The sequence below is a fragment of the Lissotriton vulgaris genome, chromosome 5 (assembly GCF_964263255.1).
Source record: "Lissotriton vulgaris chromosome 5, aLisVul1.2, whole genome shotgun sequence".
In the NCBI taxonomy this organism is placed as follows: Eukaryota; Metazoa; Chordata; class Amphibia; order Caudata; family Salamandridae; genus Lissotriton; species Lissotriton vulgaris.
Window position 1 is genome coordinate 1790145895 of NC_141693.1, and position 576716 is coordinate 1790722610.

The 576716-nt window shown below is 47.1% G+C and overlaps 1 protein-coding gene and 1 long non-coding RNA gene across 5 annotated transcripts; one reads left to right on the forward strand and one right to left on the reverse strand.

Moving 5' to 3' along the window:
- Positions 1 to 210120: 210120 nt before the first annotated feature.
- On the forward strand, positions 210121 to 450422 carry GHDC (GH3 domain containing). Of its 4 annotated transcripts, none has more exons than XM_086924132.1 (10): positions 210121 to 210261; positions 226682 to 226968; positions 227435 to 227494; positions 261779 to 261975; positions 274422 to 275031; positions 278937 to 279126; positions 284658 to 284729; positions 326529 to 326662; positions 360863 to 360951; positions 447053 to 450422. In XM_086924132.1, exons 2-10 carry the CDS (start codon positions 226692 to 226694, stop codon positions 447272 to 447274), a joined length of 1851 nt encoding a protein of 616 aa, XP_086780258.1. In that variant the 5' UTR covers positions 210121 to 210261; positions 226682 to 226691; the 3' UTR covers positions 447275 to 450422. The 4 variants fall into 4 exon arrangements, with proteins under 4 accessions (XP_086780258.1, XP_086780260.1, XP_086780259.1 ...); XM_086924131.1 differs by having other exon boundaries at positions 210155 to 210265; XM_086924134.1 differs by lacking the exon at positions 227435 to 227494.
- Positions 351608 to 353362, reverse strand: LOC147717183 (uncharacterized). Its single transcript, XR_015296066.1, has 6 exons — positions 353303 to 353362; positions 353097 to 353211; positions 352843 to 352974; positions 352589 to 352672; positions 352397 to 352506; positions 351608 to 351819 (listed from the first exon to the last, which is right to left on the reverse strand). It is a non-coding gene; the product is annotated as an uncharacterized LOC147717183 (long non-coding RNA).
- Positions 450423 to 576716: the final 126294 nt, after the last annotated feature.

Here is a 576716-nt window from a genome sequence, read left to right on the forward strand (position 1 = left end):
AGAGGCACCCTCCTCTACCGACCTCCAGGATCCCGCGCACAATTCAGCGACGACATCACTGACTTTATCACCCCACACGCCCTCCCCTCCGAGGAATACATTCTACTGGGAGACCTCAACTTTCACCTGGAAAAGAGCGATGACAGCAACGCCACCACCCTTCTGGACAATCTCGCCAACCTCGGACTCAAACAACTTGTCACTACCCCCACCCACATCGCAGGTCACACACTCGACCCTATCTTCACCTCCAGCAAACATGTCTCCTTCAGTCACACCACAACTCTACATTGGACGGACCACAGCTGCGTTCACTTTATCTACAATAAGACCACAACTCACAACCATCCTCAACCTTCTCTGCGAAGAAACTGGAACAAAATCACCACCGACCAGATCTCCTCATCGCTTCTTCAAAACCCGCCTGTCCACTCCTCGAACCCCGACCAAGCAGCCATTAACCTCACCCAATGGCTATCCAACAGCGCCAACATCCTAGCACCATTGAAAAAACGTCAAATCAAACTAGGCAGCAAAAACGCCTCCTGGTTCAACGATGATCTTAAGAAATCGAAGAAACTCTGTCGCTCCTTCGAGAAGGCCTGGAAAAAAGACCCAAACACCAGCACCAGGGACGCCTTCAAAAACACCACCCGCATACACCACCAACTAATCCGATCTGCCAAGAAAACCACATTCAAAGACCGACTAGAGAACAACGCCCACAACAGCAAGGAATTATTCAACATCGTCAAAGAATTCACCAACCCCTCAGCCAACTCCAACGACATCACCCCCCCTCAAGCCCTCTGCGACTCCCTAGCTTCGTTCTTCCACAACAAAATCGCAGACATCCACAACAGCTTCGACAACCAACCCGGAGACCAACCCACCCAACATTCTGTAGGACCTTCACCCCCCTTGAACATCCTTAATGACTGGAACCCAATCTCCACTGAGGACACCATCCACCTGATGAACTCCATCCACTCAGGATCCCCCACAGACCCATGCCCTCACCACATCTTCAACAAAGCTGACTCCATCATCGCACCACACCTCCGAGACGTCATCAACTGCTCCCTCAACTCCGCCACCTTCCCGGAAAGCTGGAAACACGCCGAACTTAGCGCCCTTCTGAAAAAACCCACAGCTGACCCCACCGAACTCAAAAACTACCGCCCCATCTCGCTCCTTCCATTCCCAGCCAAAGTCATCGAGAAAGCTGTCAACAACCAGCTCGCTGCCTTCCTCGAAACCAACAAATCCCTTGACCGCTCACAGTCTGGCTTCCGAGCCAAACACAGCACTGAGACCGCACCCATCGCAGCAACAGACGACATTCGAACTCTACTGGACAATGGAGACACAGTCGCCCTCATCCTCCTTGACCTCTCCGCAGCCTTCGACACAGTCTGCCATAGCACCCTTCTACAGCGCCTCAGAAACATCGGAATCCAAGGAAAAGCACTGGAATGGATCACCTCGTTCCTCACGGGAAGAACCCAGAGAGTCCGCCTCCCACCATTCAAATCTGAGGCCACTGAAGTCATTTGCGGCGTACCTCAAGGATCCTCACTCAGCCCCACCCTCTTCAACGTATACATGAGCCCCCTCGCGGCCATCGCACGCCAACACAACCTCAACATCATCTCCTACGCTGACAACACTCAACTGATCCTCTCACTCACCAAAGACCCTAACACCGCCAAAACCAACCTACATGAAGGAATGAAAGAAGTAGCCGAGTGGATGAGGCACAGCCGTCTGAAACTGAACTCAGACAAAACAGAAGTCCTTATCTTAGGTACCCCCCCTCCGCCTGGGATGACTCTTGGTGGCCAGAGGCCCTTGGAAAAGCACCCATCCCGACGGACCACGCACGGAGCCTGGGCGTCATCCTGGACTCCTCACTCTCTATGAACAGACAGGTCAGCGCCGTCTCATCATCCTGCTTCAACATTCTTCGCATGCTCAAAAAAACATTTCGCTGGATCCCCACCGAAACCAGAAAAACGGTCACCCATGCACTGGTTACAAGCCGCCTGGACTACGGAAACACCCTATACGCTGGTACCACTGCAAAACTCCAGAAAAAACTCCAACGCATCCAGAACGCATCAGCAAGACTCATACTAGACATCCCTCGTAAAGACCACATCTCCAGTCACCTGAAAAACCTCCACTGGCTCCCCGTCCATAAGAGGATTACTTTCCGCCTCCTAACCCACGCACACAAAGCACTCTACGAACTTGGACCCGAATGCCTCAACACACGACTTTCCTTCTACACCCCCCCCGCCAGCTACGATCCTCCAACCAAGCCCTTGCTACCGTACCTCGCATCAACAAAACCACCATGGGAGGCAGATCCTTCTCCTACCTGGCGGCTAAGACCTGGAACTCACTTCCCACTCACCTTCGTCTCACTCAGAATCACCTAGCATTCAGAAAACAACTTAAAACTTGGATATTCAACAAGTAATTCCCCACCCTTCTTCTAGCGCCTTGAGACCCTCTGGGTATGTAGCGCGCTATATAAATATTCTGACTTGACTTGACTTGACTCTTCCTTCACTCGCCTGCGCAGCCGCGCCTCCTTCTCTCTCGTTCCGACCTCCTCCAGCCATCTGCTCCTGATCATTCATTCCTGTCTCTAGTTCTTGTGGGCCTTCTCCACCCCCCCCAGGCATAGTCTCTAGGGGTTCCTGCTCGGCTGATTCAGTCCCTTCATCTTCGAAGTCTGTTGCACTTTGGTTCCAATTTAAGATCTTGTTGCATCTTGCCATGCGGTCCTGCGACCACACGTTCCCGTCGCTTAGTAAGGCTGCTCTGCCCAGAACTTCTTTCACTTGCATGGGCTTGCTATATTTGCTCTCTCCCTTCCTCTGCACAGTGGCTAACCTTACTCGTACCCACTCTCCTTTCTCTAGGCCGGTGCTCTTCACATTTCTTCTGTTGTCGTAGTGTTTGGTGTAGACTGCTTGAGCCTTCTCAGGGTTGGATCGCACTACAGCTGGGGACCATTCACTCGTAACTGGTTTTTCTTTCCACACTCTGTTGTCTTGGGTGAACAGTTCACGTCCTCTCAATATCTGGAACGGGCTATAACCCGTGCTTGTGGGAGTGATTCTATATGCCCAAACCATGTGCCAGATTTCCACTTCCCAGTCCTTGTCATCGGATATGGCAGCTTGGATCGACCCCATTACCACCCTATTAAACCGCTCCACTAGGCCGTTCCGGGCGGGGTGGTATATGGCTTTGTGTTTGGCTAGGATGCCGTTCCTGCGCATGAAGTTGTTCCACTTCTCCGACTTGAATTGGGGCCCGTTGTCACTGAGAACAGTCTTTGGAATACCTTCCCTCACAAACGTTTCAGCCAGGAATTTGATGATGGTTTCTGCGTCCATGGTCTCTCCTATCATTAGTCCTGGCCATTTAGAGTACCGGTCCACCATGACACACATATATTTTTGTATCTCCCGTATGTCCAGAATCGGGCCTAGTATGTCCACGCTCAACACTTCCCATGGGTTCCTCGGCAGATCAAATTGCCCCAGTTCTGGACGGAGGGGTTTGAGGGCTTTGTCGGCCCCCTGGCATCTATTGCAGTTCCTGACGTGCCTTTCCGCTCTTAAGTCCATTCCCGGCCACCAGTAGTCTTGTCTGGCCCTCAATCTCAGTTTGCAGATTCCCAGATGCCCTTCGTGGAGTAAGTCTAACAGCTTGTTAATGACGTTCGCTGGAGGGATCACCTTCTCCCCCCTGTGCACAAACACTCCCTTGTCGTCCATTGACAGTTCTTCTCTGATTTCAAAGTATGGTTTGAGTTCCCCCCCGATCAGCCTCTTCTCAGGCCATCCTTGGGTGATGAATTTCTTTACTTCCTTTAACGCCAGGTCCTCCTCATATGCCTGTCTCCACTCTTGGAGGCTGATGGACGCCTCCTGATCTTCTGTGAGCGCCACCCATTCTTCAGTTCCTGCGTTGTCTTCCTCACTTGGTTAAATGGCGGCCACCCTGCTTAGATAGTCTGCCACTCTATTCTTGTTTCCGGGTATGTGCTCCACGTCGTACCTGAACTCTAGTAGTTTCAGTGACATCTTGGAGGTCCGAGGCGTTGCATCGGCGTGCCCACTCGACGTTAGCACCTTCAGCAAGGGATTGTGATCCGTTCTTAATTGGAACCGTGTGCCCCACAGAAACTGTCTGAATCTCGATGTGGCCCACACCACTGCCAACATCTCCTTTTCTATCACGCTGTACCTCTTCTCCGTGTCAGTCAGCGTGTGGGACGCAAAGCTTATGGTGTCCATTTGTCCTCGTCCCCTGTCCTGCATGAGGACCGCCCCCAGTCCTTTATCGCTGGCGTCCGTGGTCAGCACTGTTCTTCCTTGGGGGTCGTACCCTTGGAGTGGAATGGCCTCAGCAATTGCCTTCTTGACTACTTCAAATTCACCTTGTGCCTCCTCTGACCAGTGGAACTCTGTGTTTTCTCGTGTCAGTTGCCTCATGTGGTGAGTCTTCGAGGCGAAATGTTGCACAAATTTGCTGTAATACTCTGCCATGCTGATAAACAATCTGACTTCATCTTTGTTGGCAGGTGGAGGTGCCTCGTATATCGCCTTCGCATTTTCAGCCTTTGGGGTCACTCCTTTCACTCCTATTTCGTGCCCCAGGTATGTCACTGATTCCATTCCTATGCGGCACTTGGACCATTCCGCCGTGAGGCCTTTCCCTTCCAAGATTTGTAGCACCTTCTCAAGTTTTGCGTCGTGGTCCAGCTTATCTCGGTCCATCACGAGGATGTCGTCCTGGAAGTATTGGACTCCGGTGGCTTTCTGAAAGAGTTGGTGCATTAACTTCTGAAAGACTGCTGCCGCTGAGGCCAGCCCAAATGGCATGCGGCGGAATTGGTAACATCCAAATGGGGTAATGAACGATGTGAGATGGCGGCTCTCCGGATGTAGGGCAATCTTTTGGTAGGCGGAGGTCAGATCGATGGTGGAGTACCATTTGATGCCCCAGGTGCTGGCCAGCATCTCCTCTATTCTGGGTAGAGGGAACCTTTCCACCACGATGTTCTTATTGAGCTCCCTAAGGTCGACGCACAGCCTGACCTTGCCGCTGGGTTTCTTAACTACCACCAAGGGCGCCAGCCACTCCGCACACGTGATGGGCTCGATGATCCCTTTCCTCTCCAGGTCCTGGAGTTCTTTCCGGACTGCCTCACGTACTGCTAGAGGGATATTCCTGGCCTTGTGTACCACCAGCACCGCCTTGTCCTTCAGGATTATTTTGTGTGAGAATTTTTCTAACCTCCCCACTGTGCCTCCGAATACCTTGGGAAATGCGTTCCTCCATTTGTCCAGGTCTGGCCATGTTCCTTGTTCCGTTAGCAAGATCTGTTCCTTGCCTCCTGGGTCCAACTTGATGCCTAGGTCGCCCTGGTCCAGCCACCCCAGCACAGAGGGACCTTTCTCCGACACATAGAGTTTGCAGTAGGCGGATCGGCCCCAGAACTCAAATCTCAACGGTCTAAAATCCGCCAGTGGTATGCGGTCCCCGTTGTACGTGACCGGGCAGATGTCTAGTCTTTCCAGTTCCGGGCCTAACTGTGGTGCGAATTTCTCCTCCCATACCGCTCTCTGGACGATGGTGTACGGTGAGCCAGTGTCGGCCACCACGCTGATCGTGATGCCTCCTATGGCCATCTCCAAGATGGGTTTCATGGTCCTTTTGCCGTCGATACTCATGATTTGTCCATCTACGCCCAGTACCTGGTCGTATATGCATAGTACCGTGACCACATCTTCCTCCGTCACCTCTTCTTGGGCTTCGTTGTCTTGGCCAATGAATCTTACCGTGCCTTTGGAGGCATTTTTTCTGCACACCTTCTCGTAGTGTCCGATTATTCCACAGTACATGCATTTGGCGCTGAACGCTGGACATTTTCTGTCCTGTGCTTCATGTGACCAGCTTCCTCACCTGTAACATGACTTCCTGTTGTTTCCCGCTTGCTTTCCTGGTGGGCCCCCATTGCTATTCCACCTGGTGTTTCCTTTGTCAGCTATCTTCTTGTTCTGGTGATCTTTACGGGGCTCCTCATCGTCCACTTTGTTTGTCATGGCGCTGGACGCTGTCTCTTTCTTTGTTGCATCAACACACCTCCTTGCCAGTTCTGCCCTCTTGACGATGACCATCATGTCTTTCAGAGTGGTGTCTCCGCTGGCCCACAGTTTGTCTTGCACGGATGTGCATGTGGTGTGCATTACCACCTGGTCCTTTATGAACTCTTCCTCCCAATTGTCGTACTTGCACGTGGCTGCGAGTCGTTTCAATGCTGCCACATACTCTTCTACTGTCTCTCCTGGGCGCTGCTTTCTTTGTTGAAAGTTAAATCTATCCACCGACACACACACAGCCGGTCTGAAATGTTCGTTGAGGTCGTCGATCGCATGGGCGTACATGTTATCGTCCGTGCTGGCTTTTTGATTTGGCACCAAACTTTTGTAAACCCTCAGCCCTTCGGGGCCTAAGTTCAATAGTAGGATGAGTTTCTTCCTCGATGGTTTAAATACCTCTTCATTCTCATCTTCTAAAACCCCAATGAAATTGTCTATATACTCTCTCCAGTCCTCCCACTTCATCAGTGGTTCTCCCGGTCTGGGTAGAAACTGCACCGGCGCCATCGCATATCCTGTTTGCGCGCTCATCCTTTCGCTCTTGACCGTGGGCTGGTGGCTCATTTGGCCCCTGGGGCTCCCCGGCGTGCGGTCTAGTTCTTACTTGTCTGCGTGGCTCTGGGGACTACCTGCGTCAGCCCCCTCGCTCTTTACTAAGGTATCCAGCTCGGTCCCTTGACTAGGTGGATGATGGCCTGGTTTGGCGCGCTTCTTGTGGGTTCTTCCCCGGGGTCTGTCTCCTCCCTAGGCGGTTGTTCGACCCCTTGGGATACTTAGGGCTACTTGGCTCTGCCGCGCTCTTTAGGGTACCTGTTTAGTAGCCGTTGTTCTTCTTAGCTCTCTGGTTCGCGGTGGTGCTGTTTAGCATCAAACGTCTCCTGCCGCCGGTGTATACCCACCCTCGTCGCCATTGTAATGTTCTCGTTGCCCCCAAATGAAGACGCTGCAACCTTAATGCTGGTTAACCTTTTATTAGCAATAACTGTCCCTAAAGAGCGCTGAGCCTCTACTGCCCGTACCGGCTCTTCGCGCCAATCGATAACGCAGCGCGCGCAGCCTTACGCCGGCGTTGGCACGTCACGTGGTTTACGTGACGTGCATACACTAGAGCGCGCTACTACATGTATTGCCACATAAAATAAACATTTCTGGATGCTGCACTTCTGATTAATCATTTCAGCCATTCAGGCTCCCCCTCCCCCGAAATGAATAGTGCAAACTGCATGTTTAACTGCTGCCTGTTCTGGGCTGTGTTATGACATTCCACATGCCCCTGGCAGGGAAGGACTATATTGCAGCTAATCTTCCACCTGCCTTGTAAACACACCAGATTTTCTCCCTGCACTTCAGCACAGCACTCATATTTTAAATGCTGTGGGCAACAAACGGTCTCTTAATTTTCCGTGGAGCAGTGCTGTGCAAGAGTATGCGCGTGTTGGGGAAAGACAGTTTGCACGCCCGCACAGTCGTGCATGCTACAGGCAACCATGCTTCTGACTACTGCTGCTGAGTCTTCTGTAAACACTGGTGAATTTGTGCTTTGACCATCATCAACAACTCAACGCACTGTGAACTGCTTTCTCCCTCTCGGGGTTCTTGACACTGGAATACTCAATGGAGCCTTTCCCTGGATGGATCAGAGACCATTTCTTCTTGCTGCAGCTCGTAACTTTGCAACAGCTCTTCAATCTGACCCTCAAATTGAAACTGGCTACTATTACCTTCACAGGATCCTTACTTACGCTTTCATCAGAAACGTGATCAGTTTCAAGGTTTTTTCACCCCCTACTGGATCAAGGTTGCAAACTTAACTTTCATTATGTGGATCAGTGGCAATGTTCCCTCTAATTTATTTCCTCCATGTGCAGCAGTGTAAGACCTCTGTACACTGCAGCCAAGGCTAGGTGCGCCAAGAAACCGACCATGCATGCAAGCAAAGCTACAAAAAAACTGGCAAATACTACTATAAATATCTGTTTACAATTTTAGTGAAAAGTGCATTCCACACATATACCTCAATGTAATAAGTTCTTGAGACAGATTTGCAATGTAGATACACATGCTATTACATGACTTGTTCACACAGGCACATACACTCCAGGTTTAGAAAAGGATAGGACTCCAAAGTAGCATTGTAAGATTACATACTAAATTGGAGCACTGTTTATTCTACTTTCCCTCCATCAGTATGCAGAGAGTGTTTAAATGTACGTGTATCTGTGGAGGAGTTGAGAAGAAGTGTACCCACTATGTTCTTAGCCCTTCGGTGAGGCTACAAATAACATGTAAGTAACATTCGTGCCAGTGCTAGTACTTTAAATGGAATGAAATTGGTGAGGAATCTCTAAAAGATGCACAGTCAAAGAAGTGTAACTAAGTATGCTTTCTGAAAGGTATGGTATGGTTGAAAACATGAACAAAAATTCTGTGCTTCAAAGAGCGCCTAACCTAAAAAATATTTGGGTGCCTCTGAGTTTTCGGTTACTACATTCACACATAACAATGACCGTCCCACGCCTATACTTTGGCAATACTTGTTAGTTATATCAAGTAGAGGAGTCACAATAATGTTTTAGTGATAACGAGAACTGAACATTTTTGCCCTTTGTACCAATTGTCTCTGCAGTCTGTCACTCTGTTAGACAACTAGGCCCCTTTACTCCCCTCTTCTTTGTCCTTCATATGCATACTTTGCACATTATCTCCTTCCTCTTCAGCACCATCTTTTCACTGTATTACACATACTTCCTTTTATCTCCTCTACTTTCAAATCCCCCACACATACACCACCCAACTGCTGTAAGCACTATATTCTGTTACCCTTTGGTGCTGTCTTGTTTTGAAAGTTGTGTAACTCCTCCAAGCACTTTCCCACAATTAGAATTTGCACATATGTAACCATCACTCTCTGTTGTCGGTAGAGAGGACAAAGATTGCAGGTGCATGTTGTCTGAACACCTTAGAACCCACTGACCAGCACTGTGAGAAACTGGCCCTGAATTCTGCCACAAATCTAGAGGTATCAATGACGTCTTATCATAATCATGCACCCTCAGTTTCTACTCAGTAGTATACCTGAATGTAGCCCAGTTCACAGGATATTCGAATTGTGGTTGGAGGTCTGAGCCCCTTAATCATGATATAATTTCCAGAATAATAATTTCCAAGAGTTATGTATTGTAGTTCTCATTAGGATGAGTGTAAAGATCCACCAAAAGGTAAAAGCAGAATATAGATTCTTTATTCAAGTAATAGGTTACACCTCAGCCTGCTAGTACCACCTTCAGAGCAGACAACACAGTAAATCTTCCACTGAATCAAAGATATACATTCCAAGCTCAAGCTTGGCACTTGACACATGTTTTCACACTTCTTTTAAGTACAATATCTTTTCCACCAATTTCCTTGTTACATTGTGAGCCATCATTAAGAGTAACATCAGCAGATACATTAGGAAGTTTTGCAACTCTATTAAGGTTCCATACTCTATGGTCTTCTGTTCTTATGGCATTCTTGAACACTTTGATGATTCTCATGGGACGTAAGAACTTAGACCCCCAGAAACAGATGTCTTACGAGGGCTGCACATTTTAACCAAATCTCCAACCCTCACAACAGTTTTTCTTACTGCTTTTCTTTTGTCAAAAATACCTTTATCATGTACATGTTCTTAATCTCTTTCTCGATCCGATCTTTGTCTTCATTTAAGCATACAGAATCAGACAAACCTCTGGGTATCCAAGAAGGAAACTACAAGGTGGAAGGTTTACGCTTACGAAACAGCTCAAAGGGTGTCCTATTTGTCGAAGAATGAGGAGTTAATTTGTAATTTTTTACTTTAATATGAATTTCTACTTCCCAAGGGTTATGATTAGAAAGAGCTCTCTGAATAGTCTATTTGAGAACCCTGTTGAAACTCTCGACGATACTGTTAGTTTCTGGATGATAAAGTGCTGACTTTTTGTGCACAATCCCTTTATCATCCAAGAAGCTAGCCATATCATTGGATGCGAACTGGACACCATTATCCGAAAGTAGAGTCGAAGGAAAACCCTCCCTTTCGAAAATGTCCTCAAGAAACCGTAGGACATCCTTGGTTTCTATTGAATTAGTAATCCTTATCTCAAGCCACCTGGAATAAACATCAAGAAGAACTATAACAAACTTATCTACACTTGTGTGTTTGATAGGCCCCAAGATGTCGATGACTACTTCCTCCCAGACATTTTTAGGAAGCGTTCTCAAAGACATAGGTTGCACACGTGGTTTTAAAATCTTGTGGCTTCTGTTACATTCATTACAATCTCTAACCACCCTCTCCACAAAAATGTCCATTCCATGCCACCAGTAGGCTTGTCTAAGAATCTCCTTTGTTTCAGAGATTCCAGGGTGGCTCTTGTGAGCAAAGTCCACAAGTTGCGGCCTTAAAGAGGTTGGTGGAATGAGTCTTGTGCCTCTCATCAAAATTTCATTCTGACATGCCAGTTTATCCTTAACGCGAAAGAAACCACTAAGAGCTTCGTCTACCTTTACATTCTTAACTCAACTTCCGGCAATGCCCTTACAAACAGATTGAAGAGACACATCATTTGAGAGCTCATGTTCCCACACTTCCTTCTTGATTACACTCTCATTGACAAGACAGACAGCAAAGTCTTCAAAATCATCGCTATCATGCTCAAAATCATCACTTTCATCCTCAAACTTACAATCCTTGTTATTTTCGGTGTTTACCAAACGTGAACAACAATCCGCTAAATTGTTCTTTGCACCAGGGACATAAACAACATTGAAGTTGAACTCTTGAAGAGCTATAACCCATTTTCTTATTCTGGAGGAGATGTTGTCAAGACCCTTTTTTGTGAAAATTTCCTTCAATGGTTTATAGTCTGTCTTTATAGTGAAATAAGTTCCCTAAAGAAATTTGCGCAGTTTCGTTATTGCCCAGAATATACCCAGGGCCTCCTTCTCACCACAGAATAGTTGTGTTCAGCTCCCCTTAAACCTCTGGAGTTCCAGAACTCTGAAGTATGACAGGCAGAAATACACTTACAATGGCTGACAATATCAATTAGGCGAAACACAGATACAATAGGTACAGAATATCACAATGAGGTTGCCATTTTTTTTTTGTTTCTTTTCGACATTGATATCACACGAAAAAAGCAACAACAACCAACATGTGTTTTGCCCGGTGGCCAGTTTAAATGGACTGGTAATAGTGTGACAGGAGTCATGCCAACGCGTACTACACCATTGCCTATGGTGTGCCACAGCACAATGAGCAAAAAAATGCAATGTGCTGAAGGAAAAAAGTGCTTATAGCTACTAAACCAAAATGTTTGGGTGATCCTATAAACCAAAATGTTTGCTGATTCTCTGTTACAATTCACATACATACACCGTTGTTCTTTTGCCTTAGTAAGTATGTAAGGTAGCTGAGGTAGTTAACACATCCTCTGCAGAGATCTGCAGCTTGCAGAGCACAGTCCTGAAGACAGATAGTGTAAATCTCTGTTTTAAAATACAACACAGCCTGGACCCTGCTTTTTTGTAAAAGCATCCTCTCCCTAGGCTGGAGAAACCTAATCAATATGTGGAGCATGGACAGTTTTTTTTAAGTGGTTGATGCAAGTGTGCGTGTGTGTGTGTTGCCAAAACAAATACCGTTATAATCATATGTACTGTTCAGTGATTTAAGCTATACTCACTAAAATCTAATATTACTGTTACATTTATAAGGCAAACTGCTTAAAAAAAAAAAACACAGGGGAAACAAATGCGAGTAGAAGGAAAGTCTGCATGAACCAAGAAGTGGTAGACGAAGGGTTCGCTCCTGCTCAGGCAGTGGCGCTGCAGTACCTCATAATAATGATCACCTTATCTGTGCAAAGTGCTGAGCAAAGCCACTCTCCTGCCATAAAATACAACCCTCTATCAGTGCTTGCATTGACATGCAGCTTGGGTGTATGCATCTTTTTGGGAAGAACAAGATGTAGAGCAGTGATAGCCAGTTGCAAAGCAAGGAAGCCATGATCACTGGTGCAAGCAAAGAAAATTGACTGTTGTTGGGCTACTAAAACACACGAGTTTAAAAGGATCAATGGATTCCTTAGAGCCTTGGTATCACTGCACCTGTTGCACCAATGGTATCTATGCCTCCGTTAGTAGCATCAGATCAACGTGAAGACAACCTCTAAACGGAAAGGCTACAATTAGTGCTATGTGACAAAACATTCCTCCGACATTAAAAAATAATGGTAGCGACAAAATTGACAATAACGATAACAGTCTGAGGTATGTATCTGTTATCATTACAAACTGGTAAAAATGAGTTGGCAGAGGTAAGGAGAAGTTTAACAAGTTTGTCTCTCCAGTGCTTGATAAGCAATATAGACATTGTGTTTAAGTGCTGCCAAGCAAGGATTACCGGCTGTAATATGTACAATTTCAAGTGCAGAGACATCCACATTGGTCTGCGGGCTGGTCTCTATATTTTCAGTACCGCCGGCAGGAGTGTGTAAAGGCAGGACCATCTGCTGTCCACTTGCACAGTACGAACAATGCCAAGAGCATGGACTTGAACATCATCTCCACGCCTTAGGCTGCCTGATAAAAGACATACCCTCAGTCATGAGCAGCACAAACAAATGAGTGCTTGCAATGATGAATTTCTTAAAAGACTTAAAAGACACTTCCAGCACTAGTGGTGACATTTGTTAAGTGCCCTATTGGTAATTTGTTCTGCTGGGGGAGTGAATCATTGAGGGTCTGATTTAGATTTCATTACGGTGACGGGTATCCAGACTGCCAAATTATAAATCCTATTATGTCCTATGGGATTTATATTTGGGAAAACAGGATATCCATCACTGTTGTGATGGAGTAACCCGTTCGCCGAAATCTAAATCAGGCTGGAAGTCTTGTTTCAGTTTGCAGTCTTTACTTCTACATTTCTAAAAGCCAAAGCAAACAAAAATCAAACTGAAATGAAAATTGGGTCTGGACACAGTATTTACTCCTGAAAAGGAGTGAATTAGGTTATACCTGCCTGCACTCCTAGACAAGTGGCTGCAAAGTGGGTTAACTGCTCTCTGGTTGGCTTCAGCTGCACTCTTCACTATGAAGCCTTACCAATGCAGTTGTTCCAGAGTGGCAAAAGCTGTGTGCCCTCCAGAAGGGGCATTTAAACACACACACAATGATCTACTCGGGTGAACAGAATTTTAAAGCTAAAAACCTGTGACATTTCACAAAAATAGAAGAAGGACTATAATTTTACTACAAGCGAGCGCACAGAATGACAGCGCCTCTCCTCAGAGAGTTACAGAACAGGCAGTAAGAACATACACAACTACATATTTCAACCTAGTAGTTTGCCTTTTTTTTAATTTCTTTCTTGAAACAACTGCTAACTATCCCTGCCCTTTTCAGTCGACCCACTCTAAAAACCAGGACATGAGCTAAATTTCCTGAAATATGCGGGGACAGCTGGTGAAATACCGGGTCCGTCCTGGCAAATCCGGAACACGTGGTCACCCTATGATCTAATCCCTTGCAGCACACGGTGCTGCAGGAGTTTCTTTGGAAAAGATGTCTTTGTATCGGTCTTCAATAACCACAGCTCAACTACTAACTCTTGAACAAATATGATAAGAGGTGAGATGGGGCAGGAAAATGGCACCTGGACTCTCAGCAGCTCCGACTGCTATCACCCATCATACACAGCGAGATGCACCTAATGTGAAGATGGGGACCAGTCCCTTGCGGGAAGCAAGACCCCTCTGTGTGCCACAGTGCCGCTCCTTTGTGTGGTGGGAGGTGGTTGTTGGGTCATTGGCATCTGTTGCTGGGGAGCTGTGCTGAGAGCGCTTGCTATGAGATAAGAACATTGTAGTTGATGGGTAAGTGAGTAGTAGTTTAGTGTGTGCTTTGTAAGAGAGGGCTTGTGAGAGTTGAGGCTGTGCCCTGAAGTATTGGTGCGAGCAAAGTGGTATTTAAATCCTTTAATCCGTTGGCACGAAAGAATCAACATAATGATGTAGCATGCGAGGTCAGAAAGGACTTCTCCAAATAAATAAACCAAATATATAAATTTAAGCACTGAGTGCTTGATTTGAGGACAGATGCTGTTAGATTTGGGGGTCTCTGATTGGTAGATGTAGGTACCTTTGACCAAATAGGGACCCTTGCGTCTAGTCAGGGTAAGGGGTTACACTCCTAAAATAACCCCTCCTCACCCCCTTGGTAGCTTGGCATGAGCAGGCAGACTTATCTCAGAGGCATTAAGCATTGTGTTAAGCATTTGTGAACACATACAGTAGTACAGTGACACCACTACAGATTGACACTACACATGTTGTATTATAAAAATAAGTATTTTTATATAGACTTAACACATGACCAATGGACAAAAAACCACAATACTGTACTCAAAAATAAGCTTTAAAATGTTATCAAATAGCTCAGTTCTCTCACGTTGTAAATGCGACACTTTACTCTCAATCTACCTTGAATACGTAACGCAAAGAAAACAAAAGGGTAGCAGGGAAGGTGATGCAGTGGTTCCTTACACGCAGGGGAGTGGAAGCATCAATTCCTTACTGCTCTCCGGTATGATGCACCAAGATGGCACCTTGATGCGATACTCTTCTCCGGTGTGATCCGACAAAATTGTTTCTTGGTTGCGATGCGACAACGTTGGTTTGATGCGTGCACACCCGACAGCCGTGCAGTGACTTGATGATCTTTGGAGCAGTGACAGGCCCTGCGATGCGCTTCTCTGGTGATGCGACGGCAACCTCTGTGGCGGCGTCCCGCTTCTCTGGTGATGCATCGCGCTTCGGCCATGTGATGATGACAGCGGCAGCGGCGGCTCGATTCTTCGGCGATGCAACATCTGCTGCAGCGGAGTCACGCTTCTCGTTGTTGCGTCGCACTTCCATCTCCCAGCGACACGTCTCTCAGAAGGCCCAGCACAACAGCAGGCCCTTCAATTCCCAGCAAAGGAATCCAGTGGGGATCTGGTTGGTGAAGTCTTGTATCCCTGAGACTTCAGGCAGGAGGCAAGCTCTAGTGCAAGCCCTTGGAGATTCTTCTTCAAGTTGATAGAAAGCACTCTGAGTCCTTTTCTCCTTTCTTTAGCAATGAAGCAATCACTGCAGGCCAACCCCCAAACACACAGCATAAGGGTAGTCTCCTCCTTCAGCTTCCTGGTTCTTCGCCTCAGCAAAGGTTCGTCTTGATTCCGAGAAGTTCTTGGGCCTGGGTCCCAATATTTATACTCCTTTTCTCTTTGTTCTCTGAAGGCAGAGAGGCCTTTGCCTAGTCCAGAACAGTTCTGGTCAGTCCTGGAGCACTTTGTTGACATGACTCCTCCTTTCCTTTCACAGTGCAGGCCAGGGACATCATGCGCACCACAGGAGGAGGAGCCAGCATTGTGGAGGGAAGGCACAGTCCTATTCAGGTCCCAGGTGCAACTCCTCCCTCCCATCTGCATGCAGATCTCTCTATTCAGCCCTGTGCTGACTCACCCTGTCTCCTGGAATCCCCCAGCCCCTGTCACTCAGACTCCATACAAGGAATACACAACCTAGCAGAGGCAGGCTTGGATAGTTAGGCAAGAAAATACCTTCTTTCAAAAAGTGGTATTTTCAAACACAGAATGTTAAAACCAACGTTACTAAAAGATGTATTTCATCAGTCTGAGTTCAGGCATACTAAACTCGAATGTCTACCTAGTTCCCTGAGTCAGTTAGGATTATAAAATGTTATAATCTAACTGCCCATTGTAGCCTATGGGGAAGAGGTAGCCTTGCAATAGTGAAAAACTAAGATGGCTGTAATTCACTATTAGGACATGCCACACACATCAGGGCATGTCCTGCCATTTACCTACAATGCACCCTGCCGTTGGGCCTACCTTAGGGGTGACTAACAGGTATAAAAGGGATGGTTCAGGGACTGGCAAGTGGGTTAACTTGCCCAGTCAACATGGCAGTACCAGACTGCACGCAGGCTCTGCAATGGCAGACCTGAGACACACTTTACAAGCTGCTTCGGTGGGTGGCACAATCAGTGCTGCAAGCCCACCAGCAGCATTGGATTTACAAGCCCTGGGCACACACAGTGCACTGTACTAGGGTCTGACAAGTAAACTAATCAAGCCAATCATGGAGTCACTAATCCATACATCAATTTACCATAGGGAGCACTTGCACTGAACAGCAGTGGCACAGTGTCCAAAAGCATCTAAAACCAGCAAAAACATAAGAGGCAACAGCACAAAGTGGAAGGGAGACCCACGCTAATGGTGCCAGGTCTAACATATGAGCTTTAGCATGAACCTAAAACGTTACCAGCATGCTGCGTGCCATGCCATTAGGCGCTGAGCAATGCAGATTAGTGCACAGCTTTTGTACATTAATCAGCAAGGCTCGCGCCATGCCCTGAGAGACACTGTAGCATGTGAACCCTTGCACCAACCATCTCCTGTCTCCAAAACTATTGGGGGGAGCCACCCTGATACACTGCCGTTGGAGAGGCACATTGCTTGTGCTCACCTCTTCCATGGTGGTCTGCTCATTTGTTCAGCCACTGCTCCCTGTGCTCCTCCAAACATGGGAGCCTCTTGTTGCACCACTCGCTTTTCAAAAGCAGTGGCTGAAAAAGGTGACGTGTGAAGTGTGTGCACTTCACAATAGAGATAACACGCTCAGGCTAGTTAAGATGCTGCCGAGGTGCTCACCCTTCAGAGAACACTGATCAGTGGTTGTTGTCCCCACTTCTTCACCTTCCTCTTTGACTATCCTTGTGTGAGCAACATAGATCCACTGCAGGGCAATGGCACACTTCATAAAAGTGTTAGCCACAAGCTTCATATAAGGGCCTTTCTTCTAGGCAGTTTTGGTGGACACGTTTAGTTTCTTTTGAAGATGCCGTTGCCAAATTCACCTGATGAGAAACAGATTTCACCAAATCAGCCAGACCTTTGCAGTAATCTAGTAGGATGTCATCAGTTATTGACACAAGTGTTGCTGAAGGTGTGTAATTAAATCTCATTGCTCAGCTCATTAGCACTTCATGAGGCGAGAGACCACTTCTAATGCTCATCAGAAGAAGAGGAAAAGTGCCTGGCCATTTCAGACTAGTGTATGTACACCCTTTAGCAAGCTAATTTTTGATGCTTCCATTCATCTACACTATACTGGAAGGCTGAGGATGATCTCATTGAAGATCTGTACAGATCCTTTTGAAGATCTCATTTTTTAAAATTAGTTCAACAATGTGTATTAATAGAGGTTAGTTGGTCAAAACCTGTAATTAACTCCCTCAAAAATGTTTAGCAACTGTCATGCTGTCTGATCTGTGGTTAATATAGGCCTGTACCCATTTAGAAAACAAGCAGACAAACTTGAGAATATATTTAAGGCCATTGTAAAAAGTCTTGTAAATGGGTCCTCTCATTTGCAAATATGACTCAGAGGAATTCCATACTTTATATGCAATTGTAATATAGCGAAATAAAGAATCCTTGACTGACTGACTCAGAAACACCACAGTCATTTTTCCCTGATTATTTCTCTGGCATATTATACATCTGATACAGTTATTATGCCATATTTCTGAATTTAGTATTAAATCAGTATTTTCTCAAACAAAAAAACCTGTTCATGGAATTCCTCCCTTCATGGGTCTGTCCATGCAATAATGGACCACTGAACACAGCATCTTGTCAGGAAATATATATTTATATTTAGGAGAAGCACAAAAATCCTGATGATTTATTTTACAACCTGCTTGTTCCCATTTCTTGCTCTCATCCTCTGGTACCCTTTCCCGGAGTGCCCTCCGTTCACTCAATGAAGTCGGTATTGGGTTTAACAAGGAACAATTTACATTTTCTATATTTTCAATAGAACTTTCACTTAAATCGTTTGGGTTGCTTTCTTGCATTTCTGCCTGCTCATTTGATCTCATGGTTTAATTCTCAGGTGTGCAATATCTTGCCACCAGGTCTGCAGATTTGCCAGTGTAAACAATACCACACTATATAACCCGTAGTCTCATAAACCAAAACAAGACTTCTCTAAAAAAATGCAACAAATTTATATGGATTCCCATCCCTCACCATTCCAGGTGACATGCTTCATCATCTGGGTCTCCTTTTTCAGGGCTAACATTCCACCCTAATGATAGAGGAGCCCGATGATGTTTTTAAGGTATGGTACTGCAGATGTGCGCAGATATTGTGCCTGTAGTGTATGGGAACAAAAAGTGCAGTGCAAAAATTATATGTAAAGTGAATAATAAAATTGAAGCATTGTCAGACACCAAATGTTTTCTTGTCTGCAACGTACAATCATTAAAAACAGTGCAGGTGGATAGTTTTAAGAATTAGCCATCCCTAGATATATACTGGTCAACATGTTTCAGCACTAAGTGGTGAAAATGACACCAGTGCTTTCATCAGGACCCAAGCAATAATTAAGCTGCTACTGCAATTCGTGAAAAAATATAAATACTGTAAAAGGATACTCCGTGGAATAGACTTTCCACTGTGACAATTCCTTCAACCTCTTGGACGATCTAAAAAGAAAGTAAGAGGTATACAGAACAGAGAGTCTTGGAAGGAAAAACATAATTGACTTATCTTTAAGGTAGTCAAAATTAACCATCCCATCTACAACCTCGATAGGTTTGTAACAATACCCCCTTACCTCAAGAGTACGGAGGAAAGGCCTCACCCCACCTGGCAACAAGCTCAGGACAAAGGAGGCACCACTCTAGGGAGGAAACATAACACCAAACATACTTTGAGTTGGTGAGTTATTCTTCCTAAACATTAAAATCACAGCATAGCATGTCAATGCGGTCCACCAGAACCCATACCTCTCTTCACTCTATACTCTATATAATTCCTTATAGTTGTAATCAGGGAACATATATTCTTATTCTCTATGCTAATTCATTCGTTTATAAAAGAGTTTGTTCACAGTTGTCCGGTTACTCGCTTCTGACCAAGCTCCCAACACAATAAAGACGTTAAGAGTGGGTTTCACTTATCAAGTACATATAACTTAGATCTTTTTTGCTGTTGCAAACATAGCATCAGAAATGTATTAACTCAACACAAAAAAACGGAACAAGAAATGATTGTCCGTCCCACGTGTTAACCGTTTTTACAACTGGGCATTTATATGTGGCAGTTATACCCGCATTCAAAACATCAAGTCTGTCCTGCACGGAAATGTTATAAGAATGGCCATATGTTCGTAGTGAACATTTTTCGCACTCCCGCCACCTTCAGGAATCAAAAATCAAATAGGATGTTAGAATTCTAAACATGCTCGCGCACTTGCAATCGTTCTTAAAACGCTCATATTCGGCGTCGGCTTCCCTACCTTTCCGTCGGTACCTCAGGCTATCATCTGAGCCATTGGGGAGGTACCGACTACCGTAAGAATTGTTGTTTATAGAGACATTTTGGATTACAATGCGTTGTCTCGTGAGAATTCGATCTGTTCCCGCGTAATCACGCACCAAACTACTGAAACTCCCAAGGAATGGTGGGGAATGTAGTTAAACGGGCTGTGTTGATGTTTGTTAGCTATATGGGTGATGCGAGAAAGATATTTTGTTACAACTGGAATATATTCTACATCAATGTCGAGTGACATTTAACGTTATCAGAACACGATGCATATGCATGGTGTTAGTTGAATATGTAAAGTAACATAATGGTCTGCATCAGGGTATATACAATAAAGTTTACTCAATAAAGATTTAAATCTTGAATGGTGCCAAAGCAATTTCACATCGCAGTTAGAACGGAATCTCAGGATATTAGAGTCAGCCAGGCACTATCAGATCTAATGGATTCATAGGCAGTATTTCATGATCATTTACAGGAAAAAGGACACATAATGGCATATATGGTTGTATATGAACTTCACATTTCCATATATTTCTTTTTCTTTCAGTATAAGTAGTAGAAACATCTGAGATTATTCAAAGAGATACTAACCGATGTAGTCTATATCTCTCATAAGGTGGACCAACGAATTGAATCATTCAGCCCTAATGTGTCGCTCTTAAGTCTGAAATCCCACTTTTGTTCTTTCAATAAAAGGAACTTTGAAATGTCTGTAACATGTTGTGGGATAGATGGTTGTTCTAGTATGGTCCATTCCATATCTTCTGGACGTTGGTTTTTTTCAAGGTAGTGAGTAGTTAATTGTGTCACCTGATTTTTACATCTTATGGTACTCCTATGTTCCATAATCCGCAATTTAACTTTACGCAAAGTCATGCCCACGTACCTCATATTACAAGGACAGACAATCAAATAGACAACCCTTTCACTATTGCAATTTGTGAAACTTTTTTGGATCCAAGGTCTGTCTGTACCTATGTCCACTGTTTTAGATTTCTTTTTCAGAGGACAGACTTTACATAGTCCACAAGGAAAATGTCCCTGTACAGGTGGTAAATCCCACATGGCATTTTGGGTTTGTGAGAGAGGGCTGCGTTGTCTAGGTTGTGCCAGTTTATCACGTAGATTACTATTGCGCTTGAAGGCAAAAAGGGGTTCTGGCAACTTGTCTCCCCCAGCGTTCAGTATCTTCCAATGTCGGCGGATAGTCTGAGAGACAATAGCGATTGTTATTCACAGCACGGTGGCTGCCCGGCGTACCAATTTAGCTGGATAGTCCCTTTGTAACAGATTCAATGTTAATTTTTCCACATGTTTATAGAAGCTATCCTTCGTTGAGCAGTTCCTACGTAGTCGCAGAAACTGACCGAACGGTAGGTTCTCTTTCAGGGCTACTGGGTGATGGCTTTTAAAACTCAAAAGGGAGTTCCTGGCCATGGGTTTGGTTTATAGTTCTGTCTCCAGGCCATTAGATGATGCGACAATCAACAGATCCAAAAATGCTAATCTGTACCTATTTAAGTCGACAGTGAATCTGAGGAAATTGTTACGATTGTTAAGCCACTCCAAAAAGACAGACACTAGCTACATCCCCTTCCATAGACGTATCGATTCTCTGTAGGGATTATTTTCACTCAAAATGTGTTCTTGCTCAAATCCATGAACATAAAGGTTTGCTAAACTTGGGGCAAAAATACTTCCCATAATCATACCACTGGTTTGGAGATATATGGTGTCTTCAAATTTAAAAAAATTGTTCTTCATGGCGACCTGAGCAAGTGCCATGATGAAATGTACGGGCGTAATAGATTGTAAGTCCCGTTTCTCAAAGGTGGACTAACGTTAGGACAAAGGAACTAAAGCGTGCTTCCCATTAGGGATACCAGGGGGTGCAGGGATCACCGTGATGCGTGCCACGTACTCTAGTGTGCAGGGTGCCGGTATAAATATGCTAGCAGAACGTCGTGACTACGCATTGTCTGCCCGCCTCCCAAATCACCCAGTAACGCGCTGCCGTACCTGGCACGGTCGCGGGCTGGATCCTCTCTCCGTCGTCCTCCTCGGTGCCGAGTGCACCGCTTTCCACTTCAACTTCTTCTTTGTTCGTTTTCCCCTCTGTCCACTTCCACCTGACCTGTCCTCCTCTCTCCGACCGGCATTCGGTGACGTCACACGCCGACTTCTCTGCTTCCTCCCTTTTCAACAATCCTGTGGTGAATACGTCAGACTGGGGCGGGGCATCTTCCATCACTGACTCCCAGTTAAAGGAGCGGTCCCTGGTGTTGTCATCTGGCCAGAGATACCGAGATTCATTGTCCTGGTGTGGGGAACAAGAGGGAGGGTCACCTATGTCAGTAGTCCACCAGTCTATTATGTGAGTTCCTTCCAGTGGAGGTACGCTCTCCCCGCTACACACCTCCCCCTCTGGCTTCTCCCGATCGGGGAGAACACTAGCACGGGAAAGATAGTCAGCATTTCCATGGTCGTGTCCCTTTCTGTGTCTTACCTCAAAGGGGAAGGTTTGTAGGAACAGAAACCATCTAAGGACACGGGGTTTACTGTTTTGTTCCTATGCATCCACTGTAGTGGAGCATGATCTGTAAGAAGGATAAATTGGCGGCTCTCTAGGTAATATCTGAGTTTCTCTATTGCCCACCTTATGGCTAATCCCTCTCTTTCAACTGTAGGGTATTTTGTCTCTTGTGGGTGTAGTTTTCTGCTAATGAATAATACTGGATGTTCCATATCGTCTGTCCCTATTTGGGACAACACTGCTCCAATCCCTGTGTTTGAGGCATCTGTGGCTAAATAGAAAGTTTTAGTGAAGTCGGGGGCTATGAGAATTGGACTGGTGGTAATTGCTCTCTTTAAGTCTTCGAATGCTTGTTTTGCTGTATCAGAGTGTTTCTGTATTTGGTGGGGCCGAGTTTCCTTTTTCAGCAAGTCTGTCAGTGGAGATGCAGCTTCTGCAAAGCTTGGTATAAACCGGCGGTAATATCCTATCAGCCCTAGGAAAGCTCTAAGGTTTTTTTTGTTGGTAGGGAAGGGAGTATTCATTCTGGCTTTCACTTTATCCTCCTGGGGAGCTATTACGCCGTTTCCTAGCAGAAATCCCAAGTACTTTACTGTGGAGCATGGAGCCCTCGATTTTTTTTTGCATTGATGTGCAACCCTGCTGACTCCAGGGCTTGGAGTATTGTTTGGAAGTGTTTCAAGTGCTCCGGCCAGGTTTTGCTGAATATCACAATATCATCCAAATACACAGAGCAAAACGCTTTATGGGGGTGTAAAACATCATTCATCAAACGTTGAAACATGGCCGGGGCACCATGAAGCCCAAAAGGTAGCACATTGAATTCGAGCAGGCCCTCATCTGTAACAAAAGCTGTTTTGCATATGTCTTCCCCTCGTAACGGCGCCTGCCAATAACCCTTGGTTAAGTCCAGAGTGGTTATGTAGCGGGCTTCCCCAATTCTCTCCACTAATTCATCCACCCGAGGAATAGGGTAGGCATCAAAGGAGGATATTGCATTTAGAGCTCGAAACTCCATGCAAAACCGGGTTGAGCCGTCTGGTTTTGGGATCATCACTATAGGAGAAGACCAACTGCTCCTAGATGGTCGTATAACTCCAAGCCGTAGCATTTCTTTTAATTCTCTTTTTACATCCTGTCGCCTGGCCTCAGGTATTCTATAGGGTATTATTCTAATTTGTTTTCCTGATACAGTGTCTATTGTATGTTCAATCCTGTTGGGGAGCCCAGGAATGTCTGAAAAGCTGTTCTCGAAGGGTTTTAACATGGTCATCAACTCATCTTTCATGTTTTTTGACAGTTCGCTATTTATCGGTAACTGCTCCAAAGTCATGGGCAGGGGGCTGTGGGTACGCCAAAGGGATCATTTTTAGGGATGGGGCCTAGCCACTTTTTCAGGAGGTTTATATGGAAACATTGTTTCCTGGTGGGAGATACTTGTACTCGGTAGGTAGTGTTGCCTATTACTTCAGTGACTGGATAAGGACCCAACCATTCGCTTTGAAATTTATAGGTGGAAGAGGGCAAAAGCACTAAGGCCCAGTCACCTACTGCTAACTTCCTCCACTTCTTTCCCTTCTCGTATTGTCAGTGAAATTGCTCTCCCACCCTCGCAGCTCCACCATTAAGTGAGGTGCCCCTGCCCCTTCACTCTTGATTGTTAGTGATCGAGGCCCTCCTCCACCTGCAGGTTTCCCTGCGCCTCATCCCTGGTGGTCCAGTGGACCTCTGTCTCCTTTCTCTCACTCTGCTCCTTCACTCGTTTTTCTAGCCTTTCTATTTTTCACCCTTCTGCACCTTTCTGCATCTCTGCTCTTTTGTGCCTTATTTCTGCCCATTTTCCCTTTCTCTCCCTCTGCTCCTTCAATCGTTTTCACTCGTTTTTCTACCCTTTCTATCTTTCACCTTTCTGCACCTCTGCTCTTTTTTGCCTTATTCCTGCCCATTTTCCCTTTCTCTCCCTCTGCTCCTTCACTCGTTTTCACTCGTTTTTCTACCCTTTCCATCTTTCACCTTTCTGCCCTTTTCTGCATCTCTGCACTTTTGTGCCTTATTACTGCTTATTTTCACTTTATTCTATATCCCTTCTTTCCTCCCTTTACCTTTCCCCGCCGCTGCTGCCCCCGCGGCCCCTCCCCCCCAGCGCGACCGGCCCAATCCAGCTCCTCTCCCCGCTCCCGCCTCCCAGCTGTCCAGCCCTCCCTGACCCCTACTTAATGGTGGCCACTGTGTGGCCGCTGCGCGGACGCGGGCTGCGGGCGCGCCACTGGAGCATCGAAGGCGCGTCAAAGGCAAGCACGTCTGGGCCCGTCCGTGACCCGTCCGCGATAAGCACCAGGAACCCTGGACCTCCTCCCCGCCAACGCTACGACCCAGCAGCACTCCACACACTCAACCCAGGCTGCAACAACAACTGCAAGCTAGCATCACCAGCCGACACCCATGGACCCTTCAGCTGTCACCGCTGCCGGCACATCTGCAGCACCGCCAAGTACACGGATCCAGCACAACCCGCATCCAGCACAACCCGCCCACAAGAACACAACCAAACTGAAGACCCTGCAATGCATCCTCCTCAACGTCTGATCCCTCCACAAACACGCCACAGAAATCTGGGACCTCCTCAACAGCACCACCCCGGACATAGCATTCTTCACCGAAACCTGGACCAACGCCACCTCAGGACCGGACATCGCCATCGCCATCGCCATCCTCCAAGGATACAAGATCTACAGGAAGGACCGCCCCACCCACCCAGGAGGAGGAATCGCCATCGTCCACAAATCCAGCCTCCGCCTGAGCACACTCCCTGACGAGTCTACAGAACTGATGGAACACCTTCACTTCAAGATACTGGCCAGCCCCACTGCCGCCCTCCGAGGAACCCTCATCTACCGACCCCCTGGACCCCGCGGACCCTTCGCCAACTCCATCACGGACATTATCTCCCCGCAGGCCATCGCATCCACCAACTACACCCTGCTGGGAGACCTCAACTTCCACCTCGACAATCAACTGGACCCCAACACCACATGCCTCCTGGACAACCTCCACAACATTGGACTCTGCCAGATCGTGACCGAGCCCACACACTCAGCAGGACACACCCTCGACCCCCTCTTCACTACAGGAAACTCCATCACCTTCAGCCACACCACCGAACTCCCATGGACCTACCAGTGTTGTGTCCACTTCACCTTCAGAACACCCACCACCCACAGACACCAGCACCTGCTTCCACAAAGAAACTGGACCAAAATCACCGACGACCAACTCATCTCCTCACTCAACCATCGCGGAAAACGACGACCCCAACACCGCAGCCCGAACCCTGCATAGATGGATCTCGGACAGCACCAATACCATAGCCCCCCTCAAGAAAAACAACAATATCCATGCCAAGAAAGCCAGATGGTTTACCACCGAACTTTGAGAGTCCGGGCGCACATGCCGCCGCCTCGAAAAGGCCTGGAGAAACACCAAATCCACAGAAGCCCATAACAACTTCAGAGCCGCCCCCAACATTCGCCATCAACTCATCAGAGAAACGAGGAAAAAAGGGATTGAAGACGAATCTCCACCCACGCACACAACAGCAAGGAACTCTTCAGCATCATCAAGGAGTTCGCGCAACCCACCAGCGAGTCTACCGACATCCCTCCCTCACAAGACCTCTGCGACAAACTCAGCACCTTTTTCCACCACAAAATCAAGAGCATCTACGACAACTTAGACGAAGACAACCAACACACTGAACCCTCACCAAACACCCCCGACACCCGGAAACCAGCGATTGATGACTGGACAGCCCTCACCACCAAAGACACACTGAAGACAATAAAGTCAATCCACTCGGGGGCCCCCACGGACCCCTGCCCCCACCACATCTTCAACAGAGCCACTGACACCATCGCACCCATGCTTTGCCACACCATCAACCGCTCCCTGGCGAACGCCTCGTTCCCCGACGACTGGAAACACGCCGAGGTCAACCCCCTCCTGGAGAAACCCTCAGCGGACCCCACAGACCTCAAAAACTACAGACCCATCTCCCTGCTCCCTTTCCCAGCAAAAGTCATCGAGAAAGCCATCAACAGCCAACTCGCCACATTCATTGAAGAACACAACATCCTCAACTCCTCCCAATCCGGCTTCAGAAAAAACCACAGTACGGAAACCGCCCTCCTCGCCGTAACAGAAGACATCCGCACCCTACTGGACAAAGGAGAAACAGTATCCCTCATCCTCCTAGACCTATCAGCGGCGTTCGACACAGTCTCCCACCGCACCCTAATACGCAGACTCTACGACGCAGGAATCCAGGACAAGGCCCTCGACTGGATCTGCTCCTTCCTCTCCGGCAGGATGCAACGGGTCAGACTCCCCCCTTTCCTCTCAGACCCCACACCTACCACCTGCGGAGTCCCCCAGGGCTCCTCCCTCAGCCCGACGCTCTTCAACGTCTACATGGCTCCACTTGCCCCCATCGTCCGAACCTACGGACTCAACATAGTGTCATACGCAGACGACACCCAGCTCATCCTCTCCCTATCCAACGAGCCCAACACCGCCAGACGCAACTTTCGAGAAGGCATGGAAGCCGTCGCCAAATGGATGAAAAACAGCTGCCTACAACTAAACACCAACAAATAGAAGTACTCATCATGGGCCCAAACCCCGACGCCTGGAGAGACACCTGGTGGCCCACCGCCCTCGGAAACCCGCCAACCCCCACAGACCACGCACGCAACCTGGGAATCATCCTGGACTCCGAGCTCAAAATGGACCGCCAGATCAACTCTGTCTCATCTTCCTGCTTCCACACCCTCCGCCTCCTTCGTAAGACCTTCAAATGGATCCCCCTCGAACACCGAAAGACAGTCACTCACGCCCTGGTCACCAGCAGACTCGACTACGGCAACGAACTCTACACCGGAATAAACAAAAACCTCATCCGCAAGCTACAGAACATCCAGAACACCGCCGCAAGACTGGTCCTCAACCTGCCAAAACACTGCCACATCTCCCAGCACCTGCCCCATCTCCACTGGCTCCCCATCGAGGCGAGAATCACCTTTAAGATGCTCACCCACGCACACAAGGCCCTTCTCGGCACCGGACCAGCATACCTGAACAGCCGGCTCAAATTCCACGCACCCCAAAGGACCCTACGATCAGCCCAGCTCTCCTACGCCGAGGTCCCCCGCACCAGAAAGACCAGATCGGGAGGCCGCTCCTTCTCCTTCCTCGCGGCCAAAGCATGGAACGCCCTTCCGCTCCACCTCAGACAGACAACATCGCTCCCCATCTTCGCAAGAAACCTCAAAACCTGGCTCTTCGACAGACCCCCTCCTTGATGGAATGGAACCTGCACCCCACCCCCACCCCTAGCGCCTTTAGACCCTTACGGGTGAGTAGTTGCGCTTTAACAAACTCCTGATTGATTGATTGATTGATATATCGTACTGCACTTTTTGTCTCTGTTGACTCCTTTCTAAATTGGAGTATGCTGGTCCCGTAGCTTCCCTATCTTACTTTTCAATTGTTGTATGTATTCCAAGAGTGACTTAGTGGCATTCACCTCTTCTTTTTCCCAGGCCTCTCTCGTGATTTCCAGTAGCGACCTTGGCTGTCTCCCGTATAAGAGTTCAAAAACCGAGTATCCTGTGCTACTTTGAACCTGTGCTCTTAGAACATACAGAGATAAAGACAACAGGAGGTCCCATTCCTTATGCTCCACTAATAAAAATTTTCTTAAGGTGGCTTTTAGAGTACGGTTGTATCGTTCCACCAGCCCATCCATCTGAGGGTGGTAGGTGGAAGTGTGTATCTGGTGTACACCCAACATTTTACAGACTTCTTTTATAAGTCTGGACACAAAAGGGGTTGCTTGGTCTGTTAATATCTCTTTGGGGAACCCGACTCTTGAGAAGAGTTCCAAAAACATTTCCGCAATGACTTTCGACGTAGGTGCCCGGAGGGCGAAAGCCTCTGGAAACCTAGTCGTATAATCGACTATCACTAAGGCGTATGTGTTCCCTTTTGCTGTTTTGGGCAAATGTCCTATTAGATTCATACCCACCCTCTCGAATGGGTTACTGAATACTGGTAAAGGTTGTAGCGGAACAGCTGCGGGTTTATACAGGTTCTTTTTTTGGCACACATCACATGTCCGGCAGTAGTCAGTGGCCTCTTTATAAATGCCGGGCCAGTAGAACCACTTGAGAATATTTTGTAAGGTCTTTTCTGAACCCATATGTCCAGCTGTCAGTTGAGAGTGGGCATAAAAAAGAAACTGTTCTCTAAAGGACTGTGGCACCAATAATTGTTTTGGTTCTCCTGGTTTCCCTTCTCTATATAACAAATCGTTGTCAATAAGGAACCTAGGATACGGTGTATCTGACCTGTTGGCGGTTCTGTGGGCCGTCTCCTAAGCGTTAAAGAGGGTGGAGTCATTGGCTTGGGCGAAGTTAAAGTTTCTGTCCAGTTCCCATGGCTCTGAAGTGGTTAAGGCTGACTTGGGACTTCCCCTACCTTCTTTCCTAATTTCTGCCTCGAATAAAGCTAAGAAATCTGGGTTGTCCACCCCAATAATGAGGTCTTCTGGTAGTGATTCTATCACTCCTACTCTGACAGTGCAGGGAGATCTTCCTTCAGGATGTATGAGTATGTCTGCTATGGGGTAAGGTTTTACGTCCCCTTGAACACACCTTATGTATACTTCGCTATTGGGTAGCAACTGTTCAGGGCTTAGCAGGAATCGTTGTATTACTGACTGACGACACCCTGAGTCTAATAAGGCTCTAATCATCTTGCTGTTAAGCAATACACGTACATAGAAGGAGGGTCCCATCTCAGCTGTATACATCACAGTTCGGGGTATATACACCACTTCCATCGGTATTTCTGTCTGTTTTCTTTTTGGACCTAGGCGAGCAATATGGCCCCACTCCCCACAGCCGAAACATTGTGGTCCTTTCATTAGGGGAAACTTAAGTTCTTTGTCTGGAGGCCGTAGTTTTACCGGTTCAGGACCCTGCTTAAACCTTTTCTCAGTCTTTTGTCCAGCCGCCTGTCTAGGTTTCTCAGTATCCCAAGGAAACGTTTGAGGCTGAGCCCTGGAATAATTGACGGCCATTTATATGGCTTGTGCCGGCGTTAAACCGGAATGCTATTTCAGCCACCTTTGCGTTCCATAAGGTAATGCCTCTATGAACTGCTCTAAATAGATACACTCCATGATCTCTTGTTTGGTTTTGTTTTCTAGTTTTATCCATTTGTCTACAGCAGCTTTTAAGCGGAGGTTTAAAGTCTAGGGGGTTTTCCCCGGGGGTTCCTCTCTCTTTCCTAAATCTGACACTATATGCTTCCGCATCCATCCCTAGGTGGTCCAGAATTATCATTTTAATGCACTGATAGGGTGTTACCCCTTTATCGTTGGCTACTTGGTAAGCTGATTGAGCTTCCCCCGTGAGTAAAGGAGCCAGGAAAAATGGCCACTTGTCTTCTGGCCATCCACACGCCCTTGCTGCCCGTTCAAAGTTCGTTAAGAAGGCGTCCGGATCTTCTCCTGGGACTTATTTCTGTAGCGTTATTCCCGAGGGATGGGTCTTCTATCCGACACAGCTATGGCCCCTGGCTCTTTCATCGCTTTTTGTAATCCGTCTAACTGTGCTGCCATCGCGTTTTTGAACACTTCACAGTCTTCATGGGCCGAAGTCATCTGGCGCTCTACCGCCCACTCCAACTTCTCCTGTCCTTTTATTAGATGTTGTATTACTTGCTCCATCTCAGTTGCTGAGATAAGGGGAGGGGATCCCACTTCTGACACCAGTTGTGGCAGGGTTGAAGGGGGAGAATGAGGGGCACGGAGACTAGATCGTGGTATATAGGGCTTTATTTTTATAAAAGTTTTCTTTCTTCTCAGGGAAGTTCTTTCTCTTGCCAGAATCGCAGGGTTGACTCCTTTGCTTCCTGACTTGGGATGTGGAGTGCTGCTTTCTTGGTCTGGGTCCAGGTCGTCATCGGTTGCTCCACCGAAGTTCATGCGGGCCGTAAAGAAATGAAAAGGAGGACTAACGTTAGGACAAAGGAACTAAAGCGTGCTTCCCATTAGGGATACCAGGGGGTGCAGGGATCACCGTGATGCGTGCCACGTACTCTAGTGTGCAGGGTGCCGGTATAATTATGCTAGCAGAACGTCGTGACTATGCGTTGTCTGCCCGCCTCCCAAACCACCCAGTAACGTGCTGCCATACCTGGTGTAGCCACACTCCCTGGTGAGTGTGGCTGGCGGCTCGGGATGTCGTTGGCCTCCTGGCTTCTCTCCTCGCGCGGTCGCGGGCTGGATCCTCTCTCAGTCGTCCTCCTCGGTGCCGAGTGCACCGCTTTCCGCTTCAACTTCTTCTCTGTTAGTTTTCTCCTCTGTCCACTTCCACCCGAGCTGTCCTCCTCTCTCCGACCGGCATTCGGTGACTTCACATGCCGACTTCTCTGCTTCCTCCCTTTTCACCAATCCTGTGGTGAATACGTCAGACTGGGGCGGGGCCTCTTCCATCACTGACTCCCAGTTAAAGGAGCCGTCCCTGGCGTTGTCATCTGGCCAGAGATACCGCGATTCATTGTCCTGGTGTGGGGAACAAGAGGGAGGGTCACCTACGTCAGTAGTCCACCAGTCTATTATGTGAGTTCCTTCCAGTGGAGGTAGGCTCTCCCCGCTACAACCACGCAGCCCTCTCTCACAAACCCAAAATACCATGAGGGATTTACCACCTGTACAGGGACATTTTCCTTGTGGACTATGTCACTCGACATTGATGTATAATATATTCCATTTGTAACAAAATATCTTTCTCGCATCACCCATATAGCTAACAAACATCAACACAGCCCGTTTAAGTACATTCCCCACCATTCCTTGGGAGTTTCAGTAGTTTGGTGCGTGATTACGCGGGAACAGATCGCATTCCCCGAGACAACGCATTGTAATCCAAAATGTCTCTATAAACAACAACTCTTACGGTAGTCGGTACCTCCCCAATGGCTCAGATGATAGCCTGAGGTACCGACGGAAAGGTAGGGAAGCCGACGCCGAATATGAGCGTTTTAAGAACGATTGCAAGTGCGCGAGCATGTTTAGAATTCTAACATCCTATTTGATTTTTGATTCCTGAAGGTGTCGGGAGTGCGAAAAATGTTCACTACGAACATATGCCCATTCTTATAACATTTCCGTGCAGGACGGACTTGATGTTTTGAATGCGGGTATAACTGCCACATATAAATGCCCAGTTGTAAAAACGGTTAACACGTGGGACGGACAATCATTTCTTGTTCTGTTTTTTTGTGTTGAGTTAATACATTTCTGATGCTATGTTTGCAACAGCAAAAAAGATCTGAGTTATATGTACTTGATAAGTGAAACCCACTCTTAACATCTTTATTGAGGTGGGAGCTTGGTCAGAAGCGAGTAACCGGACAACTGTGAACAAACTCTTTTGTAAACGAACGAATTAGCATAGAGAATAAGAATATATGTTCCCTGATTACAACTATAAGGAATAATATAGAGTATAGAGTGAAGAGAGGTATGGTTTCTGGTGGACCGCATTGACATGCTATGCTGTGATATTAATGTTTAGGAAGAATAACTCACCAATTGAAAGTATGTTTGGTGTTATGTTTCCTTCCTAGAGCGGTGCCTCCTTTGTCCTGAGCTCGTTGCCAGGTGGGGTGAGGCCTTTCCTCCGTAGTCTTGAGGTAAGGGGGTATTGTTACAAACCTATCGAGGTTGTAGATGGGATGCTTAATTTTGACTACCTTAAAGATAAGGCACTTATGTTTTTCTTTCCAAGACTCTCTGTTCTGTATACCTCTTACTTTCTTTTTAGATCGTCCAAGAAGGAATTGTCACAGTGGAAAGTCTATTCCACGGAGTATCCTTTTACAGTATTTATATTTTTTCACGAATTGCAGTAGCAGCTTAATTATTGCTTGGGTCCTGATGAAAGCACTGGTGTCCTTTTCACCACTTAGTGCTGAAACATGTTGACCAGTATATATATCTAGGGATGGCTATTTATTAAAACTATCCACCTGTTTTTAATGATTGTACGTTGCAGACAAGAATAAATTTGGTGTCTGACAACGCTTCAATTTTATTATTCACTTTACATATAATTTTTGCACTGCACTTTTTGTTCCCATACACTACAGGAACAATATCTGCGCACATCTGTAGTAACATACCTTAAAAACATCATTGGGCTCCTCCGTCATTAGGGTGGAGTGTTAGCCCTGAAAAAGGAGACCCAGATGATGAGCATGTCACCTAGAATGGTGAGTGATGGGAATCCATACAAATTTGTTGTATTTTTTTGAGAGAAGTCTTGTTTTGGTTTTTTCATGTGTTGCCTATCTTTGAAACTACGGGCTATATAGTGTGGTATTGTTTTCAGTTTGTGGGGCTGCATATCCGGTTTAGTCTTTAAACTCTAGGCCTCTGAGTGTATTCTATTTGCCAGTGTAACCAAGTAATTTCCAGTCCTATAGGCAGGTCACTTAAAAATGGTAATTTCTTTTGGTTGTTGTATTGCTTCCAGCAAATCAAGAATATAGGAAACAGTCATGAGGGGTGTACCAGAGGACATCCTAAAGCCCCTTTGTAACCACAACTGCCTGAAATCATGGACCACTCCAAAACCATACTGGCTTTTGGTATAAATCACCACATTCAAATTATTTGCAAGGCAGCAAGCACTTGTCAGTGCAGTCAACACTTTTACTTGTGTTGAAGTTACGTTAGGCAGGTATGATGCCTAAAATAATTTCAAAAGTGGAACATAGTGCATAGACAGCCTTCAGTACTTCACAATGATATGCCAAACAGAAACCATCCACTAACAAAATAAAATCAGTCATTTTGAGAAGAATTTATTTGATGTGTGGTCTTGGTTTGGTGCGTAATTCCGTGACATTTACATATTCATATTCAGCTTCATCATCATTATTGTCACCATCATTTTTGTTCCCGATTTTCCCTGCTGTCTGAGTCAGGAAGAGGGCTTCAGGAAATGACATCTCCTGATGGAGATGCTTTCGGCTGCCAGTATGACTTGCTCATGCCTAACTATTTGTCATTTGCTGAGTCCTAGTATGGCTTAGCAAAATCTCAACTGAAGGAGGAACAAACACAATTAGTGTATGTCTCATTACAATCCCTTCACTTTGTTCAATGGCAATGCAAGCAGCAGCAACAGATTTCAAACAGCCTGGAAGATTTGCAGTTACTGGATCTAACATAGCTAGCTGACAAACAGGCAACCGGCCTCTTGTATTTGAGTTAGATCAAATAAAGCACACCGCCTCTTTCATGACAAGATAAATAAAAATCCATATCGTTATCAGGCATCCCAAGGGTGGCTGCATTGCATAATTTTAATCTTAAATCCTGGAAGGCCTTCTTACATTCATCATCAAATCATAATGGATCTCTGATATCACAGTAACTTACCCTTTCTGAAAGCTTTGCAGTCAGGGGAAAGTTTTGAATCCACTCAGGACAGTACCCAGCAATTCCCAGGAACATCCTCACCTCCCTCTGAGTATATGTAGGACCCATATTTAGAATTGCACACACACGTTATTTTGAGGCTTTCCTTTCTCCTTTTTCTTTTTTCTTTTTTTTTTGAAACAATTTTATTAAATTTGAAGAAATAAACATTGGGCATTTAAAAAGCATTCCATGCATACAGAGATAGCGGCAAATCAAGGAATCCAATACATCTTCACCGTTAAAGAATACAATACAATTGTGGCATTCTGGCATTTCCCCCCCCTCCCTGGATCTCCATCCCCCTCCACCCTACTCGGAGTCGCTGTCTCTATCTAGCCGTGGTGGCTCGCATATGAACCCTCTATACTTATTCCACGCACCCCAAATCTTGGCCCATTTTTGCGGACATTTCTGATTCAGATACACTGTCCTCTCAGCCACCATCGCTGAATCTAAATCTGAACACCATTCCCTGAGCGCCGGTACCAAAGGAGATCCCCAGAATCTGGCTATATTCCTTTTAGCATACATGATACTTAGCGTGGCCCAGTCCTGCATGGAGTGATTGAGATCATTAGGCTCCCAAATGTTTAATAAGCAACATCGCGGTTCTGGGACCAGTGACTCTTTCACCACTTGTGATATAGTCAACATAACCTTAGCTCAAAAGCTGGCAACCTGAGGGCATTCCCAGATAGTATGAAAGAATGTTCCTTCCTCTCCGCATCCCGGCAGACAGTACTTATGTGTGGCTTTCCTTATCTTATGAAGGGTGACTCTAGTGTAAGAAACACAGTGTAAAATTTTCAACTGTATTAATCGGAGCCTAGATGGTATGGCAACTTCCCGCGGTGAGGAGAGCGCAGTCTGCCAATCCAACTCATCAAATTCTCCCACCTCCGCAGTCCAGGCCGTCCTTAGCTTCAGAGTGGGGTCAGGCAGGTTATTAATGAGTTTACGATAAACAAATGAGGTCGCCTTTTTGGGCATATGCTCCGTGAGAAGCCTATCCTCTAATGGGGTAGATTCAGGTAAGTCATCGCCGGTTGGACTAGTGACTTCAGGGCATGACTAATCTACAAATATCGGAATCGCTCCGTTTGCGCTAGATCATATTGTTCCACAAGTTGTTCAAAGGAAAGGATGGCACCTCGCCTCTAGAGGTCTCCAACCCTGGAGATACCAATCAAGTCCCAGGCCTCAAAGCCCTTACTGTTGCAAAGACGGCCCAGTCGACGCAACAACCAGAGTGGCGTCATTTGCACAAGCATGTCTTTACATTTAAGGCGAGCCGAGACAAAATACCACAACCTCACCGTATGGGCCGTAGGGCCAAGCAAGGCCGCTGCACTTTTTGTGTCTTAGAGTGCGGCCAGCACACCACCGCTACCTAGGTAATACCTGTCCGCTTTATACGCTGGCTCAGTCTGTGGAGCGTGCAGCCACTGGTTTATGATCTTCAATTGGGCCGCCCAGTAATATAGTTGAAAATCAGGGAGTGCTATGCCTTTATCAAACCAACCCCTAACTAGTTTATGTCGGGAAATGGGCACTGGTTTGTCCCCCCAAAGGAGACCTGAGACCAGTGCATCTATAGACGCGAAATACCTAAGAGGCACGAGAAATTGAGTATTCTCAAGGATATAAAGCAGCCCGGGCAGAGTCATCATTTTAAATAACGCCGCTTTTCCCAGAAGGGTCAGTGGCAAGGTGTGCCAATGTTTTACATCACTTCGAAAGCGCTCAAGAGGAGGCGCCAAGTAATGTCGAAAGAAGGCCTCCTGGTTCGGCGTCACCCAGACCCCCAGATACTTAAAGGGGCTGTCAGTGATCACCAATTGACAGTCAGCCAGAAGCTGCGGTGGGGGTCCTTTAAGGACAAATAAAACAGACTTGGCCTAGTTGATAGTGTTCCCCGAGGCCCGCCCAAAGATTTCACATATGTTAAGGAGTACTATAATCGAGCGTCTGGGCAGGGCTAAATAGAGAAGGACATCATCAGCATCAGTGCTTGATTTGTAAAATATGAAGTCCAGGTGCTCAAATGTTTGTAAATGTAGTGTAAATGTAAATGTTGTACTATTTGTATAGCGTCCGAATCGACCCCCGAATGGGGTATCTCAGGCGCTTGTACGCATACCGCTGTGGAACCCTTCCTGGCTTTTCCCCGTGAAGTGCCCACTCCTGGGCACCCCCAAGGTGAAGCCAGGCATCCTAGCGTTGTTAGGGCCGTTGTGGAGATTAATCAAGCTATTGCCCAGAGTTGCAGAGTGGGACCCATGATTAGACTAGGCAAAGAGGCCAGAATTATCAGGTCCGCGGACATTGAGCCCAAGACCCGCCGAGGCGGGAATTGAACCCTGGTCCAGGGCTAGACCTCTGCATCAGGGTCTGCCGCTCTAACCATTGAGCCACACTTCTCCACACCTACTTTTCCCTGGCTCCACCCACTCCCTCCACTGGCTCTACGTGCTTTCTTTATTGGCTGCACCGGCCCCACATCCTCAACTGGCACTGCTAAAAGTCAGATGTATCTGGTCACCACAGTACTGCTGCCACATTCTGCTAACTGCACAAGCTGTAAACAAGTGAGCAAATACCGCCTCAAGCTACATGTGTATGAACTTCAGACACTTCAAACACAAGAATCCAGTTGCTGGACTCTGCGCTCAGTGGTGACAACTCATCATGACACGCCCCAGTGGTCTTAGAAACTGCCAGCTCACAGTTTCAAGATGTATTTCACCACATAATTCCATGAATTTTGCCATCACCCCACTCCTAGGTTTTGGGAATCCGCATCTGACTAAATTGTTTGATTTACAGAATGCTTAGCTATTTAGAAATACAAATTATTCTGAGTGTATAAGCGACGTTTTTAGTTACCTATAAATACATCATTGAGCAACATGAACAAGGCAGCAGAACTCTCATCCATTTTCACTGTCTGTGGCGACCTCCTAACAGGAAGGAAATGCAGGTAATGTGCATGCATGGTATAATATGTAGATTCCTGTGGTTGCCTATCCAGGCAGGACACAATGTTGTGAATCTGCATAATGCTGTTTGTGCAAATGTTGCTGCATCTTCTTCTATGCTGCCTGTGAAACAACTTTCAGAGACGGCAGGCCTTCCTTTCTGTAAGCCCTCCATCACCACCATGAGCTTTGAAAGGGCTCACTCATCTAGAAAACACTTCATGTTATCACTAATACAGCACGAGGGCCATTTGTTGATCAGGAACCCACCCCAGTGTTTCACCCTGCATCTAATGAGTAATTCAAAGACAAAACCTTTTCCGGGCAAGGGAGCATTACTTAACACAAAACTCTCTTTACACTTATTGTAATGTTCGCATTAACAATCAGTCCCGTATGGTATCATCATTTAATGGTTCATGCACAAATGGCTGAGGCCGCCGAGCCAAAGATATTGTAAGACTGCTGGCCTGGACTGGGCGCCAGATCAGGAAGCGAAAGTCAGAGTAACTTGCCCGGCTATTGTACTTGCTTGAAGGCCGGAGCCTTGTAATGCTCCCCGGCACCGAAGGCACGATTGCTCAGCCTCAGGGCAGGCCTCGGACGCGTCACTCAGTCCGTTCACTCCTAACAGTGGCGTCACTAGGGTTGGTGTCACCCGGTGCGGGTAACTCATGGTGTCACCCCCTCACAACTTACCGGATGGACCAACTCACCCTCGGCCTGCACCATGTCCCCTCTGCCTGCACCACCTCTCCCTCTGTCCGCACCATCTCCCCTCTGTCCGCACCATCTCCCCTCTGCCTGCACCATCTCACCCCCTACTCGCATCATCTCTCCCTCAGCCTGCACCATCTCACTGTCTGCCTGCACCATCTCACTGTCTGCCTGCAACATCTCCCCTCTGCCTGCACTATCTCCCCTCTGCCTGCACATCTCTCCCTTTGTCCACACCATCTCCTCTCCGCCTACACCATCTCTCCCTCTGTCTGCGCCATCTCCCCTCCGCCTGCACCATCTCTCCCTCTGCCTGCACCATCTCCCCTCCGCTTGCACCATCTCTCCCTCTGCCTGCACCATCTCTCCCTCTGCCTGCACCATCTCCCTCTCTGCCTGCACCATTCCTCCCCCTCCGCCTGCACCCCTCCTCGCCTGCTGCTTTTTTAATCCTTTTCTCGTCGCCTTCTCCATCCCTCCATCTCCCCCGCCTGCACCATCTCTCCCTTTGTCTGCACCATCTCCCATCTGCCTGCACCATCTCTCCTCCGCCTGCATCATCTCACCCCCTGCTTGTATCATTTCTCCCTCAGCCTGCACCATCTCACCCTCTGCCTGCACCATCTCCCCTCTGCCTGCACCATCTCTCCCTTTATCCACACCATCTCCCCTACACCTGCACCATCTCTCCCTCTGCCTGCACCATCTCTCCCTCTGCCTGTACCATCTCCTCCTGCACCATCTCTCCCTCTGCCTGCACCATCTCCCCTCTGCCTGCACCATCTCACCCTCTGCCTGCACAAACTCCCCTCCGCCTGCACCATCTCCCCCTCTGCCTGCACCATCTCCCCCTCTGCCTGCACCATCTCCCCCTCTGCCTGCACCATCTCCCCCTCTGCCTGCACCATCTCCCCCTCTGCCTGCAGCATCTCCCCTCTGCCTGCAGCATCTCCCCTCTGCCTGCAGCATCTCACCCTCTGCCTGCAGCATCTCACCCTCTGCCTGAACCATCTCACCCTCTGCCTGCACCATCTCCCCTCCGCCTGCACCATGTCACCCACTGCCTGCACCATCTCCCCTCCGCCTGCACCCTCTCACCCACTGCCTGCACCATCTCCCCTCCGCCTGCACCCTCTGCCTGCACTCTCTGCCTGCACTATCTCCCTCTCTGCCTGCAGTGTCAACAAACATCACCACACGCCGAGTACAACATGCGGCTTAATCATGGAACAGTGCAAACCCCGACAAGTCTCGACTTCCCCAGAAGAACAACGATTATTATATTTTTGAGGAGCATCTGGCCAGAAAAGTGACCAGAAGCGCAACTTTACTGATGCTCCTGAGGGTACCTAACAGTGACCTTTGCACATCTTCAACAGGGGGGGGGGGTGGGGGGGAAGGGGGGGATCTCTATCACCCGTGTCTCCAGGGGGCGCTCTAAACGCCACCACCCCAACCCGGTTCGGTCTGCGACTGACAATAGGCCCGCCCGGACATCGACAATAAAAGTGGCCCGCATTACCGACCCAGATAGGTAAATCAAGTGGCCCTCGTCTGCACATCTCATAGCAAATCCGGGCAGTGTGGGAATTGCAAACACAAGTTGTACAGGTGTTTTGTACGGCATGGGGGGCTGTATGCGTTAGCACTTCCTGCAGACCGTTTGTAGCACTATCTGGGATATCATTAGCATACACCAGCCCGCCAGACCACAAGACAGCATAACAAACAGCCCATACATCGTCTCACACACTGACCTGTCACACCAGCCTTTCTGGCCTTGTCAGACTGGCCTCTGAACCAGCCCGACCCAACCTATACACTACAAACCGAGCTCAGACCTGCTGTTTCCAGAATTTAGAATCCACCGATTTTGGCTGATCTCAGCAGAGGCAAACTACGGACAGATGTTTCCAATTTCTTAATAAACAAATACATTTTCCAGTCGCTTTGATCATAAGAAATATGGTTGGTTATTGTAAATTTCGAATAACATCCGAAAACTTGCATTCCAATGGACAATTCAGAAAATGAAAGTGAAACTTCAAAAAGTCCAACCAAGAGCTGGGTCCGAGCATTCAGAATCAGACCCCGCCCAGCTGCCCTTACCTGCCACGTGAGAAGCTCGATGCCGGGTACAGACCTCTCTCCCCTCCGGCTCAGAGTGCTGTGGGTACCAGACACCGAATGTGAAGACCTGAGATGGTAAACATATTCAGGGGGTAATGTTTTGCCCAGCAGTGTGCCACGTAACGGCCAGGTCTCTGTACACTGGCATGTGACAGCTGCTGCTCATTCAGGCCATTTTCGATGACGACAGCTGGCATGAACAATCTGAGGCATGGAGCGGGGCAGGAACGGAGACAGGGGGGGAACTGGCTCTTACCCGCCGAAAGCCACCGGCACACGAGTCTTTGGCAAGTGCTGGGGTAAAGTTAAGACAACAGAGGGCGCCCAGAGGCCCGAGGGGCCCACTGAACCTCGATTATTGTTCCATAATTCCATTTCACAGTTCAACCAGAGGCCGCAGCACGGGGCTCCCATGAAGAAATCCACTCACTTGTGAAATGTAACATAAGCAAAGCGGCCTTCTAAGGCCTAGTCGGGCAACTTCCTTTGACCCTGACCTGTGGCAGTGCGTACTGCGTGCTGGTGGCTGCAAGAACTGACTGCGGCTGCGCTAATCTAACCAGCAGAGAGGGGCGTGGGTGATACTCCCTGATGACGTCAAGGAGCCTGGGAGAGCAGCCTCTGCGCTTGTCAGAGAGGCACAACATTTCATTAGGCCCAGGGTTCCTCCTGATGATAAAGCAAATCAGAGCAGAGGCGAGGCTGCAGATCTCAGCTGTGTTACATACACAGCGTAACCAGATGGTGTCACCCCATGGAGGGTGTCACCCGGTGCGGTCCGCACCCCCCGCACCCCCCTAGTGACGCCACTGACTCCTAAAGCTCTTAATATATATATATATATAACTAACATGGTGACTGTCACCATGGCACGCTCAAGGAAAAAAAAGCAGCGTTGTTTTGGGCGACTGCCTACTTACAGTTAATGGTGTCTGGTTGGCGCCGGGCGGCACTGCCTTTATTATAATAGGCTCGCTGCTGCTGCCTGCCCTCAACTCGACGACTTCCAACTGCTGGTGATGTCTCGTGGGGTGCGGCCGGGTGTGTGCTAGGCGTGGCATTTTGAAAAAAAATATGCGCATGCGGCCGCAGCACAGCCCCTACCCTTACAGAAGCAAATCCAGTCCAATCAGTGTCAGACCCGCCGGCAACACTGATCTGAGGGCCGCTGCCGCCTACGTCAAATTCGAATCGGGTATATGGATGGGAATTCATGTTTTCTTTTTATTACTGACTCTCACAGCCACTCTTTAGGACTGCGGAGGACTCAGGAGACAAACTACACTGTCTGCAGCAGCGAGTCAGTAAATGAGGTGACTTTGCCATAATGCCAAATGACTTACAGACACATCGTGTAGACCCGGCCCTGATAAATAAGTGCCGGTGCTTAGCCCCGGAAAGCACCGGCACAAATTAAGCCCTGATCAGCATATAATGATATGCGGTCCTCCCACGTGTCGGTCCAGCTGAGTCCTCTAATCATGGGGTCCCACCGTATCCATGCTGCCAAAGGCTCAAGGATCATGACAAAAAGCAGGGGCGACCGAGTTGGAAATCCCTGGAGATATGGCCATTAGCCATTACATGCGCTAGAGGTTTAGTATAAAGTAGCTTCACCCACGCACAGAATTTGGGTCCGAAGCCAAGATGCCGAAGGACCGCAAAAAGATAAGGCCATTCAACCATGTCGAAAGCCATTTGGGCATCCAGTGAGAGGATCACCGCAGGTTCCAGAAGTCTAGGTATCTGTGCCATTACCGCGTGGACCCGTCGCAAATTAAGAGCGGTATTTCTGTTCGGCATAAACCCGGATTGGTCCGGGTAAATCAGCGTCTCTAAATGTGGGGTCAGCCGATGTGCTATCATTTTTGCCAATGTCTTTGCTTCTGCATTCAATAAGGAGATTGGACGATATGATGTGCACATGTCCGGGGGTTTGCCGGGTTTCGGTATAGCAATTATTGTACCTGTCCGCTGGTCCCGTGGTAATTCCCCCTACCTCAAGCTATCTAGAAACATCTCCAGAAGGTGCGGAGCCGTTAGGTCAGATACGCGCTTATAAAATTCTATAGGGATCCCGTTGGGACCCAGGGCCTTACCCGATTGTAAAGAATGAACCACTGCAAGGACCTCGTCCTTCGTGAAATCAGATTCCAGAAGTGAGGCCTCGTCCTCCGATAAGTAAGGCATTTTTATATCCTTGATATAGGTTTGCGCTTCTTTTGTGGACAGGTGTGAGGTGGGGGTATAGACTTTTTCGTAATAGTCAGCTAGCCTTTCTCCTTTTTCAATGTGATGACCCAGATAAATTACTTCTTTTTTTAAAGTACTGCATCTTCGTTTTGGGAAACCTTGTGACCATTGTCAGCTAAGTGATTCAGAAGAGTAATTGTGTCTAGTTTATAGTCCTCTTTTGTCTTTGATGCAACAAGAAGATCATGGCTATATTGCTCCCGGACTGGCTTACATGGCAACTGTAACTTCTTAAAATGTTTGTTAGAGCCAGATTAAAATTCAAAGTACTTTCAGTATACTGAAATTCAACACCAAAAGAAGACTTTATTTTGGAACCGGAACACAAAAAGAAATTGACTATCCTCATGCCCAGGAATGTAGACGAATGCTTGGCATAAGTCAATGTTTAATGCTCGCTATGGAAGAGTTGCAAGGACTATGAAGCACCTCTTGCAAAATCCCTTTGCCTATCATGTGTTCAGTAACGGGCTTCATTCACTCTTCAGCTTATTTTCAAAGACAAATGCAGGACTCCAACACTGGTTATTTCAGTTTGGCTGTGTTCTGGTTCTTAGTGCTGCTAAATATAGAGGCAGTGTTAGCACGTCTGAATTCATGGGTAACATCCATGGTCTGTATTGCCTAATTCTAGTGAAGACTGCATTGGGTTTTACATTAATCGTGACAGGTTTTGGACTTTTTATCAATCCTATCTCTTTACCTATGAAATTCCATACCTCCTTTTTGAGAGTATGTCACCTCTAATAAGAACTGGGAACAACTGAAATCTCAAATTATTTTGTTTAATTTTGAACACTGAGTCTTAATCTTGGTTTAAAATTGCAAGACCATCTGGTGTACAATGATTCATGCAGTTCATTTTGCAAAGCAAGTCTCTGCCCAACAAATTAACATGACTTAAATCAGATAATATAACTGATAATTGTTCTCCATTGTTCCTATTTCAACAGGACAATCTGCTATTATCTAGTTAACAATTGGTTTATTGCTAATGCCTAAAACTAGGACTTCTCTTCCACAGAGGGATAGGTATGGAACTTGCACAGAGCGAACCATAGAGCAGGAAGCACCTGTGTTAATTACACATGGGGGTCATTCGCCTCACCATCTAGATATGAGCCAATCTGGTCCACTTCCAGAATTGCACCAAGCATGCAATCCTCCTCCCCCTCAGGAACCAACATTGGCAATTAGTCTCTGCAAAAAACTGAGGAAAGACATTAATCAGAATTGATTAATTCTTTTAGTACTCTGGGCTCTAAAGCATTTTGTTTCTGATGTTTGCTGCATCACTGGAGCTTAAGCATGAGCGGATTTTGCGGATTGGCAATCCGCGAATTTTGCGGATTTGCGGATTCGCAATCCGCAAAATCCGCGAATTCCCGCGAATTTGCGGATTTTTTTTTTTTTTGTGTTCGCCCGTGTTTCTGCCAGTTCGCGAGGGTTTTTACAATTTCGCAATTTGCGAACTTACCTGTCGGGTCGCAAGTTTTGCGAACTTGTTGTTTCTACGTGTCCAGCCTGTTTGGGACACTCTTCTTCATCACTGCCACTCTCTGTCACCACTGCCACTCTCTGACTACTCATGCCACCCTCTGGCCCACCCATGCCACCCTCTGTTTCATCACTACACCCTCTGGTTGTCCAGTGTACATTATTTTCGGCAAAGCAAAGCACACCTTCCCTGCCTCAAGTGACCTGAATTAATTTGGGGCTGATTAATGTGTCACAGAATATTTTTTTAGCTGGCACCTGCTTCCTTAGTGCGCCCTGATTAGTGATCTTTTGCACTTGCTAAGTGCTTTCATTGTTGCAAAATTAGTTACAACACCTGCCCTGCCCCAACTGACAATAATGAATTAGGGGCTGATTAATGGATTTTAACTTCCAGCCTGGCTCCTGCTTGTCTCCCTTAGCTGTAATTCAGGACCTTTGTGGCATATGTGTAACTATTCTGAGGTTCAGAGCAGGGTCACATAATAGTTTCAACTGGCAACTGAACTCTGGAGGGGCCCCTCAGGAAGCCCTACAGGAAATGGCTACTAATGATGTGCCTGAACTTTTGAACCTGGTAAGTAGTTACTTTCAGTTTTGCCAAGATCGTATTTCTGCAATTTCGCACTTATTCGCGGGGCGCGAACTCACGCTAACAGTGCGAGCAGCGCGAGCAAAATCCGCTGCTCGCGGATTTGCGGATTTTGCGGGAAATTCGCAAATCTCGCGGATTGCGGATTTCCCGAAAATCCGCAAAATCCGCGAGCGGAACGGATTTTCCGCCCACACCTACTGGAGCTACAGGCATGTTTGTACAGAATTGCCCTTGACATTTTTACATTGTGTTTAGGAGCTGGTTGGGCTAGGGTGACTAACGGTCTGCATCTGATTCACATTTAGCTGCATCTGGGGAAAGAAAGAATTCTGAATTCTGTCTACACTACATCTTCCAGTGGCCAATTTTACTGCAGGAATGACCAGCGGTGCACTTCTTCAGCAAAATAGTGTTTGGATTCACAACTCCTCTTACATGACTTTGTATCTGCATCATCTCTTTCCTCATTCTCACACCTTGCATGGGATTCGCGCCATCCATTACAGAATTTTCAGGGGGCACAAAATCCAAATCAGAACTCATCATTTGATTCTTGTCACTGATGGAGGGCGATGGTGCTCTGTTATTTGTAGGAGTGCATCAGAATCACGGATAGTTCGCACCCGCGTGTATTCCTTTGTTATGTTAACATTTGGTCATTAGATGTGTTCAGTAATAACATGTGAAAATGTAAAATGGTAGGAAAAGTATCGTGCCATGTAAAAGAGACAACATAGCGTGCATGTTGTAACATTGTAATTCAAAGTATTTGATGTGATTTACCTAACAAATTTTTTTCAATGTGATGTAACGCATATGATTTAAAAGTGCATCATATTAAATTTGCATATAGAAGAGATTGATTTCATTTAACGTGTGGAGTATATAGGTTGTTTGTAATTAGAACAAATCTCATTTGCTTTTGCAATGTAGAAAGGCCTAAATTAAATGTTCACTCATGTGTGTATTTGAAAAGGCCTATATGTGTTTCGGTCTTATGTTGGCCGATTTCTGTAGGCCTGAATTGTATTTTCCCTGGGAACTCTCAAGTGGGGTTTCGTTAGTGAAATTTATGGGCATGTTGAGTTTGTTCTGTTCTAAAGTTTCTATTGCAGGTGGACAAAGTCATCTTTGTTAGTTAGAATAACGTCTTTTGTTCTAGGAGAGTTGGGCTCCGGGGGAGAAGATACATTTTCGGTGGACGTGTTGATAATTGGGATACGGGGTTCTTTCTCATTGAGGGAGGCCTGGGAATCAAGGTAATCGAGCCAGGAGCAGTGAGCATCGACACTGTGTGGAAAATCACCTATGAGAAGTGTCCGGCAAGATGAGGCAATCTGTGCGCGTGTTCTACATTCTTGTGTTTTGTATTAGGGACAGTGCCCCATGGTGGAGTCAGGAGAAGGGGTGAGGAGATCGAAGGAGACAGAAGGAGCATCTTAGAATGAGCTTTGTAGCTGTGACTACATGACCCTTACAACGTGAGTGTACTTCGTAGGAAGTCTTCACGAGCTGATACCTTTTCCTGACTATGCCTGGGAAATGCTAAATTGGGATGTGATGTTAGTGATAGTGTAGGGACAGACTAATGCATTTTATTCATACTCCACCAATGAAGAAGGATCATGATGGAGGGGCTATAATTGCTTGCGTTCTGCTTCTGGAGATTGTCATTATGTTTAAGATCCATTTCATAAAGTTAGCCTGTAGGTTTGGTTTTGTATCAGTTCCCATGTACTTCTACAACCTCGTAATGAGGTGCTTGCATATCCAGTTGTTTTTGGCTTTGTAATAAACCCACTAACTTGGAGGTCGAAGCCTGTGATTCTTCAGAGTCATGGTTTTACAATCTGTGGCCTTGTTTCAATCACTTATTTCTCCCTGCTACACTTCTCAGCAGGCAATAAAGGTCCATTGGCTGTGAGTCCCATTGTAATTTGGTAAGAAGAAACACAGCCATTTCAGTTGGTAGCAGAGTGAAGGTTGTCTCTGCAGTGAGGGGAGAAGCTAGGAATATTAGGGAACAGTTAGTCATAGAGCCCAAGAAATTCCAAAGGATGGAAGGTCGGAGGATTAAAAGCGGAGGATGACAGACGTTGGCGGAGACTGACAGAGCGTGACGGTGCAGCAGGACAGCAGTGGACGGTGGAGTGAGTATGAATAGGGATGTGTATGTTAGTTTGTGGTGATGAATTGATTGTGCGACGTCTTGCGGAGTTGGGTTGAGAGTCGAGTGATTATGGTTTCGGGCCGAATGTGCGCAGTCAATATGATACGGTTTGTTTTGATGTCAGGCTCGATGAGTAGCCTAAGATCCCGGGATAGATTTGTGGTAGTAGAAGACACAGCAGAGCGGTAATTGTATGACCAGTGATTGTGGGAGTCGTGAGGCGTCATCGACAAACGCACTGGGAGATAAGGAACATGTGTGAGAGAGCTTGAGAGAGTTGTGTGGGAAGCTAGTGTACAAGTGGGAACCATTTGAGTGGCCAACTAAGGTCGTGGATCACTGTGTGTGAGTGATCTTAAGCTAGTGGATCCTATCGATTAGTTATTTGACTGTCCGGCCATTTGTAGGCAGACGGTCTGCGGTTGTTGTCTGGTCATTTCGCGGACAGACAGATGACAGAGGTGAGGCAGAAAATTACTTGTGAAACTGTCTGGTAGTTTTGTGGACAGACAGTCGGTTAAGGGACTGTCTGGTCGTATGGTGGACAGACAGTTACTTGTTTCTATGAATGAGGTGCGTGAATGTGTAAGGAAGACTTTGAAAAGGAGGGTGAACTGCTGCGCTGAGCTGAGTGAGGAGGGAGACTGACATCGGAGGGTGCCGCTCTGCGATAAGTTGGTTGGTGTAAAGCCGCACTGGGATTGATGGGTTGTCATCAGGAAGTAACAAGCATTTGCAATGCAATAGGTTTCGCATTAGGAAAGTTTGAGCAATTGGTCATGTAAATGACACATTTTTTATTAATGTTTTTTATTTTTGAAAAAAAGCTGAATTAATAGCTTTGTCATTTACAATGCCAATACTTTTAACTTTTACAAATGTGACATGTTTTGTATTTACGTGACTTAGATGTATTGATATTACAAATAACAATGGCTTTTAATTTTTTTAAATAATTAATACTTAAATAAAAGTTATTGTAATTTATAATGGCAATAGCTTAAACTTTTTTAAATAACTTTTGTGAAGATTATTTTCAGTGTATTTTATTGTGACGAAAATCCAAGAAAAGAAGTGAAAAACATCTTTTTGTGACACTTGTAATAATGCTTGAAACATTGAAAGAACATATTTGAACCAGTGATGGAGGGTGGAGTTGGAGGGTGGAGTTGGAGGGTGGAGTTGGAGGGTGGAGTTGGAGGGTGGAGTTGGAGGGTGGAGTTGGAGGGTGGAGTTGGAGGGTGGAGTTGGAGGGTGGAGTTGGAGTTGGAGTTGGAGGGTGGATTTGGAGTTGGAGGGAGGAGTTGGAAGGTGGATTTGGAAGGTGGAGTTGGAGGGTGGAGTTGGAGGGTGGAGTTGGAGGGTGAAGTTGGAGTTGGAGTTGGAGGGTGGAGTTGGAGGGTGGAGTTGGAGGGTGGAGTTGGAGGGTGGAGTTGGAGGGTGGAGTTTGAGTTGGAGGGTGGAGTTTGAGTTGGAGGGTGGAGTTGGAGGGTGGAGTTGGAGGGTGGAGGGTGGAGTTGGAGGGTGGAGTTGGAGGGTGGAGTTGGAGGGTGGAGTTGGAGGGTGGAGTTGGAGGGTGGAGTTGGAGGGTGGAGTTGGAGGGTGGAGTTGAAGGGTGGAGTTGGAGGGTGGAGTTGAAGGGTGGAGTTTGAGTTGGAGGGTGGAGTTGGAAGGTGGATTTGGAGTTGGAGGGTGGAGTTGGGGGGTGGAGTTGGGGGGGTGGAGTTGGAGGGTGGAGTTGGAGGGTGGAGTTGGGGGGTGGAGTTGGGGGGTGGAGTTGGAGGGTGGAGTTGGAGGGTGGAGTTGGAGGGTGGAGTTGGAGTTGGAGGGTGGAGTTTGAGTTGGAGGGTGGAGTTGGAGGTGGAGTTGGAGGGTGGAGTTGGAGTTGGAGGGTGGAGTTGGAGTTGGAGGGTGGAGTTGGAGTTAGAGGGTGGAGTTGGAGGGTGGAGTTGGAGTTGGAGGGTGGAGTTGGAGGGTGGAGTTGGAGGGTGGAGTTGGAGGGTGGAGTTGGAGGGTGGAGTTGGAGTTGGAGGGTGGAGTTGGAGGGTGGAGTTGGAGTTGGAGGGTGGAGTTTGAGTTGGAGGGTGGAGTTTGAGTTGGAGGGTGGAGTTGGAGTTGGAGGGTGGAGTTGGAGGGTGGAGTTTGAGGGTGGAGTTGGAGGGTGGAGTTGGAGGGTGGAGTTTGAGTTGGAGGGTGGAGTTGGAGGGTGGAGTTGGAGGGTGGAGTTGGAGGGTTGAGTTGGAGGGATGAGTTGGAGTTGGAGGGTGGAGTTGGAGGGTGGAGTTGGAGGGTGTAGGGTGGAGTTGGAGGGTGGAGTTGGAGGGTGTAGGGTGGAGTTGGAGGGTGGAGTTGGAGGGTGGAGTTGGAGGGTGGAGTTGGAGGGTGGAGTTTGAGTTGGAGGGTGGAGTTTGAGTTGGAGGGTGGAGTTTGAGTTGGAGGGTGGAGTTTGAGTTGGAGGGTGGAGTTGGAGGGTGGAGTTGGAGGGTGGAGTTGAAGGGTGGAGTTGGAGGGTGGAGTTTGGGTTGGAGGGTGGAGTTTGAGTTGGAGGGTGGAGTTTGAGTTGGAGGGTGGAGTTTGAGTTGGAGGGTGGAGTTTGAGTTTGAGGGTGGAGTTTGAGGGTGGAGTTTGAGGGTGGAGTTTGAGGGTGGAGTTTGAGTTGGAGGGTGGAGTTTGAGTTGGAGGGTGGAGTTGGAGGGTGGAGTTGGAGGGTGGAGTTGGAGGGTGGAGTTTGGGTTGGAGGGTGGAGTTTAAGTTGGAGGGTGGAGTTTGAGTTTGAGGGTGGAGTTTGAGGGTGGAGTTTGAGGGTGGAGTTTGAGGGTGGAGTTTGAGGGTGGAGTTTGAGGGTGGAGTTGGAGGGTGGAGTTGGAGGGTGGAGTTTGGGTTGGAGGGTGGAGTTTGGGTTGGAGGGTGGAGTTTGGGTTGGAGGGTGGAGTTGGAGGGTGGAGTTTGAGGGTGGAGTTTGAGGGTGGAGTTTGAGGGTGGAGTTTGAGGGTGGAGTTTGAGGGTGGAGTTGGAGGGTGGAGTTGGAGGGTGGAGTTTGAGGGTGGAGTTGGAGGGTGGAGTTGGAGGGTGGAGTTGGAGGGTGGAGTTTGAGTTGGAGGGTGGAGTTTGAGTTGGAGGGTGGAGTTTGAGTTGGAGGGTGGAGTTTGAGTTGGAGGGTGGAGTTGGAGGGTGGAGTTGGATTTGGAGGGTGGAGTTGGAGGGTGAAGGGTGGAGGGTGGAGTTGGAGGGTGGAGTTGGAGGGTGGAGTTGGAGTTGGAGGGTGGAGTTGGAAGGTGGAGTTGGAGGGTGAAGGGTGGAGGGTGAAGGGTGGAGGGTGGAGTTGGAGGCTGGAGTTGGAGGGTGGAGTTGGAGGGTAGAGTTGGAGGGTGGAGTTGGAAGGTGGAGTTGGAGTTGGAGGGTGGAGTTGGAGTTGGAGTTGGAGGGTGGAGTTGGAGGGTGAAGGGTGGAGTTGGAGGGTGAAGTTGGAGTTGGAGGGTGGAGTTGGAGTTGGAGGGTGGAGTTGGAGGGTGGAGGTGGAGGGTGAAGGGTGGAGGGTGAAGGGTGGAGTTGGAGGGTGGAGTTGGAGGGTGGAGTTGGAGGGTGGAGTTTGAGTTGGAGGGTGGAGGTGGAGTTGGAGGGTGGAGGTGGAGTTGAAGGGTGGAGGAGGAGTTGGAGGGTGGAGGTGGAGTTGGAGGCTGGAGTTTGGAGTTGGAGATTGGAGTTGGAGGTTGGAGGGTGAAGTTGGAGGGTGGAGTTTGAGGGTGGAGTTGGAGGTACTAACTTTTAAATGGATGAAATGGTTTATGAGAGGCTGCACGAGCGCAGAGGTGATGCATGTAATTGTAGTTTAATGGAAGGCATGGCAGATGTAGACTACAGGGGTGCAGATTTTGCGCCTAAAAACAAACCACTGCGAACTGAATGTAATAGGTAAACACATACAGCAAATACGTATATAATACACTGGAGTACTGTATTATGACGACAGAATTAACAGAAGTTTAGCAAAGAAGCACGTGTTGCATTATGACAGAAGCAGTTGAAAAGTTAAGTGCACGGACATAATATATGTGTTTTCCTGTAAAGCAATATAATACGCAACAAACTATGCTTACTATTCAAATGAGCACGCAAATATGCAAATAAAAAGCATTCATAACAAGCATTGGCAAATGATGAGGGAGGTGTGCCTAGATTGAGTGACTACATAAGAAGGAGGAAAGAGGGAGGAACAGGAGAGGAGGGAGCAGCGACCAGATGTGGTGTAACAGCCAAAGCATCCGAACTTGAAGCTGGGGAACCAGGTTTGAATCTGGCGTTGGCTCAAGCATCCTGTGATTGTGTGCAAATCATGGGTGTGTTCCATTACTGGCGCTCTTTGACGTTTGGAGCTGCTCATTGTATTGTGTTCACTCACAATGCCAAGGGATTATTTCCCCAGAAGTAAAAGGATGATGGTCAATGTTATGGAGGGGAGCAGAACGTTCTACAGACACAAGTATTGAAAAGAGACTGTTGTGGTGAACTATGATGGCTTTTTAAACTCACTATTCCTTTTGGGCCCCCACTCACTTTAGAAAGTACATCCTTGTCGTCAGGTGCATGCCCGCCCTCCACCAAACGGGGTTTCTGGAGGGCGAGGACTGGCAGATGATGAAGCATGACACCTGGTGGTGTATGATGCCAGTCCATCACTTTTTGTGAGATGCCCCTGTCACTACTCGGTACCTCACATTAACTTGGTCATATCCTAGAAGTGGTCTCTATTTGTGATACATGGTTTGACTGGAGGCTGACCATCTTCTAGAGTCCTACTGCCTCTTGTTCCCCCCCGGTCATTACCTGAGATTTTTTGTGTTTTCTTATTTTAAATGCGCCCTTCAATCAAGAGAGACCTGCGGAAAATCACCTGCGGTTGAGGAACAGCAGAGACACAAACCACGACTCTTCGGCTGCGCTTGTCAAGAGCAACGACATCCCCCTGGGGCGAGGTTCGTCTGTTCGAGCCGGTTTTGCATTTTTTTGTGCAGTAGAACCCCTATACTTACCTATGCCCTTAACTTCATAAATAAATACGAAATACCATGACAAAGGGGTGTGCGCGCAGACAAAGAATGGAAAGTGAGAAAGGAAAATTATGAACAAACAGGAGAACACAGAGTGAAAGGGAAAGAGAACAAGCCTCGCGGGGCAGCAGGGGTGCGATGTCGGGAACCAGTTGAACCCTGAGCAGAGGAAAGGCAGCTCTGGGAGGGGAGCTGGGCACGAGCAGATGGTCCTGTTTATGACCTGCGGAGCGCGTGAAGTAGATGCTGGCACATGGTATTGATGTTTATGAATGAATGTGAGACTGAATTATGGCTGTCAGGGTAAGGTATGGTGGGAGGCTGCTTAGTGGCTGTTAACTTTCCTCTGTTTTGGTCCGAGTGAAGGAGTCTGGTTAATTTAACGATACAAGCGCACACAAAAAACAAGTATTTAATAGGAGCAAATAGGTCGCCGTGCTGAAATATGTTTGGTCCGACTGAAGGAGTCTGGTTAATTTAATGATGCAAGTGCACATAAAAAACAAGTATTTAATAGGAACAAATAGGTCGCCGTGCTGAAATATGTTCGGTCCGAGTGTGGGGGGCGGGGGAGCGGCAGCCTTTCTTTGAAGTCTGATGCGGCGGGCACGCGATTGGCTGGCAGCACTGTAAACAAGTCTTCGGAGGAGGGCTGATTCGGCTGAGCGCGTGAAGTGGCAAGCTCTGGCATTGCACAGAGGGGGGCGGGGGAGAGCATTCCTTTGAAATCTGAAGCTCTCGGCGGGTCTGCCGAGGCTCGGGCAGCAAATGGCAAGCGCGTGCATGGAGCACATGCACTGTGCGTAATCCGTCTGCCAAAGCCCTCTTGGTAAGCTTTCCTGATGCACCTCTATATGTCTCGAGCTGCAATGCGCAAGTGCATTGGCAGGTCGAGACCTAAAAACATCTTGTAGGGGAAAGGAGTTGATTCGATCATGCAATGTTTTAAGGTGCTATGCGACCTTAGTAAGGGAGATAGATGAGTAGTAACTTGAGTAGGTGAAGACGCACCACCCGAGGACACACCAGTACATAATATATGAAAGATGGAGATGCCCAAAAGAGAAAGGAAGAAGACGATGATATTGATATAGATGACAGCTTGTTGGATAGGTTACCAGCGGAGTGCCCACCTCTATACAACCAAACGTCCGAAGAGGTAAGACTACGCTTGCAGAAGGGACAGGAGAATCACAGACAAGTCCTAGTACAAGAGTAGTGGGAAAGATTTCAACAGGAATGGAGGGAATAGAAATACAGCAATTGAGAGATACAGAGATGAGTGGAGCTAATGCTGCTAACAAGTTACCGGATGCTCTTGTGGTGCTGGTTACTGTTGGTACCATTGTGTCAGTGTACGATCGAGATCAAGCAGGAAGCGGTAGTCCAACACAGTTATTGATAGCAGGAGAAGGGATTGGTTTTGGGGAAGGCAGTACAGTAAGTGGAATTGGTCCTCTCTTGCACGCTTTAGAGGCCAGCACTCCATTGCTAGCTACAGCAGATTCTTCAAGAGGGTCTAGTGTGGTAAGATCAGTATCGTTGGCAGATTCGCGTTCTGATTTGAGGATGTGGAAAACCCCAGTTAGAGGTCCCATGGGGAGAATAGGAGGAGGAATGGCTCAAGGAATTTCGGGGAATCAAAGTGTTTCACGGTCCATAGTTAAAGGGAGTCACTGAGGAAACCAGAGCAGTGACAGTGGAGAACAAAGCAGTACAACAAGTTGGGGAACAATTAACGCTGCCATGAGGCCCAAAGTGCTAGATGTGGTGAGGTTGAAGGCAGAAGCGGACGAGATTATAGGGGAGACTTGCCTTTGGAAAGAATGGAACTTTATGAACAAGATGAACTATTGTTTGTGGTGAAGGATATGACCTGTCAGGCAAGGAAGGCTCATGAGAAATTGACAGAGTTAGCACGGAGGTATGATGTAGATTTTTCCAAAACAAAGATGTTGCAGGGAAGTCATAGGTTAAATTACAGTGTTCCGGAATTGGAAGCGAAAAGAGTTATAGGACTGAAAACACACATTCAAGAATTGGTTGTAGGGATGCATGCATAGAGCATGCTTGACAAGTGGGAAGAGAGGTGGTCCAAGAAGAAGAGTGTTAAGAAGGGTATTGGTGATACGCTGTCTCCAGGAGGGGAAAACATCAGGAGTAGGGGCTTAGCCATTGCGAAACGTACAGAGTGGAGGGTATGTGAATGTGCCTTGGAGCAGGGGTGACTTGGCAGCGTTCACAAATGATTTTCCTCGACAGAGGGAAAAACCTGTTGAGTGGTACAAGCAGATTGATTGCTTTGTTAAAATCTCAAAGGTATTGTGGATTGATTTTAACACATTGTTTGACATTGTAGTACCAAGTGACTTATGGTCAGTTTGCAAAGTTGCAGTTGAATGGCCAACGTCAAAACCAGAAAGAGATCCTATTACCCATGGTCCTTCACCTGTGGTTATGAAAGGTTTGAGCAGGTAATCACATGGTTACGGTCAAAGATTTCACCCCAAGATATTGATTGGGTTAAGGTAGATTGAACTACCCAGGTACCCAAAGAATCTTATTATGAGAGGCTCTTGCAAGCCTTTAAGTAGTATAATGGATTGGACACAGGATATTCCAAAGACATGGGACAGTTTGTCTCCAAATTTGTGTTAAGTTTAAGACCAGAGATTAGATTCATGATCCAACAACATTTGATCTGTTGGCAGAACAAGTCAGTGGATGAGATTCTACGGTATTCCAGATGCTGTAGTGATGAAATAGACTCAAAGCATAAGAGACTCAAGGATACATTGATGCTGGTCCAAATGAGAAATGCAGAGAAGATAGACCAGGAACAGCCAAGTGAGGGAACACTGGTACGAAGACAGGGGAACAGCCAGAGGGGGCCCAACATTTATCAGGTATGGGGAAAGGGAAACCTGCAGACCCAAACACAGGAGTGGATGTGGGCACCTTGAAGAAGACCACAGCATGTCATATTTGTCACAAGATCAGGCATTGGAAGCGTGAGTGCAGGTTAAATCCCACCAATCAGGTCCAAGATGAGGATATAGTGCAGGTACCTTAGACGGTAAATACCACAGTAAGACCCAGGTCTATACAAGGAGGAGCTTAGGACCACAAGTGCAAGTTCCTCAACCGCCAAAAATCCCACAAGCAAGTAGGGCATATCAACAGATGCCGTTCATTGAGACCTTCGGTGAGTTCGATCCAGACCTGTTACACAGACTGTGTCTGAGGGGGGAGGAAGACTGTACTCTTGGAGCAATCTTAGAGGTAGACCACAGGGGACCATATGTAGAGATGAGGTTGATGGTCACCCCACCACCTTTCTGGTTGATACTGGTGCTACCCGTTCTACTGTAAGATCAGCAGTAGTCTCATACCTACCCCTCTCGGGACAATCGATTCAAGTTGTAAGAGTTGGAAATAAGAGAATGACCAATCTGTTGACAGATGGGATACCAGTGAGAAGGGGAACCGTTCACGATCGACACCAGTTTGGCGTGTGTGACTCGAGTCCAGTCTGTTTGTTGGGTTGTGATCTTTTGTGTAAATTGAACTGCACCATTTATTGCACGCCCAAAGGAGTGGAGTTGCAGACTAATGATGATGACATTGAATTTAAACTGGTGAACCAGAATCTCTGTATAGAGATGTTCCCTGTGTTGACAGTTCAATATTTACCATTTGATTTGAGAAATGGAAATATCACAGGGGAGGAAATATGATTGATCCAAGGGTTGAGCCAGTTAAGATTCAGGTAAAGCCAAACGCTGAGTTCCCATGAAAACCTCAATACAATCTGATGCCGGAAACGGTGGCAGGAATTAAGCCTGTAATTGAGTCCATGATTGAGAAGGGAATCCTGAAGGAGATAATGGGGAGCCCATGTAATTCCCCTATGATGGGATTGCAGAAACCAAGTGGGAAGTTTAGAATTGAGCAGGACCTGTGAAAGGTCAACACGATTGCCGTTCCATGTTGCTCTGTGATACCGAATCCATCCGTGATCCTATTTCAGATACCGTGTGAAGCTGAGTGGTTCACAGTGATTGATTTGTGCCAAGCATTTTTCTCAATACCTTTGCACGAAGAGAGACAATTTTTATTTGCTTTCCGTCTGCAGATCGTGTGTTAATATGATGTTGTGTCCCACAAGGGCATACAGAGAGTCCATCCATTTTTAATCAGAGCTTAAAGAAGAATCTTGAGAGTCTCGTAATGCCACAGAATTCAGATCTCATGCAGAATTTTGATGACCTCTCGATCGATAGCTTCAGCGTTGCCCGGATGTCTTAAATCCGTTGCTGCAACAGGTGTCAGCATTGAAAGATGTGAAAGCATAGTAATGGATCACCCCCTTACAGTCTACGTTCCACATTCCGTTGAGCTCCTGATGACAGAACCAAGGCACAACATTTAACCAATAACAGACTCACACGCTATGAGCAAGTCATACTTGCCTCAGAGAATGTGGCTTTGAAAATACGTTCTGTATTGAATCCTGCTACTTTGATGCCTTTGCCAAGTGCTGATGGTGAATATTGTGAGGACCATGACTGTCTTAATGTGACTGAGCTTTGCACCAAACCAAGACATGGCATTGTCATTGAACCACTGCCCGAATCTGATAACATTTTCTTTGTAGATTGTTCATGCTCAAGGGACAATGTGGGTCATTTGAGAGTAGCATTTGCTGCGTGTATCATTTCTGGAGTTATGGAAACTGCTTGCTTACAGGGAGTATACTCCACACAAGTGGTTGAGATTATTGCCTTGACACGTGCCTGCTTGGTTTCCGAGCAAATCTGAGTCACCATATACACTGATAGACAGTACGGTTTCGGTGTGGTTCATGACTTTGGACAGCTATGGTCACAGAGGGGATTTTTAACATCATCAGGATCTCTGATCAGCAAAGGGGAGTATGTGAGGCATTTGTTGGAGGCTTTGCAACGTACAAAAATTGATGTGGTTAAATGTGCCTCAAACGGGAGGGGGAGGAATTTGTCACGCTTGGAATCAGGAAACGGAAGAATTTGCCAGTTTCTGTGTTTAACAGGGGTGCATTTTTACAGGAGAGTATACTGGAGAGAGCCCAGAAAGAACTGAGCTCAGCATAATGTTAGCCATAGCAGACACTTGAGATGAGCTCAAGTGCCTGCAGGGAGAGGTATCAAGACAGGAAGAAGCTGGTTGGATCAAGGCAGGGTGTGAGAAAATAAATTATAGCATTTGGGTTTCAGCTGATGGTCGAGCAGTATTACCAGATGATTTACTGAGCCCTATGGCAAGACTGATTCATGGAGCAGTTCACATCGGAAGGGATGCCATGGTACGAGTGTTTAGGCAGACGTGGTTTAATCCACGATTCCGTGCATTTGCTGAAGCAGTGTGTCATAGATGTGTTACGTGTCAACAAATGAATGCTGGAAAGAAGACTGTGGAGTCAAATTGGGAGGTCAGGGGAACCTTCAATAGAATCCAACTTGACTTCGTAGAGATGCCTAGGTGCAATGGATTGAGGTACATCTTGCTGGTGGTGTGTGTTTTCTCATGGTGGGTGGAAGCTTATCCGACGGAGATGTGATAGTCTCACAGTAGCGAAGTTATTGCTTAGAGAGCTTATACCATGGTTCGGATTCCCAACCTCATTAGAGTCGGATAGAGGAATGCACTTCCACAGTGAGATCATGAAGATGCTTTGAGCCGCCTTACAGGTTGATCAGAGACTGCATTGTAGCTGCAGGCCTGAGGCATCTGGAAGTGTGGAAAGAATTAATGGAATTCTCAAGATGAGAATTGCGAAAGTCTGTTCTTCTACATCTTTGAAATGGCCTTATGCATTGCCTTCGGTGTTGATGAGTATCCGTAGTATCCCCGTCAGGAGGACAAGTCTCTTGCCTCACAAAATCTTGATGGGAAGGCGATGCACTTGCCAGCAGTACACTCTACAGCCAGATAAACATCACAGACGATTTGATACTTGATTATTGCAAAGGACTGGCTGAAGCAGTCCGAGCTGTGTCTAACCAAATTGAAGCTGCGACTGCCCCGACCTCAAAGGACCTGTGTCACGACCTGTGCCTGGGTGATTGGTGCTCGTTCGAAAGTATGTGAGGAAGAGCTGCCTTGTTGCTCGCTGGAAGCGACTATATCAAGTGATGCTAGTGACAAATACAGCTGTGTAGAGCGGAGGGTTGCCGAACTGGATATACGCCTCACACACCCACAGAGTCTCAGAACCCTTGGAAGAAACAGCTCCTCTCCAAGAAGAGAATCCAGCTGTGGTTGCAAGGCCACAGGAGAGGACAAGCCAAGCTGTGAGGGTTACTGACAAAGCTGGCTGCCCACCAGAGCAAGCTGCGTGGGGTCACGCTACACAAGGCCCAGACATTGACTCTGAGGGAGACCGTAGCATTGTGAGTGATATAGAGTCGAGCTCAGCTGAAGAACTGGAGCGCGGGGAGGTCGGGTGCAGAGAAGAAGGGCAGAACTTGCAGAGGAGTCATGGCCTGTGAGACAAAGGAGGTTAAATCTGAGATTGGCACCTGAAAAAGATCTTGCTCCTGTGTCTGAGACATCTGAATTAGAGCTAAGTGACACAGAACAAGAACAGGTGAGTCTGAGAAGGTCAATAAGGGCAAGAGTGCCTTGTCAGAGATATGCGGCCCTACAATGGACTTATCTGGCTAATGATGCCAGGAGCAGTGGGGACCGGGAGGCTGAGGTCTTCACAAGTGTTCAGCAGGACCCCTGAACTGAAAATTGATGTTGAGCTAATAGTTCCGGGACTGGAAATAGAGGAGGTGTTGACTTTCACAGTGCCAAGACCTCTGATATTGAGAAGAGTGCGAGTTTTGATTCTGCGAGATTTGTCTTTTTCAACCTTTGCATTTCAGCCACGAGCTCATGAAATTGCTGCTGTTCGTCTTGAGATTTTGCAATGGTTCCTAACTGAAATTGGTTCTGAGCTTATAAGAGACTCCTGAAATACTGTGAACTGTAAATAAGTTGCTTTAAAGAAGATAACCTAGGCCCGAGTAGAACAAAAACAAATTTAGGGACTTTCCGTAGAAGAATAAGGAGGGCTAAGAAAGTCTTTTGAACTGTGTAAATAAAAAGGTAACAAACTGTGTCCAAATTTCCAGGACTTCAACAAACTGTGTTTGAACTGATTGAATAGCAATCTGAGGCGAAGGAAAGAGACTTTGTGCAATACTCTTGCTGTGCAAATCGACAAGAGAAGATTGAGTCCGGAAATTCGAATCGTATGTCCAAATGTGTGATAGGTACACTTATAGTAAGAGTAAAAATAGCGATACCGGTAGTTATTATTGTGTCTGTAAAAATTTGCCACCGTCCATCCCGCACCCTTCGCTCAGCTACAGCCAACCAATTTGTGATCCCCAAAATCAGGCTGGCGAGAATGGGCGGCAAATCTTTTTCATACCTCGGACCCTCCCTCTGGAACACTCTTCCATTGACCCTTAGGCAGGAAACTAATCACTTGAAATTCAGGAAGGCCTTAAAAACCTGGCTGTTCAACATCTAAAAACCTGATTATCTCAATGCACTGAATCATCAGCGCCGGGAAACCCTTTGTTGGGTAGCTGTAGCGCTATAGAAGTGAAATAAATAAATAAATGATGCAGAAGTTGAAGGGGTGGAAGTGAAGGGGACAACTACACCTGTTTCTTCTAGCACAAAAGAGGGTATCGTAGGAGCTGCAAAGGCTATGCTAGGTCAGCATAGGCATATGCCACACCTAGATTTGTCTGAGGGAGATTATACGCTTAATGCTTATGCTAAATTATTACATGAGTATGTTAACACAATGGATGTGAGATATTGCTATGTGTGCATGTAGTTTATTGCTTAGTATGTTTTACGGTAAGGGTCATTATGAGTATTATTTCTCAAATTATGATGTGGTGCTTTCAGAAGTTCCAGCTTACAAGCACCTGAATAAGGATGATTATTCCAAGCAGGAAGATAGAGTGAGAAAGTATTTCATACTACCGTCACCTAGATACAGATTATGCACATCGTCACAATTTGACATTTATGTTAACTGACATAGAGAAGAAATGTGTATACCAAGTAGAAGATAGATATAGACAGGTATTAGTAAAGACTAACAGTAGAGAAGGGAAAACTGCATGGACCAAAGAGGAATTAGCTCATAAGGCTAGAGGGAGTTCTGGTCCAATAGCTTTGCGTTTTGAGCAGAGAGGAAAGCTTTGCATAAGACAGGTACATACTTATTATGATAATATCTATGTAGGATAGAGTGTGTGATCACATCTTCACGATCGAAGCAACCGCAAAGAACTTCTTGTAGAAGACGTGCAAGTGGTACCAAATGTGTATTTTATGTGTGAGAAAAACGTATATGTGTGACTTCCATTGAATTGGTGTAGTACATGTTATGTAGCTGTGATGTTTCCCAAGGAGACCTTTGACGGATGGGGTGCATCATAGAGATAAAAGAGGTACAAGTGCAGGAGAGATAGTTGGAGTGAGTTAGGAGCAGTGATGCCAAGCATAGGGGTGGTTCTCAATGACATTAAGATTAGGAGGTTGTCGACTATTGTGGAAAAGCTATCACCGAATACAACTCAGTCTTTGTTGCTTGTAGATAGAGAGATGGATGCATCATATTAGAGTTATTTAAACATGCATCATATTAAAGTTGCATGTAGACGTGATTAATTTCATTTAACGTGTGGAGTTTATAGGTTGTTTGTAATTAGAACAAATCTAATGTGTTTTTGCATTGTAATGATGTAGAAAGGCCTAAATGAAATGTTCACTTGTGTGTATTTGAAAAGGCCTATATGTGTTTTAGTCTTATGTTGGCCAATTTCTGTAGGCCAGAATTGTATTTTCCCTGGGAGATCTCAAGTAGGGTTTCATTAGAGAAATTCATGTGCACATTGAGTTTGTTCTGTTCTCATGTTTCTTTTGCAGGTGGAGAAAATCTTCTTTGTTAGAATAATGTCTTCTGCTCTAGGACAGTAAGGCTCGGGAGGAGAAGATACATTTTCGGTGGACACGTTGATAATTGTTAGACGGTGTTCTCTCTCATTGAGGGAGGCTTGGTAATCAAGGTCATCGAGCCAGGAGCTGTGAGCATTGACACAGTGTGGAAAATCATCTATGAGAAGTGTCTGGCGAGATGAGGCTATCTGTGGGCATGTTTTATATTCTTGTGCTTTGTATTAGGGACAGTGCCCCAGGGTGATGTCAGGAGAATTGGGTGAGGAGATCGAAGGAGACAGAAGGAGCATCTTAGAACGAGCTCTGTAGCTGTGGCTACTTGACCCATACAACGTGAGTGTACTTCTTAGGAAGTCTTTACGGGCTGACACCTTTTCCTGATATTGCTTGGGAAATGCTAAGTAGGGATGTCACTTAGTGGTTGTGTAGGGACAGGCTAATGCGTTTTATTCATACTCCACTAATGAAGAAGGATCTTGATGTAGGGGCTATAATTGCCTGTGTTCTGCTTCTGGAGATTGTCATTCTGTTTATGATCCATCGCATAAGGTTACCTCATAGGTTTGGATTTGTATTAGTTCCCATGTACTACAACAACCTTGTAAGGAGGTGCTTGTATATCCAGTTGTTTTTGGCTTTGTAATAAACCCACTAACTTGGAAGTCAGAGTTTGTGATTCTTCAGAGTGATGGTTTTCCAATCTGTGGCCTTGTTTCAATTACTTATTTCTCCCCTTTACTCTTCTCAGCAGGCAATAAAGTTCCATCGGCCGTGAGTTCCACTGTAATTTGGTAAGGAGGAACTCAGCCCTTTCAACACCCACTTCTCTGAGTTTGCTTTGTCTGCGCAACCATCAGTTTCTCTTTAATCTTTTTCTGCTTTGCATCAGACCAATCACTACTGTACTTGGCATACTTCAGAATCTCATTGATACTGTTAGTTTGCCAACACAACACACTCTGCTGAATATGTGAAATAAGCTCAGAAAGCAAAACAATAACAAAAGCCAATAAAAAAATGAACACCACCTGTCCCTGGATCTTTAACTCCACAGTGTATTTTTTTGTTTTTTAATAAATCTGAATAAGCCTCTCTTAGTAAGCATGCCCTAGCTCTTTTGGTTCTTGTATGTCTCTGAAGTGCCCAGTTCATCTCCTTCTCTGGCAACTTCTTTTCCCCATGTTCTATCACTGCTCTATATGTATCAACAACTATATCAGCTGGAACATTGTTAAAAGCAAATCTGACTGGGCCCTCAATTGACCAGGTAGTGGCAGCCTTACCCTCAGTCCACATATCACTAGGAACAACAATTTTCACATAGTGTTTCCAAATCAATCCAAAGCATTTTTTCAAAATCATCACTAATCTATAACCTTCCTAGTACCATCTATCTGGTTCCTTTTGCAGTTTTGGAAAAATTTCCATGAATGCACAAAGATCGCCTCTAGGCACATGATCATACCGCCAGAGGAAATTCTCTGTCTCCAATTTTTATTCACTGACAGACTGCTTAGTTTTCTTTCCTGCTTCCATTGCTTTCTGTTTAGTAGTAACTTTATTTTCCCACCTTTGCCGGTATTTTTCACATCCCTCCTGTCTTCAATTTTTTTTCACCTAGATTTCAATGTGAGCTTTCAAAGTCACCAAACCATCTATTTGTATTTCTTCTTCAATCAAATCCTGCTTATAGTTTCTCTTTATATTCATAATTCTGATAATCTTCACCTTGCATCCATCAGCTAATTCCTCAAGCTTAATGTGCTTCATTTGCACACCTCTCTGCTTATCTGATCAAGTATCTCATTTCATCTTCATTGTAAGACATCATTCTCTTAAAATCAACCGTCCCTTGAAAAACCTTTCCAAATGTACTCTTTATAAAAAACCTCACACAGCACACTACTTTTTCTGCTGACAAATTCAACAACAATAACTCAAGATCTTGATTTTCCATGCATCTTATTACCAAACCAACTAATAATAAAACCAAAACATTGTCGACACAATCGTAAATCAGATAAGTACATCAATATCACAGTGTTCAAACCACCAATTCAATAGACAATCAACATTGCATTACTACAAACCTCACATGCAACATAACAATTCATCACAAAACACAATTCACAATACTTCAATAACACATCTGAACACATTCAAACACAAGAATAATTCTGCCCTATTCATACTTTAAATCGTCTTTGCTCATGAACATCACTGCAAGTCAGGAGGTCAGCAAATAAGGCACTAGGACAATCCACAAAGGAAAGGAAAGGGTAAAAATGATCCCCTGAAGCCAAAAGGGGGTGCTCTTATCTCGCATCCTCTGCTAGCAAAACGGTGTGGGCAGGGGGAAACCCTTAAATTTGTACACGCCAAAGTATTACCTCAAACACTTGCCCATACATTGATGAATCAGAGATGGTGTTAAACTTTTAAGAGACAAAATGTCCCCAAGATAAGGCACCTCACAGTATATCAACATATAGTCAATTAACTAAGTGCCCACTCAATGAGTTCTAGATCAGGAATAAAATGTAAAAGATGAATTACAAAAATTCTATAGGTACGGCACAGAGATTATAAATGCAAGAAGTTAATACAATGAAGACTCTTCGAATAGGACATTACAGAATAATGTCTAAATCACCAAAAATGTTATGTCCCAAGGGTGCAGTAAAATCAAGGGAGAAACTAATAGCATCTCTAGGAGCATTCAGGAAAGCTGTGGCTCAACCCCAAGTTCAGGGATTTATATAAGATTGCCTTTCATAGAAAATCATTAGACCTGTAGATTCATCGTTGTGTGAGCAAATGAAATGCATTTTTAGCAAATTAGACCACATTTTTATGAAACATTACATTGCCTTAGTGTAGGACGCTGGCTCTCTATATAGTGTAATAAAGCAAAGTACACTGTGCAGAGAGTCCATTAGGTCCCCAATTGGTTTACAGAGGCTAAAGTAGATAATATGAACCATCTCTTTTGTGGTAGTGTGGGTGAGCAGTTAGGCTTATCAGAGGGTAGTGCAGCATTTGTTTTACTCACAGAGGCATTAAATGAGACACACACTCAAAGAATACATCTGAGACAAATTTAGAAAAATAACACTTCTTTTTATATGTTTCCAAACCAAGAACTAGGTAAGTACTGTTTTCAATAGCAATTCGTACAGGTAAGTAAAGCTTTAAAAGTTGTGTGCATTTACTCACAATGCAATCCTAGGGAAGGAAAAGTCAGAGAGACATCAAGGTAGGTGCAGTCAGTTTCAGGGGGTTCACCTTCAGAATTTAGAGTTGTAGTGGGCCGCAGGTCAAAGTATTACCAGCAGTTCTTTGAAATTGCCCGCGATCTACCGGGAGCAGGGTGTTGGTGAAGTTGGTAGTTGGTGCTGGTAGAAGGGGGCTACTCAAAAACAGGTTGCACAGGGGGATTTGTGGACAAGACCGAGAGCTCCCAAATGGGGCCATGGGTAATAAGGGGTGTTGGAGCAAGGGGCGTAGTTGGTTCATCGGGACCTGGGCTGGGTGGCTCGGGTGTAGAGTGGTTAAGTCAGCTGTGCTGGGTGCGCAAAGATGCTCCTCGCAGTCCGGGACAAACAGCTGGCAGGGGCAGAATCAAGGCTGCTGGGCCACTCACAAAATGGATCTCAGTTATGCTGACATCCCTCCACGGCTGCTTGGTCATGGGGCAGTGGAAATCCAGACAGGGCTCTCACTGTTGGTATTTAGTGCAGGGGGTCTGGTGTCTGGTGCCCCATGGGTTGGTGCTGCTCTGCTCTGGTTGGCCCTGGTTATTTCACACACGGTGGAGAGAGTGAGACAGATCTGACCTTACAGAGCATGAGTACCTTCTCCTGGTCATCTGTGTCATTAGTTGGGCCGGGTAGCTGCAAGGCAGTGGACCGGACTCTGCTTGTCGGCACATGCTGACTGCAAGGGAGTAGCTCCTCTTCTCTAAGGGAGACTGTAGGTGATTTTTCAGTGCTGGCAGGCTACCCAAGGCTTTAGTAGTTCTCTAACTTGAAGGACGAGTCACTCTGTTGGGATTGTCGAGAGAGGGCTGAGGACTGACAGAGTTTTGTGCCAAACTTCACAGTTCGGCTGCAATTCTCACCAGGCAGTGACTCTTCTTCATCCTTCTCTTGATCCGTCATTTTTGAGTTCATGGGTTCAGGTGTGCCACCTAAATACTCAATTTAAAGATGTTAAAAGGAGTGATAGTTAGTAGCCAATGGGCCACCTACCTTTAAAGTGTCTACACCCACTATATATTCTAACCCTGACTCTAGAATGCTAATTCTGGCCAAAGCAAGATGGAGGAGTCTGAAAAGTGGAGTCCACTTCAGCCGGCCCGTCCTAGGGGTGGTATTGGCTGAATGTGGGCACACATCTGAATCTTACAAATGTTCCCGCCTGTCTTGCCACCAAAAATGTGGGGTCAGGACAAGTGGGTGGGCATCTCCACTATCTGGAGAGGTCTGGGTCACATAGCAAAGGCGGCAATGCCCTTAAAGCTTACTGCCCTGAAATGCACATCCTGCGTGGCGGAGTGTGTGAGGCTTTGTTCTTGGCCTCTCAGAGTCAATGCTCTTACCTCAGGAGGTCAGAAACCTGTCTATGGTGCCTGACTCGTCGAGACCAATCAGCCAACACACTAGTAGTCAGTAGGTTTTCAGGGGGCACCTCTAAGGTGCCCTCTGAGTGCATTGTTTGAAAAATCAGCCACTGCCATTAGTGTGGATTTAGCAAGACAATGTGTTTGGTACCAAACACCTTGGAGAACAGTGGAGCCATCATGTAGCTGGGGAACTTGTATTCACGACAGTCAAGCCCATGTACTTGTCATGGCTTCCTTGCGCACTTGTAATATCTAAGGTTCTGTTTAGATATCACAGAGACACATCCACTTATGCAGATATGCCCACACGTGAGGTATAGTGCATCTTGCCTTAGGGCTTTAAGGCCTGCTGTAGGGGTTACTTACCTATACCACATGCAGTGTTTTACTAGCACGGCACACAGGGACCATTTTTCTTTGCACCAAGACACGCAGGCTGCAATGGCAGTTTGCATGAGCTTGATGAGGAGCCCCTTAGAGTGGCACAATTTGTGCTGCAGGCCTTTGGGACCCTCTTTAGTACCAAGGCCCAAGGTACCAGAGGTACCACTTACTAGGGACTTACAAGAAACTTAAAGTTGTGGGAATTGTGGAACAATGGTTCAGTTTAGGGAAAGAATACTGGTAGTGGGAGCCTGGTTAACAGGAACCCAGTACACTTTCAGTCAAAGTTGCACCAGATACCAGGCAAAAAGGGGGGAGGGGCCTGCAAAAGAGTCCAGTTTCCTACATTTGGCATTTAGGCACTGTGGTGAGTGGTATGAAAACGCAGGGACACTAGATGGGGTTAAACTGGGTTTTATTACTCTTAGGATTCTTTTCTTGCGAATAGCCAGTCTATAGTAAGGTAATGGTGGCTCGCTATCTTTCTCCGGTGAATCACGACCTCTGGGGGAGCTCTTTCTGCGTCTTTTCCAATCCAGGGTAGGGGTTCACAGCGGTCCAGCGTGAATTTAAAAAAAATGAGACTTGATTCAGTCCGGTGCCCAAAATGTGTAATGCGTGAGGGAAGGGTAGTGAAGAGACACACAGTACACGTACCTAAGAAATAGGTGACGGTGGTGCTTACGACAGGGAGTCGTGATTTTTCGGATCAAGGCAATTACGGATTCGTAAACCCCTTCCTGCCCGCCCAATCGCCATGTCGTTGGCCTCCTGGCTCCAGTAGAATGCGGGTTGGTCCTCTAGTCGAGTTTCCATCGGTCTTCTCCTTCTCGTTCCGCTTCACTGCTCTCTCTCTGCTCTCTAACTCTTCTCCTCTAGTGGTGGAACACCCCGGACTCCCTCCGCTTCCGGGATTTGAGCTTCCTGCATCCTCTGCATCATCTGAGGGGTGGGTGCTTGGTGAAAACTCGGCCCAGTTAAAGAAACACGGGCCAGTGTTGTCTTTCCCTGAATATGGTTGCGGCTCAGCAACCTTCCAGGCTTCCGGCTGCTGAAGAGAGAGATGGGAGATGGGTCGTTCATACACTCCCTTGCAGCAGGTACGTTAGTACAATCATCGGACTGACCCTCCTCGTCACACACCACCCCCCCTGGATTCTCCCGATCGGGGAGAGGAAACCATGAGAGGTAGTCTGCACTGCCGTTCTCCACTCCTTTTCGATGGCATACCTTAAAGTAGAACAGTTGGAGGGACAAAAACCACAGAAGGACCCTGGGATGTCTGGCTCATCCACTGGAGAGGGGCATGGTCCGTGTCAAGGGTGAATGGGTGGCCTTCGAGGTAATATCTCAGTTTATCTACAGCCCATTTTATCGCAGGGCACTCCTTCTCCATTGTGGGGTATTTCAACTCTCGTGGGAAAAGCTTTCTACTAATGTAGAGTATGGGATGTTCTATACCCTCTGGAGAGATTTGTGATAAAACCGCCCCTACCCCATAATCCGAGGCGCCAGTGTGGAGAATAAAAGGCCGGGAAAAGTCTGGTGAGGACAACACAGGACTGGTGGTTATAACCTTCTTTAGAGAGTTAAAGGCTTTCCACATGGGAGGGGTGGGATGTAGATAGATTTGAGGTTTGGATTCCTTTCTTAGGGTATCTGTTAAGGGGGCTGCTATCTCTGAAAACAAGGGAATGAAACGGCAATAGAACCCTATTAGTCCTAGAAAAGCTCTCATCTCTTTTTTGTTCTTGGGAAAATAGGTCTCTGCAATTGCCCTGACCTTCTCTATTTGAGGCTCGATGACTTCATGCCCTAATACATAACCTAAGTACTTCACTTTGTGGTATCCGCCTCTGGATTTCTTTGAGTTTACATGCAGGCCTGCCTGCTGTAGAGCTCCAAGTACGATTTGTAGGTGTTTGAGATGACTCTCCCAGCTGGGGCTGAATATTATGATATCATCCAGATAAGCCGATGTGAAAGATTGGTGTTCTCTTAGGTTTTCGTTCATTAGGCGTTGAAATGTTGCTGGAGCCCCATGTAGGCCAAAGGGCAGGATATTAAATTTGAACAAGCCATCTGGTGTTACAAATGCTGTTTTCTTGCAGTCTTACTCCCGTAGTGGTACTTGCCAATATCCTTTGGTCAAGTCCAATGTGCTAATGTATTTGGCTTCTCCGAGCTTCTCGATAAGTTTGTTGATTCGGGGAATCAGATAGCCGTCGAATGAAGAAAGATTATTCAGAGCGCGGAAGTCCACACATAACCTTGTGCTTCCATCAGGTTTTGGTACCATTACTATCGGTGAAGATCAATCGCTCTTATTACCCCTAGGCGCAACATTTCTTGAACTTCTTTTTGAACCGCCAGCCTTTTGACTGCGGGTATCCGGTATGGCCACTGCCTGACGATAGCCCCATTGGGGGTTTCAATCCTGTGCTCTATTATGGATGTCTTCCCAGGGGTGTAAGAAAAAAGTGATGAGAACAGTAACAGCGTCTCATGTAGGTTTTCTTTCTCTTAACACTAGGGCCCAGTCGTCAACTTCAAGTCTTCTCCATCTCTTCCCGTTGTCGTAGCAGGTCTTTTGTTTTTCCTGACTCTTTTCCAAATTGGAATAGGCCAACTCCCTTATTTTCCCCAGTTTGTCTTTTAGGGTCAGGGTGGGTGTATTCTAGGATACCAAGATCTTCCCCTGCCTCTTCTTTCTCCCATGCTTCTTTGGTCATCTCAAGTAGAGTTCTGGATTGGCGCCCATAAAGCATCTCAAAAGACGAACAACCGATGCTGCTCTGAGTCTGCCCCCGTATTACGTATAGCGCCAAAGGTAACATTAGATCCCATTCCCTCCCATTCACGGAGAGCACCTTCTTTAATGTCGACTTGAGAGTACCATTGTAGCGTCCGACGAGACCGTCCGTTTGGGGGTGGTATACTGAGGTTCTAATGTGTCGGAGATCCAACAGTCTACACACTTCCCGCATCAATCGAGATACAAAAGGCGTGCCTTGATCAGTTACGATCTCTTTTGGAATCCCACACGGGAGAACAGCTCAATGACTCTCTCAGCTATAATACGTGAAGTTGGGGCTTTCAGGGGAAAGGCTTCGGGGAATCTAGTGGCATAGTCCACTATAAAGAGAGCGTACTGGTTCCCTCTCCTGGTTTTGGGCAGGGGTCCTATTAAATCCATCCCTACTCTTTCAAAGGGAGTCCCTATAATTGGAAGAGGTTGCAAGGGTACTACTGGAGGGTGGTGATTGTTTTTCTTTTGACAGATCTCACAGGACTGACAATGATTCTTTATATCTTTATAGATACCTGGCCAATAAAAATGACTTATCACATTCTGTGTGGTTTTTTCACTTCCAATGTGGCCCACTAGTAAGTGAGAATGTGAATAGAACATAATCTGTTCACTAAAAGTGACAGGGACCAAGAGCTGGAGTGGGTCATCTTTATTCCCCTGCCTACATAGCAACCCATCCTGAATGAGAAAGCAGGGAAACCCTGTGTTAGGGGTATCCTGTGTGACGTGTGCCTGTTCCCATGCATTATAGAGGGTGGCGTTGTTGGCTTGGGCGAACTTAAAACTCCTATTGGACGCCCAGGATTCTGGAGTTATGAAAGTGGGGATTGGGTGTTTCTCTCTTGCTTCTAGGGTCTCTTTGGGAGCAGGGAGCTTCAGGGTATGTGCAAAATGTTCGAGGAACTTGGGGTTGTCTGTCCCAATGATTATTACTCCTGGTAGTGTCTCTAAGACTTCCACCCTTATGACATGTGTATTGCCCCCTGAAAGGTCTAAGGGTATGTTAGCTACCAGATAAGTCCTTACGTCCACATGAAAGCATCTAATGTAGACCATGCTATTGGGGATCACTTGACTAGGCTTTATAAACAGCCCTTGTATAACCGACTGCCTGCAACCTGAGTCTAGGAGGGCCTTGATCTTTCTCCCATTCACCCTTACACTTACATGGTATGCGCTTCCAAGTTCAGTGGAGTAAAGCACAGATTTGGGGACGTATCCCACCTCCATAGGCTCTTCGGTCGCCTTTCTTTGAGGAAAGAGGCGGGCAATGTGCCCCCATTCTCCACTACTTTTGGCGGTTGGGATAATAATGCAGGGACACTAGATGGGGTTAAACTGGGTTTGAATGGTCTTAGGATTCTTTTCTTGCGGATAGCCAGGCTATAGTAAGGTAATAGTGGCTCGGGTGCTTTCTACGGTAAATCACGCCCTCTGGGGGAGCTCTTTCCGCGTCTTTTCCACTACAGGGTGACGTCGTCGTAGGTAGGGGCTCACAGCGGTCAGGCGTGAATGAAAAAAAAATGAGAGACTTGATTCAGTCTGGTGCCCAAAATGTGTAATGCATGAGGGAAGGGTAGTGAGGAGGCACACGGTGCACGTTCCTAAGAAATAGGTGACGGTGGTGCTCAGGACAGGGAGTCGGGAGATGTCGGATCAAGGCAATTATGGCTTTGCAAACCCCTTCCTGCCTGCCCAACCCGAGAAACGCGATCGTACCAGTGTGAGCCACGCTTCTCCAGAAGCGTGGCTGGGCGAATCGTTGTGTCATTGGCCTCCTGGCTCCAGTAGAATGCGTGTTGGGCCTCTAGTCGAGTTTCCATCGGTCCTCTCCTTCTCGTTCCGCTTCACAGCTCCCTCTCTGCTCTCTAACTCTTCTCCTCCGGTGGTGGAACACCTCAGACTCTCTCCACTTCCCGGATTGGAGCTTCCTGCATCCTCTGCATCATCTGAGGGGGCGGGGCTTGGTGAAAACTCGGCCCAGTTAAAAAACAGGGACCAGTGTTGTCTTCCCCTGAATATGGTTGCGGCTCAGCAACCTTCCAGGCTTCCGGCTGCTGAAGAGAGAGAGGGGAGATGGGGTCATTCATACACTCCCTTGCAATAGGTATGTTAGTACAGTAATCGGTCCGACCATCCTCATCACAGGCACTATCCCACTACATTATTATTCTGTCCATTCTATGTTACTGTTATCTGGAGATGGCAGGACAAACTATTACATAAACAACAGCCACCTTTTATGAATGAATAGTATACAGTGGTCTAACTCATGCTCCTTGGAAAATAAATTATTGTGGCCATGCTGTAAAGTTTTCATTGAGCACAGAAAGAGCAATACCAATGGAAATAAACATGACTCTGCGTGACTGTGTGCTGCAGAAAAATACTTTGTGTACACGCAGGAGGAGATATCAATGTTGTACAAGATAGTGCCTGGGCCTAAATTCATGTCTAGTTAACAAAAGCCACGAAAATGCACTTCTTTATATCATAGTTTTTCAAATCCAATGTCATTGTGTCAGGGTGCATATATAAATCCCAGAGTATATCCACCTTCTACATAATGCAAGACTCCAACACTGGTTGTTTCAGGTTGTCTGTGTTCAGGTTCTCAATGCTGCTAAATATATTATAGAGGCAGTGTTAGCATGTCTGCATTCATGGGTAAGATCCATATGAAAAGCATTTATTTAATTGCTAATTACATAGGTCCCATTTGAAGAACATTCACTAAGCTCATTCACAGTTCAAGATTTTTTTGCAGGTTGATCATGAAGGTCAGAATTAATATTGGTGAGAGGGTGTAATATGTTTTAGGTGTATGTGTACAAATAACCATGTTACTGTTTGCTCTCCACTACAGCAAAACACTGTTGGAAAGATTAACACCAAGCTTGATAGGAAGATAGAGTTTGTACTAAAGTGTGACCTATCTGCTCAGCAGTTCAGAAAAACGTGTAAGATCAGCAACTTTATATATCTGTATCACTGGGTTTGCAAACCAGCTTCCAAACAATATTTAAACCCCAGAATGAAATATGATTGAAACGTTCTGTAATTTGTGAGCTGACACTGGTGGTTTATGAAGCAGAAGACTCCTGATTAGCCATGGAAGAGATGACATTTTCTGATGCGGCTGGCATTTACCCAAACTGGTTTGTTAAGCTCTGCTCTAAAAAACATAATTGAAGGGACAACGTGGGACCAAGCTGAGTAACGTTTAGTCCCAGGAGGCTGCAATACATCAAAGAGAAATGGAAAATGCTCTCATTTTTCAACTTTGTTATCCATAAAACAATGTCAAGTTTGCAAACTGAAAATGCCAGATGTGCAAATCACGTGGTATAGTGTCTGTGGCCAAAATAGTTTGCAAATCCACTGACACAGTTCATAAACTATAAATAAGTGTTGTGATCTTTCCTTTGCAAACTTTCTTTATGTACTCTTATTTGCTGTTCAAATATAAGCATAATCTGCCTCAATTTATATTTAACGTGAAAATCATAAACCGTTATCATGAACTTTTGTTTACAAACGTTTCACGAATTTACCTCTGATATAATTTTGTGCGATTCTTTCTCACAAATTCCCAAAGTGACTTCCTGGAAAGTTAAATCCAAATCAGCTTTTCCATGGAATCTCATTACAACTTAAAACCAAAACACACAGGATCCAAAGACAAGAACGTTTTTCTTTCAGGGAAGGTGCACTTCATCTAGTTTGTCCTATTGAGGCCAGGCAACTTCATTTAGTTCATTTATTTTTCAACTGGACGTCGTGGACAGTCACTGTTGGCACAAAGAGCAGGTTCCACTGGAGCTTTGCATTGTCTGTCATTGAGGTTGATCGGTTTTTGGCACAAAAGGTACACTTTGGGGTCACGAGGAATCCACAACCTCCGTAGCTTCATCTTTTCTTTAGGAAGAGTACACAATGATGCCAGAACCTGGGGGCACCTTTTGGGGACTAGAACTTACTCCAAAAGAGGCCAGCAGCATAGTTCCGGCAGGACCAGGTGGTGCTGGTCAGCTTGGCAGTTGCAGGGAGCCTTTGGAAGCTTGTTGTGTCCCTGTGTCTGAAACAGGATGTTAGCCAACTGCCCCTTGTAGTCACTTCTGAGGCGCCTGGGTTAAAGGCAAGCAGGTCCAATCTTTCTTCTTCAGACAGCATGGCAGTCCTTCTTCTTAATCTTCCACAGGTCTAGGAGTGTTCCGATGACAGGTTCTGAAGATCCTCCTTTTATACCGGGTGCCAGCCTTTGTGTGGTGAATCACTGGCCTACCCCCAAAACTGGTTCTGCTAAGTTTTTCCCTTTTTCTGGTTTTGGCTCCAGACTTTAGAGTGACAATGGCAATCAATCAATCAATCAATCAGGAGTTTGTTAAAGAGCGACTACTCACCTGTAAGGGTCTCAAGGCGCTAGGGGTGGGGAGGTGAGGGGGGGGGCTGCAGGTTCCATTCCATCAAGGAGGGGGTCTGTCGAAGAGCCAGGTTTTGAGGTTTCTTGCGAAGATGGGGAGCGATGTTGTCTGTCTTAGGTGGAGCGGAAGGGCGTTCCATGCTTTGGCCGCGAGGAAGGAGAAGGAGCGGCCTCCCGATCTGGTCTTTCTGGTGTGGGGGACCACGGCGTAGGAAAGCTGGGCTGATCGTAGGATCCTTTGGGGTGCGTGGAATTTGAGTCGGCTGTTCAGGTATGCTGGTCCGGTGCCGTGGAGGGCCTTGTGTGCGTGGGTGAGCATCTTAAAGGTGATTCTCGCCTCGACGGGGAGCCAGTGGAGTGTGCGCAGGTGCTGGGAGATGTGGCAGTGTTTTGGCAGGTTGAGGACCAGTCTTGCGGCAGCGTTCTGGATGTTCTGTAGCTTGTGGATGAGGTTTTTGTTTATTCTGGCGTAGAGTGCGTTGCCGTAGTCGAGTCTGCTGGTGACCAGGGCGTGAGTGACTGTCTTTCGGTGTTCGAGAGGGATCCATTTGAAGGTCTTACGAAGGAGGCGGAGGGTGTGGAAGCAGGAAGATGAGACAGAGTTGATCTGGTGGTCCATTTTGAGCTCGGAGTCCAGGATGATTCCCAGGTTGCGTGCGTGGCCTGTGGGGGTTGGCGGGTTTCCGAGGGCGGTGGGCCACCAGGTGTCGCTCCAGGCGTCTGGGTTTGGGCCCATGATGAGTACTTCTGTTTTGTTGGTGTTTAGTTGTAGGCAAGGGCAACCTGGTGCCAGGTTTATTTGTGTGCCGCAGGCAGGGCCATTTAAAGTGTAATCTGGGCATGGCACAACTCCTCCCCCAGCTTTCCTATCAGAAGACATTCTCCCTCCCTATCTAGGCCTCCATCATCTCAATATCTGGAAGCAATACACAACCCACAACAGGAGAGTCAATCAAAGTCATGTGACCCTGAACATAGGCATAAAAGTACATATGGTTTAGGGCAGACAAATAAAAGTGGTCATTTTCAAATAGTAACTTAGGGCCAGATGTAGGTAATCCCAATGTACCTATTCTTAAATACCGAATTTTACCGTTTCGGTATTTAAGAATAGGTAAATGGGATGTAGCTAAAATTTTGTTAAAAATTACCGAATTGGTAAGATTCGGTATTTACCGAATCGGAATTTACCGATTCGGTAATTGCCATTCATTCCTATGGGCCTGGAGGCCCATAGGAATGAATGGCAATTACCAAATCGGTAAATACCAATTCGGTAAAATGGGGGAAACATTCAAGGGTGCCAGGGTGTAACTTTGACACGCTGTTGCACCCCTGAATCATGCTTGTGTGCAGAAGTGACACACATACATGCCCAAAGGGAATGTATGTCTGCCACATGGCACGGTAGAAAATGCACAGATTTGCATTTTCAAAGGTATTCCTTATTTACCACCAACTTATAGTTGGTGGTAAATAACGAATCCTAAAATGGGAAAAGCACTCATTTGAGAGTGCTCCCTACATTGCAAATTCGGTAATTTACCGATTCGGTATTTTAAGGAATCAGTAATTTACCGATTCCTTAAAATACCAAATCAGTAAATTACCGAATTTGCAATTTAGGCCACCTACATCCAAAATGCCCAATACCGGGCGGTAACGGCCGAAATTCGGTAATTTCGGCCGTTACCGACCAGTATTGGGCCACCTACATCTGTCCCTTATAATTTAACTTTACCATTAAAGATGAGTTTAGACTACAATTCATTTGAGTGTAAACAACACTTCTCTATCTCAGCCCAAACTGATATTAGAATTTTATTAATGTAATAAGGCAATCCAGTGATAATCTATGGGAAAGATAGTATTACAGCTGTGAAAACGAACTTTAGAAGTTTTCTCCCTGCCAGGACTTAAACTTGAACTCACATGTCCTACTTTCTAAATACCATGCCTATGAGACTTTAGGACCTACCTTGGGGTGACTTATACATTTTTAAAAGGAAGTTTTAGGCCTGGCAAAGGATTTATTTTGCCATAGCAGTTTAAAACTCCAGTGGCAAGTCTGAGTCCTGTTTTTTCCTGATCTTGTTCTACCATCCTTTATATCTTATCAAGCTCACTGTTGCATTTGATGTTGCTTTGAATTCACATATTATTTTATAGCTGGTCCTGCAGACCCTGAAGTCTCGAATACCTACATCTGGCAAAGACAAATCCACTCTGGGGGTGATTCCAGTTCTTCTTTTTGATTCCTTCTTTTCCCTAATTTTATTCCTGTTTTCTGTGATGGACAATTGTTTTATCAATGTGTATGCATAGGGATTTGAGGACGGTAGGGGTTTTTGGGAGCATTAAACACCTGGTTGATGAATATGGAGTTTAGTAATTCCTAGAGGTTTCCCATGCAAATATGTATTTGGCTGTCTATGATGAAACTTCAAGGTTTTATCATGTGTTGCAGACAGGATACTGCTCTGTACACAGTACCTATTATGTTTAGCACTCTGGGTAGACATTGTTTTCCTTTAATGTATGTAATGTGTAATTGGCATGAAACTGTGTCATTATTACATGGTGCTGTCTGTAGTATGCAGAGGTAAGAATTATTTATTAAGAGATGCGGAGGCACTGAGCAGGAGTGGTGACAGTGCCGGCAGGACAGCAGCGATTGCTGCCAAAAGGGGCTGTGCATATTGATGCAGCGGGTCTAACATAAAAACCTTTTCTCGTGCCACTAACTTAGGAAAACTCTTACCATTTACTCATCGGTGGGGCCCATAACACCACAAACACACATATTCACACAGTTTTCTGGATCAGTGATGAGTAGATGAACTGCAAGACATGCGGCGTACCTTATTAACCTATACATTAACCATATACATTATATACATTTATTTTTAATACATGTCAGTTCCAAAAACATCAAGGTACTCCGCTATTTGGTTGATGGACCAACTAGTAGGAATCCGTTGATGGCGATTAAGTCTAACTCAATCACAATTTAAAACCTTCAACATTTATTTGTCATGACTTTAATTCTAATAACCACAGACTCGAGTTTCTATTTTCATAAAATTTTATCTAAATTTATTTCAAGAGAAATTGAAATTAAGTAAGTTTTACTAGGCAAATACATTTAAGCATTATTTCAATACATGTAAGCAAAGGAAATCAGAAAATGGAAATACTCATTACCCCTTGGTCATAGGGCGATGATGAGAATCATTCACCAGAACATGAACCGCAGATCAAAGGATAGGTCCCCAGGCTGACTGTCTGTCCCTCTAACTTCCTTGGACGTATCCCTCCCAAGATAGAATTCTCACGACGGTCGCGTTCCTTTTCCTCAATAGAGTTCAAAGTCCAAAATTTTCAAAGTCTCTTGCACCATAAAAAGAAAATCGTTTTAACTAACAGCATGTCGTGCTGAGCAAAGGTGCAAAATGTAAGCCACATACACACATAAAAGCACAGGATCTTTTATACCCTTTCACTAAATTTCTAGCCCCAAAATTGAATCTTTTTGGGGCTACATCCACTTCTGATTGGTCCATTGGAGGGGTGGTGATGGTCACCTCATTGTCCTCCTAGCTCAATCTAGTTTGCAAATTCCTGACTCATTCTGGGGTGCACATGATTGCATAAAATGTTCACATTTATACTTTGTTAAACTATTTGTAAAAAATTTCGCAGTCATGAATTTGCTCATCCTCTGGAGCTCAGTTCTCTCTTGCATTTCCAGGCTTTTAGAATAGTCTCTTCGGCATGACTCCTGCTGCAGGCTATGCTGGCCTTGACATCTATCACTCCGGGCATAGGCCATACACTTGTGACTGAAACTTTCATTCTCCACATGCGTGGGGGCCATCTTAATTTTTCTCTTGCGCCGTCGCATTTCACAGCAGCCATTTTTCAGATGAGGCCTAGCGGACCCGAATCGGAACTAATACGAAAGCAAACAACAGAAATTAGATATAGAAAATAAGCCCTTCTGTTTACCACCCAACATTCTAATGACCCATGATAGGTATTACCTAGCAAAAGCGACATTCAAAGCCATTTTACTTACCATCTGCATTCTATGCCACAATATAATTCTACTACAGACAAAAATACATGCAATTTACTCTTCTATGCAATCACAACCTATGTTAATTTTATTCACATTTTATGAATAAATTAGAATTTTGCAAATAGTAGTTAGTTTCCCACTTGTAGTGTCTAAATAAAAGGTGCATTTGTTGATTAGTTTACGTGCTTCACACAACTAATATTATTAAAGTTATGAGGTAATTAACTTCGAAGGGGGTACAACATTTTTTTTTATTTCCCCAACTCAATCAACTCCCCCTTTGGCGATTTTTAAACATCACCACAAAACCATCTCTACCAATTTTAGCAAAAACATGTTTCTTGCCCTTTTTCATTTTGTTTAGCTCAAACAATAGTATCTTTCACATTCTGGCTCTTAGATTTGTTGTACATATTTTCTTTAAACTCTTCTAGTTCAATTTCTCCCATTTCTCGTTCTCTTTGTTTGATTCTCTCAATTTGCATTTTTTGTTTTCGATTCTGCTTTTCTTTTTCTAATATATACACAGGCTTATCTTGGCATCAATGTCATTAATATTACTATTGTTGCTGGTATTAGTATCTTTCTCACTAATGAACTATCTATTTCTACAAACCATTTCTTTACCTCTGAAAAACTCTTACCAAGTTTCTCCAGGACACCATCAACCTCCAGTGGAGTAATTTCTTTATGCAATTCAGTAATATTCTAAATATATCTTTGTATATTTTAACTTTTAATCAGGAATGTAAGTACAACAATGTTGCACTTTCAACACTCCACAGACTCTTCCTTCTTTTGCCAAAAGAATGTCAAGTGCAAGTGGATTTTGCATCATCATAGCTCTCATGGCAATCATCGTTGATAAACGATCCACTATTGTTGGCAATTTCCGAATCTTATTTGCATTTCATGATATACCCACTGCTGGTATCAGTGCTCCAAAAATATCACCTATTATCTCTGAGAAACTTTCTCTTCTTCTAAGTGTTCGTGGTTTACCTATCTATGACCAGGCCTAGGTAGCATGTTCTGTACAAATGGTCCAGCAACCTGTACTAAGCTTTGTTTCCACAAATAAAATAGATCCCTGGAAATACTGGATCTTTTCCTCCTTTGAATACCCATCCCCCTATAATTCTGTATGTGTCTTTGCATTCACTGGCACCCACGAAATAGTTTTCATACATAGTATTATCTCTACGAATACACAATTTTCCTTGCTGTGGCAAGTCTAATCCTATTGCTACATTAGTATCACTCTTATCATAAGTTCCTACCTCAAAACCCCAAGGTGGTGTTTTAATCTTTTCTCCAGTTGCTTTTCTTTGGAATTTAACCCGTCTATCTTCCACCATGTCTAAAAATACTTTTTCTTCTTTCCTTAATTTACAAGTAAGATTGTATCTAAATGCATATTCTAAGGTTAATTCTTTTGGTCTAAGCAAAATTCTCCAAAAACGTTACCAGATTTTACTTTGTTTAGTCCTGGAACTATAGAGATTTTAGCAAAAACATCATGTATGTCAGAATAATAATATTCTAATGTGCGTGTTTTATAAAATAAACTGCAAGTTATTCCATACGTCAAAGGAAGGTGATGACATGTTACACCTTCTGACACAGACGCAGGTAACTGCATACATACATAACAATCTCTCATATCCATGGTTTCTACATATTCTTACAAAAGCTTTGTAAAAACATTTTTCGAAAAATCAATAATTGACCTATCTTAATGAATTTCAGTATTATCCACCACTGTTATAATTTTCTACATGTTATGTGCCCTATTAGTATTAGTGTTATTGTTCATTCCAGATGGTTTCTCTGCATTTAGTCTAAATGGAATAATTATTGCTAAAATGAACCAAATAAGCATGAGTAAACCTGTACAATAAAAACACATTCTACACCATTTGCGTAAAAACCTACACCTAGATCTTCTATTTTCATTCTCTGCCATAGTTAACTATTTGATTTAGAAATATATATATATATATATATATATATATATATATATATATATATATATATATATATATATATATATATATATATATATATATATATATATATATATAGATCTGGAACTCTGATTATTTCAGCCTATGCTTCAGATGCCGAACTGGTGTCTGATATTTCCAGATGTTGACTTACAGATCGAGCGTCCGAATCTGGAATTCTGTTTGTTTCATTTTCTGTATCAGATTCTGAACTGGTGTCTGTTATCTCCAGATGTTGACTTGCATGTCGATCTTCAGGTTCTAGAACTTTGATTGTATGGCTGACATGGATCCAATTTTTCACACCTGCACACTTTACTGCTGTGGTAGTGACCAGGATCACTTGGCGTAGTTTATCCCAGTGAGGAACCAGTCAATTCCTTCTTCTGTGTACTTTTATGCAAACCCAATCTCCAGGACTCAGATCATGAGCTGGGTGTCTTTTAAGTGTGTTCACATCCGTTTCAACCTGATGAAACACAGAATGTACCAAATCAGCCAATCCTTTGCAATAGTCCAGAATAAGATCATCAGTTATAGTCAGCAGTTTGTTGCCAGCTACGAATGCTAGTCTCATTACCCGTCCCTTTATTATTTTGTGAGGACTCAAACCTGTTTTTCTATCAGGTACATTCCTTAGGCTCATGAATACAAGTGGCAAGGCATCTGGCCACTTGAGTCCTGTGGCCAGACACATTTTTCCCAGTCTGGTTTTGATTGTGCCAATCACTTGTTCAACCACCCCAGAAACCTCTGGTCTGTAGGCACAATGCAATTTCTGTGGAATCTCCAATGCCTCACATATCAGTTGAATAATCTCATTCTGGAAGTTACTTCCTCTATCTGTTTCTATTGTTACTGGGAAACGATCCCTTGGAATGAATTCTCTCAGCAGGAGTTTGGCTACTATAACTCCATCATTCCTTCTTGTCGGATAGGCTTCCACCCAACGAGAGAACAAACAGACATTCACCAAAACATATCTCAATCTGTTACTCAGGGGCATTTCAATAAAATCGAGTTGCATCCTGGTAAAAGGACCTCCTTCTCGTCCTATTGTTCCTAGACTCATAACCGTCTTCCTTCCTCGATTCAACTGTTGACATATAAGACATCTTTGACAAAGGCTTTCAGCTATAATTCTAAACTTTGGGTTATACCAAGTTTGTTTGAAAAGTCTGATCATTGCATCCCTGCCAATGTGTTCCTGTCCATGGTCCATCCGTGCCATGTTAGAGATCATGCTATCAGACATAACTGGTCGTTCATCCGTGTAAACCCAAACTTCATCCTCCTCTCTTTGTCTGCAACCTGATTTTATCCATCTATCTTTTTCCGCATCATTCGCTTCTTCTTGCAATTGTCTCACTTTTCCCCGTTTCAACTACGTTAGTAAGCAATAAAGGACATTAAGCTGAAACCTTTCATCGATGCACCAGACTTAAAAACTGCAGTTCAAGCACTTGTCATCTCCAGACTGGAATACGACTGTTCTACCCTCACAGGATTACCTAAGACCTCCTTAGCACCTCTAAAAGCGTGCCTCAACGCGGCTGCCAGACTACTCACAGGTATCAGGAAGTTTGACAACATCTCTCCACACATGAAAGCGCTGAACTGGCTCCCCCTGGAGGCCAGAATCCAGTTGAAATTGGCTTGCACTGTACACAAGGCGCTTTACACAAACTCCCCTGCTTATCTGGCACAGAAATTAGTGATATCCGGAGGAAGCAGAAACTCCAGGTCTGCCAGAAACCTACTGCTTCAACCTGCCTCCTTCAAAAAAAAAAAGAACTTATAACAGGGCGTTCACCGGAGCAGCACCACAAATCTGGAACTCTCTTCCACCCTCCATCAGAAAAATCCCTCTTCTAGCACGCTTCAAAACTGAGACGAAAACCTTCCTCATGGGTAAATTCTTCACCTAAGGTCTGCCCAGAACCTCCTCATTGAGTGGGACTAATCTAAGACTACCGCCTCACATATCAAAAGCTACCCACGACAAATACATTTGGAACCTTGCTTTTGTTTCTGTCTATGACAATGAGTGCAACCATTAGTGTGGATCTGTTTGTCCCTGCACCTTAATCTTTTTGCTCAACATTGTATACCGTGTAACGTTTGATCTGTTTGTCCCTGCACCTTAATCTTTTGTTTGCTCAACAATGTATACCGTGTAAAGCGCTCTGATACCCTCACGGGTCATGTTCGCGCTCTATAAAACACAAAAATAATAATAATAATAATAATGTCTAGCACAATATTGAGCTATTGCATCCGCAAATTTATTTCCTTCTGTGATGTAATTATCTCCATTCTTGTGGGCTGCACATTTCAGAACTGCAATCATTTTAGGCAGCTGTATCTCCTCAAGCAACATTTTCACAAACTCACCATCCCTGATTGGAGATCCTGAAGAGGTCATGAATCCCCTCTGGGACCAGATCTGTCCGAAATCATGTACCACTCCAAAGCCATACTGGCTATCCGTGATCACAGTGATTCAGAAATTCTTTCAGAGTTTGCATGCTCGAATCAGAGCAATCAGCTCAGCAACGTGGGCTGAACGTATTCCTCTTAAACAAGATGCTTCCATTATGGCTGCTACTGTACATACAGCATATGCTGCACTCAAAACTCCTTCATCAGTCCTCAAACAAGATCCATCCACAAACATCACATAATCTGATTCTTCTAGAGGTCCATCTCTAATGTCAGGTCGGGGCTTTGTACAGAATTCAAGTACATCCAAATAATTTTGTTCAACATCATCTTTGACTTCTGCATGCACTGCATCAGGCAATAAGGTGGAAGGGATCACATGTATGCATTTTACAATCATTACATTGTCTGCACCCAGAATCACTTTCCCATTTTTTTTTGCAGAGTTTTATATAGCGCAAACTTGACCCGAATCGGGTATCAGAGCGCTTTACATAGCACCAGTTACATTACATGAGGACACACATTCATTTTTGTTCAACACGGAGAGATTAAGTGATGTGCCCAGAATCACAGGATGTTTTAGCGTCATTTCCGAGACTTGAACCCAGTTCCCCAGGTCCGAGGTCGAGCGCCCTAGCCGTTAGGCCAACTCCTCTCCCCAAATATCTGGTCAATCGACTGTTGGTCATAAATTGGGTCTTTGTTCTGGTTAGAAGAATTTCAACTGAATGTGGGGTATATACCTTTATAGGGTATCCCATCACAATGCCGTCACTCTGTTCCAGACTCACACAAGTAGCTGCTACAGCTTTCAGACATCCAGGCAATGCTTTTGCCACTGAATCCAAAACAGCTGAAAAATAGGCTATTGGTCGTCTCATTCTTCCATGCCTTTGTACTAGTACTGAAAGTGCACATCTGTCTCTTTCACTGCAATACAGTTCGAATTCTTTCTCATAATCAGGCATTCCTAATGCTGGAGCTTCACACAAACTGTTTCTCAATTGCTCAAAAGCTTCCATCTCTTTCTCATTCAACACAATTGGGTCCTTTACATCACCTTTTGTTAATCGCTGCAAAGGTTTGGCAATCAATGAAAATTCACGTATCCACTGTCAGCAATAACCAACCGTTCCAAGGAACATTCTCACCTCTTTCTGTGTCGTTGGGGGTCTCATTCCTTTGATAATCCTGATTCTTTCTGTTGTCACCTTTCTCATCCCTTTTCCAATCTTATGACCTAAATACTGTACTTCTTGTTGACAGAACTGTAGTTTAGATGGGGACACCTTATGTCTTCCTTCTGCCAAGTGGTTCAACAATGCAATTGTATCTGAAATACAAGCTTCTTTGGTTCTTGATGCCACTAAGAGGTCATCAATATATTGAACCAACACAGATTTCTCAGGCATTTTCAAGCTTTCTAGGGATTTCTTCAATATTTGATTAAAAATGGAAGGACTTTGAGTATACCCCTGAGGAATTTGGCACTATGCCAAAATACGCTCACCAAACCTGAAGGCAAAAATTGGTTGGCTATCAGGGTGTAATGGAATTAAAAAGAATGTTTTGCAGAAATCAGTGAATTTGCACCATTCTGCATTGTGCGGAATTTGATATAAAATTACAGTAGGATTTGGCACGATTGGACAACAGGGAACAACTATTTTATTCACCTTTCTCAAGTCTTGCACTATTCTGAATGTTCCAGTACGCGTTTTCAGTCCTATTATAGTGAATTACATTAACTACTCATTATTTCTTTTAGAATCCCTTGCTTAATAATTTTACCAATTACTGGTGTTGCTCCTTCAATAATTTCTGGTGTCAATTTTTAGTGTGGGGTATTCGGGTAAACTGCCTCTTCTTTTATGGTAATTTTTTTTACAGGATTTACTCCTTTCATGAAACCTATATCTTTGCCTGTAAAATCCCACTCCTCAGTCTTAACTGTTCCTTTCAATTCAATAGGAATTTTCTTTTTCTCAAACACAGGGAACGTGACACTTTTTTAAAATTCAATTACTGACATGGTCATTTTAAACAAAACATTGCCATCAGATGTCTGGAAAGCAATGCCATCTGGGGTACAGTAAATGGCACAATTCATTTTGCATAATATATCGCGTCCAAGCAGATTTACAGGACCGCTATTGCACACCACAAAATGGTGCATCTCTTTAAAGGGGCCAATTTCCACCTCTACTGGTTGTGTGAGATGGGCTTTAATTTGCCTGTGTGCCACACCTACAACTTGGATATATTCTCCTGAGAGAGGAAGGTTTGGAATTTCCACTGATCTAACAGTAGATTGGGTAGCACCAGTGTCCACAAGGAAAGTAACATTTACACCATTCACCTTTCCATCCACAAAGGGACTTGACTGATCTACCTCTAGAGTTGCGCCAAGCATGCACTTCTCTTCCTCTCCTAGGCACAGTCATAAACTTTCATCCTATTCATTTCCATCTGGTCGTAGCCAATACTGCGAAACAGCAGCTGCGCGCAGCAATTTCTTTACCTTCTCTCCACCGTAGAATCCTGTCTCTGCACTGTACCTTTCAAGATTTACACTCTGTGGGAGCGGTGTCTGTGGCACCTGACTCTGTTGAATATCTACCTGTTGATGTGGCTGTGATTGGTAACTCACCTCATTCTGCACCTGTGGATTCAATGATTTATTTTCGGTATTCATTTTTGGAGGTAATTTACACTCGTTCTTCCAATGCCCTAATTTTCCGCAATTATTACATGGCCATTTCTTTATAGCTTCCTCTGTATTCATCTGACCTTTTCCTTTACCAATGTTAGGTTTCATTTTTGTCTGCCCTGCTTCATTAATCTGATTAATTATCTGAGCTTGCTGTTCTGCAACTTTCACCTGTGCCCACATTGCCTTTTCTTTGAGCTTATGTTGCCTAGCGTCAATGCCATCACTACAATATGTTGCACATCTCAGTACCTCATCTACCATACTGGATTGCCAACACAACATATGCTGCTTAATCATTTCACTTATCTCGGGTCGCGGCCCATACACAAATCAATATACAAAGTGACTCATATCCTTTTTACTCAAGGTCCCATATCCACTATACTGTTTGAAAACTAGAAGTAGCCTTTCATAATAAGCGTGCACAGATTCTTTAGGTTCCTGAGTCGTTCTATCGATCTTTATCTAATCTGTTTCTTTTGGAGGAATTTTATTTTTCAAAAATGTTATGGCCTTCTCATATTCCCTCATTACTTCCGAACCTGGGGTTCCTGTTTTTGCATCGCTAGGATATTCTTCCTTTGGCCAGTCAATTGTAATTTTATTATTATTATTATTATTTGGACATTTATTAAGCGCCTGGTTACGCCACTGGCGTGTCCCCATTCTGTTCATAAATCAGCAGGTACAACAATCTCAAATAATCCATCCAAATCTTCCCACAAAATCTTTGAAACCTTTACAAACCTTTCTACTTGCCTTTACCATTCTCCAGGTTTTCCTCGCAATCTTGAAAAATCATTTGTAAATGACAATATATCTTGTCTGGACCATGGGACATCTACATAACCTCCTCCTGGAAATTCTCTCATTGGATATTCTACTACCACTGGCTCTTTTTCTTTTATAGGGAAAGCTAACGTTGCTTTATCAGTCGTTGTGTCTTTTTTCTTTATCCACCTACTTCTCCATCTGTCTACGCCTCCCCATTTTCTCAGCAAAACAATGAATTCTTTTATCTGAGTTAACTGTCCTAATGTGTTCAGATTTTCTATATCTTTCTCGTGAAATCTACTCTGTAGGGTTTCTAAAATCCTCTAATCTTTGCAAAATCTACTCCTAACTCATTTGCTGTTTCTTCCAATTTGTCATGTAAATTCTTGGCTCTCCAAGTAATACCTTTGCACATAAACATTAATTCATCATCCAGATATGTTTTTTGTCAATATGTACCAATTGTTTGGATAATCAGTTCTTCCATATCTATTTTTAATCTAACCACATCCAAAAGTTGCGGTTCTTTATCTTTCTTTTGCAAAGTCCTAATTCACTCATTTAATTCTTCTGCAGTTGGACCTACAGGGGTTTTAGTTAAATCTATCCTATCCACACTTCTCTCTGGTGTTTCTGTTGCTGATTCAGTTCCTATAGGAATGCTATTTATCGGACTCTGATTTATCGTTAAATACGTAGGTGGAGTTGATCTAACCAAATCTTTTGTCTCACTAAGGTCAGGATAAATCTTTTCTCGTAGTTACTGCATAACGGAATTTAAAGGAATCTTTAATGAATGTTCATCTATTTTTTGATTTTCAAATACCGGTATCACAGGACCTATAGTTACTGGCACAGTTACAGCTTCTACATTTCTAGTCAATTCTTTTATCTTTTCAGCTAATTCTTTAGTTGATTTTGCTAATTCTGAAGTATTAGGTTCTATAGCCTGTGATATCTTCTGTTTATTGGATGGACTATTTATTTCAGAAAATCGTTTTGGGGGTTCATTCATTTCAGTCTCCAATAGTGGTGCTTTCGTTATCACCACTGCAGAAGTCTGTTGATAAGGAGGGGTCTTTTATTTAATATGACTTCCAAAGACTTCATCCTCTGTATCACGAAGTCCATATTCACTTCTTTCTGGCAATACAGTTTCTTTTTCTTAATACACTTTCTTCCCACCATTTCATCAACTGTTCTAACAGGAAACATGCCATCCCACATATCAGCGTACCTCCATCGTCTCATCCTGTTTTCATGATTAGTATTCCATACTCTTCCTTGAATATATCTGTCCCCTTTTATATCTCTCTCTCTCTCTCTCTCTCTCTCTCTCTCTCTCTCTCTCTCTCTCTCTCATACATCTCATCATCCCATTCATTTAAAGTTTCAAATTGTTTCGGTCTAGGTCTCGATTCAAGTTTCATCATCTTATCTCTTACATTTCGTAATATGGCTGTACTAAATGAACCTGTTTCTGGAAATGCCAATACTCAATCATGTTTATTATATTTCACCCAATTCTCTAACCAAATAATAGTGTGATAACCATATTTCGTTATCATGTAAGATGCTAGTGTTTTCGGCGGCAGAAGTACTATTCCCATTCTTGTAATTATCTCTTTATCTTGCTAAAATAGCTTCTTGACTTTTGTAAACCATGAAGGTTTCTCTTTTTCTCGTCCATCATAATAATAGGCCATTCTTCATAATTATTCGCCAAAGCAAAGTCATACACTTTTCTCTAATCTGCTTGAGTATTCTGTCATATCCCAGCGCAAATCACACTAACGCACCAATCAGAACGTCTTACATTCTTCCGCAACTGTCCAATCCCAGCGCGGCTATTGCTGATGTCAGCTCTACTCCTGCCTCTGCTGACCTCTCCTTTACAAAACTATAGGCACTGGTTTTATACGCTTTTCCTCTACAAAATCGGTTAGTTTCACCATAAAAAATATTTCCATTGTTTATTTTTCCAAACCAAAGAGATAGTTTGTCCAAACATCCGTGATTACCATTTGTTTGATAATGTAGTACTTCCCTCTACCTTACCCTTCTCTCAAGCAAGAAGTAACCCCGTTTCTCTGGGTATAAAACACATACAGAGACAGTACTGCTTCTGAGAATTAAGGCCAGAGTTTCACAAGAATACCTGTCGCTATCTCACTGAACTCAATGCATACATGAATTCCCTATCATAACACAGTCCTGTGTTACACCAAATTGAAATCAGACAATGTACATTTCCATGGGACTTCTCTTGTCACATATATCCACTTCCTACTTCCCAGAAGTTTCAAAATTTAAACTACATATAACGTAATACAAACTCAACATGTAGTGTTAAACATACAACATTAATATTCAATAATCTCCAAACTGATCTATAGAAACCATAACTCTGCTACCAAGAAATCAGATGCAGCGGGTCTAACATAAAAACCTTTTCTCGTGTCACTAACCCAGGAAAACTCTTACCATGTACTCATCGGTGGGGCCCATAACACCGCAAACACACATATTCACACTGTTTTCTGGATCAGTGATAAGTAGATGAGCTGCAAGACATGCGGGGTACCTTATTAACCTATACATTAACCATTTACATTATATACATTTAATTTTAATAGCTGTCAGTTCCAAACACATCAAGGTACTCCGCTATTTAGTCGATGGACCAACTAGTAGGAATCAGTTGATGGCGATTAAGTCCAGCTCAATCACAATTTAAAACCTTCAACATTTATTTGTCATGACTTTTATTCTAATAACCACAGACTCAAGTTTCTATTTTCATAAGATTTTATCTAAATTCATTTTAAGAGAAATTTAAATTAAGTAAGTTTTATTGGGCAAATACATTTAAGCATTATTTCAATACATTTAAGCAAAGGAAATCAGAAATGGGTAAGAATGATTCACCAGAACATGAACCGCAGATAACATGATAAGTTCCCAAGCTGACTGTCTGTCCCTCTAACCTCCTCGGACTTATCCCTCCCTAGATAGAATTCCCACAACGGTCTTGTTCCTTTTCCCCATCAGAGTTCAAAGTCCTAAATTTTCAAAGTCTCTTGCACCATAAAAAGAAAATCGACTCAACTGACAGCATTTAATGCTGAGCAAACGTGCGAAAAGTTAGCCACATACACACATGTAAGCACAGGCTCTTTATACCCTTTCACTAACTTTCTATACCCAACATTGAAACTTTTAGGGGCAACATCCACTTCTAATTGGTCCATTGGAGGGGTGGTGATGGTCACCTCATTGTCCTCCTTGTTCAAACTAGTTCGCAAAGTCCTGACTCATTCCGGGGTTCACATGACTTCATAAAATGTTCACATTTATACTTTGTTAAACTATTTTTAACATTCTTTCACATTCATGAATTTGCTCATCCCTGGAGCTCAGTTCTCTCATCCGTTTCCAGGCCTTTAGAATAGTCTCTTTGGCACAACTCCTGTTGCAGGCCTGGCTGGCCTTGACATCTCTCACTCCGGGCATAGGCCATACACTTGTGACTGAAACTTCCATTCTGCACATGCTTGGGGGCCATCTTAAGTTTTCTTTTGTGCCATCGCATTTCACAGCAGCCATTTTTCAGGCAAGGCCGAGCAGAACCGAATCGGAACTAATACGAAAGCAAATATAACATAAATTAGATGTAGAAAATAAGCCCTTCTGTTTACCGCCCAACATTCGAACAACCTATTTTAGCAAAAGCGACATTCAAAGCCATTTTACTTACCATCAGCATTCTAAGCCACAATATAATTCTACTACAGACAAAAATACATGCAATTTACTCTTCATTTCTACGCAATCACAACCTATGTTAATTTAGTTCACATTTTGTTAATAAATTAGAATTTTGCGAACAGCAGTTATTTTCCCACGTGTAGTGTCTAAATAAAAGACGCATTTGTTGATTAGTTAACATGCTTTACACAATTAATATTATTAAAGTTATGAGGTCATTAACTTCGAAGGGGATACAAACATGTTTTTATTTCCCCTGCTTCATCAATATCAGTCCACTGCATACACTCCAGGGTGTACGTTCAAGATGTAGTACTTGGACAGCACATTAAAATATCTCGCCCTACCCAAAAGAAGCACACAAAACAGAGCGAAGCCAAAACGGCAAAGTAGTAAAACAAGAATATAGCAAATATATCCTGCGTAGTCACAATGCACACGTTAGGGTTAAACAGTAAAAATACTTGTACTTATCTAGCTGACATGTTTACCTACTACAACATGTTCAACATCACTTTATAATCCATCCATCATTTAACTGCCAACAATAGCATGACAGGATAGCCTATCACTTTCTTTATTGTTTTCAACTTCCGAAGAGGGTGTCTTATGTAAGTAATTTCTGTCCATCTTAGAATTTACACCATTTCTTAAATCATACTAAATTTCAAAAGTTTAATCTTCATTGTGATGTTTTTCTTGCTGAAAAAAGTATTACATTTAGGGGGCAATTTATCAAGGGCTTGCGTCGCGTTTGCATCACTCAACTTGATGCATGCGTGACGCAAACCTTAGAAATGCGATTCATCAAGTCAACCCAATACCACTTTATGTGGTCGTACGTGGCTTGATAAATCAGGAGTAATGCAATGCAGAGAAAATTCTGCAATGAGTTACTCTTTCCTGGGAAGGCATTCCATGGTCATTGAGTGGATGTTCCCAAGCCGCTCCCCTAGTTTTTGATGCATTCCCAGATTTACCATCACTGATAGACCTGGAAATTGTCAAAAAGATGCGCCTTCCCTGGGGAGGCATAATGAGGAGAAATACCTTAATATCCCCTCGTTACTTTCTCTTTCTATGTGTTCTGCATTCTGCAGTACACATATGGTACTAAAGTAGGATCTTTGTAGCATGGTGTGAGTGTGTTTTGACTCTAGGTTGCTGGGATCCTGCAAATCAGGACCCCATCAACTGTGCTTTCTCCCCTAAATTGGCTGTGGTAAGTACCTTGGTACATCCACAATTGGCTACCGGTGCACCCTTATAAGTCCGTAGTATATGGTAATAAGGTACCCAGGGCATAAGTACACAAGGGGTCTTCCATGGGCTGCAGCATGTATTGTGCCACCCATGGGGGTCCACTTAAGCTGTGACTACAGGCCAGCCATTGCAGCCTGTGTGAGATGATGCATGCACCCCTCACAACAGATATGTTTCCTTCTATCTGAGGTCACTGCACTTAAAACTTATTAGTCACATCTATGGAAGGCTCTTTAGTACTGAGGGCAGGGTGCTTGGTTACCACTGTGAGGGTGTCCATGCATGAGCACGACACCCCTACAAAACCCAGAGTTGATTCTCCATGCTTTGGAAGTGCTGTCAGCCATTTTAAGGTATATAGTGGACATCGGTGCTGGAAGTATGATCCCATGTACTGGGGGGCTCCCTAGGGGACCCTCCCTGTAATCCTCTTAACAACTTTTTAGGGCCTGCTAGCAAGACTAAGCTACTGCCACCCACAGACACGATTCGGCCCTCCTACTGCTAAGCTGAGCTTGAGCAGGGGAAGGTAAACAATAGGTTTCCTGTCACAGGGAGGTGTGACAACTTCCCCGACAGGACTTAGTGTATTGGACTGAGGTGGGGGCGCTTTCCAGTGCCACCAGACTGCTTTGAAGGGCGCATTTGGTGCCCCCTTGCAGCCTCCGGTTTGAGCCAGTTTAGGAACCATTGGTTCCCACTCTGGCACAAAACTGGACAAAGGACAGGGTAGTATCCTTCCCTCTGTCCAGCCCCACCACTGGTAGGAACCCGCGAGTCGTTCCAACGCTTTCCCTAGGGTGCTTGAAACCAAGACACTCTTCGACCGTCTGGACACTTCCTTCGACTGGAACCAACCCTGAATCAAGGAAGACTGACTCCTGCTGCTCCTGGTTTTACTGTTCTTCAAGTCTTCTGCGTTGTCTGTGTCCGTGCTTCATCCAGGTTCTCCAGGGAGCCTGTTGGCATCAAGGACATCTGAAGTAATCTCCCTTGGAGTAAAAGAGTCACTCCCTGCACCAGCAGGTACAGAAGTGAAGCTGACTGGTCTGCTGCTCCTGTCGTCCTATGGACAGCCCAACTCCCAGCAACACAGGTGGTGTTTCTGCAGCTCCATAGAGGTCTGACCTGTCTTCTCAGCAATTTTGATGACAGTATCCATCCTCAGAGCTGCTGGGACAAATCACTTGGGCACCGTGTCAACTTGCCATTGCCAAAGATTGTTGGTTCTGCACTCCAGAGATCTTCAAGCTAAAGGAAGCTCCAGCCCCAAGCACCTCATTCCTTGAAGATCAGTGTCCTCGCTGCATCCTCTGCACCGTGGGCCTCCATCTTTGGTGAGCTGCCTTAGGTTCTCTTGGGACTCCTGTGCCTTTGACCTGTGGGTCCTCTTATGGGTCTTCCTTTGCTTCAGTGGGCTCCCCCGCTTGCTTGGGGTCTGCTCTGACTCTCTTGCACTTGGTGAGTCCCTTGGACCTTGCTGGTCCTAACATTTGCCTTTTGTTGCTTTCCCCGCCATTTGCAGCTACCAAGACTTGTTGGTGCTCCTGCTACATACCGGCCACCTAGACACGGATATCCGATGTGGCACAGCTTATGAACAGCATCTGCTCATCCTCAGAATTATCTGTCCCTCATGGCTGCAGCAAAAAAAGTCACTGTCTTCACTCCTGCATCTATCAACATCAGTAGGCATTGTGCGTTGTGCCTCCCGGTCACCTCAGAGTGGCATAGACTCTGTCCCCTCGGTTTGCAGGTTCTCCTCTTTCATAATACACCCTTGGGTCTTCCATTTTTGTCTGCGGCAGGTTCGGACCTTACATTACCCCTATGCACTAAGCATGGGCGAATTTTGCGGATCTCGCGTTCGCGAATTTTGCAGATTTGCGAACTCGCAATCCGCAAAATCCGCGAATTCCCGCGAATTTGCGGATTTTTTTTTTTTTGTGTTCGCCCGTGTTTCTGCCAGTTCGCGAGGGTTTTTACAATTTCGCAATTTGCGAACTTACCTGTCGGGTCGCAAGTTTTGCGAACTTGTTGTTTCTACGTGTCCAGCCTGTTTGGGACACTCTTCTTCATCACTGCCACTCTCTGTCACCACTGCCACTCTCTGACTACTCATGCCACCCTCTGGCTCACCCATGCCACCCTCTGTTTCATCACCACACCCTCTGGTTGTCCAGTGTACATTATTTTCGGCAAAGCACACCTTCCCTGCCTCAAGTGACCTGAATTAATTTGGGGCTGATTAATGTGTCACAGAATATTTTTTTAGCTGGCACCTGCTTCCTTAGTGCGCCCTGATTAGTGATCTTTTGCACTTGCTAAGTGCTTTCATTGTTGCAAAATTAGTTACAACACCTGCCCTGCCCCAACTGACAATAATGAATTAGGGGCTGATTAATGGATTTTAACTTCCAGCCTGGCTCCTGCTTGTCTCCCTTAGCTGTAATTCAGGACCTTTGTGGCATATGTGTAACTATTCTGAGGTTCAGAGCAGGGTCACATAATAGTTTCAACTGGCAACTGAACTCTGGAGGGGCCCCTCAGGAAGCACTACAGGAAATGGCTACTAATGATGAGCCTGAACTTTTGAACCTGGTAAGTAGTTACTTTCAGTTTTGCTAAGATCGTATTTCTGCAATTTTGCACTTATTCGCGGGGCGCGAACTCACGCGAACAGTGCGAGCAGTGCGAGCAAAATCCGCTGCTCGCGGATTTGCGGATTTTGCGGGAGATTCGCAAATCTCGCGGATTGCGAATTTCTCGAAAATCCGCAAAATCCGCGAGCGGAACGGATTTTCCGCCCATACTTACTATGCACCTGGCTTCCCTGGTGCAGGTAACCTGGTTCCTGTGGCAATCACGGATGGGGTGGCTGACCAGCCTTCTGTCCTTCAAAGGATTTCTTCGGGGTCCTCTGGGAAGGATCCTTCTTCTTTAAAACTGCAACCGCAACTTTTCCGTTGACTTTGATTGGGCACATGTCTGGTTTTCCACTCTGCACACAGCCTCCGTGGGTTTCCTAAGTTCTTACCTTGGATGGTTCTTTGATTTCCACAGCACCTCTGAGTTTTCTGATCCAAGTCCTGTCCTCCTTTGCAGTTTGCAATCCACTTTCTTAGTATACGGTTTGGTTACCCCTTGGAGACCAATGTGCATTTATGCTACTTACCGGATTAATTTGAAGTATTTTTGTTTGTTTATTGATATCTCTCGATAGAAGATATAGCAATGTGTTAGTGATTGTGTTGTGTATTGAATAAATATATTTTTTATAAAACACCGTGTGGGTCTTTTTAATCTAATCTACACTGTCGATTAAATGTGGTAAAACACGCTGTTTTACACTCTTTCAAGATAAGCATGAAGGCTGCTCTCAACAGCTACCACATTGAGAGCTTTCTATGTTTATCAAAGACTACTAAAATCACATAAGGGTTGCCTGAATTATTGCATGGTGCATCATTCCTATGAGTATGCACCATATACTTATGCTTTAAAAACCAAAACATAAATAAAAGACATTGTCATTTATAATGCCAATAGGTCAAACTCGCATAAATGCAAGACCTATTGCATTGTTTACTTCTGAAGACACGCTTACAGGTGCTTTTCAATATATGGAAAGCAGGGGGGATTTAAGCTTGCACCAGGCAATGTTTATGGTAATAATTTTGATGACTAATGTTAATACTTTTGTACAACCCAAATGCGTTTTCAGCACATCTATATGGGAGTATTCCTCTATGGCCTTCAAAAGAATGATTATTACGCGGCCTCTAACTGTTAGTATTGAATCAATGGCCGCAGGTACTCTACATCCACCTTTGGGAAATATAAGTGATGAATGCGATGTAAAAAGCAACATATTGTATAAGAAAGACTATGATATGTTCAAATAATACCATAAATAGATTCTGCTTTGAGATGGTGGTCTTATATAGTCACAGTTTTAGCCCCCCAGCAGGGGTTATGAATGTGCCCTTCAGCCTATACACGGCATTGGTGATCGCATGCCCGTAAACAGGTAGGACGCCATGATAAGCTAACAGCTTTTGTATATAGAGATATGGGGAGTTGACCCCAATATGCTGAAAGGGCTTGAGTAATTGGCCTTTTACAAAAATACAAAATAAAAGATAAATCTCAATTGCACTATCTTACAAGGACAGTAATTACTCGAGTGGGACCCTATTCAAAGATGGCGGCACTCAGCGGACGCGGTGGCCTGGTCCCTCTTTTATGCTTACTAGTATGCTCTTTATAGCGCATACACGGAAGTGGCCAATGCATGCCTGTACACGTGCAGGACGCCGCGATGAGCGAAGAGACCTTGAATTTAAGGTAAGAACAATATCTCGACCTTAAACAGACCAAAGGAGGCTTGAGAATTTTGGTCTCTATATTAGATATTAGCCTTATCAAAACCTAGTATATAATTTGTTGTTGCATGGATAATACGATTTTGGACCGAATAACTAGTCCCATGGTCACTCCGACTGAAGTTATACACTTATACTACCGGAAGTTATATATGCCAAATTGATATATCAGAGGTAAGAGCCTTTATACTCTTACAAGGAACTTTGCTGTATAGTGAATTTTGATGTCTAATATGAAATCATATTGCGGTGGTATACTAATGGTCCACGATATGATTACAGGCGTGCTGCCCCATTATATATGGTCGAACAGCCAGGGCAACACGGCATTCTAAAATACTTTCTGACTATTGGGAAGAGTATACACATCAGAAGGGGAACATCGACGAGGTAGGAACATGTTCCACTTCCTTAAAATAATCTAGTATTTGGTTTTAGTCAGACTTTACTAGACTGAGTGGATGTTTAAATTTGGTTTCCTTTATTTTGGACTTTTAGTAGTGATCTTGACTTCATTCAGGTACTAGCATCATACTTGATGCTTAGGTTTACTTATCTTGAGCACCTGTGTTGTACAAAATAATGAATATTGAGGGAATAAGGGTCCAAAGAATGACAATTGGCACCTTAAATTAACCATGTATCATATCAAATATTGTTGTACTAATGTTTATGGAATATGTGACTTATATGCTTTGCTTCAAATAGTAGCCTGTTTGGCTACACATGCACCAATGTTTTTATAGTCCTGGCATGGTCTGCATGTTACTGGAGGACGGCTTTATGATTGTATGTAAGAAATTATTACAAATACATGTTCTCTGTATTATTTCCAGCCTTGACGAAGCCGTGGGTGTCTTGAACCTAGGCGAAACGCGTTAGCGCAAGGAGGGGATTTTGTGGAATAAAAAGATTTCTTTTGCACACAACGTTACCTTGGAGTGGAATTTTGGACTCACAATTGGCGATTGTATTGAATTTCTGTGTGCTCTTGTGTAATGTTTATGGTAATAATCTCTGGAAAATCAACAGTATAAACAGGCCCAGTAACAGCGAGAGCACCAGCCCCCTCACTGACTTGTCAGACCAGCCCCACCAGCCCACTCAATGAGGTGTGAGATCAGCATCTGGGGCACTGCCTGATTGATTGCCCAATATGCCAGTCTGACCCTGCTCCACCATTTTCTGGGGCCACCATTTAGCCCCTCAATGTATATGAGCGTGTCGTTCAGTCACATTCACAGCACAAGTTGGTGCTGCAGTTACAGGCATCAAGAGAACCACAGATATGTCCACCTACAAATGACAGTCACAGAACAGATTACGTCAGCACAGCCTGCATTACAGGGAGTTCAATGGGCAGGTGCTAGAAGCTGCACTTCGTTCATTTACAGGTACTGTGGTATGATGAGCACCTGAACTTATATATTGTGCTGTCAAACCAGCTTTGCACGGTCAGAGAACTACAGCGTTACCAGCAGCTGGACACAGCGTTATAGAAACAAGTATGCCCTGTTATTAGACACAGTCAAGCACAGATACCCGTGTGCAGGGGCCCCCTGGACTATTCAGTGTTTGCACAGCAAACACACACTAACAGAAGGGTGGTTACCAAGTACCCTGGCAACAGTACCACTCTGCACAAAATTCAGCGCATAGCATATCTTAAATGTCCTATTGCATGTGCCTGGCTTTCAGTCGGTGTTGTTTTTAAGCCTGGAGAAGTATGTTATACCTTTACTTTCAGTTTAGGCGCTATAAGTAAATACAAACCTGCTAGGGAGATCCAGAGCTGTTTGAAAGTCACCTTCATGTGCCGGAAACAGGTGGCCCGTGAGCTGTGGTAGTTACTCATCGCACACAGTCACCCACTCGGAAATGCCTTGTATCTGTTCTTCCACTGCTGCATGGATTCATCCTATATTAAGATTCACTTCGTCAAGGAAATGGGGGGATAGAGTCACGATTTGAAAGTACGGACTCACAAACACCAGCGTGAAAAGTGTTGTTGGCGCACATGTCACGTATAGCTGTAGCAACCATGGACCACTCGCCCAGTTCATGGTCACCCACTACCCAATCACTAGTACTCACCACTGATACAAAGCCACTGTGGAGCACTTATGCCAGCGACCCAGAGTACCCGAATCAACACACCTCAAACGCTACACTCTCAATATCCCGTTTACTAACCTCTACCCACCGTGTCCAACAACATGGACCAGCGCGGGTCTCACAATGGAGTACACGTCAGCAGGGCCGGACTGGCCGCAGCGGGCAGCGGGCACCGGGCAATCCCCCGGTGCCCCACACTGGTGGGGGCCATTTTTGTTACAGGGCCGTTTTTTGCAGCATCTGCCCTGTAACAAAATCGTTCGAAAACCGTCCCTGGCAAAGAGCTCGGGGCACCCCCAAACCCCCGGGGGGTGGAGGGGGCAGCACTTTGCCAGGGCCGGTCTTGGTTCCCAATCCAGCCCTGCACGTCAGTATGGGAAATAAAAGAACAAGGCCATTACTGACCAGTACTCACCATCACCAGGACAGGCGCCAGACCCCGAAATCCGCCCGAAGGCAGGGGGATGTGATAATGCACGGAGAACTGAGTGCAGCTGGGGGTTTGGGGGTGCGAAAGGCCACGAACAACAGAGTGCGGGAGGGGATGCGAAATGACATCTGCTTTAGGGAATGTAAAAAATATCATCGCCCTTCGCGGCCTAGGGAAACAAGTAAAAAAATTCAGGCAGACGTTGGAAATGTGGGCGAAATTTACGATATTTCAAATATCTGCAAGACAATTTAAATATGTCCAACATCTGTATGGATCTAGAAAGGTGGGCTTACAGCAGATTCGCAGTGTCTCCACAACCATTAAAACAAGACGTCAACGGTTGTTTTTTTATTTACTTGCTTCGCCGTGAAATGGAACCCAAAGAAAAAAAAAAAAGCCTGCGAGTGGTGCGCGCACGTGCCACTGCGAGGCATATGTCTTTAATTAACGCGCCCGTGTCTGGCCGCGATAATTGAAGACATATGGGCTTTGGTGCGCGTAACAGATACCAATAGGCCATAGGCAGAGCTACGCGACTGCCTATGGCCTATTGCGTGTTCTGTTCAATCAAACTGGACCTAGGAAATGCACACGCACGAACTGTGTGGAATTTCAAGGTCCATTTTTAAACCCCTACAAAAGGGCTTTTCGCTTCGTGAGCCCTAAAAACGGGAGACTGCAAATACAATTGGTTGAGTTGTGTTGGATATTAAGATACTTGAAGCAGAGCTATAATCTCAAACACCTAGATTACAGCAGGGGAATGAGAACGCGATTCGAATGGAAAAAGTTGCGTATGAGCGATTCGTACGGAGAGCCACACAATCACATACGCACCGTACCCCTGCAATCATGGGATGTAGGCACCGTACACCTGCAATCATGGGGTGTACACACCATACCCCTACGCATCGTACCCCTGCAATCATGGGGTGTACGCACCGTACCCCTGCAATCATGGGGTGTATGCACCATACCCCTACTCACCGTACCCCTGCAATCATGGGGTGTATGCACAGTACCCCTGCAATCATGGGGTGTACGCACCCTACCCCTGCAATCATGGGGTGTACGCTCTGTACCCCTACTCACTGTACCCCTGCAATTTTGGGGTGTACGCACCGTACCCGGGGGGGTCCGTTTCGTACGCGGTTCGAGACGAAATCTGCTTTTCTGGATGTTTTGAGCTCCCGTAGAAAAAGAGTTGTACAGAGTGTTGACGGGACGAATCGTACTTGCTGGGTTGGAAGATGCTGCTGCGATCCGTAAAGACGTCGCATACTGCGTGTTCCGAATGCGATTCGTACGGATTTTTAAGTCGTATGGTCTTTCGTATGATTCGTATGGAGATCTGCTTTGGGTCAGAATCGTACTTCATCGTACGTACGGGGACGTTTAAGGGTACGATTCGTACGGGAAATATGCTCCGTACGGCTATTTGTAAGGGATTTTACCAAATCAGAATCGGCCCCTAAGTGTATACCCTTGATATTCAAAGGTGCGAACCCTCTAAATGAAACACCATTTTAAACTGGATGCAACCGGGTTGAATGACATGGGTTTAAAACTATATATTTGGTCTTGCTGAGGTTGCTCCCCAGCCCTCGCTGTCAGCAGAAGACACCAAACTGGTACAGATTTTGGATGCCCAAGGGGGATTTCAAGATGGTGTAGTCCGTGAACTGGAGGGCGGGGACCTTCCTGTTGGTCAGACTCGGTCGCCATGGATGCATTGCTCCAAATGGATCACCCGATCGTTAATGTATAACAAAACCAAAGTCTGATCTAAAAAGTATCCCTGTCTTACACCCAGGGACACTGGAATAGTGTCTGGCAAATCCTCAGATGAACCACACCTAACCTGTGTGTAATTTCTCAGGTGAAGCCTCCTAAAGACATCGACTAGAGGTGCTGGAACACCCATATCAGAGGATTCGACTGAAGAGCCTCTGCGAGCAGTCGATGAGACTAATGGGCCAGTAGTTGGATGGTAGGGAGTTTAAACCTGTTTTTGTAGATTGGGCTGATCTCAGCCTCTACCATGTCTGCAGCATAGCCAGCCTATTCATAAAACAATTAAAATACAAGGCAATGTAGGGGCTCCACATCTCCTTCTTGGCTTTGAACAGGTCCCCTGGTATCTTATCCAACCCAGGTACTGTCCCTGGACTAATCCAGTCAATAGCATTTGAAAACTTGCTTACAGTTATGGGGCAAAAAGCACAGTCATCCTGCCTGGGCAAAATTGCCTCATGTTGGACACTCGATAAAGGAGTTTCCTCTGCCAAAGCATCTCAACCTGCCGTATGACCTGCAGGGTAGAACAGTATTGCACCCTCTGACACCCTACTGGCATAGCTCACTGCAAATCCAGTAACAATAGTATGCTTAGCTGATTCGGGCCTATATCGTACTCATGAAGTCCTGTTAAATTACCAACCCAGGTGGCAGCCGTAATGTTGCAAGAAGGGGGCAGCAGATTCTGGACCCTTTTCAGCCACTGTTTGCTAAAGGGGGCGGTGGTCTTTCTTTTTGGTTGCAAGTAATAGTGCCTCCTATTTGGCCATTTTATGATCTCGCTTGGCCTTGACTCGGGAGGGTTTGTAGGAGGCCCTGGCTTCCTGTATTGTGGCTCTAATTTCACCTTTAATGGCAGCCTTCAAGGCATGCCTTGCAACCCTGCAAACCTTAGTATACCATTGGGCCATGTTGGCTCATTTGAGAAGACACCTAGGGCCCCATTAGGATGGGGGCGGATCGCCCCCGCCACCCGTATCGGAATGACCCCCTGCCATATTATCATGGCTGGGTGGTGCGCGGCGGACGGAAAGACCGTCCGCCGCTTTTTCGCCCCGGTTGCCTTGCGACTGGGCAGAAAAGGGTTGTATATGGTAGCGGTGTCTATCAGACACCCCCAGCCATATTAGTATGGGCATTTTCCAATGCCTTTCCCTGGTGGCAAAGGCATGCAGAGTCTGCTTTGGGGGCCCGTTGCGGACCCCCATGGCCCCCAGGGGGGTGGGGGTTGCACATGGGGGGTACCTATGGTACCCCCCAGCATTTCAAAGAACAATGTGGCAGGCACCACGCGGTGCCTGTCACGTTGTGCTTTGAAATGCACTTCATGTATTTTTACCATTGCGGCGGGCGGTGCTTTCTGCACCGCCCGCCACAATGTTAAAAATACAGGATGCGCCCGCCACTGTGGCGGGCGCATTCTAATTTCCCCCAAGGGACCCACGCCCTTATGGCGGGCGGTCTCTTTCTACGATGGGATTGCGGGCGGGCAAAGTCCACCCGCCATCCTAATGGGGGCCCTAGCCTCCACCATAAACAGCTCCCTTAAGGAGCAGAACAGGGAATTATCGATCCATATTAAAATATCGATATCAAAAATAACGATGAAAAAAATATCGTTTTAAAAATATCGATAACAAAAATATTCTCTCCCTATACTTAAAAAGGTAAGTACAGTAATATTGACTCAAAAATATAGATGTAAAAAACATTGACTCTAAAAAATAACATAACTTAAATATTATTATTATGATTAACAAATGAAATTAATTTTAATATATATTTTATCTAATTATAACAAATAAACTACATTTAATTAATATAAACACAAAAAGTGTACATATACATATATTTACTTAAATACATTTTATTTACTATTATATTTAATTTATCAACGTTATTAATTCTATAAAAATAAAATAAAAACATATATAAATAATTAAAAATAAATAAAAATATTTAATATATTCTATATTTAATTAACACATTAAACTATTAAAAAATAATACATACATTTAATAAAATAAAAACATTAATAGGTAAAACATTAGATAGCGTAGGGGTGACAATTACTATTCCCACTCCAGTGAGTGCAACAGAAGGGAAAGCGCTGGATAGCGTAGGGGTAAAATGTACTATTCCCACTACAGAGAGTGCAACAGTAGGGAAAGCGCTGGATAGCGTAGGGTAAAATTACTATTTCCACTCCAATGAGTGCAACAGTAGGGAAAGCGCAAGATAGGGGAGGGGTAAAAATTACTATTCCCACTCCAGTGAGTGCAACAGTAAGGAAAGCACATGATCCCAAAACAATAAAAAATAAAAATATCAACATTTTAATAAATTTAATTTCTAATTTTAACATAATTATTATATAAAAATAAATATATTATTATTAACAAAGATTTAAAAAATCATTATTTAGCACTATAAAATCCACAACAAATACCTAGATTAATTACACAATTACATTTCATATTTACTAATTAATTATTTAAAAGGTATTTTTTATTTATTAATTAAACTATTAATTACTTACCAGCGTTCACACAATTTACACATATATACACCACAACACACACCTACAATTATTTACACAATTACAATTAATAATTAATTATTTAAATTAATTTTTTATTATGTATTAATTAAACAATTAATTACTTACCAGCTTTCACACCATTTACACATACATACACCACAACACACACCTAAAATTAATTACACAAGTACAAATAATAATTACTAAATAATTAATAGAAATTATTTTTAAACGATTTAATAATTAATCAATAAATAATTACATACCACCCTTCACACCATTTACAACACCACAATACACACCTAAAATAAATATAAAAATTAACATACTTAATTATTAATTAACTATTAATTAACTAATTGAAATTAATTAACAACGAATTATTAAACTCTAATTACTTAATAAATTAACACATTAATAAATTAATTTTACATAATTAAATTACTTCACACCCTATTTCCCTATAAACCCACAACCCTCTACAGAACTAATAACGCAAAATTAAACTTAAAATAAATTAATAAGTAAAAGAATTCTAAAACATATAATAAAATGACAGACAATTCTTATTAAAAACACTAAAATAGATAAGATTATTTAAAAAATCGATATTTTAGTAAACTATATTTTTGTAAACTATATTTGTTACAACAATATTTTTGTAATCGATATTACTTACCTGTCAATCGATATTCTTGTCATCTATATTTTTGTGGTCGATATTTCTGAGGCGATATTTTTGTTCCACGATATTTCCCCGTCGATATTCCTGCTCTGCTTCAGGAATTATGAATGGATGAAAGACCCTTCGAAGAAGCCTCGACAACAGAGTTCCCTCCCAATGCCAATACAGCTTCCAGGGAAGAGGCTAATGCCTCATGCAGTGGATCTGAATGGATAGAGTGGCAGCGATAATACTCCTTTTCCATTTACAATGGTTGCTAGTTGGTAGAAGCCTCCTGTCGAATGGTTGCTGGTCTTGGGAAGGGATACTAAGACCCAACAAACTTAGGGAGAGATCCAGGGCGTTATGGCCACTGTCCTGTTTATGGACCACCTACATATCAATTACTTGCGGTCACAGCTTGATGTTCATCAATATATAATATATACAACTGGTGCCTCCAAGATGATTAAAGGTGAGCTTCCCTCAACTGTCTGACGGGTTTTCCATTAGAGGCTCTCAACCTATTCTTAAGGGTGAAGGCATTTAACTGCAATGCTACAGCAGACCTTTTTCTTTACTTTTTTTAGCAAAATCTATGGGATAGCCCACACTTAATCTTCTTCCCCACTAATTGTGTCAAAAGCAATACTAAGGTGTTTGAAATTACAATTGAAATCACCGGCCACAAGCCTATAAACGTCTGCTGGTGTGGATGACAGATGGGCAGTAATTACATTATATGTAAGGGCGGGTGGAGAATTCCGCTCCGCCAGCGGTGTGTGCAGAGATTTTCCCACTCCGCGCTCCACTGAGAACACAGAGTATAGGGCAAATCTCTGACTCCGCAGTGGAGCGGAGTTAGCCAGCTCCCCCTAAATAGGATCCCCGCCTCCACTGCCTCCTAATTAAAAATAGGGGGAGAATAGGGCAAGAACTACGCATGCGCGCGAGTGCAAAATGTTCGAGAGAGATGGCAAGGAGGAGGAGGGCAGCTCGGGTACGCCGCAGTACAGGTAAGTGTGTTTATTTCTTTTTTTTATTAACTGCTAAATATTTTTTAATTGTTAAATATTTTTATGCTGTTGAGGTGGGTGGCGGAGCCGAGTTCCACTGAGTTTTTTCCCAATTCCATGGACCTCTGCGTAGTGTTACTACGCCAGCTCCGCCCGGGGTTAATTAAATGACGCTAAGTTGGATGACCTATCCTCATGCCTACAATAAACATTGAACAAGCATAATGAAACTCCAGCAGTAAAATGCAGGATTACACACAAAACATCGAGAGACCCCAGATCGATGACTTTAGATGAGCATATTAAGGGGCCGATTATGATCGCGGACGGACTTGCGTCCGTCCGCGATCACTGAGGAGGAGGGGACGTCCGCATGGGCTGCGGAGTCCCCTCCTGTGCGATTAGGATGTGACCGCCACCCTGGCGGTCACATTCTCTATTTTTAACCATTGTGGCGGGTGCGGCTTCAAGCTACACCCGCGGCAATGTTAAAAATACAGTCATTGCATTTGCCTGCAGAAAGAGGCAGGCACCTCGCGGTGCCTGCCGCTTTCTGCATACAAATGCAGGGGGGTACCATAGGTACCCCCCATGTGCACCCCCCAACCCCCACCTTCACCTAGGTGGTCCGCAACGGGCCCCCGCAGTGAAGTTATACATGCTTTTCCACGGCGGAAAAGCCGCCCCGGAAAAGCATGTTTTACATCCCATCCTAATCTGCCTGACGGTGTCTGAGAGACACCGTCACCAGATTAGAGCTTTTCCGCCGCGGTTGTAAGCCAGCCGCGGCGGAAAAGCTGCGGACAGAAACCAGGACCCACCAGCCATCCCAATGTGGCAGTGGGTCTTTGGTCAGTCCGCTTCGGTTTTTCGGCATCGCCGGCCCCGAGGATGCGGAAAAACCGCAATCCTAATGAGCCCCTAAGTTTGTTTTTACCCAAATTGCAAACCCACCAACAACTTGCCCTTTTCAGAAAAACAGGCAGGCTGTTTAAAACTAGCAAACCCAGACTGAAAGTAGGGTGTGACAGCCCAGGTCTCCTGGAACATACATATGTCAAACTGGTCCATAAACTCACATCAATCCTGACATGCCAGCTTACTTTTGAGGGCAGCCAAGTTCCAGGAGACGGCCTAATAGGGGCCTTAGGCAATGGATCACTGGTGAAAAAGGCATAAGGAGTGGAAGATCACCTGTTGGGTGAGAATGGACAGCACTTCAGGATATGAAGAACAAGTTCAAGCTTCCAAGTCACTCGGTTTGCCAGGCATCCTCTAATTTACCAGGGATTGGACATGTCAGTTTTTAGCATCCAGACCTCAGAGCGGCAGATATCTGTTGGAGGAGGGGATGGTAAAGACACCCAATAGTTCAAATTGATGGTAGGCAGTCTCCTCCTTGCCAGCTGGCCAAGAGATCTGTAGGGGCTAGGTTTGTATAAATAACCTGATGGTACAATGTCTGCGGGTGCTCTTACCTTATCAGGCATGTATCAAGATTTGATCAGGCCTAGGCTCCTGCAATTTATAACCACGCAATCACGCTCAATCAATTCAGGTGTTTAGCTTCAAAGGCATCATTATCTTCTTCCCAATCTATTCTGAGTTGTGGGAACGTGTCTGGGGTGTGGATGACTAGTGTTTTATATATTTGTAAATTTCTTTTATCTTGGAATGGTGAGGGGCATAGTGATTTTCGCCTCGAGGTTTGAACCTAGGAATTTCATGCAAAGAGTTCATTTATGATGTCAGTACAAGTCTCAGCAGGGGATTTAAAAAAAGGGACTTTTTTTGTTTCGTTTTTTAAATCTTTTTATTGAAGAAATAAACATAAAAAAACAAAAAACAAAAACGGTGCAGTTCCGAGACATAGAAAAGTTAATGAGGAAAACAAAAATTGTAATCAAAGCAAAACAATACATTGGATCAAAGTCAAGTTAATTGTATCTTCAGCCCATGCAACATAAGAAACTTATGGTGTTTCATTCTCTACAGTATCAGAAAACGCATCATTAAAGAGGGTACAGATAAAACCTCTACTCTCATTCCAGGGGCCCCATATTTTAGTCCATTTACCAGGGCATCCCCTGCTTTCATACACCGCCCTCCCCGCTTGCATGCACCAATCCATGTCTGATGCCCAATCGGTATGTCGCAATTCAACCCCACCCTTCCATGTTCTGGCAATATTACGTTTTTCTACCATTCAACCTAATGTGACCCAGATCCATTCAAACCTTGTTAAGTCTGTGGCCTCCCAAATATTTAATAGGCAAGGACATGGGGAGGCTTATATCGTTTTATGATATATTTGAGACATGGCTGGCACAACACTTCCCCAATATATCTGAAGGCTGGGGCATTTCCACCATTGATGTGAAAAAATTCCCCTTTGCCCACAGCCACAGGGACAGGCCGGGGAAGCTAAAAGGCCCATCTTAACAAGTGCTGAATTGGTGTAATATGCTCTGTGGAATATTTTGAGCTGTATGAGCTTGAAGCGGGAACCAATAGCCACCTCCCGGGGTGGTGCCAAGGCCGCTCTACAGTCCTCATCGTCAAGCTCTCCCACCTCGTCAGTCCATTTAGCACGTATTCTACCAAGGGAATCAGGCAAGTTATTCAGAATTTTTTGATACGTTAATGATACTGCTTTTTCTGGTAGATAGTCATCCAATAGCCTATCTTCTAATGGGGAGGAGGCTGGCAGATCAGAGCCTTTGGGTAGTGCTTTATGCAGAGCACTTCGTACCTGGAGGTATTGGAAAGTTTCCCCTGCCTGAAGTTTATATTGAATTTGTAACCCCCCCCCTCCCTTTATCTAAAGGTCACCCACTTTTGAAAGGCCAATTAGGTCCCATTTGTCAAACCCTGGGTGTTGTTAGAGCATACCTAGTTGACAAAACTCAAGCAGCGGGGTGGCCTGGGTAATTTTGACTTTCCAACCTAACGGGGCAGTTGCTATGTGCCACATAGAAACCGTGTTGGAAGTCTGGGTGTATTTAGGTGTATAGTTTTTTCCGCCTTAAAGTACCCTAAGGTAATTACCAGGAGACATGCTGTGTCTGTCTACTCTATAAGCCGGGTCAGTGATGGGTCGGTGCACCTAGCTGCTGAGGACCACCAATTATTAAGCCCAGTAGTAATATTTAATGGCTGCCAGAGCAATTCCACCACCTGGACTTGTTTTTAATTCTATGACAATTTCCTAATTTTACATCAATTGCTTTGCAACAATGCTTCTCACGGCAATATTTTCATATTGCTTCAATTCTTCTTTATTCTTTAAGAAGTGTTTTTTTATTCTCTTCGACAGTTTTCTCCACACAGGACATAAATTGGACAAGGTCTGCCTAACCTTAAGCGAGTAAAATAGAGTTTCATTTCTTACTAAATGTGGTGTAGTTCTAAGAGAGTCCTAGGGGTTAATGCTTTTACAAGTTCATTTTTCCTCTCCAAAGCCCACCCTATGCAATTTTTCAGACTCTTGTTCGTTTTGTATGTCTGCTCATTGATATAAGGCGGTGGTGACTTACGTCATATGTTTTTAGAAACTCTTCCATTTCAGAGATGTCATTTGAATCTCATTCTCGCTAATGAATTTAGCAGGAATGCGAATCCTAATAAATATTTATTTCAAAAAAGTAAATTCCAGGTTGTTTATTCAATTTAAATTCATGTTCACTTAGAAAAGCAACAGTAAGGGGCTCATTAGGATGGCGGACGGAAGTGCCTCCGCAGACCCAGAGTATGCGGAACAAGCCTATTTTCCGTGCGCTTGTCGCGGACACTCCGTCCGCCAAATCAGGATACGAAATACGTGTCAAAATCCTTCCGCGGCGGTAGAACACGGTCCGCCGCACCACCACACCCAACCACGCGGCGGACGTAACCTTTCCAGAGACTCCGCCGTACGGACTGACGACTAGGACCGTCCTCCAAATCAAGATGGCGGTAAACACACATAAAAGCGCGGCGGAAAAACAACCTGCCTGAACACGGCGGATGCTCCACAGCGACCATACCCACCATGAGCCGCACGCCGACATGGACCCTGCACTACAGGCATACCCGATACTCTACGCGATCCAGTACGTCCTCGTCTTGGCCCACCATCGACGACGACGCAGGTAGGCAACAAAGCATTCGCTGTCTGGAGAGGAGTACCGGCAAGGGCGGTGACGTAGGGAGGGGGGAGTGACATGTCCCGAAATGCACATATGCCTGTGTACGGCAACGCCTCCAAGGGCCGTGACCCAGGTAGGGGAGAGTGACACGTAGCAGAACCCACCGCCCCCAAGAAAATACCAATCCACACCAGCATCACACACGCAAGAATGACTCTGACAAAGCACGACACATTAATCCCAATTTTATTTACGCAGATTCGGAGCAAAGTCACAGTCTAGGATGGAGCATGGCCATAGTGGACACCAGAGCAGGAACATCAGATGCAGTACATCAGTATGAGGATAGCAACAGGGCAGTGTGGACACCAGAGCAGGTACATCAGAGGCAGTACATCAGTATCAGAACAGCAACAGGGCAGTGTGGACACCAGAGCAGGTACATCAGATGCAGTACATCAGTATGAGGATAGCAACAGGGCAGTGTGGACACCAGAGCAGGTACATCAGAGGCAGTACATCAGTATCAGAACAGCAACAGGGCAGCAACAGGGCAGTGTGGACACCAGAGCAGGTACATCAGAGGCAGTACATCAGTATGAGAACAGCAACAGGGCAGTGTGGACACCAGAGCAGGTACATCAGAGTCAGTACATCAGTATGAGAATAGCAACAGGGCAGTGTGGACACCAGAGCAGGTACATCAGAGGCAGTACATCAGTATCAGAACAGCAACAGGGTAGCAACAGGGCAGTGTGGACACCAGAGCAGGTACATCAAAGGAGTACATCAGTATGAGAACAGCAACAGGGCAGTGTGGACACCAGAGCAGGTACATCAGAGTCAGTACATCAGTATGAGAATAGCAACAGGGCAGTGTGGACACCAGAGCAGGTACATCAGAGCCAGTACATGAGAGGGGCAAAGTGCTCCAACAGTCCATTGCACTGAAAACGTCCATCAGAGGCAGCACATGAGAGGGGCTAAGGGCACCAACAGCCCTTTGCACTGAAAACGTCCATCAGAGGCAGCACATGAGAGGGGCTAAGGGCACCAACAGTCCTTTGCACTGAAAAACGTCCATCAGAGGCAGCACATGAGAGGGCACAATGCAGTTTCAGAACAGCAACAGGGCAGTGTGGACACCAGAGCAGGTACATCAGAGTCAGTACATCAGTATCAGAACAGCAACAGGGCAGCAACAGGGCAGTGTGGACACCAGAGCAGGTACATCAGATGCAGTACATCAGTATCAGAATAGCAACAGGGCAGTGTGGACACCAGAGCAGGTACATCAGAGTCAGTACATCAGTATGAGAATAGCAACAGGGCAGTGTGGACACCAGAGCAGGTACATCAGAGGCAGTACATCAGTATCAGAACAGCAACAGGGCAGCAACAGGGCAGTGTGGACACCAGAGCAGGTACATCAGATGCAGTACATCAGTATCAGAACAGCAACAGGGCAGCAACAGGGCAGTGTGGACACCAGAGCAGGTACATCAGAGGCAGGACATCAGAGGGCACAGTACAGCAACTTACAGCACACTATCAGGTGGATTGCGTGAAGTACCCGCATCGGACACACTGACAGCACCAGAAACCGGAGTGTGACACACAGCCACAGATGTAGTGACTGACACGTGAGCCACAGACCCAGATACACTGCCAGCACCTGATACATGAGTGTGAGACACAGCCACAGACCGAGTGACTGACACATGGCCCATAGACCCAGATACACTGCCAGCACCTGATACAGGAGTGTGAGACACAGCCACAGCCCGAGTGACTGACACATGGCCCATAGACCCAGATACACAGCCAGCCCCTTGATACAGGAGTGTGAGACACAGCCACAGCCCGAGTGACTGACACATGGCCCATAGACCCAGATACACTGCCAGCACCTGATACAGGAGTGTGAGACACAGCCACAGCCCGAGTGACTGACACATGGCCCATAGACCCAGATACACAGCCAGCACCTGATACAGGAGTGTGAGACACAGCCACAGCCCGAGTGACTGACACATGGCCCATAGACCCAGATACACTGCCAGCACCTGATACAGGAGTGTGAGACACAGCCACAGATGTAGTGACTGACACATGGCCCATAGACCCAGATACACTGCCAGCACCTGATACAATGAGTGTGAGACACAGCCACAGCCAGAGTGACTGACACATGGCCCATAGACCCAGATACACTGCCAGCACCTGATACAGGATAGGTCTCGACTGATACCCTGCCACTAACAGACACATGCGAGTCAACTGCACCAGCGCCACTGTGACCACTGAAATGATGAGCCACGGGGCTGTATGGTCCAGGAGGCAGGGTGGCTCTGGGAGGGGGGGATAGTTGCAATTGGCCGACATCGGATTGGGCATGTGTCAATGCTGTGTGTCTACGCTTCTTTTGGACATGTGCCTGCACTCTGGACAGGACAGGACTCACAAGTCGACCGGACTGAGAAGCAATTTCACCCACCATGGGAGGTGCTTGTGCTGGGGGGGGGAATGGTCTCTGGGGACGTGCTGGAGCCTGCTTGTCGTTTGCTGTGTGGCTGCCTTGTGGCCTCTGCAACATGTGTCATGGGGGATGCCACGACAGGGTCCACCTGCATCCGTCCCTGACGGGCCATGATGGGAGTGGAGGTAAGGGGTGACTCCACTGCGGAGTCTTCTGTATTCCGTTTCCCAGAAAACAGCTGTCTCAGAGCAACAATGGGTGATGTATGCCTGTCCCTGACAGCGCCACTGTCCATGGGAGATGCCTTGGGCCTTGAATGTTCCATTTCCGTTGGAGTACTGTAGTCTGTGGACTTGCCCTGTTCCCTGGATGGTGCCCTCTTCCAGGCAGCAGACTTGTCGTCTGTGGTGTACATATCACCAGGACACCCCTTCTGCCCGTGTGTGTCCTCGCCCCTGGGACTGTCCGTGCTCCTCTTAGGTGCGTTTGTCTTGTGACTATTCTTGTCCCTGCCCTTGGGAGTGGCTCCTTCCTTCGTAGTCTCCCTGCCCTTGGGAGTGCCTACATCCTTCCTGCTTTCCCTGCCCTTGGGAGTGGCACCTTCCTTCGTAGCCTCCCTGCCCTTGGGAGTGCCTACATCCTTCCTGCTTTCCCTGCCCTTGGGAGTGGCACCTTCCTTCGTAGCCTCCCTGCCCTTGGGAGTGCCTACATCCTTCCTGCTTTCCCTGCCCTTGGGAGTGGCACCTTCCTTCGTAGCCTCCCTGCCCTTGGGAGTGCCTACATCCTTCCTGCTTTCCCTGCCCTTGGGAGTGGCACCTTCCTTCGTAGCCTCCCTGCCCTTGGGAGTGCCTACATCCTTCCTGCTTTCCCTGCCCTTGGGAGTGGCACCTTCCTTCGTAGTCTCCCTGCCCTTGGAAGTGCCTACATCCTTCCTGCTGTCCCTGCCCTTGGGAGTGGCTCCTACCTGCCTAGTCTCCCTGCCCTTGGGAGTGCCTACTTCCTTCCTGCTTTCCCTGGCCTTGGGAGTGGCTCCTTCCTTCCTAGTGTCCCTGGCACTGGGAGTATGCGAGCCCTCAAGAGATGTATTCGTCTTCTCACTGTCCTCGTACAGGGTAGTATCAATGGAAGCGGGAGTGAGTCTTGGCCTGGTAGTACCTTGTGTGTGAGATGGCTGTGCAGCATGTGTAGCCATTACACCCAACCCCTCTTTTGCCTCACGTGTGTGTACTCCACTATATCTGACGTTGTCCTTGTGAACAGATTTACCTGACCTAGGGGATGGGGTCTGAGGCCTCCGTGCCTTGACGTGCTGGCTGACGCTGCTTCTAGTGCAATAACCTGTATTAGAGTCCAGGTCAGAAAATTCACTCCCCCCTGACACATCCAGAGTTGTAGATGGTGGAACAGAAGTACCACCCAGTCCATGCGACTGTGCAATGGCAGACGACACACTGTTAGACAATGACTGCAGTGTCCTGTGTACACCAGCCAGATCACCATGCATACCTTCCATGAATGCCACCACCTGCCCCAACTTCCTATCGTGGTCTTGGAAAGCATTAATCATATTGGTCTGGCCCACACACAGCTGTCGCAGCAGATCAACAGCCTCTGCACAAAGTGCATTTTGGGTCACCGAGGCTGGGGCAGCGGTGCCGACACCGAACGCAACTTTGCTCCCCCTACTCCTGCGTGCACGAACAGTACATGGTGCAGTTGGCGGCAGGGTGGGCCCTGTGTGCTGTGTCCCGACCGAAGGTGTTGGTTGCCCACTCCCAGTCTGTGACAACAGTGCTGACTCACCAACACTGTCGGAAGATGATGACGATGTTGTCTCCACATGCGAGTCCTCCGGGACGGTCCTGTCCCCCTCTCCGGCGCTGGCCCCTTCGGTGTCAGTCTGCGTGTGCGCGACGTCTGATCCGGATGCATTGCCTTCTGTAATCTCCGCCGTCTGTGGCTGAGTGCCCTCTGCCAAAGCTGAAATGCACAGGAAATGGGTGTAAGTAATGGGCACACACACGTACAGTACTGCTGCGGAATCCCTAAAGCCACTGATGACAATGTCCATCGATCCCCCAACCTGCACACGGCCCACCCCAAGCAGTCATCCTCACAGGAATTCAGTGGCGTTGGCCGTAATACATGTACAGCATGCACACTGGGCATGAGGAACTACATCAGCACACAAGTGTTGCCAAGGGGTGACGGAGCACTACAGCATGTGCATGACAACTGAACAGCTTAGCAGGTGGCGTCTCAACATGCCGCATCTGCAAGTGAAAAGTTAACTGTGGCAATCTCACCAACATGCCATTGGAAAGAGACTCACGAACGACGGAAGACCCTAATGTGTGTGGGCAACCATACATGCATTGCACTCACAAGCAACATACACTGACAGTATGCTTACCGCCACGTTGCTGTTCATCCACACGCAACCGCTCGGACAGGTCAGGATGCGTCACAGCTATGATACGGTGCATGAGAGGGGTCATTGAGCGTCGGGCCAGACGTGCCGTCCTTGGAATCATCCCTAGTGTCACTTCCGCTACATTCTTGCTCAGTCTGGAAATGTCGTCCCAGCGTTTGTGGCAGTGTGTATGTCGTCTATTGGACACCCCCGCTGCTCGTACTTCACGTGCAATGCTCCTCCACACGTCCTTGCGAAGGTGCAGCTTCACCTACCATGATGGGAGACAAAAGGGTGGAAGTCAGGGGACAGTTGGCCAGTCACACAGATAGGAGCAACACATTACTCTCAGCAGCCATGCACATATCGATTCTTTTGTTGTTCACACATCACACCGCCAAGTTTCCAGAGCCCAGGTGCCATATGACACCTCATGCACCACAACTCATCCCCCACAGCACTTACCACCTGTCCGGGTGCGCCGTACAGGCGTCCGTAGTTGCGTAGCACAGCGTCCACGAGGACATCCAGCTCCGCGGCGGTGAAGGGACGAGACCGGACCTCTTTGACTCCCGACATGGCAAGGTCACGGAGTATGGCACTAGAGCGGCAGTCGGTGGTCAGCTCCGCAGCAGCAGGTGGAGGTGATGGTCACAGGCAGCAGTCGGTGGTCAGCTCCGCAGCAGCAGGTGGAGGTGATGGTCACAGGCAGCAGTCGGTGGTCAGCTCCGCAGCAGCAGGTGGAGGTGATGGTCACAGGCAGCAGTCGGTGGTCATCGTAGAAAGTATGCTTTTGCACATCACACATATATAGGGCCCTGTGGCCATGTCAGTGGCATACGGCGCCAGCCATTGGTCCACCGTGAGAGCGTGTTTGGAATTGGGCCAATGATTGGCCCTGGTGTTGCGGTGAACAGCATACGGTACTTGCAATTGGCCAACCGTGGCCCATGTCCACACCTCCCATTGGCTGCACGTGCACAGACCGTCACGCTCACACACCGGCAAGTGCACGTGCTAGACACCGGGACGGATGCATCATTTGCAACAAAGTTGTAACAGTGGCGCCACCATGGCGGGGCACGTATTCGGCGGGGGAGGTGGAGGTCAAAACATCCATAAGCTGATGTCCATGCACATGGCAGTTCATGACCCCCCTTACAGTGACATTGCATCAGCCAGCCTACACCGGCCGGCCCAGCTCTACCCACTACCGCCGTGCCAGGCCCAGCCCATGACCGCCGTTGCGGCCGTGCCAACTACCGCCGCTTCAGGCCCCCTCCACTACCGCCGTGCCAGGCCCAGGCCATGACCGCCGTTGCGGCCGTGCCAACTACCGCCGCTTCAGGCCCCCTCCACTACCGCCGTGCCAGGCCCAGCCCATGACCGCCGTTGCGGCCGTGCCAACTACCGCCGCTTCAGGCCCCCTCCACTACCGCCGTGCCAGGCCCAGCCCATGACCGCCGTGCCAGGGCCGCCAGGGCACGGCGGTAGTGGAGGGGGCCTGAAGCGGCGGTAGTGGGCACGGCCGCAACGGCGGTCATGGGCTGGGCCTGGCACGGCGGTAGTGGAGGGGGCCTGAAGCGGCGGTAGTGGGCACGGCCGCAACGGCGGTCATGGGCTGGGCCTGGCACGGCGGTAGTGGAGGGGGCCTGAAGCGGCGGTAGTGGGCACGGCCGCAACGGCGGTCATGGTCTGGGCCTGGCACGGCGGTAGTGGAGGGGGCCTGAAGCGGCGGTAGTGGGCACGGCCGCAACGGCGGTCATGGCCTGGGCCTGGCACGGCGGTAGTGGAGGGGGCCTGAAGCGGCGGTAGTGGGCACGGCCGCAACGGCGGTCATGGACTGGGCCTGGCACGGCGGTAGTGGAGGGGGCCTGAAGCGGCGGTAGTTGGCACGGCCGCAACGGCTGTCATGGGCTGGGCCTGGCACGGCGGTAGTGGAGGGGGCCTGAAGCGGCGGTAGTTGGCACGGCCGCAACGGCGGTCATGGGCTGGGCCTGGCACGGCGGTAGTGGGTAGAGCTGGTCCGGCCGGTGTAGGCTGGCTGATGCAATGTCACTGTAAGGGGGGTCATGAACTACCATGTGCATGGACATCAGCTTATTGATGTTTTGACCTCCACCTCCCCCGCCGAATACGTGCCCCGCCATGGTGGCGCCACTGTTACAACTTTGTTGCAAATGATGCATCCGTCCCGGTGTCTAGCACGTGCACTTGCCGGTGTGTGAGCGTGACGGTCTGTGCACGTGCAGACAATTGGAATGTTGAATGCGGGCCGCGTATGGCCAGACGTCAACAGCGGAAGCAGTGCACCGCCATGGCGGCGTCAATGAGTGCATGTCAGCTGACGATGCACCTTGTTTAATTGTCTGCAGCTGCATGGTGAGGGTTGTGTGCGTGATTGCGTGACTACACACTTCATGCTCTATCCCATGTTTTTCCATACCATGCCCATCGGTGTGCCACTAATGACCGTCACGTTTGGGTCATGTCACATGTCTTGTTGGCAGTGATGTTGAGGTGAGACAGAGTGCATTGGACATGTTGCAACACATCATGTAGCTGGTGGGTGCACATTGCTACGTCAATCCATGTTGTTGTGACAATCAGAGGTGTCACACATATGCAAATTGTACACTGCCTATTACATGTTGGATAGAGTGCGGTGACATGTGAGTGAGTTGCACAGACATGCGTTGTATGTGGATTGAGTACCATTCCATTTACTCCCACACAGGAGGGCTCAGAATGTCCATCGCCCATACACTGTGCTGGAGGATATGGTGGACGAGGAGGTGATCCGGAAATTCAGGCTTGATCGACGTCGATTGCTGGAGCTTGTGAACAAGTTGTCTCCTCACCTGCAGCCACGGAGAACTTATCCAGGCTCAATTTCACCCACCCAAAAGGTGATGGCGGCACTCCATTTCTTTGCAACAGGCACATTCCAGTACACTATAGGACATGCCGGGGGTATGTCACAGGCCATGTTCAGCACGGTACTTAGGGATGTACTGACAGCCATGATGCTGTACAAGAATGACTAAATACATTTTCCACAGGCGGCAGAGTTGGCTGCGGTCAAAGCAGACTTTTATGCACTGGGTCGCATACCACACGTTGTGGGTTCAATTGATGGCACGCATATTGCGATCATTCCGCCACGGGCACGTGAGCAGGTGTTTCGGAATCGGAAGCACTTCCACTCCCTTAACGTGCAGGTGGTGTGCCAGGCCGACAACATTATCTCACATGTGTGTGCAAGATTTCCTGGCTCTGCACATGATGCCCACATCATGCGGAGCAGCATTGTCCCCCAACTGATGGCAAATCTGCGTCCGGCACAAGCCTGGCTTGTTGGTGAGTATGCTGTGGTGACTGGAGTGATATCTGGGTGGCTTGGTGTGGCCACATGTTCAGGTAGTGATGTTTCTCTCTCTCTCTAATTCCCACATACACAGGCGACTCGGCTTACCCAAACAGGCCTTGGCTTCTAAGTCCAATTCGCAATCCCACCACAGCAGGAGAAATGCGATACAACGATGCCCATGGTAGGACACGTCGAGTGGTGGAACGAACATTTGGCCAGCTTAAGTCTAGGTTTCGGTGCCTGGATAAGACTGGAGGGGCCCTGCCTTACGCACCAGGCAAAGTATGCAAGATTGTGATAGCCTGCTGCATGCTCCACAACCTGGCTGTGCGCAATAACATTGAACTGATCTTGGACCCAGATGAACAGCAAGTTCCTCGCCCTCCCGACCCACCCATGTCGACTGATGAGGATAGTGGTGAGGAGGAAGGTGTGGACCAGAGGCGCCAGCTCATTGAACGCTACTTCCCTTGATTGTGAGTGTGCCCCTCTTGTGCTGCTTGTGTATGCCCTGTGTAGGTTTGCTGCCCTTGTGTCATTGTGTTGTGCATCATCTATGTGTTTTGTTATGTGATGTATGCATGTGTGTGTGTGTCTTCATTTAGGAGTACATGCACTTCTCCATGATGTGTGTAGTGTCATCCATTCGTGTAGTGATGTGTGTGGTTTGTTGTAAGTTGCACTGCAGTGAGTTGGGATGAGTGTGATGCTGTTTCCTAACGTCTGTTTGCGATTTCTATGTTTCCCTAGGTCACTCCCTTGCGGCATGATTCTGTACCTGTTGGATCCCTGAACCTGGTTACGTCTGTTTCTGATGCAATCATGTGAATAAACATGGAGGCAACACATCATTGAGTGAGTAAGTGGTATTTATTTACAGATTGTGCATAGGTGTAGGTGCATATTTACAAAGGAGTGAAGGGGTGGGGGAGTGACAGTCCAAGGTAATGGAAGATGTGATGTCCGTACAGACACCACATAGGGTGGTGTGTGCCTAGTGCAGCAGGCCTGTGGCAGGTGGGACCGGATAGTTTCCAGGATGGATCGGAGGCTCAGGTACTCCAATGAGTCACTGTCGGCTCCTCTTGGAGCATGTGGCATGAGCTCCGACACTGCTCTCGCCCACTTCCTGCCTTGGACGGCCCCTCCGTCTTTGTGTCGGGACGGAGTCAGCTGGGGGCGCAGGCTGTTCCGGTACCACATCCGCCGCCAGGGGCGCAGGTGGCGGTGGCGGTGTTGTGGCCGGTGCCGTTGTTTGAGGGGGGGGGGGGGGTGTTGGCGGATGCCCTGGTGCTGAAAATGTCCACGAGTTGGCCAAGCCGCCTCTCGATGGCCCCCAACATGGCGGTGTTGTCCACAAAGTCCTGGTGGGCCCGGTCTGCATGTGCCTGGCTACGTGCATAGCCCGCCTCCACCCGGACTAGTGCTTCATGACACTGTTGCACAGCATTCAGTGTTGTGTCATCAGGCCTTCTTTCCGCCGTGCTCCTGCCTGCAGGATCTGCCCTTGCATTGGTGGTTTGCCTCACTGTCTCCCTGCGTGGCTGGGATGGCGCTGCCCCAGCGTTGGCCGGTGGGATGGGCAGGGTGGCAGGGGCAGAAGTGGTGGTAGTAGTGGTGGTGGAGGTGGTGCTGGAGGCAGCTGTGCAGGTCGGAGTAGCCGGTGTTGTCGTGATGCCAGAGCCCGTTGTCGTTGTAGGTGCAGGTGTGACCTGCGTGCCAGAGGTCCCTGGCTGGCTGCTTGATCCGGCACCATCCTCTGCCCCGGAGGTGGCTGGACATTCGTCCCCTGAATGCTCAGAGTTTGGGGATGCTGGAGGCCTGGTGTCAATAGCAGCAGTCAGATTAGGATCCCCTGCAAAACAATAATGTGAGGATGAGTCATGTTGCCTATACGTGTACATTTATTTATGTTTGACATTCAGTCGGCATTGGCACACACCCCACCCACCACCACCACCCTCTCTATGGACATGGGGGCCTGTTGGGAGTTGTAGTTCCGTCCCCTCACACACCCCACCCACCACCACCACCCTCTCTATGGACATGGGGGCCTGTTGGAAGTAGGACTAGTGACCCCTCACACACCCCACCCAGCCACCACCACCCTCTCTATGGACATGGGGGCCTGTTGGAAGTAGGACTAGTGACCCCTCACACACCCCACCCAGCCACCACCACCCTCTCTATGGACATGGGGGCCTGTTGGGAGTTGTAGTTCCGTCCCCTCACACACCCCACCCACCACCACCACCCTCTCTATGGACATGGGGGCCTGTTGGAAGTAGGACTAGTGACCCCTCACACACCCCACCCAGCCACCATCACCCTCTCTATGGACATGGGGGCCTGTTGGGAGTTGTAGTTCCGTCCCCTCACACACCCCACTCACCACCACCACACTCTCTATGGACATGGGGGCCTGTTGGAAGTAGGACTAGTGACCCCTCACACACCCCACCCACAACCACCACCCTCTCTATGGACATGGGGGCCTGTTGGAAGTAGGACTAGTGACCCCTCACACACCCCACCCAGCCACCACCACCCTCTCTATGGACATGGGGGCCTGTTGGAAGTAGGACTAGTGACCCCTCACACACACCACCCAGCCACCACCACCCTCTCTATGGACATGGGGGCCTGTTGGGAGTTGTAGTTCCGTCCCCTCACACACCCCACCCACCACCACCACCCTCTCTATGGACATGGGGGCCTGTTGGAAGTAGGACTAGTGACCCCTCACACACCCCACCCAGCCACCACCACCCTCTCTATGGACATGGGGCCTGTTGGGAGTTGTAGTTCCGTCCCCTCACACACCCCACCCACCACCACCACCCTCTCTATGGACATGGGGGCCTGTTGGAAGTAGGACTAGTGACCCCTCACACACCCCACCCACCACCACCACTCTCTCTATGGACATGGGGGCCTGTTGGAAGTAGGACTAGTGACCCCTCACACACCCCACCCAGCCACCACCACCCTCTCTATGGACATGGGGGCCTGTTGGAAGTAGGACTAGTGACCCCTCACACACCCCACCCAGCCACCACCACCCTCTCTATGGACATGGGGGCCTGTTGGGAGTTGTAGTTCTGTCCCCTCACACACCCCACCCACCACCACCACCCTCTCTATGGACATGGGGGCCTGTTGGAAGTAGGACTAGTGACCCCTCACACACCCCACCCAGCCACCACCACCCTCTCTATGGACATGGGGGCCTGTTGGGAGTTGTAGTTCCGTCCCCTCACACACCCCACCCACCACCACCACCCTCTCTATGGACATGGGGGCGTGTTGGAAGTAGGACTAGTGACCCCTCACACACCCCACCCACCACCACCACCCTCTCTATGGACATGGGGGCCTGTTGGAAGTAGGACTAGTGACCCCTCACACACCCCACCCAGCCACCACCACCCTCTCTATGGACATGGGGGCCTGTTGGAAGTAGGACTAGTGACCCCTCACACACCCCACCCAGCCACCACCACCCTCTCTATGGACATGGGGGCCTGTTGGGAGTTGTAGTTCCGTCCCCTCACACACCCCACCCACCACCACCACCCTCTCCATGGACATGGGGGCCTGTTGGAAGTAGGACTAGTGACCCCTCACACACCCCACCCAGCCACCACCACCCTCTCTATGGACTTGGGGGCCTGTTGGGAGTTGTAGTTCCGTCCCCTCAAACACCCCACCCACCACCACCACCCTCTCTATGGACATGGGGGCCTGTTGGAAGTAGGACTAGTGACCCCTCACGCACCCCACCCACCACCACCACCCTCTCTATGGACATGGGGGCCTGTAGGAGTGCTTTAGAGGTTGGTGAGTATGTGGACTGCATGCAAGGCTGGGGTATGTGGGATGTGTCTTCAGAGTTGTGTGAGGCACACCGTGTTGTTGTGTTTGTGGAGGTTGGTTGGTACTTACCAGCCTCTTCTCCATCAGGAAGTCCATCGAGGGTCTCAGGGTGCAGGATGGCCAGCACCTTCTCCTCCCACTCGGTGTATGGTAGGGGCTCCGGGGGGGTTCCACCGCCTGTGTGGTTGGCCCGGAGGAAGTTCCTGGCTCTAATGGACTTCACCCGGGTCTTTAGGTCGTGCCACCGCCTCTGGATGTCAGCCTTGGTCCTCGGGACGCTCCCGGAGGCATTGACCCTGGTGACGATACGGTCCCACAGGCTGTTCTTCCGAGCTATGCTCGTCTGCTGCACGAGGGATCCGAAGATGTGGGGTTCCACACGAATGATCTCATCCACCATTACCCTGAGCTCGGTGTCGGAGAATTTTGGATTCTTCTTGGGTGCCATGGTGCTCGGGGTGTGTGTTTGTGTGGAGTTCGGAGGTGCTGGTGTGTGGTGTTTGGGTATGGTGGGTGTTTGTGTGCAGGGTGTGTTTGGGTGTGGGTTATGTGTATGAATTAAATAGTTTGCTGTTGGTCAAGTCAAGTCAAGTGTTGTCTCCTGCTGGCAGCTATGCTATGATGTAGAGGATTTCGGGAGTGGGTGTGAGTTAATTTATAGTCTGTGTGTTGGCCCTGTGTGAATGTTGATTGGCAGTCAGGTGATAGGTGGGTGTGTTGTCAGGTGTGGTCTATGCAGTTCTTGGGGGTGGGTAATTGTGTCTTGTGTTTGGTTTAGATGTGTCAGGTGGGTGGTCGTCCATTTTGCTGTGTTTGGTGATGGATTCTGTCGGTATGTATGCCATTGGTTTGACTGTAGGGATGTTGGACTTCCGCTGTGGTGCCCCGTTTCTCATAGCATTGCTACCGCCGCGGACGTGGATCGCGGTGGCTACCGGGGTACTTACGGAGTTATCCTAATTGCGGACCCGGAAAGTTCGCAGGTATCGCGGGGGAGGTTGTTGTTCTCCTGGTCATGTGCGTACGCGGCGGTCGGTGTTTTGTAGGTTCCGTCCGCATGCCGCGGACTCAGGTGTACTTCGACCGCCGCGGACGGGGATTGTTGTGCTCCGTCCGCCGCGGTCGGCGTTTCGGTCACATTTGATCCTAATCGCTAATGCGGATTTTCCGCGGGCAGGTCCGGAGTATCTTGCCACCTTCCACGGCGGACAGAGCACGTTTCCGTCCGCGATCCTAATCGACCCCTAAGTTTGTACTTGTTCTCTGGCCTGGTCCATTAATGTCAATGCCTAGTGTGTGCCAAGCTAGAGTGGGTACCGTAAGATGTTCTAAATGTACATGTAAGTGGTCATTACTTTGTCAAATTACACCATCCTCTAATGAATATCCACCTCAGTATCCATTGGAGGCCACTGAAAATGATCAATTAATAGTCTTTCGAACACTGGTATTCCAAATACCATGGATGTGCCTAACAACTAGCTTGTCAAGTACATTGGATGGTGAAATAAGTTTGTAATCTCTACACAATAACCCATCCTCTACAGGTATTTCATCCATTATCGTCCAGAAGGGCTGAATATTCTTAAGCAAGCCAGTTACTTTTGGCCGCCATTACTATGCGTATTGTGAATTCAATGTCAAATATATGTAGTGCATGAATTAATTTGGCCAAACTTTTGTTATCTCCTTCCTCAACATCAATACTGGCCACTACATGGCCCTTATATATGGTGCAATGGAGGCGTGGCTTGAACGGCAATGAGGACGGGCGCCTAGGTCCGTTACCTCCATAACTCCGAGGCGTACAACAGCAAATTTTTACAGCGAAACGAGCTCGGTCCTGAAGCAAAAGATCTGCAAAAGACATCGGAACACCTGGGGCACACGCTGATCTCACGAGGACCCCCGCCAGCAATAAACCGCAGAAGTTGGCCAACATATTCTCCCAGAGAAAGGACGGGCGAAGTATCACCAAAACGGCACCCCAAACAAACAGGACAGCGGCATAGATGTGGATGGTGGCGCGTAGAAGCTGTGAGTGCCCCCAGTAGAACTGCAAGACGTGTAGGCTGCACAGAGAACGCGACTTGCAAAATTGAATCTAGGAAGGAAGCAAAAGTGCTGCTGGGGGCCGCCATTTTCAGACCACAACCCGTACTCCTCAGCCGCCAGCGGCGCGCAGAGGCTGGGAACAACAGAGAAACCAGTCACTCCGGAGCGGGAACAAGGTGGAAGAAAACCGCAAAAAGATACCACTCTAGTAACGGGCCTGAGGCTGCACAGGGAACGCAACTTGCATGATCGGTACTAGAAAGGAAGCGAATACGCTGCTGGGGGCCACCATTTTCAGCCGAAAAAATACCCTGCACTCCTTAACCGCGAACGGCGCTAGAAACTTGGAACAACAGAGCAACCAGTCACCCCGTAGAGGGAATAAGGCGGAATGAAATCGCCAAACGTCGCTACACCAGCAACAGCCAAGCCAGCGCAGAACGGCTAGAAGAAGAGGCAACAAACCCAAAACTGAAAGCACATTGCTGGGGGCCGCCATTTTGTACCCCGTCCGACGTCCGACAGACGGAGGCAGGGAAGGATCAGAGGCCCAGCGAAAGGCTGCGTCTAGCCACAATAATGGTCAGCAACACCCGCAACGCACCAATAAACAGCCAAGTAAGTCCCAGAACACACATCAAAGGAAGGCGGTGGCAGTTTCGCAGGATATGCGACAGGCAAAACGAAACCAAACTGTAACCGGAGACAGGCTGCTGGGGGGTCGCCATTTAGATCGGATCCGCATCTCACTCCCGCCGATCGACAATGGCGCGCCAGAAGCAAGCCCCGCCGATACTGAGGTCACCATAGAGGGATCCAGCACCCTGCCCATACCACAGAGCAATGGCCCAAACGGTGTGCTCCACGTTCGGCCACAAGCCGCACAGAGGAACTACTAACTTCGCATTGTTCTCCCTCTTTATTAATGGGGTGGCAGACCATTTGAGGGAGTGCAGTGCCGATGCCCCAGTCCTGGCAGGGGAGAAAACACCAACTCTCCTCTTTGCGGATGACACCCTCCTGCTGGCCAAAACCCCATCTGGTCTACAAAAACTATTGGATAGATTCAGTTTGTTCTGCCATGAACGTGGGTTGACTAATAATGCGACCAAAACCAAGCTAATGGTTCTGCCCCGCTCCAAAAAATCGAAGAAAATTAACATCACTCTTGATGGTTCATCTCTTGAGGTGGTTGAGGATTTTGACTACCTGGGGATCAGAAACAATAGCAGAATGAAGTAGGATTCCCATGTGGCTAAGATGCTGCTAAACCTCAAGAGAGTCACAGGTGCTATTCTTAGGAGCCAGCGGAAGTCAGTGAGTAGACCAATTGCTGTCTATGAGGGGAGGGCACTGCCCTCTGCGACCTATGAGGCGGAACTATGGGGATGTGAAAATGTCCCAGATTTGGTAAGAGCAGAAAATAAATTTTTAAGGGACTTAGTTTTCCTCCCTACCTCAACTCCGCTTAAACCCCTTTTCCATGACATGGGCAAACGTTCTATCCATGATATAGTTAACCTGCGACCCCTGCTGTTTTGGGTGCGCCTGAGGAGGACCACAGAACTAGCAAATTATGCTCTGGTTATGGATGAACTTATTGCTTTGAATAGTGCGAATAAAATACAGTGGGAAAATAAACTGAGACAATTGGTTATAAAATTGGGACTGGCTGAATTTTGGATCTCTCAGAAGCCCCCGCCTAAACAAATAATTAAGAACATTTACTGGGATTGTGTAGACGCAATGGAGCAGAAGAACCAGAAATGGGGATCACTGACCACCCAGTTCTTAGATCATAAGCCCACTAGGAAGTTGGAACCATTTTTGGATTTCATTAGAATACCACGAGATAGATCGATCTTCCTAAAAATGAGGTACGGGACATTACCCCTCACCAAATTTACAGAAAGATGGAAAGGATCAAGGGCCACAAATAGCACTTGCCCTTGTTGCCCTGCAAATCAGAAACATTACCCCATTTCCTGTTTGGCTGTATTGCTTATAAGAGGGCTAGGCTGAGATGGCTGAAACCAGTGTGTATAGAATTGGGGGTCAGAGATTTCCGGGTTGCTCTGCGTATCTTTACAACTGATACAACATCCCTTCTTACTGTATGTGGAGTGGCAACATTTCTATCATGTGCCTGGCTCATCAGTACTAGGATGTTAAATACTAACAAAGTATAGATTTTACTTTACATTGTTATCATTTCATATCTATTTTTATGCTGTTGTACTTTAGTATTGTCATCAAACTCTTTTTAAACTGTAAATAATATTTTATTGTCTTTTATTGTATGAATTACACACTCTTATTAATATGCTTTTATGATATGACAATATCAAATAAAGTATTACAACAACTAACTTCGCAGCTGAAGACACCCTCTCATCAACAAGTGAGGAGTGCCAACAACTGTAAGAAGGCCGGCACGGGCAGCGAAACCACCGGGCCACCAGCAAACAAGCAAGGCCACACGTGATCCTACTCAGGAATTGGGAAGCTAACAAGCCCATAGGGATAATCAACGAGGTCCTTGCATTTAAGCCTCCCAACAGCCGTCTCCATGGGAAGCAAGCGATCAGCCAAGCAAAGGGTGGTGACACAAGAGAGGAACTGGCAGGAGCAACGACCAGAACAAAGACCATCCGGGAGCCTAGCAGGTGCAGACGGGACCGCCAAGACACAGAGAGGAGAGAGCCAGCATTAAAAAGGGTGCCAACAAAACTCCTCATCACACAGCAGAAAGACAAAATACTAGTTAGCTACCAAGCCGGAAGGGGTTTTGCAACGATGGCAGGTCATGACAGTAAATTAGCCAACTAAATGAAGAAATACAGGAAAGATACTCCAGACTCACCACTAAAACAAAAAACAAGATAACCCTGGATATGATTCTCAAACAAATTAATGAAGGCAGTGAGCTGGGTAAATCAACTAAACAGACAATAAACAACATGCAACTGGAGCTAGCAGCTATAAGGGAGGATCAGCATAAAATGAACTGCAGGATCGACGCTACGGAGAAGCGCATCAGTGACATAGAGGATGATAACGTGCAATCAAATAAGTGCCTGCACTCCATCGCCAAGACCTCAACCACACTCCAGAAACAGCTAGCAGAACAAGACGACTGCAGCAGAAGGGGGAGCATAAGACTGCTAGGGATCCCCGAAGGAGAAGAGTACAGGCCTGGATCCTGCACAACCCTAATGGAAGAGCTGATACCACTACTAACAGGCATCAAATTTGACAGACAATTTGAAGTAGACAAAGCGTACAGAGTGCCAGCAGTCAAACTACCTCAAGGTCGCGGACCACGACCAATCATCTGCAAGCCCTTAAGAACAAACCAAACAGAGGCGATCTTTGCAACAGCACGGAAAAACCCTAATCTAAGATTGAACGGCCACAAAAAATAATTACGCAAGACTTCTCAAGGCAAACAGTGGAAACTAGGGAGGGATTCCTGGCGCTAAGGGAAAGGATGGTGAAAGATAATGTCACCTTTAGCTTTGCGGGGCCAGCGAGACTAAGAATCACAGACAAATGTCGAACTCAGGTCTTTGATGACCCTAGCGAACTGAGAAGATACCTCCAAGGCCCACCACCAGAAGACATGGAAGCCCAAAGCCCAGGTGCGGGGAAAAGGAGAGCATCGGCAGACAATACCGAGGCGGAAGGTGCTAGGGATAACTAACACAACCGAGGCCTTGGACACAGCGCCACACTTGATCGATAAGGAACCACAACGCAAGAGACAAGCACAGACTAATAGCAACTGAACTACCTCAAGACATAGCAATCTACCTCAACAATATATGACCAGAAAGTGTGGAGCTGCGGCCAGATGGAACAGCAGCGCAACAGGATCTCTTACATGTCCTTTAAGCTTAACTGGGCTCCCGGTTTAACCGTCAAGCTATTGACATTGGAGGCAAGGGAATCCTACACCGTTCACTACCTGGGTCAGATAGACGCCAGCCTTAAAGAAAGCTTGGACTTAGCTCAATACAAGCCTCGGGGGGAGGGAGGGGAGGAACTTTGCTGTTGCACGCTTGTAATGCAATCATTTGGGGGTGGGGGTGGGGCAGGAGGGGGGGGTCTCTGAGTACAGTTGTCTATGCTTGCTATGCTTTCCTTCCTTCATTTTTCCTTCTCTTCCTCTATCTTCTCCCTCTTCTTCACGGACAGACACAACCCTTTACTGAGCCATCAAACACGACAATGCATACACCACAAGGGAACAACAGCCGAAGGGAGTCGGGGGCACCATGCAGGGCAGTCAGGAACACATAAGGGCATCACAACAATAAGCAACACCCAATTTAAGGAATGACACAAAACACGCATAACCAAACTCTCCCAACCATAAAATCTGTGCGCCAAGCTCAACCTAAGGGACCCATGGCGACTACAACACCCAGATGACAGAGACTACTCCTTCTACTCTCACCCACACAACTCATACAGCAGAATTGATTACATCCTCATCTCCGCCTCCCACACACATCTCATTGATTTCACAGAAATCACACCAAGAACAATATCAGACCACTCACTCATCAGTCTAACACTCAGTGGGAGGCACAACAAACAGGCTAGCCGCAGGTGTAAATTCAACAGCGACATACTCAAAAACCTGAATAATGTTGCCGAAATAGAGGAGGCCATAAAGGAATACCTAGAGTTCAACGACAACCTGGGCACCGACAGAGGCACCCTTTGGGACGCCATGAAAGCCACAGTCAGGGGTAAAATACTTAGCATCAAGTCCAGAATGAACAAAGAGAGGAAAAAAAAAGTAACAGAGCTTGAAGTACAGATTAAAGATCTGGAAAGGTGCCACAGTACTAACCTAAAAGACAAAAACACCCTGACAGAACTAACCAGGAAGAAATACGAACTCAACAGGATCCTAAGTGAGAGGGCGGGTACGTGGATAAACAAATATAAGGTTATAAACCTTTGTAAAGCGAATAGAGCAGGGAAAGCACTAGCCTCATACCTTAAGAGCAAGCAGAGACAGCACACGATCACAGCGATAACTGACAGTAACAAGACATCACAAACGTCAAACAAAGATATCCTCTAGGTCTTTAAAGACTTCTATGAATGCCTGTACAAAGAGGACAAACAGCTTAAAGCAGACAAGGGAGCCAGCCTCCTAGACAAATTAAACCTACCCAAGCTAACGGAGATACAAAGATTAGCACTAGAGCAAGACATAACAGGGACAGAAATAGAGAAAGCAGTAGCAGCCCTCAAAGATAACAAGGCTCCCGGGCCAGATGGGTATACAGCAGGGTTCTATAAACAATTCCTCCGCCTAATCAAGCCCACAATGGAAGAGGTGTTCACACACTGCATCCATAAGGGGAAAATGACGAGCTCAATGGCAGAGGCCAACATAATAGTCATCCCAAAAGAAGGCAAAGATCCACAACACCGACAAAACTACCGTCCCATCTCCCTAATTAACGTAGACTGCAAGATCTATGCTAAGATCCTAGCGGCGAGGCTAAACGCGCAACTCCCAAACCTAATCCATAACTCACAGGTGGGCTACCTTAAAAACAAAATGTCTCAAGACAATATGAGACTCTTATGTCACTTAATAAACCACGTCTCCTCCAACAACAAACTAGCAGTTATGATCGCACTCGACGCTGAGAAAGCGTTCGATAGAGTGTCGTGGCCCTTCCTTGACCAATGCATGCAAAAGTTCGGACGAGGGGAAAACTACAGAAGTATGGTGATGGCACTATACAACGAACCAAAAGCCCGGGTGGTAGTCAATGGGGGCACCTCAGAGCCGCTACTCCTAGAAAGAGGCACGAGACAAGGATGCCCATTATCCCCAGCACTTTTCCTACTCCCCCTAGAACCACTGCTGTCCATGATCAGGGCCAACTCTGAAATAAAAGGAATCCAAATCAGGGGGAATATGGTTAAGCTAGCTGCATACGCGGACGACATTCTCATTACAACAGATAATTCGGGCCCCTCAATAGCAGCCCTAATGTCCACCATTGAGGAATACGCACAGGTATCGGGCTACAAACTCAACAGGGACAAATCGGAATGCAAACCTCTGGTTGGCTTGGCAAAAAAGAGCCCTGAAATACCTTGGGCTACACTTCGGTAGAGATCTCAAATCAACACTTGACCACAACAAAAGACAATTCTAAACAAAGTGAAAGAGAAACTTGACACGTGGTCACCAAAGTTTGTCAGTTGGTGGGGCAGAGTGTAAACAATAAAAATGATGATAGCACCCATGATTAACTACCTGCTCAGTATGCTCCCGCTCATAACCACAGAAGATTTCCACAAAAAACTAGATATCCTGACAAACAAATTCCTCTAGAGGGACAAAAAACCCAGGATAAGCCTACAGAAACTAAAACTAAGCAAAAACTTAGGAGCTCTCAACCTTACCAACTTCAAAACATTCCAGATGGCATGCCTAGCCACACAAGGGATACACTGGCTCTTGCCAGGGCAGGACTACACACCGGCATGGCTGGCGCTAGAAAGAGCAATCCTACAAGGTCTCGACCCCTTAGCTCTACTTACAGCTAATAGACACCCGGAAGACAACAACACCATACTTAAAAACACCAAGAACGCCCTTCTCAAAGTTGACAAAAGAATGGAGAGAAGCATAAAAAACACAAGATGGGAATACATTTGGTTCAACACTAAAATAAAGTACAAAGACAAAATACTTAACATGAACTCCTGGTACGAACGGGGCATCTCCACTCCCAACCAACTAGAAAAACTTAGCCCCCCTGCTCACATTCGACACCCTAAAACACCTGCACAATCTACCATACATAGAATTCTACAGCTTCCTAAAAATAAGGGCGGCGCTCACTAGGGCAGATCTTAACAAGGAGGTCCCATCAATTCTGCAGTACTGGGCAAACCGAAACAAAGTTGGCCACCAAATGTCGCACCTATACAAACTCCTATGCCCGGTATCGACAAGACTAAATGCCAAGACGCTAGAATACTGGGAAGGCCAACACAATAGACGCTTCAGCCAGAGGGAAAAAACTCGCTTTTGGACCTCATCAAACACAAACATAGTCACCCCAATCCTAGCGCAGACGAAATACTGGCTCCTCCACGAAGCGTACTGGACCCCGGCCTGACTGGCGACCGTCGGGCTCCGCTACAGCGATCTATGCTGGAACTGCCACAAACACAAAGGAGACCTAGCTCATCTTATCTTTTACTGCCCCAAGGTCAAGATATTCTGAAACAAAATAAGAGAATTCATAAATAGCGTAATGAAGTATTCACTGCAACCAGACTTTCTAGGGGTAGTCGCTGCCTCATGACTCCAGAAATTCAATATAAGAACCATAGTGAACTAATAAACCTCCTGCTCACAGCAGCAGTCAAAACTATCCTGGCAAACTGGAAAGACACAGGGAAACCATCCTTCAAAAGCTAGTTCAATTGGATCACCTTCCTAAGAGGGGCAGACAACATATCAAACCAGACACCCAACTCCACCACAAAGTGCGAGATGTGGCACACCTTGGACAACTATCTGGGCTCACACAAACAGCCATAAGCAAGTCACAGGGTTCGGGGTCCTCACGCATAACCCCCCCCCCCCCCCCCGCACACAGCAGCCCCCCACATAGCAGACTCCAGTAGTATGGCATCAAACAACATGCGCCATCCACCATGTCCTCTACTCCTTCTCTCTATCTTTACTTTCCTCCTCCCCTTTTGAGGGCAATATATACCGAAGCCAACTGCAAATACGCCTGGCTCGGGACACTATCTATCTAACGATCGCGTGACCAAGCATGACATCGTGACGCCTACTGTAACCTCACTGGCGTACACCGACACCAAAATTGCCTTCACCATATCTGTACTGTACTTCCAAAATTCTTCTAATAAAATCTTTTGAAATTAAAAAAAATAATAATAATTATATATGGTGCAATTACATTATTTCACTAATAGCAACTGGGACAAACAGTCTGCACAAATATTCTTTGCACCTGGTATATACTCTGTTTCATACTGATATTCATTAATGTCAGCTGCCAACCTCAACAATCTGGCTGAACATTTTACTTGCCTGACAAGACCTGTATTAGGGATAGTGACCAGTGCATAACAGAAAACTATTTACCCAAATTACTTGTCTACATTTTTCCACAGCCCATGTGCAAGTTTTAGTTGTGTTCAAAAAGTTATCAATGCATGTGGCACATTATCATACCCAATAGTACTTGCTTACGTTCTATTGACCTGCATTATTATGGGTTTATTTCCATAACTACTGGCATTGACAGGAATCACATGTTTTAATGTTGGGTTAAAATACTGTAAAGCTTTGCCACAAAGTATTTTATAATTAATTTCCTCAAACACCTATGTCTCTGATCATTCAACTCAAACACCACATCCTTTTAAAGTAACAGTCTAAACAATTCAATTTTGTCTGCAAAATTATGAATTATCTCGAAGTTAAATTCGCACAGTCCAAGAAAGAACATTACGTTCTCCTTGTTTTTGTGATGCATGTGCTATCTTAATTGCTTTCCTAAACTAATGTTTGGAAAAAACATGATCTCTTACAATGTACCCAAAAATATGAAACCTTTTTTTCTGACATTTGTTGTTTTTTTAGGTGAGGCCCTTTTCTTTCAGAATTTTTAGAACTTTTTCCAAAGCCTTGTCATATTTGTTTACGTATGTTAAACAAAAAGGATATTGTCCTATATATAATATTTGCCGCCCTTTCATGCCTGAAAAATATATGTAAAGTAAGGGCATGGGTGTGTAGACCCTACCTCAGTGTTGACCTTATAACTTATATGGATCACTGACAGAACATCGGCAGACAAAATATTGAGATGCCAAAATATCAAGGATAAAATATCGACTGACAAAATATCGACTTCCTATCTTTAAACAGGTAAGTACAAAAATATCGACTCCAAAATATCGAGTGTAAAAAATATAGAATGTCAAAATATCGAATTTTTTAAGTATGTTAAAAGTAACTTAAAAGTAATATAACAGTAAATTAAATTATTATATACATATTTAAAATACTTAAATAAACGAAAAATTAAGAAATAATTAATGTAACTTAAAAAAATGTATTAATAATTATATATATATCTACATATTATTAACAAAACATATACAATATTTTTACCGTAGGCTAGCGAGAGGGTTAAATGTACTCTAACAACTCCAGTGAGTGCAACAGTAGGGAAAGCGTAAGGGTAAAAATTACTATTCCAACTCCAATGAGTGTAACAGTAGGGTAAGCGTTGGATAGCGTAGGGGTAACATTTACTATTCCAACTCCAGAGAGTGTATCAGTAGGGAAAGCGTTGGATAGCGTAGTGGTATAAATTACTATTCCTACTCCAGAGAGTGTAACAGTAGGGAAAGCATTGGATAGTGTAGGGGTTAAAATTACTATTCCAACTCCAGCGAGTGCAACAGTAGGGAAAGCGTTGGATAGCGTAGGGGTTAAAATTACTATTCCAACTCCAGAGAGTGTAACAGTAGGGAAAGCGTTGGATAGCGTAGGGGTTAAAATTACTATTCCAACTCCAGTGAGTGAAACAGTAGGGAAAGCGTTGGATAGCGTAGAGATTTGAATTACTATTCCAACTCCAGTGAGTGAAACAGTAGGGAAAGCGTTGGATAGCGTAGGGGTTAAAATTACTATTCCAACTCCAGTGAGTGTAACAGTAGGGTAAGCGTTGGATAGCGTAGGGGTAAAATTTACTATTCCAACTCCAGAGAGTGTAACAGTAGGGAAAGCGTTGGATAGCGTAGGGGTTAAATTTACCATTCCAACTCCAGTGAGTGCAACAGTAGGGAAAGTAAATATTTCTTATATAAATATAAATAACATAAATAGTAAAATCTATTACAAAATATTTTAAATATTTTTGAATTGTGTAAATTATATTAATTAATCTATTAAATTGTAAAATACAAATTATTTAATAATATAAATTACCTACTAATACTAATAATTTAGCTATTAACAATCAATTATTTTACAATTTAAAATTATTTTACAAAATAAACTCAATATATTTTTTAAAACAATGTAATTACTTACAATTAAATTAATTCAAAAACTATTCCTCTATAAACACACAACCCACTACAAAATTAAATTAACATATTGATCAATTAATGATTTAAATGTATTTACCTATTATATTGTAATTAATTACCAATTAATAATTATTGAACAATTGATTCTAAATAAATAACTTTTAATTAATTTACATATTTAATTAATTATATTTAAATTACTTCCCACCCTATTCCCCTATAAACGCACAACCTGCTAAATTATAAATTAATCAATACAAATTGATTACCAATTATATTTTAATTACTTACCAATTAATAATTAATTAACAAATAATTTTAAATAAATAACAATTATTTAAATAACATTTTATTAATTATAATTAAATTACTTCCCACCCTATTCCCCTATAACACCAAAACCCACTACAGAAAATAAATTACAAAAAATATAATATATATCACTTAATCAATTAAAATTAATTACCAATTATATTTTAATTAATTACCATTTAATAATTAATTAACAATTATTTCTAAATAAATACCAATTAATTAAATAACATATTTAATTAATTATATTTAAATTACTTCCCACCCTATTCCCCGAAAAACCCACAACCCGCTACAGAAAATAAATTACTAAAATTAATATATGTATCAATTAATCAATTAAAATTAATCACCAATTATATTTTAATTAATTACCAATTAATAATTAATTAACAATTCATTTTAAATAAATAACAAGTATTTAATTAACATATTTAATTAATTATAATTAAATTACTTCCCACCTTATTCCCTTATAAACCCACAACCCGCTACAGAATTATATTACACAAAAATTAAACATTAATATTAACTTACCTTAAATTCGATTTTTTTGTTGTCTATATTCTGTCTAGTCGATATTATGTCCATTCTATATTTTTTATTCGATATTATTGCTATTCTAGTTGATATTTTTGTAGTCGATATTATGTCTAGTCGAAATAAAAAACTCGATATTATGTCTAGTCGAAATAAAAAACTCGATATTATGTCTACTTACCAACTCATATATAGAGTGAGCAGTCAGTAGAACTTGTGTCCTATTGAGCTCACCCTTACTGAAGATAAGTGTTATTATATATATTTTTTTTTAACTGGACTTGGTGCTGGGCGATTCAGAGTGTATCAAAAGTGAATAACTATTCAATTGAAAGTTCTGAAAGAAATCTAAAATTTTTTACATAGATATAGAGTACAAGTTATGTAATTAGTGTTTCAAATTAAAAAGAAATCCGGGTTTTGGTAGCTGAAGAACAAGTAACTTAACTTCAATAATGCTCTTTTTGGTGGATATCTATCAAATTGCAGATTCTTCATCTTAAGAATATCACCAGGCGCCAATCTGGGTAGAGAGCGGAAAAACAGATATTTTAAGTTGTCAATTGAATTCAACTGGAATAAGTTATTTTTTAGAGGTGAGAATGTGAAAACACGAGATACTTACATGTTTAGTTTGAGACAGGATGAGGTATGCCTTCTAAACTGAGTTGAGGGGGCGTGGCCAAGATGGCGGCGTGAGCGGATGTGCTTTCCTGAGCTCCCGCCGCCGGCCTTTCTTAGCACGGGCTATCGCTTTCTGGAGCCCTTCATCAGCCTTTTTTGCAGCCCGCCTGGTGTCCCTTGCATTCCCTGTATGGCCGCGATACCCGCCACCCCCTCTCAACACACTCCCCAAGGATGGGAAACCGGAAACAGTTCTGAACTTTTGGAAGACGGGAGGGTGTGACCCTCCCGGCCGTATTTATTAAAATATGAAACAAAATTAAACATTAAAATAACAGTTTCATATTATGTACAATTTCATTACCACATTGCGATGTTTTGGCTAACATTAACATATTCTCTAATACAAAGGTTCTCCTAGCCGAACTAACATCCTACAAAACATTAACTTGAAATTTTGAAATTGTACATCCTAGCGTTTAAGGGCCAACGGCAAGGTCGTAACCGGTGTCAAGATCCCTAAACCCGAAATATCCCCCTCACTTGTGAGGGGCGACCGCACAGAGGTGTACCTCAAGTGAAACTACCAATTTCCCTTGACTTGACGGGGGCCCCAATAAACTCGACGCCACTTAAAGGTCGTTCGAGGACTCGTGTGAGGTATCTAGAAGGTAGCGTAGACCCCCTCCCAAACCCCACACAACTTACCACATCTGCCGTCGCAGATATCCTGGCCCCGGGAAATTCCCCAGGAGGGGGCTGTAGCCCCTCCTACCCAGGAAGGGGCCTTGACCGCCTTTCCTTTCCTTTCGGCGTCCCATCCTTAGAAGGGACCGCCTACCCGTTGCGGGGCCAATGGCCACCTCCCTCGAGCGCTCCCATCCGTAATGGGTGACGCCCACTCATAGGGATCTACCAATTAGTGCTCACCGATCATGACCTTACCGCCCGACCAAAAATAAATACAACAATTTAACTAAATTACTCAATTACAAAACAACCATAAACCATTTCACGTATGATTACTGATCAATACTTAGTGCAGAGTTCCTTTATTTGAAAAACATATTGTAGCTGACCATTCTTTATTGCATACTAAGAATAACACGACAATCACCACAACCTGCAAGAAATAGAATTACCACATCAAAACTTTATTCAAAACAACTGGCTGTCCTCAGGGGCTGGTGGGTGGGTTCAAAATTGGGCTCTTCGTTCCGTCTCGAGCTCACGTGCAGCAAGGGGGTGCAGCTTCAGAGCACAGGAACAAGAGGATGCGTTCTTGGCTTGTTGCTCCTTTTATCCGTCTTCAGGGCGGGCGTAAACCCGCCCCTGCCTGCCCTTAGGGCGTGGCCAGCCGCGTCAGTGTCTAGGCCAGCCCACTCGAGGGCGGGAAACAGCGCGCCCCGGCTACGCCGCTTCGGGCATACCAGCCGAGGCTCGCCTCCCGCCCAAAAATGGCTTCCCGGGGGGCTCGTGGTACTCGGCCATACGTTCGGGGGGACCGAATGGTCGCCCCTTTCCATATGGCCGCGATACCCGCCACCCCCTCTCAACACACTCCCCAAGGATGGGAAACCGGAAACAGTTCTGAACTTTTGGAAGACGGGAGGGAGTGACCCTCCCGGCCGTATTTATTAAAATATGAAACAAAATTAAACATTAAAATAACAGTTTCATATTATGTACAATTTCATTACCACATTGCGATGTTTTGGCTAACCTTAACATATTCTCTAATACAAAGGTTCTCCTAGCCGAACTAACATCCTACAAAACATTAACTTGAAATTTTGAAATTGTACATCCTAGCGTTTAAGGGCCAACGGCAAGGTCGTAACCGGTGTCAAGATCCCTAAACCCGAAATATCCCCCTCACTTGTGAGGGGCGACCGCACAGAGGTGTACCTCAAGTGCAACTACCAATTTCCCTTGACTTGACGGGGGCCCCAATAAACTCGACGCCACTTAAAGGTCGTTCGAGGACTCGTGTGAGGTATCTAGAAGGTAGCGTAGACCCCCTCCCAAACCCCACACAACTTACCACATCTGCCGTCGCAGATATCCTGGCCCCGGGAAATTCCCCAGGAGAGGGCTGTAGCCCCTCCTACCCAGGAAGGGGCCTTGACCGCCTTTCCTTTCCTTTCGGCGTCCCATCCTTAGAAGGGACCGCCTACCCGTTGAGGGGCCAATGGCCACCTCCCTCGAGCGCTCCCATCCGTAATGGGTGACGCCCACTCATAGGGATCTACCAATTAGTGCTCACCGATCATGACCTTACCGCCACAGGCCGGATAGTTGACCAGCTATCCGGACCCCCCACACACTCCTACCTAAAGGTCATGTCTTAAAGTCCCCAGCCAAGCTATCAGGTCTCCTATGAGTAACTCGTTCCCCACCCGGGACAAATGAACACCATCACCCAAATACATACTGTCCCCTTTAATACAACCATGCGAAATAGAATGCAGTGTACTTGAACGGAACAATCGACTCACTTTATTATTAATCTTCCTTACTGAATGATTCAGAGCAGAAACTGAAAGAGCCCCCCGCCACACTTTTCGCGGTATCATATGGGACCATGCGATTGTGCACCCTGGAACTCTTCTCGCTAACCAACTTACAGTGGAAAGCATTGCCTCAAGAAGTAGTCGTCTACCAGTGGACACCAAATCGTTGACCCAAGATGTACTATGACTATAGCCGGCGGTGACCTCGTCCGCCCTAACAAACCCTCAAAAAATGATTGAAACTGGTCAATACAGAGCCCGCCCTTTCCGTAGAAGGACACACTGTACCCGTATTCCCCAGCCACGTGAATCATGTCACCTGCTTTGAATACGTCCGCGGCCCGCCTCACGTATGAGTGGCCCACGACCCACACCTCCTTTTTCACAGCCGGTGATGTCTGACCGCTGACCCGGTGTTGGGTCGACTGCACAGTCCGCCCCGCCTCGTAGGCTTGCGCAACTGAAAACCAAAGAAAACAAGAAGCGTGAGTACATCATTACAGCTTCACAACATGTGCAACCGCACATACCTTTTATAACAGTTCGAGGACCAACGCCCCACACGTTTAACTTGTTCGACATTCAGACCCCTGGCTGTAGCCTCTGTAGCAGCCCCTATCCGAAAGGAATGGGTCCCAAACTCGCCGGGGTTCAAGCCCGCAGCGGAGATTGACATCGCAAGCACCCGCTGAAACTGAAACCTCGTCAGTGGGGTGGTGTCAGCGTGTCGCAACAATGTCCCCCCCCATGATGCCACCCTTTGCGCTAAATATTCCTCTACGCAACTTACCGGGCACATGGAGGACCCGGGAATCCTTTGTATGATTATGCAGTCCCCCCATCGCACCCTGGTCGGTCTTGGACCTGACAAACGAGATGGACATTGTCTCCCCTCTGACCTGAACGTGCTCTCGGCACAGTCCCCCCGTCACATCCCGCTTGTTCCTCGCCACTAGTTCGCTTACCCGCATAGCCCCATGGAATGCCAGCGCAAAAGCGGCTCGGAATAACACTGTTTCATACTGGGATGAACACGTTGAAGGGAGTACAGATAATAACAGGGCCAGCCTATCCAGACCTATCGGGCGCCTTTCATCTACTCTGCGACCCTCAAGGCGTTGCCACCCACGTAGCGCTTTTTGTACAACGAAAGACGCTGTCGGGTCCTGGATCCCATAAGCCCTAGCCATAAAGGAAATGGCTGCCCGATGCCTCTGGGCAGTAGCCACAGATTTGCCTGCCTGATGTAAAGACAGCAGGAAATTTACTACCCACTCCTCCTGGCCCCAAAGCTCCCCTCCAGCAGTCCCCAAAAAGGCCAAATAGGAACGGAACGCCCCTTCATATGCCTTCCTTGTCCTGGGTGCTAAACTCTCTCCCACGAGGTTTCGTAGTTCGGGGCACCGAGAGACCAGAGAGCTTCGGGAAAGGGTGCCGCCACCGGGTCCGCTGTGGGCAGAAAACCCCAGAAGGCCTGCATACGGAAACGAGAAAGCGCATCAGCCGCTTGGTTCATCACCCCCGGCACATGTCTTGCCTTAAATAGGACATTCAATTGCATACACAACAAGACAATTTCTTTCAGCAGCCTCAGGATCCATTTGCATCGTGCCGCCTGGCTATTGATACACTCAACCACGGTCATGTTATCAGACCAGAATACCACAGAGTGGTCTCTAAACCCCTCAGGCCAAGTTTTCAGGGCCACCAGAATGGGGAACAGTTCAAGAAAAGCAATGTTACTCGTCAACCCATCCTCATGCCACCATGACGGCCATTTTTGAGCCGACCATTGTGTGCCAAAGATGGCACCAAAACCAATGCTCCCTGCCGAATCTGTCCACAGCCCCAGCTCCTCGGAGGACACCGCCGGTTTGTTCCAGACAACTCGACCATTGAAATCCGCCAGAAATGCCAACCAAATGCGCATGTCCTGGCGAACCTCGGCCGAGAGCCTCGTGCGATGGTGACCCTCCTTCAGGCCGACCATGGCCTGAGCGATCGAGCGGGAAAAGGGGCGGGCCATCGGTATTACTCTCAGGGCAAAATTCAGCTGTCCCACCAATTGTTGTAATTGCTGCAACTTAACCTTAGACTGACTAATACACGTCTCCAGGGATGCCCTGAACCTAAGCACTTTTTCTCTTGGTAAACGAAAACAACCCTCCTCCGAGTCGAGCTCGATCCCCAGAAACTCGAGGCAAGTCGAAGGACCCACCGTCTTACCGGATGCCAATGGCACACCAAAATGGTTCATTAAGACACAAAATTCATTCAAAGCCTGACCACATTCCGGATCCCCGGCTGCCCCTAGAAACAAAAAGTCATCGAGATAATGCATAACCTGATGAAACCCCGTCTTCCTTGTGAAGACCCATTGCAGGAAACAACTGAACTGCTCGAAATAGGAACAAGATATAGAGCACCCCATTGGCATACATCTATCCATGTAATAGTGTCCCTGAAACGTGAAACCAAGAAGACGCTGATCGTCTGGATGTACCGGGAGCAACCGGAACGCTGACTCGATATCAGATTTCGCCATCAGCGCACCGGGCCCTAGGCGATTCAAAATGGCTACGGCCTCATCGAAAGATGCATACCGTACTGAACACAGTGCCGGGTCTATCGCATCGTTTACGGAAAGACCACGTGGGGCTGATAAATTATGTATCAGCCGAAACTCAACCGGGTCCTTCTTGGGGACCACCCCTAAGGGGGAACAAACAAAGTTAGCAACCGGTGGCATATTAAACGGACCGGCGACTCGACCTCGAGCCACCTCTTCCCCAATCTTCTCCTGTACCACGGTCGTGTGCTGCAAGACTGATATTTGGTTTTTACATTTCGCTAAACCCTGAAACTCCCCCACTGGGATGCGGAAACCATATGAAAACCCGTTCCGCAACACCCCAGCGGAAGCGTGGTCCGGGTATTCGCTGAGCCAAGGAATCATTGCCATGGTATCAATCGGAGTAGGTAAAGGCGCCCCTCGGACTATTTCAGACCTGTTTGGCGCCTCCTCTACCCCCGTTATCACCCGTTTTGGCTCTGCACATGGACTCAGGATGGGACGCTTGCCCACACCCGCTACATTCGTGCCTAAATTTGCATGACCCCTGGGGCCTCGTACATTTACCCCTGTTAAAGTTCCAACAACTCCCCTTTTTACCTGTGGTGCCGTTCGGCCTGGACTGGTATTCGTTACTCGCGCCTGATCGAAAGGAGGTCCCCGAATATTGGCGGGAGGACTCCCCCACACTACTCCCTACTAATGGCAAATTCAACATACCAGTATCCGCCATTTTTGACCATGACACAGAATCGTAACAATCCCAAGTTAAGTTTTTATCATGTTCTTTCGCTTTTCTGAAAATATTATCGTAACAGAACCACTGATTGCCCCCATGTGACACGGAATACCCCATGATCCGTGACTGATAAATCGGCAATTCAGACAGTAATTCGGGCCTACGTTCGCCCAGGATGGATGTAAAAATCCCCCACGCCTTGCCCCAATTGCCAATGTTCTCATTTACCTTGAAGGCGGCCATCTTTGCGCGCCAAACACTGGGATGCATGAGCTCCTTTTGGCTCTTAACATATTCCATCTCATAATGATCGGTAAGCAACGAGAAGATGTTTACATACTCATCTGCCCATATCTTCTCCTTAATAGCTAGAGGGACATGTTGACCCAACTTTTCCCTTCTTGATGGGGCAGACTCATCCCTCGCAATCGGCAATGGCCGCTTACCTGAACCGGAAGCTGTATCTGCGGCAGAGCCTATCCCAGGTGGCTTTCCTCCTGCCGCGGCCGGCGTGATGACTGGCGATGCTGCCTTAGCCGCCTCCCTTGTTTCACGCAGTTGCCTCATCAAAACCCGTGCGTCGTCAGCCGTGGCGCCCTCGTTATTTTTACCCAACCACGCTGCTAGTTGTGCTGCCAGCTCGGGCGGCATATCCTCCCCGGACACGGGGGTGACCACCACGGGAATCGGATTCCCCTCCGCCGGCACCGGAGTTGGCTCTTCGAGTGGGGTACAGGGAACCGGGATGTCCCCTCCAGCTGCTCCCCTTCTGGGCCTCTTGCCTTTTCCTCCCGGAGCTGCTCCAGCCAACGGACGTTTCGGTCCCTCTTCCCCATCTTTCTCCGCCATTCGCTTCTTTAGGTCGGTCACCTCTTTCATAAGAACACGCAGCATCTGGTCGGTAGTCATTCGCTTTCCAACTTTCTTAGGCATTCCCCAACAGAGTATCTGTAAGACAAACAAGAAAGATTACCACATTCAAAATTGGGCTCTTCGTTCCGTCTCGAGCTCACGTGCAGCGAGGGGGTGCAGCTTCAGAGCACAGGAACAAGAGGATGCGTTCTTGGCTTGTTGCTCCTTTTATCCGTCTTCAGGGCGGGCGTAAACCCGCCCCTGCCTGCCCTTAGGGCGTGGCCAGCCGCGTCAGTGTCTAGGCCAGCCCACTCGAGGGCGGGAAACAGCGCGCCCCGGCTACGCCGCTTCGGGCATACCAGCCGAGGCTCGCCTCCCACCCAAAAATGGCTTCCCGGGGGGCTCGTGGTACTCGGCCATACGTTCGGGGGGACCGAATGGTCGCCCCTTTCCAATATTGGTGGTGGCCAGAGGAGAGCATAGCAGGCTGATAGGCGGCGGTGGATGGCGCGGCCTGCACGTCTTACCGGCATCGCAGAGGAGCGAGGGGGCGTGGGCAGAGTCTGGCCTGGAGCCTGCCGAGCCTGGTCGAGCCTGCCCCGGAGGAGCTCTACTCGAGGTGCGGTGCAGTGGTGGTGGATCCTGCCCGCGTGAGTGTTGCGCGAGGCTCCGGAGGCGGAACCTCCTGGAAGCTGCTGCAGACCCACCGACGGAGGTGATACCCGACCCACACAATTCCCCGCATGAGGCCGGGCAGACTTCCTTCTGACCGGAGCTCCTGAGGAAAGAGTGGAGGTGAGGCCCAGTGCATCGGCCCGGCGGGCGGACAGTGTAGGAGGTGGCTCAGGGCACACGGAGCACAGTGCCGGTTCTGACCGGCTGCGAGGGCGGGCGGTGTTTGGCCCGTCCCGCGCTTGAGACAGCGGCCTGTGGGGCTTCTTGGACTTGTCGGGAGTGATAAGGGGGCCGCTCTGTGCTCACTTGCACCATGAATAGACTGCGTCGGCACCTCGCATAGGCCGGGAGGCCTGAGATTTGCTTAAGCCTACGAAGTGTGCGGATACCCCCTGGTGGGGGGCTCTATTCAGTGGGGGCCTGAGGTCATCCGCTCCGTTGGGCCTAACAATTGAGGAGTCGCCCTAGGCTGTCGGCTGTGAGAGTGCAATACAGGCGGTGTGCACGGGTCTCCGGTGCCGGGGAGACCTGGTGACTATGAAGGGCCCCATTCTGCAGCTGGGTGTCGGGCCCGTGGGATAGGCGGCCCAAACTGGAGGTGGCCCCCTGGTCGCAGAGGGGCTTTGGCAGAGCCCGGTTGGAGGCAAGGGAGAACAGGACTGGCTGATTGGGGGCGAACACAACGGTGGAGGACTTTTGAGTGGACACCGTGCCAGGGCAGACAGGCAAAGATTGTGGGTCGGTGGTCGCCCTCTTGGGCCCGGCGGGGAGCTCAGTAGTACATTTGTTGATCAACCATATTGAGAGCTGGTGAGACTGTCCCGATCAGTGGAGACGCCCTCTGGAGACATATCTCTTTGGGCAGGGAAGGACTGGCGGGCTTCAAGCGGGAACCGCAGCTTGTTTGGCTTCGAAGGGGGCCACTTGTACTGCCCAGAGCCCGGGAGTGGACTGCCGCGGGCAATGTCCTCAGCATGAGGTCGGAGGGACAAGACCATCAAGGACCTGTTTTCTAAAGTTACGGCAGATAAGCAGTCTGAATCTGTGGCTATGGCTGCTGGTCTGCCAGCCTCAGACTAGTCGGCCGGTTCAGAGCGTATCACTAAGTCCTTTCTTGAATCCCTATTCAACACCCTACGAGATGACATCCATACTTTGAAGCAAGAACTCAAGGAGGAGATCAAGGAGGTCTGACGGGACACGGACGCTATAGGGGAGCGTGTGGCAGACCTGGAGGGCAAGGGTGAGGGCCGGAAATGGAGACATTACAGCAAGAAATCATTCATATACATGATCAGCAAGTGGACCTACAGACAAACGTAGAGGATTTAGAAAACCGTTCTCGACGCCATAACATCAAGATTAGGGGCCTGAAAGTGTCCGAGGACACTAAGGATCTCTTTCGTTTTGCTCAAAAACTGTTTAACCACATATTGGACCGCCCCTCTGATGCAGAGCTGCGTATCGACAGGGCACACAGGTTGGGGCCGCCGCGCTCGGCTTCCGCCCCAACTTAGTGAGCAAGTTTGCTCTGGAGCAGATAGATAGCTTACTCCATACTTACTCGTAAGACCCACAATAAATTAATTTCTGACCTATATAAGATGCTACCGAATAAATATACACACGTCTACAGCGCTGGTAGGGCTCGCTGGGTGAGGGAACTTGATAGGACTTTTACTCGTACAGAATAAGAAGGCATTTATTATAGGGCGCGTCATTCCGCCTACCACATGGGACTTACAGATACCCTTACAAAAATTGTAACATATTGGTATTACACCCCTGAGCAACTTCATGAAATGGATCACACAAAGGAGGCGCTATACTGGTGGGATTGTGGGCAGGTGGGGAATCTGGTGCATTTGCTCTGGGACTGCACACTTCTTCGGGGCTATTGGACACTGGTGTTGGATGAGGTGGATTCAGATTTTGATACGGAGATTCCCCGCCTCCCATCGTATGTCCTCCTGGGGCTTCCAAACCCTCTAATGCTCCCGCAGAAGTCACCTGATCGCGATTGCGCTGGGCTCAGCATTGCAGAACATTGTGGCTCATTGGCAGACAGCGACTGTGCCCACGATGCATGGATGGCTCCACCGTCTATGGATGGTGCTAGGCATGGAAAAACTTTCTTTAACAGCAGCGGGCGAGGGAGCGAAATATGCAGAATTATGGCAGCCCTTTTTGTCCCTGTTGTCTTCAGAGTTTCGCGAGGTCATCTGTCCACGATACCTTAGGCTGGTGCGTCTCTCTGACACAGACGATGGGAAATAGGATGAAAGAGGAAGGCTTGGCTCAAATTCGATGGACTGGGACCGTGGTGAAAGGTGGGTTGGGGGGGTCGGATAAGGGGTTAGGTTGGGGTAGGGGTTTGGGGTGGGAGTGTTTTCTCCCTTTCTTTTTGTTCTCCCCTCCTGCTTTTGGATGTGTTTATGAGGGGGTTATATGTTTTTACATATTGCATTGCTTTGGCTTGTGACTGATGATTGGATGCAACTTATCTAGTGTACTACGCTTTATTTTCGGGACCTCCAGTAATGTCACTGATATGTCTTTGTGTATGCTTATTCTGTAACGCTCCTTCAATAAAAATGATTTAATACTAAACTGAGTTTATTGGCAAGTTTGTAGTTTCAGAGGAGACTGTCATTTTTTTCTGTCACCTTGGTCAAAAGCCCTAAAAATTCAGCTGGACTGATTAGTAGTGACGTTTTTGTCACTGTATAAAGAAACCGGTAATTAGGTTTCCAAATATTCAATTTCATTTGAATTTTCATTGATTTTATTTGAAATTGGTACCTCAAAAACAAGGCAATTGCAAGCAATACAGTGAAAAATAAGAATTCTTGTGAATGGACTGGATTTCAGGTGATGAATAATGTACTAGAAAACTGTAAAATTGGCCTCTCAACTGAACGGCACTGATGCATTCTGATTTAACTGGACCCTTGCTGCTAATGTGACTGAAGGTTTTTCTTTTCAATAACCCTTTAGTGAAGGACCTAAGGTGCTTTGTTACTACCTTTGTGGTGTTGCAAAAGCCCCACTTATCTCTCAAATAAGTGTTAATTCCTTCCAAGACTTCCACAAATGTCAAAATAGGAAGAGAAGACGTGGATAGGACCAGAACGGAGTTTCTTTGTTCTTCCCCACTGAAGGCCATGGAGGTCACAATGGATGCAACAATTTACAAGCAGGAATCACGCATGAGCCTCATGCTAAAGATAGTCTGCACAACAGGTGTTTTAACTGTGAATTCACAGATTCGACCTAGAGTTTTGGCCCCTCTCTCCCTCAATTCAGATTGAGTGGCCATAAAATCAGCAGCATATGTAAAGTGCAACACTGTCACCGTTAGGGGTATCTGGGCGCTGTGTCTCCGTTGAAGAGGCAGGTCTAGAGTCTCTTTCTGAAGTCTACCAGTGAGGGGGCTACACAGAGTGGGAGAGGAAGGTTGTTCCAGGGCTTGGCAGCGCTGTAGGAGAAGGAGCAGCCACTGCTGCGGCTGCAAACGATGCAGGGTGTGTGTGCGAGGGCAAGTGAAGAGGAGCACAAGTGTTTGGAGGGTTGGTGGAAGTTAAGCCATTGGTTGACGTAGGCAGGTCCTAGGTTGTGGAGGGCTTGGTAGGGGTGGAAGAGGATCTTGAACTGGCATCTCTTCTGGATGGGGAGCCAGTGGAGTTCTCCCAGGTGGGGGTGATGTGGGTATGTTTGGGGAGTTCCAGGATGAGTCTTGCTACATGGTCTCGAGTCTTCTGAGGAGCCGAGTGGAGATGCCGGCATAGAGGGCGTTGTCTTAATCGAGGTGGCTTGTGACAAGGGCCTACGTGACGGTCTTTTTTGGTTTGGCTGGGATACATCTGAAGATTCTGTGGAGCATGCAGAGTGTGTGGAAGTTAGAGGAGGCAACTGTGTTGACTTGTCGTTTCATGGTCAGTTGGCTGTTGAGGATGATGCAGAGGTATGCCCAGATGTGGGTCCCTTGCTCACTTTGCCACTGGATTTTAGCTAGCGTGGCTAAGGGGTGTTACCTTAATACTGGTTCCAGCATGCTTGTTTCCAGTCCAGGGAAGACCTTGCTTGGCAGTTCAGACTGGACTGTTCCCTTAAGACCCAGGATCAAGACAGATTTGCATATAGCTGGGTCTGAACTAGGGGGGGGGAGGGTGGGGAAGTGAGCTAAAGAATGATGATGGATTCAACCCAGATCTGTGACTGGGGGTGAGTGTCTGAAAAGTTTCAGCACTCTGTACATCATCTCCTTGTGTTTGCTTTGTTTGCCTTTAGTTGGCAGGGTATGCCCAGATGTGGGTCCCATGCTTACTTTGCCACTGGATTTAAGCTAGCCTGGCTGATAAGGGGTGTTACCCTGAAACTGGTCCCAGGATGCTTGTTTCTGGTCTAGGGAAGACCTGACCTGGCAGTTCAGGCTGGACTGTTCCCATGAGGAACAGGGTCAAGGCTGATTTGCATATGCCTGGGTCTGAACTAGGATGGCGAAGAGAGCTAAAGAATGATGATGGATTCAACCCAGATCTGTGACTGGGGTTGAGGGTCTGAAAAGTTTTAGCGCTTCGTCCATCATCTCCTTGTGTTTGTCTTGCGAGGTTGCATGCATGGTCAGTTGGTGTGGGTGTAGGTCAGAGTTCTGCAGTCCACAAACTGTGGTCACAAGTGGAGGTGTTTTTCCCAAAGATCAGAACTTCAGTTTTGTCGCAGTTTATTTGGAGGCAGTTGTCTCCCATCTATTTAGCTACATTGGTCATAGCATTGCAGAAGTTAGTTTTGGTGTTGGAGGGGTCCTTGGTGAGTGAGGGAATCAGTTAAGTGTTGTCTGCATAGGAGATCATGTTGAGTCCGTGGAATCTGATGATGTGTGTGAGGGGGATCATGTAGATGTTGAACAGGGTGGGGCTGAGGGATGATCCTTGTAGGACGCAGCATACGATGTCTTTGGGTGCAGAGGTGAAGGGAGGCAGTCAGATGCTCTGTGAGCATTTTGTAGGGAAGGAGGCAACTCAATTGGTGCGTCTTGCTGTATGCCTATGTTGTAGTCTGTTGATGAGGGTGTTGTGAGAGACAGTGTTGATCGCTGCAGAGAGGTCAAGGAGTTTCAGGGCCACAGTTTCTCCACAGTTGAGGGGTGTTCTGATTTCATCTGTGGCATCAATCAGCACAGTCTCAGTGCTGTAATTGGCACAGAATCCATGGGCAATAACAACTATCGTTTTGCTCTGCAGTAAAAATGCCTGATGGATACAGAAATAACATAACTTCTTTAAAGAGATATCTTTCATCTGCCATCGTGCTTCCATTTGAAGGGGCCTTTGAGCAATTTTAATTTAGTCAAAAAGAGGGACACATGTTTCTAACCTGAGACCTAAACATTTGGATTCTGTACCACCACTACAAGAAGGATGGTATTCCTAGCCTGCGAAACATTTTCGGGCAAGAAGACTGGATAGGCAAGTAGACCTTAAAGATGCTTACTGGATCATTCCAGTGTCTTATGCTCAGTGGCGATATTTGCACTATATATGGTAATTGCAAACATTCAAGTTCACAGTCCTTCTTTTTAGTTTCTCTTTAGCATCCTGATCTTTCACCAGAGCATGTATTCAGTGGGGTTATCAGAGGACTCTGAGGGTTAGGCTAAGCATCATCATAAAGAACTTTATTTGGCAACAAGTACCATAAATGTTTTGGGCACAGTATATGATAAAAAAAGATGTTTGCAGTTTTATGTAGCACAAACTCAAACCCAAAGGTATCAGAGCACTTTACATGAGCACCAGTTGCATCACAGACGGACGCATTCATTTTTAGGCACGGGGAGATGAAGTGATTTGCCCAGAATCACAGAGGATGCTTGAGCCTTCGCCAGACTCAAACCTGGTTCCCCAGTTTCATAGTTAGCAGCTCTAGCCCTTACGCCACATCTTTTCCACTTTAAAAACAAGAAGAATATAGGACAGAACAAGATGACGGATAGTGTGCAAAAATGCAGAGGTTTCAAATACAGGTAAAACAACATTTAATTACGTGTGTGTGTGCAACATGAATCTTTAAAAAAAATTTTATTATATTTTCACATATCACGCCCCCCTGAGGAAGGGGGGTAAGGCACAGTGAAGAACAAGTTACACATTATCGCACCCTCCCTAGATTACATTACGATGAGTAGTAGTACCTGTTGTAGTCCATTAGTGCCACTTATTCACAAACCTCTCCAATTTTCCGTGAATGTCAGATCCAATTGTCTGTGTGACGGGGGCCTAGCAACCCTACACCTGGGCCCTCAACCCTACTTTTATGATCACGTGTGTCGGTAGAGGTATGTGTGTGAGCATTGTCTCTGTGTGTGTCTATGTAGTTTGCAATTCTCAGTCCCGTGATAAATACTGTTTAAGGAAACGAACCCGGGGCTCGGAACCGCCGGCTTGCAATACGAGGAAAACTTCAAGTCGTGGGGGGAAGTTTCCCCAGTGTTGTATTCGGTGCTGAACGTATGTGGTGGTTTAGTCTGGGTCAGTGGGCATCGTCTAACTGAGGAACTACGGGATGTCGGGGATAGTGCAGCTTGCCATCAAGAGGGGGTATTTAGTCGATATGTCTCGTTGTGTGTATGGGGACCTCATGTATTTGGTGATGGGTTGGGGTGATGCGGAGGGCTTTGAGTATGCGGTGGGGATGGATCCGGGATCTCCTCCGGGGAGGTTTCGTGCCGGAATTGTATGAGTAGGTGTGCCCATTCCAATGAGATGGGGTTCTTACGCATTTCTCTGACCTCCTCGTCTTGTAAAAGTTCCTCTTCGGCCGCACCCCATTTCTGCACCGCCCTATCCAGGCTGCCAATGGGGGGCCCTCCAGTGCATCGCAATAGCTCTTTTTGCTAGCAAAAGGGCAAACAATGCAAATTTCCATTGTACTTTCTCTGTCTTTTTCCTGTGATAGGTGCCTAGTGCCATAACTTCGCAGGATTCGACTTGTGGGAGGTTGACCAACGCGCAAAGCGCCTGAAAAATTGTGGCCCAGTATTGCCGGAGAGAGGGGCAGTCCCAAAATATGTGTTTAAAGTGCGCTGCAGCTAAATTGCATCGTGGGCACTGGAATGGCGTGTCTGGGTAGTAGCGTAGGAGTTTATCCGGTGTGAGGTAAGCTCGGTGTAGAATGTTAAATTGTATATTCTTAAATCTCGCTTTCTGGAGACTTTTTTGGTATATTCTAGGGCGCGTTTCCACTCCGAGTCGTGAAGTGCCCTGCCTATATCGTCCTCCCAGGTCTGTCTCAGGTTGTCTAGAGACACGTTAGTCAACTCCCGTATGGCTTTGTAGTGCCACGTCACCAGATGTCATCCAGACCCCATCCAAAGAATTGTATGGAGTACCGGATGTATCGGCGGTTCTCCGCCTCTTAGGTCCCAGTATCGTCGAGTATTTTCTAGGAGGTGTCTATATGTGAGGAATTGGCCCTGCGGTAGGTGGCAACTGTGGGGAGTAGAGTGGTGCATCTCGGGAAAGGCGGTGAATCTGCATCATACACATGCCACCAATACCTGGAGCGGGAGGGTACGGGATGGTCTAGTGCCCGCTAAGAGCATGCGTCTGATGACCGGTTGAGGTATCCTACCAGTGACTGTCGTGGTTTCCACTACATGGCGCTCCGCTGTCCAGTCAGACACCCATTGTAGTTGCGCTGCCAAAAAATATGACTTGAAGGACGGGGCTCCCAGGCCCCCCTCCGTAGTGGGTAGCTGAAGCTTATATGCCCCATATGAGGTTTGTGAGCAGCGTGTCCAGTCCACGGAAAAAGAATCTGGGAGGAATCACCGGGAGATTGGTAAAATGATAAAGCAGTCTGGGCAACATCACCATTTTTGCTAACGCCACTCGGCCTATAGGCGCTAGGGGTAAGGTTCCCCAGAATGCGACTGCTGATCGCAGGCTAGCTAGCACCTTTCGGTGGTTTCCCTCACATAGGTCAGATGGGGAGTGGTATAGTCGCACTCCCAGGTATCGGGGGGCTGCTCCATTCCAGTAGAGCGACTGTGTTCCTAGTGTCAACTCATGCGGCGGCAGGTTGGGGTGCAGCGGGTATGTATACTGTCGACTTTTCCCAATTGACCCGGAGTCCAGAGATGGTACCAACGGATTGCAGGGTGTCCCAAATTGGGGTAAGATCCTCCGTGACATCACGGACGTAGATCAGCAGGTCGTCTGCGCACAAGGAGACGCAGTGTGTCGTCTCAGCAATCGGTATCCCCCAGGCTGCACCCTCCCCACGCAGCCGTATGGCCAGTGGTTCGACTGCGAGCGCGAATAGAAGGGGGGAGAGCGGACAGCCCTGCCTGGTGCCTCGACCTATTGGAAAAGGGTCCGAAATCAACTTTCCGAGTCTCACCCGAGCGGTGAGGTCCCTGTATAATAATCGGGTATAAGCTAACAGAGTCTGACCATATTGTAGCGTCTGGAGAACCGCGAACAAATGCGTCCATAGCAGCTTATCAAATGCTTTTTCTATGTCGAATATCAGGCACGCTGCCCTGGGGTACCTGTCGCGCATGCTGTCTTAGATGTAGAAAAGTGTCCGTAATTTGTGGGAGGTGTTGCACCGGGGCACAAATCCGCTCTGATCGGGATGAATTAACGTGGGTATGAGTGGGCTGTATCGGTCAGCTAGTATTTTTCCTAGGATCTTACAATCCGCGTTGAGGAGTGTGATGGGCCTGTAAGAGGAGGGGCGTGTGGGGTCTCTGTGTGGTTTCAAAAAAGTGACCATAATGGATTCCCGAAACGAGGCAGGTAGAATCCCTACGGCCAGGGCTTCTTCAATTGCGAGAGCCAGCCGGGGCACTAGTTGAACACACAAAGAAGCGGAAGCTTGGGTATACATAATGAGAGAAGAGAGTTTCAAGCTGGCAGGCAGTATGGAAAATCCTTGTAAATATACAGGGCGTTAAGGGTGGCCTCTTTGAACATATGTGGACTGAATAACGGAGGGAAAAGGCAGAAGGCTGCAGCTATGCTAAGGATGTTAAAGTTGGACGTGATATGTCTCCAAGAGACTCATATTATGGGGAAGCATAAATTCATGCTGGAACAAATGGGGTATGATGTTCTTGCTAATACAAATCAGGATAGCAGGACAAGAGGAGTAGCTATCTTGGCTAAAAAAGGGGCTGTCAAAACTAAAAGAAAAAAGAGGACCAGGAGGGGAGATGGGTAATAGTGGAAGTGGAAACATCCGCTGGGCATTTCACGATTGCTTCTGTTTATGGCTCTACCAATGATGAACCAGATGTATTTGAATATTTGGATTTGGAATTCGCACTGTGGCCAGAGCCTGTAATATGTTGTGGGGATTTTAATATTAATGGGCTGCATGGGCTGGGAGTAACGGACGGGGGAGGATATGCTGGGCGAAAAAGGAAAACCTGTAACGCGATAAATAATTTAGTGCAACATAATGCATTGGCAGATGTGTGGGCCAACAAAAATCCGTTAGGGACAGGGAGTACTTATTATTCAGCGCCACACAGGATGGTTGCAATGCTCGATTATTTTTTTTTGTCAAGTTCTATGATAAATGGAGCCCAGATAGAACGGCTGTCAAGGATAATATCTGACCACAATCCGCTGGTGTTAAGCCTCCGGCTGGATAGCAGAGATAGGGTAAAACTGTATACCTGGTCGTTTGAGAGAAGGCTCTTAAAAGAAGATGGATTTGTTAGTCGGATGCAGGAATGGATTGAACAGTTTTGGGAGATTAATAGGGGCTCTGCTCCAGCTAATATGGTCTCGGATGCGTTCAAGGCTGGAATTAGGGGGGAAACTTTGAGCTACACATTACAGAGGAATAAGAAGGAGAAAATCAGGATGGATAGATGGTTGAAGGAATTGGAGAGACTAGAAGAACGCTTAACCCAGACATTGTTAAATCAAGGAGCAATAGAGGGGTTACTGTTGGAAATAGAATTAAATAAAGCAGAAGCAGGGGAAAGTTTGGTACAAAAGGCGGCAGGGAACTTTTTGGCCAAAAAAGAAGAGTGCTATGAATACAATGAGAGAGGAGGACATCTACTGGCAATTCGAACTAGACAAAAATTAGCAGCAGGAGAAATCAAGGAGATTAGGAATAGCACAGGCAATATTGTAGATAAGGTAGAAGAGGTACAGGAGGCATTTAAGGAATTTTACGGGAAATTATATACACAGAGTATAAACAACACAGGATTGGGGATTATGGAGTACTTGGCAGATATACCACATGACAGGCTAAATGAGGAGGAAAAAGAGAATTTAGATCTTCCTTTAACTCTACAGGAAATAAGAGAAGCAGTGACTAATCTCCCCGCTGGGAAAGCCACAGGGCCGGACCAAATACCGGCAGAGTGTACAAAACATTCTGGGATACAGTGGGGGAGGACATGTTGGAGACTTTCAGACAGGCACAGATGAGTAGGTTAGCCCCACAGTCTTGGGCAGGAGCGGATATGGTAGTTATATTGAAGAAAGATAAATCCCCATTAGAACCTGGGTCCTACAGACCAATTACCCTTCTAAATGCGGATGCAAAAATATTTTCTAAAGCTTTGGCACAGAGACTAAGTAGGGTTATAGAGGGGTTAGTCAGCAAAACACAGCATGGATTTATCCCTGGAAAGGGGACCAACCAACATACCAGACAACTGATTACCATTTAGGATGCTGCGGAGGTTGCAGGGGACCCTGTCGTTGCCATATTTCTTGATGCTGAGAAGGCATTCGACAGGGTCTCCTGGGACTATTTGTGGAAGGTTATGGAGTGGTTTGGTATAGGCGAGGGTTACATCAGGGCAATTCAGGTCCTATATGAGCAGCCGACAGCGAGGGTGAGAATTAATAAGAGTTATACAAGGGCAATACAGATAAGACGCGGGACAAGGCAGCGTTGTCCATCTTCACCCTTGCTGTTCGCTTTATATCTGGATCCTATGTTAAGAAGATTAGTTTGCAATAATAATATCCCCCCGGTTAGGATGCATGGAATGGAGTATAAATGATTTGCCTATGCAGACGATGTGGCACTAATAACTCCGGAACCAGGGAGGGCTATAACTGAGATAGAACAGGAGGCCATGAACTCTAGGGCAGTATCAGGATATCTAATAAAAAAAGGAAAGACTCAGATAGTCCAGAACAGATACACAATACACCAAGGTGCTAGAGTAGTCCCAGAGGCATTATACCTTGGGATTAGGGTGACAGCAGATTTAGACACTCTGGTGGGGGTGAACATGGAACCATTACTAGCTAAAGTCAAAAAGAATACTGAAAGGATTCAAAATCTACACTTGACATTAATGGGACGCATAAATGTGATCAAGATGGTCACATTTCCGAAATTTCTATATTTTTTTAGAGCCATCCCTCTTTTTTTCGATCAAAGCTGGTTTAGTAGGCTGGAAGCAATTCTTAATAGACTAATTTGGGCACAAGGGAAGACCAGAAGAGCTTATAGGTTCATGACACTGTCTAGGGAAAATGGGGAATGGGGGGCTCCAGATTTAAAATTCTATTACTGGGCTACGGCTATGCAATATTTTCAAGGGTTGATAGGTGGTAGGGGGTAAATACAAAGGGATGGCAGACCCGCCTTTACGAATGTATACAGAGCATTGATGGGGGGGAAGCCGAGAACGGTTTTCTAAACACGACTGATTTTAGCTATTACAAACACACCAAGACCCTAAGAGCGGCTTACAACATCTGGAAGGCGGCAACGAAAAAGTTTGGAATGGGGAGATACAGTAGATATACTCGACTGTTAAATAATCATTCACTTCCGGGGGACATCTTTAGAGATGCAACCATGAGGGTTTGGGACATTAAGGGTATCAATAAGATAGGAGACTTACTGGATACGGAGGGGGAAATATTACAATTCCAGGAGTTACAAAATAAATTCGAAATACATACTAATAGCTTCTTTAAGTGTCTACAGGTGAGAAGCTATCTGACAAAAAAAGGGGGGTCCTATAGGGTTTAAACACTGTAGAATATTGGATTATATAGAGCGGAGCAAGCAATGCACAATTCGTCAGCTATATGTAGAACTTTGTGCTTTTAAAAGCGACGACAGGGATAAACATGCTAGCAAGTGGGTGGAGAAAGTGGGGTCTAGCTTGGAGGATTTTCAGATGTGTTTGGATTTAGGAAGATCTGTTCTGTGTTCAGCAACGTTGCAATCACAGCATTATAAAACATTGTATTCTCTATATTATACCCCGGCTAGAATTGCACAGTGGGGAGGGATGACAGGAATAACCTGCCCACGTTGCGATGCAAGTAACGCCGACATAGTACACATGTCCAAACTACATACTTTGAAGGGAGCAATTGAGGAATTTCTGGAGGGCTCATTGGGTATCAAGATCAAAATGTCTGAGTCGAGGAGGAATCACATGTAGAATTTCTCTTTATGGCAGCTGCTGTCTTTCGGATTGGCATTGCAAGGGCATGGCTGGACAGGATACCACCAACATTTCAAAACTGGGTAGCAAGATTACTGTCCACGTACAACTTGGAGAAAGCGATATATGACAGGAAGGGCAGAAGGGTGAAAATAGGGGGGGGGGAGATATGGCAACCCATAGCTCGATGGAAAGCTAGGCAGAATAGGGAAGGGGATTTGGATGCGTGGCGAAAACTACCTGTATTATAGGAAAATGTAGCTTGTCTCTCTTTATTTATATATATAAATTCTCTTATTTGGCTTTACACAAAGGAAAATCATGGATGTACTGCTTAAAAGTCTTTTTGTATTTTGAGTTTTTTTTTTGTCCTGTTCATTTGTGCTGTAATATGTACTGGGGGGAAAAATACAAAATAATAAATAAAAAAAAAAAAAAAAAAGAGGAGTGTGATGGGCTTGTAAGAGGAGGGGCGTGTGGGGTCTCTGTGTGGTTTCAAAAAAGTGACCATAATGGATTCCCGAAACGAGGCAGGTAGAATCCCTACGGCCAGGGCTTCTTCAATTGCGAGAGCCAGCCAGGGCACTAGTTGAGCTTTAATTTACTATAATACTCTAGAGGGAACCCATCCATTCCCGGAGACTTCTTGCGAGCAAGAAACCCTATGGCATGTTTGATTTGTGAGGCCGTGATTTTCTTGTCCAGATCCCTGCGGTCCTCTGAGGATATGACAGGAAGCCTGTGCTCTCATAGGAATTGTTGCAAAGGATCGTTCGGCGCTGGCGCAGGGTTGTAGTAAATGTCTATGTAGTAGGTACGAAATATATTAAGGATACTAGTTTGTGTATAGTGCACCTGGCCTGTGTCATCTGCGAGCTCTGTGACTGGTTGTGGAGTCGTATCCTGTTTGGCCATCCATGCTAAGAGAGCGCCCGCCCTGTTACCCTCCCTGTGTGTGTTGGTTGCATATTTGCGGAAATTGTATTTCCGCAGGTCCCGAAGTGCCTCTGCGTATTTCAGTTTTGCTTCTCCTATTCGTTCTAGGGGGACCCCACCCCAGTCTGAGGCACGGGAGATCGATGCCAAAGCTTGTTCTGCCTCGCTTAGAGCAGATTTTAATGATCTCCTTACCCCCACTATTTGTTGAATACAGTGTCCTCGCGCCGTGGCTTTGTATGTGTCCCATTATAAGCCGCGTTGTCCCGGAAATGTGCCTCAATAAACTCCCCATGCGTGTGGCTAAACACTTGATCAGTAAGGCATTCTTGCGGAAGTCTCCATGTGGGAACCGGTGGGTGGGGCTGGCGCCAGCGCATTGTTACAACATGTGCGTCATGATCTGAAACAGTGCGGCCTAGGTAGTCGGTGTGCTGTACTGAGGCCTAAAGCACGGGGGAGCAGAGGAATCTGTCTAAGCACACCCTAAGATTATGCGGAATGGAGTGAAAAGAGTACAGTCTGGTCGCAGGATGTAGGGACCTCCAAACGTCAAGTAATGCCCAATATCCCACCCAGTTGCGGAAACTTTCTGTTTGTTTGTGGGCCTGGGAGCTCTGGGGGGCGAGGGGGGGTGATCTGTCGAGGAGTAGGTCCAACACACAGTTGTAGCCCCCTCCTAGCAGCCATGGGATCACAGTATAGCGGGTCAAGATTCCAGTTAGCTCTTTCCAGTATCGATCTTGGTCAGAGTTTGGGGCGTAGATGCTTCCTAGCAGGATCGGTTGTCCCTCTAGTAGGCCACTAATGAAGGCATAACGGCCATTATTGTCCACTACACTGGTGTGTTCCTTAAAGGGCACTCCGGGTCTAATCCACACCAATGCCCCTCTTGCAAAGGCTGAGTATTTCGTGGCACAGATGATGCCCCTCCACTTTCGTTGGAGAGGACCTACCTCTATGTTTGTCAGGTGGGTCTCCTGTAGGAGGGCCATTTGTGCCTGTTGTCATTTTATGTACGCATATATGGAATACCGTTTTGTGGCAGTGTGCATCCCTCTAACATTCAATGTTATGATTTTTAGATCCGAGTGAGTTGACATGGGTGTCATACTATATCTGTGTTGTGGACGGAGCGTATGGCCCCTCATGTCCCTCACTCAGCCCTGGCCTCCCCCTCGGTCTCCCCAGTTCCCACTGCTCCAAGGATCTCTGTGTAGACTGCGCTCCACTATTGCCATAAGAAGTACTGTTACTAGGAAAGTTATAACTATGGGGGAAAACTATGTTTAACCTCGGGAAACAATCCCAACAATGGGGACCTATTGCTTGGGGCAATATGTCCAAACTGCAGAACATGTAGGTGGTTAGTCTATTGCAGGGGGATGGCGATCAGAGTCCCTCCCCGGCGCCGCTGGCTCCACCATCAACTTGAATGTGGATTCATAAGTGTTTCCATGTGTAACGAGAGTGCCGCTGGATATCGTCGGAGGCTTGTGTAGTCAATCCGGTGCTCCTCGGGTACTGTCTATAGATCTGACCTCAAGGCTGTCATCCTGAGATGTCTTGGGACCATGGTGGCGGGCTGTCGTGGATGTGGTCCCTCTGGTGTGATTTGTCCATACACCCGTCCTTCGTTACATCAGTAAGTCTGAGGTCTGGGGCGTCACCCTTGGGGGTGTTTGCGACCCTTCGCGGGAGACCTGAGCATCGCTCGTGTCTTCTTCAGAGCTGAATAAGTGTGGGGCATTGTCAACATCTGACGCTTCCTCCTGTGGGCCCAGCGCAGCCACCGCTTTGAGTGCTTTTCTGCGTTCCGCCATGATCTGAGGTCTGGGAACCTCATGTTCTTGAGCCGGAGGGCTTTTTTACCGCCTGAAACGTGGCCCTCTGCTGTTGCACTGCCCGGGAATAGTCCGGGAAGAGCATGACTTGTTTGTCTTCCACCTGTAGTCTGCCATGCGTCCTGGCCGCTCTTAGGATCGCGTCCCTGTCCCCGTAGTGCAGGAGCTGCATCAGGAATGGTCTTTGGGTAGACCCGGCTTTAGTTTGCGTGCCGGGACTCTGTGCGCCCTTTCCACAGATAAGAAGGGGGTCAGTTCCGCGGATGGTGTGAAGGTGTTAATCCAGTCGTTGATGAACTGTATGGGGTCGGTCCCCTCCGCTCCCTCCGGTAAGTTCATGATGCAGATGTTACTTTTGCGAGAGCGCCCTTCCAAGTCGTCTGTTTTGTGTTCCAGGGTCTTGAGTCTTGCTTGGAGGTCAGCAATGTCGCTGTGATGTTGTTGTACCTGCGGGTGCAGCTCTTGAAGCTTCTGCTCTCCCTGGGACACTTTATCTGACAATTTCCTGTGGTCATCTCGCAGTAAATTGAAGTCTGTAGCCAAGGAGTCGAATTTCTGTTCCATGGTCACCCTGGAGCTTTCTATGGCTGCGAGCACCTGGTCCAGTTTTCTAGACAGGGGATCCCTTGCGTCTTGTTCGTCACTTTGCGCCGTCTGGGTTGGCGCTTGGATTTGTGATTTCTGCGTGTCTGTGACTGGCGCGTTTGGTGCAGTCTGGTGCCCCATCGCACCCGGTGAGGGGGAGCACGAGTGATGCTACTGGGGTGGTGGTCACTTAGGCTCCCCGAGTACCTGGGTGTTGTGATTCAAGTTTGCCACGCTACATCTCGATGTCCCCTCGATGCCTGATGTTGTAGTCCTGAAGCCAGAGGGAAAGGGGGGGGGGTGCCCCAGGGGCACCAATGCTCTGATCCCTGTTGGGCTAGCGATGGTCCGCTCCTGCGGTCAGGTGGTGGTAGTGACGGTTGGGACCCGATTGGGGTGGTCGTTGCTCCTTTGTCCCTTAGCACTCCCTTTGCTTGTCGGTCCTAAACAGGGACCTTTGGCGGTGTCCGCAGGTCACAGTATGTATGTTTGTGGGGGGGGAGGGAGAATTTGAAGCCACTGTCCTGGTACCCTCCCGAAGGCTCCCCGACCCTGAGGTGGCGCCAGGGGGGTGCAAGTCCTGCTGACAAAGTCCTGGCGGCCCAGAGAAAGCGTGGGGGCACTGGGGGGAGGGGAGGCGCCTCCGGACTGGAGTACCGGGTATTTTAGAGCCCGGCGGTGCCAGGGAACACACCTGAAAACTCCGAGTCAGGCTACAGACTACAGAAACACAGAGTCTTCTAGGTGAAGTCAAAGATCGTATTTATTGGCTGCAGCCAGTAACAGGTATCCTAGAAGTACAACAGCATGTATGTTCTCAGGAGACTGCTCAAAATTACAAAGCCAGACTTCTCCTTATATACAAAATAATATGCTTCAGGCAAACATTCCTTATTTTACGGTAAACCATTCACATATTTTCGCTACAAAGGAAAAGCAGAGTCATGATGACAAGCCCACATTTCAGTTTGTCCAGTCCATAATCAATTACCCGGCAAGGCCCAGAACTTTCATCAGATATTGGCGGACCCCTAATAAAAACGGGCACCTCCTCCTCGTAAAACAGGTCATAAAGAAGAAACAGGGACAGGTATGTGTGAGATTAGGCATGGTTTGTGTGCGATGATCGGTTTATGACATGTTGTGCCTTGATTCTGATCTCGCTCGGCCACTGGGAAAGAACCTGGCCGGACAGGTTTGGCTTCAGGCAGTGGAGTCAGCTTGCCCAGGTCCCAGCGGAGTCAGCAAAGGTGTACGTGTGCTTCAGGTTGGTTTTGGCCTTTAGTCATTGACTTATGTGAGGGCAATCACAAAATGGCTGCCGATCACAAAATGGAACCCGAGGGTTCTGGACGAAAAATCCGATTTCAGGGAGATTCCGTCACTCGAACATGACGGAAATGCTTGTGCATAGTATTCGAACCATTACCGGTCTGCTGATACCAAAATCGTCATGGTACGACGATGTTTATGACACGGGTCCAGAATTTTCAGTACCACAGGACCTTGTGTATGCTGGGCCTTCAGGGTGGTAGCGTATGTGGCACCCGCACACCTCCCCCCGCAGTGTCGCCCCTCACCTGGTGCTCTCTGCGTGAGTCTCGCCGGGGGTCCGCCGCTCTTGATCCAAGGAATTATTGCGTCTGTCTCCGGGGCCAGTGACCACCCTGCAGGGGAGGCAGTGCAGCGGTGTCGCTCCCCGTCTTCGGTCACGTCCGCACCGGGTCAGCCGGCCGCGCTGTCCTGGCGGCCGCGCCCCTCTCCAAAAGGACCGGGCAGGCCGCGGATTTCTCCGGCGGGGGTAAGGGCTTCACCCGCCTCTCAGATCGCTACCCTCTGTGGCTCCCGGTCCCGTCGCGCTGATTGGGGAGTCCCCCTTCACCTTACAGCTGGGCTTTCATGTGTCGGTGGAAGCGTCCACTTCTGTGTCGCCACCGCGGCGCCTGGTCTCCGTGCAGTTTTCGGTGCCCCGGGCTCACTAGCGTCTCCGACGCATCAGATGGCCGCCATGTTGCCGGGGAGCTCGCTGGCAGCGGGCGCGGCTTCCTGGGCCCGCCCTGGACCTCCGTTGTTAGGTGTGACCCCCGCCGATTCCTCACCGGGGTTCCAATGGTGATATCCGCCCATAGGACAGTCGTCATGACATGGATATGCTCGTATTAGGCCATTGAGGTGGGCCGGCTGCGGGAGCTTCAGAGAGTTTGGTCCGCCATCTTAGGCGGCTAGGCCACGCCCCCCCTGCAACATGAATCTTTAGTGCATTTTTCAAAGTTTTTGCAAATTACATACCAGTTTCATTGCTAGGTAATTTGCATCCCCAAATAGCGAAATTGCTATTTAAAAGTAATTCTTGCATTTAAGGAATCGCAATTTGATTGTGAGGGAGGGTGTGCAGCGGGCCGGAAAAGCAGGCGAGGAGGCCGTATATAGTGTGCTATAGTGGTTGTTTATTGCAGATAGTCACAGAGTTAGGACACAAGGAAAACAAGGAAGACTTCAGGGTATGGGATCCACTCCGGTTCTTCGTTGCAGCTCGTTGTCTTCGGGGGTTCCAACGGCGACTCCAGGGAGCAAAAGAGAAAACAAGGGACCGTTAGTCCTATCCTAGTCTTAGGATCTCTGCAACGCTCACCGTCACCCGGGACGTGTTGGGGAAGGGACTGAAAAGAGACAGTGAGGGAAGGAAGGTATCGGGAGGAAGGAACACGGGGCGGTAAGAAGAAAGGGTGTTCGGTCGGGACGTGAAGGAAATGGCGGGGCACGCAGTGCGGTGCTATATAACTATAATACAGTGCAGGGGACGTGATTCTAAAGAGAAGGGGAATATTGTACAGGGACTTTACAGGGGACTCCTAGCGAGCAGACAATAGTAAGGTTAAAGGCACTCACGCGGTCCGCCGTAACTCTCCCGTTGAGTTACGGCCGCTCTACAGCCACCTCCTGTGGACTCCACCACTCTTCGGTCCACACGTCTGCTTCGCCCGTCTGTTCTCCGTCTCCAGCTTCTTCTCCTTCACGACCACCAGTCCGAGGTTCCTGCCACAAATCTCCGACGGCTTTCACTTCCTGGTTCTCTCTTTTATCCTGTGCTGTCGCTGCCACAGGGGCGGAACTTCCGGGGTCCGCGAGATTTGAGTCCGTCTGACCCGGTGTTCTGGTTGGTCCCTGCGGGGAAAAGAAGGGCGTGACTCTCTGGGCTCTTGTTGGCGTTTTGAGTCTGGTCCTTATGGAGGCGTTATGAGGCCGGGGATACAGTCCCGGGGGTAGCGAAGGAGGTAGGTTCGGGGAAGGGCGGTGTTCAGGTTGGGGTTGCCGGGACGTCGTCTCACATTGATATTTTGGCTACGTTTGATTCTTTCGCTGAGAGGTAAAATGGTTGGTTTCATTAGAATCTTTCCCAATATGGGCCATCACATTTGCCCACAGACAGAGAATGGGTGAAACCCTTTGATACATCAGCCCCTTTTTCTAGTGACTCAGTATTGATAGTTGGACTATTGCCAAACACCCCAGGCTTTAAAAATTCAATGCAAGTTGAAGTGACAGGTATTTGTGAAAAGAGTGCTGTCACCAACCATCTGGGATAGTGGTGAAAACATGACACCAGATGTTTGGATAATTTTGAACTTGGAATGCTGCTGCAAAATGTTCTTACCATGTTCAACAAAGATTGGAGCTATATTGTTTGTATTTGGAGTAATTCAGCTATGTCCATGAAAAAGTTATGTGATGACCTGTCAAATCGATTTCTGTGCTAAAGTGCTTCCCTGTTGAATATTCTTGCCACTTGCTAGATGGTATTTTGAAAGCATCTTTACAATCTTCAAAGTTAATGAAGAATGCTATTGACTTTGTAGTTCATTCTGATGCACTGTTTTATATGAGTGAGAACTAAAATGCTAATATTTCTCATTTTGTGCTTTGTGTTGCATCAAAGAAAGAGTCATCCCAACTGTGTCATTTAGCTGGTGGTTCTCAGTCCTAGAGGAAATTAATGCTCTAATATCCATGTGGCAACCGTTTGCAGAATTTTTGCTTAGTGATGATGCAAAAGGCAAGAAATTTGAGGATCTTTGGTCGCACATTGATAGCGAAAGTACACGCTACTGCATTCTTAGATTTTTACAGGAAAACATGACTGCTGTAGTAGATATAATAAAAAAACAAGAGTCTAAACACACCCTTGTCTACCAAGTATTCAGCGTTATTGTAGTAGATGTGAAACGTCTCCTTGAGAGTAGTCTGTGGGATTCTTTTAGTGACTTTGGCACTGCAACATGTTTTATTTTAGAACTCTTGCCACTTAGTAAGCAGAGAAATCTTTGCTTACTAAAGAAATGTTGAGGAGCAATTCAGGACATTTTGTATTACTATGCATGAGAAATTGCTTGCACTGATGCATAGAAATGTCCCGTTTCCCAAACCATGGCATTTGAAGTCAATGTAGCCTCGCTGTGGTTCTATGCACAAGTTCTGGATCCCTTCCTTAAAAGAGAACTTTCTCCAGACTTTGAAAGGTACTGCTTTCTTTTTGACCACTTAAATATCTGAGGGTATATGCACCAAGTTCAATGAATATGTTCCATAACCTGTCCCAGAGAATCGCAATCTTCTGGTGCACCAGTATTGGCATGGAAAGCTATGTCAGTGGCCAAAGTTAGCAAATTGTGTACTGGCTGTTTTGGAGTTGCCTGTCTCAAGTCAAATAGTTGGGAAGGCCTTTTCACAGAAAAACGTTTACAAGGGAAGAAAAGAGTGAATAGATTCACTAAAGAAGTATTGTATGATATACTATAATAAGTTTGATTTGAAAAAAATTATTTGGACCTCCTATACCCTGTACACACACTGTGTATACACATGCAATAATCAGAGCAGAAAGTAAGCAATAATAAAAGCAGAATATTCCATAAATACCAGGAAAAAACTGTTTCTGTTGTTTTAAATGGCATGAAAATGTGTAACCACTGATCATGACTGAAAAACCCCACAAGAATTGACCAGAGTAGAAAATGAAAACAGGAAAGCCTATTCATAGTCTAAGGAATCATCAAGGTTCCAATAGTTCTGTCTAATGGTGTGGTGAAAATCTGAAGATGGCAGATGACAGGCCTGTCACTTACAGCTAACTTATATTTCCATCAGGCCTAGCTCCCCTACATTCAAACAACTTATAACCCAGCCTTAACTAGAAAGACGGGTTCTTATTTGGAATGACATATGGATCTGTAGGCATGGGTGTTGTAGATAATGCTAAATTCTTGTCAGAGTTTGCAAATCAGGGGTTAACATATAGGCCTGTCAATTCATATCATCCAACTATATTAATGTTAGACGGGGACCTGGAGGGTCGGCCAAGGACAGGGGAGAGGCCTCCGGTGAGGGCCGTCTCCAGCGGTCGTACAGACGAGTAACTTCCCCCCCACAGATGGACACCACACAAGGATGAGGTCAACACTCTTTATATACGATTCTTGAAGTAAGGTTATCAGCGATACAGTGAGATCAGGACACGAGGGTCCTCTTAATTCTAGTCTCTGAGGGGAAAAGGGTAGCGGGACAGTCTTGGTACCGGTCCGGTACGGGGTGGCAAGATGGGTAGCTCACAATCCTCGAGCTCGGAGTTCTGGAAGGTCGGGCCGCGGCAGCGCCAGCAGGCTAGGATGATAAGTCTCACTTGAGAAGGGCCGCGGCAGCGCCGGCAGGCAAAGGCGATGGTTCACACAAGGAGGGGCCGCGGCAGCGCCAGCAGGCAGGAACGATGTTTCACAAGGATGGGCCGCGGCAGCGCCAGCAGGTCCCGACGAAGGTGTAGGTTGAAGAGGGCCGCGGCAGCGCCAGCAGGCAGGACGAAGGTTCACAAGGATAGGCCGCGGCAGCGCCAGCAGGTCCCGACGAAGGTGTAGGTTGCAGAGGGCCGCGGCAGCGCCAGCAGGCAGGAACGATGTTTCACAAGGCACGGCTGCGGCAGCGCCAGCAGTCCGTCAAGGATGAGTTCTTCAAGGTGTCTCTCGACTCCAGGATACAACTGCCTTCCTGCTCTGGAGCTGCCCCAGTTATAGGTCTGGTCTCCTTTGATGTCCGGACCCTCGCACTTGGAGGTCGGGAGGTCCGGGATGAGGGTGTCCAGACACTCAGCAGGGGGGTGGAGCCAGCGCCCGGGGAGGCCGGGGGCGATCGGCACCTGGCGGGGGGGAGCCATCGACACTCCTTTCTCCCATTGACCTGCCAAGTGGTCTCTTCACCTCCCGGGTGGATGGTGGTGCCTCGATGTCGGGGCCTGGCCAGGCCCAGGGTTGGGGTCGAGCTGAGGCCACGCGGCCTCGTGGTGCAGTGTCCAAGATGGCGGCTGTGCCGGGGCAATGCTGCTGAAGGTGGCGCGGGCCGGCCGATGTCGTGGTGTTCGGGAGCAGGCGTCCCTTTGGGGACGGGTTGCGGGTTGCTTCTGTGGGTTGCCGGGGTGGTTCTTCTGGTGACACCGGGAGAGCCGGTGTTCGGGTCTTATTAGGCGGGGAGGGAGCGGCCCCTTCACGAGGCCTGTCCAACATGCGTCCCCCCCAGCTGAAGGCAGGGAGAGTCACCCATCTTCTTGGGTACTCTCCTCGCCGAGGCGGAAAAAGCGTGACAGGCCGTCTGCGTTGGCGTGGTCTTGGCCAGGGCGATGCTCCACAGTGAAGTCCATCCCCTGCAAGGAGATGGACCATCGCAACAGTTTTGGGTTCTCCCCGCATCTGCATCAGCCATTGCAGGGGTCTATGGTCTGTTTGTACCCTGAAATGGGTACCGAAGAGGTAGGGCCGGAGTTTCTTGAGGGCCCATACTAGTGCGAAGGCCTCCCGCTCGATGGTGCTCCAGCGCTGCTCTCGGGCCAGCAGGCGTCGGCTGATGAAGGCCACTGGTTGATCGACTCCCTCGGCGTTGAGTTGAGAGAGAACTGCCCCAACGCCATGATCTGAGGCTTCCGTCTGGACGATGAATTCCCGACTGTAGTCGGGGGCCTGGAGCACGGGGCGGTGCACATGGCGGCCTTCAGCTTCTCGAAGGCCGCTTGACAGTCCGGAGTCCAGTTGACGGTTTTGGGGTTTTTCTTGGAGGTGAGTTCTGTGAGGGGCCCCACAATGCTGCCATAGTCTTTTACAAACCGCCGGTAGTATCCGGTGAGCCCTAGGAAGGCTCGGACCTCGGTTTGGGTGACAGGAGGTTGCCAAGACTGGATGGCAGCGATCTTGAGCTAAAGGGGGGCCACCAGACCGCTCCCCACTTGGTGTCCGAGATAGGTCACGGACCCCTGGCCAATCTGACATTTGCTGGCTTTGATGGTGAGGCCGGCCTGCTGGAGGGCGTACAGGACTTCTCGGAGGTGGTGAAGGTGGTCTGCCCAGTGACGACTGTACACAGCGATATCGTCCAGGTAGGCGGCGCTGAAGTCTTCGAGGCCCGCCAATACCTGGTTCACGAGTCGTTGGAACGTAGCTGGAGCGTTTTTCATGCCGAATGGCATCACGTTGAAGTGGTAGTGGCCATCCGGGGTGGAGAAGGCGGATCGTTCTTGGGCCCTGGGGGTGAGGCCGATCTGCCAGTAGCCTGCTGTTAGATCAAAGATGCTCAGATAGCGGGCAGCCCCCAGGCGGTCAACCAGCTCATCTGCCCGGGGGATGGGGTGAGCGTCGGTGCGGGTAACAGCGTTCAGGCCCCGATAGTCTACACAGAACCGGAGCTCGGGGCGACGCCCGGGGCGGCAGCCTTGGGGACCAGTACGACTGGGCTGGCCCAGGGGCTGTCGGATGGCTCGATCACTCCTAGAGCCAGCATTTTGGAGACTTCGTCCTGGATGCAGGTGCGCACCGATCTGGCACTCGGTACGCCCTGTGTCGAATAGGTGGACTATCCCGAGTGTCCACGTCGTGAAGGCACCAGGGGGTGACCCCTGGGGTGAGGGAGAACAGATTCGCAAATTGTAGCAGGAGAGCCCGGCAGTCTTGGCGTTGTTCCGGGGACAAGGCCTCGGAGAGTCTGACCCCTTCCACGGAGCCATTTTTTTCACGGGTCCTCAGTAGGTCAGGGAGGGGCTCGGAGTCTTCTTCCATCCCACTATCTGTTGCCATTAGTAGGCTGAGCTCCGAGCGTACGAAGTGGGGTTTGAGTCTGTTGGCGTGGAGGACTCGGAGTGGGTTCCGGGGGGACCCCATGTCTATTAGGTAGGTGACAGGGCCCTTGCGCTCTATCACCTTGAAGGGTCCTGTCCATTTGTCCTGCATCACCCATACTTGCTGGCCTGGTTCGAACTCGATGGAGGAGGCATGTTGATCGTACCATTTCTTCATGTCCTCCTGACTGGCCTCCAGGTTGGCTTTGGCGAGTTCCCTGAATCACCGGGTCTGGTTGCGGAGGGTCAGGAGATATTTATACACGTCCGGAGGGGTCTTCTGGGGGGCCATCTCCCAGCCTTCCTTGACCAGGCTGAGGGGGCCCCGGACGGGGTGTCCGTACAGGAGTTCGAAGGGGCTGAAGCCGAGGGATTTCTGGGGAACTTCTCGATAGGCGAAGAGGAGGCACGGGAGCAGTACGTCCCATTGGCGACGTAGGGGTTCCTCCAGGCCCATGATCATTCCCTTGAGAGTACGGTTAAACCGCTCGACCAGTCCGTTTCCTTGTGGGTGATAAGGGGTCATGAACCGGTAGGTGACCCCGCACTGCTGCCAGAGAGACCTCATGTATTTTGAGATAAAGTTTGTGCCCCTGTCGCTGACGACCTCCCGGGGGAAGCCCACTCGAGAGAAGATCCCCATCAGGGCTCGGCCCACCACGGGTGCTGTCACGGTCCGAAGAGGAATGGCCTCGGGGTACCGGGTGGCGTGGTCCACCAGGACTAGGATGAACCGGTGCCCCTGGGCCGTTCGGGGGTCTAGGGGCCCCACGATGTCTATTCCCACCCGTTCGAACGGGGTGGTGACGACGGGAAAGGGTTGCAAGGGTGCTTTGATCTTTTGGCCGCTCTTCCCACTGGCCTGGCAGGTGGGGCAGGCCCAGCAGTGGTTGGAGACATCATTTCGCATTTTGGGCCAGTAAAAGTGTGTTACCAGGCGGTTGTATGTTTTGTCTTGTCCCAAGTGTCCAGCAAGGGGGACATCGTGCGCTAAGTTCAAAAGGAAGTCTCTGAAGCGGAGGGGCACCACCAGCACCCGACTGGCCCCTAGCTCAGCAATTCTTTGCTCGCTGTAGAGTAGGTCATTGTCCCAATAAATCCAGTGGGCCCCTGCGGTGTCTCCTGCGCTCTGGGCGAGGGCTTGCTGCCTGAGTCCCTCGAGGGAGGGACAGGTCTTCTGTTCTTGTCGGAATTGTTCCTGGGTGGGACCACCCTCTTGACGCCACTGGGCCAGTTCAGGAAGGTCCTGGAGTTGCACGGGCCCTTCTCCGTTTTGTTCTGGGGGATTGGCACTTAGGGCGTCTCCCTCCGGGACGATCGGGGGAGGAGGTTCTGGCCATTCGGGTTCTTCGGGACTGGAGATGGCATGGGCGGCCATGGACTGGGTCGTTATGCAGGCCCATTCAGGGAGGCCCAACATCCCCAGGTGCTCTCTTCTTTCAACGGCTGCCCAGGGGAAACTTTCGAGGTCGTTCCCCAGGAGGCAGTCCACCGGGGCATCATCACGGACAGTCACCTTCAGCATTCCGGACACTCCTCCCCACTCGAAGGGGACGCAGGCCATCCGACACAGGCTTTCTGAATTGTCGGCTGACCGGACGGGGCAAAGGACGTTCGGCAAGATCTGCTCCGGGGTCACCAGATGACAGCGGACTGCTGTCACACTGGCCCCGGTGTCGCGTAGGGCTTCAGCCTTGCGCCCATTTATGTTTACCCACTGGCTGTATTTTCTCGTATTGGCGGGTAGGGGAGCCCGCGGAATCATGTCTCTTTCCCCTAGGCAGGCCAGGGTCATGGCGGCTGGTTCCCACTCGGGCTGTTCCTGTTCGTATTCTTCATAATCCTCTGGGGCTTGCTCTTCTCCCAGGGCGGCGGCAGCGACCTGGCGGGGTATAGGATTCTGGTTCTTTGGGCAATTAGGGTCGTTGGCATAGTGGTCGGTCCGCTGGCACCGGTGGCAAGTAACGTTGGCTCGGAACCCCGGACGCATCGGGGGGTTTCCACTGCCGGGGGCGGGGTGTTGCTGGCGGGAGCCGCCGGGACGGCGTCTCTGCCCCGACCCTGGCCTCCTCCTCCTCGGGGGCGATGAGGACCTTGGTTGGTTCGGTTTGGCTCGCTGGGCCCGCTTCGGGCAACTCGAGTGCTTTCCCATCGGTCAGCTTCGGCGGCGAGCTGCCGAGGTTCAGTCAGTTTAATGTCGAGGAGGTGCTGCCTGAGCTCGACGAAGCAATTGTTGGAGAGGTGCTCCCACACAATGAGGTTAAAGAGTTGTTCGTAGGTGGTTACCTGGCTGCCCTTGATCCACCCCTCGAATGCTCTGCTGAAAAAGTTCACGTACTCCACCCAAGTTGTACCCGGGATCCGTTTGCAGTCACGGAACCGCTGGCGGTACATCTCGGGCGTGAGCCCGTATCGAGTGAGGAGGGTGGCCTTCATGTGGTCATAGGACGTCATCTGATGGTCCGGGAGTTGCAGCAGGGCGTCGCACCCTTCGTTGACGAACCTCCCTCATAACCCGGCTCCCCAGTCACTTCAGGAAATCCAGTGGGAGGTCATGGCTATCTCGTAGGCTTTGAACCATTGCTGGATATCGTCGTTCCGATAATATTCTCTGACGACATCCTTGGGGATGTGGACTTTAGGGTCTGTAGGGCCAGGAGTGTTTGGGCGCTCGGGCACCCCGAGGTCTTTATTCTGTTTCCGAAGCTCTATTTCTGCTAGATTGCGCTCATGTTCGTAGGCCAGTTTTTTCTCTTCTAACTCTCTCTGTTTTTGCTTCTCTTCCCGCTCCTCTCGGAGCCGCAAGTGTTCCAATGTTATCTTTTGTTCCGCCAATTTCAGTTCTCCGTCCAACCGAAGTCGTGCCAGCTCTAATTCATGGAGTCTGCTTTTTTCTCGTTCTCGGATCTCCTCCGGGGACAGACCCGATCTCCTTCCTTCTGTCGGAGTGGTGCTCGTTTCTGGCGCCTCGAGGTTTTGGTCTGGGGGTATGACCGTACCTGTCTCCGCCCAAGATTCTAGGGCCTTTTTGAAGTCGTCTTTCGTGCTCAGTCCTGTGGTAGCAATGCCTAGTTCTATGCAGAACTGCTTTAGTTCTCTGTGGTTATACTCTTCTAATTTCTCCATCTGGGATTTTTCTGTGGATCCGCTCTCTTTGGTTGTCATTGTGGTTGAGTCGTGGGGTGAGTTACTCTCTATACGATTACGCGTTGGTTCGGATCGCGCCGCTGGCCACCAATGTTAGACGGGGACCTGGAGGGTCGGCCAAGGATAGGGGAGAGGCCTCCGGTGAGGGCCGTCTCCAGCGGTCGTACAGACGAGTAACTTCCCCCCCACAGATGGACACCACACAAGAATGAGGTCAACACTCTTTATATACGATTCTTGAAGTAAGGTTATCAGCGATACAGTGAGATCAGGACACGAGGGTCCTCTTAATTCTAGTCTCTGAGGGGAAAAGGGTAGCGGGACAGTCTTGGTACCGGTCCGGTACGGGGTGGCAAGATGGGTAGCTCACAATCCTCGAGCTCGGAGTTCTGGAAGGTCGGGCCGCGGCAGCGCCAGCAGGCTAGGATGATAAGTCTCACTTGAGAAGGGCCGCGGCAGCGCCTGCAGGCAAAGGCGATGGTTCACACAAGGAGGGGCCGCAGCAGCGCCAGCAGGCAGGAACGATGTTTCACAAGGATGGGCCGCGGCAGCGCCAGCAGGTCCCGACGAAGGTGTAGATTGCAGAGGGCCGCGGCAGCGCCAGCAGGCAGGACGAAGGTTCACAAGGATGGGCTGCGGCAGCGCCAGCAGGTCCCGACGAAGGTGTAGGTTGCAGAGGGCCGCGGCAGCGCCAGCAGGCAGGAACGATGTTTCACAAGGCAGGGCTGCGGCAGCGCCAGCAGTCCGTCAAGGATGAGTTCTTCAAGGTGTCTCTCGACTCCAGGATACAACTGCCTTCCTGCTCTGGAGCTGCCCCAGTTATAGGTCTGGTCTCCTTTGATGTCCGGACCCTCGCACTTGGAGGTCGGGAGGTCCGGGATGAGGGTGTCCAGACACTCAGCAGGGGGGTGGGGCCAGCGCCCGGGGAGGCCGGGGGCGATCGGCACCTGGCGGGGGAGAGCCATCGACGCTCCTTTCTCCCATTGACCTGCCAAGTGGTCTCCCGGGTGGATGGTGGTGCCTCGATGTCGGGGCCTGGCCAGGCCCAGGGTTGGGGTCGAGCTGAGGCCACGCGGCCTCGTGGTGCAGTGTCCAAGATGGCGGCTGGGCCGGGGCAATGCTGCTGAAGGTGGCCCGGGCCGGCCGATGTCGTGGTGTTCAGGAGCAGGCGTCCCGTTGGGGACGGGTTGCGGGTTGCTTCTGTGGGTTGCCGGGGTGGTTCTTCTGGTGACACCGGGAGAGCCGGTGTTCGGGTCTTATTATGCGGGGAGGGAGCGGCCCCTTCACGAGGCCTGTCCAACAATTAACAAGTCACCATCTGGTTTCCAGTTTACCGGTGGGTGGCAATCCATTTGTCAAAAACCTATTGCATGGCATATGTTTAACTGTAACTCCTGATTCATGATAGTATTCCATGTGGGATGTCAACTTAGTGCTGAGGTTTTTACAGGTATGCCCATATAATTCAGATTTATCATGCAAGCAGCTTCCAGCTAAATTATCCAGTGCTGTGCCTGGTCTAAAGCCACAAGGCGTCAGACGTCAGGGCTTTTGACCTGGACAGTAGGTTGTTCATTCTTGATAGGATTACCTTTTTATAGCTAGAAGAAAAAAAAACATAGTCCAGGGGGTTATCTTCTCCTTTGTTTCCAGATAAACTAGAACTTTGCATAGTACAATCCCTAAAGGAGTAAGAAGACAGAGGGGAAACTCCTCTGAGGTGCTAGATAGCTTCTGATTTCCCTGAGGCCCTCTCCTCAGTGACGATGGGTAGCGTCACTGATTGCCTCACACCTGGGTGCTTCAGTTTTAAGCAAAACCAAAGAGGATGATGGACGGAGTGTTGAACATTGCAAGCACTCACCCCCAGTCAACTGATCATGGTTTAATCCATCATCATTCTTTAGTCTTGCTCACTTTGCCACTGGATTCAAGATAGCCTGGCTGATGAGGGTTATGAACCCGAAACCGGTCCCAGGATGCATGTTTCCGGTCCAGGGAAGACATGGCTTGGCTGTTCGGGCTGGACTGTTCCCACGAGGCACAGGGTCAGACTGATTTGCATATGGCCATGTCTGAAATGGGGTGGTGGAGTAAGCTAAAGAATGATGATGGATTAAACCAAGATCAGTTTCCTGGGGGTGAGTGTTTGATTTGCTCAAACTCTCCGTCCATCATCCCCTTTGGTATCGCTTTGTTAGCCCTAAGTTGGCAGGGTATGCCCAGACAGGGGTCCCTTGCTCACTTTGCCACTGGATTCAAGATAGCCTGGCTGTTGAGGGTTATGAACCCAAAACCGGTCCCAGGATGCTTGTTTCCAGTCCAGAGAAGACATGGTTTGGCAGTTCGGGCTGGACTGTTTCCATGAGGCACAGGGTCAGACTGATTTCCATACTGCCATGTCTGAACTGGGGTGGTAGAGTGAGCTAAAGAATGATGATGGATTAAACCCAGATCAGTTGACTGGGGGTGAGTGTTTGATTTGCTCAAACTCTCCGTCCATCATCCCCTTTGGTATCGCTTTGTTCGCCCTAAGTTGGTAGGGTATGCCCAGACTTGAACAATGAAATGAAATGAAAAATTGCATTTGTATAGCGCATAACCGCCCTGGGGCCTCGCAGCGCACAAGTTTGCACAAGTTTCCGCAGCGAAGCTATGTAGGTGTAATAGATGGTTCAGGAGATTGCAAAAAACGTGGACTGATTTGGAGTGGATTTTGTGAGAAGGGCTATTACAACCAAATCTTACTTGGTAGGTACATTTTTTAATAATATAATGAAAGTGGTGTACTAGTAGACTGATTCTACATTTAAAAATGTTTTTGTTAAATCTCCTACAACCATGGCTCCTAATGTGACAGAAGCGGCACCATAAATCCCCCACTTTAGCAGCTTGAACAGGAGTGGATGCCACTTGAATTGTGCCTGACATAAAACATATAACATTTTGTGTATGTTTACTTTTATTTTAATTGGTGACACTAGTGGGGCAAGCATGCTGGAGCAGTGGAGGGGAACAAATACAACAAGAGAGCACAAAAGACAGTGGGAAGTAAGGGATGAACGGTGCCGGGATAGAAAAGTACCTTGCATAGTTATCAAGAGCAGCCGCTCCATTGGGGCTGAGAGGCCACACCCCTCCACCTTTCGCCCCTCATGAACAGTGTTTGTCAGGCGGTTCAAAGGTCAGCCTGACAGACACTGTTCACTTTCAGTTCAAGCAGCCAGGAGCCAGACATGCATTTTTAGCTCAGGCTCCTGGCGGCCTGAGCTGAACTTTGCTGGGCTGAGGAAGTCACAGCTCCTGGGCATGATGTCTTTAGCTTAGCAAAGGTCCCTGAGGCCTTCCCCTCAGTGACGAGGGGTAGCGTCACTGATTGCCTCACACCTGGGTGCTTCAGTTTTAAGCAAAACCAAAGAGGATGATGGACGGAGTGTTGAACATTGCAAGCACTCACCCCCAGTCAACTGATCATGGTTTAATCCATCATCATTCTTTAGTCACTTGCTCACTTTGCCACTGGATTCAAGATAGCCTGTCTGATGAGGGTTACGAACCCAAAACCGGTCCCAGGATGCTTGTTTCCGGTCCAGGGAAGACATGGCTTGGCAGTTCGGGCTGGACTGTTCCCATGAGGCACAGGGTCAGACTGATTTGCATATGGCCATGTCTGAAATGGGGTGGTGGAGTGAGCTAAAGAATGATGATGGATTAAACCAAGATCAGTTTCCTGGGGGTGAGTGTTTGATTTGCTCAAACTCTCCGTCCATCATACCCTTTGGTATCACTTTGCTTCAGTTTTAAGCCCTGAAGTGCCCAGGGTCGAATATTAATCAGTAACACTTCATCATAGAATGGGGTGGGATCAGCTGTCTCACTGACCCCATCCCACTCTGTGATGATGTCACCATCCTCATGCCTCCTGGAACCTCCGAAGCAGAGCTGGCTCCAGGTAAGTGTTTGTTTTTCTTTTAAACTGTTTGGTGAAGAGTGTTGTGAATGGATGTGTTTGTGCATGTGTGTATGTATGAATGTTTGGTGAAGAGTGTTGTGAATGGATGTGTTTGTGTGTGTGCGTTAAATGTACGTTGTTACAACGCATGCTTTTACCATGCATGCCTTTACAACGCAGGTTTTTCAACGCAAGTCGTTACAACGACTTGCGTTGGGGGGTGCTGGATAGTGAATAGTTTAATTTAATATTCCAACTCCAGTCCCCGTGGATAGTAGGGAAGGTGTTGGATAGTAAATTAAACTATTACCTATCCTAGAGTGCCCCCCAGCGCAAGGCGTTGTAATGACTTGCGTTAAAAAACCTGCGTTGTAAAGGTACTGCGTGGTAAAGGTTGCGTCGTAAAGGATGTTTCCCGCATGCGTGTGTGTGCTTGTGTTTTAATACAGTGCTTTGAGTGTTATGTGCATGTGTCTGTGAGAGTGTGTCCCGTCCGCCCTCTCCCTCCAAAACTTACCGCCCGCCACTGGTAGTTATAGACGTGTGCCCCTGCCCTGAGTGCCCCAACTGCAAATATGTCTGAATCCATGGAGCTGAATTCTGTTGTCATGCGCAACAACAGATCATGCATCTGAATGACACAATACATGGAAGATGTAGAGCTATGCAATGCATATAAGTTATATGCTTGTTGTTAGATCTGGGGGTCTCTAGTTGGCAATGGTTTTCACCTTTGTCCAAATAGGGACCCTTACTTCTAAGTCAGGATAAGGGGATTACACTCCTTAACACCTTGGCTGATTAAGATATTCCCCTGCTGTGCTGGACCATAATATAAATGGGTGTGGTCATGACGAGCTCAGCTCGTCATGAGCACACGAGCACTGTGCCTCATGACGAGCTGAGCTCGTCATGAGCACCGAAGGGGTTAATAACCCCTGCTCACCCCCTTGGTAGCTTGGCACGTGCCGACAGGCTTATCTCAGAGGCAGTGTGTTAAGCATTTGTGAATATACACAGTAATACGGTGACAACACTACTGATGGACACAACACAGGTTTTAGAAAAAAATAAGTATTCTTTATATAGACTTAACACAAGACCACAAATGACAAAAATACACAATACTATACTTAAGGGTGACTTAAAGATGATAAAAGTTGCTTAGTTCAAGTTGATCATAAATGTGGCACAGTTCTCAACAAAGTACCTGGATGCGTAACGCAAAGTGAGAAAAAAGGCTTGCAAAAGGGGAGATGCGTTGGTTCCGTGATTCGGGGGAAAGGATGCGTCGTGCCTCAATGCTTGCGCAGAGTAGGGGATGTGTCGTGATCCTTACCGGTGCTGGCTTGATGCGTAGATTCTCGGCCTACGGGTCCATTGCGAAGTGCAAGATGGCGCCTTGATGCGATGCGATGATCCGGTTTTGATGCGAGAAGATGGCGCACTTTACGCAGCGATGCGATGACAATGCGTAGATGCCCTGGCAGCCTTGCGATGACTCTGTACTTCGGAGCCTCGACAGGCCCTGCGAGACGCTTCTTCGGTGATGCTTGGCAACTCTCTCGATGGCGTCACGCTTCTCCGGTGATGCGACAGCAGGCAGCTTTGATGAAGACACGCTTCCAGGGAGATGCTGCGAAGGCTCACTTCTCCGGCGATGCGACGATTTCAGCTGTGGCGGCGACACGCTTCCTCTCAATGCGTCACGCTTCCAGCTCCCAGCGTCATGTAAATGTCTGTAGATAGAATTCCCAGCAAGGAATTTCAGAGGGGAGCTAGAGATGAAGTCTTTTGTCCCTGAGACTTCAGCAGGAGGCAAGCACAGTTTCAAGCCCTTGGAGAATATTCTGTAGATGATGAAAAGTTCTTAAAAGTTCCTTCTCCTTTCCTTGGCAATGAAGCAACCAATGCAGGCCAACCCAGCAATCAGCACACTGGCAGAGGGGCAGTCAAACTCCTGCAGCTTTCTTGGTTCTCCTCCTTGGCAAAAGGTTTCTTGTTCCAGAAGTGATCTAAAGTTCTTGGGACTGGGTCCCAATATGTATACCGCAAAATCCGTTGTTCTTTGAAGGCAGAGAGGCCTCTGCCTACTCCAAACCAGTTCCTGAGCACTTTGTTTACAGGACTCCTTCCTTCCTTTCACAATGCAGGCAGTGATATCAGACGCCCCCCAGGAGGTGGAGCAAGCACAGTGGAGGGAAGGCACAGCTCTGGAGGACTTTGTTGACAAGATTCCTTCTCTCCTTTCACAGTGCAGGGCAGAGACATCAGACAAGCCACAGGAGGTGGAGCCAGCATTGTAGAGGGAAGGCCCAGCCCTATTCAGGTCCCAGGTGTAGATGCAGATCTCTCTATTCACCACTGGGCTGGCCCAGCCTGTCTCCTGGAATCCCTCAGCCCTGTCACTCACAAACTCCAGACAAGGAATACACAACCAGGCCTGGACAGTTAGGCAAGAAAATACCTACTTTCTAAAAGTGGTATTTTCAAACACAGAATATTAAAACCAACGTTACTAAAAAATGTATTTTATTATTCTGAGTTCAGGCATTTCAAATTTGAATTTCTACCATGTTCCCTGAGTCAGTTAGGATTATAAGAATGTAATAATCTAACTGCCCATTCTAGCCTATGGAGAAAAGGTAGCATTGCAATAGTGAAAAACGTAAATGGCTATAGTTCACTATTAGGACATGCTACACACACCAGAGCATGTCCTGCCTTATACTTACAATGCACCCTGCCATTGGGCCTACCATAGAGGTGTCTAATATGAAGCAAAAGGAAGGTTTAGGGTTTGGCAAGTGGGTGCACGTGCCAAGTCGACATGGCAGTAACAGACTGCACACAGTCCTTGCAATGGCAAGCCTGAGACACACTTTACAAGCTGCTTCTGTGGGTGGCACAACCAGTGCTGCAAGCCCACCAGCAGCATTTGATTTACCAGCCCTGGGCACACATGGTGCAGTGTACTAGGGTCTGACAAGTAAATCGAATAACCCAATCATAGAATCACTAATCAGTACATCAATTTAACATAGGGAGCACTTGCACTGTGCCACTGAAAAGCAGTGGCACAGTGCCCAAAGCATATAACCAGCAAAAACATATCAAAACAGAGGAGGCAATCAGAAAAAATGGAAGGGAGACTCACACCAATGATGCCAGGTCTAATACTTGTGCTGGGTGTATTTGTGCCTATGAAAGTTACAATACATGGAAGACTCTGGGTTCCATTTTAGGAGAGCAAGGACTAACCAGATGAGCATGAGGAGGTACAGGAATCCTCCAACCCCCAGTTAAATTTGTTTATGTCTGCATTCTTGTGAATTGGGTGTGAAACACTAGAGGAAGATCCTGGCTCTGCAGCATAGTTCAACAGGTGCTCTTTGATTCTGAGAGAGGTTACTGCAAAGGGGCCTGGGCACATCTCAGGGAGGAGAATCATAAAGGTAGGGATCAGACCCTGGGGTACCTTTTTAATACACATATCACTGTGGTTGACATCCAAGTGTGAACTTCCAGTGACTCCCATGGCCTGTGTTGTGGGGCAATCAGATTTGGAGTTGCTCTTGCTGTGACAGAATGCTTAGTGGAGGAAGGGCAGAGCAGAGGAGAGGGCACTTCAAAAGAAAGCAAACCCCTAACACAAACTTCAGACTTAGACCTTAATTCACATTTGGGGCAGATTTACAAGCCCCTGCACCACTTTTGCCTCACTTTTAACATGGGAAAAGTGACGCAAAAGTGGCGCAAGTGGCTTGTAAATTTGCCACCTGGTGTCTAGAAATGACTTACAAGAGGGGGAGTTTGAGGTCCACAAAATGGCCAAATGTCAAGCACCTAGTCGGGCTTTGCAAGGAGGAGAGGCTCTGCAGGACTTCTGCTTGAGAATAGGACTGGTGGGTATAGCCTGCCAGTCTCTCAGCTTGGTATGAGGACATCACCCAGGGAATCCAAGACCACCTGACCCTGGAGCACCAATCCCTGCCTGCTTGCCTAGACCAGTGTGCCCTATGTAGAAGAGGAGAGCATTAGAGGTAACGAAATCCAGTGGAACATCCATAGTAATTGTATCTCTAATGCATACATGCCAACATTTTAGGACAGGGACATGGGAGATTTAAAATAAGAAATCGGGAGAATGAATATTCCCCATTGATTTTGGTTGCAGAAAATGCAATTTCAGGTGGGAGACAGCTAAATTAAATCAATTGTAATTTTTGGCTTGAAAAATCAGTAGTCTCCCGCCTGAATAGGGTCTATTGGCATGTATGCTCTAAAGTGAGGTGTGAGGAAACTACTTCTGCACCAATTAGGTCGTAGCCCTGTGCACGGGTGAGTCAGTGACCCTGTATGCCCGGTGGGGCCACCGTGAAGATCACCTCAGTGTTGATTGGGCCATAGTCCATGTGCAGAGTGAAGTCAGCAACCCCATATGCCAGATGGGGGCGCCATAAAGATTACTGCTGTGCGGATTGGGCCGTAGCCCATGTGCTGAGTAAAAATGGTGACCCTGTTTGCCAGGTGGGACCACCGAAAAAAGGGCAGGCAGCATGGTCTGGTCAAAACCATCAAAGAGTGGTTACTCGTGTGACCCAGTACCAACTGATGATGCGCACCAGCTCAAATTCAGTCCTCCGTCACCTGTGGGGAGGATCCCATTGAACTTAACAGGGAGGTCAGGAAGGAAATACTCTTATTATGTTAAATTCAAGACCAATAGCAATAGGTTTCACAAGCCAGTCACAGGAATATCACAATATCATTACCGGACGTGCCTTTAGAATTGCATCTTTAACATTGTGAAAATAATCAGTATGTAAATGTCACAATACTCAGTTCTATAAATGAGCAAGTACTGAGTACATGTCCTTTTTAAGTCTTGCCTATGCTGCGCTCATGCGCTGCATAAGAGACCTTTAGCCGTCATGCAGCTCTTTTTCAAAGCACATTCTCGTGCTTGTGGCGGCATACGCCTTGCAGGAGTACGCAGCGGCGCGCCACAAGCACGAGTATGTGCTTTGAAAAAGAGCAGACAACTTTGCGCAGCGCGCGTGCAACACTCGCGGGTGCACCCCTCCGCCTCTCTCTTCCGCTGCAGCCTGCACGCCTTTTTTTTCCCTCTCCTTTATTTTTCAGCGAGCTTTTTTGCTCTTTAATTCTCTTCTATTCGTCGCTTTCTCTTTTTAATTATTTGATTCTCTACTCTTCCTCCACCTCCTCCTTCGTCGCATTCTTCTCTCCTTCTTTCGTCTCCTGTAGTTTTGTTTTTTTCCTTCTCTTTAAACTGCCTATTCTCAATCTGTCACCTTGCTTGTTTCTTGACCTGTTTTCCATACTTTCTTTGTCAATGAGTTTTCTTTCTTTGATGACTAGGGTGTATGCATAGTTCCGCGTCCCAGTATTTATTTTGCACCCATCTTTTCGCTTCTTCTCTTCTTCTTTCCCCTTTCCTGTCGTTGATTCAGTTTCTCACAATGTAGATCTCAGTTCAGAGTTCACCACACCTTGTGTGTTCAAATCTTTTTATCATGACGCATTTGTTTTTCATAAACAGATCCTCTCTTATTAAAAATGCAGTTCTTTTTCCAGTGCAATGTTTACAATGTAACATTATTCCCCGTGGAAATTCACGGACTTCACCTTAACATTTAAATGCCGGCTCCTGAGAACATTATGTAAACTTTGGTCAGTCTGCAAATTTAATTGTGTTTTTCATGATTGGTGTGACTCATGGTAGCTCTCTCCGTTTTCTTGGCTCTTTGAATTAAAATTTGTGTCATAATTCCTCAACATTGGGAGAAATGACAAGAGTGGTGATTTGCATCGTTTGTAAAAAGCACAATTGTTATCTCATAATTTGTAAGTACAATGGGGTCAAATTTGAAAATTCATTCAAGGTGTGTATTCCCGGGAGCATTAATAATAGCAATATAAAAGTAATAAAAGCAATAATAATTTGCTCAGGGACCTTTACTGCTTTCAATGTTGGCATAGCATAGGGAAAACCCCTATGCAACTAACTCCAGACTGCACAGCAGACAGAACATTGAGCCGACCTAGCGCCGTACATTTCCGCCTCACAGTGCGCAATCGCAGTTTAGAGCAGCTAGAGCCTCCAGTCTCAGCACCTCAACAGGAGGAACACCATCCAGCTCTAGCTTTTACCACAACTACAGCAATCATACAGACACGGGGCATAGGCCAACTCAGCCGCCCATCAGACCCCCTCAACACTCGGGCCTTCTGGGGCATTCAGACTCGCTCTATTCAGGGCTGGCTGTGGGCGATCAAAAACACAGTACGCAGCATGACAACCCTCTCCAGTTCTTGGCAGACCCAAAAACAGACTCCATAGCAGTCCCAGAAGAGGGGCCCATTGCTCCAATCTCCTCTCTAGGGGCCCTCATCGGAATCTCTCCGATCTACACCAGAGTCAGGGCCTGATGGCCGCGCTCAGCGCACCTCACGCTCTGACATCTACTCTGGCTCCCCATTGCATTGCCAACCGCCAAGCCCCTTACTCCAAGTGCACACGCCGCTTCACACGCAACTGATGTGCGGCCCACCTTACGCCATGGCAGCTGCTCTATCATACCATTCAGACAAACAAGACGGCCAAGTAGACATCTTGGTATCTCTAGTGACTCTCATCACGGACATCGATAACAAATTGGACACCTGGAATACCTTGATCAAACGTGAGCGATCAGCGGCTGGACTGGCTGACCCTCCAACAAGCCAGTGGGGCGCCTGTCTGTGTTCTCAGATCTTAAACAAGCTGGCCACCCTTCCGCAAGCCATGGAAACCCTGCTGCTGTGGAAATCAATAAACTTTAGGTATACATAAGCGGCGTTCATTTATGTTCGCCACAGCCACTGTTGAGAGCAAAGTGAAAATTGTGAAACATTTCCGGCACCATCTTGCATAGCAAGGGCCTCTGCGTGCGCGTAAGCAGCAACCATTTTAAATATTGCAGCCATTTCATTCACTGCAAGTCACCTATGATTCACCCTGACCTCGCAATCATCCCCAGCACCCTGACTAAGCATGACCAAACATACTGGGGTTATAAAACTTTGTCCTCGTGACAAAGCCCCGGAGCCACTTTCCGCCCTAAACCCATTTGTCCTTTCATCCTCTGCACATGAGCAAGGCCTCCTGATAACCCCCCTGACCACACCTGGCTGCTCAATCCAGTATCAGGTACTAACCGACCCCTGCAGACATAGTTTATTGCCCCCACACGGCAGGACTTGCAGCACTAACAAAGAAGTCTGATTTAATCAATAGCACGAACCCTCAGATCTGACCGATCCCACACACATTTAGATCCTGTCGGAATGTCCAGCTGCAAGATATCGATCATCTGTTAGACTTGGGAGGGGGCATGACAGCTGCTGGGTCTGTGTGGAAACCTGCTGGAGGCAGGAATTCCTAGGATGTTTGACCACCAATAAACCGACTGTATACTGTATAAAAGACTGAGCAGCGGAGAAGTTGTTAGAACACCTCCCAAAGACATTCTGCGTGTCCGAGTTGATGTGTTCTCCTCTGGAGTAATAAACCTGTTCTTGCCTTCCAGTTTCCAGCACCTGCCTCTTTATTTTGGTAACTATTATTAAAGGGAATCAGAGGCATCTTGCTCCGGGCAGCTTTGATATTTACAAGAGAAACTCTGTTTTTCTTCAATTGGCGTCCTGACATGGCGCCCATCACCGTCACGTGGGTCCTAACGATGGAGTGAACATCTAAACGATTGGAGTGCACCTGCCCGTAAAATACCCTCAACCTGATCAACCTGAACTTCACCGGTTCCGAACCGGTTCTCTCTCGAGTGACCTGCGGTCCTGACTGGGATCCCACAGGAGTGCGGCGGTAAAATTGGAGTAAGAGGACGATCGGGCGCTGGAAGGGGAAGGTGAAGAATTGTCCATATGGTCCGGGTAAGGTTGTGATACACAACAAAACTGATTGTCTGATTGTATTGAAATTGTTTGCTCGAATACTAGTATTCCGTTCTTGAAGTTATTGGTAGTAATTGAGACATTCCCTGCTTGCAAACAACGTAGAATAGGAATATTCCCTCTTTGCAGGCAGCGAAGGGCAGGTAGTGCGGACCTCTGTCCACGACCTATTGAGATATTTATATTGACCGCTTGTACGTCATGCCTGTCTTCTCAAAATTGTTTGATTGTTTTGGACCGGATCGTTTATTAGAGGTCAGTCATCCGGCTCCACCAGAGGGCACCCCTAATAAGGACATGTATGTGAAATACGCATTAATCGCTGTAGCTTATTTCAAACTATGGCATAAAACCCACTAGGAAAAATCGAGAAAATCAGTAAGCCACTGATGGGATCTTTCGACCGCTAAAATGGAAGCGCTAGGAATAGCCCTTTACAAGAAACATGGAATTAGCAAAGTAAATATTGATTGATTGGTAGTTTTGAACAATGGTTACTATTTGCAAATAGTAAAGGACAGGTAATGTAGACTTCTTGTCTGAATTTAAGATTAATTAAGAGCTTTGTTTTGACCGATATCCATCATGCCTGTCTTTTCTGAAGTTATTGTAAAATGGTTGTTTAAGCCTGAATCGTTTGTCGAATAAAAAGTATGGTATTTGTCCCATAATGTATGACTCATTGTGGGTCAAATACGCAAAGAAGAAACTCGAATTTAAATGGCCAGTAAAATGAGTAACTTGATTCTAAAAAGTTAAAAAGATACAGTACGCAGAAACAACGTCAAAAGAATAGTCAAGATCTGTTTTATTTTGCACTCCTACAACGTAAGCAATTGGTAAAGATCCTGACATTTAGATATATCAATGAAGAGCACAGTAGATCGAACCTCTTTTACTTAGCAGCTCCCTCGGAAGAGCAAAAGCACGCCTTTTTCACATTAGGAATTTTTTTGTTTATATTAAAGTTGTAAGGTTCCCAAGGAAGTACATTTGCCCGAATTTGGTTAGCTATGAACCCCAAGTGCATTCTGGTTCTTGGAGTCCTAAACATCGTAATCTTTGTTTTGCACACCACATGTTTCAGAGGAGTTTTTCAAACGCTCCTGAGCCTCACCAAGGGAATGCCATCCTGTCTAACATTAGGCAGAAGTGAGTTATAAACGTATTAAGTAAAAAGGAGAGAAAAATCTTCTCTAAACATATTTGCCCGCATGGCCAAAGCCAGGGTTCAAAAAACATCGTAAGAAAGCTCGTTTTAAATGTTAGCATTTGATGTCCTTGCACAAGTTATATGATTAGAATGAGCATTTTTAGGAAAGTCCTGCTCTGTTTTAACCTCTCGTAACCTCCTAAAGCAGCGGTCATCTGTTTAGATTATATATGGGGAAAACATTTCTAGGCACTGTATTTTAGCAGTCAGGCACAAATGCATATTGCCGGTTTTTAGAAAGGCACAGTTTCTTTTGTGTATTATAGATTGGTATGTCTTACACAAACATTTCAGGCGTGGCCTGGTCCATGTTTACGGACCCCATGAAACAGTTCTGCCAGCCTTGAAAATTACAAATCTGTGATTTTCTGGCACAGCTGTGTCCTTGCGTTATCGAACTAGAGCTGCGCTGTACCCCCGCGTTATCGAACTAGAGCTGCACTGTGCCCTCCACCCGCCCGAAAAACTGATCTCAATGCAGACATTAGAAAAGTCTGTTAGTGGTCTTACCGTGTAGCAAAAAGGCATACCGTTGGAAACCCGAATGTACCCAATGAAACTCGCCACCTTCTATAGTTTCCCTGCTTCGCGAATAGGAACAGCCCCAGGCCACTGTAGATTGTTTTCTTTAAGTAAAAGCACTGATCCATCACCCCCCCCCTCGCCTTATACTGAGTACCTTTGGCACTTGACCCCCTTTTCTCCACATGCGGTCCGTAATACCGCACTCGAATGATCTATGTAGTGAGCGTTCTACCATTAGTTATCTTTACCGCACTAACAATTCTTCTGGGCTTCAATGCCGAGAGCCAAGGACTGCATCCCAGAAAATAAGTCAGATACATGGTAAGTAAAAATATTTTCGTTATAACACGCGTTGATGTGCTTTAAATTTTGCCCCCTCCCCCTCTTTTCTTTTTCTTTAGGTTACATCGGAGTTTCAGCTGAAGATTGGAGAAGGCCTAGCGCATTGTATTCTACGCGGAAATAGGCTAGTACTGTGAGATAGTATGTTGTATGCAGAGGCTATCTCTGGGGGCGTGAAATATTTGTATAGTATGAATGCGTATGTGTCATGATTTGTATAGTATGAATGCGTATGTGTCATGTGCGCCTGGGTCGATATGAGAATGCTTTTTGTATGACTGAGGTGTTGATCGAGCGGTCAATGGGATGAGAAAAATAGGCCTGAACATGGTGCCTACATGTGAAAGACGAATAGCATTTTTTTCAAATAAAGCACATTCCTTACTTGGAAACAAGTCTCTCTCTGAAGCCAGTGAATGGGAGGGTAGCCTACATCAGGGGCTTGAAGGATTATTGCAGTGCAACGAGACGACTCCAACCGATATCCCAAGTGTGCGACCTTTTCTAGGAACACTTTCTATCCTGTTTAGACCAAATTAATGTGCACCAGTGAGCTGATTTATGTACTGACCAAATAGAGAAGTGAAGAGTACCCCCGATTTGGGGTTTATCCAAATCCTCCTCCACCCAGAAGTTAGGGATATTGTCATGTTTTAGATTTACCCCTTCTTCTTCCATCCAATTAAAAAGATAAGAATTGTACTGTTGCACGTCCGACTGGCATCCCTCCTTTACCTCAACTTGGACTGTTGTTGCTAGATGTTGGGGGACCCCACCGTGAGTTTCAGTACGACTGGGCTAGTGTCCTTTTGTAAAAAATAACTCTGTTTTTGTCTTCGGTTTTTGTACTTGGTGCATGTACTGTCACGTCCTATTCGGTATGTAAACTATCGGTATTTGTGTGTATGTAAACTATGCATTTATGTTTTTCCTTGGCTTGTGTGTTTAATATGAAAATCGTCCTGTAGTTTTCTATGTTGTACGTGTACTGAATAGCCTATTATTGTACATGCACACACTCTCCCTCTCTCTATGTTGTACGTGTACTGAATAGCCTATTGTGGTGCACACTCTCTCTCTCTGTGAGCTTACCTACACTGTCCAAGAATGACCATACTGGGACCCATTCCATAAAACAACTGGGTGGACTCACCCTTAGCAGTTCACTTCACAGAATGCTGTGAACTCCCTTTTGAATAAATGACAACACTGTACCTCACCGGTACACGTCCAATTAGCTTTAAACACGACAGTGTTTGAACAAAATGACAGAGACAAAATACCATATTTTGCCATATTACTACCCCTCCTTTCTGTAAAATGATGGAATTTAATTGGCTAAAAATGAAAGGATGGTAAGACGACAGATGTCCCCTAATCTGGCCCTTAAAAGGGAGAAATATGTCAATGGCTTTTGTTTTAGTGTCTTAGTGGAAAGCCGGGCCGAAGACGGCTGAAATGCCAGAAACTAGTCCCCCGAAGCTTGTTTCCTTCCCAGTATAAGAATTGGCTTGGTAGTTTGGTCTGCCCTGTTCCCATGATGCACTGGGCCAGGGTCAGACTAATTTGCATATAGCCAAGTTCTGAGCTGGGATGGTGCAGTGAGCTAAAAAACGTGATGGATCAAGCCCTGATCTTTGGACTAGGTAAGAGTGGTCTGCTTAATTCAGACACTCTGTTCATCACACCCCCTTTTCTGAATCACCCCCTTTTCTGAATCATTAGTGGCACAACCATCATCGTTCATGTTCATGTTACCACGCACATTGCACATAAGTAGAGTGACCAAAACGTCCCCGTTTTGCCAGAATGGTCCCAGTTTTGGACCAGCTGTCCCAGAAAATTTTAAGAAATATAGCTCATGTCCCGGTTTTTAAAGATAAATCGACAAAAATTGGTAGGAGTTTGCAGTTGTTTCAAGAAAAGATTTAATTAACAAGCAAGCTACCAGGTTTAAAAATCGAAATTTATGTAAGTTCTTGCTAACCGTTCTGCAACTCTCTGCTAAGGAACACGCTCATCGCTCGAAGTAAGATCGTAGTCCTTCTTCCAATTCTGTGAAATGTCCTCGATTGTTTTGACTTCAAGACTCTGGTCACCCTACATATAAGTTGTATGGACACCGCAAGTCCTTCATTAACTAATGAAGTAGCTAGGTTGTAAAGGATAATGCAAAAACAAAGAATAATGTTCATAAAAAATGATTTGAACTAAAGTGAAAGGAATGTTGTAGTAAGCCCTGCTGAATGGATACTGAAGTCAAAATGTTTAGCTAAAAGTAAGGAACATTGACAGGATGGAACAATGCTTAGCCTATGTACTTTATGGTAAACAATAGCTAGGAAGGGTACCTGTATGCCCATGATAATAGCACATCACACTTTTTTTTTTTTTTGGTAAACCTTTATTGACGTTTCACAGTTACATTCAAAGTCTACCAACCGTCACGGTTGAACAAGGGTACAGAGGTAATACAGTCAAACAATGTAGATCAGGATCAATGCAAAAGTACACCTCACAGTATCAATGCGCAACTCAGGAGAGCTTAATAGAACTTGGTCGCAGGATTATAAAGGTTTGTTTTTAAAATTAAGGGAAAGCAGGATCTGATGGCATACAGTTAAACCTCGCCAATACTAGGGTTACACTTGAGGCAGGATATTTACGGCAGGACCATCATAGGCAGGGTATTCGTAGCTGGATGTAAAATCAGGATATTCAATAAACATTACATATCCCCACCCAAACAGTACCTGTCCGCCACGTAATAAAAATTAGAACAGAAACCCTTTTACTGAACTAGAGAAACACACAGTAAGTTACCTCTAATCAGACCCACAGAAAGAAGAGGAAGAAAGAAGAAAGGAAAGAGAAGCCAAAGTATTAACATGAAAAATAAGGCCATAGAACTAAAAGTGAATCAAAAAACAATACCCCTCCCCCATCCCCCCACCCTGCCCCCTGCATACCGCCACGGCCTACCCCCCTAGCAGCGTGCCTGTCGCCCAATGTCCAAACCCGAAATATAGAGAGAAAAAGACGAAGAGGGGAGAAAGAGACAATATTCAACACGAAGTAAGGAAAGGAAAAGAAAAAGAAATTAACGAAAACCCCACGAAAGGGGAAGAAAAACTAGGGGGGTCCCCAATACAGGCACCCGACCCCCCCCACCCCGCCGCCCGCACCCCTGCAATAATACCGTGGTGGATGATGAAATGTAAAAGACATAAGCAGAGTCAAAATCACACGTACAGCCCACCCCAGCAAGCCACCCAGTCAAGATGGAAAACGCCCCGTCCTAAGGAAAGGAGCCGAGTGACATTGATGTACATACATTTCGCCGGCCCAAGTCAGAAACATAGCGCAAAATTATAAACAGGAGAGAACAAAGAGAGCAACACAGCGAGCGGGCAGGCCATCTCAAAAAGAAAAGGATGCCCTGCAATGTCCCAAGTAGCTGCACCGTCAGGGGCGTCCGCCGCCATTTTGCGTCTGCAATTCCAAGTACATAAGATAGGAGAACCAGGACGGCCATTTCGTAGTTGCAAAGCTCAACTTCAGGAAAAGGAAAATAAAAGGAAGATGTGTCAAATGTGCCCAGCGGACACCCCGAATAAATGGATAAAATGTCAAAGAAGCAGTCAATAAAGCGCATACAGAAAGTGTTACTTGCGTAAACATTCTCCCAGGTCGCCGAAGAAGTCTAAGCGGGGTCCCACCACAAAGCCTATTCAAGAAAGGCCAACCAAAGGCTACTTGGACAAAGTCTCACAACCAAGATGTCTGCGGCAATGTGTCTCCCCGTTCCGATGGCATCCGGCACCCTCCTGCAGTAAACCACTTCCAACTCCTTCCGTTCAGCGCACGGGGGACGTCCGCTCCACTCCCCTCCATCCACCGTGCGCACTTCCAACGCGTACCGTGGTCTCACCATTTTAAGTCACCACTCGCAGGGGGGGACCCCAACTCCCAACGCCGCTGAAGCAAGTGTCATGGCCGCCCGCCCCAAGTCCGATAAAGGGGGACTGGAGTCTTCAGTGCCCCCACGCCACTACCCATTAATGTCCGTGATCCACTGCGTGGTGAATTAGCAGTATCGTGCCCCCACAATCCAAAAGGCGCCTTGATAATACTGCGCCGCAGCCAGTCCCACGCAACGGAGATGTGAAGTAGGCAGCACATTGCAGGCCAAACAGCTCCCCATCCGAGCAGCCAGCAACAAGTAGCGGACGAATAAGTCCTTCAAGGGGAGAAGGGGGGGGATCACCAAACCGGTGCTGAAAGCAGCGTGCGTTCTGTCCTCCGAGTGTATGGGTAGGGCTGGAGCCAAGTCTACAGGGGCGGGCTGACCTGTTTAGTAGTATGGCCGTTCCTCCTGGAGCTCTGTGGCCATTGTGATCGCTCTCTCTGGTGGCGGCGTAATCACGCTAGGGTCCGTCTGGAAGTCGCGCGCAGGCCGAGAACACAAATGGCCGTATCTCCGCTTCCGAGGCACGGAGAGCGCTCGGGGTCAGACACATCCACTCGGCGCCCCCTCCGACACACGAGGCTCCGGAGCTGTGCGGGGTGGATGGGAGAATCATGTGGCGGGAGAGGAGAGCCGGCGGAGCCGGGCACCCGTGCGACCATCTTGGCCGCCGGCCCGGCTCCGCCCACATCACACCTTTTGTAGTTAGCAGACCTTGAAGAAAATATAGCTCAACAGGATTTAGTTTATAACGACAAGTCTCTGCCGGAGGAGCCGGTTCGAATTTGACAGACTATATAACCGATAGACATTAGATTTCTTGCCACATTCACGAACGTAAAAGGAATGGACAGCGAAGATAAAAATTATGGTGGAAATTCATAGAAATGCTTGCAGACCCGCACAAAAGTAATGGTTCATGAGTAAATAATATGCACAGATGTAAGGATTAAGAGTAAGCATTGTCTAAACCATGTTTTTCCTCCTGAAATCTAACTTAGGGATTACTGTGGCGTTTTCATTCAAAAATATGTGTGTCTTTGTCTTTGTGTATGTCCATGTCCTTTTTTCTTTACAGGGTTTTGGACCTCAATTGGTTCTACACTACCCTTCTTTATATTGAACAGGTCATTTTTCCTGATCAAAATCGACGTCCTATTGTGATGGTATGATTTATTATGTTTTTGTCTATTTACAGGTCCTGTTCTATTAACGCCAATTGGGCGCAACAGACTTTATTTCTAAAAAACACTATTAGGTACATTTCACCTATTTTAATTTTTTGTAGAGTTCACTTTTACATCTACATTTCATGTGAGTAAGGTGAGGATAGTTGTGCAAAACCTCGTCCTGAAGAAGGGAGTTTTTACACTCCGAAACATGTCGACGCACTTTCTGAGGTTGATGTACCCTAATATGCAGTAAACAACCTCACCCTGCACCCCTTTTAACGATACCAGCCGATGGCTTAATAAAATTTTTTTAATTATTTTTTCACCTACGAGCCAGGTATCGTTTAACCACCACTTTTCACCACCTCACCACTCACACTTATTTACCTCACACACACCAACACATAGTACACTTTCAGTGCTCCTACGTAGTTGTGAGCCGCAGCACACCGCATCCCGTAGAGGGGTGCGAAGACCCCAATGATGAAACATGACACCAAGGGGCATGTTGGTGTGTGAGGGGTATTTGAAACAACACTGTGTGCTCCCCACCATTGTAGGGATCACCACCACTACCAGAGTGGATTCCATTTTGTTTATGTAAATTGCCAGGGAACCCCGAATCCACTTTCCCTCTCCCTCCCTCCTTTTGTTATACTCTAGGATTAAGAGTATCCATGCTATTGTCATTTTGAGTAACCGATAAATGTTTCCCCAGCTACTTGGGGTTGGGAGAGATATTGAATTGCGTAAACGTCTTCCCCTGCCAGTTCTCTAAAATTGTTTTATACTTATTACTAGATTGAAAATATCATACAGTCTTAGAGGGGTCGGACGCAATATACAGCCTGGCTGCAGATCATGGGATACCTTTGACCACGACCAAGGTGGAGCCGCAGAGCAAAGAGATGCTGGACGAGGCACCATTCCCAACAAGGAAAATAAAATAAAGAAGGGCTGTCCAGAAGCCCCCAACCTGTTGATCCACCTGTGCCGGAAGTCCTAGCCCATTGAGCCTAATTGGTGGGCTCACTTGCGTGAAATTTCTGCCCCCCCTTGATCGATTTCAGATCTGACCCCACTCCACCCTCTCTTCCCTTGACCTCCCCAAACACCCCCCCCCCTTTTTCATATGGGGTTTTTAGGGCTCGGCCTACATCCCACGAAGTGGGTGTGGCTTAAGAGTCCTTTTCTGAGGACTTTGAAAATCTAACCTACGAATTCCAGAGAAGAGCGTGATTTTTGCTTGTTATGTATGGCAGCTGCATGGCAATTGGCCCTCGCATGGCTGTGTTTTTACAAGCCAGCACGCAATAGGCCATATGCTGTAGAGTTGCTCCGCTTCCTGCATATTCCGTGCGCACACGCGCAGCAGAAGGCTATATTTCATCAATTACCAGCTGCCAGGGGCCGTGGTAATTGAAGCCAGATGCCGGGCGCGCGTGCACCGTTCTCCTGTTTTTAGGGCTCGGGGCTACGGGCGCGCACCACTGCTCGTTTTTTTTAATTCTGACTTTTGCCCTCCCTCGTCAGTGCGATCCTTCAAGGTGCATTACTTATATTTCTTCACTGTCCCGCCCCTCAAACACCACTTGCGGCAATTGATGGCACTTCATGTGTATTTCCTGTGTGTTTTATCTTTAACACGGCGCCCGCATTTACACTCACACAACACGGGCGCACACAATGATGGCGCTGTGGCTCACAGCCCCTCATACCGTCCCGCCCTCTGGCGCTGTGCTTAATGTTTCAGCACTGCACCCGTGTACAATGGGTACCAGACACTATCAGCTCTTTTACTGTGTCTTCCTGAGCCTCGGTTCACTGCTCTACTCGGGCTACCCTGATGCACCCGTGTTACTTTCGTGACTCGAGCGTGGCGCCAATAATTGACCCCACGCTTTTTGTTTCAGAAACCCTCCTCGATTTACGGCCGTCCGCTGGTGCAATGAGCAAATTAGTTGTACACTGTCCTCTATTTGATGATAAGCCAGCCTTCTCATGGAGGTGGGTGGGTCAGGGATAACAAACAAGCTGAATACAAAAAAAGTCACATCTCACAATGTGGAGCTTCCAGTTCCATTGTAACATTTTCGGTCTATTTCCATGTACCAGGCAGGTCTGCGCACAGACCAGTGGTCACCTTGCCTCTTTCAAGGAGGCTGACCGTCGCAGCTCTGTAGAGTTACTGCCCGGGGGCTCCCGAGACAAGGGCTGAAGGCCGGGAGAATGGAGTGGAGATTAACTCAAAGGCACAGGCCATCTTTGCATCAGTTCATGCGCTTGAAATAGAAAGAAGGAATGGCACCTAGCCCACAGATGCCTACTAAATTAATCCTTACTGTTACTCGACCTGGAGTCAATCCTGAGGTCCTAACCTTTTCCCTCTTGTTGGCGCCCCGGAACTCTTCATAAATCACTTTGTCATTTCTATTGCTCGCTGCACTGTGCTGCCTCCAGGTCTAAAATATATAAATAAATACAAATCCTTAGCACTGCTGAAGGTTACAGGTGGTCTACAACTTCTGCTGCTGTGCCGGTCTGAAGTGAGAAATATGACAAACTAATTTTGCTTTTAACTCACACTTGTACAGCGCACAGTGATTTCAGAGGGCGGGCATCCCTGCAGCGCATGGTGTGACTGTCTCCAAATGCCTCCATCACAGACCGGAGCCTGATTAGGATTTGTGGAGGTTGTGCGGGCGCTAAAATGAGTGTGTGTGCTTAAATCCGTTTTAATTGCTGGTGGGTGGGAGAGAGGGGGTTGGTGTACTAAACTGCTTACAGGAGCCCATTAGCCGTCCAATGCATATGTGTGTTACGTTGTTGATGATAGCAAATGCTATTTAATGCCTTAATCACCAGTTAATTCAAATGCAGACACTCTTGGGTGTATGTTAACAACTATGTGGCTGTTTCGTCTCTGCAGCTTTTTACCATCTCTCTCTTCCCTCTCTGTCAGAAGGGGGAGGCACGACAACCTCTGGGAGACACTCTTTGATTGCATTGCGTTCTTGCTGCTGGCTTATGTTTTGGCCATTTCATCCTTTTGGCCATTTCATCCCAGCAGCTGCAAACAGAGGGACAGCAGTGTGTGACTTTGAACCTCGTTGGACTAGCCGGTGGCCTCCCCCTCCTCCAGCAAGAAGGGAGCGAGAAGGGCAAACAAGGCCAGAAATACCATAATGCAAGTCTGAATATTTACTGATTATTTTATTTTTATTTATTTATGTAGTTTGTAGAGCGCGCAGCTACCCCCAAGGGGGTGTCCCGGCGCTAGAACCTGAACCTCCGGGGGAGAAAGAAAAGAACAGGGAGGGAGTCAGCAGGGTGAAAATCAGAGTCCAGAAAAGAGCCAAGTTTTGAGTCTGGCCCGAAAGATGGATTCAGAAGGGCAGAATCTAAGAACGATTGGCAGAGCGTTCCACAGTTTTGCCGCGATAACACTGAACCCTCTGCCGCCCATTCTGGTGAGTCTAAAACGGGGAGAGATCAGAAGGCGGAGGTCGTTGGATCTCAGGGATCTGATGGAGTGGGATATTGAGACTCGTTTTTTCAAGTAATTGGGTCCGAGGTCATTGATAGCTCGGTAAGCGAGGGTAAGGATCTTGAACTGGATACGGCTGGCCACCGGAAGCCAGTGAAGCTCCTTACGATAGGCGGAGACTGACTGACGGTAAGGAATATTTCCAATCAGTCTGGCAGCCGCGTTCTGGACAATCTGAAGCCGGTCTATCAGATATTGAGGGGCACCAGCATAAAGGCTGTTGGCATAGTCCAGGTGAGACGTAATGAGAGCATGGGTAACTGTTCGACGGGAGTCCAGAGGGAGATAGGGAAGTATCTTTTTGATCATGCGCAACTTCAGGAAGCAGGCAGATGTAACTTTATTAACCTGAGTTTTGCATGAGAGGGAGTCGTCAAACTGAAATCCCAGGTTACGAGCAGAGTGAACGGGAGAGGGAGCAGGATCAAGTGCCGTGGGCCACCACCAAGAGGAAGGGATGGAAAATTTTCTGATTAAAAAACAGCACCTCTGTCTTGTCTGCGTTGAGTCTAAGATGGTTATCAGTCATCCAGACACTGATGTTGTTAAGACACTGGCGGAAGTTGGTGAACGCGGAGTCCGAGTGGTCTCTAAAGGAAAACATCAGCTGGGTATCATCAGCATAAGAGACCACCCTGACTCCGTAGGACTCCACAACGTCGGCCAGTGGGGCAAGATAGATGTTAAAAAATAGAGGGCTGAGGGCAGAGCCCTGTGGCACACCACATGACAAGGGTTTATCCTCAGAGTTGAACGGCCGCAGCAGAACCCTCTGACTTCTTCCTGAAAGGAAGGACTCGATCCAGCTGAAGGCGGTGCCGCCAATGCCTATCTGTTTGAGTCGGTCAAGGAGGATGGGGTGGGAGACAGTATCAAATGCAGCGGACAGGTCGAGGAGGACCAACATGGCCTCCTCGCCCCTGTCCACGCATTCCCGGATCGTCTCCGATACTTCCAGCAGGGCCGTCTCGGTGCTGAATCCCGCTCGAAATCCGGATTGTGAGTCGTGCAGCAAAGAGTTGCCTTCCAAATACTCCGTGAGTTGCAGCTGCACGGCTTTTTCCAGGACTTTAGCGGGTTTAGGGAGAAGGGAAATGGGGCGGTAGTTGGCGAAGATAGTGGGATCAGCATCCGACTTTTTCAGGATGGGAATCACCAAAGCCTCCTTCCAAGAGGTAGGGAAAAAGCCATGGTGGAGGGAGGCGTTCCAGATGGAAAGGAAGGAGCTGGCTAACGAAGGAGCCAGCTCTCCCATAAGTTTAGCAGGGACTGGGTCAGAGGGGGCACCAGATTTGCAGTGGGTGAGTAACCTAATAGCAGCGTCCAGGGTAAGTTTATTGAAGGAAAGGAAGGACGAAGAAGCTGGGGACCTTATGGAGGGAGGCCGGGAGGCTAGCCCTTTAGGGAAGGAGATACAGAGTTTGTTTATTTTTTCAAGGAAGTAGTCAGAGAGTCCATCGCATAGGGCCTGACTAGCAGAGTTCTGTGTGGCCCTAGCAGGAGGATTAATGAAGTCTTTGACAATGGTGAAAAGGGTTTTTGACGAGTTTTTGGCATTAGCAATTTGAAGAGAGAAATGGTCTTTCATAGTAGTTTTTTTTGTTTGAGGAATTTTTTCAAAGCAGATTTATAAGTAAGTTTAGCTTCAGGGTCATAGTTTTGTCTCCACTTACGTTCGAGTGCCTTGCATCTACTTTTTTCCTCACGGAGGGAGGTGGAGAACCAAGGGGCGGAGGGACGAGATCTAGTGGAGGCAATGATTTTCTGGGGAGCGATGGCATCAATAGCTTTGAGTAGAGCGGTATTCAGCCTTGAGACATTTCCATCAATATCAGTGGAGAGGTATTCCGCCTGGAAGTGGAATACTGGGTCCAAGGTGGCACATGTGACCTTATGCCACTTTCTTCCCAACTCTTTCCTGGGGACCGTGGGGGCAGGTTTCCGACCCAAAGCAAGAGAAAAGGGGACAAGATAGTGGTCAGACCAAGTAAGGGGAAGGGGGGGGAGGACTGTGATAGTCGAGAAGTTGGCGAAGATATGGTCCAAAGTGTGACCAGCAACATGAGTGGGACCAGTGACTAATTGTGTAAGATTCAGACTTTCCATGGTTTCCAACAGATTGTTGGCCTTCACGCAGAGAGAGTTGTCTACGTGGAGGTTAAAGTCACCTAAGACTAGAAAATGTTGGTGTTTAAGGGATAGGTCAGCCATCTGGTGAGTAAGTGCAGTAAGAGATGGGGAAGCGGCAGTTGGGGGGTTGTAAACTAAGGTACCAGCCAGTATAGCTGCCGCGGAGTCAGATACAGAGAAGTACATGGCTTCAATTATCCCGATGTTAGTAAGTTTGGTGGTGGTCAGTTGAAGATGGGATTTATGGATGACGGCTAATCCGCCTCCAGATTTTCCCCCAGCCCGATTGATGCACTTTATATCGTAGCCTGGGGGGATGGCAAGATAGATATCCGGAGAGGAGGAATCAGTGATCCAGGACTCAGTGAGAAATAAAATATCCCACTCGTCAGAGGAAATTGACATCCAGATATCGTTGGCATGACGGGGCAGTGACCGGCAGTTGACCAAGCCTGCTTTCAGCGTCCGGTGGTGAGACGGAGAGTGCTGCGGTTTAGGATAAGAAGGCCAACGAGGTAAATAGGGCGGGAGTGTGAAGTTACATTGAGGGCAGTGGAAGGGGACATTTTCCAAGTGGTCAGGATTGCAGAGGGTAGTGGCCGAACAGGGGGAGGGATTTAAGAGAAGTAGTTGGGTATTGGTCCAGCACGTGCGGGTAGAGTCAGCGGAACTGGCAAGGGGTCTGGCCCTGGGCACGGTCCAGGCGCGGACGGGCGCAGACGGGCTTGCCTTAGGCGCACCTTCGGCGCGCAAACGGCGCGCCCGCTGTGCCCGTCCGCTGCGCGTACGGAAATGACACATGATTTAAGTAGGAGTAGGGTGGGGCGTGGCCACCAAGGGGGCGTGGTTAAATCGCACGCCGGCAATGGCGCCGAGTTACCTTTCCTGAAATCGGCTGTCAGCGCTGAGGCGGCGCTGAGCCCACAGAGCGGTGGGGATGGCAGTCAAAGTTCCACAACAAAGGTAAAAGTGCTCATAAAATCGGCATTTTATCAATAAGTGACACAGAAAGGTTAAAAACAATGTAGCAAGCAGGCTCCCGGCTTTTCGCCTCAGGAGTATCAATGGTTCTGGCGGGTAGAGCTAGGTCTCAGCTTTAAATACCCAGTTAGAGGGGGCGTGGCCACCAAGGGGGCGTGGTTAAATCGCACGCCGGCAATGGCGCCGAGTTACCTTTCCTGAAATCGGCTGTCAGCGCTGAGGCGGCGCTGAGCCCACAGAGCGGTGGGGATGGCAGTCAAAGTTCCACAACAAAGGTAAAAGTGCTCATAAAATCGGCATTTTATCAATAAGTGACACAGAAAGGTTAAAAACAATGTAGCAAGCAGGCTCCCGGCTTTTCGCCTCAGGAGTATCAATGGTTCTGGCGGGTAGAGCTAGGTCTCAGCTTTAAATACCCAGTTAGAGGGGGCGTGGCCACCAAGGGGGCGTGGTTAAATCGCACGCCGGCAATGGCGCCGAGTTACCTTTCCTGAAATCGGCTGTCAGCGCTGAGGCGGCGCTGAGCCCACAGAGCGGTGGGGATGGCAGTCAAAGTTCCACAACAAAGGTAAAAGTGCTCATAAAATCGGCATTTTATCAATAAGTGACACAGAAAGGTTAAAAACAATGTAGCAAGCAGGCTCCCAGCTTTCGCCTCAGGAGTATCAATGGATTAGGGCATGAAAACACTGACCACACAGAAGCAGCAGGGCAGTGATACCCTACACTAATTGTTTATGGACGTGACTGAGCAGAAAGGCAAGACCAAGCCTATGCCAGGCCAGCCAAAAAGTATCAATATAATAAATACTACATCGCCAGCACTCAAAGGCCCATTACAAGGACGCTTTGCTCTTCTTTACTCGGATCGTGTTGTCATGGTAGCTCTCCCATTCCAGTGGAGAAGGTGTCATAGTGAATGCCTTCGCTTTTCCACTTAGTGCTGTCACTTTAGGTGTAATACTAGACAAGTCAAGTCAAGTCAAGTCAGAAAATTTATATAGCGCGCTACATACCCAGAGGGTCTCAAGGCGCTTGAAGAGGGGTGGGGAATTACTGGTCAAATATCCACGTTTTAAGTTGCTTTCTGAATGCTAGGTGGTGCTGAGTAAGGCGAAGGTGAGTGGGAAGTGAGTTCCAGGTTTTAGCTGCCAGGTAGGAAAAGGATCTACCTCCCATGGTGGTTTTGTTGATGCGAGGTACAGTGGCCAGGGCTTGGTTGGATGATCGTAGCTGGCGTGAGGGGGTGTAGAAGGACAGTCGTGTGTTGAGGCATTCTGGTCCGATTTCGTAGAGTGCTTTGTGTGCGTGGGTTAGGAGCCGGAAAGTGATCCTCTTATTGACGGGGAGCCAGTGGAGGTTTTTCAGGTGACCAGAGATGTGTTCTTTGCGCGGGATGTCTAATATGAGCCTGGCTGAAGCGTTCTGGATTCGTTGGAGTTTTTTCTGGAGTTTGGCGGAAGTACCGGCGTAGAGGGTGTTTCCGTAGTCCAGTCGGCTCGTGACCAGAGCGTGGGTGACCGTTTTCCTAGTTTCGGTGGGGATCCACCGAAATGTTTTTTTGAGCATGCGAAGAATGTTGAAGCAGGAAGAAGAGACGGCGTTGACTTGTCTATTCATTGAAAGTGAGGAATCCAGGATGACGCCCAAGTTCCGTGCGTGGTCCGTCGGGATGGGTGCTTTTCCAAGGGCTTCAGGCCACCAAGAGTCGTCCCAGGCAGAGGGGGAGGTGCCTAAGATAAGGACTTCTGTTTTATCTGAGTTCAGTTTCAGACGGCTGTGTTTCATCCATTCGGCAACTTCTTTCATTCCTTCGTGAAGGTTAGTTTTGGCGGTGCTAGGGTCATTGGTGAGTGAAAGGATCAGTTAAGTGTCATCCGCGTAGGAGATGATGTTAAGGTTGTGTTGGCGAGCGATGGCCGCGAGGGGGCTCATGTATACGTTGAAGAGGGTGGGACTGAGTGAGGACCCTTGGGGTACGCCGCAGATGACTTCAGTGGCCTCTGAGATGAATGGTGGGAGGCGGACTCTCTGGGTTCTTCCGGTGAGGAACGAGGTGATCCATTCCAATGCTTTTTCTTGTATTCCGATGTTTTTGAGGCGCTGTAGAAGGGTGCTATGGCAGACTGTGTCGAAGGCTGCGGAGAGGTCAAGGAGAATCAGGGCGACTGTGTCTCCATTGTCCAGGAGAGTTCGAATGTCGTCTGTTGCTGCGATGAGGGCGGTTTCAGTGCTGTGTTTGGCTTGGAAGCCGGATTGTGAGGAGTCGAGGGATTTGTTTGTTTCAAGGAAGGCGGCGAGCTGGTTGTTGACCGCTTTCTCGATGACTTTGGCCGGGAATGGAAGGAGCGAGATGGGGCGGTAGTTTTTGAGTTCGGTGGGGTCAGCTGTGGGTTTCTTCAGGAGGGCGCTGAGTTCGGCATGTTTCCAGCTTTCCGGGAAGGTGGCGGAGTTGAACGAGCAGTTGATGACATCTCGGAGGTGTGGTGCTATGATGGAGTCTGCTTTGTTGAAGATGTGGTGAGGGCATGGGTCAGTTGGGGATCCTGAGTGGATGGAGTTCATCAGGCGGATGGTGTCCTCAGTGGAGATTGGGTTCCAGTCGTTGAGGGTGTTCAAGGGAGGTGGGGGTCCTGCAAGGGGTTGGGTGGGTTGGTCTACGTGTTGGTTGTCGAAGCTGTTGTGGATGTCTGCGATTTTGTTGTGGAAGAATGAGGCTAGGGAGTCGCAGAGGGCTTGGGAGGGGGTGATGTCGTTGGAGTTGGCCATGGGATTGGTAAATTCCTTGACGATATTGAATAGTTCTTTGCTGTTGTGGGCGTTGTTATCTAGTCGGTCCTTGAAAGCGGCTTTCTTGGCTTTTCGGATCAGTTGGTGGTGTGAGCGGGTAGCGTTTTTGAAGGCTACCTTGGTGCTGGTGGTTGGATCTTTTTTCCAGGTCTTCTCAAGGGAGCGGCAGAGTTTCTTGGATTTCTTAAGATCATCGTTGAACCAGGAGGCCTTCTTGCTGCCGAGTTTGTTTTGTCGTTTTTTCAGTGGTGCTAGGAAGTTGGCGCTGTTGGATAACCATAGGGTGAGGTTGGAGGCGGCTTGATCGGGATTTGAGGAGTGGGCTGGGGGGTTAAGAAGAAGCGATGAGGAGATCTGGTTGATGGTGATTTTGTTCCAGTTTCTTTGCAGAGTTGGTTGGGGGTGGTTGTTGGGTTTGGGTTTGTTGTAGGTAAAGTGGACGCAGCTGTGGTCAGTCCAAAGGAGATTCGTGGTGTGACTGAAGGAGACATGCTTGCTGGAGGTGAAGATAGGGTCGAGTGTATGACCTGCGATGTGGGTGGGGGAAGTGACAAGTTGTTTAAGTCTGAGGTTGGCGAGGTTGTCCAAAAGGGTGGTGGAGTTGCGGTCGTTGTGCTTTTCAAGGTGAAAGTTGAGGTCTCCCAGAAGGATGTAATCTTTGGAGGGGAGCGCGTGTGGAGTGATGAAGTCCGTGATGTCCTCACTAAATTGAGCGCGGGGTCCTGGAGGTCTGTAAAGGAGGGTGCCTCTGAGTGTGGTCTTGGGGTCGATGTGGATCTGGAAGTGGAGGTGTTCGGAGTTGGCGAGATTGACGTCTGAGCTGGTTGAGATGCGGATTGATTTCTTATGGACGACAGCGATTCCTCCTCCTGTGTGGCCGGTGCGGTCCTTGCGTATGATCTTATAATCTTCAGGGATGGCAATGGTGATGTCTGGGGCAGAAGAGGCGTTCATCCATGTTTCTGTTAGGAAGGCGACATCCGGAGAGATGGTGTCTAGTAGATTCCATAGGTCAATGGCGTGCCTGTGGACCGAACGGGTGTTGAGCAAGATGCATTGTAGGTTGTTGGGGTCGGGTATCTGTGGTGTGATCGTAGCTGAGTTGTGGACGGTGCCGTAGAATTTGCAGGAGTTGCATGAGAAAGGTCCGTGGGTTTGTCCAGGAGCAGCTTGGATGCACTTGGGGGAGCGGCCGGAGTTAAGGGCTAGGAGGGTGGTGGCATTGTAAGTGATGCGGGAGGGGTGGAGGGTGCGGGGGCCAGGGGGTCTGGCGCTGGGCGCGGTCCAGGCGCGGACGGGCGTAGACGGGCTTACCTTTGGCGCACCTTCGGCGTGGCCGTAGCGCGTGGACGCTGCGCGTGGAGGCATTGGTCATAAATGGATGTTGAAGGGGGCGGAGCGTGGGAGGGGCAGCAGCTGGGAGGTGGTAGCGGGGAGGAGGGGCGGGCCAGGGAACTGCAACAAAGAAAATGGAGGGTGAAAGTGAAAGTGAGGCAGGGGCAGCAAATGGACCAGCAGGTCGGTTTACAATCTTCTCAAAGAACGAGCTGCCAAGCGGGCTAACACAGCGCTATACAGGGGGAACACAGTTAAAGAGCACAGCGCTAGTCAATTCCAGAATCTTTCAGCTGTTGGTGATCACGCACAGCGCTAGTCAATGTCAGACGCTCTTAGGAAATAAACACGGCGTCAGCACACAAGCGCAGCGCTAGCCAGAATCGGAAGCTTATGGGCAATAAACACAGCGTAAGCACACAAGCACAGCGCTAGTCAATATCGGACGCTTATGGGAAATAAACACAGCGTCAGTCGCTTTCAGAATCTTTCACTGCGCAAGTAACGATACCCAATTTAGAACTGCAGCGCCCACAGTGCGTGAGACCAGCGAGGGAGGGAGGGAGGGAGCGACCGTTCAGGAACAGGTCCAGGCGGTCACCTGGCCATCAGGTGTTCCCCTTACAATAGAATGGGCTGTCCCTCACCCTAGAGCGGCTACGTCAACATTCAGCCCTGCAGGGATATGCCATTGTAGAGAGTTACACTACTGAATATTGTAGAAGCATGAAATCCCGACCCAGTTCCAAATTGTTTCCACTGCATTGCAGCAGCCAGTCATTCCACTGCGGTTATTGAGGGGAGCAGCCATAAAAAATGCGGACAGTAAGTATTTAATTAAAAAATATATTTTTGGGCACTCTCCAAGAACATCCCTCTAGACCCTTTCATTCAATTTAAAATACAAGATTGACTGTGCTTTCAGCAGCAGATTGTAACATAAAAAGCATCAGAACATCTTCTGAATATGTTCATAATTGTACCACCAAAAGATCCACAGAGTCGCAGTGTTTGTCAAGTCCACTTAAACTGCTGTGCTGAGTGCTGTGTGCTGATGAGTGCTGTGTGCTGTTGAGGGCAGAGTGCTGTTGAGGGCAGAGTGCTGTTGAGGGCAGAGTGCTGTTGAGTGCAGAATGGTGTTCAGTGCAGAGTACTGTTGAGTGCAGAGTGCAGAATGCTGTTGCGTGCAGAGTGCTGTTGAGTATGGTTGAGGGAAGAGTGCTGTTGAGGGCAGAGTGCTGTTGAGGGCAGAGTGCTTATGAGGGCAGAGTGCTTATGAGGGCAGAGTGCTGTGTGCTGTTGAGGGCAGAGTGCTGTGTGCTGTTGAGTGCTGTGTGCTGTTGAGTGCTGTGTGCTGTTGTGTGCTGTTGAGTGCTGTGTGCTGTGTACTGCGAAAGCATGGCTTACATTGCAAACAAAGTCTTGCAGTTGCCCATTGTAAATGACAATGTCATTATTTTTTGTAATTGACTTGGTGAAGAAACACAAAATAAAGATAGAATAGGGTTAGTAGGGATGGACTTCGCGGATCAAGAATAGGGTACGGGTACCCTGGCTAAGGTACCTATGATAGATTAGTTAGGGAACTGGGCAAAAAGAACTGTGGTCCGAGAGCAAGAACGACCATGCCCTGCAACGCGGAATCTGGATCAGAGCTGGATGCATAGCTCCACCGCCAGTGCTCAACAGCGCCAACGAAAAAAGAAACCAATGGGAGCCTACCAGTGATGGCTCGCTGTAAAAGACACTGGAAAGAAGAGCCTTTTGAACATTATCCCTCCCTGACCATCACTTATATTAGGTTGAATTTCTCTCCCAATCACCTCGTATTGATTATGTCACAATTGGACAAGAAAAAGATTTTCCTTTGAAACCTTACATCGGTCGCTTTCACTGTGTCATATTGTGAATAAGGAACGTAGAAATATGGAAGAAAGAGTAAACTGTGCATCATGATAATTGTAGAACACCAGTTGTCCTCATGAACATGCTTATTAGTTTGGATCCCCATGAAGTCTAGACCTCAAATAATGCACTTAATGGTCCTTATCCTACCAGAACAACTTGTATGATAATTTTTTTTGTATTTGAATTAATTTACTGCATCATCTAAGAATGATGCTCATCTCCAGGTCTAAACGTATGGTACGACAAATGTCATTTTGTAAGCACTGTCTCCCCGCTTGTTACATTGACTGCATAGGTTATTGACGAAACTGTTTGTATTGACAGCAGAATTGTTTTCATCTGCCTGTAAAACATGTAGGCCACCAAAGACCACAATGGACAGCCCAACTGCATACTTAGCTTTTGTGTATAATAATGTCAACATGTACATCATCACAACAGATATGAACAGAAATGGACTAACTTATGATAAAAACTGGGGACTGTGGAAATCGATAAACTTTAGGTATACATAAGCGGCGTTCATTTATGTTCGCCACAGCCACTGTTGAGAGCAAAGTGAAGATCGTGAAACATTGGCGGCGCCATCTAGCGTAGCAAGGGCCTCTGCGTGCGCGTAAGCAGCAACCATTTTAGATATCGCTGCCATTTCATTCACTGCTAGTCACCTATGATTCACCCTGACCTCGCAATCATCCCCAGCACCCTGACTAAGCATGACCAAACATACTGGGGTTATAAAACATTGTCCTCGTGACAAAGCCCCAGAGCCACTTCCCGCCCTAAACCCATTTGTCCTTTCAGCCTCTGCACATGAGCAAGGCCTCCTGATAACCCCCCTGACAGCACCTGGCTGCTCAATCCCGTCTCAGGCATTAACCGACCCCTGCAGACATAGTTTATTGCCCCCACATGGCAGGACTTGTAGCACTGACAAAGAAGTCTGATTTAATCAATAGCACGAACCCTCAGATCTGACCGATCCCACACACATTTAGATCCTGTCGGAATGTCCAGCTGCTAGATATCGATCATCTGTTAGACTTGGGAGGGGGGACAACAGCTGCTGGGTCTGTGTGGAAACCTGCTGGAGGCAGGAATTCCTAGGATGTTTGACCACCAATAAACCGACTGTATACTGTATAAAAGACTGAGCAGCGGAGAAGTTGTTAGAACACCTCCCAAAGACATTCTGCGTGTCCGAGTTGATGTGTTCTCCTCTGGAGTAATAAACCTGTTCTTGCTTTCCAGTTTTTCAGCGCCTACCTCTTTATTTTGGTAACTATTATTAAAGGGAATCAGAGGCGTTGTGGAAAATAAATACAAACTTGGTGAACATTATCGGCGCCATCTTGCCCCTTTTCCAAGCCCATTCGTGCGCGTAAGCGGCAGCCATTTTGAGCACCATGGCCTCCCTGCCCCTCGCTGATAGCCAGCGCGTCTCTCTCTCTCTTAACCTCGCAAGCATTCCCCCACACACTGACAACCCCCGCTCTCTCATGCCTAGGGTCATAAACCCCCCCCTTCAGCGCAGCTTCACCACTGAATCCCATCCTGTTCCCAGCGCGACACCTCCCCTCATTCCTTTCATGGCCTCAAACCCTTTGATGCAAACCCCTTTTCCTGTGTCCCCGTTTGTCTTCCCTGTTCCCAGGCCGCCACCTGGCTCTGCGGATACTGTTTATTACCCCGTACAGTAGGAAGCTTCCCCTCCCCATCAAAAGACCCCCGAACCGATCAAAGCCCCCACCCCATGAGATCCGATCAACCCCATGCATTCCGTGAATCGGCGGAATGCCCTGCTGTGCGACAACCATCACCTGTTGTGACCGGGGTGGGGAATCCAACTGTAAATGTATGTGGGAACGGGTCTGAAGGGGAGATTCCGAGGATGTTCTTTCAAGTACTAAAGTATTGCGAGAATGTGTTATGTGCAATAAAGGTCGTAATCCCTAGTATAAGAGGCCAGGCCTCAGAGATGCGGTTAGAGCACCTCGTGACGATACTTGCTGTCTGAATTGATGTGTTCTCCTCCGGAGAGAATAAAATCCTCGTTTCCTGCCTTCCAGTCTCCAGCGCCTGCTTCTTCATTGATTAATATTGGTGGGTCATAGAGGCGATACCGCCGGGCAACATAAAAGGGTCTTTGGTTACCGGTTGTCTTTGGAACCCTTTTTAACAATTGGCGCCCAATGTGGGGCCCATCAGCGACTCGTGGATCCAGTGGGAGAGGTCCTGACGACAGAGTGAACGACTGCAACGATCGGAAGGTACCCTGTCCGATAGACCCTTGTCTGACAGCCGATCATCCGAACTTCACTGGTTCCGAACAGACCTCTCTCGAGTGATCTGCGGTCCTGACTGGGAACCATCAGGAGTGCCACGAGAAGTACGGAGAGAAGAGGACGATCGGGCGCTGGATTCGGAAGACAAGAAACTGTCCATGCGGTCCGGGTAAGGTCGTGTAAACACGACGAATTGCGAAAGTGATAGATAATTGAAAGTGATCGATAATTGTTGAGAAAATACTAGTATTACTTTTTGTTAATTTATTGGAGATTCACTGTCTACAAACGGAGAAACAACAGGCTCTCCCTTTATAAACAGCGAAGGATAGGTACGCACCCGTCGGACCTATTTTTCCCCCTCCCCATTGAACAATTGCCCCCCCCCCCCCATTGATTAACTGTTATAGATTGTTTTCTGGAGATTCTCTGTCTACAAACAGGGAAGATTAGGTCCCCTCTTTGCAGATAGTGAAAGGGTAGGTGACGCGAACTTTTGCGAGCCTACTTATTCTCCCCATTGACCATATTGATTTTTTATTTTTGACCTAAACATTGATTAACTATTATAGATTGTTTTCTGGAGATTCTCTGTCTGAAAACAGGGAAGATTAGGTCCCCTCTTTGCAGATAGTGAAAGGGTAGGTGACGCGAACTTTTGCGAGCCTACTTATTCTCCCCATTGACCATATTGATTTTTTATTTTTGACCTAACATTGATTGATCGAAATTGATTCATGAGGTATTCACTACGTGCAAACAACGTAGAATAGAAATATTCTGTCTAGTCTTTGCGCGCAGTGATAAGATAGGTAGTGCTGACTATTATCCCATTGTGATCCGTCATGCCTGTCTTCTCCCCACTGGTTAGTAGCCTGTTTAACCCGGACCGCTTATTAGAGATGAACCATCCGGCTCCGCTGGAAGGCACCCCTAATAAGGACATGTTCATGAAGCATGGATTAATTGCTATAACCTATAGTGAGCTGTGGCATAAATATACAAAAAGGGATCGAGAAAGACAGTGGCCACTGAGAGGATCCTTTGATCTCGACAAAATAGAAACGGTAGAAATAGCCCTTCGTAGGAATGAAACAACACCTATTATGCTCGATAGCCTCGGTATGTGGCGCAAAGAAGCTGCACGACGAAGGGAAGGCGACGAATTTAGAAAAGGTGAAGGGACACGACGGACAACCCTCCAAACGTCTAGTAGGCAAAGGGAAGGGCCAGCGATGGCACAGCCCCGAGGAGTAGACATGAAAAGCGAACGGTGTAAAGGGATGTGCCGACAAGCCAACCCCGGAACACAACGACCCGAAGGTAATCCCCCGACATTACGCACAGGACGGACAGATTTAAAACAAAACCAATGTGCTTTCTGTAAATGTCTTGGACACTGGAAAGCCCAATGCCCGACTCTGCAAAGCATAGGTAAGAATGGAGGGTTGACAGAAAGGACGGACCGACAGAAAGGAAAAAGACGTGAGATAAAAACCAATCAGACTAGTGCAGACAGAACAGACAGGACCACCCCGTTTGATTATGCTCGGTGGCACAGATTTCGTCAGGCCAATTTTAACGACATGTTAGAGTTCTGGGACTGATTGCTCTCTGTTGCTCCCCCACTCTGAAAACCAAACACAATTGCAGATCAGTGTAAACAACCCCCATTAGAGAAAGGACTCAAGGAAACCAAGCGTCTATTATATAACTTAGGATTTAATTACGGTAAAGAAAAACACACAACCAACAGTAAATAGAATAACTAGTAGAACCCTCTAAAAAGCAAACTTGACTAATAGGAAAAATTACAAAACGTTATGCTCACTCCGGAAGTTCTCGAAATGTAACAGTTCGATGGTCCCGCCCATCCGAAACACATAGCACGTGTGGGGCGGGGCCTGCCAGCAACCTTGGGCCAAAAAGAGATCGCTGGCGAGAAGGTCCTGGAGGCTCCACCAAGCAGGCAATGAAATGGTCTTTCCATACTACCCTTCCAGGGATGGCGTCCCCCGGGCCGCGAGTAGGGAGGGGGCGGCTGCAAATGACCCCCTCCCTCGTATCTTCTGGTCCGGCCATCACGAATTCCTCCATCGAACGGATGCAGGGTGGGCAGGGAGGAAGAGGCGACGCGGACGAGCCTCTTCCACCTCCACAGGTAGGAGGCTTCCCTGCCCTGGCCCGACGCCGATGTCCTCCAGCCGGGCGACGGCCATATACCTACGCTGCACAGGAAATATAATGCCCGGCTGGTATATTTCCGCAACACAGGACATACAATGCCCGACTGGTATACTTGCGTAGTACAGGACATACAATGCCCGACTGGTATACTTTCTCAGAACAGGACATACAATGTCCGACGGGCATATTTACGGAGCACCGGACGTACAGTGGTCCCCCAAGAGTCGGAATCAGGGGTGTAGGGTGGTCATCATGTGCGCCCCTGATTCCAAGGGACGGCGTAGGATGCGCCGGGAGAGGAAGGCGGCACGGACGAGCCTTTCTCACCTCCCCAGACGAAGGCTCCACTGCTGCACCCTGGCGCCCCGAACCAAAATGTCCTGCTCCAGCAGCATGATGCTCCGTCTTTCACCATCACAAGAAGTTTCTTCCTCTCCTGACAGAAACAACGAAGGGCGGTTGCCACAGGATCTCAAAATGGCGTCTGGGCCCTCGAAAGGCGGGTCTAGGCCGCTGGAGTAACTTTGTCCGAAATTGCAACTCGGGCACCTGCCCACCTGGGCGCAAGCCCCCACCATCGACAAACATCCCCTCGACTTTGAAGATTCTACCAAAGTCCCAAGAGCCCTCGGCCCCTTCAGGCTTCCGGTGAGGAACAGTTGCATTGATCTCAAATGAAATAACCACGGCACAGCAACAAGATGGCGGTGCTCTCGTGTCTGCATCAGCTTCCGTCTGAACCACCCAGGAACATTATGGACTAACGAACTTGAGTAAGTTCCGGCTGAGCATCAACGTGACCCGGTAAGAAAGACTCTATCCCCCTCCCTCTCTTGATTGATGGTCCACACCACCAGCCCCTCTGTTAGCACAGTTTTTTGAACTGCCGAAAGGGACTCTGGTCCAACCGCCAATTGTCGGGGACATTTTTTTCCTCTGATGCTACTTCCGGATTAAGCCGGCCTCGCCCAAAATGGCGCCGGTATCAATGGAAACTATCGGATGCCTCGTGGTATTCCTTAGCTAATGAAACTTGATGTACTAAGATATATATATATACATATACGAACCATTGCGCACTCAATGTTAGAGGGAGGAGGGTTCACTTGGCGAACATATGAGAAGGGTTCCGTAAAATGTTGATTTCAATGAACAATTTATTTCTGATGTTTGTTGTAACTGATACATAACGCCGCCTATGATGCATACCCACGGTTTACATCTAGAAAATGTGATTATGATGAGCTTGGCTGCGTTTCCATTTATGAACTGAAATGCCCCTGATTCCTTCGTCACGCAATGAAATGTTTTTGGTTACTTTCAAATAATTAATTAGACCTTTTTTCACATGTTCTTGTGTTACAAAATAACCCCCTACTGTATGTGCTTCCATCGACGACATATCAGGCCAAAATATGAATTGCGCTCTCACATTTTACGTACTGAATAATTCTACAAATAAAGGTCTTAAAAAAGCTATGGATAGGCATCGCATACTTTTGTGAATACGGGTATCGGTGGGAGGGTTTTTCTGTACGCAACTGTTCTGCTCTTTTTTTAAGGTTATCCGAGAAATGGTTGTTCGGCCCTGGGTTGATGGTCGAATCAAAGGTATGATACGCTGCCTCCAAGATATGCGACTAAGCTCAGGAACTGACGTATGAAGAAGGACCTTGACCTCTGAGAATGGGTAAAGTAAAACGGTGTAATTGATAAAATGATATAAGGATATGGTGGTCAAAGGTACTAAGGTACAGGGTTGAACGAAGAACTGATATGCCTTAGAACATCACAGCTTTGGGAATGATTTAGGGATCCCGATGGCCGGATACATCTACAAAACCGGGTACCTCACGCTAGGCACCTCTGATTCCTCTTTTTAGCGTTTTCACTACACACGATCCTTAATGCCATCCTCGAACCTCCCCATGAACAACCTATCACATTGCCTGCCCCCATGACTTTAGGAAACCAGAACCCTAAGGGATTATATCCCGAAGAGATAAATACGAGTATGTGGTAAGTAAAGGACTTTCGTGCCCATACATTTGATGTGTTCGAATGTTGTCCCCCTACCTCCCCTTTTTCCCCCTTTTTCCCTCTGCAGGTTACATTAGAATCCCGATTAGAGTACCATAAGGGATCTGGAACCACGTCACGCCCGATGCATGAAGACGGACTAGCGCTGCAAAACGACACAACAAGGACGCTCTACCCAATGCACGACCTTTTTACCTGATCTAATGCTCTTCTGTCCCCAAACTGCATGCTTTCTACATCCTAACACAGACCCAAAACGTCTAAACGTTAGGTAACGCACTGAATAGCCCTAACAATACACGGTCATTCCCCGTGTCACACGTGTACTGTTTGGCCTATTGTCTGTCTCTCTCTCTCTCTCTCTCTCTCTCTCTCTCTCTCTCTCTCTCTCTCTCTCTCTCTCTCTCTCACTCACTCTTCCACCCCTCCACACTTTCCCTCTTCCTAGCAACTGGCACCTAATTGGCGAACCTGGTGCACCTCCCGATTGGCCCCAAATACCACAAGTATTTGCACAAATTTGTCCTAAATAAAATTGTATCGGTACCACGTTACTACCTCTCCCTTTCTGCTAAAATATGGATGAAAATTAAATTGACCGATAGGAAAGGGACAGGTAAGATGACTAAGGTTCCCTAAATTTGACCCACCCTCAGGGAACTATTTGTCAGTGGCCTCTATGATAAAATGTGTCTGTGGTAATGCGACCATCCCCATTGCAAATTGTCTCCGTACCCCAAGCTGTAAGAAATGATCGAGACACCCCCATCTACCCAAAATGCCCCCAGTTTGTGTCAGCTGCCCTGAACGAGAGCCTGAAAAACGCCCCCTGCTCTAATTCACTGTGTCCCTAATTGTTGTCCATAAGATCCCTCCTTCCCCGAGGATAAGTTTAATAATTATTGCAAACCACCCCTCCCGAGTTTTTGTAGTAACCAGGTTTCGAGGATTTTTATAGAAAGTTAGAAAGATGTATGCAAAGTTAAAAATTAGATCGAAAATCGAAAGACCTTGTTGCTGTAAGCCTTGCTGAAAATAAGATGTTTTTTTGATGTAATGAAGACTTGTTTAGCCTATGTTCATCCCTCAGAAGGATGCCTATCAGACTATGGTGAATAGCACGTTGCACTTTTTGTAAAACACAAGGCCCTGAAGACCAGCCTAGCTTTTTCAAGACTTGTACTAGGGAAGTGGGTCTCTGCCAGAAGAACTGACATCTACTATAATAGACATATGACAAATGAACGTAATAATCATCAAAGCGTCAAAGAATTAGCCAACAAAAGGAAGTTGTAAGGAATCCAGCAAACCCATCATCAATTGTTTATACGTCAGTCGCAAGAATCTCCAATGTAGCGAGTGCTTACCCCAGTTGCTTGGTGTTGGGAGAGAAATAGACTTATGTAATTACCTTCTTCTGCAATATCTCTAAAGACTGTCTTTTCAAAACTCATTTAAGGGTATCACTGTCGGAGGAGAAAGAGACCGGATGTGGGAGCACGCGGCCTGACTGCGGATTGTGGAACATCAGCGACGGAGGCCGAGGCGAGACCACAGCAGTAAGGAGACGCCGGACGGGGCACTGTTTCAGACAAAGCTAAAGAAAGGGCTGACCTGAGGCCCCTGCTCTATGATCGACGTGTGCCAACAGCCCCCGCTCTCTGAACATGGTTACGGACTCGCCTGTCGCAAAAACTCTCCGCCTCCCCCTGATCTGTTCCCGACTTGGCCTTGCTCCATCCCCTCCTCCTCCGACCTACCATAAGGACTGTTCACACCCGCACCTTTCCATCCGAACTCCCAAGTTCCTCCAAATCCTACTGAGCTACCCAGAGAAGAGTACTCCTTGCGTCAGAAAGGAGGGAACTCCGACTAAGTAGACCACGAACTGTGTTAAATCCCAGAACGGTGACCTTGAACTCCACCAAGGGTCGCCCCCGAAGAAAAGATAAACAGAGTCTGTGGTTCTGCCCGCTACCAAGCACCTTGAAGATGATGGAAGCAACAGGAAATGCCCACCACAGGGACTCAAGAAACGAACAGATCTCACAATTCTGGAACAATTGCATTTTCCATTGCAAAATCTATGCTCTGCATTACGGAAGGAGATGCACCTGCTCCAAAACCGTAACGCATTCCTCCTACGAGGTCTGACGAAAACCAAGCAGAATGCACCTCTACCCGCAGACCCCCAACGACTCAATCCACATGAACATTTCTGTTGATAGGTAATCCAGGTGCTCAACAGTGCCGACAGAAGACGACAAAGGACAACGAGAACTCTGATATATATTTTTGCTGTATCTCATCTCTCTCCCAACCACCATTGGACTGACTATGCACCCGCCGTATACAAAAAGGACTTACTTATATGATAACTTACCAGTTCTTATTCTATGATCTGTACCCAACGCCCTCACTACGTAATTCTAGTCTGATATTGCATTACGATGACTTTTTCTGCAACCAACTTAACGATGAACCCGCCTACTAAATGATGAGATTTTTCAATATGATGTTGATAATGTGATGTTTATGTACAGTTCTTTCGCCTAAGTCCTCTCTCCCTTACTTATGATCGCTGCATATAGGTGTAGATAGGAAATAGGCCAGCAAGATGTCTTGGAAATGTTAAAGGGAGGACTGTGGAAAATAAATACAAACTTGGTGAACATTATCGGCGCCATCTTGCCCCTTTTCCAAGCCCATTCGTGCGCGTAAGCGGCAGCCATTTTGAGCACCATGGCCTCCCTGCCCCTCGCTGATAGCCAGCGCGTCTCTCTCTCTCTTAACCTCGCAAGCATTCCCCCACACACTGACAACCCCCGCTCTCTCATGCCTAGGGTCATAAACCCCCCCTTCAGCGCAGCTTCACCACTGAATCCCATCCTGTTCCCAGCGCGACACCTCCCCTCATTCCTTTCATGGCCTCAAACCCTTTGATGCAAACCCCTTTTCCTGTGTCCCCGTTTGTCTTCCCTGTTCCCAGGCCGCCACCTGGCTCTGCGGATACTGTTTATTACCCCGTACAGTAGGAAGCTTCCCCTCCCCATCAAAAGACCCCCGAACCGATCAAAGCCCCCACCCCATGAGATCCGATCAACCCCATGCATTCCGTGAATCGGCGGAATGCCCTGCTGTGCGACAACCATCACCTGTTGTGACCGGGGTGGGGAATCCAACTGTAAATGTATGTGGGAACGGGTCTGAAGGGGAGATTCCGAGGATGTTCTTTCAAGTACTAAAGTATTGCGAGAATGTGTTATGTGCAATAAAGGTCGTAATCCCTAGTATAAGAGGCCAGGCCTCAGAGATGCGGTTAGAGCACCTCGTGACGATACTTGCTGTCTGAATTGATGTGTTCTCCTCCGGAGAGAATAAAATCCTCGTTTCCTGCCTTCCAGTCTCCAGCGCCTGCTTCTTCATTGATTAATATTGGTGGGTCATAGAGGCGATACCGCCGGGCAACATAAAAGGGTCTTTGGTTACCGGTTGTCTTTGGAACCCTTTTTAACAGCGTTTTGCGCCGGGCAGCTTTGGTATTTACAAGAGAACCGCTGTTTTTCTACACTGCAGGGTCTCAAGACCCCTCCCTCCGTTCTCAGCAAAAAAAGTCGTCTCCCAGGGGAACGGAAAAGCCACAAGGCTCTTTACAATGCCAGCCTGCACACTCTGGCCCCGACAATAGCTCAAATGCTGGATGCACCAGATTCCAACATCAGGGAGTGACGCTCACTTTGCTGCCCAGGAGCCATCTCCACAGCCGCCCACAGCTCTATAGTCGCCCCAGCAGCCTATCGGCAACTCCCAACAGTCTAGTGCTTGTAGCTCCCAACATTCTAGCGCTACTAGCTACCAACAGTTTAGTGCCTCTAGTTCCCAACAATCTAGCGCCTGTTGCTCCCAACAGTCTAGCTTCTCTACCTCCCAACAGTCTAGCACCTCTAGCTCCCAACAGTCTAGCACCTCTAGCTCCCAACAGTTTAACGCCTCTAGCTCCCAACAGTCTAGCGCCTCTCCTCTACCAAGACTAAGCAAACTCTCCTGTAAACGACTAAGGAAGCAAAGGAACAAAATCCACAAGGTATTCCTAAAAGCAAAGCAGGAATTGATATATCCAATCTTTAACAAGACCAAACCCAAGAAACCCCCTCCCTCCTCGGACGCAATGGCGCCGTCTCCGGAACCCCGTTAAAGGCCGAACAACAAGCAGGTCAAACACGTCCGAGACAGCAGCAAGCACCAGTGCCACCTGGCCCGAAGGCAGGACTACAGTCAGGATCTGGATCAAGGCCCCATGACCTCCCAAGTAGGGTCGCCGCAAATCACCTCGTGCACCAGAACCTCCCATTCGGTCAAGCAACCAAAGCAGGCCGTCCAAGGTACACGTTGATCCTCAGCAATTTAAAAACCCAATCAAATCCACGCGCTGAGTCTTCTATCTGAGTACATCACAGCAATACATTACATACCAGGACTCTAACAAAGTATGCATCCCTCTGCTTCAAACGTGGAAGAAGCATTGGCATAGCCAATAGGTCTCACCTTTGGGACTTTATAAGTGTTTATAGTTAGTTATCCAGCACAATATCCTTGGCCCCATCAAGTGTTGCATGGCTAAACACTTATAAGGTCCCAAAGGCGAGACCTATTGGCTATGCCAATGCTTGTTTAATTTGAAATATGGAGTACTTGTACTTCTCAGCACTGCGGCAGTACTTGCATTTCTCAGGAGCAAATAGTATTCTAATTAGTGAGTACCTGCTTTACTTCTATATTTACATTCAAACCACTGCTCACACACTCATTGCGGTAATTCTCATGCTTGTATGTTACCACAATGTTCGCATGTTACCACAATGTTCGCACTATTGTATAGATGATTACATCGTCTATTTTGAAATATGTGACAAGTGACAGCAGGTAAATAGTCTTCTGGTGAAATCTTTATTTTGGCTCCGCGTTGGACTGAACCGTCAAGGTAATCTTCCAAGATGGCCGCCTCGTTCTCTCGAAGGGAAAAGGCACTTCCTGTAATGCTGAGCGTGCTTGTCTTTTATTTCTGACTGTGTTTTGAAGTAGTTGAGACGGGTATCCTGGGCACAAGGCAGCACCACAAGGCTATGTTTTGAAGTTTTAAGCAACGCAACGCAACGCAAAATCCACAGGCAAGTAAGTTTGGATTGAATGCAGTGTCCGTGGTTGCTGTGCTCGGGGGAGATCTTGTCCAGCGATACTCAAGCCGGGGAGGGAACAAAAATGAAAATTGTACACACCTCTTCCTCCCTCTAGGTATAAATGCTCCCAAACCCGTCAGGTATTGTCTCGGAGAGCAGCCCCGCTTTCACCCGGCGCTCAGTTAAGCTGAAGGCAGTTCAATGAATACTAGGCTTTAGCTTCTTTTATGTTAGGGAAGGAAACGGGCGCTGCCGCTATGTTGTGCCTGTCACTGTCTGAGGGAGGATTGCACTGTTGCTGCAGGGCTGTACATGTTTGTGAGAAGTGAAGCTGTAGTTGTTGTCAGTTAAGCTTGGGAAAGCCTTTTCATTTTACGACCTTTTCACTTTAAAACACATTTGACTTTGTCAGAGCTTTTACTTTGCTTTCTGGTGTACGCAGCCTTAATTGCCACAAGTGCTTCCTTTCTGTTTTTCTTTTACCTCACTGGACAGTAGGTCTTATCGGTTAGTAAATGAGGGTCGTCTGCAGGTTTGTAAAACACTGTGATTAATGATTTGCTTCAAGAAATGTCACTTGTCACTCCATGATTGCTTTTCATCAGGGCTATTTGTTTTGTTGCTCCAAGGACCTGTCATGTTTTTATGCCATAGGAGAGGAGACTCAAATGTGGCCTAAGCTGTCATACTTTGAACCCAACACTCCGGGGCAGATTTATGTTAACTGGCGCATCCCCAGGGATGCGCCAGTTAACATGCGCCACAGTGCGCCACAGCTCCGCCAGCCATGGTGCGCCGCATTTATAATGCGGCGCACCATGGTGCAAAAACGGCACAGATGCGTGACGCATCTGTGCCGGAAATGTGGCGCATTGCTGGAGTTGCGTCGCAAGCGCGACGCAGCTCCAGCAAGGCTCGGGGGTGCCCCATTTCAACAATGCTGCGTCAAGACCTAAGCCTGCTTCAAGCAGGCGCAGGCTTTTGACGCAGCATTGGCTTAAAAGTGACTGAGTGAAATCTCATAGATTTCACTCAGCCACTTTTGCGAGGCGCACCTGCCCCGGAACGCCCATCCTGCGCCGGAACGCCCACAAGCGGCGCAGGGCTTTACAACGTGACGCATCTGCCTAGATGCGTCACGTTGTAAATCGTTCATAGGGATGCGCCACGTTTACGCCGCCTTGCGTGACGCAACAGCGGCGTAAACGTGGCGCAAGGGCCTCATAAATCTGCCCCTCAGTGTTTGACTTGCCAGGGGTTATAAGCAGGGTTCAAGTTTATTTGACTGTGCAGACAGCAGTGGTCCGTTGGCCCACCCGCACAGTTCCATTAGCTTATCTTCCCCACAACGGTTCTAAAGAGTCTGATAACAAAGAGGGTATAGCGAGCATTTAGATAGATAGTTGTTACATTTAAAACATCCAGAGACGGGTGGGTTTTTGGAGGTCACAGCTACAAGAACTGTGAAAGGTTATGAATAGTGTAGTCAATGGAAGATACACAGTCCAGGAGTATAAACAGGATGTCTTTATTGAAGCTTGGTTCCAGGATAGATGAGTAGGAGAAGATGGGAAGATAAAGCGTTGCCCCATCAGGAGCAGCAACATTCCAGCTGAGCAGTAGGGAAGAAACGAGTAGTTTATAACACATCCTCTTTCCTTGGGAACTAAAACAGCAAAGGAGTGTAATAGTGGAAATGTCATTGTAAACGTTACATCAGAAAAGGGAAACAGAAACATTACAAAATGTACATGAATGAGAATAAACACACTAAATAAACAAGCATGAAATGTACAGGAATCATTAGGTAAGATACATCAGGAATAACATTAGCATGCAAAGAAACACTTCAAAGTGCATATAACAATAAATGTAATACATCATGAAAAATGGAAGAATAATTACGTGGAAGAATAACTAGGTGTAATACTTGAGGAGATCGTGTAATATTTGAGGAGAATGAACACCACGCCCCATCCCCCTACCTTGAGGAAGAACAAAATTGTGAGGGCATGACTTTGGGGGACACACCACCTCCACAACCTCCTAATAGAAAGGTACACTCTGTGTTTGAGAATATGACTGGAGCGCTAACCGCACCCACAACCTACATTTAACACATAATCGGAGCACTAACCGCTCCCACAACCTCCTCAAAAATGGGTACACTCTGTGTTTGAAAATTGAACAGTAACTGGAATTGTCAGAACCTGTACATGTCAGGGTACACTATACTCAACCTCCCCATATCAGGGTACACCATAGGATATGTCACCCTAGAAAACGGACCTCCCCATGGTAGGGTACAACCTCCCCGAACCAGGGTACACCGCAGAGTAAACTGAATAAGGGTGTAAAATGCCAACACAACAACTGACCTCCCCATAGTAGGGTACCTTGTAGAATAAACGTCACTCTAGACAACTGACTTGGGCACTATCCGCCCCATCAACCTCCCCTTAACAGGGAACACCACAGGGTATTAGTCACTCTATAAAACTGAACTGGGGCACCCACCGCCCCCATAACCTTCCCGTAAGTGGGTACACACTACACTTGAAATCTAAACTGGGGCACTAACCGCCCCCACAACCTCCCCGTAAAAGGGTACACAAAGGTAAAACTGCGACACAAGAAGCAGCAAGCTGGTACAGTAAATTAAGGATACATATACACATATAGTATACCGGCATAAATGAGGATGATGACGCATAGTACTGTTCCAAACCCATAGTCCAAACTGATAGAGACCTGGTGAATGACATCTCAACCGAACCCATGACAGGAGATGAAAGGTTGCAGGACCAAGTGGAGGCTCCAGGAGACTGTTGCGTCGTCGCAATGAAGAACCTTGCGCCCCAGATAAAATACATGTAGCAGAATCAATGGAGCAGGAAGACACACCCTACGGAACGGGAGCTAGTCCCCAAGTCCTCGGAGGAAGCCGCTTAGATGCCGCACTAGCAATGTAAGAACAAGCGCTAGGAACATGGTTGGCACACTGAAGAATTTGTACCACTTGTAGTATGAGCCACAACCAACCAAAAGATGGCGGGATGCTTTTGACATAGCATGGCACGTTAGCGCAGCATAGCGTCCATCAACAGCTAAAAGAATTCGGAGATGCAGCAACGTCAAAGAAGATGCCACGAAAGAGACCCAGGAGTCTATGGCGGAGGTAAGGGTGTGCACGCTAAAGTAGACTTGAAGATACTTTTGAAAGGGTGGCTCGCGCTCAGTTCAAAAATCAATTTGCTCAAACGGCTCCACAGCAATGCAACTCCCAATGGCTCTGGCAAAGTGCACCAAAAGTACTACAAAGTTACCTCTTCAAATTACCAGGGCTGGCAAATGGAGATCCGGAAGGCTTTGAACCAAATGTGCTGGCAAACTGGTTCTGCTAGAAGCACTTTCTCAAACACCGACCAGGAAGTGCTGGCAGGACCTCCTCTGTAAGGCTTGTGAGAACACATTAACAGTTGAGGATCCTCTTTAACACTCTTGGTTCCTCTCCAACACTCTTGGTTCCTCTCGAGCAGGTGTTAATTCTCACACTCTTGAACAGGAAAGGCTCCCCACAGGTAACCCAGAAGTCTTCCAGGTGACAGCAGAATGGCAGCAGGCTCCTAGAGTAGAAGAATGACTAATGGCCAGGGTGTAGGCTGTCCCGATAGTAAAGGACACTGGTGGGGCTTACCAGAGAGTTTCACACGTTTCAAGTTTCTTTTTTTAAACTTTTTTGGTCCTCATATGCGACAATCCAAAGGTGTTTGTTACAGTGCATGTTTGGTTTAGAGAACACAGTATACACACGAATCCTGCCGGATGTTCCCCTGTCTGGATCACCAACTATAAACCTTTATTATGAGGTAATGAGGGATCCCCCTCATACCTCCCTTTGGATTAGAATGTCTTAATCCTTGGACCGTTTTAATCCTCTATTAACTATGTGAATTTAAAGCATGACTAGCAAGCAGTTCCCATATACTAACCCTCTTCGCAGAAGCATTTATGCAGTCTAATCATTTATGCAGTCTAATCTACCATATCGTCTAGCAGTGTATAACCAAGATACGCAAGACGGTGGGTTGCTGGAAATCCAATTAATACAAATTTCACTACGAGCAGTAACAATCAGAATTCATACCAACTGTTCAAGTGCTTTCTTGTTCTTCCCACTAAAACCATGTTTGTCTAAAATCCCAAAAATAATCAAAGATAAGCTTACCTCTATGTTCGTTTTCAATATTTCTGTCAATATCTCACCCACTTCTAGCCAAAAAGCATTCATGCCAGGGCATTGCTGGAACATGTGAACATCATCTGCTTTTGTCAGCCGGCATTTCAGACAGCATTTTATTTCTCCTCCTAGTCTGGATAGCTTCTTTGGAGACCAATAGACCCTGTGCAGAGTGAATAAATGTTTTTTCCTTAAAGGTGCGTATTTAACAAACGAGCAAAGTGTGTTCATAGATACTTGCTACAGGGTTGTTAAATAGACGTCTGGAAGGGCCCCTTTCCACTTTTCATCCAGTGGGAACATATCGGAGTCTTCTTCTTTGACTAGCGTCCAGTACCATTTAGCAGTTTCCTTTTTCTTTGCAGGATTGTCGTGTAAAGCTGTTTCCCACCCATTCGAGGCTCCAACCGATAGATGGCTTTGGGCCCAGCTTGTTAATTGAAAGTATTTGAATCTTGACAATAAATTGTTCATCTTTTGTGATAAATAGTCCTACGAGATTTGCCTATGTTCGTCCATTAATTGGCCCCATTTTTCAATTCCGACATCCATTAGTGGGATAGATAAGGAGTCCTGTAAACACAAAGGGTTCCCAGGGGATTTCCAGATAGGAGCTATTTAGCTATAATAAGTTAATGTCAAGGTTCTCCTAACCTGAATCCAGAGTTCAGCACCTTCAAGCACATTTTCTTTTTAAATTTAGGATCCCCGTATTTAAGCAGGAAGTAGTTGCCTTGTTCTGCTAGATCACCAACTAATGCTCCTAAACAAGGTTGAAGTGACTGAACGAGTTTAGTTAAGAGTGCTTTGATGTTTTTTAACTGGAAAGTTCAGCAGTATAGCAGAAAGTCAGGTAGAGCAAGCCCCCCATCTATCTTTTTTATTTACAACGTTTTTTCCAAGCAATCCTTGGATTTTTATTATCCCAGATGAAGCTTGTCAGATCACCTTGTAATTTCTTGAACCATTTTAACTCGAAATATAATGGTAAAGCATTAAATACAAACGTAAACTTTGGCAAGATCATCATTTTTATCAGGTTCACCTTGCCAATGATCGATTAATTGCAGGGTAGACCAGGTTTGCAGCAGCTTTTTAGTTTCTTTCATCAGCTTAAAAATGTTTTATCTGTCTCATTTCTTCCAGGGATTTGACTGCCTGGATCCCCAGATATCTTATCTCTTTTTTCACCTTTTTCCTCAAAATAGAATCAAGAAGGGTATTCCAGGTCATTATCTCTGTTTTCCCTTCGTTTACTTGGTATCCAGCAATCTTGCCAAAATCTTTTAATAGGCCCATTATAATTAGAAAAGATTCTGTGGGATTTTGTGTATATATTATTAAATCGTCAGCGTAGAGCGCCTCTTTTTTAACCCAGTCTTGATTTTGAAAAGGCTGGATCAACGGTCCCTTGCTAATACTCCTTGCTAGGGGCTCTCTATATAAGTTAAACAACAGAGGGGATAAGGGACAACCCTGCCATGTACCTCTGCCTATTTTCAATTGTAGAGTAAGAGCGCCATTAATTACATTTCTTGCAAAGGGGCATGTATAAATGTTTTTTATAGCGTTAATGAAGTTGCGCCCCAACCCAATGTGTAATAAGACAGCGTGGAGAAAGGGCCAGCTGACCCTGTCAAATGCCTTGGCAGCGTCGATAGTCAGGATTGCTAAGGGGAGGTTTTTATCTGTGGCCAGATCTATAGCGCATACCAGATCGTGTGTAAGATCAATCAGCTGTCTACTTTTCATAAACCCTTTTTGTTAAGTTCCTATTTGGTCTCCCAATACTTTATTCAACCTTTTTGCCAATATACTCGTAAATATTTTATAGTCATTGTTGAGTAAAGATATAGGGAGATAAGACTCGCAATTGTTAGGATTTGTATGGGGTTTTAATGTAAGGGTTATTGTAGCCGCATTTCAGGATTCCGGTATGTGTTCTTTATTTATGTAGATAAAGTTAAACAATGAGGTTAATGGATGAGTCATTTCCTCAGCCAAGACCTTATATAGTTCGCTAGGAATCCCATCGGGTCCAGGTGCTTTCCCAGTCTTCAGGTTTTTTATTGCTATGGATACTTCTTCAGATGTGATAGGGTTATTAAGTAGAGATTCCTTATCTGGTGGCAATTTTGGGAGAGGTTTGCCTGAAAGCCAAGTGTTCAATTGCTCGTTAGACACTAGGATCTCTTCCTTAAATACATTTTGTAAAAAACTGGTAAAAGCGAACCCAATATCGATGAAGTCCGAACAGCTTACACTTAACCCTCCAATGTTATCTCTTTTATTGAGTTCGTAGCTAGGTCAGCCCTAGTTTTCCATTCCAGTAACCCCCCACATCCCTTGCCATACTCTTAGTGTGCCAATTTGATAGCAAACCACTTTTTTTTTAACTATGCCTTCCAGATGGTCCTCAAGTTCTTTCTTCCCCTCATTAATTTGCGACTGGAGCTCATAAGCTGCTGCTGAGTCTTGCGCTACTGTGAGGTCTTTTTTCCAGGAGATTATTTTCTTCTCTATGATTTCAATTTTTTGGCCATTTTACTTCTTTCTATGTGTAGCATAACTAATTTTTTTCCCTCTAATATAGACTTTGTATGCATCCCAAATGACCCGTAATGAGGTGGATACTGCATTTAGTTCAAAATGGTCTAACGTGTTTTGTTTCCGTTTATCCTGTATTTCCAGTTCTCCTAGTAAGGACCTATCCATTGTCCATCTAATTTCAGGCCCCTTTTGTTCCATAGTTATCTCTAAAATGACCTGATAAGTGAGCAGGGTGGTGGAAGACTGTTTTAACCTTATTACCTAATCTTGAATCAATAAGATAGTAGTCTATATGGGACGCATGACTATATTTATTATGATGAGTGAATTCTTTCTTTCTTCCAGCTCTCATCTTCCAGGGGTCTATTAGTCCTAAATTCTTCATCATGTTCTGTATAGAGGCTCGCATTTTAGGAGCATTAACTGTTGGTCTGTTTGTAGATTTATCTAGTACAGGATCCAATAGAGCGTTAAAATCCCCCGCCATTGTATTAGGATAGTCATCATTCAATATTTGTTAAAATAGGTCATGCAGTGGTGATGAATCGTCTACATTCAGGTCATAGTAGCTCATCATAGAGTAAGTTTGGCTATAAATCCTCACTGTTGCAATAACCCTTCTACCTTTAGGGTCTTAAATTACTTTAATTATTTTTGCATGAGAAGAGTTTTTAAACAGAATAGCAACCCCTTTAATATTAGTTCTGGTTGGTACATGCTAACTGGTGTATCCACGTATGACTTTTAAGTATTGATTCCCATTCTTTTAGTTGTAAATGCATTTCTTGCAATCTTATGGTATCGCATTCAAATTGTTTCAAGAATTGTAAGATTCGTCTTCTTCTATCTGCTACTCTAAACCCATTTATTTATTTAACAGTTGTGTCAATCCTGTTTCACCGCTGGTTATTAACTAAATTAAGATTTAACCAGATTCATTCTTTGTTAAATGACTCCAAGGTGTGGGCTAAGCCTGAGGATTTGCCACTTTGTAATTGTGATAGCTATTCATTGCAGGACACTTTACATTTTATGTTTTTCTGTAAATTTTATTCTCTGCCCAGGAAAAAATATATTACCCCGTTGCTCAAAAACAAGGGGTTTGTCCAAGTCAAACCAGCTCTCCTTTACTTAAAACAGTTAGACTCCCCACTCATAATCCCCACTCATAATGTTTGGTGTTGCAAATTTTTTGGTGGCTGCTTTTCGCCTCAAAAAATGTACCAGGTCTAGACAAACTAACAGCATCGGTGTTAACTTATGAAATCTTTAAAATACTCTTCTACTTTTTAAAAAAAATGTAAATATTTTAATTGCTCTTTTTTAAACAGTTCCATCAATTGAATGTATTTGTATCCCTCTGAACATGTATTTGTGCCTATTGTGTGCGTTTTATGATTTTTACTAATCGAAATAAAGTGGTTTTGAGACTCTAAACCCATTTATGTTCTAGCTAAGTATTCTCAAAATATGTTTGTCTGTATTGACCACATTCTAATAACGTTTCCTGTTTTCTTAAGAGATTTGCGCATATGAGGAATTTTTTTTCCCAAAGCTCCCAACCCTGTGTGAAAATTGCATAATATGTACAATGTGTTTTGACCCCATTCTTGTGGAGCCCCACCCACCTTCCTTCGGAAACACTACCTTTAACCAAAATGGGCATAAAATCTGCCCAGTGGTTCAAGTTTCAACTGACGTGTTTGAAAAGCTTGAGTAGAATCCTCTGCTTCTTAGATTCTTTGTCTTGGTTAGATCCCTCTGTTAGTTAGATCCTTTGTGGAGGCTCTTCCTTAGCATAGGTTCTTCAAGTTAGTCGCCAAATTGTCGCAAATGGAAGATGCACAGGTCAGGTGTATAAACAGGATATCTTTATTGAGGCTTGGTTCCAGGATAGATGAGTATGAGAAGATAGGAAGAAAAAGAGTAGCTCCACCAGGAGCAGCCTCCCTGCTGCTCAGCCTGCATTCGCCAACTGACGGTCCACACACAGGCAACCAAGCATTCTATGAGGTCATCGCACATTCCAGCTGAGCAGTAGGGAAGACGCAAGACAAATAGCAGCTGTGAGAGACTGGCTTAGTATACGGTGCTCACTTATGTAAGTGTAACATCCTGCACTAATCCAGACAACACTTACGGTGATTTGAGTGGTCTTCGACAACCTCTCTAAGTGGTAGCTGCGGAGAGCAGCCTCTAGACTTAGTCCAGGAGTGTAAAGCAAGGACCTCAAGAACTTCTGGCCCATCTCCCTGCTCCCGTTCCTGGCGAAGGTAATCGAGAAAATCGTCAACATGCAACTGGCCTGCCACCTGGAAGACAACAACATCTTGGACCTGTCCCAGTCCGGGTTCAGATGAAACCACAGCACCGAGACAGCCCTCATCGCCACCACAGATGACAACAGGCGCTAACTTGACAACGGCGAAACATCAGCTCTCATCCTCCTGGACCTGTCAGCCGCCTTCGACACAGTCTGCCATCGCATTCTAAAGACACGCCTCCTAGAAGCCGGAATCCAAGAGAAGGCCCTTGACTGGACCACGTCCTTCCTCTTCGGCAGAACCCAGAGCGTCCGCCTTCCGCCCTTCCGTTCCGAAGCCACCGACATCATCTGCGGTGTCCCCCATGGCTCATCCCTAAGCACGACGCTGTTCAATGTCTACATCACCCCCCTCGCACAAGTGGCCTGCCAACACGACCTCAACATCATCTCATACGCCAACGACACCCAGCTCATCCTCTCCCTCACCAAGGACCCGCACACTGCCAAAACCAACCTCCACGAGGGAATGAAGGCCGTCGCCCACTGGATGAGGAACAGCCGTCTGAAGCTAAATTCGTACAAGACGGAGGTACTCATCCTCGGACCCACCCCCTCAGCCTGGGATGACTCCTGGTGGCCGACCACACTGGGAACAGCACCAACACCCACCGACCATGCACGCAACCTAGGATTCATCCTCGACCCCTCCCTCTCCATGTCTAAACAGCTCAACGCGTCTCCTCCTCCTGTTACAACACCCTCCGCATGCTCCGTAGGATCTACAAGTGGATCCCGACCGAAACAAGAAGAACAGTGACACAAGCCCTCGTCAGCGGCAGACTGGACTACGGCAACACACTCTACGCAGGAATCCCAGCCAAACACCTACGATGACTACAACGCATCCAAAACGCCTCAGCCTGACTGATTGTCAACATCTCCCGCCGCAGCCACTTCACCCCTCACCTGAGAGCCCTACCCTGGCTCCCCGTCGACAAGAGGATCACCTGCAAGCCCCTCACCCACGCACACAAAGCACTCCACAACGCCGGACCAGCCTACCTGAACAACAGAATCAGCTTCTACACCCCCACCCGCCAGCTCCGCTCCTCCAGCCTCGCCCTCGCCACTGTCCCCTAGATACAACAAACAACCTCCGGCGGCAGATCCTTCTCCTATCTCGCCGCCAACACCTGGAACACCCTCCCTACCCACCGATGGCAGACCCAAGACCTACTCGCCTTCAGAAGACTCCTCAAGACCTGGCTCTTTGAGCAGTAGCAGCACCCCCCTCCCCTCAGCGCCTTGAGACCCTCACGGGTAAGTAGCGTGCTTTACAAGTACTCTGATTGATTGATTGATTTATTTTACCAGTACTTATTTTATGGTATGGGTTAAGTGAAAAATAATCACACAGTGTAGTTATAAAAATCTGTATTTTGTTACTAACACATAGGAAATAGAACATGTAAGTTGCACATATACCCAGTGTTCCCCAGGGGGAGACCAAACCATATACTAAAATAGTGCAATCCAAACCAAGACTCAAGTCAAGAATGGACCCAGAGACTTAGAAGAGCTGGGAACCCACAGGAACAACCCTAGGTGAGTGCTGATCTTGCTCGACCTATCGGCGGCATTTTACACCATTACCCTGGTGAGGTTGGTTCAGCGTTTGCAGGAGGTGGGAGTTATGGGCAAGCCTCTGCGGCTTCCCCACTCTTTCATGTCTGGGAGAACCAACACTGTCAGCTGCGGAGGCTTTAAAGCAAGGGTATTTAGTCTTCCTTGTGGGGCCCCCAGGGCTCTTCCTTGAGCCCCACCCTCTTTAATCTCTATATGAACTCTTAGCCCAGGGGTGAGATCATTTTGGTTCCAGGTGTTTTCCTATGCGGACAATAAACAAATCATTGTTTCCATCTCAAATGATTTGCAATTGGTCGCAGGAAAATTCAACCAGTGTATGGCCAGCATTATCTGTTGAATGAAGGGCAACTCACTAAAGATCAATGCTGACAAGACCGAAGTACTGGTATTTGGCTCACAGAATTCCATCTGGTCAAATGTCTGGTGACCCATGGATTGTGGTCCCCTCCCTGTCCTGGTAAGGGCAGCAAAAAATCTGGGGGTCGTTTTCGACGAGGATCTGGCCTTTGAGGCTCAGGTCAGCTGTACTCTGAGCAACTGTTTCTATATCTTAAGAACTCTCAGAAAGGTGCTGCCGTATATTCCTCCTGAACTGCATCAGTCCGCCATCATTGCACTTATTACCTCTCTGTTGGACTACTGCAATGCTCTGTACCTCAACATCAATGCTGCATCCCTGGACAAGCTTCAGGTTGTTAAGAACGCAGCGGCCAGGCTGATTCTTAACATACCTAAGCACAAACCAGTCAGGGAGGGAATTCGTACCTTGCATTGGCTCCTTATTTTCTAAGTGAATCCCCTTCAAGGTCCTGAGCATGGTCTATAAGGCCTTGCATAGCAAAGGCTCATCGTAATTGTAAACCATGTTCCAATGGTACATCCCCGGGAGGACCTTGAGATCCTCCACTCAGATAAAACTGGCCTCTCCGAGATTTCGCAAGGCCAGAGGGAGTGGTCGCTCTTTTTCGGCATTGGCCACCAAACTCTGGAATTCCCTACCTTTCTTCATCTGTAACGCGGAATCTCTTCTGGCTTTCAGAAAATTGCTGAAAAATGGCTATTCTCATCCTAGTTAGGGGTTCCGTGCTGCTTTTCCTATCCTCGGTCTGCCCAGCGCCTTGACACCCTCGGGTATAAGTGCACTCTACAAATTGTATCCTATCCAGGAACCCCAAGGAGGTTGTGTGCCGAGAGGGAACACAACCGCATGCACAATGTTAGGCAAATAGGTAAGTCGCAGTTGCAATTTTAAAGACGGACCCTTTCATTGGACCCTGAAGAAACCCAGTGGAAGATGGAAGGTTGGAGAGTCACTCCACCTGTGGATACCCCAGGAACCAGGATACCTACACCAGGGAAGCCGGGTGCATAGATTTCAAGGGATATCGGAAACTGCTGTAGACCCCAATGGAGGACTTCAGGAAGGAAGCCGCTGGAGAAGAAGAAGACAAAGGAGTCCGTTGGTACCCAAAGGCGTATTCAGGATGAGGGGTACCAGCAAGAAGAAGGGACTGTATATGCCACTCAGGAGTGTCCAGGAGGCACGGAAGACAAATGCCCACCGATGCCGGAGATGCAGGAGAGGTTGACAGTGCCCTTGAAGTTGCAGCTGTGCGGACCAGGCGATGCTGTAGAAGACCAGGAATAGTTCACAAGCTGTCCACCTCGTATGTCGTGCGCCAAGGGGTCAGTGTCCGGCAGGGGCACCAACAAGCCGTGACAGCAGCAACCAATGTAGTCGAGGAAAAAGGTGCAGTGTCGGGCCCAGCAAGGTCCAAGTAACTCACCACGAGCAGGTAATTCGGAGCATTCCCGAGCAAGCAGGGGAGCCCACTGAGGCCAAAGACTCACAAGAGAACTCACAGGCCAAAGGCACAGGAGTCGCAAGAGGACCTTGAGCTGTTCACCAATGAAGACATCCACTGTGCAAAGGATGCGATGCAAGCAAAAATCTTGGCTGCAGGAGATGCTTGAGGCTGGAGCTTTTTGGGGCCGGAAGATATCTGGAGGAGAGAGTCAACAAGACTTGGCAATGGGAAGTCGACGCAGTGCACACAGGTTTTGTTCCAGCAGTTCCGACGAGGGATACTGGCCTCAAACTCAGTGAGAAGACAGTGCAGGCCTTGAGGGAGTTGCAGAACCACCACCTGTGTTGCTGAGCCTTACGGAGTCCGTGAGAGCCCAGGATCAGCAGATTGGTCAGCTGCATTGTGGTGCCTGCAGATGCATGGGAGGGGTTCCTTCATTCCAAGAGAGATTCTTTCGGGTGCCTTTGATGTCCTCAGGCCCTTTGAAGATCCTGTATGGCCCAGAGGTACAGATTTTGCAGCAGACTTGCAGGACAACAAGATCAGGAGCAGCAGGAGTCTTCCCAGTTGCAGTCTCTGTTCCCAACACAAAGTCCAGCGAGGTCTAGAGTGCCTAGATGGTTGAAGTGGTATGTGATCTGAATCTTGTCCCACAATAAATCTAGGGACACACCCACAGGTAAGCCCTTAAGTACCCTTAGGAAAGGTTTGGGACGATTCAGGGGTCCCTCCCAGAGGAGGGGCTGTACAGTGGGGAGGAACAAATTATTACCCTAATAGGGATGGACTCATGTGCCTGTTGACATTGCTCTGTGACTCCCCCTTGCAGCTCGCCTGCATCTATCCATTACATTACCCTCCTGGGTGCAATTGTACTGCAATATGTGACCTTTCCTGTTTTTTTCTCCTCCCTCCTACTTGATATGAATATTGCATTTTGTCCTTCCTCCCATCTTACTCTGATATCCCTCGGGATCTTGTTTGCGCTATATAAAGCTTTATAAATAAATAAATAAATAAACTCCCATGTCCTTTGTCCAGTTTAGCACCAGAGCGGGAGCCAACGCCTCCTTGAACTGGTTTGAACTGGAGTATACAAGGAGGGAACCAAATGTGCCCTTCAAGCAGTCTCTGTGGTGTTGGCAAATGCCCCCACACTGCCCCAATACATTAAACCCTGTCTGGGAGGTGGTCACACCTCCCTGTGATAGAATATCAATTTTTCTGCCTTCCCCTGCTCGAGCTTGGCTTAGCAGCAGGAGGGCAGAATCGTGTCTCTGGTTGGCAGCTATCTGATTTTAGAAGACTGGTACGGTGAGCATTTAGGGACTCCCGGAGGTGCTTTATAGTGCAGGGAATCATACCTCCCTCACCCGTGGGGGTATTAATCCAGCATGTTTGATACCAAACATGAGCGGGTTCGTTACAGCCAGTTTAGAGATTGGCATTGCGTAGTGACGCATGGGCACTCTATATGTCATAATGGCTGATGCACTTACAACCCAGGAGAATGGACTCCAAAGGTTGTAGGGGTGCCCCGCTCATGCACTTACAACCCAGGAGAATGGACTCCAAAGGTTGTAGGGGTGCCCCGCTCATGCAGGGGCACCCTCACACTTTGAACCGAGCACCCTGCTTTCGGGTTGACTTGCTGGTTTTAAATGCAGTGACCTCAGATATAGGGAAACGTAGATCTGTCGTAAGTGGTGCTAGCACCAGCTCACACAGGCGGCAATGGCAGGCCTGTAGTCACAATTGAGTGGTTTCTCATGGGTAGCATAATACATGCTGCAGCCCATGGGAAACCCCTGATGTACCTAGGCCTTGGGTTCCTTAGTACAATATACTAGGGACATATATAGGGTACACCAGTAGCCAATCTGGAGAGTACTCACCATGTCCAGTTTAGGGAGGAAGCACAGACACTGAGTACCTAGTTAGCTGGACCAGTCAGAAAAACATAATGACACCAGCAAAAAGTGGGGGTGACCATGAAAGCAGATCCTACGTTCCTACAAGTATGGAACCTGTTGCTTTTCGATTTTGTAACATTATGTTCTTTTTTTTAACTTTATTCTGGAACTAAAGTTTAAAATAACAGATTTATACTCCCCAAATAGCTAAATAAAATGGTTTAAAATAACAGATTTATACTCCCTAAATAGCTCAATAAAATGGTTAACTACAAGCCTGAAATCTACTGTGGATCCCAATATGAGACTGCAGTCATTGCCAATTAGAAGCTTTAGATTTTATACTAGGGTCGGCAGGCAGGAGAGTGTCTAATGTAAACAAGACCTGTGAATTCTGTTAAAAAAGGAAACAAAATAAATGGTTTATGTACTGCCTCGAGTATTTTTTCTTTGTAGATGGTGTCACTGAGGCCTTGCAGTTTCAATTTAATGACCTGTTTAATTTACCCAGGATGTGAATGAGTGGACATTACTTAAATTTCAGTCTTGTGCTTCTTCATTCAGACGTACTGTGTTATGCTTCATGGTCTGGGAGGGAAGTTTACAAGGCAGGAAGTGAGGGCGACAAGGGGCCATCTCAAGGTGAAGCTCTCAAGTCCTGTGAGTGCGATACATGCAGCAGCCATAGCAAACCACATTGTGCACCCACTGACTCGGAAGTTGCCCAGAGAGAGACCATGACAAGCGCTGCTCGCTTCTCCGATATCGGTCACAATACAAACTGCTAAACTCTCGGAGCAACTGTGGAACTGGTGGAAATACGAGGCACAGAAAAATGTACATGCCGGAGTAACGTGTACAATACAGAGTTGTAACACGGATTGAAGAGGTACTCAGGGGCGCTGACAATGAAGTGAAAAAAACACAGTGGTTACACTAAATATGTTACTACAGTAGTCACAGCATCTGGGGAACTCCCTCTTGGCTCTAGTACATGGAAATTGTAAAGTGAGGAACATATCTGTTTAGATCTCCCGAGGTAGTGGCGGCAGTTGCTGGAAAAAGCTTTGGTATAGCTAGGAGGCGGCGTTGTAACAAGAGAGGAAGGGACGGGATGGAAGATGCAGTAAAATACGGGTAGGAAGGAAATGGAGAATTCTGTGCGTTGTTTAAAAAAAATAGAAAATGGGGTGGCACAGAAACAACAGTTTAGTGCCTTGTCAACGAAAAAAGATGGTGACAAACGGGCAGCTGTTTCAAAACTGCCGAACCCTCGGAGCGAAAGAAACAAATCTTCGTGGCTCGATGCTGTTTGGGAGGTGGGTGGGGAAGTAGGAGAGGGGGGAGTGATAAGGAAGAAAGAGCAAGCGGCCGCATGCCTGCAGAGAGCGTGAATAAGAAGAGCGGCCGTGGGAGGGGAAGTATGATGTGTGGGCGGGGGGGCGGGGAGCGGGGCGCGGCAGCCTTTGAAGTGTGATGACAGACATATTGTGTTTTGTCACGTAGCTGGTTTGTGCACGCGCATAGACACATGAACTGTGGCAAATCTACCGTTGGTTTCAGAGCTTATTTGGCCCTCAATACTCTCGTCTATTTATCACTTGCGTGATAAAATAGTCGAGACCTAAAAAAATAAGTGAAAGGAACAGAGCGGAAAAGGAATGTTATCTTTGTTCATGAAATGTGAGTACATTGTCATTCTTGAGACTGAAAGTTGTGCTTTGGATCCTTTTCATATTCTTTCAATATACAATACACAATAGTAGTACAATGGTATGTCGGCATCCCTGTTAAGCTGAGCATGACCGAGGCTCTACCAAAAAAAAGGAAAAAACTAAAAGTGATCAGACGATTACGGATGCTTTAAACATCGTGATTTATTAGTAAAAAGATGCAAAGTTTTTAACAATTCTGAAGCATTTACATTAACTCCTTGCCAATATCTCTTTGTCTTTAAACTAGGTATGTTTTGTGCTTCTCTTTATAGACTAAGAACAATGCTTACAGTGGCTTTCCTCATTGCCTTGCTCGGAGTAATTGTGACTTTCCTAGTCTGGAATCGTAGGTCATGGGATCCCACAAAGACCCTGGGTCTTCTTTTGCGGCATTGGATTGCCCTCCGAGTAATTGCCTGGCATGGTGCCAGGCAGGGCCGGCATCTGGAAGTTGATTCCCAAGACATCCATTGTGTCCAGGAGGAAATCCTGCTTCAAAGGCTCCAGATAAACCAGGACACTGAGTACGGCCTATTGCACCAGTTCAGTGATATTAAAGGTAATATGCCTAGAAAAGAAGGGTGATCCTGCAATGCTATTCATGAAAGTGTGTAGATCAATTCTCCAGAAACCAGCAGAAGTCTCCCTGATTTAGTTAGTAGTGTGTCTTATCCAGATATGTGAAAACTCCTTTCCATGAAATGTAATCAGTTACCCCCAAATATGTCTGACATTGATAGAATCGCAACACGTTTCCCAGAAATAATATGTAAATTAGTACTAAACTTTTGCATTTCCCTTATCACAGAAACTGTCTCCATAGCATAAGTTCAGCAATGGTGGACCATCTGGAAACAGGTAGATGTAAAAACAAAGATTTAGCACTAGTAATAAGTTATGTGCCTGTGCTAAGCAAGGACTCGTAGTAATCTGTTGGTAGTTGGAAGCAAAAATGTTTTAAATGTTATTTAAAACAAAATCCAGTACGACGGAGCTTTGAGACTCAATTTCAATTGTCGTTGCAGCACTTTGGAAGGATGGCGTGCCATACAGTGCTAGGCGAAATCACTTATCTACTCCTAAAAGTGAGATTGTGTTCTGAACCCAACAATTTCTCTGAAAATAATTTTGAGATTCTAAATGGGGCATATTGAATGTGAAATGAATGTCAAGAAAGAAGTCTGTGAGTGATAACAAAGTTGTCTCTTGTTGAATGCTCGCTGGCTAAAATAGAGTTGCCATAGTCGAAGTGAGACAGGATTAATATGCACTGTTATTTTCTGCTGTATACTTTTTAATGGTGCCAGAAAGTTTTTTTTAAACCAGCATTATGACCTTCAGCATGAATTTCACCTCTCCAAATGGGCTAGTATTACCTTTTGTTGTTCTGAAGCAAACTCTCCAGCGAACATGTTCAGTTCTATACTAGGAACATAACTGCAGCACAGGTTTTACTGAGGCCACAGGCACACGTGAAGCTGTTCTGGGTCTTTCAGGCACTTTTAGTGTCTTAAAAGCTAATGACACCCAGGTTCTTTGATGGAATGAAAATGGGCAAGTGAAAGATAACCTGGTTTTAGGATTGTATAATTTTTCTAAAATATGTACTTGCACAAGGGACGGAATGCTGAAGAAATATCCCTGTCCTATAAAAAACAGTCACATGTCCCTTTTGATGCCTTGCAGTGATTTGGCACATTATGGCAGCATTCCCATTATATCATAGCTCTGATAAAAGCCTCGCTGATTATAACTGGGATCATATTATACCACATATTACATATGGGATAAAGTACCCCCTACTGTACAATATAAGAATATTGTGAGCCACCAAGGAGTTCTGTGGCCATTTACAGGAACAAGATTGCAGGCTGGGGTACTTTGTAAGGGCATGGAACCCCGACGTGTAGGTTATTTTATTCCTTGGAATACATGGTTACACAACATGCTTCCCACAAAGCTCTGAAATCCTTGGTGTCTTATCCTTCCATGTTCCTTGCACACAAGCAGAAAAATAGCAGCATCTGTACTGCAAAATTAAACTCCCAAAAAAGCAATTGATAATTTCTGCAAAAGTATATTAGAATCTGTTTGATGTAAGCCAGATTAACCAAATGCTGTAGCTCAGAATCTGTAGAAGCATGCAGATATTCTATATTTCATGTCTTACAGTGTGGGGAAGTAAACATATTGCCATACATTGCTCCATTTTGTTTTTCCTTTTATAACAACATATCAGAACAAGCATTTACAATGCAATAGGTCTCGCATTATTAAAGTTTGAGCAATTGGCATTGTAAATGGCAATGCCTTTTATTCATTTGCTTTTAAAACCTGCAATCGGTGCATAGACACGCACTTTGAACTTATAGTCCTTGCTTACGATGAGCAAGGCTGGCAGTAAAAGAGACTGCCAGACTTGCTTCTCATAAGCATGGACTATAAGTACAAATCGCTTGTTTACGCATCAATGCAAATGAATAATAGGCATTGTCGTTTACAATGCCAATAGCTCAAACTTTAATTATACGAGACCTGGAACATGAGGGACTATTTTATTTCTGAAAAGTACATGCCACCCCATGTTAAAATCTCTCTCCTTAGTGCATTATATACACACAAAGGAATCCTTATTTTAATTGTTTTGCACTGCAGCAAGTATTTTGTATTGCTATCATCAGTGCTCAAGTGTGAGTGCCAAACCAATTGGCTTAACAAATGTTTGGTGCACAGTGAAAGCATGAGAGAGAGAATGAGGTAAAATTAGTGTGTGTCACAAATGTCTCACGAGTGTCTAGCTTGTAACGGTATCTGGCCGTATCAGAGGCTTAAAATTAAGGACTGTAAATTAAAGGCACAGGCCCTGTAGAGTCCCGGGGAAGTATGTAGTGATGCCTCCTCTACTTCGGACATCACGCTGCCCCTCCCTGTGATGCGAGGGGTCAGTGGGAGTCAGAGCTGGATTTACTAGCACTCTCAAATTCATTTCCCTAGGTGCTATGACGTCAGAGAGGGCAGAGGTGTATGGGTTCGAGGATGAGCTCCAACAAGCATGCTGAAAGCACTCCATCAGCACTCATCAAAGCTTAACATTCCACACCTGCTCTATGCGAAGCCATGTTCTATGCAAGAAAATCTCATGCATGTTCGCAGGTAAGGTGCAGACACATGCAAGCAGACCACGGGTACATACATACATACATTTGCAGCCAAGCAGACACTGCCGGTGGAAACTGCAATCTACCACGTCCACAATGGCGGTGGAGAATGGACCAATGGCAGGGTACCGTGCAGAACAACCATTGGCAGAGGTAGCGGTAGAAAGGGGTGGGACTAGACATGCAGCGCACCGGAGGCACCTGGCACCATAAGACAAGACTGAACCCCCCCACACCAACCTCCCTGCTTATATCGCCATGCCCACAGAGGTACTCAATATATATTTTTTAGCAATTTTATGGAGCAAAAACTTCACCCTAAGGTATTGGAGCGCTTTACCTGTGCACTAGTTAGTTACATTAGACAAGGTCACATTCATTTTCAGTAAGCAAAAGGAATAAAGCGATTTGCCCAAAATCACGGGATGGTGAACACCCGCCGAGACCCGAGCGTGGTCCCCAGCTCTGGCATGCACACCATAATGAGAGAGAATCGCACAAAGTTGCCACAGAGAAAGCTGCAAAGAGACACCGTGCAGGCACACAAAGTGGCACGCGCTCACGGAAAAGCAGCATGCACACGCACAGTATACAAGGAGAAGGGCGCATGCGCAGTGCTGCAGACACGTGAGCGGAAAGCAAATACTTGAAGCACGCTCTGCAACCCCTGACCTTAAATCATCCCAAATATGATCTCGGAGGTGGAGCAGTGCAGTCCTCGAGGCCGGGATTTCAAAGCGTGGCGGGAGGATGGGAAAGAAAGACAAAGCATGGAGGGAGAGCGAGCAGGAGGAAGACAGGGAGAGCAACGAGGAACCGAATCAACAGAGGAGGGACAACGAAGAGGGATTGAGGAGGATAGGAGCCAAGGACGGTCTGAAAGGGGTCTGAAAGAACGACGACAGAGCAAGCTGTCTTTACCAACGTTCAAGCGGCGTGAAAGAATGATGATGATACGCAAAAAGAAAAGGGAGGTCTCTGTATGCAGGGAGGGGTTCCTATGCCCACTGGGCAGCCGGCCAATCGCAGCGCGGCCCCAACAGGAAGTCCCGCCCCCATCGCGGCGCGAGAGGGAATCCACTGTCCGAGGAGCCCCGAGGGCTCCTGATCGAGTCCCGGTCCCGAGATGGGGGACCGGGTGAAGAGCGGCCGGGCGCAGGGGGAAGGCGGGACTCATGTGGTGAGAGAGCCCCGCAAAGCGCTACCGCCGCCCGAGAGGCAGAACCGCCGCCGAGCACCGCCAGAACAGGTGAGTGTGTTGAGGGAGAGGAGGGGTGAGTGGGGGTGGGGTGTACGCGCGTGTCTGTGCGTGCGTGCGTCTGTCTGCGCGTGTGTCTGTTTAAGGGGGGTGCGTGTGTGTGTGTGTATGTGCGCATGCGTGAGCCTTTCTTTGCATGGGAATATGAGGCACGGCGACGTGCGCGCTCACGAGCTACAATCTCCGGCAGGAGAAGCTCGTGACAGTCTGCTGTCCACATTCCCCCAAAAGTGATTTGCTTTCGTCTAGGCTCAACCTAAAAAGGAATAACCAGTTCCCCTTTTCCTTGTTTATACTGCAGTTGTAATTATGCTCTGTGACCTGCTTTCCACATTGAATGCTTGCTCTTGCAGCAGGCATTATGTGTTCATAACTCACCTGTAATAAGTATTTGTAGTTCAGCAGCTGCATCATTTTTTATTGCCAGTGAGTCTAGAGCCATCACAGCTGGAGTGTAATACGGAAATGTGAAACTCACATGGTTTGCAGGTTCGCATATATTATGTCCATTATGGCTGCATATAGGAGAAAAGTGATTGTTTTGTTGTGAGAGTGGCATGCTTAAGGGTATTGACCAGCTCCTCTCCAATCTTTTCCTACCCTGGGAAAGGTCATAAACTGACTCCTGACAACTGTAGGTATAAATCTTTTTTGCATGGTGTGACTAAAAGGGGTCATATGGAAAGTGAATTTGCAATCGCTCAGCAGATTTCTGCTTGAGAAATGTACATGAGTATATTAGCTCAATCCGATTTGACATTCAGAGATTTTCTACGAGTACAGCCTCTAGGCCTCATGTCAATTCCTGAAAGTCTTAAATCTGAACCAGTGCAATGACCTGTACTAATTTATATTTATGCTACCCACAATGGTTTTACACTGTTACTAAACTTTTTAAATCTTGACATGCATCTAACAAGTTTTTCTAATGATATGTCTCAGAAATGGTATCTAAAGTTGCGAAATAGTTTATCACAACTTTTTGTCAAGTTGCAATTTTTTGTGCTCATTTGATTTTTAAATTAAGCAATCAGCAATACTTTAAGGTTTATGCATGTATTTGCATATATGTTTAAACAAAGGGACCCACCCTCATACAGATGAGAAAGGATGTCCTTCCAGAAATCGTGTGTCTCCTACGTTCAAGGAAAGCACACAGCTTTGCTAAAATACCCCTCAGCCACCAAAAGGGTCCTTAGTGGCGTGCTTCATCATCAGAGTCTTTCCGCCTCGCTGCCGGACTGGGTGTGCTGTGACCTACGACTACGCTGGAGCACTGATTTTGAACAATACTATGTGTGGTGTAAGAGTGAGTGGAAGGGTGGAGAAGTGTGGCTCAGGGGTTAGAGGCGGCAGACCCGGAAGCTGAGATCGGCCCTGGACCAGGGTTCAATTCCCCGCCTCGACGGGGGTTGGGCTCAATAATTCCACGGACTCGATAATTCTCGCCCCGGTGCCTACTCGACTCACGGGTTCACACTCTGCGACTCTGGGCAATAGCTTGCTTAATCTCCACAACGGCCCCTCGCGGCGGGATGCCTGGCTTTCACCTTGTGGAGACCCTGCCGGGGTTATCTCACAGGGGAATACCAGGACGGGTTCCCTAAGCAAGCGCATAGATGCCTGCGATGTGGGTGATTTGCGCTATATAAATACATGTACATATAAATACATGTACATTTACAAGGGTCAGGAGTGGTCAAGTGAAGGTGATAAATGATTAAAAAATGCCTGGCTATGCAGAAAAATAAACTTTAATATGCCTATAAGCTGATATTATTAAAAGTGGGTAGAGAAGCGGAGGTACTATGCTTTAATGGGCAGTGCTTCCTTTGGTGACATGTTTCAAAGCCCTCTCCTGGCTTCTCATCAGGACCTAGACCGATCTCTTCAACACTCTAAATGCTGGTGATAGAAGATAAATACTATATCCGAAAAACACTAGTTAATGCACATAATATTATTCATGCACTTTGATACTGTACCCTAATAGGTATTATTCTCTTGTTATGGGTTTTTTTATTGCCCCATGAGCCTGTTGAATTGAAAGGGAGGAGCACCTGTAGTCAAACAGTCGTCAAGGTCACTCGCTCGCCTGGATACTACCTCACCGCGGCTTCCACCTCTTATGCTCTTAGAGCACCACCTCTTCACTCCCCCTTCTTGGTTTTCTGTATTTGCATGTAATCAGGGAGGAGTCTGGGAATAAGTGGCCTCAAATTGGCATTCACCCTAATGGTAAAGGTTTTGCGTTAATCAACTGTATGTGCGTTTGTACAACTTATACATATGAATATGGAAATGTTGCCTTCGTTTCAGACAATCCTCTTTCATAGATCCTTACCGTGTACCTGTAAACTGGCAGCTGAAGGAATAATGCTTCAGAGGGTTGGGTCTACTTCTCCAGTGGACGAGCTAAACATGAACACTTGTCCTTATCCCCAAACTATATGTGCTGGGCTTTGGGGAAAAGAAATTCTACAACCCACCTGTCTGAATGCACTATGCTAGTAAATATCAATTGGAGGGAAGGGATCTGTTCAATGTCTTAAAGTAGTCGCAAAAAACGGGTCACTCCTTTAATGTATTTTTGTTGTACCAAGTTAACACCATAAAGTGGAAGCATAGAAGTGTGAAACTTCTTCGCTGTACTGGTAAAAGTCAATGTTTATCTGATTTGTTAATCAGTGTCTTTTTGCCAAGACTTATCTGTCTTACACAGTACATGTGTCATTTGAGCATGTAAACAAATTGCATTGTCGATTGGGGTGAGTGACTACGTAGGATAATTTGTAAGGTATTTATGCGGTAATAAAAAGTTAAAAAAACATTGAATCGCAAAACAATAAATTCCCAAACCAAATATAGTAAAATATAATAAACAGCATTTAAAAAATGCAACAAGGGGAACCACACGTATGAGTTTTTAAAGTTTTAAATAGGAATAGCTTCAAGAAGCAAAAAAGAGGTAACGATAGTCATTTGTCAAGGTAGGCTGGAACCACGGCGCAGTTTGACACGGACTGCAATGGAGTGCGGGTCGGATACACTAACTAAGCTTAGCTTTTACCTTCTGACTTGAGTCATTTAAGTCCTAATCTGCCACAAGATTACACTTCTAATGTTCACCGTGATCTCAGGGGAGGCACTTCAAGACTTGCAAGGTGTCGAGTATTGGTCAACACCATGGCCCGGTCCAGGTCCAGCTGCCACTGTGCAGTTGAAGGAAAGGCCTCTTGCAGCTTGTTGTATTCTTCTCTCTTGAACAGGAGTTGAATCTTATTAACCTTTTTCGTCTACTTCTTTGTCCTGGGTACAGAAGGGCACATGTCCAGTCCTTCATGTATTCTTCCCGGACACAGACAGCAATTTCAAGCCATCTTCTATTCTAACTAAGGTCCAGGATTGTTCTTAAGTAGATGCTTGGAGATGCAACATTTATGCGTAGCACAAGCCTAGGGTGGGAATGACTCCTGGGCATGCCCCAGTCAAGGGGGTTCATGTTCTAGCACTAACCACTTTGGGCATTTCCAAGATGGCGAAAGTCTTTGGCCACACTAAGCTAGGTCTCTGAGGGCTGGGTTGTGTGCAGAAAGTGTACTATGATAATCCTAGTACCTTCCTACATCTAACACCAAAGTCCAGTTTGAAGTGGCCTTTGTACCCCCAATAAACCCAGAGACAGGAGTCTGTTAGAAAAAAAGCAGAGTTTTCCAGCAACTAGACAGTGGATACTTAAAAATTGTCTTTGCATCCTGTTTCCATCTGTAGCAAGCTGGCTCTCTATATTGTGTACTAAATAGAAGTACACTGTACAGAGAGTCCAGTGGGTCCCCAATTGCTTTACAGAGGCTAAAGTAGATAATAGTAACGCTCTCTTTTGTGGTAGTGTGGGCAAGCTGTTAGGCTTATCAGAGGGTAATTCTAAGCAGTAGTTGTACTCACAGAGGAAATAAATGAAACACACATTTGAGGAATAAATCCAAGACCAATTTAGAAAAATACCAAGTCTTTTTATATATTTTTTCGAACCAAGAACTTTGTTTAATGGTATGTACTTTTGAAATAAAAATTTACAAGATAATCAGGCGTATACAGTTGTGTGTCTTTATGCACAATGCCTTCCTATGGAAGGAAACGCAAAAATGCAATATAGGTGTAGATTCTGCCAGGAGCACGGTGCTTTTAAGGTTGGTAGCAGTGTGCTACGGGGAAGGGGGCCACCTGGAAACAGGTGGCACAAGGGGACTTGTGAGCAAGTCCTAGGTCTCACAAATGGGGGCTGAGGTTGCAAGGGTTCCGGGGCCAGAAGGAGGCTGTGGTTGCTATTCCTGAAATTTCTGGTCCCCAAAAAGTACAAGGGCCTGCATCCTATCCTAGACCTCCCCGCCTTCAACTTCTTCCTCAAAAAATAGAAATTCAAGGTGATCACGCTAGCTCAGATCTTGACTGCCCTGGACCCACGAGACTGGATGGTAGCGTTGGACTTGCAGGACACCTATTTCCACGTTCCCATCCTTCCTGCCCACCGACGCTCTCTGCGGTTCACAGTGGGGCGCAAGCACTTTCAGTTCACTGTGCTCCCTTTTGACCTTACCAGCACCCGCAGATGTTCACAAAGGTGATGGCAGTTGTTGCAGCTCATCTGAGAAGATTAGGGGTTTCAGTCTTCACCTGTCTCGACGACTGTTGAAAACCATTGATGACTGTTGAAGGCGGGCTCACCTCAGGCTCCCAGCTCCAGACTATGGGAACCTCCTGCACTCACTGGGGTTCACTATTAACATGCTGAAGTCGCACCTGACTCTCTCTCAAAAACACTCCCTTTCATCTGAGCTGTCCTGGACACTTCACAGTTTCAGGGCTTATTCTCAAGAGTGTTGAGTCCAGGATATAGAGGCTATAATACTAATGTTTCATCCTCTGTCCTGGATTTCAGTAAGGCAGACCCTGAGGCTGTTGGGTCTAATGGCCTCCTGCATCCTGTTGGTATCTCATCCCCGATGGCATATGTGGGCTCTGCATTGGGACTTGAAGTTTCAGCACAGCATCAGGGGAATCTCTCTGACATGGTCCAGATCTCGGAGGGAACTGTAAAAGCTCTGCAGTTGTAGCTAACAAACCATGATTGGATCAGCGGTAGACCCCTCTCTCTTCCCCAACTGGATCTCATAGTAGGGACAGATGTGGCACTCCAGGAATGCGGCGGCCATCCTAGAGAGGTGGAGATCAAAGGTCTCGGGTCTCCAGTGGAATATGGACTCCAGTCAACCTGTTTTAGCTCCATATGATCCGACTGGCATTTAAAGACTTTCTACTCGTCATCAAGGGAAGGCTAATGCAAAGGTTTACGCACAACTCCCCTGCCATGCGGCACTGCAACAAAAAGGGCAGGGTGGGGTTGTGGCCCTTTTGTCAAGAAGCCCTCCATCTCTGGATATGGCAGGGCATATTCCTTGTGGTTGAAACCTGGCAGGTTCACTGAATGCCAGGGTGGACAAACTCAGTCGTTGATGCCTATTGATTCACGAATGCTGTCTCCATCCGGAGGTGGCAGAAGTTTTCTTTCAACAGTGGAAAGAGCCTTGGTTAGATCTGTTCGGCTCTGTCGGGGACATTCAATGCCAGCAGTTTTGCGCACTGAAGTTTCCAAGGCGGATGTCGCTCAGAGACTCTTTTTGTCTCAAGTGGAGCTCAGGCCTCCTGTACGCCTTTCCACCCATACCACTCCTGCCCAGATTTCTCAAGAAGATCAGGAACGACCGAGCCCAAGTTCTCCTTGTGGCTCCGGACTAGGCATATAAAGTCTCGTATCCCAAGGTACTGAGCATGGCTATCAATCCTCCGATCAGGCTGCCCCTTCAGATGGATCATCTGTTGCAGGGGAGGCTTCTCCACCTGAACCTGTCTACTCTCCTCCTTCTTGTGTGGAAATTTGAGCAGTGGCAGTTTACAGCTTTCGACATTCCTCTCAAAGTCTGTAATGCGAGTCTGGCAGCCAGGCTTTCCTCCATCAAGACAGTGTACGCCTACCTTTGGAAAAATATTGTGGCATGGTGTGCAGAAAAGTCTGTTGATACCCTTTTTCTGAAGTTTAACTTTTTCTTCTTTCCCTTGCCCAGCAGGGTTCTGCACTGGGCACTATTAAAGGATATCTTTCTGCTCTGTCTTGCGGCTACCTGACTAACACTCTTTGTTTAAGTTCCTTATTGTACATAGGTTTTAAGAAGGTTTCGTCCACCTTTTTCCCCCTTCACCATTCTTAATGCCTCGGTGGGACCTCAATTGGGTTCTGACATTTTATTTTTTCAAAACTCTTTTTTTATTAAGTCATCAGGTAAGATATTCACGTTCTTTACAGAGGGAAAAGAAGATATATTGATCAACATAATAGCTTTCAAGCAGGTAACTTCAATATGACATTTATAATACAGAGAGATAAACTTTTCTGGTGTGTGAACATCAGCCCCTAACTTTACAAACGACTGTGTCTCCTCCTGCGTAGTAGTCCATATATCATACCCATCACGCCATACCTCATATATCATAGTCCTTTGTATCGTCGTTTTCTCTGTAATACGGCCTCAGAGAGTTCCCACATCAGTAGATGAAGGAGGTTCCAATATGAGACTGCTAAATTCTTCCCAAGGTTTCCAGATTTTGGGGTGCTTTTGCGGGTATCTCCGCGCTTTAAAAATAGGCTGTTACTGACCCAGAGTTCTGACATTTTTGATGTGTGCTCCTTTTGAGACTATACGCAACTGACCTTTTAGGCTCCTCATGTGCAAAACAGCCTTTCTGGTAGCCTACATCCCCCTGTAAAGTGAGTGAGCTGCAGGCATTGTAATCGAAGCTGCCTTATCTCACTCTCCACACTAACAAAGTGGTCCCACCATTCCAGGAAGGAGGGTCCATCACCCTACCTACCTTCTGCGCTCCTCTACATCCCTTTAAAGAAGAGGAGCGACCCCACCGTCTGGACCCAAACAGAGCATTGTTATTTGATCTTGACCACATATGGGAGTTCCGGGTGGATGACCAACTCTACATGGGGTATGTTGGTGCAAAGAAAGGTCAGGGGGTGCAAAAGTGAACTATCTCTCGTTGGGTCATACTTTGCATCAAAATCTGCTATGCATTGGCCAGGAATCAGCCTACTGAAGGCTTGCAAGCTCATTCCACCAGAGCTAAAGCTCTGCCCACTGCGTTAGCTTGCGAGTTCCCGTTCTGAATATCTGCCAGGCAGCAACATGGACTTCCCTGCACTCGTTCACCAAAATATTATGTCTAGACTGTCATGGTCCTTCGAGATGGGCACTTCCCCTATTCAGTCTTACAGGACTTCCTAGCCTGAAATTAGTCCGCAGACCCTCCTCCGGAGATTGTATTTCTTGGGTATCTATTCAAAGGTAAGGAATCTGTGTCTAGAAGTCTCTACCAGCTGAACAAGTTACTTGCCTCATAAAGCCTTATCTGGTAGAGACTATACCTAGCCACAGATTCCTTACCAACTCACCCTTCCTCCCCGCTCTGCAGGCTGATTTCCACGGCTTATCAATGTCAGGGCCCTAATTTGGACAAACCAGTGTCAGTCCACTTCATGGTTCCATGCTTCTAGTGTGAAAAGTAGTGTAAAGTAACTGACGTCAGCACGCCTGGGTGGCGCCTATATAGGTTCATCGGACGTCACTTCAGCGCAGCAGACTAACCACGCGGTGCTGAATGATGGCACCTACCGGTACGCAGGCATACTGTGCACAAAAAATGTTCCAGATCCAGTCTGACACCTGGGGAAAGTCAAAGGTAAGGAATCTGCTGCTAGATATAGTCTCTACCAGATAAGGCATTACCAAAAGTAAGTACCTTGTTCATCTCGGAGCTGTTCTTGGGAGATTACATTAAACTTTCTCAACATGGCAGAGAAGTTTGGTGCCAGTAGATTATAGTTTGCACGTTCATCTAGCCTCATTACCGATGGCGGAAATTCCTCAATCTGGAAATCTGTACCCCAAAATAGTAAGCTATTCGTATAACTCTTATGAAGCCGTTATTGCTAGCTTGCAGGCAGCTGGTTTAGTGAATTTGTTAAGTACTTTAAATAGTTATCTTGCAGAGATGCCAACCTGCTCAATCCTGCGATCGATTAATGTTCCTATCCAAGATTCACTAGTTGGAGTCTGCAGCTCAAACACACACATCTCTAATTACTCTGAAATGTGTCTATCCATAATTAAAGACATTCAGAGTGTCAGAGGAAGAAATTGCTACTCCACCTCTCCCTGTATATTCTCTGTCCAATCTAGCTACTTAGTATTTCCCTGGGAGGGCACTGGGGATACTAGGAAGGGTCTAGCCATAGAGCCATGTTTCCGTAATAAAACATATGGGATTGAGGGTGGACAGCATACCCTGTTATTCAAGTTCATGTTAGGGGATGGATATAGTATTACAATATAGCCAGCCAACTAATAGTCATAGATTTATCAAATCCTGTGGACTGCATCCCTACATATTCTATAAGTGTTTTCTCCTCCAACTCAGTCCTGTTAACAGTACAAGTATCAGCCACCACATTGCTTTTAAGCTCTTCACATTTCATTTCTGTGCACGAGAAATCGCGACGAAAGTAGGAAAACTAACCTTCCAAGGAAAGTGGAGTGTGATTAGTACAGGGTTTAATTGAAACCTGACTGCACCAAAATCGTGCCCGTAACTGTTTATTGAAGAGTAATGGCAGCTCTTGTTATAGGCGGCCTTACGTCCAATCTTGCGTAATTCCTCACTAGTATAACACTGCCTGTGCTTCAAGTTAGTGGAAAAAGAAAAAGATACAGGCATCCAGCTGACTGCCAAAACTCGGGCGTGGATAGTGTGATGATGTCCACAGTGACCGCAGTAGCAGGGCACTAGGACCAGCCTGAGGTGGGACGAGGGCAGGCGGAAAGGGAGGAGCTGGGGGCTAGGAACGGCAGTTAGCCGTTAGCCCAGGAAGGAGAAGGAAGCTAATAAAGGTCTCTACCCCTATCCCTGCATCCGTGTGTCTCTGTATTGCGGCGGACACGACATCTGGCGACGAGGGACCTCGAACACACACGTGTGTGAGGACGGCTGACTCGGTGCACACCCGGCGATTGACTAGCTCGCCCCACGTGTGGGGGTTGGAGCGTGTCACTGCGCCTGCCTACCGGGAGCCCACCCCGGCGGCGAAGAAAACCGAGCTTGCCCCGCGTGTGGAGGTTTGAGCGTTTATATACAGTGCCCACCGAGAGCCCACCTCGGGGGCAAAAGTGACCAAAAACGAAGGAAACACGAAGAAGAAGCGAAGATGCTCCCCTACCTGAAAGAGTGACTCCGGCGGTGAATCGTGGCTGAAACTGGCAAGCGGTGAGTGTGGAGTGAAAGCGCTAAGCAATAAAGTAAATCCGGTGAAAAAGCTGCCGAAATCTCGTTGAACACGAGATTAACGCGCGGCCATCTTGGAGTCAGGCAGATTTGTCCAATCCCCTGCGAGGAATCAACACGGCCATTTTGAAGTCAGGCAGAAGACATGAATGGCAAACAAGCACTGGCGAGTGCAAAAGGACTAACAAACAAGCACTGGTGAGTGCAACGAAGACAGCAAACAAGCACTGGCGAGTGCAACGAAAACAACAAACAAGCACTGGCGAGTGCAACGAAGATAGCAAACAAGCACTGGCAAGTGCAACGAAGATAGCAAACAAGCACTGGCGAGTGCAACGAAGACCGCGAACAAGCACTGGCGAGTGCAACCAAGATAGCAAACAAGCACTGGCGTGTGCAATGAAGACGGCAAACAAGCACTGGCGAGTGCAACGAAGACAGCAAACAAGCACTGACAAGTGCAACAAACAAGCAAGCACTGGCGAGTGCAACGAAGATAGCAAACGAGCACTGGCGAGTGCAACGGAAACAACAAACAAGCACTAGCGAGTGCAACGAAGACAAAAACAAGCACTGGCGAGTGCAACGAAGATAATAGACCAGCACTGGCGAGTGCAACGAACAAAGTAAACAAGCACTGGCGAGTGCGATAATAAAGAGCTCGCTAAATAAGATATATTGTGCAGTGTCCTTATTGGTAGCACGACGCTACAGCAAAGCAAAGCAGAGTTTGGAGACAAGCATTGGCAAATACAAGAAACAAGCATTGGCACATACAAATCAAGCATTGGCAACAATAAAGACAAACACAAGCTAAGGCAAGAGGTGAAACAAGTAAACAAGCGACTACAAGACACAACACAAACAAGCACAAGCAAATGCAAGTGGTGCAAGAAAACAAGCACAAGCAAATACAAGACATAAATGAAGGCAACGGTAAATAACGACACGACGGGAAGAAAAGGAAACAGTCCTGTGACGGTAGCAGATCAAAATCTTCCTCCCTCATGGTGGTGGGAAAAGCAACACAACGATCCAATCCCTGCATTGAAGTGCCATGCCACCCCCAGTGACACAGACTGACATTCAGGGTTTGGGTCCTAAATGGAACCGGTGGCTGGAATCACTGGATGATTTTCTTGACGCCACCGGTGAGCGAAGAGATGGAAAATGTCTGATACTACTCCTCCAGTTGGTGGGTCATGAGGGCTGATGCTTAATCAGAACATTTTCTGAAAAGGACACAGAGACTTATGAAAGACTCCAAGAGACAATACGCGCCCATTTCAACGCAAAGGAAGACGTGGATCATGAACGCATCACCTTCAACACAGCACGGCAGGAACGAGAAGAATCATTGCCAAACTTCATCACCCGGTTGCAAAGTCTGGTACAATGCTGCCACTTCAACACATTTCCAAATGAGGACGCAGTTCGACTCCGGGTAATCGTAAGCTGTTCAAGTTCTAATACCAAGCACAAGATTCTTCGAGGGCATTGGTCGCTAAAGAAAATAATCAGGAAGGCTGAAGTTGGAGAGCGGGTTAAAGCAAGAGAAATATCGAAATAATTGCACCTAAGTGCACGACACAAAGATACCAAGAAAGAGACATCTCTAAGGTCTGTGAATAAAGCCCAAGAAATAAACAAAACCAGAAACGGGGAGGGTGAAGACAGATCAGAGATAAGACAACGGGAGAGACAAAGTAACACGAAATACTCTGAGTCAACAACACAAAAGACCGGGATGATCCAGGATTGGACAGCTTCACTGATACAACCTCAAGGAGTTATTCAACCTCAAGGAGTCATTCAACATATGGTGCAAGCGATTCTGAAGCAGATGAAGTGTCAAGTGGGACAGATAGCACCAATGGACCAGATGACAGCTTGCCCAACAAATGTGCAAGAAAGGCAAACTATAGAAGACTGGACCAGTCACGTCAACACTGGAAATCGGTACATGATCACACCCGTAACACAGATGTCCGTGCACAAAACAAGCGGGAAAAAGAAGCAGACCGGATAAGACGGACTGATCCACTCAGACACCGGGAAGAGGAAGACAAACGCATCCACCACATCCGAGACAATGAAGAAACTGAGAGGAGGCCATTATCATCACACGAGAGAGGCAGAGACAAAATACCCAGGGATCAAACGCAAGAAATAAATATGTGGTTATCAAACAACCTCTCCAGTAAGATGACACCCTATCACTTCGAGACAGGCACCCGGAGAAATATCCCAAAGAGAACTCTGACTCTAGGAGCAGCTCGTCACGGCCTACCTGTTTCAGAAATCCTCCATTCAAGACACACTCAAAGGAACGGTATCAAAGGAAATAGACAAAAGACTCCTCTGATTTAGAAAGCTTGTCTGTTCGATCCCTCGAGTCGACCGAGTCATGGTCCCGACGACGGCCATGGCGTCAACCACATGAACACACCCCAGAACCAAAGGACATTCTTCCCATCAACAGTAACGTATCTCACATCAATGTTCCTGAGTACTCAATCACTCCACAAGATAACCTGTCATGTCAGTCGCAGGTACATCAAGATATAAACAATATACCTTCACCCCTGATAGGATCAGCGAGGCTGACCCAAAGGGCCTACAGAAAGAAAACAGAGATAGTGGACATTACCCACCGGATGGGAAAGGACCATCCAGTCACTCTGCAAGGAAAGCCAGACGTGTTAACAGCGACAGATCATCATCAGATGAGAGAGAAACATGCACATGCCCAGACAGTCAAAGAGTTCACCTGTCCCAAACGTGAGTGGGAGTGGGTGAGACAACCAGAGGCAGCGAATGAGTCCCCGAACCAAACCAAGATGGTCTCTTCAGATAGCGCCTTACCGTCTGGTATACATGACGTTGAACAGGAGGGCAGTGTTGCCCTCGACCGGACAAGACAACAAGAAGTAAAATCATATGTGGGTGCTCGGAAGAGAACCAGAACAACATCCCCTCATGAAGGAGATCGAGCGTCAATCAAACAAGAGCCACAAAGGAAGACAGACTGCCGACATCAAGCTGAGCTTTTCACAGTCACCTCAGAAACTGAAGATGAGTGGATCACCCAGAAGCTGATTGGAAATCACCACGAACCTGAGCACAAGAAGACCACGAGAGACGTCTCGCAATTTCAAAGATGCACTCCTGTAATAAAAGATGTTCTCGTCAAAGCGACAGAAAGCCACACAAAGGAAATGGAGATGCATCTCCATAGCTTAAACAGGCAGCATGCAGACCTGTGTGGCTGATTGAGGAACTACAAACATGTTGGACGCTAAGTTTATTTTGTTAACAAGGGGGAGAAGATGTAATATTGTGATGCAGTCTAGTGTTTCAACAAAACGGAACTATGAACACTGCAGAGGCTGACGGAAGACGACTCACCCGCAACGTGACGTACTTTAAGAAGTGCAACCCCAATGTTAAGGAACTACTGACTGAACCAAGAGTAGAGAGAGGAGAAGCAGAGACACTACCAAGTCGCAGTCCGGCATTGATAGAAATCACTGACGAGCGCGAGCCTGACAGTCAGGATCTTCAGGCGCGCCTCAGACGGGTCATCACAAATCCGTCTCGCCTGAGTGAAGAACTATAAGCAGAGACAGTTGACGACAAGAAAGAAGAGGGTGCGAACAGTTTGCTGTGTTTTGTTTGATTTTGTGTGTTTTGTTTACAGAGGGGGGAGATGTGATGATGTCCACAGTGACCGCAGTAGCAGGACACTAGGACCAGCCCGAGGTGGGACGAGGGCGGGCGGAAAGGGAGGAGCTGGAGGCTAGGAACGGCAGTTAGCCGTTAGCCCAGGAAGGAGAAGAAAGCTAATAAAAAGCTCTCTACCCCTATCCCTGCATCCGTGTGTCTCTGTATTGCGGCGAACACTACATATAGGAGCAGATGGGCTTGCCTTTGGCACGCCTGTGGCGTGCCCGCACTTCCTTAAGGTTAAATAGGCCCTGCTGACTCAAAGTACTGTGTGGAATGCTAGACCTCTGCCCGCATCAATATCTTGGCTGAAGAGTAATGGCAGCTCTTGCTCTCTCTGCGCAAATGGTAACAACCAGTGCGGACCAGAGAGTGGAGCAAGTAGACTAAGAGAGGTGTAGGGAGAAGCGTAAGAAAGCCCCTAAAACCCATTCCTGTGACCTGTTTTCAAACTCGAGCCTCCCGCTCCCCAATAACATTTCACTTAGATTTAAACACTGGTCCAAATGAAGTACAATGATCGCTAAATTGCACAAAAGAACCAGGAGTAAATCAGGATTTCACAAGGCAGTCATTGAAGTACATGGTACTGCTGTTACATTTTCAAGTACATTGCCTCTTTTTGCTGCATGTTCTCTCTTCCATGTGGTTTAAATAGGCCTTAATGACTCCTACAAGCCCGTAGGACGTTAGACCGCGGACCGCTTTTGCTCTCTCTGCGCAAACCATAACAACCAGGATAGACCTGAGAGCGGAGCAAGTAGATTAAGAGGTGTAGGGAGAAGAGTAAGAAAGCCCCCAACCCCTGTTTTCGTGCCACATTTCCAAACTCAAGCCTCCCACTCCCCAATAAAACTTTACTTAGAATTAAACATGGGTCCAAATTCTGTAAAATGAATGCAAAAATCACACAATAGACTCGGGAATAAATCAGGATTTCACAAGGAAGTCATCAAAGTACTCTGCACAAGGTACTGCTGTTTCGTTCTAAAGTATCTTGCATCTTTCTGCTTTCTTTTCTGTTTAAAATGTCTTTATTGAATTTGTGCTTTCAACAAATACAATCACCACAATGACAAAGTATGCATTGTTGCATTCCACAACGTGGGAGAGCGATAAATCCTGTTTACTGAACAACCTCAACATCTTCCCTCTCCCTTCATCCCTCCCCCTCCCCGTCTGTATAGCAGCCAAACCTGTTATGCCGCATCCTGAGGGACCGTCTGCATATTGGTCAGTAAGTCGCAGTAGTCTCAACTATTTAGGACAAGTGAGTTCTTTAAATTCAGAGGAGAGTAGCGATAAAAAGGTTTTCCAAAGGGCAGGGAATGAGGCACTCTTATCAGTGAGTGAAAGGGAAATCCGCTCCATGCAGAAATGTAACCTGTTAGACCGGACACCCTTGGCGTGGTTTTTTCCCCCATCTTTTTGCCTCTGACTCATGTATTTTTGATGTTGTGCTGGATTTCGTTTTTGCTGGTTTAGATGCTTTGGACACTCTGCCACTGCTGATCAGTGCCAGAGTGTAAGTGCTCCCTCTGTAAATTGTCATATTGATTGGGTATACCTGATTGGCATATTTGTATCACCATGAAGTCCCTAGTAAAGTGCACTGCGTGTGCCAGGGCTGGTGATGACAGATGCTACTAGTGGGCCTGCAGCGCAGATTGCGCCACCCCCACAAGTAGCCCTAAAATGGTGTCTCAGGCCTGCCAGCGCAGGGCCTGTGTGCAATAAGTGGACTGCCATGTCCGCCTGGCCAGTGTCCCCACTGGCTGGGCCTAACCCTTCCCTGTCTGTGCACATCAGTCACCCCTATGGAAGGCTCAAGGTACCCCCCTGGGCAGGGTGCAGCGCATGGGTAAGGTAGAGCATGTACTAGTGCAGGTAACATGCTCTGGTAGTGAGCAGCAGCCATTTTGTGTGCTCACTGCTGCAAGGTTATCTTGCTCTATAGATTAACATGGGGGAGGCTAGTCCCATTGGATCCCAGCCTATCTTCTCATAGGAACAAGATGGGACATAAGTGATTGATATCCCTGAACTCAGAATTTAATAACACATCTTTTAGGAAAGGTTGTTTTTAAATTCTGTGTTTGAGAATAGTACTTTTAGAAAGTGGCTGTTCTCTTGTCCAACCTTTCTGTGTGCCTGGGACTGTTTGTGGATTGACTGTCTGGGTTGAGGATGACCGGGTCTGCAGAGCCTCCAGGGTGATTATATGAGCCAGGCCTGGATGAAAGGCAGCATCTGCTGCCAGGGAAGTGGGAGGAGATAGCACCTGATAGTGAAGGGCTGTGCCTGCCAGACCACCATGCTGGCTTCACCTCCCGCTGAGCGACTGTCACCTCTGACCCTGATACTGAAAGAAGAAGGAAGCCAGGACACCCCCAGAGCCCCAGCAACACCCAGAACTGGTTTGGACCGGGCTCAGGGCCCCCCTTTGCACAAAGACTTCAAAAGACTTCAAAGGACTTCAAAGACTTTTTGGGGTATAAGAGAAGGACCCCTGACAACAGAAAGGCAGATTCTACAATCAAGAGGAACCTCTGCCAGAAGAAGGACTGCTGAAGGAGCTGATGGAAGATTGCCTTGCTGTGTGCTTTAAGGGCTGACCTATCCTGCTATCTAACTGAAGGAGAGGAGAAGAAAGGGACTTTGCTGTGTGCTGTGACCCTGCCTGCTTGAAACTGTCAAGACTTTCCTGTGTGCTGTGTTTACAAACTTGAATCTCCAAGGGCCTGAGAAGAGCTGGCCCCCTGTCTGCAACCCAGGGACATAAAGGTTGCCCAAGGATTACAAGACTCTGCTGTGCCCCCTGAAGCTGCTGTGTGGCGAAGAGATCGTGAAACCCGGTAGTTTGACTACGTAGCGCATTGGCTGCTCTCTCATTTGAGTGAGGGCGCCGCGCTGACCCAGCCTGCTGTGTGGCCGAGATCGACGTGTTCATCGACACGTGTGGGGTGCAGATCGGAGACTTGTGGGCCTCCCCAGTGTGAGAAACGCTGAGAGCAACTGTGTGCCGTGGCACCGTCGCAGCCTGGGGTCCGTGAACTCCCGTGGAAGTGCCCCGTACTTGGTCGGAGCCGACGCCACGAAGATCGAGCCCGCCGCGCTCTGATTGGGTGAGATAGCCGAGCCCCCTCACCAGAGCCGCGATGGGATTGGCCCATGGAGCGTAGCGTCATCAACGAGGCCGCGCTGCCATTGGTTGGCGGCCTCGCGTCAAGAGGGGCTCGTCGCAGGAGCCGCGACGTGATTGGCTGGTCCAGGCGAGGAGAGAAGGAGGAGAGGAGACGACCCGGCCTCGAGAGCCGACCTCGCCGAGGGAATCTAAGAGCGTCCCGCACCCCTGGCCTGCCATCCCCCCAAGGTGAGCAGCACCGCCTCCCCCGCCGCTCGTTGGATTGCCGAGAGCGGGCGGGAGAGGAAAGGGGACCAGCCGGGGCGGGGACGAGTGAGATCTGCTTGTCGTGGTGCGCCTGGGGCCCTCTAGAGAACGAGGCTGTGCCGGGGGAAAGAAAGAGTCCCTGGACCCTGCGGTAAAGCGCGTTGGCAGCGCTTGAAGGCCACATATAAAAACGTACGTGGGCATTGTGTTTACTGCTCGTTTTTGAGAGCACATTCTTTAAGTAAGTCAGTCATACTCATTTTTGAGTGCTGATCCCCAAGAGACTTGAGACTATCGTTTTGATAAGAGACTTCCTGAAAGTAACTGCAACCATTAAGATTAAGTACCCCATATTCTTGAAGACGTAATTATCGTGCAACTGCTTTTATTTTACTGCTGAAACTAGATAACGATAAATATTTTTATAAAATATACTTACCTGTGTGGTCTCAGTTTGTGGTGGATTGGGGATTATTGTTGTGTTGAGTGCAATTATTATACACATTGCCTTGAGGATAAGCCTGCCTGCTCGTGCCAAGCTACCTAGAGGGAGAGCGGAGGTTATCTACTGTGTGTATTCCTTCACCGTGACTAGAAGCAAGGGTCCCTACTTGGTCTAAGGTACTTACCTCTGCCAATTAGAGACCCCCAGTTCTAACATAACCCATTTGATGCAACCATCCCGTATGGGTGGGAAAACGGCTACTTCCCAAATGTGCAAGGATGTTTTGGAGAGACGCCCCCAGGGCCAGTGCTATTTGATGACCCCTGCGTGATTTAACAGGGAACATGAGGGAGTTCGGTAAGCCTAAGAAAATGTATGCTGGGAATTGCAGCAGTTCAGTGTCAAAGTGAGTATCTATCTTCCTGAGTACCTGAGCCCCATAGGACTTTAATAGAGGAAAATCACACAGTATGTAGGTCAGAGTGCCAGGTAGGCCGCATCCGCGCCAGCCCAAGGGGTCTTTTGTTGGGTTGCATTTGTGGAGTCTGGCAGGAGTGAAATACCAATACGTTGTTATTTTAGTGGCTGTTTCTACACTAGCCACGTTACGCACAGTATGCTTAGCTCTGTTGTAAATGTCCTCCCATTCACGCTAGGTAAGTGTAGTTCTAATTCTTGTTCCCATCTCTTTTGGCTCTGCGACTTATGAGGTCTTGAGGCCTGTCTTATTAAGCAATATAACTGTGATATGAGGTGGGCGTCGTTAGTTTTGGATAATAGCCACTTCTCAAATGCAGTAAGGTGGCGCTGCGTTAGCGGGCAGACACCAGAGTGCATGACCCTGTGTCTTATTTATTGGTAGTGAAATAGTTCTGATTCGGGGAGGCCATGTTGGTTTCGGAGATCCTCAAAAGAGAGCGGGCCCGCTTCATTGAAGAGATGTCTGATCTTTCTGCTCCACTCCCTTGTCCACCATGTAAAGGCCTTGGCATCCATCCCCGGTGAGAAGGAGGTATTTTCTACAATAGGGGTCAAGGGAAACAGGAAGGTGGTGAGATTCCTTTTCTGCACTATTTTATCCCAAGACTTTAGAGAGGCTTGCGTTACCAACCAGAAATAAATATTCTTAGTCCTGGACAATAGATAAAGGATTCTAACAGCTGCTGAAGCATACGTATTGTACCCGGGGGTGGTTCCAATCGAAGGGTCTGAAAGAGGAATAATATCTTTGGCAATATAGACATTTTAATGGACACTATCCGGCAAAACCCAAGACAGTGTGTGTGGTCCCCATCGGCGCAGATCACCCCTAACATGACAACGCAAAGTGATGTAGTTTAGCGTTCTGGTGTCGTGTAGTGACGCAAAAGTTGTATCCCTAAGTAGGGGATCGCAACTGGGGCCCATTCACTGGCGTGTGCGTTTCTCAAATCAATCAATCAATCAAGAAACTTGTATAGCTCGCTACTCACCCGGAGGGTCTCAAGGCGCTTGGGGGAGGGGGGGTCTGCTACTGCTCGAACAGCCAGGTCTTGAGTTGCTTCCTGAAGGAGAGGTGGTGTTGGGTCTGACGGAGATTGATGGGGAGGGAGTTCCATGTCTTGGCTGCCAGGTAGGAGAAGGATCTTCCTCCCATGGTGGCTCTTCGGATGCGTGGAACGGCAGCGAGGGCGTGGCTGGTCGATCGAAGCTGGCGGGTGGGAGAGTAGAAGGTCAGGCGGTTGTTGAGGTACCTGGGGCCCAGGTCGTGGAGAGCCTTGTGTGTGAGGAGTCGGAACGTGATTCTCCTCTCAGGTGTCCGGAGATGTGGCTGTGGCGGGGGATGTCCAGGATGAGTCGTGCAGAGGCGTTCTGGATGCGTTGGAGTCTTTTCTGTAGTTTGGCTGTGGTTCCGGTGTAGAGGGTGTTTCCGTAGTCCAGTCGGCTGGTGACGAGTGCCTGGGTGACCGTCTTCCTGGTTTCGGTGGGGATCCATCGGAAGATCTTACGGAGCATGCGTAGGATGTTGAAGCATGAAGATGAGACGGCGTTGACTTGTCTTGTCATCGAGAGGGAGGAGTCCAGGATGAAGCCCAGGTTGCGTGCGTGGTCCGTTGGTTTGGGTGTGCTGCCCAGGGGCCACCAGGAGTCGTCCCAGGCAGAGGGAGATGGTCCCAGGATGAGGACTTCCATCTTGTCTGAGTTCAGTTTCAGGCGGCTGTTCATCATCCACTCGGCTACGTCTTTCATCCCTTCGTGCAGGTTGGTTCTGGCGGTTGCTGGGTCGTTGGTGAGGGAGAGGATCAGCTGGGTGTCGTCGGCGTAGGAGATGATGTTGAGGTTGTGTTGGCGTGCGATGGCCGCGAGGGGGCTCATGTAGATGTTGAAGAGGGTGGGGCTGAGTGATGATCCTTGTGGTACGCCGCAGATGACTTCGGTGGCCTCAGATCTGAACGGGGGGAGGCGGACTCTCTGGGTTCTTCCGGCGAGGAACGAGATGATCCACTCCAGAGCCTTCTCTTGGATTCCGATGTTGCTGAGGCGTTGTACTAGGGTGCGGTGGCAGACAGTGTCGAACGCTGCGGAGAGGTCCAGGAGAATGAGGGCAGCTGTTTCCCCGTTGACGAGCAGGGCTCGGATGTCGTCAGTGGCTGCGATGAGGGCGGTCTCGGTGCTGTGGTTGGCTCGGAAGCCGGACTGCGAGTGGTTGAGGGATCCGTTTCTTCTCGAGGAAGAGTAGAGTGTAGAGGGTTTCAAGGTAAGGTTGAGAGCTTGTGATTTGTGAACATTTATTTTGAAACCTGCTGTTTGGGAGAATAGTTCCAATTCAGAAAACACAGCCGGGAGGGAAGCTTGAGGGTTGTCTAATGTCACTATTACATCATCTGCGTAGAGACTAAGCATGTGTGTATCCCCCAAAGTGAATGCCAGAGGCGAGGGGATTATTGCGGATATGCTGAGCTATTGGCTCCATATATAGGGCAAAGAGCAGGGTGGAGAGGGGGCAGCCCTGGCGTTTGCCTCTCTGTATGGGAAACGGGGAGGAGGTATGACCATTTACCCGGACAGTGGCATCTGGGTTAGTGTACCCACTGAAAACCCCAAGCTATGAATCTCTCAAGGAACCCAAAATGCTGCAGCGTCGCCTTTAAATATATCCAATTTACTCTGTCGAATGTTTTCTCAGCGTCCATTGACAATAGTATTAGTTCAGCGTCGAAACTTTGGGCTTTATCGTTTATGTGAAGTATGCGTGTGATGTTGTCTGAGCATTGGCGGTTGGAGACAAAACCTGCTTGGTCGGGGTCGATCAACCCAGGTAGCAGAGCCAGCAATCGAGATGTCAGGATGCCAGTGAAAAACTTAAAATCAACATTGAGGAGAGAGATGGGCCTATAGGAAGCACATTACTGCTTGTCTTTCCCATCTTTGGGCATTACAATCACTGAAGCCCCTAGCATCGATTTAGAGAGGGAAGATGATGTCCCTTTAGCATTGTATACTCTGGTGAGGATAGGGGCCAGAATGGGGCAGAAGGCTTTATAAAACAAGGCAAAGAATCCATCTGGACTTGGGGATTTCAGTGGTTTAAGCTTGGAAATGGCACAAACTACCTTCTGAATTCTAATAGGGAATTTAATGTCTTCCGGATGGTCAGGAATGATTGTGGAGGTTGAGACTCCCTGAAGGTACTGGGCTTGGGGGGAAAGACCTTGTGCTTTATAAAGTTCTGCATAATATTGATGAAATGTTTCGGTGATTCGCTGATCCGTAACCATCTCCTTTCCAGTGGAGGCGATCACAGAGGCAATAGTGGATGCCTGCCTCTGTGTTCATAGTCTATGTGTCAGCAACCTCCCTGCTCTGTCCCCGCCTTTTATCGAAATTGTGATGGAGTCTAAGCTCTGTGTACTCTGCTCTATTAATGTCCAGCGCTGCTAACTGGGAGCGCGCAACTCCTGTGTCTGTTGTGTCAAAAGCTCTCTCTTCTCCCTGCGTATCTTATTTTCTCAGACTGCAATTGCAATAAGTTCTCCTCTCACCTCTGGTTTAAACGCGTCCCAGAGGACAGCTATATAGGTTTCGGGAGTATCATAACTCCAAATAGTCTTGCAGTGCTTTAGAAATCTGTTGATCCACCTCGGGTGGTACAGCATCGTATTGCAGAGGCGCCTTGTCTGGGAGTGGGTTTGCCCACGTGGCAGTGAAAGGGCCAGGATGACTGCTGAGTGATCTGATAGAGTATGGGGCAATATATCTACAATTACAAGAGAAAATGCGGCCGACCAGAAGCCCAGCACCTCAGTTCCTTAAATCAACTAATTTGTATAATGTCCGTGCAAACACATCCGGAGTATGCCACTTTTACTCCACTGGAAGCCAGATAAACGTATTGAAAGAATGTGGACGGTGCACCAGGATGAAGTCAAAGGATTCCGTATATATTCCAATATAAATTCTTTATTTAATTTCAAGTAAAAACATGGACATCAGCCAACGCGTTTCGTTCCAGACATAACTTCGTCAGTGCTATTGTGTCTTTAAATTAGTCCAATAATCAAATAAATCCACGTTTGACAAATAATCCAAAACGCCAAAGTGAAGAAAAAAGATAATCAGCACATTCGTAATCCCAGTTTTCAGATAAAGGTATGCCTGTAGAGAACCCAAAGTGTCCTTCAAATAACTTTGATGTCTATAATGCATATAATTACTATATGTAAAAATGGAATCCAGGGGCCAAAATCACAGTCCATGTTCCTTGTGTAGCTCAAGTCGTGCGTTCTACACAGCGGTCCCTCATTCGGACTCCCTGCCTATGTAGCAATATATCTATTTGCTCGATAAAGGATTTTAAACTTGTCATGCCTAAAAAATAATCATTTCTTGCGTAGGTTTTGTGGGAGTGCAAGTAGGAGTACTCCTTAGACGCGGGGTACTTGTCTCTCCATATATCGGTTAGTCCTGCATCGATTAGCAGCTGCTTCCCCTCTTCTGAGAGGGCCCCAGTCTGTCCTTGTTTTTGGGCTGATCTATCTAGGGCGTTATCAAAAACTATATTTAGGTCTCCACCCAACAAGATTGTCACGTCTTGGGAAGCACCTCCTTCGTGCACTACCATCAACAAATATTCCTCTTGACCTTCGTTGGGAGCGTAGACTGACCCAATTGTGAGTGTTTGTGAGCCCATAGAAAAGGAGTGGGCCAGATACCGTCCCTTCAGTTCCACTTGTTTGGGTCCTATCTTACAGAGGATAGCCACTTCTGCTTTCTTTGTAGAGAGAGAGAGGAAAAGAGCTTGTGTGGGAAGGCCCTGGTTTCCTGGGGCAAGCATATCTGGACTACAGAGCATTCTAAATATGACACAATGTTGCAGCGTTTGATGGGGCTATTCAAACCTTTTACATTCAGGGTCAAAATCTTAAGGATGTGAGTTATTACAATAATCCCGAGAGGAAGCTAGAGTGTTGCGCTGTACATCACTGGGGTGGCAGCTGTTTGACGGCATCTCGTTGACGGACTGGCTAAGCCCTTGATTGGGTGACCTATGGGGTTGGAGGGTTGCGCAGGAGTGTCGGGGGAGGGGCCCAAACCAAATAACAATCATAATAACAAACTAACAACATAACACAAAACATATTGAATGTCCTGGGAGAGCATTCCCATAGGCCGGGGTGGAAGAGTACCGGATCTTAGGAACGCCCCACTCTCCCAAGACTATGACCTGGGTATGAAGACGTGAATGTACCGTTTTGACCTCTAGTACATGGAGTGCTTGTATACTCAGGTTCTGTAGCGGGCAGGCTCCTGCCGGGCTGGTGAAGTCCTCTCCAAAGGACACCAGGACAGCTTGCCTCTCCTTTGCTATGGTCTCTGGGTCTGGACGCAGCCTTGAAGAGCCTGCGCCAGTTGTCTCCCAGTTCCCTGTTTAACGCCCTCTGCCCAACCCAGCCGGTGAGGGCGGACCTGCCGCAGGTTCCTCTTGAATGTTCAACAGTTGACGAGCTTCCTTGACCGAGCAAATTTGTTGAATTTTCCCGTTAAGGTGGAAGAGGAGGCTGAACTGGTGGTTCCAAGAGTATGGGATTTTGCTGTCTCGGAGGTGCATCGTGGTGGGTCAGAAAGCTCTTCTCTTCTGCAGCGTTGATGCTGCTAGGTCTTGAAACAGGAGAGGTCGATGCCCCAGGTACTGTAGTGAGTTACAGTCTCTGGCCTTTTGTAGGATGAGCTCTTTCAATTGAGAATCATCCCCCTGAGATCAGGATATCCGGAGGTCGGGCCGGAGAGGGCCTTCCCCGGCCCACTTGATGTTTGCGGTCCAGTTTGATTGCCATTTCCTCTGGGGCTTCAAGGATCGAACTGAAGAGACTCTCTATAAATGCTTCAATGTTCTGACCTTCAGCCACACGCGGTATGTTGTGGATTCGAATGTTGTTGCGACTTGAGCGATTCTCTAGGTCCTCTGCATGGGTTTGAAGGTCTAAGTGTTGGTCCTTCAGGCAGATTACCTCCTGCTGAAGAAGTTCTATCTCTTCATCCCTGCTTCAACTCTGAGTCTCAAACGTATCCGCTCTGTCCGCCAAGGAGTCCACGTCTTTTCTCACCTCCTGCGCTATTTCAGTTCTTATTTGCTTTAAATCTTCTCTTAGAGATGCGAATAAGTTCCCGATAAATGCCCGGGTTAGTGGAGCCTCGGTTTCCGCAGGTTCAGTCAAGTCCGACGTATCTGCATTGTTTGATCCAGTTGTTTTAAGCAGCATGTATTTAACTGATCTGCCTTTTATTCCCATTGGCAGCCCTCATGGTCTAGGCCTGGATGGTTCCATATCTCCCAACTCCAGTGGGTATCCAAGAGACAAACACCCCTGTTGCCACCCTCAGGGGAGAGTCATTACTCCGACTGCAGTAGGGCTTGCGCTATGCCTTGAAGTCTGTGACTTTGGGGGTGAGTGTTCTATATCGGTGGTAGTGAAGTATTCACATTTCCGCAGGGACACAGGGATTCACTGGTGTAGGATTGTTAACAAGACTCCAGACGATGGTTTGCTCCTCAAAGGCTGCTTCTGAGTAGTGGATCTCTGTGGGCTCTGCCAGGGCCTCACTTCTCTTACAGACTCTATTTTGCTTGTAGGGCGTGCAGCTATGACCTTGGGGGGTAACCCCCGTTTATCTCCACAGTGAGGACCGTATCCTCTTCCCCCAACCCCTCCTCGCCTGGCCCGAGCGACTGGCATCAGGGCCAAGTCCTGCCCCACCTTCCTCCTGCTCCAGCGCTTTCCGCCCACGTCCGGGGCCGTCTCTCAATTGTCACCTACAAGTAAGATGCGCCCGTTGTGGGGATAGCCAGGAGCTCCATAGGCCTTGCAGTTGGGGGAGGTGCCGTCGATGACAACCCTTGACCCAATCCTTCACCCTCTGCACTACTCCTCAGGGCCAACAGGTGCCCAGCTCACAGATACCGTCCCTCTCTGACAAAGGTGCCTCTCGACGCTACTGCCCGCCTCTTGAGGGCCGATCGTGGCCTGTGCTGGTTAGACCGGGCGCTCCTGGGCCCAGCAGCTGTGAGAGAGCCCACTGCACCAAGATCAACTTGGTGGGTCTCTTCCCGCTCCGTCTACAGAGGCCCTCGACCTGCCCAAATCCATGGAAGGGACTCTGCTGGGTCATTGCTTGGGCAAGCACGCACTCTCCAGCACTCACCACTAGGAACCGCCGGCTCATCTCCTCAGACCTCCCCAGGCCGTTATGGTCACATCCACTCGCAGGGGGGGCGTCGCGAGTTAGCTCAGATCCTCCTTCCCCTGAGGCACTTCTTTCAGGGCTACGCTCTCTCCACTCCAGCATGCGATGTAGCGGAGCCGCCCCTCCACGTCTCCTCGCGGCCCGGCCCTGTCCCAGGCCCAGCTCCGGCGGCTCTCCCCTGCCCAGTGAAACGGTGGATCTTTTGCAAAATTCTGTTGCATGGCCCCCGGGCAACACCTCTCGCCCTCTGTCGTGGCACAGCAGCCTCTCTGTGCAGAGCCGCTCGCTTCCCCCACCGGGACTTGAAGCAGCATTCCGCTCCCTTGCGCCACTTCTCCACCTCTCAGCCTGACTCCAGGCCTAGCTCCGGTGGCTCACCTCAGTACCATAAGACAGCAATATAGACACCAGTTCTCAACGTTTGGCTGCCGGGCGGCTCCCTTCGCCCTCCGCAGTAGCCCTAGCACAGCTGAGCGGTCACCACAGTACAGCTACTCAACGCTGAAGCCAGGGCCCGGGCTAGGAGCTGGAGCGACAAGCTGGCACGTCCTACTTGATTACCATCTTGGCCACGCCCAACTCTGCTTTCTTTTCACACCTTAGACACCCTACCGTCTCTGCCCTTCTTCTTGTTAGTATATTTGAGCTCCAATTGGGACGCTAATTGAAGCAAACCTTCTGGGATTTGTAGGCCTTCCATTGCCAAAAGTTTCCTAAAGTTTGTCGTACTAGGTCAGTAACAAAAAGCATTCACCCTTTATGCAGTGTCTGTTTTTGTTTTTGTGTCAACCCAACCAGTTATCAGACGTTTTGAGATCCCTCTCCATTGCTGGTCGATTGCATTCCCTTTGCCTAGTACTTCAATCATGCAAGTTTTCTAGTGGTGATTGACACAGGGACACTTACTTAAGTAAGAGAACAGGCTGCTCCCTTACAGGAGCGCTTTCATGAGGACAGTTCAGGAATATATAGCAAAAGGTAAAATCCAGTTATCAAAATATCTTCAATGCAGTCTTTTCTATTTTAGTTTGCTAATTGAACATTTCACTTTAGGTTTTCCTTCAGTTACGCATGTGTATTAAAATGTGTATTAGTGCATATGCATTAACATAAACATTTCAAATTAATCTTTTGGATGCCTCCCTGGTGTGAATCTGCTGTGCCACTGAGGGCAATAAGTGGTGTCGTGACTCGTGACCATCCTTTAGTTTAGAATATTGCTTGCTTGCTGCTGAAGAACTACATAACTATGCCCCGCTTTAGCTTACTGCATACATGTGCGACTCTCCACAGGACAGCTCGTATAAAAACAAGATGAGTTGTCGTCGTGAGTAGTAGTAGTTTAGGTGTCTTTCTTACATGCAACACTTCTCTTGGAATGATTCTGTGGCATTGTTTACCCAAAAGTTCGCTTAACCAGCATCCCTCGATTGGCAACCAATTGTTGACAAAAGGTAAGCATTTCATGGCATTGCTGAAGCATCTACCCAGGAAACTATCATGGAGAATCAGCTAGACCATGCACTTAAATGACCAGTAGTTTTCTAGTCTTTAACCATCTGTCAGAAGACGGGAGTAGAAGGTTGCAAACTGGATTAACTGCTCCTGGTTGCGTTTGTTTTCGGATGACAAATCCTCATAAAGTTGGTGCTGGATCAATTGGTGGTGTAAGCCAATCAATCAATCAGGGTTCTTGTAGACTAATCTCCCGTAAGAGTCTCAAGGCTCTGGGGATGAGAGGTAAGGGGGTAGTTCTATAGTTCATTTAAAGATCCAGGTCTTGAGGTCCTACCTGAATTAGTTGTCCTGTTAGTGACTTTGATATGGTGTCCTTTGTCGCTTGCTATGTGACTGCTCTACAGAACCTCAAGGTTTTTAACTCACTCTGGTGTGCTACACCCTGAATTTCCTGGAATCTTTGGCAATTGGTTGTTAAAACAGTGACGACCCTCGCTAAATGGAAGAGAAGCATTAAATTAACAATAGCTCCATGTCGGTGCAGATGGCGTCAGCATTGTGAGCGAACTCTCAGCTGGTGCCGCTAATCCTTCTGTATCCTGGCCTCCGTACAGGCATGTTGCCACCGTAGTGGCCGCTTGCCTCTGGTAGACTCTGGACCTGTATTGAGCGGCAGGGCTCGGTCGTCAGACGCTGCGTGTTCCTGAAGGGGCAGCAGTGTTCCTGCACTACTGGCCGACAGGCCTGGCCTCCTCCTTTCTTGGCCACAGCACTGGCGATCGGTTCTCTTGGCCTGGAGCCCTTGCCCTCAGCGCACACCTGCCTATCCTTCCCCGTGGGGCAGTCAATGCGGCTCAGGAGGAGGCAGCCACCGAGCGGTGGTGAGCATGCTCTAGGGAGCCCGCCTGGAGAGCAGTTGTGGCCTTTCAGATGCAGCGTAGGTGCCCCCAGGGGAGAAGACAAGAGCAGCACCCCATATGGCAGTGGGCTGGTCCCGGGGGAGAAGTGCTTTGACTGCCCTTGCTGGGCGTGTATTACTGGCCGCCTTGGAAGCTGCATGGATCCCGCTGGGGCCCAGGCTTCTGGACTGCCGCGGCCAATTCCTCCCCCTCCCACCACAGGGGTTCTCCTTGTGGAGTGCGTGGGGCCCTGTGCACCAGGGTTGCTTGGGCCTCCTCTGCCGAGGTTCTGGCAGGCCCAGCATGGCACTGGTCTCTTTCGGGCAGATTCCTGAGGGGTAGGTGGAGTTGGGTGCTGCTCCTGCCCCCCAGCTAGTAAACTAACCTTCGAACCTGCCTCGAACATGCCCCTTTAGTCAACCAAGGAAACCATGGAAAGAGAACATCACCATTCGTGGCTCCCTTAGTAATGCTTGCCTGTCGGAAACATAAGAAAGGCATAAAGAAAGTTTGCAATACATTTATTGAAACTATTGTAGTCTATTATGAAGCAATTATGCTGTGATCATTAGGCAGATGCTACTAAACAAGGTAATTTGGATTTCAAACAGGGTGCACAGGACAAACAGCCCAACCATGGCAAATTATGTATCTGGCTAAGTCTACCCTAACTGTATGAGCACTGGGATATGTGTGTGAACTCTGGCATTGGCCTAAGGTCCCCATATCTGGTGTATGAAGTTAGGTGGTCCACATCATACGTGTAAACTCATTTTACGCAGGGCTGCATGTTGAGTACTGTGGTTGCTCAAGAACAGCCCTCTCTGCCGGAATTCTCCTCTCTGGCTCCCACGGAAGCGGGGCACAGTTTATATGATAAAAAACTATTGTGTTAGAAGATGCAGCTTTGCGACCCTGTTATGCCTAACGTTTGAACCTGTTGCTGAATAAGCAGTAGGTATTCAGAGCAACCCTGTACGAGATGTGCAAACAGTTACTGAATAACAAACAACATGTACAGCGTGTTCTTAGAATAGCATTGTGAAAACACATGTATTATACCTGGCTATGCGAAGCAGAGTCAGCTAAAATTCTTAAGTGGGCCCAAAAGGGAAATCACTACAACGGTGATTTCGACATTGATTATCAGGCCAGGCTGCGCTCCTCCTTGTTGACTATTAAAAAGCCTTTAATACGGTCCACTGGCACTTTCTAGTTTAATTTTCCACAGCATGAACTTTAAGCCAGGGTTCCTTGCTTTAATTGAGGGATTATACGATTGCACCATGGGGAGGGTCCAGGGCAGGTGGAAGTAGTCCAAACCGTTCCCCCCCTTTGCTCTTTGCTTTTTTGATTGAACTACTAGCAAACTGCATTAGAATAGATGCCCAGATTCCGTCCTTCTCCTAGCCCACGCACCAAGAGGATAGAGTAGCGCTGGATGTGATCAATATGCTGCTCTATCTTCAATCTCCCCAGACAACTCTGACACACCTTATTAAACGTTGGAGATATATGGCGATGCGGCTGGCCTGCAGGGAATTTGGGAAAAGTCCTGACACAAACATTGGGCAAGACCACCCCCTTCTGCAACAACTAGAAACTGAGGGGTTACCTCTGGCCCTTTCAAGTATCTACGCATTCACATAACATCTGACCCACAGATAGCATGGGACCTCAACATTGCACCAATCCTGATGCGCACACATGCAGATCTTGCTAGTTGGTCTACCCTAAACCCAGACATCTTGGATAAAATGCTGGTCCAGCACAAATTTCTCCATATTTTACGGAATTATCCTTTTGTTCTCCCTACCTCTTGCTTTCCTGATCTACAATCCTTTTTGACAAGGTTCTACTGGGCTTCCAGGTGGCCCAGAGTCTCCCATGTTACATGCTCTGTCTCTTCTCTTTATACGATGGAGGCCTGGGCGCTCCTGTCCTCCACCTATACTATTGGGCCGCACAATAGGAGCTGATTAATGACTGGCTGTTCGGGGATCACCAGAACTCTTCCTGGTGTCTAGAACTACATAGCGCTCGAGAACTGGGATGTTCATAACTAACTCTGTGGGAGGAGGCCACTTGCCTCCCTCCCACATATTTCTAAGGTCCCACTCCAGTGTTGGAAGGCAGCACTCCCGCACATTGGTTACTTGGGTGTACCCCTCTGTGGGCCGGGACTTGGCTGGAGTGGTTGTTGCGTCTTGTGGGTTCCAAGGTTGGGACCGGTTAGGGATCAGTACGCTGGGTGACCTGTGGAATGGAGACCACATTGTTTTCTTTGATTATATCAAAGCCGAATATGACCTCTATAACTCAGTTCTTCTGATACTTGCATGTGGGCACACCCTTGACACATATAAAGAGTTGTTCACGACAGTCCCCGAAGCTACCCCCTTGGAGATGAAGGTGACAAGGGAACCTTTAATTCGACGGTGAATGTCCCGGCTATACCGCTCACTTCTCCTTGGTGCGCGGGACCCTCTCCTTAAGCTTAGAGAGAGCTGTGCAACTGACCTCTTGCAAGTTGACCATAACCACTAATCTCCGGCTCATCCAGGCCTTCTATTTTCACCGTATATATTACAGCCCTTCTAGGCTCTGAAAGATGGGGCACATGAGCTCACCTGCCTGCACAAGCTGAGGCGAGTCCGCTGGGTCCTTCTATAACTTATTTGGTCCTACCCGGCTGTACAAGCCTACGAAGTCTCCGTCCATAAGCAGATCATGAGCACTCTACTGGTAGCAGCTGAGTTTGATCCTAGAGTGTTACTTCTCGGCATAATGGCTGGCTGGCTTGAAACAACATACCATAGGTTATTCGCTGGTATTGGGTACCTAGCTGCCAGACGGGGCATGGCTCAGTACTGGTGGTCACCAACTCCTCCGCCACTGTCTAGCAGGTGCAGAGGTATGAACTTCTGCCACAGCTCCAAAAAGGAGATATATATAAGGGGAGAGGTTGTGCCAAAAAGCATATGAAAGTCCAGGGGGCATGGACCTCATAGGTCAGGTGTACAGCTTATTTTCTGTTGTGATTCTACTCACTTGGACTGTGGTGACTACGCTTGTTAGGGTGGTGGGGGGAGGGATCCATGCTGCAAGTTTAACTACGATATCCATGCTTGTCCCTTGCACATACCTAACCTTGTACTGTTTACTGCTTTGTTCAAAATCAATACAATGATTTCGAAAACAATGCTCCATGTGTCCACAATGAGGTTAGGTTTCCAAATAATGTAAGAGAATTATATGACACATCTATTTGTGTTTCTTGATGTGAAAGCTTTTTTTCCTCCAATGTACCGAGTCAGATGGGCGCTTCCTTTTATATGGCTAAAAAATTCACCTAAGAGTTGTGATACCCATTTGAAAGAAGTGCAAGGGAAAACGCCATTTAAGTAACAGTATACATTTTTTAGAGTTAGTCCTTGCCCCAGAACATATGATGCAATCTCACCTTGACACATAGTATTGCAGGTGATCATCAATTTATCTGTGATGATGAAGTTTAAAGCGAGATATAAAAACCAATGATCGATCATATTTCAGAATTATGAAATTGTAAACATTGTTTTTCATAGTTTATCTCATTATAGTTCTTCAATGAAAACCTTGTACCTGCATAACTTTGCCCTTAATATTTAATATAGCCATTAAAACAATATCATTACGTGTGTGTTTATATGGTTCTATTTGTTTGGGGCAGTTTCATTCAGTAAAATGTAATGTATTGAATTTTAGTTCTGTTCTGAAGGAGCTCAACTTACTGCAAATGACAGTCTATGTTCCCAAGATGGGAAGCGTCTTGTTTGCCTATTCATCCGTATAGATGTTTGTATTAATCCCATTGTACCACAGGGCTGTGAAACTTGGCTTTTTTCATTTTTGTTTCTATTTTCTCTAGATTCTGAATCATTCCAGAGACGCCTCCCCTTGACCCGGTATGAACACTACGAAGAGTCCATCCTAAAAATCTCGCAAGGGCAGGAGAATATATTGCTTCCTGGCAGGCCTGCCACACTGCCGATGACTTCAGGGACCTCTGGCTCCCCGGCCATGTTGCTGGGAACCATGTCTTCTGCCAAGGACTTCTTCCTTCAGGTATTGTGCAAAGGACAATGTTCACAGTTGTCACATACCAAGGTTTGAGTTGCACATTGGATATAAATATTGTTGCATCCTGAGACAAACAGAAATACACTGAAAATAGCTTAATACTTTTTCTTGAATTTAAAATTGGGTCTATTTTCTTTCGGTAAAAACACCAAAATTCGATCCTGCAACATTTTGTAAAACAAGCATTTACATTTCAATGGTCTCGGCATTATTAAAGGTAGAGCTATTGGCATTGCTCATGAAATTGTTTTTCATTATTTTTTTAAAAACATTATTAAATGGTATTGTCATTTACAATGGCAATAGGTGAGCATTAGAGAGTACTAGAGAGTATTCGCGGACACATAGCCACACACACACACACACACACAGAGCCGTGCACACACACACACAGACAGAGCCGCGCACACACACACACAGACAGAGCCTCGCACACACACACAGACAGAGCCACGCACACACACACACACAGACAGAGCCACACACAGAACCACACACACACAGACAGAGTCACGCACACAGACAGAGCCACGCACACACACACACAGACAGAGCCACACACACACACACAGAGCCACGCACGCACACACACAGACAGAGCCACGCACACAGACAGAGCCACGAACACACACAGACAGAGCCACGCACACACACAGACAGAGCCACGCACACACACAGACAGAGCCACGCCCACACACAGACAGAGCCACGCACACACACAGACAGAGCCACGCACACACACAGACCAAGCCACGCGCACACATAGACAGAGCCACGCGCACACACAGACAGAGCCACGCGCACACACAGACAGAGCCATGCGCACACACAGACAGAGCCACGCGCACACACAGACAGAGCCACGCGCACACACAGACAGAGCCACGCGCACACACAGACAGAGCCACGCGCACACACAGACAGAGCTACGCACACAGAGGCACAGAAAAACCGGGATGACAAGCAGGGAACAGAGGCACAGAAAAACCGGAGGAACAGAGGCACAGAAAAACTGGGGGAACAGAGGCAGAGAAAAACTGGGGGAACAGAGGCAGAGAAAAACCGGGATGACAAGCAGGGAACAGAGGCACAGAAAAACCAGGATGACAAGCAGGGAGCAGAGGCACAGAAAAGCCGGGGGAACAGAGGCACAGAAAATCTGGGATTAACACATATTAACACATATTCACATTAATAAATACCAGTAGCGTGCACTGAAACTAAACAAGGAGTGAAAGACGCAAATCGGCCACAGGCGCTTGCCACTAAATATTATAGTGACATCCGGGAATAAAAATGCAAATCTGTTACTTTATGGAAGGCGGAAACAGCCAGCACGGGAAGAGGTGAGACTGCCCTGCATATCCTGCACCACACAGCAGCGAGCCCAAGAGCTAGTGGAGCCAGAGGCCCTGAACGTCAGGATTGTTGGCACCACGTCCTGGTGGGCATGGTGCCTTTGAGAGAGAGTCAGGTACGTGACAGGTTGGCACCTATCCCCGGGTGGAGCCCGGCAGCCCCACCCCTCCGCTATTACGACACATATAGAGGGAGGTGAGCGTCCTGGTACCACCCTGCCCCAGTACAGCGCCCTATGTGACCCACGCTGGTGGCACCATACTGTGACCCTACCCCCAAGTGTCTACACTGCCCCCGCAAGCACTGACTAGAGAGCTTCATGGAAGGAGTAAGACTTGGATTAACGATGTGTATGAGAAGAGCAAGGCATTGACTACAGAGGTACATGAGAGGAGTAAGACAAAGACTAGAGAAATGTATGAGAGGAGTAAGAGACTACAGAGATAGATGAGAGAAATAAGATGCAGACTAGAGAGGTGGATGAAAGGAGTAAGAGACAAGAGGTGGATGAGAGGAGTAAGACACATGCTGGAGATGCTAGAGAGCTCCAAGAGAGGAGTAAGACAGACCAGAGAGCTGCATGATGACAGTAAGATGAGGACTAGAGAAGTGCATGAGAGGAGTAAAACCCAGATCAGTTAGGTGCATGATAAGATAAAGAATAATGATATGCATGAGAGGAGTAAGCAAGACAAGACAGTGGCATGACCGATGCAAAATGCGAACTAGAGAGGAGCATGACAGGAGTACAACGCACACGAGATGTATGATTGAAAAAGATACGGTTCGAGAGATGAGATGCATGAGAGGAGTAAGGCAGACTAGAAAGGTAAAAGTGGAGTAAGACTGAATGAAGAGCTGCACAAGAGGAGTAAGAATAAAGAGATGCATGAATCAGAGGAGTAAGACGGAATACAGTTCCATGGGAGGAGTAAAACAGGATAAAGCGATGCATGAATGAGAGGATTAAGACAGAAGAAAAAGATGCACGAGAGGACAAACCGAATAAAGAGCATGCATGAGTAGTAAGAAAGAATTGAGATGCATGATAGGAATAAGACAAAATAGAGATGCATGAGAGGAGTAAGACAGAATAAAGCGATGCATGAATGAGAGGATTAAGACAGAATAAAGAGATGCACGTGAGGACAAACAGAATAAAGAGCATGCATGAGGAGTAAGACAGAATAGAGATGCATGAGAGGAATAAGACAGAATAAAGAGAAGCATAGGAGGAGTAACATGCAATAAAGAGATGCATGAGGAGTAAGACAGAATTGAGATGCATGAGAGGGGTAAGACAGAATAAAGATGCATGAGAGGAGTCAGACGGAATAAAGAGATGCATAAGAGGAGTTAGACGGAATAAAGAGATGCATGAGGAGTAAGACAGACTTGAGATGCATGAGAGGAGTAAGACCAAATAAAGATGCATGAGAGGAGTAAGACGGAATAAAGAGATGCACGAGAGGAGTAAGACGGAATAAAGAGATGCATGAGAGGAGTAAGAGACTAGAAAGGTGCAAGAGGAGTAAGATGGAATAAAGAGATAAAGGCGACTAAAGTAAGACGGAATAAGGAGATGTTGGAGACAAGTATGATGGAATAAAAAGAGGCACGAGAGGAGTAACACGGAATAAAGAGATGCTTTAAATGAGTAAGACGAAATAGAGATGCAGGAGATGAGTAAAAAGTAAGAGAGAATAAAGAGATGCAGAAGACAAGTAAGATGGAATAAGGAGATGCCAGAGAGGAAAAAGACAGACAGAATAAAGTGATGCATGAGGAGTAAGACAGAATGAAGAGATGCATGAGAGGAATAAGACAGAATAAAGAGATGCAGGAGACGAGTAAATGCGACGCAGTCCTCGACCTAAAAACAATACTTACAAAAGCGCAATTTTAGCAGGAATTAGTGTGTATAGACAAGCTTTGTAGCAAGTGCTGAAATGTTTAAAGTGCCATGACAACCTATGTATTCATGCACAATGCTTATATAGAGCGCTTCCATGGGTCAGGCAATGCCCAGCTACAATGTGAACAAGGAGGTGGCTTGTGATGTCAGAGTCAACAGACTTCCAACTTTTGGAGCATCTGTGATGCAGTATTGAGCCATATAATAGAGAGAAAAGTGCAAGATTACTAGAACATTCTTAACACTTGCTGCAGGCAGTATCCTGCCTAGGTAAAGCTCTCCCACCCTTTATACTGCCGCAGATATAAGCGACACCGAGCGACTGCCACTCTGAACCCACTCAAGACAGAGGGAGGAGCAATACATTAAAAATGTGCACTTATTCACTATATAATGTTTGTGCTTTAAAAACATTGAACATTTTGATTTGGAAAATATGTCAAACGGCCTGGGCAAATAGAGCAGGCTGCAGTTCTAATAAAGCACGAAGAACTAAGATCTGACTGATCTCTGACTTCACTCATCCCCATAGTCACTGACTTCTTATAGTTGGACCAATGGCAGCGCGGCTGTTTGATGACGCTGCGGGTTTCATGGGCGCTGGGACCAATCACAGCGCAGCCCTTCGATGACGCGAAGTGAACTCCGGGCAGCTGGAGCCAATCCCAGCGCGGACCAGTGGTGACGTCGGCGGCTCTCCTCTCTTCCTGGAATTCCCCTTCGTCCACGCAATTTGTAGCGGTGATCTTTCTGGGGCACAACACGGGGGAAAAATTACTCGCACGTCTTCCAACAGTGGCACAGGGCGCGCAGCGGTGATTCAGGCGTCTTCTTGATGACGGCCTCAGGCAGCGGACGGAGCCGCACTCTCGAGTGCCGGAGCAGCAGTTAAAGGGAGCGGCAGTCCTCCAAAGCCTCACTGTGTGCCGAATGCACACCGGTACCCAGGATCACACAGACCGGCGAATTTTGGCAGAGAGTCCAGGCTGGGCACAGAGATATGCACGCAGCCCCTTTGTTGCGCCCACCATTTGCATTTAAACCCCGTCCTTTTCAGACTGGGGGGCGTGTTTTTTGTTGAGTGACGGATGACGTCACGGTGAGAAAGAACGCAAAAAACACGCCCCCGAATCCGAAAAAGACGGGGCTTAAAGGGAATGACGCCCCTCTCCTCCAATGGCTGGCCAGCATTTACGAGGCCAGCCAATGGAGAAGAGGGGCGGGTTCAAGCCTCCTAACTAAGAAACATTAAGTCTCGGAGCTCCGCCCACACTGCTACGCAGTGCGACGCAGTCCTCGACCTAAAAAAGGAAGTCACCTTGCCTTACAATCTTCTCATATTATAAATACATCATTTTTAGGTTTCGCCTGGGGCACGGAGCTCCTAGCTCCGCCCCCAGGAGAAATCTTTTGTTTTGCAGTATGGGGGACTTGAATCCGCCCCTTCTTCCATTGGCTAGCTCCATAAATGGAGGCTAGCCATTGGAAGATGGATCTGTCCGTCAAGGCCGGACCAGATTCGTGGGCGTTCCCGAGATTTTTTCCCTCTCCACCCTTTTCGCATCGTCATCAAGGCCGTGGGCGGGGTTTATGTTTTTTTTTAGTCCGTTTCGTTTGGTCATTGTGCGGCCGATCTCCGCCAGAGGAAGTCCAGGACCAGGTGAGTGCTGGCGGTTCCCGCCCCCCCTCCCGCTGTCCGTGTGCTCGTAGGTGCTTTGCTTGTTTATTTTGCCTGAAACAGTGAATGCTCTGTCACTTGCTGAGATCTGTTTATTTGAAACATGTTTCCCGCCTCCCGAGCCACAGCCGGTCCCGATGCCGATGTAACACGGCCTCCGCTCTCCCCGCCTCCCTCTCCCCTCCCACAGCAGATCACCGCCTCCCCTCCCACAGCAGATCCCCGCCTCCCGAGCCGCAGCCGGTCCCGATGCCGATGTAACACGGCCTCCGCTCTCCCCGCCTCCCTCTCCCCTCCCACAGCAGATCTCCGCCTCCCTCGTCTCCGGCCGGGCTCCCGGCTGCTGCTCTTGTGCTAATCATTGCAAAGCAGCAATTATTAGCAACGCAATTAGCAAACAGCAAAATATTTGTGTTAAATGAGTCTTCCGATCAGTATCTGCTCCTCCGCTCTCCCCGCCTCCCTCTCCCCTCCCACAGCAGATCCCCGCCTCCCCTCCCACAGCAGATCCCCGCCTCCCGAGCCGCAGCCGGTCCCGATGCCGATGTAACACGGCCTCCGTCTCCCCGCCTCCCTCTCCCCTCCCACAGCAGATCCCCGCCTCCCTCGTCTCCGGCCGGGCTCCTGGCTGCTGCTCTTGTGCTAATCATTTTTAATGGATTTACAATTAGCAAAGCAGCAATTATTAGCAAAGCAATTAGCAACAGCAAAATATTTGTGTTAAATGAGTCTTCCGATCAGTATCTGCTTTAGTCTCGATTTTCCGCTATGTACCCAACATTCCACGGATTTGAAACTCGAACGTGTAATTAATAGTTCAATTTTAGGGCATCGTATGTGACGTGTATTTGTTTATATCTAACCTCTCGTTTTGTTTCTGGCTTGTTTTGAACCAGGATGTCTCTTAGAAATAAACCAGGTTACTAGCTAGTCCCGTTGTCAATAATAACAGATACATAAGAGCTCATAAATATTGCACGTTGAGAAATGCACGTTTCCAAGATCCGAAAACCCGTGACGCACTGATGCGCAGCTAGTAAATACACCAGAATGGCTGCTTACATCATCCGCCATGTTATTCCCGAGTGCTCGCTGTCTGAGTGCAGTTATTCATTTGGGACCTGAACATTTAGCTGCGGTAATGACCTGCCTGTCCTAATGATGCTGCCGGTGCTACTCATGAAACACGGGTTTGCTGCTTTTGAGCAAACTATTCAGGTTCTTTCCCAGCACACCGGGTGATGTAGTCCGTGTTTTTTCCACACAATGTCTGCTATAAGAGACCTCTGGGTGATTATCAGGCCGTCAGGTCTTCTGTCCCAACAGAGTGTCGTGGAAACTCTCCAAAACCACGAAACGAGAAACCTAGAGCAACAGGCATTTCTTTTTCAGTGGTGTCTGTGTAAGCAGTTAGGTCTCTCGTGGCTGGTGCTAGGTTTATACCGAGTATGCACTACTAAACCTATATTGCAAATGCGTACATAGTGGGCTTTATATGAGTCTGTTGTTGCCCACTGATAACTTTATTTTATGTTAACAGAGATTTGTATAGTGCTGTATAGCCTTTAGTATGGCCATGTAGCATTTTCAGGTTCGGGTAACTTCTCCCTCAGGTTTTGAGAATTCATCACACACTATAGTATGTTTTGTGTGTCAGCACCAACACTGGCAGTTTAGGCCTGCTTTATGCTAAGTGTTTATATTTGATTATAGTGTGGGTAACCAGAGATCTTACTCAGTTTCAGGTATGTGCCACCTGAAGATTGATATGGGTACAGCTTGAGGTATCTGCAGGAGTAAACTGAGACTCTGTTGTCTTGTTAAGGTCCACAGTATCCTTTTTAGTCTTGTTAGCTGTCAGGTGTTGGTGTAGGGTGTTATTCATTGTTTTCAAACAGTGTTTGATATATGTGCCTTGTTCTGACTAATGTGTTGCGTTGTCCAACTATGGAATGTCAGAGTGTGTGATACAAATACGTAGTGTTCCTTCCAGTGTGTTATGTTGCATTTTCCCAGTTATCTAATGTAGCTTCTAAGTATTATTTGAATCCACCCGACTCTGTACATCCAAGTGCATCCCCCTGTAGGTTGCATGCATGGCTACTTCTGTTATTTATTATACTGCACAATGTTACTAGTGCATTGATCCCAAACTATATGGAATATGTGAGCTGTGTTGGTTGCATAGGCAGAGTAGTGTCTAATGTGTTGTCCGGTGTGCTTGTTGCTGAGAGGAGCAGAGTAATACCAACCATCATAGTATGTATGCACTATGTTGGATGTGGAATCAGTGTTCTGTCTAATGCTTTCTGATGGATACAGAGGTTTATTTGATGTGGCTTATGATGCAATGGAGTATTGGGGACCGAGCTACATAAACCTACATATTTTCAATTTCAGCCATATTGTACTAAATGAATTTGCCCAGAACACACATTTTGTAGTTCAGTGGCTACGCTGGGATTAGAAATACCACCCCCACCACGTTTCCTGGGTCAGGAATTTGGTTACCTTGACACCTGAACTGAGAGGAATATCAGACTTGCGGGGTCATGCCCAGGCTGCCAGATGTCTCACTATCATGGGGATACAAAAGATCCAGGACGTCCCTGTGTGTGTGTGTGTGTGTGTGTGGCTCTGGGTGTGTGTGTGTGTGTGTAGTAGTAATTGCTGTCTGCTGAGCTCGTCCGTAGGGTACAATAGGTCTCATAGTTGCGAAAGATTAAGCTAATGACAATGTAAATGACAATGACATTTATTTATCTGTATTCAAAACCAAATCATAAATACAAATTTTAACATTTACAATGCCAATAGCTCAAACTTTTCCAAAGGCGAAACCATTGCATTGTAAATGCTTGTTGTTACATGTTTTCTGTAAAATGACATGTCCTTCACTCATCATTCTAAAAGTCTTCCAAATTGCTTTGCTGTTGCCATCTGAGTCTGCCTACGTAATAATGTAACATATATATGTAATGATAAGTTCCTAGCTAGGATGAACACTCTGGCAGCAAGAGAAGTTTTTCTGCACTCATAAATATGTTTCTTTTGGCAGAACCAACCAAATAATTCAATTTTCCTCAACCACATTGTGCGTTCCTCTAAAGAAAAAAGCCAACAACTGATGTATTGACCTAGAACCTCTTATCTGGAGATGGTATATAGCTACAAGCTTCAGCATCACTGATATCCATATGTACACATATTGAGACCTCTACTCTGTTCCTCAGGCATAGCATCAAGTGCTACCCCTATATTGGATTAGGATGGCCAAATTTAGAAGACAACCTCATATCAGGTTCCTTCATAGTCCATTTCTATTGCTTGAAGTTTCACACCATCCATTAAAATGTAATTTCCATTCAAAAACGGGGAGAGTAAAGGAGGTTCCACCTCAAGTGTATCCTCCTGAAGCTACACAACACAACACAACACAAGGTCACTTGAGGAGTTATAAGTCATCACAGACTTGGTTTTTATTTGGGGGCTTTTTCCTGAGTTTGGGCTATCAAAAGACTTTTGAGAGGTCATCTCACCCTCAACTTATCGAGGCATGCTTTTGTCCTTTGACTACCTCTCACACCATAGGAACAATGCCACCACTGCGAACTCAGCCAAAGGAAGCTAGTCTCCTCCTGTGAGTTCTTATGATCAGGGCAAAACACTTAGTCCTGTTTTCTGTGGGCAGGTAAAAAGCATTTAAAATTACGTAAGGGTATACTCAAAATTTTCCTTTATTTGGCGAGTACCTCTACTATGTTTAAAGACATTAGAAGTATGTTGGTCAAATGGTGAGTTGCAATGAATGACCTTACCTGAGATCTTTCCATTAGTAACATGTTTCGTCCACTAGAGTTCAGCAATGGGTTTTGAGTGTTCAGAAATAGATGGCGCACACCAGGTAGTGGTTGAGTAATTGCGAAAAGGTAGTACTGGTTGGTGCTACTTGTTCAGAGGAAACCCAAAACTCTGAGACCAAAGGGTGGGGAAGCTCACCCTTCTGATAAGTAGAAAGACAATCAAGCGCACACAACAAATATAATGATATGAGTAATCATAGTAAGGTGTTAAGGATAAGATCACACACGAGTGTTCTTTCTATCTTGTTTTAATGGGTATGTGGATGGTCCTCCTATCAAAGGAGACTCACGGAGAAAGAAACCAGCCGACACGTGTTTCGTCAGATCGGGTGTTAACCTGTGACTCTTCAGGGCTGGGGGTGACATAAAAAAGGGAGGGGAATGATACAATAATAATGCGAAAGAACACATAGTAGAATAACATAAGGGGAGAAATAAAGAATGGTGAATGAGAAGGGACACCTAGTGTGTGTGGAAACCATAGGAAATAGTGAGGAGGGGCAAATAAAGTGACTTATAACTCTGTAAACCAGACACCTATTGTGAGATTAAAAACATTGGTGTAACCACATAATGGTGAGTGTGGATTCATGTGAATGACAATAGTGATGGTACTGAGAACAGAAATGAGAAAAGAAAAACACGGGAGGAAAACACAAGAAAGCATAGTAGGGTGCCTCAATAATGTTTTTAATCGCACAATAGGTGTCTGGTTTACAGAGTTATAAGTCACTTTATTTACCCCTCCTCACTGTTTCCTATGGTTTCCACACACACTAGGTGTCCCTTGTCATTTACCATTCTTTATTTCTCCCCTTATGTTATTCTGCTATGTGTTCTTTCGCATTATTATTGTATCATTCCCCTCCCTTTTTTATGTCACCCCAAGCCCTGAAGAGTCACAGGTTAACACCCGATCTGACGAAACACGTGTCGGCTGGTTTCTTTCTCCGTTGGTCTCCTTTGATAGGAGGACCATCCACATACCCATTAAAACAAGATAGAAAGAACACTCGTGTGTGATCTTATCCTTAACACCTTACTATGATTACTCATATCATTCTATTTGTTGTGTGCGCTTGATTTGTCTTTCATGTTTCGTCCACTATTCAAGCCTAACAAGGTCTAGGGTCTTCTTCAGGGTAATCAAGCTATGGTATGCATTCAGACCATGCCCCAAGGGTAAAAACTGTAAGCCTACCAATCCCTCTGTTTAGTCAGCTTCACCCTAGTCATATTCAACTATAGGCTTCAAGGGAAGAATGTGTGGGACAACTCCTCCTCCATAGTCAAACATTCATCAGAAGGACAAGTGTGTTGATGTCACCTATCAAGCTCGTCCACTGCAGTAATGTGACTAGGGGGAAGCTAAATTAGCAGAGGGACTAGTAGGGTTACAGTTTTTACCTGTGTGGCATGGTCTGAATTGATACCATAGCTTGATGACCCTGAAGAAGACCCTAGAAATTTGCTTATGCCTTACCCCACTGCTACTTCTGTAGAATGAAAAATGCACCAAGCTCCAGTGACACTAATTTGTATGGCTCCATTGTGACTCTTCCGCCTTGGTACTTCCTGCTGCTAGAGGTGTCCATTCACACGAAAGGCTTCTACTCCACACACACATGCCTAGTCAGCATCACGGACGTTTACTGCACCCCTACCTGAAGTCGCTTAGTCTTGCGATTTGGCACTTGATATCCTAGAACTGGGATACTTAACAGCTACCAGAGGAATATATGCAAGCCCTAAAAGGAAAGCTACAACGCTTTCTACTTGTGCCTGCAATACGACTTAATGGAAATGATTTGCCATTACTGGCAATGATTGCCGTTTACTGTTCCAAACACAGAAATCAGCCCTTAACAACTACAGACTAGCACATTGTCAGTTAAGTGCTACTTTTACAAAAAGAAGGCTAGCTTATTCTTATCTGAGTGCACTTAGTAGCAATAGATGTGTATCTGAAAAACAGAACAGTAATCAGTAGCTAAAGTTACAACCATTCATATTTTCATGCAAGGCCTTAAAACCTCCAAGGCCTCCAACGCTGGTTACAGTTCCTTCCTGGAACTTTAACATTGAGCTCACTAGGCTAATGTGGGCACCCTTTCATCACTTCTCTTATGCCCACTGCAGTTTCTTACTTGGAATGTTGTCTTTCGGACCGGTGGATATCACCTCTCTCGGGAGAGTGACTGAACTTTAAGCGTTTCCATTGGTGAAGCTCCTTTATGCAGATATTAAAACAGTGGGTTGCACACACCTGTTTGTTGCCAAAGGTGGCTTCTCCATTTCATGTCAAGCAAGCAGTTCATAGAGTTACCATCATTTTCCCACATCCACAACTGATGGCAGAAAAAACACAAGACACATTAGATATCAGATGTCCGCTCATGGAATATGTGTATCATTATTAGGAGAACACAACAACTTTCTCTTGCATAACACAACCAGATCTTGTCAGTCGTGTCTCCAAATCTGGATTAGTAAGGTAGTTTGTCATATGTATCTATATTTGATGCCAACACCAAATGCACTCTAAGTGCCATATGTCGGTTCTTCTGTCTACACATTCACTAATCATTATTGTGTGGACCTTCAGGAGCCGCCCATTAGTTGGATAAACTGTACTCTTGTTACATACATCTTCTACCTCTGCTCTCATGCCACTGCATAAGGGATTTGGGCCTGCTTTTTAATCTGTACAGAACTAGTGATTTACAGATGCTCAGACTGCAAACAGAACTTGTTACCTGTAACACTCGGGTTGCAGCCTATAGGGTTGTAGATTTATATGCACAGTTCCCACCTTTTCGGATGCAAGCATAGTGTAGTATGTCTAAACACATTCTAAAGGTGCATTCGCTTTACTATTGGTAACTCTCTCTCCAGTGCACAAATGTTATTTCACTTTTCTTCAGTACACTAAAACTTAGCTTTAGGTGGAAAAACTAAATCTGAGATGGAGTCTGAATCTATAATTACGCTGTGGGTGTCAGGGGAGGTTCCACAAGTCACCTTGAAGCAGAAACTCCTACTAGAAAGTATATTAACTTGAAATTTTTCAAACCCTAACATGCACAAGCTTCTCTCCATGTGTCAGCTCCTATCTGACTTTTAGAGGTAAGAAGCAGTTTCCTTACTTGCCATCATGGTTCATGAACTCCTTCTCATACAGCCATCTTTCTTAAAGCAAGAAACTTACCATTCCACCTCACTTCCATTATTGTTATGACGTTTGTAAGAATGGAAAGAATACGAACAGTAGTCTAGAAAGGCTTGTGGGGACTTGGGCTTAGACAGGTTGTGGGCAGGGCTCACTCATCATGTACTGCGACTTTTAGAGTCTTAACAAACCTTGCTCCACAGCTATGTTTTACTGGCAGCATGACACAATCAGTTATGGGAAGAGATGCTGCATAGCACGACACCGAGGGCAGCGATATACTATTTTTCACTCTTGGTCTTTTTCCCCTAGGAGATTAGTATTAATTCACTAATTTCTTTCACAATTTTACCCATGCTCTGTCCAAATGTGATTATCCAGTTATTAAGCCTTTACTGCACTTTAATTTGTGTGTTTATGATGTTCGGTCTTTCTGTTTCACACCAGGGCACTTCAGTGTTTTGGAATACCATCTTCACTTCCTGTCCAAGAGTCTATGGTGCACAGAAGATAGTGAATTTCGGCTACACCCATGCCAGAGACAGGACTGAAGCAGGCCTTCTCATTGGGCCTGCCCCTACCTCCCCCTCTGCTGCATATATCAGACACCTGTATTCAACTCCAGACATTGCTTACGAAATTACATCCATACAAGAAGCACTGTATGTGCACCTGCTTTTTGCCCTCAGGGACAGGGACCTGGGTGCACTGGAGGCTAGCAGTGCCTGGATCATCTGCGAGGCCTTTACGCTGTTGCAAGATCAGTGGAAGACGTTAGCAGAGGATATCTGCATAGGACACGTAAACGCTGAGCTGACGTTACCGGACAGCATAAGGCAGAAGCTGGAGGCGCTCCTGAAGCCGGATGCTCAGCGTGCTTGGGAGCTGAGGGTTGAGTTTGAAAAAGGATTCCAGGGGGTTGCTAAAAGGGTGTGGCCCCGCCTTCATATGGTCATAGCAGTGGATTCGGGTGCCAGTGATCTGTATGGCAGTATTCTGAAGGAAATGTACTGCCATGGAACTCCAGTCTACTCTCCCCTGTATGGGACACCTGAAGGTAAGAAGTGCATAATTTATAAAGAATTTAAAGTGAGTAGCATACAATGTATCTGTTTTAACTGTATCACATCAAAACATTTTGAGATTGCTACGGCATTTTATGTTAGCGTTCAGGCTAAAGTCAAGGTAAATTACCTACTAGATGTCTAAAAATATTATGTAGGTTTGCAGAAACTCATTAATGGTCATAGAGGTTTTGAGTAACTGAAAAATAAGGACTGCATCTACCATTAGGCATTGGGAGAACGTTTTCTGATTTGCTGGCAGTGTCCTCCCTCATCCTTGACTGTTGTGCTCCTCCAGCAGTCTTAAAGCTGACGAATGTCCATGGGATGCACCTGTATGTTTGGGAGTGGGACTACATCTTACAAACTAAATGTGACACTTCAAGGTTGGGGGACCGGGGAAAAAGGACGGCGAGCACTTGAAAGAGGTCCAAGAGACACGTATTATCGATCATGCAAGTTACATGCACATACATGACGCGGTCCAAGGCTACACAGTTGAATACACAGGTGACTGGTGGTACAAGAGAGAACACACAGACTGCATGATCTATCTGGGGACTCAGAAAAACCGCATGTGACATCCATCAGAGAGCTGCGTGAACAATTACCTGGTAATCCCCTCTGCACAATGCAAACATGCACATTCATGACACTGTTCAGCGATCCATCATCTACAGCTGACATTAAATGACCATACATCATGGTCCCCCCATTAAAGCTGTGGGGACCTGCACAAATGTGATGTGATCTGGGGACCCAAAACCAACGCAACAATGTCAAAGCCTGTGATTCTTTATCTTTCAAAAACAGCAAATTAATTATTCACAGGTAATGACTCAGGGGAAGGACTTTGCTTGTCACAACTTAAAAATGTAGATGCGGAAAATTCAGGCTGAAGCATGGGTCAAATTATACATCAGTGTTGACTAAATTGTGCAACAAGAAAAAGCAAACTATGCATCATAATGCGGCGCATTATGTGATATTAGTTCATTATTTTGATATTTTTACACTAGACATAGCTTATGTGTGGACAATGCGGCAAATCCATAGCTATGCGAAAAATGCCTCACCTGCACAATCACATAATTTCAGTGGCCCTGCCCATAGGTCCCTGCTCAAGGAATCATTCTATCACTTGTAACAATCGACATACAAATTATTGTGGTGTGAAATAATGATGAGTAGAATGTTTTTTCATTTAGCCAATGGAAAGATAAAACCTATTTTTGTTTTACTTTTTCCATTAATTTATTTTTATGTAATACTGCAAATTAGTAATGGGCCTCTGAGTAGGAAGAAATAAAGAAAAACCTGAGTAAATCTGTATGCTAATTATAAACACATTCTCACTAACTTTTGGGAGAGAAGGAAATCCTTTGCAAAGCGTTTCTGCCACCTCACTTATTGCATCCCCTAGGTACCTTGTGATGGAAGCCTGCAGCCTCCTTAGTGTGAGTGAGTGAAAGTGTTCAGGATGCCTTTGCAGTTCATTTGCACATCATAGCACCTACTATCCCCGCTGTCGATTCCACACCTGTCCCCAGGCCTGACACTAGAGCATGCCAATGGTTCATAATTAAATAAAACAACGCAGCTGGGCACAATGGGGCTTGAAGCACTGTGAGACATTAGGATGAAAAACGCTAATTTTCCAGTTCACAATGGCCTAGGGTGGGCCAGGGTAATCATTGGGTGGGCCTAGCCCACCCTCTAGAACCGGGCCTGGTTGTAAGTATGATGTTACTTGTTGTATCACATATCTGGATGCAATGACAGAAACAGCAAAATACAAGTCAGTTGGCACACTGTGGTAAACATAGATTTTTAGCGTAAGTGTTTTAAATCCAATTCCTTAATTAAATCGGCCACCCCCCTTTAAGAGACCCCCCCCCCCCAATTTTTTTCATCCCACTTAAAGCCCTGTTGACCGCTATGCTGCCACTCACTAAATATCCCCTCTGCCCTCTGAAAGCTCTCCTCTTACCTCACTCGTGACTCGCTCCAAGGTCTCTATGCCGGACAGCCAGGGGTGGTTCGTTCAAACTTAATCAGCAGCCAGATAGCCAGCAAATTGCCCAGAGAGCAGCACTGCACCGACTGACCCAGGCCAAAAAGAGCGCGTAGTGGTGAAGCGCGTGGCGCGTCACTGCTTCGTCGTTCTCAAACTATTTAACTGGATGAAAAAACATGACTCCCTTGTGCAGTCAAGAAACCCATAGAACTCTATAAAGTTTGTCAAAGGAATGGAGTACGAAAAACTTCAATCTGCACCATCACATAGATAAGGTCTGTGCAACAGTGTGCAAGGTGTGATATAATGACTTTACATTAAGGGGTTGCATTGATAAAACTTACAGTACAAGTACTCATTTGACAAATACATTTCTGTTTTTTAAAGTCTCACTAACCACTGGTGCTCAAGCTAGATTACAAATAGGCAATATCTACGCTTTCCACCCTGGAATGAGCCACTAGCACCTACCCATACAAGCATTCAGAAAGAGCCAGTCAGTCTTCCTCATTCGGTTCTGTATCTGTCTCAGTTTGGAGCTCCTCTTTACCGCAAACAGCCCCCGCCAGTTCAATCCTCTGGAAATCCATTTTCATTTCATCCTCACGCTTGGATGTGGGAGGAGAATGCCTTTGACCATTGCCCCCACTACAGCTTTCCCTCCAACGGGCACGGTCTTGCTCATTAATAATAGAGGATACCTCTTCGCTCTCAGCCAGTTCAATGGCTTCAATATTGTTTGGCCTCGGATGGTCGCATACCACACACGTCTTGGCCTTACCCAGTTCTCATAGGTGCAAGCAGAGCACGTCCAGCGCTAGGATCTTGTGTTAAGATTATTATTTTCATTTCATTCCACACAAAGGTTCAACAACTGAGAAAGGAACTTGCCGGGAACCAGAGCCTGACTGGGGAGACTCAGCACATGAGCGCGAGAGCGCGTAGCAGTGAAGCGCGTCATGCGTCACTGCTACGTTGTACTCATCGCGACGCAGTGGCAGGGCTGGCCAAAATAATAAACCATTGCACCCAGGACCGTCATTGGTAGCGCACGTGCGCTACAAGTCTGATTGACGGCCCTGACGGACCTGCAGGCAGCGGGCCAACAGTCAAGAGCTGAGTGAGCTCCGCCACCTTTATGATTTATTTGGGGACACAGTGTCTCGCGGCCGCCCCCAAAATTGTGGCGCCTGGGGCGGACCGCCCCCCACCCCCCACTCCTCCCTAGCTACGCCAGTGCTCCCTCCCCATCTGCCATAATGAAAGTCTTATGAGCAGAAGTAAGAGGGGTTTAAACCCCTGTGGCCCGACACCTTGGTTTCACAGTTCTTGCTGTGAATGTTCAGCAAATACAGCTGCGCGCAAGGCCACAGTTGTTAACTGTTGAAAAAACATACATGGCTACAGCTGTGACAGGGTCCTGAAGTCACCCTGGTTCTCGCTGTGTTCGGCTAAACTACTTTTCCGCATTCAGCTGAGCCAGGGAGACTTAGGAGCTGAGCAGAATTCACCCCTCCCACCTTCCGAGGTTCCAGTGACACTGAGCTTCGTGGTAGGAAGGGGTAGAAGGCCCCTGTGTGTCCTGGTCCACAACATCTGCCTCTCTCTTTCAACTGCGAAAATCTACATATCCTGAACTTGAAGGGGAAAGAGGTGGGCAGAGGCTTCGAATTAAAACATTGCAGTGTTGAATGCAGTGAGCCTACAAATCAATGTTTCTAGGCCGCTACTGCTCCATTGTCTTCAGTGGATCTCTGAACATTCCATTGTTGTGATGGATGGGATACCTCATGGAAAAGGGATATCATTTTGTTTCCTTGAACATGAGATTTGATTGATGTTGTGAAGTTTTGAACCCTGTTTGTTTTGAAAACCCTGCAGGTTTGATTGGGGTCAATCTCTGGCCAGAGAAGTCGGAGCGTCACTACGTGCTGTGCCCTCGCTCAATGTTTTGTGAGTTCATTCCACTAGGACTCTGTGAAGAGGCGCCAACACACACTCTTGCAATGCATGAAGTGAAGGAGAAGGAGCTTTACGAATTGGTGGTGACAAACCATGCTGGTCTGTACAGGTGAGAGTTCAGTGGAAATTGTCAAATTGTGGACACCTTTGGGCTGATCAGTGGAGAGGCATCCTGTCCTGCACAGGTTGTGAATACTACATCACTATGCGTATAACCTAGTTGTATATACCTGTAATGTGTATTTGCACTCATTGGCACGCTCATACAGTGCAGATTGCGGAATTAGTGTTGCACATGTATATGCCTATTTCTACATTATATAATGGTGATGCCATTTGAATATGTATCCCCATCTAAGTCCAGTCCTATCCATAGATTTATGTCCTCATGATTATGCTACTGTTTTTAGTACCACACATGCTGAACAGTTGGTGACACCTTTGCACTGTGCATAGCTTCACTGTGGCTTGTTTGGACCATCAGCAGATGCCCATTTATGCATATTGACCATTGCCTCGCAGTCGCACCCACATACACTGCTGTTTCCTGTAGAAGGCGGGCAATAACTCAGAAACACATGTCTTAAAGAAACCATTACTGGCAGTGCCAACATTGGTGGCAACAAAACGTAATTGTGAGTAATTGAAACACACGAACTACTTCTACTATAATGCTTTCTGAGAATATATGCTGGTCTGCTGGCAGTGTGTTATCTTCATGTTGTCTTTTGAGTTCCTCCATGCCTACAAGGGATATCCCAGCATGCTTAGTTAAGTCATTCTTTTTTGTCTTGTGCAGATATCTATATTTTTCTACTGATGATTACCCTGAAGCAGACTTGGTTTCCTTTGCCCCGCTCTCATGTAGGGTTTTACTCTTTTCTATTTATAACCTAATTGAGATTCGTGGTGTATGTTGCAAGAGTCTAGGCCACTAGAAAATTCAGGAAGGTCTGAAGAACCAGTGCTAAGTGCCATGGATGTCCACTATCCTTCTCCTAACGTCTAAACCTATTCCTTGTATAAACCCTATAGGAATTCTCTAGCAAACCCCTAGTTGTTTATTCTGACTAGCCGGTGGCAACCTGGCCATAGATAAGTCTGGGCAGCGAAACAGTTTGGTTGATTGGTGAGTATTAGTTTTAGAACTGTTAGTCATGCAGGCATTAAAACCACTTGCAATACAGGCAAACTTACACTTGAAGCTGCATCATCTGATACTTGTATTGCAGTTCCCTGTTGCCTACAAGTCGTGCATGACATTTCAACTCATTGCTGATTCTGGCAGCACACTCCTCTTTCAGCTTGGCAGCCAGTGTCTGATATTGGGAATATCTGCAAGCCAACTCAGGTTAGAGAGAGACAAATGTGACCAAGGCTTGAAGGCTACTCAAGGGTTTCTTGCCTGATCACCATAAGAAAGTGAATAATTTCAGAAATCCATCTCATCTGGTCAGAACTGGCCATTCTGAAATTCTGGCATTTCTGCAGTGAGCTGTAGGCTATGGATCAACTTTCAGACCTTGAATGGCTGCCATGATCCTACCTTGCCCCAAATCCCCCATTCTAGTCATGGCTTCCTGCAGTGTGAGACTGGTTTAAACAGTTTTGCCATGACGATCTTGGTATTGAGTCCATATTTCCTATGGTGCTATCTGAGCATGGCTGCTAATGGCTCCACAGCCAGCGCAAAAAGCAGCGGAGAGAGCGGGCAGCCCTGCCGCGTCCCTCAGTCCCACTCACCGCAACCTCGGCTCCGCTGGTTATACCACTCTCCGTCGTCTCCTGGCCCAGTGCGCCCACCTCCAGGCGCTGTGCATCAAGTCAGCAGCGACGGAGCCCTTGTCAATCACAGCTGCCGTCACAGCTTCTCTCTTAGCAGGGAGCCCAGCTACCCGGGGGTGGGGGGAGTACAACCCATTAATCATTATCCATGCTTACGGCTAAATGTACAGCAGCTGGACCCAGGCCAAGAATGGAATGGGGAAACCCATTCGACAAAGCACACTCAGGAGATAATCCCATTCAAGGGACTCAAATGCCTTGGTGGCATCTAAGAACACTGCCACTGCCTCCAAGTCTGGATCCATATCCTGCAGTAAAACAAATAATGTGCACAGATTATGGAATGTCGCCCTCCCAGGTGTGAACCCTGACTGATCTGGCAAAACCAGTACGTTCAAAAGCAAGTACAATCTGTTTACTATTACTTTTGATAGTATTTTCGCGTCACAGTTTAGGAGCGACAAGGGGCGATACGAGTCACATTTCGCAGCCGGCTGCCCCTGCTTAGGTATGGATATTATGAGTGCCTCTCTTAATGTCTCCGGAAGCCTCCCCAGTTCCAGAGCCTCCTCCTATAGCTTTTTTACAATTGTATAATATATATATATATATATATATATATATATATAGTAAAATCAGGATATATTGCGATCAGTCCTCAGTTCTTTCTTTTATCTTGCCAGTTTTAAAGCAGTGTCGCGATACCGATAATTTAAAATCCTGGCGATTATTGGTCTCAGTGGGGTTCCAGGCTGAGGACGAGCAGCAGGCAACCGATGCGCCCGTTCTACTATGAGCATGGTAGAGAACGCGGTTTTTCCAAAGACTATCGTTATTAGGCGTTCAACAAATTACTCCATTCCACAACACCGGACCAGCATATCTCAACATACGACTCCGCTTGTACACGCCCAACCGCCAGCTCCGCTCCGCCGACCTCGCCCCCGACACAGGCACCCTTATCCGAAGAGCGACCTCCGGCGGCAGATTATTATCCCACCTCGCTGCCAAGACCTGGAACACCCTCCCCACCCTCCTAGGGCAGACCCAGGACCTGCTAACCTTCAGAAGACTCCTCAAGACCTGGCTATTTGAGCAGTAACAGGACCCCCACCCCCCCCCCCCATTTCCTTGAGACCCTTATGGGTAAGTAGTGCGCTTTACAAATGTTGTGATTGATTGATTCTCCCTGTGTTGGCGGATCCTGCTGCTCCTAAGATTCTGATGTTATTGCACCGTGATCGCACTTCTAGGTCCTCATTCTTTGCTGCTATTACTCTCAGTAGTTTGTCAATATCTGATAATTGCGTTTTTCGGCTATTTTCGATATCTTAGATCGCAGATCTGCGGTGTTCTGCTTCCTTTAGTCTCTCGTCATGCTGCTCAATTTTACGAGTGAGTAGGTCCACCCGTGCATTCATACTGTCCATCTTAGTTTCAATAGAGACAGGACTGCTTTTCATAGTGAGGAGCAATTCTTTCAAATTACTTGCAGAGGGCTATGCTTCGTCAGATGGGCTGTCTGCCTCTGGGCCTCAAATTGCAGTTTTGGTTGCTTGCCGTAATTTTTGCACATTATTTCATCTTGCCGCGATATGGGCTGCCTCAGTACAGTCCTGCGTGATATGCGCACAGATTTTCCTCTTCTGGCGTCTAAGGAGAATCAGCAGTCGAGATGGGGGGCCTATGCTTCAGCCCAAGCCTCCAGACAAGCGGATCCGGCTACTATAGTACATTTTCCAGTTCAGCGCCCTCCCTCCCGTTTGTGGAAATGTTGTTAGCCTCACCAATTTTGAGTCTGCACCTTCTGGTCTGTGTGTACCATCCGATCACTCTTGTTGTCGCCCGCTAGTCCCCGCTGCTTTCCAGGTGCTACCAGAGATATCAGTGAAGACCTCACAGTGAAGTGCGTTTGTGCATTTTTTTATTCTGCACTGGGCTCCACACAGGTCCCACGCTGGCGCCTTACTCCTCATAAGCAAGTGTGGGCATCTATCTGGTCACATCCCACCGTGCAGATTTCACTTTAGGCAGCACGAGTTCTGAGCCCCACTGCGAGGCCTACCGTCGCATCACCCCCGTCGTCACTGCAACAGTCGCGATGCAGCACCCGGTCCGGTAAGCAATACACGTGGCGGAGGGCTCCCTGGCCTTCTTTGCCACACTACTCACTTCCAAGAAGGGCCGCAGGGGGGCTGTAATTGTTCAGTAACCGATGCAGGACCCACCACTGCTCAATCTTCAGGGGTTGACAGTGCACCCAGATGTTTACCTTTATTCTCACTTTTTATTTTCCCTTGACTTGTGTTGACCCCTGAAAGTGCCTTGGCAATGCCAATCTCTGCTCGATCCTTGCACAACTCCCACACCTTTCGTCCTGCCCTCCGTGAGTGAGCGCAGGTGTCAATCCTCTTGCATGGTGTAGCTTGCAGTCCAGTGCACCTCGCCGCCGTGAGGCCCCCCAATCACAGCACTCCCAACAGCACTGCCTCATACGCGGAAGCACCAGGCCTTGGATCGGCAGTCCCCACGGCGGTAAGCTCCTCTTTCTTTTTGGGGCCTCTTTTCACACTCTTCACCTCCTTCTTTGTGCGGGCTCGCACCGAAGGGAGGGCAGCAGACCCACTCACCGCAACCTCGGCTCCGCTGGTTATACCACTCTCCGTCGTCTCCTGGCCCAGTGCGCCCACCTCCAGGCGCTGTGCGTCAAGTCAGCAGCAACGGAGCCCTTGTCAATCACAGCTGCCGTCACAGCTTCTCTCTTAGCAGGGAGCCCAGCCACCCGCTCGGTCGCAGCTTGTCAGCGGCGCTCAGCACACCCCAGATGGCCGCCATTTTGGGACCCACTCGCCGACCTTTAGATGTGGATCTCCGCTCCCAGTGAGAATATCGCCGCGCCACGGCCCGTTTATCTTCCATGGCGTCCCAGCAAGTTAATTACATCGCTGATTATCCTTTGGGCACCTTCTCTGCTCTCCTGGAACAGGATAATGCTGTTTATTCGCTCTAGGCTGTGAGAGCCTCATGCAAGTGCGCCCAACTAGCTGGCGGACCCTTCAGCGCCCCTGGAAGTGCAATCTTTATCAGCATAATAATGCTGTGTATCGTCTGCCAGAACTGTAAGATTGAGACTTTCTGGGAAGATCTGATTTCTGTAGTGGCTTTTACGTTTTGTCGGTGACCTCAAGCCTTTAAAACATCACAATCCTCTCTGGACTTTTTTAGAGCTCTTACATACCTGTCTACCTCTTGGCTAACTTATGCGAACTCCCTAGCTAATGCACATTTCAGCTAATCCCCTCTATGTATCCCCTTCCCAGCCTCCTTAGTCACCGATCTGAACCCAGTCTGCAGATTGCATATGTATCAATGGCCCTAGCACCTTCTCCTCTGATATAATTTGCTGAATGTTCAGTGGTCTTATCTGCAAAACCCGCATAAAACTAATGTAGCAAAGCGTTCATAATGTTCTACTGCACATCCCACATAAATGTCCGCTGCTCAGTTGGTTTTATGGCATTTGGTATTATCTCCTAAACCTCATCCAGTGTTTCCTCTCGAACACTTACCAATACCCCCCTGCCCAAACCTTATGTACAGTCCTCCTTGGGCACCGTAACATTCACCCATTAATAGTCCATATCCTTTAATTCATTACTCTGCGGTTTTCCATCTTCCTGCAAAAGTCTATTACATTACACCTACCCAAGGTTAACCACATTTTACTAATCTTTTTATGAACACCCTTCATTGACTTCAGTGATCAAAGTTTGGTCTTTGTGAGTAAGCAGGCTTCATTTCCACAGCCTGTAATCTTGTTAACTAATGGATACTGCTCTTATTTTTCATTCTTAGGTACCGTATCGGAGATGTTGTGAGAGTGGCCGGATTCCACAATCAGTGTCCTGTGGTCGAGTTCATGTTCAGGTTGGTGTAACCAAATAGTCATTAAGAGAATAAGGGTTCCTGGTTTATGAATACATGAGGCCTATGCATTTTACAGGACAAAGAGTGATTCTAAGTTTGCAGCTGAACAATCCTATTCAATTAGTGACTCTGGTTCTGACACAAAAGCTGAGTCCACATTATGATATTGAGATCGCCTTGGAAATTTCTTCCAATGCAACACTTCCCAGACTTAAGTCCCTCATTATGAGTGCTCCTTGTTTGTTTTGTTGGTTAACTCCAAGACTTTGGCTGCTTACACCAGCTGAAATATCTGTCTAAAACTCTTTGAATTGGTGTTGAAACGCAGTAACCCGCGTATAATTCCTCAAATACATTTAACAGCCCACGCCCCCTGAATTATTAGGACCACTTATAATGACTGCCTAGGTATAGCTGATTGTTAACTCCCACCTCACTGCTTGTAGTTCACGATGCCTAATAATTCCCTTCACCTTAGGGGTTGATGGTAAATTTGATCGTACAAGCCATGCAAGCTGTGCTACTGCTTATTTCTTAAAATGTCTTGTTTATTTTAAAAAATGTTAATAAAGAAAACTGATCCCTAATTCCATCCAACTCATGCAGAAATTTGCAGCAGTATTATCAGTGGTGGCTGGCAATCGTTATAAGTGGTGAGCATATTACTTGATCCAAATTGGAATCAACTCCATGCCACACCATGAAAGTACCTAGTACTTAGAAATAGTCGGGGCAGTCTGAATCCTGAAATCGTCAGATTTATGCAACATTTACTAAAGCCAGGTTGTCCATACTACAATAACACATGCGATCTTAACATCAGATCACATAACTTTAATCCCTTATAGTCTCTACTAGGCTGCACATAAATAGGTCTTTTTCTCTGCTGCTCAGCAGGCAGAGAAAGTGCAATTTCTTCTTCATTTAAAATTGGTATTGGGATGTTAAATACTGTTGCTTCTACTTTTTCTCACTAATTGCACGATTATTAACTTGCAAGGTTTAATTTGTAACTTGTGAGTGGTTTTAGAGGTATTATGGAGTTCATGTTCCAATCCAGTATAATTATTTATCTACACAAGGTGGTCTCGGCTGTTCTCATTTTACAGATCCCAATGTATTCTTTTTTTTATATATGATCGTGCACGATAACAATATTCAGCTTGCCAATGGTGTTGGACCTTCCCTTCGGGGACCTTTTATTACTCCATCGTTGTATACTCACAAACATAGATCCGTCAGCAAACCGTTCCAGCAGAGACCACCTTGTGAAGTTAAAGATTGATACTGGATTGAAACCCTGGAGTTTTTGTCTGTAATGCGACAGCCACAAATCGACTTATGATAGAGGGAGCTCTCCGTGTCTGATAATGAGATGGTAACGGGCTACGGGCTACGAAAGAACAAACCCTACACTTTTTGAGGGGAAAAAAGTTGATAATCTGATCTAGGTTCTGAGGTAGTGGTTAGAAAGTAATAATTCCACCGAAACATGGCTTGATCATCTGTGGAGTGCTCCAAATATGAGACAACTATTGTGGGGAAAAAAGAAAATGTTCTCCAAATTCGCTTTTTTTGTTGTTGTGAGAAGTGGCATTTGTGACTGATTAAGTGGCGTATTTGTATGCGTATGAAATGAGTAAATAATTATGGTTCTTTGTAAAGCCGTGTGCAGTTGATGGATTTTATAATGTACTATGTGAAAAAGACAACAATAATGAGATGAGAAACTAACTAAGTGTATTAAAAAGAGAATGGGTTCACTAATTAATTGCATTATTAATTCTGTGGAGAAGAAACATAGGGTGATCAGATATGTCATATTTTACTACCTGATGGTGAGATGATTAAAGTGGAAATACAGGTTCAATGAGAGCATAGTTTCCTTCACATATGAAATATTTTAAGAAAAATTAACAAATTATTCACTACACACATCCCACTCAGTCATTAGTTTTGTGCACCAATGACTTTTGATAGTTGAACATTTTTTAAGATCCCATCAAGTAATATTTTAGACCCATTTCAATTCGACAGCTCTGAGTGATCTTATTACCAACTACCTTATCTATCTTCACTAGGACCCTGTAAACAAGCAGATGATTGTGCAATCCCTGGGTACGAGTAGGTCCATAAAGCAGGTTCCTACTTTTGTTTGATGTGCTTCAAGAGGCACAACCACTGTAGACACCCTTGCTTGGTATGTACACACCAATTAATCACTCTACAAAATCGTGGGGCAGAGGTGAGGGTTGCATTTGGAACTTCTCTCCCCCTCTTCACTTTCATTCTCCCTCTTCTCACCTTTACATCTTTTGCATTCATTTATTTTGAGAATCCTCTCACACTATTAAGGTTATTCTAGTTGAGATGCCCTTTGAGATCACTGTAGCACTTTTCGAATTGTGGTTCATTCATTCGCTAATTTTTCCATTCCTTCATTTTTTGTAACCCCTCAGATTCTATTATGTTTTTTTGTAGCAGAGTTATATGGCTGAGATACCCGCCACCCCCTCTCAACACAATCCCCAAAGGAGGGAAACCGGAAACAGTTCTTGAAGTTTTTGGAAGAGGGAGGGAGTGACCCTCCCCGGCCGTATTTATTAAAACAAAAAATTAAAACATTAAACAGTTTCATATTAATGTACAATTTCATTACCACATTGCGATGTTTGGCTAACCTTAACAGATTCTCTAATACAGAGGTTCTCCTAGCCGAACTAACAACCTACAAAACATTTTCTTGAAATATTGAAATTGTACATCCTAACGTTTAAGGGCCAACGGCAAGGTCGTAACCGGTGTCAAGATCCCTAACCAGAAATACCCCCCCCCACTTGGGAGGGGCGACAGCACTGAGGCGTACCTCAAGTGCAACTACCAATTTCCCTTGACTTGACGGGGGCCCCAATAAACTCGACGCCACTTAAAGGTCGTTCGAGGACTCGTGTGAGTATCTAGAAGGTAGCGTAGACCTCCCCCCAAACCCCACACAACTTACCACATCTGCCGTCGCAGACGTCACTGGCCCCGGGAAATTCCCCAGGAGGGGGCTGTAACCCCTCCTACACAGGAAGGGGCCTTGACCGCCTTTCCTTTCCTTCCGGCGGCCCATCCTTAGAAGGGACCGCCTCCCCGTTGAGGGGCCAAAGGCCACCTCTCCCGAGCGCTCCCATCCGTGTTGGGTGACGCCCACTCATAGGGATCTTCCAATTACTGCTCACCGATCATGACCTTACCGCCCGACCAAAATAAATACGACAATGCTAACTAAACAAACAATACATTGGCCACTATGACCAAAATAAGCATGCTTATAAATGGACACTAAAAACCGAATATCTTTAATCACAAAACATACCTAAAATCGACCAACTTTATTACACACTCAATATCAACACGATAATACCACAACCTGTAAACGAAATAGAATTATTGATCCATTTTATTACAAACAACTGGCTGTCTTCAGGGGCTGGTGGGTGGGTCAAAATTGGCTCTTCGTTCCGTCTCGAGCTCACGTGCAGCGAGGGGGTGCAGCTTCAGAGCACAGGAACAAGAGGATGTCTTCTGGTCTTGCGTCCCTTTTTATCCGTCTTCAGGGCGGGCGTAAACCCGCCCCTGCCTGCCCCGAGGGCGTGGCCAGCCGCGTCAGTGTCTAGGCCAGCCCACTCTAGGGCGGGAAAGAGCGCGCCCCGGCTACGCCGCTTCGGGCATACCAGCCGAGCCGCGCCTCCCGCCCAAAATGGCTTCCCGGGGGGATTGAGGTACTCTGCCATACGTTCGGGGGGACCGAGTGGTCGCCCCTTTCCATTCTTAATTTGACCTTTTCATTCGCAAGATAACTGTGCCTAGGGACCTATGCTGCACAGAATTGATGAGGCCCAACCAAGTCTAAAACATGTCCAGGGTTGCTGGTAATCTTGCTCTGAACAATGAGGCCTGGCTGTGCAATATAAACTGGCCCCTTTGGTATGTGTCAAACTAATTTGCATATAGCTAGTACCGGTCTATGATTATACGAGCTAGTAAAAAGGATGAAATGCAATGTGCCCACAGTGCTTACCTGTGGTTCAAGTTGATTTGAGCATTTTCATCCAGCACTTTAATGCTTTTTCTGTTCTGTATGACGGTGGGGATGTGTGTGCTGGTGAAATTGTACCACCAACTAACAGCTAACAGAGTGATAGTGAATCCATCCTGCACTATCTTTATCAATATTTTTATTCTTCCCCATTACACTCCCCCAAGACCACTACTGTACACTTCTCCCCAGCTAGTACTACTCTTCAAGCAGACAATGTTGCATTTCTAGCCTTGTGCAAAATAATAAGGTATGAGATTTCTAGTTTTTAAAGCAATGTGCTAACTAGGTAGGTGATGCAAAATATTTTCTCTCACTGGCACAACTGTTATGAAAAAATAGAATTTTCGCAGGAAAACAAAAAAGCTTTAATGATATTACTGCTAGACAGTACTGCAGTAGTGCATGACTGGATTTGGCCTCTGGATAAATAGGTGGCTGACTATGGTTTGTTCAGTTATATGTTTAGATGCATTCCTAAGTACTGCATGCAGTTTTGGGCATCTAGGAGTCCATTATGTGGCTTGGTGGGTGTTGTGGGGGGAGGGGAATATATGTGGAATGTGGTGATGGGCAACGGGTATTAACATGCTTTGATTGGAGACTTGGTTAAACAGGAAAATTGGTTTAAGAATGTTGTTTTTATTCATTTTTAAAGCTAAGGAGAGCGTGTTGACATTGATGCTGCATTGAGATTGTTGCCAGCCAAACATCAAGTACTCTGAGGGTTCTGCACCCAAAACATGTCATGCTGATATTCATATACAGAAGGCTTGCCCTATGCCTGGGGTTTTGGGTTTAGGGACCCATGTTCTAATAAGTCTAAATTGATTATTGGGAGTCAACTGTATAGAATCATTTTGGGCCACCCTCGATCCTACTTTCATCCCTCACTCCTCATCTCTCACTCATAATCCATCTTCGTTCATTTCATCATTAGTCCTCAAGTTTATCTCATCCCACTTCCATCATCCCTCATCCATTATCATTCATCATCCCTCATTGTTTGTTGCTCATCTACAATCCCTCATCATCATTGTGGGAACTTTTTCAGAAACCCCATGGCAGATAAGTTGCTAGGCTCAGATTGTGGAGATTAAAGTATATATGTCCTGTTATCCTAGGGATTACGTTTATTATTGGTCCCAAAACCGAGCCCCAAGAACACCATTTTAGCACTTGAATTTTAGGATAGCAAAGTTGAGCAGTCCAAGGATTCAGGGAGGTAAAGTGAGATTGAAGACTCTGAAATCAACAACCCATTCCATAGCAATCAAATATATCAATGTCCAGCCAGTGTTTTTACGTAAGAAAGAAAAGAAACTTTACTTCCGCACACAACACAATACTTGACATAATTATCATATGGCACTTGAAGTAGTACATTTATATTTCAAGTACTAATCACAGCGATCTTGGATAAAAGCATAGGTTGTTCCTTTTGGGAGCGTATCAAGTGATAACTTGATGCCAAATGGACCTTAGCCCTCTTGGAGGATTTTGGAGGAGCTCTTTGTGAGGAGCTCCTGTGGTCTGGTTGACTGATACAACATGACATGCTTGAGTAAACTTACTGTGGCATTCTGCCATTTTTTACAGCGACTTGCACGGTCGTCAAATTCCTCATCTTGAGCATAGTAGTAAAATTCTTTATTCGGTTTAAATAAATAGAACCATAAAAGATACATAAAATCAGATAAAACGCTCAGTGTATCACTTCAGTATCATAAAATGCACAACCAAAGTGCAAAAAGAGGGTCAAAGTACATATCCACAGTGCAATAAACATTTTCGAGCATATTATCGGCCTAAGAGGACAAAGTGTCACTCAAGGCACAGTTTAGAAGCAGTTTTAAACAAGCATTTACAATGCAACGGTCTCGCCTTTGCAAAAGTTAGAGCTATACACACACACAGCCACACACACACACACAGAGCCACACACACACAGAGCCACACACACACACAGAGCCACACTCAATCATTTGTAAAAAAAATGTTGTTAATTGACACACTAAACTTTTCATTCATTCACCCTACGAGAAGGGGGTAATCACCCTGCTTAGCAACTTTTAGGGTACCTACAACTGCCAATATCATCTAGTATTTCACACTATAAAGAGGTCTGAACAGGGAGTTGAGGACGTAAGCAGAAGATAAAAACAATGCCACTTACTTCAACTACAACAACAACAAGCAAGCAACTGGTTAAACATGTCTAGGTACCAAACAGGGGCAACAAGCCACAGTAATGAAACAAACAGAAAGTAAGAGGGTGCACCAAAGGGAGGAATGTGGGGGTGGATCAGCACACACCATGCTGCTCCTTACCAGCTTATGATATTTAATATGTTTGGCCTAAATCTAGAGCTGCTCAAGTCACATTGTAATACAAGCATTTGCAATGCAATAGGTCTCGCATTAGGAAAGTTTGAGCTATTGGTATTGTAAATGACAATTGTTTTTATTCATGTGTTGGTTTTGAAAATAGCGAAATTAATAGCTTTGTCATTTACAATGCCAATAGTTATAACTTTCGCAAATGTGACACCTATAGCATTTGTAATGCAATATGTGTTGTATTTACGTGACTTAGATGTATTGCTATTACAAATAACAATGGCTTTTAATTTTTTTAAATAATTAATACTTAAATAAAAGTCAGTGTAATTTATGATGGCAATAGCTTAAACGTCCGTCAATAACTTTTGTGAAGATTATGTTCAGTGTATTTTATTGTGATGAAAATCCAAGAACAGAAGTGAAATAATAACATCTTTTTGTGACATTTGTAATAAAGCTTGAAACATTGAGAGAACATATTTGAACCAGGTGTTGTTGAATGGTTGCACAGATTGATGCTGTGGTGGCGCTGAGTGATGTTGTGATGGTGACGAGGGATGCTGTGGCGTTCAGTGATGCTGTGGTAGCACATAGTGATGTTGTGGTGCCCCTGAGTGATGCTGTTGTGGCGCTGAGTGATGCTGTGGTGATGCGATAGATAGAGTGAGTGCAATAGATAGACCGAGTGAGTGCGATAGATAGATAGAGTGAGGGAGATAGATAGATAGAGGGAGGGAGATAGGTAGAGTGAGTGTGATAGATGGATAGAGTGAGGGCGATAGATAGATAGAGGGAGGGCGATAGATAGATAGAGGGAGGGAGATAGATAGAGTGAGTGTGATAGATGGATAGAGTGAGGGCGATAGATAGAAGGAGGGTGATAGAGGGAGGGCGATAGATAGATCGAGTGAGGGAAATAGATAGAGTGAGGGCGATAGATAGATAGATAGATAGATAGATAGACAGATAGAGTGAGGGCGATAGACAGATAGAGTGATGGTGATAGATAGACAGATAGAGTGAGGGAGATAGATAGATAGATAGAGCGAGGGCGATAGGTAGATAGAGTGAGAGCCAATGGATGCCACACCATTGCATACAGTAATCGCCCAAGCTGCATCAAATAAGGGACATAGAGTCACTTTGTTAAAGGTAATGAGGATGATGAGCCGAGATGAAGAATATGCCAGCACAAATTGTATATGATGCATATAGATTAAGCAGCAGTAAATAAGCGGTTTGACCCAAAATTTCTCCGGTCAGTTGAGACTAAACATATGAATGTTATACGTGAAGATATTGTGATGTGTTTAAAATCACACTCTTTATTTTCTTATTGCAAGTGCATCCTGACATGAGCAAATGGCCTAAAGACAATACTCACTACTCACGTGCAATAAAAATTTTCAAGTAAGTAGTGACAATGCCTGGCCCTTCAGGTAGCACTTTCCCTCAGAATCAGAAGGGGTAATAGTTCCAGTCAACTGGACACTCTTGGCGCCAGAAGCAGGAACGTGAAAACAAACATCCACCGTCTCCGGAGTTCTGAAGGCCATCTGCCTCGCTGACTCTGCCCCTTCCTGCAGCTTTACTTAACTCTGCCTGTCATTACACAGGGCGTCACTCCTGTTCTTATGAAAAACCAGAGGCCACAGAACTCACAGCAGGAGCTAAATGCACGACATTTCAGTGCTCTGGGACAACGAATGATAAAAAAAATAAGCCCTGATCCCTAAAAATGGCGGCCAGTGCCCCTCCCCCGCATGCAATCCTGGCACAAACTAAGCACTGCGCCCGGTGAAAATCATTCGATTAACTGGAACTCATTTAATTTCACCCATGCATAGCTGCTGAACCCCTGAATGCAGCAATTGGCAGATGGCCAGTTTATCTTTGCAAAGGGCTGACACTGCCTGTTTATTATGTTTTCATCCGTTTGAAGTAGACCGATTTTGGCGGACGATTCAAATTATGCCTATTGATGCATTATGTGGCAAATGCGGCACATTTGTAAGTACCTGGAAGACACAGCGGAAGCAAACTCGCATACTTTCAGTGTCCGTGGACATAGGTAAACACTTTCTGGCGCTGAGAGCGCAGTAGTGCCACGCCACAGCTGGCCTATGCAATGCTCGCTTAGCCTGAAGCAAATGCACCCACCTGCTGGCTTCCATCGCCGCTCCGTGCCTTTGCTGACTGGTTCCGACCACCATCAGCGGTCGAGTGACTGGCCGCGCGCCTGTAAAACAGGAGCTGCTAGCTCAGCACCAACCCGCGTGCAGCTGCCGGCCAAGGGCTTGTCATCGGAAGTCCTATCCGAAAACACTGTCCGGACCAACATGCAAAGCGGCTAAGCCAGCGACAAGCCCCCTCTCTCGATCTCTGCTCTGCCTGGCACTACAGCCCAGATAGGATGTGGTTTAACGACCAGAGTTGCCGGCTTCGCGCTGCAACGCCAGGCGAGCCCTAAAAATGAAGCAATGTGCATTTCCATTGTGCAAGGAATATTAACACACAACCAGATGACTGGAATAACAAGTGGATATTATCAACCATAGAAACACACAAATGAAACAACTAACAAAAAACACAGGAATCCCACCCAAGCAAAAATTTAATTTAGGCCATGCCTCCTGTATTTTGACAATGCTGCTTAAAAAGAACCTTCCATTCACGCAGTGCGGATATCCCCAAGCCTAAAAAGAAAGAGCATTGCAGGCCTTACTTGGTTAAGATTTGCAGCTTATAGGATGGGTATCAGAATTATTTTCCTGGTAAAAGTATAATAAGTGCAAAACAAAACAGCATGTGCAATGGTCTGATTTGAAATTTTGTCACACTCCAACTGGCCATGGGTACCCTGGGCTTCCCAGCCTTTGGGGAAGCTGCTTAGAGAAAGAAGATTCCTTCTGAACCTTGAAAAAGGCTGGCAATTATATGCATTAGTAGCCTATGTCAGATACGGCTCAATGGAGTGTATAGTTTTGATCAAACAATGAGTTTTTATTTGGTATTTTCACCAGTACATTCTGGCCCTGAGGCCCGATTACATACGCATTACAACAGCATAGCTGGTACAAGAGAAGAAATTGAACTGTAACAACTTACTTTGGCACAGGTAATTCACCCCACTCCAGCTCATGTGAAGCCAATCAAATGTCCAGTGGAATCATAGCTGTTGACCTTGGAAGACACAAAACCCACAAGCATGAGTGATTTCTACTATGGAGGTTCCCGGGGGAGGGATCTGAGGCAGATCAATACCTCTGTATATGGCCCAACTCAACCAAATCTTGTGATGCTTCTGTGGGCAGCTATGTGCCCACATGCATCTATCTATGGTGCGTTTCCACCCCCCCCCCCCCCTCACGGACAGTGACAAAGTCCCCTGTTGAGCAATGTCTCGCTTAACTAGCGTTACTCCGAGAAAAAGAAGGTGTTGCTTATATCGGTTATCACGGATTCCCTCCGTGTTATGTAATAAAAATAGTTTGGGGTCTAGGGCTAGTTGCCACGATAAGACTTGCTCTAAGCAGGACGCCACCCTTCGCCAGAAGGACAGAAGCACCTTGTAGCTCCACACCGTGTGCACAAAAGTTGTCTCTTTGTCCCCACAACGGACACAGTTGGGGGACGGCATCACACCCATTCGCCACAGCCAGGACTTAGTGTATTACACACTGTGTAGATCCTTAAATTGAATGAGGCGATACTGGGTTGAAATAGCAGCTCTATGATGGCTGGTTAGAGCTTCGGTCCAATCGTCGGTGGTGAGATCTGGGATATCTCCCTCCCAGGTAGCCCGCAGTGTATCTAATATGGTGCAGTTATGAGTGATTAGCCTCTGGTAAACCTGTTGATTCTTGTGTAAGCCTAAGTCTCTCATCAGTAAACGTCCCTCCAGTAGGTGAAAGTCCGGCAGGTCCATTAGGAAACGTATGTATGGCATCAGTGCATGCCTGAGTTGAAGGTATCTGTAGAATTGACTTTGATGTAGCTGGAATTCTATTTGTAATTGTTGGAAGGACTTAAGTACAGACCTGCACATTACGTCCCCAAGCGTTGAAATCCCAATATTGTCCCAAGCCCTAAACCCGGGTAGTCTGGCAATTTGGTGTAGGTAAGTGCCGTACCAGAGTGGAGTTGTCTGCTTCAGTCGCCCTCGCCAGCCCATCCTTCTAACTGAATCCCGCCATAGTCATATGACCACATTACACGCTGGTGGCAGGTGATCCAGATTTTACCTGGAGTATAGGAGGTCGAGCAAGGTGCATTGCTCGTCTTTTGACCGTGAAAGCCAGATCTGTTTGCGCACTATTCCACCACTCGTTAATATTGAGTAGGTTAGAGGCTGTGTGGTAGGTAGAAATGTCAGCTGCAGCGATCCCTCCGCAATAAGTAGTTTGGGTGCATGTCAGAATAGCCCCCCCGAACTGCGCCTCCTTCCTACAGGAACTGGTTCAAGAGCGTGATTATTTGCCGGAACCATGAAGGTGGGATGTCATATGGGAAGTTTTGAATTCGGTATAGTATTTGCGGGAGGGAGACCGACTTAAAGATGGCCGACCGCCCATATAAGGATTAAAGCAGAGGTGACCGTTCTTTAATCTCCTCCCTAAGTTGTGGCACGATCTGGGCAACATTATGTGATCATGAGACTGTTGGGCGCAGGCAAATAAATACCCCTAGGTACCGGAACCCCTCTGTAGCGCGTGTGAGTTGCAACAAACATGTGCCCCTCTCTGAATCCCCACAGACCGGAAATAGTACGGACTTCGCCATATTAGTTTTAAGCCCAGTGGTTTCACCGAATACTCGCAGGATTTGCAAGATACTTGGGCCAGAAAACTGGGGGTCTGTGAAAAACAGGACGTCATCCGCATACAATGCAATTCTATTCGATGTTTCTGCAGGCTAGTCATATCCCTGCAACAGGGTATCTCTCCTTACCCATGTCGCCAGGGGCTCGATCGCTAAAGCAAAGAGTAAGTGGAAGAGTGGAAACCCCAGTCTTTTGCTCCGATGGATGGGCAATCATTCCGAGTGCGTCCCCGACACCCCCACTGAGGTCAAAAGACCTGTGTATAGCAGGTGGACATATGAAAGGAAACGTGGGCCGAAGTTGAGTGTTTGCAAGAGGAGAAATAAATACTCCCAGCTAAGGGAGTCGTAGGTCTTATCAATGTCAGCAAGTAGTAGGGCTGCAGGGAGGCCAAGATCTGGGGCTTTAGCGATGGCATTATGCACCCTACGAATGTTGTGTCGTGTGGATCTATGCAGCATAAGCCTGCTTGGTCCGGGTTGACTAGCTCATGGATGTACGTGCATAGACGGTCTGCCAGTACCTTAGCTAAGAGTTTAGGCTCGAAGTTTAAGATCGACATAGGGTGATATGTGGAGTGCTCCTCCGGTGGACGACCTTGCTTGTGGTACACCACTATTTCCGCGAGCCGCCAATCTGGTAGAAGGATGCGCTGCTCAATGGCTTCATGGAGTGCCGCAAGGAGGTGTGGGCCCAGGAGGGACATATGGGATCGTAGAAATTCGCTCGGGAACCTGTTGGGTCCCGGAGCTTTGCCCGGTCGTAGGCTCAACAGAGCTTGTTTAAGTTCTTCGACTGTAATCGGTTCATCCAATTTCTACCGAATGTGGTCTGGAAACGATTTCGGGGGTATGTTTCTGAGGAATTCCTCGATTTGGTCTCCGGTTATGTTGTCGTTTCATGTGTAATGTGGAGTAATAGGATGCGAACACTTGAGCAACTGCGGGAGGTGCAGTACACAGAGTCCCCTCTGAGTTACGTAGCGCCAAAACTGGGGGAGTGGGGGGGGGGAGTCGACAACGTCGCCTGACCGAGACGGTGCAGCATTTTACTAGATTTGTCCCCCACTGATATATTCTGAATGGGACGCCTGCCAGATATGCTGAGCTTCGTTTGTAAGCAGTTGCTGTAGCTCCTGTTGCGCAATGAGGAGATGGTTAGTGGCATTGGGTCGGGTGTTGTCTTTGACTTTGGTCTCTAGTGCGCTTTGGCGTGCCTCAAGCTCTACCACCTCTGCCTGACGGCGGCGCTTCTCCCCGTCGCGGTGACTAATATCCACTACATGTATTGTAGGCTTAAGTGCCTCCCAAAGTACCGAACCGGAGGGGGCAGTGTCTACGTTGTAGTCTAAATAGTCTACAATGATTTGCCTAATGATGGCGTGATAGGACAGGTCATTCACTTGCCAAGGTGACATACCCCATATGAAAGGGGATGAACAAGGTCCTATATGTAGCTTCAGTATTTCCGGGGCGTCATATGAGAGCCCTTTAGGAAGGATGGAAACTCCAGTAACTCTGTGCATGTATGCCATTGGAAGGAAGAAATAGTCAATTCTAGAGAGGGAGCCGTGTACCACCGAGAGGTATGTGAAGCCAGACTCCCCTGGGTGATATGCGCGCCATGCATCAGACCACCCCAAGGTAGAGACCGGGCTGTGTAGTCTAGTTTCCCCTGTTTTCCGCCTCTGGCCCACCGCCCGCCAGTGGTCGAAGGGAGCCATGGTATTGTTCCACCCCTCCTCCCCCTCTATCACTGTTAGGTTGTCCGGGAGCTCCCCCAAAGGTGTATAGTTTTGTCTACCAGTGTTTGCCCCGGCAGAGGTGGAGCATAGAAACTGCGAAGTGTAAGGGATTCCCACTGTATTGTGCCTGTGATGAAGGTGTACTTCCCACCCGGGTCAGACACGGTTGTGGAGATGCTGTACGGGACCCTGCGTTGCACTAGGATTGCTGTACCTCGCAACCCCAGGACAAACCCAGAGTGGAAAAACCTGGGTGAACTCATATCGGGCCAGGCAGAGTGCATATGGGTTTCTTGCATAGCAGTATGTCTGCTTCTAGCCTGTTAGCTTGTTTCAGAACTGCTCCCCGCTTGATGTTGTCTAGTACCCCGCGGACATTCCACGTAATGATCTCAGGCCCACCGGGCCCTATGTTAGCGGTATAGCCATCTATCCCTCTAAGGGGATGCCATACGCGAAGGGTGTGTAAGGTGTATGGTGTAATCATACTTGTGGCTTCTCTGAAATAAACGTTTCAAAACTAAAAACAACTCTCTCTCCCGCCCCCCCCCCCCCACCCCAAGACTTCCAACAACACAAAGTATCTGTCACAGTCATGATTAATCGCGGGCCACTATAAGTGATTCGGAGGGACTCCCGCCAATGGTTTCCCCAACAACCCAATCCCATCAACCATAATGTCTCAGGGCGTGTAGGTAGCGCTTGTTAGCGTCTGCTGAGCCGTGTAATGTTCCACGGACGAGCTCTTCGATCCAGGTCTAAGTGAGGGCTCTCCGGGGGCGCACCTCTGGATTCCTCTGGGATGTATGTGATATTCACAACTCGTCACCCTGCACCCGAGAACACCAACTGGATCTTGACCTATGCCATCGCTTGGAAGTAGATTTTTTTTTTAGGCCGATTCCTTATTCTACGTCTGCGGAATGGCGGTGTTGCCTGGGGTGGGGCCTCCTCCATCAGCACCGGTGGCCCTGGCTAGGGCAGTAGCATATTGATCTAGGGTACTTTTTTGGAGGCCAGCTCTGAGGCCTTGTCCTTCGTCATGTTGCTGAGAGGCCAGAGGCCCCTTCCCCGTCCCACCACCTGCGCCAATGGTCCTTTAAAGGGAGAAGGGGGGCCGCGGGGAGGGCGGGGTATTTGCTGCATCGCCCCATCCTGCAGCCGGGCCTCACGGACACAGTCCACCCCAGGCCGCAAGCCGCCCCAGGCCTTTCCCGGCCGCTTCCGCAGCCCGAGGACAGACCACAAGGCAGACCCCCTAAGGAGATCTCACCCGCCGGACCTCCAGCCTGCGGTACTTTCCCCTCTTCGTCCGCTGCTGTATCCTCACGGCAACCACACCGGCTATGAAGATAGGTAACAGTCTCAGTGCCCTTCTTAGGCCCCCTGAATCCCAGGCAGTGGCGCAAAAGAACCCCAAAAAAAAAACAATGATGCGCTCCGGAGTCCCCGCCCCAGGCAGAGATATCACTGGGGAGTCAGCTTCCTCTGGACATTATCCTGTGGGGCCGGGTGGGCAAGGTTTCCCTTGTGTAACACTTCTCCTCGTGCCTTATCGCATTGTCCAATAACCCCCTGGCTGGCGTTCTCCCAGGGTGTGGTACGCAGTCTTATAACGCGCACCTGCCCTACAAGGCCTGAGGCTCCAGCACTTCGTCAATTCTCAGCATGATGCGGTTGAGGGAGGAAAGGAAGCAGAGGGGAGAATGTGGGTGGCACTCCAGTGCCCCCAGCCCCAGGAGGGGTGCAGGGCCTCTTGCTGTGGGATCTACTTGGTCTTGGCCCAGTCTGCAGGACCCGGCAATGCGGGTACAAGTCTAAGGCTGAAGTGCATGCGGCCGACTTCCCACCTAGCGCACTCCTTGCGAGAAGTCAATTGCCCCACACAGTGGGCCTACCTCACCAGATCAGAGCACATCTTAGCATCGACGCTGGGCTTCATGCATTACCCCCAGGTCCCTTATGTCCTCATCCCATTCATTACAAAGAGATGACCATCTCCCGACAGAAAAAAACGAGAGGAATGCTGGGACCTTAATACTGCCCCTCCCACCGGGAGTACATAAGCAGTTTTGCTTCCTTTTTTAGGTTTTGCCTCGCCGAAGGATGCGCTCTGCGCATCCTTTCGGCGCAGGCGAAATCCTGTTGAGTTCCATAGTGTGGCTTGGTTCGGCCCTCGTCCTTGATTGGCTGGCTCCGTAAACGGAGCCTTGCCATTGGACGAGGGGCCTGTCCGTCAATGCCGGACCAGACACGGGGGCGTTCCCGACATTCTTTGGCTTTTGCCGACGTCACGGGACGCCGGGAACGCCCCCGTGTCTGGTCCGGCATTGCCGGCACTACTGCGTCTCTTCTTCCCGTTTCCCGCCCCGTGACTGGCCGGCCGGCCAATCCTAGCGCGGCCGGCCGGAAGTGCCCGCCCCCCGCAACAAGAAGGAAGACGGCAAGCAGTATGGCGGCGCCCGCGGGGTGCTTCCCCGAGTAGCATTTGTTTTATCGACACTGAGGGGATGAAGTCTGAGCGGGCCCAGCCTTACTTGGAATCTCTGCCCTCCAGATTACAGCTGATCTCTGCCGCGGCGGTCCAGCCAGATCTCGTGCACCCTCTACATTAGGGTGAGTTGAGTGGCAGGAGAGCCAGGCATGCCCCATGCAGCAGACAGCTTTTCTTTACTCTCTGTATTCATTTATACGTGAATGAATGAAGCCTCTGTTTATACTCTACGGAAGAAGATAACCTTTTCGTGGACCACCAAAGCATTTTTTCTCTCAAGTAAGCACAGGAGCGTCACATTCTTAACACACTCCTTTCTGCCTCCCAGAATAAAATAGGTTTTCTGTTAAACACCTGCGATGTTGCAGTGTGCAGAAAACGAGTCTACATGTCTGCACGTCCTGTAATAAAAGGCGTGCCACTTTTATCTTGCATATCCGAAGTATGTTTTAAACCATCCTCAGTTTCATGTTTCGTTGTGCCCACACTATAAGGAAGTCTCATGTTCCATTAAGAAGCTGCCCTGCAGCGCAGCACTGTACATGTCACGTGGTATGTTGATATTTATGTAGCGCCCAGTCTGACAGGAGTGTGACCTCGCAGCACTATGGGCTGTCTGGGGGCGCCTCGGCAAGTGATTCTAGGCTTTCGATTGCTCCTAGCGTGTGACTCATTGTATCACGACGACATGTTGTGTGTTTTGTTCTCTGGCCCCTCTGTTTGGGGAGCTGTGCCCTGTTCGGTGAGCTGTCATTGTGTGGGTGTGGTCTCTGAGAGGTGTGTGGTGTGTGGGTGTGGTGTGTGTGGGTGTGGTGTCTGTGTGGTGGGTGGGTGTGGTGTGTGTGTGTGTGTGGGTGTGGTATCTGAGAGGTGTGTGGTGGGTGTTTACCGATTATTTATGCAAATCTTAGGTGAGTAAGATGCCCTTTGTCCGGTTAGATGGAACCTCGAGCCTCACGTTGCTGACTGTTGGATGTTTGTGCGTGGTGTGCACGAGGCAAGTGCTGCCATGAGCAGCACCATAGCCTGGAATATTGTTGTATAAACTTCTATGTGTTTGTTTGTGTGCGTGCGTGCGTGCGTGTGTGTGTGTGTGTGTGTGTGAGCGTGCGTGCGTGTCTGGTGTTGGGTTTGTGTTACTATCCTTGTGGATACTTCCGTGTGTAAACCCACTCACGCTGTGGTGACTTCATTGCACTTTGGGGTCCTGAACCCAGGTCCCCACAAGCCAATTACTTCTAAACTATAGAAAATGACCCCAGAAACATCTGCAATGATTTTCACACTTAAAAAAACTGACCTTGTGGGGACCTGTGTTTCCAATGTGTGTTTCTTTTTTTGCTCAGTCTTGCTCCTGTAGACAGGAGGTGGTACTGCAGCCTCAAACACCCCTTGGAAACCCAACACACTTAAGGCGTGCCACTTTTATCTTGCATATCCGAAGTATGTTTTAAACCATCCTCAGTTTCATGTTTCGTTGTGCCCACACTATAAGGAAGTCTCATGTTCCATTAAGAAGCTGCCCTGCAGCGCAGCACTGTACATGTCACGTGGTATGTTGATATTTATGTAGCGCCCAGTCTGACAGGAGTGTGACCTCGCAGCACTATGGGCTGTCTGGGGGCGCCTCGGCAAGTGATTCTAGGCTTTCGATTGCTCCTAGCGTGTGACTCATTGTATCACGACGACATGTTGTGTGTTTTGTTCTCTGGCCCCTCTGTTTGGGGAGCTGTGCCCTGTTCGGTGAGCTGTCATTGTGTGGGTGTGGTCTCTGAGAGGTGTGTGGTGTGTGGGTGTGGTGTGTGTGGGTGTGGTGTCTGTGTGGTGGGTGGGTGTGGTGTGTGTGTGTGTGTGGGTGTGGTATCTGAGAGGTGTGTGGTGGGTGTTTACCGATTATTTATGCAAATCTTAGGTGAGTAAGATGCCCTTTGTCCGGTTAGATGGAACCTCGAGCCTCACGTTGCTGACTGTTGGATGTTTGTGCGTGGTGTGCACGAGGCAAGTGCTGCCATGAGCAGCACCATAGCCTGGAATATTGTTGTATAAACTTCTATGTGTTTGTTTGTGTGCGTGCGTGCGTGCGTGTGTGTGTGTGTGTGTGTGTGAGCGTGCGTGCGTGTCTGGTGTTGGGTTTGTGTTACTATCCTTGTGGATACTTCCGTGTGTAAACCCACTCACGCTGTGGTGACTTCATTGCACTTTGGGGTCCTGAACCCAGGTCCCCACAAGTGTGCAGAAAACGAGTCTACATGTCTGCACGTCCTGTAATAAAAGGCGTGCCACTTTTATCTTGCATATCCGAAGTATGTTTTAAACCATCCTCAGTTTCATGTTTCGTTGTGCCCACACTATAAGGAAGTCTCATGTTCCATTAAGAAGCTGCCCTGCAGCGCAGCACTGTACATGTCACGTGGTATGTTGATATTTATGTAGCGCCCAGTCTGACAGGAGTGTGACCTCGCAGCACTATGGGCTGTCTGGGGGCGCCTCGGCAAGTGATTCTAGGCTTTCGATTGCTCCTAGCGTGTGACTCATTGTATCACGACGACATGTTGTGTGTTTTGTTCTCTGGCCCCTCTGTTTGGGGAGCTGTGCCCTGTTCGGTGAGCTGTCATTGTGTGGGTGTGGTCTCTGAGAGGTGTGTGGTGTGTGGGTGTGGTGTGTGTGGGTGTGGTGTCTGTGTGGTGGGTGGGTGTGGTGTGTGTGTGTGTGTGGGTGTGGTATCTGAGAGGTGTGTGGTGGGTGTTTACCGATTATTTATGCAAATCTTAGGTGAGTAAGATGCCCTTTGTCCGGTTAGATGGAACCTCGAGCCTCACGTTGCTGACTGTTGGATGTTTGTGCGTGGTGTGCACGAGGCAAGTGCTGCCATGAGCAGCACCATAGCCTGGAATATTGTTGTATAAACTTCTATGTGTTTGTTTGTGTGCGTGCGTGCGTGCGTGTGTGTGTGTGTGTGTGTGTGAGCGTGCGTGCGTGTCTGGTGTTGGGTTTGTGTTACTATCCTTGTGGATACTTCCGTGTGTAAACCCACTCACGCTGTGGTGACTTCATTGCACTTTGGGGTCCTGAACCCAGGTCCCCACAAGCCAATTACTTCTAAACTATCAATCAATCAATCAATCAGTGACACTTGTAAAGCGCGCTACATACCCGTAGGGTCTCAAGGCGCTGGGGGGGGGGGGGGGGGGTGGTGCCGCTACTGCTCGAACAGCCAGGTCTTCAGCTTCTTCCTGAAGGAGAGGTGGTCTTGGGTCAGGCGCAGGTCGGTCGGGAGGGAGTTCCAGGTCTTGGCGGCCAGGTAGGAGAAGGACCTTCCTCCTGTAGTCGCTCTTCGGATGCGGGGGACGGCGGCGAGGGCGTGGTTGGCTGATCGGAGGTGGCGTTTGGGTGCGTAGAAGTTGATCCGGCTGTTGAGGTAGCTCGGGCCTTGGTCGTGTAGGGCTTTGTGTGCGTGGGTGAGGAGGCGGAAGGTGATTCTTTTGTTGACGGGGAGCCAGTGAAGGTCTCTTAGATGTCCGGTGATGTGGCTGGTTCGTGGGATGTCGAGGATGAGTCTGGCTGAGGCGTTCTGGATCCGCTGGAGTCTCTTCTGGAGCTTGGCGGTGGTACCGGCGTAGAGGGCGTTGCCGTAGTCCAGTCGGCTGGTGACGAGGGCCTGGGTGACGTTCTTCCTGGTCTCGGTGGGGATCCACCGGAAAATCTTCCGTAGCATGCGTAGGATGTTGAAGCACGCCGAGGAGACGTTGTTGACTTGTCTGGTCATGGAGAGGGAGGAGTCCAGGATGAAGCCCAGGTTGCGTGCCTGGTCTGTCGGTTTGGGTGCGGTGCCCAGGGCGGGAGGCCACCAGGAGTCGTCCCAGGCGGAGGGGGAAGAGCCCAGGATGAGGACCTCCGTCTTGTCCGAGTTCAGTTTCAGGCGGCTGGTCGTCATCCACTCGGCTACCTCTCTCATCCCTTCGTGCAGGTTGGCTCTGGCGGAGGCGGGGTCGTTGGTCAGGGAGAGGATCAGCTGGGTGTCGTCGGCGTAGGAGATAATGCTGAGGTTGTGTTTGCGTACGATGGCCGCGAGGGGGCTCATGTAGACGTTGAAGAGAGTGGGGCTCAGAGATGATCCTTGAGGGACGCCGCAGATGACTTCGGAGGCCTCTGACTTGTACGGTGGTAGGCGGACTCTCTGTGTTCTTCCGTCGAGGAAGGAGATGATCCATTCCAGCGCCTTGTCCTGGATTCCGATGTTGCTGAGGCGCTGTACTAGGGTGCGGTGGCAGACCGTGTCGAAGGCCGCGGAGAGGTCTAGGAGGATGAGGGCTGCTGTTTCTCCATTGTCCATCAGGGCTCGGATGTCATCGGTGGCAGAAAATGACCCCAGAAACATCTGCAATGATTTTCACACTTAAAAAAACTGACCTTGTGGGGACCTGTGTTTCCAATGTGTGTTTCTTTTTTTGCTCAGTCTTGCTCCTGTAGACAGGAGGTGGTACTGCAGCCTCAAACACCCCTTGGAAACCCAACACACTTAAGGCGTGCCACTTTTATCTTGCATATCCGAAGTATGTTTTAAACCATCCTCAGTTTCATGTTTCGTTGTGCCCACACTATAAGGAAGTCTCATGTTCCATTAAGAAGCTGCCCTGCAGCGCAGCACTGTACATGTCACGTGGTATGTTGATATTTATGTAGCGCCCAGTCTGACAGGAGTGTGACCTCGCAGCACTATGGGCTGTCTGGGGGCGCCTCGGCAAGTGATTCTAGGCTTTCGATTGCTCCTAGCGTGTGACTCATTGTATCACGACGACATGTTGTGTGTTTTGTTCTCTGGCCCCTCTGTTTGGGGAGCTGTGCCCTGTTCGGTGAGCTGTCATTGTGTGGGTGTGGTCTCTGAGAGGTGTGTGGTGTGTGGGTGTGGTGTGTGTGGGTGTGGTGTCTGTGTGGTGGGTGGGTGTGGTGTGTGTGTGTGTGTGGGTGTGGTATCTGAGAGGTGTGTGGTGGGTGTTTACCGATTATTTATGCAAATCTTAGGTGAGTAAGATGCCCTTTGTCCGGTTAGATGGAACCTCGAGCCTCACGTTGCTGACTGTTGGATGTTTGTGCGTGGTGTGCACGAGGCAAGTGCTGCCATGAGCAGCACCATAGCCTGGAATATTGTTGTATAAACTTCTATGTGTTTGTTTGTGTGCGTGCGTGCGTGCGTGTGTGTGTGTGTGTGTGTGTGAGCGTGCGTGCGTGTCTGGTGTTGGGTTTGTGTTACTATCCTTGTGGATACTTCCGTGTGTAAACCCACTCACGCTGTGGTGACTTCATTGCACTTTGGGGTCCTGAACCCAGGTCCCCACAAGCCAATTACTTCTAAACTATAGAAAATGACCCCAGAAACATCTGCAATGATTTTCACACTTAAAAAAACTGACCTTGTGGGGACCTGTGTTTCCAATGTGTGTTTCTTTTTTTGCTCAGTCTTGCTCCTGTAGACAGGAGGTGGTACTGCAGCCTCAAACACCCCTTGGAAACCCAACACACTTCAGTAATCTGATCCGCAGGCATGAAGCAGGTAAGTCATTTCAAAGGGCGTGGGGGAGCAGCAGGTCTCAGCTGTAGTTTGACCTGAATACAAAGGCCTTTCAAATGTTATGTAGATGTTTTATTTTAACTTATAATTCCAATGATATTGTTGTGTTTGCTTCCTCTATGAGCCAAGTATATTTTTAAGATGTATGAAAGCATGCCCTTAAACAGTTCAGTCCAGTTTATTCCATTGCCTATGCCTGACAGGTCAGTTATTTTAATTCCAAAGTCCTTCGTCATCACCTGACCTCAGCCACAGCTATGCCGCCAGTCCGGTACTTTTGTGCCCAAAATAACTTTTCTCTTTGTGATTTTTGCAAAGAAGCAGCAGGTTTCTGCTAAGCTTTTGTGTTTCCATGCGAGTATGAGAATTGAGACTTTCTTATAGTGAAACTCGCCCATGTAGCCCCCCCCTCCACACACACACTTGCACTGGTGCCGGTTTCCACAGATATCAATGCGCAGGAGCATCGGTCCCGCGCGGCACTTTTTTACAGACAGGATTTCTGCGGATGGAGCGATTGCTGGTTTAAAACTGCAGCAAAAGCAGACAGTGCACCATTAAATAAATCCCTTTATGTCTCTGTCTGCAATAAGGGACCCCAACACTTGTGAATCAAAGAAAGGAGGTGGCCTCGCCCTGCATTCAAACCAGGGGCGCAGCTCGACACTTCGGAGGGGCGAGGCTGGAGGGGGGGCTGACACACCAAGCGATGGAGGCAGAGCAAAGACTTGTATTTATTTATTTATTTTGAAAGTTTTATATAGCGCAAACATGACCACCGAGGGTATAAGAGCGCTTTACAGATTATGCATCAAAGGGTATAAACATAGAAATCAGAATAAACAAAGCGACAAAATCAAAGTCTAAAATTGTCCAACAATCTTGTGAGGGAAAAGTAAACACACAACAGTTTGGCTCCTGCTAGCTGGGGCCCCATAATAAACCACCCGATACAGATCGGGTCTGTCGCCCCTCGACCCCTCCACTTACTGTTCCAGACCAACAACTATCCCCCCTCCACTGGCTCCCCGGGCTCGAAGGGCCCACTTGATGACCTCGCCTGATTCACCTGTCTGTTGCAACCAGACCACAGACAATGCTTCAAAGGAGCACTTATCACCCTGTGCAAGTCATTCTAGCCCAAGAGGCTGAATAGAGTTGCTGTCTTTCTAGCCCTGCTGGCTCACTATTGGAACACCGGTCCCCAAGACTGCTGAGGGCCACCATAGAGTACTTCACAGGCCCGAGAGATTAATCCCACACTACAACCCGTACTCACGAAAATCCGACTGCCCGTCTTAGGACCTTAGCCGAGCGCAGCAGCGCCACCACCATAGGCTTGGGGCTCGGAGCCGCACCATGGTGGACCTGGGCGGCTGCCCCAGGAGACACCTCTACGAGCCCCTGCCGCCCTCCGCCCTGCTCTGCTGGGCCCTGCTGCTGCTCTGTGCCCCGGAGAGCTCCGCGCTGGCAGACTTCTCAGTAAAGACCCTCTCTGCTTCCCAGCCTGCCCTCTCGCAACCTACCCTCTCGCAGCCTGCCCTCTCGCAGCCTGCCCTCTCGCAGCCTGCCCTCTCGCAGCCTGCCCTCTCGCAGCCTGCCCTCTCGCAGCCTGCCCTCTCCCAGCCTGCCCTCTCCCAGCCTGCCCTCTCCCAGCGTGTCCCCTCCCTGCCCTCTCCCAGCCTGCCCTCTCCCAGCCTATCCCCTCCCTGCCCTCTCCCAGCCTGTCCTCTCCCTGCCTGTTGTCGTGTCCCGGCGGCAGCAGGCAGCAGGCAAGAGCATGCACTGCGTCCCCGAAGTAACAGCCCTAAAGCAAGCAAGAAGTACGCCCCCTCCCACCAATCCCTGTTGGGTAGTGGAAACTGTCCAAACTGGGGTGCAGACAGCCCCTCTCACCTTTCAGCCTGGTACCACTGCACCAGCCGCACTACTTCCCTACTGACCATTCTCCACTTCAGCCCCGTCTAAATTACAATTCCTGCTTGTGACCCTTTTGCCTGCTTGTGCTAGTTTTCGTGACCCTGTTGCCTGCTTGTGCCTCCGTGTGCCCCTGTTGCCTGCTTGTGCCTCCGTTTTCGTGCCCCTGTCGCCTGCTTGTGCCTCAGTTTTCGTGCCCCTGTCGCCTACTTGTGCCTCTGTGTGCCCCTGTCGCCTACTTGTGCCTCCGTGTGCCCCTGTTGCCTGCTTGTGCCTCCGTGTGCCCCTGTTGCCTGGTTGTGCCTCTGTGTGCCCCTGTTGCCTGCTTGTGCCTCCGTTTTCGTTTTCGTGCCCCTGTTGCCTGCTTGTGCCTCCGTGTGCCCCTGTTGCCTGCTTGTGCCTCCGTGTGCCCCTGTTGCCTGCTTGTGCCTCCGTGTGCCCCTGTTGCCTGCTTGTGCCTCCGTGTGCCCCTGTTGCCTGCTTGTGCTGTGTGGGTGTGTGTGGAAGGCTCTGTGTGGGTGTGTGGAGGGCTCTGTGTGGCTGTGTGTGTGGGGGGCTTTGTGTGGCTGTGTGTGTGGGGGGCTCTGTGTGGCTGTATGTTGGGGGCTCTGTGTGGCTGTGTGTGGGGGGGGCTCTGTGTGGCTGTGTGTGCGGGGGGCTCTGTGTGGGTTTGTGTGGGGGGGCTCTGTGTGTGTTTGTGTGTGTCATTTGCTAGAGATAAAGCTAGTGGCATTGTAAATGACAATGCCATTTATTTATGTTTAAAAAAAACATAAATAAAAATAATGTCAAGAGCAATGCCAATAGCTCTAACTTTAACAAAGGCAAAACCATTGCATTGTAAATGCTTGTCTTTTGGATGCATTGTGGTGTGGGGTGCTGAGCGCTCTTCTCCTTGCGTGTGGCCTGTTGCGGTCTCCGTGTCCCGCGCTGTTTCAGGCGTCTGCTGCCCTGGTCGAGTGCGCCTTGGATGGGGGCGGTGCTTCCGGTGTGTGCCTGGTCTGCTTCCTGTCCTCCTCACGGGGATCGTCCTATCAGGGCACGGTGCAACAGGTGCGTGATTCTGGGCTTTTTGCCGGTCGCGGGTGTCCTGCTGCTGTCCCTATACCCCGCGCTGCTTCTTGAGTGCATTGCCTTGGTGGTGTGCACCTTGGCTTGGGGCTGTGCTTCCTGTGGGTGCGCGGTCTGCGGGCTCCTCTCGGGGAGCTTTATGTCGGGGCTGCTCTCTTCTCGGGTTGCCTGCTGCTGCTTCCCTGCTCTCGCGCTGCTCCCGGTGGTAAACGTGCGTTGCCCTGTTTGTGAGCGCCTTGGATGGAGGCTTTGCTGCCTTTGGTGGCAGGTGCTTGTGTGTGCCTGCAGTTGCTCCGGCCTGGTGCTCTCTGGCGCGCTCTGGCCGCCACGCCCGCCTGCGGAGTGTGGATCTCTGGCTGGTGCTGGGCAGTCGGGCACTGGGGTTCCTGGTTCGGTGCTCGTCGTGGGTGCAGGTACCTGTGTCCTCTCCCTTGGTTGGTGTTGTTGGGGTTTCTGTTGCTAGTCCGTGGCCTTGCCACCTGCGCGCTCCTGCTATCCTCTGTTTTCTGAGGTTGCCGCGGGGCTTCTGGCCATGCGTGCTTTTGTGTTTTCTTTTTGGGCACTGTTGGGGGGTTCTCCTCTCCTTTGAGTTTGTTTGCTGCTTCGCTGTGCTGTTGGCATTCACTCTTTCTGTTTGGTGGCCTGCCTCGGATTGGCGTGGGTTCCTGTCTCCGCTGTGGTGGCTGGTCCCTTTTTCGCTGGCTCTGTCTCTGCTTGCTCCTGGGATTCCATGTGTTGTTGGGGACTCCCTGCCTGATTGCTTCCGACTTGCCCTCTGCTGCTCTTGTGTCAGGGTCGCCTCTCGCTCCCTCGGCGGCGGCCTGTTGGTATGTGCTTCTGTTCGCCCCCTTCTTCGGGCTCCTCCGCGGCTCCCTGCCCCCGGCTGGTGATGGGAATGTGTTCCTCCTCCTTGGGCGGCTGAGGGGGGGGGGGTCCTGTTGGCTCCCCAGGGTTCCTGTTGGCCTGCTGCAGTTTTTCCCCTCTTTCTTTGCTGTCCCTCTGCGTCCCGGCTTCTTGAGGTGTCGCAGGTACGGTGGTCGTGGCCCGGCCTTGGTTGTGCTCTGTCTGCCCCTTTTTCTCGTGGCCTTGCTTCCGCTGCGGGCTGGCTGTTGTCTTGTGGCCTCTGCTCAGCTTGTGTTTTCTGGATGTTCACCTCCGCTTCCTGGCTTCGGCTTGGTTGGTCGGGATTTTATGGCAATGGGGCTCCTGTTCCTGGTTTTGTTCCTCCCGTCCCTTGGGCTGCGCCTGGTTCCTCTTCCGGCTTCCTGGTGTCGTGCCTGGTGATCTCTGGGGTTTCTCTGCACCCTCTGCATGCGCCTGGGTGGCTCGTGCTGCCTTGGGTGCGCCTGTTCTGTTCTCCTTTGCTTCGGCCTGGGGCTTCGGGTGTTTGTCCCGGGGTCTTCTGTGTGCTCGGGTTGCTTCTGGGGTCTGGCTGATTCTGTTCTTGTTAGCTCCTGCCCTTGTTCTCCCTGTGCTTGCCTTTGGCTTGCTTCCGGTGTTTCCTGGCCGCCCCTCGTGGTTCTGCCGCTATTCCTGTCTGGTTTGTTCCTGGTTGGGGCCTCTTGGTGTTGCCTGGTGGAGGCTTCTCTAGCTGGTGTGGTTGGGCGCCTGCTCTTCTTTTCCTTGGCACCCCCCACCCTCGGGTTGTGTTTCCGGTGGCGGTTCGCCTTTTGGTCCCTGGGGTTGGTGCCGCTGTTGTTTGGGCCTGGCTGTCTTTTGCTGCTTTCGTGTCCTTGGGTTGGCGCCTGTTTCCCCTCTTCTTCCCTGGGAGGTCCTGGTCTCGTCTGGTTCCCGTGATGGGTGCCTGGCTGGGTGTCTGCCGGGGCTTTTCCACTACTACCAGTTGGTCTCGGTTTTGGGGCTCCGCTTCCTTGCCTGGGCTCTCTTTTTGTGTCCTGGCAGGGTGCTCTGCAGTTGTGGCTGCATCCTGGTGGGTCCTTCGGGGCCTTCTTGGGGCCTGTGTGGGGTCCTGTGGCTCCGGGTCTACCGGCTTCCTGCTGGTTCGGTTTGGCCTCGTGCTGTGCCTCCTAGGGTTTCTGGCTGTGCTGTCGCTTTTCAGCCTTCTCTACGGTGTGTTTTGCTGGCCGTTTCTTGGTACTTTCCTGGTTCTGGCGTCCTGGCCTTTCCAGGGCTTTGTTCCCGGTCTGGGTCTGTTTGGGACCCCCCTTCTCTGGTTGGGGTGCGGTTCTGTGGTGCTCTTGCCACTGTGGGGTTCTCTCTCCTGTCTGCGGGTTGTCTGGGATTTTCCTGCGGCTTGGCCTTCTGCCTTCTCTGCTTCCTTCGGCTTCTGCTTGACCGGTTTCCTCTGTTTCTTTTCGGTCATCCGTGTGGTCCGGCGGTGATGTGCTGGAGTGTCCCTGTTGCACCCTGCCCATTGCTTAGGCCTGGGCTCCTTCCGGTTTTTGGTTGGGCCTGCAGGTCCTCCTGCGTGGTCTGGTTGCTTGGCTCTGGTCCTGGCTTCCTGGTTCCTTTGGCGTCGGTTGCCCTGGTTGGTGCTGTTTTCTTGGCTCCTCTCCAGCGTTGCTGGGTTCGGGCCTTATGGGCTTTTGGTCTGGGTGCTGTGCCGTTAAGTAATAGAGCATCACTCCATGGTCCCGCAAGGTGTCTGCTCTGCCCCCCGATGGTGAGTCTGGGCAGCGCACCAGGGCCTATTGCTGGCGCCCTCGGGGGCTGCTTGCCACTGTGGCGCGGCGCGCTCGCAGCCGCGGGTAAGGAAGAGCGCCCGGCCAGTCCCCACCACTGCATCGGCCCCGGTCCAGTCCTTCTTCTGGCCACCTCTGCCCTGTTCCATCAGAAGGGCGTGCCTCCTCAAAGCACTGCAGCCGGGCCGTGGCCTGTCCCTCACGCCGCCCTTGGTTACGCGCTCGCGCCAGACGCCACTGGGCTAATGAGGCCGGAACCGGGGGGCTCTCTCAAACGGATCGGCTCAAATCCAGGGTCCGGACGAGCCTCGGTCGGCTTCTGTGTAACCCCGAGGGCCCGCCGAATAATCAGGATGGCACCAGGGCAACCCAAGGGATAAGTATGCAGATGCAGTTGGATTATTCGCTCGGCGAAGTAGAGCCGTTGGGTACAGAGTTGGCATCCACCATGATGGCGTACCCCTGAAAACGAATCTGAGCTTTTATTGGTTTCCTGCCAACCCTTAGATTAACATCCATAACTGACCTGCATAATCTGACTAACACAAGTCTTTTCGAGAGGCCCCAGGTGTTCTTATTGTCAAGGAGGTTATCCGAGGTAATTAAGTCTGTACTGAGCGATCTGTGTTTTATTACAAAAACGGGCTTTCACTTTGGCAGGTTTGGCACCAGTGACAAAGACAAAGGATTTAATATTATTTATCGAAAGGTCCAAACCGCTCATGAAGTCAGCGAAAGAGTCAAGTAGCAGTTGGAGTGCTTGCCATCCTTGACATAAGGACGGCACCATCTGCATATAGAAACAAGCATTTGCAATGCAAAAGGTCTCGCATTAGGAAAGTGTGAGCTATTGGTATTGTAAATGACATTTTTTTTAATATGTGTTGGCTTGAAAATATATAAATTAATAGCATTGTTATTCACAAAGCCAATAGCTTACACTTTCCTAATGCGGAAACTATTGGCTATGGCAATGCTTGTTGGTAGCAAGCAAGGACAGTGCTGTTGTGATGATGTGGTTGGGCTGAGTGATGTGGTGGTGTATTATAATGATGTGGTGGTGTATTAGAGTGATGTGGTGGTGTATTAGAGTGATGTGGTGGTGTCCCAGAGTGATGTGGTGGTGTCCCAGAGTGATGTGGTGGTGTCCCAGAGTGATGTGGTGGTGTCCCCGAGTGATGTGGTGGTGTCCCAGAGTGATGTGGTGGTGTCCCCGAGTGATGTGGTGTCCCTGAGTGATGTGGTGGTGTCCCTGAGTGTTGTGGTGGTGTCCCTGAGTGGTGCCCCTGAGTGATGTTGTGGTGTCCCTGAGTGGTGCCCCTGAGTGATGTGGTGGTGTCTCTGAGTGATGTGGTGGTGTCACTGAGTGATGTAGTGGTGTCCCCGAGTGATGTGGTGGTGTCCGTGAGTGATGTGGTGGTGTCCCCGAGTGATGTGGTGGTGTCCCCGAGTGATGTGGTGGTGTCCCCGAGTAATGTGGTGGTGTCTCCGAGTGATGTGGTGGTGTCCCCGAGTGATGTGGTGGTGTCCCCGAGTGATGTGGTGGTGTCCCCGAGTGATGTGGTGGTGTCCCTGAGTGATGTGGTGGTGTCCCTGAGTGATGTGGTGGTGTCCCTGAGTGATGTGGTGGTGTCCCTGAGTGATGTAGTGGTGCCTCTGAGTGATGTGGTGGTGTACCTGAGTGATGTGGTGGTGTTCCTGAATGATGTGGTGTGCGAGGGGGTGAAGGGGTGAGGGTCAGTGAGGGTGAGCGGGTTGTGAGGGTGAGGGTGAGGGGTGTGAGGTTGTGAGGGTGAGTGAGGATGAGTGAGGATGAGTGAGGGTGTGTGAGGGTGTGTGAGGGTGATGGGGGTGAGGGTGAGGGGTGTGTGAGGGGGTAAGGGTGTGAGGGTGGGTGAGGGTGGGTGAGGGTGAGTGAGGGTGGGTGAGGGTGGGTGAGGGTCAGTGAGGGTGTGTGAGGGTGAGTGAGGGTGAGAGGGTGTGAGGGTGTGGGTCCGAAGTAAATGGTGGCAGGACAGACATCTTAAGACAGAGAGAAGAGACTGCGTGGTGACTGCGTTGGTCAGTTTCAGAATCAGGAGGGGCAGAGTCAGCACAGTCTGTGAGGGATCAACGTTTCTAGAGGCAAAGCATAGCGGATGTAGCATTGCAGCTAGCAAGTCGAGTGTTTTCAAGCTGAGTGTACCTAGAGAGATGGCAAAACAGCAACAGCATTTGAGGAGCAAGGCTACTGTAAACAAGCACGGTAGGCTTTCACTTTCGTCCAGAAACAAGCTCTCGGTATTGCTGTGGCGGGGGGCCGGGGAGCGGGAGCGCATTTCTTTGAAGTCTAATGGGGGTGGGCGGCGGAGTGGCAGCCTTTGAAGTCTGATGCCGAGGCACAGACAAATGGTGGTGCGCGATGTGCACGGGGGAGCGGCAGCCTTTGAAGTCTGATGCCGAGGCACAGACAAATGGCGGTGTGTTATGTGGCTGGCGATGGTGTGCACGCGCATAGATCACATGAACTGTATGCGATCCGCAGCCGTTTTGGTAGACTTTTCTTTTCCGCTTACTATAATCTCACCGGAGCAATGCGCAAGCGCATTGGCTCAGGCAAGACCTAAAAACTGGTAATGGATGGGTGCCAATGTAAGTGGCATCACATTGTTTTTCTAGCAACACCGCCTCTAAACCAATATTATAAAGCCAGAATCCACCTCTGCCTGCCACCACGAGTGATGGAAAAGCGTTTGGTACGTGGGCCTTCCTCCCCAAATCTTACCAATGTAGACATTTCAAAATGAATTTCTGCCAAAAAAGGAAACCAGGGCTGGATTAACACCAAGAGACTACGGCATTGACCTTAACTTAGAGCGGTTCACCCAGTCGAAATCTGATGTAAGGTCCATAATACCAGCCGTGGCAAGTAAGAGCGGTGTGGCCAGGTGAGGGGGGATTTTGAGAGACTACCACAAGGGAAAATTTATTATTTATTTAATTTTCCTTCGTGGTTGTCTCTCAATCTCCCCTCACCTGGCTCCACCGCTCTTACCTGCAGCAGCCGTGGCTGCATAACACCCTAAAAGAAGGTGCCCTTTTTGGCTCCATCATATTTCTGAATTAATAAATGCTGATTCAGACTTTGGTCAATAGAACTCATGTCAGGCCTTAACTCATACTGCACTACGTTAAAGGGGGTACACCCAAAGAAAGTCACTGGGACCTGGGTGAGTGTACAGTACAAGCAGTAGGGGTCCCATAACGTATGATTCGCAAACAAACAAAAATTGGTGCCCCAAAGGAGATTGTTTAATAAGGTCTTTTGACCATTGTCATGTCACTACCCTAATACCCTGCAGGATTCCCATCACCACAACCCCCCCCCCCCCCACCCCGTCTCCTTTGGGGCACCAATTGCGCTAATTTCGATTGGATTCTTTTGCATTACATTTTGTGTATCCACACACTGTGATTAAATAACAATGTATGCTCATAAATTTGCATTTACGTTTATTTGTCTTTAAACTGAATCAATTTTTGTTTGTTCGCGAATCATACATTCTGGGACCCCTCCTGCTTGTACTGTGAACTCATACTGCGAGTCTGAGATGATTTTTTTTTTTCTCGGCTCAAGAAGACAGTGGATCCAGAACCACCTGACCAGAAACCTTGACAGTGGAGTCAATCAGAGATATGGGCCTATAACAGCTTGGGTCAGTCTGGTCACCCTTTTTGAAAATTGGAACAATGATGGAATGGGACCATGAGCTGGCGGGAGGGGGAGCTATTAACACGGCGGCATTAAGAATATTAGACAGCAAAGGGGCCTGAATAACCGTGTCACTCCAAAAAATGTCAGCTGGGACGCTGTCATGGCCGGGGGCCTTGTTGCAGGCTGCACGCCTAATGGCACTCAAGGCTTCATTATTAGAGAAAGAGAGGCTGGAAGTGCTCATTACCTTACTACCAATATTTAAAGTACCAGACTCCCACCCATCCACAAACGAAGTAATTCGAGAAAAGTGATGATTCCACTTATCTTCGACTATCACAGAGGACAGAGTTGGGGTCACTGAAAATGGAAAGTTTAGGACTATCCAAAATGTAGAACAATCATTAGAATCACTGACTCAAACTATTTGTTCCCAGACATCATCTTTAAGGGATTCTTTTCTCTCTTTTGTGACCTTCTTGTAGCGGGCATTCTAGACGTTTAATCTCCCCTCTATCTCTTGGGTAGCAAATAAGGGCCTTGATTAAAGCACGATGGGCTTTATAACAGGGTTTGTTGAACCAACAAGCCCCACTAGGTGCAGAATAACCGTGACTAGGTACTGTGAGAGCAAGTCTCACACCAGAACATTTTACAGAAAAAGCATTTAGAAAATCAGTGGGATCTTAATTGGGATTGTGGCAACGTTCTAGCTCGGAACTCCTTTGTCTAAACAGATTCCCTCAAAATTCTTCTGGTATTACCTTAGTCCACTTCAGACTTCTAACCTGGTCTGAGGGGGTCAAATATTTAAAAGGAAGGGGAAATGAAGGTGGTCTCTGGCACAACATTTTTAAGACTAACACTAGGGGATTGTGATCGCTCCAGCCAGACCATTTGGTCTGATAATCTACTAAAGAGCTAGAGAGGGGCTAGAAAATCAAGATACAGTCCTCTATTGACTGTGACACTCTTCCCACATAGGTGGGGGCAACATGGCTACGAGGTATGATCAAGTTCAGGAATTGAATCAGTAGGTTTGCTTGGTCCCGTTGGGTAGTCTGTGCAAGGTGGCCAATTAAGAGTCATCACTAGAGGGGAAATCCTGAAGAATTTGACAGGTATTTGAAAACGTATGGATATTAAAGTCGCCCAGAACCACAATCGAAGCATACAAGCTAGGGTCCGTGTCTGAGGCCTATACAGAGATCTTATATTTCTGTACGACGGGGCCCAGGGTGGAGAGAACTTCAGATTAAGAAGTATGCGCATTAGAATTATAAATGTTTACAATCAGTAACATCGATTTATCTGGGAAGGTAAGTGAATCCACCCCTATTTATTGGCAATTTGTCTCCACCTCTGCCATGACACAGTTCAAAGATAAAGATATTAGGATACTCAACCCTGCTGTAGCTCGCCCTGAGGGGAATGGAATTGCTGGGTGGAAAAGATCAGGTTTCCTGAAAGGCCTGTGTGTGAAAAGGTTTAATTTAGTCTAGCCAGTTTGGATCCTTGACCTTCTCCTCAAGCCCTGCAATATTCCCTGAGAGAAAGCAAAGCTGATCACTGGGATCAGACCCTACAGGAAAATCATCATCAGCCTCCTTGCTCATTTTGACAGAGTTTCATCAGGCTTGGTATAACGTAGTCAATCCACCTTCTCGAGAGAATCAAGAACCTCAAACCTGTTGGAGGAAACATAAGGGCGGGCAGACTCCCTACGGTGCCTAAGATGTGTCTCTTGAGCACCTTAAAACGCCCCAGAGTAGAGGGGTCCGGGGGGCTCGCACCCTAAGTGTGAGCCCTGGATTATTGAAGAACCCTAACGGCCATAGCCCAATACTTGAGCCTTCTGTTCCCTGAGATGAGGCTAAAGTTCTGCCTGTGTCCCCACTGCCACTAAAATACACCACAATACAATAGCCGTATAACGATCATCTTGAGTGATGCAGGCCCACCCTGATTCGCAGCGATAGTTTCAGGTCATCGCCAACTCATCTCCTTTGCTACCTTTCTCTTCTGGGAAGCATCATCTTCACACAAGGGCCCCTCCAGTTCATTTCCTAAACAGTGGGTCACCTCTTTTCTTCAAGGCAGGCTCAAGGCATCTCCTAGCAGGCTAGAAAAATCCCCAGGCTTGTAGTTCCAAAACTGGCAAAGGGGAGTTGGCAGTCAGTACTCCATGCCCAGAGCATAGAAGTGTTTCTTGGCTACCACTAGTGTGAGATCCTGGAGAAATCTTGGCACACTGAATTTCATTTTCTGTCCCATCTTATACTGAGATTGCAGTCACAGTTTGTGTATTGAAGAGTCCAGCTCTGAGGCTGTTTTTGGGTAGTTCCTGCTTTTTTGCGTATTCTTCACAGACTGGTCCTCTCATAGCCTTTATCTTTTAGTGTCAGTGGGACGAAGGTGTATAACTGATAGTCTCCTTTCAAGGGAAAACAAAAATAGGCAATACAAAGGAGACGCTATCCCATTTATCAACTGTTAATATTTGGGTGTAGTCCGTCGAGGGAACAATAGGGCAGGAATGGACAAGGCAATTGCCCTGTACTTGAAATGGCCTTCAGTTTCCTCTCCTATGTACCTTTCAGTCTGGTCCTCTACAAGGGACCTCTGGCATGTCCTAGAAAAGCCCTGCAATTCACATTGCTGCCTCCAACCTTCATCTTACATACCACTTGGATTTGGGGAATCAAAATCAATGTTTACACGTGTTATGCCAATTTAAAAAGAAAAGAGGCTATGAAGCGACTTTCCCTTGCAGGTGACAGGTGACCTGTAATCTTTTCTTTCAGTGCCACCGCTGTCAGCCTGGTGCGCTGATGGTAGTCATGTCCAGGAAAAAGTAGAAGCACTTTGTGTGCCACTCCAGACTATATAGCCTAGCTGTAGGGTGCATTCTGTTTCACAGGAAGCGCTCTGCACACAAATATAATTGCCATGTGTGCTAAGCCGAAAAGTTGAAAACCTTACAAAATTTGCTGTGTTGAACCCGAGGGCACACGCTATCCAGAGCTCCAAGCAGGAAACCCTTTTTCTGCTGACAATCATCAATCATTCCTCTTCCATCATGATGCAGTCCTCAGTTCAAGAGTCATGTGTAAATTGAACAAATGATGATGTCCTAAAATAGACACATCCAGGTCATCTTTAGGACATCCTCATCGCTTGCTACTCATGCTTAAATTCAGATCCCTCATTTCACACTCCTTATTTATCACACCTCCTTCTGATTCTCTCTTTCCTAGTGATGACTAAAAGTGTTGATCGAAGAAGTCTGCCCAGAATAAACATACATTCAATATTGAAAATTAATTGTAAACCCCACCATGAGAATACTCTTTTTTTTGTTTTTTTGCTAGAAACCAGATGGTTCCTGACATGCTTTTAGAAACCAGATTTAAATTAGTTGTAAAATACTGAATGATCAAAAGCACCCCAACCAACATTCTGAAAATAAATCTTCTGTTGAATGAAAGTCTGTATAATGCATAAGTTTACCCTGTCCCAATTCTTCGCTTTGTTTCTATAGGAGTTATTAGCTACCCTTTTCTGAGTATAATCAGTGAATAAGCAAAAGTTCCCTTATGCTTTAACCTGTCAAACTGATGCTGGATGTGTGTTCTCTTCTGATAGAGACTGTTAGTTATAGATTCCATACCTTTGAATTACCCCCAGGAGTCAGACTGGATCCGGAGAATTTTTTCTCAGCCGTACCCCTGCACGTCGGTAGGTGGCGTTGGTCGACTCCGAGTCCGTTGTCGTCATCTTCTTCGGCGGGATGACGTTGTGGTGTCTATATAGACGTCACCCCTACGCACTGATGTCAGTTCTTTCTTTTTCTGTGCATGCCTAGCGCAGATCCGGAGAGAGCTAACCCTTTAGCCACTTTTTGACTAAGCTTTTTTTGACTTTTGTCGACTTCTGTTTTGAGTCATCGACTCCTGGTGACGAGGGATGTCCCATCGATGAACCGGCTTCAAGCCCTGCGAGGCCTATCCCAAAACTGATGTCTGTGACGGACCCGCACCTCGTGTGCCTCTCGTGCTTGGAGCGCAACGACTACCTGAGGTCGTGATCTGACTGTCGGGCCATGAATCCAAAGTCTTTGCGGGAGCAGTCCGGAAAGCTATTGGAGGCCCGGCAGTTGCACTCCAAGTCCTCCAAGTCTTCGGGTAAGTCGAAGCACAAGAAGAAGGCGAAGAAGCACCGCCGCTCCTCGCCTTCACACAGTAGGTCGAGTGACGCAACGCGGGACCCGGAGCATCGTCGCTTTAAGGCTCTGTCTTTGGTGCCGGCTTCTGGGACGGCTCCTTGCCTCCCTCCCTTTCCGGGAACCGGTGCGTCCACTGCCAATCTTTGTGCTTTTTACAAAGCTCTCCCCTCCATCTTTGAGCAGCCTGATACTCTGCTGACGCACCTTTGGGTCCCCCGAAACCAGTTGGTGGTCCTGGGCCTTCGATGCCGGCGGCTGCAGCCATGGCGGACTCCCATGGATCCAGGCCTGGATCCGAATCGATGCAGTCGACCTTACTCGACCTTCCCTGGGGCCGACGCCCCTGGCACCGGCCTTGACCCCGCCCGACGGCGTCCCCATCCTCACCTCCAAGTGGACTTGGAGCCGGATCAACATTGGTCGACGTCAAATCTGATGCCGGAGGGTACTTTTGTTCCCCTGTTCATCCCTGGTGTTCCCTATCACCCAGAAGGTGGTGATGAGAATTGGGAGGGGTCTTCTGACCCTTCAGCAGACCAGTTGGATGATCCGGACTAGAGAGAGGACCTGGGTAACGCGAGTGGTCTGGACACCTCTCCTGACCTTGGCATGCTTTCTCCCCCTACTGGGACTACGGAGGAGGGAGCGCCCTATGCTATGATGGTGAGGAGGGCAGATGAGTCCTTGGGCCTGCAGCTCCCTTCGGTGGCAGTCAGTACTAATCTCCTGACGGAGGTGCTTCATCTGTCGCCAACTTAATCTGAGCCCCTTTTGCCGTTCAACAAGGCTCTCACTGACGTCCTTCTGGGCACCTAGTCCAAGCCCAGCACAGGGGCTCGTGTGGAACAGACGATCGCCTGCGGCCAACGCCCGGCTCCAGGCGACCCAGTTTTCCTCACCAAACACCCTGCCCCAGAGAGCTTGGTCATCCAAGCCTCTTCCTCTAACGGCGCATTCCCTTTTGCTCCACCAGATAGGGAATACAAGAAGCTGCATTTCCTTTAGAAGCGCATGTTCTCTTCTTCCAGCTTGGCATTGCAGTCTTTGAAAACTGCATGCTTCTTGGGCCGATACTCCTATACCATCCTGGTTTCGGTTGCGCATGTGCTGCCTCAGTGCCCGGAGAAGGCCCGGGCCGTTCTTTCCTAGGCAGTGGCAGATGGGAGAGACGCAGCCAAATTCACGATTCGATGTGGACTGGATATCACCGACTCACTGGGCAGAACGATTGCCATGTCGGTAGCCCTACGGCGCTACACCTGGCTGAGGACTTCTGGCTTTTCATGAGATGTCCAAGCAACTTTGCAGGACATGCCCTTTGATGGCCGTCTCCTTTTTGGTGACAAAGCAGACTCTGAGCTCGAGCACTTTAAGGATTCTCGAGCTACAGCCAGATCTTTGGGCCTCGCAGCAGCGACTTGTTCGCCGTGGTCTGCTTTTTGCCCCTTTCGTGGCTATGGAAGGGGCACCCCGACACGTCCAGACCAGAACAGCCACTGGTTCACGCAAGATACCTAGTCTCTGTGTGGATGTGGGACCCAGCAACATGGGTCTGGTGGCCAGCGAGAGGGCCAGTCTACCTTTCCCACCCCTGCAGCTGCCTCCAAACCTTCCTAGTCTGCCTTTCTGCGGCCATCATCAGCCAGTGGGTGGCAGGATTCACCATCACCTCCCCCACTAGCAAACCATCACGTCAGACAGGTGGGTTTACAGATACTCCGAAGGGGCTACTCCCGCCCCTTCGAGACTACCCCTCCCTCCATGCCACTGTCTTGTGATCGCATGTGGGAGGATCATCTGGCACTTCTCCGACAGGAAGCCTCGGCTCTCTTGACCAAGGGAGCCATCAAGAGGCTTCCTACGCCAGAAGTAGGTCATGGTTGCTATTCCCGCTACTTTCTGGTGCTCAAAATGGACAAAGACCTGTGTCCTATTCTAGATCTCAGGGCCGTCAACCAATTCCTCCGGAATGAGAAGTTCAAAATGCTAACCCTTACTCAGGTCCTGTCTGCCCTCGACCCTGGAGACTGGATGGTGGTGCTGGACTTGCAGGACGCCTATTTTCACATTTCTGTCCTGCCAGGCCACAGATGCTATCTGCGGATCACGGTAGGCCACGAGCACTCTCAGATCACCGTGTTCCCCTTTGGCCTTACCAGCGCCCTTCTGGTATTCAAGAAAGTGATGGAGGTGGCGCAGATCAGGGGTTTCAGTCTTCTACTATCTTGATGACTGGCTTTTGAAAGTGACCTCGCCCCAGGCTCTCGTCTCCGACTTCCAGACTACGGCGAACCTCCTGCACTCGCTGGGGTTCACTATCAACGTGCCAAAGTCACACCTGACCCCCTCTCAAACGCTCCCCTTCATCGGGGCAGTTCTGGACACAGTGCAGTGTCGAGCATATCCTCCCAGGCAGCAAGTCTGGGATATTCGGGCTATGATAACGATGTTTCAGCCTCAGTGTGGGGCACTCTCTCTCTCTCTCTCTCCCCATATCCGTCCCTCCTATCTCCAGAGGTCCAGGGAGTACCAGAGCGCGAGGGCATGTGCAACGTTTGGAATATTGTACAAATCTGAAATGACAGATTGTGTTGATTGAAAAGTTAACAGTGCACAATGCCTGACCGCAGTGATTTGTGACCTGCTCAGGGCTTTAAGTGGGATGAAAAAACTGGGGGGGTCTCTTAACGGGGCGTGGGCTGTGTAATTAAGGGCGTATCTTAAAACACATAAGCTAAAAATCTGTGCTTAGCATGGTGTGCCGCCGGACTTGTATTTTGCTGTTTCTGTCATTGCATCCAGATATTTGATACAACAAGTAATGTCATACCTATATCAAGCCAGGGCTAATGGGTTTGTCAATGGTTGTTAGTTGCATAAGATAAATAATCAGCAACTATGGCTTGTTTATAATATTGAAAAAGCTTCAACTTAAAGCCCTAGTGACCCCACGACGATGTTGCTGTTTCTGAGTTTCAAAAAGAAAAGGGAAATCCAGAGAGAAAATGACTCTCTGTAAAGGATTTCCCTTCCCCTACAACGCTCAACTGGCATGACATCATACCGTAACTTCTCCACTAGTGAGAAGTGAGGAGTGTGAGCACGCACACATCGATGTGCCTGCTGTCATTACAGTCTGGTAAAATATGGACCGCCTGTGCGGAGGCACAAAACTGAGCCCGATACAGACCTGTTTCGAGGCCCGATTGAATAAACTGGTGGTGCTCAACACCGGGAGACCCGGCCCACTTAAAGCCCTGAACCTGCTGCCAGGGTTCAGCTCCGGAGACAGTGCAGCAGATATGACATCTTTACCACCCCTCCCCGTGCCCAGATATTTACCCCTCACCAAGCCTCTACAAAGAGGCTTGCACATTGAATTGGGACTATTTTACATTTGGAATGCAAATTGTTCATTTGGAAAGGTACAGCTGCCCGTGAGATGATGGGGAGACGGAATAATGCTTTTAGGGACGAATGTTTTCATTTCAGTTGTAAAATGCATTTAATGAACATAACTTTACCCCACCACTTATTAATGGCGGCTGCGGCATGGCCGTGCGCAGCTGGCGTGTCAAAGGCCTGCGCATCTACACTCATTCGCACCCAGTGCCAGGGACCCTAGTTCCCTCTGCCCCCAACGCTATGATGCCAGCAACCTCCACGCACTCGACCCAGATGCTGCCATCTTGCGCTTCCGAAGGACACCTAAGGCCTGTTCACCTACCGCATCTGCACCTTCACCTGCCTCCTTGCACCAGACCCACCGACCTCACGACCCTCGAACCAGACCGACCACCTCTACTGCATCCTACTCAACACCCGCTCCCTCAGAAGACCCGACGTAGAGATCTGGGACCTGCTTGGCTCCATCTCCCCAACAATGCCTTTTTCACAGAAACTTGGATGAACCCCACCTCAGCTCCGGACATCGCAACTGCCATCACTAATGGCTGCAAGATTATCCACAAGGACCGTGTCCACTGACCGGGAGAAATCCTCGCCATTGTCCACAAACACCCTTCGCCTCACAACCAGCTCTGATACTCACTCACCTGACATGGAAAACTTCCTGATCCATACCAACCGAACACCACCCTCTGCGGCACCCTTGTCGATAGACCTCCGGGACCCCGCCACCCTTCAGCGAAGCCATAACCAACTTGCAATGCTCACCACGCTCTCACCTCAATGGACTACATCATCCTCAGTGACCTCAATTTCCACCTGGACAACAATGACAACTACAACACCTCATCTCTACTGGAGTACCTTGCCACCATCTGACTCAAACAACTGGTCACGTCACCAACCCACTCAGCAGGACACACGCTGGACCCCATCTTCTCCTCAAGTAGCATCTCCGTCAGCCACACCTCTGAGCCACACTGGACCGACCACCATTGCATCCACTTCTCCTTCGCCAAACTCACCATTTGCCACCACTCCTACTGCCATTCTTGTAGAAGCTGGAACAAGATCAGCGAAAACAAGCTCACCACCTCCCTCAGCAAAACCCCACCACTGACATCCACGGACACCAATACCTCAGCACGCAACCTCCACCGCTGGATCTCCGACTATGCTAACACAGTGGCTCCCCTCAGGAAACCTTCAGGCAATCAGCCCTCGAAGAAAGAAAGAAAGCCTGGTTCTCCCCTGCCCTCCAAGAGTCCAGACGCACCTGCAGACCACACCACCTACCACCACCTCACTAGACCAACATGGAAAGCAGCAATACAGGAACACATCTATGCTAACGCACACAACAGCAAACAATTTTTCACTGTGGTCACAGAATCCGCCAAACCCAGCACAGAGATATCAGACATTTCCCCTTGCAAGACCCTTGCGACAAACTCACCACTTTCTTCCACTGCAAGATCAAGGAGATCTATGACAGATTCGCTACCCAAGACCCTCCCACCCCACCCGCAACCACTGCACCCAATGACCCCAGCAGACCCTGACCATCTGGACCACCCTCACTTCAGACAACACCTTCAAGATCATGAAGAGCGTCCACTCCAGAGCCCCCTCTGATCCCTGCCCTCACCACATCTTCAACAGAACCAGCACTTTCATCGGCCCTGAACTCTGTCACACCAATGGCTCCATCGAGACCGCCACCTTCCCTGAAAACTGGAAACATGCAGAGATCAACCCCCTGCTGAAGAAACCTTCTGCCAACCCGACGGACCTCAAGAACTACAGACCCATCTCACTGCATCCCTTCTCAGCCAAAGCCATGGAGAAATTAATCAACGCCCAACTCTGAGTTTATCAAAATGAACCACATCCTGGACCTCTTCCAATCGGTCTTCAGGAGCAACCACAGAACCAAGACTTATCTCCAGGCCGCTACAGATGACATATGTACCCTCATCCTCCTGTACCTCTCAGCTGCCTTCTACACAGTCTCCCACCATACTCTCTGCATAAGACTCCACGACGCCGGAATCTGCGACAAAGCCCTAGAATGGATCTGCTCCTTCCTCACTGACCGTACAGAAAGTCAGACTCCCACGGCTCAACTCGGAACCCACAGAGATCCGCTGCGGAGTGCCTCTGGAATCCTCCCTTAGCCCCACCCTTTACAACATCTACATGGCCTAGCGTACAGCCATCTTCAGAAGCCAAAGGCTCAACATCGTATCCTATGCCGATGACGCCCAGCTGATTCTTTCCCTCACAGATGCCAAGAGCAACTTCCATAATGGGAAGAAGGCCGTTGCCACCTGGCTGCATCAAGCTCACCTCAGACAAGACCAAAGTCCTCATCTTGGGCTTCACCCCCTCTGCCTTGGATGACTCCTGGTGGCCCGCAGAGCTCGAACCCCACCCAAGGATCACGCATGAAACTTCAGCAACATCCTGAACTCCTTGCTCTCAACGAACCGCCAAATTAACGGTGTCTTGTCGTCCAGCTTTCTCGTGCTCTGCCTGCTTCGTTAGACAAGTGGGTCCCCGCAGAGTCCAGGAAGACTTTCACACTTGCGCTCATCAGCAGCAGACTCAACTACGGCAATGCTCTCTACGCTGGCACTACCCAGAGACTCCTAAAGAAACTGCAGAACATCCAGAACACCTCTGCCAGACTGATCCTGAACATCCCGTGCTGCAGCCACATCACCAGCCACCAGAAAGACCTTTACTGGCTTCCTATCAACAAAAGAATTATCTTCAAGCTCCTCACACACACCTAAAATGCCTTCATCAACATCGGACCTGCATATCTCATCCACCGCCTCTCCTTCTACACTCCACTAAACGTCTCCGCCCAACTGGCCTTGGCCACCATCCTATGGATCTGCAAGAACATGGCTGGAGGAAAATCCTTCTCCTACCTCGCTTTGAAGAGCACGACCTTCTTGCCTCTGCAGCTCAGGCAATCGCCATCACTGCCGCAATTCTGGAAGGACCTCAAGATCTGGCTCTTAGACTGAACCACAGACCCACCGTCCACCCCCACCCCTCATGGGTGATTAGTTGCGCTTTACAAGAAGATTGATTGATTGATTTATCCCGGATTTTGGTGAGAATGAACCTGAGGCTGCTGGGCCTCATGGCCTCCTGCATTCTACTGGTGGATCCCACCCACCATTCCCCAACCAGACCTCACAGTGGTGACAGATGCGTCACCACTGTGATGGCCATTTGGGAGAGATCAGAGGTGTTTGGTCTCCAGCGGAATCCGGGCTCTATATCAACCTACTGGAGCTTTGGACGATTCGTCTGGCACTGAAGGCATTACTTCCCTCTCTCAAAGGGAAAGTGGTGCAGGTGTTCACCAACAACATCAACCGAACCTGTCCAGTCTCCACCTCCTTGCATGGAGATTGAGCGGCAACAGTTCACAGCTTTTGACCTTTCTCCCGAAGTCTGTAACATTTTCTTGGCAGCCAGGCGTCCCTCCACTAAGTCGGTATATGCCTGTTGATGGAACAAGTTTGTGGCATGGTGCACAGCAAAGGCTGTGGATCCTCTTTCAGCCCCTCTTTCATAATTTGTCCATTGTAGTTATTACTCTTAAAGTGAGGAGGAGTGCTGAACAATGGGGTGAGTAAGAGAATAATGTATTAGGAATGATGGATGAGGAATGCTGGAGATAGAGTGAGCAATGCGAATATAACAAAATGGACACTGTACAATTGAACAGTGCTTCAAGATTAATGCACTTTATTTTATTTCCAGACAGAGCCAGACGCTTAACATTCGTGGTGAAGGGATCACTGAAGATAGTTTTTACCGCTCACTGCGTCGTGCGGTCAATCTGTGGCCAGGTGCCGGACTGGTCGATTACTGCACCATAGACAGCAGGATTCTTGGTAAGACGTAAAACTTGCCTGCTTTACTTTCTGCTGGACTGAATGGCAAGGAGCATTGAATATATTGCAACCATCACTTTGTACACCTGCTCCTTCCCTGCAACCATGTGTCACCAAACCCCATGTCTTCAGAACCCATCCAAACCATCAGTATTTATAAAATTAAGCTTTGATGTCCTTCAGCATACAGTATATTGATGATGTCTATTGAGCTACGAGGTGTACTCTCCACTCTTTTGCAAACTTGATAATAAATCGATCTGCATCCTTTGGGAAAGAGTTTACACCACTTTATTTTGTCCTTTTGAACTTTAGTATTATATTTTTTCTTTACAATGCCTCTATAAAGAAGACCGAAGGTCCTAGTAGGTATAGTGGTTCTTATATAGCTCAGGAAGTAAGGGCCATATTTAGAGTTTGGCTGATGGATTACTCTGTCAAAGCGTAATGGATGTCCAACCCACCTTATTACAAAAGCCACAGGCAAATATGCACTTGTAATATGGCAGGTGGGACACCAGAATCGAGTCCCAGCTGCCAAACTCTTTTAAGGGCCTAGGGCCAGATGTACAACAGATTTTTGCATGTGCAAATGGGTTAAAGATCCGTTTGCGCATGCAAAAAACCTGTGGCCAATGTACTAACCCTATTTTGCGACTCGTTAATTAAAAAGCGACTCGCAAAATAGGGTTAGCGACTCGATATTAGGAAGGGGCGTTCCGAGGGCGTCCCTAATAGCGAGTCTGAACCCAATGCAATAATGTTTGCGACTGTAATTGTGGTTGCAAAACACTCACAGTTTACCTTCCTCTTCAAGAGGGTGGTAAACCATTCGCAAACCGGAAGAGGTTCCCAGGGGACTCCTTCCCCCTTGTGAATGGGTGACAAACATTTTTTCAGAGCAGGCAGTGGTCCCAGGGACCACTACCTGACCTTAAAAAATTAAACAAAAACGTTTCATTTTTTTTTTTTAAATGCATCCCATTTTCCATTAAGGGAAACAGGATGCATTAAAAAAACTGCTTTATTTAAAAGCAGTCCCAGTCATGGTGGTCTGCTGACCCCAGTAGGCCACCATCCCTGGGAGTGCCAGCCATTCCCAATGGGGTCGCTTATTGCGACAGCCTCATTAATATGCATGAGGCATGCAATTTGCGACCCCATTGGGAAACGCAAACTGTCTCAGACACTGTTGTACATTGACAATTGCGACTCGCAATTTGACGCAATTTGCGAGTCACAATTGGCAATGGTCATACATCTGGCCCTAGTCTCATAGACTGGAGCCTTACAGACAGAAAGTGAGCCTTCATGATGGAAACCAAAAGTCTCAGACACAGTGAATCTCAAATTCTGGCGAACGAAGTGAATGATTTAGGCCTGAGGGTCATTGCTGATGTGCATACAACTAGCTTTATGAATTGTATAACATTCTCATTATCTAATTGAGGGACAGTCACCTACACAAAGTCTGAATGTATATTTATTTTTGTGTGGTAATCTGGGATGGCAGTGAGACTTCTTGTTAGAATGTTTGTTTGTGTCTCGCCTTGTTGGCCTTTGTTGATGCTACCTATCCACCACAGTTCAATAAAGACATTTTGTTTTGTTAAAAATACAATATCAGAGTCTACGAACTATAACATTCATGGAACATTTTTTTTTAATATGGCTGGAAATGATTGTCACACTATTTCTAGATGTGAGGAAGCTAACCTGTCAATTGTACAAGTTTAACAGGTTTGACTGTAGGCTGGGATGACTAATATGTCTTCACAATTAGCCTCCTTCTGCTGATACCAGATTTGTCCCCATTTGCTTCAAGGCCAGACCTATCCTGGACAAATTCACATTCAAAACCAATATAAACCATGATCACCATGGTTGAATATAGATTTACCCAAACCTGAACTCAACAGAAGAAGCCTATAGGGCAAACCTGACCACTTCTGCTTGCACCTGGTCAGATACTTGATACTATCTCTGTCATTCACCTACAAAGGATTTTCTCAGTGGGAACGGCCACTGTAATTTTCACAACACAGTTCCCATCTGTTGCAGATCTTCCCACTATCCTCTTTATATATGTAGAATGAGATTATGGTCTGGAATTCCACCCAGGACTACAGACCACCGATTCCTCATCTGGTTCACAAAATAGCAATTCTGATGGATACTTCTACCAGGGGATATCTCATCTTTTCAATACACCAGAATAGACCTGGAAAAATTTCAACCGCTTTTGTACGCCAGTCAATGGATTCGTTTTGGCTTTGGGTTCCACCCCTGATATGATATTACTGGAGCCACATAGCACCACCCAGTATCCTGACATCTGTTCACTTTTTTTCTAAGCCAATCAACACTGATCCTGAGCAGCTCTTCATGGAACATTTTCTATGAAATACTTTGCTTTTTCAGTGCTTGGCAGGATGTGTCCACCTACAAAGTTGGGCTTCAAAACCAGTCCTTTCTGCTATGGATAAAACATTTCAGGCCCTCGCAAGGTCTGTCTGTGGTGCTTGGATCCTACACATGATCTGCGGTCATGCAACCAGTGGGGCCTCAAGCATTCAAAAAGCACTAAAGGAGTGTCAGGCAGATATCGTCATGGTTCAGTCATGCAACAAACATTGGGCTCAGCATTCTTTATTCTCCAGCCCCTCCGCTTCATCAAAGGTACAGAGAAGTGTCCTGTCCAGACTTTACCCTCAAGTGGTTTAATAAATGATGAGTCACTGCTCATTCCCTCAGATGGCTTCCCCTGCCTATCATTTTCACGGGCAATTCAACTAATTTTGCGACTATACAGGGGATATGTGTAGGAGAGTAGGGTCTGCTTCCTATGGTTACCCCCAATTTTTGATTTGATTCTCTGGTTTTTCGACTTTAGTCTGGCTGTGGCTCTGCTAATCAAGCACACAGCCTAGCTGTTCTCTCTCCAAATTTATACCATGTTCTTTAGGTACATACCAGATTGGTTACTGAGTCACCATTGTGAGCCCCTGTATAGTGTACCATAGGTACCCAGGGCAGAGGTGCACCCTAGGCCTACCAGGGGCTGCAGCATGTATTGTGCCACCCCTGGTTTGCCTTCCAAACTGACACCACAGGTCTGTTCACACAGCCTGGGCAAGGTGGTGTAATTACCACTTACTTAGATATAGTATACCTATATCTATATACACACATATACACCTATAAGTCACTCCTATGGCAGGTCTTAACAATCCTGGAGGCAGAGTGCTTGGTTTTATGTGAGTGGGTGCCCTAGCATAAGCTGAGCCCCTCTTCAGCTTTCGGAACCATCTCCTTATAGCTGTTCTATGATATAGCCATACCATATACTCTTAAGTGTATTATAATTCTCACAGTTAATGCTAACTTTGGTTTGGCTTTATCAAAACATGTTGTGTAAGGTGTCAAACACTTTGGAATACTACCCCCCGCCAGTCCGGGCGGCGGGGGTAGCATTCCACCCCTCTAGAGGGAGAAGAGATGTAGTTACTGGTTTACCCGGTTAAAGTTAAACAGAGCCTCAGCATCACAAAATGGATGCTGCTGTCACAGACGCAAGCCTGACCTCCTGTTGCTGGACGAAACTCTGGCAGGGGAGGCCTGGACAATAGGTTTCCTGTCCAAGGAGGTGCTGGCACCTCCCCAGACAGGCTTTTGTGTATTGTGGCAGGAGGGCTGCATTCAGTAAATGCTTTCCAGACACTACCTGGGGCACACAAAGTGCTCCATGCATTTCCCAGTTCAAACCGGTTGCTGGGGCACTCTGCCCCAACTCTGGCGTGAAACTGGACAAAGGGAAAGTGGTGTAACCACCCCCTTCCCAGGTCCACCCATAGGAGGGACCTTAAGGCTAGTCCAGCCCCTAAACTTAGTATAAGTATAGGAACCCAGTCACTAGGACTTTAGATTACCCTGGACGAAACTTTGAAACATATATCCTGGACCTTTGACATGCCATTTCGACTGGAAGACGGAAGACATTTCCCTTGTGGTCAAGGAGTGACCACCCTGTTCAAACAGGCACCAACAGCAACTTTGCCGGTCTGCATTTTAGAGGATCCCACTGGATCCCGAAGAATCTGCGACACAGGACACGGACTTCCAGACATCGCTGACCCCGACCTTCGCTCACAGCAAAGCAGAGACCCGTGGCGGACACAAGAGACGTGGGACCGGCACTAATGGACATCCTGCATTTTGCAAGCTGCACTCACTTCACAAGGTAACTCGAAGTCCTGCATTGGGGTGCTTTAAGCCCCAGACCCGAGCACCATTTGCACCGGAGCTCAGAGGCCCCCACTCCACGAGTGACCTGTGGGCCCCGCTTTCGCATTTCAGTTAGACGCGTCTTCGCGGTTCCTAGTCCGTTGGCTAGTGAGCCCCCTGAAGACTTTCTTTTGAATCTAACTCGCTTTCCTGGTTGCTCCAGGATTGCTCCAACTTCCCTGCAAAGGAGAAGTTCCTCAGACCTTGCTGGTCTGCACCGAAGCCAATCTTGACATCCTGCGTGTGTTGCGTTTGCCAAGGCTTGTTGGGTCCAGTCCGGATACCGGCACCGCAGTCAACTAGATCCTTCATGGGACAGCTCGAAACCAGCTCCGCTCATGGTCCTCGTGGCTGAAGAGACAACTTCACATCTTCACCTGAAATCACCCGACATCTGGTGGCATCTTCCTATCGCCGCCCTCGTCACTGGCAAGTGACCCAGACTCTGTCCCTTCTGCTTTCAGATTCTACAGGTCTTCGATCCCCCCTTGGATCCACCCGGACACTTTTCCTCTGGTCGCTTGCAGCACTTCTTTGCAGCTCTCCATTGAAAACGACGACGAAACCCGACGCAAAAAGACACCTATGCACCCGGCTTCCCTGGGTGAGGTAACACGAGTACTCCAGTGCTCCCGTGGGTCTTGACTCTCGAAGTGTCCCAGTTTTAAAGGGTTCCATCGTAGTCCATCCGGAAGTGTCCTTAAATTGTAAATTTGTAACTTGTTCGTTTCCCATAGAAAGTCAATGGTAACCTGTGGTTGTGTTTAGACACTGCACACGTCTCCCGTGGGCCTCCTACTTCCTAAACTTTGGTTGTTTAGAGTAGCCCCAGCGATTCCACAGGCCCCAGACCTGCTTTCTAATTCACACGTGGTTCTTATACCAATATTTTAGTATATGGTTTGTGAGGCTCCTAGGGCATAACGTATACTGTGCAACTTATCGTATGCTAATTGAGGAACTTATATTGTACTTTTACCTCCGACCTCATAAAGAGTGCAGATGGGTTGTGTTTAGAATAAATACATATATATTTGATATATACCTTGTGTGGTGTCCTTTCATTTGGTACTCCAGGGATTATAATTGGTAAAACAACTTGCTTAATACGCTCTCTGAAGTCTTAGCCTGATGACTGCTGGTCAATGCTACCACTAGGATAGCTTTCTATAAGGTTGACTTTACAACCACCACCAATAAGGGTCGATTAAAACTGGTGCAAGGTGCCCACTAGAACAAGTGGGCATCATATGCCAGGCTAACTTCTCACATTGGTGTGCAGCGGATGGGATAAGAGCTTGCATTGTTTTACCAAATAATCTTGAGATTATCATTTGAAAAATCACATAAAGGTACCTGTAGGTACATATGAATCAAGTCTTATAATACATAAGTTCAGGAAAACAAGTAGTGTAGGTAGGTGCACACAGCACACCACACTAGTCATGTCTTTAAGAGCAGGAGGTAGTGCCTCTCTGCCAGATGTCAGCCATGTGCAGACAACTAAGTACGACACTTCCACTTTTCAAGATTTGAGAAGCTTGTGTGCTGTCAGAAATCTAAGCAAGGACAGAGTCCAACCACCCAGCACCTAGTAAATCCTTTAGTGGCAGATGACTTAGAAAAAGCATCAGACCCAGAGGCACAGGGTAGCAGGGAGGGGGGCCATCCCTAATCAGAAAAAGATCCTAGTGGGAATCCCACCCAGGATAATGATGCTGATGATGATGAGGATGCAGACCAGGATGAGGTTGGTGAACCTAACCTGGGAAACACAGGACTATCTGAGGGTGGAGAGGGCCTAGGAAGGCCTCCCTCTATCCCTCTACGTAGGCCTAATGATGTGCCCAGAAGAAGCAGATCTCTTTCAGAAGAATCTGAACATTCTGACTCATCAGTAGGGTCCTCTGCTCGAAGGAGAATGACTTCCCCCTCAGAGAAGAGAGCACAAAGCTAAAATGAAAGAAGTCAAGCTTAGGATCAGGAGGCAAGAAATTGCCCTAGCCAAAGAGACCCTAGCTCTTGATAGAGAGAAGAAATTGTGTGGGCTAGAGCCCACTGGTGGCAGCAATATCCCTAGTGGTAGGGAACGGTCTCATGCCCATAGAAACCTGAACAAGATTGTCCCTCCCTATCAGATTGGGGATGATATCCACAAGTGGATAACTGCTTTGGAGAGGGCCTGCAAAGTCAGTGGGCAGCAATCTTGTGGCTCTCTTTTGCAGACAAAGGAAGAGACGAGCTCCTCACTGTTAAAGAAGAGGATGCTGACAACTACAATGTCCTGAAGAGGGCTCTAATAGATGGGTTTGGCCTAACCACTGAGCAGTACAGGTTGCTGTTCGTAGATACCCAGAAGACACAGACTCAGGACTGGACAGATTTTGTAGATTGTGCTGCTACAGCTCTGGAAGGTTGATTACTGGGCAGTATAGTAGGTGACTGTATACAGGATTGTATAACCTTATAATGAGAGAACAGATTCTTAATAACTGTCAGAACCAGCTATTGCATCAACACCTGGTTGACTCTGATTTGTGCTCTCCCCAAGAATTGGGTAAGAAGGCAGACAAATGGGTCAGAACCAGGGTGAAGCAGAAGGTACAGAACCAAGGTGGTGATCAGAAGAAGCAAGACCTAAAGGGTGGGGTGGGAGCAAAAGACCAGAAGTCTTCTCAAGGTCCCCAAAAAGCTTCTAATGCTGGGGGTTCCCAACAATCTAAAAAGAAAGAAGTCCAAAAGAAACCCTGTGTAAGAGTAATACTCATTGGGCCAGTGATTGTAACACGAAGGAGACGCTCCAGCCACCATTGCCCCTAAGGCAACTGTTCCCCCTGGTTCAGCTCCAAGTGGTGGTTCTCAACAGAAGGGTGTAGTGGGGGTAACCCTGGGAACTGAGATGGATTCTGACCTAGTCAACATACCAACTCAAGCTGTTTTGATCTGTGATGGAGACATAGCCATGTCCTCTACTGTGTGACCCAATAACTTGGGCAAGTACAGACAAACTCCTTTTATTAATGATAAAGTGGCTCAGGCCTACGGGGGGACAAGTGCTAGTGTCACAATTGTGACACCCAGCTTTGTGAACCCTGAACAGATCATACTAGGTGAAAATTACCTAGTGACCAATGCTAGCAATGTCACTACCACACACAGTATGGCAGTTGTTAATTTCTCCTGGGGAGGGGTAACTGGCCTCAAAAAGGTTGTTGTTAGCTCAGACCTCCCTGTAGAATGTTTGCTTGGGAATGACCTAGAGACTTCAGCCTGGTCTGAAGTGGAGTATAGGACACGTGCAGAAATGCTAGGCATCTCAGCACATGTGCTTGCTGTGACTAGGTCACAGGTTAAAAAATTCAACACTGAACAGGGGCTGGATTCTGTAATAATGGACCAGTTGCCTACCAGGAGGAGAACAGTAGGGTTAAGGCAATGCATTCCCCCCTGCCTCAGGATGAGGATCAGCCTTCTGATGAAGCTGATTGTGAGACCCAAGAAGGAACTGTCCTAGAAGAGCTTGAGCCTGATCAGGTTGAGATTTTTGGGACAGGGGACCTTTCAGGGCAGATCTGAGGCAGGCACAGTTGGACTGCCCTTCTCCAGAATCCCTCAGACAGCAAGCTGCTGCTGAGGCTGCAGGGAATGCTAGTGGGACCCATATGGTTTACTGGGATGAAGGGCTCCTGTATTCAGAGGCTAGAGACTCCAAGCCTGGAGCTTCCAGGAGGTTGGTCATACCTTTGGCATTCAGGGGCTTCCTTTTGATACTAGCCCATGCTATTCCCCTTGCAGGACATCTTGGCCACAACAAGACTTGGGACAGGCTTGTCCCTCACTTACCCTGGCCTCACATGTCAGAAGACACCAAGGAGTTTTGTCGCTCCTGTGTCACCTGCCAAGCCAGTTGCAAATCAGGTGGCACTACAAAGGCCCCCCTTATACCACTACCGGTGGTGGGGGTTTCCTTTGAAAGAGTAGGGATTGACATTGTTGGACCAATGGATCCCCAAACAGCCTCTGGGCACGGGTTTATTCTGGTGGTAGTGGATCATGCCACCAGATACCCAGAAGCTATTCCCCTTAGGACCATTACAGCACCTGTTGTGGCAAGAACCCTCTTGGGAGTTTTCTCAAGAGTGGGTTTCCCTAAGGAGGTTGTATCAGACAGAGGTGCAAACTTCATGTCTAGTTACCTAACTGCAATGTGGAAGGAGTGTAGAGTGAACTATAAGTTCAACTACCCTCAGTGCAATGGTCTAGTTGAGAGATTCAACAAGACCTTAAAGGGCATGATTAAGGGTCTCCCTGAAAAGCTCAGGCGGAGATGGGACATCCTGCTGCCCTGCCTTTTATTTGTCTACAGAGAGGTCCCACAAAAGGGGGTTGGCTACAGCCCTTTTAAACTTTTGTTTGGGCATCCTGTAAGAGGACACCTTTGTCTGGTGAAGGAAGGATGGGAGGTACCTCTCAAACTTCCCAAACAAGACATTGTGGACTATGTACTTGGTCTCCGCTCCCGGATGGCAGAGTACATGAAAAAGGCATCCGAAAACCTTGAGGCAAGTCAGGAATTGCAAAAGGCCTGACATGACCAAAAGGCTGTACTGACTGTTTTGCCAGCCAGGACAGAAAGTGTGGGTGTTGGAGCCTGTGGCCCCAGCAGCTCTCCAGGACAAGTGGAGTGGACCCCACACTATTTTTGAGCAAAAGGGAGAAGTCACCTATTTGGTTGACCTTGGAACTCCCAGGAGCCCCCACTGGGTGCTTCATGTCAACAGACTGAAACCATATGGTGACAGGGCAGACATGGGCTCGCTCATGGCTACTGATGAGGGACAGGAGGAAGAGGTGGAAGTTCTGCAGGCATACAGACATATGTTTTCTTTGACTCCAAGTCAGACTATGTGGTGCATTCATGAAGTGGACACGGGACAGTCTGCCTGTTAAAAGTAAGATTTACAGGCAACCTGATCATGTCAGGGACTGTATCAGGATAAAAGTCCAGAAGATGTTGGAATTGGGAGTCATTGAATCCTCAGAGAGCCCTTGGGCCAGTCCAGTAGTCATTGTGCCTAAACCTCACACCCAAGATGGTAAGAGAGAGATGAGGTGGTTTGTGTGGACTACAGAGGTCTCAATGCTGTCACTAGGACATATGCCCATCCAATACCCAGGGCAGATGAGCTCATAGACAGATTGGTATCTGCCAAGTTCTTGAGCACATTTGACCTGACAGCTGGCTACTAGCAGATCAGACTAGCTGATGATGCAAAGTCAAAGACAGCATTTTCAACCCCTGGTGGACATTATCAATTTGTGGTAATGCCCTTTGGTCTGAGAAATGCACCTGCCACATTTCAAAGGTTGGTGAACAAAGTTCTCTCAGGCCTGGATGACTACTGTGCAGCTTATCTAGATGATATTGCTGTCTTTAGCTCCACCTGGGAAGATCACCTGATGCACCTGAAGAATGTGTTGGAGGCCCTGCAAAAGGCAGGCCTCACAATCAAGGCTACCAAGTGCCAGATAGGGCAGAGTCAGGTTGTATACCTGGGCCACCTTGTAGGTGGAGGCCAGGTTCAACCATTGCAGAGCAAAATCCAGACCATAATGGACTGGACTGCTCCAACCACCCAGACTCAGGTCAGAGCTTTCTTGGGCCTGACTGGGTATCACAGGAAATTTGTCAAGGGGTATGGTTCCATAGTGACACCCCTTAATGACTTAACTTCCAAGAAAATTGCAAAGAAAGTTCAGTGGACAGTCAGCTATCAAAAGGCATTTTATGACCTGAAGCAGGCCATGTGCACTGCACCAATTCTGCAAAGTCGAGATTACTCCAAATAATTAATTGTTCAAAAAGATGCTTCTGAGTTGGGGGTACGGGCTGTGCTATCACAATTGAATAAAGGTGGTCAAGACCAGCCAGTACCTTATATTAGCAGAAGGCTGACCCCTGGAGAGAAACGTTGGTCAGCTATTGAGAGGGCTTTGCTGTGGTTTGGGCCCTGAAGAAGCTGAGGTCATACTTGTTTGGTACTCACTTCAAAGTTCAGACAGACCATAAGCCCCTCTTGTGGCTAAAACAGATGAAGGGTGAAAATCCCAAACTGCTCAGGTGGTCCATTTACCTACAGGGGATGGACTTTACAGTGGAATATAGACCTGGGAGTAACCATGCTAATGCAGATGGACTCTCCGGATATTTCCACTTAGAACATGAAGACTCAACTGGTCAAGGTTAGTTTAATGTCCCTGCGTTTGGGGGAGTGGGATGTGCGGGGGGGCCGTGTAGGCGAGTAGGGTCTGCTTCCTATGGTAACCCTCACTTTTTGCTGTGATTCTCTGGTTTTTCGACTTTAGTCTGGCTGTGGCCCTGCTAATCAGACCCACAGCCTAGATGCTCTCTCTCTAAATTGATACCATGTACTTTAGGTACATACCTGATTGGTTACTGGTTCACCCTTGTGAGCCTCTGTATAGTGTACCATAGGTGCCCCCTAGGCCTACCAGGGGCCGGAGCATGTATTATGCCACCCCTGGTTTGCCTTCCAAACTGACACCACAGGTCTGTTCACACAGCCTGGGTTAGGTGGTGTAATCACCCCTAACTTATATATATTATTCATATATCTATATACACATATAAACACATATACACCTAGACTCCTATGGCAGGCCTTAACAATCCTGGAGGCAGAGTGCTTGGTTTTATGTGAGAGCCTGCCCTAGCATGAGCTGAGCCCCTCTGCAGCTTTCGGAACCATCTCCTTATAGCTGTTCTATGATATAGCCATACCATATACTCTTAAGTGTATTATAATTCTAACAGTTAATGCTAACTTTCGTTTGGCTTTATCAAAACATGTTGTGTAAGGTGTCAAACACGCCAGTCCTGGCGGCTGGGGTAGCTTTCCACCCTTCTAGTGGGAGAAGACATGTAGTGACCTCCTGTTGCTGGACGAAACTCCGGCAGGGGAGGCCTGGACAATAGGTTTCCTGTCCAAGGAGGGGCTGGCACCTCCCCAGACGGGCTTTTGTGTATTGGGGCAGGGAGGGCTGCATTCAGTGAATGCTTTCCAGACACTGCCTGGGGCACACAAGGTGCTCCATGCATTTCCCAGTTCAAACCGGTTGCTGGGGCACTCTGCCCCAGCTTTGGCACGAAACTGGACGAAGGTAAAGGGGTGTAACCACCCCCTTCCCTGGTACACCCATAGGAGGGACCTTAAGGGTAGTCCAGTCCCTAAACTTAGTATAAGTATAGGAAACCAGTCACTAGGTCTTTAGATTACCCTGGACGAAACTTTGAAACATATATCCTGGACCTTCGACATTTCATTTCGACCGGAAGACGGAAGCCATCTCCCTTGTGGTCAAGGAGTGACCACCCTGTTCAAACAGGCACCAACAGCAACTTTGCCGGTCTGCATTTTCGAGGCTCCCGCCGGATCCCGAAGAATCTGCGACACAGGACATGGACTTCCAGATATCTCTGACTCGACCTTCGCTCACAGCAAAGCTGAGACCCGTGGCGGACACGCGAGATGTGTGACCGGAACTCCTGGACATCCTGCATTTTACAAGCTGCACTCACTTCACTAGGTAACTCGAAGTCGTGCATTGGGGTGCTTGAAGCCCCAGACCGAGCACCATTTGCACCGAAGCTTAGAGGACCCCACTCCACGAGTGACCCGTGGGCCCCGCTTTTGCATTTCAGCTCGAGGCGTCTTCGCGGTTCCTAGTCCATTGGCTAGTGAGCCCCCGAAGACTTTCTTTGAATCTAACCCGCTTCCCTGGTTGCTCCAGGCTTGCTCCAACTTCCCTGCAAAGGAGAAGTTCCTCAGACCTTGCTGGTCTGCACCGAAGCCAATCTCGACATCCTGCGTGGGTTGCGTTTGCCAAGGCTTGTTGGGTCCAGTCCGGATACCGACACCGCAGTCAACTAGATCCTCCGTGGGACAGCTCTAATCCAGCTCCTGGTAGTCATCGACGCCTCATGGTCCTCGTGGAAGAATAGACAAACTTCACATCTTCACCTGAAATCACCCGACATCTGGTGGCATCTTCCTATCGCCGCCCTGGTCACTGGCAAGTGACCCAGACTCTGTCCCTTCTGCTTTCAAGTTCTACAGATCTTCGATCTACCCTTGGATCCACTCGGACACTTTTCCTCTGGTCGCCTGCAGCACTTCTTTGCAGCTCTCCATTGAAAACGACGACGAAACCCGACACGAAAAGACACCTATGCACCCGGCTTCCCTGGGTGAGGTAACACGAGTACTCCGGTGCTCCCGTGGGTCTTGACTCTCGAAGTGTCCTAGCTTAAAAGGGTTCCATCGTAGTCAATCCGGAAGTGTCCTTAAATTGTAAATTTGTAACTTGTTTGTTTCCCATAGAAAGTCAACGGTAACCCGCGGCTGTGTTTAGACACTGCACACGTCTCCCGTGGGCCTCCTACTTCCTAACCTTTGGTTGTTTAGAGTAGACCCAGCGATTCCACAGGCCCCAGGTCTGCTTTCTAATTCTCATGTGGTTCTTATACCACTATTATAATATATGGTTTGTGAGGCACCTAGGGCATAAAGTTTACTGTGCAACTTATCGTATGCTAATTGAGTAACTTGTATTGTACTTTTACCTCTGACCTCATAAAGAGTGCAGAGGGGTTGTGTTTAGAATAAATACATATATATTTGATATATACCTTGTGTGGTGTCCTTTCATTTGGTACTCAAGGGATTATAATTGGTAAAACAACTTGCTTAATACGCTCTCTGAAGTCTTAGCCTGATGACTGCTGGTCCATGCTACCACTAGGATAGCTTTCTATAAGGTTGACTTCACAACCACCATCAATAAGGATCGATTAGACTGGTGCAAGTTGCCCACTAGAACTAGTGGACATCATATGCCAGGCTAACTTCTTTCAATATGCTCTTTTCTTGCATTAACACTCCCCACCAGTCCAGCAACATAACTAGTTCACAACACAGTACAAGGGCAGAAGTGGATCCAAGAACCTCAACATGCTCACAAGCCCTCTTGCTGTTTTTCGTCTTACTCTTAAGCACCTCCTGGTAAGTTGTTTTATTTTCCCCTCAGTGGAACATGTGGCCTGTGTGGGTCGGGGTGTCATGCCGTTTAATGACTTAGAAGGTCATTATGACGGATTGGTGTTTCTTACATATTTTAGAAATGGGTTGTACACTTTCCTTTTAACAGTTCCCCTTTCATTCCCCACTGTATTTTCCTACCAGTCAGGTGAGCACACTCTCATTGTCAAGCAAGAATTCATGGCCAGCTTACAAAAAGGGGCAATAGAGTTGGTTCCGAAACAGTATATTGGGCAGGGGTGTTACTCCTGCTACTTCCTTGTCCCTAAAAAGGATGGGGGACTGCATTTCATTCTAGACCTCAAGGTCTTGAATGCATTTATTTGCAAGGAGAAATTCAATATGTCCTTCACACAGGTTGTTCTGCCTCTGCAACTAAGAGACTGGACGGTGTTCCTAAAATTACAGGAAGCTTACTTCCATGTATCAATTCTGAAGTCACTCAGGAGGTATGTGTGCTTTATGGTAGGTTCCACCCACTACCAATTCATAGTCATACCGTTCAGATTTATGTTGCCATTCCCAGCCTTCATCAAGGTGATGTAAGTGGTAGTGGCACATCTGCACGGGAGGGCAATCTCAGTATTCCTGTACCTCAGCAACTGGCTGATGAAGGTGGATTTGCTGGTGTCTGACCATCTGAACACCACAGCAACCCTGCTGTGCCACTTGGATGTGGTTCCACCTGAAAATCTCCATAAACCTATCCAAGTCGTACCTGGAGCCCTCACAGTGCCTTCTGATTATACAGGTTATGCTTCACACAACATCTCTCATAGCCTACACTCCTCCTCAGAGGAATCTGGATATTTGGGATGCGATTTCTTTGTTTCAGAAAGGAGCAAAATGTCCCAGTCTGATGGTCCTTTGCCTGTTAGGTCTGCTGATTTCTTGTGTCTTGATGATCAGTCTCACACTCTAGCACATGTAGGCCTCCAGGGGTGTCTTCTGCTGAAATGGGACAATACGATGGACAACATCAAGATCATTTTTAGGTCTCACCTACGCATCACGCATGAGCTGCATAGGAGGAGGCCTTTAGCCATCGGTCCCCTTTTTAAGCCACAACAGTGCACACGTTCCATTGCCTTCAATGGCAACGCGTGCACGTGTGGCTATTCCCTTGCGGGCTCGAGCCCTGATAACATATGTTTGTAATTAAATTGCAAACATATGGTGTCAGCGCTTGTTCCCGTAAGGGAAGCAGGCGCAGGCCCCCTCCTCTCTCCCTCCCCCCTGCTGCCAGCACGAGGCGCAGCTCGCTTGTTTTTTTATGTCGGTACCACCGGGGCACAAGCAGGCATCCACTTCTGTCTTTTTGCTGCGATCAGCTGTAATGACAGAAGTGGATCCCTTCTTGTTGAAACTGCAACAGATCTTCAATAGTGATCAGTGGCAGACAACCTCGGCAGTAGCTGTAGGAAATCCTTATACCCACCACCAGCAGTGGCTGTGGTGGTGACAGATGCCACTTCTTTAGGGTGGGGGTAGTCATCTGGATGGTCTAGAGCAGTGGTTCCCAAACGTTTGACTCCTGAGGACCCCCATTGAGTCACTATTGGAACCCGAAGACCACCTTGCAACTTGTATGATTTAAATTTCAAACATTAAAACCGCATTTTGAAAAAAATAAACACACATGTCCACACCAAACAAATACTCTAATTACTAAAGGGTTTGGTATTTTATAGTGAAAAGATGTGCAAAAATCGAAAGATGTTCATGGGAAGGTGATAAAAGCACTCAAATCCAGGAGTAGTTGTAGAGTAGCTTTAATATGCAACCCATCAACAAGCACAGCAACAGCAACTGAATCCACAGCAATTGAAATGGCATCATTATAACAATGATGTAATCAGCTAGGAAATTCTTAATTGGTTCTGGATCTCAGCGACTAACTTTTCAATGTTTGGTTTTAATTCGCATTACGAGTATCCTACTCCTGCCAGGACTGGACTGGAAACCCAAAACAGCCCTGGCAAATGTTGTCAGCACAGTCCCCCTAGGGTGCACAACAAATGTAGCGAGGGAGCCTGGACACTACAAAGGGGCTTTATGGGGCTCTCCCCCAAGAAAAGTTGGGGGCAAATTATGTATTCCACAACACGTCATTATATATTGAATTGTAATAGCTTTTAAAGCATAGTAAATGATGGCCTTACCATGCACCAGGATACAACAATCTTTGTTATGGTTCTTGAATGGTTCCCTTACTATCAACCTCCAACAGTCTCATCTCTCCATTGCCCCTCTGTCACATATATTTAATTTGTTTTGTGTAGGCTGTCAGGGCCCTTTATATCACACACACAGAAAGACAATAAATAATATGTGTGTAGAAAATGTTACATACGACAAAGGGGACTACAAGGTGTAGGACTCACATATTGGAAGGTATTTTTTAAGAGTGCTTGGTCTGGAGAAGCACAAACTCAGCATTCAGAACATAACACAGTGGTTAGCATTGACTTTAATAATAATCAATCAATCAATCAGTGACACTTATAAAGTGCGCTACATACCCGTAGGGTCTCAAGGCGCTGGGGGGGGGGGGGGGGGGGGTCTCTTGCTCGAACAGCCAGGTCTTCAGCTTCTTCCTGAAGGAGAGGTGGTCTTGGGTCAGGCGCAGGTCGGTCGGGAGGGAGTTCCAGGTCTTGGCGGCCAGGTAGGAGAAGGACCTTCCTCCTGTAGTCGCTCTTCGGATGCGGGGGACGGCGGCGAGGGTGTGGTTGGCTGATCGGAGGTGGCGTTTGGGAGTGTAGAAGTTGACTCGGCTGTTGAGGTAGCTCGGGCCTTGGTCGTGTAGGGCTTTGTGTGCGTGGGTGAGGAGGCGGAAGGTGATTCTTTTGTTGACGGGGAGCCAGTGAAGGTCTCTCAGATGTCCGGAGATGTGGCTGGTTCGTGGGATGTCGAGGATGAGTCTGGCTGAGGCGTTCTGGATCCGCTGGAGTCTCTTCTGGAGCTTGGCGGTGGTACCGGCGTAGAGGGCGTTGCCGTAGTCCAGTCGGCTGGTGACGAGGGCCTGGGTGACGGTCTTCCTGGTCTCGGTGGGGATCCACCAGAAGATCTTCCGTAGCATGCGTAGGATGTTGAAGCATGCCGAGGAGACGTTGTTGACTTGCCTGGTCATGGAGAGGGAGGAGTCCAGGATGAAGCCCAGGTTGCGTGCATGGTCTGTCGGTTTGGGTGTGGTGCCCAGGGCGGGAGGCCACCAGGAGTCGTCCCAGGCGGAGGGAGAGGAGCCCAGGATGAGGACCTCCGTCTTGTCCGAGTTCAGTTTCAGGCGGCTGGTCGTCATCCACTCGGCTACCTCTTTCATCCCTTCGTGCAGGTTGGCTCTGGCGGCGGCGGGGTCGTTGGTCAGGGAGAGGATCAGCTGGGTGTCGTCGGCGTAGGAGATTATGCTGAGGTTGTGTTTGCGTACGATGGCCACGAGGGGGCTCATGTAGACGTTGAAGAGGGTGGGGCTCAGAGATGATCCTTGGGGGACGCCGCAGATGACTTCGGTGGCCTCTGACTTGTACGGTGGTAGGCGGACTCTCTGTGTTCTTCCGTCGAGGAAGGAGATGATCCATTCCAGCGCCTTGTCCTGGATTCCGACGTTGCTGAGGCGCCGTACTAGGGTGCGGTGGCAGACCGTGTCGAATGCCGCGGAGAGGTCTAGGAGGATGAGGGCCGCTGTTTCTCCGTTGTCCATCAGGGCTCGGATGTCATCGGTGGCGGCGATGAGGGCGGTCTCGGTGCTGTGGTTGGCTCGGAAGCCGGACTGTGAGGGGTCAAGGGATCCGTTCGTCTCGAGGAAAGCGGCCATCTGCTTGTTGACGGTCTTCTCGATGACTTTGGCTGGAAACGGGAGGAGCGAGATGGGGCGGTAATTCTTGAGGTCGGTGGGGTCCGCTGTTGGTTTCTTGAGTAGAGCGCTGAGTTCGGCGTGTTTCCAGCTCTCAGGGAAGATGGTGGTGTCGAAGGATGTGTTGATGATGTCTCGCAGGTGGGGTGCGATGACAGCGTCGGCCTTGTTGAAGACGTGGTGAGGGCAGGGGTCGGTCGGTGATCCGGAGTGGATGGAGTTCATCGTGCGGATGGTGTCTTCGGTGCTGATCGGGGTCCAGGCGTGGAGGGTGGTGGTGGGGGGTGGTTGTTCGGTCATGGTGTGCGTTGGTTGGTTGTTGAAGCTGTTGTGTATGTCCGCGATCTTGTTGTGGAAGTATGAAGCGAGGGAGTTGCAGAGGTCTTGCGATGGGGTGATGTCGTTGTTTCCTGCGCTGGGGTTGGAAAGCTCTTTCACGATGTTGAAGAGTTCCTTGCAGTTGTGTGCGTTGTTGTCCAACCGGTCCTTGAATGCTGTTTTCTTGGCGGCGCGGATCAGCTGGTGGTGTTTCCGGGTGGCAAGTTTGAAGGAGGTCCTGTTGTCCGGTGTCGGTTCCCTTCTCCAGACTTTCTCGAGGGCTCGGCAGTTCTTCTTGGAGCTCTTGAGTTCGTCGGTGAACCATGGGGCTTTCTTGCTGCCGGGTCTGCTGGGCGGGGTCCTCAGAAGGGCGAGTTCGTCCGCGCAGTTGCTGATCCACTTCGTGAGGTTGTCGGCGGCCTGGCTGGGGTTCGCTGAGCTGGCAGGAGGGTGCTGGCTCAGGGAGGTGGCGAGCTGGTCTGCTGTGATCTTGTTCCAGCTTCTGCGGGCGGCCTGTTGCTGGTGGTGGTGGGTCGTTGTTTTCTTGAAGGTGAAGTGGACGCAGCTGTGGTCCGTCCATTGAAGCTCTGTGGTGTGGCTGAAGTCGATGTCCTTGCTGGATGAGAAGACAGCGTCGAGTGTGTGTCCGGCGAGGTGGGTGGGGGTGGACACCAGTTGCTTGAGTCCCAGGTTGGCGAGGTTGTCGAGCAGGGTGCTGGTGTTGCGGTCGTTGTTGTTCTCCAGATGGAAGTTGAGGTCTCCCAGGAGGATGTAGTCAGCGGAGGGGAGGGCATGTGGGCTGACGAAGTCGGCGATGTCCTCGCTGAATTGTGTGCGTGGACCAGGGGGTCGGTAGATCAGGGTGCCTCTGAGGGTGGTGTTCGGGTTGGTGTGGATCTGGAAATGCAGGTGTTCGGCAGTGGTCAGGGAGTTGTCGGTGCTGGTCGTGAGACGGATGGTGCTCCTGTGGATGATGGCGATGCCTCCTCCCATCTGGTTGGCGTTTCGGTCCCTCCGGACGATCTTGTAGCCCTCTGGGATGGCGATGGCGATGTCGGGAGCTGAAGAGGCGTTCATCCAGGTCTCCGTGAGGAAGGCAACGTCAGGGGCTGTGGTGTCTAGAAGGTTCCAGAGTTCGATGGCGTGTCTGTGGACGGAGCGGGTGTTGAGCAGGATGCACTTGAGGTGGGTGCTGCTGGTGTTCGGCTTGGTGGGTGCTGGTGCGAGGCAGGTCCGGATGCAGGTGAACTTGCAGGCGTGGCAGCTGAAGGGTCCGTGGGTACGTCGTGGAGTGGCTTGATGGCATTCTGGGAGTCGGCCGGTGTTGAGAGCGGTGAGGGTGGCGGCGGAGTACGTCAGGCGGGTCGGTCGGGGTCTTCGTGGGCCAGGGGTCCTGGCACTGGGCGCGGTCCAGGCGCGGACGGGCGTAGACGGGCTTACCTTTGGCGCGCCTTCGGCGCACAATCGGCGCGCCCGCTGCGCGTGACCGCTGCGCGTTCGCACGGTCGCCATTTAAGGCGAAGTGCGCGGGTGGGCGGAGCAGCTGGGAGGCGGGAGCGGGGAGGGTACAGAAAAGAAAAAGGGGCGGGGAAAAGCAGCGGTGGCGGGAAGGGAGGGCGGAGGGCGGCGGACAACAAGGAAGGAAACCACAACACGGGGGAAATAAAAATTAAACTGAACGGGCACAAATTCTTGACAAAACAAGGATAATAAGGATAATAAGAATTAATTTCTACCCAAACAAACCTATCTAGCAGCACAAGGATAATGAAAGACTGGGAAAAACATGGCAGTTCATACCTCATTGTACTAGATTACGATTGTAACTTATGAACTGGTAACAAAAGCAATAACCCACTGAGCTATGCACATAAATTACCGGTTTTTAGGTCTCGCGCCTTGCGTAGCAGTGCACAGCATTGCTTCCGCAGCGAGAGATTTATTGGGGTAGCGGCATTTTAGCAGAAGGACTTTTGCTCCTGCCCATGCTCAATATTTATGTTAAACCCTGGCTTCTTATTGCTGTGCAGGGGTTTTTGTTTCCACCCTATAGCTTTTTTGGACACGCCCTTGTGACACCGAGTCTATGGCATCTCTGCATGTGACTACAATTCTTATCACTTATGCTGTTTGCACACGCCAGTCGGCTCTCTGATTGGGCCTCTATTACGATCACGCTGCCTTCACACTGACGTTACAGTCCCTCCTCCCCGCTGCAGCAGCAGTGAGGCAGCCCGGGGACAGGGGGCCGTGCGTGTGCCCTCCTGTCTCAGCGTGTTTATTTTTTACTCTATTAGCCGAACGATTTGCGTGCCAGACGCGTTTACTTTTGCGGTCCTCTGATTTCTGCCTGCCGTGTATTGACGCGAGGGAGGGACAGCCCATGGGCGCATAGGGAGTGGCAGAGCTTTCTCTAGCGTGAGCAATAATTCTTAAATATTGCATCCCCCTAATTAATTGATACGTAGGTAATTGGGGGCTGTAAAGGAGAGAATCAGGACTATGTGGGCATTCTCATCGGGATTGTTAGCAAAGTCAGCACTATAGGCTTCTTTGCAAACCTCTGCAAATTACGAAAAAACACAGTACTTGACAAACTCTCACTGTCTCTTGTTTTTTAAGGCGGTGTCCTAATAAACCCCGGATTTTTTATTTATTTTAAATCCAACACCCTTTGGAGTGCATGTTTCTTCTTACTCTCTCCCCTGTCTGCTACTCACATTTCAGATCTACTCCCCACCCTCTACATGTGGCACTCCGACTCCCTAATGTTTATTGCTTCCTGTGCCCCTCCTATGTGTTATTTATTTATTTTACATGCAGCTAAGTCAGGTCCTACCTTGCTGCTCTCCAAGATGGGTGCCTTAAAATGGTAAAGTAAAACATAAGGGACACCATGTCCTGGTGCATTTGTACATATATATACTGAAAAATTAACCCCTATGTGTCTGTCACCACGCTGGTGCCAGCCACTTTCCTAAAGTTTGCAGGTTCCACATTCTATGTTTTTGCTTTTAAATGTATAATTTTATTAAGTAATAGGTAGTCCCTGTCACCTTCTGCACATTGCACCTTGCATTTTAAGATTCTTTTTTTGTATTTTTATTCATCCATTCACACCTTTTATGTTAATATAGCCATAGCTTTACTGTATATTTGCTATAAAAGCTTAGGATATGATATAGTGTGCAATGTTATTCTTTAAATAATCACTCCAGTGCAACAAAAACAAAATTGCCATTTACAATGCCAATAGCTCCAACTCCAACACATGCAAGACCTATTGCATTGCAAATACTTGTTGTAAATGCATAGTGCACGTTCCCATCTCTCTCCAGCAGGTACATTAATCAGTGGAGTTATCGTGATACTTTTATTGTTGCCTGAAAACTGCAGACTATAAAAAGAACTTTGCAGTGCTTTTAAAACTGCTGCCTGCTATCTCCCTGGGAATGTGTCATGGATCCATGTGTGTCCGTGGACCACAGTTTGGAAACCACTAATCTAGATACTTTGGTCTCTAGGGAGCAGGGTTTTCACATAAATCTGTTTGGACTGTGGGTGATAAGCAACAGAACTCAAACCATGCAACTGGGTGCCTTCTCATCAACTCCAAAAATCCTAAGCTGTGGTGTCCCGCAGGGAGCATCCCTTAGTCCCACTCTATTTAATGCCTATGTCTCTTCCTTGGCAAAATTTGGTACGAAGTGGGGCTTTTGCATTTGCTTGTATTCGGACGACGTGCAACTGACAATAGCCATCAGAGACAGGCACGAGGGCACCAGGACCAAACTCGATAATTGTCTCACTGAAATGGCAACCTGGATGTCAGACCATTGTTTAAATCTCAATGCTGAGAAATCCGAAATCCTGCTCCTCGGTGGAGCCAATCACATCTGGGATGCATCACGGTGGCCTCAGTCACTGGGAAACGCCACAGCACCCAAGCAGTGTGCAAAATATTTGAGTGTTCTCATTGATACCACACTATCTATGCAAAATCATATGCGGACTCTATGTGGAAAAAGCTTTGCCACGTTAAAACTTTTGAAAATACTTTTTCCCTGGATCCCACTGGAAGCAGGACGACAGTCACACAGGCCCTGCTTGTTAGCAGGCTATATTATGGAGATGCTCTTTTTGTTGGCATGCCAGACTACCTCTTCAAACGCCTACAGGTAGTACAAAACGCAGCGGCCAAACTGGTGTGCCACAAGGGCAGATACAGCTCAGCAACTGATTTCCTGAGGCAACTACACTGGCTGTCAATGTGTCAAAGAGCACAATTTAAGCTCTTAGGGCATACACACAAGGCACTCAATCACACTGGCCCTAGGATTCTTCAGAATAAAATCCAATTTTACAGGCACTAGCTGAGACTAAAAGGATCAGAAAGACCAGGCCAGGGGGACGTACCTTCTCATACCTTGCGGCACTGCACTGGAATGGGCTTCCTCTGGAACTACGGCTGATCAAGGATTACACTGCGTTCAGGAAGAAACTCAAAACCCACCTATTCCCTAAAGACTGATGTCACCTATGGAATCAGTACCAGTCCTACTCACCACTGCCCGCTACCTCAGCGCCGTGATATCCCGATGGGATGAATGTTGCGCTATATAAATAAATAAATAAATAAATAAATAAGCTGGTCACTGAAGACTTTCCTTCCCTCCATTCACAGTCGGTCTGTCCAGATTTTTCTGGACCTGGGATTTCCTCCTGCATTACTTGTTCCCTCTCATAGCTCCAATTCCTGTGGCTCCGAGGAAGTTGTGCCAGAACCAGGAACAAATTATGCTGATTGCTGTAAATTGACCTTTGAGGGTTTGGTATGCAAAAGTGTTATGCTCATCTCTGTATCGCCTCTTCTTCTGCTCAGTGCAGACTTCTCTCGGAGTTTTAAAGGCAGTTCCTGCACTCCAGCCTCCTGATCCTCCATGTTTATGCCTGGAGATTGAGCAGAGCCATCTAAGTTCCTTATATTTACCATCATTCTGTTGGCATGCCACCCTTCTAAAAAGTGCTGGACGGTGGAACCGTTTTATTTAGTGGTGTGCAAGGTAGAACATTGATTCTCTGAAGGTGCATCTTTCAGATGTGTTGGGCTTTGCACTTTTGTCAGCTCAGTAGAGTTCTGCTCTAGGCACAGTTAGGGGTTATCTTGCCGCTTTGACAAACTTTGCACATACCAACCTTCTCTGTTCAAGACCCCAGTTGCCATTAGGTTTCTTAAGGGGCTGTCTTAAAAGTTCTCCCCATATCCATTCATTAATGCCTCATTGCGTACTTTGCCTAGTTTTAACTTTTCTGAAGAGAACTCTGCTTAAGCCCCTGCATAGCTACTAGTTTTGGCTACTGACAATAAAAGCTGCCTCTGTGGTGGCCATCTTATCAGCTCGGTGTGTGCCTGACCTCCATTCACCTGTTTCTTCCCAGGCAAGCTAGCCCTTAGAAGAAAAGTGTAATTTTTCCTCATGTGGTGTTCCTATTTTATGTTTGCAAGAGCATCACTCTACCTACAATTCACCCTCTGACTCATCCTGTCAAGGAGGGGATGCTGCATCATAGGGATCCTCTCTGCAGTTCCAGTCTGATGACCAGTATGTGTGCATATCAAAAATAACTTTTTCCAGTATGATTGTGCTTCACATTAAGATCTGCCATGCCCTTGTCAAAAGGAATCAACAGAAGGTATTGGAGCCCATTCCACAAGGGCAAAAGCAATTTCTGCTTTATCCAGAGTGGTGCCTATCCCGGATATATGTTGTGCTGCAATCCGGCCTTCCAATCACACTAAGTAGAATTGCTCAGACTTGAAAGTCCAATGGTATTTCCAGTTTGCATGCTCATTGCTTCAGAACTTTCTAGTGTGACCATCTCTCACGCCAACCGCATGGGAGGGGTATTGCTGTGCTACTTAGTCAAAAGGTGGGGTATATGTAGGAAGAAGTATCCATCAGAAAAACACGTTTTTTTACCCTAGATTGCAATCTTTCTAGTGGCCTGTCGACAGAATATTTCCCAATCCTACATAACGTTTTGTAGAATCACTGTTGTCCTTGTATCCACAACTTGAGACTTAGAAAAAAGGATGTGGAACTGAAGCTATTTTTCTAGACCCAGTCTGGTGTCTAGGGGTATTCAAAAGTAATCTGGACGTAGAGTATCTGCCGGAAATAATGTAACCAAAGTTAAGTAACTTGTTTGTAACATCCAGATAACAAACGTTTTTAAATTAGTTAACGTTTTGACTGCAAATAGACCTATCAGTGGCAGTTGGTAGCAGGAGCCATAGCGATCTCATGGCTTAACTATACTAAGCAAGTGTATGCAGGCATTTCCGTGTATTTAATGGTCAAATGCTGAAGAGCGAATACCCCTGTTCCTTCCAAAATATTACCCCAAAAGAGGGACATAGATCCTTAAACTGTCTGAAAGTGTAAATTGTATTCACTTTTAAAATGTGTTTGAGTCACATTAGTTTAGTTCCATGAGAAAGGACCGGGTTTGCTGGCCGGCAAACTTTATTTGGTAACTTGCACATGACCCTTAAGATTACTGACATCAGTGGCCTGCAGCAGACCGCCTTGGAAATTGTACATCAGAGGTTTCCCACCGAATGGGATGTCAATTTACCAGTAAATGAGTTAAGGGAGGACCAATACAACCACCCATGCACCCTCACTTAGACATTTATAAATAAACTAATGGGACCTTACCTTGCTGCCATAAAAGTCACTTTAGAGGGGCCTTCCTTGTTGAGGTGCATGACAACCATGAGACATGAATCATCTAGCTCTTCTACCATTGATTTAAATCTTGAGATATGACATGGCCAGTTACATGATTTAATAAATTTTTAGGCTAAGGAGGCGGGTCATCTATTGATTACAATTAGATCACCAGAAATTTTAACGGTGAATTTCTTATTCCCCCATATTCCCAATTAAGGCCGTAGATCAGATCCTTTATTGAGAATATTTTTTTATAAAAGACCTTGGGAATGCCCTCTTGGTTATACATCACTGTTGGATATTGGGATTTTGTTTTGCAGAGTTATGCACCCTGTCCAAGGAGGAACCACAGTCCTAGTAAGGGTAAGTCACAAACGCACCCTAAATTTACCTGTGCTCAGCTGCCTGTAGCTTGGCACAGAGTATTGTGGAAGTAGCAAGGACCCCCTGAACCACTCATAGGTTGATTCCTAGGACAGGGAAAATTTCAACAATGTATAAACACTCCTAGGCAATCTCTAGTTTTTAAAGGTGTATAAACAACTATACTATAAGTCAGACAACATTAATATATATTATCTAAAACAGATAACACTAGAGAAAAATGAGAAATAGAAAATCAGAATAGATTGTTTTATTTTTATAAAAAGTTGATTAAAAAATCCTCACTAAAGGATTAGGAACAAAACATACATTTTACTGAATATATTAATCTCAAAAAGACATTTAAATAATAAACAGTATAATACTATAAGACATAAAATCAAATTGTGGCAGAAAAAATATTCTTTACGACGCGCGTTTCGGCGTAGTGGAGACGCCTTCTTCAGGAAGCCACGTATTTAAAATCTATTTAAACAGAATTGTACAAAAAAAGACCAATATTAACATTTTCATATTAAATTAGTAAACATAGCAAATTTCATATACACAGAAAAAATATAAAAACAATAGTAAATCTATAAAATAGTAGCTACTATCTATTCGTATTATAATTGATTCGATATATGTAAAAACTATAGTGATAGTCTGACCTATCTAAGTTGAACTATACACAAGAAACAGATCTCTGTCCATAATAGTGGGCAGTTAGATACTCGAACACTCGGAAATACTCCAATATAGTTACTGTATGGTTAATGACACCAAGTAGAGAAGGATTTTGTATCTATTTATAGACATTCATCTTAGCTAAAGTTATATTCAGACATTACACTTTTGGGAAAATGTCGAATTCAAGGCAGAAGGACTTTTTATTAAGAACCAACTGTTTACAAACGGTATTTACTAGAACTTTAGGAGACAGATTTCAAAGATAATCACAAAAAGATAGGATCTAATAATGTATTATTCAATTAACAACCACACGAACAATTATAGTTCTATGTAGTACTTTTTTATCTCATACATGTCGTATTATCTTTACCTTTTTATTTTGAGTAGTGGTGTATAATTCTATAGAGGTTACGCTCTGTTTCTGATATCAATTTGCAACCAATCTTGATAGAAGAGTACTTAATACCTTTCGTGATTCACCTGTAGATTAATATAGGTTGTAGGACACATTGTTTATAACTTTTCCTAGGTTACAGTAGATTTCTAAATTTATGCTGATTACCTTTTATTAGGATGTTTAAATCTTCTTCTTCGTCTGTCTCTATATAACATGGACGTAAGAAATTGTTTTGATGCTAGGTTGGTCCTAAAAACGCAAAAATGGTGCAATGGTGAGAACCTCTTTTAATTAAAGGAAACACATACGATCTAACAATGTAAAGATGGCTTGCGCTATTGAGCATATCTATAAGTTACATTTTAATAAAGCCAAGCAATAGGCTCCCTTTAGAACAGGTAACAAGGATAAAAAGGTACCTGCAGAAACCGCCGTGGGTAACCTTCTGAAAGGTGTCTAATTTCAAGTCGTTATCTGCATTGGCCAAGGAGGACTATTAATTTGCGTGAAAATTCGAATGAAAAAATGTAGGCGGAAAATGGAACCTGCATCTATAGAAAAAAGGAAATAATACAGACTTTTTGTAGAAGCTCAGTTATCTAATGTGTATTGTTTCTACAAAGGATATTTAGATGTATAAATATCCATACTGGGTTTTAAAGAAAAGCGTTACCTGATAAAAACTGTTAATGTTCTATTCCACCCGAAACTTTGTCGTTTTGACGTGTCTGCTGATAATGGACGTGTCGGGGTTAAAAACGTGCAGATGGGAGTAATTATTTTGTTGTCTGCAAGAGCAAAGAAAGCGAAACTCGCTTAGAATTGAGAAAAGGATGCGTGCCGGCTAAGTTTTAACTCTTTTTAGCGCATTTAACTTACCTATTTTAACGATGTTGCTCCTCGCGTCTGATAGCTCATTATGCGTCTGTGCTGGTGAATGCCGCGAAAGCAACGGCTGTATAAATCACACCTAAAAGTTGGGCACGTGTGTTGTGATATCCAATGACATTAGTCACTGGGTATCACCTGATTATAGTGGCCAATCAGGGTGATTGTATAGGTTTATCGTCATCGCAAATGGACACTTTTATAAAAAAATCAGGGAAGGTGATGTGAAAAATTAACCAGGAGTATCTAGGGACTATCTAAAAAGTGGGAATTTTAAATGCGATTTTTATAATGCGGGTTGTTTGGAAGGTAAAGGGTGAAGGGACCGTGTTGGATTGGCAGCCCTATTTCTATAAAGAAAGGTCGATATCAGACTGTCAAGGAAATAAAAAGACATCGATTGATTGATAAGAAGAGAAAAGGGGGGGGAAGGCAAAGTTATCATAATCACCAACAAATTTATTGATTATCAGCCACATTACCAAGGTTTGTATGGGGGACAATAATTATTAATATAGTCAGAACAAATGTGTATATTCACATTATTAGACCGCACTATTATTTATAATGACACTATGGTTTAGTTTATAGTTTTTTCAAATAAATACTATCTATAGTGACACTATTGTTTACTTTACAGTCATTTATTATAAAAAAAATTTATTGGGGTGGTAGTATACTGATTGAGATGGTTAATGACACAGTAAGTGTCATACAATAGCATTTTCCCAGGGTATGTCTGAGTTGAGGCCCTTTTTTAAAAGTGTCCAAATAAAAAATCCAAAAAACCTCTCTTTTCTTTCTGATTTTTTGACCTCCATTGTTGTCTGCAGTATGTATTTTTTTCTAGAACTCTCACCTTAGATCATCTGGAGAGTGATCCTTCTCTATAAAATGTTTAACAAGAGGTGCCATCACTTTTTTTGTTCTAATTGCAGATCTATGTTCACCTAATCTGGTTTGGATGGCTCTGCCAGTTTCACCCACGTATCCTGAATTACATGGGCACAATATGAAATAAACTAGATTCTGAGTCTTGCAGTTCCACATACCTGACGCTTGGATCTTTTTACCATTGTGACTCCAACATTCACCTTCGAGTATGGAATTACATGATTTACAAGAGGAACATTTATATGTGCCTCTAATAGGTTTATTACTGTCTATAGATTTTTGTGTCTTTTCGACATTTCCATTAGAGAACCTTGATCGAACAATCCAATCTTTCAAATTTTTGTTTCGCCGATGTGCGAACATTGGTTTTGGTAGCTTTTTATCATCACTTGGGTTACTATTTAGAATATGCCAGCTTGCATTTACTATATGTCTAATTTTATTGTCTACGGTTGAGTGTCTTGTAACGCAGACAGTTTGTTTCTCTTTTTTAATACTCGTGGAACCGGCAGTTCTTCTGAGTAATGCGTCTCTATCGTAGAAACGGGCTTGTAGGAATCCCGTATTAATCGATGAGGATAGCCTCTATCTAAAAAAAATTCTCATAATTGTGGCTTGAGCATCATAGTCTTTTAGATTGGTACAATTCCTACGTACTCTTAAGAATTGGGAAAAAGGAATGCATTCTTTTTGGTTACGCGGATGAAAACTACTAAAATGCAATAAAGTATTTCTTGCTGTACGTTTTGTAAACAGATCAACTTCTAATTTACACACATTGTTTCTAATCATGATATGCAAAAATTCTATTTGGACATTACTAGTATGTTCAGTAAATTTGAGATTTTCATCAGCTGCATTAATCCATTTAAAAAATTCACTGAGGTCTTCATTCCCACTGGCCCAGATAAAAAAAGGTGTCATCTATATATCTGGACCAGTGGTAAATGGACTCATAGAATGGAGCCATCTCATTGTAAATGCATTTTTGCTCAAATGCTGCCATATATATATTGGCCACCGAAGGGGCAACAGATGCCCCCATACTGACCCCTTTGATATGACGATATAATGTATCGTCAAATTCAAAGATGTTTTCTGATAATACAATTTGTAGGCTCTTTAAGAGGAAATCTTTAGGACAAGGGATCTCAAACGTGGCAATGAACCATTCAACTGCTTGCATTGCTTCTCTCTGGGGGATATTGCTGTAGAGAGATTCTACATCTAAGGTGACCATAATGTCTGTATATGGGTTAAAAGGTAGATCTTCAACTGAGTTTATCATTTCACTTGTATCCTTAATTTATGACTGTATTTTATGAATGTATGGACGTAAATAAGAGTCTACATAGTTTGATAGAGTTTCTGTTATACTTCCTATTGTGGATACAATGGGTCTATATGGGGGGTCAATAGTGCTTTTATGGACCTTAGGCAGGCCATAAATGCATGCTGTCTTTCCTACATTACAATTAAAGAACATGATTTTCTAAATTTTAATCTCACCATCAGAGTAGTCAGGCTTAAGTTAAGAGGCAATTTGTAAAGTATTTGTGCAATACTTCAAACAGTAACACTGGGAAAACGCCACACAAAAAGATTCCACACCAAGTTAAGAAAAATAGCTCTTGAATTTAGAACATGAAGTATAATTTTTAAAGAATAAACTGTAAAATAGCGCTTAGAAGCAGTAAGTGCTTATGTTGGTTATCTGGTCTCGCTTGAGCGGGACAATAGTCAATAGTTCAGGCCAACCACAAAGGATTGCAGGTCGGATATAGGGACCCAGTGAGACCCGCTGAACAAAAGTACCTTAATCTTGGTTGCGTCAACAAAAATGGGAGGTGCAGTTGAGTGGTAAGTCTGTGTTCCCTGCGCAGTTTGGGTGGTGCGCGATTTTCTCCACGCAATGGCAGCGATGTATTGGTTTCGAGGGTGATTCACCGCCTTAGAGATGCTGTGATTCTGAAAGGCGATGCGCCAAGTTCCTCCACTCAGAGACAACTCGTTAGTTCCGAAGCAGCTGTTCTTGAGGCAACAATGCACTGGGTTCCAAGTGCGATGCGCATCTTCTACTCTTGTAGAAGAGGATGCGTCCGTTCCGCTGGAGCAAAACACCTTAGACCCACTTCCAAGGGTCCAAAACTGGGGTGGCACCACTTGGCATGGCAGACTCCCAGATGGCAGAGTCCAGGAGCAGGATGTTTGGAAGTCTGTTATGTCCCAGAGACTTTAGATCAGGCGGCCAGTCAGCTAGCCCTTGGGGTTACTATGAGTTAGAGAGATGAAGGTCCAGTCATTCCGACTCCCGGGCAACAAGGCAGCAGGTCAGTACAGCAAAGCAGGAGCCCAGCAGAGTGCCAGTCCTCCTTCCTGGCAGAGAATCCACAGGTGCAGAAGTGTACTGAAGTGGTGATGGCTGCGGTCCAGTACTTCTACCCAGTTGTAGGGGTGACTTCATAGAGATGCCTTTGAAGCACAGAGTCCCTTCCCTTCCCTTCCGGCCCTGGCTCCAGACTCTCTGCAGGGGGGTATGCAGCCCTTTGTGTGTGGACAGGAAACAGCCTATTCAGGTGTGATTGTGAGGCTATGTCCAGCGCCTCCTGGCCAGCCTTCCAAGGATGGCTAAATAGGATGTGGACGGCCCATCAAGTCACACCTAAGCTCCCTTTAGGTGACGTTTTAGAGGGAATGCTTCAAGCCCAGCTATCACACACCGCAGACCAGTATTCAGAGACCGGCAGTAGGCACCAAATGGCTAAAGTAAGAAAATGCCAACTTTGTAAAAGTAGCATTTGCAGAATTACAATTTGAAATCTGACTTCATCATTAATTGTGATTTTAAATTGTGATTCCAAAGACCCCAAACTTGAGGGTCTTATCTCTTCCCAATTGGAAGTTACACTTATAAAATGTAATAGGGTAATCCCAATGTTGTCCTCTGGGAGAGATAGTCCTTGCAGTACAGAAAAACGAATTTACAAGTTTTTCACTACTAAGACATGTAAAACTCATCTGTACATATCCTGCTTTTTTAACACACTGCACCCTGCCCTTGTTCTTTCCAGGGCCTACCTTAGGGGTGCCTTATATGTATTAAAGAGGAAGGTTTAGCCTGTCAAGACAGTTATCTTGTCAGGTCGACGTGGCAGCTTAAAACTGCACACACAGGCTCTGCAGTGGCAGGCCTGATGCATGTTTAAAGGGTTACTTAAGTTAGTGGCACAAACAGTGCTGCGGGCCACCTGGTACATTTAATTAACAGACCCTGGACACATGTAGTGCACTTTACTAGGGACTGATAATTAAATGTAATATGCCAGTTGTGGATAAGCCAATGCTACCATGTCTGAAGCAGAGAGCACGTGTACTTTAGCACTGGTTAGCAGAGGTAAAGTGCCTGGGGTCTAGGTACAAGGGTAAAATATTAAATCTTGCCCTTTTAAACTGCCGGTCCTTGGGGAAACATAAGCTGGAAATATGACTACCTGACGGATCATCAGGTGGACGCGCTATTCCTCACGGAGACGTGGCTAAATTCCGCGTCCGCACCAGATGTACTGGCTGCTCTCCCACCGGGATATGATATAAAGAGAGTTGACAGGAAGAAAGGGAAGTGGGGGCTTGCGATGATACATAAACAAGAGCTGACATGCACTTTAGAATAGACGGACATTGGAAAGAGTGAGACTGGTTTCTTCTCCCTAGCAGTGCCCCTTGGATACTGTCTCAAGGGATTTTTAATATATCGCCCACCGGGACCTGGAACCAGTTTCCCCACGCAACTGATGGACACTCTCACGCTCTCTGCCCTCACACACGAGAGACTCCTCCTCCTAGGGGACTTAAACTACCACTTTGACGACCCCCTGAACATTGAAGCTCAGGAAATCAGACAGGATCTAGCAGGCATACAGATGCTGTTAAAATCAGAAATTCCCACTCACTGCCAGGGTCATCTTTTGTACCCTATCTACGCTAAATGGGATACTTTGACCGTAGCACCCCCAATTCCTGTGATCTGGTCTGACCATTTTTTTGTCTCATTTCGGGTGGCGGTCCCGGATAGTGGACTTCAGAATGGGACAACCATTTCTAACAAACGCAGGAAATGGGCTAAGTTCTGCCCAGAGGAATTTAACAAAATAATAGAATCCGGAGGCCCTCTTGAGGGCGAGGAAATTGAATCTGCCTGCGAAACACTAGACCTATGAATCCAAAAGGCGCTAGATCACACAGCGCCATGGACTCGGAATGCGCCAGTAAGGAAATCCAAATCGGCCCCCTGGTTCAATACTGAACTACGAGGACAAAAAGCCACATGTAAAAATTTAGAGAGGAAATGGTGCAGGTTCTATTCGGAGACAGACAGGTCGATTATAAGAAAGGCAAAAGACTATCATGCCCTGATCCAAAGAACGAAGAGAACCTACTATTGCACCAGAATTAAGAATGCGAACAACTCCATGAAGGAAATGTTCCTAGTATATAGGGAACTATCTGATCTCACCCCACTGACAGCCCCGATAAAAGGATCGGTCAGAGCCTGCAATCAAATAGCAGAGTTCTTTGCCAGTAAAGTAGACAAAATCTATGCGGCTTTTCCGGAGGCAGCTAGAGTAAGGGGTGGGAGGTGGAAACTCCCCTAACCACACAGAACAGCAACTGCCTCTCTGCATTTCTAGTGCCTTCACGGGAAACAATATGCCAAATAGCAGGCAGCATTAAATGAGGATCACCGAATGACCCAGCCCCCCCCAAAAAACTATATGGCAGCTTAAACACTCTGGAGCCATACACCAGTCACTTTCTTGCTCTCTCATTTGCATCAGGATAAGTACCTGTTGCATGGAAGAAAGCAATAGTTCTCCCTTTGAGGAAAAAGCCCAACATTAGCCTTGCAAATCTGGAAAACCTGCGACCCATTTCCCTTCTCCCCTATTTTGCCAAAATCGTGGAGAAAGCAGTCAATAAACAACTCTCGACATTCGCCGAGACCAACGGACTGCTCCACACCTCTCAGTCGGGATTCCGTGCTCTACATTCTACGTAGTCTGCCCTGCTGTCCTCAACGGAAGCCCTACGGAGATATGCGGATGATGGCCAGACAGCGGCACTGATCCTTTTGGATCTTAGTGCCGCTTACGACACTGTAGCGCATCACACACTGCTGCAATGTTTTAAAAAGGGAGGAGTGAGAGGCAAAGCATGGGAGTGGCTGGAATCATTCCTTACAGGCCGCAGCTTCCAGGTCGCACAAGGACAGTTCAGGTCCAATGAAATAAAACTCAGGGAGTCCCACAAGGCTCCAGTCTCAGCCCCACTCTATTTAACTTGTATGTGGCCCCTGTTGGAGTGATCACAGACAAATTTCGGGTTGAGACAGTGTTGTATGCAGACGACACGCAACTGATTGTGACGCTGACGCAACCAGAAGAGCAATGTGCCGCTAATTTCATGAGCTGCATGCAGGAACTGGCCAAGTGGATGGCGGATAACTGCCTCCATCTTAACGGAAATAAGACAGAGGTACTGATAGTAGGCAAATCTCCATCAGTGTGGACCTCAGCGTGGTGGCCGGACGAGCTGGGTGAACTGCCCACACCCAGCAATCTAGTGAAAAACCTAGGAGTTTGGTTGGATAAAAACTTATCCTTCGACCACCAGACCAAACAAGTGGCAGGCACTTGTTTTGGTACTCTACGGGTCCTTAGGAAAACACTGGACCTTATGCCCATGCCGGTACGCCAGACCCTAGTCCATGCCCTGATAACACCCAGGCTGGACTACGGAAATGTACTATATCTGGGGGCCAGCGAAAAATGCGTCTCTAGACTGCAACGTATACAAAATACGGCGGCCCGCTTGATCCTTCAACTACCCAGAATGGCATCATCACAAAAAGCTCTGAGAACACTTCACTGGCTCCCTATCAGGGAACGGGTGACGTTTAAGGTCCTCTGCATAGGACATCAGATCCTCCATGGGAGAGGCCCTAGGTACCTGCATAACTATCTTAAGCGGTATGAACCAATCCGCCAATTAAGATCCTGTGGCACGGGGCAGGTACAGGTCCCAAAGGTAAAAAGAGCAAGAATGAGTGGAAAATCCTTTAGAGCCTTGACTGCTAGGTTATGGAACCAGCTGCCAGAAAAGCTGCGCTTGGAAAACTCGGAGCTTATATTCCGAAGAGTGCTCAAAACAATCCTGTTCCCCAAACCTCAGTGCTCGAAATAGGTCCTATTGTCCCAATCAGATTTAAACACTAAGGGAAACAACAGCAGCAACCAGCGCGGGGACACACCTGCTGGTGTAACCAAGCGCTTTATAAAATATATGATAATAATAATAAGTGTGCTAAAACCAGCAAAAACTAAGTCAGCAAAAACAGAAGGGCTGAAGGCAAAAGGTCAAGGGAAATTACGCCAGAGATACCTGTTCTTACAATCACCTTATTAATGAATACTTTTATAAAACCATTAAGAGCTCTCGTAAAATAGAGATTTTATAGATTTAGACTGCTATGCACCTGAGTAAGAAGAGAGCATTCAAGAACAAATGTCTTTGTTCCCTTACCAGCATTGTCTTAGATGCCACAACTGACTATTTACCTGTGCCACAATCCATTGTACATTTTTTCTCTTGTTCTTCCAGGTCCCTTTTCTGGTGGTTCAGACCCCCACTATGACATGTTTGTGGAACTGAAAGGAGTCAGGAATTTGTCCGAAGATCAGCGCTACAAGGTGAGCCTCTGATTGGTGAAGCGAATGTGCTGAAAGACAGAGAAACAAAATAGGCTATCCCCCTTGTATCCTACATCAGGGCTGAGCCTCCAATATTCTGTACTCATTGGTCTCTTGTTGCCTGTTAGCAAGAGGATTAGAGAAAGAGAAGTTAAAATCAGTACCTTCCTAGGATTTGTGATCCTGAGTGACAAGAGGATTAAATTTACAGTGACATGTAGCTGTATACTGTGTGCATAGCAAACCCTCTGAAGGCAAGAAGCTACAAAACACTGATTTATAGAAATCAAGTACATTAATTTACTAAACAGAGCAAGTTCTTTTCTTAGATTTCATAGTAATGGGAGAGTGAAAGAACAAAATTAATTGGACATTTCTAGAAATTGGCCTGAGTTTTTTGGTTTTAGTGTTCTCTCAAGTTTGTGCTTGTTGGAGTGTTGAGGATTCAGCGGTCCTGATTGATGTAGATTTTCAAGGACACGCACAGGGTGTTGTTTAGGTATTGTTTCCAATGTGTATTAAGGGAGAGTAGAAGTGGAAAGCTGTATTGGCAGTAATTCTTTCTGATCCTAAATATTCGAACATCATGACGAGGTACTATGCCATGATACCCGAGCATTTAAAAAATAATCCATGTTTTTCAGCCATGTACCAAGACATTCTCGCACCTTGAGAAGTTACTCAGGCTAGTTTCTCTGGTACCACAGACACCTATCTAAACATTGCTGAATTACATTTTTTTGGGAAAGCATGAATGAACCTATATATTTCTGAACCATCAAGATACATTGTGGCCTTATTTTTCATGTTTGTTTCATTTTATAATATATCTGTGAATTCCTTAATGCCAATGCTAAATCTGTGAAGCAGTCTGTCTGTTAACATAGCAATCCCAAGAACTGCACTGCGTCTAGGTCTAGGTCTAGGTCATAACTGAATGGAACTCTCCTTGGCCTTCCTTCCCTCTCTCCTACTCAACTAGTTAGGAAAGAAGGACTGGAAAAAAAATTGAATGAAAGAAACATTTGTTTAAATTACTTTTGGAGCCGTTTGCCTGCCAGCGTCCTTCTGCAATGTAAGTTTCATCCATTAACCCTGTCATGCCTCCATGCCTATGAGGTAGGAAACATGGTTTGACTAACCAGCGAATCTAATTTTCCTGAAAAATCATGTTTTATTGAGTTTCAGGATCTTCCATCTCTCTGTAAAATACATGCTATTTTTGAAAGGCATCATACAGTGCATTAGATGTACAAAGCAGTTCTTGGTGGCATTTCATTTCAGTAGAAAGTGGTAACCTGGGAGGGTTTGTGTTTTCTTAATTGCTTTTCATATGTAGACACAGCGAAGGCATTTCACGGTTACGGAGGCAACCGTACTTATGAATACTGATCAGAAGATCACTTCCCCATTCAGGACTTTCAGCTGCCTGTTCAGGAGGGTGAAGGAACCTAGGGGGATATGTATTTGTAAGCACCTCTCAGAGGGGAAGTGCTAAGACATAAGAATTGGAGGCCTGTTAACTGTGTGTCTGGAATGTGCTTCAGAGGTGGATGGTCCTGGTTTGGAAGTCGGTAGCAAAAGCATCCTCGCCTGGATCAGGCTCAAGCCCAGCCAAATATGTCCGCAGTCTATAAGACATTGTCCAAATGTCCCACTCTGAAGGCTGAGCTAGGGGCCCTTCCGTGTCACTAGACCTATACCTGTGCACTGGGGCATATCTAGAATTGGAACCTCGGGACCAGAAAACACCCAAATACAACTGCATATTCTTCACATGCTCAATCAATCAATCAAGGCATTTATAGAGCGCACTACTTACCCGGAGGGTCTCAAGGCGCTTGGGGGTGTGGGGTGCCGCTACTGCTCGAACAGCCAGGTCTTGAGTTTCTTCCTGAAGGAGAGGCGGTCTTGGGTCAGGCGAAGGTCGGTCGGGAGGGTGTTCCAGGTCTTGGCGGCCAGGTAGGAGAAGGACCTTCCTCCTGTTGTCGCTCTTCGGATGCGGGGGACGGCGGCGACGGCGTGGTTGGTCGATCGGAGGTGGCGTTTGGGAGCGTAGAAGTTGAGGCGGTTGTTGAGGTAGCTCGGGCCTTGGTCGTGTAGGGCTTTGTGTGCGTGGGTGAGGAGACGGAAGGTGATTCTCTTGTTGACGGGGAGCCAGTGCAGGTCTCTCAGATGTCCGGAGATGTGGCTGCGCCGGGGGATGTCGAGGATGAGTCTGGCTGAGGCGTTCTGGATCCGCTGGAGTCTCTTCTGGAGCTTGGCGGTGGTTCCGGCGTAGAGGGCGTTGCCGTAGTCCAGTCGGCTGGTGACGAGGGCCTGGGTGACCGTCTTCCTGGTCTCGGTGGGGATCCACCGGAAGATCTTCCGTAGCATGCGCAGGATGTTAAAACAGGACGCGGAGACGGCTTTGACTTGACTTGTCTGGTCATGGAGAGGGAGGAGTCTAGGATGAAGCCCAGGTTGCGTGCGTGGTCTGTCGGTTTGGGTGCGGTGCCCAGGGCGGGGGGCCACCAGGAGTCGTCCCAGGCGGAGGGCGAGGAGCCCAGGATGAGGACTTCCGTCTTGTCTGAGTTCAGTTTCAGGCGGCTGGTCGTCATCCACTCGGCTACATCTTTCATCCCTTCGTGGAGGTTGTTTCTGGCGGCGGCGGGGTCGTTGGTCAGGGAGAGGATCAGCTGGGTGTCGTCGGCGTAGGAGATGATGTTGAGGTTGTGTTGGCGTGCGATGGCCGCAAGGGGGCTCATGTAGACGTTGAAGAGGGTGGGGCTGAGCGAGGAGCCCTGAGGAACGCCGCAGATGACTTCCGTGGCTGCAGATCTGAACGTCTCGAGGAAGGCGGCCAGCTGCTTGTTGACGGTCTTCTCGATGACTTTGGCTGGGAACGGGAGGAGCGAGATGGGGCGGTAATTCTTGAGTTCGGTGGGGTCCGCTGTTGGTTTCTTCAGTAGGGCGCTGAGCTCGGCATGCTTCCAGCTCTCAGGGAAGGTGGCGGTGTCGAAGGAGGTGTTGATGATGTCCCGCAGGTGGGGTGCGATGACAGCGTCGGCCTTGTTGAAGACGTGGTGGGGGCAGGGGTCGGTCGGAGATCCGGAGTGGATAGAGTTCATCGTGCGGATGGTGTCTTCTGTGTTGATCTGGGTCCAGGCGCTGAGGGTGGTGGTGGGGGGCGTTGGTGCGGTCGTTGGGAGCGTTGTTTGTGGGCTGAAGCTGTTGTGTATGTCAGCGATCTTGTTGTGGAAGTAGGAGGCGAGGGAGTTGCAGAGGTCTTGCGACGGGGTGATGTCGTTGTTTCCGGTGTTGGGGTTGGAGAGCTCTTTCACGATGTTGAAAAGTTCCTTGCAGTTGTGTGCGTTGTTGTCCAGCCGGTCCTTGAATGCTGTTTTCTTGGTGGCGTGGATCAGTTGGTGGTGCTTCCGGGTGGCGAGCTTGAGGGTGGTCATGTTGTCCGGTGTTGGCTCCCTTCTCCAGGCTTTCTCGAGGGCTCAGGAGTTCTTCTTGGAGCTCTTGAGTTCGTTGGTGAACCATGGGGCCTTCTTGCTGCCAGATCTGCTAGGCGGGGTCCTCAGGGGGGCGAGGTCGTCTGCGCAGTTGCTGATCCACTTCGTGAGGTTGTCGGCGGCCTGGCTGGGGTTCGCTGAGCTGGCGGGAGGGTGCTGGCTCAGGGAAGCGGCGAGCTGGTCTGCTGTGATCTTGTTCCAGCTTCTTCGAGCAACCTGTTGCTGGTGGTGGTGGATCGTGGATCTTCTGAAAGTGAAGTGGATGCAGCTGTGGTCCGTCCAGTGGAGTCCGGTGGCGTGGCTGAAGACGATGTCCTTGCTGGATGAGAAGGCAGCGTCGAGTGTGTGTCCGGCGAGGTGGGTGGGGGTGGTCACCAGCTGCTTGAGTCCGAGGTTGGCGAGGGTGTCAAGCAGGGTGGTGGTGTTGCGGTCGTTGTTGTTCTCCAGGTGGAAGTTGATGTCCCCCAGGAGGATGTAGTCAGCGGATGGGAGGGCGTGCGGGCTGATGAAGTCGGCAATGTCTTCGCTGAATTGTGTACGTGGTCCCGGGGGTCGGTAGATGAGGGTGCCTCTGAGGGTGGTTTTGGGGTCCGTGTGGATCTGGAAGTGCAGGTGTTCGGCGGTTGTCAGGGTGTCGTCGGTGTTGGTCGTGATGCGGATGGTGTCCCTGTAGATGATGGCGATGCTAAAAACATGATAGCCATGTTTCTAGGATTGACGGCCAGGTTCCAAGTTCTGATTTCACCTCAGTGGCCTGCTTGGAGTGATTCTTCTTCTTTTGACAGTAAATATCACAAAAAAGAAAAAAAAAACTGAATCTGAACTGATTTCTCTCAGCACCATTTCATAGGTGACTGTTGCCCTTTCTGCAGAACTAATATGTGTTATGTTATGCAGATTAGTAGAGTGCACTATCACCCGGGCGGTAAACAGGTGTGCAGAGGTGCTGCGAGGGGGTGATCGGGTTGGAGACTGCTGATGGTGAGATTACATTTTGCACCATGGCGATGATTTCTTTGTTCCTGTTGGTGCTGGCATTGTTGCGGTCTGCCTTAGAGGTACAATTGGTGGTCCTGGTCATTTGGTGGTAGCAGATTTGAATGTACTCCTGTCTGCATTGTCCTGGCTTATTCTCCATTTACGCTCCAGTTGTCTACATAGGCATTTCATCAGTCTGAGTTACTCCAAGTGTCCACTGGCCTGGGGCCTGAATTATGTTGTATTACTGTGTTTGAGAGGGGCCAGGGACTTGGCACAGTAGGAGATTTAATTATTGAAATTCTTGATGGCTTTGGAGAGGCTTTTGCTGTGTTCAGGCCAGTGGGTGTTGAGTGCAGTGTTGCAGTCCTTGTCAGTGATGCTGTTCCAGTTTTGGCAGACTGGTCTGACGGTGGTGTGTGTACGTTGGGTCGGGACGGAGATACTGAACTTGATCAAGACATGGTCTTTCCAGGGTGACAGGTGTGGGATGGTCGACTCAAATGTCCTTGAAGTTGTTGAAAATAGGGTCCAGGAGGTTTCCGGTGGTGTGGATATGTCTCTTTACTTGTTGGTTGAGGCCTATGCTTCCCAGGTGTTCAATGAGTGCTCTTGAGTTAAGGTCTTTAGGTGTAAGTTCAGTTCTCAGAGTAGGATTTAATTGCTAGCATTGAGGCCGAGTTGTGCAGTGAAGTCGATGATGGTGTCAGTAAAGTTAATATGTTTTGCTGGTGGTCTGTAGATAAGATTGCCACTTAGGGTGACGTTGGCTGTGATGTAGAGATTGAACAACAGGTGTTCCATGTTATAGAACAATGTGTGCATGGCTGTGGTGCAGGTGACTGTGTTCTTGTGGTTGATGGCAATTCTGTCTCTGGCTGGTGAAGTCTTTCTTGCCTGGGAATCTTGTAAACTGGATGGGATGGCTGTGGTTATGTCAAATGCCGTATCAGGGTTCTGCTAGGTTTCCAGAAAGAAAAGTAGGTGAATTGCATTGTCGTGCAGCAGGTCCCAGAACTCGGTGGTGAGTTTGAGTGAGCAGGAGATGAGGAACATCCATATGAATGTGGACTGTTGTGTGGGTGGTTGCACAATTGGGTATGTGTGAGAGAGTGGGGCATTGGGTGCTGTTGGTGCAATGAGTAAGTGCATGAAAACTTGCAGGAAGTATAGGAAACTACTATGTGAGACTGCACCGCCGTCTCCATCACAACCTATAATGGAGGCAACAAGCATTTCTTCTTACATTTACTTTTGGTCCTATCGAGCTAGGTATTCGGTATATTTTACCTAAATGATTTTTAATATAAGAAGTATGTAAATGCATAGAGGCTTATGATCTCTTATCACATATTAAATCTTTGGATGGTTACTACTGATGGGTATAATTAAACTTAATATAATTGTAATGGTATATTGATGTTGTACTGAATGATTTTTTAGGGTATATATTCAGAATAAATAAGTATCTTTCGGAATGAATTGAGAATCATGTTCTCCTACTTTCTAGCTTCCCTGGCAATTTCAGTTATTCTTATTTGGGATTTTCTGCTACAGAACAAGATCCCCCTCTTCTTTCATCGTATTTTTGCCAAATTTCACCTGTGCCTTCAATAAGTATTTAAGTATCTTTTAGAACAGCATTATTTAATATCTATGAAGTCACTGGGAGAAGTCCCTTTGTTGCATACTGTACCGCCGAAGGGCTCTGATACATCACCAGTTCTACTTTCTGAAAAAGACAAAGAACAGCCAGACAATTTGGCTATTTTAAACAAGAGCATCACTGAGGAAGTGACGTAGGGCCATATGTACGAAATTCCAATTTTGCATTTCCTAAATAGTGAATACTTAGAAATCCCTATTGAGGAAATGCAAAATGGAATGTACACATAGTGAGTTCCTAATAGCTATTCCAACTGAGTCGCAATTGCTATTTAAGAAATGATAAAACCCATTAGTTCCTATGGGCCTAAAGCCAAAGGTACGATTCATTTGGCATTTCCTAAAAGGAAATTGAAATTTTGGGAATGCAAAAGCATTCCTACCTATGGGTCTAAGGCACCCCCTAAATCAAAGGGGCAAAATGATGCTCTTATAGAGCACTCATTTGCCCTCGGGGCAAGTGGGTGCTCTATAGCACTTGAAAAATGAATTTTTGGAGTATTTTTAAAAATTGCACATGGTTACCATGTGCTTAGGAAACAGCAAATAGGAAATCCCTATTTAAGGAATCACAAAATGTGATTTCTACTGGTTTGGAATCGCATTTTTCAACCGCCTTTACATACCAAAAGGCTATTTAGCATTTCTTACGAAACCAAAATAGCAATTTGGTCTGTTTAGGAATGCTAAATAAATTTGTACATATGGCCCATCGTCCCTTTTTCAGACCAGTTTTTTGAATATGTTGAGATAACATTTCAATACAGATGTGCCCTGATTCCGATTTATCAGAGCCCTTGCAGATTGAATCTTGATTCCCAGTTCAGGTAAAGCATCTCCACTCTCTTAATATAAAAACAACGGATGATAAATTTAGAATTTTCTCTTGGCTATGAGAAATGCAGTGGTATAAATAGACTTAACTCTGCCTTCAAAGTCTACATCTTCAGATAATTTTTCATGGTTGCATAGTCTATTCCAGGACAACCCCTGCTTAATATGAAGAATTTCTGTATGAATCACACCTTTGCTGTCTGATCTAAGCCATGTTCTGAACTGTTTGCGTCAAAGTCCTTGGAAGCAAAGTATAAAATACCATTTGTAATTGCTGGGAGTCTTCAAGTGCAGTCTGCAGGGGTTACTTCAACGGCTGGAAAGGAAACGGTCTGGATCCTTTTCTCTTGTATTTCTTTGCCAATGTGGCTAAGGCTTGGTTGAACCAAGTCTTAGACGATAAGACATCTTGCCAGTGTTCCTAGCTTGCCCTTGGTCAAGTAAAATTCTGAGAATCTATTATGGTTTCTTCCTCTTGATCGTACAGAGCAATTCCTGCTCTGACTCTCAAAGGGAAAAGAGGCAGTTTTACAACAGCCGCAAATTAATAAAATCGTAAAATCGTATTGACACAATAGCAGGAGTGCGGACATTGTTGTTTTCTCACATCTTCCCTTTCCAAAATATCAAAGCCTAGCTAGCTGACTTAACCTTTTTACCTTTAATAATCTTTATTATTACATCATATAATCGGACAAAAAAAACAATTGATTCCTCTGAACACCCCCACCCCCAAAGCTCCCTCCCCCATTCTCGTTCACTGACTTAGAGTTATAAACATCATCACATCTTAGTCTCCTGAGTTTATAGATGTCCCAAACTGGGGTACCACAATGTAATCCACCAGGTTCAGATCTCTCAGTTACTGTGGACAGGGCTGGCATTTGCAGTCAGTCATTGTATAAGTATGACATAACTGGATTCCATAGTCTGTTGAATTGCTGAGACTTGTCTGCTAGGTATACGCAGTGTTTGCATTCCCCTGTATACCTCAGACCCGCCAACAGGCCAATGGGAAATCTGCAGCTTGCTGTGAAATTAAGTGAGTATATTCTCTCCGCCAGTCTGCCCAGCAGGACAAACACTGGTAGTTTATCTATGGTCTTGCCATGAATTTGTAAGATGTCTAGGAAAACCTTGTCCCAGCAATCTCCCAATCGGAGACAGGTCCTCAAGATTTATAATAAGGAACCCATGGCTCCACATCCCCTGCAACAAATTTTAGGATGCATGCGGTTGTTAGCATGGAGCTGAGCAGTGGGAAGATGTCATAGGAACAGGGTTTTATAGAGTATCTCTCTTCCCGGGCATGCAGAGCAAAATTATTAGTGTGAAGAAATATTTTGTGCCACTGTGTGGTGGCAAGAACATTATGGAGGTCTTTTTCCTATTGTGCTTGAAATGGGAACTTGATTTTAGAGACATGGGGCCAGATGTATCAAGAACTGGTTGCAAAATACTGGTGGCAATTTGCAACCTGTATTTTTGCGACCAGTGTAGTAATTTGTGAACTGACTTATCTATACTACTATAATAAGGGAAGAACTTTGCACCTTTGAGGCGGGTACACTCGGGAACCCCGCGCAAATCAACACACCCGATCGTAATCGTCAGGGTGTGCAGATGGACATAGGCTATATAAATTTAAAAAATATACGTTATTTAAAAAATTGACGATAAGAAAAAGTAGTCCCTTGCATGTAGTGCCGGCCGCGACCTGCGTGGTGACATCAGGAGCGCAAGGAGGAGCGGCTTGCAGGAGCAAAAGAGGAGCGGCAGACATGGCGCGGGGGAGGAGCAGTGACGAACGGCGGAATGGCGGTGAGGACCGGTGGACAGGCGGGAGGAGCGGTAAACGTCTAGGAGCGGCGGAGCGGTGAAATGAGGAGTGCGGGGGAGGAGCGGCGGCTGAGGTAAGGCTCCGGCAGGCGGGGGTCGGGGCAGGCGGGGACGGGGCGGGCAGGGGCCCGAGCTGCTTGACAATGTCAGGGCGGGCGGGGGGGCCATGCTGCTGCACAATGTCGGGGCGGGCGGGGGTCCTGGAAGCCTCATTGCTCGCGGGGGACGGGGCGGGCAGGTGCCCGAGCTGCTTGACAATGTCAGGGCGGGCGGGGGGCCGGGCTGCTGCACAATGTCGGGGCGGGCGGGGGTCCGGGAAGCCTGATTGCTCCCGGACAAGGTCGGGATGGGCTGCCAGTGTACAAATATATCGGTTCGCACATTACCAATTTCTAGTGAGTCGCAATTAGCCCTACTTTATGAATATTACTAAGGTAACTCACAAAGCGCGACCCACAAGGAATGGCAGCCATAAAAGTGATGGTGGTCTACTGGGGTCAGCAGACCACCATGTCTGTTATTACTTTTAAACAAGGCTATTTTTTTTAATGCAACCCGTTTTCCTTAAAGTTATACAGATGCCTCTACAAAAAAAAGAAAAATGAAAGTGTAAGTTTCATTTTTTAAGAGTAGGCAGTCGGACCACTGCCTACTCTGTAATAATGTTTGAATAACATTCACAAAGGGTAATGGGTCCCTTGGTGACCCCTCCCCGTGTGTTAATGGCTTACCACCTCCTTTGAGGCGGTGGTAAAGGATTAATGTTTTCAGACTTTAATTTGGTTGCAAAACATTAATACATACCACTATGATTCAGTATTTGGAAGGTAGCTCCTAAACACGCCCCTTCCAAATACCAAATCAGTTTTGGGCCGCAAACCCAAACTACGATTTAGTAAGCTGTTACAGAATCGCAATTTGTGTTTTGTAGTTAATAAAAAGGTATTTTTACGACTGCAGAAATGCTTCGTACATCTGGCGTTGACTAGACGAGATGTTGGAGAAATGTTTTAAAGGGCATGCGCGCCCTAATGGAGATCTTCAACGCCCCTCTGGTCCATATAGTGCTGAATTTGTAGGTAGTGGACGGTTTTGTCTCAGGGAATCCTAACTCATGTTTATTTCCTCAATTGACTTCAGAGTGCCTCTGAGTTGAAGTCTCAGAGTTTAATTCATCTCCTCTGCCCCTCTGCCCTTAAATCTGGAAATGCGGTAACACTATCCCTGGTGAAAAGTCTGAGCTACAAATTATTGATGTTTGGGGGAGATGAATGTAGAAAGGCCTTGTCTATGTGTGATCGAGCCCTAGTTACTGGAGCAACATAAAGAAGTTGGCCCCTCATGCTTTTGGGAGCCTTTGGTATCTTCCCCAGGGGTCTAGCTGCCAGGTTCTGATACACAAGACACCATTATTTTTTTTCTACTTTCAGCCATTCAATCATGTAGCATAACCGGGGAAACTTGGTAGAAGCATAATAAGTGGCGAACCGCTAGTCCTCTATTCTTTGGGTGATCGTGCTGATCTTCTCAAAGAGTCTTGTCATCCCACCCTCCCGTAAATAGGTCATGGGAAGGCAGGTAACTGTTATTAAGTTATTATCACTGCCTTACCCATACATCCCTCTGCTTCCCACCAACTAAGAGAGGGAGAGTCTGTGCAGTAATTACAGTCACTAGATTGATTAGTGAAACAAGCATTTGTATATAATACAATAGGTCTCGCAATTGTGAGAGTTAGAGCTATTGGTGTGGTAAATGATCATGATTTTTACCTGTATTTTGTTTTGAGTGTAGTGGATGTATGTGGTGTGTTTGGTGGAATTTGTGTTGTAGAGTGGATTAGTGTAGTTGAATTGTGTGCAATGGTGAATAGATAGTGGTGAGAGCTGCACAGAATAGAGAGAAAGGAAGAAAGAGAGGGATAGGTAGTTTGTGTAGGAAGTGGTTATTGAATTTTAGTCATAGGAGCAGAAATAGTGTGTGAACAAAATAGAACGAAAGGGAGATCCGGCCATAGATGCATAAAGAGGGAGGTTTTGTGTACACGGAAGACACCATAAGAAGAGGAGGAGAGTGTGGGTTTGAGGGGCCGAAACGTGGAAAAGTCAGGGGATAGAAATTGTGCTTGAAGACCCAATGTTAACTACATGAGATAGGTCGGAATAGTGCGTGAGAAAGCTAGAGAGGTGGGTGAGAGAGAATACGAGAGAGAGAGGGGCAAGTAGAAGGGGCACCTAGAGGAGGGGAGGCAAAAGGTGGACTAGTGCACAAAGGTACAGGAAGGTAGCATGTGTGATTAGCCAGTATTGCAGAGGCCGCCGCATCCGCCCGTAGGGTGGGGGAGGCTTGAAGGCCGGCGCCATAACCCTCGTGGTGCCAAGAGCGGGGGTAAACTGGTTCTGGGCGCTTTGATGCGCCCAGGAACCAGCGGAAGCGGGGTGCGCACCAGCCACCCGACCGGAAGTGACCTGTTGACCCGAGCGCCCCCAAAGGGCGCCCAATGGTCAACCTGGCTTTGTTTGAACCCCCCAATCAGGGGGTCTCACCTGAGGCCCGCAGGGAGGGCTCAGGAGGATTTAAGCGACGCCGCCTCCCAGCAAGAAGCACAACACCTTCGAGGAGCTGGGAGATCGGCGCGACAACAACAACGACTGAAGGAGAGAGGCGACGCGGCGAAGGACGAAGCTGAGGAAAGTGAGGCCGCGGTTGGAAGATATAGGTCATCGTCTCCGAAGACGTCTCGTGGAGTACGGCGCGCCGTGCCAGCTCCTCCGAAGCGACCACCAGGTAAAGCGGCAACAAGCTCAGAGCCCGGGGTAAGCACACGCAATTAGCTGTGCCCCAGCCGACGGCCTGACGCAGACGAACCAGGAAGCCACACGAAGTGCGCAGGCGATCACGGCATGTCGGAGGGTCAGCCAGACGAGAGGGCAGAGGTACTGATGAAGATCCGCGAGTTAGCGGCCATCCACGGTGACGACTGGCTTCACCCTCACTTGGGTAAAGGGAAAGAAAACAGACCGGTGGAACAGGCAGCCGAAGAACCAGGGCCTTCCGCACCAAAGAAGCTGAAAAACACGCCGATGAAAAGATCATCCAAGAGGAACCCACCGAGGAAAGTACGGCAGAAACCTCTTCCGGCGAGGCCGGAAGACAGCGACCAGGGCGAGACGACCACCAAAAAGAAAACGGGTGAGCATATTAGCGACATCGTAAAGGAATGTTTAAAATCGCTGGCGCCTGGGTTACTTAGTGGCACAGGGCAAGGAGTGGCAGGGCCTAGGGAACAGCGCGCAGAGGAAGCGGCAGGTCTCACGTGGCATATGGTCGATCCAGGGTGGGCCCGACAAACAAGAGTGCAGGAGCAGGTAAGCTTGTCCGCCCAAGGTGAACAGATTTCCCCGCTACCCGGTTGGGGGTACGGCCCCGTTTCGGGAAGCCCACCTCCGAGCGGAGTAGTCAATGACCATTACATCAGGCCATCCCCTGGTCCAGCGTCCCTGACCACGAAGGCCACCGGCTTGGCATTTCTCATCCCGCTTGCGGTAAAAGAGAGGATATGGCGCAAGGAATTCATAGACCTATTTTCACTGCTGGAAATTCAGTTAGAAGGGCTCGATCTAACCACGTGCGACAGGAAGGAAGAGGACAGGAGAGAAAGGCGCGGGCCAGAAAGGAGCGCAATTTCGAAAATTGGCTAGATGCGTTCAGAATCATGGCACGCATAATAGTTGAAAGGTTCCCCCATTGCGCTGCTGACTTGTGGCTATACGAGGCCAACATCCACCTAGCACAGAGGCAATTCCCTGGGGATGCCTGGTTAGAATACGACAAAGGGTTTAGATTAAAAATGCAGAGGCACCCCGAAATGGAGTGGAACGAGGAGGATGTATCAGGGTTCATCCACAAGATGCTTACGGCTAAGGAAGCTAGGTCCTGGGCGGGCAAAAGCGACCAGCCCTTTCGGAGTTCATACCAAAAGGGGAAGAGCGGTACTTACCAGAGGCGGTCGAACGGGAGAGCGTACTCCTCAACTGCAACTAAGGCGATCTGTTGGAGATACGAAGCAGGGGACTGCTCATGGGGGTCCGCTTGTAAGTTTCAGCACGCATGCGCCAGCTGCGGAGGCAAGCACGCATCCTCGGCATGCAAGGGTACCAAACACGAATCGAAAAGGGAAAAGAGAGAAAAGAGCAAGAAGCGTTAGCCGCAACGCTGGAAAAAGGGGGGGACTGGTGGACGTTAGTAAGTGCCAGCTGGCCAGATCCCCTATCGATACACAACGGCTGCGCAGATTGGCAAACAAATATCCGAACAAAGCTGATGCCAGGATATTAGTAGAGGGCTTCGAGCAAGGCTTTGTTATCCCATTCCGAGGCCCGCTCCCCTCGGCGGGGGCGAGCAATTTGAAGTCAGCAAGGTTACACCCCGAAGTGGTTAACGCCAAGATAGAAAAAGAACTGAACCTGGGTAGAGTTGAGGGCCCCCTCCCGAAGGAAGTACAAGAGGGCATAGTCGTCTCCCCACTAGGCGTGGTCCCCAAGAAAGAGGAAGGTCAATTCAGGCTGATACACCACCTTTCGTTTCCGGAAGGCTCATCCGTGAACGACGGTATCGACCCCGAGGCTTGTTCAGTGGGCTACGCGTCAGTCGACGACGCAATTGAGCTGATGAAGGCGGCAGGTATAGGAGCCCTTATGGCGAAAGCGGATATTGAATCAGCGTTCCGCCTATTGCCGGTCCACCCTTCCAGTTTCCACCTACTGGGCTTCCAATGGGGCGAGGAGGTGTTTGTTGACAAAACCATACCCATGGGCTGCGCGATATCATGCGCATATTTCGAGCAGTTCGCCACTTTCTTAGAATGGGCGCTGCACGACCAACACCAAGAGGGCGGAAAACTGCACTACCTAGACGATTTCCTATTCACAGGCCCGGCAGGTTCCCCAGTTTGCGCGAGCACCTTGGCAGCCTTCAAGGATCTAGCCAGGTCCCTAGGGGTCCCCCTCGCAAAAGAAAAAACGACAAACCCGACCACGAGGCTTACGTTTCTGGGCATAGAATTGGATTCTATAGCAGGAACGGCCAGGCTGCCTCCAGACAAAGTAAAGGAGTTTCGCATGGAAGTAGCGAAGCTACGGGGTCGGAAGAAAGCCACCCTGAGGGAGATCCAAGGAGTAATTGGTAGACTTAACTGCGCGGCTCGGGTAATCCCGCCCGCCAGGGTATTTTCGAGGTGCCTAACAGGGCTAACGGCCGGCGTCACCCACAAGCACCACCACATCAGATTGAGTGCAGGCGTGAAACAGGACCTGCTGGTGTGGGACGAGTTCCTACAAGATTTCAATGGGGTGCGGATGTGGAGAGAGGGGTGGGTAACGGCCGAACAGATAGCTCTTTACACGGACGCGGCCGGAAGCCTGGGTTTCGGCGCGGTCCTCGGAAACAGTTGGTGCGCCAGCCAGTGGCCGAAGGAGTGGCATGCGCAGGGGCTCACTAGGAACATCACGTTTCTCGAGCTGTTCCAGATAATCGTAGCATTGACCGTCTGGAGAGAAGAAATAAAGAATTTGAAACTCACGCTGTGGTCAGATAACATGGGAGTAGTGCAGGCCATTAACAGAGGCGCAGCGAGATGCCCTGACATGCTAAGGCTAATGCGACGGTTAATTAAATTACAGCTGGAAGGGAACCTGGAGCTGAAGGCACGCCACGTGCCAGTGTCCGAGAACTCGGCAGCAGATGCACTCTCCCGGGCCCAGATGAAGCGGTTCAGAGAGCTGGTGCCCGGGGCAGACAGGGAGATGACCCCCTTTCCACCGTCCCTCTGGGACCTGGAGGAGTAGACTTATCCTGGCTGGTAGGGCAGTCACTTACCGAGGAAGCTAACAGACGATACAGGACTTACGCAAACACGGTAATGAGTGTTGGGGGTCTAAAATCGCTGGAAGACGGGGCAAAAACTCGCACAGCAGTGGAGAAATTCATACAATGGGCATTCGAGTAGAAGAAAACGAGATCATGGGCACAGGCGCATTTGTCCGCCATCGCCCATTTCGCCAGGCTTTATACAGGCGAGGACCCAACTACCTCGGCCTATCTAAAGGCGGCCCTAAAGGGCTGGAGAAAGGTTGAGGGCAAAAAGAAGGACGACAGGCGTCCCATCGATTTCGCCAAGCTGGGGCAGCTCCTAGGAGCCCTCACGGGTCTAATATCAGACAAATATGAGCTGCTACTGTTTAGGGCGGCATTCACCACAGCCTTCTTCGGAGCATTCCGAATCAGCGAGCTAGTAGCTCCCAGCAAGTCAGGCCCAGCGCAGCAATGCCTGCAGGCAAGAGACATTAAACCAATGGCTAAAGCGGTGGAATTAACGCTGAGACAGTCCAAAACGGACAGGGCAAGGAAGGGGACGACGATACGTCTCCATTGCATCCCAGAGGCTGGGCTTTGTGCGGTATGCTCGCTGTTTAAGTACATGGGGGCCCGACCAGCGGGAGAGGGCCCTCTCTTTATACATAAGGATGGGAAGAACATGAGTAAGTTCCAGTTTACAGCTATAATGCGCCAAGGCCTTGGTAAAGCCGGTTATCGTGCAGCATCGTTTGCCTCGCACTCATTCAGGATCGGCGCAGCGACCTCGGCAGCGCAGCATGGCATGCCCGAGGACAGGATCCAGGCGGTGGGTAGATGGCGCTCCAAGGCGTACAAGTCGTACATACGCCCTCACCTGATATAAAAAAAAATTAAAAAAAAGAAGAGAAAGCCCCGAGGGGGGAGAGAGGGAGGTGGTCACTTTGGGATGCCGCACGGCAGGGTGATAGTCCCCCCCTCGTAAGTACACACGGTGCGCAGAAGGCCACCTAACAGAATGCTTTCTCTCGACAGGGGGACGCCCGCTGCTGGTCTGGGTGGTGGGACATTCATTCGTGTCCCGAATGGAGTCTTGGTGGCGAAAAGGGGGCCACAGCATAAGCAGGCCCAAATCAACGTACATCCGCTGGATAGGGCAGCCGGGTATGAGATGGGAGCAGCTTCTGCCGACGCTGGACAGCCTCATGGCAGATTCGGCCTGGCTGCCCGACGTCCTGATCATCCACCTTGGGGGCAACGACCTGACCTGGCTAGGGCGAAAAGCAGTCGGGCAGGCCATCCAAAAAGGTAGCATGTGTGATTAGCCAGTATAGAAAGTAGACAGTGTAAGGGAGGGTCTCTCTTGCACAACCAAAATTAGCATTGTATTATATTTACTTCACATTGTGCCAAAGTGATGGCATCAGCCACACTCATGCAAATAACTTTGGTATTTGTGACAATAAATATGATTTTTTAGTTATGCAAAGACGGAGAAACAATACTTTGTATGAGTTTTGTGTTTTGAGTAAACCCTCGAATACAGTTCTTTCATGCAGACAGCCTCCTAAGAGTAAATTGGGCACTCTTTGTAATTTTAGCAAATATCACACCTAATATGCTTTGAAATATTTTGAAATTGCCCATTGTCTGTTGTTTGTACTGTGCTACTCTAGTTTTTATGGCTTTAGTTTAGTTGATATGGCCTGTTGTTGTGGTTCCTACCCCATTACACCCAATTTGCAAGAATTCTAAGGGGTTTTGTGCTAAGCGACTAGAATTAGATTACTCAACATTATGTTGTTACATATATATATTATAATGTATGGAATAATAAAAAGTAAGATGAGAGACGGTCAATTTCAGTATTAGTAAATAAGACCAGTTCTAGAAATCCTTGGTATAGTGAAAGGCAAGGGGCATGGAGTAATAAGGCTGACATTGTGCCATCGAAGATTTGCTCAGGTAAAATGGGTCATGCTGAGTGCGCAGGGTAAGTTGATACTGGGAGACTGAGTATAGGAGTAGTAGGTAGGAGGTGGGGACAGTTTGAAAGTTGGAAGTATTTAGAGGACAGAAGGGATGTGACAAAATATAGGGTAGCTTCGGTGCTGGGAAGTGGGAAGGGAATAGTTTACAAATGGAGATAGTTTCAGCATTGAAGGGGTAGTTTGAAGGTGGAGTTCGCATGAAGGTAGGGGTAGTTTGTTTGAAGGGGTGACTTTGTTCTAGAAGGTAGTAAGTGGAGATACTCTGACTGTAGGCAGAGTTCTTTGACAATAGGAAGTAGTTTGAGTGGAGGGGTAGTCTAAAAGTATGGGGTAGCAAGAAGATGGGATAGTTTTAGTGTTGGAGAGGTTGTTTTGGTGCAGTTTGGGTGAAGGAGGTTAGGTTGAAAGGGGAGTGATCATTTGAGCATAGAAGTGTTAGACTGAAGGTAGAAAGGGACAGTGTGAGGGAAGGTTGGGATATCTAATGGTTGGAATAGTTTAAGGGGCAGTATCGGGTAAACGTGTATTAGCCCTGGCTGTGTATTAGTACCATTTAAAATTAGTTTTAGCCACACTGCAAAGCATCTGCACTGCTGTACAGCATGGCTACAAAGCATTGCCAAAGCAATAGCTCTCATAAGCAAGACCTTTTGGCTTTTCCAGTGCTTGTTTTTTATTACAGCGTCAGCTCAGCAAAGTAAGTCTGTGCTGAAGTGGACATTTATTGCTGAAGAGTGAATGTGGCAAGCAACACATGTGTGTTCTTAGTAACACACACAAAAAGAGCGCAGGCGATATGAAGGTGCAGAGACCTTGGCATTACTCATATGCTACTGAGAGATGTTTGTGAGGACATGCCCATACCGTGATATCAGGACTTGCATTCAATAACTTTGCTTTCTAAACTTTCAGGAATATTGAAACGAGGCACCTTGGGTGCAATTCATTTCATTTTAATATTACATTGGGAAACTGTTATTAGTATACATTGTCACGGTTCCTTCTGCAGATTCCGTGGGTTGTCCCTTCCTAGTATGCCCCCCACAAAAAAAATGAAAATATTTCTATAGATTTTCACATATTTTTTGCAGGCATGTGGCTGTCTCTAGTGACAGTTGCAGGGTCAAGGCTGTCTCTACGATGGGCCACAGGTAGGATCCCCCTTCTGGCCTGGGTAGGTAAAAATGCATTTTTCACATTCCACTGCATTCTCTGGCCTGCACCCCAGCTTATTGAAATGCTTTTGGAGCACTGACAGTCTTTAAAAACTCACACTACTATACTGTAGTGACCGTAGGTGACACTGAGTTGGTGTTAAATGCTCTCGGTTTGGCAGGAGGGAGGAGTAGGATGGTTTCACTGCTCTCTCTTGGGATGGGGAGGCCAGGGTATGTAGTTCTTCAGCGGCTGGGGCAGTGGATGGCTCCACTGCTCTCTCCTGGGAGGGGCACTTGGGATGGCTTCTACTGAGCTCTCATGGGGGCTTGGGGGGAGTGAGAAGGCTTCCACTGCAGGGCTGGTACGGCCCCAACTGCAGAACTCAAGTTAGTCTAGTGATCAGGTACATTGGACTGACCTGTAGTATCCTGAAGGTGCTGCCAGGGGAATCGTGGTCAAACCCAGTGTGGCGGACCGGTCTGCAGACATTGCTGAGGTCATGGACGGGCAGATAGGGGACAGGGAAAAAGGGTCCTGCACAAGCAGTGATGTTATGAGTGAGATGTCTCAAACAGGGTAGGTAGAACTGATGTAAGTTTTGAGTTTCCTTCAGTAGCGTAGCTAGGCGGGGGCGGTACATCCCAGGCGGTACTATTTTGGGGACGGGGTCTGTCTAGCCCTGGACCGTGACATGTATGCGCATGTAACTTGCATGATCAAGGTAACTATTAGCAACGATACTACTTGTCTCTCTGACCTCTTTCAGGTGCTCGACGTCCTTTTTCCCCAGCACCCCCCCAGGGGGGCGGCAATCTGAAGGATAGCCCCGGGCGTCACAAGCTCTAGCTACGCCTCTGACCAGTTGGCTGCGAACATCCCCGCTGAACAGATGCGGAGACTTTCAGAAATAGTGTGTTGTGAACAAAATAAAGGGACACACACCAAATCAGATATCTAGAATCCCCGAAACATTTGTAGCGTGAGAAGAAATGCGCACGGGAAGAACGCGCAGTGTGTCCTTATTAGTCTTCCATTCCTATGGACAACACAACTCCCACCCACTCTGCAAGCACAGGGACACACTCATTTTTTTACGCACGAGTAAAATAAGTGATATGCCTCGAATTAAAGGATGTTGAGGCGACGCAGAGACTTGAAATTGCTTCCCTGCTACAAGGTCGGTAGCTGTAGACATTACAACACCACCTCTCCTTTGTTGGCACCTAACTATAAAGTAGTTTTCAAATGTTCACAAATTATGGCCCCAAAACATAAATGAGGCAGAAAGAGAAGCAACACTATTTTACACCAACCCTTCTGTCCTTTGTGGTAACTGCGATCCAATCCATATAAAAGTCGGCTTCAAACAACCCCTCTGTCTTTCAGGTAACAGAATGATTCAATATAATACCATGTTTGTCACCAGTCCAAGGAGGACCTGGCTTGGCAGTTCGGGCTGAACTGTTCCCATTGGGTGCAGGGTCAAGACTGATTTGCATATGACTGGGTTCAAACTGGAATGGCATGGTGAGCAAAGAAATGATGGATTTGCCCAAATCTCTGTACTGGGGTGAATGCATGACATTGTTCTGCATTCTGTCCATCAATTGTTCTTTTTGTGTTTGTCACACAGGCGCCTTCTCGAGAAGAACGTCCTAAATAAGGCATTAATGTGAAGCTAACACACATGCCAAAAGTGCTTCTCTTGTGCTATATATCTTCTCGAAAGACACAGAAAAGGGCATTTTTGGACCTTGTGTTGCTATATGGCATCACAGTTACTCTGCTTATTAACTTGCATTATAAAACCGATAAGCTTGAAATCCAGCAAAAGGCCTATAACATACCCTTAATTAGTTATGCGAGGGAAATGTTATTAAATATGTGTGACATGGTGTCATTTAATATATAAAAATGAAAAGTAATTAACGCTTTAAGTTTAAGCTTTTATAGGTATATTTCATTAAATAGTGTCTTAGCGCATCTTGTGTTGCAAAATCTTCATACAGCTTTACTTAACATCGGACATATTGGTTTTTGTTGTTTTTTTACAGAGTTTTATATAGTGCGAACTTGACCCGAATCGGGTATGGGAGCGCTACATAGCACCAGTTGCATTACATTACACATTCAGTTTTGTTAGGCCCGGGGTGAGTAAGTGATTTGCCCAGAATCACAAGATGTTCAGCATCATTGCCGAGACTTTAACCCAGTTCCCCAGATTCTAGGGCGACAGCCCTGGCCGTTAGGCCAACTCCTCTCCTCTCTTTGCATGTGTTTGAAATGTATTTATTCTTGATTGTCGAAGGAAACCCAATCCTTAGTTGTTTTACTGTTGCCAATAATCATGTCATCGTTTCTGTGTCAAACGTTATGTTCTTAACGTAATTGAACAATACAAAGCAGCAAATGTGGCTTGATATCGACACCAGCAGCAAACTTGCAGCTTGTGATCTAGGCTGCAGTGTCAGCAGGCAGCTTCAGAACAGGCCATTTAGGGCAATGAATTCACGCAACGTGTATTGCCAACAAGAGGCCCATATGCTGGTTTCAGGACTGGCGGGGAGCTTTACAGCTGTGCCAAGTTTCTCTTTTAAAGAGGGTAGCTTTCGCCATTTTAAACACAACTACAAAGGATTCAACCTTTTCTCCTCTATTCCAGACTCTGTCGTAAACTTCTAAATTTAAATAAATAAGAAAAAGGTGCAAACTCATCCCAATCAGCTTCTGTGATGAACATAACCAAAAGCGTTAAAAGTACACATCTATCCCTTGAAGACATCTACAGCAACTTATTTACCCCTAAACATCATCAATATAACAAGCACAAGTCCGGATTAAAGTGAGAAAGTTGAATACTTCGTGGCTGTGTTGAGAAAGAAGACAGCGAGGCTCCATTCAGAGAACTCTAGCATAGCTCTAAACAGCGCGATGGTTGATGCATATGTGGATATTGTTGGCATGTAAATATAAAGTGATTTCCTCAAAATCTCTGTATGGGTCCCTTTTCTAAAAGCTTTCGAAAACTCTTTAAATGATATCATGATAGACTCTATTTCTTAAGTAAAACAAATCTGAAATAACAAATTAAATAAAAAGTCACGTTCGAAAGCAACACATACCCGGATGATAGACGAACAGTAAAGGGATTGCAGAACGCAAATATACTAATTTAAAAAAAGGAAAGCTGCCCATTACTTTGCATAAAAGCACTTGGAAGTTTCTTAAGGAATTTATTTACCTAATGTTTACTTCCGTTTACCTCCCTTCCAAAATGGTTTTTATTTATTTCTATTTTGCGAAATAGCAACAGCCCCTGTGTCCTTGTTGGTGACTGCAGTGGAATGAATATAACGCAGCGTTAGTTTTACGGGCGGGTTGATGAGAAGAAGAACCTAAACTGGTGCATTACATTTAAGCTGATGTATTAAATTAAAGTGAGTGCTTGTTAAGAAAATGAGAAAAGCAGAGTCGGGGGAAGAGGGGATCGACACGGGGAGAGTAAGTACCTCTGCTGGCACGCGGGGGAGAAGGGAGCAGCTGGGGTGTAAGCTGTATTTAAAAAAAAAAAAAAAAAAAACAACCTCAAAAGAAACGAGGAATAGCAGCCTACAACTTGTGGACGGAAAAAAAAAGTTCTGAAAACGGACAGATCAAGACAAAAGTGGAATGATAGCGAAATTAGGTGCTGCTATGTGGGCGGAAACAAAGGATGATAAGGAGTGATGAAGAAGGGACATTAACCAATCGCAGGCAAGGATTTTTAAGGGACAAGCATAATGACCAATAAAAAGCCAATTGGCGGGCTGTTAACCCACAAACTGTATACAACAGATCGAGAGACAGCACAAGCGCTGTTGAGGCTCGACCTAACAAAGAGTGTGCTCTCCTGTGTAGGTCATTCTATCACTCAATGAACTTCTTCAGGAGTCCCAGGACAATGAGGCGTTCCTGGGCTCTAATCGTGTCAATAATTATTTTATTAGTGGTGTCCTGGGATTTAACCTTTTTATTCAGCTCAAAATGAAAGCACTAAGTCTACCCCTAACACTTGAAACTCGGGGAGGCAAAGTCAACCTGTCCATGGCCTACGCAGGGAGGTGGCATGAGGATTGAGTTTCAGTGCCCAATTGTTGAGGGAGAGTTTAATCTTAGTAAAGGTAAAGTATACACTCCCCGCGTACATATTAGCACAGAGAGAAGTAAGTTATATGTGGGGGTTACTGATAACTTTAAGTGGTCATCCGGAGAGAGACTAAACTGTCCATGTGGGACAACATCTTTGGTAATCTTTGTAGAACAGTTCATTCTGTAGTTCTCCATTACAAGTGTGTATGTATGTGTAATCCCCATCCCTGGATTTCACTCTGGTTGCACTGTACTTTACTTGTCAGTATGCCCATGGCAGTGCCTGAAGTCTTATTGTGTTCAGCGGGGCAGCGTCATGCTACATTGTGCCACACAGCACATGTAACGCAAGAGTCAGTAGCTTTCCCCTAGCTTAGCGAACTGGTGTGTAAATAGCGATGCCGTTGCAGTGTCACCGGTAAGTAAACGTGGTGCCACTACGAGTCGAAGAGGCTGCTCTGAAGTTGTGGTGTTTGCGACTTGGCAGATCTTGGGTTTTTCCTCAGGCCCAGAAACAAAACCCACAATCCAAATAAGTTGGGTGCCCACCCCTCTTGAAACAGTGACCACTTTGGTTCGAGGCATGTGGGCTGCTGAATTCATATCTGTGCATAGATCGCCGCCTAGTGTTGGGTCCGGATGATTGCACATTGTTGTCCTGGAAGAGTCTTTGAAGTATCACGAGATAGGTGGCTCCTCCCCTGGACTACAGTGCGCATGGGCATCGACTCCATCCTCAGATTGTTTTTTTCCGCCATTGGGTTCGGATGTCTTTGGGTTCCCTCTAGTCTGAATCGATAAAACATTCTTGAGACCAAAAGGTCTTTAGTTTATTACGTCGGTATAGTCTTGCGTTCGGGCTTAGTTATCTTCCTGCTCGGTTCCGAGCCGGATTCTCGACACCCGCGTGCTCTCAGCGCGGAAGGCCCAATCGACGCTCCAGACCTATCGACCTTACATCATGGACCGGAGTCCATTCAAGAGATGTCCGGTCTGCAACTCTAAGTATCCCCACATCGACGTCCACCCGGTGTGCAACAAGTGTCTGTCGCCGGACCACTATGAAGCCAAGTGTATGGCTTGTTCAGGCTTCAGGTCCAAAAAGACGCTTAAGCTTCAACGAGCTGCGCGCCAGGAGGCCCAGCATGCTGCACCGGCGCCTGTGGACATCTTCGATGCGGGGGATGTCGAGGACGAATCTATCCAGGACATTTCTGAGTCGAACCCTGCGTCAGACGTCGACTACAACTACGACACGGATGCAGAGATGTTCGAGGCCGAAGAAGTCGTCGATGAGGTAGGAGACGACGACGGAGCCCTCGGGGCCATGGAGGACAGCTCGGATGAGGAGCTTCCTCAAACGGACTCTGGGGCCGTCCCGATTCATGAGGCTCAGGTCGAGGGATCGCCTTCGGGCCTTACCCAAGATCTTATTATGGGTTCTACGGCCCCGCCTTCGGGCTCGGCCACGGACATGGCTGCCGAGCCAAACCCTGGTAAATCGAAACCAAAAGTGAAACCTACGGTCTCGACTCCAGGCCCTGCGCAGGTGCCGTCCTCGAAACCGAAAGTGCGCATCGCTTTGGTTGGCTCCAAGGCCTCGGAGCCCTCTGCGCCGAAGAAGCCGAAGGTGGCTGTCGAGCCGAAGGCTCAAGTCAAGGGCGTCGAGACGAAGTCTACCACGTCGAAGACTAAAGTCAAGGTGGTCGAGTGCGTCGGCGCCGAAGACGGTCGATGTCGGCAAAAGCCTCAGCGACCCGAAGAAGGCTATCGGCGATCCAAAGAAGGCCGTCGGTGACCCGAAAAAACGACTGGATGACCTGAAGGTTCTGGCGACTCTGCGTCAACAGGACAAGGCCAAGGGCACAACGCCCCGAGAGTCGACTCCAGGTGTGGCCTTGAGGGATTCCACTGAACCGGCGCGCCCATCCGCCGCGTTCACCAAAAAGGTGACGGAGTCCCTGCAGCGCATCAGGGACGGAAGCGCGTCGGGGACGGAAGCGCGTCGGCCGGTCCGAAGGATCCTGCACCGACGAAACCGGTGGAGAAACATTTGAAGGCGTTCACGCCCTTCCATTTCACGTTGCCACCGAAAACGGCGCCGAAGGCTTTCGCTCCTAAGGCAGTCGCCAGCGTGCCCGAGAAGGTCTCCTCGGCGCCGAAGTCGTCAGCGGTGGTCCCCGGCCAACATCCTCGGCGACCTTCAGTGGAAGAGCATCAGGAACACTTCATAGATGCCGAAACGGGCAGGCTTTCCCTCCACAAGCGGAAAATCGCCCCTGAACGCCCAATGGAGTCTTACAAGATCCCTCTAAAGAAGAAGAGAGACTCTCCTTCCACTCCTGTTCTGGTGGAACCACTTTCCCCACAAACTCACAATGTCTCGCCCACTTACTCCGATGTGGACGCTGGTGAGGGGGATGATGAGGACGAGTACAGTTATCCTGTCTACACAGACCCTGAGGATACCAACGAACCCTGGGCTGCTGGTGGTGACCCAGGGGACCCTCAATCAGGACAACTGCAAAAACGTCTCCTACAGAAGACTCTGCAGCTTTTAATGCCCTCATTGAACGGGCGGCAAACAATCACAACGTCCAGCTCCACGCGGACCCTGTGGATGTCGACTTCCTGTTTGATGCCTTCTCGGTATCTGAAAAAACTGTTAAGACTCTGCCTATGCTGAAAGATGTCTTAAAGCATGCTGCTGAGATCTTTAAAGAACCTACCAGGGCGAGGGTGATAAACCCTAGGATTGACAAGAAGTACAAGTCGGCGCCCACTGATCCTACCTACATCAAAGGACAGTTGCCTCTAGACTCCCTTGTTGTCTCGAACGCCCGGAAGAGGGCTAATTCTCAGACTACGGGTGATGCTCCTCCCCCAGACAAAGAATCCAAGGTCTTTGAGGCCTCAGGGAAGAGGGTAGCAGCACAGGCAGCCAACATCTGGCGTATTTCTAACACACAAGTGCTTCTGGCGCGCTATGACAGGGCACGCTACAACACACTGGAGACCCTGTTGCAACACCTGCTTGATGAATACAAGGAGGGGGCTGAGATGTTGATTCAAGAAGAGAAGCTAATCTCCAACGCTTCTATTAAGTGTGCTCTGGACGCGGCTGATACCGTCGCCAGGGCTATAGACACTATTGTTATGCTGCGGAGACATGCCTGGCTGAGAATCTCTGGATTTAAGCCAGAGATCCAAACCACCATCCTTAACCAAACCATCAACCCAGATCACCTGTTTGGCCCGGAGGTTGACACCACCCTAGAAAAAATTAAGAAGGACACGGAGACTGCGAAATCCATGGGTGCCTTACAGTCCCAGCAGTTTCGGGGTGGGTCCTTTCGTCGCTCAAACACTAGGGGTGTTTCAAGGGGCCAGCTCTCCCAGTCCACACAGTACTACAAGAGCAACACTCAGTCCACATACACCAACAAGAGTCGAGGTGGATATCGTGGCAACAGCGCCAAGGGCAGGGGTCGTGGCAACAACAGCTCCAGATCCTCTGCCACCAGCAAACAGTGACGTCTTGTCACTGCCCCCCGACCACACAACACCGGTCGGGGGGAGACTCCAGCAGTTCCTGCCGGTCTGGAAGTCCATCACCACAGACAGGTGGGTCAGGAAACTTATTCAATACGGTTATTGTCTGGAGTTAACATCCACTCCACCCAACATGCCCCCAAGAAACCGTCCTATGGCGGACGAGCATTTTCACTTATTGCAGCAGGAAGTCACCGTTATGCTGCAAAAAGGAGCAATAGAGCTCGTGCCTATGCAAGAAAGAGGCACAGGGGTCTACTCCCTGTACTTCTTAATACCAAAGAAGGACGGGTCCCTGCGGCCCATCCTGGACCTCAGGCCACTCAACCATTACATCCTTTCGGAGCACTTCCATATGCTGACCCTGCAGCAAGTGCTCCCGTTGCTCAGTCAGGGGGATTTTCTCGCAACGTTAGACCTAAAGGATGCGTACTTTCACATTCCACTGCACCCTTCACACAGGAAATACCTCCGGTTCACCATCCAAAACCAGCACTACCAGTTCAAGGTTTTGCCTTTCGGTGTCACCACGGCACCCAGGGTGTTCACGAAGTGCCTGGCGACAGTGGCGGCCCATCTCAGGAGACGGAACATCCACGTCTACCCTTATCTGGTCGACTGGCTCATCCAGGCAAGGTCAGCCCAGCAGTGTGCCGCCCACATGTCCCACACCATTCACCTCCTGCACGATCTGGGATTCTCACTGAATTACCCAAAATCCCACCTCCAGCCCGCACACATACGGCAGTATCTGGGTGCGACTATAAATACTCTGGCGGCCACAGCACAGCCAAATTCAGTGAGAGTCAGCAGCATTCAATCGCTGATACAAAAGTTCAGACCTCAACACTCGCTTCCAGCAAGAGTGTTCATGCAGTTGATAGGCATGATGGCCTCCTGCATTTCCATAGTCCCGCACGCGAGACTACATATGCGCCCGCTTCAGGAGTGCTTAGCACGTCAGTGGACTCAGGCTCACGGACAGTTGAAAGACCTAGTGTTGGTGAGGGGTCGGGCATACAACTCTCTGCATTGGTGGAATCCACGAAACCTTTGCAAGGGCCGAACGTTCCAAGAGCCTGTGCCACAGATCATCCTGACGACGGACGCCTCTCTCCAGGGATGGGGAGCTCATGTACTCCATTACACAGTGCAGGGACTATGGACGCAACAGCAACGGAAGATGCACATCAATGTTCTCGAACTGATGGCAATCTTTATGGCACTCAAAGCCTTCAAAGTACATCTGTGCAACAAGGTCTTGTTGATCCGGACGGACAACATGACAGCCATGTACTACATTCAAAAGCAGGGAGGAACACACTCTCCGCAGCTGTCTCATCTGGCTCACAGCATGTGGAAGTGGGCTATTCAGAGGAACATCTTTCTCATGGCGGAACACCTCCCGGGCAAGGACAATCAGATGGCGGACCTGCTCAGCAGGCACAGCCACCAGATGCACGAGTGGGAGATACATCCATCAGTACTCCAGCCGTACTTCCAAAGGTGGGGTCATCCAGAGATAGACCTGTTCGCCACAAGGGAGAACGCAACATACCAAAGCTTCGCCGCCAGGTTCCCACACCCACAGTCGCAGGGCAATGCGATATGGATGAACTGGTCAGGCAAATTTGCGTACGCTTTTCCCCCAGCACCGATGATACCGCTGGTGGCACGCAAACTCAGGCAGGACTCGATGACTCTCATCCTGGTTGCTCCAACGTGGGCTCGCCAACCATGGTACACCACGTTTCTAGAACTGTCCGTGGTACCGCATCAGAGGCTACGCCTCACACCCAGCCTTCTGACGCAGAGCCATGGCGACGTTCAGCATCCAGATCCGCAACAGCTCAACCTGGCGATCTGGCTCCTGAAGTCCTAGAGTTTGGCTACCTGCACTTGCCTTCTGACTGTATGGACATCGTTCGGGAGGCAAGGAAGCCCACCACCAGAGCATGCTATGCGGCGAAATGGAAGCGGTTTGTCATTTATTGTGCGGACCACAACATTAACCCGCTAGATACGTCTATTCAAAATATCATCTGTTACCTTTTCCATCTGTACAAATGCAATCTGGCCTATGCTTCCATTCGCATACATCTGTCTGCATTGGCTGCTTATCTCCAGAACAGGCAGCACCTCTCACTCTTCAGAGTGCCTGCCATTAAGGCTTTTCTAGAAGGACTCAAACGAGTCATTCCTCCGCGGACTCCACCAGCTCCGGAGTGGAACCTCAATGTGGTCCTCACCCGGCTGATGGGTCCTCCCTTTGAACCACTGCATTCCTGCGAGATTCAATTCTTGACGTGGAAAGTGGCTTTCCTCATAGCGATTACATCGCTGCGGCGTGTTAGTGAACTTCAAGCACTGACTATCCAAGAGCCATTTATTCAAATTCATTCTAACAGGGTAGTGCTTCGCACTAACCCTAAATTCCTTCCTAAAGTTGTGTCTCAATTCCATATCAACCAAACTATTGAATTGCCTGTTTTCTTCCAAAATCCTGAGTCATTGGCGGAGAGAATGCTCCACACCCTTGACGTCAAGAGGGCCCTGATGTATTACATCGATCGGACCAAGGATTTTAGGAAGACTAAACAACTCTTTGTTGCCTTTGCACCACACCACAAGGGCAACCCCATTTCCAAGGCTGGTATTGCTAGGTGGATCGTTAAATGTATCCAGATCTGCTATCTGAAAGCCGAGCGTACTGTCACCATTCCACCGAGGGCTCACTTTACCAGAAAGTTGGGGGCCTCCATGGCATTCCTTGGAAATATTCCTTTTGAAGACATATGTAGAGCAGCCACATGGTCTACCACACACACATTTACAAACCATTATTGTGTTGATGTGCACTCCAAACAGCAGGCAGCTGTAGGGCAGGCTGTTCTAAAAACAGTTTTCCAGACTGCTGCAGCTGGCACGGGCGACCGCCGTTAATGGAGGGACTGCTATGTATTCTATGCACAGATATGAATTCAGCAGCCCACATGCCTCGAACCGAATATGCTACTTACCAGTATGCATCTGTTCTTGGCATTTAGGGCTGCTGACATTCATATCGCCCGCCCTCCTCCCCGGCGCCTGTAGCAGCTGCAGAATTTACACATATTTCTAGCATGGTCATCATTCACTGAGTTCCACGCCATCTTCGCCACAATGGCTAAAAACAATCTGAGGATGGAGTCGATGCCCATGCGCACTGTAGTCCAGGGGAGGAGCCACCTATCTCGTGATACTTCGTAGACTCTTCCAGGACAACAATGTGCAATCATCCGGACCCAACACTAGGCGGCGATCTATGCGCAGATATGAATGTCAGCAGCCCTACATGCCAAGAACAGATGCATACTGGTAAGTAGCATATTCGGTCCACTCTCACTTCCTTCATAAGGAATGCATGCTATGGTCCTGGTTTCTGTTGTCTTACAGCTTCTTGGGGCATGGAGTCTCAACTGAGCGTAGTAAGGCTGAGGTTCTGGAGTACCCTGCATCCACAGGGGTACACATTCCACTCGCACAGCGGGGTTCTGGGCCTCACGCTCGGAGAGTGGTGCCCGTCCTTCCCTGTTGCTGCACTGGAAGTCTTCTGCTTTTCCTGCCTTAGCTCCTTCATTGCCCCTCTCCCGATTAGACTCTCTCTCTCTTGCACGCCACCTCCCCCCCTCTCCCCCCCCGGCCCCTGATGTGCAGATGGTCACCTATCCTCTCCTTTAAAGCAGGGTCCACACAGCCCCTCTTGGTAGTCTTTAGCAAGATTCCCACATTTCTGGTCCCCACTTTGGCAAAAAGGAGTTGCCAGCCAGTGGCCCAACCCTGCAGCATAGAGGTTTTCTCACTCATCACTGGTGTGGAGACCCCGAATGCTGGTAAAGAACTTTTGACACAATGGCTGAAAGAATCTGACCCATTTCATACTAAAGATCCAGACCGTGAGTATTACAGTAGTCGGCTCTGATCCTTATTCTACTCCAGCTGGTCCTGCCAAGGCCTTGGGGGATAGCTCGGAGTCTCCTGTCTGGAGAAACTCAAAACAAAGACCCACAACAGTGGGAGGCTGCCATATTAAGCTGTCTGTTAACCTAGTTGTGTTTGCACTTCCAGTGAACAGCGGGACAGGAAGCGGCAGTGGGGCAACTCCCAGAGCTTCATACGGGTCCTTTGTCAAGGCTCCCTCTGTCTCATCTCGACCACTAGAAAGGATCCCTGCCGTTCACACCTGCTGTCTGGAAACCCCCAGCCCTCCGTCTTGGGATGTAGCAAACACAAAATGGATTCCTGTGTGGCTATGGCCACACGTCATACTTTCTACACACACAACTTCTACACACACAGCAAGGTGAGCATACATAGCATTCATGTCCCGCGTGGGTTGGCTAATGTCTCGTGTGCAGGGACTGTAGGCATCTCTCTAAGGCAGGCTCGTGTAAAACAGCCTGACTTGTCATTATCATTTCTGCTGCCACCACTGTCCGCCTTAGATAGCCTGGTGAGCTGAGGACAACACGGCTTGGTTTAAGGAGTGTGCAGATAGTGAGACCCTCTTGGCCGCACAGCCTCGCTCTGAGTCTTCAGGCGCGTCACTCAATTTACCTCTAGTGCACACTCCTGATGGCCATGCGGTTGGAGTCAAAAGCTAAAATGTACTAGGATGCGCGCTCTCCAGAACCATGCAGGGGACCTTTTACTACCCCAGGAGTGAGAAACATGCAAACCGCAGCTCATCAGCTCAAAATGACCTTTTTTTGATGTCCACCGCGCCGCCGCCCTGACATAGTGTTTTTTTATCATATAAAACTGTGTTAGGAAGTGAGAAGAGCTGGGCCTGGGATGTCTGGCTCGGCTCGGTTCGGCTTTGGCTCGACAGGCCCTGTCTGGTAAGGCCCAAGCCAGAGCCTTGCTTGGCTCCGACATCTCTATTCAAACATGTGGCCTGCAGTTTGTGAGTTTCTTTCTCTCTCTCCCTCCTTCCTGCTCCCCTTAAATACACCCCGCACTTTTGCCTCAAATGGAACAGCCTCTCCCACATCCATAAAACAGATATGGCCACACTTTTAATTCAAAACACTGAAAATGAGCTGATAGGCGCTACTTAATTAACAAAATAATTCCCAGGCAGTTACTAATGGCCTTCTCAGTCCGCACTAATGCTTTCGCTACTGTAATTAAATTAGCACCGGAGGAGATTGGATCGTTAATTAAGGTGGAAGCCACTCTCGATTCCTCTTGCATTTTCCAAGGGCGGATCAGCTGGGAGAATTATCCTAATGAAGTTTGGGCGTCTTATCTCTCCATCCAGAGCGAACTGTTAAATAGGACGCTTCCTACTGAGAAGAAGGCCTATTGTTCTGCTCTCTTCAACCAGGCATGAATCATCCAGTATTGAATATATATTTTTTCACTTTTCTTTCTTGGTGGATGTGTCATAAGAGATTCCCGGAGGTGATTTGATCTGTCTTTGTGTTCTCCTTTCACTGGCTTCCTCATTCTGGTGGTGGTTTCACTGAGGTATTCCAGGACAGTGCTGGAGACTATTATAAACTCCAGCAATATAATTTAAGGAAAAGTGAAGATCAAAACGTTCATTTTTGTACTGTTAAGAAAGAAAGAGAATTATTTTTAATCCTGTTATTCCAAAAGCAAGCTTGAAGCTTCATATTTTTGTCCAATCACAGACAGTCTATTGCACTGCTAAATCTCTATAGCGAATGGTTAAATGGTATTTGTGGGGGCTGGGCATTAGGTGGTAGCTTCTTTGTGACGTGTCACATTTGTAGGTCTTGTTTCCTTGCTTATGAGCTTGCATGGCCAACTGTGAGCATGGAATCGTAGCATCCTATACCTGGTGCATGCCTGCGAACTGCTCTAAGGTAGTCTCTAAATAGCACTTACTATGGCTGCTTTTCTCCTCCGCATCCTGGAAGATTTCTCTTTGTTGGGCCTTGGTGGGCAATGTAGACCATTACTGGTCGTTACAGGACTGCCTGGGTCCACATCCCATGTGTTGCTTTCCTGTCGCTCCTGGGTGGACCCAGACAAGGATTCTGTGTGATGGCCTGTAACCGGGTCACTCCTCTCTTGCTCCTTGGAAATCTCTAGAAAGCTTTTGCTGTGGGTGTGTTTCTCCTCTGCTTCCTTTCGGGTTACTCCAGGTTATTTGATGGACTCTTGCAAGTCTATGTGTACGGCGTGCCCCTGGGGGCACTCTCCTGCTGCTCTTGGGTACACCCTTTAGAGCAGTGGTTCCTAAACCTTTGACTCCTGAGTACCCCCATTGAGTCACTCCCCCATGCAATTTGTTAGATTTAAATTTCAAACATTGAAACAGTAATTCGCAAAAAATACACAAACAAGTGCTCACCAAACAAGTACTCGAATTTCTAAAGATTTCATTATTTCATATCAGAAAAATTTAGCAAAAAGTGAAAAAGTTTAATGGGAAGGTTGTTGCTGCATCTTAGTGACTAACTTTTTGATTTTTTGTTTTATTTCGCAATACGAGGCTCCTGCTCCTGCTTCTGCCGGGGCTGTGCTGGAAACCCAAAGCAGCCCTGGCAAACGTTGTCAGAGCAATCCCCGTATGGTGCACACCAAGTGCAGCGCATGATCCTGACCACTACAAAGGTGGATGTGGGGGGCCCGCCCCCCCCAAGAACAGTTGTGGAAAAATGATGCATTCTACATCACATTTGTCATTATAAATTGAATTGTATTAGCTTTTAAAGCATAGTAAATGATGCCTCTACTGTGCACCAGGATACGACAGTCTTTGTTGGGGCTCTTCAATGATTTCCTCACTGTTACCTTCCAACCGTGCATCTCAGCTCTCCATAGCCCCTCTGTCATATGTATTTCATTTGTTTTATAGAACCTCTCATACCAGTGTGGGGTGTCAGAGCACTTTACATCACACACTTACAAACACACTTTTATTGTTGCCCGAAAACTGCTGATTATACAAAGAGCTTTGCAGTGCTTTTAAAACTTCTTTCTGCAGACTCTTTAGTGACCCCTGGGGGTCCGTGGACTTCAGTTGGGGAACCACTGCAATAGAGCGTTAATCCTGGCCCCCTGTAACCAGTGCACTTCTGTAGGTCTCTATAGAGCAGTTATTGTGGCTTCATTTTCCAAGGCATGGTTATGCACAGCTTGACCGCAAAAGGCTCATTTGTCGCTCTGGGCAGATTAGATGGGATGCCTGCCATGAACACCCATGTACATTATTTATTTATGAAGGATTTGTAAAGCGCATGGCTGCCTCAGCGAGGAGGCGTCCCAGCGCAACCAGAAACCAGAGGAGGAACAGAGAGACCCACAAGCACCTGAACATCAGATAGTGGGAAACCACGTTTTTATAGTCTTACGAAACATCAAGAGATTAGAGATGTCTCGAATGTACGCTGGGAGAGAGTTCCAGAGTTTGGCCACCAAGAGGCCGAACGAACGGCCCCCAGCCCTCGCTCTCCAGACTTCGAGGGACACAGACAAGCCCATCGTCGGCGGATCTCAAAGTACGCCTGGGCATATAGGGCTTCAATAGACCAGATAACCCAATGGGGGCTTGGTGCATCAGGATTTTATAAGAGATGCACAGCACCTTGAACTGAATATGTTCTTCGATGGGCAGCCAATGCAGCTTGGGGAGCACATGCGACACCAACTGGGATCTTGGTAGAGCTACTAACATGCGTGCTGCTGCGTTCTGAACCCTCTGCAGTCGTTTTATACTAGCTTTGTTGGCACCCAGATATAAAGAATTTCCATAGTCTAGCCTAGCAAGAATGGAGGCCTGCACGATGGTTTGGTGCACTCTGGGAGGAAAAAAGCCAAGCAAGGGTCTCAATCCTCTCAAGAGCCCAAAGCAAACAGCGGCAACAGCTCTTGTCTGTTTATCAAATGTCAGCCCATTATCGAGCCAGACACCCAGGTTCTTTACAGCCTCCTTGGGTGACGGGGCGGGTTTAAGGTGGTCAGGCCACCACTGTTCAGACCAGAGATCCTGGTCCTTCCCGTACAGTAGGATCTCGGATTTGCTGGCGTTTAATTGAAGACAATTTGCCTTCATCCAATCCGAGATGACCGACAGATCCTCCTTAAACTTCTCCAGGTTGGTGCGGCAATTGTTAGCAAAGGTGATCACCAGCTGGGTGTCGTCAGCTTACGACACCAAGGACAGCCCCCTGCCTCTGGCCACCTCAGCCAAGGGCCTCACAGAGAGATTAAACAAAAGCCGGCTCAAAACAGAGCCTTGAGGTACCCTATGGTGCAGGGCATGATCCTGAGAGTGAAAAGGTGGCACTGAAACCTGGAAAGACCGCCCTGCCAAGAAGGACCGAATCCAATCCAGGGCAACGCCCCTGATACCAACTGCCCAGAGGCGTTCAAGGAGGATCGCATGAGACACCGTATCAAAAGCGGCGCTTAGGTCCAATAGGACCAGGGCCGCAGAATCTCCCACATCCAGCCTACTCCGAATGGATTCCGTAACCACCAGGAGAGCTGACTCACTACTATGACGAGGGCGGAACCCATATTGGGAGGAATCATAGATGTTGCACTCATCTGAAGGACCGGGTTTTAGAACTCAGCGGCGTCAGGGAAACCGCCCGATGCCTTCGAGTTCCCCTGCCTTGGCAAACAGAGACACGGGACACTTCTTGATGACGTCAAAGACCAAAGTTTATTGGCTGCAACCAGGAACAGAGGTCTACGAAGCACACACTGGTGGTTCGCTAGAGACTGCACAATTTCAATGAGCGGAGCATGGTCTTTTATGCCAAAAATCAAGCCACAGGCAACATTCCAAATTAGCATTGGGTTCATACAAACTGACCAATAGAAATGTGACATTTTGAAGGTAGCGTATGACGACAATCCCACTTTCCGTTGTCCAGCCCACCAGAAATGACCAAGCACATTCCAATATTCTTGTTCAGTCAGGCCGGACAAACCCATCATAAAACCCTCAACCCAAATCAGTGATTATGTCGTAAAGGAAGGGGCAGAAACAGATTGGAAGTGAGATAGAAAGGTCGGAGCAGTGTACCATAAACTTCGGCATGTCCTACTCTTTGATCTTTATCTACCAGCTGCTTAACAAGGAACTGGATCAGCGAGGTCAGCCTCGGGCAAGGGAGTCAGTTCGGCCAGGTCACTCAGAAGTCAGCTAAGGTGTACGTGTCCCAAAGACTCGTTCGGCCGCAGTCATCGGCCTATGTGAGGGCAACCACACAAAATGGCTGCTGTACTCAAAATGGAACCCGAAGGTTCAAACTAAATCCCTGAATATGTAGTGTTCTCATTGATCGATTAATGCGAAAACACTTGTACACACTACACTCGTGATTTGCGGTCTGCTGACACTAAAATCGTCTATTTCCGACGATCTTTATTGAACGGGTTCGGAACCACCGAACCTCACCCACGAACCACGGAACTACAGACCCTCCTTTTGCCCTTACATAGGCAACAGACCCAAACCCATGTCAATCTGAATCTGGATCTATATTTATCAGATCATCGATATGTTGCTGTAGCATCATCCTATTACTTAGTACCTCTCTCTGGACAGGTCTCCTTGCACACGAAGTAGCACAGAGGCCACAAATAGCAGGAGCACACTGTACACAGAGACAGAACAGGAAAAGGATAGCTAAGACCATCCCAATGACCATCAGAATCGTCCAATCCCAAATGGATATCAATACCCATAACCATCCCATCAACGACCAATCTCCTTTATCCAAATGGACAGAATCGGAGATCTTATGTAGCTTGGAAATGGCCTGGAAGACTGACGGAGCGTTGTCTGGAATGAAAACGCAGCAGCTTGATTGAATCAGTTTGCATACTCCACCTCGATCTGCTAGTATAACATCAAGAAAAGGGGGTGGTGATGAACAGAGTGTCTGAATTAAGCAGACCACTCTTACCCAGTCCAAAGATCAGGGCTTGATCCATCACCGTTTTTTAGCTCACTGCACCATCCCAGCTCAGAACCTGGCTACATGCAAATTAGTCTGTCCCTGGCCCAGTGCATCATGGGAACAGGGCAGACCAGACTACCAAGCCAATTCTTATACTGGGAAGGAAACAAGCTTCCGGGGACCGGTTTCTGGCATTTCAGCCGTTTTCGGCCCGGCTTGCTTGAATCCTGATGGTGCAATGAGCAAGGGACTCACATCTGAGTATACCCTTCCTCGCTATGGTGGACAAAATGATTCAGAAAAGGGGGTGGTGATGAACAGAGTGTCTGAATTAAGCAGACCACTCTTACCCAGTCCAAAGATCAGGGCTTGATCCATCACCGTTTTTTTAGCTCACTGCACCATCCCAGCTCAGAACCTGGCTACATGCAAATTAGTCTGTTCCTGGCCAAGAATGCCAGAAACCGGTCCCCGGAAGCTTGTCTCCTTTCTGGTGAAGAATTGGCTTGGTAGTTTGGTCTGCCCTGTTCCCATGATGCACTGGGCCAGGGACAGACTAATTTGCAAATAGCCAGGTTCTGAGCTGGGATGGTGCAGTGAGCTAAATAACGGTGATGGATCAAGCCCTGATCTTTGGACTGGGTAAGAGTGGTCTGCTTAATTCAGACACTCTGTTCATCACCAACCCCTTTTCTGAATAGTATAACATCAAGGGCAACTCTATTTTGAAGTGTCATAAGTCTATCCGACTGGAGCTCAGCAGTTAAATTACTAAGGGCACCGGCAGTCTCGACTATGGTGGACTCAACCACTCTCGTCAACTGGCAAATATTCCTGCTGTTAGCCATCGGTCCCCAGAACGGCAGAAAACCCTTAAAGAAAACTCTTGCCCTGCAGTGTCTTCTTGACTAAAGACACCTCTGGCAACTCTCGTCTTACGGTAATCTGCTGCAGCTGTAAAAGTGGGAGGCAACAGGAAAGAAACAAAACATGTGCCCGAAAAATCAGGGGGAAACCATGTATATGCTTTGTCATAGCAAACAAAGTAGGTACCCTTAGTGGCTAAAAATGCTGGGGAAGACTGGGACGTAAATACGTAAGTATCAGTACAAACGCTCTTCCCTAGCTGAGCTCTCAGATTCTTGCCATTACCCTGCAGACAATAGCGAGAGTGCCCTGATGGGGCACTATCCAAATCGGTGGAGAACTTTTCGCTTGCTGGTTAACACTCAGACTAACTCCATATCCAGTAATATCCCAACCACTATAGGGTTGCTTCTCATCTATCGGGATAGTTTCAACGGCATTAGTCCCTTTAACCATGTCGACTGTGCCTCTAGCAACTGCACTATTCTTCGGATTGTCCTTCGGTGAACGTTGAGGATAAACACTATGGGCATAAATAAACATCGTTCTGTAAGCCCAAATCAAACCATTTAAACTAAAAGGCAAAACTAAATACGGAATACCCTTATCAGTCGTATGGGGCATTAGACCACAGATCCAACAGTTTGTCGTGTTCATCACTAACTGGTGTTGGTGCAAAAGTTGAATAAAGGAATTATTGGCAAATTCCAGTTGTCTAACTACCTCATGTTCAGGCAAAGGATGAAAAGAATGAGAAGAAATAGTAGGTGGAGGTGTAGGTTGCAAACTTCACTTTAAAGGAGGATGTCACATAACCAATTATGAATATCATTAAACTCAATAGCAAAAATAAACACGGTTTTAAAAAACTTTTCTTTGATATTAATTCACACATCTTCTTTCTAAAAACCATTGTCCTTGCAGGTCTCTCCAACTCGAAGAAATCCATCCTAACTAAATATGCTGCTCGCGATGGTAGGGTGTTCTATGCTAAGGAATGCCTCTGTCAACCCAGGGCAACTCCCTTAGGCCAACCAGAACCCTCGACCTAGTGTCTCAGGCTTGTACTCCAAAGACTTTCAGCAACCGCGACCCTACAGCTGAACCCGGATGGCGGTTCGAAAAACAAAAATGAGTAGATCCTCGGTGGAAAGTTAACCTGCAAACAGAAAAATCATAAAAACGTTATTTATCTTTATTTATTTGTCCATGACTCTCGGTCGCAAATTATAGCGGCTCTTTCCAGGCAATTCTTGATCTTTAAACAAGAGTTCAGGTTCAGTAGTGTTCAATCTATTCAAAGGAGGCACAGCTTCTTGTAAAAGATCATCACTTTGTCTCTCAGAGTTCGTACCAATCAGACAAGCATCGCTGAATGGCAAAAATCGTGGAACAGTGTCTGTTTCAGAGTCTGGAAGTCCCTCCTGGACCCACTGATCGTATGGTAAGGGCAATGGTGCTCGCTTACAGTGTACGCCGTGGATCCAGTTTTTCTTGCCTTGCACTCGAACTGCAGAACGTGTCGACAGGAGCACTTGATAGGGTCCCGTCCAGCGGGGCTGATCGTTCTTGCTCCGCTGAAAATTCTTGATAAACACCCAACTTCCAGGTTCAATAGCGTGGCCTGGATCCTCAGTAGCTTGTGGTAGGCTATCATGCACCTGTTGGTGTAAAACACGCAATTTAGTCGTCAATTTGCGCAAGTAATAAAGCAACACAGGGTACTCAATTTCACTAAACCTGGTTGGCCTTGGCACACCCCAAATATTTGCTAGGCGGCCAAAGACCACCTCGTATGGACTCAGACCCATTCTCGAATGCACAGTCATTCTTGTGGACAAAAGCGCTAAAGGCAAAGCATCTGGCCATTGTAAACCAGTGCTTGCTTGAATTTTAGCTAACTTTAGCTTTAAAGTGCCATTATAGCACTCAACTAAACCAGCTGATTGGGGATGATTTGCAGCATGGAACTTCTGCCGGATACCTAGTCCCACACACACTCTCTTCATGACTTGACCCACAAATTCACTCCCATTGTCCCTCCAGATAATTCTCGGCATTCCAAATCTAGGGAAAAATTCTTTTATCAGGACTTTCGCTGTGGACAAGGCAGCATTGTCCTTAAGGGGATAAGCTTCTACCCATCTAGAAAAAGAGCAAACAACCACTAAAACATATTTCAAGTTGCTGCATCTCTCCATGTGGATAAAATCTAGCTGCAAAGCCTCGAACGGATACGTAGGAGGAGCAAAATGACCAGCTGGTGTTGAAGTTCCCTTACCAGGATTATACATCAAGCACACCATACAGTTCTTAACCAAATTCTCTGCACATTTTGGAATTCCTGCATTCTGCCAAAGCGGAGCCAACAACTTACAAATCCCTTTCACACTGATATGTGCCATCCCATGAGCCATTGTAACAACTGGAAGCACATACGCGTCAGGCAACAACCATCTCTGATGCTCGGACAAATCAGTCCAACAACCATTCAAATCCAATCTACCCTTACTTTCTCTCCATTCATTCAACTCTTTCTCTGTAGCTTCAGCTTGAATGGATTTCACACTCTCAATCGTATCTCCACACATACTCTTCTGTGGAACCCATCTCACCGGACCTGCAACATACATTCGGCTCATCACATTCCTCGCAGTTTCTTTCGCGACTTCATCCGCAAACGCATTTCCGCGACCAACATCATCCATAACTTTCTTATGGGCATTGCATTTCACAATCGCTACTTGCAATGGCAAAGTAAGAGATTCAAGAAGTTCATTCACCAACTGCCCATGCTGTATCTTCGTTCCATGCGAAGTCAAGAATCCACGCTCATGCCACAAACGTCCAAAACTATGAGCCACGCCAAAGGCATATTGGCTGTCAGTATACACATTCACTCGTTTTCCTTTCGCCAACACACATGCTCTCGTTAATGCAATCAACTCCGCTGCTTGTGCTGAATTTTGTGGAATACGTGCAGCTTCAACAATCGTATGCAAAGTCGTAACAGCATATGCCGCAGTCGTATCACCATTCGGCAACTTAAAGCACGAACCATCAACCCACAAAGTACCATCACACTCTGGAAGAGGAGTATCTCTTAAATCTATCCTCCCTTTCGTTTCTTCTTCAGTTCTCAGAAAACAATCATGTTGTTCTTCAATATCGGTCTCAACGGCAATTGGCAACAACGTGGCTGGATTCAACGTGTTGCATCGTTTAATGTGCACATGACTCGCTAACAACGTCAACTCGTAACCCGACAACCGAGCACTAGTTAAATGCTGTGTCTTCGTACGGTTCAACAAGGTATCCACTGCATGTGGAACCATCACCACTAGCGTATTGTCCATAACCAAACCAGCAGACTGTCGAATTGAAACAGCCGCTGCTGCTGTAACTCTCAAGCAACTCGGCAACGCTCTAGCTACCGGATCTAAAGTCGACAAAAAGTAAGCACATGGGCGTTGCTTATCGCCAAACTGCTGCGTCAACACTGACAATGCACATCCCTCTCTCTCGGGGACATACAATATGAAAGGCTTACTGTAGTCGGGAGTACCCAACACACGAGCGGAACACAACACATTTCGTAATTCAGAAAAACTCTTCTGACATTCGTCAGTCCAAGGAATTGGATTTGGAGTATCCTTAACAGTAAGAGCTATCAAAGGCTTCGCTAGCAAAGAAAAATTAGGGATCCACTGTCTACAGTACGACGTAATACCCAAAAACACACATACTTCTCTCTGTGTCGTAGGCACACCCATTTTTGCAATAGCTTGAATTCTCTCTGGGGTCAGTTTCCTTCCCTCCTTAGATAACAGGTGACCTAGGTCGGTTACTTCTTGTCGACAATATTGCAACTTGGAGAGAGAAACTTTGTGATGAAAATCTCTTCAGTATCAGCGGCAACTAGCAAGTCATCAACATATTGAATAAGGGCTGCACCATCAGGTAAAACCAACAGATCAAGTTGTGTCTTCAAAGCTTGACTATAGATCGATGGACTCTCGCAATCGCCTTGAGGAGCGCACTTAAAGCGGAAACTTCGTCCTCCTAAAGAGAATCCAAAGATGTCCCTACTCTCCATGGCAATCGGGATGCTGAAGAAAGCATTCTTCAAGTCGATCACCGAAAACCATGTGGCTGTAGCCGGAATCTGAGTCAACAAAGCTGTAATATCAGGTACGACAGGAAACTGTGGAACGACAATCTTGTTCATTTCACGAAGATCGATGACAAACAGGAGGCTGTGAAGAATCAGTCCTCTTCAGGACAGGCAAAACAGGGCTATTGCACACATTACCTCTCGTTTCCTCAATGACACCCTTTTCAATCAGATCATAAATAATCGCTAAAAGTGCACGCTCACCATCACTCGAGATAGGTACTGTGGAATGCGTGGTAACTTAGCATTCGCCTTCAGTGTCACAACATATGGGGGAATTTCCAGTAGGCCCACATCGTTCGGACCAGTAGCCCACAATGAATCTGGTAAAGAAGACAATTCAGGTGGAAGACTATCTTTCGACATGTACATTGGAGAGATCACTCTCTCACCTAAGGTAAGATGTACTCCTAACGGAGAACAATACAGCGTCGCATACAATCTCTTCAATAAATCCAATCCCAACAAATTCACATTACAACCTGTAGTCAAAAGAAGGGGTGCTTCGAACTTACGAGGTCCAACAGAAAGAGATAATGGAGCAGAAATCAGATTTGTAACGGGGGCGCCAGAAAAACCTACAGAAACATTGTTAAAGCCAGACAAAGGTACGCCAGGGAGTTTAGAGTGCATAATAGAACTCTTTGTAGCACCAGTATCTAGCAGAAAAGGTTCTGACACACCTGATGCAATCACTTCAACATAGGGTCCACTCTTATCTACTGGAACTGAAACAACTCCCTCTCTTTGTCTATGGCTGTCCTTACAATCATTACCATCCACTTCGTCACCTTCAACATAGTAATCATCCATATAGTACTGTGTTGTCCTACCAGACGAACCTTGCTGCTGATCAAAACTATTCATTGAGTTATGTGGAGGCAAAGAACGCACATTCTGTCCGCGACCTCTACCTCTAGGCGCCTGTTGAGCACCTCGACCTCGTACACCAGTAGCACCACTCGTACGCTGTAACAAAACCGGACAACTATTCTTGAAATGACCCTCTTCTTTGCAATACACACATTGATTAGGCCCATACGGGAAACGCTGTTGAGAAGACTCGTTCCTTTGCGAGTTTCTTGAATATTGCTGAGGTTGCTGATAGTCGCGCTGACTAGTAGTACGGGGTGGATAAGCTTGTTGTAGAAGAACTTTAGTCTTCAATTCCTTAGTCTTCTTATCCTCTTTCTCTAACTCATCTTTGCGCCTATTTTCATAGTACTGAGCCGTAGCTAAAATCTGTGCCGACGTAGAAACAGGCCAAGCACTCTCGGAATCCTTCAACTTAGTGCACAACTCGGGAAGCAAATTATGCACAAATTTGTCAACGAACAATCTCTGGCCACCCTCGGTAGCCATATCCACTATGATCCACAAAAGTCTCTTCAAACCGCGTGAAAAAGTCAGACACAGTCTCGTCTTTCTTCTGCTTACATGCAGACAACTTGTCCCAAATAACACGTACTTCAGGCATAAAAGTCTTCATATAGTTAATAATTCTACCAGGGAGTTGAGTAATCAGATCCTCAGGCTTAGCACCTCCAACTTGTCTATCATTCGCAGCAACAATATTAACCCATGTATCGCCCAATTAATTATCATGATCCGTATGTCGAATCACATTCCAGATGGGCTGTGGAACAACATTGCCAAACAACATGTCTATGTCCGCTAAATTCATGATGCACGAACCCACAGTTTGAGTGAGCTCTTTATAATATCCCGCCGGATTTTTCAGCGGATCAGGTAAAGTCTGCTTAATTGCTAAAACTTCAACACGCTTCCAAGGAACATGTACCCATACTCGCTGAAAGTGCGCAGGCACAGCTACAATATTCAACGCATTATCAGCCTGAACTGCTTCCTTCCACACCGGAGGAACCTCACGCATCGGATACTGACGCGCTTTTCTCCTAACTGACGAATCAGGCTCAAACAATCGCTCAGAAGGAGCATTATTACGGAACGACAACAACGTCGCAACTGCTCTCTCAATGTCATGTAGACTCACAATGGTCCCTTTCGCAAACTCGGAACGTACTCGATACAATTCTTCAGGAGCTTTACCTACTTCGTCAACCCATTGTTCATGGAGGAACACACACATCATTTCAAAGACGTACCGTTGCTTTGGTGCTTTCCATTGCCGGAAAACATCCATAATACCCTCAAGATCATACTGGGAGGTATACGTAACCCATCTACGCGCCATGTGATCCAAAACTGTACGCTCATCTATATCGGGCAATTGACTAGGTGATTGTCTACGCTCATTCACAGAGGAAATACCCAATTGTCCCAACAAAGGAGAAAAGAAACCAGAAAAAGCAGCAGTCACTCTCTGTCTAGTAGAAGGAGAAGATGGAAGAATAAAGGAAGACGGAACAATAGTAGAAGAATCCAAAGTCAGAACAGAAGGAGCATTATAGGTAGGCGTAGCAGACGAAGGGGGAGGCAAAGTTGGCGGCCCCTGAGGAGGCTGCGCCAAAGGAACAGTAGCCAACGGAAGAGGAGCTGGCTGTGGAGGAATTACAGGTGGCACAACAACTGGATGTTGCACAGCCACAACTGGTGGCGATGGTGCCGTAGCTCTCTGTGCATAAGGGGGTGGCGAACTGAGGAGATGCGACATTAAAGAATCTTTCGCAAGATCTGTCTTTTCGTCCTGCTCTTTAGGCGGCAAAACTGGGTAGCATCTATCTACCGCTAACTTCTTCACCCTAAGCATCTGTTCGCTCTCTTGCTCTTCCTCATTATCTCTATACGCAATAGCAGCTTGTACCATTGACATACCTCATTCTCGTTTATTCTTCTTCGCTAATTTAATTTCTTTCTGTTTGGCTTCTTTGCGCCATATGCGGAAAGAGTCAAACATTGCTGGCCGGGCTTTCTTCTTGAACAGCTTCACTTCGAGATTGTCTAAAATCTCAGTTTCAAAACTACCGTAACGGGGCCACTGTAGGACACTGTCTTTTCTAGTATATTTTACCCAGATCTCATTATAACTAATAGGGCCCACACCATGCTTCACGTATAATTCATATGTAGAAGTTCCAATTGGAGGAACCGGACACGAATCCTCTAATCGGGAATCTTTAGAACAACCACAACCAAATATCTTTCCAAGTCTGCTAAGACCCGGCATCTTGCTCACTTGTCTAGCTTCAACCTACAAGGGAAATCTCAAAACGATAGTCTCGCGAATACACGAGTCCCTTGGCTTTGGGGCCTGCAGGTACCAAATCAAAGCGATCCACTAAAGGGATACCAAAACAAACTAAGGACTAGGAGACGCTCCATTCATACTTAACTGAAATGTCGATGGCGTCACCAGAAGACCCGTCAATTGTCTCGCTCTACAAACGTCTAAGGCTCTAAGACAGGGCGACAGTCAGGGCAGCAGTCCTTCGTAGCCGTCGGAAGGCGGGGAACCTCGCAGCAAAGACTTTCGGACCACGATGACATACAGGGGTCGATGAAGTGGTTGGCCTTCCTCCAGAATTTTCACACAAAGCTCTCCACGATCTTCGGGCTTGGGCCGCTACCGCTGAAGTCGCCCAACGTTGGGCGCCAACTGAAGGACCGGGTTTTAGAACACAGCGGCGTCAGGGAAACCGCCCGATGCCTTAGAGTTCTCCTGCCTTCGCGAACAGAGACACGGGACACTTCTTGATGACGTCAAAGACCAAAGTTTATTGGCTGCAACCAGGAACAGAGGTCTACGAAGCACACACGGGTGGTTCGCTAGAGACTGCATAATTTCAATGAGCAGAGCATGGTCTTTTATGCCAAAAATCAAGCCTCAGGCAACATTCCAAATTAGCATTGGGTTCATACAAACCGACCAATAGAAATGTGACATTTTGAAGGTAGCGTATGACGACAATCCCACTTTCCGTTGTCCAGCCCACCAGAAATGACCAAGCACATTCCAATATTCTTGTTCAGTCAGGCCGGACAAACCCATCATAAAACCCTCAACCCAAATCAGTGATTATGTCGTAAAGGAAGGGGCAGAAACAGATTGGAAGTGAGATAGAAAGGTGGGAGCAGTGTACCATAAACTTCGGCATGTCCTACTCTTTGATCTTTATCTGACCAGCTGCTTAACAAGGAACTGGATCAGCGAGGTCAGCCTCGGGCAAGGGAGTCAGTTCGGCCAGGTCACTCAGAAGTCAGCTAAGGTGTACGTGTCCCAAAGACTCGTTCGGCCGCAGTCATCAGCCTATGTGAGGGCAACCACACAAAATGGCTGCCGTACACAAAATGGAACCCGAAGGTTCAAACGAAATCCCTGAATACGTAGTGTTCTCATTGATCGATTAATGCGAAAACACTCGTACACACTACACTCGTGATTTGCGGTCTGCTGACACCAAAATCGTCTATTTCAGACGATCTTTATGGAACGGGTTCGGAACCACCGAATCTCACCAACGAACCACGGAACTACACATCAATAAATTTGGACAGGATGGAATTCACATGCGCCTCCACCAGCTTAGCCATGAAAGGCGGCCGAGATATAGGGTGGTAGTTGCCAGGGTCTTCCGGATCCAGTGATGACTTTTTTTATCAATGGAATGACTTTAGCATGCTTCCACGCCCATAGGGACGGAAGCTAGTTTTAAGGACAAATTGGCCAATTCTAGATCCACGGGGGCAATAAGTGACTGGAGCTGGCGGAAGTGGGCAGATGACAGCGGGTCGGCTGGAGAGCCCGACTTAATTTTAACGCATAAGGCCTCAAATTCCTGGGGCAGCAACAGAGGGTAGACTGACAAACAGTTGTCCTCCATAATGTCCGTACCTACAGGCACAGCATTCTCAGTAGGGGTAGGAGAGGCCCTGATAGATCAGCTCCACTTTATTCACAAAGTGGTGTGCTAAAGCCTCGCATTGATGGTTAGAGGCTATGGGGGAGGCACTAGTCACGCCCGCACTCCGCATATTTTTGAGCAGAAGAAAATGGTCTTGGTGGGATTAGAGCTGGCCAAGATTTTATTGGCTACAAACTCTGCCTGCATTTTGCGGATAAGCTTACGGTATTCCTTAACCGCCGTTCGATATACTAATTCTGCAGAAGCCTCATAAAAGCTGCGCTAGGCACGTTCAAGCTGCTTGCACCCCTTCTTTGCCTGAGTTAGTTATTCAGTGAACCATGGATTCGATGGCCCACGTCACTTACCTCCTCATTTGGCCGGGATGCAGCTATCTAGACTGGCCACCAGCCATCATGAAAGCACAAGTGCGCCCCCTCGATGTCTGGGGGAAGCTGGGGTCTGTGATCTGCTTACCAAGTAGCAAGCATCTCCTGGTCTAGCTTGTGCCAGGGCCGTTTTTCCACAGAGACTGGACGGGCCACATTAGCTCTACCCTGCCACATCAGCTCTACCCTGCCACTGCAGAGAGAATGATATTCATGAATGATCCGTCCACGTCTGAGGGACCCGGGTGAAGGTTTTTAAACAACTAAGATTGGAAAAGATGGGATCAAACAAATGACCAGCCACATGTGCACCCTCAAGGACAAGTTGCGGCAGCTGGAAGACTTCCTGATCTGCTAAAAAAACTGGTGATCTCGGCCTTTCCTTCCAGCTCAAGGTGCAAGTTAAGATCCCCCAAGATGGTAAAGTTTGCCGCCTTGCTGGCCAATTGTCCAATTTTATTCGCTAGGTCCTCTCGAAATTTTCCAGAAGGCCTAGGGGGTCTGTAGATTAAGCCATGGCTCTGCCACTGTTTCCTGTAAGAAAAAGGGCATCTAGGCCCTCCTCTATTAACAGATCAAATACTTCTGCATGGTGTCTCACCAGAGAGCGACAGTTGAGGCTGAAAAACTTTTATTCGGTGCAGTTAGGTGGGCATGGAAGCTGCTCCCCGGAATCCACCTTAAAAGCACAGAGTTCACACTCATAAGTCAGCTCCTGAAAGGCCCAGGGTGCCGAAAAGCACTTGGAGGCCAGACCCAGGAGCTCTTCACGTGTATATCTGCGCGATACACCTGTGAAAGATGCAGGGGTCCTGGCGACAGGCGATGGCCCGGCACGTACAGGCGCACAGGCGCAGAAGGGCTTGCCTTTGGCGCGCCAGTGGCGCGCGCCCATTGTGCGGGCGCCCAAGTGTCTGCATTTATAGAAATAAAGGAGGTGACCAGGCAGGCGAGGCTACAACCACTACTCTGTTAACCCCGCAGTGCCTCCCCAAGATGGCGGACACAATCCAGCCACTCCGGGGAACCGCAACCGGCTGATTTGAGCCCCTGCCTGATGGGACAGAATCATCCCGCCCTTGCACCAACAACGTTTCCCCCAGGACAGCAGCAGACCGATACATCTTTAAAAAACGGCGCAATAAGGTAAATACATCGGAATATAATGCAAACAGGGATTTTAAAACAATGGCAGTAACACAGTTAAATGTCGTAAGAAAGCGCTAGCTAAGCTCCCGGCTCACGCCTCAGGAGTCTGGATACATGCCATGGACAGCCCCTCTGTCGCTCCCAGTTGGACCCTTTGTAGGAACGGCAATAATGTAATATTGTCTTCCCTCCTCTTCAGGCTGCATACTTCAAGGCGCAGCAGTCTATGATAGAATAAGGCCACCACTTTGATAAACTGTGCATAACACAGAAAAACAGCCTTCCAACCAGGCCTTCTCCCATTGACGCTCTATGAAGCATTATTTACATAGGCATTTGTGAAGAGCTAGGTTTGTAAGACTTGACCAGCCTCGATTATTAAAGGTCATGGGGAGGTTGTTCCAGTGAATTGGTTCCATATATACTATATACTATATATATATCCATTCTCTTAAGAGGAGAATTGTTATACCCTTGAGGGAAAGAGAAAATCACTATGTTAAAAAGAGTGCTGTTTTTAGGGACCCTTTTAAACAGAATGGCAGAGTGTCATTGTAATGAGCAATCATTAATGTCTTTTGTCACTCACGTCCTGGCTACAAGTAGATTCCAAAGTGTTTTGCGGAAGGGGGTGCTTCTAAAATAATTCGAAAACAACTATGCGTCATTCTGAGTCCCCCGTTGATTTATTTATTTACATGAGGGGTTAGCTGCATTAAAAAGTTTGAAAAGCTTTCGTTGCTTCGGAGTTATGAAGGAACACGCTTATCTCTAAACAACTAGTTGGTTTAAGCTTGAATCAATGGGGGCAAATCTCAAATGTCAAAACAGTAAGGGAAAACATTACCTGCGAAACAAACGTCTGAAGATTAATCCAGGCAACGGAGACTTGTAGTTGTGGTTAGGATGAGAACAAAACATTGACCTTTAGAGAAAAAATATTGCACTTTCTGACAACACCCACTAGATGGCAGGATATGCACAGCGTGTGAGTCTATCACCTTTTATTCTTCTTAACGAAAGCGGGTCTGCTCTTTTGATCTAAATAGTCACCCCATTGATTTTTAGACTGGACCTTACTTAGGTTGTTTTGCTTGGTGATAATGTGATACATAAATTGGGAGAGTGCGCTGTACCAAAACAGTTTCTCGAGAAAATCAATGACTTTTAAAAATTCTTATACAACATTTCTTTTTTGCAGTTTACACGGTCCCTTTAGGGCAGACCATAGACTTAGATATGCTTGTAGGGTGATTTGTAATTTTTGTTGGTTTTGTGATATTTGGGTGCTCCAGTCCGAACCCTAGGGAGCAGTGCTGATTCAGTGGAGCCAAAAAATTATGGGAAACATAGCATTATGGTGTGATCTATATTTCCGTAGTCATATTAGTGATTAAATACTATCCACCGTAGTAATATTTCAAATCTGTTCCAAACTTAGGCACTGGCAGAAGAGGTGCGGGGGGTGCTGCTGCACCCCCAGCATAAACCTGTTGGAGTTCAGAAGGAGAATGAGAAGTATAGATGCCTTTCAATTTAATTTTTATATTATTACATTTGCAATGCATTCAAAGACCGAGGTCAAATGTGAAGCTATGTCTTCTCTCAAATTTTTGCTTATTCTTTTAACAAGTTGATTGTTGATTGGTGTTTACTTTTCTTTCTCTGATTGCAAAGTTAGGGGATTTTGAAAAATGAACTGTCTGACAATCTAGCTGGGGTGAAAGGATAAGCCGTGAGATATCCGCTTTTTTGTAACAAACAACATTTAAATTACTGTGAAAATATTTCAAGATATATATCAATTAGAAAAACACGAATGGAGCACTTTTTCGTAATTCTGAAGTGTGATGTAAAACTGATAGATATTTGGTGAAACCCAATTCCCATACATTACAGTTTGTGCTCTGTATAGTTTACAAGTGAAACAGCATGCCAGTGTGAATTATGTTATTTCAAAGAAAAATGTGCAGCCAATAAATGACATGGCGCTAGCACACCATGTCTTAGAAATATATTTGCGACTTTTGCGCCAAAATGCACCACCTGCTACATACTACACCGTTACCACTCTCCTGCTGAATTGGTGTGGCTCATTTGCCATACATATTCTCTTTGTGATGCTTAGATTTTTCACAATCCCTACGACTTCAGTGATGTAACATTGATGGCAGCACCCACACTCTAAAAATTGTTCCTGCAGGTCTCCTTTTGATAGACTGGGGAGGCAGTTGCCTTGCCGGTGCAGATGCTTTAAATGGTCATGGACCTGTAAGGTATTTTCAGTTTCTTTGTAATGTACGTTTAGGATGACTTTAATGCTTATAATTCGTGGTCACAGTGAAAACAATTCAAATGCAAATACTGATTATTATTTTTAAGCAATTTTGCCACGGCGTATGACCTTTCATCACAGACAATCGGAACTATTTCAATAGTCTTTAATTTAAATGCTGTTTTATTTTTCAATAATCTTTTTGGGAATAATTCATTTGACACACTTATGTACAAAAAAGTTACACCAAAACGACCATGTTCCTTATTGAATACCGCAATCTAGATCTCATTAATCGCATTCATACCACTTAACTCACCCACAGACTTCCTACCATACTAATGATACACCGCACATACACCCAACTCATACACCCAACTTTGGCCTTGTGACGCCTTTATCACTTTCGTGGACCAAAGTAACACACCAAACAACATACAAGTTTAGCTAACAATCTTTGAGCATTTAACCCAAATTGAAAAAACTTTCAAATTAAACAAAACTTTATAAAATGCACAAACAACATTGACATTAAGTATAATGTTTGTTTGGGAATAAACAAAGCCAGGTCTACGCGTTTCAAACCCTCTTCAATGTTGGGTTCTCCTCAGGACCAAAAAATACAATTCTTTGCAACACGAGATCTTCAAATCTCCAATACACTACTGATGCGGGTATTTTTTGTGGAATCAAGCTAGGTCGTATCTCAAATCACTGCAGTCAACGTGACTGGGTGGCAACGTTTCTCAATTCCAAAATATGGATGAAGGCGGTAAAACATCTCCAACCCTCTTATTCACTTCAGAGAATTTTCAGGACTTTCACGTAAATCAAGTTTCATGTTGGGTACCTAATGGCGTCCAAATCACTACGGCTCGAAAGGAGCGCACATAAGGTAAGTCAAGGCCAGATTCAAGTCCCCCTGGGGCATTACGAAAGGAATAGGAGGAAAGAGGTGAGTAATGCCCTCAAGAAATCTTTTTTTTTTTTTTAATAAACTTTTTTATTGGAATTTTAAGGTTCACAATCGCAGCAATCAGGTTACACCCCGCCCCCCAAATGAACATACACAGTACAGCAATCCATTGACACAGTACACAAGCCCTTCTATGATCTTATACAGAGCCGTTTAGCCAACAACCCATAAGAGGGCAGGCGGCGTTCACAACAATCCTTGAGACCGACCTATCTGGGTGGTCAAAGCTCTCCTGTGTCCCCCCCACCCTCCCCCGCCCCGCTCTCAGTTGAATACCCAACCCGGCCAGGCCCTCAGTGTATAGAAATGCACTTGTATTGAGCCCACCCCCCTCAGTGGTCCTCTAATATGGGTTCGCTCCAACCTCTGACTCATCTCCTGTGGTTCTCAGCCAGGTAACTCCAGCCGCTATACCCTCCCAAGCGCTAGAGCAGTATTGGCTCCCCCAGCGCAGAGATTCAAACCCAATCGTAGTGACTTTCGAGTTGCTGCCGTGGACCTCCTCCGCCCCGCCCCCATGTACTTCCACCGAGTCATCGTTCGTGCCCCCGCCCCTTAAATGTGTTTGGTACAGCCCCCAAAAATTCTTCGGGCGGCTCATGGGTGATAGCAGCTCACTATAATGTTCAGACTGCGTGCAGCAGTAGAGCATGTCATGTGCCCAGCGCTTCGCTGTAAGTGCTGGACCTCTCATCCAGCAGAGGGCCACTACCCATTTCGCTATGAGCATCCCCATATCCACCAGTCTGCGATCCGCACAGGGCAACTTCCTAGAGTGGCCCAACAGAGCTAACGCAGTGTCTGGAACTAGCACAGTATCCACTATCCTGCTAAGTTCTGCGAAAATGTACTCCCAATATGCCTGTACTCTCGGGCACTGCCACGCCAAGTGCAGGAAATCTGCCTCCGGCGCGTGGCACCTCTCACATTACGCTGGCTGTCGGAGGCCGTACCTATGCAGTCTCTCTGGGGTGTAATACACTCTATTTAAAAACTTGAAATGTACCAGTCTGTGCTTACCATTTAATGAAATCCGCTTAGTGTTAACATAACAATAAAGCCACGTGTCGTCGTCTATAGTAATCTGTAAATCCCTTTGCCATGCCAGCCTAGCCTTCGTGAACTGGTGCTCCCTGTGGTCCTTAAGAAATCTATTTACAATAGGGGACGTGAAAAGAGAAGGCTGATCAGGAAGCCGAAGAAAGGCTGAACAGGCCAATGGATAGCCTTTGAGTGCCCAACGCAGAGCCCTGCTGGGCCAAGGGAAGATGGAACAAAAGGACCTCAGAAAGATGAGCAGAGACGAGATCCACAGCCTTTGCTGTGTACCATGCCACAGATTTGTTCCATCTACAAGTGTATTCCATTTTGGCAGAGGGACGCCTGGCTGCCATGATAACATTACAGACTTCAAGAGGAAGGTCAAAAACTGTCAACTGTCGCTGCTCAATCTCAACGCAAGGAGGTGGAGACTGGACAAGTTCGGGTGGAGGACCGTTCCCTGTTGCTGCGACACAAGACACTCCAGAAGAAGCAGTCTGATCGGAGGATCAGTTGCCATGTGCAAGAGCTCGGGATACCAGACTCTTTGTGCCAAATCCGGAGCCACAGGAATGGCTTTGGCCTGGTCGCACCTGATCTTCTTCAGCACTGGTATAGGCGGAAAGGCGTATAGAAAACGACAACTCCACTTGCGGCGAAAAGCGTCGCTGAGCGAGTGCCGCCTTGGAAATTCCAACGTGCAGAACTGCGGACATTGCGCATTCTCTTCAGTGGCAAATAGATCTAACCAAGGCTCTCCCCACTGCTGACATTGCACGTTCTCTTCGGTGGCAAATAGATCCAACCAAGACTCTCCTCACTGCTGAAAGAGACCTTGCACCACCTCCAAGTGAATACGCCATTCATGCACCTGTGGCTGAGCTGGTCTACCCTGGCGTTCAGTGAACCTGCCAGGTGTTGAACCAACAGAGATATGCCCTGATTTTCCCGCCATGTCCAAAGGTAGAAAGCCTCTTGACATAGGGTCCACGACCCCACACCGCCCATGGCTGTGGTGTTGTCCGTGAACACCTGCACTACTCTTCCCCGGACAGAGGGAAAGAATGCCTTCAGTGCAAGACGGATTGCCTGAAGCTCCAGAAGGTTGATGTGGAGCACGGACTCTGCTGGCGACCAGAGGCCTCTGATCTCCGCCTCTCTAAAGTGGCCGCCCCACGGCAGAAGTGATGCATCTGTCATCACTGTGAACTCTGGCTAGGGAAGGGAGAGGGATCTGCCGTTGACCCAATCCTTGTTCGTTAGCCACCACTGCAATTGACATTCAGTGCCCTCTGAGATCTGGATGCAACCGGAAAGATTTCCCTGATGCTGTGCCCACTGGAACTTCAGGTCCCACTGTACAGTCCGCATATGCCACCTGGCATGATCCACCAGCAGAATGCAGGAGGACATGAGGCCCAGCAGCGTCTCGGTCATTCTGACCAAAACCAAGGATAGAGGCTGAAAGATCTGAATCATAGCCCGAATATCCCTGACTCACTGCATGGGAGGATAAGCCTGATTCTGCGTTGTTTCCAGAACTGCTCCATTGAAAGGAGCTTCTGAGAGGGAGTCCGGTGTGACTTCGGCATGTTGATGGTGAACCCCAGCGAATGCAGGAGGTCAGCCATAGTCTGGTGGTGGGAGAAGACAGCCTAGGGTGAGCCCGCCTTCAACAGTCGTCGAGATAGGGGAAGACTGGAACCCCTGATCCACGCATATGACATGCAACCACCTACATCACCTTTGTGAATACCCTAGGGGTCCTGGTAAGGCCAAAATGGAGCACAGTAAACTGAAAGTGCTTATGGCCTACCGTGAAGCATAGGTAACACCTGTGGGCCAGCAGGATGGGGATGTGGAAATAGGCAAGTCCAACGCTACCATTCAGTCTCCAGGGTCGAGAGCAGGCAGAAACTGAGCCAATGTCAACATCTTGAACTTTTCCACCAGAAGAAGTGGTGGACGTCCCTCCGATCTAAGATAGGTCGCAGGCCTTTGTCCTTCATGGGTAACAGGAAGTAGTGGGAGAAGCAACCACAACCTACTTCTGGGGTGCTCTCGATGGCTCCCTTGTCCAAGAGAGCCGCAACTTCCTGATGGAGAAGGGCCAAGTAATCCATCGACATGCGATGGAATGTATGGGCCCTGGATGGAGGGGTAGTCTTAAAGGGGAGGGAGTAGCCCCTTTGGACTATCTGCAAAACCCACCTGTCCGACGTGATGTTCTGCCAGTGGGGAGGTGATGGTGGATCCTGCCGCCCGCTGGCAACTGGTGGCCCTGGAGGGTCGGACTAGGAAGGTTTGAATGCTGCTGCAGAGGGGGGCGCTGGTGGACTGGCCCGCCCGCTGGCCCCCAGACCCATGTCCCGGCTGGCATAGGCTGGGCAGCTTGCACAGGTCTGTGGGGCACCCCTTCTGTAGCTACGAATGGGGTGAAAAGCAGACGAGTGGAAGTGAGGCCCAAGGATCTGGCTGTAGCCCTAGAATCCTTAAAGCGCTTGAGCGCGCTATCGCCAAACAAGCGACGGCCATCAAAGGGCATTTCCAAAACAGTCGATTGGAAATGGCCCGAAAAGAATGTGGACCTCAGCCAGGCGTAGCGTCTCAGGGCTACCAACGTTGAAATCGTTCTGCTTAGCGAGTCGTCGGTGTCCAGCCCACACTTTAGGGCAAACTTAGCTGCATCTCTGCCCTCAGCGACTGCATGGGAGAGAGTGTCCCGGGCCTTCTCCGGACACTGTGGCAGCAACTCCGCAACCGTGTCCCACGCTGAGTGGGTGTAACAGCCCAAAAGACATGCAGTGTTCACCAACCGCAGTCCTAAGCTGGCGGAAGAAAACATTTTCTTCCCAAGATGATCCAGCTTCTTAGATTCCCTATCTGGGCAAGCGGTAGAGAATGGGCCCTGAGAAGTAGAGGCTTGGACCACTAAACTCTCAGAGGTAGGGTGTTGGGAGATGAAAATTGGGTCACCCGGGTCCGGGCAGTGGCATCGGGCAATCATCCTATCTACAGAAGGCTCCCGTGCTGGCTTGGACCAGGTGGCCAGAAGGATATCCGTGAGGGCCACATTGAACGACAGCAGGGGCTCAGAAGAGGCTGCTGCTGGCTGAACCACCTCTGTCAGGAGGTGGGTCCTGACCGCCACCGTCGCAAGCTCAAGGCCCCAGCCACCCTACACAACGCCACTGCGTATGAGGCTCCCTCCTCCGTAGCCACGGTAGGAGGAGAAAGCATATCAAGGTTTGGTGAGGTGTTCAGACCACTGGCCATCACCCAACTCCTCTCCACAGTCCGTTTCACTCAACTGGTCTGCTAGAGGGTCAACATACCCCTCCCAGTCCTCCTCGCCCTCTTCTGGCTGCACTCAGGGCGATGGGGAACGCCAGGATAGAACAGTGGTAAAAAGTACCGGTTGACGTTGATCCGGCTCCGTGTTCAGGTCAGGATGGAGGCGGGGGTGGATGCTGGCTGAGGACACAACTGGTGGCAGAGGTGTCATCAGTGGATTCGACGCCGGAGGTGGTGTCGTAAGGTCGACCGGCGGTGATCCAGATCCATGCCTGGATCCCTTGGGGCCCTGTTGTGCTGGGGCCACCGGGTGTGAAGGTCTTGAACCGTAAGCCAAGTCCGCAGGGCCCGAAGGCACGCTGGCGGAGTCGGGCTGCCCAAAGATGGAATGAAGGGCTTTGTGAAAACTACGAATTTGGGCAGGGGTCACTCCGGCTCCCCGAAAAGGTAGGAGGCTCGGAGCCGACCCAGCTACAATGCTTCAATTTACCTGAAGACGAAGACTTCGAAGATGAGTGGTGGTGATGACTACGCGACTGGTCCCGTGACCTCCCTCTCGATGGGGACTTTGAGCGGCACAGAGCAGACTGCCGGGCCTCCAGAAGCTTCTGGACCTCTCCCGCGAAGACTTCGGGTTCATCGGCCGACAGTCGGAGTATGACTTTGTGTCGTGGTCGTGCTCCAGACACCAGAGGCACACAAGGTGAGGGTCTGTAACTGGCATCAATTTGTGATGGGCGTCACAAGCCTTGAAGCCGGTCCAACGTGACATCCCTACATGCACCAGAAGTCAACTTGACTCGAAAAGAAGTTGACAAAAGTCAAAAAATAGTTAGTCAAAAGTGAGTAAGGGTACCGATCTCTCTGGATCTGCACTGGCTGTCACGGAAAAAGAAAGAACTGACATCAGCGCACGAGGTGGCGTCTAAGGTGATGACGTGACATCACCCTGGCGATCACAATGCCGGCGATGAAAGCGCAGTCAACCGACGCCACCTACCGAAACGCAGGGGTACTGCTATGAAAAAAATTCTCTGTATCCAGTTTGCCGCCTGGAGGTAATTCTAAGGTAAGGAATCTGTAACTAATAGTCTCTTTCAGATAGTCTCATTTGTAGTTGGAGGCGGTTGATACAATGTAGGGGTCTCATTTGTAGTTTGAGGCGGTTTGTACAGTGTAGGAGACCCATTTGTAGTTGAGCCCCTTTGGCTACAATGTTTATGTGGGAATACATTTTGCGGTTCTTATTGTGGATGAAGCCCAATGATTTTGTTATCTCGATCATCAGTGTAGAAGTGGTAAGAGATCTTGGAGACTTGTAGAAGAAAGCAGAGGGGTTCCAAGTATAGGTTGGGGAGAGTGGGATAGAGCAGGGTGCCATGTGGTACCTTGATGCAGAGTGAGGGGCTATACAATTAGAGAGTGTAGGAAACATTTACAAATCTTTGGAAAGCGACAAGCAAACTGATCTTTAGATGCAGGTTTTATAACTCTGCCTGTTGTTAGCAAGAGTAGTTTGAGTGCAAATATTGGTTTCTTTGCTCTTAGGTCTTTTACGCCTATCTGTACCAGTCATTCACTGGGCGATAAATGGAAGAGGGTGGAAGAATGCTTGCCATAAATAGAATGTTACTGTGAGAGAAAAACAACATTGAAAACACTAGTTTGGGGGGGCCTGGATTGTGAAACTTGATTTTGATGAATTTACGAAATGAGGGAAGCTCTTTTTTTACCTCTTAATCACATGCAACCACCAGAGGGCGCCAACGGACCATTTATTATAAGAATCCTCTCTCCCCTGCCTTGTTTTTCATCTATACTGCAACGTGATGTTTTCTCTGATTTAGTGGCTCTTAATCGTTTGACTTATGTGAACCCCTACTTAATCATTATTGGAATTCGGGGGCCCCCACTGAATCATTATTGGAATCTCAATTCCCCCACTGAGTCGTTACTGGAAGCCAGGACCAGGCATAAGCATTTTCAATTATTTGAAACACAAAACATACACAGACAAGCATTTATCATACAAATACATAAAACATGAAATATTTTGTTTCATTAACAAATGGGAAGGTTAGAGATTTTTTAAATTCCATTTAGGTCACTCATCTTCCACACTATATTCTGTTTGATGTACTTGCACTGTTCCCACAAATCAGTCTGAGGATACAACTTAATTTTTACTCAACTTTTAACCTTTTCGGTGTGTCGGACGGCTCACGGTGGGCGTGTGCGTCGGACGGCCGGGGTAATTTTTTTCGGCTCCGCGGCGGACCGCCACAGCGAAGCGGTCACACATATAAAACTTTAACTTTCGCTTTTTTTATTTATGTACAAGTTATTATTCTCTTAATATTGCATTTTTTAAACAGTCATGCATGCCCCAGTAGGCTACGTGGACCCCCAGATTCTCCAGACCACAGATTAAAACCCATTGCTCTAAATCATCTGGCCCTGTCCGTTTTGATGTTTCTGGACACAACTGTGATGGTGATCAGCATTTCTGTAACCTGATAGGAATGGTGCAAACATCACCATTAGCTCTAATTTTACTCAGTCTCCTTCCTGGCACAAGTTTTCAGTTTACAACTCTAGCACAGAGGCAGCTCCTCCCCGATAGCAGAGGAGCGTCATCCACTGAACAAATGCTCCTAGAGCTCACATATAAAATAGTACTAAAGTTTATTTATCCATTTTATCTTTCAGCAACACATCCTGAACTGAGTGTCAGGGCGGGGTAATTGCTGCTGAGTGGCAGCAGGGTGCCGTGCACTTATGTTCAAAGTGCGCATGTCCTTTGCCAGCCGTCTTGCGCCTGCCAGCCTGACGCCTTTGAAACTTCTCAAATCTAGCTGTCTTAGACAGATGGAGTATGGAAAGCAAGGCCCTCCAGTGCTCTTAAGAGCGCTGAGAGGCCTCTCTCTCCAATCCTGACACTTCCCTCATCCTGTTCAACAGGGTGAGAGCAGTGGCAGGATTCAGTAGTGCAGTTTCCTGGATCCAGAAGCTTTAAGCAGAGAAGAGGAGGATGTTGTGCGGCAAACCATGAAGGTAACTGTTATTTTTTAATTTATTTTTTCTATTAGTACTACCAGCTCCCTCACTCTAAAAACGTACCAGCTGCTACTGCTCTAACATCTCAATTTAGGGATTGGAAAAGAGGGTCAGAAAAGTTTTTTGTGTCTTAGACATTCCTCCCAAATATGAATAAATGTTTGGCGACTGAAATCGATCCACAAAACATTGAAATGTTAGCGACTCCCCACCTGGAATGTTGAGGTGGTAGTCATTTGAGAAAGGAAAAAAGGGTCCCTTTAGGACCCCTTCCCCTTTGTGAATTAAAAAACGAATTGTTGGCAAGTAGGCAGTAGCAGTGCTTAATTTGTGCTGGTGCTTTCCGGTGCTTAGCACCGGCACCTACTTAACAGGGCAGGGGCTATTATTTTCTCCCCTGTCCGATGGGACCGTAATTCCTAAAAATAAACATGCTTATCTGCTGCAGTTCAAAACGTCCGACCTCGAAGTAGGCTTCGGTTCGGAATGCATGCCTTCCTGGTATGTCAAGTCCACCCAGGTCGAGGCATGATGACTGCATCGCGTTAGTGATGTCAGTCATGCGCGCCTGCCTGAGTATGTCACGCCTATTGGCTAATTTGAGGGCTGATGACGTGCTTGAGCTAGGCTCGAGGCAGGCTGGGTCCTGGAAAGTTCAGTTCCGCCTCAGCCTCAGAACAACTAATGCAATGTCGGGCGTTTTCAATTGCAGCAGGTATTGTAGTAGAATATTTTTTATCTGAAAGAAACAGGTTAGTATTAGATTCCTTACCTTAGAATATCCCCAGGCGTCAGACTGGATCCGTAAACTTTTGCGTAGCAATACCCCTGCGCGTCAGTAGGCATCGTCCGCGTCCGTCGTTGGCGTCGTTCTCGCCGGAATGACGTCGCCAGAGTACTTAGACTCCGTCCTCGCGCGCTGACGTCAGTTCTTCTTTTTTCCGCGCCAGCTAGCGAAGATCCGGAGAAGCTCTACCCCTTAGTCAATTTTTGACTAAGCTTTTTTGATCTTTTGATCTGTTTTTCTCAAGTCGTTCGACTCCTACGGTGCCGGTAGGGATGCCCGGGTTCAAACCCTGCGTCGATTGCAGCCGACTGATGTCGGTTACCGACCCTCATCGCCGGTGTTTTCATTGTCTGGGCCCCGACCACGACGACCGAGCCTGCTCCGATTGTCGGGCTCTGACGTTCAAGGCTAGACGGAAGCGGTCCCGCAAGCGACTTGAGCTCCGGCAGTTGGCCCGCGCCGTTCAAGGTCCCGGTCAAGGAGGAGGTTGAGGGACCGGTCGCGGGGTCGGAGTCGTCGTAGCTCCGAGAGTCGGCATCGGTCTTCGGGCTCAAGATCCTCAGGTAAGAGGCATGAGAGGTAGGGAAGGCGTCATCGCTCTTCCGACCCCCCCCCCAGGACGCTCGCACGACGCGGCCGGGGGTTCGGGTGAGTCTGCCCACGCGGCTCCGCCGGAGTCGCTTGCGCCGCGGCCTGCCCCATACCTTCCAGTCCCTGGGCATTACGCGACGCCGAAGGAGATCGAGTGCTACCTCATGGTCATGAGGTCGCTCCCTCCTCAGTCGGGTTCCGCAGCGCCTTCGGGCACAGCGGCCTCGACTGGGGAGCATGGCGGATCAGGCGCTTCCCGGCGCCGCTGGCCCCCGCTGGATCCGGTTCCGGATCTGGGTCGTCGCCGGTCGACCTCATGACCTCGCCTGCACCGGCCCCTAGGGTGTCAACCCCGGCGCCGATTCCGCGCGACACCGTCCCCGATCCTACCCTCGGTCCGGTTCCAGCGCCGGAGCGGCGCCGCTCTCGACGCCGCTTGGAGATTTTTACTTCAATGAACCGGCCCCATCCTTTGAACCTGAATTTCAGGTGATGGGTGACGGGGGTGTTTGGGAGGGGTTTGTGGACCCTCTGGCACAGGAGTGCCAGTCTCAACAGGACTGGACATGTGAGCGTGGGGATGCCAGTGGACTGGACACTTCGACAGACACTGGTTTTGTCTCCCATCCAACCGTGGCTACGGAGGAGGGGGCTGCCACTACAGTGTAGTGTTGATGCGGGCGGCCAAGGCATTGGGCCTAGAGCTCCCCGTCGCGGCCGTGAGAACTAACCACCTCACTGAGGTCCTTACACCGCAGGCAAGCTCGGCTGAGCCTCTGCTGCCGTTTAATGAGGCCTTGTGTGACGTTCTTTTGGGCACTTGGTCCAAGCCCGCTACAGGTCAGCCTGTAGATAGGAACGTGGCCAGACGCTACCGCCTGGCTGCGGGCAACCCTTGCTTCTTGTCCACCCACCCCACCCCCGAGAGCCTGGTTATCCAGGCCTCTACTTCCCAGACCGCATTCCCAACGGCTCCGCCCGATCGGGAGTCCAAGCGGTACGAGCAATTCGGTAAGAAGGTGTTCTCGTCCCTGAGTTTGTGACTGCGGTCAGTCAGTACCGCATGCCTCTTTCGCCGTTACACCCACACCCAGTGGGACATGGTCGCGGACGTGCTGCCACAATGTCCGGGGGGGGTTTCAGACTAAACTCGCTCAAGCCCTAGCGGAGGGTCGAGATGCGGCACGCTACTCCATCCGGTGTGGGCTGGATACCACAGACTCACTAGGCAGAGCGATGGCAACGACGGTGGTGGTTCGACGCCACGCCTGGTTGAGGACTGCCAACTTTTCGGCTGATGTCAGGCCACCCTTCTGGACATGCCGTTTGATGGCCGTCGCCTCTTTGGCGACAAGGCAGACCATGCGCTTGAGCGTTTTAAAGACTCCAGGGCTACGGCCAAGTACTTGGGCCTCTCTGCCCCACGCCAGCAAACGGGTGCCTTTCACTCCTTTCGTGGCCAAGGAAGGGGCGCTCCCAAACGGGCTGCCAGCTATGCACCGCAGACTAATACACAGCGCGGTGGCAGCCGTGGAAGTGGTCGGGGACAACGGCGAGGCCAGTCCACACCTTCCCCTGCAGCATTGCCTCAAAACCATCCAGTCCGTGCTTTCAGGCCCATATGACGCCAGTGGGGGGCAGGGTTCGCCATGACCACTTCCACTGGTGCACTGTCACGTCAGACATGTGGGTGTTGCAAATCGTCCGAAGGGGTTACTCCCTCCCCTTCGAGGCGACCCCTCCAGCCATGCCACCGCAATACCACCGCGTGTCGGGGGATCACTTGCAACTTCTGCAAGAGGAAGTTACGGCCCTCTTAGCCAAGGGGGCCATCGAGCGCCTTCCTGGGCCGGAAGTAGGGTGTGGTTATTACTCCCACTACTTTCTGGTACCCAAGAAGGGCAAAGGGAACCTGCGCCCTATCTTGGACCTACGGAACGTCAACGGCTTCCTCCGGAAGGAGAAGTTCAAAATGCTGACATTGGCTTAGGTCTTAGCTGCCCTGGACCCAGGAGACTGGATGGGAGCGTTGGAATTGCAGGACGCTTATTTCCACATCCCCTCCCTGCCGGCCCACCGGCGCTACCTGCAGTTCACGGTAGGCCACGAGCACTTTCAGTTTACCGTGCTCCCCTTCGTCCTTACCAGCGCCCCACGGGTGTTCACGAAAGTGATGGCGGTGGTCGCAGCTCATCTGCGCATGTTAGGGTTTTCAGTCTTCCCCTACCTCGACGACTGGTTGTTGAAGGCGGGCTCGCCCCAGACAGGAGTCAGCCACCACCAGACAACGGCGGACCTCCTGCACCAGCTGGGGTTTTCCATCAATGTGCCGAAGTCACACCTGTGCCCCTCTCAGAAGCTCCTCTTCATCGGAGCGGTCCTATTCAGGCTTAGATATCAATCTTTCAGCCTTTATCCCAGGTCTCATCAGGTTGACACTGCGGCTTCTGGGGCTGCTGGCCTCCTGCGTCCTTCTCGTGCATCACGCCCGGTGGCGGATGCGGGCTCTGTAGTGGGACCTGAAGTTTCAGTGGGCCCAGCATCAGGGCAACCTGTCCGACCATGTCCTGATCTCAGAGGGGACTGCGAGACAGCTGCAGTGGTGGCTCACGGACCGCGATTAGGTCAGCTGCAGATTCCTCTCCCTTCCCCAACCGGAGCACGTAGTTGTGAGGTACGCGTCCCTCCAGGGCTGGGGAGGCCACATGGGAAAGGCGGAGATCAGAGGCCTCTGGTCTCCGGCGGAGTCCCGGCTCCATATCAACCTTCTGGAGCTGCGGGCGATTCGTCTAGCACTGAAGGCATTCCTGCCCTCTGTCCGAGGGAGTGGGCTCTATGGGGGCGTTTGGGTGCCACCCCACTGCTTTCTCGCCGTGCGAGAAGGCAGAAACAAATGGTAGTTATTACCGTAATAACTACCATTTGTTTCTACCTTCTCGCATGGCGAGAAAGCAGAAGTCAAGTTCCTCGTTGAGAGTGGGAGGGGTTACTCGAGGGCAGGGGGGAGCGGCTTGCCCACTGTTGGTAATACTGTCTGTTTGGGCAGCCTGAGAGGATACCCAAACAGACAGTATTAACACAGTAGGCAAGCCGCTCCCCCCAGCCCTCGAGTAACCCCTCCCACTGTGGTAAATTAATTTTACCGTATCATTTTTCCATATAATTAAAAGTCATAAGGATAGCTTTTGGTTATGAAAAAAAAGTCATAAGGATAGCTCAATCAAATGAGAGGCAGAGTCCGTGGTATCTGAGTCATACGGGCTTTAATGGAATGCTTCGAAGCATGGGACATCGGGTTCCATCACCACTCAGGTTCAGGAAGGGACATTCAACATTTTATTAACATCACACATTATATATAGTAAAACAGCATACATGAGTTGAATACAGTAGGCGTAACAGGTGAAAAGAGAGAGATAAGAACACATGTGCGTAACAGGAGGCGTGTAAGAAGGTGTACACATGGGCGTGCACTTGACATGTCAGAGAATCGTCACAAGAAACGTCACATGTGGGAGGATGCTTTAGGGAAAGTTTGCAGAATCAGCAGAAACTTATGACCTGGATGCGCGCGCAACTGAGCATGACGTGTAACCGGGGAGAGCTGGGGTCTTTGACTTTTGCACGAGTAGAGGAGACTAATGTCTGGGGTGTCAGAACGACCTGCACTTAAAACATATCTGATATCTTATGTTTGGAGGATGTAGTGTCTGGAGTAAAAGGTCTCTCGGGCAGGGGCCGTTCATCACTGAATGCTAGTGTGTACATATGAATCTTCATGTAGAGTGCGGGGGCCATGGGCCTACCATGGTAACGGGAGCAGTAAATTACTTTCATGGAGACAGGAAGGCAGGGCCCTTTGCTCTGCAGCCGGGAACATGTTTACCTATTCCACTAGACTGGAATGTGTTTTAAAGGAGGCTGAGCAGATAACTTGTAGGTAAACCATCGTCTTGGCAAGCGAACCAGGCCGAGCTGGGCACTGCTCGTCTGAGGCAGGAAGTAAGGCAGAGGTCAGGGATGCATACCTAAACGGCAGCTTTCAGAGGCAGAAAAGAACTTGGAGCCTCGATTAAGGGTCTGGCTCGACTGGGCCAGAAAACATGGAGGAAAACGTGAAAGTGCACCATGTAAAGACGTTGGCACCATAGGCCTAGAAGCCTAATTAACGTGATTTTCATGCATGACTGGATAGCTGACATGTTAACGTTGGACGCAAATGTATTTGCGTCTTTCTAGCATGAACAGGAAAGAAGTTACACGACATACAAGGAACATGGGTGCATGGATAGGGTGCGAGTGGGGGACACATTGGCTACCTGAAAATTTCTATTACCTCATTCCCTCCTTGGCCCCTACTACACCCTTTAGGATATATCTATATTCATGAGACCATCTATTTGTTCATATAACATCATTTGTTCATCTTTTATCATTCGGGAACGGAAACTTGGACCTGGGATACAAGCTGTGGCGCACAAGCCGCAAATCGCTGGCCAACATTGCAGACAGAGACAACAACTGAATACTATGACCAATATTATTCCTAGGAATGATAACAATTTCCATCCCCAAGCGGATATCGCACTCCAAAGCCAACCGGACCAAGTCCAGGAGCCTGGGTTCTGATGTATCAGGTGAGCAATTTCGTGAAGCCGGGTTATGGCCTTATACACGGATGGCGCGTTATTAGGAATGAAAACACAACAACTGGATCTGATGACTCTACAAGCCCCGCCCCTATCAGCCAGGATGACGTCAAGGACAAGGCGATTTTGAAGAACAACAATTCTCATAGCAGATTGCTCTTCAGTCAGGTTACCTAAAGCAAAAGTAGTTTCATTCACTACCACTTCAAGGGTTCTCGTTAACCTGCGTATTATTTTACTGTTCTGGACAGGACCTATGAACCAGAAGTATCCTTTAACATAATCCCATGCAGATCCGGAATCATCAATAACAGGAGGAAGGTCTCTTCTGTGTCTGACTTGCATAAGGCGTGTATTTCGATGATAATCAGGTGGGGCTAGGAAAACAGGTGGTAATAGGAACGCAATGTAACACGTCCCATCCCAATCAGGGGGCAGATGTACATAAGCGGTGTGACCACAAATGAAATAAGAATGGCGAGAGGCTTTGAAAGTAGACTTTCCTTTGTCACTGAAATCGACCACAGTATTACAATCACTGTGTCCTAGATGTACTGAGCCATTCTTTCTAACGCATAGTTCGCCTTTCACTGGCAAAACTGTAATAAACGGCAAGTTCGAATTAGTCTCGGACTGGACGTTCAGGATCATGAGATTGAGGGAAAAGTTACCTAATTTATACACTTCATTTTATAGGTCGGTCCCTCTCCTTTGGGGAAGACCGTCTGCATCTGGGAAACATGCTTTATTCATGACTGTATTCAGGTTCCCCCAAATCCAATTGCCTTGGGAAACTTGGGACTTACTATCTAAAGAAGACATTAAAGTAAACCATGCACCACATGAACCATTATGTGTAAACGGGTAAGGAAAGAGGGGCAGAGCTCCCTTATATTTCTGATAAGGTGGGAGTCGGCCACATACCCAGCAATTTGTGGCATTGCTGGTCTGGTGAGTGTGGTGTAACATACAAATGAATGTATTGTTGCGCATTGCTAGTCGGTAGGATAATTCGTGAGGGGGCAGGTCGCTGAAAGTGTGCTCTACAGTATCATTAGTGGAAGCATGTACATGAGAATCAAGAGGGAAAAAAACATGTAGCATGAAACTTATGCATATGATCGTAAGACTCAGAAGAAACATGAAAATTAATACAATAACGCATCGACTGTGCAAATTTTTACAATATTGTTCTCTTTTCTTGATACGCCTATCTCTCTGACTACTTGGGTCTATCTTATACATGTCAGAAACCTGTCTAACCGCTTCACCCGAGGGGGACTTAAACAATTAAACGCTGTCTGACTTACTAGACCTCAACTTGGCACGGTACTCCTGGTGGGGAGTTTTTTCTAACAGGGGAAGTTTAGAGTCGGTGTCCGAAAGGGGGCAGTCCTTAATCGAAGTCTCTGGACACAGTCCGTGAACTTTTTTAATGTGACTGGAGTGCAACCATCCCTTGCGACCTTCCAGCTTGACAGCGGTCCTCGTCGTCATCAACACCAGCTTTGGCTGTTTCCACCTCGGCTCCAGCAGACTTGATCTGTCGAAATTTCTGACGAAGACAAACTCTCCCGGAACGACTTCATGCGGTTTTACTTGGGTGTTGTCCGGGAAGGCAGCCGCAACCTGTGAACGACAAGATTGTAGTGCAGACATCAAGGAAGCTAGGTAATCTGTCAGCATAGTACTGTCGACATCTGTGATTTTGCGAGGCATAGGCGTACCCCACATATTGGGAGGCCGCCCGAAGACCACCTCATAAGGAGATAGTCCGGTTCTAGAATGAGCAACCATGCGCATGTAGAAGAGGGCAACTGGCAAGGCTACTATCCAATCTACACCTTTTTCTGCACAGACCTTGGCTAAGCGTGTTTTCAGGGTTTGATTATGTCTCTCAACGAGACCAGCTGCTTCTGGGTGTCGTACGCAGTGGAACTTCCACTGGTAACCTAACAGGAGTGATACCTGTTTCATAAGCTCGGACGAGAATGGCTGACCATTATCAGAGTACACGACACGGGGCAAGCCGTATCGCGGGAAAAATTCACGAACCAACTGCTTGGCAGTGGTCGCGGCAGTGTAATCTGGGACTGGATATGCTTCTGTCCATCGGGAAAGGGCACATACAACTACGAGGACATATTTAAAACCTCTACATCTGTCCATCTGGATATAATCCATCTGGAGGACTTCAAAAGGATGGTCAGGAGGATGAAATCCACCCTGTTCCACGGGAACACCTTTGCCTGGATTGAACTGACAACAGATCATGCAGGTACGCACTTTCTGTTTTGCTGCTGCTCGTAAATGCTTGTTGAACCAGAGGTTTTGAATGCTGTCTAACATGGCTTTTTCTCCTAAGTGTGCTGGACTATGTGCTGTGTTAATGATTACTTGAACCATAGAGTCGGGGAGGAACCATGTGGCTCTTCCCTTCGTTATCCATCCCTGATCTGTCTGGATCCCTCCTTGTTCAGTCCATTTCTTGATTTCGTCTGGAGTAGCATGTGTCTGTATGTCGAGTACATCTAGAATGGGATCCTTCACTGTCATACAATGTGTCTGTGATGTCACGTCAGTCTTCGTCATGTCCGTTGGAATGTCTGTTTGAGTCTGGGCTGTGAGTTTAGCTGTTCGATCTGCCAGGTCGTTACCCTGAGAAATGGTGTCAGTGACTTTCGTATGTGCTTTGCACTTCATGATAGCAATAGATGCAGGTAAGTGTATTGCTTCTAACAGAGCTTGAATGAGGGGACCATGCTGTATCTTGGCGCCATGAGAAGTTAAAAAACCTCTTTCTTGCCAGAGGATACCGAAGTCGTGAACAACTCCGAATGCATACTGTGAATCTGTATATATGTTTACTTTCAGGTTCTTGGCTCGGATACAGGCTTGGGTCAGAGCAATGAGTTCTGCTGCTTGAGCAGACAAGGTGTCAATACGATGTGTTTCTATGACTTCCGTTTCAGTGGTCACTGCATAGGCGGCCACTAACTCTCCTGTGCTTGTTCTCATATATGAACCATCCACGTAAAGTGTCAGGTCTGGATCGGGTAATGCAATGTCTGTCAAGTCTTGTCTGGGTTTCGTTACGGTATTGATGACTTCTACGCAGTCATGTGGTGTCGGGTCAATAGTACTCAAGGGTAACAATGTGGCAGTGTTTAATGTGTTGCATCGTCTGATCTCTATGTGTGGCTGGAACAATGTCAGTTCATATCCTGTCAGTCTTGCTATAGTCAAGTGTTGAGTCTGGGTACGGTTCAGAAGAACTTCCACTGAGTGTGGAACTTGTACTGTCAGGGGATGTCCTAATACTATGGAATCGCTTTGTCTGATAGCTAGAGCTGTTGCTGCAACTGATTTGAGGCATGCAGGCAAGGCCTGGGCTACTGGATCCAATGTACTAGAAAAATAAGCACAAGGCTTGTGGTGTCCTGCTTGATCTTGTGTGAGAACGGATAACTCTGTGCCATCGCGTTCAGTAACAAAAAGTGTAAAAGGTTTTCTGTAACATGGTGTCGCTAAAACAGGTGCTTGACATAAGGCTTTCTTTAACTCGTCAAAAGCTTGTGTATGTTCCTGAGTCCAAGGAAGGACAGTCGAAGTCGCTGCCTCCTGTGTTGTCAACTGTATGAGTGGTTTGGCTAGATATGCATACTGAGGAATCCATTGTCTGCAGTAAGAGGTGAGGTCAATGAAGGCCCGTACCTCCTTTTGTGTCTTGGGCTGTGGCAGATGTGCAATTAACTGGATGCGGTCTGGTGTCAGCTGTCTCCCCCATTTGGACAGCAAGTGCCCAAGGTATACCACTTGCTGGGCACAGAATTGTAGCTTCGAAGGGGACACTTTATGCCCCTTTTCGGCCAAGAAATACAAGACAGTCAGTGACACGCGCTCGCAGTCACGTTCGGTCCGTGCAGTGATCAACAAATCATCCACGTATTGCAGCAGAGCAGTGTCAGCAGGCATGTGAATACTGTCTAGTTGTCGTTTCAGGGCCTGACTATAAATACTGGGACTTTCCGTGAACCCTTGAGGTGCACGTGCAAATTTGAAGCTTCGGCCATTTAAAGAGAATCCGAATAAATACTGGCTTTCCAGATGAATGGGGACACTAAAGAAAGCGTTCTTGAGGTCAATTACAGTAAAGAACGCTGCTTCGGAATCAATGGCCGTCAAGAGGGAAGATATGTCTGGCACTACCGGGTACTGAGGAATGATGCATTTATTCAGTTCTCGAAGATCAATCACCAATCGGTAGACTGGTGGTGCATTTGGGTCAGTTCTTTTAAGAATTGGAATGATTGGAGAATTGCATACATTGGAATCAGTTTCAATAACTACTCCTTGGGCAATGAGCTCGTCAATAATTTTCAGTAAGGCCGTTACAGCCTCAGGTGGCAATTTGTATTGTCGGATTCGGGGTAGTACAACTCCTTGCTTTAGTGTAACACGGTACGGTGTAATATGCATACAACCTACATCAGTTGGACCCTGTGCCCATAAATGCGCTGGTACATTCTGCAATCTTGGATCAAAATCTCGTAACACATAATGACCTTTGAAGTCACGTAAGAATAATCTCACTCCTTCCGGAGAACAACATATTACAGCACCTAGGGCCCGATGTAGGTGGCAAATACCGGTCGGAAATGGCCGAATTCGGCCGTTTCCGACCGGTATTTGGCATCTTGGGATGTAGGGGGCCAGATTTGACAGATTCTGTAAATTTACCGAATCGGTAAATTTACAGAATTTGTAAAATACCGAATCGGTATTTTTACCGATTCGGTAATTCCCAGATGTAGGTGGGACTCTTCTGAGTTCCAAAGGCCCTACAAATTCGGTATTTTACCACCCAATCCAATTGGGTATTAAAATATCGAATTCAGGTGTGCATGCACATGTGTGCATGCACACCTAGCCATGTGACAGACAGAAATGCCCTTAGGGCATGTCTGTGTGCCACATGGCGCACATGCCTATTTTTGGGGTGCCAGAGGGTGTCAAAGTGACACCCCCTGCACCCTTGCAAAATTCAGTATTTACCGATTCTGTAATTACAGAATCGGTATTGCCCATTGATTCCTATGGCCTTTAAGGCCCATAGGAATCAATGGGCAATACCGATTCGGTATTTACAGATTCGGTAAATACCGAATCTTAACGATTCGGTATTTACAGAATCTGTAATACCTACATCTCCGCCCTTCATATTTACCTACTCTTAAATACCGAATCGGTAAAATTCGGTATTTAAGAGTCGGTAAATATGAATTACCTACATCTGGCCCCTAGTGCTTTCAACGTTTTAATACCAAGCAGATTTTCAGGACATGCTTTCGTAAGTAACAAGTCAGTAGTACGGGACAATGGACCAACTTCAAGGGAAACTGGCTTTGACACTTCGTTAACAATAGGCTTTCCTGAAAAACCCAGGGAAACATTCTGTGAGCCTGAGAGGGGTGCCCCTGGAACCTCGTCATGACTGATGGTAGTTCTGCTCGCCCCTGTGTCAATCAAAAATTTTCTGTCTTTCCCTAATACCTGACTATGTACATAGGGACCATCTTGATCTACAGGAACCTCGATAAGGGGCAAGCCAACCTCCCTCTCTAGGCTGTTTCATGTATACTGCTGATAATCGGGATAATCTGACTGTGCATACTGGTACATTTGCTGTGTGACATGTTGCGTGGCAGCAATAGGCTGGGGTTGGGGTACAGCTACTGTCTGTTGTGCTTGCTGTGGAGATTGTGTATTCTGTGGAATATTTTGTGGAACATGTTCTGTTCTGGGAGGACGCGGTCTCTCTTTCGTTTTGCCTGTAGCAATATTGTGTTTCAAAACCAAACATTCATTTATATAGTGACCTGGCTGTTTACAGTAGTTGCAGTGCCCTTTAACGGGAGCTGCAGATTGACCTGGCGGTGCTGTACCCTTTTTCTGACCGTCAGCTGGAACAGATTGGGCAACTAGTACTTTCATTTTCGTATCTCTCATACGTCTCTGTTCATGATCATGTTCCTCTCTAATTCTGTTCTGGTGGTACTGTAACATTTGTAACATTTGAAAAGGGGTATTTGCTTGCCATGTGCATTCGACTTTCAATACTCTATTTTTAACTTGTGGTAAGGAATTCTCGACTAATTTAGTCACAAAAAGATGTGGATATGATTCGCTACTTGTTTTCAGGCCACTATTAATAATGAAACATTTCTCGAATCTAGAATAAAAATCACTAGTGTCATCGTCTTGTTTCTGTTTGCAGGCTGAGATTGCATCCCAGTCTTCCTTTTTAATTGCCAATAACCTCGGCAAAACCTGTTCTAATAATCCTGGTAATGCTTTAGCTTTGTCCCCAAGACCAGTACCTGGAATTCGTGTATTTTCTTCGTTTTCTAATTCAGTCCAATTAATCTTTTTATCTCCCACCTCCCATTCTTTCTCTTTCAATTTTTCGTAGATGCCAGCCGGCAACAATACCTTTAACATTTTCAGAATATAATATAGATGTATAATCCCCCATGAGTAACATGTCTTTTAATTCACGGTGAAAACCTGCTGGATCTTTATCATGACAAGGCACTATTTTCTTCATTTCCAATAGTTCCATTTTGCTTAAGGGTGTGTATACGAATACTCGCTGTAGCTCACCCCCTGTGGTCTGGACGGGATGAACTTCTCGTAAGGGATTCTGTCTGTCTATGTAAAATGGTTGTCTTACTGGGGGTGGAACAGGAACGAAATGTGGAGTCAGGAAAGTTCTGTATTTGTGTCGTTGTTCTAGAATGGTATTAATTAAATCGGTACCTAGGCCTCCCCATCTTTTTAGTAGTAATTCTTCCAGTATATTGTATAGGGGACCTGGGTCAGAATGCTGACTCTCATATAGCGTGATGAGATGCTGGATCATGTACATACCAGCGAGTCGCTGTTCGTCTGGGGAAAGAGTCAAAAATGTTTGTGCTACTGAATCATCTTTATATATACTGTCATTTCCAGCCCATTGGACTGCTGACCGTGCTAATTCCTGATCTCGCATTGTACTAAGTTCATGGTAACCTATTCTTTCTTTCAGTATTTTATCGGTGTCTTGAAATACATGTTCAAGAGAACATTGTTCTGGTATGGGAGAAAGGAAACGTTTCTTGCTTTCTAGACGAATGGGTCTGTCAAAAGGATACTGTTTAGGAAGTCTCGCTCTACCTACGTACGCTATTGTTCCTTGGGTTTCTTCTACAGGATTATCTATCTCTTCCTCCTCTGATGTTTCATCCTCTTTCTCAGCTCCCCTAGCCTCGTTTTCCTTTTTGTGTATATTTACTATTTCTTTGCGGATTTTTCTGTACATGGCTTCTATGCAATTCTGTTTATCATGTTTACCATCAGTTATATTGTTACTCCAATTTATCAGTACATCCATCTCTTCTTTGCTTGTACCTGGCCAGTCTCGTTCCCTTATCAAACAATTTATCAGAAATCGTAAGATCATACTTTGTGTCTCAATCTTTTGATGTGCCATGGCCTTGCGAATGCATTCTGGTCTCTCCCCTGTTCTTATAAAATGATATATATTGTCTAGATTGTTAGTCATTTCTGGTAAAAGAATCAAATAGTTTGCAACTCGCCGTAAACGTAATGAGTATAGTACCATCCCGCCTTCGCCTGGTACTGGGTCATATCTGCAGTCTGTAACATACTCTTTAAGGGCTGCGAATGTCGCTGCCCTGGGTGTACGTTGTAATGCTAGATCTCTAAGCGTCGTTCGTTTTACTTGTGGCGGGGTGCGAAGATGACCTCCTACAGCGCCCCCTGAAGCGGAAGCGTAACCATCAACTAGCTGTGATGTTGCTGCTGGTGTCATTATTTGAAAAGTAGGTGCAGGTAATGTAGGCGGGCTCTGGGTTGTCGGTATACCGAACGGATTGTAAGGGCCGACAGTAGGAGGAACAGTAGTAGTAGTGACAGGAATAGTTGTGACAGGGACAGTGGTGACAGGAGGGGAAATAACAACGGATGAGGAAGTCGTCGAGACTTGAGGGGGTGGAGGTAACGCGTCTTGAACAGGCTGAACGGACTGAGTAGGCTGCTGTACATTGTTAGCTGGTGGTACGCGTACATTGGTATATGCAGGAGCCACGTCATCTAAATAGGAAGAAAGGAAAATGTCCGCTGCGGTCTGTTTGTGACGGAGTTTAGTCGGGACCAATGGTGGTGGCAAGTTACGGAGTGCTTCCGGGGTTGCCTTGGGCAAGCCCTCGGCAAGAACTGGATACAGTCCTGTAATAAGGGCATTTCTTTGTCTGTCTTGTTGTTCTATTCTGACTCGTTCTCCTTCTTCTAGTAACTCCGTTTCCCTAGCTTTTTCGGATTCTTCTCTACTTCTCTCTGCTTTCCTGATTTCTTTTTCTGTTCTTCTATGGGCTTCTTTACGCCATAGTTCTATGGCATTTTTCTGGGATTGTCTGGCTTTCTTTTTCCATAATGCTTCTTCTACTCTCATGATGCAATCAGCATCCCATGTCCCTGAGACAGGCCATCTATACTTCTCTTCCAGACCCTTGGTATAGTCCACCCACAAATCTAGGTACAGTATGGCATCTAAGCCATGCTTATTGTACATAAAATGTCCAGGAGTGTCCCTAGGTGGGACGGGAACTGCTTCTTCGAGTATCCTTTTCCTAGTTCCTATCTGACGTAACTTCGAGAACAGTGGCATTGTCGGATTTCTTTAAACGTGGACACAGTAAACACAGTAATGAATAGCAAAAACAGTCATTCATACCACGACATTAAAACCACATTAAAACATTTTAGACGGATATTACCTGATACATAGAAGACACATAAATACTGAAATCTCGAGTTGCAATACTAGAATACTGAATCACTGAATTACTAGATGCACTGCTAAAACAGTACAGACAATACCGGTCCCATAAAGAGACACGTCATACCGTGTCCATCGAAATGAACACGTCTGGACCAGGTCTGTGTACCCAGACCTGTCTTGACCGGGCACAAATTAATGAACCCGTCTAGATGCGTTCCCAACAACGGTACTCACCGGGAAGCAAGAACTGAAGGCCTCGGAAACTGGACTGGACTGGGCTGGTACGGCGTCTGGCTGCTACTACGCCGCATGCGCTTCGGAACAGGTGGGCCTCCGGATACCTTGGACCTTGCTCTCTCGACTAGGGGCTCTGGTCGGGATCCTCCGCATTCCTCACCGCCTCGTCTGGATGCCGGGTCGCAGTCACCGTCTCCTCCGTAGGCCTGAGGGAGATTAGCAGGAAAACCCGCAGGAGTGCACTGGTTCCGTCACAGCTGCAGAAGGGGTCAAGGGCTGCGGTACACCACCGGCGAATGGGGAAGGGGGGGGAGTCCCTATTCGGGCGCCAAATTATGTGGTAAATTAATTTTACCGTATCATTTTTCCATATAATTAAAAGTCATAAGGATAGCTTAATCAAATGAGAGGCAGAGTCCGTGGTATCTGAGTCATACGGGCTTTAATGGAATACTTCGAAGCATGGGACATCGGGTTCCATCACCACTCAGGTTCAGGAAGGGACATTCAACATTTTATTAACATCACACATTATATATAGTAAAACAGCATACATGAGTTGAATACAGTAGGCGTAACAGGTGAAAAGAGAGAGATAAGAACACATGTGCGTAACAGGAGGCGTGTAAGAAGGCGTACACATGGGCGTGCACTTGACATGTCACAGAATCATCACAAGAAACGTCACATGTGGGAGGATGCTTTAGGGAAAGTTTGCAGAATCAGCAGAAACTTATGACCTGGATGCGCGCGCAACTGAGCATGACGTGTAACCGGGGAGAGCTGGGGGCTTTGACTTTTGCACGAGTAGAGGAGACTAATGTATGGGGTGTCAGAACGACCTGCACTTAAAACATATCTGATATCGCATGTTTGGAGGATGTAGTGTCTGGAGTAAAAGGTCTCTCGGGCAGGGGCCGTTCATCACTGAATGCTAGTGTGTACATATGAATCTTCATGTAGAGTGCGGGGGCCATGGGCCTACCATGGTAACGGGAGCAGTAAATTACTTGCATGGAGACAGGAAGGCAGGGCCCTTTGCTCTGCAGCCGGGAACATGTTTACCTATTCCACTAGACTGGAATGTGTTTTAAAGGAGGCTGAGCAGATAACTTGGAGGTAAACCATCGTCTTGGCAAGCGAACCAGGCCGAGCCGGGCACTGCTCGTCTGAGGCAGGAAGTAAGGCAGAGGTCAGGGATGCATACCTAAACGGCAGCTTTCAGAGGCAGAAAAGAACTTGGAGCCTCGATTAAGGGTCTGGCTCGACTGGGCCAGAAAACATGGAGGAAAACGTGAAAGTGCACCATGTAAAGACGTTGGCACCATAGGCCTAGAAGCCTAATTAACGTGATTTTCATGCATGACTGGATAGCTGACATGTTAACGTTGGACGCAAATGTATTTGCGTCTTTCTAGCATGAACAGGAAAGAAGTTACACGACATACAAGGAACATGGGTGCATGGATAGGGTGCGAGTGGGGGACACATTGGCTACCTGAAAATTTCTATTACCTCACCACTCTCCCTGTCTCTCTGTATGCTGCTGTGCTGCAGCATTCAGAGAGAAATGACGTAGGTAGGGCAGCCGGCCGCACCAATCAGAGCGCTGGCTGCCGTGGAGGGGAGGGAGGCTGCCTGCCGCCTTCCTGATGACGACGAGCCCAAAGGAATTCAAATGCAGCGATGGCGGGAGTCTGGACTTAAGAAGCCAAGGTAAGTTTAAGTTCCCCCCCCCCCCCACGCCCGTAATGCCGTCCGCGACTGCATGTGGGTCTGCTTTTTTAATCACTTTAATTACACGAGGAGGGGTACAGCGTAAGGGGCAAAAGAAGCAGGAAGGGGAAAAAGATTTGCTGGCTCCTCCGTTTCAAGTGCCACCAACCATGCTTTTGAAAGCCTCTATGTCACCCACACGAATTCCAATACCACCGAGATGTGCAGTCAATTTACAACAATGTGCATAAGTATCGTAGAATGGGTGTTATGGAGGACGTTTGGAGGGGTGAAAGCTTCAGCAGGCGGTGCACTTATTTCTACCCACATTTAATTTAACGTGCGTTTCTTGGGATGCGTATCTATGTCTGTCAGGTGTGTATTTTTGACTCAGGCGCGTTTCTCACGGCCTGCGCATGGTTACATAAAGTATAATTTCTACACTCGCCCAGCAGCCACTGCAATTCTTAATTTACAAACGGTTTGTAAGTTAAGAATTGTGGTGGCTGCTGGGCGAGAATAGAAATTATACTTTATGTCACCATGCGCAGGCCGTGAGAAACGTCAGAAAACCATGTTTTCTTGTGGTTTTCTGACATTTTGCGCATTCTTGTTGCTTTTAAGTCTAAGGCCGCTTAAGCAGCGTGTCCTCGTGTGCCTAAAAAAACCTCTGTGTATCTTCTCTCTAAAACGTTAGCCCGCAGCCGCAGGCTTGACTTATGTGAGGTAATGTTTGACTTCTAACAGAAAAAACTTTCAGTTCCACTGCAACAATGGTTTGGTCTCAATGGTAGGTGCAGCGTTTCTTGCTCCAAATGTCTTTGCCACATGTATGTTTTGTAGATTCAGATTGCCATGCTTTACAAACCTCTGCCATCTATCCGTATTTACTGCCTAAATGCAATTCTGCTGTGGCTGAATCTGGCACTCACTTGCTCAACTCGACTCCTTCTGGCCTTTCGCTAGTCTATTAGTACATCTCTGAATTTCACAATAGCGAGAGCCGCTGGAGACAATCGATTTCGTGCCAGCTCCGTATTCCACATCATTATGGATTTTATCTACCAGTTGTTGCATAATTTGCAGATTTCCAAAAAATTATTGAAGCTCAAACGACTGAAGTTAGTAAAAAGATAGCACAGGTGGTGGTGCGCAGAGACATGCATTTTTTGCAAAAATTAAGTGGTCACCTTTGAATTGCTGATGGCTGTATTTACGTTAAGCTGGTAGTAAATGAGGTGAGATATTTGGCCATATAGTATTATTGTGCATTGCAATGTCACAAGAGTGAAGTAATACTTATATAGTGTGTGCAGCAGTGTGCTACATAATTTACATTTTCTTTTTGCAAAGTTTAGTCAACCCCATCGTTAAAATTGATCTTTCTTTGCTGCATAATTCCAGTGGCCCTGTATAGAAGCCATTGCATTCCTATTCATTTTAAGTGTGCCTAAGCCCCTGGAAAGTTCTAAACATGCATGCATACTTCTGTTTTTTGAATGCTACCACCATGCCCCCAGGGAGGTCGCCAACTGCGCACGCGGAGCAGGGAACATTCAAATGATAAACTGGACTGACTTTGTAGGTTATCTCTCCTCTACAGCAAGACGCTCGTTGGTCTGCTCTTCCTTGAACTGGACTGCAATTCTAAACTCACGATTGCAAAGTTCACCTTTGTTGTGAGCTTACCAGTACATGAAAATGAATTTTAACCGAAAAAATGAAACTTTATTGCAAGTGTTTTTTTTAATGTGTGTTTTGTGAGAGCAGACACAGCTGCACTACATCAACAGAGGATTGTCCGAATGGGGTGGGTGGCAGGGAGAGGCGCAGTAATGGTTGAGGTCCGGGGTTGGCTTGTTTTTACACTTTTGTTAAGACCTTGGTGTCTTTTGGGCCTCAGTTATGATTATGATAGCGTTTTCCAGCCCCTGCAAAAGCACGATTATGAGCTGGGGTGGAGTTTACCAAACGTGGCCAATTTCTTACCTGTGGCGGTCTGGACTCTGCCAGTCACCGCTGTGTACTGGCGAGTCTGGTCACCATCCAGGCCGCCTGAGCCTAGTTCATGTAGATTTTTCCCTCCCTGGTGGTCGACCCGAGCCTTTTTGAAACAGTATGTTTTCACTCCTGAGCCGGTTATTCCTTGGGGATTCATACTACCCTCCCTTTGTGACTTTGTCGGATTGCTCCTGGGGCCATCGCTGAGACATCAAATGCCGGAGCATCAAATTTTGCGCACAGCTTCTTTCCTTGGGAGAGAACCCCCTGTAGGTTGTTCACGTCTCCCTATGCTCGCTCGCTGCGGTGCAGTATGACCATAATTTTACGCCCTACCACTTTCAAATGTCACCAGCCGCCACTGAGTGCAGGTGTTCACGGACAACACCACCGCCATGTGATATTGCAACAAACAGGGCGGGGTGGGGTCGTGGACCCTCTGCCAGCAGGCTCTGCACCTCTGGCAGTGGCTGGAACATCAGGGGGTGACCCTGGTGGTTCAACACCTGGCAGGTTCCCTGAACACCAGGGCGGACAAGCTCAGCCGACGGTGCCTGATGGATCACGAATGGCGTCTGAACTCGGACGTGGCGCAAGGCCTCTTTCTGCAGTGGGGAGAGCTTTGGTTAAATCTATTCACCACCGAAGAGAACGCGCAATGTCATCAGTTCTGTGCGTTTGAATTTCCAAGGCGGCACTTGCTCGGGGACGCTTTTCATCGCGAGTGGAGTTGCGGTCTGTTGTACGCCTTTCCGCCTATACCACTTCTGCCCAGAGTGCTGAATAAAATCAAGTGCGACCGGGCCCAAGTCATCCTTGTGGCTCCGGACTGGGTGCAAAGGTACTGGTATCCCGAGCTACTCAGTACGTCAGTCGATACCCCAATTCGTCTGCCTCTTCAGGAGGACCTTCTGTCGCAGCAGCAGGGGACGGTCCTCCACCCGAACCTGTCCAGTCTCCACCATGCTTGGAGATTGAGCGGCGACAGTTGAGGCCATTTGACTTGCCTCCTGAAGTCTGTACTGTGATTCTGACAGCCAGGCGTCCCTCCACAAAGTCGCTATACGCCTGCAGGTGGAACAGATTTGTGGCATGGTGCACAGCAAAGGCTGTTTATCCTCTCAATGCCCCTCTTTCTGAGGTTCTCCTCTTCCTTCTTTCTCTTCTGCTCTGTTCTGGGCACTATCAAGGGCTACCTTTCTGCACTTGCAGCCTTCTTAAGGCTACCTGATCAGCCATCTTTGTTCAAGTCCCCCATTGTAAATAGGTTCTTGAAGGGCATCACTCATATGTTCCCCCCTGTTCCTTTCGTGATGCCTCAGTGGGACTTGAACCTTGTACTAACTTATCTGATGTGCGCTCCCTTCGAGCCACTTCACAACTGTCCTATCCGTCTTCTTACCCTTTCCTGGTTGCCATCACCTCTGCCAGAAGAGTGAGTGAGCTCCGGGCTCTTTCTTCCAAACCTCCTTACCTCTCTGTCCATCCGGACAAGGTTGTGTTGCGGGCAAGACCCTCTTTCCTGCCCAAGGTAGTCACAGCCTTCCATATTGGGCAGTCCATCACCTTACCCACCTTCTTTCTGCCTCCGCATCCCTCCAAAGAGGAAGAGCAGCTCCACCGTCTGGACCCAAAATGTGCGCTTTCCTTCTATCTAGATCGCACACGCCAGTTCCGGGTGGATGACCAACTCTTTATTGGTTACGTGGGAGCTAAGTAGGGACGGGCGGTGCAGAAACGGACCATCTCTCGGTGGGTCATTTTGTGCATCAAGGCATGCTACTCCTTGGCTAAAAAGGAACCTCCTGTTGGCTGAGGGCCCATTCCACTCGGGGCACGGCGGCTACTACTGCCCTGGGTCGGGGAGTCCCCTTGCAGGACATCTGTCAGGCAGCTACATGGTCCTCGCTGCACACATTCGCAAGACACTACTGCCTGGACATCCAAGTCCGGAGGGATGGCTTCTTTGGCCGTTCCGTCCTCCAGGACTTTCTGGTGTGATTATTGGTTCGCAGACTCACCACCGGGGTTGGTATTGCTGGGGTATCTATTCTAATGTAAGGAATCTAATACTAACCTGTTTCTTTCAGATGAACAAGTTACTTACCTTCGGTAACAATATATCTGTAAGAAACAGTAGTTAGTATTAGATTCCTTACCGACCCACCCATCCTCCCCGTTCTGCGAACCGATCTCTAGGGTTTAGGTCATCCCCTTTCAGGGCCCTAGTTTCATGGCACCAGTGTTGGTTCTATCATGGCTCTGCGTATCTGGCGCGGAAAAGCTGTGTATAATAACTCACATCTGCGCGCGAGTGCGGCGTCTAATTACTCCGGCGACGTCATTCCGGCGCTAACGACTCCGACAATGGATGCAGAGCTGCGGATGACGCCTACCGACGCGCAGGGTTATTGCTACGCAAAAGTTTTCGGATCCAGTCTGACGCCTGGGGATATTCTAAGGTAAGGAATCTAATACTAACTACTGTTTCTTACAGATATATCGTTACCGAAGGTAAGTAACTTGTTCATTATGGCGCTCATGGGTTTGAGGGCTGGTGTTGCTCGACCACAGTAAACTGAAACATAAACACTGAGCTGGCAACCTATTATATAATGGAGCATAGTCTTCAGATCACGGCTTGCCATTCTGTTTGTGCTAGCTCACCTTTCATTTTTCAAGGCAAATGCATTAAGTTTAGTAATGGTATCTAGAGAGTTATGAAATTTGTAAACTACTTTACAGGAAATATATTCTAATTTGACAGTGGAATTGCTTAATTTTGCTCAGCTCTGGCTTCAGGTCACAGGTTCTTGTGAGGTTGGAAAACGAGTAAAGGAAATGGGACTAGATGATAGATGTTTGTGAAAAATAGGACAACTATTATGAGTGTTCAATAAGAGGTGCTACGGTCGGAGTAATTAAAAACTGAGTAGCATACTGTTTTAACAGCTTGCATGACGCATTGAAGTGAATCCAGCTGAAGCAGGACAAAAATAATAAAATGTTACTTTTGCAAGCTATTGTTCGTGGCATGGACCGGCACAACAGAACACAGCGCAGTCCCTGACAGACCACTCCTCGGTGTGCACAGCACTACATCACTGCACTGTATAAAAAACTGCCAACATGCACCTGCACCAGCACCATAAATGCTGTGCTGCGTGAAAGTAGCAGCATGCAGGGATTAAATCACTAGGCAGCAGGTATCACTTCAGGCACGGTAGGCCAAACTGAACCTTAGAGGCTGGCCCTGCCTGTTCAGAAGATTAAAGCATGTCACACGACAGTGAATGACTGTCTGTCACCAGACCAGCCAACCTTACATGATTTCATTTACACTACACATTGTACATGCTGCGTGGCGTGCTCAGCTGCATGGCCTTCCGGGTGGGGCAGGGCGGCTACGGTAAGACAGTATCTTGTCATGCGCAGTGTAAACTGCATGTGCGTCATCTCCTGCAGTAGGATAGGACCAATGTGCCAGAAGTCTGGACCTGTAAGTGCCACAGAAGCTGAAGGTCAGAGTTAAGACCAGTAGTTGGTAGTCACTATAATATATTGCTAATGTCTTGTTCTCTCTGGTGAGGCCGGGCCAGGGCTGCTGTACTCAGATCAGGGAGTAGGGGTTGTGAGACTTGAGCCTTTATGATATTGCGACTGACACTGAGCCTGCAGGCCTGTGAGTGCATTGCATGCCATTAATGCTTCTTTATTACTGATTGGTGGGTCCAGTCGCTGCAGGGAGTGCAAAGCTGGCTGAGTGTTCTAAAATATCTGTGTACTAGAGTAAAGGTCCCATGTGGTCAAACGAAATCTTGTGTGGAGGTAGTATGATCAAACAGGCCAAGGACCGTGTGATCAGTGTCCCGCTCGTAAAGGTCTAATGGTAAGATATGTGTGATAAAACAAACTGACACATACCAGTTTGGTAAAGTTCCCAGTGTAAGGATTAAGTTCCATCTGTGTGGTAAAGAGCCTGACGTGTGGCAAATATCTGTGTGGTAAAGTAAGTCACTGGGTTTGGGTTAAGATCCTGCCTCGTGATTGTGTGCTGAATGCCCGAATACCGAGGCATGTATTAAAAATGTCTTGTGTGATGCAGGTTTCATTCCATGTGGTAAATGTTTGTGTGGATAGAAGGTCCCTGGTGCTGTAGGGTCCAACTTGGTAAAAATGTGTTTCGAGTGTTGTGAAGTGTATCTGTTCATCAGACAGACTGGCTTGGAAGCACTGCATGCGCCGCAAGGCTCTGGGACCCACTGGGGACACTGACATTACACCCATCACTGCTCAGAGACCAGCCTGAAAGCACTATGTGCTAGGTGAGGCTCTATCTGTGGTGTGACACACACCCATTGTTCCCTATACAGCCTGGATCTGTAGCACACGAATTTAAGGTGCTTACTAACCTTTTATGGCCAAAACAATCAATGTTCATGTTCCACAGCAAGCTTCTTACGCTATTGTTCCTGAAAACTAGAAAGGTGCCCTCTAGGGATAGGATTGTCTCTGTGCAATTGCGAAAGTATGAACAAACTGTACCTCAGATGCATTCCCTCTTGTCTTTGAGGGTTTCTTTAAGGCTTTTTAGCATTAAGACAGCTTGTTCTGCTATTTTCTTTACAGAGCCATACATGCATACTTTATGAATAAAAAATGATGTAACATAATTTAACCCAGATCCTGACTCAAGTTTGCATTTATTTTATCTGGTTTTTTTGTCAGCAGTTTCTGAGTTCAAACCTACAAACAACTCCTATAGTAAGACACTGAGTCAAGGAGAGAGTGACTTGGGTATCCATTTGGAGTGCAATAGCACATGAGGCCCTGGCTATAGGTGGTTGACAATGGTACCCTAAACAGATGGTGCTCCAGAAGCTGTGACGTCACCAGACCAACAAACGGTCTGACAGCACATTTCTTCTTGTATGGTTGGGCTACCTAAGTCTTAGAAGATGCCTAGAGCCTTCAAAGTTTTCTCGGGGGCAGGGGGAACCTCCTATTAAAACATTACTATGAGGAAAGCTCCCTTGCTGAAATTCAGATTGGGTATTACATCTGGTCTTCAGCAGTGGCAGCTGAGGATGTGGGTGGAGCCAACAGAGTAAGTGGGTGGAGCCAGTGGAGGGATTGGGTGGAGCCAGGGAAGTGGGTGTGGCTTCTCCCCCCAAAAAATTGAGTACCTGGACTTCATATTTTACAAATTAAGCACTGGGCAGTGGTCCACCACTGCCAACTCTCAAACAATAAAAACACTGTCCTGTTTAATTTAAGTAAAATGGGCTGCATTAAAAAAAAACTTTATACAAAAGCACAGACATGGAGTGCTGCTGTCCCCATATGGCCTCCATCCCTGTGATAGCCTCCAATTGGAGTGACTCACAAGTAGCGACCTAGCTCAGTAATACTCATAAAGTATGTCAGACTGGCGACCACCTTCGCTTCAGAATCTTCCATTAACCAACCTGTGTGTATAGTTAAAATAAATATTACTGGTCGCAAATTATGACCAGGATTTTGCAAGCAGAAAATTTGAAATCTGCCCAGTGTTATGTAAAGCAAGTGGTTCGCTGATGACTGTGGGTGGATGAAACTCTTTCTATGACTGGAGTAATTTCCTTTAAGTAAAAAAAACTTCATTTCTTGAAGCTTTTACCATCTACTTTACACTACTCCAAGAACGTTTCAAGCAGTTTCTAAATAAAACAAGCATTGGCACATGTCTGGTGCATTATCTTCTGATCTTTTGACGTGGTATTTGCTTACTTTGTGAAAACTTTTTGTGTGAAGACATGCATTGTATGAAAACAAGCATTGCCTAAAACGGAAAGATAGCTCAGCCAGTTGAGCTGCTACTGCGGAACTCCTTGTGAGCTCAAGCCTATAGACTTTAATTGTTGAGGACCATTTTGGCCTTTTATCCTGTGCCCATTGAAACTATTTAGAAGAAGTTACTATAATAATGTTTATGTGGCTTTGTGAACGATTTCAATGCTGTCCGGAGGTGAAATTGTCCTTCTGCAAAGAACTAACAGAGTTCCTTTGAAATAAACAATATCTGACATATGGGTACTTAGGTCCCAAATCCATGGAGATGGTCTGGGGCTCCAGAAAATAAGCATTTAGCCCGGAATAAGGATTGCACATTCTGATTGGACAAAGGGCACGCAATGGTAAGCTTTCTGGCATCTCATTGGTTGTTTCCAAATGCCTTAAAAGTGCTAACAACACAAAGGTTTCCAGGCATTAACAGTGATAATAGTACTGCTTGCAGTTGGTGGAGGGCTTGACCTCCAAGCTGGTAGACGGGCTGGATCAACATAAGACCAGCAGGGCACTATACCCCCCTCTTGACTCAGCATATAAGGATGCAATTGTTCACGTTGGTAATTATTTTACCTCGAAAGGGAAAGGAAATAGGGTGGCCTTGAACCCCCCCGCTACTAGTAAACCATGGTATACGCCACTGTGCAAGGGCAAAAGGAATCAGCTAACAAAAGCCCTAACCTTGGGGGATCCTTCGATGGTTAGAGCGGCCAGGAAGGATTACCTCAAGGTTCAATTAAAGGCCAAAAGTGAGTGGGAGGAACAGCATTGGCTGGATCTATCCAATGCTGTTAAAAGTAGGAACCCGAACCTCTTTTGGGATCTGATCAATGGTTCTAGACGTAGGAAAACGCAACCCTTGGCTGTCCATATAACCAGCCAGCAGTGGTTTGACCATTTCTCACTACTGTATGGTGGAAATGTGGAAAAGCCCTGCTGTGAGGTAGTTAGTCGGTGGGATGGTGGTCTCGTAGGGGCGGACGAGCCTCCCTTTACGTCTATAGAAGTAGAGACGGCGATTAGACATCTAATCCCGAGGAAGGCAGCCGGACAAGATGGGATCCCCGGAGATTTGTTGATAGCTGAGCCGCAGGTTTGGGCTAAATTAATTGCCACAATCATGAATCTGATCTCCCGGGGTCACCAGGTTCCTGAATCTTGGAAGGGGGCGGAGGTCGTCACTGTGTACAAGAAGGGGGCTAGAGAGGACCCTGCGAATTACAGGCCCATAAGTCTGATTGATATAATTCAGAAAGTAGTCGGCAGGGTCATCATTTCAAGAGTAGGAGATTGGATAGAGGGGGACAGTATTCTCTCGCACCTGCAGGCGGGTTTTAGAAGGAAGGTAGGCACGATGGATCAGGTCTTTCGCTTTTTTGTTATCTATTGGAAGGAAGTCACCATCAAGAAAGGCAGTCTATATATGGCCTTTATAGATCTCAAAACTGCATTTGACCTGATCCCACGTGCAAAATTATGGGAGATTTTAGGTGAAATGGGATTCCCATGTGGTCTCCTGTCCCTTGTCATAAGGCTCCACGAGGGGAACTATGCAAGGGTTAGATGGGGATCCCAGGGGAATTTGACCGAGAAAATCCCTGTGCAAAGAGGAGTTCGCCAGGGCTGTGTTATGGCTCCGACTCTTTTCTCCCTATTTGTGAATGGAGTGGTGGACCATCTGAAGGGGGAGGAGTCGGATGCTCCATCCCTGGCGGGGGAAAGAATCCCCACTCTCCTCTTCGCCGACGACACCATACTAATCTCCAAATCCCCTGTGGGCTTACAAAAACTCCTGAATCGGTTTAGCTCCTTTTGTACAGCTAGAGGCTTAACCATCAACACCTCAAAAACTAAACTGATGGCATTCTCCCCCTCTAAGAGATTTACAAATAACTTCTTGTTGAACGATGTCCCCTTGGAGTTGGTCGAGTCCTTTGACTACCTTGGAGTTAGGATAAATAGCCGTATGACATGGAAGGATCATTTGGCCAAAATGTTACTCAACCATCAAAGGGTATCGGGGATGGTCCTGAGGGAATTCCGTGAATCCAGCAGTAAACCTATATCCCCGGCGATGGCCATTTATGAGGGCCAGATCCTCCCAGCTGCATTATACGGCGCTGAATTATGGGGGTTCGAAAATGTATCCGATCTAACAACTGCGGAAAACAAATTTTTAAGAAAGTTGGTGGCTCTCCCTGCCTCCACCCCTTTAGTTCCCCTAAGACTAGATCTGGGCAAGAGAGCATTAAATGACCTGGTAAGACTACGCCCGTTGCTTTATTGGACCCGCCTACGAAGGACGGAAGAACTTGCTAAATATGCTGAGGGGCTGGATGATCTCCTCCTATTGGATACCGGGAAAAAAATTGGATGGTTGCACAAATTGAAGGACTTAGTGCTCAAGTTAGGCCTAAGAGATGCTTGGGAGACACAATCGCCGCCATCAAAGGAGGTCATTAAAAAGCTATACTGGGACTGGGTCCAGAGTAACATGTGGAGGGACCTAGGAGGAGGCACTCTTACGGACCTATTTTTGTCATTTAAATGCACGAGGAAATTAGAGCCTTTCTTGGACTTGATAACCAAACCCCTTGACCGTGCTCTATATATAAAACTGCGTTATGGGACACTTTCGGTGCATGACTTCACGTCAAGATGGTCTAATTCTGATACCCTCCTGCGTTCATGCCCTGGATGTGCGGCACCAACTGAGTCAGTGGCCCACGTATTTTTCGCCTGCCCTGCTTATAAAGGGGCGCGCAAATTTTGGCTGAAACCTGTGTGCAGGGAATTGGGTTTGAGGTGCCACAGATCAGCCCTTCGGGTCCTCTCTACTGACTCCTCATCTTCCTTTATGATTTGCGGGGTAGCAAAGTTTTTAGGAAGTGTATGGATGACACGATCCCGCCTATTGAAACTGCAGCCGTGAGGTTAATATACTGATGGGGATCTATGAGTATCAAATCGGTGTTGGAGTTGCAAATCGTTTTTTTAATTGTATCTTAAATATTTTTATCTGATGGAAATGTATTGTATTGTATATGTTTACTTTTATGGTGACAAAGTCGCCGAATAAAGTACTTTGATATATAATAAAACAAGCATTGGCACATGTCTGGTGCATTATCTTCTGATCTTTTGACGTGGTATTTGCTTACTTTGTGAAAACTTTTTGTGTGAAGACATGCATTGTATGAAAACAAGCATTGCCTAAAACGGAAAGATAGCTCAGCCAGTTGAGCTGCTACTGCGGAACTCCTTGTGAGCTCAAGCCTATAGACTTTAATTGTTGAGGACCATTTTGGCCTTTTATCCTGTGCCCATTGAAACTATTTAGAAGAAGTTACTATAATAATGTTTATGTGGCTTTGTGAACGATTTCAATGCTGTCCGGAGGTGAAATTGTCCTTCTGCAAAGAACTAACAGAGTTCCTTTGAAATAAACAATATCTGACATATGGGTACTTAGGTCCCAAATCCATGGAGATGGTCTGGGGCTCCAGAAAATAAGCATTTAGCCCGGAATAAGGATTGCACATTCTGATTGGACAAAGGGCACGCAATGGTAAGCTTTCTGGCATCTCATTGGTTGTTTCCAAATGCCTTAAAAGTGCTAACAACACAAAGGTTTCCAGGCATTAACAGTGATAATAGTACTGCTTGCACTGAGATGACAATGATCGAATGTGCAGGTCTTGGTCAAAGAGTGAGTTTTTGTTTTGTTTTCCTAACTTTTTGGACTTGAAAATGTATCCCTACCAAAGTTGGACTGTCCTGTAGGGACACCTGGAATGTCCCAGAGAGACCTGTTGGTCAGTGAAAGCCAGTTTGTGCTGGGCTGAGCTTGAGATATGGCTGCTCTGCCTCAGCTCTCCTGGCCAATTGGGTAACTGTAACTATAACTGTGTGGGGTCCAGTTAGACTTATTTTCATGCAGCTTTGTATTTTAATGTTCCCTTTTCATGTTTCTGCAGCTGGATCAATGTCTCCAGGAAGACATCCCTGTCTACAGGGCACTACGGATCAAAGGAAGCATTGGGCACACACGTGTCCATCTCGTACAAGCAGGGGCTTTCACACGCTTCCGCCGCTTCATCGTTTCTGGTTCTGGGATCCCCTACGACCAGCTTCAGATGCCTAGAGTCCTGAGAAGGAAGGAGCTAGCCGACTTCATGCAGCGTCAGATCATCTCCTGAAGGAGCCACGATTCCCCAAACACTTGCTATTTGTCAGTGTATCTGGTGTGCCAGAAAAGGTGCACTTCAAAGGGAACAGATTGGGGGAGGCTGATGGAAGAGTGCTTGGGCTTAGCAGCAGAATGAAAGTTGCTAACTCTGTTTCTTACTTAATTGTAAATGTTGCCCCCTAAGACCAACCCCATAGTCAGTATTATGAACATGCAGAAAGGGACCTCTATGACGAGTTGTACACGAAGGATGAATGTATTCTTTCCTCGCTTCCCACCAAGCATCAACATTCATTCATTTGAGCTGGGTTCTTTTTCATAGGACACACATGGTATATAGGCGTGGTCTCCCACCTACTTACCCTGGCATGCTATTAGCATGTAGAGGAATTAACTATGAGAGACTTGATCCAGGAGACCACCTTGAGGCGTGCCCACAAATATGTGATCTCTTTGTGTTTCCCCTGCCAAGCTGTTAACCTACAGAGAATTCAGTCTGATGGTCTCCTTGAGGGGTCGCACTTGAAGGATAGACTTGTACTCCCTTTCTTCTCCTTTCCAAGCCCTCAAAATACAGACTTGAGCAAGTAGGTCTTGTTGCTGGCTCACTAATGAGAGACTGACTTGTTCTCGACTTGAAACTGCTGTCGTGCTATTTAACCTGCAGTCGTTTGAGGTAGGTCTCCTTGAGCCATCGCTGTAGGTGGTGTCTTCATGAGGGAGTGCACATTCTGCGGACCTGTTGCCTCATGCCCCAGTAACCCTCCGCCCGCCCCCCCCCTCAGCCCAACTCACCATGATGAGCTACAATTTGTCTGTCTGTGCTTTACTCTGCACCCTCTGATCTTGTCATTCATACTGTTGCTCTTTGTTGTCCATTAAGCCCAGTGTTGCACACATTGTGAAATACTCCCTCTGGCTCTATGGATATCTTGACAGGGCTGCTGAGAAGCGGTCTGGAATCATTTCCCAGGAGCCGCTGTGATACCTTAGTAGGCTATTGCACCTGCTAGAGAGATTTGTGAAGATAGTAGTTTGATTCCAGGCATGCACATCCCCCCTTATAATGTCAGTATAATGAGTACCATTCATTTTGATACTAGTAACATTACTTACTTTCAGGACTCACATTGTTTTTCGATGGGAGGCTAATGCTAGGCTGAGAAAAATGCAAAGGTTTCGGCTTCTCCTCTACTGTTCAAGATACTTTATTTTTAGAGGACTGATGTTCAGAGAACAGTTTTTACCTTTGTATTTCGTGCATACCCATGAAGTGCTCTTTGTAAATTGGGAAATGTTTAAATAGATTATATATTAATATATTATCTACTAAAGAAAATCAAAGGAAGAAATGGGGGAGAGGTGTTTTTGGAAACCAATCCCAACGTCATTATTTATGTATTTAAATTATGCTGAGGATTATAAAATATCACTTGAGTCTCTTATAGATCTAAGGCCAGGCATAAAATGAAACAGTGTCGTGTTTTTTCTAGTGACCTACATACAGCGAGAAGAATGTTCAAAGTTCATTAGCCTACTTCTAACCAACCACACATTAAAAAAATACTGAGGCGTCCACATGCCCCTCTTCTGCTTAGCCGTTCTGCTTGTGCTATACTTAAAAAATAAGATAAATTAGTACAGCAACATTGTAGAAGGTTACAATGCTGCAATGTTACACTTTCTCTGTTAAATGCTTTAGCATATTCAACTTTACCAAGAGTAAACGAGTGTTTACAAAATTTCACATTAAGGACCCTTCTCACCGAGACACTGCATCTTCTAAATATGTTGAAGATTGCCTCATTCAGTGGCAGAACCAAAGGGGTTGAAAAGTAGTTCACGCATTGCGCAAAAATGTTTCCATTAATCACACCGCCTGATGCTTTTCGATGTCTCCCAAATGTTGGTGTGGCACATTAGACCCTTGATTTGTTATTTATCTCAAAACTATTCATTGGCTAGAGTCCTTGTCCAATAGAGAGCTGGCAGTTTACAACCCTTTTCTTATTTATCTGTTCAGCACTGTAACTTTGAGTCCCATAGAGATCTGCCTGAGCCTTTCAACATGTATATGCTGCTGTTACACAGGGCCTGATTATGAGTTTGGCGGTAAGGGGACTGCCGTTGAAACTGCTTCTGAAACCCAGCCGCCTAGTCGGCATCTGCCCACCGTATTACAATGTTGGTGGTTTGAAGAACGAAAGACCGCTGGAGCACCTCCGTCACCGCCAGCCATTCGCAGATCGCTGTGGCAGCGGTAGGGAGAAAGCAGCTGTCAGAAGGCAGTACAGTAAAGTTCACCACCGTCAGAATTACAAGTTTACTTTCTGTTGACCATACCATGGCGGGAAGACTGCCTGCTTCGAGTCGGCGGAATCGAAGGAATTGGGGTTCATACTCACCCATTTCCTTTTCGTACTATCACTCTCCCACGTTGGTCCCTTTTTCAGGTCCCCCCTTCACAGCAGCATCTTGACCCTGAAGAAAACAACCCTTTGACTGGACTGGGCACATATGGTTCGGACTCCAGCAATGGGAAAGTACTGGTGGTAGGTATTTTTTCACATGTGAAATGCAAATGTGTACTCTGCAGTCAGAATATACACACCTGCATCAACACATAAGAAAAGATATTCCCCCCCCTCAGAAACCACCGCTGGGCCAGTGGTGACATCGTAATACGTCGGGTGGGAGACCGCAGCGGTCTTATTGGGACTGCTTCCATGGCAGTAAGATAGCCAGGCTCCTAATTAGACCCTAAATCTGTTAACGTTGTTTGGTATTTTATTTCTACAATCAAATTCTCAATTCTTGCAAAGGTATTTGTAAGATGAAGCCAAAATGTTTGCCATATCCCCGATTTCAATTAACAAGTGTATGTATGTAGTGATATTTATATATATATATATATATATAATGAAAAACCAACGGTAAACCAATTAATTATTTATTCCTTCTATACAAACAAAACTTGAAATACACAAACATTACAAATTCTAAAGTTATAGTTCTTCCATAAATTAATAATGTATGCTTTTTTTTTAAACTCTTTATTCGTGACTGTCAGTTATTACATTTTACATTTATTCATATCATCGTTCAGCAAAGATTAATAATGTATGCTTCACCTTCAAATTAATAAAATTAATATAATTTTATTTTTTGTTTATCTGCAAAGCAAATTCAAAATACACAAAAACTTATACCTTTTAATTTTTTAATTACACATCATCTTCACATTATTATAACTACCTCACCTCCATACACAATGCATTGAACTCGGCAGCCACACTTTATTTACTATAGCTTTTACCTTTTTTCAAGCACTGCTTATACCCTTTTATACCATCTAAAATAATAGAATGTATAAGAGCAATTATGAGATTTCAAATCACATCCTTTGTGAGAACAGTGCATGGTACAGTGGAGTGGACTGGTGTGTTGTGCAGTGTCGGAAAGTGTCCTAGAGTAACACAGATTGATTAAAATGTTGTACAAACATGTGAGTGGCATAGAGCAGAGTGCGGCATAGGGTATGGTAGAGTGGAGTGGGATAAACTATCATACAGTTCAGTGGCATAGAGTGGCGTACAGTGTGGTACTGTAGAGTGCAGTAGTGGAGGGGTGTATAGCGGCGTAGAGTGGAGTACAGTGTTGTAAAGTGCTGTATAGTAAAGTAGAGATATGTACACAGTATTGTTGTGCAGTGTACTGCTACACAGTGGAGTATAATGTGGCACATTGGAGGGTGTTGACTGTTAAGTGGAGTATAGCGTTGAGCGGAGCACAGTAAAGCGGAGCTGGATAGAGTGGAGTGGCGTGCAATACATTAGCATACAATAGGGTGGCGTTGTGTGGAGTGGCATAGAGTGGAATAGTATAGAGTGAGGTGGAGTTATGTACAGTGAAATAGCGTAGAGTGGAGTGATATACTGTGGAGTGGAGTTGATGCAGTGGCCTACAGTGGAGAGAGGTATAGTAGAGTGGCATACAGTAGTGTAGTAGAGTAGCATAAACTTAAATAGCGTACAGTGGAGTAGAGTAAAAGACTGTCATACACTGGAGTGGAGTAGTGTGAAGTAGAGTGGGGTGGCATAGAGTCACATAGCGTAGAGTTGAGTGAATTAGAGTAGTTGCATAAAGAGGAATAGCATATAATGGAGTGGAGTAGCATAGAGTGGAATTCCATGCTGTGGAATGGCGTAGAGTAGAGTGGGATACAGTAGAATAGCATATTGTGGAATAGCGAAGAGTGGAATGTGGTAGGCTAGAATAGCGTACAGTGGAGTAACGTAGATTGCAGTGGTGTACTGTGGAGCAGCATGCAGGGGAATGATGTGCAGTGTAGTTGCATACAGTGGAATAGCATAGGGTAGAACAGCGTGTAATGGAGTGTTGTAAAGTGGAGTGGCAAAAGTAGAGTTGCGTATAATGGAATAGCGTAGACTGGAGTGACGTGGAATGGCATAGAGTGGAGTGGGGTAGAATAGAGTGGTAAAGAGTGGAGTGATGTACAGTGGAATAGTGTAGAGAGGATTGACTGTGTAGTGGCATAGACTGGGGTGGCATACAGTCCAGTGGTGCACAGAGCAGTGGCTTAGAGTAAAGTGTACTGTAGTAGAGTGAACTGGCATACAGTGGAATAGAGTGGAGTGGTGTAGAGTGGACTGGCAGAGAGAGGTACAGTATAGTGGCATACAGTGGAATAGAATGGAGTGAGGTACAGTATGGTGGCCTACGCGGAATAGCATAACATGAAGTGGTGTGGAGTACTGTACAGTGGAATACTGTACACTGGAGTGTTGAGTGGAGCAGGGCAGATTGTAATGGCATATAGTGTAATAGCTTAGAGTGGAGTGGCGTACACTGGAGTAGAGTAGAGTGGAGGTACATTCAGTTGATTTGTGTATAGAGGAATGGTGTAGAGTGGAATATCATTGAGTGTACTGCTGCGCAGTGTAGTCACATAGAGTGGACTGCTATATAGTGGAATAGCTAAGAATAGATGGTGTAGAGTGCAGTGTCGTACAGTGGAAGAGCAAGACCAATGACTCTTTGTCAGTGAAATTGCTCTCCCACCCTCACAGCTCCACCATTGAGTGAGGCTTCCCACAGCCCCTGCACTCTAGTGTGAGTGTTTGTGTCGTGTTCTATCTAGGACCCCGATCAATATTGTGACCTTATGCCCCAATACGGCTATAATCCATCCATACCCCTATAATGGCATAAACGATCAGAGCCATATTTCAGAAACTCGCCTCTGCAGCTCATTACAGTATATGACACAGCAGAAGCCACTATCTAAGATTCCTAGATTACACACCGAGTTCTTTCAACAGGCAAAACCCCCAGCAACCTGGGAAAACCCCGCTTGGTATGTTTTGATTAGTAATAGAACTCTAATGAGCACTGTAAGAACGACCGGTTCTTAGTGACATCTTTATTGACATCTTATGTCCAAAAACTTACTTCAAACAAGGCACCTTCCAGGTATAAATATTACCAACGTTGCCTTAAGCAAACCCAGCGGTGGTGATAGAGAATACAGGAGCAGAACAGCTGTCCCTTGCAGAGCCCAGCAGATGCGAGAAGCCCACGGACGCTGCGCCTCCTCCTTGACGCGCTGAGAAAGACGCTGTCTTTTCTCCTGCCGAGAAAATCCAGCTCCGGCGTTTCCAGCCTACCCTTGCGGGTAACTGGGATATCGAGCCCTGAGGGAAGATACCAGACCTCCAACATTCTATTCCAGAGGTACAGTGTTGACTAAACCCTTAGAGAGAATTCTTGAAGCAAACTCTTGGCAAAACCAACTTAACTTAAACTGCTACTTACTTACTCCCTCCCACGTATTAGGCTTAGGTAAGGTACCCTGGGGTAGGCGTATCTAGAAGCATCAGTTGAGTACGTTAGCTAAATGTATATATGAATGTATATATTTTATTCATTTTAACCATTATATGGCTAAGAAACCATATCAATGCTTTTGCAGTATTATTTCGCAATCCTCTTTTTACTGTACGCACTTTTTATAATAACAAGTCTTGCAATTGTGGCAATTCATTTCTCTTGCATGAGAAGAAAGACTGTTCAATAAATAATACCTTTTATTGAAAACGCCTGTCTCTCTATTCTCTGCATCCTGGTGAAAGTAATTCTTGCACAACTGACTGAGTGAAATAGCTGTCTATTGTTTCACACAACTCTAGAGATTGACTCTTATTCTAAGGAACAAAGTTGTCATGTTTATGCGGTTGTTGGAAAACTGAATCCCTTCTTGTCTGAGCCAGGGGAGCTGATCACTTCCTATTCAGTCAAGAAAGTTTCCAGTGACCTCTGAGCTAGTTGGTACAAACCCAATTAAGTTTAGCATAGTCAGTAGAGACCTGGAAGACCGCACTTCTACGTCTACACTGCTGTTTATGTTATTCCAATGCGCAGGGCCTATAGGGAAAATAGGAACTACACTACATGGCGCCCAACGTTTGGTAAGGTGATAAAACTAACGCAAGACGTTAGAGTAACTCAGTCGTGCTTTTTCACACGGACCCTTTCTACGGTAAATACTCCAATAGACGTCTGGAGTGGGTGAAAGGTTAAAATCCGCCTGAACTTAGTAGGAAGAGATTCCTATGTAAAGCTCTGGTTTATTCAACGTTGAAGGATACAGTGTTCCAAAATATTGTGCACCTAATCTTTGTCTCCTTGGAGACCTGCTCTGAAAAACTTTCATTTATACAATGTCAGTACTGGACAACGGGACCGCTGAAGCCCGAGTAGATGCGAATCAACGGGATGCCGGTGTTAATGAACCGGGTGCAATAATCATCCCGGTCAACATAAGAAAAACTATAACGTTAAAACTTATAGAAAATGGACTGACCACACAAGGTGGCACAGTCGTCTTCGTGATAGAGGCACACGAATATCGGCAGACAGAGGTATTCTATTCTTGGATAAAATTTCCAGCGGCAAACGCTGCAACACACGAGTTCCACTTTTACAAAATGGAGGATCCCCCGGAAGAGTACGCTCCTTTCGAGGAGATTGAAATCCCATTAAAATTCCAAGAGCATCTGCTCTGGTTCAAAGGCGCCATAAAACACAATGATCATATTACCAGCACAGTCCACTAGGTAGACCAGGAGCAACGTGGCCGGTTGTAGCCAGCTACACACCACATCCAGACATTGAAAAAATGTCAAAAGAAGAGCTATTAGCACAGCTAAAAACATTAATCAAAATACATAGACAATTAGTCCAATATGTAATGCGGACTGCAACAGTCCAAACAGCTGTTAATGTCCCACAGCTGACCCCTCAACAGGGGAACACAAATAAAATTACACCACAGAACATACAATCATGTCTTGGTAAAACTCCCATAAAACGGGAACAAATTCCTTTCTGGTTAGCGCAGAAAATTACTCAAATAGAGGCAGTATTTCCGAATACTACCCCTATTGAGAAACACAGAATTCTGACAATCTGCCTTCCAATGGGGGTTGCACCACATGTGGAGGACTGTGACACTTGGGGTACAGTCTTTGCTTCCATTTACAAAACACATGGTGTTCCGTCAATGGAGGTAATACCAGATGTGCTAAAACAGATTCAGAATGAATACGGTCCAGAACCTGCTTTAACTCTTGGTATGAAATTACTGAAAGCCTTCAAGCAGGTCTCGGCTACATTACTAGCCAATATAAAAGGAGAAGCAGCATCTGTGGCGATCCGCCAGAAGTTGAAGGAAACAGTTATAACAGATAAACCAATTGAGCTTGCCAGAAATATAGAAAAATGTTATGAAGAATTAGGTAGGGACAGCTTGGGTGGGAAACCAGTAAAACCCCAACTACTCGAAAATCCTGAAAAGTTATTTATTAAAAATAATTCAAACACTCCTAAAAAGAGCTGGGATGGAAATAAACAATTCACTCCCTAGGAAAAAGTTTTCCAGTCCAGAGGAAGGTCTCCTCGACGGAGGGAAAGAACTCCGACTCGAGAACACCAGTCTCCCCAGAGGGAGCCCTCTGAGAAAAGATATAACCTCAGAAATAGGGATAACTTGAAGAAGCCTGATAGATATCAAAGTATTGATACACGTCCCTCTCGATCTTTTTCGCAGAAATCGGAAAGAAGAGGACGGTCAGACCCAGGAGAGCACACCAAGTCCAAAGACAAGGAACCTGCTCAAAGTAAAAAATCACAATTTGCAAGAAAGAAGGTAGCCAGTATTAGAGTAATCGAACATGCCGAGAATACTGAGGACACAGCTGAAAAACGAGGAGTGGGCACAGACAATGCTAGACAGTGCAGCAGAAATCACCATAGCTCGCAAGATCCTGATGAGTCATCTGGAGACAGTGGACACGAATGCATACATTCAAGTAGAAACTGCAGACACCAGAGTTAGCGAACCTCATAAGATATACGAAATAACACTGCGTATAGAGGGAGACAAGACTAGGAAAATAAGGGGTCTATTTTGGGATAAACTCTCAAAAGGCTATGACATCCTGTTAGCTGAAAAGGGTTGGCCCCCGGAGTTTGTCAGGGAATGCCCTCGTGGCGAAGAAATAATTATGCCTGCCTTCTCGAATCACATTCCGATTCAAACGAAATATATATATGCGAGGAAATGGGCAGTAGCCCACGCACCAGCATTATATAAAAATCATGTAGGATGGGATGAGGACTCTCCTCCTCACAAAATCCAGTTAAAAAGTCAACCGACTGCACAAAGGCAGTATCCAATTAAGCAAGAAGCTAAAAAACAGGTCAGGGAGATTTTAGATCAACTTGAATACCAGGGGGTGATTGAAACATGCACCTCTCAAATGAACAATCCTTTGTTTCCTGTCTCCAAACCGGACAATTCGTATCGTCTAGTCTTGGACTACAGACACCTTAACTCATGTTGCAAAACATTTGCAGTACAAAATTCGCAGAGTGCTGCACTAATGAATAACATAGTTCGGAAAAAATATAAAACGACACTAGACATATCTAATGGTTTCTTTTGTCAAAATATTGCACCAGAAAGCAGGTACTTGACCGCTTTCTCAGTAATGGGGTCACAGAAAAATTTCTGAAGAGTCCCACAGGGATTCAAGAACAGCCCAGGACTATTCTCAGCCAGAGTAACAGAGTTACTACAAATATATGATGATGAGGCATTATCGTATGTCAATGACATCTATCTCACAGACGACGACTTGGAGACTCACTTGAAAAGGGTGAACACCATAATACTTGGGTTCGCTGCAAAGGGTTACAAATTCAACTTAAAAAAGTCTCGAATTGCCCATCTGACAGTCTTATTTTTAGGATACGAATTATCAAGTGAAGGAAAAAGCCTAGCGGACAACTTCTTAGAGAAGTGCGCTGTACTCCAAGCACCAAAAATGCTGAAGAACTTACAATCGATTCTAGGCTTCCTGAATTTCGGAAGAACTTACATTCTAAATTATGCGGAGAGGGTTAAACCTCTCTACGAACTAATTAAACCTGATTTTAAACAAATCAACTGGACTCAAAAACACACAGAAATTTTGAGATCACTGCAAACAGACATGTTAGCAAAAACAAAATTAGACACACGTGACAATACACGAATTCTTGTAATCCGAGTCATCCCAGGAAGATGCGGATTCACGTACCTGACCTCTAATGAGGGAGAAACGGTACCAATAGCTTACAAGTCTCACTTGTACACACAAGCAGAAAAAACATTTAGTCTCACAGAAAATACTGTGAAAGCAGTGCAAACTGCTATAGCTAAAGAACGAGAACTAGCACATGGCAAAAGGATCAATGTCCTCACAGCGGAATCCGCCTTCGAGGCGCTATTCAGCCCAGTAAACCTGCCTACAGTGTCACTGGATCCGAAATGGATACAGTGGGTAAATTCTCTTACTGCGGATGACGTGAAATTCTATTTCGCCCCGCACATAAAAAAACTGAATGATTTAACTTATGAAAAAGAATATCCTCTGCCAATCGAAATTCTTCCTCTACACCAATACTCATGTATAATCTACACAGACAGATTTGTACAGCACTACAATGTAGAAAATAAATCCTACGATGCAGCCTGTGCGATTGTTAAAGGTCGCTGGCTCTGCGGTAAATTCAGACCGAAAATAACAAAAACTGAATCACTGAGAAAATGTTCGGCTCAGCGAGCTGAAATCAGATCTTTAAAGATGGCGCTTGAAAATGCGGAACGTGAATTCCCGACACTAATCGTGTGCGATTAGCATTTTTGCGTCAACTCTTACAACAATAAGTTGCAGAGCTGGGTTCAAAATGATTACAAAGATGACACAGGTGCCACAATCAAGCATAAAATGCTTTGGATACAGGTAGTTCTTTTGCAGAAAGAACTACAAAAGACTCACGTGATACACAATCTGAGTCATCAACGTGATGGCGTTCACGTTGCAGGGAATTCAGCCACAGCGGAAGCAACTAAATCGGCTTCCGTAGCCACAAAAAAGCATTCAGAAAAATACATAGACGGGGAAACAATGCTGGCAGTAAAAACTTCCTTAAAAAGCGACTGTGCAGCACTACCCGTGTACTATCCACTCAATTATGCATACGTAATTGATGCAAACTCTGTTCCCTTTGCTCGAATCCCTGGAGTGGGGGATAGGGTAATTCCAAACATGAACCGGAGAAAGTTATTAATAGCAGACACACACATGGGTGAAGGTCCAAGGCACAAACAGATGAAGGAATCTCTGACCGAATTACAATCAGTATACTGGTGGCCGGGGATGAGCGTGCAACATCAAATATATGTAAAGAACTGTCCCGAATGTGACAGAGATCGCAGTAATGAACCCGTCCAGTCTGTTGCCCAGTTACCGTTTATAGACAGGGTAATGCTGTCTATATGCAAACCAGCGTCCTATTAATTGTTTATGACTAAAATTCACTTAAAAAATGTGGCCCCAGCGCTCGGCTGACGCCAAAACTGTTATGAAAGATCTGCGAGTCTTTATCGGCACATACGCAATTGCCATGTTCCATTCTGACCAGGGTCCTGCTTTCAGCTCTCGAGCTTATAAGGAGGCCATGGCCAGTATGGGTGTTGGGTTGCGATACTCTTGTCCATCACACCCTGAGGGGAACAGTGTAATGGAAAGAAAAAACCGAGACATAAAGCAATCTATAACGGCGAAGGTATTAGGTTCGGGTGATGGGTGGATCAAACATTTAATAAGTGTCCAACTTAGTCTAATTAATTTGCCAAGAAATTCTCTAAAAGGTTTCAGCCCGTACGAACTATTGTTCGGAATTAGAATGCATGTTCAGGACCTCGATAATCAGGCTTCAGTGGTAAAAGATAAGAATAAAGATTTTGACATCAAAGATCGTTTGGTTGTTTTACAGGACTTGAAAGAAACAAGAAAATCCTTAAGCAACATAAAGTTAAAGCAACAGCCAACTACCACTGAAGACACACCACCTGTCCCAGCAAGACCTGTCTGGATTCCAAAGATTGGGGATCTAGTCAGAGAGAAAATAGCGGTGAAGAAGGAATTAGGGCCTTCTTACAGAAAAGCAGTACCTGTCTTGGCAATCAACGGAACAAGATCAGTAGTAGTACCGCCTCTTGCTGGTAAAAAGGAGAACCGAGTTGTATCAATCGACCTGGTAAAACTACAAGCATGTGGCCTATAATCAACAGTAGGCCAAGTGGACTCCCAAGAAATAACAGAATACCCAAATTTGCAACAATCCAAGAGGTTCAAACTGAAAGACTAATCATATTTGATAAACCTGCAGTGCACAGAGAGGGACTATGCAATAATGCCATGGAACTCGTGCCTCTTGAAACACAGATTGAAACAGTTCGTCATGAAACACCAGTCTACAATGATGTGGCATCAGAATGTGCTACCGAAAGACAAATTGAAAAAACAATTCCATCAATTGACAGAACTGCCTCTGGCTACTTCATCAACTTCGATACCTTTTCTGAAGATCAAAACGACCCTGAAGTGAGACCAGAAACAAAGACTTTTAAAGAAAAAGCAACAGAACTCTTTCATCAACTCAAGGAAACTTACCTTATTTCTCCATGGTTAGAGTTTTGGTTTGGGATAGGTTTATTTTTCCTCCTGCTTTGGCTCATCATGGTACTTTGTTTGGGAAAATTCATTGAGGGAAAATACAGTTCAATGGACACAGCAAGTCAGAACATCAACTTAGTTCTAAAACCTCACAAATCATCTCACGTGAAGAAAAGAGGACTATCATCAGTAAATGTCACAGCCATTCCAATACCCGGCGGGGTAGTATGAGACAAGACTGACTATGAAGTATATGGCCCGGTGGAAATCCTGAAATATCCTCACCAGTTCAAGGTTTCATTAAGTAACTTTGTAAAACCAAGTACATTCTCTGATGGTTGGGATTTTGAAAGTATAAATAATATGATGTCTGATTTAGTGTTGTCAGCAAGATTTACAGAGCATGATTATTTACAAGGTTCGTCTAATTATGAACAGATGTACTGCTTCTCACATTACGCTGACCATTACTTACATAAATCTGCACAACCTAGAAATGTTTTTAAATATAACCAATGGGAACATTGTGCTACTCCACCTAAAAGCAGTTCGAAAACATTCTATGAGAAATTCCAGTACTTCTCAGGGTTTAACACAAGTGATGCAGAAACGTTTTATTATAAACTGTTGGATAAAACAGGGTTGAAAACTATGCTGACAAATACTAATTTGATATAATCAGAAGCATTTTATGAAAAAATGATGACATTTGGTTTTGATTTCTGGAAAAATAATATTGAAACAAAAACACTCTGGGGTACAAAAGATTGGCAGGTACAAGGCGTAGAAGCATTATTTCGAGCCTGCATGATCCCAGAACAAATAATGTTCTTAAATGACTCAATTCACCAAACAACCTGTCTTGGCCTAGCTAAGATTAAAGACCTTAACAAACCGTCTATTCCAAAGCCAATTCCTGATAATGCAACAACAGAAGTTGAAATAGACGTTTCAAAAATTTTACATCTGAACTGATTGGAAAAAGTGGTTAAATTGGCCTACTGACACAAATAACTGTCAAGATGGATTCCTGAACAAAACACAGGGGTTAAAAATGACCAGACCAGACCCTAGATACTCCCAGAGACAACATCCAGGGATAGTAACAACATACAGTGTAGGGAAACTGTGCCTCGAATGGCTAGAAACATCCACACTGGCAGAAATTAAGCAACACTTAACTTTACTTAAAGATGGTGCTGACTTGCGTGATTTCATTATGGGACCACGCAAACAGCGTCAAAAGCGCTTCATAGCGGCCAGCATCTATGCGGCATACAACGAGGCTTGGAAAGTAACTCAAATTGAAACAGCTGAAAAAATACGAGAAATTGATCGTATTCATTTGGAAAAATCACTTTCTGTTGTGGACAATGGGTTAATGACTCTGTCCTCCAGAATATATTCACTGGACAGTATTGTATCATCTGCCATCGATATAATAGATACAGACTTGCTAATGTTACAGCATGGCCACTCGCAATTACGTTCTTTTGTACAGCTAGGCTGGACGCTGCAAAATCTTCGTTCAGGCTATGTGCCATGGCGTTTAATCAACACAACGTCATTGTTTTCCATCTTTAACCTTACTGATAAACAAATCAGCTTGGCACAGAAAGGAGCAGACTACAATCCTGAGCATCGAAAAACTTGAGAGATTACCATTGACAATGTCAGAAAGACCTGTCATTGAATGGATAATACACATGATTATCACAATTCCGATAACAACTTTCCAATTTAAAAATTGCCTTGAATATATACCGACTGGCCAGTATGAACGATTGGGTAAAGGGTACATTAAGTCAGCATGGAAATTACCATATACACACACATGCTATAGTGACAGCAACAAAAATGTATTTCTTAGTGGTGAAAATTGCAAACATTCACTAAGCGGTATACTTTTGTGCCAGGGTATTAATTTACACGGGCCTGTGAAGGAACTTCAAACAACCTTTCATGCCACCAACATGTCACACCTGCAATGCAGATAGAGCCTTTCTTTAAGCAACTCTCTAACGGGAGTTACATTCTAATAACGGATCACAGCTGTTGTGGCTTGGTGCCAGGGAAAGCATATCTCGTAAGCGTAACTTCCATGGTCACTTGCTGTATACAAGCATTGTTTCCAAACGGCCATGAAGATTCCGAGACGCCGATTTGGCCTCCCTTGAATGTCTCTTCTATACAAATTGATACTTTAAGCAGAATGAAGTCTGTGCTTTTACAGACAACAGTGCCCATAACGTCATCAAAAGAGACGTATGATCTCCAAGTTGCAAGGACAGCTTCGGAGATACATGACCTTTTATCATCAAATTGCCCCGTGCATTTCACAGAAATGCTTAGCCAAATTCTAAATATGTCAGATGCCGTAGGTATCTCAGGCGTATTTAAGGCGATTTTTTCGGGACTGTTCACACCATTCAAAGCAATCCTAGGAATTATTCCTAATTTTGTCCATTCAGTCTTTGGCGGCATACCCCTAACTTTGGGACTTGTAGCAGGCATTTAATTTTTGACCCTCCTGCTCCGATATGGCAAGCCAAAACACAGACATGACTCCGGCAAGGATGGAAGAAACGATCCTAGCAGTACGCTACCGGGACCGCATAACTAGAGTCCTTGGATTGGCCCGGCTGAGAGATCTGAACATGACCTGGTTTCTTTCATTCAGACCTATATGGCAGACCTGCATCTTACCTGTGCTTCGATGTATGCTATGCGGCGAAGAATGCGTGTTAGACACCTGTCTTGCACTACCATCAGCAGTACCAATGGATATCGATACTTTTCTAAGTCCTGTAACGGCTCATGCATCGTGTTGTCCCCAGCGGCTACCAATCCTGATGATGGCATTCGTTGAGACTCCTGTGCTACGACTAGGTGGCGGCAGTGAAGCGATACATGAAAGCAACATCACCCAGGTACGGCCTTCTGTGAGCATTGCTGATCCAAACATCGATGATAGCAATCATTCTCACACCTGCCAAGTTACAGCATTATCGAACTTGGTCGAACTGTCACCTGAATATGTAGACCTATTCTTTAAGAACCTGTCTGATATGATGTTCTCCCCTGAACAACAACAATGTTTTTTTGGAAAAGCATTCCGGAGCACAGCGTTCCCATGAACTCTGAATTCGGCCTTCAGTTTTGATCAACAAAAACTACTGAAAAGCGTTTGGAACTCTATTCCCCCGTTCACCATGAAAGAATTTTTTTTGAATTGAACACTTTTCAAAATATTTACTTTTTTTTCCTGGCACGAAAACCTTTGCTTAAAGTAGAACTTTTCATAAAGAACAGAACTTCTATTTTTAGTAAATCTAGAGACAAAATAACTTTACCTCAGCCTCTAGCACATTTTACAGCAAATGCATTTATATGTGATGAAATAATCTCGCCCTTCTTTTCTGTATAAAGAGATATTTCATGTGTAATTTTTTCGTAAAATCGTTCAACTGATTACATATGCTATAATTTTTGAATGATTTCTATGCTTAAAGACGTACAGTACCTATATTTTCATGTATTTCAAATACGCCATTTCACATTCAATATGTATTTTGGGGTGGGAAGTATTACACACGCATCTTATTGCTTTAGTTTTAGTAATTTGATGGACATAAATTCGTGGAGTGGGTGTCGTGTTCTATCTAGGACCCCGATCAATATTGTGACCTTATGCCCCAATACGGCTATAATCCATCCATACCCCTATAATGGCATAAACGATCAGAGCCATATTTCAGAAACTCGCCTCTGCAGCTCATTACAGTATATGACACAGCAGAAGCCACTATCTAAGATTCCTAGATTACACACCGAGTTCTTTCAACAGATAAAACCCCCAGCAACTTGGGAAAGCCCCGCTTGCTATGTTTTGATTAGTAATCGAACTCTAATGAGCACTGTAAGAACGACCGGTTCTTAGTGACATCTTTATTGACGTCTTATGTCCAAAAACTTACGTCAAACATGGCACCTTCCAGGTATAAATATTACCAACGTTGCCTTAAGCAAACACAGCGGTGGTGATAGAGAATACAGGAGCAGAACAGCTGTCCCTTGCAGAGCCCAGCAGATGCGAGAAGCCCACGGACGCTGCCCCTCCTCCTCCTTGACGCGCTGAGAAAGACGCTGTCTTTTCTCCTGCCGAGAAAATCCAGCTCCGGCGTTTCCAGCCTACCCTTGCGGGTAACTGGGATATCGAGTCCTGAGGGGAGATACCAGACCTCCAACATTCTATTCCAGAGGTACAGTGTTGACTAAACCCTTAGAGAGAATTCTTGAAGCAAACTCTTGGCAAAACCAACTTAACTTAAACTGCTACTTACTTACTCCCTCCCACGTATTAGGCTTAGGTCCGGTACACTGGGGTAGGCGTATCTAGAAGCATCAGTTGAGTATGTTAGCTAAATGTATATATGAATGTATATATTTTATTGATTTTAACCATTATATGGCTAAGAAACCATATCAATGCTTTTACAGTATTATTTCGCAATCCTCTTTTTACTGTACGCACTTTTTATAATAACAAGTCTTGCAATTGTGGCAATTCATTTCTCTTGCATGAGAAGAAAGACTGTTCAATAAATAATACCTTTTATTGAAAACGCCCGTCTCTCTATTCTCTGCATCCTGGTGAAAGTAATTCTTTCACAACTGACTGAGTGAAATAGCTGTCTATTGTTTCACACGACTCTAGAGATTGACTCTTATTCTAAGGAGCAAAGTTGTCATGTTTATGCGGTTGTTGGAAAACTGAATCCCTTCTTGTCTGAGCCAGGGGAGCTGATCACTTCCTATTCAGTCAAGAAAGTTTCTAGTGACCTCTGAGCTAGTTGGTACAAACCCAATTAAGTTTAGCATAGTCAGTAGAGACCTGGAAGACCGCACTTCTACGTCTACACTGTTGTTTATGTTATTCCAATGCGCAGAGCCTATAGGGAAAATAGGAACTACACTACATTTGAGGCCCTCCTCCACCCGCAGGTTCACTTGCACCTCATCCCTGGTGGTCCAGTGGACCTCCGTCTCCCGCTCAGTTTTTACACGTTTTCCCTCGTTTTTCACCCTTTTCTTAATCTATATTTCTGCTTTCTGCACTTTCATGTGCTCTGCTTATCTTCTCTTTTTTCCCCTTTGCCCACTCTCCTCCTTTCCCGCCCGTTTTTCCCCCGCCGCTGCTGCCACCGCGGCCCCTCCTCCTCGCACGACCAGCGCAACCAATCCAGCTCCCCTCCCCGCTTCAGCCTCCCAGCTGTCCAGACCTCCCCGACCCCTACTCAATGGTAGCCGTGCCGCTGGCGTGCCAAAGGCAAGCTCGTCTACGCCCCACGGCGACCAGCGCCTGAAACCCTGGACCTCCGCCCGCTAATGCCATGACCCAGCAGCACTCCACGCACTCACCCCAGGCCACAACAACAATTGCAAGCTAGCATCACCAGCCGACACCCAAGGACCCTTCAGCTGTCACAGCTGCAGGCACACCTGCAGCACTGCTAAGATCACGGATCCAGCACAACCTGCCCACAAGAACAGATTGAACCGAAGACCTTGCAATGCATCCTCCTGAACGTCCGATCACTCCGCAAACATGCCACCGTAATCAGGGACCTCCTCGACAGCAGCACCCCGGACGTAGCATTCTTCACCAAAACCTGGACCAACACGGTATACAACGTTTAGCATGCATTTTTTACCACGCACTACACTTACAACGCAGGCATTACCACGCATACCATTACAACGCATTGCGCTGGGGGGCGCTCTAGGATAGGGAATAAGTTTAATTTTATATCCAACACCTTCCCTAGTGTCCACGGGGACTGGAGTTGGAATATAAAATTATACTTACCACTATCCAGCACCTCAAAGCGCTATGCGTTGTAACGGTATGCGTTGTAAATACTGCGTTGTAATGGTATGCGTGGTAAAAGTATGCGTGCTAACGTCATACATCCGACCAACACTACCTCGGGACCGGACATTGTCATCGCCATCCCCACAAGCATGCAAGATCTCCAGGAAGGACCACCACCGCTCCCCCCATACCCCCTCACGGCCCCCCCCCCCTGGGAGGAGGAATCGCCATCGTCCACAAATCCACCCACCTCCTGAGCACACTCCCCGAGAGCACACAGACCTGATGGAACACCTTCACTTCAAGATACTGGCCAACCCCACCGTCACTCTCCGAGGAACTCTCTTCTACTGACCCCCTGGACCCCGCGGACCCTTTACCAACTCCATCACGGACATCATCTTCCTGGAGGCCATCGCATCCACCCAGTACACCCTGCTGGGAGAACTCAACTTCCACCTCAACAACCAACTGGACTCCAACACTGAATCCCTCCTGGACAACCTCCACAACATTGGACTTCGCTAGATCGTGACGGAGCACACGCACTCAGCAGGACACACCCTCGTCCCCTCTTCACTACAGGATACTCTATCACCTTCAGCCACACTACGGATCTCCCATGGACCAACCATCGTTGCATCCACTTCACCTTCAGAACACCCACCATCCGCAGACACCAACACATGCTCCCACGAAGAAACTGGACCAAAATCACCGACGACCAGCTTACCTCCTCACTCAACAACTCCACCCCAAACATCACGGAAAACGATGACCCCAACACCGCAGCCCGAACCCTGCACAGATGGATCTCAGACAGCGCCCACACCATAGCACTGTGGAGAAGTGTGGCTCACTGGTTAGAGCAGGCAGACCCTGAAGCAGAGGTCAGACCCTGGACCAGGTTTCAATTCCCGACGCGGCAGGGTCTTGAGCTCAAATGTCCATGGACTCGATAATTCTCGCTTCGGTGCCTGACCTAATCATGGGTTCACACTCTGCAACTCTGGGCATTAAGCTTGCTTAATCTCCACAACGCCCCCCCCGCGGCGGGATGTCTGGCTTTCACCTTGGGGATGCCCTGTAGGGGCTATCCCACAGGGAAAAGCCAGGACGGGTTCCCAAGGCAAGCGCGGAGATACCCCTTCGGGGGTCGATTCAGGCGCTATATAAGAAACATAATAATAGCCCCCCTCAAGAAAAACAATACCCGGGCCAAGAAAGCCAGATGGTTTACCACCGAACTTCGTGAGTCCTGCCGCACTTGCCGCCTCAAAAAGGCCTGGAGGAACACCAAACCCACAGAAGCCCACAACAACTCCCAGCACCAACTCATCAGAAATATGAGGAAAAAAGCGATCGAAGTCAGAATCTCCACCCACGCGCACAACTGCAAGGAACTCTTCAACATCATCAAGGAGTTCGCCCAACCCACCTGCAAGTCTACTGACATCCTCCCTTCACAAGACCTCTGCGACAAACTCAGCACCTTTTTCCACCACAAAATCAAGAGCATCTACAACAACATCGACAAAGTCAACCAACACACTGAACCCTCACCAACCACCCCAGACACCCGGAAACCAGCGATTGACAACTGGATAGCCCTCACCCCCGAAGACACACTGAAGACAATGAAGTCAATCCACTCAGGTCCCCCCACAGACCCCTGCCCTCTCCGCATCTTCAACAGAGCCGCTGACACCATCGCACCCATGCTCTGACACACCATCAACTGCTCCCTGGCAACCTCCTTGTTCCCCGACTACTGGAAACTCCCAGAGGTCGACCCCCTCCTGGAGAAACCCTTTGCGGACACCACTGACCTAAAAAACTCCAGACCATCTCCCTGCTCCTGTTCCCAGAGAAAGTCATTGAGAAAGCCTCCAAAGGCCAACTTGCCACATTCATCGAAAAGCACAACATTCTTGAATCCTCCCAATCCGGCTTCAGAAAAAACCACAGTACGGAAACGGCCCTCCTCGCCGCAACTGTTGACATCCGCACCCTACTGGACAAAGGAGAAACAGTAGCCCTCATCCTCCTCGACCTCTCAGCGGCTTTTAACCCAGGCTCCCACCGCACCCGAATATGCAGACTCCATGACTCAGGAATCCAGGACAAGGTCCTCAACTAGATCTGCTCCTTTCTCTCCGGCAGAACGCAGCAGGTCAGACTCCCCCCTTTCCTCTCAGACCCTACACCTACCACCTGCGGAGTTCACCAGGCCTCCTCCCTCAGCCCTACGCACTCCATCGTCTACATGGCTCTGCTCGCCTCAATCATCAGAACCTACGGACTCAACATTGTGTCGTATGCAGATGACAACCAACTCTCCCTATCCAACCAACCCAACACTGCCAGACACAACTTTCGGATGAAAAACAGCTGCCTACAACTAAACACCAACAAAACATAAATACTCATTATGGGCCCAAACCCCGATGCCTGGAGTGACACCTGGTGGGCCCCTGCCATCTGAAACCCGCCAACCCCCACGGACCACGCACGCAACCTGGGAATCACCCTGGACTCCAAGTTGAAAATGGACTGCCAGATCAACTCTGTCTCGTCTTCCTGCTTCCACACCCTCCGCCTCCTTCGTAAGACCTTCAAATGGATCCCCCTGGAACACAGAAAGACTGTCACTCACGCCCTGGTCACCAGCAGACTCGACTTCAGCAACGCACTCTACGCCGGAATAAACATAAACCTCACCTGCATGCTAGAGAACATCCGCCGCAAGACTGATTCTCAACCTGCCAAAACACTGCCACAACTCCCAGCACCTGTGCACACTCCACTGGATCCCCGTTGATGCTAGAATCACCTTCGAGATACTCACCCACTCACACAAGGCTCCCCATGGCACCGGACCAGCATACCTGAACAGTTGACTGAAATTCCACGCACCCCAAAGGACCCTACGATCAGCCCAGCTCTCCTACACCATGGTCCCCCACACCAGAAAGACCAGATCGGAAGGCCGCTCCTTCTTCCTCGCGGCCAAAGCCTTGGAAGCCCTTCCACTCCACCTCAGACAGACAACATCGCTCCCCATCTTCGCAAGAAACCTCAAAACCTGGCTCTTCGACGGACCCCCTCCTTGTTGGAATGGATCCTGCACCCCCACCGCCTTGAAACCCTTACGGGTGAGTAGTCACGCTTAACAAACTTCTGATCAGGGGCGGCCTCAGGCATGTGCAAGCTGTGCACCTGCACAGGGCCACCAAACGCCAGGGGCCGCCACGCCAATATATATCCTTAGTATAATAATCCTCTGAGGATGGATACATATTTGCGTGGTGGCCCCTGGCAGGGATTTGGCGGCCTGCGGCTCTGTTCCACTTCCAAACACCCTGACACCCCCCTCTTCACTGGCCTCCGTGCTCCGCCCCGCCCGGACCCCCTCTTCCTGGGGCCCCCTACCTGCGCTCCCTGCCCAGGGCCCCCATGAGCCTAGAGCCGCCCCTGTTTGATTGATTGAATGGCATAGAGTGGTGTGACTTAGAACTGAGTCGTGTATAGTGGATTGTCATAGAGGAGTGGCATACAGTGCAGTGGTGTTCAATGAAGTCATGCACAGTGTACTGGCATAGAGTGGAATAGGATAGAGGCGTACAGTGGAGTGACATAGACTGGAGTGTCGTAGAATGAGTGGCATAGAGTGTATTAGCGTTCAGTGAGGTGGCATAGAGTGAAGTGGCGTAGAGTGGCATGGAGTGACGTAGGATGGAGTGTGGCAATTAAAAACAAACAAAGCTCGAATGTGGGTGAACTAAAGTTAATGTAACTGGGCAGGAATATATTATGAGGTGTACATTTTATTTTGTTGGTATATGTAAGTAGTGTTAAAGTTATAAGTTTTAAAACACTTAGTTATATTTTGTGCTGCGGTATACCGTGACACGTTTGTTGTATACCATGGCACATGTAGATGAGAAGGCAGTATGTGAATGGCTAAAGGCTGTGTTTACCAAACAGATGACGTGTCCTAACAACTAGAGCGGTCGACCTCTGAGCTGGAGAACCGGGTTCGAGTCTCGGTAGGGACGCTCAACATCCTGTGATTCTGGGCAAATCACTTAATTCCATGTCCCTAACAAAATGAATGTGTCTGTCTGTAACGCACCTGGTGCTAATGTAAAGTGCTCTCACACCTTCGACTCGAGTTGGCGCTATATAAAACTCCCAACAAAAAAAAAGCGTCAAATACAGCCATGTCGTTTTCAGCACAGTTTGGCTGTGTTCTGCGTTTCGCTGAGTTCTGGGCTAGGGACTTAGGAATAGGTAAGTAGTAGGTTTTATTGTTGTTCTTTTCTTCTTAACACTTTATGAAAGTGGTTATAGTTGGAGCAATGTATTTATTATTTTCTATGTATTTTTACAGCAGTTTATGGAGAACTGCTCTTTTTTTCTGCTTTAAGTACCACAGTAATTTGTAGGTATTACAACAGTACTCCATAGACTTTTTTGTGAAGAAATAAATGTCAAAAATAGAATATACACTGTAGGAAACTATGGGCATCATTTTGATGACGGACGGTCTGACCGCCGCCTGCTATTGTGGCAGTCAGGAGATTTCTGACAAGCATTCAAGCAGTCCGACTGCCCAATTTGGAGGCGACTGCTGGACTGGCTGTCAGGAACATGGCGGGGGCATGCTGCGACTGTGAGAAAGGGCAACAGCACATGCCGTTGCCGTGAATGCACTTCGTACACGTTTGTGCACGTGTGCCAAGCACCGCATTGTGCATGGCACATGGTGAACAGAGATGAGTGGGGCGATTTCATGTGACCCCAGGGCCAATTTTCAGTGGCCCACAACAGAGGGGGGCCCTGTTTGCGGTTTCCAATATCACTTTTAAACAGCCCTTTCATGGTGGTGTTCCTGCCATGAAAAAGCTGTCGAAAAGGGATATTGTAATCCCCAAGGCGGTGCCTGCCTCTGCACCAACGCCATGCTTGGACGATGCTCCTACCGCCACCCCGTCTGGATCTCGGATCCTAGTAGAAGCGGCGGTCTTTGTCAAACAGGAGTGGGTCTGACCGCCAGCATGGTAATGCAGTGGTCAGACCAAAGGGATGTCGGTGGTCGGACCGCCACTGACGGCCTGTCGGTTAACCGACCTCCGCACATCCTAATCAGGCCCTATCTTTGTAAAATATAGTGTAATACAGTATATTTTGATTTTTTTAAACATATTTGTTTTTAAAAATAAATTCCAAGGAAGTATCGTGGTACTCTGTGGAATTTCTTTTGTAACTATATAGAAACTTATAAATATTTTTCTATACCTATTTAAAAAAGTGGTAATTAGTAGGGAAAAATATGAAACCGAATACCTATCTATATCTAAAGGTGTACTGCAGAACACAAGCAAAATATACCTAAAAACAACATGGCTGCTGTTAAAATTTCAAAAAAGCAGTCTTTAGCCAGTCACATAATCACATAATGCCAGTAATGACTTGTCATCTCTATGTACCACAGTACTTCTACGAAAAAATGCTGAATTCCATGGAAGTACAGTATAGTAGATATCACCAAGCTAAAATTCCTTGTAACTTAAAAAATACTTACCCTTCTTAACTGTAGTACCCAAATGGAGCATTAGCGCACCATAATGTGTAATCCTTCTAAATTTATGGAAATCCATTTTTGCGCTACAGGAGATACAAAAGTCTGTAGAAAACGCATTGTTGGAAAAAACTTGTTTTAGGAACAACCCCCTTTTTGACTAGTAATCACAAAACTTTCCATCCACACTGCGCCTCGAACCACAAAATGCGGGGAGTCTCAGGTAGTGTCACGACCGAGAGGAGCTTGCTGACACAGACTTGGGGGCCGGGGGACCCGGAGGACCACGGCCTGCGGAACGTGGCGGGCTTGGTGGTGGAGTGCTGGCGGCGCAATCTCTTCACAGCGACGGCAAATCGCACTGTCTGGCACCTCCTGAGTGAAACGGGGACAGCGCCCACACCAAACGCAGGGAAGTTGATAAGCATTGCGCCCCGTGGGCGGCAGACGGCGGATCTCGACTAGTGATTGCGTGGTCTCCCCAATGTGCGGAGGACTCCTAGGCAAGATGGTGAAGGGGGATAAAACGCAGAGTAAACTGCCCTTCTCACAGAGGCGCTCACAACCGCAGGGGACCTCTACTGTGGACAATGCACACACGCAAGCTGAGGAGGAGCAGGCTATGGGGTCCGATATAAAGACCATGCTCTTGGCGATGGAAAAGGGCCTGCAGACCAGTATGTCAACATTGGGAACGAAGATCGATGCATTGACTTATAGCATGGATCGTATGGCGGAACGCCTAGATAAGCATGCTGAGTGGATTGACATGTCGGAAAGGAGGATAGGGGAGGTGGAGGAAGCTCAGATGGAACTTGACACAGGACACAAGAAACTTGAGAAGGTCATGCAGGCGTTGCAGGATAAGACAGAAGACTTGGAGGCCCACTCGAGATGCTGCAACCTACGCATCACGGGCCTGCGGAATCCACGCAGACGGGCACTATGGAAACATTTGTGGAAAGACTCCTCACCACACTCCTCGGCGACGGGGTATTCTCTAATACGTTCGTGGTAGAACGGGCGCATCCCTCCCTGGGCCTACGCCCGCGGGCTCCACCTCACCCCATAATTGCTAAACTCCTTAATTATCGGGACAGAGACACCGCCCTGAGGTTAGCTAGAGCTAAATCGTCTCTGCAGTATGAGGGCTCTGAGATTTCACTCTACCCGGACTTCACAGCAAAGGTCCAGGAGGCGCGTAAGCTCATCATTCCTCACAAGAAGCAACTCCGAGATAATGGCTTGGATTATGCGATGTTGTACCCGGCAAAACTTCGCGTCAACCGGCAGAGCCACTCCCACATCTTCACAGTTCCACGGGCGCTCCAACAGGCATTGAAAGGCTGGATTAAGGAGCAGAAAAGCCACCCTGCTGGATCGCAGGAGGAAGGGGAAGGAAGCAGCCGGCTTAGCGACCATGAGTGACCTTATCCGGTGGAATGTACGTTAGGACTCGCCAATGGTGAGGGGGTAAAATATGAATGTGCATATTCCTCCCGAGTAGTGGAGATGTAGGCAAAAACAAACAACGGGTCAGTGAAAGACGCTATAGACTGCAGAATGACCTAAGACTCTGAAGACACTAGTGGGTGGGGCGGGAGCCCGTAAAACATGTGGACCTGGCCTTTGGCCCTGTTTCCAGCCCACGCAGTGCCTCATGGAAACCCACGGGGGGTTAACGGAAGGGGGTGAGGGGTCTGAGATGTAGAAGTCACTTAGTAACGAACAATGTGTTGTGTTCTAATGTTATATGCTGCTAGGCGTGGTGGCGGCGGGGCAAGGCATAGCGAGTGCAGACTACCGAAAGAGCAAAAAGGCTGCTCGGCGACCTTGGCCCCCGCGCGCAACGCACAGCGGGGATCTCTTTATCGAATCTGAGGGTAGGGAAAATGGGGAGGGCGGGGTGGGCGTGGGACCGGCACGACCAGGTTGGGGGAGGTCTGCTGTGGGATGTGGGATGCAATGTATTGAGGTTTACAGTTCAGCGGGGGGGATGGCTGTTTGTTTTGTATGCACACGCTGCCAGACCTGGTCACACACAATGCCACAATATGTCAGATTTATGATGACGAACCCTAGTGATGTGACATTGAATGATAAAACAGCAGATCTTAGAGCCCTCACATGGAACGTGAGGGGGCTTAATGACTACCGCAAACTGAGGAAAGTAATGTCATACTTGCAGAGACAGAGGATCGATTTAGCTCTCCTACAGGAGACGCACCTGCCACTGACCAGTAAAATGCTACTTAGTAGGGGACTGGCGGGTAATGCAGTTGCAGCTGGCTTCACTACTCATTCCAGGGGTGTGTTCATATGGGACATCCCTAAATCGAAATTGTCCTTGACTCTACTCCAGGCAGGTCGGTTTGTAATAGCATGATGCAAAGGGATGGGGTCTGATTTTTTAGTTGTGAATGTCTATGGCCCTAACTATGACTCCCCGGATTTTTATAGGAAATTGGCGCACGCTGCCCGCACATACACTCCCGCTCAGATGATTTGGGGGGGTGGGACTTCAACTTAGTGTTAAACCCGGAACTTGACAGGTCGGCGGGACGACCGCGTGACCCTTCTGCTGCTGCTCAAACGCTAGCTACAGAACTATTTACCCTAGACCTCATAGATGTTTGGAGGGGCAGACAGGCATCACAGGGAGGTTATACACACTACTCTGCTTACTACGATATTCACACTAGAATTGACTACTGGCTGGCGTCTGCGGCTGTAATGGAGTGGGTTAGGGCGTGCGAGGTACAGGCTCGCACTCTTTCGGACCATTCGCCGCTCCTCTTGGTGCTGGCCACTCCTCGGAAAGTAATCTCACCGTTCACATGGCGCTTCCCACCATACTCACTGTTAGACAAGACATTTCGGGGCGAACTCGCAGAGGAGATGGACGTGTTCTTTGAAAAGAACATAGGCTCCGTCGACAATTTCCAAACCGTATGGGAGGCCTTCAAGGTGTTCATAAGAGGAGTGGCGATGTCAAAACACTCAAGTGTGCTCAAATCTATCAGACAACGACTATCGCTGCTGGAGCGGCGGTTAACATCGCTGGAGAGACAGCAGCAGAGCAGCACCGATCCGGCGGTAGTTGAGGAAATCAAAACACCAATTACTGAGTATAATGGAGAGGCGGGCAGGGAAGTGCAGCATATGGGGAAGTACGCTACGGCCAGGACGTATGGTGAAGGGGAGCGCCCAAGTTCACTGCTGGCCAAAATTCTGAAAGGTACTAGAGGTAAAACGCGAATCACTGAATTGCGCACCGCTGACGGAGGCGTGACCACAGATGACTTGGAGATTTCAAGTGAGTTCCGTAGCTACTACTCTGAGCTGTACACCTCCAAGGCTGCAATCTCGCGGTTGAGACTGCGGACTACTTGGAGCATATAGGCTTGCCCGTACTCTCCAACGCGCATCGTGAGTTCCTCATGCAGCCAATAAGCAGCGATGAGATACTTGAGGCGCTGGCGAGTATGCGAGCTGACAGTGCACCCGGCGCTGACGGGCTCACGGGGGCTTCTATAAAGCATTCCAGGAGAAGTTAGTGCCGCATCTATCCACCCTCTATGACGACATCTGCGTGAATGGCAGTATTCCGCACTCCATGTGAGAAGCCCTGTTAGTCGCGATACCCAAACCTGGCAAACCCCACGACGAGTGCATCTCATATAGGCCCCTGTCCCTACTTAATGTAGACGCCAAAATGTATGCGAAGATAATTGCGACGTGGCTGGCGCTCCTTGCCCCCAGATTGGTTGCACCAGAGCAGGCGGGTTTTATCTCTAGCCGGAATCTCACCTATAATATTCGCACGATACTGGGCACCATGCAGCACGTTAGGCAAGATGCGAAAGCCATTGCAGTTTTCCTGGACATGGAGAAGGCGTTCGATTCTGTTGAGTGGCCGTTCATGACTCAAGTATTACGGTGTTTTGGTTTGGGAGAACCGTTCCTTCAAATGATCGGTGCTCTACATTATCACCCGCCGGCTAGACTCCGCATTGGTGACCTAGTTACGGATGCATTCCAGATAGGCAGGGGAACTCGACAGGGCTGCCCATTATCTCCGCTCCTTTATGCCCTGGTGGCGGAGCCTCTCGCCTGCGCGCTTCGCGAGTACCACTATAATGAAGGAGTCAGTTTCCCATCGTATAAGATTGTAGTCTCAACGTACACTGACGACATGCTCCTCTACGTCAGAGATTCTGAGAACAACCTATCAGCCATGCTAAGGGAGGTGGTGCGCTTCGGAGTGCTCTCTGGCTTACGAGTGAATTTGTTAAAGTCAATTGCATTCCCTCTGACCCCTGCGACTAGGCAGTTCGACATGGAATTCCCGCTTCGTTGGACCCAAGAGCCGGTTAGATACTTAGGTGTTAACCTGCACACGGATTCGGAAACACTTATACGTGAGAACTATGGAGTAGCATACAGCAAGCTGGAGGACGATGTGGAGAAGTGGTGCAGACTGCCACTGACACTGATGGGGCGTATAGCCATCATGAAAATGGTGGTCTTGCCAAGATTTCTATTTCTGTTCAGCTCTATACCTATGGTTCTATCGAGGGTCTTCTTTAGGTCCATGACACAACTCATGATAAAACTGGCGTGGGGTGGCAAACAGCCTAGAGCGAAGTGGGCCCTCCTAATGCTTCCTTATGACCGGGGTGCACCGGGCGCCCCGGATCTGTAGTTGTACTAGAGAGTCGCGCAGGCAGCACACCTACACACGTTGATACATGGAGATGCGCTCATCCCCCATGTGCGTATAGAACGCGTCTTTGCGGCCCCTGACCCATTGCCCGCCACGATCTTCTGACCGGTGGATCGTAGAACGGGGATATTGGACTCCATAACGGCCACGAATCACGCCTGGCATTTCCTACTGCAGGCCCGGCACTGTACACTCCTGTACACCCCATGCATGCCTGTAGAGTGGGCTCTCTGGTTAGCGCCTGCACTTGACAAAGGAGTGGTAAAAGCGTTGCATGAACTGGGAATCCACATGGCGGGAGATCTGTTCTCCGAAGGGAAAGTGAAGACAGGGGACCAAGCTATGACTAACAATGTGGGCGCCACTTTGTTACACTCCTTCTAATATCAGAGTGTGCAGAGCAATGCTGGGCCTTCTCGGCTCGGACCTAGCGGATCCACCTGAAGTGCCGGAGCTCACGTATGTTATCCAAACAGATACCCCACGCAAGTTGATCACAAACTTATACAAGATCTCACTGTCGCACAGGGAGGAGCAGCCCGTGAAAGCTAGAATGGACTGGCAACATGACCTTCAGGTCACAATAGATGACTGTATGTGGAGATACTGCTGTGCGAATACAAAAAAACTGTCACTAAACGGAAGACACAGGCTGATACTTTTCAAGTTCATCCAAAGGGTATACTACACGCCAGAGAGGCTTCACAGATATGGCCTGAGACAGACGGCAGAGTGTGAGAGATGTCACGCACTCTCAGCGGACTTCATGCACCTGGCATGGTGGTGCCCGGGGTCCAGAAGTTCTGGGACAGTATATTCTCTGAACTAAATAAGATTCTGGGATTGGAGCTGGCCCCGGACCCGGCGCTGGCCCTGCTCGGCCATTCCAGAAAACTGCCAGTTTGCCAGGCGGTAAGGCGACTTGTGGACCTGGGACTGTTAATGGCAAGACCGGTGGTTGCCCTCTGTTGGATGAGAGGAACATTGCCTACGGCCAAGAGATGGGCGCACGATATGCTGTATTGCTGCACTCAATCTGAACATTACAGTGAATTGATGCCCCCAACGAGCCGACCGAAGAACTTCTGGAGCTTATATTTCACGCCCTTGAGGGTTGGAGACTCACGGCGGATGAGGGCACTGAGCTAGAGAATGAGCTTTCAGACGCTACACAGCCTGCAGGGGTGCTGTAGCAGCGCAGTTTAGTGAGTTCTCTTGCACAGGGAGGCGGGAGGAGGCGGCGCTTAGATTGGGGGGTTGGGGTAATGGAAGTGCTGAGAGTAGATCAAGCAGTAACACACTGAGTCATACCGGGTGGTCCTCTACACACAGTGAGTGAGTTCTTATTGGAGAGGGAGGAAACGAACTGCCATTAGGCACACATCTAGGCACTTGGTGTCAGCGGGTTTAGGATACATGACATACATTTACCATTGGTTAAGTTTAGGGTTGACTTTGCTAGGTGTGCATGGAAAGGTTTTTGCGGGGGGAGGGTGGGATTGGGGCTATTTTTGGGGTTCCTTTTTCCAATTTTCTTAAGCATACACTGATAGATACTCTGCATATATGTGTCCGACTGTGAGATGACAGGGGCTGGTACCAAGTGGGAGATATTGCCCCTGGGAGGGAACGATTAAAAACTCCACGAAGTAGACAACCATACTTAGGGGCACAAGTACTAAATGTGATACACCGCCGTACCCCAGGGTTGTTGGCTACAAGGCTGTGCAAATTACTGGGTACGATCCTCTGGCGACTGACCCCATTGCTGCCGGCCTCCGGGTTGTAGGGCACAAGCTGTGTACATCTGCAGATGTGAGCAATAAAGGTTTTTGGAAACTTTAAAAAAAAAAACTACAGAGTGACTACAGCCACTAGTAATTAATATCCATTTATTGAGATTTATATGGTGGGGGAGCTTATATGGTGTTAGCTACAGAGCACTCTACATAACAAGAGGGGTCACATTAGGTAGAGCAGAAGAACCGGGCATATGACAAAGAGGTCATTGTTACTAGGACAGTGAGAGTAAGAGTGTTACCTCAAGACATGGGTTTTCAGCTCCTTGTAGAAGTGGAAAAGTAACAGCGCCTGAAAGATCTGCCCTGGGAAGGCGATTCAAGCCCCCTGGTGGGATGGTACAGAAAATGGTATCTCAGTTGGTTGATGCTTACAAGTAAACAGATTGGACGTGACCACCGAGTTACTCTACAGTAGGACCCTGTCCTACCCCAGAAATGTTGGAAAAAACTCTGAATGTATATAGCTTCACTCTAAAACTGCCAAGGACCTTCTGAGCTGTATTGGCAAAACTGTTAATGTCTTCAATTGTGTGAATGGTTGCTACCTTGATTTAACCAGAAAATTTGCTTCAACAGGAATCACTCTGTATTGCGCTGGTGTATTGGTTGCTAGTTTAAATCATTCTGTATTGTGTTGACAGTCTCTGGGCTCCTCAGTCTCACATTTCACTGGTATTTTGCAGAAAAATAATACAGACTAAAAATCTTTGCTTACCATATCTATGTGCATGTTTTAATGCAGAAAACAGAAAAAAGTATATCTGAAAGATACACGTTAGTGATAGATTCCTTACCTTAGAATATCCCCAGGCGTCAGACTGGATCCGGAAACTTTTGCGTAGCAATACCCCTAGGCATCGGTAGGCGTCGTCCGCGGCTCTGCAACCGTCGTCCGCGTCGTTAGCGGCGGAATGACGTGGCCGGAGTACTTAGACGCCGTCCTCGCGCTGACGTCAGTTCTTCTTTTTTCCGCACCACTTAGCGCAGATCTGGAGAAGCTCTAGCCGTTAGTCACTTTTTGACTAAACATTTTTGATCTTTTGATCTGGTTTTTTCTCGAGTCGTTCGACTCCTACTGTGCCGGTAGGGATGCCCGGGTTCAAACCCTGCTCCAAGTGTAACCGAATGATGTCGGTTACCGACCCCCATCGCCCGTGCCTTCAGTGTCTAGGTCTCGACCACGACGACTGAACCTGCTCCGACTGCCGGGCTCTGACGTCCAAGGCTAGGCGGGGGCGGTCCCGCAAGCGACTTGAGATCTGGCTGTCGGCCCACGCCGTTCAAGGTCCCGATCCCACAGGAGGTCAAGGGACCGGTCGCGGGGTCGGAGCCCTCGTAGCTCAGAGAGTCGGCATCGGTCTTTGGAATCAAGATCCTCAGGTAAGAGGCATGAGAGGTCGGACAGGCATCATCGCACTTCCGACCCACCCCGACGCTTGCGCGACGCGGCTGGAGGTTCGGCTGACACCACCCACGCGGCTCCGACGGAGTCATGGCCGCCGCAGCCTGCCCCACACCTTCCGGTCCCTGGGCACGATGCGACGCCTGAGGAGGTCGAGCGGTACCTCATGGCCATGAGGTCCCTCCCTCCTCCGCCGGGCTCCGTCGCGCCTTCGGGCCCAGCGGTCCCGCTTGGGGGGCCTAGCGGGTCGGGTGCTTCGGCTCCGACGCCGCCGGCGACTTCGTCCCGGTGCTGCAGGCCCCACTGGATCCGCTTCCGGATCCGGGTCGTCGCCGGTAGACCTCACGACCTCACCGACGCCGTCCCCGAGAGTGTCACCCCCGGCGCCACCTACGGGCCCTCGATTCGGTTCCGGCGCCAAGCGGCACCGCTCTCGACGTCATATGGAGACTTTTATTTCCACAACCGGCCCCATCCTTTGAACCTGAATTCCAGGTGATGGGTGACAAGGGAGATTGGGAGGGGTCTGTGGACCCTCTGGCACAGGAGTGCCAGTCTCAGCAGGACTGGACATGTGAGCTTGGGTTGCCAGTGGACTGGACACTTCGCCTGACACTGGCTTTATCTTCCCTCCAACCGTGGCTACGGAGGAGGGGTTGCCTACAGTGTAGTGTTGACGCGGGCGGCCAAGGCCTTGAGCCTGGAGCTCCCCGTCGCGGCCGTGAGGACTAACCTCCTCACTGAGGTCCTTAAACCGCAGGCAAGCTCGGCTGAGCCTCTGCTGCCGTTTAATGAGGCCTTGTGTGACGTTCTTTTGGGCACTTGGTCCAAGCCCGATACAGGACAGCCTGTAGATAGGAACGTGGCCAGACGCTACGGCCCGACTCCGGGCGACCCTTGCTTCTTGTCCACCCACCCACCCACCCCCCGAGAACCTGGTTATCCAGGCCTCTACTTCCCAGACCGCATTCCCGACGGCTCTGCCCGATCGGGAATCCAAGAGGTACGAACAATTCGGTAAGAAGGTGTTCTCGTCCCTGGGTTTGGGACTGCAGTCAGTCAATACCGCATGCCTCTTAGACCGCTACACCCACACTCTGTGGGACACGGTCGCGGACGTGCTGCCACTATGTCCGGAGGAGGCCCGGACTAAACTCGCCCAAGCCCTTGCGGAGGGTCGAGATGCGGCAAGCTATTCCATCCGGTGTGGGATGGATACCACGGATTCACTGGGCAGAGCAATGGCAACGACGGTGGTAGTTCTACACCATGCCTGGTTGAGGACCACCAACTTTTCAGCTGATGTCCAGGCCACCCTTCTGGACATGCCGTTTGATGGCCGTCGCCTCTTTGGCGACAAGGCAGACCATGCGCTTGAGCATTTTAAGGACTCCAGGGCTACGGCCAAGTCCTTGGGCCTCTCTGCCCCACGGCAGCAAACGGGTGACTTTCGTTCCTTTTGTGGCCAAGGAAGGGGCGCTCCCACACGTGCTGCCAGCCATGCACCGCAGACTAATGCACAGCGCGGTGGCGGCCGTGGAAACCGCCGTGGCGGCGGTCGGGGACAACGGCAAGGCCAGTCCACACCTTCCCCTGCAGCATCCGCCTCAAAACCCTCCTAGTCCGTGCTTTCAGGCCCATGTGACACCAGTGGGGGGCAGGGTTCGCCATCACCACTTCCACTGGCGCACTGTCACGTCGAAACAAAAAGGACCTTGTAAGCACAAGGTGGATAACCTGAGCACTCCTATGTGCTAAAAATGGCAAGCGTCTTCAAATTTATAAAGAAGATGAAAGTTTTATTCACTCTATGTCATCTTGTAAACGATTCAAAAGCTCTCCATGTAGAGAAATGAAGTATTTAACGCAATGGTTTTCAAAAAGTTCCAAAAGTCAATTCAAGAAATCATAATTGTAATCCAAATCCCATAGGTAATCCAAGTCCCCGATGCCTTTCGAGCAGGGTGCTCTTCGTCAGAGGGGTTAAAGTCATGCTGTGAAATGTAAGAAAAGTAAAGTCAGTCAGGAGCCGAGTGTTTCTGGGAAAATAGGATGTCGAAGTCTACAGATTACTCCCAAGTGATGTGGAAAAAAGTTGGAAACCATCAGAAAAGGGAACAAAATAGAACAAAATACTCTCATGGTGAATCAAGAATGATCCTAAACCCAAACATGCAATGTGTGGGGTGCACAAAAGGGAAGATAAATAAGACGCGTCAGTGGAACGTGAGGGAGTATGTATATAGGGTCGTGCTGAATATGTCCACATAATGCCCATAATCAAACCCTGTAACAAAAATGAGGAATCGTCATGGCGTGCCCAAGACCCGGTCACCACGGATGCTGTGTAATCAATGCGTGATAAAGTGCTGAACGTACAAGCTCTGTAAAACATAGTAAAACATAACGGTGGCTTACCAGAATTGCACGGAGAAAAACAAAACGTCAGGGATAGAAGATGCCGGTAACCGCCATCGGGAAATGCGGAAGTGTAAGCCGAGTGTGCAGCGCATGCGTGTAATGAATTGGGCGAGTGGAGATGAAAGACGGACTGTCCCCCGAAGAGTGTCACTTCGGACATGTGGGTGCTGCAAATTTTCCGAAGGGGCTACTCCCTCCCCTTCGAGACGACCCCTCCAGCCATGCCACCGCAATACCACCGCATGTCGGGGGGATCATTTGCAACTTCTGCAAGAGGAAGTTACGGCCCTCTTGGCCAAGGGGGCCATTGAGCGCGTTCCTGGGCCAGAAGTAGGGTGTGGTTGTTACTCCCACTACTTTCTGGTGCCCAAGAAGGGCAAAGGGGGCCTGCGCCCTATCATGGACCTATGGAACGTCACCCGCTTCCTCCGGAAGGAGAAGTTCAAAATGCTGACATTGGCTCAGGTCTTAGCTGCCCTGGACGCAGGAGACTGGATGGTAGCATTGGACTTGCAGGACGCTTATTTCCACATCCCCGTCCTGCCAGCCCACTGGCGCTACCTGCGGTTCAAGGTAGGCCACGAGCACTTTCAGTTTACCATGCTCCCCTTCGGCCTTACCAGCGCCCCACGGGTGTTCACGAAAGTGATGGCGGTGGTCGCAGCTCATCTGCGCAGGTTAGAGGTTTTAGTCTTCCCCTACCTCGACGACTGGCTGTTGAAGGCGGGCTCACCCCAGACAGTATACAGCCACCTCCAGACAACGGCGGACCTCCTGCACCGGCTGGGGTTTTCCATCAATGTGCCGAAGTCACACCTGTGCCCCTCTCAGAAGCTCCTCTTCATCGGAGCGGTCCTCGACTCGGAGCAGTTTTGGCTTTATGCTCCCGAACAGCGGGTCGGGGATATTCAGGCTCTGATTCCAATCTTTCAGCCTTTATCCCGGGTCTCGGTCAGGTTGACGCTGCGGCTTCTGGGGCTGATGGCCTCCTTCATCCTTCTGGTGCATCACGCCAGGTGGCGGATACGGGCTCTGCAGTGGGACCTGAAGTTTCAGTGGGCCCAGCATCATGGCAACCTGTCCGACCATGCCATGATCTCAGAGGGCACTGCGAGACTGCTGCAGTGGTGTCTCACGGACCGTGATTGGGTCAGCAGCAGATCCCTCTCCATTCCACAACCGGAGCACGTATTTGTGACGGACGCTTCCCTCCAGGGCTCGGGAGGCCACATGGGAGAGGCGGAGATGAGAGGCCTCTGGTCTCCGGCGGAGTCCCGACTCCATATCAACCTTTTGGAGCTTCAGGCGATTCGTCTAGCACTGAAGGCATTCCTCCCCTCTGTCCGGGGGAGTGTAGTGCAGGTGTTCACGGACAACACCACCTCCATGTGGTATTGCAACAAGCAGGGCAGGGTGGGGTCGTGGACCCTCTGCCAGGAGGCTCTGCGCCTCTGGCAGTGGCTGGAACATCAGGGCGTGACCCTGGTGTTTCAACACCTGGCAGGTTCTCTGAACGCCAGGGCGGATGAGCTCAGCCGAAGGTGCATGATGGATCACGAATGGCGTCTGAACTCTCACGTCGCGCAAGGCCTCTTTCTGCAGTGGGGAGAGTCTTGGTTAAATCTATTCACCACCGAAGAGAACGCGCAATGTCATCAGTTCTGCGTGTTGGAATTTCCAAGGCGGCACTCGCTCGGGGACGCTTTTCGTCACGAGTGGAGTTGCGGTCTGTTCTACGCCTTTCCGACTATTACACTTCTGCCCAGTTTGCTGAAGAAAATCAAGCACAACCGGGCCCAAGTCATCCTTGTGGCTCCGGACTGGGCGCGAAGGTACTGGTATCCCGAGCTACTCAGTATGTCAGTCGATCCCCCGATTCGTCTGCCTCTTCAGGAGGACCTTCTGTCGCAGCAGCAGGGGATGGTCCTCCACCTGAACCTGTCCAGTCTCCACCTCCAAGCTTGGAGATTTAGCGGTGACAGTTGAGGCCATTTGACGTGCCTCCTGAAGTCTGTAATGTCATTCTGGAAGCCAGGCGTCCCCCCACAAAGTCGGTATACGCCTGCAGGTGGAACAGATTTGTGGCATGGTTCATGGCAAAGGCTGTGGATCCTCTCAATGCCCATCTTTCTGAGGTTCTCCTCTTCCTTCTTTCTTTTGCCCAGCAGGGATCTGCTCTGGGCACTATCAAGGGCTACCTTTCTGCCCTTTCAGCCTTCTTAAGGCTACCTGATCATCCTTCTTTGTTCAAGCCCCCCATTGTAAACAGATTCTTAAAGGGCATCACTCATATGTTCCCTCCTGTTCCTTTCGTGATGCCCCAGAGGGACTTGAACCCAGTTCTGACTTACTTGATGTGCGCTCCATTTGAGCCACTTCATAACTGTCCTCTCCGTCTTCTTACACTTAAGACTGCTTTCCTGGTTGCCATCACCTCTGCCAGGAGAGTGAGTGAGCTCCAGGCTCTTTCCTCTAAACCTCCTTTCCTTTCTGTCCATCCGGACAAGGTTGTGTTGCAGACAAAACCCTCTTTCCTGCCCAAGGTAGTCACAGCCTTCCACATCGGGCAGTCCATCACCTTGCCCACCTTCTTTCTGCCTCTGCATCCCTCAAAGGAGGAAGAGCGGCTTCACCGTCTGGACCCAAAACGTGCGCTCTCGTTCTATCTGGACCGCACACGCCAGTTCCGGGTGGATGACCAACTCTTTGTTGGTTACGTGGGCGCTAAGAAGGGACGGGCGGTACACAAGCGGACCATCTCTCTGTGGGTCGTGTTGTGTATCAAGGCATGCTACTCCTTGGCTAAGAAGGAACCTCCTGTTGGGCTGAGGGCCCATTCCACTCGTGCCATGGCGGCTACTACTGCCCTGGGCCGGGGAGTCTCCTTGCAGGACATTTGTCAGCCAGCTACGTGGGCCTCGCTGCACACGTTTGCAAGACACTACTGCCTGGACAGTCAAGTCCGAAGGGAAGGCTTCTTTAGCCGTTCTGTCCTCCAGGACTTTCTGGTGTGATTATTAGTTTGCAGACCCACCACCGGGGTTGGCATTGCTGGGGTATCTATTCTAAGGTAAGGAATCTAATACTAACCTGTTTCTTTCAGATGAACAAGTTACTTACCTTCGGTAACGATATATCTGGAAGAAACAGTAGTTGGTATTAGATTCTTTACCAACCCACCCACCCTCCCCATTCTGCGAACCGATATCTAGGGTTAAGGTCATCCCCTTTCAGGGCCCTAGTTTTATGGCACCAGTGGTGGTTTTTATCATGGCTCTGCGTTTCTGGCACGGAAAAGCTGTGTATAAGAACTGACGTCAGCGCGCGAGGGCGGTGTCCAAGTACTTCGGCGACGTCATCCCGGCGCAAACGATACGGATGCGGAGCCGCAGAGGACGCCTACCGACGCGCAGGGGTACTGCTACGCAAAAGTTTCGGTATCCAGGCTGACGCCTGGGGATATTCTAAGGTAAGGAATCTAATACTAACTACTGTTTCTTCCAGATATATCGTTATCGAAGGTGAGTAACTTGTTTGATACTACTTATGGAACTAACAGCCCTGTATAAAGAAAATTTGGGACAAAATTCCCCGATTGAGGAACAAGCACGAGCTGTGCAAGAACAACTAGAAATTTGGGGTGAAGCAAAAACTTCTTTAAAACCATCGTCGTAGTTCCTACCCATCACCCCCATGACACTATTGATGTATGTAATGACATTCTAATACAAGAAGTCAAAAGATTAGGTAAAAAACAAGTGAAACATCCAGCGCAAAATGGCTGAAACAGGAAGTACTTTTCATTGATCGGTAAGCTCCAGAAACAGAATGATGTGGTGATATTCAACTCGGATAAAGAGGGCAACATCGTCCTTTTGGAGTTGAGCAGTTGAGCAGTGGGCAGTGGAGCTGTGGAGCAGTGGAGGCGGTGCACGCCAGCAGAGTCGGGAGCCAGGGAGCCGGATTCCAAAAAAAAAAAAACTCTGAGTCTGCACCCAAAGCTGCGGCAGGTTGGACCAGGTCGGGGGCTGAGTTAGAGCCCACACCCCACATCCGGAGACCTGGTGACTCGGCGATTCGAGAGAGAGACCCACTCGGCTGCAGCGGCAGCACACACCGAGGAGGGCTGTCTGCAAACTGCGAGTACGCGGTGAGGTGCAAGGAGTGGTGAGGGGGGGGTGGAGGCAGGTGGAGGCGGCGGGTGGTTAGACCCGTGGGAGCTCGGGGGTGACTCAGGCTGGTTCACGGGTGTAGTCCTGTGCAGTCCTGTGCATTTCAGTCTAGCCCCGCCCTGCCCAGCCCAGACTCGCCTCGCCGGGATTTTCGAGAGGACGCAGAACAAGAGGCAGTTCTACCCAGCACCCCTCACATTCTCCCCCCCCAAACGGGACCACCAGCAACGCCACTCCCCCGCCTGTCCTGCGTGACAGTAGGACAACAGTACAGCAGCAAAGAGCGTTGAAGACCAGCAAAGAGACGGTGGCGTAGGAGGGAGGAGAAAAGTGGCAGCCACTAATTCAACCACTGATTTGAGTCACACAGCCAAGCCAATAATTCAATAAGGCAATAAGTCTATAGGTCCACTGATCTTTGATTTTGTACCTGTTAATAAGACCATCGAACCTCGTTCAATCTAGGAGCCACTCTCCCAGGACAGTGATACTGCAAGGAGAAAGGAAAAAAAATAAAAATAAAAAATAAAAATAATAATAAAGGGGGAAAACTTCAGTTCGGATAACATCCCACCAGCCTTATTGGCATCAGATGTCAGCCCCCCAGCGGAACAATAAGGTCGGGGAGGACACGAAGGAACCCGCCACAACCGACGAAACTGAAATCAAAAATTAAATCAGCAATCAATAACTCCGAGAATAACGCAGTCAATTCTCCCATAACCACTCTAATACCTCCAACTTACAAGATATTTGGCTCCATGAATCCCACGGGTAAATTTTCATTCTTGAAAGACCCTGTCGCAGCAATTTACACAATGCCAGCAACTCCAAATAGACTACAAAAACCTCTGACACCAAGCAAAGTGAACACGCAATCGGTAGTGGTATCATCCTCCATACCTAATCTAAATACTAGCACAGCTAATGGCAATGGAATAGAAGAATCAGAATCAGGCAGGTGTATACCAATGGCCCAAGATGCCCACAGGTCCATAAGTAAGGGGAACAATAAGTATACAATCCAAACACAAGCACAAGTGCACATGGAAGTTGGAAGTTATGACCAAGCGCCAGATCAACTAAAGTATATAATATCGTTGAGGCCCACCAATAGAATCACGGATAGCACTATAAACCTCACAAGCAAAGGGCTTATCAAATACAAGTCAAAATCGAGCAAAAAGGATAACCATATGCCCAGTAATTTTAATAAGCGAAACAAATCTGGAACAACTAGGGGTGGGCAGCCCTCAAGGGACAGGCCACGACCAGGGATGCATTAACATCAGTAATTTAGATGCAGCATATAAAGATCAACCAAATAATCACTCGACACCTAGACTAGAGTCACGACTAAATCAAGCAAAATTTGACTCCAATAAAAAGGATGAGGTGTGTAATTCCTGGTTGAAGTCTCAAATTCACCAACAAAGAAACCTCGCAAGTACAAAGCATAATTTTAGTTAACGTCAAACAGACCCGTAACACAAGAGAAATCGATTTTAAGCAAACAAATTTATCGACCAAGCTTGCTTTGCATCCAATGATGCCCAAGGCAAAACTCTATCCGGCGGTCAGACATGTAAACTATCGCCTTTGGAACTAGCAAAAGGAAACTTAATCGAGATACCAAGTGGTCCGGACGAGGAAGTATACACACCTGCGGATCCAATTAAAAAAATAAATCAAGCATCTCGACAGGGTACAACTATTATAGAAATTTCGAGTGCAATGGAACTGTCGGACGTAGTACCACCCAAAACCCCAGGAAAAACATGTCCCCTAACTAAATTAAATACCAGACAACGAGTCGACAAGGCGGCGGAAAAAGTCGAGGTACATACAACCAGCGAACCCCACACAGCTAATCACCAGGTCAACCAGTGCCAGCAAGCAGAAAAGCATGGCCTCAATCATAACTTAGAATCCATAATCAAACTACACAGCGCTCTGGGGAAAATACTGGAGACATCAGTCAAAACGCTGAATATGCAGTCCGACAAACTCGACATCCAAATAAACCTCATGAGCATAATCGCGGAGCACATTTCGGATATAAATAAAAAACTCGACACCATGGCAAATGCATTTGCATCTCTTCAGGACCACAAGAATTCTCAGGACCAGCCCTCAAATTGTACATGTAGCCCTATATTTGAAAAATTAAGGGACTTACCGACAATACTGGAAAACATTTTTGCAGGAATGCAAACACACTAAATTCGACTCCAACAGAATATTTGACCCTCATAAAGTCACGACTAAAGCAGACATAGCCGGATTAGCAACAAGGAGTGTTGAACCCTCAAGCTCACAAATAATAATAGCTTCAAACCCCAAGCGAAAAAAGACTGGAGAATCAATTAAAGAACAAACCACACCAGGGACTAAACCTCCGGACCAGACCAATCACAGTCATAACTTGACTGTAAAAGCACGACCAGGACTGGAAAAAACAAATATCGCAGTACCTCAACAACAAGCACTAACTAAGCGACAGAAAAAATGCGCAAGAAAAAGCAGAAATCAACAATTAAATAGTAGATCCATGAATAAGCAGGCCTTGGCCAATTATCCAATCTTCAACTTCTCCAAAGTGTCAAAAAACCCTGAAAATCAAACAGTAAAGGGAAGAGACCAGCCAAGCAAAACGATCAAGAATCTAGCAAAACTCCAGACTCAAAATCCCAATGAGGGGGAACAACAGTCAATCGACAATGAGGCATATCCTACTGGCATAACTCAAGTGCCAAGACTAAACCCATCATCATCCAGAGAAGAATGTAATAATGAGGGACAATAACAAGTATAACACGAAAAACACACCAAGTGATACAAGGGATAGAGTAAAGGAAAATATAACGAGACATTGGACAAACGATCAGGCATTGCCCACTCCTGATGTAATGCAAGGTAAAAAAAATCGAACAAAAAGGGAAGAATTACCTTTATTCCAAAATACGAAACACAAGGCCCACAAGATTATTTAAACAGAGGAAACATCCTACACCTGACGACTGCAATCCCGAGTCTCAACCATTGAAGGACTGGGCTATTTCTAAGGCCCAGCGGTGCCAGGGGACAACACCTGAAACCTTCGTGAGTTACCTGTTCCGGCGTACAAATCACAGAGACACGGGACACTTCCTTCGGCATCAAAGATCAGCGTTTATTTACTGCAGGGATACAGAGATCGCAAGAAGTACAACCACGTGTAGGTTCTGAGAGTCTGCTTCGAATTGCAAAAGTGGATCGCTCCTTTTATACACAATTTCGTCATTGCACAACATAGTGGACAAAAGGTTACAACTCAGTTCCCACAGTAAACTTCAAAAGGGTCGCATTCATGTTTTCAGGAGCCCGGAACATAATTACAGTAACATCGCCGGTTCCCAACTGTAAAAGCACGTTATCTCACCATTAAGCACATTCCACTCTAGTCGTAAACGATTTAAGTGAAGAGACAGAAACAGGTGCAAGAGAGACAAAGACAGACAACAGATTGAAAAGAGTGTAGGGGCAATATCGGAAGCGTGGTCACAGGATCAAAGGATTCGTGCCTAAACACATGCACGGCTGAAACAATAGACCAGCCTGGCAAGATGCGCCTCGAGCGGAGCCATCTGCCTCTTCCGTATCATCCCCCTAGTCATAAAGACACACTCAAAGGAACTTGCATCTTCCGCAAGAGCTTGGGAAACCCAGGGTCACGAAGCAAACACTGTCCGTTCGCCGGCTACGTGAGGGCAAGAAACAAAATGGATGCCGTATCTAAAATGGAACCCGTGGGTGCAGATAAAGAAACCCACGAATAGGACGAACGCTGCAGAGTAGAGTAGCGAAAACGCGTACACCCACTATACTCGTCATTTGCGGTTCATAGATACCAAACTCGTCCATATTTGAACAAGTCCAAAACGTCATTACGATTCTCACGGAACCTCACCATAACCGTGGAGAAGTGTGGCTCACTGTGGAGAAGTGTGGCTCACTGGTTAGAGCAGGCAGACCCTGAAGCAGAGGTCAGGGTTCAATTCCCGACGCGGCAGGGTCTTGAGCTCAAATGTCCATGGACTCTAATTCTCGCTTCGGTGCCTGGCCTAATCATGGGTTCACACTCTGCAACTCTGGGCATTAAGCTTGCTTAATCTCCACAACGGCCCCCCCGTGGCGGGATGCCTGGCTTTCACCTTGGGGATGCCCTGTAGGGGCTATCTCACAGGGAAAAGCCAGGACGGGTTCCCAAGGCAAGCGCGGAGATACTACTTCGGGGGTCGATTCAGGCGCTATATAAGAAACATAATAATAATAATAATAATAATAATAATAATAACATCGGATGATCTATTGTCAATAGAATTTGTGAACCTTGATACGAATACAGTAAATGAATGCATGTTAACAACCTGGAGGAACGCAGAAACAGCTGAGGAGATACTGCACGAAACTACCAAATTCGAGGAGTGGGGAATCACATTGAAAGCAGAGATAATACCAGGTTACCCATCCCCTCTTTTAATGAAATATACTGCAAGACAGAACAGTTCATTGGGAAAACGACCGACCCACTCGGTACTACAAGGCGCCAGGGGTGAAACCCGAATACCACCTTATATCAATTCGTGGAATAATAGAAGGCTGAAATAAAATCGAGGGGGGCAAAATGGATCTAAGGCCCGTAAAAATCCAATCCTGGAATATCGCTGGAGCAAAAGACATTGTAACTGACAAAAGTAAAACGAATTACTGGGACACCTATGAAATCATCGCACTACAGGAAACATGGCTAGTAGCTCCAGTCGATGTCCCAGGTAGAATAGGTTTTCATATTAGCGCCACTCGAACCGCGTGCCACAGCCGAGCAAAGGGGGGTCTGTCGGTTTACATCCCCACAGCACTTAACATAAAGTCCTCCCAAACATCTGCATCCACCGCAGACATGCAAATAATCAAACTTGAAATGGGACATCAGGCCGGCATTGGAACAGTCATCCTTATTAATATATACGCCCACCCAAAAAGCAAAGTAAAGCAAGAGCTCTTCAAAAAAGTTAGTAATGTCATATCAGGACTTCGTCTTGAAGAGCCGAATTGGGAAATAATACTTACAGGTGACTTTAACGCCACTCTACTACATCCCCATGAAGAAGAAGATAACTCATCTCTGCTAATGAATTCTGGGCCGTAGAAATACAGGAGATTCTGTATGCAAAGAGAATCGACAAAGTGGGTCGGCAACTAATGTGGGAGCTTGAGCAGCAAGGGATGTGAGCCTTGAACGGGAGAAACAAACAAGATAGACCTACTAATAGTACACACATTGGTCCTAGCACAAGCACAATACTGGATTGCACCATAGTCTCCCTTCCACTCCTTGGATTAATCAAAAAGTTCCAAATCATATGCTTTCCAGACAGTGATCACTCGGCTCAGCATATTGAAAATTAAATTAACTCTACCAAAACATCTAATTGCCCCAACACTAGCAGGGAAAACAGCAACAATAAATTTGAAACGCTTAAGAAGGACGAGCGCTACATTACCGCAAATAGCACTGGATGCCAAGAACCTAATGCAAAAACTCATCCCGGGCAACGAATTGACAGTTGAAACATGGACTGACTTCGTAAAAAAACTACCAAAGACTGGAGCTAACGTCAAAACAAGGCCCAATAAACAGAACACTATCCACCTCAGCCAGATAACTCGCTCTTTGAGAAGGCGTCTGCGGCAATCTGTGAGGAGAGCACAAGGTCACAGCTCGTATTCCAAGCTATGGTAGGAAGTCTGTCTCATAAAGAAACTATATAAGAAACAAATCTGGAATGAGAAAAAAATGAGATCAACACCTTCTGGGCAAACATATTATACAACTCAAAAAAAATGATTCCAGAGCATTCTGGTTGCAGGTAAATTCTTTGAACAGACCTGCAAATACTATAAGCATGACCTGCATCACAGAAACGGCATGGGTAAAGCATTTACTTGACACCTTTTCAATAAATTCCAGGACACATTCAGCATCAAAAGTAGTCTCAGTATTGAAAACATCTAACGTAGAGACACAGTTGGTAACAGTCTTTGATCTGATAAACATCTCGTACAACAAACAGAAAGGTCCAGACGAAACATCACGACCATATGATGAACTAGAAATACTACAAACAATAAAGAAAAGCAGGCAAGACAGTGCACCAGGACCGAAATGGCATCCCCAGGCAATTTACAAGGAAAATCCCAATTTTTGGGCCAGTAATTTCAACAAACTATTCCGGATAATAAACACCAACAGTCGGATTCCGGAAAGCTGGAGAGGGGCAGTCATTAATCCAACATATAAAAGCGTTGATCGGAAAAACCCTGAAAATTACCGCCTAATAGCACTCATTGACGCCGAGGCTAAATACTATGCCTCATTGGTATTAGCTGATCTCACAAAATGGTCTGATGACAACAACAAAATCCCTGTGAATCAGTCCGGGTTTCGCCGTGGTACAGGCACCATAGCGAACGCCATAGCAATAAGCCTGATAGCTGAAAAAAGCCTGCAAAATCATCAAAGCCTATACCTATGTTTCGTGGATTTCGAGGCGGCATTCGACCGCGTCTGCCGACAATTACTCTGGGCCAAACTAAAGCAGCAGGGACTACCAAATGCGATCTTAAATCCAATAATGGAACTATACACCAACACCTGGATGCAGGTAAAGATCGATAACGGTCATCGGCTCACTCAGAAAATCAGTACGTATGAAGGATTAAAGCAAGGCTGTGTCTTGGCCCCTCATTTGTTCAATCTATTCATGGCCGATCTGTCACCAAGGCTAGACGGGGTCAATGCACATCCCCCACGGCTAGGAACATTGCCCCTCATGCATCTTTTCTACGCCGATGACGTTGTTCTCCTTAGTCATACAAAAATAGGACTGCAACGCCTCATGCAGGAACTGCCTGAATACACCGAACAGAATCTCTTGGAAATAAACATCAAGAAAACAAAGGTCATGATAATAACTCACCGCCGTATAAAACCATCCAATTTTACAATCGATAATAGGAAACTGGAAGTAGTGGAAAGCTACAAGTACCTGGGTATAGATCTGGATAGATGGTTTACCTTTTGCACGCACTTTGATACCATTGAGAAGAAAGGTACAGCTCTACTACATGCATTTAGCACTTTATATAAGCAGTTAAAAGGTCCCCTGTTCACTCCTCTCCTAACAGTTATTAAAACTAAGCTAATTCCAACAATAGCCTACGGCAGTGTGTTACACTGTGGAAGGAGTGCTCCGCTCTTAGACAAAACTCAAACAAGAGTGTATAAACGTGTATTTAGCGTACCATGCGATGCCTCACCCGCTCAGGTTCGGCTCGATTTTGGCTTGCAATTGCAAACCTTGCATAAAAATTACGAGACAGTTACATTTTGGTACAACATCTGGTTGAACCGTAAATCTGAAATCAACTTTGCGATTTGGGAAGCTATGCAAAACAATCCCAACTCCAAGTATGCGAAGTAGTTAAAATCATCCCTTGAAATCACTGAGTTGGCACCATTGTGGAACAGGAAGCTACCCATATCTTCATTCAAACAGGTAGCAAAAAAGGCAGCCAATATGCATTCTCTGACCAATGATAAAGCAACCCTGAGACATCGATCACACCCTGGGCTGATATTATTATTATATATTACATTCCTACAAAAAGCCGGTACCCGCAGCCTATTTAGGGCTTGCCTCTCCATCACATCTTAAACACAAATATTTGAATCTACGTATGGGCAAATTACCTACAAATGCGGACCAACCCGGCTGGAGGACACCAGGTCTAAAGGAGTGCAGCTTATGTGGAGCTGCTGTGCAAGATATGCTCCACCTGATTTGCATTTGTCCAGCACTAGATAGTGAACGCCGAAGCTTACTAAAGGCAAAATTCAATGAAAAAGGAATCCGTACATGCCGCACAGCGATTCTGCAAATGCTGGACTCAGTGGACCCTCAATTCATTTGTAGAGCAATCAAGTATTTTAACAATTTTTAAAACAAAAAAAAAGAGACTAAACAAACTAGAACCTCTTGAACTTTTAAAACGTATTTTCATTAAATTTGAACGAGCATTGGAATCATTAGGACTTACAGAATCGCCAATGTTCTTTTTTATTAATTGTGTATTAATATGAGTACTCGAAAGTACCTCTTCTCTTTTTTATAGATATTTTTTAACTAATTCTGTTTGTAATATTGTAACGGTTTTTACTAACTATACAATAAAAGAATTTTTCATTTTTCGTCCTTTGGAACATGAATGCATACAAAGCAGAAGTCCAAAGTCAATTGCCGGACAATACATGCTATGTTAGGGCCACTAAGGAACAAGTGGCACAAGTAAAAACAACAATAAAAGAAAAAATTTTGAAGTGGCGCAATAAGAGACTGCTAATAGGAAGAATACAGTTGCCTACGTATGGTCATTCCAGGATGCCTGTCATGTGTATAATTCCAAAGATTCTCAAAGATCGTGTGAATCTACCAGGATGTCCAATCATTTCAGCAATTGGAGGACTATACGAAAGCATACCCAAGTATATTGAAAATTTTCTGAAGCCATGCGTTCAGAATTTACCATCTTACGTCAAAGACACAGGAAATTTTCTAAAAACTATATATGATATGCCTTGAGACAACTTTGTCCTAATGTTCGTGGATGTTTCATCTTTATACACTAGCATGTAAATGAATGCGGTCACGATGCCATGATGCTTCGACTTTACACTTCGCAACAATAAGTTGGACCCATAACACTCCGGTTAAGAAAAAAATTACCTCATCAAAGAAAGTACGAAAACATCTCTTTGAATCACGGGACAACCGACTATTGTTTACAAGATATTTGTCTCAACACTTGCATAACTACGCTGAGAAAGGAATTTACATACAATTCCCTTAGAGGAAGCATCAGACTAGACAGGAAAACAGTGACTAATCGGCCCTGAAGAAGTCCGTCAGGACGAAACGCGTAGGCACTGGCTACAACATTGCTTTTATGAAGAAAACATTTTGAACAGAATAAAAAGACTACTCAACTATTGAAGACTCCCTAACTTACTTGGATGAAATAATTGGAATGTTGTAACTATATGGTGTTATATGATGTTTACCCATAATCATTTTTTCGTTAGTTACTAGAACGATAAAGAAATAGATCATTTCCATACATTTGTAGAGTGCTGGACATTGTGTGAAATTGTGTTGTTTGAGACTTTTTAGTCTCAGGGAGACCTAGGGGTCTGGATCTCCTGTCCTTAGCACCTAAAACTCTCAGATATCTAAGTGACACTAGTGGATAGGTGCAATATCTCATAGCCTCAAACCCCTGTGCTTGGTGTATTTTGTACCAAGTAACCGTGATGAAGCTTGCTTTTGTTTCAATAAAAAGACAGTTAAAAAAAAGGAAAGGATATTAATATTCAGGTATCAACTATGATTCCGGAGTATTAAAGAATATACTTAATTAATTGAATATTTTAAAAAGAATGCATGCAAATTAATTTCATAATATCAACATTACATTTCAGAGGTGGGATGTAAGTAAAATGAGTGAGGAAGCCAACTATGATACATGAGTATTAAATATTTAAAATATTTTTAAAAACTATTTAATATTTTAAAGATAATGTATGAGAATGAGTTAAAAAATATCAAGAGAAAGTTTCTGGGGTGAGAAGTAAGGTTTATAGGAGTATAGGGTGGGAATACTCTGATATGAACAAAGATACCCACATATTAAATATGAAAAGTATTTAAAATTGATTTAATATTTTGGAGTAATGTATGCTAACTCATTTAACAAATATCAAAAAAAGTATAGCAGAGTGATGTTGGGGATATAGGGCTGATGGGTGGGGAATTGTATTGATACTCTGTTGTCAAATATGATAGCTGATCTTAATTTACATTTTTGAAAATACATTTCATATTATGTTTCAATTAAACTTTTACAAATAATTAAGAAAGGTGACTAACGGTTTAAAAAAATAGTGCCATAGGACTATCAATAACTTTAATTTATAATACTTTTTAAAAACTTTTTTATTTATATCTTACATAATTGGTACACATTATATAGATATGAGAGTGAAGGCATACTACATGTCACATTGAGTAAGCACACAGTGGTTATTTACAAGTGTATCTATTCTGTAAATTTCTTCATATATATTATCATTACTTCATTGAATAATAAACACATCACAATGTCTCGATCATGACCCTTATTCGCTGACATCCGACTCCGACTCATCTAGAGGCGGATCACAAATGTTACCTCTAAAAGCATGTCCATTTCTTGGGGCACCCTCTATGCACATAGACCACTTTCTCTGATATAATTACTCCGCCCATATCTCTGCACCATTGATGATGAGTGGGAATTGTCCTTGCTCCCCAGTGTTGAGCAATGTTATGATTCGCTATAATCTTGCACAGCGTGGCCCAGTATTGGGTCGTTTGGTTAAGATCTGTCAGCTTCCAGATATTAAGGAGACATCTCCTGGGTTTCGGCACACCGTCAACCCCACTAACCCGTGACATTGTGCGCTTGATAGTTTCCCAGTAGGGCTTGACCTCTGGGCACTACCATACAGTGTGGTCAAAATTACCCGACATCCCACATTGCTGCAAACAGAGTGGTGTGTCTACTCAACCCATTCGGTGCATGGTCATTCTTGTGTAATAGATTCAATGTGAGATTTTTAGTTGCACTAATTTTAATTTGGACGATATAGCAACTTCTCTTGGGGACACTAGTGCCTCCTGCCAGTCTGTCTCGTCCAATTCCCCTATATCATTCCGCCATCTTTCCCTGAGAGTTTTTGTGGGGTCCGATTGATTGTTTATAATTTTACGATAGGTTTGGGAAATAGCTTTTTTAGTCATGTGATCTGTCAACAGTCTATCCTCTAACTTTGAGGCCTCTGGGAGTTTAGTGCCCGGGGGAATCGTTTTTGTAAGTGCATGCTTGATCTGCATGTAGCGGAACGTTTCTGTTGGCACCTTCCATATGTTTTTTGAAGCTGAGAAAATGTGATGACCTCATCCTTACTCCACAGATCTCCTACCCTGGAGATACCTATTAGGTCCCACTGCCTAAACCATTTACTATTGTGTAATATACCTAATCTTCGGGTTTCCCATAGTGGTGTAGATTGCGTTAAGACCCCTTCCCAGCCAAGTGCTCTAAGTGTATTGAACCATATTTGTAAAGTGTGTGCAGTAGGTCCCATGAGTGTGTGCCTTCGGGATTTATTATAAAGTGCCCCCATAACTCCCTCCACACCAAGGATGTATCTATCCATGTGAAACGCTGGTGTAGTGAAGTACTCCAACACGATGAAGTTGTAGAATATATATTTATTCATAGGAAAATTGGTAATAAAAGGTGAGAGCCAGGGAAGCGATGTCTTCCTCTCAACAGCTCAGCAGATCAATCCAAGTTCCACATGGAATACCCACACAAACACCACTCTACATTCTTACACTCGTGAACCTTAAAGAGACATACAACATAACACATCCCCCCCTATACAATGGAAGGAATAAAAACTTAAAGAAAGAAAAGTAGCAAGAAAGAAAGAAAAATAAGGCAACAGAATAAGACAAATAATTACATAGTAAAGTCTTTAAGCCAACCAGGTAAAGCTCTTGTTCTTTTATCAGGTAAAACGTCGACAACCTTACCCTGATTATCAGGTGTATCCAAACATGTAGCAACACTAGTAGTTGTCTGAACATTAGAACTGCAACCCTCGCCCATTCCCCCCTCATTACACAAAAGTGGGCTGGATTGCTTGGGTTCAAAAGAAACAGATGCAGAATCATTACCAAGTTGAGATTGAAAGTGACTATTTTCAAAATGTTCTTCTACCCAATCAAAATTATTGATATTGGAATTGGAGAATACCTCTACACAATCTTGATCAGGGTTCATTGCAATGTTTTTAAGATTCCACACCCTTCCATCCTCTAATCTTACAGAATTTCTTAAGATTTCAGCAACTTTACACGGTGGTTCAAAGCAACTCACGCCCTTGGGTACCTTAAAGGGTTTCTTAACTCTCACCCAATCTCCAACCTTGAGAGAAACCTCTTTAGTGTTATGATGACAATCATAAAATTCCTTGCTCTTGTCGTGATTAGACAGTAATTTGTCTTTGACGTCAACCGGAGACCAATTTGCTATTTTCCCATCAAATAGCCAACCAGGGTTAAACTTGCACTTTGCTGTTCTGCCTCTCATCATGGTGAACGGGGACATACCAGTGGTGTTTTGCACAGTGACCCTATATGACCAAACCGCCTTCTGTACTTGCACTTTCCAATCAAGTTTACTATGCACAGAGGCCTGAATGACGCCTTTGACCACTCTGTTGAACCTTTCAACAGTGCCGTTCCCACTAGGGTTGTACAGTGCAGTGGTTTTATGCTTAATACCACATCTGTCAAAATACTCCTTAGCCTGCTTGGACGTAAATTGGACACCATTGTCCGATAGCACACAAACAGGCAAACCCTCCACACTGAACATCTTATCTAAGAACCTAAGCACCGTCTGAGTGTCGATTTTCTCAACAAATTTTACAACCAGCCACTTGGAGAAGAGGTCAATAGCAACCAACCCATATTCTTTAGAGTCCCCAATGGGTCCAATAATATCAATAGTGATGGTGTCCCAAGGAAAATCAGGTATTAAACCATCACTCATTTTAGGCTTAAAAGTCCTAAGTGTCTTGTCAGCAGACATGCAAACCACACATTTCCTTACAAACTCCTCTATTTCGCTGTCCACACCTGGCCACCAAAACATCCCCTTAACAATCGATTTGGTTCTCACAATACCAAAATGCCCCTCATGACAAAGTTGTAAAATTTTCTTTCTCAATGACACAGGTGGAATGATTCTATCACCTCTAAAGAGTATGTCATTTTCAGAGGACAACTCCATGCGGATTTGCCAAAAAGCATCCAATCCAGGAATATCCTTCTTCTTTGGCCAACCCTTGCAAATGTATTCCAATACATTCTTCAAAACAATATCCTTTTCTTGTTCGGCCAACCATTCGGTCTTATTTATGGCAGGCTCACTACAATCATGCACCAAAGCCACACAGTATTCACTCCAAGGATCGTCCTCGCACTCTTCAAGAGGAGGTGGAAGTCTTGATAAGCAATCAGCAATACGATTATCTCTCCCAGGTAGGTAAACCATTTTATAAATGTACTCCTTCATCCGCATAGATAGTCTCGCTAATCTTGCTGACGCACCAGAAATACCCTCACATGACAATATACGGATCAATGGTTTATGATCGGTACGAATGGTGACAGGCTTTCCCCAAACGAAAGCACGAAAATGTTCTAATGCCCACGCACACGCAAGGGCTTCTCTCTCGATGATAGGGTACCTACTCTCTGCAGGGGAAAGAGCCCTAGATGCGAACAAAATTATCTTTTCTTTACCATCCTCATCATATTGTGACAAAACAGCACCCAGGCCCTTGTCACTTGCGTCGGTGGTTAACAGACAATCAATATTGGGGTCAAAACTGGCAAGTGCATTCACATTTTGCAATTCATTCTTGACCAACTTAAACTCTTCATCACATAATTCACTCCATATGAACTTAGTGTTCTTCTTCAAAAGTGCACGCATATTGAAAACTTTTGCAGCAAATTTTTTTATAAATTTGGCACAATATTCGGCCATGCCAAGAAACGCTCTCACCCCATCTTTTGAAACAGGTGCAGGGAATTTTACTATATTCTCTACTAATGTGGGTTTGGGTTCGACACCTTCTTCAATTATGATGTGTCCCAAATATGAAACACTTCTTTGGCTGAATTTGCACTTGGATAACTCCACAGTCAGGCCCGCTGACTGTAGGGTTTCCAAAACCTGTTTTAACTTAGAGTCATGGCCCTCTTTATCTTTCGCCGCAACTAGGATATCATCTTGAAAAAATGAGATATTTTCCATGTCTCCAAAGAGTTTATGCATCAGCCGCTGAAAAACAGCAGCGGCTGAGGCCAACCCAAAAGGCATACGCCTGAATTGGTAACAACCAAATTGCGTTATAAACGCCGTAAGGTTCTTTGAGTTGGGATCTAACATAATCTGGTGGTAAGCGGCAGAGAGATCAACCGTGGAGAACCATGTAGCACCCTTAAGGGAAGATACCATTTCATTGATTCTGGGAAGGGGAAATTTTTCAACCACGATATTATTGTTCAAGTGGCGCAAATCAATGCATAAACGGATTTTTCCGTTGGGTTTCCGGGCTACCACAATCGGAGAAATCCATTCAGACGTCTCAATTTCCTCTATAATGCCTTTGGCAAGCAGTCCCTGAATCTCCTTCTTAACTTCCTCTCTTATCAGTATAGGTATGGGTCTCACCTTGTGAACCTTAGGTTGTGCATCCGCTTTTAAAATAATCCTATGTTCAAACCCCTTTAGAACACCCAGCTCTTTGCTAAACACTTTAGGAAAGTTCTCAGACAGTGTTTCCTCCATTTTGCTGCAATCATCCAAAATCAGTACTTTATCCTTGGAATTAGGGTCTAAAATGATGTGCAATTTTTTCTGGTCGAACCACCCTAACACTGATGGTCCAACCTTTGCCACATACAACTTAGCTCTAGTGGACCTGCCTTTAAACAAAAAGGTAAGCCACCTAAAACCAATCATGCCAATTCTATTACCTGTATAACTGATTGGGCAAACATCAGGTGGATTCAATTGCTCACCAATCTTGTTTACAAATTTTTTTTCCCAGACTTCCTCATTTACAATCGTGTATGGGGAACCGGAGTCCGCATACACACTTATGACTACCCCACCAAGAGATATTTCGCAAATAGGTTTGCCTTTTAAAGAATCCTCAGAAATGTTAATTACGTAGTTTCCACGAACATTTTTAACGCAACATTCGTCCTCAGTTTCTATCTCATCCATACTTTCTACATCCTCTTCATACATATACTTCACATTACTGCGTCTGCGACACATTTTACTAAAGTGACCTAAAAGTCCACATATACCACATTTTTTTTTTAACGCAGGACAGAGTCTACTAAATGCTAGATGTTCTTTGCTATCACATCTGTAGCATCTCCTCTCCTCCATGTTCTTATTTTGAACCCTTGTAGGTTTAGTCCATTTTCCCTGCTGCTGCTGTTGGCGAAAATTTCTATTAGGAGCTTGAATCTTACAAATAGTTCCAGAAGACTTGGATAAATCTTTCTCAGTTTCCTTCACGACTGTAGCGCACCTCCCAGACATTTCAGATTTCCTCATGATGGCTACCACATCATCAAGAGGTGCATCCCCATTAACCCAAAGACGATCTTGTAAGGCAGAGTTGTTGTTGTGCATCACTAGTTGATCACGTATTAGGTCATCATGTAAATTGTCAAATTTACAGTCAATAGCAAGTTTTTTAAGGTCGTCCATCCACTCATCCACAGTTTCTTCTTTAGTTTGCTTTCTTTGAAAAAATTGGTGTCTTATGACCCCAATACACACTTTAGGTGCAAAATACTTATCCATATTTTTGATTGCATTCTCAAACTCATCAAAATCGGAGTCATCAGATTTACTCATCCTTGAAAAAGTCTTTAAACCTATGGGACCTAAGGAATGTAGTAAAATTCTCTTTTTCTGTTCAGGTTTCATTTTCTTGGTTTCATCAACAGCTTCTAAATAATTAACAAAATACTCTTTCCATTCTACCCATTTTATACTGGGTTGAGCACCTTTAACCCAAAATGGTTCAGGAGGACTAATTGAAAAATTTTGCTGTGCCATATCTCTGTCCTTATCAGCAGTACTCACAATGCAGTCACCTTCTTCCATGCACTGTGAAGTACATGTGAATACACAAAATCAATAAAAGAAACAACCTTCTCCCGATCTTCTCACCTGTTGTAAAAATTAATTACCAAAATAACTGTCTTATATCTACTTCACCTTAATGTCTTGACCGGAATGTATATTTTCCAAAATGTAGTTGTTCCTCTCTCATGCGCTGTGAAACTTCATATGTTGCTGAAGCCTTATAATGTCGATAACCTCCGCAATGATAAAAAAAAGTAAACAAAGGTGTTCAAAATGGCCGCCACGTTGGGGTCACGCTGCGTGACCTGCGTCTGACGTCAGTTCCTAAGGACGCGCTGTTGATTGTAGTCGCGTAACCAAATGACGCGCGCAGTCCCTCACGAGCAAGTCAGCAAGTCAGCGCATGCAGATGGAATCGCGATCCCAGGTCAAAAGATGCAGGTACCCAGTAACTTCAACGGTTGTACAAACAGTGGCACTAGGCACAAATGTAACGAAAGGCAAAGCGCAGTCGGGCATAAGCGGTGGCAACAGCGACATAAAAGTAAAAGTGTAACTCACAGCATCAGTTCACTCCAGTCCGTTTCTTGTTTTTTTTTTAAAAAAACAAACAATTTCTCGAATTTCCTTCAATATTAAGTATTCTTCTGTAGATTTTCGTGTTGAACTCCAGTTTCCCTCGTCGCCAATTTGTAGTGAAGTACTCCAACACGATGAAGTTGTAGAATATATATTTATTCATAGGAAAATTGGTAATAACAGGTGAGAGCCAGGGAAGCGATGTCTTCCTCTCAACAGCTCAGCAGATCAATCCAAGTTCCACATGGAATACCCACACAAACACCACTCTACATTCTTACACTTGTGAACCTTAAAGAGACATACAACATAACAGCTGGTTTTTCTTGTGGAGCGGGGAGCCATTGGTTTATTACTATGAGTTGTGAGGCCCAGTAGTAAGCTTTTATATTTGATAGGGCAATACTGCCATCGTCCCAGCCCTTCACTTATTTTTGCATTGCTATGCGAGCGGGCTTCCATGTAGAAACTCCTAGTATGTGTTTGCGGGACAACACATTTGCTGTTTAGGAAGACCCTCACTCACCAACTTAGTTGGTGACATGCTTCATCATCAGGTCCCACCCAAGGTACCGAGTGCATCTTGGGTGTGCTTCAACGCGGGGATACTACGGAGCTGGTTTTGTGCAGTGAAGGTGAAATTAATGTGATTTAAAAACCTATCCGTAGGGTCCCAATTTACCAAAAAAGGCTATTTTAATGTATGGTCCCTTGGCTGTGGTTAAAAAAGAGAGGTGGATATGTGTGGGGGTAATTAGGCTCCAATATCCTCTGTGGTCAACATGTTTCAGCCAGACTCTCACTTCATTAGAAAAAAAAGAGCGCTAAAGGTTTGTTCGGTAAATGTCTTCATGATTACTTTAATCTGATCCAATGTCGGTTTGTGGTAAAGGCATGCTTGGTAAAGACGTGCGTTGTATGGTCATAAAAACAGTAACAAACATAACTGGAAAAAGGAAAGACACTGAATAAGTAGGAAACAAATCAAATTAACAATAAATACATTACCAATGAATTGTCAGTGTTGAACTGAACCAAAACCTGCTGTAAGTACTTGTATTTAACACAACAGGTCTTCGACAAAGAACAGGTAAAATCTGTCTGTAGGCAAGACCTAAAAAAAAGAAAGCCTGACGCAAGTAATGGTACATTACAATCTGCCTGAATTTAATAATAGTTAAGTTTCACTTTTTTCAGAGCAGGTTCAAATGCAGCTTCCAAAGCCAAATATATTTCTTATTTTTGAAGTTCCCTCACTGATAGTGCTAAACTCAAAAAGTGACAGGTTTGTTGTTGACCATGTTAGTCTTCACTCTGGAAATGATTCTCAGACTGCTGCAGTAAGCGCGAAAGCATTACCTCGAAAATACAAGAAATACCAATGCAGCCAAGAGCAGATGTTATTTTCCATCTGACTATTGATTAATAGACCCAGCTGGTCTGGAAATCATTGCGGGTAATTGTGTCATGAGTAAACACTGCCATTTACGCGCTATGCTGGGTAGTTTTAAATGGAACAGAAGCAGAAGGCGGGTAGTGCACAACAAGTTGGAGCTACCAGTGGGCAAGAAGGGCATAGAGGTGCGGAATTTCAAGCATTAGTGTTTCGCGATGCAGCTACAGTGGCCCACGAAATGGTTAGCAGGGTGACAGACTGACGCAGTGGGCATGATGCCGGCGCTCTGGGCTTGAAAAAGTGATTGGGAAGGGGGGCACTACTCCCAAGGGTGGGGCTACCCCCAGAGGCTAATAATTTAGTGTGCATGGCCTATGAAAGTTACCTCATGCTGCAAATGGTGCCATATTCTTTGGCAATAAGGAAGCTCCGGCTCAGTCTCTGTGATATTCCATAAACAGCCCAGCGCAGCGATTAGTTTATAATGTGTCAAAAAAGTACCTCAAATGCCTAGATGCATAAACTATTTTTTCAAACAGTAAGGCACATGACTCAAATTGCTGTCTACTGTGTAAGCTTTATCCAAATGATATTATTCACATTCTTTACACATATAGTCATGGCTATCAACACAAATAAAATATCACAAATAGGTGATGGCCGAGTGACATTGGTGCTCAGTGGTGTGCAATATATACAAGGTGGTGGCCTAGTATGGTCATCGACGTTTGCTATGTCCCACTGACATAGCAGCGATGCTTCAGGACGATTGCCTGTACTCCCACATCTTGCTCTGAATGACTTGTTTCTAAGAACAACACCGCCTGGGCGACATCTAATTATGCCACCAGGTCCTGTGCCAGGATTCACTCTGGTCCTTTTAGGGCTGTCCTCCACCCCTTCCGCCCCATCCCGTACTGATGAAGACCCACTTTTGACTACCGAAGGGAGCATATATTGGGTCGAAACGTCGATGACTATACTAGGCCAAGAACATTCAAAGGCACTGACCAAAGAAAGAATCAGCATCTGGCAGTACTATTGCATTTCCCCTTTGTAGATAGCCCAAGTGTGATTTACATCATTAACATCCGTATTGCTGCAGTCATACCAGGTGCTTACCTTGGTCCTTGATGCCTGCTAGAACTATATCCACACACATAATATACACATTTGGTTGCTACTCTCTTACATCAAACTGAAAATGAGATGGGTCTTAGGTTCTTAAGTTCTCTAAAGTCCCCCATGGGAGTTCTACTGATGGTTCCTACTTAGACTTCTGTAGGATGAAAAGAAAAGCTGGTATCCAAAAGTCTGCTTTCACGGTGGGTTGGAGCCTGAAAAATACCTTTGCACCCAAGATTCGATTGATTGACCTTGAAACTCCCATAACTGAAGGTATGTTTTTACATCAGGTGCTGCTTCAGAACCAAGAGTGCCTCAGCACTAAAAAAAAATTTGAGGACAATAGATGATGTCTTCTCACATGAAGGTACAGTTGATATTCAGGTTTGGAATCACAAATAAATTCATATGGATTCCGATACAAGCCATATTGTGGCCAAATCTAAGCAGGATTTGTTTACTCCTACAAACATGGCCAAATTATACAGTCTTTCTTAGCAAAATGTACCATCTTCAGGTAAGACTAAGATTTAACAATAAATCACTGTTGAGGAGGCAGTTGTACCAAGTTTGTACCATTGCCACATTCTTAAGCATTATGAAATCACTGAACCAGATATGCAGTCTGTAATTCAACATATGCAACAGGATACAACACCATATTCCCCATTTATGCAACCACCTCAGACCGCACAAAAAAATAAGTTAGGACTTGGTTCCATGTTTTCAGGAAGCATAGTTCAAATGCTTAGTGGAGTCAGATAATGAAGAACCAAAGAGCGACTAGAGCATAACCTCCAGATATAATTCCAACATGTCACCTTTGTAGGAACTCCACCTTTTCTGCATGATCATCCCAGAGTTGTTGCCTTTGGCTTGACTCTATAGTTTTGCTGGCTGTAGGACTCTGTGTACTTTCCCCTGGTAACCAGAAGTAAATTTCCTGTGCTCCTCCTTTAAACATGGTGGAACTGACATATCCCTAATTGGCATATTTAACTTGCCTATAACTCCCTAGTACATTGTAGAAATTTGACTCAGGGCCTAGTTGTTCAATACCACAAGTGAACTGCAGCACCTACTAAGCCTTCCAATACAGTGGCAGAGCAAATATGGCTTATTTCCTCCTTTATGTAGCCAGATTGTGGCAGAGTAAAAACTCAAATCCATCTGTCAAAATATTCCATTTGACATGTCAAAACCTCCCTTTTAAATATTAATATGTTACCCCTATGTTAGCTGTGTAACCCACAAAACAGAGTGCATGGTATTTAAAAGTAGGACATGTGAAGATGTTGCGTTAACATGTCCTTACAGTGACTAGCACCCAAAACCTATTTTTCACTGTGGAAGCCCTAGCAGAACTATGTGGAAAATGAAAGTACAAATTAAAATCCTAATACTGCATCTCTGGAATGGGACTATCAATAAATATAATTAAACAACTATTTGTAATAGCTTTAAAAATCCAATTCAATCGTCAAATCATATTTGTCATAATTATTAAGGAAAACTAACTTTTAGAAAGTCTTACTTTTTGTTACCTTTTTCCTGCCTGAATTTCCTGGAGACTAATTTGCTCTCAGATCTCTCCCAGCTAGTAATAAGCGTTTGAATAGATATGGCAATGGTGTGAAATTCCTCCCAGGAGCTACACAATAGGTCACTGTGAGTAACCACCTGATCTGAATGGGCGTGGATGACTCCTTTCATCTCAGCAGAAGGGTGGGGGTAGTGAGCATCCTTTTTGATATTACAGTTTCAAATCCTGCTTGGCAGGTCTGCTGGGTTCACACATGGGGCACACATCAAAGGATTGCCTAAGACAAATCTTGTGTATCCAATATCTGGCTGCTGAAGAATCCTGCATTTGTCTACCAGACGTCAGTCTTTGGTTTCATTGTGGGTACAGTAGCTACCTTAAAAATGATTTTAGTTTTAGATGTGGAAGGACACTAGCATTACCATAGTACCCTCCCCACACACCTCCATCCCTTAGAGCCCATATTTAGTGTGGCTAAATATTTTCACCATTTTAAAACTGTACAAAATGGGTTAGATTGGGCCCGGAAACCTTTACCACCTGGGTTAGGGCATGCCAAAGATTCATTCCCGCTATGTAGCTAGTGCCAAGCAACAATGTGGCACCTCCAGCCACCCATTTGGAATGCTGCTGGTCCTCAGGAACAAGAGAAGAGGAATAACCATACTGTCTCTGACCTAAGAGGAGGCTTGCAGGACTGGACCTACTCCCTGTTGTACCCAGGACAAAGAAGTGGACTCAATGGTCACGTGGCTGTCCTTATGTTCAAGCTACAGGGACACAACAAGCTACAAAATGCATTTCTTACAACTGCTCACATGATCATTCACGGCTGGATGCTTCTGTTGGCCCCTACCCTACATCCTGTGAGTCTCTAAGTGCCTTCACTGAGGTCCTGTGGGGGCTTTAGAAGTGGATTGGAAGTTGAAGGGCTAAGTCAGAAGGTACAATCTTCGACCTGAATTAACCTGGTGGGTGTATCCAACCTGTGCTCCATCGCAGTCAGCATCATATTGTGCCTAGGTTCCAGTCTACTGTGACCATTAACTATCATTGCTGTTTTGTAGCACTATTTATACTTAAAACATTAAACATGCATATGTTCAGTTCCACTTATTGGATGTTTGTAATTGTTGCTGTCATTTTGTTAATTAAATATTATTATGAGATTTGGCTCCTGGAGTCTTGAAATTGGGATATCTAAATTTACTATCAAAGTGAATGACTTTGCAAGTTAGCATGCAACCCAAAAAACACACACTTGACTTACTATGTGTATGAGTAGAAACACTTGGTTCACTACCCTTGCACATCTCCTCCCTATAGAGTCATCACACATAATGAGATACCTTTATTCCCATAAGGAATCAGGCCTGGCCTACACTTCTAGTAGTAGCTACCAATTATCAAACAAGACAATTATATTCTCTTTTGGAAAGTCATTAATACCTTCATGGAATTCTTGAAAAGAACTACCCGCTCTTTTGAGCTACTGACTCATACTCACTGCAGACACTAACATGGAGAGTTGCTTTCAGGTAGTAATCAATTGTTTGTGGTGGGTTAGTGAGCTGCAAGTGTTATCACTGGACACACATTTCATTTTGGTACCACAAAGACAGGGTAGTCTTATGCACTCATCCATGACTCTTCCCAAATGTGGTATTTCTTTTTCACCCTCAATATACTATTGAACTTCCAACATTCTTCTCAGATTTTTAATGAGGGTAGAAAATGCAGTGCATTTGCTAAATGTTATACGAGCTCTCATGTATTCTATAACCAGGACCAAACCTATACGAAACTGCTTTTTGTCTCCTTTGTGCAACAATCTTGGGTAGAACAGTCCTGAAAATGACAAAGCCAGATGGATTGTGGGGTGTATTCAGATTTGGTATGGACACGCAAACAGACACCCTACTTTCATTCCTTAAGCACATTCCATGTGTAAACAAGCATTGACCTAGCCAATAGGTCTGGCCTTTGGGACCTCATAAGTGTTTAGCCATGCAGCAGTTGATGTTGTTGCACCAAGGACATTATGCTGCATAACTAAATACTTATAAGGCCCCAAAGGCGAGTCCTATTGGCTATGCCAATGCTTGTTTTCCTTTGCCAGCCCTGACTTAATCTTTCTAAAGGTTGTTGTAACTGTCAGGTCGCATTCACACGTACATTATGACTGATGGCTCGCACACACTTATACAGATGAGTATCTCTCAGAGATACATTGGGTCTCTCTGGTCACACTCAGGCATACAAGATCACACACATTATTAGGGCAGGTGGCTTACATACATACACTTGGGGCAGTTAAGCCACATAGTCTGGGGCTGCTGGATCAAACACGCTCATTGGAGCAGCCTGGTCAAAAACAAGAGGACCAGTAGGGTGACAAACTTGTATTTGCACAGCTATGATCAATAGATTGTAAGAACACAAACTCGCTGATAGGGGAAGCAGGTTAACACAGAATTGCATAAAATGGACCTACAACGTCTACAGGGTGAAAGGCATGTCGTCATACAATTAGAAATGTGCACATAAGGTACCAAGGCAAAAGATCCCGTGCACACACACTTTTTGTACGTGTACACTCTGCAAGCTGAGCTCTGAAGGACACATTGTGTGCAAACTGAGCTCTGGTGTTCGCAATACTCAAGACATTCTCTTGGCTCGATCGGGAGCTGAGCTTGCACGAGCTAGGCAAACGGAGCTTTTTCTTACCTGGCCACTGCTCAAAAAACACTTCCTTGCTGCTAAGTTACGGGCAACTTTTCCAGCCTGCCCTGCCATGGAAGTTGATAAACTTCAACCGGAAGCGAGCTATGCCAAATTTCAGACAGACATCTCGAGCATGTGAACGTGGCGTGCGAGATGTGCCTGGGGACTGGAGGCGACCCTTACCCTGTCCTCAGACAGGTCGCTCCCCATGCCTCCCAGCTCCACCTGACTGCGCCTGTGATCCTGTGCTCCTGCTCCCGCTGCTGACTCGTTCTGTGGGTGTTCGAGGCCCGCCTCCACCCGCAGGCTACCACTTGCACCTAATCCCTGGTGGCCACTGGGCCTTAGGTTTGTTGTTGCCACTTGTATTGTGCCCCCAGTATCCTTTTGTGACCGCTTGTATTTGTGCCCAAGTTGTACTGTGACCGCTTGCATTTGTGACCGTATTGCCTCTGTTCTCAGCTGTTTTCCTGTTGCCTTGCCTTAGGCTTGTTTTTTTCCTTCCTGACCGTTCCTGCCGCTGCGTCCCTGCGGCCCCTCCCACCCCCATTGGCTCCCTCCCTCTCCCAGCTGCTCCTCCCTCCCACCTACCCTTCTAATGGCGGCCACTGCACGGCAGTGAGAGCGACCCTTGACCCTGTGCTCAGGCAGGCCGCTCCCCACGCCGCGCAGCTCCACCTGACTGCGCCTGTGATCCTGTGCTCCCGTTCTCACTGCTGTCTCGTTCTGTGGGTGTTCGAGGCCCGCCTCCACCCGCAGGCTACCACCTGCGCCTCATCCCTGGTGGCCAGTGGGCCTTAGGTTTGTTGTTGCCACTTGTTTTGTGCCCCCAGTATCCTTTTGTGACCGCTTGTATTTGTGCCCCAGTTGTACTGTGACCGCTTGCATTTGTGACCGTATTGCCTCTGTTTTCAGCTGTTCACCTGTTGCCTTGCCTTAGGCTTGTCTTTTTTCCTTCCTGCCCGTTCCCGCCGCTGCATCCCTGTAGCCCCGCCCCCATTGGCTCCCTCCCAGCTGCTCCTCCCTCCCGCCTCCACTTCTCATAGCGGCCGCTGCGCGGCTGGCGCCGAAGACAAGCCCGTCTGCGCCCGTCCGCGCCTGGACCCTGCCCAGCGCCAGAACCCCTGGACCCCGAAGCCGCCACAACACCAGACTGCACTACGACTCCAGCACCCTCCACGCACTTAACCCCGGACAAGATCACTCCTACTACCGGGCCACCCCGAAGCACACCCAAGGGCCCTTCACCTGCCGGAACTGCAGCTTTACCAGCACCGCCAAACCATCAACCAGAGAACCCAACCACCTCCGATGCATCCTCCTCAACACCCGCTCCGCTCGCAAGTACGCCATTGTAGTCTGGGACGTCCTAGACTCAACCACCCCCGACGTCGCCTTCCTGACAGAGAACTGGCTGAACACCACCTCGGCACCAGACATCACCATAGCCATCTCAGAAGGCTACAAGATACAAGATCTCCCGCAGAGACCGCACCAATGGAGTGGGAGGGGGAATCGCCATCATCCACAAGGACACTCTCAGAGTCTCAACCAACACCGACGACACCCTCACCACCGCCGAGCACATGCACTTCCAGATCCACACCGACCTCAACACCACCCTCAGAGGAAAACTTGTCTACAGACCACTCGGACCCTGACCACAGTTCAGCAACTCCATCGCCGACCTCATCAGCACCCACGCTCTCGCCTCCACGGACTACATCCTCCTCGGGGATCTGAACTTCCACCTCGAGAACAACAACGACGCCAACTCCACCGCCCTGATCTACAACCTCGCCGACCTCGGACTCGAACTACTCATGATGACACCCACCCACGCCGCTGGACACACACTGGACCCCATCTTCTCTGCAAGTCCCCACGTCTCCTTCAACCACACCACTGAACCCCACTGGACAGACCACAGATGCGTCCACTTCACCTTCAGGAAACCACCACACACCACCGCACCCAACAGATGCCACGCCGCTGCTGGGGCAAGGTCACCGAGGACCAACTGACCACCCCCCTCGCCCTGGGACCACCCGCCGACCCCAGCGACCCCGATACAGCCGCCATCAACCTCAAACAGTGGATCAATGACTGCGCACCAAAATATATGGAAGGTTCCCCTGGTAATTATACACAGGTAGGGGTAGAGTACTGTGAAAGAAGAAAAACCTGTGCTTTATGGTAAGCTAAATAGAGTCAGAAATACTGACTTGAGCTAGACTATACTAGGAAAAACCTGATTTCTAAAGGTGAATAATCACAATACTCTGTGGTAGTGACTAGGATATCAAGCACTGTCCATTTGTATAACTCCACACAACATGAAAATTAATAAACAAGATAGGACAGGTAAACACACAAAGATAAAATATGAAAGGTATAAACACAATTTATTAAAATGCCTCCCTATGTGGGTTACAATCTAGATAAAATCCAATAAAACATTCATAGAAATGAGGTAAGTTTTTAAAAAAACCAAAGAGGGGGTCGAAGTACAAAAAGGTCAAAGTAACAAAGGTCGACGCTGCGTTTCGGTGTTCGTTTAAAATTTTTTACACCTTCTTCAGGACACTTTGACAGGTTCACAATTTATCTAGGAATTGAAAAAAACATTTTTAGATAAACATTTTCGGGTATGTACTTCTACGATACATAGTCATTCATAATTATACAGTGTTTACCTTTCTAACTAAAATACACTGACAAACATTGTCTCACATTATGCCTGTTATCTAATGGAAGTGGAGGAAGACGTGCTTATGTAGGGGCCTATTTTTGCTTTCCTACTAGACAAATACTGGCGAGCTCCAGTTCTAGATATCTAATGATAATGAGGTGTAAGTCTTATTAAAAGAGAAAAATAATATCAATAATATTGAGGGAGAATACCTGATCTTATTAGAAGTTTCTCTTTTACTCATTGAGAAGACGTCTTAGTCTACCAGATATGTATGTCTCATCCGGTTGGTATGCATTATCAGTATCAGCAGATTTGTACTGCGACCTTAAATGAGGAAAATTGACAGATCGTTAAATAAGCCATGGGGTTCAATCTACATTATTAACTATTGTAATTTTTTACTTGCATATTCTTTAACAGGTACCTGTTTTTCAATTCGAGGTGCACAGTAAAGAAACCACGGAGGAGCCACCGGACTTGTCTTTCAATCGCAGTCTTGGTGGTACAATCTTGGGTCTTTCTCTCAACTTTTTAGATCCCTGTAAATTAGGGTAAATATTTGTATAATATCGCTCTGCTTTGGAGCTTCTTATGTTTGCTTCCTAAGCTTTTGGTAGGACATAAAAGATCTCATTTACTTACCACACTTATATGGCCTTTAATTTCAAACGGTGTATATATATTAGATGGCAAAGGTTCATCACCTGTTTGGAGAAAGCGAGTGTGTTTTAGGGATCTTTTTAAATAGAATTTACATCCTTACATTTTACTAGTTTGTCGTAGATATAAGGCGTAGTACAGGGAAGTCTAATATCTTCATAGACTTTGTTCAGACCAAATTGTTCAAGGGGGGGAGACTATGGAAAGGGGCGACCACTCGGTCCCCCCGAACGTATGGTGGAGTACCCCGATCCCCCCGGGAAGCCATTTTGGGCGGGAGGCGCGTCTCGGCTGGTATGCCCGAAGCGGCGTAGCCCGGGCGCGCTTTTTTCCCGCCCAAGAGTGGGTTGTCCTAGACACTGAAGCCGTCAGCCACGCCCCTGGAGGCGGGAGGAGGCGGGTTTACGCCCGCCCAGAGAAGAATAAAAGGAGCAACAATCCAAGGAAGCATCCTCTTGTTCCTGTGCTCTGAAGCTGCACCTCCTCGCTGCACGTGAGCTCGAGACGGAACGAAGAGCCAATTTTGGAATTTGTAATTTCTCTCTTTTCTCTTTCAGCACTACAAATCGCGTCAGGACCTTTCACCTACGTGGGGAAAATGCCGGGCAAGAGAGTCGCAAAGAAGGTCTGCACCGACCAGATGCTCCGGATGTTGGTGAAAGACATGGCAGAGATGAAGAGAAAAATGGCGGCCAGGGACGGTGCGGGAAGGCCGAAAAGATCCAACCCGGCGGAGGCCCCGGCCGGAAGAAGGAAGAGGGCCAGGAATGGGTCAAATGAGGACGAGGTCCCAGTTCCGGAGGCTCCCCCAGCGAGCCCTCCTAGACCAGCGGAGATTCCCGCGCCAGCTCCTGCCGAGGGTCAGCGGATCCCCGTTGTGGTTACCCCAGTGAACGAGGGGGACATGCCCCTGGAGTTGGCCGCCCAGCTGGCGGCATGGTTGGGTAAGAGCAGCGGGGGTCCTGTGGCTCCGGGGGACACGGCCGAGGAGGCCAAGCAATTAATGAGGCAGTTGCGGCAGTCACGGGAGGCCGCGAAACCACCTTGTCCGTTTGTTTCCCCGCAGGCTCCAGTAGAGCAACCCGCAGCTGGCACGAGTTCGGCAGCAACAGCGGTTACAGCTTCTAGCTCAGGTAAGCAGCTAATGCCGATTGCGGGGAAGGGGTCAGTACCCTCGAGAAGGGAGAAATTGGCTCAGCATATCCCGATGGAAATCAAAGAACGGATATGGGCTGAGAAATATGTAAACATGTTCTCCTTGCTAACTGATCATTACGAGATTGAGCATGTGAAAGTCCAGAAAGAACTTATGTATCCGAGTGTTTGGCGCGCAAAAATGGCCGCCTTTAGAGTCGATGAGACGATAGGTAATTGGGGTAGAGCATTTGGCATATTCACTTCGATTATGGGGGAACGGAGACTTGACTTGTTGACCGAGTTACCTGTGTACCAGTCACGTATTATGGAATTTTCTCAGACATATACGGGCAATGAGTGGTTTTGCTATGATAATATTTTTCGTAAGGCTAAAGAGTTCGACACGTGCCTGACGTGGGATTGTTATGACTCCATTTCTTGGCAAAAAATGGAGAATTCAGGCATGTTAAAGGCGCCATTGTTGGGGGGGGTGGGGGTGAGTTTTCCCGCCAACCATCCGGGGCGCCCTTTCGGGCAGGGGCAAGTAATGAGCATCACCCAAGGCAGAACGGCAATACAGGTAAAAAAGGGGTATGCTGGAACTTTAACAGGGGAAAGTGTACGAGGCCCCAGGGGTCATGCAAGTTTAGGCATGACTGTGGGGGGTGTGGACAGTCCTCGCACCCCGAGACCATGTGCAGAGCCAAAACGGGTGATAACGGAAGTAGGGGAAGCGCCAAACAGGTCTGACATAGTCCGAGGGGCGGCTTTACCTACACCAGTTGATACCATGGCAATGATTCCTTGGCTCAGTGAATACCCTGATCATGTCTCCGCTGGGGTGTTGCGAGACGGTTTTTCCTATGGTTTCCGCATCCCGGTGGGGAATTTTCAGGGTAAAGCACAGTGTAGGAACCAACTATCGGTCCTACATAATACGGCAGTGGTGCAAGCGAAGATTGGGAAAGAGGTAGCCCGGGGTCGGGTTGCGGGACCATTCAACATGCCACCAGTTCCTAACTTTGTTTGTTCACCCTTGGGAGTGGTCCCCAAGAAGGACCCGGGTGAGTTTAGACTGATACATAATTTGTCAGCCCCGAGAGATTTGTCAGTTAATGATGCGATAGACCCAGAGCTTTGTTCGGTGCGGTACGCATCCTTCGATGATGCAGTCGCCATGTTGAATCACCTGGGGCCCGGAGCGCTGATGGCCAAATCTGACATCGAGTCCGCGTTCCGGTTGCTCCCGGTACACCCGGACGATCAGCGTCTCTTGGGCTTCATGTTTCAGGGGCGCTATTACATGGATAAATGTATGCCAATGGGCTGTTCCATATCTTGTGCTTATTTTGAAAAATTCAGTTGTTTCCTGCAGTGGGCATTCACAAGAATAACGGGTTTTCAGCATGTTATGCATTATCTAGACGATTTTCTGTTTCTGGGGGCTGCCGGGGACACAGAATGTGCACAGGCTTTAAAAGAATTTTGTGATCTGATGGGACAGTTTGGTGTGCCATTGGCGCAAGGCAAAACTGTGGGGCCATCAACTTCGCTCGAGTTTCTTGGAATAGAACTCGATTCCGAAGAAGGTTGTTTCCGGTTGCCAGAAGGAAAGGTACGGAAATTCAGGGCTTCGCTTGAGGCATGCATTAGAGAAACTAAGGTGAACTTGCATCAATTACAGCAGACTGTGGGCCAGTTGAATTTTGCCCTTAGGATAATGCCAATGGCCCGCCCCTTTTCCCGCTCGATTGCACAAGCCATGGTCGGTCTGAAAGAGGGGCACCACCGCACGAGGCTCTCGGCTGAGATTCGCCAGGACATGCGCATTTGGTTGGCATTCCTGGCAGATTTCAATGGTCGGGTTGTCTGGACCAAGCCAGCGGTGTCCTCTGAAGAGTTGGGGCTGTGGACAGATTCGGCGGGGAGTATAGGTTTTGGCGCCATATTTGGCAATCACTGGTCGGCACAAACATGGCCGTCATGGTGGCACGAGTGTGGACTTACAAGTAACATTGCTTTTCTCGAACTGTTCCCTATTCTGGTGGCTTTGAAAACATGGCCTGAGGGGTTTAGGGATCACTCTGTGGTGTTCTGGTCTGATAACATGACCGTGGTTGAGTGTATCAATAGTCAGGCAGCACGATGTAAATGGATTCTGAGGTTGCTCAAAGAAATTGTTTTACTATGTATGCAATTGAACGTGCTCTTTAGAGCAAGGCATGTGCCAGGGGTGCTGAATCAGGCTGCTGATGCGCTTTCTCGTTTCCGTATGCAGGCCTTCTGGGGTTTTCTGCCCACAGCGGACCCGGTGGCGGCACCATTCCCCGAAGCTCTCTGGTCTCTCGGTGCCCCGAACTACAAAACCTCGTGGGAGAGAGTTTAGCACCCAGGACAAGGAAGGCATATGAAGGGGCGTTCCGTACCTATTGGTCCTTTTTGGGTTCTGCTAGGAGGGAGCTTTGGGGCCAGGAGGAATTCGTCATAGAGTTTTTACTGTCATTACGCAGGGCAGGCAAATCGGTGGCTACGGCCCAGAGGCATCGGGTCGCCATTTCCTTCATGGCGCGGGCCCATGGTATCCAGGATCCTACAGCGTCTTTCGTAGTACAGAAAGCGCTGCGTGGGTGGCAACGCCTTGAGGGTCGCAGAGTAGATGAAAGGCACCCGATAGATCTGGATAGGTTGGCCCTGTTACTGTCCGTACTCCCTGCAACGTGTTCATCCCAGTCGGAAACAGTGTTATTCCGGGCCGCTTTTGCATTAGCATTCCATGGGGCTATGCGGGTAAGCGAACTGGTGGCAAGAAACAAGCAGGATACGGGGGGTGGTTTGTGGCGAGAGCACATTCAAGTAAAAGGGGAGACGATGATTGTCTCGTTTGTCAGGTCCAAGACCGATCAGGGGGCGATCGGGGACAGTGTAGTAGTCCAGCGGATTCCCGGATCTCCCATGTGCCCGGTGGCATGCGTTGAGGAGTATTTGGCGCAGAGGGCGGCATCATGGGGGGGGACATTGCTGAGGCACGCAGATGCCACCCCACTGACAAGGCTTCAGTTCCAGCGGGTGTTTGCAATGGCAATTTCGGCCGCGGGCTTGAACCCGGGCGAATTTGGGACTCATTCCTTCTGGATAGGGGCTGCTACAGAGGCTACAGCCAGGGGTCTGAGTGCGGAAAAAGTGAAACAGTTGGGGCGTTGGTCCTCGAATTGTTACAAAAGGTATGTGCGGTTGCACATGTTGTGAAGCTGATATCATGTACTCACGCTTCTTGTCTTTGTTTGGTTACAGTTTCGCAAACCTACGAGGCGGGGCGGACTGTGCAGTCGACCCGACACCTGGGAACCAGCGGGCAGAGATCACCGGCTGAGGAAAGAGTGGTGTGGGTCGTGGGCCACTCATACGTGAGGCGTGCCGCGGACGTATTCAAAGCAGGTGACATGATTCACACGGCTGGGGAATACGGGTACAGGGTGACCTTCTACGGAAGGGGCGGGCTCTGTATTGACCAGTTTCAACATTTTCTCGAGGGTTTGTTAGGGCGGACAAGGTCACCGCCATCTATACTCATAGTACATCTTGGGGGCAATGATTTGGTGACCACTGGTAGACGACTACTTCTCGAGGCGATACTATCCACAGTAAGTTGGTTGGCGAGAAGAGTTCCAGGGTGCACGATTGCATGGTCCCATATGATTCCACGAAAGGTATGGCGGGGGGCTAATTCAGTGTCTGCTATAAATCATTCTGTGAAAAAGGTGAATAACAAGCTTGGTAGACTGTTCCGTACCAGTACATTGCATTCGATTCCTCGTGGTTGTATCAGGGGGGACAATATGTATCTAGAGGATGGGGTCCATTTGTCCCGGGTGGGGAATTCTTTACTCATAGGAGACTTCGTAGCCTGGTTGAGGAATTTACAGCATGACCTTTAGGTAGGAGTTTTGTGGGGGGTCCGGATAGCCGGTCAACTATCCGGCCTGTGGCGGTAAGGTCATGATCGGTGAGCAGTCATTGGAAGATCCCTAGGGGGGGCGTCACCCATTACGGATGGGAGCGCCCGGGGGGAGGTGGCCATTGGCCCCTCAACGGGGAGGCGGTCCCTTCTAAAGGACGGGACGCCTAAAGGAAAGGGAAGGCGGTCAAGGCCCCTCCCTGGATAGGAGGGGCTACGGGCCCCTCCTGGGAATTTCCCGGGGCCAGGACATCTGCGACGGCAGATGTGGTAAGTTGTGTGGGGTGGGGAGGGGGGTCTACGCTACCTTCTAGACACCTCACACGAGTCCTCGGACGACCACGTACATGGCGTCGAGTTAACAGGGGCCCCCGTCAAGACAAGGGAAATTGGTATGGCACATGAGGTGCAGTCCTCTGTGCGGCCGCCCCTCACAAGTGAGGGGGGAGTTCTGGTTTAGGGATCTGACACCGGTTACGACCTTGCCGTTGGCCCTTAACGTTAGGATGTACAATTTCAATTTGAAATGCATTTTGTAAGGATGTTAGTATCGGCTAGGAGAACCTTTGTATTAGATATGTGTTAAGGTTAGCCAAACATCGTAATGTGGATATGAAATTGTACATGATATGAAACTGTTATTTTAATGTTTTGATTTTGTTTCATATTTTAATAAATACGGCCGGGAGGGTAACTCCCTCCCGCCTTCCAAAAGTTCAGAACTGTTTCCGGTTTCCCAATTCTTGGGGATTGTGTTGAGAGGGGTGGCGGGTATCTCAGCCATATGGAAAGGGGCGACCACTCGGTCCCCCCGAACGTATGGTGGAGTACCCCGATCCCCCCGGGAAGCCATTTTGGGCGGGAGGCGCGTCTCGGCTGGTATGCCCGAAGCGGCGTAGCCGGGGCGCGCTTTTTTCCTGCCCAAGAGTGGGTTGTCCTAGACACTGAAGCCGTCAGCCACGCCCCTGGAGGCGGGAGGAGGCGGGTTTACGCCCGCCCAGAGAAGAATAAAAGGAGCAACAATCCAAGGAAGCATCCTCTTGTTCCTGTGCTCTGAAGCTGCACCTCCTCGCTGCACGTGAGCTCGAGACGGAACGAAGAGCCAATTTTGGACCCACCCACCATCCCCTGAAGACAGCAAGTTGTTGTGGTATAAAGACATTTTACGTAGTAGTTGTTTTCTTGCAGGTTGTTTCTGAATAAAGTTTGTGATTCGGTTTCAATAAAGTGGATAATTCTTTGCAGTATGCTTTATTAAAGACTTGCATCAGAGTGATTAGTAATGTTTTAGAGGGTTGACACTTGATCTGTTTAAAGTAGGAATGTCTCTTTCTCTTTAGTCATTAGTCTTGTCGTATTTATTGTTTGGTCGGGCGGTAAGGTCATGATCGGTGAGCAGTCATTGGAAGATCCCTAGGGGGGGGCATCACCCATTACGGATGGGAGCGCCCGGGGGGAGGTGGCCATTGGCCCCTCAACGGGGAGGCGGTCCCTTCTAAAGGACGGGACGCCTAAAGGAAAGGGAAGGCGGTCAAGGCCCCTCCCTGGATAGGAGGGGCTACGGGCCCCTCCTGGGAATTTCCCGGGGCCAGGACATCTGCGACGGCAGATGTGGTAAGTTGTGTGGGGTGGGGAGGGGGGTCTACGCTACCTTCTAGACACTTCACACGAGTCCTCGGACGACCACGTACATGGCGTCGAGTTAACAGGGGCCCCCGTCAAGACAAGGGAAATTGGTATGGCACATGAGGTGCAGTCCTCTGTGCGGCCGCCCCTCACAAGTGAGGGGGGAGTTCTGGTTTAGGGATCTGACACCGGTTACGACCTTGCCGTTGGCCCTTAACGTTAGGATGTACAATTTCAATTTGAAATGCATTTTGTAAGGATGTTAGTATCGGCTAGGAGAACCTTTGTATTAGATATGTGTTAAGGTTAGCCAAACATCGTAATGTGGATATGAAATTGTACATGATATGAAACTGTTATTTTAATGTTTTGATTTTGTTTCATATTTTAATAAATACGGCCGGGAGGGTAACTCCCTCCCGCCTTCCAAAAGTTCAGAACTGTTTCCGGTTTCCCAATTCTTGGGGATTGTGTTGAGAGGGGGTGGCGGGTATCTCAGCCATATGTCCCACAGCCTTCTGCGCAATTTGTCAAAATGACAGTAAATTTAAATTTTAAAAAAAGGAGGGAGTTTTCAATTCACAATGATGACATTCCTGCAGGCACGATATACTTGCTACTGCAACTCTATGCGTCAAATACTGGTTACTTAAATGTCGTTTCTTAGTTAAAAACATGGGGGGCGACCTCACAGTTACTCAAATTTGTAGTCCTCCCTAGTTGACATACCTGAAAGTTTTGGGTCGGCCTCCCTGCTCCTCCGTGTTCCGCGTCATCCAAAAGAGTGGTGACCCGGACGCGGGCCTGCTTAAATACTGTCTCTTCTTCAATTAACCCGGAAGTATTTCCGGTGGATGACAGAATCTTCACAAAATATATATTTTTGTTTCATTTTTGGTCTTACTATGGTTATAGGCTTCTGCTAATGATAGCCTTTGTTATTCTTGGGTAATCTACTCTATATCGGCAGATTCCTAATGCCGGAAAGTCACATCCCGGGATCGAGATTTACGAAATTCCCACGTATCATTAAATCCTTACTCTGGATACGGATTATTACTACCCGCATCGGTTTATTTTAAGGGCATTGTATAAATACTGTGTCTCTTGGACAATTTTCGACACCCCATTTCACACGTTTTAAAATCGCGGCCATGTTGGATCGGGAATAGGCTGCCGAGTTTTCATTTTCTCCGATACTCGGTAACTGGTGTCCGTGATACAGTTGGTTAAAGACATTATTTTGAATAGAGTGTACACAAATAACATGCCTTGAGTATTCTCCTGTTTTTTACTAATACGGACCTGTTTAGAACGCTATTTCCCAATACCCACCAAATATGTTTAAATGTGGCGGCCATCTTACATTGGGAAAAGAACGTAATGTACTTATTTGCTCAAAACACCAATATTCTTCTATCTTATCCTGTGTATATATAGTACATTTTCATTAAGTCAACATGTAGCATTTGTATCAATTAATAATTTCCATCACAAACAGTGTGCTTATTACGCATGTTTCGTGAATATATGTTATAACACCAAACAAGTACACAAAAACTTAATTTCATTGTGCCCCCAAATATCATAAACATTCTCGTTTTGAACAACAAGCGTATAATTATAGATAGTTGGTTCTAATGTACTAAAGGGAATCTCTGTAACTAATCTCTCCCATTCCTATTTGTACTTTAATCTTGTTCTCACAGTTCACAATCCTGTTGTACAAGTATTGAGGAGGGATAGAAGAATTTGTTCCCTCATTTTTCTATTAGCCTGTGGATCCCATCTTTGTGAGACTGACCTGTCGAATATTATGCAAGGTACATCTTAGTTAAACACTTTTTATGTAGGGTTACGGGTAGTTGGTTCTAGTGTTACTGAAGGGAATCTATATAACCAGTCTCTCCCATTCCTCTTTGTTGTTTAATCCTGTTCTGAACTTATTGAAGAGGGACATAAAAAATTGTTCCCTCATTTTTCTCTTGGCCTGTAGATCACATCCTCTAAGGGTTTGGTGCATTACTTCAATGCCGCACCATTTCAGATCTTCAATATGATGGTTTTGCGACAGCCAATGTTCCACAAGGGGCGCTGTTTTCTTTTTTGCTCGGATGGCTGATTTAGGCTCTGTGACTCTGGTTCTAATCTCTCTTGATGTTTCTCCAATATAAGCCTTATTACATGGGCAAAGTATCATGTACACTAAGTTTTTGTTTTTGCAGTTTATAAAGCTTTTTATTTTGTGTCTAACACCATTATGCTCAATTGTGTCTCCTTTCATAAGTGTTGAGCAGTTCGTACACATATTACAACAGAAATTGCCTACAGGTAGAGGTCTTCTATCTATGGATTGCTGGTTATCAATTTTTTCATCCCTATAAGTGTGGACTAAACAGTTTCTCACTGTTCTATTTCTACGGAAGCTGAACATTGGTTTAGGGAGTTTTTCTCCATTCTTGTTTTTTAAAGAGACCAATTTCTGTTAATTATGTTTTTTATTCTATTACTGACATTACTAAAGTTTGTAACAAATATCAGTCTATTATCTACAGTGTCTGTCTGTTTTGGTTCCTTTTTAAACAAAGATTCTCTGTCGTAATATTTAGCACGTTTGTACGCTTTTCTGATTAGATGTTTAGGGTATCCTCTTTCCTTTAACTTGTTTGATAGGTCATCAGCGTGTTTGTTAAATTTTCTGATGTCCGTGCAGTTGCAGATATTAGACTTCCCTGTACTACGCCTTATATCTACGACAAACTAGTAGTAAAATGTAAGGATGTAAATTCTATTTAAAAAGATCCCTAAAACACACTCGCTTTCTCCAAACAGGTGATGAACCTTTGCCATCTAATATATATACACCGTTTGAAATTAAAGGCCATATAAGTGTGGTAAGTAAATGAGATCTTTTATGTCCTACCAAAAGCTTAGGAAGCAAACATAAGAAGCTCTAAAGCAGAGCGATATTATACAAATATTTACCCTAATTTACAGGGATCTAAAAAGTTGAAAGAAAGACCCAAGATTGTACCACAAAGACTGCGATTGAAAGACAAGTCCGGTGGCTCCTCCGTGGTTTCTTTACTATGCACCTCGAATTGAAGAACAGGTACCTGTTAAAGAATATGCAAGTAAAAAATTACAATAGTTAATAATGTAGATTGAACCCCACGGCTTATTTAACGATCTGTCAATTTTCCTCATTTAAGGTCGCAGTACAAATCTGTGGATACTGATAATGCATACCAACCGGATGAGACATACATATCTGGTAGACTAAGAGGTCTTCTCAATGAGTAAAAGAGAAACTTCTAATAAGATCAGGTATTCTCCCTCAATATTATTGATATTATTTTTCTCTTTTAATAAGACTTACACCTCATTATCATTAGATATCTAGAACTGGAGCTCGCCAGTATTTGCCTAGTAGGAAAGCAAAAATAGGCCCCTACATAAGCACGTCTTCCTCCACTTCCATTAGATAACAGGCATAATGTGAGTGTATTTTAGTTAGAAAGGTAAACACTGTATAATTATGAATGACTATGTATCGTAGAAGATATTTTGCCAGTGTTAGAGCCCTACGTGCGTCAACTTCTGGACACTTCTTTTGAATCTCAAGTGGTCCCGAAGGCCTGGAAACAGGCGGTGGTACTTCCCTTGCAAAAAAAGGCCAACGTCAGCTTTGAAAAATTGGACAATCTCCGTCCTATTTCCCTCCTCCCCTACATGGCGAAGGTGGCGGAAAAAATTGCCAATATACAGCTCATGCAGTTCGAGGAGGCGGCTTCGCTACTCCACGACTCGCAATTTGGCTTCCGTCCCCGTCACTCGACGGAGTCTGCTCTCCTCGTGGCGGTGGAGGCACTCAGACAGGGAGTAGATGAGGGCCAGACGATGGCACTGATCCTTTTAGATTTAAGCGCAGCATTCGACACTGTAGCACATTCCACCTTGCTACAGTGTCTGAATGGAGGTGGGGTGACAGGAGCTGCGCTTGGATGGATCAAGTCTTTACTCTCTGAGAGGTGCTTCCAAGTCAGACTGGGTGAGTGCTACTCTAGGGAGATCGAGCTGGGCCAGGGCGTTCCTCAGGGTTCGTCCCTGAGCCCAACTCTATTCAACATCTATGTCTCCCCCCTAGCGGCCATTGTGGAGGGCCATGGCCTCCGCCTGGTGTCCTACGCCGATGACACGCAGTTGGTCATCTCCCTATCGCGCGCGCCCGGTCTTGCGGCAGACATCTTCAGGAATTGCATGAATGACCTTGCTGCCTGGATGTCTGCCAACTGTTTAAAGCTGAACGGGAGCAAGACCGAGGTGCTCGTGGTGGGGGGTGTGCCGTCGGCGTGGTCGTCGCGTGGTGGCCACCTTGTTTGGGGGAAGCTCCCGCTCCCTGTCGTGAGGCCAGGAATCTGGGTGTGTGGCTCGACAAGGACCTCACCTTTGGCCCGCATGTCGGTCGGGTGGCGGGGGTATGCTTCAGTGTTCTGAGAGCTCTTAGGAAAGTCTTAGACCTGCTTCCTATCTCTGCTCGTCAGACGCTGGTGCATGCCTTGGTCACCTCCCGACTTGATTACGGGAACCTACTCTATCTGGGGGCCACAGGCAGGGTCATCGGTCGTCTGCAGGTTCTTCAAAATGCGGCAGCGCGGCTGGTCCTCAGACTCCCTAGGAGGGCATCCGCCAAGCCAGCCCTGCGAGCGCTCCATTGGCTCCCTATTGAGAGGAGAGTGAAGTTTAAGGCCCTTGCCACTTGCCACCGTATTCTGAATGGTAAGGCACCTCTCCCGCTTCAGAGCCTAATAGCCTCCTATGAGCCTACACGCAGCCTCCGGTCCTCGCAGACCGGGCTGTTAAAAGTACCCAGAATATCTAAAGCTCGCATGGGAGGCAGATCCTTCAGATACCTTGCCCCCAAATGCTGGAATAATTTGCCATTGGAACTTCGGCTTGAATCTTCCGAAATCCAGTTTAGAAAAAAACTTAAAACTTATCTTTTTCAGTAGACAGCGTGGTTGGGAGGAGGGGGGACAGTCACTCCACTTGTCATAGCGCGGGGACACGCCAGTGGCGTAACCAGGCGCTTAATAAATGCCCAATAATAATAATAATAATAATAAGTACATACCCGAAAATGTTTATCTAAAAATGTTTTTTTAAATACCTAGATAAATTGTGAACCTGTCAAAGTGTCCTGAAGAAGGTGTAAAAAATTTTAAACGAACACCGAAACGCAGCGTCGACCTTTGTTACTTTGACCTTTTTGTACTTCGACCCCCTCTTTGGTTTTTTTAAAAACTTACCTCATTTCTATGAATGTTTTATTGGATTTTATCTAGATTGTAACCTACATAGGGAGGCATTTTAATAAATTGTGTTTATACCTTTCATATTTTATCTTTGTGTGTTTACCTGTCCTATCTTGTTTATTAATTTTCATGTTGTGTGGAGTTATACAAATGGACAGTGCTTGATATCCTAGTCACTACCACAGAGTATTGTGATTATTTACCTTTAGAAATCAGGTTTTCCCTAGTATAGTCTAGCTCAAGTCAGTATTTCTGACTCTATTTAGCTTACCATAAAGCACAGGTTTTTCTTCTTTCTCAATGACTGCGCAGACACCCTGGCCCCACTCAAGACCTCCCCCACCAATGACACCAACAAGAAAGCTGCATGGTTCACCGAAGACCGACGAACCTCCAAGTGCACTTGTCGGAAGCTGGAGAAGAGCTGGCTCCGCGACCGGACATCAGACAGCTACACAGCCCACAAGAACGCCACCCGCAGACACCAACAACTCATCAGGACAGCCAAGGGGACCGCCTTCAAGGACCGCCCTACTGAAGAAACCCACGGCGGACCCCAACAACCTCAAGAACTTCCGGCCCATCTCCCTGCTCCCTGCTCCCTTTCCCGGTGAAAGTCACGGAGAAGATCGTCAACATAGACAGCTGACCCGCTACCTCAAAGACAACAACATCCTGGACCCTTCCTAGTTTGGCTTCCGCAGCAACCACAGCACCGAGACTGCTCTCATCGCCGCCACCGACAACATCAGGATCCATATGGACAAAGGAGAAACAGCCGCCCTCATCCTTCTGGACCTATCAGCAGCCTTCGACACGGTCTGCCACCGCACCCTAACAGCACGCCTCCATGATGCCGGAATCCAAGAGAAGGCCCTGGCCTGGACCACATCCTTCCTCTCCGGCAGAACCCAGAGCGTCCGCCTCCCACCCTTCTGCTCCAAGACCACCGAGATCATCTTCGGCGTTCCACAGGGATCGTCCCTCAGCCCGACGCTGTTTAATATCTACATGGCACCACTCGCCCATGTCGCACGACAACATAGCCTCAGCATCATCTCCTACGCCGACGACACCCAGCTGATCATATCCTTCATCGAAGACCCCCACACTGCCAAAGCCAACCTCCACAGAGTAATGAAGGCTATCGCCGAATGGATGAAGGACAGCAGGCTGAAGCTGAATTCAGACAAGACGGAGGCCCTCATCCTCGGCCCCACCCCCTCAGCCTGGGACGACTCCTGGTGACCAACATCGCTAGGAACAGCCCCAGAACCCACTGACCATGCACGCAACCTGGGGGTCATCCTCGACTCCGCCCTCTCCATGACCAAGCAGGTCAACGCTATTTCCGCTTCCTGCTTCAACACCCTCCGAATGCTCCGCAGGATCTTCAAATGGATCTCCTCCGACACAAGAAAAACCGTCACCCAGGCCCTCGTAACCAGCAGACTGGACTACTGGAACACCCTCTACGCAGGAACAACAACCAAGCTCCTGAGACGGCTGCAACGCATCCAGAACGCCTCGGCACAACTCATCCTCGACGTCCCCTGACTCAGCCACATCACACCCCACCTGAGAGGCCTGCATTGGCTCCCCGTCAACAATAGGATCACCTTCAAACTCTTCATCCACACACACAAAGCCCTACACAACGCTGGACCAGCATACCTCAACGACCGACTCAGCTTCTACACCCCCACCCGCAGCCTCCGCTCTGTCAACCTCGCCACAGTTCCACGCATCCAGAAAACAACCAGCGGTGGCAGATCCTTCTCCTGCCTCGCTGCCAAGACCTGGAACACTCTCCCTACAAGCCTACGACAAACCCAGGACCTGCTGGCCTTCAGAAGAATTCTCAACACCTGGCTTTTTGATCAGTAGCAGCCCCCCGCCTCCCCACCCCCCAGCGCGTTCAGACCCTCACGGGTATGTAGCGCGCTTTACAAATGAAATGATTGATTGATTGAGGTGGAACGCTAGAGGGCTGGACTGTTGCTTATAGGAACGATTCACTCGTTGGCGTTGAGGTCCTGGGCTAGAATTGCCTATTTCATAAGCAGCTTGAGCAAGGTTGCGTTAATTGCATTTCATTTTCCACTGATTCGCATAAATGGTTACAGTTAATAAAGTTAATTAAATGGGTAAAAGTATTAAAGTTCCAAATCTGCCTATGTATGACTGATACTGCGCTGCAACCTCATATTTTGCAAATAAAGCCAGCCTCAAATAGTCAGGTAGGGGGGCGAGTGCTTCAAAAGTGTAAACGTGCGCGTGGCCACGCTAATTGCAAACAGGTGGTCCCTGCGCGAGCTGCTCCAAACAAAAAAAAAAACACTCGTTTTGGAAAGGGTTAAATCGACAAATGAACAGCCAGGCTGTAATGGGTGCATATGGCAGCATGCATTGAAAAGACGCCCGCAGAGCTATGAAAATGCTGAGTTCAAAGAAAGCCGCCTTAAGATTGGCTAAACTTGAATGTAAAATAGCAGCACACAGTGGAACAAGCTGGGAGGCAAGTAAGAGGAAATAAATAATAAACAAGGGAGGGCAACAGTGAGACAGGCAGGGGAGAGAGTTCTTAAAGTGCAGCACGTGGCCATGCTATTTGCAAATTGATGGCCCCTGCGCGCCGCTGCTCGCTCCCGCAAAGTAGATGCCAGCACAAGCATGAGTGCTTCAAAACAGCTGATCGATTTCTAAAGGACATCCCTTAGAGCAGCACATGGGCGATGCGCTAGGCTCAACCTAAAAAGGGCTACCATGGTTTCCCTTGGTGATATTTCACGTATGAATATTTGCAAAGTAGCAACCTGGTCATCCACTCACACATTCACAAAACATTCTTGTGTTGACATTAAGGCTAGAAAAAAACAAAAGAGGGTCAAAGACTTTTAAAGCCATTATTTACTACAGCTACATTTATTTTCTGTTTCCTTCATCCTTAAGGGGATGGGAAACCGCTTTTATGTCAGTGCACAGCATCTACATTGTCACATGTCGCACACAGAATAGGTTGGTGTAGCAAATCTGCCTTTTCTGCACAGTAACCGTGGATTTTTTGCCTTTTGCTGGACCCTATATTTATGCTGCCTTTAGAACTCTGTGCAATTATTTTACCCCTCCTAACCAGTGGTAAAGAGTCTGTGCTCCTTCTTTGAGCATGATGCAATTGGTATACTCCTGTAGAGCATATTAAACTTACCTATAGGTTCCTAGTATATGGTACAAAATGTATGCTAAATGTCACTAGTGGACTGCAGCACCTATATTGCCATCCTTTAGAAAGTGGAACAAACATGGTTTCAGGTCTACCTCTGTAGCCTGACCACAGCGGTGTAAAAACTATAATTCGACCGAATAAATGCTTTTAACAGGTCAATAACTCCCTTTGAAATATTAATAATTCACCCCTATTTAGGCTTTGTTCTCACAAAACAGGGTACATGCTATTAAAATGTAGGACCTGTAGAAAGTTAAAGTTAACATGTCCTTACATAGATTAGCACCCAAAATATATTTTTCACTGTGTCAGGCCTAGCTACCCTATGTAGAAAATAAATTCCAGAGTATATATTAAAATACCAATACTGTATATTTGAAATGGGACTAGCTAGAAAAAGATGTAAAAACTCTTATAATTAAACAACAATTTTAAGTAGTTATTAAAAAAACAATCCTGTGGTGAAGTCAGATTTTTAATAAATAATAAGGAAAAGTAACTTTTAGAAAGTTCGTGTTTTCTAGCCAGGAATTCCTAGAAGCTCACTATGCATTTGATCTTCAACTTTGCCGAGCAAGTAATTAGCATGTGAAGGAGGTTTATTGTCAGTACAGGAACTGACAAAACTTGATTTAAGTGTTAGATGTGGGAGTACACTAGGATTACCATTGTACACTCCCCACGCACACCCTCATGCCTCATCGTGAAAATGCCCAAAGTCTGTGGGTTTGGCCCCATGAACTTTTACCTCATTGGTTAGGGTGTGCCAATAAGTTTTTCCCATCTACTAGCTTGTTCCATGTATAATTGTGGCATCTCCGGGCACCCACTTCAGAACACTTTCTGACCCTGAGGAAGGACATGAAAGGACAGGACCTACTGTTTGTGACCTGAGATACGCCCTGAAGGACCTGACCTGCTCCCTATTTTACACAGGACAAAGAAGTGGACTCCAAGAGTCATAAGGCTGACCTCTTGTTCAAGCTTAAAGAGGCCTTCTTGTAACTGCCCAGCTGATCAGTGGGAACTAGACCTGAACTGGAACCTGCTGTTGGCCTCCGCCTGACACCCTGTGAGTCTCTAAGTGCCTTCACTAAGGTCCTGATGGGCTAAAGAAGTGTGCTCCTGTGTTGGATTGGGAATGAAAGGACTAATGGGCTGATTTATATTTTAGCGATAAGGATAGTCTGTAGCAAAAGTGACTGAGTATACTTACCAGCAATATAATGGTCTGCCCACCTGATTTATATGCAATGTAATCATGGTGGAGACTACTCCGTCTCTGCCATGGTTAGATGCATCCAACGGCCTGACGTAGAAGGGCAGTCGGAAAATTGCCTATATGTTCATCCTCCCAATTAGGATGTGCAGACATATCGCTGTTTTGTATCCTGCCCATCATCACCAGGCTAACTCTGACTGTGAGGTACAGTGAAAAAACTGGGGTGTAGGCGCATCCCTGTTGTTGGGCACACTTGTATGGTTCTTGGTGTTGAACAACACAATAGATTCCATAAAGTTAAAAAAAAGTTCCAAATGAATGAAGTTGTAGACTTTATTGAACGGTTATCGTTGTAACGTATTTAACGCTTTTTTTTTACAAATCATCAAAGTTCTTGATAAACATCATCAAACGACATGACATTGATGCTCCAATGCATTTCGGACTAAGAAGTCCTTTCTCGAGGAGCGCTGCAACAAAGAACATAAAATGACCCAAATCAATTGTTGTATATTAGAATACAAAATACGTAAACTAAACAATGCTACAAATGTTTGTGGTGGGTCAACCACATGCATCCAAATAAACAGGCGAATGATGTGAAACTTCAAGGGGGGTTATAGGCGGTGTTGGGGATTGGGGTGGACGTGCTGAAAGATTGAAACGATCATGCAAGAAAAGCGGAGGTGGATCGTGAGAGCGAAAGTTTGGCGTGCCTCAAAAATGCGGAGTGAGGTTGGGGAGTGTGGGGACTATGAACAAAGTGAAGAAAGGAAAACAAACTCCTCGAAGTTGTCGAGTCTTACGTAATCATCTTCAAGATTATGAGTGGTTCTCTGGAAAACATAATAATGGAGACATCATTATGAAAAGGCATCGGTGGGAAAGCAGGTGACACAGGAGAAAGGGTCGAGCTGAAACTTACTGGAGTAACGTCGAAGACGTGTCTGTGATGATCGGGTTCAGAGTGCGGTAACTTCGCGGAGTGAACGCGGAGTTCCTGGAGGAAGTAGACGGGATGATAGAAACTGGTAAAGGACTACTCGAGTGGGGGGAAGAATGGGGAGGACATGTTGGAGTGGGGAAAGGAAGAATAACGCGGTAGGGAATGTGGATGCAAGTAACATTGAAAAAGAAACAATCAACAGAGTGCGGATACAATGTATCAAAGAGTGCCCATAGGCTTTACAAGTAGCAACTTAATTTAGTCCGGTCATTAAGACCAAAAGGCTTCTGTGATTGGAGTCTGTATATCCAAGCTGTTTCTCTTTGTAGGAGGGTTTTGTTATTGTCTCTCCCTTCAATTTTTGGAACAACTTCAAGGACATGTATTTCAATTGGGCCACATTGTGGTTGGTTTCATTGAAGTGAATGGCCACGTTGGATTTAGTGTTTTTTGTTCGTATGTTTGACTTGTGTTCGTTTAGACGAATCTTAATCTTCCTGCTGGTCTTGCCCACGTAGATTTTCCCACAAGGGCATTTGAGGAGGTAAATCAAGTTAGAAGAGTCGCATGTAGCATCGACGCTTAGTTTGATATTGAAACCTCTCATCGGGTGACTGATGTGATTGCCTTTTATGATGTTATTGCAATTATTGCAATGATGACATGGACGTGTGCCAGTGTGTTCCACCTGAGTAGTGATAGTTTTTGTTAGGATTTCCTTGATGTTCATGGAACGGGGGTATGCAAAGATTTGAGAATCCTTAAAAAGATCCCCAAAGTCTGGTTCCAGTGAGAGGATGCGCCAATGTTTTAAAATGATGTTCTTGTAGGATTTGCTGACTGTAGAGTATCTTGAGACCAGAACCATCCTTTGGTTGTCTGTTTTGATGCTGCTCTGGAGAGCTTCAGAACGGGAGATTGCAGAAGTTCTGTTGATGGCCTCATTGAGTATTTCGTCGGGGTATCCTCTGTTGTGGAATCGTGTTGCCATTGATTTGATTTGTGCATTTCTGCTGACTGGGTCTGAAACTATGCGGGTAACTCTTAGCATCTGGCTATATGGCAGGTGTCTTTTCAGAGAGTTTGGGTGGAAGCTGCTGAATAGTAAGGCATTATTGCGGTCCATAGGTTTACGGAAAAGGTCTGTCTGAATGCCCTGAGAGGTGATTTTGATGAGAACGTCTAGGAATGCTATCTCCTGGTGGTTGATATTCCACGTGAATTCGATTCGATCGTCTTTAGTATTCAAGTCTGTCAATGCAAGTTCAAGGTTCTCTTGAGAGTCCTTCCAAATGAAGAACAAATCGTCGATATAACGTACATAGAGTTTCAAGTTCTCCGTCCAGTTTTTGATAGAGTAGATGTGATTGAATTCGAAGTTGCCCATGTAGAGATTAGCGTAAGTGGGAGCCTCACAATTGCCCATAGCCATTAGCGTAAGTGGGAGCCACACAATTGCCCATAGCCATTCCGGAATGGCTATGGGCAATTGTGCGGCTCCCACTTACGCTAATCTCTACATGGGCAACTTCGAATTCAATCGCATCTATTCTAACAAAAACTGGACGAAGAACTTGAAACTCTATGTACGTTATATCGACGATTTGTTCTTCATTTAGAAGGACTCTCAAGAGAACCTTGAACTTGCATTGACACACTTGAATACTAAAGACGATCGAATCGAATTCAGGTGGAATATCAACCACCAGGAGATAGCATTCCTAGACGTTCTCATCAAAATCACCTCTCAGGGCATTCAGACAGACCTTTTCCGTAAACCTACGGACCGCAATAATGCCTTACTATTCAGCAGCTTCCACCAAAACTCTCTGAAAAGACACCTGCCATATAGCCAGATGCTAAGAGTTACCCGCATAGTTTCAGACCCAGTCAGCAGAAATGCACAAATCAAATCAATGGCAACACGATTCCACAACAGAGGATACCCCGACGAAATACTCAATGAGGCCATCAACAGAACGTCTGCAATCTCCCGTTCTGAAGCTCTCCAGAGCAGCATCAAAACAGACAACCAAAGGATGGTTCTGGTCTCAAGATACTCTACAGTCAGCAAATCCTACAAGAACATCATTTTAAAACATTGGCCTATCCTCTCATCTGACCCAGACTTTGGGGATCTTTTTAAGGATTCTTCAATCTTTGCATACACCCGTCCCAGGAACATCAAGGAAATCCTAACAAAAACTATCACTACTCAGGTGGAACACACTGGCACACGTCCATGTCATCATTGCAATAATTGCAATAACATCATAAAAGGCAATCACATCAGTCACCCGATGAGAGGTTTCAATATCAAACTAAGCGTCGATGCTACATGCGACTCTTCTAACTTGATTTACCTCCTCAAATGCCCTTGTGGGAAAATCTACGTGGGCAAGACCAGCAGGAAGATTAAGATTCGTCTAAACGAACACAAGTCAAACATACGAACAAAAAACACTAAATCCGACGTGGCCATTCACTTCAATGAAACCAACCACAATGTGGCCCAATTGAAATACATGGTCCTTGAAGTTGTTCCAAAAATTGAAGGGAGAGACAATAACAAAACCCTCCTACAAAGAGAAACAGCTTGGATATACAGACTCCAATCACAGAAGCCTTTTGGTCTTAATGACCGGACTGAATTAAGTTGCTACTTGTAAAGCCTATGGGCACTCTTTGATACATTGTATCCGCACTCTGTTGATTGTTTCTTTTTCAATGTTACTTGCATCCACATTCCCTACCGCGTTATTCTTCCTTTCCCCACTCCAACATGTCCTCCCCATTCTTCCCCCCACTGGAGTAGTCCTTTACCAGTTTCTATCATCCCGTCTACTTCCTCCCGGAACTCCACGTTCACTCCGCGAAGTTACCGCACTCTGAACCCGATCATCACAGACACGTCTTCGACGTTACTCCAGTAAGTTTCAGCTCGACCCTTTCTCCTGTGTCACCTGCTTTCCCTCCGATGCCTTTTCATAATGATGTCTCCATTATTATGTTTTCCAGAGAACCACTCATAATCTTGAAGATGATTACGTAAGACTCGACAACTTCGAGCAGTTTGTTTTCCTTTCTTTACTTTGTTCATAGTCCCCACACTCCCCAACCTCACTCCGCATTTTTGAGGCACGCCAAACTTTCGCTCTCACGATCCACCTCCGCTTTTCTTGCATGATCGTTTCAATCTTTCAGCATGTCCACCCCAATCCCCAACACCGCCTATAACCCCCCTTGAAGTTTCACATCATTCGCCTGTTTATTTGGATGCATGTGGTTGACCCACCCACAAACATTTGTAGCATTGTTTAGTTTACGTATTTTGTATTCTAATATACAACAATTGATTTGGGTCATTTTATGTTCTTTGTTGCAGCGCTCCTCGAGAAAGGACTTCTTACTTAGTCCGAAATGCATTGGAGCATCAATGTCATGTCGTTTGATGATGTTTATCAAGAACTTTGATGATTTGTAAAAAAAAGCGTTAAATACGTTACAACGATAACCGTTCAATAAAGTCTACAACTTCATTCATTTGGAACTTTTTTTGAACTTTATGGAATCTATCGTGTTGTTCAACACCAAGAACCATACAAGTGTGCCCAACAACAGGGATGCGCCTACACCCCAGTAGCGCACTCAACCTATCAACCATTCAGGACGCACCAGAACAGTTGCGTCACCTGTAGGAGCACCTTAAACTTATCTAACCCATCTTAACTTTGTTTCAAACAACTTTTCAACCATCATTGCAGTGTGCTACGCCTACATTTCTTTGTTTGTACAGTGAAAAAAGAAATAATGCCCCCCACCCCTCACCGTGGTAGATGACTCCCATGGCGAGGGGGCATTATGTATTTTTCCTTCAAAAAGAAAATCGTATTTCTGTATTTTATTTTGAAAATAAAAAGAGGAACCGCCATGAAGGCGGTTCCTGCTAATGCTTTATAAATGACTGCCAGCTTGGCAATCATTTATAAATCTGGCCTCCCTCAGGGTGACTGAGGAATTTGCTCCATTGCCCTGTCGGAACAATGGCCATACTGCCAATAAATACATTTGGCCCAAAATCAGAAGGTACAACCTTTGGCCGGACGAACCAGGTTGGTGTATCCGACCTGCTCTCCTTCGCTGTCAGCCTGAGATTGTGCCTAGGTCTCAGTCTACCTTGACCAGTGACTATCACTGGTTGTCTATGCTTTTTGACGCTATTTCTACTTAAACCTGTAAAAATGCATATCTTCAGTTCCACTTACGGGATTTTTGTCATTTTCATGCTCTTTTGTTTATTAGCCTTTACTCTATTTTATTAAACCAGCTTGGGATTTTTAATGTTTGCATTTTGACTTTATTACTGTTTTGGTACTCACAAATACATTATATGATGCCCTAAGTTAAGGCTGTCTGCCCTGTGCCATATCTACTAACGGGACGAAATCAGGTTAATATAGTGACTTTTGTGGTTTAACCGGACAGGGGTTGTGATTATTCCTTGATGTGGGTAGCCACCCCCTTCCATATTATAATCCAGTTTCTTACAGTTACTTTCCAGGGACCAATAGTTTGTTGCAGTGTGCGTTAGATATTCATATACACCACCGACAGCGGTGTTGGACCAAGTAAGAGTGGTGGGGCGCGGTGCGGCTGGGAGGCTGTCGATAGATGATGGAATAGGTATTATTTATTTAATTATACCTATTCCGTCGTCTGTCAAGTCCCCCCCCTACAACCCTACCCCACCCGCCCCACTACGCTTACCTGTGCCGGCCACCGCTGACCACTGACCATCCCTACCATTGATAAAAATAAGAGGGCCTGCTAATGTGGCTTTCCTAAGCATTCTACCTTTAACATCGCACAAGCAAGTACGCCTATGTTAATCATTTTGGGTTTCAGACAAAAAATCATGAGTCCCAGAGATTATTGGAAACTGTCCTTCATCCACCTCCTGCACCCATATTTGTCCTTTTCCTCATATCCCATCTCACACCTTTCTGTGGTCCCTATCATAACTGGGTTCAAGCCTCCACAGACCCCATCAGCCCTGTCACCTGGGTTTCTGAGCTCCTTCGCAGCGTATTTCACATCTTACTGCTACAGTCTCCTTTCAAAATATTATGTTTATTTGTACCGCACACGACTCACCCAGGAGGGTGTGCTGATTCTTGAAGCAGGCTCAACCTCGACCCCCCTCCCCTCGCCCCCCCCCAGGCTGAGAATTAGGTGAAGAGCTAAGTCATCAGTTTCACGTGAAATTCAAGAAAGTTGACATTTTCAATACATCTTGAATCTAACACCGAAGATTGCTTTGTTGGAATTAGTGGGTTGTGTTACTTCTAAAATCAAAACAATACTGTGGCATCCTATTGGCCTGTGAAATGACAAATACACAATGATAGTCGCAAGTAGTTTACTGGAGTGCAGGCACACGCCATCTTCTCATACTGATCCCTTACAACTGATTTACAATTGCAACTGACAATTTCTCCATACTCTCAAGAACCCTTCCACGTCCCATAGCAACTAGAACTCTAACACCACACTTCTCCTCTTACAGTCAAGACCTTCTCCTCTTACAATAAAGAAAGAAACCACAAGTACATAGTATAAAGTACATGCAAATTACTAATACAATCTAATAACACATAACACATAAAAAAATAACAAAGAAATATCCAGTGTATACTAGAATCAACAGAGATTACTAAGTTATGCAAACTCCAAATGTACCCAATATAAATTCACCCACCCAGAAGAACTTCATGTGAGAAGTTAGCCTGGCATATGATGTCCACTATTCTAGTGGGCACCTTGCATCAGTCTAAATGCCCCTTATTGATGGTGGTTTTAAAGTCAACCATATAGACAAGCTATACTAGTGGTAGCATGGACCAGCAGTCTTAGGCTAAAACCTCAGAGAGCATGTGAAGCAAACTGTTTTACCAATTATAATCCCTTGAGTACCAAATGAAAGGACAGCACACAAGGTATATATCAAATATATATGTATTTATTTCTAACACAACCCCTCTGAACTCTTTATGAGGTCAGAGATCGAAATACGTCACAAGTTACTCATTAAGCATACTATAAGTTGCACAAATACAGTTCTGCCTTAGGGGCCTCACAAACCATATACTAAGTGAGTGGTATAAGAACCACTTCATTAATAGGGAATAGGCCTAGGGAATCGCTGGGGCTACACTAGACAACCAAAGGTTAGGAAGTAGGAGACGCGTGCAGTGTCAAAACACAGTCGCGAGTTACAATCGACTATTAATGTAGAATGAAGAAGTTACAAAGTTACTGATTAAGGACACATCCGGATGGACTTCGGTAAAACCCCTTGAAACTAGGACACTTCGAGAGTCAACACCGGAGTACTCAAGTTACTTCACCCAGGGAAGCCGGGTGCATAGGTGTCTTTTCGTGTCGGGTTTCGTCGATGCTTTCTATGAAGATCTGCGAAGAAGTGCTGCAGGCGACCAGATGAAAAGTGTCTGGGTGGATCCAAGGGTGGATCGGAGATGAGAAGAACCTGAAAGCAGAGGTGACACAGTCTGGGTCACTAGCCAGTGACCAGGAAAGAACCAGGCAATGTAGAGTAGATTCAGGTGAAGAGGTGAAGCTTGTCTCTGCAGCCACGAGGACCAGGAGGCGTCGACGACGACTAGGCACTGGATTCGAGCTGTCCCATGAAGGATCTAGTTGACTGCGGTGTCGGTATCTGGACTGGACCCAAGAAGCCTTAGTAACCGCAATCCACGCAGGAAGTGAAGATGGGCTTTGAGTCAGACTTGCAAGGTCTGGGGAGCTTCTCCTTTGGAGGGAAGCTGGAGCAAGCCTGGAGCAACCAGGAAAGCAGTTTAGTTTCAAAGGTTTATCTTCAGAGGGCTCACTAGCCAACGGGCTAGCAACCGGGAAGACGCGTCGAGCTGAAATGCAGGAGCAGGCTCCACGTGGCACTCATGGAGTGTGGAGGGCTGAGCTTTGGTGCAAATGGCGCTTGGGTCTGGGGCTTCTCAAACCCCAATGCACAACTTCGAGGGTGCCTCTGTAGTTGCACTGTTAGCAAAATGCAGGATGTCTGGTCCCACGTCTTTCGTGTCTGCCACGGGTCTCAGCTTTGCTGTGGATGTGGATCGGAGTCGGAGAAGTCTGGAGTCCAGTTCCTGAGTAGCTGAGTCTTCAGGTCCCGGCAGGAGCGTCGACAGAGCAAACCGGAAAGTTATTGGTGGTGCCTGTTTGCACAGGGTGGTCACTCCTTGACCACAAGGGAGATGTCTTCAGTCTTCTAGTCGATATAGAATGTCGAAGGTCCAAGAGTTCATGTCAAAGTTTCTTCCAGGATTAATCTAAAGTCTCTAGACACAGCTCCTATCTTTATACTGATTTTAGGGGCTGGACTACCTGCTAGGTCCCTCCTATGGGTGGACCCTGAAAAGGGGGTGGTTACACCCCTTTCCCTTTTTCCGGTTTCGCGCCAGAGCGGGGCTGGAGTGCCCCAGTAACTGGTTTGAACCGGGCTATGCATGGAGCACCTTGTGTGCCACAGGCAGTGTCTGAAAAAGCATCTTTCCATTCAACCCACCCTGCCCCTATACACTACAGGCTGTCTGGGGAGGTGCCAGCACCTCCCCTCTAACAGGAAACCTATTGTCCAGGCCTCCCTTGCCGGAGTTTCGTCCAGCAGCAGGAAGTCAGACTCGTGTCTGTGGCAGCAGCATCCATTTTGTGATGCTGAGGCTCTGTTTAACTTTAACCGGGTAAAGCAGTAACTACATGTCTTCTCCCTCTAGAAGGGTGGAATGTTCCCCCGCCACCTTACCCAAGCTGAGTGATCAGCCTGTGGCGTCAGTTTGGATGGCCAGCCAGGGGTGGCACAATACATGCTGCAGACCCTGGTAGGCCTTGGATGCACCTATGCCCTGGGTACCTATGGTTCACTATACAGTGGCTCACAAAGGTGATCCAATACCCAATCAGGTATGTACCTAAAGTACATGGAGTCCATTTTATAGGGAGAGCTGATAGCCTGGGGTCCTGAATAGCAGAATCCCAGGCCAACTAAGTAAAAAACCAGCTAAACACTAGGCAAAAAAGCATATTGTCAGATATCCACCTTCCTACACTTCATATTTCGAGGAAGCACTGTGACACTTCCAAATTGTGTGGTGGTGGACTTGGGAACCAAGCTCAAGGATTTAGCAGAACTCCTGACTGAGGTAACACTACTGAATTTCCATTAGATTCTACCCCCTCATTTAGAGTTCCACCGTTGGTTATTGTACTATTACACATGGAAGTTGTCAGAGCAGAGCTTCCCACAATAGTAGTTGGAACAGAAGCAGAGTTCCCAATGGTTGTAGTCGGAATGGGAGCTGCAACTTCCTTATCCCACAAACAATTTCTTGGTACAGCCCCATTGCTTCCCACCTGGTTTGAGGGCATTAGACTATTACATCTAGCCGGACTGTTAAAGTGGCACACTTTACCATCACTTAATTTATCAAAACTAGGAAACACTTCCACGACTTGCAGAGGTTTAGAGAATTTACCTCACCTCTTCTTGGTTTTTAGACCCAACTTCACACAAACCCACTCTCCTTTACTAAGTGTGTCCGCTTTGACACCATGCTTCTTGTCAAAATAACGTCTGTAAATCCTTTGTGCTTCCATAACGGTTAACCTACACCACACCAGGAGATCATCTACTCTGGAGTACTGGACTCATCCATGTTTTGTTATCTTTTGTGAATGGTTCTCTACCTTTCAAAACAATAAGTGTTATACCCTATCAAGGTTGAGGTAATCCTGTAAGCCCAAATAAGTTTAACTTGTTCCTGCTCCTATTCCTTTCCAGAATTAGTGGTTGCTTGAATACTCCCCATCAACACCCTGTTGAAGCGTTCTACCATACCATTCGCTTTGGAGTTATATAAGAGTATGTTTCAGTTTAACACCTTTCCTCACATGGAAATCCTTCAACTTCTCTGCCATGAGCTGAGGACCATTATCATTTAACAGTGATTTGAGAATTCCCTCTCTTTTTTTTAATTTGTTTTATTGGTGCAAAAGTACATACATCTGTACATTCTGGAGTCATTCGACCCATTGCTCTTGCTACTCATACACATAAATTAAGTACAACATATAAACACATCATGTCAGTCACTCCACGGCATGAACAGTGTCCCCAAACATGGTGATTAATCCTCCTCCTATGATGTGTCTACTGTTGGCGCTGTACATATCCCTCCTGTGAAAGCGGTCCATTTTCCCCACAGCCATTCACTTTTTTTGCACACCTCCTATTTGCATCTGTTGTCAAAAAACTACAGGCAGACACACTGAATCCCTTTAAAGAAACAGCAGTATAAATCTCTTCCTTAATATTAACAAAATATTTATGTAAGTCTCCATTCCAAACAAATTTTGTCTATCCTGCAACAATTGCCATAGCCTGTACATTTTCTCAGCAAAGTTCCTTATAAATTTCAAATAAAATTCTAGGCAAAATACCAGTTTCACTCATTTCATGTCCCAAATAAGTTACTGATCTCACAGCAAATTATTTTTTTCCATTCAGCAGTCAACCCAACCCCAACTAACCCTCTCAGAACTGTTCTTAGTCTCATGTCATGTTCTCGCGTATCTCTGGCCATGACCAACATATCATCCTGAAAATACGTCGCGTCCTGTAATGATTTTGAACAAAATGTGCATCACTCTTTGGAATACAGATGCTGCAGAGGCCAACCCAAACTGCATGCACCCATCCCTGCAGCAACTAAAAGGGGTGATGAAGGCAGTTAAATCTTTACTTGAGGGGTTGAGCAGTATCTGATGATGAGCTGATGTAAGGTTGATCATAGAAAACCACTTTGTCCCTTAGTTTTAGCCAACATCTTGTCGATTTTAGGCAATTGAAACTTATGCACCATAATGTATTTATTTAAGTTCTTCAAGTCTACTCACAATCTCATTTTCTAATTTGTCCACTGGCCTTCCTAGCTACTACAAGGAACGCTAGGGACAACTTCCTCTTTCACACTCATTCCTAAATGTATGGCTTACCGGGTTAGCATTTTCCTTGAGCACAATTTTGCTTGAAAATCCTTCCAGTTTTAACAATTGTTCCAGAATATAAGTTGGGAAACTCCTTCTTCACCATATTTTGAATTCCAGATTCCAAATCATTTAACAACAAGGGGCCATATGTATGTAAAACATGAATACCGAATTTTACTGAATCGGTATTAAGGAATCGGTAACAGCGATGTAGATAATAAATCGGTAAAATTTACCGATTCGTTAAAAATCGGTAAATATTACCGATTTGGAACGAATCGGTTAAAAAAAAAAATGCCGGGCCATATGTATGTAAAACATGAATACCGATTCCTTAATACTGAATTTTACCGAATCGGTATTAAGGAATCGGTAACCGCGATGTAGATAATAAATCGGTAAAATTTACCGATTCGTTAAAAATCGGTAAATAATACCGATTTGGAACGAATCGGTAAAAAAAAAAAAAATGCCGATTAACCAATACCGATTCGGAATTACCGAATCCATCACCGAATCCATCACCGATACGGTAAATACCGAATCGGTAATTCAGAAATTCGTCATTCGATGAATCAGCCAATCCTGTTCACCCAATTACCTCCCAAACAGGAAGTGGCCACGCCCAGGCAGCTGCACAGCACCTGGAGCTAACTGTGAGGCAGGCAGGTGAACAGAAGAGCCAGGGGCCACAGAGCCTCATAGCTACAAACCAGAAAGAAAAAAACTGATTTAGAAATGGCAAGCCAGGACTGGGAGAAGGAGGGAAGTGAGAGGAAAAGAAGCTGAAGTTCAGCGAAAAGGAGCTGGAGGTACTAATCCAGGATGTCAGTCAGGATCATGACAGGCTTTTTGGGAAGCAGTCCTACCATGTTGCTGAGTCTCAAAAGAGACAGATCTGGAGTGGCATTAAGGACAAAATCAATGCCATAGGTGTGACCCAGCGTACCATTGATGACATTAAGAAGAGGTGGTACGACCTCAGGAAGACTGCGAAAGCAAATATGGCAGAGAGGCAGAGGCAGGCTTCCAAAACTGGCGGAGGAATAAACAAGGCACCAGCACCTTCACCACTGGAACTGATGGTGGAGTCCACCCTCCAGCCGGAGAGTGTGAGTGGCGTTGGAGACACAGACAGCTCTGCCAGAGCAGCAAGGAAACAAGGTAAGACGCATGCCCAGCATGCTGTGCTACCCCCTCCCCAACCCCAATCCCCATAGTGGCATAGGGGGTCCCACTCCACCCCATGTTTTACTCTTTACCTGCTATGCATTGTGGGAGATGTAGTTCTAGGGAACTGGTGTATAGGACAGTCAGGCTAGCAAACACAATAGCATGCGAAAATAATTGGCAATCTCAGGACAGTCACTGTGATCTGTCGGCATGATGTTTAATGCTATTCAAATGCAGACAGAGCAGTGAGTATATATACATTTGTGTCATTACAGGTGAGACATCTTGCAGTGCTGCTGAGGGGAGCAGAGCCAAGACAGCCAGGCCTGAGGGGAGCCAACATGAGGGAGACAACATGCCTGCAGGGACCTCTAGCAAAGCGCAACCACCACCACCAACTTCACCATCTCAGCCATCACCACATCGCCAGGGCACGCCGTCATCCCCTCATACCCAGTCCCCACTGTGACGATCACCAACACCATCACCACCCCCACCACAGTCAGGCAGGAGGCATGCCGTGGCCACCCTCCAGCAGATGGAGGCGTCGTCAGATGAGGGCACAGGGGGCCAACCATCTCCAGTCCATGAGGGGAGCAACAGGGAGAGGGCTGGCAATTCATCTGTGGGCGCCCTCAGTTCATCCAGACGCCGCAGGGCAAGGCCGGCCAGTCCTGAAGCATCCGAAAGGGGTGAAAGTGTGTTTGCAGGACTGAAAGGCAACATGCTGAAGGTCTAGCACCTGCAATGGAGGGAGATGAAATCAATGCACAGGGAGGTGGCACATATAAACAAGCACATGCATAGGATGGAAAAGGCCATCAGTGCATTTGGGGACAACATGTGTGAGGGAATGCAGAGAGTTGCAACCTCTGTGGACAACCTCTGCAGCCAGATGGAGCAGGACCGTCTCGGCAGGCACAGGGAGAAGCAGAGGCTCCAGGCCTATACAAAGGCAGTTAACCGGCTGGCCACTGCAACTTCACTGATGTGTCGCAGGTCCATCGCCATGGAGGAGATGGTGCATTGCAACAGGGATGTGGCCAGGGGCATGGTTTCGATGACCTCTGCATTGGAGCTACTACAGAATGCTAAGGCGGCCACAATGGAAGGGGGGGGGGGACAGTGAGGAGGCTAACAGCCGTGGTAGAATTACACCCTCTCCCACCGAGGGCAGGAGGCGCAGCGAACGGCACTGCGCTGCGCAGGAACAGTCTGACACAACAGACAGTGTTGGCAGGGAACGTGCACATACTGTACGTAGACGCAGGAAATAGTAACTTAAGCTAATTTCAAAACATGTGATGGGTGATGTAACCCATGTCCAACTGGATGCTCCCTAAACTACTGGTGGTGTGCTAATAAAACACCTTTGAAGTACAACTGTTACTGCCTCTGTCTCGTTACTCACTCAGAAATAGTTTGACGTTATCTCTGCCGTCTCTGTCTCCCATCATGTTCAACTGCAACACCAGCTGCGCAGGGCTCTGGCTGGGAGTTGCCCTCGTCCTCAAAGCTAGTCCGTTCCACTGCTGTTCCTTTTTTTGAGGCCAGATAGTGTAGCATTGCACATGTAGCAATAACTTTGCAACATTTGATGGGGCTGTACTGACGTGCACCTCCACTTTTGTGGAGGCAACGGAATCTGCTTTTGAACAGTCCAAAGGTGCGCTCCACCACGTTGCGTGTGCTCTTATGTGCCACATTGTATCTCCTCTCCCTTGGGGTGGTTGGGTTGAGATATGGTGTGAGTAGGTAAGGCCGGAGGGCATATGCGCTGTCACCTGCAAACAAAAGAAAGTGCCATTACTTTGTGTGACCAATAGCCTGAGCCAAGGTGTACATCAGGGTGTGTCACATTGATTTAACTAGTAGGTATCCTTCTCCGAAATCACATGCAGCCAGACGTGTATGGATTCCACTGTTCCTGAATATGTACGAGTCGTGTGTACTCCCTGGGAATTTGGCCACGATGTCAGTTATGATGAACTTGGCATCACATATCACCTGCACATTAATGGAGTGGGTGGATTTGCAGTTGCGGTAAATGTATTCTGTTGCTGCAGGTGGGCAGATTGGTATATGGGTACCATCGAGGCAGCCAATGACGTGTGGGAACTGTGCCAGTTGGTAGAATTCCAGCTTGGTCCTCTGCAGCTCCGCCTGTGTACTGGGGAAGGTGATGTAATGTTCATTCTGTCTATCATGGCATCCAGGAAGGTGTTGAAAAAACGGGATAGACTGCTCTGTGACACACCACCTGCTATGGCTATCACACCCTGGTAACTTCCAGATGGCAGGAGGTGCAGGCAACAGAGTACCTGGACATGGGCAGGTATTGTCTGCGCCCTTGGTGTCTGATGCTCAAGATATGGTTTGAGGTCCCGTATTAGGTCAAGGATGATGTGTGGGTGCAGCCTGTACCTTACATGGATTTCTGGTTCAGTCATTTGGAACAATGTGATGCGCAGTCTGTACACCCGCTCTTCCCGTAACCAGATCCTCACTCCTGCTGCTCTCAAGCGTAGCCGCCTTGCTATGAGGTAGAGGCCCGCCATTGTGTTCACACTGTTGCATTTTGGGGCTGTTTTTATGAACTGCACCTGATTCCCACCTGCTCAGGATCAGTGATAAATACTGAATCGTTATTACCGAATTTGGTCAAATTCGGTAATACGGATTTTTGCTACATCGCTTTTTGGGTTTTTTACCGATTCGTTATTTACCGATTCGGTTATCATTGATTCGTTTTTCTCCGATCGGTAAATAACGATTCGGTAATTATTTACCGATGTGTTATTACCGATGCCATTCGGTAATACGTACATCTCACAAGGCTAAATACCGGTCGGTAAAGCCGAAATTTACAGATTTTTGGCTTTACCGACCGGTATTTGGCCACCTACATATGGCCCTAGGCTGTCTATCCTTCCCAAATTTGAGACTCATGACGCTTTAATATTTGAAGACGAAGAACCCCCAGAAACTTTACAAACACTTCCAGAGTCTTTACTTATGATTTGACAGCTTCCTTGGTCCATCTTTAGGACAACTCTTGAGTGTTCAGATTGTTAGTGTGCATACTTATCTGCTCTCTAGTAAGTTCGTCATGAGGGGCACTAAATCTACACGAGATAGCTATTTTTTAAGAGCAGCCAAATATTCCTCCACAGTTTCAGAATTACCTTGTTTGCACTGGATGAAAATCTACCTATCAATAGCTGCACACCCAGTAGGATGATAGTAAAGGTCTAGGTCACCCAAAGCATGACTAAAAACATCACCCTTACCCTAGCTTTCTTGCTCATCTCATGATAAACGCATGGCCCCTCAGGACCCAAACTATGAAGCAAAATCGTTCTTTTTCCTGTGATGGAGATAAGTCCTCAGACCCTTCCTCTTCTATGACAGATAAATAATTAAACAAATGTTCCTCTCATTCCGGCGACTTCATCTGTAGCTTGCCTGGGAAAGGAAGAAAAGTTAGAGGGGGCATGAGACTAAATGTGTGGGCACACATAGCTATATATAAAATCCAGTATCTTAACTTGACAACTTCCAACTGATAAGCCCCAATGAATAGTCAGTCAAATCAAGGTGTGCGCATCACTGCATGCAACAAACCCAAAGATGAGCACATTACCGTCGCTGACAGTTTCTGATGATATTCCAAATAACAAGTGTATGTATCACCAATAGGTTCGCAATGTGGAAGTCTATAGATGTAGTAATACTCTTTGTGTCGGTGTGTGTATCATTGAGAGCCATCCAAAACACAACACATCAATCCAGTGATCTAAAATGGCCGCAACGTAGAGCACTTTGCTTGACCTTGCAAGGGGGGGTGACTGGCGAACATGCATAGGATTCCAAAGACAGCGTGTGGGAGCACACATCAGGTCACTTGGACAGAAAGGTTACAGTCCAGGAGCTCCTCATGGCGCACGCCCAAGCACATCAAGGCTGCGACGCCTTTATGATACACGCACTCGCAAAATCAGCAAGGAAGGATGTAGCATGTGGTTGTAGCAGGTCAAGGTATGGCCCCAAGGATGAGGCGTATCTACCAGCACTGGACCACCAAAACACGAGCTCCTCCAATTTCCTGCCTGTCCTACAGGAGAAACACTGACAATGCTGAGGATCAGGGACCACAACGGCATACGCAGATAAGCTCCTCGCTACAGACGAGTAATGGCGACAAGTACACCATGATAGATGCAAGTAGTTTACTGGAGAGCAGGCACACATCCTCTTCTCACACCGATCCCTTACAACTAATTTACAATTTCAACTGACAGTTTCCCCATACACTCTAGAACCCTTCCCAGTTCCAGGTTCCATGAAAAACTAGAACTCCAACACCACACCCTGAATCCCCCATGATGTCATGATATTGTATTACTAGTGTACCCATTGGTAGGTATGAGAGTGATCTGTTGGTGTCAGTTGAAGTATATTGACTAGAGAACACAGTTGCTGTTTTACTTTATACCTCATTAAAGACTTCATCCAAAGAGTGACATTGAGAAGCCTTTATCTCCTCTGGCATGATGTATGCCCAAATAGAGGGAAGAGGTAGTCCAAGGGGGAAAAAACATATGGGCCAACTCATAACGATATTTTCGGCTGTAAATGCAAGTGTATGGCTGGAAAAACCTCATTTATGCCTGCCAGAATTTCACAAAATGATTCTTGGCTGGCATAAGGGCATTTGCTACTGTGTATTGCTTTGCCGTGACTGTGAAGAAGTCAGCAGTAGTAAATCCGGTGCAAGGGGAGAAGTGAGCTTTCGCAAACTCCAATCCATCCCTCTTTCCAAGATGGAAGTTAGTCCTGGAGATGAGAAGGGGAACAGATCATCCCACATTTGGTGAGGTTGTAGGGAAAGGGTTTCTCCATAGTGGAAAAGAATTCATGCACACAGCGGACTCCACCAACCCTGTGTTGAAAGCTATGCTATCTCGATTTCTGCAGGAGAAATAGGAGCTCGTAGGCCATGACACACGACACCTTATGCAGTTTTCCAAGTGTAATTTTGGGAATCTTGATGAATTTAATTAAATAGTAAAAGGGTTTTCAAGCAGATATTTAAAACTTTGCACATACTTCCACATTTTTTTTTTTGCTTTGAGAGTCAGGGTCCATGTGAATTGCTGCGGGGAGCACTGAAACCCTCTGAGCAATCAAACTGGTGTAGCCAAGTAACTGACCACAGTCAGCAGAAAGGGAGCATAAGTAAGGGTAGGGGTAAGAAGGCTCCAACCAAACCCTCTGGTGGGGCTACTAGGCCAAACCTTTTTTGACATACTTAAGAGTAGTAGGTTGTCCAAAGCTGGACATTGATGAAGAGGAAATGGGCCTTTTGAATCGGACTGTGTGCAGTATTGTGAGGAGGGAGTTACAAGGAAAGCAGATGTACCTGCAAAGACCCTCACATGCTTTTAAAGGGCCGAACAGTTCTTGCTCAACTGATGGCTTGAATTCTGCAATCTGCCGGAAGGAGACATAACTCACTGTCATCTTAATGGGACTAGGGTCATGGTGTCTCAGATTAGGTAAGTATACACCTAGGGCTGTATGGTGGAAGTGCCCCAAGGGCGCATTGGGCATTTGCGTTCGCTCTGAGTGTCCTGGGGCACTTTGGTATTACAGAAGGGTCTGCAGATGCTTGCGCATCCCCTTCTGTGATACAGATAGAGCTGGTGCACATACAGTGCTATCTTCAGAGGGTGTTCCCTCATTTGCATGGGAGTGTGGCCCTGTGCAAATGAGGGAATCCCTTTGCCTCTGCAACTGCGCCGTATTACAGATGTGGGCGCAGAGGCAAATAAGCTGCCAGTAGGCGCACTGACAGTGCGCCCCCTGGAGAGGTACAAGGGTGTCCCTTTGACCTCACAGACATCCCCTTGCAGGCAGGAGCAGTCCTTCAACCCACCTGCATGCATGGGGATCGCTAATCCACTTTAACCCCTCCCATGCTCATGACAGAGCCGCTCCGTCATGAGCATCGGCTGAGCTGTGCTCATGACGGAGCGGTTCCGTCATGGCCCTGCCGCCTCGCCTGCGCAGTGCTGATTTCGCGCCTGTGCGGCGTGTTCTATTGAACGGGCGGGGCCATGACGGAACCGCTCCGTCACGAGCACAGCTCAACCGCGGCTCGTGACGGAGCGGCTCCGTCACGAGCATGCGGCCGCCGCTCACCCCCCTCCCCCCCTAGCGCTGCGGCGGAATTGCCGCCGCAGCGAAGGGGTTAAATGTGCAGGTGGGTTGCCGCTTGCACAGTGAAATAAGGAGCAGCTTCAAAGCAGTCACTCCATTTGTCACATGAATCAGCACGAGTTAGCAGCTGTCCATTCCATGTAATAGGGCGCACCCTGTTACCTGTTGTATGGTGCTCCGGGCACAAACAGGGAACGTTCGACCTTTAAATAATAGGGCCCCTAGTCATCTAATTAAAGAATCAAAAGTTCATTGGCAAGTCTAATTGCCGACTTTGAAAGTTTGAAGAGAAAGCCTGTGTGGCATCCAGCTGTAAACCTTTACAGTACTTTTTTCCTCCAACGTTACTACCTGCCTTGCTGACCCCTTAAAGTAACAGTGTATGTAAAAGCTTTCCAATTTTTCTTTGTCTTTTCCATTGATTAATTATCTTTTTAATGCGACTTTTTGTTTCAACATCTTCATTCCAATTTTGCAAACCATGCTTCATCAAGTATTCCAAGTGACCCCAACACAAAATCTGTGTGTGGCATTATGTACCCACTAATTTCTATGATTAACAGTACACTCCTAAAGATTAACAAATATAAATAAACTCAAAATACTACAAGCATTGGCAAAGCCAGTAGGTCTCACCTTCAAAGCTATTGGCTTCGTCAATGTCTTTTAGCCAGCATGGAGGAAAGTTTAAAACTGAACAATCACTATGGCGCCGGTGAAAGCAAATGAGAGTGACAACGAAGCCAAACAATGGTAAACAAAAGGCGGCCTCTATGACCACTGTTAGAAAACAAAAGATATCAAAGGGACAGTGCATGAGGTGTCTAGGTAGGACCTAAAATGCAGCAAAGAATTTTAGCATTTTTTATTTTTTCCCGAAGATATTTAAAGTTAGATTTTTTTCTATAGTTTTTTCAGGATTTTAGATAGGATATTATCTCATCCTTTCTTTTCTTTATAGAAAATGAATGCTCCACACACAATCTGATGCAGTTTCTCTTCTTCCCCCAACCCTTATTGACAACTGAGAAATAAAATAAAGAAAATATAGTAAAAGGAAAGGTGATTAAACACTGGAATGAAAAAATAAAACAAAAGTGTATAGCTATACTTTAGAGGGAACTTGCCAGAGAAAAGCACAACATTGTTGGCAAAATTATCATAGGATTTCTTTTATGTATTTGATACTTGCGTCATTCGTGGCAAATGTATTGTTTTCTATACTTTGTTTAAGCGGCTCTGAGCCCACCTTCTTCAGCCATCTACTACTTCTGCTCTGTAAACTTCAGCCATTGACATTTTGAGTCACATCCTGGATTAGACCGCAAGAGTATTTACGTATTACTGTTTTTCTATTGGCTGTTTGGATGTGTCCTTCCACCTCCACTGAAATGCATGGAAGACTGGCTGTAAAAGCAGGCTGCAGGTTAGGAGCGAGCACTCATAAACACATGTTGAGGATGAAAATAAATCAACTCTTTTTTCTGCAGTTTCATTTATTATATGCTTTTGTCTGCACTCTTTCTTCAGTGCTTCTGGGAAAACAATCATTTTCACAGCCAGTAGATTTGATGTTTGTACGGTGCACCCAACCAGCTTGCCACTGAAGCCCAGTATATTGATTAGCTGCGCAAGTGCTTGCTAATTTAGTTTTTATGGAATTCATATACTTCAATCTAGCACAGAGTGAGGGAAGCACATTTTGGTGAAATTATAAGATTTCTTTTACACTTCTTGCTGGCACCCACATAGCTCACCCTAACATTGAGAGCAGTGGGGAGCTTTGCATGCCTCAATACTGCATGACTGCCTAGGGACATAGCCACAGAGGCCTCTAATTTAGTGTTTGGGGGGCTGCTACTTAATGCTGTTGTGGTGGGAGCACAAAATAGAGGGGCTCAAAATATTAATTTACAAAATAGATCTCACAACTGAAGGGTGCTTCCCAGCCATATAGGCTTATTGCTCATTGATTTATCCCAGGATGCTTGTTTCCGGTCCAGGGAGGACCTTGCATGGCAGCTCGGGCTGGACTGTTCCCACAGGGAGCAGGGTCAAGACTGATTTGCACATGGCTGGGTCCTAACTGTAATGGCATGGGTAGCAAAAAAAAAATGAATTTAGGCCCAGATCTCTGTACTGGGGGCGAATGTCTGACATTATTCAGCATTCCGTCCATCAATTGTTCTTTTTGCATTGATTTATAACAGGCACGTGTAAGGGGGCACCTTTTTTTTTTAGCAACAGACAACATATCAACTGATTTAAAAGTAGTCACACTTCAGAGAAACATTTGGACTCAAAACACATATTTGCGGCTGCATCAAGATTGTCTTTGTATTTAACTTAGGGGGCATGTGTTATTTTGTTTCACTACATACCTCTTGAAAGTAGAATTTGAGCCAGATCTATTTTTCTTTGGCAAATCTATTGTGTTACTTATTACTATTGCTGTTTGTATCAAGTATAGTGGTAAGATTGTTTTGTTTTAAATTGTACATTTTATTGTCTAATTTAATTATAAATAGGTAGTTGAAATAATTTCGTCGTAATTTTATTTTGTCCAAGTTTCGGTTGTTTAGGAGTCATCTTTGTTCATTTCTTAGCTTGTGATTCAAAGGAAAATGTAACAACAAAAGTATTCTGTTTCATTTGTACACCATGTCTAATATGCCTGCTTCTGGAGCAGGGTCGCCAAAAAACTGCCATTTCGGCAGCCGCTCTGACACGTATATATGAGTGATTGGCCATGTGGATTAGTGTCCCGGATAAGCTTGTCAGAAAGTAACGAGAGGTTCAAATTCGGGCCTTAAAAATTATATTTAAATGAAATAAATGTGTGTGTTTATGAGAGATGTGACTGGCGTTGGAATGCCTTAGCATTTTCAAAGATATTGCTTTCCTTTGGGACTGGTAAAAACACATAACACAATACATACCTGTGTGTGTGTGAAGGAGGAACACAGATGTCAAAATATTTGCAAGGCAAAAGTAAGAGAAATTAAAGTGCTTACATTTGAGGGAGTGCAGTGCATGTTTGGGGCGGTGAAGTGAAAGAGATGCGAGGGAGTGCATTCGAGGAAGAGTGAAAAGAGGATGCTGAAGAGGAAAGAGAGGTGGTCGAAGATGTGCAGATGAACAACATATGCAGAAAGAAAGAGGGTGCATATCTAACATAAAGAAGACATAACTGAAGGCCAAAACTCCTTCCACAGTCTTCAATGCAATCTAATTCACAGACTCCTAGGGGCCAGAATTGAAACATTTCCAATGTTAATTATTTATAACAAATCATTGTTGTTACTCATTTATCTTTAGCAGCTAACACCCATTGACAAAGCCAATCATACTGACCGGCTTTAGGTGTATATCAGTTGTTGTGTCATTTATCTGGATAAAATTACATCTCAGAGAGAAACCAAAATACCGGTCAGTTGGCACACTATGGGAATCACAGAAATGTATTTGACATGTTCCATTATAGAGAGCCCTCACTTTTTTCATCCCACTTAAAGATCTGTCTGCACATATTTCTGTATGACTGGTTGCAGCCAGCAGCTGTGAGTGCTTCTCGTTGCCTGCTTAGAGCATATTTTTCCAAAGTTAATGCAGCATGCAGGGCAAGACACTGGGCAAGCATGCATTTTAAGGGTCTAAAGTTGTCACACTGTACAATTTACACATTACAGTAACTGTTGAACATATTAATGTAGGAAGATATGGGGTAGTTTTTAATGTGTTTAATATTTCAAGACTATATGTTCCCACTGCTTTATAAGCCCTGCTTTATCGCTTCATTAATTTGCTTTAAAATGCACCATTTGCCAATCTTTTTTTCATTTCTTTCTCGGGAGAGGGTCTCACCCCGGATCCCAGGTTTGTCCATTGAACTTGTTCACATCGTTTGCTACATAAAAGTTATGCCCAACTTTACCCCTCACCACTTTGAAATGTCACCAGCCGCTGCTGCCTACCTCTGCAAGAAAGCTTTGCCGAAGTATATCTGCTATTTAGTGCTTGGATATATTTGAAGACTTGTCTGGGGGCTAAAATTCTAGAATGAGCCAGGATCAGACTTTGGATCGCCATGGGGCTTATACAGAGCAATCCATTTTGGTGCAAATGTAAGTTTTGAAAAAGTATTTATTGCTAAATGATTCAGAAGAAGATTGTATGTGTGAAGCTGCAAAAGCCTGGAGTTGGAAAGTCAGCCCCCACTTCCTTAACCGAGTTTCATTGTGGTTATTGGTGGTGGGATAAAACATATAACCTGGCTGTGGTGAGTTGCCAGGATGATGGAAAGCTACCCCGCTTTCTGTGTTTTTGGGGTGTTGGAGAAGTGTTTTACTGTAAGTACTAGAGAAGCGGCATAATTGGACTTGATCTTAACTGAGGCCATGGGATGATGATTTCCTTCCTTACTATTATAGGCCACTCTACATTTCCCGAAAGTTGCCATGAAAGCTTGGGACCTAGTGGCATAAGTGACCCGGAATACGTGGCGGGTAATAATTGTTCCTATTGTTCATGTGCCAAAAAACAATTCTGTTTCTGGTTTAAATCATATACACGGTCACTATAGCTTGAAGACTGTTCCCCTTCAGTGTATGGAGGTGATCTCAGGGTGGTATATTATCATATAATGTTCTCTTGCTTGTTCCCAGGTGCCTCTACAGGCTCTTCCCAGCATCCACAAGACATTATGACATTAGTAACTTGTTGTACATCAAAGCTGCTCTTTTACTGTTCCCCAAGAGGAGCCCTGCTTCTGGCAAATGTACTGACTGCCATCAACAATTAGACCCGACCCAGCTCTTGATTGTTCTGACTGCAGACTATTAAGTAGGTTCAAAAAGATGAGAATGGGTGAGATGCTTGGACACTACTCATTGAACAGATTTGGAGAAAAATGAAGAGCCTAGCAAAGCAGGTCAGTACTGAAGAAGATATGGGTGGTGGTTTTACTGTCTGGAGTGGGACAGGGTAAGAGTACTGAGGATGGAGCCAAGAAGATTTCTGATTGTAGAGATTTTACAGAAGTCATTGACAGACAGGATAGGATATCTGTGCACAGGGACATAGTGGGTGAAAATTCAAGCGGGGCAATGGAAGATGGAAGATGGATTTGGAAACCGGACACTGTTGAAGAAGTATTGGAAGTGTTACCTATGTATGCAGGTTTATATGTGCCTGGTTTAGATAGTGTGGGGTGCTTGAACTGAGATTTGCCTTGTGAAAAGGAGGGTAAGTGTAGTGGATGTGGGAAATGGTCGGATCCAGACTGATATTTGAGTTAGTGAGTGATCTCAATGAGGTCAGTGGATTAGAAAAATAGAGGCTAGAATATAGTCCAGAATTGTGCTATGTGAGTATGCCTAGAGGAGTGGATGCTAGAGAGTGAGTAATTAGATAGAAACAGGTAAGGAGTCGTTCTTTAAAGTAAAACTGTCCCAAGGAATTTAGTTAAAGTGCTTGCGGTTCCCACCCCCTTCTATGATTGTAATGTGAACTAATTTGAAATGCTTAATCGTGAATTAAAGCATAAATGAAACACATTAAACATCTTGCACTTTGTGCAGAAAGAAGCCTTTGGCACTAAAGCAAAGGCCAGAACGTTTGCCTGCCTAATGTAATGTGCCTGTGGACTGCAGAGACTTTGGAATCATACATGGAGTGCTGTTTCAATATTGCTAGTTAAACATTAACTATTCAATGTAGCCTTACTTTAATTATTGTCATTAACGCACGTATGCCTGTTTGTAATTGAACTTCAAAAACAGCCTCACAAACCTTTTTTTTTAAACAATATTCATATGCAGATATAGAATCGTTACTGACTCCTGGCAACACAGAGGATTTAAAACTTTCTTCGATTGCCTTTACCAAACTACTCAAAACAGTGCACTTAATTATTTATGACCAGGAAAGTATACATGTCAATGACCGTACCTACCAGTCATAAATCCTCTACAGAACACCTCTGTTGGACTTGGCCCTGCTGGCAGGTTCACCCCTGAACTTTTTGCCTTTTGGTGTGGCATCATTGTGGTGATTTCTGGACTTTGAGCACTTTGGCGCTGCGGCGCAGTGTGGGGTGTGTGCGCTCCCTGATTGTGTGTGGTGAGAGTGGCCCATGTTTTTATATTTTAAATAGCAGGAGCCCACCCTGCTCTATCATCCACTTCAGAGGGAGCCTACCCCTCCTTTGCGCTCTTTTGAAATTACTTATTTATTTTTTGCTGGTGCCCACCCCGCTATTTATAATTTACTCGAGGGAGCCTACCCCTCTTTTGAGCTGAACTCACCGCCGCGGCCGGGGTGGAAGTCAGGTGCCTCTCCCCCGGGACATGGACGGGGCCTGGCATACTTCGTTTCCGCTTCCCCCTCTGCCTGGGGAGGAAGCTGGGCCGGGTGGTTTTTTGGGGAGAGAGAGAGGAGGAGCATGGCGGCACCACTCCCAACAGGGCTCCCGTGTGCTGGAGAGAGCCCTGCTGGTGCACAGTCGAGCCCCGAGTCCCAGGAGGGGCCCGGGTGAAGAAAGGCAGCTGTCCCCGGGGCTCCCATGTGCAAGGGAGAGCCCCGCCTTTACCCGGAGAAGAGAAGCAGGCCGAGTCATGGCCTACCGCGGCCCGGGGCTCCCGTGAGTTAGGGAGATCCCTGGGGCTGCCAGCAGAACCGAGCACCAGTGTTGCGGGGCTCCCCTGCGGTGGAGGGAGCCCCCTCCCCGACGACAGAGCACCCCGCCGGCCTGCACCAGGCACAAGGAGGAGCCGCCTGAGACAAGCGACCCGGTGAGTGTTCTGGGGGCTCCGGGCGTGTGTTGGTGCCGGTGTAAGGCACAGCATCAGGGGTATCTTCAGGGTGGCCCCGGACCCCAACGTGTTATATATGATATTTCCCTGAGCCTAGAAGGCTCCAACGAAGCCCCCATTATTTTGCAGAGCCTAGAGTGTTCCCAAAGGCACATTCCTTGGCCCAGAGCATAGAGGGCACCAACATTTGACCAGGAGTATTTAATGGACCAGAGGGACCCGTGTCCCTCCAACGCTTTACCCCTTTATTTTAAAGAGCCCCGTGTGGCTCTAACATTGGCATATTTGTTCCTACGAGTCATTGAGGGCCCAGGCCGCAGTTTTACATTTACAGCTGCCCAGCACGTAGTGGGTAGCTGCTCTGTTTAGGTTTTCTTTCTAGGGGACGTGTGTTTGTGAACTCAGGAGTGGGACGCCCTCCTTCGCCCCTACTTTGGCCTTCCCCAGCTGCGCAGCACTTAGTGCTAGCTGCAGCTTTTAGGTCCTGTTCTTGTCCCTTAGCTGCCCAGCAAGTAGTGGGCAGCTGCTACGTTTAGCTTTTGGCGCAGTGGCGCAACCTGTACCCTAATGTGAATTATGTGCTAAATGTGATTCATGTGCTAATGTGAATTATGTGCTAAATGTGATTTATGTGCTAATGTGAATTATGTGCTAAATGTAATTTATGTGCTAGATGTGACTTATGTGCTAAGGCGTTGGGTGCTAGGAAATGTACTGGGTGTAGGATATTTTGCGTACCCTGGGGTTGATACCTCTAGATATGATGTATGCGTAGGGGGTTGTGTCTACCTCGTATTGCTTATGCTAGTGAGTTCATGGCTCCCCGCGTGATAATTGCCTAAGGTGGTTAGGATTGTGTAGTGTGTACCTACTCTTTACCAGTGGTTGCTGGTTGTGTGCTCCATTTGTTATTTGGTGCCACAATTATTCCCTGTACAAAGTGCTAATTCTACAGAGTGCTAATTCTGCAAAGGGCTAATTCTGCAAAGGGCTAATTCTACAAAGTGCTAATTCTACAAAGTGCTAGTTCTACCAAGTGCTTATTCCGGACAGTGGTCCATGTGGCCCTGTCCTATGTATATAATCCCTTGTAAATATTGCACGTGCCAGGTGGCACAATGTATATGGCGTGATTACTATCTGATGTGTTTTGATAATACAAAGGCTATTGTTGATATACCCTTGTGTGGAGTTCCTTTTGTGGGGGGCCTTGGATGTTGTGGCTGGTGGGTGCGTGCGCAAATGCTTAACTTACCAGACCTCCGGGATCAGCCTTACTGCTCGTGTCACGTTGCCAAGGGGGTGAGCAGGGGTTATCTTTGGAGTGTAACTCCCTTGCCCTAAATAGAGTGGTGGTCTCTGCCTGGTTTTGGCGCAAGCCTTAGCCAACCAGAGATCCCATTTCTAAAAACCACCCTCTATCTGCATTTTTTTCTATCTTAGAGTCTAATACACACTCCTCTATTCAGACATTAAAATGACTTGTTTGTTGATCAATATTAAATATAAACCTGTCAATCGCTGAAAGAGTAGATGCACACCTATAAAATTTAAAAACAGAATTTAACAGTGGCGGCTCCTCCGCTATGCTATTGGAGCGTTGACCCACTGCTCTGGAACAGTATAAAGTAAAGGAAATGTAAACTTATAATAACTTTGAGTTATTATCATTTTATGTTTTCTTTGCAGGCAGGAGGGTGGGCGGGGGGCTCTCGGAGCAGGGCACGGGGAGGAGTGGTTTGCCCACTCATAAGGGTGCAATGACTGTTTGGTTGGCCCTCTTGGGCCTCCCAAAACAGTCATGTGCACTTTCCCTGTTCTTCATGCAGTCTACATTAGAGCCTACCTGGACAACATGCCAAGGCCTCCATTTCATGGTTGAGCGTCTAACCAGGACGCTTGCTAATCACCGCGCTGCATTGCTGCATTGTGATTGGCCATGGGAGCCTGAGTGTTTCCTATCACAGCACTGCATTGCAACATTGTTATGGGTGAGGAAAGCCTGGCTTTTCTTCCTGGTTTCCTGTTCCTCAAGTCCCATTGCCATGAGGAGAGCAGGAGCAGAGATACGGGTAAGTGTCCATATTATTTTTTATGCATGGAGCAACCCTGCACCCACGCCCCATCCCCCCACGAATCATGCCGGCCGCAAAATGCAAATTTAATTTTAAGAAAGGGTTCTTACAAATGTGGAAGTCCCGTTAGTGTGAGGGGTCTGCCACATTTGTTAGTTTAGCGTCTGAGAGTAGTTGTTGTGGCATCTGGGAGGGATACCTTGGAAAATTAGGTGAACACCTGGAACTCTTTAGTTTGTGAGAATTCGCATAACCTTGCAGGTAGATTCCCAAATCGGAAATACATGCACATTTGTTCCTGCCAAAAGCAATAGTTTGTGCATTTCCAGAGGCAGTATGTGTAGGGAAGTCTCCCGAACTTAATCCGAACTTAATAGGAGTGTGAGGGAAAGATGTGTCTCCAGGTTATATGTGCGTGTGCTAGAGCACACGCAGAATTCGCACCTGATGAATACAGTACACAAGTACATCTCTTGCTTTGGAAATCTCTCACAGTGTGAATCTCTTAAAAGTAAGCAGTATTCAGCATATAAACGAGGCATTACAGGAGCAGCATTGCACAATTTTCACCAGGCCCTATATCAATGGGAGACCATTTGAAGTATGGCCTATCAGAAGCATGGCCAAACTATGGCTCTGATATTTTTAGACCTATTTGCAGCTTCCAACAGTAGATCATGGGCTTCTCCTACAGCATGAGAGCAGCAGGGCTTATAGGATCAACATATACATGGATTAACTCCTTCTTGGCCAACAGAACTCATGCGTTCCACTTACCCCCTTTTAAAACAGGCAAAGCAAATGCTGAATGGGGAGTCCCACAAGGTAAAGCCCTCTTGCCCCACTTGTTTAACTTATATCTGCAATCCTTGATCAAGGAGCTAATTAGAAGAGGATGCCGCACCTTTAACTATACTGATGACTCCCAGATCCTGCTCTGGAGGACCATCACAGGTCCCATGCTTCAAGAGCTGATGCGCTTCATCTATGGCTGGATGAGGGCCAACTCTTTGAAACTGAATGCTGAAAAGACCATAGTAGTGGTCTTCAATGGGAATCCTACAACCAGGTCAAAACTCTACTGGCCTCCTGAATTAGATCCACTACGGCACTACCCACACTCAGAAGGTAGCAAAATAGTTGGGCATTTTAGTGGACCAGCATCTGTTTCTGAAACCACAAATCAACAGCCTGGTCTGCAAAGAAGTATTCATGCATCGTCCGCTGAAGAAACTTAATATCCATCTCTCTGCTGGTGACATGAAAACGATTATGACAGCGGCCCTTGGGGGCTGCTTAGATTACGCCAACAGCCTTTATCTGGGGCTGCCAAAAGGTGACCAGAGTCGTCTTCAGCTGCTCCAGAATGCAGCAGTGAGGATGACGTGTAAGGCTCCCTTAAGGACACACAGATGCCGCCTGCCTGCGAAGAAAACTCCTTTGCCTCCCAGTTGCACAACGTAGTCACTTTAAAGTGTGCTGTTTAGGTTTCAAGGCAATATATGGTCTAGCACCGGACTTCCTTGCAAAACTGCTTAACTGATGTACCCCCAACAGGACTCTGCGCTCCTCCAAAGCCAACTTGTTGGTTGCACCTCGGTTCTAGAAGCCCAGGATGGGTGGACGCAGATTCTTATTATTGGTTCCTATGGCATGGAACTTCTTTACAACTCCTATGTGGTCACCCGCATCTCTAGATACTTTCAGAAGATCACTGAAAACGTAGCTGTTTACGCGGGCTTTTGGCTCTGATACATAGTTCTACATGCACCTGTCTCTCCCTCCATGAGTATTAGCGCATACATACGTTTGGGTAACCATGTGCTCTCTAAGTTCATAAACCATATGGGGATAAAAAAAAGTAGCCCTTAGTTATCTGCATGTGCAAATGAAATGGAGAATTACAGAAATTTGAAAAGACTGAAAGTCGCTCATGAAAAGTGTTTTTTTTGAAACTCATTTTGATGACTTATTTTTTCATTTACCATTTGATTGAGAAGTGTTACAGTATTTCCTTGCTGCAACTGGCAGATGTTGCTCATTACCCAGCTAAATTCAACTAATTTTATCTACCTCTGATGGATGAAAGGCAGAGTTGTAGCTCTTAAGAAAACTGTGACTTGACAAATCATCCAAGCAATCAGGAAAGAGCATGACTCATCCTCGACATCCCTCGCCACAACCACATATCCACCCACCTGAGAAACCTACACTGGCTCCCCGTCAGCAAGAGGATCACGTTCAGGCTGCTCACACACGCACACAAAGCACTCCACAACATGGGCCCTGAATACCTCAACAACCGCCTCTCGTTCTACCCCCCCACCTGCCAGCTCTGCTCCACCAGCCTCGCCCTCGCCACCGTCCCACGGATTCGCAGAGCCACCATCGGAGGAAGATCATTCTTCTACTTGGCAGCCAAGACATGGAACGCCCTCCCCGCACACATACGACTGACCCAGGACCATCTCACCTTCAGGAGACACCTCAAGACCTGGTTATTCGAGCAGTAGTGGCACCTCCCCTCTCTTCAGCGCCTTGATACCCTCACAGGTGAGTAGCGCGCTTTACAAATGTATTGATTGATTGATTGATTGTTATTGCTGTTGAAATCGTGCGCTCAGGCCATCATTATGATGGACCCAGAGTGGTATCTCCTATCGACTACAAGTTTTGCGGTGTGTATATGTCCAGTATTATCGAGTCCTCAAACTCCAGGGGCCGTATTTCCAAAGTGTGGCATGGGCTGCAGATGCTTATGCGTCTCCTTCTGTAATTCCAATAGTGCTGGTGCACATAAAGCACCGGCTGGCGCTATCATCCGAGGGCATGGCCTTATTTGCATGGTGGCATGGTTCCAGGCAAAACGAATTTGCGGCTGCCCTGGGGGCAGCACATTCATCCTAACATGGAGCATTTTCCTTGAATGAGTCGGTTGCACCCTTTAAAAGGTTTGCCCGGCCCAAATGAAGGAAAATGCGCTGTATCTATACTACCGCCCCTGACCTTTTATTTTTAGGCCCGGAGACTCTAGCAGGTGCCCCCACTCATACTTCAGCTGGGGGGGGACACAAAAAGCTGAAGTGAAAGGATATTAGTCTTCCTCCTTTTCCCTGCCCCGAGCAACCCTCCACCAGGCCACTGAAATTATGAGGCAAAGGAGGGCCAAATTATGCAGCACAGCTGCATAAATAAGTAAGGAAAGGCAATTATGGGGCATAATGCAGCATATTATGTGATAATATTACTTTATTATTTTTACACCTGTTAACACCGTCTGGGCATTGATTGCGCAGCATTAGTACCAATTAAACACCAAAAATAGCAATAACCAATAGAAAGGTGACCAGTGCTGTTTTGACTGTACAGCAACGTGTGCTGCTGCATTTTGAGTAACTTTTAAACGGTGTGAGCTAAAAACATTTTTTTTGTTAAAATCTGCAGATTATGCGGCAGATGATAGATTATGTGGCTAATCTATAATTATGCTAACATCACAATGACATAATTCCACGGACCCTGGTCATAATACACGTTATCTCAGGGCGAGATACCGCCTGGTATCTTTAAATCTGGCCTGTCCGGGACAAAGGGGAGCTCGTGATGACGGCCTCAGACATTACCACTGATAGAGGCAGGCAGTGGGTCCTGACCTCGACTGTGCAAAAATGGAAGACATTGCAGCTCGCAGGGCTTCATTTTCCATCATACCAGGTCACTTTGCTTCTTATTTCATTTCAGAAATACCAAAGGCCGGTTCCCAAGGCTACCGCGAGAGAAGAACTCTGGGACCTGTTTTTCATGACACACATGCTTGTTTACTCGCTGTGACATGGCAGTGGGAGAAAGGCATGGTTGGCAAGAAGTCACCAAATGTCAGGGTGAACGCCAACGTTCAATGCTCCCTCAGCTTGTTTCATCCGCCAATAAACGTGTCATCAAAAGCACACACACGGGCCAGAGGGAACTGAGGGGCGATTTCTGATTCTATTTAAAAAAAAATTTAAAAAATGGACTTTAAGGGCAAATAAAGTGGAAAGGCAGCCGTGGCCATGTTTAGTTCAGCACCAGTCTGGCACAGTGCGAATTAAGATGACGCAGTTGCTACTCAAAAGCAAATGGCTCTGTACCAATCAGAAATATAGCGGATAGCTTTGGCCTGATGTTGGCTAGATGGATCAGTGAGGCAACACTCTCCAATGCCATCTGCAGTGATCTGAAGGTCACGAAGGCTGGCAGACCCTCATTTCAAGGTCAGTACACCGAGTCCCATTATATGTGGTATAGCGCCTGTTACGGTGCTTAGAAACGGAAGAAGTGCCACTCAAAAAGGCAGTTTTGCTCAAATCTGTAATCGATTTAGGCATTGTGAGGCAGATTTACAAGTCCATTTTTGCGCTGCCATTGCGTCACTTTTTGTGACGCAGCGGCGGCGTAAAAATGCGGCCCATTTACAACTTGACACATTTCGGGAGTTGTAAAGGCCTGCGTCACATTATACCTGCGTCAGGTATAATGTATGCAGGGTGGGATGTTCCCCGCGCAAAAAAAGCCTGGTAGAAGTGACGCAGTGAAATCTAGAAGATTTCACTGCGCCACTTCTAGGACGCCACTGCGTCAAAACCTTATGCCTGCTTGAAGCAGGCGTAAGGATTGACAGTGTATTGCGAATAGGCCTCACCAAGCATTGCTGGAGTTGTGTTGTGCTTGCGACACAACTCCAGCAATGTGTGACTTTTGAGGCAACAGATGCGTCAGAATTTCTGATGCATCTGTAAATCCTTGCGCCATGGTGCGCCACATTGTAAATACAGCGCAGCCATGGTGTGCCGCATTGTATATACAGCGTATCCATGGTGGTGTAAGGGTTTCTCAGGGTGGTGCAGGGAATGTGAAGCATCTCTACAGATGTGTCGCTTTTGTTGTAAATCTGCCCCATAAGGTTTTGGAAAACCGGAACTTTTAATCCAGAACGGTTGGAGGAACAAGCATTTGCGATGCAATAAGTGTCGCATTTGCGAGAGTTTAAGCTATTGGCATTTTAAATGACAAAGTATTTTTCTTATGTTTTCAAAACAAAAACGTAAATAAAAGGCATTGCCATTTACAATGCCAATAGCTCAATCTCTCGCAAATGCGAGTCCTATTGCATTGCAAACGCTTGTTAATATTATTCCGTTTTCACCTCGAAAAACCTCGAGTGGGGTAGAACACACCCCTCCTTGTGATCAGTATGAGTTTTAATTTCTACTTGTCACATCCATCAATCAATCAATCAATCAATCAATCAGAGTACTTGTAAAGCGTGCTACTTACCCGTGAGGGTCTCAAGGCGCTGAGGACAGGGGGGTGCTGCTAATGTTTGAAGAGCCAGGTCTTGAGGAGTCTTCTGAAGGAGAGTGGGTCTTGGGTATGCCATATGTGGGTAGGGAGGGGGTTCCAGGTCTTGGAGGCGAGGTAGGAGAAGGATCTGCCGCCGTAGGTCATACGTTGGATGCTGGGGACAGTGGCGAGAGCGAGGCAGGCGGAGCGGAGCTGGCAGTTGGGGTGTGTAAGCTGAGTCTGCTGTTCAGGTAGGCTGGTCCGGCATTGTGGAGTGCTTTGTGTGCATGGGTGAGGAGCTTGAAGGTGATCCTCTTGTCGACGGGGAGCCAGTGTAGGTCTCTCAGGTGGGGGGCGATGTGGCTGCGGTGGGGGACGTTGACGATCAGTCGGGTGGAGGCGTTTTGGATGCGTTGTAGTCTTCGTAGGTGTTTGGCTGGGATTCCTGCGTAGAATGCGTTGCCGTAGTCCAGTCTGCTGCTGACGAGAGCCTATATCACTGTTCTTCTTGTTTCGGTCGGGATCCACTTGTAGATCCTGCGGAGCATGCGGAGGATGTTGTAGCAGGAGGAGGAGATGGCGTTGACCTGCTTAGACATGAAGCGGGAGGAGTAGAGCATGAATCCTAGGTTGCGTGCATGGTCGGTGGGTGTTGGTGCTGTTCCCAGTGTGGTCGGCCACCAGGAGTAGTCCCAGGCTGAGGGGGTGGGTCAGAGGATGAGGACCTCCGTCTTGTCCGAGTTCAGCTTCAGACGGCTGCTCCTCATCCAGTCGGCGACGGCCTTCATTCCCTTATGGTGGTTAGTTTTGGAGGTGTGTGGGTCCTTGGTGAGGGAGAGGATGAGCTGGGTGTCGTCGGTGTAGGAGATGATGTTGATGTTTGTGGTGGCGGGCCACTTGTGCGAAGAGGGCCATGTAGATGTTGATCAGCGTTGGGCTGAGGGATGAGCCCTGGGGGACGCCGCAGATGATGTTGGTGGCATCGGCTCGGAAGGGTGGGAGGCGGACTCCCTGGGTTCTGCCTGAGAGGAAGAACATGGTCCAGTCAAGGGCCTTCGCTTGGATTCCGGCTTTTAGGAGGCGTGTCTTTAGAGTGTGATGGCAGACCGTGTCGAAGGCGGCTGACTGGTCCAGAAGGATGAGGGCAGATCTTTCGCCATTGTCTAGTTGGTGCCTGATGTCATCTGTGGCGGCGATGAGGGCTGTCTCGGTGCTGTGGTTGCGTCTGAATCCGGACTGGGACGGGTGCAAGATGTTGTTGTCTTCGAGGTGGCAGGCCAATTGCATGTTGGTGATTTTCCCGATGACCTTTGCCGGGAACGGGAGCAGGGAGATGGGCCGGAAGTCCTTGAGGTCCTTGGGGTCCGATTTTGCCTTCTTGAGGAGGGCGTTGATTTCGGCGTGCTTCCAGCTTTCCGGGAATGTTGCTGTTTCAAAGGAGATGTTGATGACCTTCTGTAGTTGGGGTGCGATGGCTGCATCTGCTTTGTTGAATACGTGGTGTGGGCACAGGTCTGACGGAGGTCCTTGCGTGTCTCGTCGTCGTTGACGGTGGACCAGGTCAGGCGGTTGGCGCTGGTGGTGTTGACGGGAGAGGTGGAGTCTGGCGTGGTCGGGCGGTCGTGGTGTTGAAGCTGTCGTGGATGTCAGCGATCTTGCGGTTGAAGAAGATGGCTGGTGAGTCGCACAGTTCTTGTGAGGGCGGGATGTCGTTGGCGTTGTGAAATGTTACCTCGTGTAGCGATTGGCTTGCACTGTCCTGCGATCTGCTTCAGAGGACGATGAAAGATATGTATGATACACTCTAATATAAAAAAATACCTGAGTTGTACACTCTCCCGAGCCAGAGCGGTCTGCTAAAGGCTTGTCTCTCGCAGGGCCGGGAGGGCTGGAGAGAGTGTACAGCCTTTACGATGCGGCTGTTACACCGCCGTGCGTTACAACGCGGTCTTTTCAACGCAAGTTGTTACCATGACTTGCGCTGGAGGGCGCTGCAGGACAAGGAATTGTTTAATTTACTATCCAACACCTTCCCTACTGTACGTAGGCTGGTGTTGGAATAGTAAATTAAAAAATTCCTAAGTCCGCACCCCCTCCAACGCAAGTCGTGGTAACGACTTACATTGAAAAAAACGCGTTGTAACGGCACGCGTTGTAAAAGTACGCGTCGTAAAGCCGTACGTCCGCTGGAGAGAGTCACTCACATGATGGCTCCGTCTGCCGTGCCAGTGACTCTGGACTCCGTACTAGTCCTAACCCGACATCCAATCAGTACCTACTACAATTTTGTTCAAGGTAAAAGCATTACTATCATTATGGGGAAGCACACCCCGGCTGCCATGGCCTCTACGAGGCACACATAGGAGCATTCATTAAACATAATACAAGAGGCAATTTTGTGCGTAATACTTTTCATTTGTGAATGCTCTGGTCTACATTTTGAGGCAAGCAAAGTTTTAACACATTCATATAGTGCCTTGCACTGTCTTTTTAGCCATATCTGAGAAAGTGACAGGCGGGCATAAGTCACTTTTGCAGCCGAATATTAGAATATCCAATCCAGATCGGGAACTTAAACGAGCAAGGATAGAGGCAACGTAAACGTTTTTGTGGAGGAGGCAGGGCTTAGTGCCAATATCGGCAACACTCCCCATCCCACATACAGCAATATTATTCAGAAATAAACCACACAACACCTTGTTTGTGGAGAAAATTCCTGCAGGTTTATTTGCATGACAAATATGCAAACATGGTGGGTTCTCTTATGGGCGATCCAAGGGCAGGCAACCCCTCCGCCGCCTGCCCACCTGATGAGCCAAATTACACCGTGGCCACCGCCAATCGGTGCTTACCAATTTCGGGGGAGGGGCTTACGCCTCCCATTAGTGGACCGCCAGTCCACCCCCTTACGCTCCCGGGTTGCTTAGGTCCAGTACCGCCCGTATGACTAGCGGGGCGCCGTTGCTCTTCCAGGGGACAACGCGAGGACATTCTTGGGGATATTTGGCCTTTGTAACCTTGTTGTGCTCCTGCAGAGGGTACCCCTCTGTATCTTACAGCCTCTGGCCCGCCCTGTAATTCCGCCACAGCTCTGGGTGTGGCCACCGTCACAACCTTGGTCCCCCACTAAGGTAGCCATCTTTACCTACATCTTGCTGATTCCAGGGCCTCTCACAGGTCCAGCAAAACATGTACATTCCCACTTTGGACAAGAGCACCCCGGCTTCTTCAACTTCCTGTGGATTTTAGCATGCAGCAGGCCATGCCTGATAAACCAAACCCCCCTTTGTTCAGTGACTCTGCGCATGGCACTGTTAACTCCCCAGCGTGAGGTTTTCACGGCCCCCTGACCGGTCCCCTCGCCCCACTAACAGTGGGGTTAACTCTGGCCCTCCTAACATCCGTGTCGAGAGTGGTTGCTTAACTTACACCAGGGGATTTCATTTCTGGAAACAGTGCCCTCCTAACCAGGCAAGTCACATCATTGCCTCCTCGGTGTATGGCACAAAATTTTGGGAGGGGAGACACCCACCCCAGTCTGTGCCACAGCTTCTACAGCAGGCTGTTCGAGCGCATGCCTGTAACCCCCAACCAAATGAACTCATTAGTGATCTGCAGCTTCTACAGCAAGCTGTTCCAGTGCATGCCGGGGCTCCCCAACAAACGTAACTCAGTGGTGGAAAACCCATGCCTTCCTTTCTTGAATTCCAACTGTCTCGCCACTCAGAGGACGCACGGGAGGCCCTTCCCCCCGACCATTGATCCAGGCAAAATAGAGAAATGCTAGGTTGCTAAAAACCCTTTGTTGAGAACTGCACACCATTCTATACAACTAATCAAGCTTGCACCTAATTTACCTATCACCCCTGCACCCTAACAAACCTCAGATTCCTCACAGGGGTACCTATGGTATACTCAACATTTGCCTGTACATAAGCACATAACCTGTCTTCTGGCCACTCCCCTGGGTGGCTGCGAACGGATGTACTTTTTAACACATTGGGATTCCCATCATCCCGCCTGCTTGATGTGCTCCGCTGACAAGCCCGCCCAGGATGCAGGGTGTGCTGCCCCTGCAAAAAAGGGTGACTGCGAAAGTGCCTGCCAGGGCCCCCATTGCCTGACATATATAATCATTCTTTCCATACCCGTTAAACCCCAAGTTGGTCCGCATGAACCAGAGAGTAACCCTCTCCAGAAAGGCGAGGGTCCAGGTAGAAAGCGACCAGACCCACTGGGTCATAAATCTATCCCCCAGCTTGGTGCAACCAGAATACCCTTCAACCGAGCCTGGTCGGATTTTGCCCTACTCCCCTGTAAGGGAGTACCCCGGCACGCATTCCTGGGCCATAACTTGGGACAGTAGTCCCCTTGTTAGCTGACCGCTTCCAATGATATTTTGCTTACTGAAGCAACCTGTATCATGCAAAGCCTTTGGATCTGAGGACATGGAGTAGACCTATGAGCAATGTACCTATACCCTCTTAACTATGAATGCAAAATGTGCTCTGGTAGTTGTCCGTCTATGTGATCCTAACCCTCTATTTCAGCATTATTGAGATAACAGCACCCTTTTGCGAATGGCAACCCACACCCCAGCTGACTGAATAGAGATTATTTGCACTCGGTCTAATGACCCGACAGACATCTCAAACCCGCAGCGACAAGCTGAGGCCTGCTAACCTGCCTCCAAACTCTGTGGAAGCAACAACCTGTGCAAGCTTTGGGAAAGCCTGATACCCCAAAACCCTCTCCGGCACCCAGGGGTCATGCACTCACTCCTTGGCCTGTATACTAACCAGGTTAACATAATGGATGGTGCTGAAGGACCAATCACTCAGAGCATGCTTGCAACGTTTCCCCTGCATCACCATAGTCAGTGAAAACAACTGCAGGGAGCATGCCGAGCAAGTCGTCCCCAATTGCTGGCCCAGGTCCCCACTCTAACATGAAGCTGCCCAGGGCAGGCCTGTGTGTAGCAAAGCTACTGAAGTGGAGCGACCAATACAAGCAGTTTTCCTGCCCTTTCAAAATATGGGAATGCCCAATGTCCAATAACTCGTATCCTTTGCTCCTTGTGCTGCAGCCCTCCCTGTGCAAGTGGCATATTCCAAAGAAGCGGGTGATTGAACCCGTGAGCATGTTGGAGCTGAAGAGGGAGGTGCCAGGCTGAGGGAAACCCACGGGGGGACGTGACTGGGAGATTGAAACCCCGGCCCCCACAGTGGACGCTGTCATCACTGAGCCAGCAGAAACCAGCCATTAAAGGTCCTGCTCCGCTGCCGGTAAAACTTGTGTTGGTACAGTTCAGTGCAAGAGTCCTAATTTCCAGCATTATATGCCCTCTAAGCCCACCAGGTTTTTTACTGTAGTGCACTCCCAGGTACCCCCTACCTGCTGACCAACTGTGACCCTATGTTTTTAAACCAGCAATAGCCCTAGGTGACTTTGTTATCCCCGGGTGAAAATGTCCTGGTAGCCTGGTCGCAACAGGATAGCTACCTCCTTGCTTTACTAAGTACAACTTTGGATGTACGGTGGTGACCATGTGCGGTACCAAAAGAAATATGGAACCCCTGGGGAGGGTCAACGGGTGGGGACAGGGTGATACTTGTGACAGATGCTGGGTCCCCTGCTGGAGTCCCCACCCGAGCCGTAGCCCACCCCCAAACAAGTTCATAGGTTCTACACCAGGTGCCCTTAGTTTGTTCCGAATCCACACTGCACACGTATTAGCACATGGTGCTACGCCAGAACGCACTTAGATTGCTAGAGAGTCGAACTGCTCACACATTAGCCCATGATGCTCCCAACGCACCTCAGCCCAGCAGACTAAGCCCTAATTACCCCCCGTGCTTGCTTATTCCCAAGCTTGGGGTTCAAACTGCTAATCGTATACTGCCCCAGCAGTGAAAGATTGTCTGCTACTTCTAATTAGAGGCCTGCGTGTACTAAAACGCCAGATAAAGCTTCCCGCCAACCTAAAGTCAGTAACCAATGCAGGGCAGCTTGCAAACTGAGCCCTCCCCCTGAAGGGGGTGCTGCATAGTACACTGTTGTACATAGCTTCTTCCCTACCTGTTCCCTTCCCTGCTTGTCCTTGTACCAACCTTCTAGATTGTTTATATGATTCTCCCTATGACACTATCTCTGGTTCTAATCTGTGACAGTTAATGCTTGGCCAGATGGGCGACGGTCCTGTTATCTCCTTACTGCTGCATTAAACTACTTACCTGCCACCTTCTTGTCTCTGGAGCAATCTTTGTATTTACAACATTTTGGCGACTTGTTGATGGGAGCATCTGGCCATTTTGTTTTCCAGCAAGAGAAGAATTAAGGAAAACAGCGATCCGTTCCCCAACGAATCCACGAAGAACAGCGTTTTATTCTGCCAATTTCCTGCTACTTCAGGTATCAATCGGCGTTGAGAAATATCGAGTGGAATTTAAATATTCCTCATTCCTCCGCCTTTTCCCCTTGCCTGAATCCAGTTGATGACATCGTTTACGTCGCGTGCAGTTCTCCGCGTTACCCAGCAACCAAGCAACGAGGTACGAAAGCGGATTACCATTTCTTGTTGCTGTGTAATCTATCTCCTTGACAACAGAAGACGCAAGGAGCATCGCACGTCACCTAGGCTGTTCACGAACCAAACGCTGGGCGTCATTTACGCGAGGTTATCTACGTGACCTCTATGACGTATGACGTTCGCGGCCATTTTGGGTGCATTTCTTCGTGTGTGTGATGTCGGCAGAAAGACGCTAAGGAAATTAAAGCGATTAAGTGGGTCGTTAGCCCTAAAAGAAGATTCGAAGACTTAAAGTTCAAGTAAGCATCTTTGAAAACTTGTTTTGTGGCGCTTCTTCATTCCGGCGATATTTACCAAAGCACATGACATTTTTTTATTTTTTATGTGACTTTGTGGCATCAAGCTTCAGATAACTTAGTATACCAGCGTTTGTGTTTATATTAGTACTTTGGTGACTTGCATCTATTCCATCTACTTGAAGACTTTACTAAAAGGTGTTTTGTCATGGCACAATCTATAAATGTTGCTCTTCCCCCGCAATTTTTATCTGAACCAGGCAATCCATCCACTGCCTGGGAGGACTGGATTATAATGTTTAATAATTACATCGAGGCTCTAGATGGAGAAGACTTCTCACCTAAAAGAAAAAAAGCACTCTTGATGACCACATTAGGAAAGGAGGGTCAACGTCTTTTTAAGTACCTACCACAAGTTTTGTCTTCCACTTCACAACCTTTGGATGAGTTTAAAGAAGCTATTGCTAGACTGGAGAATAGATTTAGGAAGGAAGAAAATCTAGTTCTTCAACGATACAGATTTTACAAGAACAAACAACTCGAGGGTGAAAGCATAGATGACTTCGTTGCTCGCCTACGTGAACTATCTGTCAAATGTAATTTTGGTCAAATGGCTGATGAACACATTAGGGACCAATTAATTGTACAAGCTAATAATAGGAAGATTCAAGAACGTTTATGGGCTGCCAAAAACCCTATTCTTAAAGTAGCAATTGAATTAGCTAAGGTTGTTGAAGAGAGTGAAAAGTGCATTAAGGAATTGCAAAAGACCAGTATAGACTCAAAAGTTGCCGAAATATCTCATAAGGTTGTCAATAGTGACATTAGCGATGATGAAGCAGCTGCTGTTGCTATTGTTAGAAAGAAAGGTTATGTCTTGCAGAAAAAAAATATGCCCCAACAGTCTTTCAATAGACCCCAGTTACAGTCTAGTAACAAGTTCATGTCTAAGATGTGTTCTAGATGTGGGAGTTATTCACACATGTCTGATGCAAAATTCTGTTTTGCTAACAATAAGGAGTGTTTACGTTGTGGTAAGATAGGTCACTTTGCAAAAATGTGCAAAAACAGATCCAACCCGAGAGTTACTGTTGTGAGTGAATATGGTGACCTAAAGCGAGATGTCAACAACATTTTGGTTTTATATGATTCTGTATGTTCATGTGTTGAAAAGAGAGAGCGAATCCCTAAAGCTAACTTTATGATTGATGACAAATGTGTCAACTTGATGGTTGACATTGGTTCCAAGTGGACTATTATTCCTTCGTCTATGCTGAAGGAGGTATGGGGAAACAAATGTCTAGATGTGTGTGACATTTTTCCTTCTGGCTACCAGGGTGAGAAAATCGACCTCCTTGGTTGTTTTGAAGGGAAGATTGTTTTTAAAAACAGGTCCACCTGGGGTAAGATTTATGTGTCTGTAGATGGTCCCCCCATATTGGGACGTTCCCACCAGTATGACTTGCATATTATTGTTAACCTCAGAGCTGACGAACCTGTTTTAGTTATTGATGATTGTTCTATTGATGACATCCTTACCAATCACAGTCTTGTATTCAGAGAAGAATTAGGCGAACTACAGGGCTACTCTCACAGAATACTGTTGAAAGATGGCAGTATTCCGGTACAGCACAAAGCCAGGAGAGTTCCTTTCGCCTTACGTGATGAGGTTAAAGCTGTCCTAGAAGAGATGCTTCAAGGTGGCATCATTGAGCCAGTAGAAGCTTATCCATGGGTTTCCCCCGTGGTCATTTCGCAGAAACCCGACAACAAAATTAGGTTCTGCGTAGACCTACGCTCCTTGAATAAATGTGTGGTGGCTGATGTATTTCCTTTACCCAATATAGGTGAGTTAGTTTCCACTCTCAAGGGAGCAAGATTCTTCAGCAAATTAGACCTTAAACACGCATATCATCAGATTCGTTTAGACGAGAGTTCAAAGCATCTTACAGCTTTCATTACAGGCGAAGGAACTTTTCAATTTACTAGGTTACCTTTTGGACTCATTTCTGCTGCTAGTGTGTTTCAGCGAATGGTTACTGAGGTGTTCAAAGGGTTAGACAAAGTAATTTTCTTCCAGGATGACATTCTCGTTTTCGGGGATACTTTGGAGGAACACAACAATGTCTTACAAAATGTTCTGCGTAGAGTTGTTGATGCTGGTCTCACGCTACGCCGTGAGAAATGCGCATTTTTGGTCAAAGAGGTTGAATATTTGGGTTTCTGTCTCTCTGCAGATGGCATTAGGCCTAAAAAAAATGTATTGGAAGCTATCGAATTAGCTCCCTCTCCAGCTGATAAGGAACAGCTTAGGTCCTTCATGGGACTAATTGAGTTCTACTCTAAATTTGTGAAAGATTTCTCGGCGAAAACAGCTCCCTTAAGATCCCTGTTGAAAAAGGGGGTGACATTCTCATGGTCAAAGGAACAAGAGTCTTGTTTCTGTAGCATCAAATCTGAACTCAAGTCTTCTGATGTTCTTACCCCTTTTGACATTAAACGGTCTTCTATCTTAATGGTTGACGCGAGTGGTGTCGGTCTTGGTGCCGTGCTTCTCCAGAAACATGATGGAACTGAAAAAACTATAGCCTTTGCTTCTAGACCATTGTCTACCTCTGAAGTTAACTATTCCGTTATTGAACGGGAAGCTCTTGCAGCTGCATGGGGTGTAAGCTATTTTAGAACATATTTGTGGGGTTCACGTTTTGTTCTTCGCACAGATCACAAACCCCTGGTTAATGTGTTGGCGCCTGGTGGAACAGGCAAAGGTTCGCCCAGGCTAGCCAGATTAGCTTCTCGCCTGAAGGATTATCAGTTCGAGGTCGAGTTTGTTCATGGCTGGAGGAACATTCAAGCCGATTGTTTATCGCGTCTCCCTGCTCCTTCTGTTAATGGTCAAGATTCGGTAGGTGATATTTGTGATGATATAGCTGTTGCCTCTCTGCAAGATGTTTTGTTTTTGTGTGAGAGTTCGTTCTCAGCTGAGGAGTGGTCCAAGAGCATTGATGAAGACCATGTTTTAAAGGCTGTTGTTGATCTTGTTCTCAAGGGGGCAAGAAGAGAGAGTAGCCTAGAACCCTCTGTCAGACCTTTTCTCAGAGTTTTAAGTGAATTGTCCCTGTTTGGGAAAAATGTGTTAATGAGAGGTGATCGTTTTATTCCTCCTAGCTCCTTGAGGAGTAAAATTCTCAGTTTGGCTCATGAGGGTCATTTGGGCCAAACCCTCACTCAGCGGCGTGTGAAAGAGAATTTCTGGTGGCCTTCAATCGATAGTGATGCTGTAGATTGTGTAGTTAAGTGTTCCTTTTGCAAGGAAGGAGAGAAACGCCTAAAAGTTGTTGGTTCTCATTCAATCGGAAATATCTCTTTTAAAAGCATACCTTGGCATACCATATGTTTAGACTTCATTGGTCCTATGTGTGAACTACCTTCAAATCAACGCTTTGCTGTAGTCGTTATTGATTGTTTTTCCAAGTGGTTGACTGTACGTTTCATGAGAGAGATCACAACAGATTCCACTATTCATTTCCTTAAGTCTGTTTTTCTGAATGAGGGTTTTCCATCCGTTTTGATTACCGATAACGGCACCCAACTAACATCTACCAAAATGGCTAGCTTTGTGCGTGAATGTGGCATCTCTCATCACCGCACTTGTCTTTACAACCCTGAGAGCAATGGTCTATGTGAGAGGGTGAATCGACTGGTGAAAGGTGTGATTCAAATGTCTGTTGCGAGTGGATGTTTTTCAGACGAGCGTGTGCAAGAGTTAGTTTGGACGTATCGCTCAACGCCCCATAAGCAGGGAGAAAAATCTCCCTTTGAGCCAATGCGGGGTCGTTCCCCTGTTTCAAGGTTGACTCCTGCCTGGCTAAGAGAAAATGATAAACAATCCTCCCCATCTAATTTGTTTCCTTTGCCTATCTCTAATAGAGATCTTGTCAAAGTCAAACCTGGTCGGTGTACCAAAGGTCTTTCAAAATTTAGTGGTCCATTTCGTGTTAAGAAAGCTTTTCCTCATTTTGTACTCCTTGATAACGGTGCAAAATGGAACTACAGGAGAGTTGCGCTTTACCAGAAAAATGGAACAAATCCTTCAGAGTGTTCTTCCTGTTTTTCTGATAAAGGTTGCAATGGTTACATGTTGTCCTCTCAGGAGGATTCCAGTTTACCTGGTTTGCCTGCTGTACGGGGTGAAGTGGGTGGTGGCGATGCCTCCTCATCTTTGTGTGACGATGGAGTTGGGATTTCTATCCCTGCTTCTATTTCTACTCATTCTTCTTCTAGTGTGAGTTTAAGGAGTCCTCGCTCTCGCCATCCACCTGCTTATTTAAATGATTATGTCCATTGAGAGTTTTCCTTGTTCATTTGTTTTATGCTTTTCTTTCTTTTCTTTTATTGTCCAAGGAGGGGAGATGTGTTGTACATGGCTTCTTCCCTACCTGTTCCCTTCCCTGCTTGTCCTTGTACCAACCTTCTCGATTGTTTATATGATTCTCCCTATGACACTATCTCTGGTTCTAATCTGTGACAGTTAATGCTTGGCCAGATGGGCGACGGTCCTGTTATCTCCTTACTGCTGCATTAAATTACTTACCTGCCACCTTCTTGTCTCTGGAGCAATCTTTGTATTTACAACATACACCCTCTTCTGTCATTGCCTCCATGGATATAATCCACCCCTTGCCTTACCCCTCCAGCAAGGCTAGAGGTTGGGCTGTATTTTGCAAGCTCAAGTGGAGATGTTGTTTTTCCTAGGCCTGCCTCTAATTCCCATACTGACTACCACATTGGGCCCTGCCCATAAGTGTTTATCTATATAGGAGGCAAAAGGACCTGTGAGAAGGCCCATCGATCTGTGACCTTCAAACTTGCTAGAAGCTGACTTAAATGACACCAAATCATCCCCCAGGAAACTCACATTTTTGCGAAAATGGGTATCCAGTGTATGTGGAAGCAGTGATACCGGCAGAATGAGGATACTTGCACGTACTGTAATAACTCATATTGAACTTGACTGTCAAATAAGGTTAGATGAATTTGAGCGACCAAAGCAAGTGAATCACACGGAACCCAGCCTGGACGCTAAGTGACCCCAGTTGTACATATTTAGTGTGGGTGGGTTCCCCCAATGGGCTTGGAAGCGGTGGGATTACCCCCCTCTCCACATGTCGCAGGTTACCGTACAGCTCTGCCCCCCACTACCTACATTGCAAATATTAGCAATGCGAGTGGACCACATGACCTCACTGTCAAGTTCAAGATTCCCAAGTTATGTTCCATGTATGCACCCACCCGCACATGCATGCCCGAAGGAGAGACCCTAGAGACAGCTTGGCGCAGTGCTGCTAAAGAAGGGTCCAAATGCTTCTCCCGCCACCACAGGAGCGGGAACAAAAGATGGTCTGGGGAAAGTCAAAATAGGCCAATAAGCTGCAATCCTTTCCTGGCGTGGAGCGCCACTCAGTTCTGGCTCTCCTGTCCTGCACCATGTATTTAAACAACCTGTGACATTGGACCATTCACCAGCCCTGATATTGCCTTTGTCAACGGCCGATAGTTGCTTGGCTACAGTGAACGCTTATTGAAAATCGCTTCCGTTCTGGAATCGTTGCACTGTGCAAGGTCTATACTGCTTCTGTAGAAGTTCCAAGTCACCAAGCTCCCCCATTTCGGATACTAATGTAACCCCCGCCTGCAACTACATAGGATCGGAAAGGGACACATGGTCTATAAAACCTTAGATTCTTGCCTAGCATTCCTTCATGCCCAGCTACAGAAAGCACTAATAGCTCGACTCGGACACATCAACGGATTCACCTCAGACTCAGTGGAAACAACAACATGTACGACCAAACATGCCAACCAACAAACCATCCCTATTACCCGGGGGTCATGCAGCAACTCCTTGACCTGGAGGCTATCCAGGTCAAGGATGGCAACAGAGGACCTGTCTCTCGTCGCATGCTTGCAACACTTACCCTGCATCACCCCAGTCAGACAACCTTATGCTGGGTGGTATGCAGAGCTAAACCCAAGCAGACATCCCCGGCCAGTGCGGGCAGACCCAGCAATCATCGCTCCCCCAGCCCTCCTGATTGTCTAAGATGACCCTTGCCGTCATTCTGTTACTTAACCTGCATATCCTCTTAGTGAACTTGCTCTTAGACCCCCTGGAATCTTGTCCGGCATGCCTAGTGCCCAGATTCAAGGAATGCTACCACCCGAGCCGTAGCCCACCCCCAAACAAGTTCATAGGTTCTACACCAGGTGCCCTTAGTTTGTTCCGAATCCACACTGCACACGTATTAGCACATGGTGCTACGCCAGAACGCACTTAGATTGCTAGAGAGTCGAACTGCTCACACATTAGCCCATGATGCTCCCAACGCACCTCAGCCCAGCAGACTAAGCCCTAATTACCCCCCGTGCTTGCTTATTCCCAAGCTTGGGGTTCAAACTGCTAATCGTATACTGCCCCAGCAGTGAAAGATTGTCTGCTACTTCTAATTAGAGGCCTGCGTGTACTAAAACGCCAGATAAAGCTTCCCGCCAACCTAAAGTCAGTAACCAATGCAGGGCAGCTTGCAAACTGAGCCCTCCCCCTGAAGGGGGTGCTGCATAGTACACTGTTGTACATAGCTTCTTCCCTACCTGTTCCCTTCCCTGCTTGTCCTTGTACCAACCTTCTAGATTGTTTATATGATTCTCCCTATGACACTATCTCTGGTTCTAATCTGTGACAGTTAATGCTTGGCCAGATGGGCGACGGTCCTGTTATCTCCTTACTGCTGCATTAAACTACTTACCTGCCACCTTCTTGTCTCTGGAGCAATCTTTGTATTTACAACATTTTGGCGACTTGTTGATGGGAGCATCTGGCCATTTTGTTTTGCAGCAAGAGAAGAATTAAGGAAAACAGCGATCCGTTCCCCAACGAATCCACGAAGAACAGCGTTTTATTCTGCCAATTTCCTGCTGAATCAATCGGCGTTGAGAAATATCGAGTGGAATTTAAATATTCCTCATTCCTCCGCCTTTTCCCCTTGCCTGAATCCAGTTGATGACATCGTTTACGTCGCGTGCAGTTCTCCGCGTTACCCAGCAACCAAGCAACGAGGTACGAAAGCGGATTACCATTTCTTGTTGCTGTGTAATCTATCTCCTTGACAACAGAAGACGCAAGGAGCATCGCACGTCACCTAGGCTGTTCACGAACCAAACGCTGGGCGTCATTTACGCGAGGTTATCTACGTGACCTCTATGACGTATGACGTTCGCGGCCATTTTGGGTGCATTTCTTCGTGTGTGTGATGTCGGCAGAAAGACGCTAAGGAAATTAAAGCGATTAAGTGGGTCGTTAGCCCTAAAAGAAGATTCGAAGACTTAAAGTTCAAGTAAGCATCTTTGAAAACTTGTTTTGTGGCGCTTCTTCATTCCGGCGATATTTACCAAAGCACATGACATTTTTTTTTTTTTTATGTGACTTTGTGGCATCAAGCTTCAGATAACTTAGTATACCAGCGTTTGTGTTTATATTAGTACTTTGGTGACTTGCATCTATTCCATCTACTTGAAGACTTTACTAAAAGGTGTTTTGTCATGGCACAATCTATAAATGTTGCTCTTCCCCCGCAATTTTTATCTGAACCAGGCAATCCATCCACTGCCTGGGAGGACTGGATTATAATGTTTAATAATTACATCGAGGCTCTAGATGGAGAAGACTTCTCACCTAAAAGAAAAAAAGCACTCTTGATGACCACATTAGGAAAGGAGGGTCAACGTCTTTTTAAGTACCTACCACAAGTTTTGTCTTCCACTTCACAACCTTTGGATGAGTTTAAAGAAGCTATTGCTAGACTGGAGAATAGATTTAGGAAGGAAGAAAATCTAGTTCTTCAACGATACAGATTTTACAAGAACAAACAACTCGAGGGTGAAAGCATAGATGACTTCGTTGCTCGCCTACGTGAACTATCTGTCAAATGTAATTTTGGTCAAATGGCTGATGAACACATTAGGGACCAATTAATTGTACAAGCTAATAATAGGAAGATTCAAGAACGTTTATGGGCTGCCAAAAACCCTATTCTTAAAGTAGCAATTGAATTAGCTAAGGTTGTTGAAGAGAGTGAAAAGTGCATTAAGGAATTGCAAAAGACCAGTATAGACTCAAAAGTTGCCGAAATATCTCATAAGGTTGTCAATAGTGACATTAGCGATGATGAAGCAGCTGCTGTTGCTATTGTTAGAAAGAAAGGTTATGTCTTGCAGAAAAAAAATATGCCCCAACAGTCTTTCAATAGACCCCAGTTACAGTCTAGTAACAAGTTCATGTCTAAGATGTGTTCTAGATGTGGGAGTTATTCACACATGTCTGATGCAAAATTCTGTTTTGCTAACAATAAGGAGTGTTTACGTTGTGGTAAGATAGGTCACTTTGCAAAAATGTGCAAAAACAGAATTAACCCGAGAGTTACTGTTGTGAGTGAATATGGTGACCTAAAGCGAGATGTCAACAACATTTTGGTTTTATATGATTCTGTATGTTCATGTGTTGAAAAGAGAGAGCGAATCCCTAAAGCTAACTTTATGATTGATGACAAATGTGTCAACTTGATGGTTAACATTGGTTCCAAGTGGACTATTATTCCTTCGTCTATGCTGAAGGAGGTATGGGGAAACAAATGTCTAGATGTGTGTGACATTTTTCCTTCTGGCTACCAGGGTGAGAAAATCGACCTCCTTGGTTGTTTTGAAGGGAAGATTGTTTTTAAAAACAGGTCCACCTGGGGTAAGATTTATGTGTCTGTAGATGGTCCCCCCATA

Coding starts and splice junctions, on each gene's coding strand:
- GHDC (XM_086924132.1), top strand. CDS start 226,692: ATGCTTACAGTGGCTTTCCTCATTGCCTTGCTCGGAGTAATTGTGACT. Junction 279,127..284,657: donor AACCATGCTGGTCTGTACAG/GTGAGAGTTCAG, acceptor TTTCATTCTTAG/GTACCGTATCGGAGATGTTG. Junction 284,730..326,528: donor GTGGTCGAGTTCATGTTCAG/GTTGGTGTAACC, acceptor TTTTATTTCCAG/ACAGAGCCAGACGCTTAACA.